The sequence below is a fragment of the Taudactylus pleione genome, unplaced genomic scaffold (genome assembly GCF_031769625.1).
Source record: "Taudactylus pleione unplaced genomic scaffold, aTauple2 ptg000092l, whole genome shotgun sequence".
Taxonomy (NCBI): Eukaryota; Metazoa; Chordata; class Amphibia; order Anura; family Myobatrachidae; genus Taudactylus; species Taudactylus pleione.
In genome coordinates, this window is record NW_028284494.1 from 14,614,739 (window position 1) to 15,191,454 (window position 576,716).

The 576,716-nt window shown below is 44.8% G+C and overlaps 1 protein-coding gene and 1 pseudogene across 1 annotated transcript; one reads left to right on the forward strand and one right to left on the reverse strand.

Annotated features, from left to right (window-relative positions):
* Positions 1–3,002: 3,002 nt before the first annotated feature.
* On the forward strand, positions 3,003–481,814 carry HCN1 (hyperpolarization activated cyclic nucleotide gated potassium channel 1). The gene is made up of 9 exons (XM_088469496.1): positions 3,003–3,060; positions 5,129–5,779; positions 86,666–87,089; positions 301,671–301,832; positions 370,088–370,306; positions 421,286–421,432; positions 437,690–437,930; positions 441,552–441,716; positions 480,854–481,814. Exons 2-9 carry the CDS (start codon positions 5,436–5,438, stop codon positions 481,654–481,656), a joined length of 2,505 nt encoding a protein of 834 aa, XP_088325622.1. The 5' UTR covers positions 3,003–3,060; positions 5,129–5,435; the 3' UTR covers positions 481,657–481,814.
* On the reverse strand, positions 352,955–356,393 carry LOC148527182 (uncharacterized; annotated as a pseudogene).
* Positions 481,815–576,716: the final 94,902 nt, after the last annotated feature.

Below are 576,716 nucleotides of genomic sequence, written 5' to 3' on the forward strand. Positions count from 1 at the left end.
GCAATGGTCTTTATTGTGCTGATGGTGGTTTTTGAACTGATAAGTCAAAATAAAAACCTGATTCCTTCACCTCACCAGTCTGACTGATATTTCCTATACGTTTATTTTAGTTAGGGTAAATAAAATATTTCCTAAGATTGCTACCATATTGCTGTTTAAAGCAGAATCACTAGGTTTAAAAAAAACTAATCACCCCACCAACCACTCACTAAAGCCCCAGAGGCTGCGCCATGGGGAAACGTTCCTCCAAGCATTCAACCATTCACCTTGCAGCACAGGCCAAATAGTAGCTGCGTGACCCTGTGGAAGGGGGGTGTGACCGTGCTGACCAATAATAAGCAGCAAGAACGGTGACTGCAGCTTTCTATTGGTCCTCCCAATCACACCCATCTCAGCTGCTATTTAAAGTTAACTACAAACATTTTCGTGGGTGTGATGCTGTATGAAAAAAACAACTGTGGACCCCTCTGGAAAACTGTTTTATTATTCAGCTCCAGGGGCTTCACTAAGGGAAATCAGCAGGCTAGTGAAAGCTGAGTAATGAATAGTGCTACCTACACACTATACAATTATTGGGCCGATTTGCCAATAATCGGTTGATCGACCTAATTTGTTGTATAGTGTGTACTGTATGAACGATCGTTTCAGCGTTTCACCGATAAAATGGTAAGAAAACATCCATAAACGCCTTCCTTGGATTATCTGATCTGCCGATCAAGAACGAAAATCTCGGCCTCAAATTCCCGATATCGAGCAGTGTGTGTGCACTCTCCATAATCTGCCCATATTCCCTATGTCCTCCTGTCACTACGTCATCATCCTTGTGGGGGGACAGATGCAATGTCAGTGTGGTGTGGTGAAAAATCACTAGCTTCTATGGAAAAATTGCTTAATGTGTAGCACAGATATTGGGGTAGGCAATTTGCTGAAAAACCGTCCCGTTTCTCATTTCCGATGAAAAAAATCTGACAGTGTGTAGCTAGCTTTAGTGCCTGATTCTGAGTCGCGCGGAATACACACGCAATGTTCACACAGCTGAGTGATCATTTGCAACTGCGCTTGCACATAAAGTTCTGAAAACCCTCGCGCTGCATGCGTTACAGAGTATACGCAGTTACGCACAAAGGTGCTGCGATCCGGACAGACGGAAATGTGGCGGAAAAGTGAAGAGCGGGACTGGGAGGTGGCTACTAGTGCACGCAAAAATGATTTGTTCCATGGGCGTGTGATGGAAGTGTCACAGACATGTTAATGCAAACGGCTGCATTTTTTTTTTTTAAGCCTATCTTTTGGCAATGTGGTTATATATTTCCATAGACACAAGATGGGAGATTTGTAGCTACCATATTACAGAGGTTTTTTAAGTTTTAATAAGTCCTAATAGCAAATGAGTATTTCGCAAACAAAACATATGGTTAAAAACATGGGTATAAGTGTATGTGGTGCATGTCTAGCGCAGAGGTTCCCAAACTTGGTCCTCAAGGCACCCTAAAGCTGGCCACACATCTAAAGATTATCTGTCCAACCAGCCAGCTAGTTGATTGGTTGGAATGAAAATCTGGTAAGGAATACAACCAGCAATTTGCTCCCAAATGCTGGAAACTGGACCAAAACTGTTGTTTGAACAAATTGTTTAGATCAAACATTTAACAAACTTGTCTGAACGACCATTTTCATCTGTTTTCTGTCATTTAGGAGCAAATTGCTGACCACCAGTTACTCCCATACGTTACCAGATTTTCATTCCAACCAATCAACAAGTTGGCTGGTTGGATGCAAGTTGGTCTAGTGTGTGGCCAGCTTAACAGTCCAGGTTTTAAGGCTAATCATTCTTGACCACAGATTAGTACCTCAGTCAATTTGATTTAACCATCTGTGCTCAACCATGGATAACTCTAAAACCTGAACTGTTGGGGTGCCTCGAGAACTGCCTTTGGGAACCTCTGGTCTAGCGCACAGATTCTCAAACTCGGTCCTCAGGACCCCAAACAGTGCATGTTTTCCAGGTCTCCTCACAGAATCACAAGTGAAACAATTATCTCCACCTGTGGATCTTTCAAAATTAGTCAGTGAGTAATGAATACACCTGTGCACCTGCTGGGTGACCTGGAAAACATGACCTGTGTGGGGTCCTGAGGACAGAGTTTGAGAGCCACTGGTCTAGTGTAATCCAGGCGCACACACTACTTTGCAGGCAAATGTTACAATGCATATGACTTAACATATGGGCAGAAATATACCAATTTAAACACGGAGGGTTTTTTGCGTAACTTGCATCCATCTCAGCAACGCGTCCTATGCAGTTATCCAGCATGTGGTGTACTTTGGGATACATATGAAGTATGAACAGTCGAGTTTGATGTACATAGTACTTTTATACAGCTGTTTTTATGAAAGAGATATTTACTTTTATGACGCAATAAGAAAAATATTTGCATCATATTAAACATGAGGCATATTAAACCTAATATGCTGTGCTTTATACTGTAAGTAACTGTTAATAAAAGTAATAATAGTCACATAGAGGTAAAGCATGGCACATTAACTAGACTTTATACTGTAACATGTTAGAGTAAATTTTGCACTGTTGATTAAGTCATGAGAATCACACTGTGAATATAATTGTAAGTTGTCAGGACTACTAAATGACTTGTACATACAGATAAACAACATTTTGAAAAGCAGCTACACGGAATATTCGCCTCATTTTACATTTGGTAGTGAACGTTTCCTCATAAGAATTCCCAGCTCTTCCCAAACCACACCGTGACCACACCAGCAGAATGAGTTGGCGCCCATCTCCCCAGATCTATTCATCGATTATCAGTTTTGGAAATGTATTATATCAATTGAATAAGTACAGATCCTCCAACATGACCCCTTCCGTCAGGTACAAAGTGCTCTGCTCCTGGACTTCCCTCCTGCAGTAATGTATGATTGTAGTCACCTGTGTTGAACTAGTTAATGGATGAGAAGGATGTTTCAACACAGGTGTCTGCAATCATAAATCCAGGAGCAGAGCATTTTGTACCTGATGGAACGGATCATGTTGGAGGGTCTGTAAGTAATCCCTATTCCAGAACATGTCCAGAGCTGAAAATCCATTCCTCTGATATGTTTTACCCACAGCCCTGACAATCACTGGACAGAACTGTAGAAATATCTGCATTTCACATCTCCGCAGACCAAATGGATTTGATTTAACCCTTTCAGTCCCAGCGAATTATACACCCAATAACACTCTGACACTGCAGAAGCATTCCAGTCCTCACACAATCACAAACCCCAACTGATAGCCAATAACAGCTGGCCTCTCACACCTCTCCAGCTTGTAGACAGTATTAGCAGCACTGTGATTGGCATGTATAATAGAGCTAAGCAGTGGGATGTGACAACGTGAATCAGAGAGTGCCCCAGCAGGTACAAGAAGCAGGCAATACACAGTATTGTCTGTGCACGACCACATTGCATACTTGTAAAGAAAGCTGGGCTTCTGTTGTCTATAGCTGGAACACAATAATGTTCTTTTTATCATGGCATGGAGCAGAACACTTGCAGTGAGCTGTATAAACCCCCCTAATACATTTTCTACTGCACAGTATTTATCAGCACCAGCTAATAAACCAGCAGCCAATGGGAGGATGTGTTGCATTGCCAGTTGCCAATGTAATGTATATTACCATTCGCCCACCACCTACTGTTGCTACATCAAGGCTGTTAGAAGCAAATGCAAAAGGACTGCATTGAAAATGACCCTTTTATGCAACAGCCGAAACAGTCTATTGGCCTGTGTGGCTTTCACCTGCCACTAAACGACCTGTGTTTCCTACATACGCTACATGATGCATGCAACACATCAATTCATAAGGCTTCCTGCATGCATTTTATTGTTAATGTAGTCTGCAGTTTGCACCCATGGCTGACCTTGCTGCTCAGACCTTTGCAACACCGGAGCTGCTTTGTAATGCTAGGTAAATGAAGGCAATCTCGCTGCTAATTGCAGCCCTGCTAAGTACAGGCAGAGAATCCAGGCTGCTACTAATAAATTCTGCTGTCATCCTGAAGGGGGATGGGGATGAGAGGAGAGAGCACACTGAAACCTAAAATGACTCAGACAGATTCATGTATGTTGGAAATGCCAGGCAGTTACAGTATATTGCACAGGGGATCTGCATTGCGCAGTGTGGACCTTTCACATTATAATGTGCATAACCTGTTATATACACTGTTAATGTGAATTAGAGTAATGCTGCTGCCTCATATACCTTGCATGTAACATGAGGATGTACAGTATTTCCTCAGCGCCGCTTCTAAGAAGTAGCTGGAAAAGTAATAACGCTAAAGAAGTAAATGACGCTTCGGAGACTGGCAGGGCATGCTGACACTTGTAGTTCCCCCACAGCAACATGTTGCATAACTCTTATCTATAAGCACCGGTATGTTGTATAAACGTGTATTTTGTGTGTAGACATTTATCCTAAATATAGATATATATGATCTGTTTCCTTCTATAGTTCTAAGATCTTGCTAAAGTGCTACAGGTCAATAAAGCCTTGCAGGATGTGTGTGTCGTGTATAGAGATAGATGAACACATATGCATATAATTTCGTATATATATATATATATATATATATATATATATACACACAGTGTATATATAAATATTATGGCGAGGGATGGATAGTCAGATATAGACAAACCATACATGTAAATCAGATAAAAATGCCATACATGTAACTAGCTTCTTTGTCAATCGACATACTCTGCAATAAACAGCATCTTGGGTTTCCAATAAAGCACTAACAGTAGTCCATATAAAATAGGACAACTGACAAAAGTGATCACCAACTTTCAACAACACACAAGCACAACCCCCCCCCCCCCCCCCCCCCCAGCAATTATATTGATTTATTTGGCCAGTGCCCGGTGTTTCCCCTTCACAGGCTAAAGATACTGGTTTTATCATTTTCTGCTCCACCCTCACACACGATTATGTTGATAAATTTACTTCTAAGGATAGATGACACTTAGAAAAGCAGTATTAATGCAACATCAATCGAGGCCAATAACCAATATATTCTTATAATATTTTTATTGTTACTGTGTTTTTTTTTCTTAAACATACAGCAGTCCATGATGCTCAAATTTTGGGAGCCGCCGTCAGGGATAAAAGCAGCTATGTATTTTCAAGGACTGAGCTCAATGTCACCAGGTATATAGTAAGCGACTAGAAGGACGGGCAGTGACCGGCAGGGGGCAGCAGAGAGCGCTGCCAGCCTGGGCTCCAGCAGCAGCTGCAGAGGAGATAGGGCTGAGCTCCTGAAGGGCATCAGATGAGAGCAGGAGAGGTGGAAGACCACTGAGCCCAGTCTGCTGCTTCTCTACATCTCCCCCCCCTCCCCATTCCTCCTGGCTGCACCCCGATCCCCTCAGCATGGAAAGCAAATTAAACTCATCGTCTAACAGCAGGGACGAGGGCAACAACGTATTGCAGGGGAAAGCAGAGAAAAGTCTGACTGCCAGCAGTGCCAGCGTCAAGGAGCATGGTAACTCTGTCTGCTTCAAAACGGACGGCGAGGACCCCGTGGTGGGCTTTGAAGATGCGGAGGGGCCCAGCCGGCCCCATGGATTCATGCAGAGGCAGTTCAGCTCCCTGATGCAGCCGGGGGTCAATAAATTCTCCCTCCGCATGTTTGGTAGCCAAAAGGCAGTGGAGAAAGAGCAGGAAAGGGTTAAAACTGCAGGCGTTTGGATCATACATCCCTACAGTGATTTCAGGTAACCTACCTCCAGTAATCCTTACCATGCATGGCTGCTACTGGGTGGCAGATGCCACAGCAAGTAGTGTGCAGTGACTTTGTATGGGCATGAGTGCCAAGCTGTTGAATTATGCCTGTGTGTGACCGTGTATATACTGTATGTGTCTGTGTGTGGTCAGCTCCTAGCCATCTGCTATAACACAGAGAGAACTCAGCACTGCAGCAACTTTATTAGAACTTCATTCAGGCATGGAGACATCTAGCACTCTCATAGTTCAGAGAAATAATTGGAGTACATGTCCACCCTCAGTTACTCTCATATGTGTCTATTTAGTAAAGGGCATTGGGGTAAAGTATATAGTGTTACTTGCCAACGTTCGTTGGAACCTGGCAACGTTCTATAGAGGAATGTGGCAACGTTCTACTCATTAGCATGTACAGTACAGAGAGTTGGTTGACAGGTAAGGAGGGGAGGGGAGTCTCAGTGCAAACAAAAATAAAAAATAGCAGTTTCAGAGACGACCTATATGTGCAGGGAGTGATTTATAGACTCGTTGGCACCATGACCTTGAAATTAGACCATGCTTGTGTGTAAGCGTAACACAGAAGTACTATACCTATTGCTATAACTGTATAGTGTTATAATGTCAGTTATATCACCAAAATGCACAATGAGAAACTGCTAGAGAACACCACCTCGTGTTATAATGTCAGTTATATCACCAAAATGCACAATGAGAAACTGCTAGAGAACACCACCTCTCAGTACATGTCTGGAGATGGCTAATGTGAATACACTCAATTTACCATAGTTTGACTTTATGCAGAGAGAGAGAGAGTGGGATATTTTTAACTGTTCAATGTGAATATTTTGAAACTAGCAAGATGGCTCACTAAATATATTAGCTTGCGAGCAGGGCCTTCCTACCTATATATCTGTCTGTTATTACCCAGTTTTGTTCTATTAATGTCTCCAATTGTAAAGCGCAACAGAATATGCTGCGCTATATAAGAAACGTAATAAATTAATATTCTGGCTACAACTAATAGTTGTAACTGCTGAGAGATAGATAGATAGATAGATAGATAGATAGATAGATAGATAGATAGATAGATAATCGGTAAATATTCACAATGGGCTATTAAGGTCTTTGGCCAGAGACCCCAATTTTGTTTGTTTCTTATTCTAACCTTTCTCATTTGATTAACTTTGTTTATTGTAGTTTTGTAGAGCACTGTGTGGTTTCATATTAAACTTGCACCTACAAGTAAGTTATGAATACTAGAAACAAAGTAAGCTGATTGGGCTGCAGAAACTCCTGCAGTATCAGGATAAGTCATGTAACTGTCCATGGTGCTGGAAGGGGAAACTCAGCTGTGTAGTCACTGGATATTCCTTGCTACAGTTCAGTGCTGTAATAAAAGAGTGTAACAGTTCTAACAGTGCTGTAATAAAAGAGTGTAACAGTTCTAACAGTGCTGTAATAAGAGTGTAACAGTGCTGTAATAAAAGAGTGTAACAGTTCTAACAGTGCTGTAATAAAAGAGTGTAACAGTGCTGTAATAAAAGAGTGTAACAGTTCTAACAGTGCTGTAATAAAAGAGTGTAACAGTTCTAACAGTGCTGTAATAAGAGTGTAACAGTGCTGTAATAAAAGAGTGTAACAGTTCTAACAGTGCTGTAATAAAAGAGTGTAACAGTGCTGTAATAAAAGAGTGTAACAGTTCTAACAGTGCTGTAATAAAAGAGTGTAACAGTTCTAACAGTGCTGTAATAAAAGAGTGTAACAGTTCTAACAGTGCTGTAATAAGAGTGTAACAGTGCTGTAATAAAAGAGTGTAACAGTTCTAACAGTGCTGTAATAAAAGAGTGTAACAGTGCTGTAATAAAAGAGTGTAACAGTTCTAACAGTGCTGTAATAAGAGTGTAACAGTGCTGTAATAAAAGAGTGTAACAGTTCTAACAGTGCTGTAATAAAAGAGTGTAACAGTTCTAACAGTGCTGTAAGAAAAGAGTGTAACAGTTCTAACAGTGCTGTAAGAAAAGTGTGTTTAAGGACTTAAGCATTTTACTTCCAGAAAGGCCTACAGTATTGTAAGAGTGTATTTTTTAATATGTAAGGTAGCAAAAGGTTTATAGCTAAAGAGTATAACAAAATAGATAATGTGCAGATTTTGTATTATTTGTTGTACTAGTAAACCTGTACATTATGGTCTGACATATAGCAGAATGTATGATTGTCTTGGTACATTTGTTTTTAAATAATGCTTAAATATTAATTTTGAAAAATCCAGTTCTTTTTCACTACTTTCGTGTAGCATTTACCGTAATAGTGATAATCACTTGTGCTAGGCTCAGAATGACTTGTAGAGACCCATGTACCAATAGTTGTTGGCTGCTTAATTACCCATTTCAGGGTCAAAAGCATCTGATGTTATTTACTATTGAGCAGCAACACTGCACAAAAAGTACTCACAATCCTTTAAATTGGACGGCATTTGCTGAATCAGAACACAGACAATAATAATGGATATCAATGCCTTCCAAAATGGGTTTCATTCTGCAAATGCATCTACTTTGAAATTTGATTTGATGTCCCCCATGTGGAAATAAAGTGTTTCCCGATAATACAATAATGTGTGCCTGCTGATCTAAATGAAATGCTGTCCCTGTTATTAAGCACATGGAACTAGTAAAAAGCACAGGGCCGTTTATTTTTTTCATCATTTGTGGTATGATTAAAAATTCTGCTAATGTTCTAAACTTGTCACACAAAAAAAGTAATTGGAAGTAGGTTGAAACATTTCAAGATGACTGCAACCAAGTCTTTAGGTAGCTTGCCTGATTGGTGTTACTTTCTCTATGTTTAATAGAAATATGGTTTGCTATAATATGCTGAATGCAGATAGTCATGTGATGATTAAACTGACACTGGCACCCTCTCATTTCCGCTACTGGCATTTGGCAGCTGGTTGGCCCCAGTGGCTGGCATGGAGAAGGTCAGTGAGATTTTTTATCACACTGATCATGCCATGCAGCCCGTTAGTGCTGACTGCTTTTCTCAGTTACTGACAGAGGCTAAGAGTGGTTGTTTGTTACGTGATCGTACCTTGCGCATATCTGTGTCAGTTCCGCTGGTCTTGTCGCAGGATGGATTTTCTGGCTTACAGGGACTTTAAATGAAGTGGTAAATGTTAAAGAACTGGAGTTTGTTCATATCTTTAGCTATAATCCGTTTAATCAAAATTGTATACTGTAGCTTGTTTCACGTTTATTTGGAAGCAATTAATTCCATCCTCACATTGTATATTAGATAACTACTTTGCCGAACTTTTTGCCATCCTGTTTAATGGCCACAGATCGTTGCAAGTGCATGTAGCCAAGATTATTTCCATGTCCATTAAAAAGATCATTTCTGATTACCGAAGACTTCAGATTTTACGTCTACTGCAACTTGATCATGTAATTTAAACTCTGGATGATTGCATATGTTTGAGCTTGCATGCAGTTGTAATAATTTTCTTCTGTATATAGACAATCCATCTGTCAGATCATTTCGGTAAGGCATGCTGATCATTATATCCGTCATCTTTCAGTGCAGCAAATTATGCTAATTTTGTAATCCCATTGCTTTCTCCATAAGCGGTCATTATAGGTTTGTAAGGGCTTACATCTATTGAACCGCTCGCCAGGTGCAGAGCCTTTCATTTTATGCTGTCGTGCTCTCTAACTACTGCAAGTTCACTTTCCCAGGCCTGTATACTGTCTTGAGCCTAAGATCTGTCATTTGCACCTTAAGTTACTCAGATTTGACCTAGACATATCATACTATTTTCTTAAAAACATACTTATCCGGGGATACTTAATGAACAATGATTTTTAATTCTTTATTTGCCATGGAATTTCAAGCCGCAGACTGGTTGTGCTGCTATAAATACTGCTGCAAAATTCACAGGAAATTGTCAAATTACAATTCCCCTCAACCCCCTTAATACCCATACAGGTATTTAGCCAACATATGCCGTGTTTTATTCATGGCTACAGATCATCTTTCCCTACTTATCAGAGAGTATTAATGACCCCCCTATTAACCTTCACTAACCAGAGTAATAGTGCAACACAGTCCAACTAAATTACAAATGTTACTGCGCAGTGTAGGGGTCAAATGTTTAAAGATTGAACCGAAGGCTAAAAACTGAATCATTTTATTTTAAAGCTGCACATCCACTTTTATGCATGTAAAATAGTTACGTGGGCATTTAAGACTCACTAAGACCTATTATACAACCTGAAAAGCCAGCAGTACTGTACTCTATTGTGTTATGTAATCCGATAAAGATATATACTGTAGTTTCTCAAACACTGTCCTATTGGAAACCTAACAGTGCATGTTTTCCAGTAGGGGGGGCAGTGTTAGGGAGGGGATATGGGTAGATAGAAGTTGGGGCAAGGTGGGGGTTAGCCATGAGCTATCTATGCCATTGGATTACACAAAACCCCCAGCCCTGTACAATGCATAGTATAAGAGTCAGCTTTATGATGGGCCAATACACTAATATACTACACTACATTGATATGTCCCAATATGCCAAAGTACCTGGTTAGATACATGATCAGCCCTGACCTTTTCCATATTGTAGTCTCAGCCCTACCCTAGTGCTGGGTTATCCCAGACCCTCTTTTACTGAACCCCATACCCCAATATTGTCAGACCAAGGGTCAGGAAATAAGTACTCTAATATTGCCAGGCCAAGGGGGCAGGTGATTGGTACCCAATACTGCCAGGCCAGGGGGCAGCTCATAGGAACTCCAATATTGCCACATGACCCCCCTCATCAGTGCTCAGGATACAGTGCTTCCCCCCAATATTTTTAAGATCAGCTCATCTGTGTCCATGCTGAAGCCCTCCTGTTGGCATTTCCTCCAGAGACCATGGAGTTGAAGCGGTGGCTGCACTGGGAATCCAGGGCCAGGCTGGAACAACCCAGGCCTCCATGTGTCGCTCTTCTCCACTGCTCAAAGGTGGCTAGCCCACTCTGGAGATGAAGCAGATCTCCCTGGGCAGCGGCGGCTCCCACCTGTGGGTGGCTCTGCTCTAAAGATGCCTCCCTCGGAAAGGCAGGTGTATAACGTGTAGCTTGGTCATTCCGTTTGCCCCCCAGTTTCCTGCAGCAGTCGTGGTGCCACTGCGCATCCATTTCATACCAGTGATTGGTGGACAAACCCACGATCAGGATGGCGAGGTTAGCCAGTGCGAAGCACAGACCGTCATCGGCCAGCAGTCTCATAGCATATGCACCCAGGAGGGAGTCCTTAGGCGGTGATTGGATGGGGAAAAACTGCAGGATTGCTATTGGCTGGGGCACACACATCCAAAGCATATAGGTTCAACACAGCGCATCCTGCGGGACCCACTCATTTTTCAGAACTGCGTCCCTCGCTGCCTATAGCACCTAAAAGATACGCTATAGCGCAAAGTGCGATCCCAGTATCATCTAGAACACAGACACATATTATTTAGAACACCTAGGAGACATACAGTATCACAGACAAATGTAATCTAAAATAGTCATATAGGCCCATAATCTAAAACAGACATATATCATCTGAAACACATACCTATAAATACAGTAATCTAGAGCACAGACACATATCATCTAGAACACAACCATATATCAACTAGAACATGTAATCTAGAGCACAGACATATATGCACCTGCACCATTAACATTACTTCTCTTGGCATCAGAAGCTGATTGGACAAAGCTGTATGACTACATGACAGAGCACAGTTTGCATCCAGTATTCTCTCCAGGCTTCCTTGCTGTTAATTAACGTGCACAGATGCACCAATCAACCCTCTACTACAAGTTATATAGCGCAGGTGAGGTGTCACTTATTCAGGGACATAACAGATTACACAGTAATGCTGCTGTTGTTACGTCTCCGCAGGATTAATGGCGCCGGATCTAGAAGACAAAGTGCAGATTCTTTCTATGTTGGAAGCTAATTCATTCAACAGATCTGAAACTCGAGCCTTTAGTCAATTGATGACATTCAGCAGCGTACTGTATATCACATCTGCTGTACATGTGTTGTACTTGCATGTGTTACCAGTAGACAAAACCTGGTATCTACAATATTAGCTCTGATTGGAACCCGTTACTTCCTTTCTTATCATGCGGGAAACCCCAAGACAGCAAGTGACCTTGCAGAGTGGGCTTTATTTAGTCAGCTAATTATATTATGGTAATATCAATGGCAATGAGAGGAAAAGTAAAATGGATGTTTTATAAAAGGAAATGGTAAAGTTTTGGGTCCATCATAGATTTAAATAATATGTATGCATTTAGGTATTGCACGCAAACTTCTGCAGTACAGTATACTGTTGATTGTTTTTTTTTCCCATGGTATGCCTGGATCGTATACTCTCAGAAACTGTTCACTGATTTTTTTTAAATTCCCCAACGTGTTTTGGAAAATTTAGCATAAGATTTGACCTATGGTCACTCTGGAGGACGCTTGTTATTTTTATTGCGATTTAAAGCTTATACTGTATTTTAAAATACATTATAGAAGCGTGCAATTGCTTTCAGTGATTTGTAGCATCCCCCTAAACTAATCTTAATTTTGTTAGTCTAAAGGGCTCTATTTATTAATATTATTTCTACTAAAATAAAGTCAAAAGGGCATTATCACACTCTTTTAGCATTATTTTTGTTTAATATAAATCTACTAAAGGGCAATTGGAGTAGAATTCGTAAAAATGCCACTGCAAACCCTAATTATCACATATTTTTAGTAAGCCGATCGCATTTCCCATAATTGTAATGGGAAATGTGATCTGGTCAGAGTTACTAAAAATAAAATGTGAAAAAATACAGAGGGAAGCCCTGTGATAATAACGCCACCTTCAGATGGCATTATCCAGGGTTTCCCCCAGTTCCCCAACTCCTGTTCTGCTCTAACAGGCAGAGCCGGGCCCCAGTGATCAGCTTTGTGGTCTAAACAGACCACAGTGGTCACAGTGCAGAGGACCTCACCGGAGCACCGATGACCGAAGGTAAGTGTAAGTAAGGGGGGGAAGTCGCGGGGGATCACAAGGGGGGTCACGGCCATGTGGGGGTTAGGCAAGTTTGGCGCATTCGCGGGCACCTTCTCACTGTATTTTTTCCAAAAAATAGAGTGAAAAGATTGCAGAGGGGCTTCGCGGTACAGAGCTTTATCTCAAGCTCTGTCCCTGCAAGGGATTTTTAATAAATGCCTGTGATATTTCCTAAATTGCAATGCGAATTTAGGCAAAAATATCACACTACAAACGCATTTTAAAGTGCCTTGACTGAACCTTTTTGTGTGTGTGTTGTCCCTATCCTGATGACTGTCTTATACATAAACTAGAAGTTCCCAAACTGGATGCCATGGCCCCCTGGGGCGCCTTGGGGCACTTGCAGGGGTGCCTCTGGTTGGTGAATCCAGACCAAATGAAACTATTTATGGTCCATGTGATAGATAAAATCAGAACTGGTGGCTACCGAGCATAAAATATGTGGACAAACAGAATCCCAACCATGTCTACCTCACATAATTGAACCTAAGGATAAAAAATAGGTCAAATTTACTTCATTTAACAAAAAATTTGTAGACTCTCTCAATAGGAAACTTTTAGCCTAGAAGTGCCATGAAAAAAATGCAGATACTCTAGGGTGCCGTGATTCAAAAAGGTTTGGGAACCATTGACCTAAACCCTAATGTATTTTTATTTAACCTGTCTGTTACAGGTCTAAATATACTATTGAATCTATCAATTTGTCTTTACATAAATGTAAGTTGGGTACACACTTGTGCGACCGACGACCGTGCCGATGTCCAGGGACACCCTGCAGCGATTAATTAAGGATGTAGCAATCACTCATTCCGTCCTTCATTAACATGCATGGCGCTGCATGCGATATCGTATGATGTGCAGGACATCAAACCTGTCGTCATCGCATGCGACCGTGGGAGCGCGCATATCGTGCAAAGACATTGCATGATATGCACGATTTGTCGTTCCGATTTTTCCAAATCGGAACAACATCACTCCAGTGTGTACCCGGCATAAGATTAGGAGGTGCTTTGGATGAACGAACACACATTATAAGGCAGTTACTAAAAATCTAACACACTTTACAGGGGCTATAAAAACCCTGTACTTGAGAGCATAGATTTGTACAGAAATATACAAGAGTACATCAACAACATTATACCAAGTTTTTTATTTTTTATTAAACTATTGTCAGTTCACAGCTGCCACAGGAGAGAAGTCTTATTTAACATTTGCAACAGCATTTAAAAGCTAATGTCTCTTTAATTTGAGATGTAATTTCTGACTGCAGTCAAGCTGAACTTCAGCATCTTGCAGAGGATTCTAGCAAACACTTCCTAGACTGATGCTAAGATCCGAGGTCAAGGTGAGGCAGAAAGAGGCATGTTTTTACCATCCACCATCACAAATGACCTCACAAATCAAAGATGGCTGCCTTCAGCTCCTCAAGGACACATAGTGACTCTGGCACGTCATTGAAATGATGACCTTATTTACAGCCCAAGTGCATGTTTTATTTCTTAGCTAGTCAGTAATTGAATGGAATTCCATAAACATCATGAATCATTAGCAAATGGATGTGTCAACAGCGGCTGTAATAAGACATAGCACTATCTCACTTAAATATTTACTGTGCAGGGGCTTTTAAGTAATAATTATGGATGCTTAATGTTGAAGTTTAAAGCAACAAACAACAACTAATTATGATTTAGTGAAATGAGCATTTTAATTACCTAAAGTGCGGTGAACATTTCATAGAATGTGCTAACCAAGAAAGCTTTAAATGTTTATTTTTTTTGCATTACTGTTCAATAATTGTTATTATTAGAATGAAACTAGTGGCACCATTGAGACAAAAGAGCCTATTTTTCCTTATATCTTTGTGATGTGACTACACTATGTAGTCAAAAGTGATAAATCACTGACAGCAAAAAGATTTTGACATCAGTACTTTGTAGGTCCTCCACGTGCAGTGATTACTGTAGACACCTTACTTGGCAAACTGTCCACAAGTTCCTGGACAACGGCAGGCGGTATCTTTTCCCATTCCACTGTCACGTTTGACTTTGGGAAATCCTCTACTGAGGGGGTGAAAACTGAGGTCCCGAGTTGAGGGAGAAATCGGAGGTGTGGGGCCTGTATTTACAATCTCCTCATCCATGAATATCAGATGTTGGCGAGACCTGACCAAAGGCGAGGAGTCTAACCCGCTGGGAGGTGTTCACCAGTGACCCCTCCAAGCGGGCTATGGGTTTAACCTGCACCCAGCAGGCAGGTCGCGGCCATTTGGTTAGGTATCCGATACCCACAGGAATAGAGAAAATACAACGATGGCCCAAAAGATATACTTCAGGAAGAAGTACAGCTGCACAAGGAGTTGGTATTAGTATTTGTACACAGGTAAAGTGTTTTTGATGCACTGTTGAACAAAGAGGTGGCACTTGTAGCTGCACGCAGGCAAGGTGTTTTGAGGCACTGCTGCACAAGGACAATAGTACTTGTATGGCACACAGGCAAGATGTTCAGATGCACTGTTGCACAAGGAGATGGCACTTGAAGACTCGAGAGTATCATGTTAAGGGAACCTGGAACGAGGTGACGGCAAGTATACACAAGGTAGCGACAACATTGCACAGGCAACTTCCTGCTGTCCTGAGACTGGTTTTATACCCTGAGGTAGCAGATCATTGGTGGATAGCGTCAGCTGTCCACCATCATGCTACCGTTGGGTAAAGGGTAGTCATGGATGTCCATATGATTCTAGGTGTAATGCTCAGCGCGTCAGTCGCCGCTGCACCAGACATCTGACCACCCGAGGGATCAGGGGAAGCCGGTGCTGGGGTGAGTAACAGCCGATCCTAGGCCGCAACCTGACATCCACCTTAAGTACAGTGACCAACTGTGACACTGAAGAAGGTCGAGTCGACCTAGAATGCACCCCGTCACTCTGATTCGTCCCAGAGGTTCTCAATGGGGTTAAGATCTGGGCTATGAGCTGGCCAGTGCATCTCGGTTACCGAATTGTCTGTATACCACTCCAGCGTCACCCTGGAAACATGACAGGTGGCATTGTTGTCCTGATAAAAACATTTTGTTGTTTCTGCAGAACTGCAAGTGCATGGGCCTCCCTACGTAGTGTACTTGTTGAAACCGTCACATTAGTGGCCATTTGGAACTCGTGTGCAATGGCATGCATTTCGCTTTCGCGGGGGTGTCCAATTACTTTTGTCTACATAGTGTAGTTCCTATTAAATGTTGAATATTTGATGAGCCACAAAATGGCTGACCACACAGAGCAAAGTCTTATGTTTTGGAGGAAACATTGTGTTGTTTTTTTTTTTTTTAATGAAAGGTGAAGAATCTGAGAGAAACTGAAAAATTACAATTGAAGGTATTGATTATTGTAAACATTTAAATGGATAGGAAGTGTAGCTATGACATCAGCTTTAAAAGCTTTAAATATCTGTATTTGAGTTTGGGGAAATGGTGAAAATCACTTTTTTGTGTGTGCGATTTTTAAGTTGATTACCAAATCACTGAATCGACTTAAAAATAGTTTTCAAACCATAAAAAAAAAAAAAAACAATTGCCAGACATTACACATTGATTTCTCGGTGATATATATAGATCACAGGAATCTATGAAAGATCAATTTACTGTAGTACAGTAGATACATCTTGGAAATTAATTTTAAATAAAAAATCTCACTTTTTTCAGAAACTAATGATTCAAAACCACTGAGATAAAAAAATAAATGTAGCTATAATGGCCCATCCAATTCAATGCTGTTGTATTTTAAAGGGGTGCTAATAAAACAACTGATATTCAATTACCACATAAAATTGATTGTGAGAAGCTCGATCTATGGATTTTTCCATTACTAGCCAAATGGGCTAGTTAAGAAATGTGTGACATCTGATAATCCTTTTCGAGTTGTCAGGTGAATTCCCAATGCTCCTGCTTTTTTTTGCCCCATTTCCCCCCAGCAGCAGTAATTGCTTTACCAACATATTAATAAAGAATCAGAAATGATTCATTATGTGCTTAATTAACTTATTAACACTTTGAATTAGCTCAATATTGAAAGCTTACTATTATTTATCTCACTGCAGTGGAAGCCTTCAATATTCATCATCTCTATAGATGTGATACAAAAATGTATTAAAGCTTGGGGGTCATGGGAAGTAACAAAGCAGGATCATTTGGAATTAACCAGACAACTCAAGAAAGGTTTCCAAATTTCAGACCTACAGTAGACAAAGGGCCTGATTCAGAGCCGGACGCTCTGACCAGAGCGCTCGCTCTGAATCAGGGCCCTCCTACCTAAACTTGGAGCGGCCTCTTGGACGCTCGCATAGCTGTGGGTTACCACCCACAGCTTATGCGAGCGTCCATGATGATGGTCGCGATGGTCAAGACCATCGCGACCATCAGGCTTGCGACGAGACCCTGCGGTAGGGTCTCGGTGACCGCAAGCCCTGGAGTGATTTTGGCTCTATCAGAGCGAAAATCACTCCCACTGACATCACTAGTGATGTCAGTGGGGCCGGACCCAGACGGTAGGTGTTCCCATGGGAACACCTCCGTCTGGCAGCCACGCCCCCGGCACGCCCACCAAAGGGGGCGTGCTGTCAATCAACATCGACAGCACACCCCCTTTTGTGCGAGACCTGGAGCGACGGCTTCTCAGTCGCTCCCCGGGTCTCGCGCATGCGCACGATGGAGCTCCCTCCGGTATTGCGCATGCGCACTAGGGCACCATCGACCCGCTTGCGAGCGCTCAGCGCTCGCGAGCGGGTCTGAATCAGGCCCAAAGCTTCTTGATTTCAATGTAAGGCTGCCATTAATTTCAACTGCATGGACTCACCATTGAAATAAATGGGTACTTGGAAAACCTTGGACAATTATAAACATCGCTGGTGAGTTCGCTTTTTATATACATAGAAATCTGCTGCTGCTTCTTGGGAAGAGATTTAGGACAATCAATTACAGTCTTTTTTGTGATTCATGGTGATTTTGATAGGGTTGTAAAATCGACCTCTAAGTAGACATCCCCTCCATCAATCTCAAAGTAGTGTGTAATGATTGTCTCACAGAAACAGGCCCATGTTGTTATCACAGGAATTTGCTATTTTTAACCCCTTTGCTACAACCATGTGCTATTTTAAAACTGCACAAAGCGATTGATTAATGAATATGTTACATTGTTTACAATTTCAGTCTTTGCTGATAGAGAGCTGCATTCCTGATTACTCTTAAGGTGCGTATTCACTAGCAGATAGTGGAACAACAGTACGATTGCAACATTGTAATCGCACAGTCGTTCCTCTTCCCCTGCAGTGCCTACACTGAACGACCAGTCGTTCAGTGTAGGCACCCTCCCTCATCCCTGAACATGGTCAATCTGTCGTTATCAGCAGATTGACCCGGCATGTTCAGTCGATGATTGATGTAGAAAACGACCAGCGGCAACGCGCATCTCTGGTCGTTTTAGACATTAAACTGCCTGATTCATGCACGATTAATGAGCGATATAACGATATAGTTATCGTTCAATCACTCAATTTAATCGGCAAGTGTATACGCGGCTTTACTGAGAGAAAGAAAAGTTATATTATAACCATTCTATAATGGTCTAATTTTTATTATTTTGCTGTATTATATGTAAATAGTTAAATGAGATAAAACGTATGCATGATACGTAAACGATTAAAGTGTGTGGTTACTTTTGTTTGTTTTTTAAATTAACTTGGGTCCCGTTTATATATTGGTCAGTCTCAGTGATTTCCGATGAGTGTCAGACTTTCACAGTAATATGATACCATGCATCGAGCAACTTCTGAATGATTTTCTGTGTTAGCAGAACTGTTGGTTGCAGTAGGCGGTAGTTACTCGTTTTATTATTTTCTATGCTTATATTTTATTCTACCTTCTATCTTGTATTTACATAATTAATTAATAACACTAAATATAAGTTAATCCCATAAACCTTCCAGCACCTTAGCAAGTAACGAGGTAAAGGTTGTAGAGACTTCAGTGCTTGGCATTTAAATCTCTTGTCTTGAATTCTACCTTCTCTTAAGTGAAGGATAAGTCTGTTCCTCATTCTGACTGCAATATGTGACACTAGCTGTAGCTTGCCGGATGGAGTGACAGATGCTTCGTTTGGTGGCGCAGGAACATTGGAGGAGGAAAGAGGAGTTAAGGATTCCAACTTACCTTCCGCTTAATACAACAGGAATCCTCTTACTGAGAGAGCTCATGTATCTACTCCTTTTGCCACATGTGTTATTGAGACGTAATGAGTGGATCATATCACCCATGCTGTGATTTACAGAACCTATGGCTGGATCAGATAGCACTGACATGGTCCAGAGTGTAGTATGTTCACAGTAATTAATACTGTCAAAAACTCATGTTAAAAAAAAAAAAAATGACATCTTGCAATTATTTAATTAAAATTAATTTCAAACATAAACTTAATTTGTATTTACTTAGGTGTTTTATATACCGATAGTCTGTCTCTAACAACCGTTTCTTTTACTTTTTTTTTTCCAGAATACAAATAGACTGCGCAAATCTATTGTCGGAAACCAATTAAATATATAATATAGACCCATTCTGTCATGTTTATACAATTAGCACTATAATGAATTTAGTTTATCAGTGGTACTGTTTCTAATTATTTTAAATGATTAGAATAAATCCCCAAACTACACTAATGAGCCCCAAACAGGTTTAAACAGCTGGCCGTGAATGTGATTCTCTCTCATTCTGTCACTAAAGTAGAATTAAATATTTTGCCAGACTAAGACGGGTGTTCCCCAACTCGGAGGTCAAGGCACCGTAACAGCCCAGGTTTTAAGGATGTGCATGCACAGGCGACTTAATTAGTACTTCAGGCAATTTGATTCAACCATCTGTGCTCAATTGTGGATATCCTTAAAACCTGGACTGTTGAGGTAACTTGAGGACCGAGTTTGGGAACCTCTGCAATACAGGGTAGCTATTACTCCTTCCCACCTGCTCCATATCACTTTAAACCAGAGTTGCCGACTTTCTGTCTGCCAGGTCGGCAAAGCAAGGGGTGTTTGGGAACCATTGGGCTAAGTGATATATTTATTATCATTGGCTTTGACTGATAGTTTTGAAAACCGCAATAGGAATTAATGCTAACAAGTCCCGATAATCGCCAGCTTCAACAAATCGACAGATAGTAAATATGTTTTAAAATGTATTCAATCCATGTTCTGTCTTAATTACTACAAGGAAAAGCATTATCTCCATACACTGCACGATGTTAGGGGGTGATCCCCATTCACTGCCTGGAGTCAGATGACGGTCGGGTGTATCTGGCAGGTTTGCTAACCAACCCAAACGATCCAGACCATGACCCAGATGTATCAACGAGTGGTATTCTTGTTATCACTCGTTACTAATCTTAAATGGTGCTCCAACCAATCATCTCCTAACTGTCATGTGTTTGAAAAATGACAGTAAGTTGATTGGTTGGAGCACCATTTAAGATTAGTAACAAGTGATAACCAGAATATCACTCCTATTTTCCAGCTGTTTTGAAGCTGAGAAGGTCCATACGCTAAAGGATATTGTTCAAACCAGTCGCTAGCTTGGTGGTGCATGGCCAGCTCAAGTCCTTATAAAACTATTTTTTTTTAATACACATTTGTATTTTTATATTTTTCAGAGGATAAGTTATTTTGTGGAACAGGACCACTGAAAAATATTGGTTCTTGGTTTTCTTCTATAGAAACTACACCACTATTTGCCTAATGGTTAGCCAAGCGACTGTGGTGGCTGGCCACACCCCCTCTGGTGAATGACCACACCCCTTAAGCATGTGCTCCTATCACAGATGGGCCCTCTATGCCCCAGCCTGACACTGGTCATAACTGTATTTGTATTTACTTATTTTAATAAATGATCTTTTATCTTATTTAAAGCTTATCCTTTAGTCTATGCAGAGCCAGTCCAGTAATTCACTAGGACAAACACACTCTGGTGCTTATTTTGCACCTATTGTGTGCTCAGTTCAAGATGTGGTTTCTGGAAATATAGATCATTGATCCCTATAGCGCACGGGGTGTCAATGCACACTGACAATTTCCAGGTCACGTGACGGATCATGAACGCATCAGCAGCATCGATAGTCCGTAAAATATTGATTGTTAACCTTCATTGTGCTGGGAAACTCTGCTTGAACAATTCTTCCAGTACATCATATGGCCCAACATTGAGACATACAGAATCGGGACAAGATAAGCGACACCATGCACACGGGATCTTCTCAGGACATGCCCAGATTCTCCCCAAGCGCCCATTTTTGGGGTGAAACTCCACCCATTTTCAAGTTGGCTCCACCCTTTTCAGTCAACCCTATTCAGGACTGCCCTGTCGGAAAAGAGGGACGGTTGAGAGGTATGCATTATGAAACGGACCCTATAAAATAGCAATAATAACTATATTTTACTGCAAGCTGTAATTGAGAACAATAAAACACAGCAGAGGCAAATGAAACCTGTTACACGTTGGCTAGCATAGATGAATGCTTGATGGAATTCTGGCAGTGTTACGTACATAATATTTTTAACATCTAAAAGTACGTAATCATAGCCATGTACTTAGGTAGCAGATCTATAAATACCTTTTTTGTGGTCTTGATTGTCAACTGCTTTTTCCATACATGAGGTCATCGATGTGAAACATTAAAACGGTTATGGTCTCTTACTGACATTCCTCTCTCGCCTTCCCTGCCAGCAGATATCTCTTTGGTAACGTGGACAAGTACATCCAGGCTGCTCATCTTCTGCTACTTAATGAGCGCCTTCCAAGACAGATTACAGACCAGAATATGCTAAATGAATGAATAATTGCTCTGTCTGCTTTTACTGATAATCTATTGTATCGCTGCTCCCCAGATCTGAATGTATAGTTTATCAGGAGCTATAAAGGGATTTTCCTACTGTATGTCCAGGGATTAGTCCGCATGGAATTGTGCGCAGGAGCTGCTTTCCGATAAATGTAATTCTTTTAACCTGAGTAGAATCACCCTCTAGATTAACCTTTTGAGCAAAAATTTTTTTGGCTCCACATTTTTTTCTACACTCTTTGGGGGTATATTTACTAAAGTGCTGGTTTTTAGAATTGCAGATGTTGCCCATAGCAACCAATCGGACTCTAGCTATTCTCTTCAAGAAGGTGCTGAATAAATGATGAGTAGATTCTGATTGGTTGCTATGGGCAACAACGCCACTTCTAAAAACCTGCACTTTAGTAAATATACCCCTCACTGTACATAAAACATTTATCATGTACAGTTCCAGCCATTACGTCATTATTTTGTCCATTGAAAGTGTGATTTATGAAATATAGTACATAACAGTAGAAGCAGCCAGGGGCATAACTAGATACATCTTGGCCCCATTGCAAAATTGTGATGGTCCCTCTGCGCACTAACATAAAGCCATAACCAAAATTATGTCTGCCCCTCCCCTCCCCCTCCTTCGTGGTCGGTATCCAATAGGGGAGAGCAGTAATTGCATTAGGAGCAATCTGGCGCATTGTGGACCTCATTCAGAGCAGCTCGCAAAAAGCGAGCGCTTGCTCTGAATGAGGGCGGACGCTTTTTTTTTAAAAGCCGACTACCTGGCCGCTCGCTAAGCTGTGGGTAACCACCCACAGCTTTTGTGAGCGGCCTGGTGATGGTCGCGATGGACGCGTCCATCGGGCTTGCGACGAGACCCTTGTGGTAGGGTCTTGTCTGCCGCAAGCCCCAGTGAGCTTTCGGCTCTAATAGAGCAGGAAGCTCACTACTGACATCACTGGTAATGTCGATAGGGCTGCCCACAAATGGCAGGCGTTCCTTCAGGAACGCCTCCATTTGTCCAGCCACCCCGCCTACAAAACGGGGCAAGCTGTTGATCGACAGCCGCCCTGTTTGTAGCGAGCCCGGAGCGAGTGAATTTTTCACTCGCTACGGGGCTTGCGCACGCCACGCATGCGCAATGTACAAACATCGTCCCGCTTGCAAACGGGTCTGAATGAGACCCTATATACAGCCATTTTGTCCTCATTACTTTTTAAATCACATAACTACTTGGATTAACTCATTATGCAGCGACATACGTCTCATTCCTTTGTTATACTGTTTTTTTAATCCAGCCTTATTGTCTTTAAAATAATTAACTATGATCTGTCTCATCTTCACCATGTGCAGTGATGATGGGGGGGTCACCTGCGTTGCGCACCCCCACCCCAATGGCTAGCACTGCAGCGACAGAAATGGGACAGACCACCAGAAGAGGGGGACTGTTCCATTGGGTAGGACGAGAGTGACCCGAGTCCCTATTACTAGTTATTATTATTTACAGTATTACATGTGTCCTATGTGACAGCTCCCCATTTGTGATGAACCCTACTGCTGTCCCATGGAAGGAGAAAGAAGACTATCAATTCATTAGAAAATAGAGACCTAATTGAGACATGTATATGGAGTTTTGTGACTAATGATGAAGTACCTATACTTATATATACCTTCTAGAATTATTATTATTATTATTTTTTAGTTAAGAACATTCTGATTTTTCCACTTTCCTGGTAACTTCACTATAGTGCACTTAAACATGTATAAAGCCGCTTGTATTGTTTGATTTTTTTATATGATATGTAGGTATAATCCCTACAGACGGGATGTCTGTGTTTAGAAAGTCGGCGCCAGAGTCACAACACCTATCAGAATCCTGGCGCCAGAATCCCAACGGTAAGTACTGGCGTTAGGGGGGGTTAGGCACTAGTGGGAGGGTTAGGCACTAGTGGGAGGGTTAGGGTTAGGCACTAGTGGGAGTGTTAGAGTTAGGCACTAGTGGGAGGGTTAGGGTTAAGAACTAGTGGGAGGGTTAGGGTTAGGAACTAGTGGGAGGGTTGGGGTTAGGCACTAGTGGGAGTGTTAGGGTTAGGAACTAGTGGGAGGGTTAGGGTTAGGCACTAGTGGGAGGGTTAGGGTTAGGCACTAGTGGGAGTGTTAGGGTTAGGCACTAGTGGGAGGGTTAGGGTTAGGCACTAGTGGGAGTGTTAGAGTTAGGCACTAGTGGGAGGATTAGGGTTAGGCACTAGTGGGAGTGGTAGAGTTAGGCACTAGTGGGAGTGGTAGAGTTAGGCACTAGTGGGAGGGTTAGAGTTAGGCACTAGTGGGAGGGTTAGGGTTAGGAACTAGTGGGAGGGTTAGAGTTAGGCACTAGTGGGAGGGTTAGGGTTAGGCACTAGTGGGAGGGTTAGGGTTAGGCATTAGTGGGAGGGTTAGAGTTAGGCACTAGTGGGAGGGTTAGGGTTAGGCACTAGTGGGAGGGTTAGGGTTAGGCATTAGTGGGAGGGTTAGGGTTAGGCACTAGTGGGAGGGTTAGGGTTAGGCACTAGTGGGAGTGTTAGAGTTAGGCACTAGTGGGAGGGTTAGGGTTAGGCACTAGTGGGAGGGTTAGGATTGGGCACACTAAGGATGGAGGGTTAGGTTTAGGGTGCGAGGGGGGCAGGTTAGGGAGGCACTAGGAAGGGAGGGGGAGGATAAGGATACTGACTGACATATGTCGGTATCCTAACTCTGTTGGGATGCTGGCGTCCTAAGCATTGGCATGCCGTATCCAGCTCTTTTTATATGTACAGTGACACTAAAGGCCATTGTAGGCTGTGTCCTCAGAAACCGTGAAATGTCAAAGTTTGTGGTTTTGGATTGAGAATGAAGAGCTCTCCAAACAGCCACATCTGTTCATATTTCACATGTCACTGTGTCCTTATGTAGCTTTCCTGGGTTCTGGAACTGCTTGTAGTTTTATGACATTTGGTTAAATGTAGCTTAATCCGTTTGAGAATACGCTGTTCAGTACAACTATTGATGTGAGTGTGTTTCTTGCTCGGTCTATTCACTTTGAGCATGTTCTTCTTAACTTCCAACTAGGAGTCTTGCATTAGGAACTAATCCTCTTACATCCATTACTATCTTGGCTTCAACATCATCTTTCTGGTGATGTGATTGGATGTCCATCCATGTAATCTCCTGGGGTACTTTGTACAGATGTGTCAACATACATCTAGCCCCCTTGCATGTTAAACAGCCCTTCTAGTCACACCTTGCTGTGGCCTGACTCGGTAGCGCTGTGCTTCTTTTTGTGCGACTTTTTAAAATGCGTCTTATTTGGAAAGCGATGCTCACAATTTGCCATCTGCTGATCTTATCTGCTGAATAAACTATTTTAATGGGCACAGAAATGTTTTGGCTGTAACATTTGGGGGCTTTAGTCCGTTGTTATGTCCATGCACCATAAAAATATCTCATTATTTTCACTCTGCTCATGAACTGAATTCTTTTCAGACTGGAGGAGATCAAAGCTTGCAGCGAGATAAAGTGGAGAGAGATGAAGTACCAACCAATCAGCTCCTGTCGTTTTTTAAAAAAAAGCCTGTTAGAGACAGAAGCTGATTAGTTGGTATTATGGAGCTCATTCAGAGTCGGTCGTGAGCGCTCACAACCGACTCGATGTTGCCCCACAGCGCATGCGCACGACGGAGCCGGCTCCATCGTGGGCATGCGCGAGACCCGGCTAACGACGGGTGCTCCGATGTTGAGAGACAGCTCGCCCCGTTTGCTGGGCGGGCCGGGAGCATGCCCGGCCAAACAGAGGCTCGAACAGAGCAGGAAGCTCCCTGGGGCTTACGAGAGCCCAGACCCTACCCTAGGGTCTGGTCGTAAGCCCCGATGTTTGCGATGGTCTTGACCATCGCGACCATCACCCATGTCGGTCGTTAGAGCTGTGGGTGTTAACCCACAGCTTCATGATCGACAAGGAGGCAGCCATTCCGGATGCAAGCGGCCGCCCTGATTCAGAGTGACCGCTTGCATCTAGCGACCGCCTCTGAATGAGGCCCTATATCTCTCAAAACTTTATCTATCTCTCTCTGTGATATATCTTCCCCATAATATTCTTTCTTTTCTTTGTGATTCATCTATACTGTCCCTCTAGTTCACAAAAAATATTAGAGCAGAATCATTGTCTCTGGCTTTTTTATTTGAACTAAGAAAATCCATATTAACCATCATATAATCGACACCTCTAAAATTGCTCCAGGAATTAATTTGTCAGTACTGATCTTTTTTTGCCTGGCTTCTCACTTGGGTTCTCATTTCCAAATTTTCCATTCATCCTGGTATAAAGAACACACCAAATTAATCTCCAGAATTTATTAATGGCCTAATTTAAGAAAGGATGTCACAGATTTAATTTTGCCTATCCTGAATGTGCCCAAAGTAAAGTCCCTTTAGAAACTCCGGTTAGTCCTCTTCCGGTTCCAATAAAATCATGGGCACATATTTCTATGGACTTTATTACTGAACTTCTATCCTCCAAATATTTCACAGTGATCTGGTACATGATTGATCACTGTTCCAAATTGTCTAATTTTGTCAATCTAGACCTCTTCTCTATACTTTGTAATTGGGGGTGGGTGCTGCAATTTTGTATGCAGGTTTTGGACATTAGTCTGCAAGCAAAAAATATTAAAATGGACTTCTCTTGTGTGAATCGCCCCCAGTCTAATGGACAGATGGAGAATACCAATCAAATCCTTGATTATTACCTTTGAACTGTGGTTGCACATCTGGATGATTTGGCAGCCCTGCTTCTTTAGGCATAGTTTGTGCAGAATAATACATATAATAACATCTTTGAATAAAAGCTAATGTTTCATTGTCTCAGATGTCCATCCTAGACTTTCCATTTCTTCGGTGGTTCCTGCCATTGAGACCATGATCTCAGCTCCCCAAATCATCTAGAAAGAAACTTGATGCTGTTTAAAGCCTCTACTCATAACGAAACACAGACAGGCATTGTTGATGTTCCTTATTGCCCCGGAGGTAAAATATGATTATCCACTAAAAATATCATTTTATCTCTCTCCTAGATGTAATAAATATCATTTTGCAGGCTGTGCTAGACAAAGGACAATTAGAAGCTGGTACTTTATCTCTCTCTACTTTACTCTTTACTAGTGCCTAACCCTAAGATTTGATATTATATCTTTTTTTTCCAAGAAGTCTTCCCCGAAACCCATAATAGTCTGTTCTCAACATTAGGTAAAACACATTTGGACGCATGTCGTATTATAAGTTCTCCTTCACTTGCTTTTTTTCCACATACACCAGTAAGATTTCCAGAAGTCATGCATAACCAGGTGTTGGGTCACATGCCAGTTATAGTGGCATTACCTCACACTTGCTATCGGTACATGTCACTACAATGGTATTCTTATATAGGTTCCATTTGGGACAATGGGATCACTCCAGCAAATGCAGATATATACAGATGTGTCCACATAATTGTTACTTCTTTGCGCGTTAAACGACCCTTCTAGTTGTGCCATGCCATGTCGGGACTCTGTAGCGCAGAGCGTATTTTTGTGCGACTTTTTACCTTCAAATGTTTCTTCATCGTAAAGTGATGCGAATAAAACGCATTTGATGGTAAAAAGTTGCACGAAGAGACGCTCAGCACTGCAGAGACGCAAGACGCTCATGTGTTATGTTAAGCGACTTGTAGCGCACAGAGGTAAGATGTATGTGGACACATCTGTACAGGGCCCGAGCACCAGATATAGGGTTAGGTTTAGGCACTAACAGGTGTAGTTAGGGTTAGGCACTGGGGGGGAGGTTAGGGTTAGGCGGGGGAGTGGGGTAGGGATAGTATACCTACCTGCGCTGTTGGGATTTTTCACCCATCGTGCTGCCGGTGTCGGGATTTGAACCGCTGGCCTGACGTCCGGCGGTCATTCATACTGATTCCATTTAACATACTGTGCACTGTATTAAAAAAATGTGTACAAATTTGTCTCCTCAGTTAGTCACAACCATGCAGTAAAAGTTTTTGATCTGGTTTTTATTACAACTTTTCTGTTCAAAGAGGTAATAAAAGGTCTGAAATCAATCTAACGTATACTGTAACGTATCAATGTAATATTTACTGTAACGTTTCTATCTAACGTATCAATCTAACATATGTTCTGACGTATCAATCTAACACATCCTCACAGTGGTTCTCAATTAGCAAAGCTAGGTAGTACTGGAGTTTGAGGGATACCCCCCGTCCGGAGTCTTAGTAATCCCGGAGAGGCAGTGTCCGGAAATCATTGGCCGACCTGGCATGCTGAGCTCCCGCCCACTTTGCTGCCCCTCCTTCCAGGGTAACACGGCGTGTACTGCAGCCTTCTTCTTCCAGAATGCCGTGCTCGGAGACCCTTCCGCTGCTCAGATACCCTCTCCTACCTCACTGTGGCTGGGACTACCCCACACATCGCAGCCTAAGCGGAAAAACTACAGGGTTCCATTTTGCGGCTACCTGCCATTAACAGTTGCACTGGGGACACTTCCACTTACCTCTTAACAGCACTGCACCAAGCCAGGGGCCAGCGCATAGGCAAACGCAGGGGGGGTTTCCGTCTGCCTCGAAACCCCCCTCCCAAGCCCACACCATGTCCACAATAGAAATAGTAATGTAATAGAATTTTACTAGTGCTGCATGTTCTTCACAGTATCACAAATTAAATAATTAGCACCACCTGTTGATCTTTTAGCATGTATCAGCCAGTAATAAATAACCTGTGCACCAACTAGGAGATCTGGAAAACCCAATATGTACATATATGTCCAGGGCAGTGCTAGGTTATTCTGCTGCTCCCCCAGACTCCTGGACTTGCCATAATACTCTGGAATGGTGCCCACATCTAAAATAAATACGTTCAGCTCAGGCAGGATGACCCTACTGCCGCATATAATGGCTTACTGTGATCACTGGTCCTCTATATGCTGGAATTATAACACACAATATACTTTGTATGACGCATTTTAAAGCTGGTAAAGTGATAATTCTGCCCTCTTCATGGACTGGCCATACTCACTCTAAAATCAAGTATTTGGAAATCCTGCGTTTACTACTGCAGTGTCTGGCGGCTTTTTAACAGAAGGTCACATAGATCGTCACCCGAACTGGTCAGCTGAGCATCACATTATTTTCACATTGGTAACCCAGCATGGCTCTCCCAGTTAGCTGAGCCATTAATATCAATTGCCATCTTCATACCAAAGCCCATCAAATATGTCAGGTCCTTAGAACCATCTACACTGGGTAAGTTGTTTGTGATTTTACGAGGCTGCATTGATCTGGTTAAATTTTGAACTGAATTTATTGTTTGCTGAGAGTGAGCGCTATGTGGAGGGGGCAGTGAGCGCTATGTGGAGGGGGCACAGAGCGCTATGTGGAGGGGGCAGTGAGCGCTATATGGAGGGGGCATTGAGAGCTATGGAGGGGCAGTGAGTGCTATGTGGAGGGGGCAGTGAGTGCTATGTGGAGGGGGCAGTGAGAGCTGTGGAGGGGGCAGTGAAAGCTGTGGAGGGGCAGTGAGAGCTATGTGGAGGGGGCAGTGAGAGCTATGAGAGCTGTGGAGGGGCAGTGAGAGCTATGTGGAGGGGCAGTGAGAGCTATGAGAGCTGTGGAGGGGGCAGTGAGAGCTATGTGGAGGGGGCAGTGAGAGCTGTGGAGGGGGCAGTGAGCGCTATGTGGAGGTAGCAGTGTGAGCTGTGGAGGGGGCAGTGAGCGCTATGTGGAGGTAGCAGTGAGAGCTGTGGAGGGGGCAGTGAGCGCTATGTGGAGGTAGCAGTGAGCGCTATGTGGAGGTAGCAGTGAGAGCTGTGGAGGGGGCAGTGAGCGCTATGTGGAGGTAGCAGTGAGCGCTATGTGGAGGTAGCAGTGAGAGCTGTGGAGGGGGCAGTGAGCTGTGGAGGGGGCAGTGAGAGCTATGAGATCTGTGGAGGGGGCAGTGAGCGCTATGTGGAGGGAGCAGTGAGAGCTGTGGAGGGGGCAGTGAGAGCTGTGGAGGGGGCAGTGAGCGCTATGTGGAGGGAGCAGTGAGAGCTGTGGAGGGGGCAGTGAGAGCTATGTGGAGGGAGCAGTGAGAGCTGTGGAGGGGACAGTGAGAGCTATGTGGAGGGGGCAGTGAGAGCTATGGTGGGGGCAGTGAGAGCTGTGGAGGGGGCAGTGAGAGCTGTGGAGGGGGCAGTGAGAGTTGTGGAGGGGGCAGTGAGAGCTGTGGAGGGGCAGTGAGAGCTGTGGAGGGGGCAGTGAGCGCTATGTGGAGGGAGCAGTGAGAGCTATGGTGGGGGCAGTGAGAGCTGTGGAGGGGGCAGTGAGAGCTGTGGAGGGGGCAGTGAGAGCTATGAGAGCTGTGGAGGGGGCAGTGAGCGCTATGTGGAGGGAGCAGTGAGCTGTGGAGGGGCAGTGAGAGCTATGTGGAGGGGGCAGTGAGCGCTATGTGGAGGGAGCAGTGAGAGCTGTGGAGGGGGCAGTGAGAGCTATGCAGGGGGTAATGTGCTATGTGGAATGAATATCACAAATGTTAAAATTTTTATAAATGCATAACTTTTGCAAACTGGTACAGGTACTTGACCACTTTCCATACTGTAGTCGTTATATGGTACTCACCAACAAAAGGTTGAGAACCCCTGCTCTAACATTTCAATCTAACATATAATCTAACATATCAGTCTAACATAAACTGTAAAACATTCTGTACTTGCCTATTTCCATAATCTCCCAGAGAAGAGATGCAGGTGTCCTGTGATGGGGGCGAGAGTCTCCCGCAGGTTCCGGGAGAGTAGGTAAGTATCCTGTAACATATCAATCTAAACATACTGTATATCTGGCCTAATATCACCAACTGTCTGACACACAGAACTTTGACTTGTGTTACTTAAGTTACTATTAATTATCATCAATGGATCATATTGTGTCTGGTTTCCCACTATATCCTATGTAGATCTTTATCACGACTGTGACTCCCCGCAAGTTTTTGGTATTCTCCAAACCAATGACTGCGTTTCATGTGGAACCCACTGACTACACACTAGGTGAAGAAGCTGATAACAGCGGATCTCATAGCCACTCATTGATTGTGCATACTATGCTTTCTTAGCTATTTTAGTTACAGATGTGTCCTCATACATTTAGCTTCCTTGCATGTTAAACACCCTTCTAATTGCGCCATCTTGCCATGGTGTGACTAGGTAGCACCGAGCGTCTTTTTGTGCGACTTTTTACCGTCAAATGCATCTTATTCACACAGTGCTGCAAATAGCTAGCACAGACAAGCTTCTGCTGATTAAAATGTTCTGTGTGTGACTGCGGGTGTATCTGTATGCTAAACACTACGTTACAGCCGCTGACACTGTAACGTAGCATTTCACATGCAGATGCACACAGAACATAGGCATGCTGCATATCATTTTAATCAGCCGAAGCTTGTGCTATCTATTCGCATCACTGTGTGAATAAGACACATTCGAAGGTATAAAGTTGCACGAAAGACGCTTGGCGCTACCGAGGCACAGGGAGCTCCAGGGTTATGTGTGGTGCGACATGTAGCGCATGGAGGATAGATGTAGGTGGACACATCTGTATTGCATACACCGTTATCTAAGGAGACCTTGGTAATATCACAATAAACATAAATGTAACCAAATCACGCAAGGGGCTCTGGAAATATAAAAAAAAAAAAAATTCGATAGATACTACCAAGTACAGTATATAAATCTAAAAATGCCCTTTAAACAACACTATACTAGCATGATGTCTTTCTCTGCACCACACCAATATCAGCTCAGGAGTTCACACAACAGCACTCTTAGAAATAACTAAAGAAAAAAGAAGAAGCTGTTTACTGGCGCTATATACAGATGCGCTACAAGTCACGTTACACATAACGTGTGAGCGCGGAGCGTCTTTTTGTCAACTTTTTCCCTTAAAATGCGTCTTATTCACAAAGCGATAGGACGCACAAGCAGCTTCTGCTGATTAATACGATATGCAGCATGTCTATATTCTGTGTGCAACTGTGGTTATACCTGCATGCAAAATGCTACATTACAGTGTGAGCGGTTGTGACACTATAACAGCAGATACAGCCACAGTAGCACACAGAATATAGGCATGCTGCATATCATATTAATCAGCAGGAGATGCTTGTGCGTTCCATTGACATCACTTTGTGAATAAGACGCATTTCACGGCTAAAGTTGCACACAAAGACACTCTGCGCTACCAAGTTGCGCCACAACATAGCACGACTGGAATGGAGGTTTAATGTGTAAGGAGGCTAGATGTATGTGAGCCATACTTGCCTACTTTTGAAAAAGCATTTCAGGGAGATTGTGAAAGCAGCACCTATGAGCGTGGCGGTAAAGTGGGCGTGTACTGCTACATCTGAGAGGCGTGTCATAATACTGACTTACATCCAAAAGTAAATGAGCCCAAAAGCAGTTAGTAAGATCTATTTGTTGATGAAAACATACTGATACTTTTCAGAAAATACATGTAGCCCTAGGGATCATTGTGCCTTATACCCAATGCAGGGAAATGGTTCTAATGATCCCATTTGAATGTACAGTATATGTCTGAGATTTTTTTGTGGTTTTTTTTAACATAACAGCTAAATAATGGGGGTAAGGTGCAATCAGGGAGATTGCTGGACTCTTCAGGGAGTCAGGGAGATTGCTACTATTTCAGGGAGTTTCCCTGACAATGAGGGAGAGGTGGCAAGTGTGAAGTGGACACATATGTACAAAGCTAGGTAGAAATTTGAACTGGTGCAGTTGTAGGATATAAAATAGTAATGTGCATTCCAGTCAGACAATGGTAATGCAAAGAAAATATACTGTTCAAACATATGCATCTAATTACTCTAATTCAGTGGTCGCCAATCTTAATTGGGATGTGAGCTACTCGAGAAAAATGAAACCTCCTGAAGAGCTACTAACATTATCGAAAAAAATAAAAATAAATCTGGCTAATTACCGAAAAATTAAGATCATTTAATGAAAATTAAACAAATGTTTCATAGAAAACAACAATGCATTTAATTAATACAGTGATATTGTTGCTTATTTCACTTTTAATGACCGGTTCCAAGGAGGCAAGTACAGTAGAGGAGCAAAAGATAAAGGCAGGGCTGCTGTGTGATTTTTTTCGGCAGGAGTCACTTGCCCCAATCGACTCCTGTGATGTCCAGATGGTGTCCGTTACATATTGTGTTGCTCTAGGGCAATCACCTGACGCACTTCCCCGTCGCTCCACCCACGGCTTTGGCAGAGGTCACTTCCGCTTAGTTGACTCAGCAGTACTATAGCTAGGGGAACTACCGAAATTACGTCCGCGAGCTACCGTTTGAAGACCACTGCTCTAATAAGCACCAGCATTCTACTAACGAACACAATCTAGTGGTTTTGGATGAAATATACAATAGATCTTCTATCTACACAATTTACTATTGTGTTTAAGATTGTTCAAATAATTGTCTTTTATTTTATGTGTATAATGACTACTTTGGTTCTTTTATCATTTAATAAATATCTGAATGCTTGAGACTTTGAGGCATATTTGAATTTAAGAGCGCAGACCAATATTTTCTTTGCATTTCCAACATCAATCTTATACAGGCAGGTTAAGTCATGGAGAGAGGCTGCCATTATAAACCTGCTGTAATTAATGAAACAAAATGAATATTATACAGATGAGCAATCAACCAATATATAATATGTAGAAGATCATTGACTTCAATAGAATAGCTATAATGGGTTGCACAATAGCTACGGATGATTTTCATTGTGCCCCAAGCCAAATCTCAGCATCCGGCAGCAGGGGGGATTTCCATGGGGGTGGGCATGTGTACTGAGCAGGGGGTTCACCAACCCCTTTAATTATAAGCAACGCTGTTAGATTTGATATTTGTATTGTTTGCCTTATCATTTAGTATGCTGATCTCTATGGAGAGTGTCACATTTCCTGTAATATATGCGTATTATAATACCTTGTTCACAGAAACGCCTCTCAGAGCACTGAGCTGTGAATGCACATGCAAAGCCTTTTGATATGTCACTCGTGTCTCAAACATACTGGAATGCACACAGAAAATTGTATGTAAGAGGGAAACATATATAAGAGGGGAGGGGATATATAGAGGGAAAAGGGAGAGGGAGAGAGATAATAAATGAATTACTATTGTTCAGTCCAGTGTCGGACTGGAGCATGAAGGTCCCACAGGGGAACATAATGACAGGGGCCGGGTAAAGGGGTGTGATCAGCCTTTGGTAGGTGTGGCCATCAATTGGAGGGTGTGGTCATCCCACATTATTATAATTTCAATATTCTGTTACCCTTTTATTAGATTGGCAATAAACCATGCCCCCTTTAATTAAAATATGAATAATCGTTGACCCGTTAGGTTAGCTATATATACACATATACAGTATGTATGTATATATATATATATATACAGTATATATATATATATATATACACACACACACATACAGTGTACAGAAACATAGTAAAAATACCTATACATAGTGGACATATACATAGTATACACATACAGAGCATACATGCGTATTCCTAGAATACACATACACACGTACATAGTACTATACACAGGGATATGTTCAGTATCCCGGCTCAGGGGATGCCACACGCTCAGAATACCGGCGCTGGAATAACGACACCTGTCAGAATCCCGGTGCCATAATCCGACCGCCGGCATCCCGAAGTAAGTAGCAGGGTTGGGGGGAGGGTTTGGCATTAAGGGGGGAGGGTTAGGATTAGGGAGGGGGAGGTTAGGTTTAGGCACTGGGGAGGTAGGGTTAGGGTAAGGAGAGGGGGAGGGTTAGGATTAGGGAGGGGGAGGTTAGGTTCAGGTACCGGGGAGGTAGGGTTACTGTAAGGAGAGGGGGAGGATTAGGATACCTACTGACAAGTGTTGGTATCCTAAACCTGTTGGGATACCAGCGTGTAACGTCACCGGCACAGCTGATTTCAGAAAATATACTCAGTTGTGCAGACAGTGCCAGAGAGACTGCCGCCCACTGCACTCACTCACCCGCCTCCTGCCGCCCACTGCACTCACTCACCCGCCTCCTGCCGCCCACTGCACTCACCCGTCTCCTGCCACCCACAACCACAGTGTGACAGTGACAATCTACCAGCCGGTAACCAGCGCTAGGCCACGCCCTCTATTGCTGGGGAATCCCCCGAATCCATGGCAGCCCAGTCCGAGTCTGGTTCAGTCATATTACAGCAAAAATCCCACTATTTTGTGAAACTTTTTGTACCACTATAAAGCAGCAATTCCACTTTGTCAGTATTTACTGACCTGCTGTTTCCACTGGAATCAGTATCCTGACGCCGGCAGGCCGGCAGCAGTGGAAATCCCGACGGGGTATTATTAACCCTACCCCCCCCCCAACCCTCCCTTAGGGGTGCCTAACCCCCCCCTAAGTGCCTAAACCTAAACCTCCCCTCTTCCCCCAGCCTGACCCTAACCCTCCCGGGAGGGTGCCTAACCCTAAGTCCCCCGGGAGCCCCTAACCCTTGCCCCCCCACCACGGCTGTCCACACCCGCCGCCCGGCTTACCTTCGACCGATATGCCGGGCATCGGGCTCCCGGCGTAGGTATTATGACAGGCGTCATTAGTACCCTGCCGGGATTTGACAGTTGGGAAGCCGTCGGTCGGCATTTCGAACGTCTGCTTCTTGACTGCATCCCGTTTCCCCTTAGTGGAGTCCCAGGAACTACACACCGGGCTTTTTCATTTCTGTACTGTAGGACTCCACAAAAATGGCTGCAATCTCTGTAATTGTGGTTTCTTATTGGATAATGCATTCATAATCATTTGCATCAGCAGCTCTATGTATTCACTGGTCTTTGGCCAGGTCCTCAGAGATACAGCGCAGCCACAGAAATTGCAGCTGTGTGTTACATCTCAGGGGTACGGGGGGGGGGGCGTATTAGCACAGGGAATGGAGATTGTTGCAAACTATCTGGTAGTGCAACTTTAACATGAAGCTGCAAAGTTTTTCAGGAGACCCTACTGTAACTGAGTCTTGGTTTCGGCTTCGAAACGAGGGGGTAAGCTGATCTCCCCATGATCACATTTAGGAAGAAGGGGAGCGTGCCTTTCCAAAATCTCTCTGCTCACAACGGGGAAAGATGTTCTGTATTAAACTTTCTAGAAAGATACAGTGGAGAAGTTGCCCATAGCAACCAACCAGCTTCTGTCATTTTATTGGCTGTGTTAGATAAAGGATAGATATGAGCTGATTGTTTACTATGGCAAACTTCTCCACTTTATCCCTCTTAAAGGTATATAGTGATGGCATGACACTGTTCAAACTAAGTCACCCGGTTTAGTCATTTAAAGTGGCTAAAATCGTGTAAATTACTGGGCACGCTGTGCATAGGCAAACGCAGGGGGGTTTCCATCTGCCTGGAAACCCCCCTCCCTAGCACACACATGACCACAGTAGAAATAGTAATAGAATAGAATTTTGCTAGTGTTGCATGTTCTTCTCAATATCACAAATGAAATAATTAGCACCACCTGTCGATCTTTTAACATGTATCAGCCAGTAATAAATAACCTGTGCACCAACTAGGAGATCTGGAAAACATGCACTATTAGGGATGCACTGCTATAGAGCCCAATATGTACATATATGTCCAGGGCAGTGCTAGGTTATTCTGCTGCTCCCCCAGACTCCTGGACTTGCTTTAATACTCCTGAATGGTGCCCACATCTAAAATAAAAACATTTAGCTCAGGCAGGATGGCCCTACTGCTGCATCTGGCTTATTGTGTTCACTGGTTCTGTATATTCTAGAATTATGATACACAATACACTTTTTGTATGATGCATATTAAAACTGGTTGAGTACTAATTCTGCCCTCTTCATGGACTGGCCACACTCGCTCTAAAATCAAGCATTTGGAAACCCCCCTCTAGAAATCTTGCGTTTGCCACTGCTGTGTTTTGGCGCCCAAAAACCCGACTTTTTGGGTGGATTTTGCTTGCCACCTCAGGAGGGTGCAGCTAGAAATAAAGGGTGCCTGCGGCACTTGCGCCCCCTGAGACACAAACAATTGAATAGCATGACTGAAGCTGCAACAGCGATAAAAGGATTGAATGCCACCCTAAGGGGTCTAGTTTACTAAGCAGTGTTAGGAGACAGAGGGCCTGATTCAGAGCCGCTCGTAAGCGGCCGCTCGTTCGCTCCGAGCGATGTTCGCACATCTGCGCATGCGTATAGGTTGTAATGCGGATGCGCCAACCAGTCAGTGCGGTCAGAAATCGTGTGCTCGCAAAATAGCTAATGCCTGCTAATTTGAGTGACAGGATGAGGCGTTTGTGGGTGGTAACAGGGGAAGGTGCTTGAAAACGGGGAGTGAAGATCCGAACGCAGGCGTGCCAAACGGTCAAAACGGGCGTTTAATGGGAGCGCATAATTAACAAAGCAGCGTCATCGGCCACGTCACTTGGTTGTCTTTTAGCCTGAACTGCTCGCATGATTGCGGTTGGAAAATGCTACCACAAGCACTGTGAGCAGTTCATACGCCTTTCGATGTACTCGATTAATCTAATAAATAGCGGGGATGACGTATGATGCGAGCGACCAAGGGGCGTCTTTACAAAATAGCGAGCGCATGTTTAGTTCGCTTGTTCAGACATAGAGGCGTCAACAGACCGCAAAGAGCGAGCGCTCAATTTAAATATCCGGCCCCTTTTTCAGAACGACCATCCGCAAATAGCGTCCGGCTCTGAATCTGGCCCAGAGTGAAAAGTGATACAGTGCCAGCCAATCAGCTCCCAACTGTCATTTTTCAAACACAGCCTGTGAGATGGCAGTTAGGAGCTGATTGGCTGGCACCTTATCACTTTTCACTCTGTCTCCTAACACTGGTTAGTAAATAGACCCCTTTAAGTGTTCCCTAACTGATGCTAAACGCAGTTGTGATGGACAAAAATTTTTTTACGTTTTTCCTGGAAAAATCAGAACAGTGCCTTTTTCTGTATGTGTAAATTATTCATCAGATTTAGATTTATTAGTAAGGATAGCCATGCTTCTTGCTGTGTAGAGATAAAATGATATATTATCAATAGATGGCAGTAGAACGATGACTGTAACTCCCGGCTGGTTGCCCGTTTTATGTTACCAAAGTAGCCATAAAAAAAAAAAACAATGATTGAAAAATAAATATTCTTCATTATACTGCTTTCATTTCTTTTTAAAGGCATCCTGATTTGAAATAGATTGCTGTATGAATAATTTTCTTATTTTATGATATTATCCTGTGTCTGTGCAAGTTCATTCTTGTTTGTTATTTGTGTTAGCCCAGCGCACATCTCACATGGGCTCATTAACATTACAGTCCACGTCTGCAGCAGGACGATCCTGCACTGCTGATAAGCCTGCATTTGTGTGCTGGTGATGATCCGCAAATAGCGTCAGTGTATGGTTTCCTGCCATCCTGTATATACCCAGAATTGTTTATTAATAAGATGGGGCGAATTGCATTGTTCTCTATCCCATAGCAACCAGTTTATTTCCTTTAGTAATCTCTTGCATTAGAACAGACATTCTATTTGTTAAAGCGTAAAAAGCTCTACTGCTGATGAAACCAGGCAAAATGGAGCTCTTTACGTATCACCCTATATACATGGTATATATAAGGGGGTTACCACCTCCGGTAAGAATATTTGCAGAAAAGCCTCAAGTATCGCTTGTCAATTCCATCTCAGAATTACATTAATAGAATATTCCTAGAATAAATTACTTAAAAAAAATAAAATAAATCACTGCTCATGTGTGAGCTGTCAACACGGCTTATGCTTACGTACAACTGGCCTGGAGAGGTAAGAGCTGTCCTATCACTCAGGTCAATATCAGGGCCTGTATCATCTAGGGCAGCCGAGTAATATATATAATAGAGAGAGAGAGAATCCAGAAATGGCTGGCACTCAGTACTTAAAAGTCCATCTCACCTGGGTGCCTCACATACTTGCATAATACAAAATCAATCCATAACAGTGCCACTCACAGGATTTGTTCCACAAAGAAAAGAGTGGTGCAAATGCACCTAACTCACGACAGCAACCTTACACAGGTCAACGTTTCATTTAATTGAAAAATTTCGTCAGGACGTGTATTATATATATATACACATATATATATATATATATATATATTTTGTTTTTGAGAATCATAAGTGATTTTATTTTTGCTGCTGTATATAATTAATAGTATCAAATTTGTTGCTGTGGTTTAAATATTATACTTTATTTTTGTCTTTATATTGAAAAAGCTGTTTGTGTTCATAATCCTGTGATTTCTCATGTTTCTTGTTGTTGTTTTCAGCATATCTCCCCAAGGGCTCTATTTACTTCAATCTGCATATTGTAGGCAATATCACAGGGATTTACTACAAATCCCTTGCAGGGACAGAGCTTGCGATAAAGCTCTGTCCCTGCGAATCCCCTCCACACTCTAGTCACAGTATTTTTGCAAAAAATACAGTGACAAAGTGCCCGCGCACGCGCTGACCGGCCGACGCTGCTACCCCCCCGGCTCTAAGCCCCTCCCACTCACCCCCGCGACCCCCCACCCTCCCTTAATTACACTTAGCTGCATGATCCGGGCTTCCGGTGATGTCCTCCATGCCTCTGGTCAGGTGATATCCCATACTGCACTGGGAACCGATCACATGATGACCGGGCCGCAGTGCACCATGGGAGACCAGCTGACCAGTGGGGAGTCATCACTGGAGCCCCGACCATCGGTCTATGGACTCAGGTAAGTAAATTGTTTTTTTTTTAGCAGAGATCAGCTTGCGGTCTGTTTAGACCACACAGCTGATCACTGGGACCAGCTCCGGGCTCTGCTCTGCCTTTTAGAGCAGAGTAGGAGCCCGGTAACCAGGGGAGACCCTGGATAACGCCACCTCCAGGTGGCGTTATTATCACAGGGCTTTCGACGATATTTTTTTACAATTTATTTTTAGTAACTTTGGTCGGATCACATTTCCCATTACAATTATGGGAAATGCGATCTGCTTACTAAAAATAAGTGATACTTAGGGGTTGGAGTAGAATTTTACAAATTTTTCTCCAATTGCCCTGTAATAACTATAGATGATACTAAAATAATGTGAAAAGGGTGTGAAAACACCCTTTTTCACTTTATTTTAGTAAAAATAATGTTAATAAATAGAGCCCCAAGTGTCACTATTTCGTGGGACAGTCCCCAATTGATGTTCAGTTATCCCACGGTGGCCATGTTTGTCCCGAATCATGGGAGGTTTGGAGTCATGTCCAAAGCACAGTCAGGTGCCTTCTGGTGCATGTGGCAGTTTCACTTTGTACTGTTAAGACATTTGCTGTTGCGTAGTCACTGTGTATAGCACCTATGTGGCTCTGTAGTTGTTGTGTAGCCTTACTTGCCCATTGAAGCCACTATATAAATAGTTTGTCACAAAGCTTTCAAAGAGTTTGGGCAAGATACTATATATCTCCCAGAAGTTCCAACTTTAGCAGAACTGTCCCTATTTTTGGAACCCAAAAGGTATGTAGCCCAATGGAAGTCAGTGTGGGTAAGTCCCAACTGTACTGATTTTGAGGGGACAGTACCGATTTGCAGACCTCAGTGGGGCTGAGTTTTGACTAAAAGTGTAACATTTTTGACGACAGGGCTAAGGTTTTGGTTGATCATGCATGGTATGGATGGTTTAGTGTGGAGATTATTTTGTCTCAATTCCGCATTACATGAATCATAAATAATTTGATTTGGTCCTGGAAAACCAACCCATGGAACCCCTGCAAGCTCCCCACGGCCATCCAGGGTACCAAGGCACCCGGTTTGTGAACCACTGGTTTAGCGTATACAGCCATGGCCAAAAGTTTTGAGAATGACACAAATATTAGTTTTCACAAAGTTTGCTGCTTCAGTGTTTTTAGACCTTTTTGTCAAATGTTACTATGGTATACTGAAGTAAAATTACAAACATTTCATAAGTGTTAAAGGCTTTTATTGACAATTACATTAAGTTTATGCAAAGAGTCAATATTTGCAGTGTTGACCTTTCTTTTTCAAGACCTCTGCAATTTGCCCTGGCATGTTGTCAATTAAATTCTGGGCCACATACTGAATGATGGCCGCCCATTCTTGCCTAATCAATGCTTGGAGTCTGTCAGAATTTGTGGGTTCTTGTTTGTCCACCCGCCTCTTGAGGATTGACCACAAGTTCTCAATGGGATTAAGGTTTGGGAGTTTCCTGGCCATGGACCCAAAATTTCGATGTTTTATTCCCCGAGCCACTTAGTTATCACTTTTGCCTTATGGCAATGTGCTCCATCATGCTGGAAAAGGCATTGCTCGTAACCAAACTGTTCTTGGATGGTTGGGAGAAGTTGCTTTTGGAGGATGTTTTGGTATCATTCTTTATTCATGGCTGTGTTGGGAGTGATCCCACTCCCTTGACTGAGAAGCAACTCCACACATGAATGGTCTCAGGACCAGGAGGAGCTGCTGATAAAGAGTATGTGAGTCCAGTGGTTTCCATGTCATAGCTGTTTTGTATCTTTGCTACAGTTTTTATAGACTGGGGGAAGTGACGAATTTTCCTTATTGCTCTTGTGATATTCTAGGGTAGTTTAGCATGGTAAAGGGGTGGTGCAGCATCTAGATGCATAATAAGGCTCCACACACAGCTTTAAGGTTAAATGAAGCAAATGGTGCCTTACTGTCAGCAAATAGGAACAAAATAGTAAACGACCTAGCCCCCATGCATCGCACTACCTAACTTCATGGCCCCGCTCTATAATGGGCAAATAGTCTGCACACGTAATACAGTCACAATCTTTTGTCCCTCCTTTCGCAGGTATAGACAAGGCCTCCTGGCCTGGCTTGTCTGCCACAAAATAGCTCAAATACTCTCTTGTGGTCCTCCTTGCCAGTCTAGACACTGGCCTCCTGCCTGGCTTTGCTGCCACAACTTCACATAAACAGTCACAGATTTTTGGTACTTCCTGCCTGACTGCAGTTCTGGACATGGCCTCCTGGCCTCCCACTGGCCTGGCTTGGCACACTGGGCTCTTTGGCTACCTCAGTCCTCCTTGGACTGACTCCACTTGCAGCCTGATTGATCTTCCTCATTAGCCTCACCTGGTCTCTGTACACAAGGCAGCCATTATGTTTGGTCACACCTTGTGTGGTTGGGTCCCTCCAGCTCCACACAAAATCCCTGGCTCACTATCGCCACCTAGCTTCATTTTGCTACACTCTAAGGATTATTGGAAGTGTTGGGGGGGTAATTATGGAGCAGAGCAGTCTGTGGTGAAATTAATAGTCTGGTATTGAACCTGGAAGATCAAGTTGGATATCATCGCAGAGGTTTTGGATAAGTGGGCATGTCCAGAACATATAGCTATAGGACCCAACATCACCACAATTCTTCCAGCAAACATTTTATGTAGAGAGACAAATTTTATTAACTTACAGATTTGTTCCCTTACACTGTGGCTTCAGTTGCATCAAACAACCCCTCTCGACACGCCAGGTCCAGGATGTGCAACATTTTTATATCTGTGAGGGTCTGAATCTGTATTCTACAGTGCAGCAGCTTTTTCTCACGCCAAGTCCGTTGTGCTTCGTCTGTGACTTTGTGCGTGTTTGAAACTAATGCCATTGTGGTTAAAGTCGCAGCCCAGCATCTCTAGTATACTATGAGTGGTGTTTCGCTGTACCTGCTGTGCGAGTAAGACACAGAATTAAAAGAAGATGACAGCATGCTACACCTCACAGAACGGCTTGGTCACGCCGGGCGTCTCGCACACAGTATGGTGTACAGAAGCAAGGTACATGAGGACACACCTGTATGTACAGTCTGCAAATAATCTTACCAACATTTCAGAGTGATTAATGCAGCTACACATTTCAGAAACATTAAGAAAAATTGTTTCGAGGTCTGAGTCAGATATGGAACTTTGCAGGTCAGCTTGGGTTGGGAGTTAACTTACCTTGGTGGAGAAGGACACAGGTTATACCAGGAAGATATACCAAGTCTGTGGGTTTGAGAGGTGCGTTAGCAGGTAATGGATGGGATAGGAGTTTTCAGGGCAGGGACCACTGTGTCTGGGGATTGGATCCAGTGTCTCACTTGCAGATACTTATAACATTATTGGGAAGGGATTTGGAACCTTTCTTATATTTGGGGTAAAGGACATGAGGGAGTTATTTTCGATAAAGACTCAGTTTGGTAATATCCTGGTTATACCAAGTGACCAAGTGCATGGCTGGGATTACCTTGGAATGGTCAAGAGTAGAGAGGTTAACCTGCTCTCAATAGCAACCCAAGATTTTGGAGGACATAGGGCCAGCTAGTCCCTGAGCTGGTGCAACAAACTACCCACTTGATAGTTCTCCAGTGCTTTTATAATTGAGTTTGACCTTTCGCCAACTCTGGCCAACCTTGTATGCTTGACCTTCCAAATAAAATTCAGTACTATACAGTAGAACCTAGGGTGTACCTTTGGGGGAACCAGATGGAAAATTAAGCCAAACTGGTCGAGGATTTTAGGCAAAGACCTAATTTTCACTGCTGCTATATGGCCTAGCCACAAGACCTCATAATTCGCTCATGACTTAGTCAAAGTATCAAATTGTTTTATTAATACTGAATAGTTGGAGGCAGTTGGGAATCCTTATACCCAAATCATTTAGAGATGAATCTTGACTGTCATATTTATAGGCCTCTTTGAAGAATTGAAAATAATGTTGTGGGGCCTATAAGGCCAGTGCTTCTGATTTGGATTTATTTTAATTTATAATAAGATGCCCAGTAATAGTCCTATATTACAGTATCTAGAGATGGTAATGATGTCCCGCGGCTAGTTACAAACAGGAACACATCATCCGGGTATAAGCGGAGATTATCATTCATGTCTCCAATCTTGGTACCTCTGGTATAATCGGATTTTGCAATTGCTTCCGCAAGAGGTTCGATTATTAGAGTCAGTGAGAGGGGTTAGGGTCAGTCTGGTTCCACTAGTCATATAGTAAATGAGAATTTGTTGCTAAAACCATGGTTGGAGGGGCATCATTATAAAGAAAGGACCCCTCATCTCACTGTCCAAGGATTTACAGATTTCACCCTGGATTTTTATTATATGTATAAATATCCCTGATTTTTTAGTATTTACCAACTGCACAATAATACTCCTCTTTTCTGCATGGTGGATATTACAAATACCTTCTGTTTTTGTTCCCTGAGCCTTGTTTGTAAAGATCTATTGTGTTTTTTTTCTTTTTAATCAAATTCTGCAGACCTCACATGATAAACATTGTAGTGCTCCAAGGCCTGTCAAGAGAGTGTAACGTGTGAATTGTTTATATGCATCGACTCCGCAGTGTCTCTTGACATTTTTCTTAAATGCTGCCAGATTGGTGCCTACAGATCAAAGATTGCCAGTCCTTGCCAGGATTGTTCCTGAAATGTTTTCCCTATTGCGCCATGCAGACTCTGAATATTAATAATATTTTTTTACAGGTTTTTATTCTCTGCATTTCTTTTCTAAATATATCCTATATACATAAAAGGTGCATTACCACTTGTGTGCAGAATGTTTATACTTCATACTTACGGCTGTGGAGAGAATGTGCAATTAGACCAGTTAGAAGCCACAGGGCCTGATTCAGAGGCGCTCGCTCTAATAGAGCAGGAAGTTCACTACTGACATCACAAATTATGGGCCTGATTCAGTGAGCGGGCGCTCGTTCACTCCGAGCGATGTTCGCACATCTGCGCATGCGTATGGGTTGTAGTACGCATGCGCGAACCAGTCAGTGCGGCCGAAAATTGTGTGCTCGCTAAATAGCGAATGCCTACTAATTTGAGTGACAGAATGAGGCGTTTGTGGGTGGTAACAGGGGAAGGTGCCTGAAAACGGGGAGTGGAGATCCGAACGCAGGCGCGCCAAACGGTCAAAACGGGCGTTTAATGGGAGTGCATAATTACTAAAGCAGCGTCATCGACCACGTCACTTGCTTGATTTATAGTTAGAACTGCTCGCATGATTGTGGTAGGAAAAATCAACCACAAGAATAGCGAGCAGTTCATACGCCGTCCGATGTACTCGATTAATCTAATATATAGCGGACATGACGTATGATGCGAGCGGCCAGGGGGCGTTTTTTTCAAAATTACGTTCGCATGTTTTGTTCGCTCGTTCAGACTTAGAGGCGTGAGCAGACCGCAAAGAGCGAACGGTTAATTTAAATAGCCAGCCCCTTTTTCTGGACGAGCGAGCGCAAATAGCGTCCAGCTCTGAATCAGGCCCTATGTCAGTAGGGCCGCCCACAAATGGCAGGCTTTCCTTCGGGAACGCCTCCGTTTGTCCAGCCAGCCCCCCTCCCCGCCTACAAAACGGGGCGAGCTGTCGATCAACATCGACAGCCGCCCCGTTTTGTAGCGAGCCCCGGAGCGAGTGAGAACTTCACTCGCTCCGGGGCTCGCTACAAAACGGGGTGCACTGGCCGACCATCGACCCGCTTGCGAGCGCTGAATCAGGCCCACAGTCTCTGCGACCATGAAGCAATAGAAAGGCGTCTGCACAGAGTAGATGCCGGAGCTCCAGTGGCGTTTCCCCTAATTCTGGTTGCAACATAAGCTGCCAGTAATGAGATATATGTATGAGAATGTATCACTTTGCAGTTTCAGTAATGTACTCTAGCATTTGGTTAGGAGGTGAGGATTATAACCAGCAGGGCAGCCCCCCCAGTTAAATCCCAGTTGCAGTCCGTGTCTGCACCGGCTACACTGTGACTGGCAGTGGCTTCCCATTGGAAGGCTACCTGCCAGTCACACACAGGACAGGCAGCCCCAGGGGGAGGTGTTTTCTACCCCTGAGACTGCCAGTCCGGGCTGCGGTTAGCAGAGTGCAGCTTCCAGTGGAAGCCGCTGCTCTGCTTTTTGGGCCGATGCAGTCTCTAGAAGCCGGTGTTATGAGCAGTGCCACCGTCACTCACGTGCATGCGCCGGTCCCGGAGCCTGCCAGATTTAATTGTGCAGGTACCGGAACCCAGCCCGCCAGGCTAGCAGCAGTGGCAGCCCCCTCATGTAAGAGGGTAGGAGGCGCTGAGATTAGAACCATGATAGATATGGGTCCAGTTATCAAAAAGCAAAAACCATATTACTGGCAAAATAAGGTGTTTTCGCCAGTGATAGAGCTTGCGAGTGCGGGGCAAGATTTGACCTTGAGGCGAGGGGGTAAATTGCAGTGCCATTGCCTGCATTTCCACGCACCTAATAGAAATTACCCCATTGAGATTTTTTTATATATATTCATTTATTCAACAAAACAAACATGATGCAATATTTACTATTAAATGACATTTCTGAGAAGTGGTGCACATAACAGACAGCACGGTTTGTTTGTTTTCATTTAATAATCAGTACCAGAAAGAACAGATTTACAATTAGACTCTCTCTTTGGATTACACATTTCTTTGCAAAGTTAACTGTACACCATTTCCTTTATAGGCTGGATGGAATCAAGATGGTCAGGAGGATTCATTCTAGTTGTGGCAAATTCTTCTTATGCCGGCGTTACTTGTGAGCGCCATCTTACATCTGACATCCCACCTCAGAATCTTAGACGAGCTCATCTTTTTAAGAACGAGGTCACTGGCAAAGCTTCTATAACACTTGCGTGTGGGCTGAGCTCCCCAGATTATTTAAATGACCGATTCTCTGACAGTGGCAGTTGTCTAATTAATCCTTTTACTGCTTAACAAAACAGATGAGGTGATAACACACATCAAATCTGCAGCTACTGTAGGAGAACAGGACAATATTACTGGGTTATTACATTTAAAAAACAACAGACGATTGCTATGCCCTGAATACTGTCTGAAATTTGTTTTATATTCTTTTTGTTGCTATTGTGTTGCTGATAGAATTTTGCCAGGCAAGTCACTTACACACAGTAGAGAATCAATATTCACTGGAAATTCAGCCTATTCAATAGGAATTAATGGCATCAGTGAGGTTTGAGGCACCCTGTACCTCAATCATTTTACTATTTTGTTGCGAATAGGCTAAGTATTATTTCAGCCCACAAAATGGCTGCCAGCACTGTAGAAACTGTAATCAATACTGTATCGGTTAATACATTTTGTCATGTAATGAACTTGCTCTGCGGATATTCACCTTTGGTTATGGTCTCCACTTCGGTTCATGCACAAATGGAAGCAGGTTAATTAACTCTTTTGTAGCGTGTGAGATTATAAAGCAAAGTGACATGGGTAATTATTAAAAGGGACATTTTACCAGGTCCTCTGATGCTGTTTAATTGGTTTGCTACATAGTTTCGAATGCCGTGCGCGTTACATCCGGTGTGGTTTTTATGCGCTATGTGAGTTGCATGTAATCTCGGATCACTGGATGACAAGCTCACAGAAAGTCACAGGAAATCTTTTTTTTTTTGTGCTAACTATATGCTGAATACAAACACATGATACATTTATACACCTTCCAAAAAGATTGAGGGGTCCATTTAATCATATTTAAAAGTATGCTTCAATGTAATGTAACCCATATCAACCTATCAGATCAGAGGTGTCCTTTTTAGCGCAATTTAGAAAATAGAAGCTAGCAACTTATAAGTTACTGTTATTATTGTTAATAATATTATTAATGATGATAATTTGTACTGTACAGTGTAAACACAGAAAACAGTAACAGGATATTACAGCATTCTGTAACTACAATACACAATGGCAGACCATAGCATAAGTGCCAAACATATATATAATATCACACCACAGACTGGACAGGACAAATAACATAAGCAGCGGTCGGACAATTCACTGGAGTTGGCAGGAGTCACGGGTAGAAATTGATTCAGCGCTCCGTGATCCAGTAATTAATGTATTATGGGCGAGCAAACAGAGCCACCGAACAGGAGGAGACACGGAGGGCGAAGGCACTGCTGTCACATGGGGAGGTTAATCAAATGTCGGAAAAAGATAAAATGGAGACAGATTAAGGGCCTGATTCAGAGACGGACGCAATGACGATATTTTTGCAATTGTGCATGCGGAAATGCGGCACTGCGCACGCAACAATCACATTGCAATTACATTCATACTGAGGAACCACTGGCAAAGTGAGTGACAGGTAGTCAGCGTTTGGGGGTGGTAACGAGCGGGTGGTTAGAAGAACACAGGCGTCTCTGACCGATTTAAACACTGTTTTGTGGGTGTGTATAAATAAGCCATTATGTTCTCCTACACAGCATGAGAGCTCTCTGCGTGTCAGGAAAGCTGCAGTGTTTGAGGCAGGTCAGAATTAACTTACATGCTGCGTGACTGCCTACTGAGGGCCTGGGGGGGGGGGGGGCGCTGAGAACCGCACCAGGCCCAGGGAAGGTGGCGTGGGCTAAATGCGGGAGGCATGGCCACGCTCTCTTAGGATTAAAAAAATTAATATATTATTGCAGCAGCGCTGCGGAGGGGGCGCTACGAGCCCCTCAGCCTGGCGCAAAGCCAAAGGAGGGCGCGATCAGTGAGATCGCTCCCCCCACAGGCCTAGGAGACTGCTGCTCAGCAGGTGCGAGCAGTTTCCCACTGCGTGTGCTGGGCGCTGTGAGGTAAGGTGGAGGAGGAGCGGCCCCGTGCCCCTCCAGCAAGCCCAGGTAATTAGTACCCCCCACCTCTCGGCGCTCCTGGATAGGGCCGATGTTTAAGCTGCTGTACGTTCTTCTGACGGATATGAGAAGCCATCAGTGGCCGCCCTATGCTGGGCTGTGCTTTAGAAGGTATTAGCATGTTTTAGCACCTGCGATCCATGAGAGTATGTAGTGCGATTGCATTAGCGTAAATCTCTGAATCAGTCCCTAAGTGCCAACCAATCAGCTTCTAACTGTCATTTTACAATGACAAAAATTTTTGAAAAATTACAGTTAAAAGCTGATTGGTTGGTGCTTTATCTTTCTTAATTTCATCTCTCTCCAAGATTTGATAAATCTCCCCCATAATGTTCTAGGGAATGAAGGTGTTTCAAATATTGCATGCGAATACTCTCCGAACACTTCTCAGGGTATTTTTCGCAAAAAATATCTCAGGCGTGATCCTGCGCATGCCGCGACCACCCCCTTCCCCCCGACCTCCCCCACTAAGCTGACACTTACCTGTAAGGTATCGGTGATCCGGTGAGCTCCTATGTGCCTCCGGTCAGCTGATCGCTGGACTCCTGCACTGTGACCCCGGTATCTGACTTATGCTGCAAACTGAGATGCCGGTCAGATGCCATTGCCCTAGACCAGGAGATACAGAGGAGCTCACCGGATCACCGATCACTGACCCTCTGGATACAGGTAAGTGTTTATATATATATATATATATATATATATATATATATAATTACTCTATATCATATAAGCAGGTAGGCTGATTTGGGGGGCGGGGCCAGACGATCCGCTTCATTGAGCCCAGCCCACTCGCTGTAAAATGTTGTGATTACTGCATATTTGAATAGGGGGCGGGGCTAAATGACGCGATTAGCAAAGAAATATATCAATTGGCTCCAGCCCCCTATCCGCGGACTTATCGATCCGTGAGAAAATGTTCCCCATCCTGCCCTCTTCACTAGGAAATGGGTAGAATGCGGGAGAAGTGTCTACTTTCCCGGGGGTGTGGGGGGTTACCCTAAAAATCGGGAGCCTCCCGCGACTTCTAGGAGAGTAGGCATGTATGATATTTATATATATATAGTATGTATGTATATATATTATATAAAGGGAATTCTACCGTAATTCCTGAGATGGGGGCATGGTGTTCGAGAAGTTACATCTCAAAAGCTATTGGACGTACGAGGTGAAACCTGGCATAGACGGGTAGAATTGTCGCTCGGTGCTGCATGCCAATTTCAGGGCAAAAATAAATAAAAAATTAGTAATTGGAAACAGTCCCAACCTTAAACTGTCAGTTTTTTTTCTTCCACTTATGTTTGGTCATTACTGACACTTTTCTGCTTTAGTCTATGGGGGATTTTGGGGAAGGCATAACTTGGGGTAGAGGACGAATTAAGACCAGCAGGCAAATGTAATGGGTAATAGGTTGTGAATTTGTAAAAAAAATGGGAGTTTAGCTCTAAACTCAAATTTTTTACTCACTCGCAAATGTGATAGGGTGCGAATATAGTAAAACTTGCATTTTTCGGGCTTTACTATTACTCGCAAAAAATCATCTCACATACAGATGTTTTCCCATTTTCAAGATAGAACTTGGGCAATGTAATAGAGTGCGAGTGCTTCACTCACACATACAGGGCCGGTGCAAGGTTTCCTGACACCCTAGGCCATACTTGCCTACTTTTAAAAAAGCATTTCAGGGAGATTGTGAAAGCAGCACCTATGAGCGCAGAGTTAAAGTAGGCGTGTACTGCTACATCTGAGGGGCGTGTCATACATGTGATGGGCGTGTACTGCTACATCTGAGGGGCGTGTCATAATACTGACTTACATCCATATGTACATGAGCCCCAAAGCAGTTAGTAAGATCTACTTGTTGATGAAAACACACTGATACTTATCAGAAAATGCCTGTAACAGAAAATGCATGTAGCCATAGGGATCATTGCTTATAACCAATGTAGGGAAATGATACTAATGATCCCATATGAATGTATATATCTCTGTTTTTTATTAATATAACAGCTTCATAATTGAGGTAAGGTGCAATCAGGGAGATTGCTGCACTCTTCAGGGAGACAGGGAGATAGCTACTATTTCAGAGAGTCTCCCTGACAATCAGGGAGAGTTGGCAAGTATGCCCTAGGCTAAACATCAGCCTAACCCCTGCCCAGTCAATTACACACTTCCCAGCCAGTAAAGTTAAAGTGCGGCATTTTATACTGCAAGTACCCCCCCCCACAAACACACAGCAATTACCCACTACCTACCACTACACCTACACCTCCCGTCCTACTACATGCATTTCACACAGCCAGGTATAGCTTGCTTAATATGCTACAGGTGCCTTACCTACAGATGTCCGGACCAGAGAGGAGGAGTGCTGTGCTGAGCACTGACAGGCCCATGAGATCTGCCTTGGAGGAGCTGTGCTGTGTATCGCAGCAGCTCCCCTGGACGACTCAGCCATCTCACTGGCTACAAGGTTGTTCAGAGCACCGGTGAGGACTCTGGCTCACACACACGCACACACATATTCTAAATTGGCAGTGCAGCTGCGGCGATGCATAGGCGGGCACTACTGTAGTGAAGAGGAGGAGCTAAGGGTATGCAAGCAGGCCAGGGGGCGGGTGCCACAGTGATGAAGGCAACACAGTGGATGCGGTGGGAGAGGATACCAAGCACTGACATGATTGACCAGTGCACTGTCTGCTGGTGGTGAGATGACTGCCAGGCTGCCAGTGGTCGCTGCAGATAGCTAGATACGCTCCGCTGCTGCCAGCAGACTAGACAATTGTTTCTTTTGTTTTTGCAAAACAGAATCAGCAACAGACTGCGTCAACCCCAGTGGCCGGCGCCATTAGGCAGCTGCCTAAGTCTGCCTAATGGTAGCGCCGGCCCTGCGCACATATTACTGCCTGAGAACTCGCAAAGACAATAGATCAGCTGCAGGATAGCAAGTTTATCTTGAGCAGGTCAGAGTAACACAGAAACATGCACATATCCATGAGAAGCATAACCAGCCCCGGGCTCTGTAGATCCTGTGCTGGTTTTTAAAATGCAGGGGACAAAATGCGTAGGGGACCCCTGTATTTTAAGAACCAGCACCGGGCTATGTAAAGCTTGTCCTGGTTCTTAAAATACAGGGGACAAAATCCATGGGGTCCCCTGTATTTTAAGTTCCAGCACAGGGCTTTTCTGATCTGGTTCTGGAAATACAGTCTACAAAAGGAGTAGGGGTCCCTTGTATTTTCCATAACCAGCACTGGACTCTTTCTAGTGGGGGAGTAATGCCACAGCCTGGGGAGCCCTTTCACCAGGCTCCCAAAGCATTATCCCTGACCGCTAATCAGCCCAGGCTGGGGATCCATTGGGAAGTGCCCCCCCAATAAAGGGGAGCTCAGGTCAGGTGCTGCACCCCGTCCCAGAGATTATACAACCAGCCTTGTATAAGAGAGAGGGGCGTGAGTACACACTATGGAATTTAAGTGATTCGACAACATAAGTGGGGAGGTCCCACAGGGTGCCAGCCAAAACATCCTGGCATGTGCCGACGCTTGTATTAGATCATTAGTTATCCACTGTTTTTGTACATTAAACCAGCATATGAAGGATTTTGCTTTTGACAACACGATATTACTGTAACACACTAATAACAGTTTTAGGGAATGTGAATATGTCAATTACGAGAAATCTACATTACAATATCTCCCTCATTGCTGTGGGTGTGCTCAATCTGTCAGAACAAATCTAAAGTACTGCAAAACAATTATTGAAGAAATTTGACTGAACATAACATTTTGGAATAATTTTTGTCATGTTTTGGCATATAGGTATATTTTTCCTTATTATGATTAAAGAACAATAGTCTTTTAAAAGCATATAGATAAAATGTAATATTTTATATATAAATATATACACTATGTGGACAAAAGTATTTGACCACACCTGTTAATTATTATAATGAGGTGTTTCAATCAGACCCTTTGCCACAGTTGTATAAAATCAAGCACCTAGCCATGCCGTCTCCATTGGAAACATTTGTGATCCAAAATGGGTCGTTCAGTGACTTCAACCGTGGTGCTGTGATAGGATGCGTGGTGCTGTGATAGGATGCGTGGTACTGTGATAGGATGCATGGTGCTGTGATAGGATGCGTGGTGCTGTGATAGGATGCGTGGTGCTGTGATAGGATGCGTGGTGCTGTGATAGGAAGCGTGGTGCTGTGATAGGATGCGTGGTGATGTGATAGGATGCGTGGTGCTGTGATAGGATGCGTGGTGATGTGATAGGATGCGTGGTGATGTGATAGGATGCGTGGTGCTGTGATAGGATGCGTGGTGCTGTGATAGGATGCGTGGTGCTGTGATAGGATGCGTGGTGCTGTGAGAGGATGCGTGGTGATGTGATAGGAAGCGTGGTGATGTGATAGGAAGCGTGGTGCTGTGATAGGAAGCGTGGTGCTGTGATAGGAAGCGTGGTGCTGTGATAGGATGCGTGGTGCTGTGATAGGAAGCGTGGTGCTGTGATAGGATGCGTGGTGCTGTGATAGGATGCGTGGTGCTGTGATAGGATGCGTGGTACTGTGATAGGATGCGTGGTACTGTGATAGGATGCGTGCTGCTGTGATAGGATGCGTGGTGCTGTGATAGGATGCGTGGTACTGTGATAGGATGCGTGGTACTGTGATAGGATGCGTGGTGCTGTGATAGGATGCGTGGTGCTGTGATAGGATGCGTGGTGCTGTGATAGGATGCGTGGTACTGTGATAGGATGCCACCTTTGCAATAAGACGGTTTGTGAAATTTCATCCCTGCTGAATATTCAACTGTCAGCTGTAAGTGATATTATTAGAAAGTGGAAGCGTACAGTAAAACGAACAGCCATGAAGCGGAAGACCATATAAAATCACAGAGCGGGGTCAAAGACTGCTAAGGCGCATGGTGCGTAAAAGTCACCAACGCTCTGCTGATTCCATAGCTGAAGAGTTCCAAACTTCCGCTGGCATTAATGTAAGCACAAAAACTGTGCGGCGGTAGCTTAATGGAATGGGTTTCCATGGCCGAGCAGCTGCATGCAAGCCTCACATCACCAAGTCCAATGCCAAGCGTCAGATGGAGTGGTGTAAAGCACACAGACACTGGACTGTGGCACAGTGGAAACGTGTTCTGTGGATTGATGAATTGCGCTTCTCTGTTCGGCAGTCAGATGGACGAGTCTGGGTTTGGTGGATCTCGGGAGAACGTTACCTTCCTGACTGCACTGTGCCAACTGTGATGTTTGGTGGAGGAGGGATAATGGTATGGCGCTGTTTCTTGGGGTTTGGGCTAGGCCCCTTATCTCCAGTGAAGGGCAATATTAATGCTTCAGCATACCAAGACATTTTGGACAATGCTATGCTTCCAACTTTGTGGCAACAGTTTGGGGAAGGCCCGTTTCTATTCCAGCATGACTGATCCCCAGTGCACAAAGCAAAGACTATAAAGACATGGTTTGATGAATTTGGTGTGGAAGAACTTGACCTCTCTCCATCAAGCACCTTTGGGATGAACTGGAATGGAGATTGCGAGCCACACCTTCTCATCCAACATCAGTGCCTGACCTCATAAATGCTCTACAGTATGAATTGGCGCAAATTCCCTTAGAAACACTCCAAAATTTTGTGGAAAGCCTTCCAAGAAGAATGGAAGCGGTTATAGTTGCAAAATGGGGACCAACTCCATATTAAAGTCTATGTATTTGAATACAATGTCATTACAGTCCCTGTTGGTGTAATGGTCAGGCGCCTGAATACTTTTGTCCATATAGTGATCTATATATTTATATATAAAACCCCATGAGTGTCTCTACAAGCCCTCTTTGGTCATTCCAGGTGGGGAGATATGGGGGCTATGTGGGGTTATTTTAGAGCATGTTTTGAGAGGCATGTGGATGAAGTTTGGAGCAAATGGGGGAGGGGTTTTGAAGTGGCCTTTTCTGTTTCATTTTTACTGTACCCCACAATTTCTCTTGGAGCACAACTCAGCAGTGCCATAACTAGGGGTGTTCGAGTGGTGCCACCATTTTGAAGATGCTCCTGTCAGTGTTGTAATTATTGGCACTACCGACCCTGACCCCTCCGCATGGCACCATGCTATCAGGGGTGTGGCCAACACAGGGTGCAGTAAAGCCCTGTTACAGCACTTCCACTCTAAAAGGTGGCATAGTTGCAGACAACTCCGGGTGTGATCACATCACATTAGTGGCATGCCTCTGATCCACTAAGCCACCCTCAACTTTTCTCCTCTACCCTGGAAACAGCTCTGCATTGCCATAGTCTCTGTGGCACTCAGGGATGTATCTCACAATATCTGGCAGTCAAGAAAAAGTTCTTACTATATAGACAGTTCTTTAGATCAGGGAGAGTTAACAGGTATATATCATTGTGTGAATGATAAAAATCAAGTGATGTCAGTTTACGAAAAAAGGAGACACTGCCAATATAGACAGAACCAGCGTGCCAAGTCATTGATGTCACATTGGGGGTGGAGCCAGGGACGGGGCCGCGCGATCATCATTCAGTGTGAATCACGTCACCGCCCCCCTGCTATGGGGGTTTCTAGTTTATTCTGGGGGCAGGTCGGGAGGGTTGCTGGCTGCCGGGAGGCTTGCCTGCCTTTCCGGGGGGCCGGGAGCAGTACCCAAAAATCAGGAGGCTCATGGCCAAATCAGGAGGGTAGGCAAGCCTGGCGGTGCCTGGTTTCCTCCAAACATAACGCCTGGCATTCACGCCAAAGAGTTCAATCTTTGTCTCATCATGATCTGAGAGTCCTTCAGGTGCATTTTAGCAAACTCCAGGTGGGCTGCCATGTGCTTTTTACTAAGGAGTGGCTTCCGTCTGGCCACTCTACCATAAAGGCCTGATTGGTGGATTGCTGCAGAGATGGTTGTCCTTCTGGAAGGTTCTCCTCTCTCTACAGAGGAATGCTGTAGCTCTTACAGAGTGACTATATGGTTCTTGGCTACCTCCCTGACAAGGGCTCTTCTCCCCCGAACACTCAGTTTAGACGGCCGACCAACTCTAGGAAGAGTTCTGGTGGTTCCAAACTTCTTCCATTTACGGATGATGGAGGCCACTGTGCTCATTGGGACCTTCAAAGCTGCAGATATTTTTCTGTACCTTTCCCCAGATTTGTGCCTCAAGACAATCCTGTCTCGGAGGTCTACAGACAATTCCTTGGACTTCATGCTTAGTTTGTGCTCTGACATGCACTGTCAAGTGTGGGACTTTATATAGACAGGTGTATGCCTTTCAAAATCATGTCCAATAAACTGAATTTACCACAGGTGGACTCCAATTAAGCTGTAGGAACATCTCAAAGATGATCAGTGGAAACAGGATGCACCTGAGCTCAAGTTTCAGCTTCATTTGAAAGGCTGTGAATACTTATGTACATGTGAGTCTTAGTGGGTTTTTTTATTATTAAATTTGAAAAAAATCGCAAAAAAACTTTTTACACGTTGTCATTATGGGGTATTGTGTGTAGAATTTTGAGGACAAAAATTAATTTATTCCATTTTGGAATAAGGCTGTAACATAACAAAATGTGGAAAAAGTGACGCGTTGTGAATACTTTCCGGATGCACTGTATATATGTATATGTATTTATTTATTTAACTGTGGGGCAGGAGAACTCAAACTCTCACCAAACAAAAGACATGTCCTGTATGTTGTCACTGCCGCTCAGTCAGCTTTAACTGGTCTAATGACTTGAGTCCAAAAATAGTCAAAGATGTGTTAGAGACCATATGGTTCCCTGGGAGAACATCCAGAAAGCCAGCTGCTTAGGAGCTGTGACAATTTTTGTAATCACAACTTCTACAAGAATTTGTTACGGTTTCTGTCAATATAATAAGGGGATGTACAGTACATCGGGAATTTTTGTACATTGTGTTTTGATGTTAATCATGCGCATTAAGATTAGAGGAGATTGGTTTGGTTTTGTCTCGGATCTTCCTGCCAAGATCTCAGAACGAGGCAGTATGTCATCTTTCATGGACAAAACATCATCTTTGTCCGAGAAAGGTGATGTTTTGTCTCATTCTGAGATATGAGCTTGGCGGGAAGATCCGAGCCAAAACCTAACCACCCATCTCTAATTCATACCCCTTTTACACCAAAGTCCCATGTCTGACCTGGGATTTGAAACACATTTATAACCCGGATCAGACCCCTTTCACACTGTGGCGCCAGCCTAAGCTATGCCTGGGTCGGCACCGTTCACACCGGACCCAGGTCTTCCGTCGTTGCAGTGGATGCTTGGAGATGATGTAATCTTCAAGTACCACTGAAGCCGGCCAATCGGGTAGCATGCGGCATGACCTGGTTCATCGTGACCTGGGTTTACACTGCAGGGTGACACGGGAACGACCCATGCCCAACCCTGCAAGCTAGCCATGTCAGATCCCCTTGTCACTGGACCCGGGTTGAGCAGTTTCCACTGATGAAAATCCCGGGTTGATGCGCATTTACGTGAAAAAATCTGGGATTTTAAGGTCAGTGTAAAACTGATATGAGATGCACCATTGAACATTGCAACAGCCGTATGGAAGTGCAGGATTTCCATCTGAACGTGGCCGTTGGTGTCAGTGCAACTATGTTGCAACACACCAGCGGCGCGCTCGCATCTGGCTAGCTACCCAGAAAGGCCCATTCAAATTGTCTCTTTGTGTCTGTTGGTCATACAGATGTGTCCACATATATAGCCTCCTTGCACGTTAAACAGCCCTTCTAGTCGCACTATGCTGTGGCGTGACTCGGTAACGCCGAACATCTTTTTGTGCGGCTGTTTCCCTTCATATGTCTTATTCGCAAAATGATGCAAAGAGAATGCACAAACAGATTCTGCAGATTAAAATGATATGCGGCATGCCTGTATTCTGTGTGCGACTGCGGCTGTATCTGCAATCGAAATGCTACGTTACAGTGTGAGCGGCTGTGAAACTGTAACGTTCTACTCTGCGATAAGCAGTCATAGAAAATGTTTTTTTATCACTGTTAATTGATACATAGGACCTCATTCAGAGTCGGTCGCGAGCACCGATGCGCTCGTAACCGACTCTATGGTTTGGCCTGCGCACGCGCAGCGGCCGCACTGTGCGTGCGCAAGCCCCTTTGCGACAGAGAAACTGTTGCTCCGGAGCTTGTTACCAAAGGGGCAGCTGTCGATGTTGATCGACAGCTAGCCCCGTTTGGTAGGCGGGCCGGGGGAATGGTTTCCAAAACGGAGGCATTCCTTAACGAACGTCTACCGTTTTGTGGGCGGCCGCACTGACATCATCAGTGATGTCAGTGGGGAGCTTCCTGCTCCATCAGAGCAGAAAGCTCCCTGGGGCTTACGAGTGCCCAGACCCAACCTTAAGGTCTGGTCGTAAGCCCCGATGGTCACGATGGTGATCACCATCGCGACCATCAACCTGGTCAGTCGTTAAGCTGTGGGTAGTAAACCACAGCTTAAAGATCGACAAGGAGGCGGCCGTTCAGGATGCAAGCGGCCGCCCTGATTCAGGGCGACCGCTTGCAACTAACGACCGCCTCTGAATGAGGTCCATAGTTCCTCTTATATCCAGATATTTATGACATGACATATCCACAGGGGATGCAGTCAGGAAGCCGGCGGTCAAAATGCTGCAGTCAGGAAGCCGATGGTCGAAATGCTGACCGCCGGCTTCCCGACTGTCAAATCATGGCAAGGTATTAATAACAGGCGTCGTAATCCCGACGCCTGTCATTAGACCTACGCCGAGAGCCCGACGCTCCCCATACCGAACGAAGGTAAGCCAGACGCGGACAGCCATTTTAGGGCTCCCGGGGGGACTTAGGGTTAGGCACCCCCCCAGGAGGGTTAGGTTTAGGCTGCGGGGAAGGGGGGGTTAGGTATAGGCACTTAGAGGGGGGTCAGGGTTAGGCACTAGGGAGGGGAGTTAGGAGGGGGGTTAGGGTAAGTAAATAGTTACCTTTTGGAGCTGTTTAGATCTTCACTGCTGTCAGTCTTCCGGCGTCAGGATTTGAACCACCGGACATAGGTCCAGCAGTATTTCATACCAATCCCATCCACAGCCCGGGTTGAAAGAATACATTTTGTAGACTTTGACATGAAATTGATTTACCTCCCTAATCATTTATTGCAAACTATCTGCTCTATTTGTGTCTCTTACATGGAACAATGTTTGTTTTTAGTTTTTAATATTTTTTTACTATTTATATATAATGTAATTAAATTGTGGTTTGTTATTAATAAATTGTATTGTTTTTCTAATCAAGTTGATTTGTTAACAAGATAATTTCTGGAATTAATTATATGGATTTCACATACATCTATATATTTATAGGTTTCTTTGTAGATTTTATTTAGGAAATTATGGCAACTGCCCTATTGATTTTTTTCTTATGGTTAATCCTTTGTTAGCAACATTTTTTTTATTTATTTTGTAATTATTTCTAGTGCCTTGTTTATTTTAAAAACAAGTCATTCCCTTGATCTTCAGGCATTTTAATTTATACTTTATGTGGAACTTCCCATATATTTAAGTATCAGATTGTAATTCCTAGTATGGTTGTCTGAAGAATTCTGACAAAGTCTAATGAAGTTTAAGACGTAAGCAAATTTTTTAGCTGTTAGTATTCAGGCCTCGGCTGTACTTAGCCAATTTGGAATTCCTTCCTCAAACGGATTGTTGAGGGGAGGGAAATATGAAGTCTAATCCCTGAAGAATCTGCAGAACCATGGCTGACATGCATAGGCCAGCAAATTCTGTTTCAAACTTCATCAGCATAAGTAAAACCATTCACACTTTCAAACCTGCTAGCAGTTGTATTTCAATGCGTAAAGTCGTTTCCACATAGTATAAATTAAATTTCCTAAAGGAAAGTCTTTCAGTACTGTGTGAATACATAAACATTATATCTAAATATACCACATAATGAGTATTTTGTATAGTGGACACATACTTCGGTATTACATTGTAGGGGCCTCTACATATCTGGACTAACTAGGCCACAGTATTTAAATCCTGTCGGAAACTACTGCCTCACTATCAATTTCTGAGAGATTGATAAATCCACCACTACATATTTATGTACATACTAAGGGGTATATTTACTAAAGTGCGGGTTTTTAGAAGTGCAGTCGTTGCCCATAGCAACCAATCACATTCTATTTATCATTTATCTAGCTCTTTCTAGAAGATAATAGCTAGAATCTGATTGGTTGCTATGGGCAACAACTCCACTTCTAAAAACCCGAACTTTAGTAAATATTCCCCTTATTAACTGATTATTTGGAAGAATGTTACACAAATCATATTTTATGTGCATCTCAGTAGATCAGTTCAGTTTAGACCACGTTTTCAGGATATCTATCCTTAAGCCATACTTACCGACATTTTGGCAGCCCCCTCTGGGAGGGGCCTGCCAGTTCGGTGCAGAAGGGAGGGTGGGGGCAGTTTAAGTAGGCGGATCAGGGATGTGCCGATGCGATAGTCACTGCGGTCCTGCCCCCTGCTTTATAATGCTGATATTACCAGCATTATAAAGCAGGCGGAGGGGCTATGACGCGATTCATCACACCCTCGGACCGCCAACTTTCACGGGGGGGCTCGGGGGGTCCGCCGCCATTCCGGGGGGCTTGCCTACTCTTGCGATGTGCCGGGAGCAGCACACGATTTTCGGGAGCCTTCCGGCAGTCCTGGGCAGTGTCGGACTGGGGCATGGAGGGCCCACTAGGGGAATGCAGTGGTAAGGGCCCATGCTTTAGGGGTGTGACCAGCCTCCAGAGGGGGTGTGGTCAGCCACCACAGAGGCTTGGCCAACCATTAAGAAGTGCATGGTCTGGGCCCCTTTATAACTATATATATATATATATATATATATATACATATACATATATATATAGTAAATAATGATAGTGCATGCATGATAATGTACCAGATTGATAACTACAGTGCATTGTAGTGAATACACCATAAATTTGGGAGGTATAATGTAACATATGCACAGTCTGGAACAGACCCCTAGAGGAGAGAGTGGGTCCTCAGGCTGTGGGGCCCACCGGGAATTTCCCCTGTTCCCCTGTGGGCCAGTCCGACCCTGGTCCTGGGAGAGTAGGCAAGTATGACTTAAGTACAGGTGACTTAATAAATAGCTGTCGAAATGCGTGTCGGTCCCTAGGGTGCCCCACAACTGTGCAGTGTGGGATACCCCTACACCCAGGTTATGTGGACACATGTTCCTTATTTAATTTTTGATATACATCCATGCTTTCATGTGTTAATTGAATTGTAGTAAGTGCCTGTCAGTTTTTTTCAAATTAACAGCAGTATGAGGATTTTTTTTTTAACTGATGAAATTTAGATTGGGTAGATTTAGGTATTTAACCCTATAGATTTGGGTATCTGCTGCCTGGAGATTTAACATTATTGTGAATATCTATGCTTTACTCCTCAGAGATTTAAGAAAAATTAATACTCCTCTATCTGTTTTAATTTTGATGCTGTATAGATGCTAATATTCCTATATCCTGAGGTATGCTATCTTGCTGTTATAAAGTGTTTAATTATTTTTTTTGCCTCTAGATAATATAGTATATAGTGTATACATTTTTACTGTAAATTTCTTGATGCCATTAAATTATTGTCTATGCACTGCATTTCGCCTTACATCTGCTGCTATGACTAATGCACAATTGCATGCACTTTACTATTGAGAAACAGCTACCTCCACATAATCTTTGACAAAAAAATTGGATAGCGAATGACTAATGCCGCGTATCCACTACGCGATATTACTGGACGACTGAACGATATCGTTATCGTCCAGTCGTCCATTAATCGTGCACAGATCGGGCAGCAAAATGTCATCAACGGCCAGCGATGCGCGTTCACATTGGTCATTGTCGACATCACTAATCGCCCGAGCATGCTGGTCATCCTGACGATATCATCAGGTTGGCCATGTTCGGGGATGAGGGTGGGAGCCTGCACTGAACGATATATCGTTCAGTGTGGACACTGTGCAGTTAGTAAATGACTGAACGATTACGATATTAACGATATTAACGATAGCAATAGCTGTGGGTGGTCACCCACAGCTAAGCAAGCGGCCAGGAGGCCGCACAAAAAAAATAAAGTAACGCCCTGATTCAGAGCGAGCGCTCTTTCAGAGTGTCCGGCTCTGAATCAGACCCTGTGTCTAAGACACCACACAATTGACAACCACTTATGGTGCTCGCCATTTGAGGATTTTTTCCTGTATTAGAATATAAACTGTAAAAATAACAGTATAATAAAGAGAGAAAAATATCAGCCAGAAAAAAATGCCAAATCATTAGTCTGCTTAAAATGGAATCAGCAAGAGTAAAACCAGAAAGGACACCAGCTATTAAAAAATTCTCCACGTAGGATGAAAAGACAAAAGCTTACACCGAGGTCAATACATGGCAGAAAGATCCCTTCTTTTAATCTTAAATATCTTCCTCAAGGACAATGTGAAAGACAGGAACAAGCCACTAGCATGTTTCCTTGTATCGTGGATGTGCCCCCCCAAAAAATCAATAACGAAATAAAAGGTTATACAGAGTAATTTTATGCTCGTGGCAAACATCAATACACATATGCCTATAAACAACTAGAAAACAATAAAATTGGTTTTAGTTGACATGCAGATAAGTCATAACGAAAAACTTTTTTTTTTTTGTAAACCAAAAATATCATTTAAGTTCTTTAATTTTGTGCAGTTGAGGACACATTAGATATAGAACATTATTTTATTACTAGTTTATAGCCCACACAACCCCCCTCTCCTATAGTTAATCCGACAGCTGTTCCTCCTCTCCTGAGGCTAACCTGTCTACCTGGGGGATGTAGTTATTGCTGCTGCCGGTCACAATCCCGAATGAGGTAAGTCCGGGGCGCCCGTCCTGTTAGTCGCGGTGGGGGGGACGTTAGGGTTAGGCAACCCTAGGGGGGAGGGTTAGGGTTATGCACCCCCAGGGGGGAGGGTTAGGGTTATGCACCCCCAGGGAGAGGTTAGGGATAGGCACCCCCCTGGGAGGTTTAGGTGTAGGGTGCAGTGAGGGGGGGTTAGGGGTAGGCACCACTAAGGGAGGGTCAGGGGAGGGGCAGGGGAGGTTACCTGCCTTACCTGCCTCTGTCAGTATTTGTATCCTGTCGGGCAGCCGCTGTCGGGATTTGAACCGGTGGCTAAACAGCTGCTGTCGGCATTTCAATCCCATTCCCTCCCTGGCAGTGAGAAATGTTGGGAGGCGCACCAAGGCTACCACTGCACTTTTATTGAGGAGATGGGACCTTGTACAATTATTAAATAGATCTTAAGTATAGAATACTCAAATAACCAGATAAATGGTCGAAAAATTAAGCTGACTTTATAATGGCTTATCTCATATTGGGCGGTAGGTAGGCATGACACATCGCAATTTCCAGGCAATGCAACCCAGATCATCGAATGTATGCCGGCGTTAACTAAGCTAGTATGCATGAAGAACAACACGAAGGACTTCGCTGTCACTAAGAGCTGTCCTTTGCGAGAGAGGGACTTCTGGGTCTGTGACCCAGAACTCCCCCTGGCGTCCTTCTGTGCATGCACAGAAATACACGTGCACTACGCGGGGGAGGGGGTGTAGCTGGGAGGGTTTCTGATTGGATCCCTCTCAGGGGGGAGCCGTGAATAGAAGCGCATAGGCTTCTATTGGGAAACACCATCTAAAGATCCAAGCCCCGGAATTTATCGCATTTCAGGGCTTGGTACATATGAGAATGCGGTCAAACCCCATTGAAAAGGTCATTTTCTGGGATTCGACCACATTTCTACATCCTGCCCATTGTGAGCAATATAGAGATCATTTGTCTTCACCAGTTTTCTCTACAGCCAAATTAATGGTGAAAATGGAGTTACCAATTCAATAACCTTTACAGACATCTATTGGGAGGAGAAGGTTTGTAGCCAAAATAAAGGGTCCATTACAGGTACACGCAGTGAATGCACCATGGTAGGTGGTGGTGTTCCGTGGCACAATATAACCAGTTGTCTGTAGACGGAAGTGTGAGCGCTAGTTACATTTGTCAGTTGGATGTGCCGGTGCTGGTGTTGCACAATTGTATCAGTTTTCCTCGTAGTGAAGTCTTGTTTAGATTCCCGGGGGCGCCTTGTTATACTCTGTTATTACATTGTAGCTCTGAGGATTGTTGTAGCTCCTTTGCATGTTTATTACGGTTGTATATCAGATTCCTTTGTGTTTAAGTACTTTTCTTTTTAAATGTATTCAGCTCTTTTGCCGGCTTGCCTTTACCCTGTGGAAGAGATAAGGCTCTTTATAATGTTTTTTGGATTTTGTCTATAGCTATTTTGCTTTCTATTACAGTACATCTGTATGTATATGCTCCAGCTTCTGTTTATGTTTGATTGTATAAAGTCTGTATAAAGTCTGTCTGTAAATTACTATGGGACTTATTTATCATTGGTGTCAGAGGAGAGGGGCCCTGAAAATTATCATTCCTTATCAGCACATGGTGGCAATAAAGAAATTCATTTCTGTGGCAATTTATCAATCTTCTCTTGCCAGGACAGTGGCTCTGATAAAGAGTATATAACAAAGTGATACTGTAAGCTATCTGACCTGGCAGATCTATTGTGCGGGGACGGACCCCTTTCCACCAAAATATGATATTATTGCCCAATAGGCTAAAATGGCTAACGTTATCTTCAGATGGTGTTAGCTGTCAGGGTATCAAGCTGCAAAAATCTTGTTTATTGCAGCGTGATAAACTATAGGTTCATGCCATGTCAAGTGGACGAGGGGCCCCCAATTCACCATCACCGATTTTGTTGAAATTTTCCATGAAGGTTAGTATATATGTAGAACTAACTTTGGTAAAGTTTCAGGGCCTGATTCACTACGGATCGCAATTCTGCTTATACGCACGCAGCGCGGTTGCTAATATCAGAGGTGATATTTAAATGTTTTCATTCACATTGCAAACGCAGCCAGATATAAGGACGCCCACTTCCCCTAACTCACATCAGTATACTAGGCCAACATAGCCAAACAATCGGTAACATCTGACCCATACGCACACTTGCACAAGCCCTGACCTTACTCAGAAATTGCTAACAGACACGCACGCTATCAGTGCTATGGCTGCTTGTGGCCACGCAGTGGATCATTTATGCACACCCATGCAACGGCTTTGAAATGCACTGGCACGTCTGCATTCATCCGACCACCCCCCTGTTACCACCCACAAACGGCACTTCCTGTCAATCACTCTGCTCTAGGTCTGCGTAGCTTCTGCAATTGCAGTTCCCACCACAATTGCGTGCGTATTAACAACTGCATTCCTTGCATAGGCAAACACGGGGGGGGGGGGGTCCAGTTGCCTGGGCTTGCTCCCATGCCCTGGAATGGAGCCCGCATCTGAAACAAAAACATTCAGCTCAGGCAAGCTCAGGCAAGATGGCACTACCGCTGCATAAGATGGCTTACTGTGATCACTGGTCCTGTATATGCTGGAATTATTATCTTACAGCTGGATAAGTGCTGATTAGGCCCTCTTCATGGACTGGCCACACTCATAAAATCAAGCATTTGGAAACCTCCCTCTACAAATCCTGCGTTTGCCACTGCCTTGCTGAATCAGACCCTCAGTTCACAGTATTCAATAGTTGTGGAGTTGTGGCCCTGGTATTGGAGGTAGGTGAAACTGTCACCGACTCTGTAGTGCACAATCAGCAATGTTCAAATAATTGCTGTGGCAGATCTATGAGAGCAAAAGTGCACAGGCTTATACAACTTTTGATGTTGATTTCAAAAATTGCTGCCACAAGGTTTACAAAATAATACTTTTTTGACAGTATGAGGCCAAAGTAGGCCAAAAAATCTGTTCTGTAAATTATTTTGTGAAATTCAGCTGCCCATATCTCCCAAAGGAAAACATTATTTTAGTATGACATTAGTATAGATAACTATTCAAGTAGTCACCATCACAATCATAAAAATCAGACTTTAAAGTTATACCTCCCCTGTACTCCAGCTTCCACACAGAGGCCTGTCAACTTTGTACAACTCCCCTGCCCCTCTTCTTACCGGCAACATCTCACAAAGTTACATAATTAGGACCTTGCTATTCTTTGCATTACCTCCATTGTGTAAAACAAAAGGAAATAATCATATATTCCTAGTGAAGTGGACAGAATGAGGAGAATGTCCACGCCGATCGTGGGTCTCCGTGTAGGGGGCGGGGCCTAATGACGCGATTCTACATGAATCACGTCATTTGGCCCTGCCCCTATGTAAATTCTACTCCAATTGCCCTGTAGTAACTTTTGGTGAAACTAAAATAATGTGAAAAGGGTGTGAAAATACTCTTTTTCACTTTATTTTAGTAAAAATAACGTTAATGTATAGGGTCCTAAGTATCGTGGGGACGGCTGCATTTCAGAGCAGATGAATTGCTTGGGTGTTTTAGTATCCACTGCCACAACTCATGGCGAGTTGGATACTTCGTTTTCAGAGGCCATCTGGTCCCAATAATGAATAAGCCACCTAGCCTCTACATAGCAAGGTAACACCTACTGTTAACCTAATTCCTTCCAAATCTTTGCTCCCACACCACACAGACCCCACCAGTGTCCTAGGAGGGCACCTCTGTTCCCTGGGCCACCCCCTACTGCTCTCATCAGGAAACTGGGCACCCTGGGCCTGATTCATGTTAGTGCGCAAATGTAATTGCAGTTGCCATCTCTCACGGATGGCAATTGCTAAAATATGCTAATGACTCTCCCTGCCGTCCAGTGGCATGCCCAATAAAAGCATCTCACATCCGCCGCACATGCACGTAACCGGAAACATCGGTAACATTGAATGCAGTAGGTCTAACCTGTCGCTGACACAGCGGGTCTCCAAACACGCAGAGGGCTCTCCTGCTGTGAGCAAGAACGCAGTGGTTAATTTATGCACGCCCAAAAAACAGTGTTTAACCAATCCTGACACGCCTGCATTTCTCTAGACAACCCCTCTTACCTCCACCAAACCCTGATTACCTGTCACTCACTTTGCGAATAATTCCACTGTGCGATACAATCGCTGCGGGTGCGCACTGCTGCTTATACGCTTGCGCAATGGCTAATAAACGCTCAATCTGCATAAACATCGGCATTTGCGTACAAACATGAATCAGGACCCCTATACATTCCTAGGTCACCCCGGCCTTCTCTTCAGTCTGGAGGGTGCCCTTCTAGGAACCCCAGACTTTGAATAGAAATGCCTTTCGAAAGGGATTTTACTGTCAAACTTGAAATAGGTAGATAAAAGCTGAATGGCTGCTGTAGTTACACATACAGTAAGGGCCTGATTCAGAGCCACTCGTAAGTGGCAGCTCGTTCGCTCCGAGCGATGTTTGCCCAACTGCGCATGCGCACGGATTGCTATACGCATGCGCGAACCAGTCAGTGCGGCCAAAATTCATGTGCTCGCAAAATAGCGAATGGCTGATAAATTGAGTGACAGGATGAGGCGTATGTGGGTGGTAACAGGGTAAGGTGCTTGAAAACGGGGAGTGGAGATCCGATCGCAGGCGTGCTTAAAGGTCAAAACGGGCGTTTTATGGGTGTGCATAATTAAAACAGCAGCGTCACTGACCACGTCACTGGGTTATTTTATAGCCAGAACTGCTCGCAAAATTGTTGTAGCAAAAACCAACCACAAGAATAGTGAGCAGCTCATGCCCTGTTCGATGTACTCGATTAATCTAATATATAGCGGACATGACGTAGGATGCGAGCGGCCAGGGGGCGTATTTTCCCAAAAAACGACCGCAAGTTTTGTTCGCTCGTTCAGACCTAGAGGCGTGAGCAGACCGCAAACAGCGAACGGTTGATTTGAATAGCCACCCCTATTTTCAGGACGAGCGAGCGCTAATTGCGTCCGGCTCTGAATCAGGCCCTAAGTGCAATGTTAGTGATAATCCTCCTGTTTTAAAATCAGAGAAAAGATTAAACACATAAAAAAAATTCATGCGTTTGCTGTTTCTGTGATTCCTACAAACACAGAGAAATGTGATTTGGGAAAAGACACTAAAGATATGTTCTAGCGCTGTGGTGATTCAAAGGGAGTATTCCCTCTGTTAAGAGCTGCATAAATTTATAGTTTTTAATTTACTGTAGTGTTTGATAAAATGCAGTAGTTTAATTAGTAATATTCTCCCTTTTCCCTCCAGCACTAACACTTATTGTAACTGACAAGTCAGTAGTTATTATATCAAATATTTATAAACTTTCTATTGTCGGATCATAGATGTGACCCATAAACTTAAACTATACTTAACTAAAATAACCTCACGAGACCAAAATATGCAGTTCAAAAGAAATGGTCAGCTTTATTTTGTTACAATGATAAGTATGGTGGCAGAAGAAAGAACTCCAACAACCAGCGTCCACTTGTCTGATGGAGGGTACACACGGTCAGATTTTCTGGAAGATATGAACGATAACGATTGTAAAAATCGTTACATCATTCATATCGTTGACATGTTTGGCATGCATCTACGAATGATGTGCGTGCCCGCATGTCAGATAACGATATCTGATACTGACTGTGGCCCTGATTCAGATCCGGACGCTCTGACAGAGCGCTCGGTCTGAATCAGGGCCGGGCTATTTTTTTTTTTAGAATGGCCTCCTGGCCGCTCGCATAGCTGTGGGTGACCACCCACAGCTATAGCGAGCGACCGAAGATGGTCGTGACCATCGGGCTTGCGACGAGACCCTTGTGGTAGGGTCTCGTTGCCGCAAGCCCCAGAGCCTCAGCATTATGCCGCGTATCCACTATGCGACAGTGTAAAGACTGAACGATAACGATATTGTTATCGTTCAGTCGTTTACTAACTGTACAGTGCCCACACTGAACGATATATAGTTTGGTACAGACACCCACCCTCATCCCCGAACATGGCCAACCTGACTATATCGTCAGGTTGACCAGCATGTTCGTGCGATGAGCGATGTCAGCAACGACCAGTGTGAACGCGCATCGCTGGTCGTTGACGACATTTTGCTGCCCAATCTGTGCACAAATAATGGACAACTGAACGATAACGATATCGTTATCGTTCAGTCCATTAATATCGCATAGTGGATATGCGGCATTAGGCAACAGGATGTCACAAGTATCCCAATATCAAGGGCAAGTGTGATATTAAAACTTGCAATCCGACACCCATGCCAATGTACTGTTCAGGCCCGCTCGGTTGAGAGGTGCCGCTGACCCCAGTAGGGTGAAATCAGCCTAACCAGTGCATTGAAGGGGTGCGCACAGCTCATACTGCTGCAAGATGGACGCATTAATATTGCCGGTCTTTCCCTGCTATGAAATAAAGCCGACACAAGACACAATAGGGGAGGGTGGGTGATCAAATTCAAAGAGGCAGGGTTACATACATAGATTCCTCACACCCTCACACATAGGAATCAGTATGATTTTCCGCCAGAGCCATGCCCGGCGGTTGGAATCCCGACAGCGGCATCCCTGCAGAGGAGGAAATCACGATCGTCCTAAGGTAAGTATTCTCTAACCTAATTCTACCCCCTAACCCTACCTTAGGGGTGCCTAACCCTAACCTTCCCCCCCAGTGCCTAACCCTATTCCCCCCTCTAGGTGCCTAAATCTAACCCCCCCTTACCCGCCGCCTAAACCTAAGTCCCCCAAGGGGTGCCTAACCCTAACCTCCCCCGGGGGTGCCTAACGCTAACCCCCCCTTCCCCTAGCCTACACCTAACCTACCGGGGGGGTGCCTAACCCTAAGTCCCCCCGGGAACCCTAAACCTAACACTCCCCCCTCCCCGTGCGGCTATCCGCGTTCGGCGTCCCTTCGATCGGGATGCCGGGCGCTGGTCTCTCAGCGTCGGTAAAATGACAGGTGTCTAGATTTAGACGCCTGTCAATTAACCCTCGCCGGGATTAAGCAGTCGGGAAGCCGGCTGTCGGGATTAGGTCTGTCGGCTTCCCGACTGCATACCCACACAAAACACCACAGCTTATCATTGTTGCCGAGCCACTATCGGAACCAAAGAAAACATACTCCTAACTTTATTAACCCCTTTATCCCTGACTAGAAGTTTATGCGCCCTCTGTTCTATTCAAACCACCATTATCTTGTGAATAGGATTGTCACCGGCAGCAGGGAATCCTAATAGTCACCGAAGTTACTCTTGTATAGTAAAGATAAGCGAAATGTTGTGAAGACTAAATGAACCAAAATGTAATAAAATTGTGAAAACTTGTCTGGTAACTGAGGTGTAAAACATATCTAGTCACTAACAGATTGAAATAGTTAAATCTTTCATTTGTTCCAAGCTTGCTGTACTGTAAAGAGCTGGACTGATGGCCATCTCTAACGCTAGGCGAATTGCATCTATCGACCATTTATGATTAGAAACCATCGATGGTTGTCCACTGATGTTAGATGGTTTTGCCATTGATGGCAGAGATTTAAATAGTTTCTCGCCATCAATGGTAGCCCTGGGCCCGATGTTTTTTTTCTTTTCATGCTTGCGCTGTAGAGCAGAGCTCGTCAGCATGTGCGTGGCGCTGCCACTGGCTCAAGTCCGGTGATTTACAGTTCAACAACACATTAACATAGTCAGTCAGTTTGTGTGACGTATGCTGGAATGGGCTGGCCCGCCTCGCTGACTTGAACTCCGGCTCACTCACAAACTCCTGACTGAAGCGATAGCGCAAGCCGCGCCACGCATTCACAGAGGAAAATCATTCTGTCTCTGATGTCAGCACATGTGCGGACCTCCGATGGCAAAAACCATCGATGGTACACAGTGGCATAGTTTCATACCAACGATGGTGCCTTCTGGGTTTTTTTTTTAATTCTATAGATGGCAACCATCGATGGAGGACACATCAATGGCCATCCCTACCTGGTCTTACTGAGGAAATATGCTTTCACTCATACATTGTACTGCATCTCATTGGTTACTATGGTTTAAAGGACTCTTCTGCACATCCTTTGCATTGTCATGTTCTGCCGAAGGTAAAACTCACATGGGCCTGATTCTGAGTTGCACGCAGCGGCATCCGCATCTTTCCTCTTCGACAGCTGCACTTCTGTGACTTTATACAAATACTGCTACAAGCCTTTCCCTGGAGTACAGCCGTGCCTCTGCATGTGTAAGGAATGAGATGCTCACTTTGAGTATCTGCAAACGCTGCCAACAATTATGGTGTGTATTTGAATGCAAGCATTGGTCGCACCATACAAAGTTGCACCAACCCTGTGCTAGGTGCAGAGCGTCTGTCAGAGTATGGCCCAAAATGTGAGCTATTATGCATCTGAGGTCACAACCACTTCAGTGAGACTCCCATTACACGCCCATAAGACAGTACATCTCCTGCCCATGACCTCACAGTCACCAGTAAGGAACGGCCAATACATTTTCAAGACGTTTCTGAGACCGTGCATATCAGCCGCCACTGCAATGGGCTGTGCACGCATGTGTTGTGCGACCTAGATGCCTGGGCAGCAGGAAAAAAAATCATCCAACATCGGCAGTGCATACGATTTTAGAATCAGGCCTACGTGTGTCTTACAGAACATGCAAGGGGCATGATGCAAGGAAGCACAGGTGGGGATTACCACCTAACATATATACATGTGATGAATAAGGGATGTCCTTATCTGCCAGTCATGCAGAGCAACAATATGTATTTCACAAAAGGCTCCATCTTGCCATCTGTGATGTCACAGTAAGGAACCAGTCATAATCTCCACCAACTTAATATGTTCTATAAAAGGAGAGTTGAGACTTTGGGGTGACTTACTAAGGCCTGGGTTGTCAAAGGCGCTGATCAACGGTGGCTTTGACAGAGTTTTAATATAGCAATACAGGTATTGCTTGCTCAGCATTCATTTCTATTGAGGTTTTAAAACGAAGGGCCTGATTCAGAGCCGCTCGCTAAGATGCATACTTTCGCATGATGTGTATGCAAATTGCGTAGGCAGTGCAACCGCACAGCTATGCATTAGCACGCCCGCCATTTCTTAGAGAGCGATCACATAGTGTATGCAGACACCCACCAGCATCTCTTAAAACGCCCACTTGTGCACGTCATGTCCAGGAAGTGTATGCAACCATCGGTACATCGGATGCTATCACAGCGCTTGAGGTTGACCATACCCTTCCACAAGCACTGCGGAAGGGTATGGGTACACTTTAGTGTACAAACAAGCCAGGTGACATGTACTACGATGCTGTCTTATAATTATGCACACCTCTAACACGCCGTTGAGATGCTCAGGCACGCCTGCGTTTGCATCTCCACTCCCCCATTTTTAATGGCCAGCCCCTGTTACCAACTACAAATGGCTTCCCCTGTCACTCATTCTGCTGGGCTGTCTATGCGCAGCGAGCGAGTGCATTGTGATCTTTCGCTAAGGCTTTGACCGGTGGATTTAAAACGGAAACTGTAATAAATGCTAAATCAGGCTTGTTTAGCATTTATTACAGTCGCCGTTTTAAATCCATCAATCAAAGCCACAATCAACGGTGGCTTTGATAAATGGACAGTTAGTAAATCTACCTCTTAGATAGAGATATAACTAGTCTATGGGCTCTATTTATTACAATCCACATATTGAATGCAGATTGTGGTGTGATATTATCGACTCAATTCGCATTGTGAATTCAGGCAATATCACAGGGATTTACTACAAATCCCTTGCAGTGACAGAGCTTGCGATAAAGCTCTGTCCCTGCGAATCCCCTTCGTAGCATTATCACGGTATATTCTAAAAAAATACTGTGACTAAGTACCCGCGCATGCGCCGGCCGCCGCTACTACCCCCCGGCACTAAGCCCCGCCCCCGGTGCTAAGCCCAGCCCCCCTCGATCGCGGACCCCCCCTTCCTTAATTACACTTACCTGCATGCTTCGGGCCTCCGGTGATGTTCTCCATGCCTCCAGTCAGGTGATCTCCCATACTGCACTGGGACCCGATCACCTGATGACCGGGCAGCAGTGCACTATGGGAGACCAGCTGACCGGAGGGGAGTCATCACCGGAGGCCCGATCACCGGTACCTGGAGTCAGGTAAGTACATTTTTTTTTTACCAATTTTTTTTTGCAGTGATCAGCTTGCAGTCTGTTTAGACCACACAGCTGATTACTGGGACTGACTCCCGGCTCTGCTCTCCCCGTTAGAGCAGGGCAGGAGTCCGGTAACCGTGGGAGACCCTGGATAACGCCACCTCCAGGAGGCGTTATTATCACAGGGCTTTCCCCTATATTTTTTTAGAATTTATTTGTAGTAACTTTGGTCGGATCACATTTCCTATTACAATTATGGGAAATGCGATCTGCTTACTAAAAATAAGTGATACTTAGGGGTTGGAGTAGAATTTATACAAATTCTACTCCAATTGCCCTGTAATAACTATAGGTGATACTAAAATAATGTGAAAAGGGTGTGAAAACACCCTTTTTCACTTTATTTTAGTAAAAATAATGTTAATAAATAGAGCCCTAAGTGTGTATGTGTAGAGAAATTGTAAAACTACAGTACACAATATTTAAAGGCAATAGCCCCTATTGCAAACTTGTCCTGGATGGATCAGTCACCCCATTAGGATACATCAGATCCACCCTAGCAGTTAATGATGCATAACGCTGAATTGTGCTCATATTCCCTATAAAAATTAGTGGAAGCAATCAGTCTATAACTCTTCAACAGACCTATGAAAGTGCTATGAGTCCATCATAACCGATAGGCGTTGTGTAGAAATCCTACTCTTGGTATAGGGTAACCAGGGTTTTCACGCTATTTCATAAATGTGCAGGATATGTTTAAGACTACTGCTCCTTTTACAGGATTGCAACAGTACTGTAATAAGAGACACTGTTAGTAAATTGATACTGTACCAGAGACTACTGTACTAACTGATATCTGAGAGTAAGTGTCCGGCACAGCTGACATAAAAAGACACTGGTAATAATTTGATAACACAGCAGAATGTTCTGGAAACTGATATTTCAACAGAAAGTGCTGCAACAAGGTTAGTTTAATTGAAAACCAGAGTAGTCGTTTCTACAGTGACCGTATGGTGGCAGTGATAAGCTTTAACATACTGTTGTATAGGGACATTATTTTAGACATTATTTTAGTATTTGTGATATTTCCTATATTATTCTAAATATTTTTTAAATACATTTTTAGCAAGTTTTGTCTGGGCTTGTACCATAAGTTAAATAATTGAATCCAAATGTCATTGCTTCTGCTAAATTTGCTTATATTCAAGTCCATTCTGCCCATGCTGCATAATGAGAAATATCATCTCAGACAGTACAAAAGACGAGTGAGTCACCTCGCCTCCTTGCCCCTAACTTCCTCATCCTCCTGCCTCTCCCAGTCCCTGTGCCAGTCACACAGTCCTAAATGAATTATTGCAAGAGGAAGTGTGGTGTAAATCACACACCAATCATCTGCACTACCTCCTGCAATGTCATTAGCAGCATCATGGTGGCTGGCGGTGTAATATAATTATCCTTCCTTTTTACCTTCTCTCCTCGCGCCATCAGTCACAGCGCTACTAATAGTGAGACTGCAGGAGGAAGTGCCAGTGATTGGTTTATGTGTCACCCTGTGTTTCCTCCTGCGCTCTACAATCACAAATGCAAGAGTATGCAGTCTGGTGGAGGTGGAAGAAAGCTCCTTGGTGGACATAGGTCAGTATTGTAGTCTGCCGCAGCCTGCATAAGGGTGCGGAACACAGCTATTTTACATGTGCACATACATAACTACATATCTTTAATGATTAATCCGACAGTAGCCCTTTATTGGACCATGCTGATTCGCACCAATGCCAACATGCAGTCATATGCAAGTATGACCCATAGCGCTCATTAAAGCACCTTTACCAAACTACTGTGATTAAACAGCTGAGGGGGTGTGAGAGGATGAAGGGATTGAGTGCTAATCAGGTGTATGGTCTATCAGTTTTAATCTTTTAATTACATTGCTTTTCCATGAGGGCATTACTGAACATTTTGTTTGTACATTGAAGTGAAGGGGCTCCTATTGGCAATGCATATTTACAGGTCTGGCAAACTGGCATCACAATAAATTCTGGGGCATCAATATATTGTGAATGTCTACTGAAAACACAATTCGCCAATTAGATACAGCATTTTCTCACAGTTTCCGTTCTCTTTAAGAAACCATGGGTAAAACCTGTCCTCAGAAAGGCTAATCTGGACTAGATTTACCGTCCCAGCTTCTAGTCTGTATCCAGTTTGTTATTTAAAAATATATGGAATATATACTTGCTGTCTCCAGACTACACGACTAAACTCATATGGCTGTCATGGTGTGGTTTTCACAGTGGCCATACAAATGAAACGGTGGTATGCAGGGCTACATAGGACCTCCAGACAGCTAAATCCAATGGCCAGGTTTCTGTTTTAAACAACCTTCCTCTCATTGCTGCTTTTCACACCATTGGCCATTCTCCTCTCATATTTTCTTGTCTGTCTCTGGCACAATGGTTAGCATTACTATCTCACAGCACTGAGGTCGTGGGTTCGATTCCCACTACGGCCCTAACTGGGTGGAGTTTGTATATTCTCCCTGTGCTTGCGTTGGTTTTCTCTGAGTACTCCGGTTTCCTCCCACACTCCGAAAATATACTGGTAGGATAATTGGCTTCCAACAAAAATTAACCCTAGTCTGTATGTGCGTGTAAGCTCCACTTGGGCAGGAACTGATGTGAATGGCCAAATATTCTCTGCGGAATATGTGTGCGCTATATAAATAACTGGTAATAATAATAATAATGGGTGTGTTTTTCATATATGCGACCTGTTGTACTCTGTCATCACTATCAACTTTACACTTTACTTCGACTTTTAGTGGCCAAGCCCAGAACATGCCCTTACTGCGAAAAGGCCCATTTTCATTATCTGGGATTGTCAGACATGAGACATGGATGTAAAATTAATAGTTCCATGTCAAACTTGCATTTTCACTGCGGCTTTGTTAAAAAGTCTATTTAAAAAAAAAACAGGTGTCCTCATGCGATCAAAAACCCGAATCTGCAGTGCTGTGACATCACTGCGGCATGTAGGAGCCCACCAATTCATACAGTATATTTCTGCAAGAAGCACTCCCTTCATAACAGCAACCTGCAAATTTGTTTTACAAATTTAGAATACCTCGATTTACCTTTGCCGAGGCAGTTCTGCCCATCAAACAGAGGCAATCTTCCCATCACAAAGACCTCATCTTGCCTGCAGTAATCCATCAAACCAGACCAAATGCACCAAAAATAAATACATAATACTTCCCAGCAGGATGAAACCAATACTGTCTCTGTACATTCCAGTTTGGAAAAACCCCTTCTGTCTTATAGCTGTAGCCGGCTGTTATGTAAAATAAATTAACATATGTTATTTTTAAATCTTATTCTGAAAATCCTAACCATTCTTTGCATAATTTATTACATTTGGAGAGTGCATTCTGCAGCAACGAGCGCATGCTAAATAGTATTTGCAATCAGATTTTGGAAGATGGCTGAAATCACTCTGCGCTCTGTACACAGAAAACTTCTCTAGCAATGATAATTGCTACTCTGTATTCCGGTGAAAGCATTTTAATTACTAACGATGTCATGGTTACTCAACTGAAAATACATTTCTTACGAGATGAGTTCTCCAATCAACGGATCACAGTCCTCACTGAAGACCTGTTCTCTCCAGGTCCCCCAAACCCTGTACGTGAGTGTGTGATTCACACCTGTCTTAAGGAAACATTACTGTGGTTTAGTGATCAGTTCAATAGTCATTTTATAAATCCACGTGCCGTTTGTGATCGCCTGGTCAAAATACCATGAAGAATAAAACATATTGCTGATGACTACGCTCCACAGGCACCAGATTATGTTCTTGTTAATTGTTCCGTAATTAGTACAAAATTATAATTTGCTTTAAAACTTTCTGTCGTTGTTTGTTCCAGATAAGAAGAATGTTAACAATGAGTAATCAGGCAGTGTTACAGATTCTGCAAGGCATCAGATTGGGTGTATTCTCTGAAAGACTGGCTACTAAACTGGTCCATAAAATAGTCACTCTATTTGGCCTTAAAGTTTAGCACAATAAAGACTGTTATTCTCTGGAGTTTGTGTGATACAAACCCACTAAATTTAATACATTTAAACCAAATTACGATTATTATTATTATTATCGTTTATTTATATGGCGTCACAAGTGTTCCGCAGCGCCTTACAAGGTACATAACCAAAAAGTGACTTACAGTAAAATACAATACAATGAAGGACAAGGACATGGATAATATACATTGATACATAGGTGGCCATAACACCCACATAAGCAACAAAGCATAGGCACCAAGTGTTAGGTGTCCTAGTGGTGAATAAGAAGTAGATGAACATAAAGTAAGGAGAAGCACAAGAGGGTAGAGGGCCTTGTTCGCAAGAGCTTACATTCTCAAGGGGAGGGGCAGACAGATGGGCATGATACAGATGGGGAAGACAGGGAGGAGGGAGCATGTAGTAGCAAGTTAGGATGAGAGCTGGAAAGCATTGATGAAGTAGTGGGTCTTGAGAGCCCGTTTGAAGGATTGTAGAGAGGTGGAGAGTCTGATGGGGAGAGGGAGAGAGTTCCAGAGGTGGGGAGCAGCACAGGCAAAGTCTTGGAGGCGGGAGTGGGAGGAAGTAATCAGCTGGCATGAGAGGCGGTGTGCATTTGTTGAACGAAGAGGGCGGACAGGAAAGTGAAGGGAGATGAGGTCAGAGATGTAAATGGGAGAGGAGTGTGTGAGGGCTTTGTAAGCGAGTGTGAGAACCTTGAATTGGGTTTTGAAGGGGAGCCAGTGGAGGGCTTGTAGGAGAGGGGAGGCAGTTGTAGAGCATTTGGAGAGGAAGATAACCTGTGCAGCAGCATTAAGGATGGACTGGAGAGGAACGAGATGGGATTTGGGAGGCCAGATAGGAGAAGGTTACAGTAATCCAATCTTGAGTGGACCAGTGAGTGTATTAAGGTCTTAGTAGCATCCTGGGTGAGAAAGGCACTTTTCTCTTGTGCCATCACATCACGAATGCTTTCAAAGCATGTCAACACACTTGGCACCATCCATGTCCGTGGGAGTACAAGCAGGATCAGCCGAGCTGTACAACACTGGTAATCCTCCCATTTGTAGATGTTCAAATAATCCCTATTCATGTGGGATCCATGATTAACAACATGACGGAGCGGTCACCCAGCCCCCCCCACACACACACAGGGTGCCCCCACAAATAGATACATCACAGTGGCATGCTATATGGGGTTTCCATGTGTCAAAATGTGAATTGGGGGCACTAGAGTGTGTTTAACACATTTGCTGGGAATATTATTTCACACTTTTAATAATTTGGCCAGTCTATGCTATGAACAATTTTACTGGTAGAGGACCCCACTAGTTAGTTGCCCTGGAGCACCACAAACCTTAATCCAGACCTGGATCCATTCCCACTATCGCCAAGGCTCCCCTTTATTGCCAAGCAGTCCCATTGAGGGTAATGAAGTAACTGTTTGTGATTGGCTGACCAACTAAGTGGAGCCTTAATCAATAGTGTTCACTTAAAGACAATTTTTCCATAGATTGCCCTCTGGGATAAAAGAAGACCGCCGGCTTCCCGACTGTCAAATACCGGCAGTGGTCTAATGATAGGCGTATAAATTCTAACGCCTATCATTATCCCTGTGCCGGGAGCCCGACGCCTGGAATTCCGAATGAGGGTTAGGTTAGGGTCAGACTAGGGGAAGGGGGGAGTTAGTGTTATGCACCCCAGGGGGGGGAAGATATGGTTAGGCACCCCCCCCGGGAGACTTAGGTTTAGGCTGCGGGGACGGGTTAGGGTTAGGCACCCCTAAAGGTGGGTTATGGTTAGGGGGGAGAATAGGATTAGTTATACTTACTTTTTTAGCTGTTGGAATCTTCACTGCTGCCGGTCTTCCGGCGTCGGGATTTGAACCACCGGACATAGGTCCGGCGGTATTTCATACCGATCCCCCCAAATGGTGATTTTGTTGTTATAGTGTGCCAAGCTTCAGTAGCTTAGGGGAATCCTGCACTCAGTGATTCCATTTTAGTTTTTTTAGCCTGTTGCTGATAGGCCTTGATAAAGCTTCATAAATTGGAAGCGAAATGCGTCAGTATTCAGAGGATTTTTAACACTGCTACTATTTGCTTTGTATCTGCCAAACGTTACTACCCATTGGAGTCTGTTCCATTGATCCAGGAGAGCCGTCAGCGTGCCTATCATCACGCGCCTATTGAATACATTACACCTGGACTGCTGCAGGAGGAGGTGAGGGCGGTCACAAGCTGACTTAATTATAGCCTTGGACTTACTGGTTCCTAGATCACCTGCCGTATACTTCCAAGTGGGAGAATTTTGTACCAGCAGCCTTTTTTACGGAGTCCTGAGTGTGTATGTTTATCACATGATCTGGAGGACAATCTATTTAACGGCCCCATTTCACAGTTCAGAGTCTATCATACGCATTAATATCATAAGACCCGGAGGTTGGATCAGGCAATCAAGACTCGAACTTGTGGATAAATTGTCCGGTGAGATTATTCTGTTCTTTGGACAGACTGTTCTATACAAATGGATCCTAAATAGGAAACCCATTTTTATTGAAGCATTTACTTTTTTTATCAGTCAGATTAGTCTGTACAGACTTCTAGCAAAGAACGAGTTCTTATTATTGATTTTTTGTAATAATGTATTGTATTTTATTGTTTTTATTGATATTTTATAAAGAACTATTTCAGAATTTATATTTGGTGTCTTGATTCTGGTTTCTGCCATGTCCAGTTATTAAATTCATTATTTATATTTATTTAAGCGCAACACCTCCATTATATATATTTTTCTTTTTTTGTGATTACTTTGGTGATCCTTTCTTAGGATGTACACAGGCCCTTTGGTGGATGCAGCTGGACTATATATAATTTATTTTTAACATAATTTATTAGCGCCAGGCTGAACAAAATTCTTGTCTATGTTTTATAGTGGCAATTAAATAGCAAAACTAGTTTGGACTACTTAAAGGGGAGAACAATTTTTGTATATTTTCGTATCCTACCATATATATCGCTCCAACGCAAATCGTAACAGTGTGTAAGGCATCGCACAATCACTGGGTCGCACCAAATGTTTTACAAGTACTGTACTTGTACAAAATGTTATTATACATCATCTCAAATGTATCAGCAAATGTCAACAAAACAAAAAAAAGTACTTTTCTGACATTGCTTACCTAATGCTAGTGACATCCTATGCAAATATCAGGGAATAGTATTTACTGTTTCAGGTATGAATCATGTATTGGTACTGCATATTTACTAAAGTGCAGGTTTATAGAAGTGGAGATGTTGCCCATAGCAACCAATTAGATTCTAGCTATTATCTTCTAGAAGGTGCTAGATAGATAAGTAGAATCTGACTGGTTGCTATGGGCAAGAACTCCACTTCTAAAAACCCGCACTTTTATATCTGGCCTTACTGTGGATAACCGTGAATAAAAACTGGCTTTATTTGTTAATGACCTATTGACCATCTTAACTAACCCATCTGTGTCTATTCCTAATCTGATGCTCGAATTTCAGGAATTTGGCCTCCTTTCAAATTTCAAAATTAATTACTCTAAATCCATTGCAGTCAACCTCTCGGTTCCCCCTACGGTAGCAGACGGTCTTAAGACTTCTTTTCTCTTCTCCCCTTCGAGTATTAAGTACCTGGGGATTTTGTTAAATAGCGATCTGTCACATTTATACTGGGACAGCTTCCTTCCCCTTCTTGCAAAGATCCGAAGTGAGCTCCATGACTGGCGTTGGGGAACCTTTTCATGGTTGGGTAGAGCTAATATTATTAAAATTAAAGTATTACCGAGGATACTTGACTTGCTTCATACCCTCCCGATACATGTGCCTAGGAACTAGTTTCAGAGTGTTAACCGTCTGGCGAGGTAATTTTTCTGGGGTGGGTGATGTCCCTGTTTCAAACATGATGTACTCTTCAGACATAGGGGCCTATTCATCATAACTAAAAAATTGGATGGAGGTAATTAGGTTTAGAACTCGCATGGAGTTCTACCTACCGTATATACTCGAGGATAAGCCGACCCGAATATAAGCCGAGGTACCTACTTTTACCACAAAAAACTGGGAAAATTTATTGACTCGAGTATAAGCCTAGTGTGGGAAATGGCAGCAGCTGGTAGTGCCCCCAGTAGTAATTCCCCCTGGTTGTGCCCCCAGTAGTTATCCCTCCTGGTAGTGCCCCCAGTGGTAATACCCCCTTTCAGTGCCTCCAGTAGTAATCCCCCCCTGGTAGTACCCCCAGTGGTAATCCCCCCTTTTAGTGCCCCCTGTAGTAATCCCCCACTGGTAGTGCCCCCTGTAGTAATCCTCCCCTGGTAGTTCCCCCAGTGGTAATCCCCCCTTTTAGTGCCCCCTGTAGTAATCGCCCCCTGATAATGCCCCCTGTAGTAATCGCCCCCTGGTAGTGCCCCCTGGTAGTGCCCCCTGTAGTCCCCCCCCCCCAGTAGAGAGAGACGTGACAAGAATAAAAAAAAAAAATCACTTACCTGAAACTCCCGCTCCTGGTCCCGCCACTGTCCGCTCCTCCGGCCGCTTTGCATGGGAGAGACGTCGTCATGACGACGTGCCTCCCATCACCCACTGCGGGAGCCAGAAGATGGCTCCCGCAGTGGGAGCAGCCGCTGAGAGTCTGACAGACTCTCAGCGGCTGCTGATTACACCAAACACGCAGCTGCCGGCTCCGGCAGCTGTGTGTTTGGCAGTGTGTAGCGCTGACCGAACTCCGTCCGGTCAGCGCTACACTTGACTCGAGTATAAGCCGAGGGGGTACTTTTTCAGCACATTTTTTGTTTTGAAAAACTCGGCTTATACTCGAGTATATATGGTATATACCGGAGGAATTCATCATTCCTCCTCCCCATAACTATCTATTCTGAAAAGCTGTGATTTTTGCGATGACAGCGTTTCAGGAAATAGATATTTTTCCCTGTCTACTCTAACTTACCGCAGCTGGAATCAGTGCTGCGCATGCGCCGTTACATTCACAAAGTCGGCGCATGTGCAGTACTGACTACATCTGTGGTATTTCTGTATGTCCACCAACCACCGCCACCCCCGCACCTCCCTCCTCCCCGTCCCCCCCCCCTACTTGGCCGCTGCAGCCGCAGACTCCGACCTCCTGTCTGAAGAGGAGAAAACAGTAAAGTAAAAAAAAATATATATATATATATATTTTTTTTTTAAACTTTACTGTATTCTGCCGGGAGAACACAGTCAGAGCAGCAGCTGGAGCCGGAAGAGGGACGAGGGAGCCGAGGAGATCCTGCTCACGCTGAAAGCAAGCAAGTGTAACCCGCTATATACCACCTGAGAGTGGCATATAGTAACACCATCAAATTCCGAAAATACATTTTGGAATTTGATTAATAGCCTAATTTCTACATTCCTATACTAATGTACTAATGTATGGGGAGTGTGGAAATGAACGCAGGTGGACTTAACCAGGAGATATCAGTGATATCAGTGATATCTCCTGTGTTAATGAATACTAAAATAACGGTAAGTAAGGAAAATGTCCTTAAAACCGTTACTTTAGTGTTGATGAATAGGTCCCATAGACACTTAGGCACTCTTCAGTTGCCACACTGTCTTACTTTCTTACTTACTATGAGGTAGTGTTTCTTAGTAGAGTTTTAGAGTGGACTAGACCGGATTCGGACAAACCGTGGGTAAGGATTGAAAATCAAGGGCTACCTGTGAGCCTTGGGCTTGCGTCCTGGCTACCCACCATTCCTTCTATAGTGTACTCTATTATTGGCCCAATTTAGGACCTGATTTAGCAAGGATTGCAATTGCAAAGCTGCACGCAGGTGTATGACACCCCTTGTTGCATTTGCGATCCCAGCACAGCGACAAAGGGGCTGGGATCATCATCGTGACCGGTGGTCGATGGTCATGATGGTGGATTGCACCAGACGGGGAGACAGCTGAGTAAGCCTCAGCATACTCAGGTTGGCCGGCTTGCGAGCCCAGAGGACTGCGGACGTCCACACAGTCACACTCCCGGAAAACGAGGCAGACACAACCCCATTATTGGGAACGCCAGCCACCCCCGCACCGCCCCTTAAATGCCTCTGTATGTCACTCAGGCAGAGGCATTCAAGGGCTTGCATGTAATTGAGCAGGACCCATTCTGCACAATCGCAGAATAGGTCCTGCGCACGTGCAGATTCCCGATAATCTGCTGAATCAGGCCCTTAGTCTGTATGGAAATCTCTATGAAAACAATCTTTTATACCTTCCTTCTGGTATGGCCGCCGTTTCGATTCGTCTCCGGTTACACGCCGATGTTGTGCGTGTCGGGACCAGCTGGTGTCCTCATCTGGTGTACACTCTTTTAACCAGGTCCGAATGGCTTGGGACCTCCCCACCCATGAGATCTGGAGGTACCTTCCCATTAAACACTTCCTGCATAGCAAACTGTTACGTGAGGTTTCTCGTAGGCCACCTTCCCTTTTTGACTTGATTTGCCAATCCTAGGATCGACCTCTGCATTTTCTCTCCGTAGGCTACGTTACCACGTTACACAGGTGACTGGGAAAGAGATCTTAGCATACAATTAGATCCTAAGGACCGCTCCATTGGAGCCTACAGTACAAAATCCCTACTAATACATATACATAATTATGCATGGACATGGATATATGTAAAGTATCCCATACAGTGAATCGCACACTTGATGAGCACATATATAAACACCTATATTTGGAGAGTAGTGATGTCACTACTGTAAAATAAAGTAATGATGTCACATGACTCCTTTTCAAGGTGTTGTGTAACGAAATATGACAGCCATGGTAAAAGACATCTGTAGACAAGGGTCACCTTATACAAGCAAGTTGTTTTGTTCAAAATACAAGTGTGCATTAGCGAAGTGTTGTTATTGATATAAGTGGTAAAAAGCCATACTCTTTATTGGCAAACTGAGTTGATTTAAATTGCAAGCTTTCAAGATGACTTAGGTAGTCTTTTTGTCAAAAACGGTATCGAATCTAAAATGTTATAGGGAATCCAGAACGGTTTTCTTATAATTTTTTTCTTATACTAAAATTTGACACTAGGGATTATATATGTACATTGAAATATATTATATTTGCAATAGTTTCTATACTATATGGCGTGTTAGCAACAGGAACCCAGATAAATAAGCAAAAAGCTGTAATCAATTGTTTTACTGAACACTATTGTAGCTCTTCTGTTTTTTTTTCTTTAAATGTCATGTACGTCAGTGTGGGTCTTCGCATAGCGATTCATTTAGCTGCAAGCTTCCATAATAACCTTGCGTGCTATGAATATGCACACAGAATGGCAATTATGGTAATTTTTGCTTGTGACTCTGTGAGGTGAGAGCAAAGATTATTAACCAAAACATCACGTGGGGTTCCGTAGTAGCTAATAGTACTTACAGATTTGTCCTGCTACATCTTTGCCGATCGAGCTACAAACGTGCACATGCATCGTGCCATGCGATTACCCGCAGCAGCATACACTACGCTATGGCACGCACTGCGATCGCCCCATGCATTCCTATGGCGGCGCGAATGCGAACGTAGTGCGTGTATCCGCTTGCAGGACACATCTGTATAGGCTATGGTCATGGCATGCAAACCTCATGCCATGTGCTTGGGGACATATGTTATTGCTCCCTATGGGCACTACACCTGCACTTTGCCATCATCACGCATCTTAGAATTAGAGATGAGCGGTTCGTATTCTGTGATATCCAACAAAACCATTTTTATATGTAAAATGTGTGGGTTTCCCTCTCCCCAAAACCATAAACAGCTCTGGACCTCTGAGCCTGGCGCATAGTTTGGGGTCCCCCAGCTATAATGTTAATCAGCACCAATGGGGACCGCCCCTTAAATAGGTTTTGGTAATGTTTTATATTTTCTACTAGTCTTTTACTTTTAAACTATTAATACTTGATTAATGAAAACATTCTATAGGGTTGTATAGTTTATATTAAGCTGCCATCCTGTCTGCCCCTGCAGTGACACTCTGTTTCATAGATGTCCTATAGTCTTATAAACTGCCAGGTGTTTGTGCCACTGCTCTGTTGCTTAGTTTAGCCAGTCAGCTCGCTGCAGCCTTTGGGCAATATGGGTGAAAATAATATTGTGAGCTGTGAGGTGGTCAAAATGACTGGAAATTAATGTGATTGATGTTAATAATACTATAGGAACAGAAAACAGGTTCAAATTACATGATTTTAGCTGTTTCTATCAACTTCATCTGCAGATGGCATTGCTTACCGCGTCCAAACTCCAGAATGTATTTCATTCCGGAGCTTGGTACATATGGAAATGCAGCCAAAACTCAGAAAATGGGGTTTTCTGAGTTTTGACCGCATTTCAGGCTTTAGTACATCCCGCCATAAGGTCCCTTAAGCATACTTACCGACTTCCCTGGAATCCTTACTGCTGCTCTCAGCTTCTGGCCCCGCCCCTTTACAGGAAAAGCCCACTATTTGCGTGTCTGTAAGGAGGGGGCGGGGCTAAATATTGCAATCGCTTTGATTAGCCCCGCCCCCTCCCTACGGACAGGATGCGGGAGATCTGCCTACTTTTTCGGGGGTGCAGGAGGTTACACGAAAAATCCGAGCCTCGCGTGACTCCCGTGAGAGTAGGCAAGTATGCCCTTAAGATATGAATGATCATTCATGATATCCATAGTGATTAATTATCCCTATGTCAACAATAATTTTGCTTCCCATAATCATACATTCAGTGCACTGTGACTATGTTACCACCTTTTCATTTTCAGATTCCCAGATAAGGGCCCTGGACAGAGCTATCGCTAAAACCAAACAGATATATGCCTCAGAGCCACTCATGCCCCTTTTATATGCTTCACCGCCTCTCTCATACCCCCAGGGGTGTCGAGAGCCACTTCGGGGAAGTGGGCATAGCCTAATCGTGGGAGGCATAGCCACTCCCATTTAGGCTTAAAAAAAATGTTTAGAAAAATATTTTTGTAGCAGTGTGACAGCCCGACGCAAAGCCATGGGGGGGGGGGCGCGCGATCAGTGTGATCACTCCCCCCCCCCCACAAGCATATGAGACTTTTGCGGCTACTGAGCTGCTGTGAGATAAGAGGGATGGGGGGTGGCGCCGGGCCCCTCAAGCAAGCCCGGGCAATTAGTAACCGCACCCCCCTCTAAGCGCCATTGCATACCCCTTTCTATGCCTCAACACTCCCTCATGCTCTTACATGCCAGCCCAAAACCCACTTTATATATCCTCACAGACCCCTCTTGTCCCTCTATATGCCAACATCTGAGCCCCCTCTGTCATGTCCCATTAAAAGCCATCCTCATAGCCACTTTAGTCATGTCCCTTTGTGTGCCAGCCTCAGAGCCCCCTCAGTCATAACACATTGGCTGTGGATGTGTGAAGCACTCAGTCCTGCCTTGTGGTTGGAATAAGTCATTCTTCATGGATGGGGTCTATCCTGAAGCTGGAGACTGTCCAGTCCAAGAAAGGATGGATTACCCGGCGCCGCACCCAGTCACTATATTTGGATACTGCTCATTGGGATGAGCAAGCCTCTGGACTCCGGACACAGCTTCTAATTTCCGGACTGTCCAGAGGAATCCCGAGCGAGTGATAACTCTAACTGTGGCACATGTTCACTATAACATGTAAATAAATCATAGAATGAATGAGTCCTTGGTGTATCAGAAAACAAGAAAGGAGCTAAAACATATGTACATTATTACTATTAAAGTATTATCGTATAGTTTAATGAGATGCTAAGCTAAAACAACATTCAGTAATTTTGCTGTATTCACAAAGACTCTATGTAAATGTTGAAGACTATGTGTTCAGATTTTGATTGCTTGGGAAAATGATTCATTATAATGCATTCATGCAGAATACAGTACTTCCTCCAGTTATTATCATGCAAATTAAATGAGGAAGTCCACAATGTAGGCTCTTTGTTCTAATTATTTGGTATTCTTGTTTTTTTTTTTGCAGGTTTTACTGGGACCTGGTAATGCTGATTATGATGGTGGGAAATCTCGTCATTATACCAGTCGGGATAACCTTCTTTACGGAACAGACGACAACTCCCTGGATTATATTCAATGTCGCCTCCGACACTGTTTTTTTATTTGACTTATTCATGAATTTTAGAACTGGCATTGTCATTGAAGACAATTCTGAAATAATACTAGATCCAAAAGTCATAAAGATGAGTTATTTAAAGAGCTGGTTTGTCGTTGACTTCATCTCCTCTATCCCAGTGGATTATATCTTTCTCATTGTAGAGAAAGGAATGGATTCTGAGGTGTACAAGACAGCCCGAGCTCTCCGCATTGTGAGATTTACAAAAATCCTCAGTTTGTTGCGTCTGCTGCGACTTTCACGACTAATTAGATACATCCATCAGTGGGAAGAGGTAAGAGATGCCAACAAATGTGTATTCTTTTGCACTCTGGAATGTTGCTTTATGTTTTAATTCCATTTTAATTAGAATCCTTTATTGTTTAGTCTATTTGTATTTATTTTTTTATACTTTCTTTAGATTGGTTAAGTAATCATGTTATATTGCAGTGGTTATCCCAATGATATGTGAAATTATGGCATAAAGTTGCTGTACAATTCAAAGTTAGAAGCATCAAGTCTAAGCTCAGTTTAATGTTAGTTGAAAAATGTGTAATCTTGTTATGTGTCATTTTTACCTTTGCATGTTGTTCAGGTTTTTTTTTTTATTATTTACTTATTTGGTATATATGCTATATCAATTTTTGGAATTCTCCTCTTCTTTTGCAGTATAGATTTAAATAATTACTTGGAAGCCAATAATAGTTTTTGTTTTAGTACAGGTGACACTGACAAGTATCGCTGACAACCATTCCTTGGCACAGTCATAGCAGGGTTTTTCTATTCAATCCAAAAAATATAGGATTGACCATGGGCTGGAACACTCACCCCATCTTATTATTTGATTCACTCAGTTGTACCGATAGTCAAATATTGTTTTTGTCAACATTTAGTGAGGGCCACTATGAGATCTTTGTTATTGACTAAGCATAATAGGAAATGTACATGTACAACAGCCAGGGCTCCTCATTCTGACAGAACCATGACCCTGATCAGAGTTGGGCGTTATTGCTGGCGCATCTGCGATTTTTGCAGCTGAGGATGTGTGAAAACATGCTAATGGAACAGCCGCTGGGCCTACTGGAGCCATTGCAGCTGTCCACAACCCCAAATGCACCCTGCCTGTCAATCACACTGTGAATAAAGACACACAGCGTGTGACTATGGTAATGGACCTTGACATATGCGATGTGCGACTCAATTATCATACATTGCATGAACTTGGAGAAACCCCGATTACCATTTTAAATGAATCTAGTGTAGAGGTTCCCAAATGCGTTCCTCAAGGCTCCCCAACAGTTCAGGATTTAGAGATAGCCATGGTTGAGCACAGGTGACTTAATTAGTACCTCAGTCAGTTTTATTTAACCACCTGTGCTCAACGATAGATATCTCTAAAACCTGAACTGTTGGGGAGCCTTGAGGACTGCGTCTGGGGACCTCTGATCAGGGGGTAAATTTACTAACAATCGAGATAGGTTGAGATGACCATGTCAGGTGATTTATTGATATTTTCCCTGCTTGCAAATTTACTAAAGGCAAAGGCGGGTGAGTTAGACAGAGATTTCTCTCATCTCACTCGTAAAACTCGGGTGAGATAGCAATCTCGAGTCTTATCACCATCGGGCCAAATCGGAAGTACTTTTCACCAAAAAACATATATCGCTCAAATTTACCAAAAATCGGGATGACAAGCTCGGGTGAGATAGGAGCAAACTCTCTGTCAAAATCACTTTTCAAACTCTCAACCCCCCTGAGCTGTGAGATGGTCAGAAACATACACAAATCATTGTGATTTGTGTATGTTTCTTTCTGTAAATGGTGAAAATAGGGATAATATGTAAAAAAAATTACGTGAGGCCTCTCCCCAAAACACTAACCAGAGTCGGGCTTGCCATTCTGTCCTGGTTCTTAATTTACAGGGAAAAAATGTGTAGTGTTACACTAAATTACGAACCAGCAACAGGTAGCAGGGACAGAGCTGGTTTTAAATTTACGGAGAAAAAAAATGACGTGAGGTACCCCGTATATATTTAAAACCAGCCCTGGGCCCTTTTCTAGTGGGGGACTGATGCCACAGCCGGGGGTGCCCTTTCACCGAGCCACCCAGCTGCAGCATCAGCCCTGACCATTAGTCAGCCCAGGCCAGGGATCCCTGGGGAATTAGTGACCCCCCCCAATAAAGGGGTCACCCTTTCCAGGGCACCCCTGGCCTAGGCTGATAGACCGGGGCTATCCCCGGCACCCCTTGGTGGTGGGTGGCGGATTGATAGTGTTAGGTGTAGTGTAAACATTTTATTTTTCATCATTGTCTTTACAGTGGAACTACAGGTCCCAGTAAACCTCCCCCGCATGCTGGTACTAGGAGAACCACAAGTACCAGCATGCGGGCATTAAGGGCCCACTGGTACCTGTAGTTCACCTGTAAAGAAATGGTTAATAAAACACACAACACACCGTGAAAATAAAGCTTTATTACATACATAAACACACTTGGGCATACTCCCCTGTTTCCAGATGTTCATGTCCCCTTGTCAACGTAAAGTATCCCATGGAATTACCTGTAAAAAGATCCAATACTCACCTTTAGGTCCCTTGATGTTCTCCGCAGAAATCCAATACATGGGCCGGATACAGTGTAACAACATGCTTCTGCATGCTGTTACACTGTGCTAATGTCTGTTCGTGGGAACGAGTTGACTTCAGTCCCGGGCCGCCGGCCAATCAGCAGCGGCTAACATTAGCGGCCGCTCATTGGCTGGGACCCACGTGGAGGAGCCGCTCATTGGCTAAGCCCCTGTTTGGAGGGGGTATCTTTATTTGACAGCAGCGGTTGTGGAGCAACCTGAGGGTATGGGAGGGTGGGGGCAGTAGGCAAAGGTTATGTCTAAGGTGCCGAGAAACCTTGCACAGGCCCTGCTTACACAGTATACCACACAGTAATGCCCATTACAGATTATGCCACACAGTAGTAGTGCCCCTTACACATTATGCCCCCCCAGGAACTCATCTTCCCATATCTCTCCAGCAGCCTCTCGCCTCCCCATGTGCCATCAGTAGCCAGCAGGTGTGGATTTGGGGCCGGCCCGCCAGCTATTTACAGCTGGCACACTGGCAGGCAACAGTAGACATGGACAAACAGAGCAGACGCAGTTTGAAGCTGGTGCCAGTCGCAGGCCAATCGGAGCTCACAGACCGGCAGCCAATCAGGAGCTGCCACTGCTGATTGTCGGCCAGTCCACAAGCTCTGATTGCATCACGACCGGTGGTGCTGTCTCTCCGTGACTGCCTGCCAGTGCGCCAGCTGTAATCAGTTGGCGGGCCGGCACCAAATAAACATTGCTGACACCTGGTCCCCCCTTGCCGGCCCTGACTGGACCCGCCCACTTTTTGTGCGTTACTGCTTGCAGAGGGAGTGGTGGGCCACAGAGGCAGCTCGGGCACCATAGCAGCCGCCCCCCTTGCACCCATGGTAGTTATGCCACTGTTTGCAAGAATGTTAACAATGGATCAATGGCGAGGACAATGTAAGCAAATAAAGGCTGCAGTTGTACTTCAGTGTCCAGTCTTCACCCCGGGTAACGGTGTGTATCCCAGCTAATATATATACATATGTGTGTAAGTACAGTATTAATAAATATATATGAAAGTTTTTGGAGACAGTCAGTATATATTTAGTTTGCCAATATTGACTGGTTAATTATAAATTAATAACCTTAATTTCAAAATGTACTGTGTAATGTCAAATGTCTGAAGGTATTATGAATAAGTTATTATAACATCCAGAGTACACCCAAAACAATTTTCCAATAATAAAATATTATTAAAATTAATTTCATTGCATTAAAAGCAAAACTTCTAAAACATTTTCACATAATACAGAATTAACATCACCCTTGTGAGTTACAAAGTTTACTCTTGTTAGTTCCCCATTGGGGTAAGGTTCTGATGTCGTCCAGTTCGAAACACTGTAAGCGACAAACAGTATAAACCAACGCGTTTCGTTAGTTGTGACTTCTTCAGGGGTGTAATGCTGGGTACACATTTGTGCCCAGCACGATCTTGTTAGCGAAGAGACCGGCAGGGGTCCTGGCATCGGCAAGTGCATACACACTTGCCGATGTCGGGAGCGACATTGCCCCCACTAACGATGTTGCATGCAGCTCCGACGGGCGATGTCGCTGACGATGCACGGGAGCCCGCATAATCAGTGACATTGAATGTACACACAGAGTGTTGTTGCCCACATGTCGTCTGAAACGGCCGGATCGGGCGACATATCGTCTAGTGTGTGCCAGCCATAGCCTTGAATTAGCTCCTTGAGTTCAATAAAAGAGATATAGGCACATTAATATTCACCGTTTGGTTTACAAAGTGCTCAGAAGGTACAAAAAGTAAATGCAGTAATCTTTTTTTCAATGTAAAAGTTGCCTTCGACAGCTTGTTCCCTGATGTCTGTTGATTGGCCATCCATTCTTCTTCATACACTAGGAGATGATGTGAATAATGGATAGCCTGAAATATAAAACATAGTTATAGTGCACCTTATTTGGTTGGGATGAGGTCATCATACATGTTTGTAATGATCTCTACTCACCTTTAGTGTAAAAATATCAAGACTTGGACATTCATTTGGACGGGAGCCTAACCCTAACCATCTGGGTAAGTGCCTAACCCTAACCGTGGGGGTAAGTGTCTAACCCTAACCCTCCAGTAGTGCTTAACCCTAAACCTAACCCTAATCCTAAAAATAAATAAAAATTGTCGACCATTTTTGTGTCGATCTTTTTCATGTCGAACTTTTGACCCTGTCGATCTTTTGTGCCTGTCGAACTTTTTACCTGTCAAACTTTCGTGTGTCTGACTTTTGTCTGTGTCGAACTTTTATCCTTGTCTTACTATTAACTGTCTAACATCTGGTGTCTATCTAGACATTGTCTAACTAATTACTGTCTGTCTATAGTCCGGAACCCCATTTGGACACTGATATGGTGTCTAATCAGTAAGACCTCTCATTATCCAATCAGTTAGATGAGAAGGCGGACAAAGTGGGGGGTGAGGAGTGACAGAAGGAAAGGTGAAGGGAGACCCGAAGATTACCAGAGGGATATATGAGGGGAGGAGCTGAGAGAAGGGGAGGAGCAAAGGGAAGGGAAGGAGCAGAGGGTAAGGAGCAGTGAGGGAATGTGAGGGAAGGGAAGAAACAGATGGAACAACTAGCTCTCTTTAGAAGGTTTGATCATTCTGCCCCTAGGCATTTATGGAGTAAATTAAGAAATGGTTGTAAATAATGCAATAGTGTCTGTAGTAACACTATGTTGTAATAACATGTGTTAATATAGGTGTATGCCTGATAGATCATGTGATCAATATGACAATGAAAAGACAGGTCCAAGAAGTTTCTCGCCATAAATCCACCAGTGTAAACAAAATAAAAAAATAACTTTATAAATTTCTCTACCAAACTAGTATACAAAATGTAATTACTTTGCTTTTGCCTACATCGTATTAAGTAGAATACGGTAATGTAATGCAAACTCTTTGTCCCACTACACCTGTCAGTACTGATGTCGCTTGGGGACAGTACTGAGTATGATGCGTCTGCAATTAGTCGTTGACCATTGGGACCAAAATAAATGGTGGTGGATTCTGATGCCTGTTATTTGGCATTGTAAGAGCTGCAAATGAGTCGCATGGAGAGATAGAGCACAATATAATCCATTGTGTCTCATTTTGTTTGTTTGTTTTCAGTGAATTCCACTGTGGTGCTTTTTTCAACATTAATATGACAAAAAAAAATCAATAAGAAGCACTATGGGACAGACTGTGATAGATAGCTTACTTGTACAGTTTATTCCTTTCATACTGTACCAGAGGTTATATTTTAATTGATATTGCCAACCATAAAAACCGAGTTTAGGGTGAAATTAGGTGACATGAGTAAAATAACAATATTACATTTATCCATTCTTCTCATATTTGTCAGGTACCTCAATGACTCTATGGGGTCCGAGATGAGATTGGGCTGTGAGGAGGGTGAGTTACAGTGGCCACTCGCCCCCCTATGGTTAATTGAATTCGACCCGTAAAAGTACTGAGAAAGATATCATCTTCTCTCCTACTGCTGTTTTATCACCTCAATTAGTAGCTCTTGTTGTCACTTTGTGATTCTTCTCTCTTCTCCTCCCTTCTCTCTTTTCCCTTCTCTCTTCTCCTCCCTTCTCTCCTCTTCTCTCTTCTCCTCCCTTCTCTCCTCTTCTCTCTTCTCCTCCCTTCTCTCTTCTCCTCCCTTCTCTCCTCTTCTCTCTTCTCCTCCCTTCTCTCCTCTCCTCTCCTCCCTTCTCTCTTCTCCTCCCTTCTCTCTTATCCTCCCTTCTCTCTACTCCTCCCTTCTCTCCTCTTCTCTCTTCTCCTCCCTTCTCTCTTCTCCTCCCTTCTCTCCTCTTCTCTCTTCTCTCCTCTTCTCTCTTCTCCTCCCTTCTCTCTTCTCCTCCCTTCTCTCTTCTCCTCCCTTCTCTCCTCCCTTCTCTCTTCTCCTCCCTTCTCTCTTCTCCTCCCTTCTCTCCTCTTCTCTCTTCTCCTCTCTTCTCTCTTCTCCTCCCTTCTCTCTTCTCCTCCCTTCTCTCCTTTTCTCTCTTCTCCTCCCTTCTCTCTTCTCCTCCCTTCTTTCTTCTCCTCCCTTCTCTTCTCCTCCCTTCTCTTCTCTTCTCCTCCCTTCTCTTCTCTTCTCCTCCCTTCTCCTCTCTCTTCTCCTCCCTTCTCTCCTCTTCTCTCTTCTCCTCCCTTCTCTCCTCTCCTCTCTTCTCCTCCCTTCTCTCCTCTTCTCTCTTCTCCTCCCTTCTCTCTTCTCCTCCCCTCTTCTCCTCCCTTCTCTCTTCTTCCTTCTCTCCTCTTCTCTCTTCTCCTCCCTTCTCTCTTCTCCCTTCTCTCTTCTCCTCCCTTCTCTCTTCTCCCTTCTCTCTTCTCATCCCTTCTCTCCTCATCTCTCTTCTCCTCCCTTCTCTCTTCTCCTCCCCTCTTCTCCTCCCTTCTCTCTTCTTCCTTCTCTCCTCTTCTCTCTTCTCCTCCCTTCTCTCTTCTTCCTTCTCTCCTCTTCTCTCTTCTCCTCCCTTCTCTCTTCTCCTCCCCTCTTCTCCTCCCTTCTCTCTTCTCCCTTCTCACTTCTCCTCCCTTCTCTCCTCATCACTCTTCTCCTCCCTTCTCTCTTCTCCTCCCTTCTCTCTTCTCCTTCCTTCTCTCTTCTCCTCCCTTCTCTCCTCTTCTCTCTTCGCCTCCCTTCTCTCTTCTCCTCCCCTCTTCTCCTCCCTTCTCTCTTCTCCTCCCTTCTCTCTTCTCCTCCCTTCTCTCTTCTCCTTCCTTCTCTCTTCTCCTTCCTTCTCTCTTCTCCTCCCTTCTCTCTTCTCCTCCCTTCTTTCTTCTTCTCCCTTCTTTCTTCTACTCTCTTCTCCTCCCTTCTCTCTTCTCCTCCCTTCTCTCTTCCCTTCTCTCTCCTCTCTTCTCCTCTCTTCTCCTCTCTTCTCCTCCCTTCTCCTCCCTTCTCTCTTCTCCTCTGTTCTCTCTTCTACGGGATGTAGTTTAGAAGCCGATGGTCTAAGTCCCGACCACCAGCTTCCAGACGTTCTAATCCCGGCATGGTACTAATGACAGGCGTCTAAATCTAGAATTAGGTTTAGGCGGCGGGGAAGGGGGGTTAGGTTTAGGCATTTAGAGGGGGATTAGGGTTAGGCATTTGGGGGGAGGTTAGGGTTAGGCACCCCTAAGGGAGAGTTAGGGTTATGGGGGGGAATTAGGTTAGCGATACTTACCTTCAGGACGATCGGGATTTTCACCCTTACCGGGCTTCCGCTGTCGGGATTTGAACCTACTACACCCCTCTTCTACTCCCTTCTCTCTCCCCCCAAATAAATTTTAGGAAATTTTGTCATTTTTGAGAATGTACATTACTTAAGTATTAATGAGCTACTAAAAAAGGAACAAAGGATGTGCTGAAATGCATCTGAATTGTAATCCTTAAAGATCCACAAATAATAAATGTATTGCAGTATATTGGGATCTATTCAGCAATAGTGACGATGTTGCCCAGAATATTATCGGGCAACATCGTCACAAGTAATTATCAATTATAATAAAATATTGCTGCTAATCAGCAATATTTTGTGCAGGGTCAGCGGTTGTGGTAACACGCTGTCCCTGCGATGTCAAAGTTTTCAGTTTCCAAAAACAATCCCTTTTATTTGTTTCTCCGCGCATGCTCAGTCATGCGCTCGGAAACAGTCTCCGTCCCGGCTTCCTGGTGACCGCGGAGGGGTAAGTACAGCTCCAGCCTGACGAAATTGATTGACATGTGTATACAGGCTTTATATTAGCCTGTATACATGTATATTTGTGCTTTTTTATTTAAAATATATATATACATTTTAGATATAATAGCACATAATTATACATGTATGCAGGCTAATATAAAGCCTGTATACACATGTCAATCAATTTCGTCAAGTTTAAAAGGCTCTAATTGGTGTTAACTGCCACTGGGCGGGCTTACAAGATGCAGCAGGGACTTATGGGAAAGATTTCCTCTGTCCCTGCAGTTTTTGGGAGATTTAAGGCATTTTCTTCATATAACGCCATTCTGAAATGGCGTTATATAAAGTAATGATTTATCGAGTGATTTAACACTTTTTGCTATGCTGAATAGCAAAATGCATTAACGCACTGTAGAGATCAATGGCTGATCCCTACAGTGCGGTACTCAGCGAGATAGGAATAAGTGGAGAAGATAATTGCGTTATCTTCTCCGTGATCCCATTGCTGAATAGGGGATTTACATAAAAAATACGGAAATCATAGTTTCCGTATTTTTTATGTAAAAAATAAATCAATGCTGAATAGGCCCCATTGCATTAGATTAGTTATACATTCAGCAGAGGACAGCGACTTAGCCATTGTTTGCAGCACATTCACAGAGACTGCGTCTGAACATATAAAAGGATTAAATGATGAGATAAACTTGAATTTCTTCTTTATTATTTATTTCATAATAATTGTACCAACATGATGCTCCTTTTATTACAATAATGTTCATTTGTGAAAGTGCTAAATATGCTTCTCCCACAGTGCCAATGCCAGTTCCCTTATTTTTGTAGCTATATTGTATCGGTATGTCTGACTGTGTGTACGGACGACCAGCCGACCGCCTGTACATTTGCTGCAGGGACCACCGACACTGACATCACAACTGGGCAGGCAAATTTACATACCCGCACAGTTGTGATGTCTGGCCTGACATATAAAGCAGCCGATTGGTAAGTGTGTATAGCTTACCAATCAGCTGCTCAATCTGCACGACGGCTGGTAGGCCGCTTCATCAAGTTTGTACCCAGGTTTACTTTACCTTGCCGAGTGCGGACTAGTTACATATATTTGTCTTTTATTATTGGTTAATAGTACCACCATGCTATACAGCAGGGGTGGGGAACCTTTATTCTGCCGAGGACCATTTTGATATACAGTATATACAGTCAGGTGCATAAATATTGGGACATTGACAGAGTTTTCATATTTTGGCCTCTATTCACCACCACAATGGCTTTGAAATTAAACAAACAAGATGTGCTTTAACTGCAGACTTTCAGATTTAATTTGAGGGTAATTACATCCAAATCAGGTGAACGGTGTAGGAATTACAACATTCTATATGTGCCTCCCACTTTTTAAGGGGCCAAAAGTAATGGGACTATCAACTCAAAAGCTATTTCATGGACAGGTGTGGGCTATTCCCTCATTATTTCATTATCAATTAAGCAGGTAAAAGGTCTGGAGTTGATTCTAGGTGTGACATTTGCATTTGGAATCAGTTGCTGTCGACTCTCAATATGAGATCCAAAGAGCTGTCACTATCAGTGAAGCAAGCAATCATTAGGCTGAAAAATCAAAACAAACCCATCAGAGAGATAGCAAAAACATTAGGTGTGGTGAAATCAACTGTTTGGAACATTCTTAAAAAGAAAGAATGCACTGGAGAGCTCAGCAACACCAAAAGACCCGGGAGACCACGGAAAACAACTGACAGATGACAGAAGAATTATTTCCCTGGTGAAGAAGAACCCCTTCACAACAGTTGGCCAAATCAAGAACACTCTCCAGGAGGTAGGTGTATATGTGTCAAAGTCAACAATCAAGAGAAGACTTCACAAGAGTGAATATAGAGGGTTCACCACAAGATGTAAACCATTGGTGACCCACATAAACAGGAAGACCAGATTAGAGTTTGCCAAACAACATCTAAAAAAGCCATTACAGTTCTGGAACAACATCCTATGGACAGATGAGACAAAGATCAACTTGTACCAGAGTGATGGGAAGAGAAGAGAAGAGTATGGAGAAGGAAAGGAACTGCTCATGATCCAAAACATATCACCTCATCAGTGAAGCATGGTGGTGGTAGTGTCATGGCGTGGGCATGTATGGCTGCCAATGGAACTGGTTCCCTTGTATTTATTGATGTGACTGCTGACAAAAGCAGCAGAATGAATTCTGAAGTGTTCGGGCAATATTATATGCTCATATTCAGTCAAATGCTTCAGAACTCATTGGACGGCGCTTCGCAGTGCAGATGGACAATGACCCGAAGCATACTGCAAAAGCAACCAAAGAGTTTTTTAAGGCTAAAAAGTGGAATGTTATGCAATGGCCAAGTCAATCCCCTGACCTGAATTCGATTGAGCATGCATTTCAATTGATGAAGACAAAACTGAAGGGAAAATGCCCCTAGAACAAGCAGGAACTGAAGACATTTGCAGTAGAAGCCTGGCAGAGCATCACCAGGGATGAAACCCAGCGTCTGGTGATGTCTATGCGTTCCAGACTACAGGCTGTAATTGCCTGCAAAGGATTTGCAACAAAGTATTAAAAAGTGAAAGTTAGATTTAGGATTGTTTAGTTTGTCCCATTACTTTTGGCCCCTTAAAAAGTGGGAGGCACATATAGAAACCGTTGTAATTCCTACAACGTTCACCTGATTTGGATGTAATTACCCTCAAATTAAATCTTAAAGTCTGCAGTTAAAGCACATCTTGTTTGTTTAATTTCAAAGCCATTGTGGTGGTGAATAGAGGCCAAAATATGAAAATTCTGTCAATGTCGCAATATTTATGCACCTGACTGTATATATATACTCTAGCTCCGGCGGCAGGCAGGGCGCCGGGGCTAGAGAGGGCACTTCCGCACGTGCACCCAAAAAGAGGGCATGGCCATTTAAAAGGGGGCGTGTCTATAAGGCACGTCACCTTTTTGTCACTCTTGGGGGCGTGCCCGGCACTTACGGATATGCCGGGCAGCCCCCAAGCATTGCTGACAGGTAGAATAGATGCCGGGCGCATGCGCCCATCGTCTGTTCACTGGCGGTGACCGGGCTGTCTTAGCGGTGCGCTGCACGGTTAGGGTAGGGCGCTTTTTGCCCTCCATAAGGAGGGCAAGGCTCAGCGCCCCGCTAAGACAGCCTAGTGGGAACGCTATATATATAACATTTTATGCGGGCCCGGTGCAGGCCACGCCTCTTCGTGTGACGTCACACGGGGGTGGGAGTCACAATCGCCGGTGATTACAGCAATGCCCGGAGCATCCCGAGTATGCTCCGGGGAGCTGTAAGGGCAGCGGTGTGACTTTCTGAAGCGTGCTAAGGACGCTCCAGCCGACACTTCTGCATAGATTCTGGCTGCAGTGTGCCATTCTAGGCAACCTCCTAGCCAGATGAGGCTAGCAGAAAAAAGCTCCGAAGGCCAGACCAAATGGTTCCACGTGCCTTATACGGCCCCCAGGCCTGAGGTTCCCCATCCCTGCTATACAGAGAATTTTTGTCATTCACATCAATGCCTGGCCCATTGGAGTTCACAGTCTAATGGCCTGTTTCCGAGATTTACGCAGTGCTGATATTTACGCAGATCAAGCCATTGTTAGCCTTTGCGCATGTGCGAATGCCGCACTGCTTAAATTCAGAGATTGGATTGCAATTACGCTTGCACAGAGGATTAACTTCCAGCAGTAAATGATGCATGCACACGTCATGCATACTGTGCTGGGAGAAGCTGTGGGCTGAGCAAGCCCATACCGTGGGCTTGCCCCCATATCGCACAGTGCTGGGCAAGCCCATAGCGTGACGACAGGAGCATGACGCGCAGTCGCCCCACAATAAGACTTGGAGTAAAACAATAAAACAATTTTTTGAAACCTCCTTTTAAAATCCTTTCAATTTATTCTGTGCATTCGTATACATTATAAATATAAATATGAACTTACAGTTGCTTAATATATGTTTCGGAATATATTCACTATCACTAACAAAAAATATGCATTAAAATAGCAGGAAATAACATCAGGTTTTTTTAGGTGCCGATTTACCCCATGAGAACATACAGTATGGTAATATATTTTCATCTTGCTTACAAATACATTTTCTATCCTTTCTGTATATTAATAGACCAAGGAAATGCTTTCCCTAAGAATGGAAATAAAATTGTGGCGCACTAAGCAGAATTGCTATATTTTGGATTCTGTAATACAATATGAAATTATATTTAATATCTATTTTAATTTGTCAAGCCTAGCAAGCCACACACATTTCCAATGCATGAGGAATCGCCTATTCTGACCTTGATATATTTATTGCTGGAGGGAAAATACAGTAAACTGAAGATGCCATAACGACCTGGAATAGTAATAATTATGTTTGTTGCAAAGCCTGGAATTATTTTGCCCCAAGAAACTATTTTCCTTTGGTATCTTTCAGTAAATTTCATTTATTTTGACACTCTTAACATAAATATGTAATGTGTCATTTTAGCTGCTGCGTGACGTATGTTCTAGGCGGAAAAAAACGTAATATTGTAATTGCTTTTTCTAGATACTGGAATTTTACATGTGTTTAATGTGTATTAACTATATGTTTATATAACATGAATACGTGGGCGATGTATTTATGATTTGGAAGATTCAGATTTATAATCGGTCTGCTTTCATTTGTGTGATTGAACATTTCAATATTTACCTATTTTTTTTGCATTATATAAAATTATCACAATTTTCAGGCTGATTTTATTAAATGGCAAAAATCCCAATTATGGACGAAAACCGATGTCACAGGCGCTTGAAGACTGGAGGGTGTCCGTGTGCAGATATCCCTGTCTCATCTCCTATAATACATACAATGGCACATGCTTAGATCATCGCAGAGACTCTGGGCCTGATTCAGAGCCACTCGTAAGCGGCCGCTCGTTCGCTCCGAGCGATGTTTGCCCAACTGCGCATGCGTACGGATCGTTATACGCACGCGCGAACCAGTCAGTGCGGCCAAAATTCGTTTGTTCGCTAAACAGCGAATGCCTGCTATTTTGAGTGACAGGAGGAGGCGTATGTGGGTGGTAACAGGGGAAGGTGCTTGAAAACGGGGAGTGGAGATCCGAACGCAGGCGTGCTCAAAGGTCAAAACGGGCGTTTTAAGGGCGTGCATAATTAATACTCGAGCGTCATTGACCACGTCACTGGGTTATTTTATAGCCAGAACTGCTCGCAAGATTGTGGTAGCAAAAACCAACCACAAGAATAGCGAGCAGTTCATATGCTGGTCGATGTACTCGATTAATCTAATAAATAGCGGACATGACGTAGGTTGCAAGCGGCCAGGGGTCGTATTTTTCCAAAAAACGACCGCAAGTTTTGTTCGCTCGTTCAGACCTAGAGGCGTGAACAGACCTCAAAGAGCGAACGGTTCATTTGAATAGCCACCCCTATTTTCTGGACGAGCGAGCGCTAATTGCGTCCGGCTCTGAATCAGGCCCTCTGTACATGCGCATTATCTCTGGAAATATGGCGCTGCAGTGCAGGCAAGCGTTCAGTAACTGAAATGGGTGCAGTGTGGGCACCCGCTGAGAACTGTATATGCTGCAGCCATTATTGATTGGCCACTGGTCAAGGGTCACTGTGATGACACCTCTATACTGAGGGCAGAGGCTTAGCCTGCTTTTAACATGAGGGGGAGCAGATGTGCAAATATAGGCGCCCCAGGCCCAGGTGTTTCAAAATTCAAATAACATCTAAATACTGTACATTATTTGCAACTAAATGACATCAGTAATTTCCCCAGACATTACAATACACACTACAAAAACAGTATAAAGAAACACAGCCAGAACTCAGTGATCAACGTACTGTAAACAGATCCCCCAATAGCCGCCATACTGTGCACACTGTAATGCAATGACCGCCATACATTTCTGTTGGAAGGACTGCACTCCAGCACCTACTATTCAGTACCCTGCAAGGTAAGGTGACTCGGCGCTCATTAGGACCTGCCGGAGCTCAGACAGGCAGACCCGACCTGTGGCATTGCCGTGCGTCTTTCCTCCCTGGCGTTTTAATGAGAATGGGTGAGCCCAGGAGACTTACAGCCACAGAGCATTCAGAGCCCATACTGGACCACCTTGTTTTGGTTTTAAATCTGGATTCATCTGCGTGAAAATGATGAATCCATGAAAAACAGCTAAAATCATGTGATTTTTGCAATACAAAACCCGAAATTTGGATTCAAAATGAAGATCAGGACTGCGACACGAATCTGCCTGGATTCTTGAAATTTGGGTGGATTCGGATTTCTGGAGAACCAAACTGCACATCTCTACTGGACACTGCAAGTATACTGTATCACCACCGCTATAGTGAGGGGGGGGCAATAATTCTACCATCTGCCAATGTAAGTGCCATGCTGCTCTCATATATATTTATACTAGCTGGCGTTGCCCGGGATTTTAAGAATGTTTGTTTACACATCATCTTCCAACAAACTTTTCCTTAGGCAGGCCTCACGAAATGTGTGAGAAACTTCCACATCCACAGTCCTAAGGTCTTCGAAGGAAGTCAGACCTGTAACTGTGTAAAGCAAACTTCGGAGATAGAAGCATTCAAAATTTGTCGGATGTACAGTGTAAACACGGCCAAGAGCTTCTGTTGCTCTGATACCAGGATGACTGTGTACTTCCTGGTTGCTGGATCGCACTATGAAATGCACAGCAACTACTTCCAGTTCCTTGTGCAGCTGTTTCCGGCATTCAGGGTCTCCACGGTGTATAAGATTCATCCCATCGGTTTTACCCTTCAGGGGCTGACAAAGGAATGAACCGGAAGTAGCCTCTGTGCGTTCCATAGTGCGGTCCAGCAACCAAGGAGGTAGACAAAAAAGTTTGGTCGCCACTAGTTGTGTAAGCTCATGCATGAGCAAGTATAAATAAAAATTTGTGCTGCAGAGCTGCGTTTTTACATCCCAGTATAGTTGCCATCTTTATAGGCCTGACTGTAAATCAGATGGATCTCTCCTCATGGATGCAGATAGCAATTTTTACCATATTCAGACCCATAATAAGCCTGACTTCCTCAGTGTGGGAGTGCCGGCAGTGTCTGCAGTGTGGGGGTCGCTAAGGGTGTCCTGAGTATGTGGGGCAGCATTGCAGGGGAGCGGGCAGTGTCGGCAGCGGTGGTGTTGGCAGCAGGGGATGCTGCCAGTGGAGGTGCCGGCGGTGTCAGCAGCAGGGGTGGTGGCGGTGTCAGGCAGCGAGGGATGGTGGGTGCCATCTTCTTTTACTTCCTGTGTGCATATTAAATGGGCTTAACGCTGATTGGCTGAGAGCCGTGACAGACAGCTGTCTCAGCCAATCAGCGATAAGCCCGCTCAATACAAAACCTTGCAACCCGACCGTGGCATCGCGAGGTTATGTCTCACGTGAGGGATCCAAGGCAGGCAGGGAGATCCGAGCTTGGCTCGGATCGCCCCGGATCCCCTCATCCCTAATCAATTCATACAGCATTTAAAAGGTACTGTAAACTCCATGCGAGAGCCATAGTAAATGATGTTCAGAGACTTAGATTATATGCTACAGAATAAAATTCCATAATTCCTTAGTATGTAGCAAAATGCATGTTATAAAATCAAATTATGAAATCTGCATCTAACAATAAACCAAACAGGACAATGCTTTTATTCTTCTTTGGTTTTGTTAGGTGTAGAACCATGAGAGATCTTGGCTTGTAAACTGTGGGCTAAAACCTTTTCTAATTCTGGACCTGACCTGTAGAGGGCAAATGCTATGCAAAAATTGTGTTTTTTAATTAATTAAAAATTAACAGTAATTAATTTCATTTTTTTTTTTAATTGCCTCTGTCGTGTTTTAATACGCTCGTATGTAAAATTTCACGATCTTGGCTTGTAAACTGTGGATTTGTATAGAAAGACAGAAGGACAAATTTTAATTTTTATATAGTAGATTTCATACCACTGTTACACCTGTGACATCCCTGTGTCTTATGCTACTTGTTGTTCTACCTGATTCAATAAATCTAAGAACTGGTTCAGCTGCACCACGTGTGGACTAACCGCCACCAGCACCAACAGCTGCATTATATATTCAACACCACATGCATCTTGGCCAAGTATATTGTATCCTGGCATAGCAATCTGTCTGGAGGACTACTGTACCCAGCAAGTCCACTTGCACTTCACACTCTGCTGATAGGTCAAAGACTCAGTGCTCAGATCTCCAGTATCGTGTAAATTCTATACTCTGCCAATAGGTTCTGGGGCCAGAGCGCTGTCACACATTATTCTGCTAATAAGTATATCACAGCAATGCGCAAGGGGAGGAGAGAGGAGAAGCAATGTGCAGCCATGGTCCGTCTGCCTATCTGCCCACCCCGCCTCGGCTCCTCCATTCCGAGACTGCAGTACCCAGTGTCTAATGGGAACATACCTTCATTTGGTCTGATTTTCACAGGACAGTCCGGATTTCCAGTGGCTAGAAGGGACATGTGTAATCTGGAAAATGGGTGTTATGCAGCACATCAGGGTTACATTTCTTTTATTTTCCTTAACTTTTTATACAGCCTAATAGATGAATGAATGAATATATGACTTACAAAGCAGTGGCGTAACTAGGGTATTTGTAGTCCAGGGCAAGTTAAAAAAATGTCCCCAGTAGCAGTGCCCCCAGTAGTGCCCCCTTATACAGTGCCCCTTATGCAGTGCCCCCAGTAGTGCCACTTATACTGTGCCCCTTATGCAGTGCAGCTTATACAGTGCCCCCAGTAGTACCACTTATACAGTACCGCTAGTAGTGGTCCCCCTATACAGTGCTCCCAGTAGTACCCATTATACAGTGCCCCCAGTAGTGGTCCCCCCTATACAGTGCCCCTTATACAGTGTCTCCCAATAGTAGTCCCCCCTATGCAGTGCCCCCAGTAGTAGTCCCCCCCTATGCAGTGCCCCCAGTAGTGCGCCTTATATAGTGCCCCCAGTAGTGGTTCCCCCTGTGCAGTGCCCTCAGTAATGGTCCCCCCTATGCAGTGCCCCTTATATAGTGCCCCCAATAGTAGTCCCCCCTATGCAGTGCCCCCAGTAGTGCCCCTTATATAGTGCCCCCAGTAGTAGTCCCCCCTATGCAGTGCCCCCAGTAGTGGTCCCTCCTATGCAGTGCCCCCAGTAGTGCCCCCCCATGCAGTGCCCTTACATATATAAGGAGAAAGACACCCGCTCCTCCATCCTACCGGCCCACTCTGCACTATGGGAGAAATGTCATGACGTCTCTCCCATCACCCACTGCGGGAGCCAGAAGGTGGAGCTCATGATGGTGCACCAGCCCAGCTCCGGAAGTGGTCGCAGCAGCCAATGAGAGTCTGTCTGACTCTCATTGGTTGCCAAAACAAACACACTGCCGCTGGGTAGAGCTGGTGGTGATGTGTTTGTTACAGTGTTGTGTGGACCACCCCACCCGCGCCGCTGGTCCGATGGCGCCCAGAGCATGAGCCCTGCTCAGCCACCCCCTCCCCTAGATCATACTTGCCCACTTTTGAAAAAGCATTTCAGGGAGATTGTGAAAGCAGCACCTATGAGCGCGGCGGTAAAGTGGGCGTGTACTGCTACACCTGAGAGGCGTGTCATAACATTGACTTGCATCCAAATGTAAATGAGCCCCAAATCAGTTAGTAACATCTACTTGTTGATGAATACACACTGATACTTTTCAGAAAATACATGTAGCCATAGGGATCATTGTGCCTTATAATCAATGCAGGGAAATGATACTAATGATCCCAGTTGAATGTACATAGTTCTGTCTTTCTTTTTATATAACAGCTACATAATGGGGGTAATGTGCAATCAGGGAGATTACTAGACTCTTTAGGGAGACAAGGAGATTGCTACTATTTCAGGGAGTCTCCCTGACAATCAGGGGAGTTGGCAAGTATGCCCTAGATACGCCACTGACTGTTACAATGTAAAATAAAGCTAAGAGAAACACAACATAATAAAAGACACTTAAACGCTTTCCTTGCAGAGGGGCCAATTGGTAAGCTATACACACTTACCAAGCGGCCCTTCTATACGTCTGGCCAGACATAACAGCTGAGCAGGCATTTAAATTTGCCCGCCCAGTTGTGATGTCAGTGTTGGCGGTTCCTGCAGCCAGTGTGTGGGTGGTTGGCGGGTCGCCCGTACAAGATATATCGCATCAGACTTCGCTGCAGGGGCCGATCTTATATGTCTGCGAACGATGTAGTTCATGGGCATATCAGGTATACACTATATATATATAGATATATAGATGTATAGATAAGTATGTACCCAACCTAACTGTCTACATGTGTCAGTCTTTGGGCTGTATTCAATTTGGAGTGAAAAGCCCGTTTCAGCGAAACTTTTTTCGCCGATTTCATTTATCCCCGTATTCAATTTCCCCGACTTTTCACTGGTGCGAAAAGTTTGCGCATTGTACCCAGCGGAAAAGTATCAGCAATGGATGCCGGGCGGAAAATAGTGCAGAATCTGGGTTTTGGGGTGCAAAATTGCGGCAAACCCCTAAACCCTTTGTACACCCCCTTGACGCTAATTGCATCCAAAAACGTAAAATAAAACCCACTACAGACACCCCAAAAAAGCACTGAAAAAATGGGCGAAAAAAATCAAAGTAGGGGTACAAAATCAAAAAGTAGCGAAATAGCTTTTGCGGGTGTCTGGAAGTATGGGGGAGGTGTGTTTTTGATTGTAGGTGATTGCTGAAGGTGCGTTTTTTTGGCGCTATTTAATGCTGTACTTTAGCAACTTTAAAATATGTTTGCACCCATTTTCCCCCATGTACCCCAAATTTGATGGGAATACTTATTTCCCCCCCAAAAGATTGCTAGAAACTATTCTTCACCACTGTCACCAAAGATGCTAAATAGCAGCTATTGAGACCATTGAAAGACCCCAAATACCTTCAGCAGGTCTAATCGGGGGTACCCATAGTAAACCCCCATGTCAGAGCATCTTTTGGGGGTTGTCAGACTGATTTCCCCAAAAATGACACGACTTTTCGCCTGTTTGCGTTTCGCCAGGTCCCATTTTCGCTGATTTGGAATTGAATACGGGGATACGTGGGCACGCGCGCGATACTTTTTCGCACGTGAAACCAGCGATGGCGGCGAAAAGTCCGGCAACTGACTTTTCGCCTCAATTTGAATACGGACCATAATCTTAATAATACATTTTACATTTACATTTTTTTTTATTTTTTAGCTGAGTGTAGTATGTACTCTGCTGGATAAGAAATACAGTATATGACTCAGATCTAACTTTTGTGAGTTTGCATAATATCTGTCTTGAGGATACATGTCATATTGAGAGAAATAGCAAATTACTTTTTAAGATGCTTAAAACTATAATGTGTGCAACTCCCACGAACATATGGGTGAATTATCTTGGAAATGCCAACTGTTGTTTGGGCAACCGGGAATGAAATTAGGATTACCCAACACAGTTATATTTAGATATATTTACTGAATTTCTTGGATATATGAATACATCAGCTATGAGCATACTAACTGTTCCGTCTCCCCTCTCAGAGCTCCCGTGGGGGAGGTCTAAGGGGCGTGGTTCATAGCCATGGTTGGGAAAGTGGACAGAACACAGGATGGCAGTGTACTCTCCCCAGAATCCAGGAGAACCCTGAAATATGGTAGACTCCCAGACATTCCAGGAAAGTATGAAATAATGACTGTGATCATCCTTAAGCAATATTATTAATGTTAATTCAGTGCCGAAACCTAACCTCCCCTCCCCCTTAGTGCCTAACCCTAACCCTCTCCCTAGTGCCTAAACCTAACCTCCCCCTCCCCGCACCCTAAACCTAACATTCCTCCATTAGTGCCTAACCCTTCCCCTACTGCCTAACCCCTAACGCTAACCCTCGTCCCAACCCTGCTACTTACCTTCGGGATTCCACCAGAATCCCCTCCATCTGTATTTTAACCGCATCCCGATGTATCAAGCAGTGAAAAGAGTGGAGAAGTAGACCAGTGGAGACGTTGCCCATAGCAACCGATCAGCTTCTACCTGTCATTTTATAGAATGCACTTGATAACTGTTACCTCAAAGTTGATTGGTTGCTATGGGAAACTTCTCCAATGGTCCACTTCTTCAATCTTTTCAGGGCTTGATACATCAAGGTATAAAAAACAGCGCTTACCCAGATCAGGGAAACAAGTATTTATGCAACAGTAAAAAGAAAGAGGTCTTTGCCACCTCATGACAACAATACAGAAAAGTAATATTACTGCGCTTAAATACCCTAGCCAGGACATTAACCCAAACACATACTCTATGTATCAAAAACATTTGTAACTTTCCCAAGCAGGAAAAGATCCCCAATTTGGGGCCACCCTCGTAAATCACAGAACCATAGTTTCAGTTCAGCTTTTAATCAGTTGTGCACTTGATGCATCCAAGGCCGGCATAAGGGGGACCACTACTGGGGGCACTGTATAAGGGGCACTGCATAGGGGGCATCACTACTGGGGGCCTGCATAAGGGGGACCACTACTGGGGGCACTGCATAGGGGGGACCACTACTGGGGGCACTGCATAAGGGGGACCACTACTGGGGGCACTGTATAAGGGGCACTGCATAGGGGGCATCACTACTGGGGGCCTGCATAAGGGGGACCACTACTGGGGGCACTGCATAGGGGGGACCACTACTGGGGGCACTGCATAGGGGGGAATACTAGGGGCACAGCAGGGGGGCACCACTACTGGGGCCACTGCATAGGGGGACCACTACTGGGGGCACTGCATAAGGGGCACTGCAGAGGGGGGCAGTTATGGGACATAATTAAATTGCAGGAGGGGGCAGTTATGGGTCATAATTGTGTGAGGAGGGGGCAGAGTTTTTTAATGTGGCCCACACTGCCTTAGAGGTTGAAGACCCCTGGTGTAAGGTAAGGTGAGCATCCTCATGTTGTGATGCGGCTGCATAGCGATCGCAGTGGATTAGCATACCATCGCAGTGAGACTGCGTGCACAATTGCAGTTGTGATCCGTACTGAATCAGGCCCTTAAATTGAATTCATCTCAACAACGGCTGAGGGAAAGAAACTGTTCTTTAATCATGTTGTATTGTACGACACCCAATGTTTCTGTAGCACCTTTTAGAGGGCATTAGATTAAACAAATGGGAATTCAGATGGTGTTAATCATGAGGTAGAGCAGATGTAACAAAACTTGCACCAAGCTTGTGTTCTAACATTTTGGGCATGCAGTTGTTAGAGAAAAGTAACCAGTCTACCTATTACAAAATCGGTCTGGTGCATTTCCTGACCGCTAAAGGCCTAATTTAGAGTTGTGTTATATAATGATGGTTCTAGGTGCAAAATTCAGGCCATGCGTATGTCAGGGTTTTGCTACTTTCTGGTTGCCCCTTCCGGGAGGGGGCAGCCAGGTCGGAAAATCAAGGGGGCGTAGCTGGCATTTGTGGGCGGAGTGGGGCATGGCCACGTGGTTGTGACATTTTTGCCCCGCCCCTGCTACACAATGCTGAGACCACCAGCATTGTGAAGCAGGGGGCATAGCCAAAATGACGCGATTCGGCGAGAATCGCATCACCGGGCCCCCCTGCTTCGGGGGATTCTCTTATTACTGTGGGTAGGGGGTCCGGAGGGGTCGGTGGCTTCCGGGAGGCTTGTCTGCCTTTCCGGGGGCCGGGAGCGGCACCGACACCCGATTTTCGAGAGGCACCGGGCCAAATTGGGATGGTAGGCAAGTATGGTGTATGTACACTACTTGTGTCCATATTTGGCACTTGCAGACCCTTAAATTTGTAGAATGTGGATTTAGGGGTGTCAATATGCCTAGCAATGGCAGTGGCTAAATATGAAGATGGCAAACTATCGGGGGCGTGTAAATAGCCAGAACTCGTCTTCTGCCTTCTGGAAGAAGCTACTAGGTGTAGCGAAACGTGTTAAGGACTACAGATAAAGATCACCATCATTTTGTGCATCTGCACTTTGATTACATCCATATTCCATCAATGAGCTGATTCATCTACAGCACTCAGCGTCTGCCACGCCAGGTTTGCCTGCCAGCCGCGGCTCAGCAGAGCGGGGAACACACGCGGCTTCATCACCTTATCTCTCTGGAGAGAGCTATCCCACTGCTGGGTATCCCGCTACCGCACTGACTCCAGCTTTCACAGCGGGGTTTAGGCTGTGACCCTATGACCGCCAGAGCGGCCAGCTTCCCCTGGCACACATGTGTGCATTTATCCTACACAATCCTCGGCATTCTCCAACTGTGTACCAGCCTCCCATCATTTAGCTGGCACTGCATCCACTCCTGGAGCAACATACCGTCAATGCCTTGGGGTGAGCTAATACATGTGAGTTTTCATTATACACAGGATTATCCATATGCTATCCAGATCATTATACTCAATTGACTGACTTTTATACATTTTTCGCTTTATTCATTTATTCATTATATACGGATTCTAACTTTGGTCTACCTTAACCAGGTTACTACTTTTTTGGAGCGGTACATTTGCCAGCCATTTGGGAATAGATATTTCAATATCCCTTCTTTCATTGTCATCTCCACATTACTTGCTATATTATACTGACTGGCAATACGATTATTCAGGTGCAGAGTGTAATTATTTTATTTTTATTTATACATGTTGATAATTTTGTCTCAATTGTTTTATAGTATTGTATATTGATTTATAATAAATATTTTATGCAATTATAATCTATATATGTTTTATATGTGACACTAGAGCCATCCAACCTTCTTCTATTCTTTGCATTTTTGGGCACCCTTGTGCTCATTGGGAGTGGTGGCATACTCCCAGGTGGTAGGCAGTTGTGTCTATTTTAATTTTAATTATTCATATATACACTAGTAGTTGATACACACTTCCCTTTTGGCGCTTGGTTATCGGGGCCATGTAAATAGCCAGAATTCGTCTTCTTACAAAATAGACACGTTATTACTTGAACTCTAAACACGGTCATACGTAATTCTTTGCCCATTTACGGTACCATCATGGGTCTTGTGACAGTCTCTGAGCCAACATCAGTCTGAGCCAGCATCATACAGGTTCACAGGTCTGAGTTTTAATGGGACAGATGAGCTTCATCCTTTGAATGGATGGGTGTAGTAGGTATTACCACAGGCCGACAGCGGCAGCCCGGCAAGAGTGAAGATCCCGGTCGTCCCTAAGGTAAGTATTGCTAACCTAATTCCCTACCCTAACCCTCCCTTAGGGGTGCCTAACCTTAACCTCCCCCCCAAATGCCTAACCCTAATCCCCCCTCTAAGTGCCTAAACCTACCCCCCCTTCTCCGCTGCCTAAACCTAAGTCCCCCGGGGGGGTGCCTATCCCTAACCTTCCCCTGAGGGTGCATAACCCTAACTCCCCCTTCCCCTAGCCTAAACCTAACCCTCCCGGTGGGGTGCCTAACCCTAAATCCCCCCAGGAGCCCTAAACCTAACCCGCCTCCCCGCGTGGCTGTCCGCGCCCGGCGCCCGGCTTACCTTCATTCGGTATGCCGGGCGTCGGTCTTCCGGCATATGGTTAAAGACAGGCCTCGAGTTTTTGATGCCTGTCATTAGTACCACGCCAGGATTAGAGAGTCTGGAAGCCTGCGGTCCGCATTTAGACCGTCGGCTTCCAGACTACATCCCGAGTGGAGCATGTCCTGAACAAACCAAGATTGTTCCATTATCTAGCTTTTCAATCAGCGCTAGCAGTCAGAATGGACTATGCATAAATCTGCCTGCCTCTATACAAAATGGCATCTTTCTACAATCCAAATCACCCCAGCAGCTGGACATTGCACATACAGCTTCATTTGCAGGTCACTTTGGTGGGTGACCCAAACTCAAATTATCATACATTTAACATCATACATCATCTCTTGTGATGAATAACATAATCACTTCACCCACTATCAGCCATTTTTACTTTAGAAAGTCTTTTTTTTCCTTAGCGCGTTTCCACAAAAACATTTATACTCCTCTTTCTAGAATTTGTTAGTATAATTGGTTGATGTTAATACTCTATTGCAGTGGTTCTCAACCTCAACCTTCAAAACTCTTAAATTATACATTGTTATATATTGTTACTCTATTAGAGGGTCAGCTACCTGGTAGAACAGGAACATGCAAGAACAAGGATGTAGTTAGGTGACCGGCGAACTGAATGCCGCCGGTCTAAATCCCGACAGTGAATGCCCGGCACGGGTTTTAAATAGGCGTCGAAATACCGATGCCTATCTTAATCCCGATGCTGGAATCCAGCTAACTGAAATCTCGAGCGAGGTAAGTCCTGCCAGTCTAGCTGTTAGTCGCAGGGGAGGGTTAGGTTTAGGCGCCCCCAGGGGTACTTAGGATTAGTGACCCCCCCCCGGGGAGGGTTAGGGTTAGGCTAGGGAAAGGGGGGGATAGGGTTAGACGCCACTGGGGGAATGTTAGTGTTAGGCACCCCCTGGAGGGTTAGGTTTAGGGTGCGGGAAGGTGGGGTAAGGTTTAGGCACCCTCGTGGGAGGACTCAGAGTTAGACACCAAGATACCGATGCCTATCATTAGCCCCATGCCGAAATCATGCACCCGGCATATCGACCATAGGTCAGCCAGGCGTCGCGAACTGTTAGCCGTGGGGGGGGGGGTTAGGTTTAGGAACCCCCAGGGGGACTTAGGGTTAAGTACCCCCCCCAGAGGATTAGGTTTAGGCTAGGGGAAGGGTGGGTTAGGGTTAGGCACCACCGGGGGAGGTTAGGTTTAGGGTGTGGGGAGGGGGGTTAGGGTTAGGCACCACGGGGGTGGACTTAGGGTTAGGCACCCCCCCCCCCTGAGTCTTAGGGTTAGGCACCCCTAAGGTAGGGTTAGAGGGGTGGAGAGGGGAGGGTTAAATATACTTACTAGGCGGTGTCGGGATTATGATGTGTCGGTCTTCCAGGGTCGGGATTTGAACTGACGGCTTTTAAGCTGTCGGTATTTCATACCCAACCCACTTACCAGCTCCAGTCGGGATTTTTCAGGTTGGGCTACCACTGTCGGGGTTTGAACAGCCGCCGGTTTTTTGATACCATTCCCAAGAACATGTGTTCTCCATTTGTTTCTATGGAAATTTGTACCAAGATTCTCCCTCCTGCCAATCAAAATGAGCTGTAGGGTTAAAAGACCTAATGTTTTTTTTTTGTGTGAAAGTAACATACAGTATAAAATATAGCATTTTGCAAACTACAATAAATTTGTAACAAACATAAAATAAAAAACTTAACCAACACATAAATCATCCCAGTGGTAATAACTTAACCTGGTTTTTTTTTTTTTGTTTGTTTTTTACAATAACATGTATTTGATCTTTACTAGACCTAGTGCAGTTCTCGTTGAGTTTTAGGCACTGTTTTGGGAGTCGGCTATCATATGTAGAGGGCAGTAATCTGGTATACAGTATATAGGCAGGATCATGATCATGTGCTTTATTATTATACATGTTATATTCAGGGGCATCACAACGATTTTATGTTGGGGGGGGCAACATAAAATCGTTCCGGTGCCTGCCCTCCCTCTTCCCCTCCCTCCCTCTCTCTTACCTGAGCCGCTGAGGGCAGCCACGGACGGTCAGACTCAGGCTGGGGCTGTGCTTTAAAGCAATAGGCTGCACAGTCCCTGCACCGCATGTAGAAGGTGTAATGTGTGGTGTTGTAATTTAAAGACCACACATTACACCTCCATGCTGTGCCTATTGCTATGCAGCACAGCCCCTGACCGTCCCCACGGCCGCTGCTCCATTTAAGTGTTTGGGGGGGGGGTGAGCCCCTCCGTTCTGACGACCATTGTTATATTATACTGCATTCCCAGGACTTTGGTGTGCTCACTACAGTATATAATCTGGTAGATTATACTGCATGAACTATCAGTATTTACTATGTATATTTTTAAAGGAATCCAGACCGTGCACTGTAGTACCCATGTTGTCTGCAGGCGGCTGTGTCCTCTATAATGGTTGGTCTATCGTTTGTGTTGGCTGGCCGCACTCCTTAAGTATTTTTCCCTACTACTGCATTCCTCTCTACTACTGCATTCCCCCAGTGGGTCCTTCAATCCCCAGTCCCATACTGCTAAAAGGGGTATAGAGCGGAAGTTACTTCACAATCATTTGAAATGTAAAGGATCTCCTGTCTGTGATCACAGCCATTTCTAAGCAACACACTCCTCAGTATTATCATAACCTGGTGAAAATTAGGTCCCATCTCTACATGGATAAATTCATGGCTCCGCAGCCCACCCCCAAGGCAAATCGAGCCAGGGGTAGTAGCAAACGTACAGATCAACCTACAGACTCTGTGGAAAACATGCCACACACACATAGTTCTGAACCCGCTACTACCCATAACACAATAAGCCCGGTTCCTGCTCCTCTCTCATATGCAGAGATAGTTAGAGCCATTAAAGAAACAGTGGAACCACTACTGCAAAACCAAGCGGATAAATTCATGGGGGCACTGGCGGATATTAAGACGCAAATGTCTTCTGTCTCACAACAAGTGCGTGAAAATGAAAACAGGATCGGAGTCAACTTTCATGAACTTTCGGAACTAAAACAACAAGTTGCTACCATGTCGACCACACAACAACAATTACTATCCAAGGTAGACGATCTGGAAAATAGGTCCAGACGCAACAACCTGCGACTTCTGGGTCTTAAGGAAACGATTAAAGGCAACGATCTCACTAAATTTCTTCAAACCGATCTCCCTGAGCTACTCGGCATCTCGGCTGAACTGAATAATTTTGAGATAGAACGAGCACATAGATTAGGTCCTTTTCGCGATTCTAACATCTCACGCCCTAGAGCTGTTATCTTCAAGTGCTTAAATTTTCGTCACAAGGATCTGATATGGTCAACTGCTCGACAGAAGGGCCCTCTTCAGTGGGATGGCCAACGTATCCTCTTGTTCCAGGACTACTCCGCGGAGGTTGCCAGAGCACGCAGAAATATGTCCCCTGTCTGCTCTCAGCTCATCCAATCAGGGACTCGCTTCGCTCTCCTTTTCCCAGCTAGACTTCGCATTTTCTCATCTCAAGGCCCTAAAGATTTCACAGAAGTTGCTGACGCCCAAGCTTTCCTTAACGAAGTAAAAGAGTCCTCGGACCCCTCCACGATGGATCATAATGATTGATTACGGGAAGATGTCCCATACCTATTTTGATGCCTTTACCAGGTTTTACCCTTTTCTTCAAAAATATGTTTATAGTCTGATTTAGGATTATAATTACATATATACTTGTGACGTTGCTTTATAGTTATTATTAAGACTATTGTCTTTTTTTTTTTCCTTTTCAATAGGCTGAGATCAATGACTATAGTTTTGGTTATATGTTTGCATTTGATTCGCAATCTCTGCATATCAGCGTCTTTCTTTATTTTCTTTTTATGTCTATGTCCATTTGTTTATTTGTTTCTTTATACTGTATGAATCACGAAGCTCATGCCCTTCATAGCTTATTTATGACTTATACTAGAGCCGACATTCATATTATTATGAACCTACCTAACACCAACCGGTATTATGGGGAGTATATTAACATTTATACTACACTTTTTTACTATTTGCATTACCTAATTTCCACATCTTGCGATGCCTTCCCACCTTAGGTTTTGCACCTGGAATGTCAGGGGGATTCACTCACCAGTGAAAAGAAAGCGCATACTGACATATCTTAATAAGCTTAAATCCGATATCACTTATTTGCAGGAGACTCATTTAACTCCCATAGAACACGCCAAGCTAAACACACTGCACCACCAGGTATTGGCGTCATCATCATTTGGTTCTAAGTCACGTGGAGTGGTAATCCTAATACGCAAGGGTATTCAATTCGATATTCACTCCTCTGATGTGGACCAAGAGGGCCGATACATTCTTATGGATGTTACGCTAGACGGCACTAGATATTGTTTGTGTAATGTATATGGTCCCAATATATATTATAAATCTTTTTTCTTAGGATTGATTAACAAATTATATTCTTTTGCAGATTCTAAGATTATATTAGGGGGTGATTTCAATCTGGTCGCTTCCCCAACCTTAGATAGGAAAACTTTCTCTCATTCCTCCCCCAAACAACCAAAAATAGGTTTAAATTATATGGCCAAAGAATTGAATTTATTAGATGTGTGGAGAATGAGACACCCCACTGATCTGGAATACACGTACTACTCAGCCACTCATAACGCCTTTTCTAGGCTTGATTATTTTTACTTATCTAACTCAATATCCCCAATGATTATTGATACATCGATTGAAACTATAGCTATTTCGGATCATGCACCGGTGTGGGTGGATGTACAGGGGAAATTCCTTTTGGGTTCATACTCCCAATGGCGATTTCCGGCAAAATTAGCCTCATCCCTTAAATTTAAGTCAATGCTAGAGTCTGCTTGGGCCAATTACGAAATGAACAACCAAATACATAAAGATAACCCAGGTTTATATTGGCAAACTGCTAAGGCGGTGATAAGGGGGGAAATTATCTCCTTTATGACAAAATATAAGGCTGAACAAGACGCCACTTATAGATCTGCACAGACGGCCTTAACATCTGCATTTCAAGCTCTAAGAGCTTCACCCTCACCGGTGACTAGAGCCGCATATGGTGAGTGCAGGTTACACTTTGATCAAATCCTCACTCAAATGGATGATAAATATGTATATTCAGGTAAATTACATTTCTTTCGATACGGCAATAAACCTAGCCGACTCTTATCAAATATGCTGAGAGGAACCAAGCCACATAATAACATTGCAGCGCTCAAAGATGAAAGCTCTGTCATACAATTCAATGGCAAAGATATCGCGAATATCTTTTTCCGTTATTACCAAAACCTCTACTCCCAAGACCCAATAGATATCACTAAAAAAGAGGCTTTTTGGGAATCACATACTCTGCCACAGATTTCATCTGTACAGGCTGATATATTGATTGGCAAAATTACACATGAAGAGGTAGATCAGGCTGTTAGATCTCTCAAGACGTTTAAAGCCTCAGGCCCAGATGGTCTGAGTGGGGAGTTTTTCAAAATATTACGTCCCCAAATCACAGAGACTTTAACCAATGTATTTAATTCTATAATGGATAGTAAAACAATCCCTCACTATTTTAATTCGGCCATTATAAAAGTTCTGCCGAAGTCGGGTAGAGACCCCCTTTTGCCTTCGTCATACAGACCCATTTCTCTACTTAACGTAGACTATAAATTATTGACAAAAATTTTAGCAGAGCGGTTGAAGTCGATTCTCCCGTCCATCATACACCCGGACCAAACCGGGTTTATTTGTGGCAGAAACTCTGTCACAAACATTAGGAAGGTCCTTACGGTGCTGCAGTCTCTGCATATGGGCGAGGCGGGTGATCCCAGGTTCTTGCTGTCTTTAGACGCAGAAAAGGCGTTTGATCTGGTAACCTGGGATCACCTGTTTGAGTCTCTGCGTCGGTTTGGTATGCCCGCCCTTTTTGTTGAGATCATACGATCCTTATATACTTCTCCCCTTACTCAGATTCTCACTAATAGATATTTGTCACCTGTATTCTGTACACAGAGAGGGACGAGACAGGGTTGCCCGCTCTCTCCACTTTTGTTTGCAATTGCGCTAGAACCATTGGCGATAGCAATAAGACAGGAAACGGAGGTAAAGGGTATTACTATCAGAAACCAAACATGTAAATTGTCTTTATTTGCAGACGATATGATGCTTTTTATATCTGATCCCCTACGATCCATCCCTACACTTCTGGATCTAATTACCACATTTGGATCATTTGCAGGTTATCGCATCAATGTGAGTAAATCTGAGTTGCTCCCTATTGATGCAGCTACTTTTTTAGCTACACATCCCCACATAGCCTCTCTTTTCACAATTGCAACACATAAATTAAAATACTTAGGTATATTTATACCAGCTCAATTATCCTCTCTATATGCTTTTAATTTCTCTCCATTGCTAAATAGATTAAACTCCCAACTCCAGAATTGGAAAGATCTTAAACTCTCTCTACTCGGACGAGTAACTGTAATAAAGAGTGTGGTGTTCCCGAAACTAGCCTATCTTTTACAAACTTTACCCATTACTTTAACAAGGGCGGATGTACTGAAGTTTACGCAGATCTTTTTTAAATTTATTTGGCAGTACAAGAAACCCAGAATGCCGCGTTCCCGAGCTTATTTACTGAAAAAAAATGGAGGGCTGAGCATCCCAAGCATCTCTGCATTTGCAAAAGCTGCCATATTCCGATATATAACTGATTGGTTATTACATACCGATCACTATACTAATCCTGACTTGGAGGAAGCATTATTTCACCCATATGCCCCAGCAGCCTTGTTACACACCCCTAAAATACACATTCCTAAGATATTTCGCTCTAATATTTTATTCTGGGACACTTACACTACGTGGCTGAAGGTTAATACACATTTGGGGAAAAATCCTTTTTCGTCCCCGTACATCCCCTTATGGGGTAACCCATGTTTTCCCCCTTCACTTGACATTCCTCTTTTTAAAATGTGGAATCAAAAAGGAATCATGTCCATCAAAGATGTATTTGATCCGGGTGGCAATTTGCTCTCCTTTGTACAATTACAGGATAAATATGACATCCCTCGTACACAATTTTTTATGTTCCTACAAGTACGTCATTTCATTCAATCCTTAGATAATCCTTTATGGATCTCAATTAACACAGATACAATGGGTCGCATTCTACTCTTATGTCGCTCAACCAAATTCAGAATAGCTCATTTATATAAATACCTGATTGAAATTCCTATACATGCTTGGGCAGCAGTTGCGGAAGCTTGGCACACAGAGATGCCCGAATTATGTGACTTGGAGCCATTTATTGTGAATCTGGATTGTGTTTTACCCTGCCTTAAGTCAGCGAGACTTCAAGAAATTCATCTTAGAATTTTAAATCGTACATATATGTCTCCGGCCCAACGGAGACATTTTGTGCCACTGGAGGAGGGAAATTGTGTGAAATGTGACTGCTCTAATGCCTCTCTCTCGCATAACTTCTGGTACTGCAGAAAGATCCATAGATTTTGGAATAAAATTTTGTGTTATCTAAATAATACGATACATCTTAAATTGTCCAAAAATGCGGCAGCTCTTATTTTCGCAGAATTTTCAATATGGGAGTCTGAGTCCTCCTTGGGCCCATGGAAACCTGCTCTGAGAGTCATGGTTACAGTAGCTAAACAACTTATCCTTAATTACTGGATCTCAAAATCAGCACCTACACTAACGGAATGGAAAACTGCGCTGCTGGAGGTTATTTATGCGGAGAGACGTATGGCTATCTTTAACATCGAAAGAGGGGTACGGATTTTTTCCAAAAAATGGGAACCATACATACAATGTCTACCGGTCCAGATTCAGAATAACATATGGAAAGTCTTTGATCACACGGAATGGTTTATGCTAAGAAATATCACTTAAAATGCCCCTATTTGTGCTATTTATATGTAGCTCTCTGTGAATCCCCCCAGACAAGGTATCTCTCACCTTCTGTCAGTGATTCCCCCTCTATTTCACCTTTCTTTCTTCTTCTGTTTCTTTTATCATTTTATTCTAACTCTCCCCCCCTTTTTTCTAATATAATTCTGCATTGATGTAGATTATATTGACGCAACGATTGACTGATATACCGAAGTTGATGTGATAATTGGTTAACTCAAAATTCAATTGCTGCTTACACTGGCTCTATAAGTTGCATAGTTTGAGTGACATTGATTGTATATTTACTTGCATTTCTATACGGTGTACTATATTGATTTTTTTATACAGTATTTGTAATTTTGTAATTTTCTACATTATATTATATTCAAGTACTTTGTTTCTTTGTACTTTGACATAATTTCAATCTATATTTGTACTACTTTCCAAAAAAAGTTTGAAAAGATTAACAGTAGTTTGTATATTGTTTGTTCCAAGAAACAGACTAGTCGTTTATCAGACAATTTTATTTTCTCTAATTCTTGGATTGTGCAATGTATAATTGTTTTATTGCTGTTCAATAAAAAAAGATATTTAAAAAAAAAAAAAAAAAAAAAAAAAGGGGTATAGAGCGGGATTAATAGCTGCCATGTATTGTCAGGTTTTAATTTTGATGTGAAACCTCCAATATTGCCTCATCCTGATGCTGTAATCTCATACAGTTCTGTAAATGAACTATGGAAAGATAGACCTGTCAGAGTGTAGCCACTGTAATGAATGCCTGCCACTGAAGTGCGTGTCGCCATGACCCAGTATGTAATGTGTGTTACTTATTTCATTTGTATTTATTATTGTAATAAGAAGTACACGTAAAATGTAAACAACATTTTACAGAGCAGATGCCACACTGTGCAGAAGCTTGATGACCACCCATTAGTGTTTAGTTATATGCTTTCAAACATGTATTCAAAATGTTAAATTTACTGATTTTCCTTAACTGCGTTGAGATGTTAGCGAAGGAACCCAGCAGCGCTGAACCCAAATAAACATCCACGTCCTGCCGAGAATCCAAATAAACACTGTATATTTTCAATCATTTTAGATGCTTGTGTGGGTGTACATATTGTAGTGGGGCCGCTAGTGCGGGCTCCTACTGCCGGAGGTTTAGATGCTGCACCTGTTGGTAATGATGCCGGCACGGCAGTGCAGCGATGCTGCAGGCTGACTTATTCCTCTCCTAATTGATTTTATCACCATGATGCAAAACTTTTATATATCGCAACTTCAGGAACGGTTTTTGTTGCCCTGAGCTAAGTTTCAGCTCTGCTTAATTTGTATCCTGTTTCAATAAGCTGTTTGCAAAATAGAAACATTAGCTTTGGGGATCGTTGGCACCTGGATGCTTGCCGTGTTTCTGGTGCGCTGGATATCACTGTGCAGTAGTATGGGTACTGTCCGGTGGAGGTGCATTAGGACACCCTGGACTTTGGCACGATTACCGGTCGTCTCAGTGTATACCCAGCTTTACGCTGCCCATCCACTAGACCATAGGTTCTCAAACTCGGCCCTCAGGACCCCAAACAGTGCATGTTTTGCAGGTCTCCTCACATAATTACTAGTGAAATAGTTAGCTGCACCTGTAGATCTTTTAAAATGTGTCAGTGAGTAATGAATATACCTGTGCACCTGCTGGGTGACCTGCAAAAAGTGAACTGTGTGGGGTCCTGAGAACCGAGTTTGAGAACCACTGCACTAGACGAACTGAAAACGACTGCACGATTATGACATTGTAATCGTGCAGTCATTGGTCAGCCTGTGATGAGCCTTCACTGAACGAGCAGTTGTTCAGTGCAGGCTCATCAATTAACTGCAAACATGCTCAACCTGATGTTATCGTCAGGTTGACCAGCTTGTTTGCACGATGATAGATGTCTTTTAATGATTGAACGATAATGACGTCACTATCGTTCTATCACTCAATTTTTTTTAAATCCATTTATTGAAACAAACATACAGTAGTAAAATAATGGGCATGTATGTGCGTCTAGTGTAACGAGTAATGCGTCCTCTACAGTACAATATAGAGATACTAGAAGATACCACTGACTTACGTGACCTGTATATAAAACACGGGGGGGGGAAATAATGTAGTAGACTGTACTTTGCAAAAATTTGAACTTTTTGGTGATGTAACAATAAAAGGCAAAATCACAGGGAAATTGCAAGAAAATCGTAATTTTAAAACTCGAGTTTGCTGCAAGTCGCCATACTGATTTCTCTAATATTATGAATACAAGTATCTGTAATAAGTGTCGATTTCACAAAGCTACCAAACACGGAAGAACAAATTGTTCAAAAATAGAGGTTGATGTGAAAGGTGAGAGATCTATCTGCCGGTCATACTGATTTCAAAATTAGTAGGTCTAGTCCTCAGTGGGGGGGTTGTGAACAAATGTGTGGCCGCTCCTTCCTAGAAATGACTGTTCCATTGCTGAATAGCACTGGGCCATTCCAAGAAATAGGCCGAGTACACATTGTTGGACAATATGTCGTTTTGAGGCAAATTGGAATGGCATATTGTTCACATCGCATAATGAGGGGAATTCAATTAGAGGTGAAAAGCCATATTCGCCTGTTTTTTTATGAGAAATTCGCCTAAAAAAAATTTGCCAAATTCAATTCCAGGACAATTTCGCCTAAGTGGAAACAATTCTCCAAAAATGATTCTCCAATCAATAGCTGGTGAAAAGAAATGCAAAATCTTTATTTTGGGGTGCAAACATGGGGAAACAACTCAGACCCCTTGGGACAGCCCCCCAAAGGACAAATACGCAAAAAAACCAGAAACTAAAACCTAAGAACACCCCAAAAAAGACATGTCATTTTTGGGGTGTAAATTTAAAAAGTGGGGGGATAAACAGTAAAAGTAGCGAAAAATACTTCTTGGGGGTCCACAAGTATGGGTCAGGTGTTTTTGGGATTGCAGGTGGATTTTTAAAAGTTCACTTTAGAGACATAAAAACATGCTAACACCCATTTTCAAGCACCCCAAATTTGACAGGACTACTTATTTTCACCAAAAAATACAGCTTTATGCCATTCTTCACCACTTTTACAAAAATGCTAATAGCAAGCAATTTGCACAACTTAAGTACGCAAAATAGTTTTATTAGCGCTATTAGTACACATCTATAGTGATTCCCTATGTTAGTGCATCTTTTTCTGGGGTACAGACTGATTTCCCCAATTCTTTCAGTACTTTTCACCTGTTCCGTATTCGCCTATTTCCGTGTTCGCCTGTTTTGCAATTGAATTAGGCGAAAAGCAGGGACGAGCACGGAATAAATTTGCCTCTGAAACAGGCGAATGAAGCGAACAGTCGGACAGGCGAAAACTTCGCCTCTAATTGAATATGGCTCAATGTGTACGCTCAATCACACGTTCACGTGCGTCATCAGTGAGGTCATCCCGTCTGATGTCCTGCATGTCAGATGGGCCAAACAGGCTGGCGACGGCATGCAGGTGAATGCGAGATGGAAGGGTATATCACGCGGTCATACACTGGATCATTGGGCGACAGGACGACTAGAATACACGTCGTTCTGATGTGTACTTAGCCATAGGTAGACTTTCCAGCCACTCCAAACTCAGAGCAAACCTCTATGAAATTATTTAAATAGCTGCCATGTAATTTTATTTAAAAATGTAGATATCTAAATTATGTAGAATACCCTTTTTTTTTTTTTTTACTTAAGTTTTATATTATTGACCATTTATAGTGTATATTTGTAATAAACACAGACTGTATTTTAATTATTATTATTTTAATTAAAAGAAAAACTGATTGGTATTATAGACTACATGATAACGATTTAGTTGCTCATATTCTTCTGTTCTGCTTATAATTAATATACAATACAGCTTATGGGATTCCTGAAATTTGTACATGTATGTTCAACTCTATTAAGCTTATCAAAGTGTATATTTTTTACACTTTTTTTGTTAGTGTTGCCAAAAGATCTTTCTAACTAAAAATAGTAATTATAATACTGTATTTATACATTCTAAAACATGTATAAGGATGTGTTAAAGGATTCCTTTCCAAGTATCGGTAGCGGCCGATTTATTCATTTACTGTCATCTGTACATGTCACGCTTGGAGCATTTTTTTTGAATGATATGAAGCAGGGACAGTTTCCACAACACGGACAGGCCTGAGCAATACTTCCATGTTTTGGAGATAGTTGCTAAAAACAGTTTCCAAGAATTGGATAGAAGAAAATAAACAGATCACTTAATGCATTATCTTGATGTCCCTCATAGAAAATAGAGCAGCAAGGCCCAAAAAGAGAGTGTTCTTAGTATTCCGATACCCTTTATCAGTACTAGTAACGGATTGCAGTGTTTCAGATTGACGTATTACTTAGAAACATTAATGCTTTTCCTTGTCACAAAATTTAGGGCTTAAAGACTTTTTTGCATCTACAAACTGCACTTCAGAGCTTGAGAAAAGTGAAGCATTGAGTGTCATTGGTTGTTCGGTTAGCACTACATTTTGAGATATGAGACAACTGTTTAAAGGGCCAGTTTATCATAGCGATGAGAGGTTCGATTTTGCTGAAAATCGAACACGCCCGAACTTTGGAGTTCCGAGGAGAAGCGAGTCCTGACAAGTTCGGAACTCTGATCTAGAAAATGGATCTCGCATATTTTTGGATTGCATTGAAGTCCCTTCCTAGTGATTTCAGGTACTTTGAAAATATCAAAATTGACTGGACATGGCTAGAAATTAATGTTATTGATATTAATAATACTATGGCAGCAAAACCAGGTCAAAGTTGCATGATTTTATCAGTTTTTGTCAATCTTTAAAGAAATCCAAAACTGAACCAAAATACAGCAATGATTTAGAACTAAAATCAAAACACGGGGCTCTGCACACATCTCTAGTTTATCATTGGTGATGCCGAAAATTCCTTATTGCTGCGTAAATGGGCCAATGATGAATTCATTTTCAGACTATTTATGCCAGGACAGTGGCTCTGGTAAGAGCCTGCCCCAGGTAAGAGTAAATAGTAACATAATAGAGTAAGCCAATGGTTCCCAAACTTTTTTGAATCATGGAACACTAGAGTATCAGCATTGTTTCCACGGCACCCCTAAGCCAAAAGTTTGTTATCGAGAAATTCAGAAAAAATTTAGTAAAGTAGTAAAGTGAAGTAAATTGTGCTACCTGTCATCCTTAGGTTCAGTTATGTGGAGGTGGACAGGTTTTCACTTTTGTTTGTCCACATATTTACATTACATTGACCATAAAGAATTTGATTTGGTGCTGGACCACCAACCTGAGGCACCCCTGTAAGTGTCCCGAGGCGCCCCAGAGTACCACGGCGCACAGTTTGGGAACCACTAGAGTAAGCAATCACTTTACTCCCGGAGTTGGACTCCTACTAGTGTGTGATGCAAACTTCATGATGCATCCTTGGTCGGCAGACAGGAGAGGACTGCACTATTCTGTTTTTAAACCAATATGATCGCTTTGCCATGCAATGTTTTGGTAAATTATCACATACTATAATAGTTATTATAAAATGACAGGCTGGATTTAGTATTCCCCACTGACTGTAGTTGAAGTAGCTCTGTCTCAACGCTCATGATGCACTACGTATAAAAATGTTTTAGTCCTGTCTCAGTTGATGACTTCCTGGCTGCGTGGCATGACATAGGGGGCGGTACGGGGTGCGGCATAGGAGGCACTGTGGGGTCGTGGCTGCATGATACAATTCAGAGATTACTGGCATCGTACAGCGGGGGCAATGCTATGCTGAATTGCATCATCTGACAGCCGGACCACCCACCTTACCTGGTAAGTAGGAGGGAGGCAGCCTACTTTGGGAGACTTGCCCACTTTTCTGGGTTACCCGGAACACCACCCGATTTTCAGGAGGCTCCTGGCCATTGCGGGAGAGTAGGAAAGTATGGTCTGTATTAAAATGATGTGTGTGCTGTTTGCAAAGTATGGCATGCCTGCTGATATCATGGCGTTCTTAATTATATGTCATCTATTTGCTACTAATTGTGCTGATTTAAAATCATTTTAACATATGCTAATAGGTCTAAAATAGGTTTCACTTAACAGCAGGATGGTTCAGTGGGGTAATAGGTGGGGGAGTAGCTATTGCTATAAATATATTCAGCTTCAGAAAACAAACTTATTGATCTGTATTGTTACCTTGTGACCTTGTGCTCTCTACCAGTCCTTGCACGTAATGTCTGAAGTGTGTGTGAAAAATCAAATAAGGTTTCAAAGAATGCTTGGCTGTCATGCAATGATGAAAGCAGAAAGTTCCTGGGACTCCCCATCTCCATCACACAGACACAAGAGGTTTCAGTGCTCGCCACTTGTGATTGGCTGGCAGAGAATGCTGGGACTTCCTGCTTTCATCATTTAGTGGCAGGAAGCAATTTTAAATCATTGTATCTTTTAGGTCATCTTTTAGCATGGGGATTTTTTTTTTCCCACATTGGACTGCAAAAGTTTCTTTGTTATGAGCGGTATCCAATTAGCATTGCCCCTAACATTGTTCGGGCGCTAATTGACCCCCGCGATCAGCAAAAAACGGGCATTTTCTGCTGATTATCCACGATTTTCGCCTATGGTTTTTTCACCCTACCCTATTATTTTGATCAAAATAATAGGATAGTTCTCTCGAAAACACATAGGGGCACTATGTGTTTTTGCCTTTTTTCAGGTGAAAAAATGGCAATTATCGTGGATTTTATTCGGGACACATCAGGTCCCGAAAAAAAAACCCAGATAAGTGCCGGCATCAGGCTGACTTTGGGGATAATTGGATAGCCTCGGACGAGGTAATTAGCCGTGGTAATTTACTGTGGCTAATTGGATACCCCAGTATATTTAATACATTTGTAAATTAAAAAAAAAAATTTTGTTTGGGGAATGTTTTATTTAATTAAACTTTTGATTATGATGATTATTAATTAGATAAATCTAATTAGTGGCGCCTAAGATTCTCTGGCCTATTACACTGATTACATTGGTTGTCAAAGTTGTCCCTAATAAGTCTTGAATCTGGTTTATTTTTCCCAGCCTCCATAACGCAGGCATGTCAGAATGAGCCGCAGTGTGTTTTTAGCACAGATTTCATAGTCTCAGGGAGAGGTAAATTGCTTTTTTTTTTACCCACATCCCTGCAATAAACTCATTATCCCTGGTTAGAACTGTGGCAGGGAGGTCACATACTTGTCACCTTCTATTTATAGGAGAAGCTCGCCCCAAGACTGTCTAGTAGTTGGGGTGGGGAACAAGCAGCTTCTGCTGATTAATATGATATGCGGCATGCCTGTATTCTGTGTGCAACTGCGGCTTTATCTGCATGCGAAATGCTACGTTACAGTGTCACAGCTGCTGATACTGTAACGTAGCATTTTGCATGCAGATACACCGGCAGTCACACACAGAGAATAGGCATGTCGCATATCATTTTAATCAGCAGAAGCTGCTTGTACGTCGTATGCACATCACTTTGCGAACAAGAAGCATTGAAGGGTAAAAAGTTGCACGAAAATACGCTCTGCGCTACTGAGACGCACGGTGCTTACGTGTTATGTTTAACGCGACTTGTAGCACACGTAGGATAGATGTATGTGGACACATATGTACAATAACACCCAAATGGACTGATAGCTAAGAAAAAATATTCTATAGCAGTGGCTAGCCAAAATGTTTCTCTAAAATAAATAAAAATGATAACATCAATTAAATTAGCATTTAAATTATTATTATAAACATTATTATTTAAAAGTTGCCTAAAATGTTTCAAGATACCGCAACATGTGGACACATGTACAACAGCAACCCAAATGCACTGATAGCTAAGAAAAAATATTGTATAGCAGTGGCTAGCAAAATGTTTCTCTAAAATAAATAAAAATGATAACATCAATTAAATTAGCATTTAAATTATTATTATAAACATTATTATTTAAAAGTTGCCTAAAATGTTTCAAGATACCGCAACATGTGGACACATGTACAACAGCAACCCAAATGCACTGATAGCTAAGAAAAAATATTATATAGCAGTGGCTCGCCAAAATGTTTCTCTAAAATAAATAAAAAATGATAACATCAATTAAATTAGCATTTCAATTATTATTATAAACATTATTATAAAAAAAAAATTCCAGATACCGCCACGTCTTCCTAATGATTAGATCTATTCTTAATTAATTTTTTATTTTTTTAGGTAGGTTTTGTTTTGGTCTTTAAAGCTTGTTGTTCTTCCAGATACAGTGATTTTGTGCTCTGCATCATTATTTTCTCGTGTAGCTATTTTGGCAATTATGATTTATTTATTTTTTTCATATAAAAGTGTAAGTTAAAACATCAATTTACTTCTAGAAGATAAAGAGGAGTAGGAAAGAGAGTATTCTCTGCCTGCTAATGTTAAGTGCATCTCTGAGTATTAAAGACTGAAGTGCTACATTAATAACATATTATCCTGGAAGGTTTTAAGAGGGACAGTCCCACATTGTTATCGATGTATAAGTCGGTGTTGATGAATTCCACTGACTTTCAATATGTGAATACCTCCTGATATTAGAAAATCACAATCACGGACCTAATCCCGACAGCCGGCTTCCCGACTGCTTTATACCGGCAAGAGTTAAATGATAGGCGCCCAAATCTTGACGTCTGTCATTTTACAGACGCCGGCAAACCGGCGCCCAGCATCCCGATCAAAGGGGCGCCGAGCGGGGATAGCTGCAGGGGGGGATGGTTAGGTTTAGGGTTCCCGGGGGGGACAGGGTTAATCACCCCCCCGAGAGGTTAGGTTTAGGCTAGGGGAAGGGAGGGTTAGGGTTAGGCACCCCCGGGGGGGACTTAGGGATAGACACCCTCCTGGGGGACTTAGGTTTAGGCAGCGTGGGAAGGGTGGGTTAGGTTTAGGCACTCAATATTTACCTTTGGACGACCGGGATTTCCTCCTCTGCCGGGATGCCGCTGTCGGGATTCCAACCGCCGGGCATGGGTCTGGCGGTAAATCATACAGAGTCCCTGCGGGATGTAGTTTGGAAGCCGACCGCCGGCTTCCATACATTCTAATCCCGATGTGGTACTAATGACAGACAACTAAATGTAGACTCCTGTCATTAACCAGATGCCGGAAGACCGACACCCGGCATCCTGATCGAAGTGATGCCGGGAGCAGACAGCCGCTGGGGGGGAGGGTTAGGTTTAGGGCTCCCGGGGGGGATTTAGGTTTAGGCACCCCCCCAGGAGGTTAGGTTTACGGTAGGGGAAGGGGGGGTTAGGGTTAGGCACTTGGGGGGAGGTTAGGGTTAGGCACCCCTAAGGGAGGGTTAGGGGGGGGGAATTAGGTTAGCGATACTTACCTTGGGAACGGTCGGGATTTTCACCCTTGCCGGGCTGTCGCTGTCGGGATTTGAATACCTACTACACTCTTGGCCAATAGCTGTCGCTGGGGGTGATTCAGTTTAGGATGGAATTGCAAAGCTGCACACAAGCAGCTTTGCATTTCTGTCCATGCTAATATGCAAATGCAGCACGAGGTGTCTGACACCCCTGCTGCAGTTGTGATCCCAGCAGTGTGACCGAGGTCCCAGGCTGGGATCACGTAGCGATGGTGGACAGCGCCGGGCCGCCAGCCAGCTGAGTAAGCCGCAGCTTACTCAGGCTGGCCGGCTTGCACAGACAGGAAACTGCGTCCGTGGACACAGCCCCTGGCCTTGACACTCCCGGGAAAACGGGGCCGACACACCCCGTTTCCGGGAAGGCTGGATGCCCCCCCCTCCCTTTTAAATGTCCCTTAGATGTCAGACAGGCAGAGGCATAGCAGGGGCTGCGTGTGATCATGCAGGACCTCTTCTTCACATTTGCAGAATGGGTCCCTCGCACGTGCACATTCCCAATAATCAGGAATCTGCGTTCAGTATTGCACTTACATGCAGTGCTGAATCAGGGCCTGATTCAGAGCCGCTCGTAAGCGGCCGCTCGTTCGCTCCGAGCGATGTTTGCCCAACTGCGCATGCGTACGGATCGTAATACGCATGCGTGAACCAGTCAGTGCGGATGAAATTCGTTGGTTCGCTAAATAGCGAATGCCTGCTACTTTGAGTGACAGAATGAGGCGTATGTGGGTGGTAACAGGGGAAGGTGCTTGAAAACGGGGAGTGGAGATCCGAACGCAGGCGTGCTTAAAGGTCAAAACGGGCGTTTTAAGGGTGTGCATAATTAATACAGCAGCATCATTGACCACGTCACTGGGTTATTTTATAGCCAGAACTGCTCGCAAAATTGTGGTAGCAAAAACCAAACACAAGAATAGCGAGCAGCTCATACCCTGGTCGACGTACTCGATTAATCTAATAAATAGCGGACATGACGTAGGATGCGAGCGGCCAGGGGGCGTATTTTCTAAAAAAACTACCGCAAGTTTTGTTCGCTCGTTCAGACATAGAGGCGTGAACAGACCGCAAAGAGCAAACGGTTCATTTGAATAGCCACCCCTATTTTCTGAACGAGCGAGCACAAATAGCGTCCGGCTCTGAATCAGGCCCCCAGTCCCATTGTATCAACAATATCTGCACTTTAGTGGGTTAAAGAATGTATCTGTGTAGTTCTGAATGATACCTAAGCATCCAGACAGTTTTCTTCTGAGAAAAAAAGAAACAAAGAAATGGTGATACAAGAACATTATAAGCGCAAACAGAACACAGTCCAATAAACAATGAAGACAGAAAACAAAATCAATAGGGCCATTTTTTATATAGAAAGGGAAGGGAGGTGAACAAGCATACAGACAGTTATAAATGTTTGTTTGTATCATACTTGGCTAATGGAATGTCTAGGACAGTGGTTTCCAGACTGTGCGCCGCGCAACCCTGGGGTGTCGCAGCGCTGTTACTGGGGTGCCACGGCGGCCGGTTGCCTAAAGAGGCCTGCCAGTATACATTTTTTTGGGAAAAGGTGGAAGGGGGAAGCCGACGCCTGGAGGAGCAAGAGGCTGCTGCTACCCCTGTTAGACGAAGATGTGTTCCTGCTGCAGGGAGAAGACCCCCGTTAGGACCTGCCGCTGCTGAGGAGTCAAGACCCACTGCCACTTAAGAAGTGGCCACTGGACAGGGGGCTGGAGAGTTGCATGCCCAAGAGGAGGACTCCGGAGAAGACCCAGGAAGAGAAGCTGACCGCCAGATTGGAGGAATCCCGGAGAGCTGCCGCCGACCCTGTCTTGTGGAGAATCCCGCTTACCACTGGACATCCCTTGGCAGTGTATTTGACAGCTCCAACCAGCACCTGCCCGGTGAGGACCCCTGGAGACAAACAGGACAGTGGAAGAGAAATGCCTCCGGAGCAGAGAATTTCTCCTGTTGCGCCCAATGGAGACAGTACCGTAAGGGAGTGAGTGAGTAGCAGTGGACCAGTAGCTGAATCACAATTGCTCTGAGTGCAGCCTGGTGCGGTGCTTTGCATCCCGGGCTGTGTCTGGATATCGGAGGAGGCAGAAGCGCCACAGTTTGGGGGTAAAACATCTGGTGCCCTACCAGTATCCTGTCCTAGTGTCCTTCTCACAATCCCTTGTCACTCCATTTCTTTAACCCTTCAGTGCTGCCTCTCTGCTTAATTCCAGTTGGGATCGGGTGCCCGAGTTTCAGTATAGAGACCCTCCTTTGTTCAAGTCCTTTGGGAGGGAGGGGGCAATGTGTGAGACATGGAAGGGGCAATGGAAGGGAGACAGATGGGGCAATGGAAGAGAGAGATATAGGCGGCAATGGGTAAGAATAGCAGAGTTTTTATCTTTTTTCTATTTCTTTTTAAAATATGTACGTTATTTTGGCCCAACTACGTAAAACGGGACAGTCTGGTAATTATTGTGGCTTAGGGGTGCCTTGAAAAAATTATGGAGTCCCTAAGGGTGCCTCAAACTCAGAAAGTTTGGGAACCACTGGTCTAGGAGATTTCTGAATTTTTTTAAAGGAGTCCTATTGGCCACCAGGGAGATTAACCTATCTGCTTTTTATTTTTGAGAAAAGGGCATAGTCTTGCATATCAAAGTTCTAGCCCCTGCTGCGCAATGATGTATTACCAAGGGGCGTGCAGTCAGGGTAGGCAGGGGAAGCTATACTTCTGAGATTTGATATAAAATGATTAGATAAGATATTTATAACTTATAAACATAATTTTTGTTTATTGTAATCATTTTTATAGTTAACACTCAGCAGCTTTTTGGAGCTTCCTGGGACTGCAGGGAGACGAGAGATGGGGCAGCAACAGGTCAGCCTCTCTTCTGTATAGTCAGTCACTGCTGACAGAGCTGGGGGCTGGGCCACACCATGGGCAGTAAGCTGCCCAGAAAGAGAGCTAATGGAGGCATTCTTCTTAGTATGGGGTTGTGCATTGAGCACTGATGGACACCTTGAATGTGTCATGTGACCCGGAAGTTCACTGCAGTGTATAGAAATTGGACCTCAATCAGCAGCAGCAAGAGAAAACAGTAATGCTTGTAGGAGAATCAATGGACACTGTAGCTCAGTGTAGTGAGGGCAGCGTTACAGTGAGTAGGGGGAGAGACAGGCTCCCAGCACTCAGACCCATCTCCGTGTGTACCTCCCGAGCCATTGACCTCACCGCACGTCACTGCTATTACCACAGTCCCACTTTGCTGAGTAATGAATTCTGTCACTGTACAGCAGGGGGCAGGGTTATAATAACACAAATTTGAATAATTACACCCCTTGCGCTTTCCTATTGGACCTTCTCTATGGGTTCTTCCTGAAGGAAGGTACAAAAAATAGGCAAAGTATGGTTTGTAACTGTACTTTATATCAATTTGTATGACGTTCTCTTGGTGCACATTGATACCAGTTACAAAGTTAAAGGACGATGTGTGGTCCCCAAGGGTGATCTCAGAGAGTTGGGCTGACATCTTAAGGCATGGACGTCTAAATAGTTTTTTTTTCTGACTTTATAACTGTGCCACATGCTACACCCAAAAGACAGGGGGAGATTAGAAGAGGTTAAAAAGTGGTGAAAGGTTGGCTTACAGTAAATTTGGGTTTATGGAGAACTATGCCAATTTGTGTATGGGCTACAGGCAGCATGGTAGGGATAGGCTGCACCTTGAAGGAGAAAAGATAGTTATAAGGTTAGAGGATATTTTATACCTGGAATTAGAAGGAGTTTAGATAGGACCAGTGGGCAAGACAGTGCAGCCAGTAATCAGGGCAACATTCAGGGAATTGGGGGAGTAGCAGGGAGTAGGTAGCGTTCCAACTGGATATAAGGAGGTGATGTAAATCAGAGATGGCTGGAAATGCATAAAATATATGGTAACTAATGTTAGAAGTGTTTCACACATAGGTCAAGGGAACTAATGTCCGAGTAAAGTTATGATACAGTAGGCACAACAGAAGCATAGCTGGAAAAGACACATGACTGGGCAGTACATTTGGAAGGGTATAGGCTAGAGTCCGTGGGTGGGACAGCGGGACAGTACCTGAATAGCGGGACTGTCCCACCAGAAGCGGGCCAGTTGGTAGGTATAAATTAGTGCTATCTCAGCTGCTACCCTGTTAGCAGCTGCGATAGCAAATCCATTCGAGCCTGAATCACTCCCAATGATAATATTAAGAATAGTAATCAAAGGGGAGAAAAAAACAGTATAATGTGCTCTGTAGTATTAACACAAGTCTAACAAGGAAATAATGATTTGTATGAACAAGCATAAGATGGCATACACCAAGTTTATGCTAAAGGAATTAGGATTGGTAATAGATAGACCACTAATTCTTATATTCATGGACCCCGTCATACAGGGTCAGTCACACATGGCTGGCATAGAGCAGATTAGTACAATTATTTGAATAAGGATCAGAATGTATGACCGAAGCTACAGACCTTTAATTCTGACATCATAATCAGTGATTCATGAGCATTGGTCTCTTACCTCTTGCTGATAGATCTCATCCACACACAAACTGTATATAATTAAGCTGCTTGTGCAGAGATTCACTTCCTTCATAGCAAAGAGCTTGAGACAACAGAATTATTAATATAGACTATGGGCCTGACTCAGAGCCACTCGTAAGCGGCAGCTCGTTCGCTCCGAGCGATGTTTGCCCAACTGCGCATGCGTACGGATCGTTATACGCATGCGCGAACCAGTCAGTGCGGCCGAAATTCATGTGCTCGCAAAATAGCGAATGCCTGATAATTTGAGTGACAGAATGAGGCGTATGTGGGTGGTAACAGGGGAAGGTGCTTGAACACGGGGAGTGGAGATCCGAACGCAGGCGTGCTTAAAGGTCAAAACGGACGTTTTATGGGTGTGCATAATTAAAACAGCAGCGTCATTGACCACGTCACTGGGTTTTTTTTTAGCCAGAACTGCTCGCAAAATTGTGGTAGCAAAAACCAACCACAAGAATAGCGAGCAGCTCATACCCTGGTCGATGTACTCGATTAATCTAATAAATAGCGGACATGACGTAGGATGCGAGCGGCCAGGGGGCGTAGTTCCCAAAAAATGACCGCAAGTTTTGTTCGTTCGTTCAGACCTAGAGGCGTGAACAGACCGCAAACAGCGAACAGTTCATTTGAATAGCCACCCCTATTTTCTGGACGAGCGAGCGCAAATAGCGTCCGGCTCTGAATCAGGCCCTGGATTTGAATTAACTGAGTTTAGTACTTTAGTTCCAATTTAATAGAGTTATCTGTTATGAAAAGTCTGTGTGACTGAGGGGCCTATTCATGATGTTAATTATCCAGGTCCGTTAGTGTATGGGGACAGCGAGCCATTCCGCCTTCCTACACTTAAATATACCCCCTATTGTCTATACGCCATATGACATAAGACTCCCGGTGCGACTGAGACCCCCCCCTTACAGTAATTAGTTTAAAACACGTACAAAGTTGCACAAGGGAACAGATTTACAAATGTCGCACAACAAAGTGATCAGTGCACTCTAGCAGAGTACATTTGTCGCATCCAGTTGTTTAATTCCCAGTTGCCCCGGATCTGGCGCACCGAGAGGGTCTGTTTGGCGTGACTGAAGCAACACAGTTAAACAGGTTTTATGGATTATATTAACTGTAAAACAACTTTCAAATGTCAAATCTCTTCATAATAGAAATTACTATACACGATACCATTGTTGATCTTGTTCTGAAATATTAGGAACAACATTATAAATACTGCTCTATGCTACTTGTCACTCTCCTGTTCAGATCACATGCAATATAGAAATATTCTACTACTGTATATGTAATATATTCTATAATTCAATTTAGAACCCCCAAATCTCCTTGGAAAGAAGCCCAGTGATGTTTGTTTACGCATTGGCCAGCATGAGGAAGAAGCTGATGTTTACAAGATATAATTAAGAACATCTTAACACCAATTATCTGCGGGTATAGGAAACACACAGTTGGGGTCTCCCAGCAGTGGCCGTCCAGTCTTTTGTGCTCTCTCAGAACGAGACACGGCTCTCTGAATGTCACTGTTGTATTACAAGAACTCTGGTGAAAACTAACATGAGAGATACTGTACCATTCTCAGCGTGGTTATTTTAGTCAATTTCTTAGAGATTTCAAATGACATTTTTACTGAGTTTAAATATATTTACATATCTAATGCGGCTTTTGACGAATCTACTTAAAAGAGAAATCAATATTCAACCTCTCAAATGTTGAAGTTGCCCCTGTTCCTCATCTCTAACTACCTTAAGCTGGGTACACATTAGACGATATATGGAACGATTTGCCCCATTCCGAGGATCGGAATGACAAACCACTCAAATCGTCAAGTGTGTATGCACTATGCGCGCTCCCGTTGCGTCGCTTATCGCATCTTCAGGTCGGCCCTAAATGCTGCTCAATCAGAAGATGTGACTGACGATACCATGCATGTGGATGCGGTGAGTCGCTTCTGACGTCGGGTGGGTACACAGATCGTCTAATGTGTACCCAGCTTTTGAATAAAAATTGTCATGCAAAACAAAAAGTCTAAAAATAATAAATAGATTTACTAAAAGAAAAACCTTGGAATTAAGTAAACAAAAAGTTGTCTCTCACTGTCCCCATAGGAGTATCTATCCAGTCTAATAGCCTCCAAGACAGGACATTTTGGAAGAGAGTCTTTTATATGTACATACTGTATATGGACAGTAAAAATTACAGGTGACTATCCACCTACTGTGAGAGCCTGCTGTGAGTGTGACTCTACATGTGTGAGAGCCTGCTGATACTGTGACTACATATGTGAGAACCTGCTGATACTGTGACTCCATGTGTGAGCGCCTGCTGATACTGTGACTACATGTGTGAGAGACTGCTGATACTGTGACTACATATGTGAGAGCCTGCTGATACTGTGACTACATATGTGAGAGCCTGCTGATACTGTGAGTACATGTGTGAGAGCCTGCTGATACTGTGATTACATGTGTGAGTGCCTGCTGATACTGTGACTACATATGTGAGAGCCTGCTGATACTGTGATCCCCCTATGCAGTGCCCCTTCTGCCCCCAGTAGTAAGCCCCCAGTAGTGGTAACCCTTATGCAGTGCCCCTTAAATAGTGGCCCCAGTTGTAATCTTCCCCCTATGCAGTACCCCCACTATTGCCCTTTATATAGAGCCCCCAGCAGTGGTCCCTCGATGCAGTGACCCCAGTGGTAGTCCCCTCCCCCCTATGTAGTGCCCCTAGTAGTATTCCCCTCCCCCCTATGCAATGCCCCTAGTAGTAGTCCCTCCCAGTAGTAGTACCCCCCTTGTAGTGCCCCCAGTAGTAGTAGTCCTGCCCTTGTAGTGCCCCCAGTAGTAGTAGTCCCCCCCTTGTAGTGCTCCCAGTAGTATTCCCCCCCTGTAGTGCTCCCAGGAGTCCCCCCCTTGTAGTGCCCCCAGTAGTATTCCCCCCCTGTAGTGCTCCCAGTAGTCCCCCCCTTGTAGTACTCCCAGTAGTCCCCCCCTTGTAGTGCCCCCAGTAGTATTCCCCCCCCTTGTAGTGCTCCCAGTAGTCCCCCCCTTGTAGTGCTCCCAGTAGTCCCCCCCCTTTTAGTGCCCCCAGGAGTCCCCCTCTTTTAGTGCCCCCAGGAGTCCCCCCCTTGTAGTGCTCCCAGGAGTCCCCCCCTTGTAGTGCCCCCAGGAGTCCCCCGCTTGTAGTGCCCCCAGGAGTCCACCCCTTGTAGTGCTCCCAGGAGTCCCCCCCTTGTAGTGCTCCCAGGAGTCCCCCCCTTGTTGTGCCCCCAGGAGTCACCCCCTTGTAGTGCTCCCAGGAGTCCACCCCTTGTAGTGCTCCCAGTAGTCCCCCCCCTTTTAGTGCCCCCAGGAGTCCCCCCCTTTTAGTGCCCCCAGGAGTCCCCCCCTTGTGCTCCCAGGAGTCCCCCCCTTGTAGTGCTCCCAGGAGTGCCCCCCTTGTAGTGCCCCCAGGAGTCCCCCCCTTGTAGTGCCCCCAGGAGTCCACCCCTTGTAGTGCTCCCAGGAGTCCCCCCCCTTGTTGTGCTCCCAGGAGTCCCCCCCTTGCAGTGCCCCCAGTAGTATTCCCCCCCTGTAGTGCTCCCAGTAGTCCCCCCCTTGTAGTGCTCCCAGTAGTCCCCCCCTTGTAGTGCCCCCAGTAGTCCCCCCCCTTGTAGTGCCCCCAGGAGTCCCCCCCTTGTAGTGCCCCCAGGAGTCCCCCCCTTGTAGTGCCCCCAGGAGTCCCCCCCTTGTAGTGTCCCGGCCCTGGATTTGAATTAACTGAGTTTAGTACTTTAGTTCCAATTTAATAGAGTTATCTGTTATGAAAAGTCTGTGTGACTGAGGGGCCTATTCATGATGTTAATTATCCAGGTCCGTTAGTGTATGGGGACAGCGAGCCATTCCGCCTTCCTACACTTAAATATACCCCCTATTGTCTATACGCCATATGACATAAGACTCCCGGTGCGACTGAGACCCCCCCCTTACAGTAATTAGTTTAAAACACGTACAAAGTTGCACAAGGGAACAGATTTACAAATGTCGCACAACAAAGTGATCAGTGCACTCTAGCAGAGTACATTTGTCGCATCCAGTTGTTTAATTCCCAGTTGCCCCGGATCTGGCGCACCGAGAGGGTCTGTTTGGCGTGACTGAAGCAACACAGTTAAACAGGTTTTATGGATTATATTAACTGTAAAACAACTTTCAAATGTCAAATCTCTTCATAATAGAAATTACTATACACGATACCATTGTTGATCTTGTTCTGAAATATTAGGAACAACATTATAAATACTGCTCTATGCTACTTGTCACTCTCCTGTTCAGATCACATGCAATATAGAAATATTCTACTACTGTATATGTAATATATTCTATAATTCAATTTAGAACCCCCAAATCTCCTTGGAAAGAAGCCCAGTGATGTTTGTTTACGCATTGGCCAGCATGAGGAAGAAGCTGATGTTTACAAGATATAATTAAGAACATCTTAACACCAATTATCTGCGGGTATAGGAAACACACAGTTGGGGTCTCCCAGCAGTGGCCGTCCAGTCTTTTGTGCTCTCTCAGAACGAGACACGGCTCTCTGAATGTCACTGTTGTATTACAAGAACTCTGGTGAAAACTAACATGAGAGATACTGTACCATTCTCAGCGTGGTTATTTTAGTCAATTTCTTAGAGATTTCAAATGACATTTTTACTGAGTTTAAATATATTTACATATCTAATGCGGCTTTTGACGAATCTACTTAAAAGAGAAATCAATATTCAACCTCTCAAATGTTGAAGTTGCCCCTGTTCCTCATCTCTAACTACCTTAAGCTGGGTACACATTAGACGATATATGGAACGATTTGCCCCATTCCGAGGATCGGAATGACAAACCACTCAAATCGTCAAGTGTGTATGCACTATGCGCGCTCCCGTTGCGTCGCTTATCGCATCTTCAGGTCGGCCCTAAATGCTGCTCAATCAGAAGATGTGACTGACGATACCATGCATGTGGATGCGGTGAGTCGCTTCTGACGTCGGGTGGGTACACAGATCGTCTAATGTGTACCCAGCTTTTGAATAAAAATTGTCATGCAAAACAAAAAGTCTAAAAATAATAAATAGATTTACTAAAAGAAAAACCTTGGAATTAAGTAAACAAAAAGTTGTCTCTCACTGTCCCCATAGGAGTATCTATCCAGTCTAATAGCCTCCAAGACAGGACATTTTGGAAGAGAGTCTTTTATATGTACATACTGTATATGGACAGTAAAAATTACAGGTGACTATCCACCTACTGTGAGAGCCTGCTGTGAGTGTGACTCTACATGTGTGAGAGCCTGCTGATACTGTGACTACATATGTGAGAACCTGCTGATACTGTGACTCCATGTGTGAGCGCCTGCTGATACTGTGACTACATGTGTGAGAGACTGCTGATACTGTGACTACATATGTGAGAGCCTGCTGATACTGTGACTACATATGTGAGAGCCTGCTGATACTGTGAGTACATGTGTGAGAGCCTGCTGATACTGTGATTACATGTGTGAGTGCCTGCTGATACTGTGACTACATATGTGAGAGCCTGCTGATACTGTGATCCCCCTATGCAGTGCCCCTTCTGCCCCCAGTAGTAAGCCCCCAGTAGTGGTAACCCTTATGCAGTGCCCCTTAAATAGTGGCCCCAGTTGTAATCTTCCCCCTATGCAGTACCCCCACTATTGCCCTTTATATAGAGCCCCCAGCAGTGGTCCCTCGATGCAGTGACCCCAGTGGTAGTCCCCTCCCCCCTATGTAGTGCCCCTAGTAGTATTCCCCTCCCCCCTATGCAATGCCCCTAGTAGTAGTCCCTCCCAGTAGTAGTACCCCCCCTTGTAGTGCCCCCAGTAGTAGTAGTCCTGCCCTTGTAGTGCCCCCAGTAGTAGTAGTCCCCCCCTTGTAGTGCTCCCAGTAGTATTCCCCCCCTGTAGTGCTCCCAGGAGTCCCCCCCTTGTAGTGCCCCCAGTAGTATTCCCCCCCTGTAGTGCTCCCAGTAGTCCCCCCCTTGTAGTACTCCCAGTAGTCCCCCCCTTGTAGTGCCCCCAGTAGTATTCCCCCCCCTTGTAGTGCTCCCAGTAGTCCCCCCCTTGTAGTGCTCCCAGTAGTCCCCCCCCTTTTAGTGCCCCCAGGAGTCCCCCTCTTTTAGTGCCCCCAGGAGTCCCCCCCTTGTAGTGCTCCCAGGAGTCCCCCCCTTGTAGTGCCCCCAGGAGTCCCCCGCTTGTAGTGCCCCCAGGAGTCCACCCCTTGTAGTGCTCCCAGGAGTCCCCCCCTTGTAGTGCTCCCAGGAGTCCCCCCCTTGTTGTGCCCCCAGGAGTCACCCCCTTGTAGTGCTCCCAGGAGTCCACCCCTTGTAGTGCTCCCAGTAGTCCCCCCCCTTTTAGTGCCCCCAGGAGTCCCCCCCTTTTAGTGCCCCCAGGAGTCCCCCCCTTGTGCTCCCAGGAGTCCCCCCCTTGTAGTGCTCCCAGGAGTGCCCCCCTTGTAGTGCCCCCAGGAGTCCCCCCCTTGTAGTGCCCCCAGGAGTCCACCCCTTGTAGTGCTCCCAGGAGTCCCCCCCCTTGTTGTGCTCCCAGGAGTCCCCCCCTTGCAGTGCCCCCAGTAGTATTCCCCCCCTGTAGTGCTCCCAGTAGTCCCCCCCTTGTAGTGCTCCCAGTAGTCCCCCCCTTGTAGTGCCCCCAGTAGTCCCCCCCCTTGTAGTGCCCCCAGGAGTCCCCCCCCTTGTAGTGCCCCCAGGAGTCCCCCCCTTGTAGTGCCCCCAGGAGTCCCCCCCTTGTAGTGCCCCCAGGAGTCCCCCCCTTGTAATGCTCCCAGGAGTCCCCCCCTTGTAGTGCTCCCAGGAGTCCCCCCCTTGTAGTGCTCCCAGGAGTCCCCCCCTTGTAGTGCCCCCAGGAGTCCCCCCCTTGTAGTGCCCCCAGAAGTCCCCCCCTTGCAGTGCTCCCAGGAGTTCCCCCCTTGTAGTGCTCCCAGGAGTTCCCCCCTTGTAGTGCTTCCAGCAGTCCCCCCCGCAGTAGTGCTCCCAGGAGCCTCCCCCGCAGTAGTGCTCCCAGGAGTCCCCCCCTTGTAGTGCCCCCAGGAGTCCCCCCCTTGTAGTGCCCCCAGGAGTCCCCCCCTTGTAGTGCCCCCAGGAGTCCCCCCCTTGTAGTGCCCCCAGGAGTCCCCCCCTTGTAGTGCCCCCAGGAGTCCCCCCCTTGCAGTGCTCACAGGAGTCCCCCCCTTGTAGTGCTTCCAGCAGTCCCCCCCGCGGTAGTGCTCCCAGGAGTCCCCCCCGCGGTAGTGCCCCCAGGAGTCCCCCCCTTGGAATTAAGTAAACAAAATGTTGCCTCTCACTGTCCCCATAGGAGTATCTATCCAGTCTAACAGCCTCCAAGACAGGACATTTTGGAAGAGAGTCTTTTATATGTACATACTGTATATGGACAGTAAAAATTACAGGTGACTATCCACCTACTGTGAGAGCCTGCTGTGAGTGTGACTCTACATGTGTGAGAGCCTGCTGTGAGTGTGACTCTACATGTGTGAGAGCCTGCTGATACTGTGACTACATGTGTGAGAGCCTGCTGATACTGTGACTACATATGGGAGAGCCTGCTGACACCGTGACTACATATGTGAGAACCTGCTGATACTGTAACTACAAGTATGAGCGCCTGCTTCTACTGTGACTACATATGGGAGAGCCTGCTGATACTGTGACTACATGTGTTAGAGCCTGCTGCTACTGTGACTACATATGTGAGAGCCTGCTGATACTGTGATTACATGTGTGAGAGAGTACTGATACTGTGACTACATGTGTGAGCGCCTGCTGATACTGTGACTACATATGTGAGCGCCTGCTGATACTGTGACTACATGTGTGAGAGCCTACTAATACTGTGACTACATGTGTAAGCGCCTGCTGATACTGTAACTACATGTGTGAGCGCCTGCTGATACTGTGACTACATATGTGAGAGCCTGCTCATACTGTAACTACATGTGTGAGAGCCTGCTCATACTGTAACTACATGTGTGAGAGCCTGCTGACACCGTGACTACATATGTGAGAGCCTGCTGATACTGTGACTACATATGTGAGAGCCTGCTGATACTGTGACTACATGTGTGAGAGCCTGTTGGTACTGTGACTACATATGGGAGAGCCTGCTGACACCGTGACTACATATGTGAGAGCCTGCTGATACTGTGACTACATGTATGAGCGCCTGCTGATACTGTGACTACATATGTGAGAGCCTGCTGATACTGTGACTACATATGTGAGAGCCTGCTGACACCGTGACTACATGTGTGAGAGCCTGCTGACACCGTCACTACATGTGAGAGAGTGCTGATACTGTGACTACATGTGTGAGAGCCTGCTGATACTGTGACTACATATGTGAGAGCCTGCTGATACTGTAACTACATGTGTGAGAGCCTGCTGATACTGTAACTACATGTGTGAGAGCCTGCTGACACCGTGACTACATATGTGAGAGCCTGCTGATACTGTGACTACATATGTGAGAGCCTGCTGATACTGTGACTACATATGTGAGAGCCTGCTGATACTGTGACTACATGTGTGAGTGCCTGCTGATACTGTGACTACATGTATGAGCGCCTGCTGATACTATGACTACATGTGTTAGAGCCTGCTGCTACTGTGACTACATGTGTGAGAGCCTGCTGACACCGTGACTACATGTGTGAGAGCCTGCTGATACTGTGACTACATATGTGAGAGCCTGCTGATACTGTGACTACATATGTGAGAGCCTGCTGACACCGTGACTACATATGTGAGAGCCTGCTGACACCGTGACTACATGTGGGAGCGCCTGCTGATACTGTGACTACATGTGTGAGAGCCTGCTAATACTGTGACTACATGTGTGAGTGCCTGCTGATACTGTGACTACATATGTGAGAGCCTGCTGATACTGTAACTACATGTGTGAGCGCCTGCTGACACCGTGACTACATATGTGAGAGCCTGCTGATACTGTGACTACATATGTGAGAGCCTGCTGATACTGTGACTACATGTGTGAGTGCCTGCTGATACTGTGACTACATGTCTGAGCGCCTGCTGCTACTGTGACTACAAATGTGAGAGCCTGCTGATACTGTGACTACATATGTGAGAGCATGCTGACACCGTAGCAGCCTACTGTGACTACATGTGTGAGAGCCTGCTGATACTGTGACTACATGTGTAAGCGCCTGCTGATACTGTGACTACATGTGTGAGAGCCTGCTGATACTGTGACTACATGTGTGAGAGCCTGCTGACACCGTGACTACATATGTGAGAACCTGCTGATACTGTAACTACATGTATGAGCGCCTGCTGATACTGTGACTACATATGGGAGAGCCTGCTGATACTGTGACTACATATGCGAGAGCCTGCTGACACCGTGACTACATATGCGAGAGCCTGCTGACACCGTGACTACATGTGTGAGAGCCTGCTGATACTGTAACTACATGTGTGAGAGAGCCTGCTGATACTGTAACTACATGTGTGAGAGCCTGCTGATACTGTGACTACATGTGTGAGAGCCTGCTGATACTGTAACTACATGTGTGAGAGCCTGCTGATACTGTGACTACATGTGTGAGAGCCTGCTGATACTGTGACTACATGTGTGAGAGCCTGCTGATACTGTGACTACATGTGTGAGAGCCTGCTGATACTGTGACTACATGTGTGAGAGCCTGCTGACACCGTGACTACATATGTGAGAGCCTGCTGATACTGTGACTACATATGTGAGAGCCTGCTGACAACGTGACTACATATGCGAGAGCCTGCTGACACCGTGACTACATGTGTGAGCGCCTGCTGATACTGTGACTACATGTGTGAGAGCCTGCTGATACTGTGATTACATGTGTGAGAGAGTACTGATACTGTGACTACATGTGTGAGTGCCTGCTGATACTGTGACTACATATGTGAGAGCCTGCTGATACTGTAACTACATGTGTGAGAGCCTGCTGATACTGTAACTACATGTGTGAGAGACTGCTGATACTGTAACTACATGTGTGAGAGACTGCTGATACTGTAACTACATGTGTGAGAGCCTGCTGACACCGTAACTACATGTATGAGCGCCTGCTGATACTGTGACTACATATGTGAGAGCCTGCTGATACTGTGACTACATGTGTGAGAGCCTGTTGGTACTGTGACTACATATGGGAGAGCCTGCTGACACCGTGACTACATATGTGGGAGCCTGCTGATACTGTGACTACATGTATGAGCGCCTGCTGATACTGTGACTACATATGTGAGTGCCTGCTGATACTGTGACTACATATGTGAGAGCCTGCTGACACAGTGACTACATGTGTGAGAGCCTGCTGACACCGTGACTACATGTGAGAGAGTGCTGATACTGTGACTACATGTGTAAGCGCCTGCTGATACTGTGACTACATGTGTAAGAGCCTCCTGATACTGTGACTACATGTGTGAGAGCCTGCTGACACCGTGACTACATATGTGAGAACCTGCTGATACTGTAACTACATGTATGAGCGCCTGCTGATACTGTGACTACATATGGGAGCGCCTGCTGATACTGTGACTACATGTGTTAGAGCCTGCTGCTTCTGTGACTACATGTGTGAGAGCCTGCTGACACTGTGACTACATATGTGAGAGCCTGCTGATACTGTGACTACATATGTGAGAGCCTGCTGACACCGTGACTACATATGTGAGAGCCTGCTGACACCGTGACTACATGTGTGAGCGCCTGCTGATACTGTGACTACATGTGTGAGAGAGTACTGATACTGTGACTACATGTGTGAGTGCCTGCTGATACTGTGACTACATATGTGAGAGCCTGCTGATACTGTAACTACATGTGTGAGAGCCTGCTGATACTGTAACTACATGTGTGAGAGACTGCTGATACTGTAACTACATGTGTGAGAGCCTGCTGACACCGTGACTACATGTGTGAGCGCCTGCTGATATTGTGATTACATGTGTGAGAGCCTGTTGATACTGTAACTACATGTGTGAGAGCCTGCTGATACTGTAACTACATGTGTGAGAGCCTGCTGACACCGTGACTACATATGTGAGAGCCTGCTGATACTGTGACTACATATGTGAGAGCCTGCTGATACTGTGACTACATATGTGAGAGCCTGCTGATACTGTGACTACATGTGTGAGTGCCTGCTGATACTGTGACTACATGTATGAGCGCCTGCTGATACTATGACTACATGTGTTAGAGCCTGCTGCTACTGTGACTACATGTGTGAGAGCCTGCTGACACCGTGACTACATGTGTGAGAGCCTGCTGATACTGTGACTACATATGTGAGAGCCTGCTGATACTGTGACTACATATGTGAGAGCCTGCTGACACCGTGACTACATATGTGAGAGCCTGCTGACACCGTGACTACATGTGTGAGCGCCTGCTGATACTGTGACTACATGTGTGAGTGCCTGCTGATACTGTGACTACATATGTGAGAGCCTGCTGATACTGTAACTACATGTGTGAGCGCCTGCTGACACCGTGACTACATATGTGAGAGCCTGCTGATACTGTGACTACATATGTGAGAGCCTGCTGATACTGTGACTACATGTGTGAGTGCCTGCTGATACTGTGACTACATGTCTAAGCGCCTGCTGCTACTGTGACTACAAATGTGAGAGCCTGCTGATACTGTGACTACATATGTGAGAGCATGCTGACACCGTAGCAGCCTACTGTGACTACATGTGTGAGAGCCTGCTGATACTGTGACTACATGTGTAAGCGCCTGCTGATACTGTGACTACATGTGTGAGAGCCTGCTGATACTGTGACTACATATGTGAGAGCCTGCTGATACTGTAACTACATGTGTGAGAGAGCCTGCTGATACTGTAACTACATGTGTGAGAGCCTGCTGATACTGTGACTACATGTGTGAGAGCCAGCTGATACTGTGACTACATGTGTGAGAGCCTGCTGATACTGTAACTACATGTGTGAGAGCCTGCTGATACTGTAACTACATGTGTGAGAGCCTGCTGATACTGGGACTACATGTGTGAGAGCCTGCTGATACTGTGACTACATGTGTGAGAGCCTGCTGATACTGTGACTACATGTGTGAGAGCCTGCTGACACCGTGACTACATATGTGAGAGCCTGCTGATACTGTGACTACATATGTGAGAGCCTGCTGACACCGTGACTACATATGCGAGAGCCTGCTGACACCGTGACTACATGTGTGAGCGCCTGCTGATACTGTGACTACATGTGTGAGAGCCTGCTAATACTGTGATTACATGTGTGAGAGAGTTCTGATACTGTGACTACATGTGTGAGTGCCTGCTGATACTGTGACTACATATGTGGGAGCCTGCTGATACTGTGACTACATGTGTGAGCGCCTGCTGACACCGTGACTACATGTGTGGGAGCCTGCTGATACTGTGACTACATGTGTGAGAGCCTGCTGACACCGTGACTACATATGTGAGAGCCTGCTGATACTGTGACTACATATGTGAGAGCCTGCTGATACTGTGACTACATGTGTGAGAGCCTGTTGGTACTGTGACTACATATGGGAGAGCCTGCTGACACCGTGACTACATATGTGGGAGCCTGCTGATACTGTGACTACATGTATGAGCGCCTGCTGATACTGTGACTACATATGAGAGTGCCTGCTGATACTGTGACTACATATGTGAGAGCCTGCTGACACCGTGACTACATGTGTGAGAGCCTGCTGACACCGTGACTACATGTGAGAGAGTGCTGATACTGTGACTACATGTGTAAGCGCCTGCTGATACTGTGACTACATGTGTGAGAGCCTGCTGATACTGTGACTACATGTGTGAGAGCCTGCTGACACCGTGACTACATATGTGAGAACCTGCTGATACTGTAACTACATGTATGAGCGCCTGCTGATACTGTGACTACATATGGGAGAGCCTGCTGATACTGTGACTACATGTGTTAGAGCCTGCTGCTTCTGTGACTACATGTGTGAGAGCCTGCTGACACTGTGACTACATATGTGAGAGCCTGCTGATACTGTGACTACATATGTGAGAGCCTGCTGACACCGTGACTACATATGTGAGAGCCTGCTGACACCGTGACTACATGTGTGAGCGCCTGCTGATACTGTGATTACATGTGTGAGAGAGTACTGATACTGTGACTACATGTGTGAGCGCCTGCTGATACTGTGACTACATATGTGAGCGCCTGCTGATACTGTGACTACATGTGTGAGAGCCTACTAATACTGTGATTACATGTGTGAGAGAGTACTGATACTGTAACTACATGTGTGAGCGCCTGCTGATACTGTGACTACATATGTGAGAGCCTGCTCATACTGTAACTACATGTGTGAGAGCCTGCTCATACTGTAACTACATGTGTGAGAGCCTGCTGACACCGTGACTACATATGTGAGAGCCTGCTGATACTGTGACTACATATGTGAGAGCCTGCTGATACTGTGACTACATGTGTGAGAGCCTGTTGGTACTGTGACTACATATGGGAGAGCCTGCTGACACCGTGACTACATATGTGAGAGCCTGCTGATACTGTGACTACATGTATGAGCGCCTGCTGATACTGTGACTACATATGTGAGAGCCTGCTGATACTGTGACTACATATGTGAGAGCCTGCTGACACCGTGACTACATGTGTGAGAGCCTGCTGACACCGTGACTACATGTGAGAGAGTGCTGATACTGTGACTACATGTGTGAGAGCCTGCTGATACTGTGACTACATATGTGAGAGCCTGCTGATACTGTAACTACATGTGTGAGAGCCTGCTGATACTGTAACTACATGTGTGAGAGACTGCTGATACTGTAACTACATGTGTGAGAGACTGCTGATACTGTGACTACAAATGTGAGAGCCTGCTGACACCGTGACTACAAATGTGAGAGCCTGCTGATACTGTGACTACATATGTGAGAGCCTGCTGATACTGTGACTACATGTGTGAGTGCCTGCTGATACTGTGACTACATGTCTGAGCGCCTGCTGCTACTGTGACTACAAATGTGAGAGCCTGCTGATACTGTGACTACATATGTGAGAGCATGCTGACACCGTAGCAGCCTACTGTGACTACATGTGTGAGAGCCTGCTGATACTGTGACTACATGTGTAAGCGCCTGCTGACACCGTGACTACATATGTGGGAGCCTGCTGATACTGTGACTACATGTATGAGCGCCTGCTGATACTGTGACTACATATGTGAGTGCCTGCTGATACTGTGACTACATATGTGAGAGCCTGCTGACACTGTGACTACATGTGTGAGAGCCTGCTGACACCGTGACTACATGTGAGAGAGTGCTGATACTGTGACTACATGTGTAAGCGCCTGCTGATACTGTGACTACATGTGTGAGAGCCTGCTGATACTGTGACTACATGTGTGAGAGCCTGCTGACACCGTGACTACATATGTGAGAACCTGCTGATACTGTAACTACATGTATGAGCGCCTGCTGATACTGTGACTACATATGGGAGAGCCTGCTGATACTGTGACTACATATGTGAGAGCCTGCTGACACCGTGACTACATATGTGAGAGCCTGCTGACACCGTGACTACATGTGTGAGCGCCTGCTGATACTGTGACTACATGTGTGAGAGAGTACTGATACTGTGACTACATGTGTGAGTGCCTGCTGATACTGTGACTACATATGTGAGAGCCTGCTGATACTGTAACTACATGTGTGAGAGCCTGCTGATACTGTAACTACATGTGTGAGTGCCTGCTGATACTGTAACTACATGTGTGAGAGCCTGCTGACACCGTGACTACATGTGTGAGCGCCTGCTGATACTGTGATTACATGTGTGAGAGCCTGTTGATACTGTAACTACATGTGTGAGAGCCTGCTGATACTGTAACTACATGTGTGAGAGCCTGCTGACACCGTGACTACATATGTGAGAGCCTGCTGATACTGTGACTACATATGTGAGAGCCTGCTGATACTGTGACTACATATGTGAGAGCCTGCTGATACTGTGACTACATGTGTGAGTGCCTGCTGATACTGTGACTACATGTATGAGCGCCTGCTGATACTATGACTACATGTGTTAGAGCCTGCTGCTACTGTGACTACATGTGTGAGAGCCTGCTGACACCGTGACTACATGTGTGAGAGCCTGCTGATACTGTGACTACATATGTGAGAGCCTGCTGATACTGTGACTACATATGTGAGAGCCTGCTGACACCGTGACTACATATGTGAGAGCCTGCTGACACCGTGACTACATGTGTGAGCGCCTGCTGATACTGTGACTACATGTGTGAGAGCCTGCTAATACTGTGACTACATGTGTGAGTGCCTGCTGATACTGTGACTACATATGTGAGAGCCTGCTGATACTGTAACTACATGTGTGAGCGCCTGCTGACACCGTTACTACATATGTGAGAGCCTGCTGATACTGTGACTACATATGTGAGAGCCTGCTGATACTGTGACTACATGTGTGAGTGCCTGCTGATACTGTGACTACATGTCTGAGCGCCTGCTGCTACTGTGACTACAAATGTGAGAGCCTGCTGATACTGTGACTACATATGTGAGAGCATGCTGACACCGTAGTAGCCTACTGTGACTACATGTGTGAGAGCCTGCTGATACTGTGACTACATGTGTAAGCGCCTGCTGATACTGTGACTACATGTGTGAGAGCCTGCTGATATTGTGACTACATGTGTGAGAGCCTGCTGACACCGTGACTACATATGTGAGAACCTGCTGATACTGTAACTACATGTATGAGCGCCTGCTGATACTGTGACTACATATGGGAGAGCCTGCTGATACTGTGACTACATATGCGAGAGCCTGCTGACACCGTGACTACATATGCGAGAGCCTGCTGACACCGTGACTACATGTGTGAGAGCCTGCTGATACTGTAACTACATGTGTGAGAGAGCCTGCTGATACTGTAACTACATGTGTGAGAGCCTGCTGATACTGTGACTACATGTGTGAGAGCCTGCTGATACTGTGACTACATGTGTGAGAGCCTGCTGATACTGTAACTACATGTGTGAGAGCCTGCTGATACTGTGACTACATGTGTGAGAGCCTGCTGATACTGTGACTACATGTGTGAGAGCCTGCTGATACTGTGACTACATGTGTGAGAGCCTGCTGATACTGTGACTACATGTGTGAGAGCCTGCTGACACCGTGACTACATATGTGAGAGCCTGCTGATACTGTGACTACATATGTGAGAGCCTGCTGACAACGTGACTACATATGCGAGAGCCTGCTGACACCGTGACTACATGTGTGAGCGCCTGCTGATACTGTGACTACATGTGTGAGAGCCTGCTAATACTGTGATTACATGTGTGAGAGAGTACTGATACTGTGACTACATGTGTGAGTGCCTGCTGATACTGTGACTACATATGTGAGAGCCTGCTGATACTGTAACTACATGTGTGAGAGCCTGCTGATACTGTAACTACATGTGTGAGAGACTGCTGATACTGTAACTACATGTGTGAGAGACTGCTGATACTGTAACTACATGTGTGAGAGCCTGCTGACACCGTGACTACATGTGTGAGCGCCTGCTGATACTGTGATTACATGTGTGAGAGCCTGTTGATACTGTAACTACTTGTGTGAGAGCCTGCTGACACCGTGACTACATATGTGAGAGCCTGCTGATACTGTGACTACATATGTGAGAGCCTGCTGATACTGTGACTACATGTGTGAGAGCCTGTTGGTACTGTGACTACATATGGGAGAGCCTGCTGACACCGTGACTACATATGTGGGAGCCTGCTGATACTGTGACAACATGTATGAGCGCCTGCTGATACTGTGAATACATATGTGAGTGCCTGCTGATACTGTGACTACATATGTGAGAGCCTGCTGACACCGTGACTACATGTGTGAGAGCCTGCTGACACCGTGACTACATGTGAGAGAGTGCTGATACTGTGACTACATGTGTAAGCGCCTGCTGATACTGTGACTACATGTGTGAGAGCCTGCTGACACCGTGACTACATATGTGAGAACCTGCTGATACTGTAACTACATGTATGAGCGCCTGCTGATACTGTGACTACATATGGGAGCGCCTGCTGATACTGTGACTACATGTGTTAGAGCCTGCTGCTTCTGTGACTACATGTGTGAGAGCCTGCTGACACTGTGACTACATATGTGAGAGCCTGCTGATACTGTGACTACATATGTGAGAGCCTGCTGACACCGTGACTACATATGTGAGAGCCTGCTGACACCGTGACTACATGTGTGAGCGCCTGCTGATACTGTGACTACATGTGTGAGAGAGTACTGATACTGTGACTACATGTGTGAGTGCCTGCTGATACTGTGACTACATATGTGAGAGCCTGCTGATACTGTAACTACATGTGTGAGAGCCTGCTGATACTGTAACTACATGTGTGAGAGACTGCTGATACTGTAACTACATGTGTGAGAGCCTGCTGACACCGTGACTACATGTGTGAGCGCCTGCTGATATTGTGATTACATGTGTGAGAGCCTGTTGATACTGTAACTACATGTGTGAGAGCCTGCTGATACTGTAACTACATGTGTGAGAGCCTGCTGACACCGTGACTACATATGTGAGAGCCTGCTGATACTGTGACTACATATGTGAGAGCCTGCTGATACTGTGACTACATATGTGAGAGCCTGCTGATACTGTGACTACATGTGTGAGTGCCTGCTGATACTGTGACTACATGTATGAGCGCCTGCTGATACTATGACTACATGTGTTAGAGCCTTCTGCTACTGTGACTACATGTGTGAGAGCCTGCTGACACCGTGACTACATGTGTGAGAGCCTGCTGATACTGTGACTACATATGTGAGAGCCTGCTGATACTGTGACTACATATGTGAGAGCCTGCTGACACCGTGACTACATATGTGAGAGCCTGCTGACACCGTGACTACATGTGTGAGCGCCTGCTGATACTGTGACTACATGTGTGAGAGCCTGCTAATACTGTGACTACATGTGTGAGTGCCTGCTGATACTGTGACTACATATGTGAGAGCCTGCTGATACTGTAACTACATGTGTGAGCGCCTGCTGACACCGTGACTACATATGTGAGAGCCTGCTGATACTGTGACTACATATGTGAGAGCCTGCTGATACTGTGACTACATGTGTGAGTGCCTGCTGATACTGTGACTACATGTCTAAGCGCCTGCTGCTACTGTGACTACAAATGTGAGAGCCTGCTGATACTGTGACTACATATGTGAGAGCATGCTGACACCGTAGCAGCCTACTGTGACTACATGTGTGAGAGCCTGCTGATACTGTGACTACATGTGTAAGCGCCTGCTGATACTGTGACTACATGTGTGAGAGCCTGCTGATACTGTGACTACATATGTGAGAGCCTGCTGATACTGTAACTACATGTGTGAGAGAGCCTGCTGATACTGTAACTACATGTGTGAGAGCCTGCTGATACTGTGACTACATGTGTGAGAGCCTGCTGATACTGTGACTACATGTGTGAGAGCCTGCTGATACTGTAACTACATGTGTGAGAGCCTGCTGATACTGTAACTACATGTGTGAGAGCCTGCTGATACTGGGACTACATGTGTGAGAGCCTGCTGATACTGTGACTACATGTGTGAGAGCCTGCTGATACTGTGACTACATGTGTGAGAGCCTGCTGACACCGTGACTACATATGTGAGAGCCTGCTGATACTGTGACTACATATGTGAGAGCCTGCTGACACCGTGACTACATATGCGAGAGCCTGCTGACACCGTGACTACATGTGTGAGCGCCTGCTGATACTGTGACTACATGTGTGAGAGCCTGCTAATACTGTGATTACATGTGTGAGAGAGTACTGATACTGTGACTACATGTGTGAGTGCCTGCTGATACTGTGACTACATATGTGAGAGCCTGCTGATACTGTAACTACATGTGGGAGAGCCTGCTGACACCGTGACTACATGTGTGAGAGCCTGCTGATACTGTGACTACATGTGTGAGAGCCTGCTGATACTGTGACTACATGTGTGAGAGCCTGCTGATACTGTGACTACATGTGTGAGAGCCTGCTGATACTGTGACTACATGTGTAAGCGCCTGCTGATACTGTGACTACATGTGTGAGAGCCTGCTGACACCGTGACTACATATGTGGGAGCCTGCTGATACTGTGACTACATGTGTGAGAGCCTGCTGACACCGTGACTACATATGTGAGAGCCTGCTGATACTGTGACTACATATGTGAGAGCCTGCTGATACTGTGACTACATGTGTGAGAGCCTGTTGGTACTGTGACTACATATGGGAGAGCCTGCTGACACCGTGACTACATATGTGGGAGCCTGCTGATACTGTGACTACATGTATGAGCGCCTGCTGATACTGTGACTACATATGAGAGTGCCTGCTGATACTGTGACTACATATGTGAGAGCCTGCTGACACCGTGACTACATGTGTGAGAGCCTGCTGACACCGTGACTACATGTGAGAGAGTGCTGATACTGTGACTACATGTGTAAGCGCCTGCTGATACTGTGACTACATGTGTGAGAGCCTGCTGATACTGTGACTACATGTGTGAGAGCCTGCTGACACCGTGACTACATATGTGAGAACCTGCTGATACTGTAACTACATGTATGAGCGCCTGCTGATACTGTGACTACATATGGGAGAGCCTGCTGATACTGTGACTACATGTGTTAGAGCCTGCTGCTTCTGTGACTACATGTGTGAGAGCCTGCTGACACTGTGACTACATATGTGAGAGCCTGCTGATACTGTGACTACATATGTGAGAGCCTGCTGACACCGTGACTACATATGTGAGAGCCTGCTGACACCGTGACTACATGTGTGAGCGCCTGCTGATACTGTGACTACATGTGTGAGAGAGTTCTGATACTGTGACTACATGTGTGAGTGCCTGCTGATACTGTGACTACATATGTGAGAGCCTGCTGATACTGTAACTACATGTGTGAGAGCCTGCTGATACTGTAACTACATGTGTGAGAGACTGCTGATACTGTAACTACATGTGTGAGAGCCTGCTGACACCGTGACTACATGTGTGAGCGCCTGCTGATATTGTGATTACATGTGTGAGAGCCTGTTGATACTGTAACTACATGTGTGAGAGCCTGCTGATACTGTAACTACATGTGTGAGAGTCTGCTGACACCGTGACTACATATGTGAGAGCCTGCTGATACTGTGACTACATATGTGAGAGCCTGCTGATACTGTGACTACATATGTGAGAGCCTGCTGATACTGTGACTACATGTGTGAGAGCCTGCTGATACTGTGACTACATGTGTGAGTGCCTGCTGATACTGTGACTACATGTATGAGCGCCTGCTGATACTATGACTACATGTGTTAGAGCCTGCTGCTACTGTGACTACATGTGTGAGAGCCTGCTGACACCGTGACTACATGTGTGAGAGCCTGCTGATACTGTGACTACATATGTGAGAGCCTGCTGATACTGTGACTACATATGTGAGAGCCTGCTGACACCGTGACTACATATGTGAGAGCCTGCTGACACCGTGACTACATGTGTGAGCGCCTGCTGATACTGTGACTACATGTGTGAGAGCCTGCTAATACTGTGACTACATGTGTGAGTGCCTGCTGATACTGTGACTACATATGTGAGAGCCTGCTGATACTGTAACTACATGTGTGAGAGCCTGCGTATAGTGTAACTACATGTGTGAGAGACTGCTGATACTGTAACTACATGTGTGAGAGACTGCTGATACTGTAACTACATGTGTGAGAGCCTGCTGACACCGTGACTACATGTGTGAGCGCCTGCTGATACTGTGATTACATGTGTGAGAGCCTGTTGATACTGTAACTACATGTGTGAGAGCCTGCTGATACTGTAACTACATGTGTGAGAGCCTGCTGACACCGTGACTACGTATGTGAGAGCCTGCTGATACTGTGACTACATATGTGAGAGCCTGCTGATACTGTGACTACATGTATGAGCGCCTGCTGATACTGTGACTACATATGTGAGAGCCTGCTGATACTGTGACTACATATGTGAGAGCATGCTGACACCGTGACTACATGTGAGAGAGTGCTGATACTGTGACTACATGTATGAGCACCTGCTGATACTGTGACTACATATGTGAGAACCTGCTGGTACTGTAACTACATGTATGAGCGCCTGCTGATACTGTAACTACATGTGTGAGTGCCTGCTGATACTGTGACTACATGTGTGAGAGCCTGCTGATACTGTGACTACATGTGTGAGAGCCTGCTGATACTGTGACTACATGTGTGAGATCCTGCTGATACTGTGACTACATGTGTGAGAGCCTGCTGATACTGTGACTACAAGTGTAAGCGCCTGCTGATACTGTGACTACATGTGTGAGAGCCTGCTGATACTGTGACTACATGTGTGAGAGCCTGCTGATACTGTAACTACCTGTGTGAGAGAGCCTGCTGATACTGTAACTACATGTGTGAGAGCCTGCTGATACTGTAACTACATGTGTGAGAGCCTGCTGACACCGTGACTACATATGTGAGAGCCTGCTGATACTGTGACTACATATGTGAGAGCCTGCTGATACTGTGACTACATGTGTGAGTGCCTGCTGATACTGTGACTACATGTATGAGCGCCTGCTGATACTATGACTACATGTGTTAGAGCCTGCTGCTACTGTGACTACATGTGTGAGAGCCTGCTGACACCGTGACTACATGTGTGAGAGCCTGCTGTTACTGTGACTACATATGTGAGAGCCTGCTGATACTGTGACTACATATGTGAGAGCCTGCTGACACCGTGACTACATATGTGAGAGCCTGCTGACACCGTGACTACATGTGTGAGCGCCTGCTGATACTGTGACTACATGTGTGAGAGCCTGCTAATACTGTGACTACATGTGTGAGTGCCTGCTGATACTGTGACTACATGTGTGAGAGCCTGCTGATACTGTAACTACATGTGTGAGAGCCTGCGTATACTGTAACTACATGTGTGAGAGACTGCTGATACTGTAACTACATGTGTGAGAGACTGCTGATACTGTAACTACATGTGTGAGAGCCTGCTGACACCGTGACTACATGTGTGAGTGCCTGCTGATACTGTGACTACATGTGTGAGAGCCTGCTGATACTGTAACTACATGTGTGAGAGCCTGCGTATACTGTAACTACATGTGTGAGAGACTGCTGATACTGTAACTACATGTGTGAGAGACTGCTGATACTGTAACTACATGTGTGAGAGCCTGCTGACACCGTGACTACATGTGTGAGCGCCTGCTGATACTGTGATTACATGTGTGAGAGCCTGTTGATACTGTAACTACATGTGTGAGAGCCTGCTGATACTGTAACTACATGTGTGAGAGCCTGCTGACAACGTGACTACCTATGTGAGAGCCTGCTGATAATGTGACTACATATGTGAGAGCCTGCTGATACTGTGACTACATATGTGAGAGCATGCTGACACCGTGACTACATATGTGAGAGCCTGCTGACACCGTGACTACATGTGAGAGAGTGCTGATACTGTGACTACATGTATGAGCACCTGCTGATACTGTGACTACATATTTGAGAACCTGCTGATACTGTGACTACATGTGTGAGAGCCTGCTGATACTGTAACTACATTTGTGAGAGAGCCTGCTGATACTGTAACTACATGTGTGAGAGCCTGCTGATACTGTGACTACATGTGTGAGAGCCTGCTGATACTGTGACTACATGTGTGAGAGCCTGCTGATACTGTGACTACATGTGTGAGAGCCTGCTGATACTATGACTACATGTGTGAGAGCCTGCTGATACTGAGACTACATGTGTGAGAGCCTGCTGATACTGTAACTACATGTGTGAGAGCCTGCTGATACTGTGACTACATGTGTGAGAGCCTGTTGATACTGTGACTACATGTGTGAGAGCCTGCTGACACCGTGACTACATATGTGAGAGCCTGCTGATACTGTGACTACATATGTAAGAGCCTGCTGACACCGTGACTACATATGTGAGAGCCTGCTGACACCGTGACTACATGTGTGAGCGCCTGCTGATACTGTGACTACATGTGTGAGAGCCTGCTAATACTGTGATTACATGTGTGAGAGAGTACTGATACTGTGACTACATGTGTGAGAGCCTGCTGATTCTGTAACTACATGTGTGAGAGCCTGCTGATACTGTGACTACATGTGTGAGAGACTGCTGATACTGTGACTACATGTGTGAGAGCCTGCTGATTCTGTGACTACATGTGTGAGAGCCTTCTGATACTGTGACTACATGTGTGAGAGCCTGCTGATACTGTGACTACATGTGTGAGAGCCTGCTGATACTGTAACTACATGTGTGAGAGCCTGCTGATACTGTGACTACATGTGTGAGAGCCTGCTGATACTGTGACTACATGTGTGAGAGCCTGCTGATACTGTGACTTCATGTGTGAGAGCCTGCTGATACTGTAACTACATGTGTGAGAGCCTGCTGATACTGTGACTACATGTGTGAGAGCCTGCTGATACTGTGACTACATGTGTGAGAGCCTGCTGATACTGTGACTACATGTGTGAGAGCCTGCTGATACTGTGACTACATATGTGAGAGCCTACTGATACTGTGACTACATATGTGAGAGCCTGCTGACACCGTGACTACATGTGTGAGAGCCTGCTGACACCGTGACTACATGTGAGAGAGTGCTGATACTGTGACTACATGTGTAAGTGCCTGCTGATACTGTGACTACATGTGTGAGAGCTTGCTGATACTGTGACTACATGTGTGAGAGCCTGCTGACACCGTGACTACATATGTGAGAACCTGCTGATACTGTAACTACGTGTATGAGCGCCTGCTGATACTGTGACTACTTATGGGAGAGCCTGCTGATACTGTGACTACATGTGTTAGAGCCTACTGCTACTGTGACTACATGTGTGAGAGCCTGCTGACACCGTGACTACATATGTGAGAGCCTGCTGATACTGTGACTACATATGTGAGAGCCTGCTGACACCGTGACTACATATGTGAGAGCCTGCTGACACCGTGACTAGATGTGTGAGTGCCTGTTGATACTGTGACTACATGTGTGAGAGCCTGCTAATACTGTGATTACATGTGTGAGAGAGTACTGATACTGTGACTACATGTGTGAGTGCCTGCTGACACCGTGACTACATGTGTGAGTGCCTGCTGATTCTGTGATTACATGTGTGAGAGCCTGTTGATACTGTAACTACATGTGTGAGAGCCTGCTGATACTGTAACTACATGTGTGAGAGCCTGCTGACACCGTGACTACATATGTGAGAGCCTGCTGATACTGTGACTACATATGTGAGAGCCTGCTGATACTGTGACTACATGTGTGAGAGCCTGTTGATACTGTGACTACATATGGGAGAGCCTGCTGACACCGTGACTACATATGTGAGAGCCTGCTGATACTGTGACTACATATGTGAGAGCCTGCTGATACCGTGACTACATATGTGAGAGCCTGCTGACACCGTGACTACATATGTGAGAGCCTGCTGACACCGTGACTACATGTGAGAGAGTGCTGATACTGTGACTACATGTATGAGCACCTGCTGATACTGTGACTACATATGTGAGAACCTGCTGGTACTGTAACTACATGTATGAGCGCCTGCTGATACTGTAACTACATGTGTGAGTGCCTGCTGATACTGTGACTACATGTGTGAGAGCTTGCTGATACTGTGACTACATGTGTGAGCGCCTGCTGATACTGTGACTACATGTGTGAGAGCCTGCTGATACTGTAACTACATGTGTGAGAGAGCCTGCTGATACTGTAACTACATGTGTGAGAGCCTGCTGATACTGTGACTACATGTGTGAGAGCCTGCTGATACTGTGACTACATGTGTGAGAGCCTGCTGATACTGTGACTACATGTGTGTGAGCCTGCTGATACTGTAACTACATGTGTGAGAGCCTGCTGATACTGTGACTACATGTGTGAGAGCCTGCTGATACTGTGACTACATGTGTGAGAGCCTGCTGATACTGTGACTACATGTGTGAGAGCCTGCTGATACTGTGACTACATGTGTGAGAGAGCTTGCTGATACTGTAACTACATGTGTGAGAGCCTGCTGATACTGTGACTACATGTGTGAGAGCCTGCTGATACTGTGACTACATGTGTGAGAGCCTGCTGATACTGTGACTACATGTGTGAGAGCCTGCTGATACTGTGACTACATGTGTGAGAGCCTGCTGATACTGTGACTACATGTGTCGGAGCCTGCTGATACTGTGACTACATGTGTGAGAGCCTGCTGATACTGTGACTACATGTGTGAGAGCCTGCTGATACTGTGACTACATGTGTGAGAGCCTGCTGATACTGTGACTACATGTGTGAGAGACTGCTGATACTGTAACTACATGTGTGAGAGCCTGCTGATACTGTGACTACATGTGTGAGATCCTGCTGTGAGTTTGAGTTGAGTATTCACAGCTGGATTAAGGGGAGGATGTACAGTACAGTAGGTCCAGCAGCAGAAGATACCTCCATTGTGTGCAGTAATTAGATGACTTTGCAGGGGGCATTTACATGCCCACTATGATTCATACACACCCCTCGACATGATGTAGCCATGCCCCCTGTGGCTCTTGTTTTTACCCTCTGTTCTCCCTCATTTCCAAACCTGGCTATGCCAGCTACCAGTCAGAAGTTTTACCACAATTCTGTCCAATAAAACAAGTAATGAGTGCCTGTAATTGGGTTACTAGTTACACAGGGGTACAGGAGCAGCTGTGCTGATGGAGGACACCACCCTGCTAATATACAAGATAAATTAGTATGTACATTAATGTGTAATTTCTAAATGTAACGATTAATGAATTAACCCTATTCTTAAATCTTAAATGATGTAATGAGACACTGATTGTGGGGTTTATTGAAAATTTAATACAATGTAGTTTATGTATGGAACGAGGCCATGGACATACAGGGGAACACAAGGACAAGGGTACAGTACAAATGGTAAGGAGTGGGAAGGTGAGGTAAAGGGAAGGGGGTTGGGTGTTTAAGATTAGGTAGGTCATGGCAAAGTTTGTGAGTCTAAGAAAGGGGCTAAATGTAATAGCCTCCGCGTTTCTGACCCTGTGGTGATTCATGTGAGTATCCCCATTTTTTTTAAAGTGGCAATCATTTTAAAGGCTAAACAAACATGGTTTAGCCTTTAAAATGATTACCACGTTAAAAAAAATGGGGAGACTAGCATAAATCGCCACAGGGTCAGAAACTCTGAGGCTATTACAGTACATTTAGCCCAAAGTAATTTGTCCAGCTGCGGCACCAATGGACAGGATTCCAAGCCACTCAGCCCCAGTCATTAACTTGAGATATCTAAATTTACTGTGTTTGAAGTAAGTAAACATGTACATTACTTCAGAGTATATTCATGTAGCTGGGAGACTTGTGAGTTCCACTCAATGTTTGCAATCACTTAAAAAGACAAATTTAATGTCTGTTTTAATGGGGTTTTCTTACCATCTAAAAGTATCTAACACTGTCTCCTGTATTCCAGTTAGAGCTTTTGCTATCTCATAGCAGCAATAAATTACCCCTGTACGTTGTATTAATAAGCATATGAATATTCTACCCATACTGTACTCCTGATAACTTTTCTTTGACAATAACTTTGGATAGATTGGATCTCAGCCCACAGGATAGCTTGCTGCGAGAGCTCATTTAAATAATATATAAGGTATAATAGATGGAAGTAGAGGACACAGAGGAAGGGACTAAATGATTCTCTGCTCCACTGGATGTTTCTGTCCTCCCTGAGCTTGCATTAATATAATATACAGTTATTAGTGGGCTAATAACTTTGCATTATATTCAGCCTTTTATTTGGGCTGTATTGTATTATTACAACTGCATTACTAGCCGGGGCAATTTTGTGTTGTCTCCTCAACCTAGCCGGTAGCCCAAGTGCTGCTACATGCAGCCATTTTTCTTGGGGAAGAACGGCAAAAGAATAAGGCTGACCATCTGGATGGGCATGGAACAAGAGGACCAATCACAAGCCAAACCTGTTGATGACAGCTTGTGATTGGTCCTCCCACTTCTACCCTGAATCCCCACAGTTTTTAGCTAGGCGGTGAAATGGTGTACACTTAATATGCCTACGGACAGGCCCCGGGCCTCAATATACTGGCGCCCGGCATAATGCCAAAGACGATATCCAGAAGAGGATCGGGATACCGATGTCAGCATCCCGAAGTTAAGATAACGGTTATGTATGATACTTAGCCCGGGGATGGGAAGGTTAGGTTTAAGCACCCCTGGGTGGAGATTAGGGTTAGGCACCCCACGGGGAGGGTTAGGGTCAGGCTACGGGTAGAGGGGTTATGGTTAGGCTAACCCCTGGCAGGGTTAGGGTCAGGCTATGGGGAGAGAGGGTTATGGTTAGAGTGTGGGAAGGCGGGGTTAGGAATCACTGGGGGGAGGTTAGGGTAAGGCACCCCCTGGGGAGTTTAGGTTTAGGCACCACCAAGGGAGGGTTAGGGAAGGGAGAGGAGGAGGGTTAGGATACTTATTGCTGCTGTCGGGATCCTGGACAATGACTCCATACCGATTCCTGTAAAAGTAGGGGCAGCTTAGGAAATCTATTCTATCCTAGGTGGTAAAATATTTAAACGTGCATAACTGGCACACATGGCCTGATCAGAGGTGTGCGCTAATGCTGCCGCAGCTGTGAATGTGTACGCAGCAGCTGTGCGAAAATATGCAAATGTTGCAGTCACCGTATTAAGACGCCCACTGGCAGCTTTGCCAATCCAAGCAACAGCATACAACGATGCAGCATCGGTCACAGATCAATCGATAATCGGTCTTCTGAGTAACCCTATTGCCACGGGAACTGAGAACAGAGCCATTTTTACTGCATACAGGATCGCAGTCTCAGGCAAACACATGCCCCAAAAACAGCCGCGACACACCGCGTCTGAGTCTCCACCTCCCTGTTGCCACCCACAAGTGGTCCCTGACTGTCAATCACTTTGAGTTTAAAATAATCCTCACTGCAACATCGGTGTTGAAACTTAACTGAGACACATGCGCAGACCGCCGATAATCGCTGAACTGCGTAAACATCGGAATTGAGCCCATCTCTGAATCAGGGCCACAGTAGTTTGAAACAATAGAGATAGCAAAGACTTGTCCCTTACCATGTCAACAAGAAGGCCTATTTGATGCTTAAAAGCTAGTTATTTATGTTTTTATTATTATTATTATATTTCTGTTATATAAAACAGCTACGTAGCCTTGGAGTAAATATTGTTTTTCGTAACCCCTGGCACACAATTTCTATCACATTTTTTCCCTCTCGGAAGCAACAATAATTTCTGTTGTGTATCAGTTGTTCCACACGTCCTGAAAGCAAGCCAAGTGTATATTTACTTCAATAAAAGCGGCGTGGAACTTCTCCGAGGGCTCAGCTCCTGCTTTCTAAAGGGTATGTCACTGGTATTATTTACAGGTCACTGAGCACATTCCAGCGTTGGAACATCTTTGGTTACAGCAAGCGCTGTTCTTCGGCACGCCGGGCATTTTAGTGAGGTGAAGAACAATAGCACAGTTGGCTTTTAAACTGTAACTTACAGAAATGTACTGTGTGGTTAATTCTGCTTCACTGAAAATTTCAATATGTAGAAATATCTTCAATTAGATGTTTTTCATAAAATGTTTCCTACTCTTATTACTGTAAATGTAAATTATGTTTCCTGATTACAGTTGCAGCAGGATTTAATGATGGAACAGTGAACTATCGCTAAATATTTCAGGGGTTGTCCACTTTGGTGTCCACATAAAGAATCCTGCTCCCCCCCAAATATAGCCGACGGCTGAACTGGAGTCCCTGTTACCTGAATTGGAGAGTTGGTCTTTGTGGGGTCTATTTATGAAGCAGTGAAAAGCATGGAGAAGTGGACCAGTGGATAAGTTGCCCATAGCAACCAATCAGCTCCTACCTATTATTTTATAGACTGTACTTGATAAATGCTACTTGAAAGCTGATTGGTTGCTATGGGCAACTTCTCCACTGGATCACTTCTCCACACTTTTCACTGCTTGATAAATAGACCCCGGTTCAACAGAACTGTAGTGTGGAAGCAATGTGAGCAGTGAAGAATGCACTGTACATAGTGCAATCTGCAGAGGATTCTTGATTCCTAAATTCAGTTATTATTATCATTAGCCGAAACCTTGACCGTGACAAGTCTAACGTACTCCAATAGCTGGTGCCAGGTTCTGATCTTCATACTCTGTCGTCATCAGGCTTGGACTGGCCCACAGTGGTACAGGGGAAATCCCCGGTGGGTCCCACTGCCTGGGAGCCTCACACCCTCCTCTAGGTGTCAAGTTACAAACTGCGCACTGAATTGTACATTGTTACTTTATTAGAAGGTCAGTTACCTGTGGAAGGGGACAACTGATAGACACTGTTTCTTGGTTTGTTGCTATAAAAACTACACTAAGATTTGCCTAATGGTTATGGCCACACCCCCTCTGGTGGATGACCACACCCTTTAAGCATGGGCCCCTATCACTGCATCCCCCCCCGGTGGGCTATTTGCACCTCAGTCCGTCATCATACTGCTGTCAGAGGGAGGGATGTATTAACACATATATATCGAGCTTCATCAAATCCAGCAAATATGACATTGGTGAGGGTCAAGATGAGGAAACACTGGTGGTACTTACAGACTACAGCTGTGTAATGCATATTTCAGAACAATTTATATCCAGGAACAATGTGGATCTGTGCTACTGCATGTATGTTTGTCACCTGGGTACACTGCAGTTCCTGTCATTAATTATAGAGTAGATATTAGTGAACAGAGGGCCTGATTTATCACGGATCGCAACTGCAAAAGCATACGCTGATCGTCCGATGGTGCGTACTGCACATCCACCGCAGTGCACGTGTGGGAGTTAGCATTGCGATTGCACTGCGATCCCTCAAGCAGATACAAAGCCATCGCAGATCGAGGGACGGGACGTCAGCATTAGGGGGTGCTGACGGGGGAGTGGTTGTAGAAACGCAGGCGTGCCAGTCCGTTTGAACGTCGGTTCATGGGCGTGCATAAATTATCCTCTGCGACGGCATACGCAGCTTGTGTACTCACTGTGTGCGATGAGGTCAGCAATTTCTGAGTAAGGTCAGACCTGTTGTAATTGTGCGTGAGGGTCCGATGTTACTCGATGGTACCGATGAATATGCAGGCCTGCGAGGCCTTAAGGATGTGCGAAAGCGGCAGTGGGCATCTCTATGCTGGCTTTGCGATGACAAACATTAGCATATTTTTGCAGAAGGTCTGTGTGCATAATTACAGCTGCAATCCATAGTGAATCAGGCCCAGAGAACACGGCAAATTATGCCGAGGACTTGGTCAATTTTGAAAAAAAATTTCTCCACAGACAAAGATTTCCAAGATCAAAACTCTGCGACATGGCAATTGTTCAGTGCTCTTATTGGATAGAGGTTGAGCTAACCTCCTGAAGGTTTTTTGTTTTTTTATTTTTATTTGCATTTTTAATGTACAGTAGCATTACAGAGGCATAAAGACAACAGAAAACCAATGCTAAAGGTGCATACACACACAACGATTTAGTTAATGAACGATTTTAGTAAACGATTTTCTACCTTGAAAAAATGAACTAAAATCGTTTACTAAAGTTGTTCATTTACTATGTTCATTTAAATGTAATGAACGATTTTTATGAACTACAAACGATTTTTACATATTAACTTAATGAAAATCGTTGAGCTGACAAGTCTGACTGAACTACAAACTACAAACGTGAACGCGCATGAACAATAGTCGTTCATCGTTTGACTCAGAAAGTGAACGATTTTCAAACGATTATCGTTAAACGATATCGTTTAACGATAATCGTTCAAAAAAATCGTTGTTGTAAAATACTAAAAATGAGGCAAGTAAAACATGTTCATACAAAGAAAAATGTTACTATAGAAAAGGAAAGAAAGGGATGAGGAAAAGAAGGGATGGCGGAATATGCCCGGGGTCAAAAGAGAAAGTGGGATATCAAAGGGGGAGAATTGACAAAGCTCTAACCATCCATGTAGGTATATAGCAAATGAGAAGAAAATGAAACTTCAGTAAAGCAAACAATGCCCATAAATATATGACATCAGCAATAAAAATATCACATATGTAAATTCAAAAACAATAAAAAATCATTAGTAAATAATAATAATAATAATAACCAGTGAATGGAGAAATATATATATGGTGTCTAAAGTCATAAACCTCAGCACATAATTAGTCAGTTAAACTAATGGCAACTCTGTATCATCAATTGTTGCAATAAATCATATTGAAACACAGGGCCTGATTCAGAGCCGGACACTCTGACAGAGCCCACCTGGCCGCTCGCATAGCTGTGGGTGACCACCCACAGCTATAGCGAGCGGCCAGGAAGATGGTCGCGACCATCGGGCTTGCGACAAGACCCTTGTGATAGGGTCTCGTTGCCGCAAGCCCAAGAGTGCTTTCGGCTCAAACAGAGCCGAAAGCACTCCCACTGACATCACTTTTGATGTCAGTGGGGCCGGCCCCAGACGGTAGGCATTCCCATGGGAACGCCTCCGCCCACCAAAGGGGGCGTGCTGTCACTCAACATTGACAGCACGCCCCCTTTGGTACGAGACCCAGAGCGACAGCTTGGCCGTTGCTATCCGGGTTTCGCACATGCGCGCGACGGAGCCGGCTCCGTCATGCGCACGACGGAGCCGGCTCCGTCATGCGCATGCGCACTGGGCCAACATCGACCCGCTTGCGAGCGCTCAGCACTCGCGAGCGGGTCTCAATCAGGCCCACTGTTTCTATGTATAGTCTTTAATCTCCACAGGGAGCAATTTCATCTCACCACAGCCCCCTGCATCTCATAACAACCTACGCCATGTCATCACAGCCCCCTGCATCTCATACCATCCTACGCCATGTCACCACAGTCCCCTGCATCTTACTACAACCCCCTGCTTCTCACTCCTGCCCCCTGCATCTCACCAGTGTCACCGCAAGCCCCCCCTGCCCTGCAGCTGGCTGGGGTCCGGTCACAGTGATGTGTTGGGAAGGGCAGCATGATCGTGGATGAGAGATTTGTATTGCAGCTGCCATAAGCATTATCAGCACCATGAGTCTGGGGCCCCTGAGCATCCATGCGCACCCCTCACCAGCTGCCGAACATGGCGATGAGCACTGTCCTCTTTGCACAATGTACCCTGCATTTCCTGGGTTTCCTGTTGCGCTTTCTCGTGTCTAGGTACGCCTGTCCATGGACAGCGCTGACTTCTATGGGAGGTGCCTCCTGTTCACCAAGGGTGTGTGGCTGAGTAGGGACATCACACTGGAGAAGGAGCACTTCACGGTGGAGTGGTGTCCACAGTCCGTCTGCAGGTTCAGCGTAGGAATGGACATCAGAATCCGATGGTTACTAAGCATCAATGTTTTTGTTCCGATGGTGGTGTTTTTACCATTTGATGGTGGCGGTCTGATGTTTGCCACCATCAAATGGAAATCATTTGATGGTGTTCTGATGGTTCGTTGTTTGTTTTTTAATTCTTGATAGCTATGCCTCCCCTGGCTCCATCCTGGCTACTGTGTCTACATCAGGGCATCTTCATGGGTTAGCTGGAGCCTGTCTCTCATTCTCAGATGTGACCCTGCTCTATTCCTGATTCCCTCCCCTCTCTAGGCTGTTGCTAAGCAACAGGGCACATTGGGTCTCATTCAGACCTTGTCGCATGCACCGATGTGTTTGCAACTGGGTCGATAGTTAGCCCTGCGCACGCAGAAACTCTCTCGCTCCGGAGCTCTCTACAAAAGGAGCGGCTGTCGATGTTGATTGACAGCTCGCCCCATTTTGTAGGCAGGCCGGGGGGCTGGTTTCCAAAATGGAGGCGTTCCTTAAGGAACGCCTACCGTTTTGTGGGTGGCCGCACTGACATCATCAGTGATGTCAGTGGGGAGCTTCCTGCTCTTTCAGAGCAGGAAGCTCCCTGGGGCTTGCGGCTGCCGAGACCCAACCTTAGGGTCTCGTCGCAACCCCCAATGGTCGCGATAGTGTTCACCATCGCAACCATCAACCTGGTCGGTCATTAAGCTGTGGGTGGTAACCCACAGCTTACCTAATGACCAGGAGGCCGCACTTCAAAAATGAAGCGGCCGCCCTCATTCAGAACGAGCGCTCGCTTCTTGCGAGCGCCTCTGAATGAGGGCCATTGTTATCTCTGATTGGCTCTAACTGTCTCAGAGAGCCAATCAGAGTGCAGCCCTCGGCCCTGCAGCAGCAGAAGCAGTAGCAGTCACACAGCACAACAGATTTTTCTATGACTTGCTTCATTCCAAGCCTAAGTTTCAGATGCTTTTTTGCTTTTTCAGCACCCTGGCCAACTTCTATACAGCAGCTTGGTGCAAGAAATTTTTCTTTTTTTCTGTGATTACTTTAGTAAAATCGTCACTGCCTGGCTCCCTTTTGTTATAGATGAATTGTTCATACACCTAAACCCTCCTCGACCAATGCTGTATAGAATAGTGAAAAACCCCATAAAAATTTGTCCAGTGGTTCAACAGATTAACCTGAACGAACAGACAGACCCCTTCGGGGACTTTATTTCATATATATACAGAGAGAGTGAGAAGAGATATGTGTGTGTATGTATATATAGAGATATGTGTGTGTACACATGTGTGTGTGTGTATATATATATATATATATATATATATATATATACACACATATACACCACAGAGCAGGCGACACTCAGAGACTTTTCGAAAGGTGTGAAATTTATTCGGTCATCGACGTTTAGGGGCAACACACCCCTTCTTAAAGATGCAATCCTAAAGATGGAAGGGGATGTGTTGCCCCGAAACTTCGATGACCGAATAAATTTCACACCTTTCGAAAAGTCTCTGAGTGCCGCCTGCTGTGTGGTGTGTATGGCAGGGACTTGTTCTCCTCTGACAGTAGGGCACCGGAGCACTTACATTTTTCTATCGTGAGTGCCAGATCATTACTGGTTGGTATATATATATATACTTCGGATGAATGTGGTGCGGGCAGCGGAAGTGTGCCCAGCATGGTCGCGGCGATCGCAAGGGGGAGGATGTAGGTAAGAGTATTTAAGTTTGTGTCACTGTATTGCACTTTTGGTTGTATCCTGACGAAAGCCTCTGAGTGCCGCCCTTAATCTGCGCTGTGTATGTGGCTGGATTCCCTGTCGAGGAAGGGCACCAGAGCAAGTTAGCCCATTGGGGCTCTGTGAGTGCCGGGAGTTGCTGTTGTTATTTATATATATATATATATATATATATATATATACACAAACACACATACACACACACACACGTACATATTTGTATTGAAGTGCTCCTCTTAATTTGTCTTGATCGACTGAACACAGATTTTACCGCTTATCATTTCTTCATGCTTTTAGATGTTCTATTTCCCGAACACACAGCCAAGACTAAGATTACTACAATTTATTTTAAGAGTGGAGCAGAGACTTGGATTTTCATTCCTGACCTGGGTAGTCGTTAGAATGCTTTCTTATCTACTCTATTGATTACGAAGGCTGGATGCAAAACTTTGACTTGTGTGAAAGTTACTGTACTACAGGAGAGTAGAGGTTATCTCTCCGCGATTGTAGTGGTGTGTCCTGGTTTTCTGCTTCGCTCTATATAATGATGAGTACTACACTTTGAAAGTGTTTAAGAAATGTGGCCTTTTTTGTAGCTTTTGACTAGAATTTTTTTTTTTTCTGGTGCAGAAGAGTTTGAATATAAAACATTGGCTAATTCTAAATAACAATGCCTGTAGGATGTTAACATTTGCGGTTTAAGCTGTGATTAAAATAATTACCTTACAGCTGGTTTCAGAAATGCTATTATAATCTAAATTATATGTTATTATGTTACAGGACATATAAAGCTATTTAATTGTAATAGAAAGGTTTCTTACTGATAATATCTATATTTTTGTTACCGTGTGCCCTTTTACTGCTATAATAGAGACAATCACAAAGGTTTTATATATTTTCCATTTTAAGATATAGACAGAGGATTAGAACATTGGAGTTACAATTTCAGATGATATGAAGGTTAACAAGCATTGAGGTCAGGCAATGGGAAAAGCCAGTAGAATACTTGTATTAGAAGAAGTATTACTAGCATGACATGAGATGTTATGTACACACATTATTATTATTACTACCATTTTTTAATATAGCACACACAGTTTCCACAGCATTTTACAGAGAATATTTAGCCATTCACATCAGTAATCTTACAATCTATATTCCCTACCATGTACTGGGATCGGTATGGATTGCTGGCAGACAAGAAGACCGACAGTGGCATCCCGATCTGCAAAATCTCGACTGGGGCTGGTAAATATACTTACCCTCCCCCTGTCCCCCGCTAACCCTCCCCTGATGGTGCCTAACCGTAACCTACCCCCTGTGGTGCCTAACCTTAACCCCCCCTCTCCGGGCTAAAGCTAAGCCTAAGCCGCATACTTACCTTCAGGATGCCGGCGGTCGGGATGCGTAACTATAAATTTTGCTCCCCCCTGCCAAAAAAGTTTTTGGTGCCCCCCCCCCAAAAAAAAAATATCAGAAACAACAAAGAGGATATTTTTCTTGTGCACCTATAGTGAATGCACTCACTCCCAAAGAGGGTGAGTGGTTTTGTGACACAGTAATGCCCTTTACACATTATGTCACACAGTAATGCCCCTTATAACACATTATCCCACACAGTAATGCCCCTTTTAACCCATTATGCCACACAGTAATGCCCCTTTTAACCCATTATGCCACACAGTAATGCCCCTTACAACCCATTATGCCACACAGTAATGCCCCTTACAACTAATTATGCCACACAATAATGCCCCTTACAACACATTATGCCACAGGAATGCCACTTACACATTATGCCACCTTAATACCTCTTACACATTATGTCACAGTAATACCTCTTACACATTTATTTCCCCACCCCCCAAAGCCTCTCACCTTGTTGTCCCCAAAATTTGAGCTGCCCAGACAATGATAGTGTGTTCTCCCAGCCCGCCCCCCCCATTTGTGCTCCCCCCATTTGTAGCAGGTGGCTGGTACTTTGCACTAAGGTAATCAAACACTGCAGGCAGGGCGCAGCCTGGCACAACCGTTGCACCAGAAACACATACCTCAGGGCTCAGCGGGCAGCAGCTGACACTCTCACTTTCCTTTGCGCTCGTCCCGGTTCCTCTCACTGTGTGTGACATCATACGCATGTGCGGCATCACTGGTCACATGCTCAAGGCACAGAATGTGATAGGATCCTGCACGCGGCAGGGTATTGTCTAGATTCCCTTCGTGGAGAGGACTCCAGCCGGGACTCAGCCAGTCCAGCGTACTGAAATTTTTGGTGGAGCTTGCGGTCCTCGTCTCCAGTGCACCTGTCGGCTGACCCCTTGGGATGCTTAGCGGTAAATCCGCTGCTCCCTGCGGATCTCGGCGTGCGACTCGAATAGGCCACACTTGCAAGCGCCCCTCTCTACTGGTGCCCCCAAGCCACTGCAGGGTATGCGGGGGCTGTTGTTACGCCCCTGCTCACCATTTATAACTGAGTTTATACATACTGTATATTATCATCACTCGTGTCATATATTATGATGATGTCCAGTGGCTTCAATAACTGCTGTACAGTGTACTTTATTTTTTGTTTGTTATGTCTGGATTTCTAGAACAGTTCCCAGAGTGAGGTCTCATTGTCCAGTTGTCTAACCAAACACGGATAATTTGTTTCTGAATGACTGTATAAACAATGTAACATTTCCCTGTTAAACAAGCACATTGTAGGTATTTGTTGTACACAGAGCAAAGAGGTTTCATATGCTGGCCGTACTCCCTACCAGATTTCGGGCCAATTCCCCAATTTTCGATGCGCCGTACGATGGATCATGTGGAAATAGTGTTTTTTTTGGTAGGATGCGATGCGTGCTCCCGACGCCATCAAAACGTATCATGTGATCAGCTGTGCAGTCCAACTTCTCCGTCGTGTTCGTATGCTGATCGTGCCTTTTTTTAGCATGCGATGCGTCGTGCATCCGAGCGGCTTCATAGGGATCCCCCGTATGTAAGCACAACCAGCACCGGGCTAGTCAGAACCAGCCCTAGTTGCCAATATACGAGGGACAAATGACGTAGGGGGTCCCCCGTATTCTGCGCAACTAGCCCTGGACTCTGATTCGGTCCTGGTTCTGTAAATAAAGGGGAAAAAAATGAGTAGGGCTCCCCTGTATTTTCCAGAACCAGCACCGGATTTTTTCTAGCGGGGGGCTGATGCCACAGCCGCAGCATCAGCCCTGACCGCTAGTCAGCCCAGGCTGGGGATCTCTGGGGAGCTGGGGACCCCCAATAAAGGGATCCCCCCTCCAAGGCACCCCAGGCCTAGGCTGGCGGGTTGATAGTGTATAGGTGTTGTGCAAAAATAGATGTGTAAACATTGTCTTTACAAGTAGAACTGCAGGTCCCAGCAAGCCTCCCCCGCATGCTGATACTTGGAGTGCCACAAGTACCAGCATGAGGGGCATTAAGGGCCTGCTGGTACCTGTAGTTCACCTGTAAATAAATGTTTAAATAAACATAGGACACACACACCATTACTTTTATTATACATTTTTTTTATTTTTTTCAGAAGTGCACGGATGGTTCTCACTGAACCATCCCTGCATCTGTGCTTATTTTATTACAGACAGATTCATGCATCACGGATCTCCCCGTGCGTGCATTAGTGTTTATTTTTTAACAAATGAAGCCGCTCACACAACGGACACACGATGCATCGTATAGTGAGATCGCATGTACATCGTTTGTCAATCGTGTGGCCGGGACTGCCGGGGAGTAGAAGGAATAACGGCATGGTGAGTCGCATCGGCCTTCATTGTGCAGGTGTATGGCCAGCATTAGTCTACTGGAATATAAACGTTCCCTCTGCGACTATTTAATAACTACTTACTGAAAGGATAAATGTACATTGTCTCTCATTTTAATAAACGATCCCTTGAGATATCCATATGCATTAGTATCTGCAAAATGCGCAGTATACTGGGCAGCTGGTCAGTCTTATTCTGTACACAGGATGCTATTCTCACTGCCTCATAATTCCCTGGGCTTCGTAACTTCATATTTATTAAAAACAGAATTAGAAAGACCATTTACAGTGTTATGATTGTCATGATGGGGGTTGCAATATGCAAGTTGAGTCTCCCATATCCAAATTTCCCGAAATACAGAATTTTTTTTAGAGCGAGACTGAGATAGTGACACCTTTTAATTTTTGATAGTTCAGTGTAAATAAACTTTGTTTAATGCACAAAATTATTGAAAATATTACAGTATATGACATCATTTTCAGGCTGTGTGTATAAGGTGTATGTGAAACATAAATTAATTTCTTGTATGTACTGTGATAAAAGCACTGGTAATGTGGTCAATGGCAGTTACATTTGTCCTAGGTTTTTGGCCTATGTGTTCTAAAAAACTCCAGAAGAAGTCTGTTTTGTAAGCAGACCAGAGTGACGGCTTTTGGAAAAGCTGGTTTGGGTCCTGGGGGTGTGGATGTGAGGAGAGGGAGGGCTCCATCCACAGGCCACTCCAGGTTTTGGGCCTTTCAGCCTAGTAACAGGCTCATTAAGGGCTTGCAGCTGGAAATGGCTAATATAAGCATGGTTTGTTTGTGGCTGAGTGTCTCATACCTGGGAGAGCAGGCAGACTAGCCTGTTGAGACACTTGGTGATAATCCTTGTAAGTACCGTGCACGTGTTTTGTTGATGGTGATGGTAATAGGCCCTACCATTATTATAGAGAAGGAATCTGCTGTGTAGCTAGTGCCCAGCCAGGCTAGGATTTATGTTTATGTTTTATTTATGTTTATATTAATTTGGCACAATAAAGACTGGCGCCGATCAGTTTGTACGAGAACCCCAGACTTGTATCCTGTTTCTATGGCTGCTGTGTGTGTAAAGAGGGAGTCCATCTACCCCAGGAGAGGGACCCCTATCCCAACTGTGTCACAGTGCACAAAATTTGTTTGATGCAAAAATATGATCAAAAATATTGTATAAAATTATCTTCAGGCCGTGTGTATAAGGTGTATATAATACATAAGTGCATTCTGTGTTTAGACGTGGGTCCAATTCCCAAGATATCTCATTATGGTATGCAAATATTCAAAAATATCCGATATCCAAAATACCCCTGGTCCCAAGCATTTTGGATATAGGAGACTCAACCTGTAGTAGGGTTTAACTAGGCTACCTAGACTACATTGTATATGACACTATGGGGTATATTTACTAAACCAGCCTGGTTTAGCATTTATTTATTTCATTTTAAATCCATCAGTCCAAGCCACCAATCATCGGCGGGTTTTACAAACCTCCCATTAGTAAATATAACCCTATTTGCAAATGTTGGCAACTGTACTGTGAAATATTTAAATCATGTCTTAAAATTGGAAGTATCCGTTTAAAGGGCTCCAAGTTTAAACCTGTGATGCAATCCCAGATATCTGTGCAGCAGACCTTCTATTTCCAGTGTCTTGCTTACATGTTACAATGCATATTTCAGACCAAATAATCTCTTGCTTTCTTAAAAGTTCTTGCACTGGGCTTTTTTTATAGGCTGTGTCTTTCGGTTTCAACCCCACAAGTTATTTTTGCAATCCACGTAAAGAGATTTGTTTAATCTGGCCTATTTTTAAAGCGATATTGCCATGTGACTTAGGGAATTATTGTTCGAGAACTAGATAAACACATTACGGTAATTAACCTTCTTGAGAAAAAACAGCTTTTGAAATTTACTAAAAGGTATTTCCTATAATCTTAATCCCTTCAAATTAAAAGGGAACCCGGTAATTTAAATTTGCCATCACAGATTTCATTTAAAAATGTTTTAAAAGATCATTGAATAATAATACCAGATTTTTTTTTTCAGTTGTGTGAATTACGAGAGGCTTATATATTATAATGTTCACTGTGAGAATAGAATAGAACTCCAACAGTACCATTTGGGCAGTGTATAATACAGTCTATATGCTGCCCGTCTATGTAATAATATCTGATAAATTGAGAAAAAAAAAAAGGATTAATTACTTTAGAGCAATTGTTTTGTTTTTAGGAAGCCATAATATTTACAGTAGCTTAATGGTCTTATACTTTGCACTTTTCGGTGTGATGATTAAGATAGTTTGTTAAAGTGACGTAAAATTAGGAATGGGACACCACGGTCCGCCCTCTCTCATGTTTCCCTATCCAGTTCCCGTCCCACTCCCTAACAGCTCCACCCATGCTTTGTCTGACTCCACCCCCCTCTGTCCATTGCTCCTCTCCACACCACTTCCTCTCTGCCAGCCAGGGGCGTATTAAGAGAGGAGAGCCCCCGTGTGCATCCCCTGTCCGGGGCCCCCTCCTCTCTCCCCGGCGGCCGGCAGCAGACTGACCACAGCTGACCGGTGACCGCAGCATCAGTAGACTCTGAGCACTAGTCTGTCCGCAGCCTCTACTGCGCATGCGCAGGTCACTGGGAATTATGATGCACCCACCATTTTCCCGGCGATTTCCTCGCTGCGCATATGCCAAACACCGGTAAAATGGCCACGGGACTTCGGAGAGGTAAGTTTTGGAAAATATGGGTGCAGGGTGTGTGGTGCGGGCCCCCCTTGGTCCAAGGGGGGCCCGTGTGCACCGCACACCCTGCACCCATCATAGATACGCACCTGCTGCCAGCTCCTGTGTCCCACAGCGCTGTCCCTCTCCGCTCCCTGCTTTGCCCCCACCCCTGCCCATATTGACCTGTCCTCTCCCGAGGCTGCATACTTACCTCCTGGAGGGTCCTCCTCCTCTCCTGTTAGAGTGTGTCCAGTCTCAATAGCAGTGGGAGCCGTTGGAGGCTGCCATTGCATATGCACGTTGGGAACGGGATATGTCTTAGAGAATTATTATATAGACTAGTATAATGGAAACTGGCAAATGACGGGTCAGCATAGTCTCTGCTCCACCCCGTACCATCCCGGTCTCCACTCTGTCAGGTCCCGTCCCCTCTCTGCTTTTCTGCCCCCCCCGTCACACTGTACCGCCGCCCCTTGCTCCCCAAACCCGTTGTTCTATACACTCACATCACTGTATCATTCCCCCTTCTCTCATACTTACCTGGTTCCCAGCTAGTTCCCCTCTTCTCCCTCACAGTCTGTCTTATCTCCCTCACAGAGGAAGCTTAGAGGTGCACGCCCAAGCCTCCACTGCGTACACATTGAGGTGAATGGCTAGGGCATCATTGACAGCGGATTGGTTCCTGCGATGGCAAAATACACTGGCACCCATAGGCATCTATATTGCGCAAAAAGTCAAGGCCTAAAGTAGTTGCACTACTGGGTATTTATAGCAAAATATGGACAACATTAGCCTAGCCCCCCATTTGTGCAATACTCCCATTTCATCCAAACAAATAATACATCTAGCCACAGCTTGTACTTAATAGCACATACAGGGCCTGATTCAGACCCGCTCGCGAGCGCTGTGCGCTCGTAAGCGGGTCGATGGTGGCCCAGTGCGCATGCGCACGACGGAGCCGCCTCCGTCGAGCGCATGCGCGGGACCCGGATAGCGACGGGCAAACCATCGCTCCAGGTCTAGTACCAACGGGGGCGTGCTGTCCTTGTTGAGTGACAGCACGCCCACTTTGGTGGGTGGGCCGGGGGAGTGGCTGCCCAAACGGAGGCGTTCCCATGTGAACGCCTCCGTTTGGGGGCGGCCCCACTGACATCCACCCACAGCTATGCGAGCGGCCAGGAGGCCGCTCTAAAAAACAAGAAGGCCGGCCCTGATTCAGAGCGATCGCTCTGTCAGAGCGTCCGGCTCTGAATCAGGGCCACAGTACCTGCTGCCACTTACTGCGATCTGACTACTCTACTGAGTTTGAGATAGCTGATGGATGGAGGTTGATTAAGGTAGGTGATGCTGTTTGTCCTGAATAAGTTAGAACAATTAATTAGTAACATAATTGGCAACAGCACCTTTTAAGGGCTCAGTACAATACAACCAATGGCATTTGCCTACATAAAAAATACTTTTAATAAGTGCAGTGCATTTAGCCATCTCCTTTACCAGAAACAAAACATATAGGGACGATCACATTGATCGTAAGTCAAGAGACACTTGAAAGGTTCCGTCAGTGACCAAACTTATAGGGTCTAGTTGCATAAAACCTAATTATACCTTTTACTAAGTAACATGAGTTACCCATCTTCTCCCATTTATGAATAGAGAGTAAATTACTGCAGGAGGGAGGAGGTCACAATTACATGCATGATAGGGTTTGAAATGTTCAGTTTAGCTAATTATAGTTCTCTTCCCATTGTCCTTGTGTGTTCCATGACCCTAAACCTGAGGCATCTCATTGTACTAATGATTTAAATGATCATGCCTGAGTAGCTGACGATTTCTGTGTCCTGTAATTCTAGAGAAAACTTTCTTAATGTAAGGGGAATATGCGGAACAGACCAGTGTCTTGGAAAGTCAATCAGCTTATTTAGATCACCATGAGTGAACAGTCCCATTTCTTGCCTGTGTGGTGGTCATAGGTGTGTGTAATATTTATATATATATATATATGTATATATATATATATATATATATATATATATACATACATATCCAATACAAACAAGCTGCGGCACTCAGAGATTGTAAAAAAAGTTTTTAGTGTAAATCACATTATATACACATACCACCAACGTTTCGGGACTCTACTGTCCCTTTGTCAAGGCATAAAGGGACAGGACAGTCCCGAAATGTTGGTGGTATGTGTATATAATGTGATTTACACAAAAAAAAAATTTGACAATCTCCGAGTGCCGCAGCTTGTTTGTATTGGATATGTGGATTGCTCTTTTCCTGAAGGCACCGGAGTGAATATATACATTGAGGAACAGAGTGCCGGTCCGTGTTTGGCATATATATATATATATATATATATATATAGTCATACATTTACTCGGCACTCAGTCGCTTAGCTTAGTAACCGCGGTGACAGGTGCGTTCCGAAAAAACATACAACAAACTTAGTCTGACCGGCGATACTCACGGACAACAAGGACAGATCACAGCGACCTCATTATTGTATAACGTTTCGGTTTATCCTGAAGAGGGCTGGATAAACCGAAATGTTGAATAATAATGAGGTCTCGGTCATCCGTCATTGTCCATGAGTGCCGCCGGTCACTAAGAGTGGCTTTTCAGAGCTTGCCCTAGATAGCTTATGCCATCCTCAAATGGCGTACCTACTGTTTCCTTTTGGTAAAGCACCAGCATCAGGGAACGTTTCCATTTGAGAATGTGCCACATGTGTAGCACCCAACACCTCGTCTTCTGATCACGCCAGCTGTCAATCATGATGAGGGAAGGGATAGTGAGATGGCACGTGGCACTGCTGGTGATGTTAGTGGTCAGTCACCGGGAGGGTGGGGACTGCGGTCCAGCTAGCCAGTGCAGTGATGCAGACTAGTCAGGGAAGTCAGCCGTTACTGTGTCACCATGGGGCGGGAGGTTACACAGCACTCAAGCATTTGGGGGGTGCGCGTAAGTGGGTATAGGTCACATGGTATAATTAGGAGACCCCCATTAGGATGGAGTCCCGCTATTGGTAGAAAAACCCAGAGAAGTGCTCCCATAGTGTGTATGTGTGTGTAGGGGGGAACGTATGGCTGTATGGAATATTGGAAGCAACAGTGCGGAGGCTGTGAGGGTCCCCGGCGAGAAGGGGATGGCGCGCCCATAGAGTGAATCCCTGTTGGAGGAGACATGGTGCAGAAAACTCCTGTGACAGTCGACTGTGAGAATCCAGCCTATTAGCACAGATACTACTGTATCTATTATGACAGATGACATTTCAACTACACTTCTTCAAAGAAGCGCCCGTGGATCCCTACATACTAAAGTTGATGTCCTAAGCCTTGACTAGACCCTGGAATCTCTTATACCTGTTTGGAAAAGTGATAGGTACTATTTATGTTCTGGTAAGCCAAACCACACTTGAATGGTCTATGCCTTCTTCCCCCCCAGCATTTAATATAGAGATCCCAAATAGCATTATTGTCCTCTACAGTATCCACATTTTATAAAAAGAAACACCAAATAAAATATATTTCCCACCAGCAGTCGCTACATTACACGAATGGAGCCCACCAGCTGCTACATTATATGAATATGCCTTGGGTTACATTAATAGCCCCCACATTTAATTTACAGCCCCATTTCTGTACATTACATTAATACCTACCACAGACATACATTCAAAAACTCCACAAAAAATGCATTAGTACTCTCACACTTATTACATTATTTCTCTCCATCAAATACATTACATTAATAATAATCATCCCCTACCAAACTCCATAGATTTTAACCCACATCTTCTACATTTGTTGGTGTTTGTACCATCAGAAAGACACTATTTTACACATTTCTGGGGATTTCCCCACAGCACTCCCTCTTATGGTGGAGGTGGATGACCTCATAAAAGACGTATTGAGCACAACTCTTTTTCCAGACCCTTCTTTAGCCCTGCTTCATTGGATCCCCCTTGTAGTCCTGAAAGCAGATTGCTAAATACTTAGACATATTTTAATTTCTGACAAAGCTACCATTGCCCAACACTGGAAGACCCCCCCCCCTCTTTTTTGCTAAAGTCATCTCCGAAACCCAATTATCACTTTGAGATGGAAGCTAGAGGTGTCCCATAATCCATGAAAAATCCCCACCACCACCATGCTTTTTCTGAAATGGTCCTCCTGGCATACATAGGGCACTCCTAACAAGGACTCGGTCACGAACTGTCCCTCCCCATCATTTAACCCGAATGAGACCTCCCACCAGATTAGTCATTGTGTACATTTAAGTGTCTGACCTCCAAAAAAAATATTTTTTATGTGCCTGGTGTACCTATTCTGACTTATTTGTTTTCTTGTGTATTATCTACTCCATTTTGTATGTTAATATGCATTAGCGTGTTCTGTCTCTTCCCCCTCCACTCTCCTTTTCCATCATCCTTTTTTTTTGTACCCCCATATTGCTTTCTATGATAACTCAGTAAACAAGATATTATTGAAAACAATAGTAATAACCCACCATCACACGTATCTGCCTTGCCGGCATTTGCAGAAGGGAAGGGCAGGGAGGTGGAGAAAAGAAGGTGTGAGACATCATGGTGGAGGAACGCCCTGTCTTGAATGTCTCTGGGCATCTGGCAATAGACTTAAGGCCCCCATACACGGTGCGATAAAGCAGCCGATCCGAATGATTGGTACAATTTGGCTGCTATCTGGCACCATGTATGGGCCTGATGTTGGACCGAGCGTGCACCCGTGGAGGTCGTACATCGCACCACCAGATCTTACTGCAGGTTCAGTTGATCTGGGGATGTGATGTGCGATCCCATGCAGCGCTATGCGGGAGGAGGAGTGGGGAGCCGGCATATCGTGCGGTCGGCCACCCGATTGCACCATGTGTGGGGACCGCCCGATATGTCGGACATCGGATGCCCCGTCACGTCGCATGATGGCTATCGCACCGTGTATGGCCGGCTTTACAGTCAGACTGAGCCACTTAGGAGTTTGCTCTCCGCTGTCTACAGCAGGAATAACAATATAAAAATGGCTGCTTCTGGGGAAGATCCAGCCACCAGGAAGGATACAACTCTGTGGGCCAGCTCCTTTCAGTCCAGGATAGCAAGATCAGGGCTACTAGCCACACTTTGCAAAAATAAAGGTGGAAAATAAAGTTTACCCATATTTTTTATTACTTTTTACACTGTGCTACATCTGTGGTGTCCCTCACTATTCATCCATTTTCTTCTGCAAGTGACTGACAGTAGCCAAAGCTCAGACCAAGGATGCTGCAAATGTATTCATTTTAGTCAGGAGTGAATATAGTCATTTCTTTCAGAAGGCACAGAATGTCTTCACTGTACACCTTTATTTCATCTGACAAGTGTAGAACGATTATGTCAACGGGCCAAAAAACGTATTGCAGGGAATTTCAATTTTACGCTTGGGGAAACACACTTGGTGCAATGCAATGTGTTCCCTTAAAGAGTCAAAGTGTGTTGCATGAATTACGTTTTTACCTGTTGAACGTTAGCTTAAAGCAGCAATCCCACACAGAAGTTGATTTTGACTTTAAAGTTAAGAAACTTTTAAGCATGCATCTTTTTGTTAGCTTCCTACAAATTATCTCCTTTTCAAAATCTCTATGGAGGGATTAATAATATGGCTACCAATCACACTGAAACCCTGCTCTCAGCATGTCCTGGTAAGGCAGAGGGAGCAGAGAGAGGGTTGATGATTTTGCAGTACAGATAGAGCTCAGATGGATGAGTTTAAAGCCTCTCTGCTCACTACAGTACATCATGTGTCATGTCAACGTGGTTGCCATGATAGTCACATGACATAGTGGAAACTCTTTATAATTATAAATCATTAATAACAGCCTGAAGAGACAAAAAAGGAAATAAAAGCTATTTTTTTTATATCCAGTGATTTATGTTAAAAGAAACCATTTTCATGGGGTTGCTGCTTTAAAACTTAGTACATCTGTTTGTGTGAGTGCATATGTGTTATGTGTTTGTTGTAACATATGGGTAGGTTTGGCTGTAGATGTGTGTGGTCAGATATGAGTGTTTGGAGGAGGTATTTGTTGAATCTGTGGGCCTCATTCAGAGGCGGTTGTATGATGCAAGCGGTCGCTCAGAAACAGGGCGGCCGCTTGCATCCTGAACGGCCGCCTCCATGTCGGTCGTTAGGCTGTGGGTTAACACCCACAGCTCTAACGACCGCTAAGGGAGATGGTCGCGATGGTCTTGACCATCGCGACCATCGGGGCTTACGACGAGACCCTAGGGTAGGGTCTCGTCAACCTTAAGCCCCAGGGAGCTTCCTGCTCTGTTTGAGCAGGAAGCTCCCCACTGACATCACTGATGATGTCAGTGGGGACGCCCACAAAACGGCAAGCGTTCCGAAAGGAAAACCTCCATTTGGCCGGGCACGCCCCCTGCCCGCCCAGCAAACGGAGCAAGCTGTCAATCAACATCGACAGCTCGCTCCGTCTGCTTCGAGCCCGCTAACGACGGGTGATCCGTCGTTAGCGGGGGCTCGCGCATGCACACGATGGAGCCGTCTCCGTCGTGCGCATGCCCTGTGGACCAACATCGACTCGGTTGCGAGCGCTCAGTGCTCGCGACCGACTCTGAATAAGGTCCTGTGTGTGCATGGTGGACGAAAGATCAATAATCTATTGTAGGTGCTTATTTCTAAAACTTCTTTTACAGGGTTATTTAACAAATGACTAATACAGGGGATATGGCCAATACTACGTTATGCTATTTAACATTGAATATAACAGTCTCCTTGGTTCTGAATGAGAACTGGGCTCTGGAGTTAACGATCTCTGAAAAGCTTAGCTTTTAGGAGGTTGTCTCCTATAGCTAATACTATTTAAGGATAGCATATTTATGCATTAGGTAACAGCATTTCCCAGCTGCTGACAGTACCAGGACCAAATCACTTGGCTAAATCACTGTAAGACTGTGCCCAGTGACCCCAGCCCGCCAACACTAGTATGTCATAGAGATATTTAGGGGGGTCAATTTAATTAGCCACAAGGGGGGCAAGTTGCTGTTGTAATGGCGTGGAAATGTCAACGCCACCTAACTCGTCCCCCTCGCGGCCCGGACCTTGCCCCAGACTTGTGGAGTTTTGTACACTGCCCTATGGGGCTGTGAACAAAAATTGGTGAGTCTTGAGGTACTGCAAATGCGGTATATAGTCGCAGTCACTCATGCCACAAGACGGTCTGGCATCTAATTGAATCGACCCGTAGGGGGAAATGTATTAAACCTGTATCACAGGAGTTGAGAAATGGAGACGTTGCCCATAGCTACCAATCAGCTTCTACCTAATATTTTATAAAATGTACTTGATAAATGCAAGCTAGAAACTGATGGGTTGCTATGGGCAACTTCTCCACTCATATGGTTTGATACACTCCCAGATAGAGCATTCAGATCAATATAAACTTCCTATAGGCACATGTCAGATTGGGATTAAATGCAGTTCACTTAACCATCTATAACGAGGATTTACAGTATTTACAAATAAAGACTTTGGCAACCACATCGAATTAAAAAAAAACTGGTCAAACTTTTATTTAAAATGTAAACTGAAAAATATATGGTGGCAAAGAAAGAACGGCAGCTGGTCAGTGTCCATATGGCTTACGCCAACAAGATGACAACTACTTGCAGGGCCAATTGCCCATCACAATGGTAAGTGATATTTTTCTAACTCCCCAATCAATACAACCACAAAATGTCCCGGCCAGACAGCAATTGCCACTGACCCCAGTAGGGTAACATCAGACTACTTAATGTACTAAAAGGGGAGTGCACCTATATAAATTGCAGATCAATAGTCACTCTCTTGTTCTTTCCCGGCAAAGCATGACAACCCTCACAGTTGGGCCAGACACCATAAAAAAAACTAAACAAGGCTATCTAAAACTGTAAAAGTACTTTCTAAAAACAAGAAAACCCCTTAGCCCGTCAAGTGAACTCCATCGGCAGGAAACAAGTGAGCATCCCTAAAATGTATCAAAGTATTCTCAACCACAAACTCCCCTAGCTCTAAAACCTTTTTGGAGACCAAGGTATTAACCTTTTCCACGACTTGTCCATCACATCTCCCACGCCAAACATGTCTAGATATAACAGCCAACCATACAATGGAGCACCAAGGCCACCAACTAGCAATCTGTACAAATCTCGAACTATGACAAACTGCAGCTCAAGGGACGATCTGGTCCCCAAACCATTCCCCACAAGTGGATAACTAAAACCTCAGGAGGACTGAAGGACTCAGCCGCTGCCAACAAACAAGGCACAAAGGAACTCCGACGCATACCCCTCTACACTAACCACTGAATTAGGTCAACAGCCACAAAGAAAGTGCGCCCTGGGCCAAAGGCAACCGAGAGGTCCAGTAAACGAAAGAATGCCCCACAAACCTTATGGAGCACATATTCAAACAACCTCCTGCAACAACAAAAAGATAAAACATCAATGAAATAATGCACATTGCAAGGACCCCAACAGAGAAAGAGAGAACAAATAGTGGGAGAGGGTAATTTGGCCCGAGGTAAAAACCATAGCCAGTCAGCCTCCGTGTTCAGGGGAAAAAAACATGGCACCGCTAATGGTGACAAGTGAAAAATACTCCCACGTGAAATGTAATTAATGAACAGAAATGCCCTACCGCACATAGCATTTATATGTGTCGGACTTCCACCGTCCAAACTCCTGAATCTTGGATGCAGAAAATGTGACTGAAGCGTGCCAAAGTCACCGTCAGGCAAACCAAGGGAGATGATGCAGTGCTGAATAAATGCATCTAAACAGGTATATCGTCGATGGGGAGCCATCGAGGTGAACCACCCAAGCACCCACAACAAGAGACCTAAAGAAGTACTCTTGTGCCAATAATCTGACGGCAGAATCAGGCCATGGCAACAGGGAAACCCATCGGACACGTTCCAACAGGTTTGTTTTGGAGCTCAGAATCCTACACAAAACCGAGTCAGCAACTAAAATGTTGGACTTCAACTAAAGGTGGTATGGCACGCTTGGACATGGCAACCAGTAAGTCAGTGTGAAAAGCCCCATGAAAGGCAATCACAAAACTTCAAACGAAAACTAGCAAATAAATATAACAGCAGATATAAGATGCAACAACAAACTAACTGTAACCTGGTGCCTTGCGTTCGCCAGGAACCTGCGCCAAACAAGCCCAGCCTTTAGAAGGCCTCTGAATTGAGAGACTTAGTAAAACCCAGACTTCCAAGCAAGTGCAAAGAGAACAATATGCCGGCAATTTTCTGAGACCACAGCCTGAGATTTTTCAGAAGAATAAAATAAAGGACAAGAAGGTATGATAGAGATAGCCTTACCTATTTGCCGCTTGTAAAAAGATAAGCCTTCCACTGATACCAAGCGGCAAGATAGGACCAAAGGATATTCCGTGCTAATGATTTCCAAGCTAGATAACCTGCCAATAATGACATGGGCAAACATTACTCTTGCGTCCACCTCCGAATCGTGCCACTAGAACCCTGTGTAAGTAAATAAATTATAGATGTGCTCAATTATTAATGGTTCCATGATATTAATATAGAGTAGTATAGTCCTCCACTAATTTTAGTTTGACATAATAATGCACCCCTTCATTATAATATTGTGCTTCACTTTTATTTGTCCTTTATTATTGTTCCTCCGATTGAATCCATCATTTTCTGTAGTGTAGCGGTACTTCTAAAAAAAAAACACACATTCACCGTCACGGTTTCCCAATGCAGAATGAGTTAATTGGCAGGTCCCAACACATGTCATAGAGGGCCAACCAATCAGGAGTGGTCTCTCGTGTGTGACACAAGACCTGCTTCTATTGATTACTGTTGCTCTTGTTGTCTTAACTTTTATGCAACGATCACATCTCCTAATTGCTGGACGAATATTGGATCCTTTGCCTGGTTCCTTCTTATATGCTTTCTGTGTCCTGTGCCGAGTGTGAATGCAATTTATTGTGTAAAGCTGGCCACACACTAGACCAGGGGTTCCCAACCACGGTCCTCAAGGCACACTACAGTCCAGGTTTTAGGGTTAGCCATACTTGAGCACAAGTGACTTAATTAGTACCTCAGTTATATTGATTTAACCATCTGTGCACAATCATGGATATCACTAAAACCAGGACTGTTAGTGTGCCTTGAGGACCTTAGTGTGCCTTGAGGACCGAGGAGTCACTGCACTAGACCAACTTACATCCAACCAGCCAACTTGTTGATTGGTTGGAATGAAAATCTGGTAAGGTATGAAAGCAAATGACAATCAGCAATTTGCTCCCAAACGCCGGAAAATGGACAAAAACTGTTTGAACAAATTGTTTAAATCAAACATTTGTCTGAATGACTATTTTCATCTGCTTTCTGGCATTTAGGGGCAAATTGCTGATCATCATTTACTCCCATACGTTACCAGATTTTCATTCCAACCAATCAACTAGTTGGATGGTTGGATGAAAGTTGGTCTTGTGTGTGGCCAGCTTAAGTTTGTGCTTAGTCCCACCTGTTCATCTGCTTTGACTCTAACTACAGTATCACCTTACTTTTATCCAGGATAATGGAAGTTGATGGTGAGTCCATTATCCAGAGCCGTAACTAGACATTTTGGTGCCCTGTGCCAGAAACAGCATCGGCGCCCCCCTCCAAATAATAAAAATAAAATTGGGCGTGACCTTGCATCCAAGGGAATCCCTACGGCAAAAACGTATTAAAAAAAGAAAACTTTTCAAAGAAAAAAAAAACATAAGGGCCCTTTATTGCGCAAGACTCAGGTCACATCAGGTGTTAGAATGCTCTGTTCCTGGATTTCCCAGCTAATTTATAATTGCAGCCACCTGTGTTGAAACGCCCTTCTCATCAATTGACTAGTTCAACACAAGTGGCTGCATTTATAAATTAAGAGGGAAGTCCAGGAGCAGAGCATTTTGTAGCTAATGGAATGGGTCATGTTGGAGGGTAGAAATTATCAGCTGCTGGACACACAACAGACACACTGCACACTTATCAGGTTGTAAGACCAAAGGTTCCCCCCTTCCCTGACCAGGCTGTCAATGAATGGGAAGAGAATTTTAAATAGTTATAAACATAAACATCCCACAACCTCTGACCTGGCTCTGGCTGTTGGACCCTTGTGCTGCCGGCACCCTGCAGGAACTACAGCAGTGATTCCCATCCTCTGTCCTCAAGGCACACTAACAGTCCTGGATTTAGTGATATCCATGATTGTGCACAGATGGTTAAATCAAATAAACTGAGGTACTAATTAAGTCACTTGTGCTCAAGTATGGCTATCCGTAAAACCTGGACTGTTAGTGTGCCTTGAGGACCGTGGTTGGGAACCCCTGAACTACACGGACATCTAGCTGCAGACATTGGAGAGTTTCACAGCCAGATTGATTAATCTCAGCAGAAAGCAGCCCAGGGAGATGAGGCAGACCACCAGCAGCCCCTCCTTAGTAGCCAGCTTGCCTTATGTAGTACACAGAGGGCTCAATCAGTGCAGGCGCTGCTGCTCCTCATACCTTGGCTCACACAACACATGTCCGCTCCTGAAGGGGAAGTGAGAGGGACGGGAGGGGGTGGAGACGGGGAGGAGTAGAAAGAAGGGCAGAAGGGAGAATCCGTCCAGATCTCTGAGCCGTGGTGTAACTCTGCATACACACGGTACGATCTGTACCAGCAACGACTTGAAAGATATCTTTCAGTGAAGTCATCCTGCCACATCTATGCACAGGCAAAGTCGACAATATTGTGCAAGTTGGCCTGCATGTACGGCCGATCAACGATATCGTTATCGTTCATAGATATCGTGCTGTGTGTACTAGGGGTGTGCACCGGCCACTTTTCGTGTTTTGTGTTTTGGTTTTGGATCTGGATCTTTGTTCGTGTTTTGGATCTGGATTGGTTTTGCCAAAACCACCCTTCCGTGTTTTGGGTTCTGGGTTTTGTGTTTTGGATCTGTATTTTTTTTTAAAAAAGCATAAAAACAGCTAAAATCACAGAATTTGTAGGTTTTTCTGCTCCTATGCTATTATTAACCTCAATAACCTTAATTTCCACTCATTTCCAGTCTATTCTGAACACCTCACACCTCACAATAGTGTTTTTATGTCCAAAACATTGCACCGAGGTAGCTGGATGACTATGCTAAGCGACACGAGTGGGCGGCACAAACACGTGACCCATCTAGGCGTGAAACTGCAGTGGCAGACAGGATGGCAGTTTGAAAAACTAGGCCCCAAACTGTACATAATGCAAAGAAAAAAAAGAGGTGCAAGATGGAATTGTCCTTGGGCCCTCCCACCCACCCTTATGTTGTATAAACAGGACATGCACACTTTAACAAACCAATCATTTCAGCGCCAGGGTCTGCCACACAACTGTGGCTGAAATGATTGGTTCGTTTGGGCCCCCACAAAACAAGCTGGCAATTAATGTGTCCCTGCACAAACTGGCTCTATGGAGGCAAGATGTCATCCTCATCCTCCTCATCCACCGATTCCTCACCCTCTTCAGTGTGTACATCCTCATCCTCACAAAGTATTAACTCGTCCCCACTTGAATCCACCACCACAGGTCCCTCTGTACCTTCTGGAGGCTGGTCTCCCTGGAAGAGCTGATAATTCATTTTGATGAACATCATCTTCTCCACATTCTGTGGAAGCAACCTCCTACGCCTTTCGCTGACAAGGTTCCCGGCTGCACTAAACACTCTTTCGGAGTACACACTGGAGGGGGGGCAACTCAGGTAAAATAGAGCCAGTTTGTACAGGGGCCTCCAAATTGCCTCTTTTTCCTGCCAGTACAGGTATGGACTGTCTGCCATGCCTACTTGGATGCTGTCACCGATGTAATCCTCCACCATTCTGTCAATGGTGACAGTATCATATGCAGTGACAGTAGACATGTCAGAAATTGTTGCCTGGTCCTTCAGTCCGGACCAGATGTCCAAACTTGGTCCTGCCTGCCCTGCATCACCGCCAGCGGGTTGCTTAGGATACCTAAGTTTTTTCCTGGCAGCCCCAGTTGCAGGAGAAAATGAAGAAGGAGCCGTTGACGTGTCACGTTCCGCTTCAGCTGACAGTGTGTTCACCAGCAGGTCTTTGCACCTCTGCAGGCTTGTGTCGGCCGGAAAGAGAGACACCACATAGGCTTTAAACCTAGGATCGAGCACGGTGGCCAAAACGTAGTGGTCTGATTTCAACAGATTGACCACCCTGGAATCCTGGCAAAGCGAATGAAGGGCTTCATCCACAAGTCCCACATGCCGAGCGGAATCGCTCCGTCTTAGCTCCTCCTTCACTTTCTCCAGCTGCTTCTGCAAAAGCCTGATGAGGGGAATGACCTGACTCAAGCTGGCAGTGTCTGAACTGACTTCACGTGTGGCAAGTTCGAAGGGCTGGAGAACCTTGCACAACACGGAAATCATTCTCCACTGCGCTTGAGTCAGGTGCATACCCCCTCCTTTGCCTATGTCATAGGTGGATGTATAGGCTTGTATGGCCTTTTGCTGCTCCTCCATCCTCTGAAGCATATAGAGGGTTGAGTTCCACCGCGTCACAACCTCTTGCTTCAGGTGATGGCGGGGCAGGTTCAAGAGTGTTTGCTGGCGCTCCAGTCTTCGGCACGCAGTCGCTGAATGGCGAAAGTGGCCAGAAATTTTTCGGGCCACCCAAAGCGTCTCCTGCACGCCCCTGTCGCTTTTCAGAAAATTCTGCACCACCAAGTTTATTGTGTGAGCAAAACATGGGACGTGCTGGAATTTGCCCAGATGTAATGCCCGCACAATATTGGTGGCGTTGTCAGATATCACAAATCCCCAGGAGAGTCTAAGTGGGGTAAGCCACTGGGCGATGACTTCCCTCAGTTTCTCTAAGAGGTTGTCGGCGGTGTGCCTCTTACTGAAACCGGTGATACACAGCGTAGCCTGCCTTGTAACGAGCTGGCATTTCTGAGATGCTGCTACTGGTGACGCTGCTGCTGTTGCTGCGTAAGGTGATACATCTACCCAGTGGGCTGTCACAGTCATATAGTCCTTAGTCTGCCCTGTTCCACTTGTCCACATGTCCGTGGTTAAGTGGACATTGTGTACAACGGCATTTTTCAGGACACTGAGGACACTTTTTCTGACGTTTCTGTACAGTCTCGGTATCGCCTGCCTAGTGAAGTGGAATCTAGACGGGATTTGGAACCGGGGACACACTACCTCCATCAATTGTCTAAATCCCACTGCACTAATGGCGGATACCGGACGCACGTCTAACACCAACATAGCAGTCAAGGCCTCAGTTATACGTTTTGCTTCAGGATGACTGCTGTCGTACTTCATCCTCCTCGCTAAGGACTGTTGGAGGGTCAATTGTTTAGTAAAAGTAGTGGTGTTCCTACTTCCTCTCTGGGATGATGAACGACTCCCAGCAGCAGCAACAGCAGCAGCGGCAGCAGTAGGCGTAGCAATGCAGGATCCTCCAGAGGAATCCCGGATAGGAGAGTCAGTCATGCCAGTGACATGGCCTGCAGGACTACTTCCGATCCTGACTAAGGAGGAAGGAGTTGACGGTGTGGTTTGCAGGCGCTTGGATACAACAGGACAACGGGATTTAGGTGTCCCTGGACTGCTTACGGTCTTAGCCAAAGTTTCTGAACTTGACAGTAACTTTTTATGAACGCGCTGCAGGTGCCGTATAAGGGAGGATGTTCCTAGGTGGTTGACGTCCCTACCCCTACTTATTTCACCTTTACATATGGTACATATGGCAAGACAGTTGTTGTCCGGATTTGGATAGAAATATTGCCAGACCAAAGAGGTGGAATGTTTGGTCTTCTGCCCAGGCATGACCGTGATGGGCTTTTTCATCCCACGGACAACAACTGTCTCCCCCGGAGCCTGATTTAAACAAACCACATCACCATCAGAATCCTCCTCGCCAACTTCCTCCTCAGCGCCAGCTACACCAGTATCCTCATCCTGTTGTACTTCAACAGTGACATCTTCAATTTGCATATCAGCAAGTGGACTGTGGGTGCTCCTTTCAGCACTTGCAGGGGGCGTGCAAATGGTGGAAAGAGCCACCTCTTCCCGTCCAGTGCTGGGAAGGTCAGGCATCGCAACCACCACCACACTTGGACTCTCCTTGGGGATTTGTGATATCTTCTTAGAAAGCACAGTTCTTCGCTGTGCTTTTGCCAGCTTAACTCTTTTGATTTTTTTAGTGGGAGGAGGGCTTCCATCGTCATGTGAAGCTGAACCACTAGTCATGAACATACTAGGGATCGACCTTAGCCGTTCCTTGCCACTCCGTGTCGTAAATGGCATATTGGCAAGTTTACGTTTCTCTTCAGCTGATTTAAATGTCTTTTTCAAGGTCATTTTCCTGAACTTTGCCATTTGGGATTGTATGTGCCCTCTACTATGACATTGGGCATCGGCCTTGGCAGACGACGTTGATGGCATGTTATCGTCTATGTCATGACTAGTGGCAGCAGCTTCAGCACTAGGAGGAAGTGGTTCTTGATCTTTCTCTATTTTATTTTTATCGGAGAAAGTTTGGTCCTCCATTTATGTTATATCGATTTGATATATACGTGCGGCTAAACACAGAAAATAATTTTTTTTTTGGTTTGGACTGGAGTGTACTTTGTGGGTTACAGCACCCTTTAACGGTCAAGCCAGCCGGCCCTTTACTTATGACACAGGCGCACGCTTGGCACTACTTTGTTGATGCACGTGCGGCTACTGCGCACACAATTCACAAACACAGAAAATTATTTTTTTTTTGGTTTGGACTGGAGTGTACTTTCGGGGGTTACAGCACCCTTAACGGTCAAGCCAGCCGGCCCTTTACTTATGACACAGGCGCACGCTTGGCACTACTTTGTTGATGCACGTGCGGCTACTGCGCACACAATTCACAAACACAGAAAATAATTTTTTTTTTGGTTTGGACTGGAGTGTACTTTCGGGGGTTACAGCACCCTTAACGGTCAAGCCAGCCGGCCCTTTACTTATGACACAGGTGCACGCTTGGCACTACTTTGTTGATGCACGTGCGGCTACTGCGCACACAATTCACAAACACAGAAAATAATTTTTTTTTTGGTTTGGACTGGAGTGTACTTTCGGGGGTTACAGCACCCTTAACGGTCAAGCCAGCCGGCCCTTTACTTATGACACAGGCGCACGCTTGGCACTACTTTGTTGATGCACGTGCGGCTACTGCGCACACAATTCACAAACACAGAAAATAATTTTTTTTTGGTTTGGACTGGAGTGTACTTTCGGGGGTTACAGCACCCTTTAACGGTCAAGCCAGCCGGCCCTTTACTTATGACACAGGCGCACGCTTGGCACTACTTTGTTGATGCACGTGCGGCTACTGCGCACACAATTCACAAACACAGAAAATAATTTTTTTTTTGGTTTGGACTGGAGTGTACTTTCGGGGGTTACAGCACCCTTAACGGTCAAGCCAGCCGGCCCTTTACTTATGACACAGGCGCACGCTTGGCACTACTTTGTTGATGCACGTGCGGCTACTGCGCACACAATTCACAAACACAGAAAATAATTTTTTTTTTGGTTTGGACTGGAGTGTACTTTCGGGGGTTACAGCACCCTTAACGGTCAAGCCAGCCGGCCCTTTACTTATGACACAGGTGCACGCTTGGCACTACTTTGTTGATGCACGTGCGGCTACTGCGCACACAATTCACAAACACAGAAAATAATTTTTTTTTGGTTTGGACTGGAGTGTACTTTCGGGGGTTACAGCACCCTTTAACGGTCAAGCCAGCCGGCCCTTTACTTATGACACAGGCGCACGCTTGGCACTACTTTGTTGATGCACGTGCGGCTACTGCGCACACAATTCACAAACACAGAAAATAATTTTTTTTTTGGTTTGGACTGGAGTGTACTTTCGGGGGTTACAGCACCCTTTAACGGTCAAGCCAGCCGGCCCTTTACTTATGACACAGGCGCACGCTTGGCACTACTTTGTTGATGCACGTGCGGCTACTGCGCACACAATTCACAAACACAGAAAATAATTTTATTTTTGGTTTGGACTGGAGTGTACTTTGGGGGTTACAGCACCCTTTAACGGTCAAGCCAGCCGGCCCTTTACTTATGACACAGGCGCACGCTTGGCACTACTTTGTTGATGCACGTGCGGCTACTGCGCACACAATTCACAAACACAGAAAATAATTTTTTTTTTGGTTTGGACTGGAGTGTACTTTCGGGGGTTACAGCACCCTTAACGGTCAAGCCAGCCGGCCCTTTACTTATGACACAGGTGCACGCTTGGCACTACTTTGTTGATGCACGTGCGGCTACTGCGCACACAATTCACAAACACAGAAAATAATTTTTTTTTTGGTTTGGACTGGAGTGTACTTTCGGGGGTTACAGCACCCTTAACGGTCAAGCCAGCCGGCCCTTTACTTATGACACAGGTGCACGCTTGGCACTACTTTGTTGATGCACGTGCGGCTACTGCGCACACAATTCACAAACACAGAAAATAATTTTTTTTTTTGTTTGGACTGGAGTGTACTTTCGGGGGTTACAGCACCCTTAACGGTCAAGCCAGCCGGCCCTTTACTTATGACACAGGCGCACGCTTGGCACTACTTTGTTGATGCACGTGCGGCTACTGCGCACACAATTCACAAACACAGAAAATATTTTTTTTTTTGGTTTGGACTGGAGTGTACTTTCGGGGGTTACAGCACCCTTAACGGTCAAGCCAGCCGGCCCTTTACTTATGACACAGGCGCACGCTTGGCACTACTTTGTTGATGCACGTGCGGCTACTGCGCACACAATTCACAAACACAGAAAATAATTTTTTTTTGGTTTGGACTGGAGTGTACTTTCGGGGGTTACAGCACCCTTTAACGGTCAAGCCAGCCGGCCCTTTACTTATGACACAGGCGCACGCTTGGCACTACTTTGTTGATGCACGTGCGGCTACTGCGCACACAATTCACAAACACAGAAAATATATTATTTTTTTAGCACTTGGGGGGAGCACCCCTGATGGACAGAGCACCCCCTGGACAACACTACAGCACTCCTTTAGGACTGGGACACTGCACAGGACTTTGGAGTGGACACAGCCCCTATGGACAACTGACTGCACAACACAGTCCAGCCAGCCCCTATGGACTTTGAAGTAGTGGACACAGCCCCTATTAACAACAGCAGCACAGCACAACACAGCCAGCCCCTATGGACTTTGAAGTAGTGGACAACAGCAGCACTACACTACACTACACAGCCCTAACTCCCACCCTCCCTCTTCACTGTCCACAGCCGAGTGAGAAAATGGCGCCGACGTGGGTACCTTATATAGGATCCAAAACCCGCGAGACTCGGAAGGCGGGATGATGACGTTTTGCCTCGATTTCAGATCCGAGTCAGGCGGGAAAAGTCGAGCCTGATTCGGATCGGACTCGGATCGGGGGGGCTCGGGGGGGTTCGGATTTCAGAAATCCGAACCCGCTCACCCCTAGTGTGTACGCACCTTTACTGAACCCAGCCCGGGGGTGGGGCCAGCTGCTAGAGGTACAGCGCTGCTTGTACACGGAATGAGCACATGACAGTGCCACCTGCTTCTGATTTCAGGGAAGAGCTGCTCTGTCAAGCCAGCGCCCATCACTGCCTTGCACTCTGTGCGGTGGCACATACCGCACCACCCTAGTTACAACCCTGCCATTAGCAGCCTTATATAAACAGGCCTTTCAAGCAAGGAGTATACATCCCATCCATTACCGTTACTGCCAGTTTGTTCCTATTTGTAATGCAGCATATTTGTATACTGTGCCCAAATCCTTCAGCGTTGATACTACTTCCATCTATAATATGTGTTGTGTCTTTGTGATGCATGTCAAGTTCTGCATAGAAGTTTCTCACACGTCATGTGATTTGTTGATTTTGAATGTACGCACCAACCAAGGGGCAGGTGATCTTCTGTTACTATAAATAAGAGTCCCAGGTCACTGATTTGTGCATACATCAATGGTTGTTGTTTTAACTGTCTGCTTGAAGATTTTATCTGCTTTCCATATTGAACAATTTTTCTTCACATGTCTCTGTTTCTTGAAGCTGAAACATATTCTCGTTTCCCAGGGCCGGCCCTAGCTAATTTGGTGCCCTAGGCAAGATTTTGGCTGGTGCCCCCTAGAAGATAATCCTAACACCAATTTTAAAGTGGGTACACACTTTACAGATATATCTGCAGACTATGGTTGTTCATACACACTGAACAACCATCATCTGGGCCCCGATGGGCTGCCGTCACAGAGCGACCCCCTCCCCGCCGGCCACTGCAGCAAGTGTAAGGGCGATCGGCTGAACGCCCCTACACACAGCATGATGAACAGATATATCTGCCAACGGCTGTGCTGCACAGTTGGTTCGATATGTCTGTGAACAACTTTGTTCACAGACACATGTCTGAACGGTATATGTTCGGCATCTCAGCGGACGAGATACGAAGATATAGATTATATATATTTTTGTTGGCACTCCTTTATAACAACTGCTCCGGTGCTCAATCCAAAAATACTCAGATTCCACAGCAAAAAATCAGCACTCAGAGACTTCCATAAATACAAAATATATTGAAGGCAACGTTTCGGGGTGCAATCCCCTTTATCAAGCCACAATAGACAATGAAAAACAGGTACACGTCATGGCCACGCCCCCCAGTGAGTCACCGACCGCCGGTGCCTAGTACGCCAATGACGTCATCAGGACTCCTCCGGGTCAGCGTGACACAAGTACTCGGGTGATTATGGTATGTATAAATGTATGTTTGTTCGTTTTGTATATTGTGATTCTGTCTTGATAAAAGAGCATAGAGCTCTGAAACGTTGACCTACATCTTCGCAGTTTGTTGTGATTATTGAATTATCAGTCCCGGAGTTCCGTCCATTTGTGTGTTGTGTATGAGTTGTCTCTGGAGAGGCACCCGAGCCCCTTGCTGTGTTGTCATCCTGAGTGCCGTTCTATGATTGTTCCATATATATATATATATATATATATATATATAATTATATATATGTATTTATAAATGTATATATCCTGAACCGCTCTCTGTCTAGTGAGTGTACATTAATACTAAGCTCATTTACCGTGAGAAGCATTGCTGGAGTGGGAGTCGCTGACTTCGGGCCCGGGCTGTGCTGCACTGCTGTGCAGTGACCTGGTCCGATGGATGGGTGCTTGATGGCGGGCGGCAGATATGGAGGCGGAGCTGTGAGTTGTCACTCACAGCTCCGCAAAGGACCATGGCAGGAGTGGCCGCAGCTGGGCATGCGCAGTATGCCCTCCTGCGGCCGCGGCCATCTTCCTTGTCCCCTTAAGCCAGAATGAGCTTCTGTTCACAAGCTCATTCTGACCTGTCTGTGGCTGTCATCTGACAGTCTGACTAGTGTTCTACCCGATCGGAGCTGAGCTCTGATCGCGGTAGCGGCGGGGGGACTGCAGAGCCATGGAATACCCTTAGGCATTCCTAATGCTCTAGGCATTTGCTTAGAATGCCTATGCCTAGGGCCGGCTCTGTCGCTTCCTTATTGTATGATTTTATGGTCTCCATTTAATAATGAGACATAACCCCTTTAGCACTCGCTAAAGGAGTTATATCCTCCTTTAAATATTTAATGAACAGTGGTAAGATTACCACTGTTTGTAAATGTATCTATAGATGGCGAGAGCAATACAATTCCCATTGCTGGCAATGGGGACTCCGCAACAGCCTTTCCAGCTTCAGCGAAGCCTTCTAGGCATTGCCAAATCCCTGCTGGGTGAAAGTGTCAAGTGCATGTGCAGACTGACCATCGCGCATGAGCATGACACAACAGCCCATTGCCGACAGAGATAGGTTGCCAGCAACAGTTTACGTGAATTAGTTGGTCATCTTCAACTAACAACCTTATGGTTGCTTGTGCCTGTCTGTCTTTTTTATTCCATTTGTGGTTATTGACCTCTAGCGTGGCTGTAATAATACCCTCCCAACACTCATTTTAGCCACTGCTAGTTTATGCTGCCGGTCATTTCCTTTTCTTTCACTCCCTTTGAAATACAGTGTTAAGGTACTCATATAAACTTTACAGATTTCAGTGGGAGATTGGAAAGAAAGAAAGAAAGAAAGAAAGAAAGAAAGAAAGAAAGAAAGAAAGAAAGAAAGATGCAAATAGGCCATTAAATATAATAAATACTATAAACATAAAATACAACAGATATAAGTTCATTGCTGTTAATATGGAGGTTCACTAGTCAGTTAAATGTTTATGCAGAAAGAAAAAAAACACTTAATCAGATAGCGCTCTATAGCTAATAGGACTCTGCAATTAGGCATATGGCACATGTGTATTCGATAATATATCTTATGTAATGCTCACCAGTGAATCAAATAAATACATCTACAGTATCAGTAAAATAAATCAATAAACTGGAGCGGAAAATAAGCAAATTGTAACTGGTCCTCCAGGGGGTTTTACATACAGAATCGGTATGATTCAAATACCGGCAATCCCCCCTCTAAGTGCCTAAACCTAACCCCCCCTTCCCCGCCGCCTAAACCTAAGTCCTCCAGGGGGTGCCTATCCCTAACCTCCCCCTGGGGATGCCTAAACCTAACCCTCCCCCTCCCCCTGCGGCTGTCCGTGCCCGGCATCCGTTCGACGTCTAGATTTAGATACCTGTCATTTAACCCTCGCCAGGATTAAGTAGTCTAGAAGCCGGCGGTCGGGATTCCGTCCACCGGCTTCATAAACGTATACCTTAGATATACAATAGTTGTTTATGATGGAAAGCCTGGATAAATGAACTTAGCTAAAAAATGAACATTCCTCAGTAGTTATGTTACGTGACACTTTTATCCTTCTTAGAGTGACAACTGTAGTAGAGGTGAGTAAGGAGTTAATCGAGGACCTAGACACGTAATACATCTTGTCTTTTTCCAGCTTTAGCCTTCTAAAATGCACTTTGAAAACTTGCCAACCATGACCTCGCTGTCCTCTTGTCAGATCAATTTATATGCTAGCCTGATCAGGAATCCCCATGCTACCTTCTTATGTACTATATTTAATTCTGTCTACCCACCTCCATATTGATCAATTATACATAATGTGTCATGTTTTTCTTTGATCTGAAGTAGTTTTGGTTTCTCATCAATGTCAGAGGTGTAAATAATATTTCAATGACCTATCTAACTAAACATTTTGAAGCATAAATGCCACATAGGAGGTTTACATTTTTTTTGAAACTTTAATTAACAAGTTAAGTGCCTTTTAATGATGCATTTTATATCAATTTTTCTTAGGTGTCGTCCTGCAAAGCCAAATCATTATTTCCTTTTCAAAATCTCTCTGCAGGGTAATTGCCATCAGTCATGCACAAGCAGAACCGGTATGTTATGTAAAGGCAGAGAGGTGAAAGGAAGGGGTAGGATTTTAAAGTGCACAGAACAGACAGAGCTCAGATGGGTGTACCAAAGCCTCTCTGCTCACTGTATAATGTGCTATGTGACTGTGGTTGCCATAGTAGTCAGTGACACTGTGCAGAGTTAATAATAGCTTCCTGAAGACACAAACCAATGAAACATACAATAATAAATACCAAAAACTCCTTTTCAAGCCTGATTGTGATTATGTTAAGCAAACGCACCTTTCAACAAGTAAATATAATGGTTTTTTTAGAGATCTCCAGAGCATATTGTTAATAGAATTATCATATGTTACTCTAAAACAACCATGCAGCCAGTACTGCTGCTTTATAAGACATACTGTATATGGGCATATACAGTATGTAGTGCCTAGTTAGTCTGCAGGGACATACTGTATAAGGAATGGTATCTATGCCTCTGCCCAAAACTCATTTAAAAAAGATTAATACCCAATTTTTTTGACTTTGTGAGGTGATGCTATTACACAACTGATTTATGTATATACATTAGAGGCCATATATAAAGCACATCCAAAGCTTACAACATGTGTCAGCCACAGAGCACACTTCTGCCCAGTGTCAGACTGGTTCATGAAGGGCCCACAGGGGGAATGCAATGGTAGGGGCCCACTGAAGGGAGGCACACAAAGCTGAAGGTGTGGCCAGATGGGGGTGTGGCTAGCTAGCAGAGGAGCATTAAGTAATATAAAAAAGAGTCAAATAAAAATAAAAAAAAAATAACAACAATAATGCTGAATCTGGCCATACACTATACAATTATCTGTCAGATATCTATCCAATCTGGCTGGTTGGAATGAAAACCTGGTAATGTATGGGAGCCAATGATAACTGACCATTTGCTCACAAACACTGGAAAACAGACAAAAATGGTTGTGCAGACAAATTAGTTAAATCAAACATATTTAACCCATTTGAACAATCATTTTTGTCCATTTTCATGTGTTAGGGACCAGATGGTCAAATCTCATTTGCTCCCATACATTACCAGGTTTTCATTCCAACCAGCCAGATTAGACAGATATCTGACAGATAATTGTATAGTGTATGCCCATCATAAGTAATAATTTTTATGTCCAGTCTCCAGAAGGCATAGAGATTAGAAGATGCAGCTATAGTCACACTGGGCTAGCTTGGATACAGCTATCAGTATTGTAAGTCTGAAATGTATGTACGATTGTATGGTGAGAAAAAAACGCATTGGGTACGGTATGCTGGCTCTCGGCATCCCGGCAGTCAGAATCCCAACGCCGGCATCCCAACAGGTTTAGGATACCAACACCTGTTGGTCGGTATCCTAACCCTCCCCCTCTCCCTACCCTATCCCTCCCTCCCCCATGCCTGAATCTAATGTCCCTTCCTAGTACCTAAACATAACCTACCCCTTCTCGTACCCTAAATCTAACCCTCCCCCCTTAGTGCCTAATCCTTACCCTCCCCCTAGTGCGTAAGCCTAACCCTCTCCCTAACCCCGCTACTTACCTTTGGGATTCCGTTGGTCGGGATTCCGGCGCCAGCATTCTGAGTGCTGGAACCCCTGTGGTCGGATTTATGACCGCATCCCGGGAAAAAAAACAATGTTAGTCCTGTTACATTAAGGTGCCAGTGCCGGCTGCACTTTGTCTGTAGTTCTGGGGTATCTACACTTTTCAATGGAGCATACAGGCTCAATTGTCTCACTACTCAATGGCTACGTATTGCTGCCTGTACTGCACTACCTCACCCATCACAGAGCATTGCAGTCACCGCCATACTATACAAAGAGAATCACAGTGCCCGTCATATAATAGAGTGCCACAGTGCCAACCATATAATGCAGAGAGTGTTGTATTGCTCACTATAAAATGCAGAGCGTCGCATTGTTCACTATATAATGCAGAGAGTGCCACAGAGCCCTCCATATAATGCAGAGTGTGGCAGTGCCCACCATATAATGCAGAGAATGCCGCAGTAACATTGACTCACATCGAGCAACCATCTTGCCATTGCAGCAGGGTCTGACCAGCCACAACACTGCAGCTCTCCTCTCATGCAGAGAGCTCTCATGCTGCGTATGTAATCGCAATGGCTAATTTACTTTATGCATGCCCATGAAACAGTGTTCAAACGGTCAGACACTCCTGCGTGTTACCACCCCCAAACACTGACTACCTGTCACTCACTTTACGAGTGGATCCTCTGTGCGAACAGAACCGCAATGCAATCATGGCGCGTGCGCATTGCAAGTAATTTGCATGCGCACTGGCAAACAATCGATCTGTGTAAATATTGCCATTGCGTCCGTCTCTGCATCAGGCCCAAAGACACAGCGACGGTGCCACTAATGTAAATCTATGTATCAGGCCCTCTCAGAAGATGAAAGGTTTTACACTCAGCCACAGGTACCACCCTCATGATACACTAATGCACAGGTTATCAAACTCTGGGCCTGATTCAGACCCGCTTGCGAACGCTGAGCGCTCGCAAGCGGGTCGATGTTGGCCCAGTGCGCATGACGGAGCCGGCTCCGTCGTGTGCATGCGCGAGACCCGGATAGCGACGGGCAAGCCGTCACTCCGGGTCTCGCACCAAACGGGGCGTGCTGTCGATGGTGAGTGACAGCACGCCACCTTTGGTGGGCATGCCGAGGGCGTGGCTGCCCAGATGGAGGCGTTCCCATGGGAACGCCTACTGTCTGGGGCCGGCCCCACTTACATCACAAGTGATGTCAGTGGGAGTGCTCTCGGCTCTGATAGAGCCGAAAGCACTCCAGGGCTTGCGGCAACGAGACCCTACCACAAGGGTCTCATCGCAAGCCCAATGGTCGCGATGGTCTTGACCATCGCGACCATCTTCCTGGCCACTCGCTATAGCTGTGGGTGGTCACCCACAGCTATACGAGCGGCCAGGAGGCCGCTCTAAAAATTAAGAAGGACGGCCCTGATTCAGAGCGAGCGCTCTGTCAGAGCGTCCAGCTCTGAATCAGGGCCTCTGTCCTCAGGACCCCCAATAGTGCATGTTTTCCAGGTCTCCTCACAGAATCACAAGTGAAATAATTAGGGGTGAGCGGGTTCGGATTTCTGAAATCCGAACCCCCCCCGAGCCCCCCCGATCCGAGTCCCCCCGATCCGAGTCCGATCCGAGTCAGGCTCGACTTTTCCCGCCTGACTCGGATCTGAAATCGAGGCAAAACGTCATCATCCCGCCTTCCGAGTCTCGCGGGTTTTGGATCCTATATAAGGTACCCGCGTCGGCGCCATTTTCTCACTCGGCTGTGGACAGTGAAGAGGGAGGGTGGGAGTTAGGGCTGGCTGGGCTGTGTAGTGTAGTGTAGTGCTGCTGTTGTCCACTACTTCAAAGTCCATAGGGGCTGGCTGTGTTGTGCTGTGCTGCTGTTGTTAATAGGGGCTGTGTCCACTACTTCAAAGTCCATAGGGGCTGGCTGGACTGTGTTGTGCAGTCAGTTCTCCATAGGGGCTGTGTCCACTCCAAAGTCCTGTGCAGTGTCCCAGTCCTAAAGGGGTGCTGTAGTGTTGTCCAGGGGGTGCTCTGTCCATCAGGGGTGCTCCCCCCAAGTGCTAAAAAAATTATATATTTTCTGTGTTTGTGAATTGTGTGCGCAGTAGCCGCACGTGCATCAACAAAGTAGTGCCAAGCGTGCGCCTGTGTCATAAGTAAAGGGCCGGCTGGCTTGACCGTTAAAGGGTGCTGTAACCCCCAAAGTACACTCCAGTCCAAACTAAAAAAAAAATTATTTTCTGTGTTTGTGAATTGTGTGCACAGTAGCCGCACGTGCATCAACAAAGTAGTGCCAAGCGTGCGCCTGTGTCATAAGTAAAGGGCCGGCTGGCTTGACCGTTAAGGGTGCTGTAACCCCCGAAAGTACACTCCAGTCCAAACCAAAAAAAAAAATTATTTTCTGTGTTTGTGAATTGTGTGCGCAGTAGCCGCACGTGCATCAACAAAGTAGTGCAAAGCGTGCTCCTGTGTCATAAGTAAAGGGCCGGCTGGCTTGACCGTTAAAGGGTGCTGTAACCCCCAAAGTACACTCCAGTCCAAACCAAAAAAATATATATTTTCTGTGTTTGTGAATTGTGTGCGCTGTAGCCGCACGTGCATCAACAAAGTAGTGCCAAGCGTGCTCCTGTGTCATAAGTAAAGGGCCGGCTGGCTTGACCGTTAAAGGGTGCTGTAACCCCCAAAGTACACTCCAGTCCAAACTAAAAAAAAAATTATTTTCTGTGTTTGTGAATTGTGTGCGCAGTAGCCGCACGTGCATCAACAAAGTAGTGCCAAGCGTGCGCCTGTGTCATAAGTAAAGGGCCGGCTGGCTTGACCGTTAAAGGGTGCTGTAACCCCCAAAGTACACTCCAGTCCAAACCAAAAAAAAAAATATTTTCGGTGTTTGTGAATTGTGTGCGCTGTAGCCGCACGTGCATCAACAAAGTAGTGCCAAGCGTGCGCCTGTGTCATAAGTAAAGGGCCGGCTGGCTTGACCGTTAAAGGGTGCTGTAACCCCCAAAGTACACTCCAGTCCAAACCTAAAAAAAAATTATTTTCTGTGTTTGTGAATTGTGTGCGCAGTAGCCGCACGTGCATCAACAAAGTAGTGCCAAGCGTGCTCCTGTGTCATAAGTAAAGGGCCGGCTGGCTTGACCGTTAAAGGGTGCTGTAACCCCCAAAGTACACTCCAAACCAAAAAAAAAAATATTTTCTGTGTTTGTGAATTGTGTGCACTGTGGCTGCACGTGCATCAACAAAGGAGCAGCGCCAAGCGTGCGCCTGTGTCCCATAAGTAAAGAGCCGGCTGGCTCATTTCTTAAAGGGTGGTGTAACCCACAAAGTGCACTACTCTCCAGCAAAAATAAAAAATATTTTCTGTGTTTGTGTGCGCTTTAGCCGCACGTATATATCAATATAACATAAATGGAGGACCAAACTTTCTCCGATAAAAATAAAATAGGGAAAGATCAAGAACCACTTCCTCCTAGTGCTGTTGCTGCTGCTGGGAGTTGTTCATCATCCCAGAGAGGAAGTAGGAACATCACTACTTTTACTAAACAATTGACCCTCCAACAGTCCCTAGCGATGAGGATGAAGTACGACAGCAGTCATCCTGAAGCAAAACGTATAACTGAGGCCTTGACTGCTATGTTGGTGTTAGACGTGCGTCCGGTATCCGCCATTAGTGCAGTGGGATTTAGACAATTGATGGAGGTAGTGTGTCCCCGGTTCCAAATCCCGTCTAGATTCCACCTGCATCCTCAAAGCAGTAGCGACAAGCGTGCGTCTGTCTGTTAAAGGGTGGTGACACCCTCAAAGTGTGCTACACAAACAATAAAAATATTGTTCTTTTTTTTTCTGTCTTTGTGAAATGTGTGGGCTGTAGCCGCACCTGCATCCTTAAAGCAGCAGCGACAAGCGTGCGTCTGTCTGTTAAAGGGTGGTGACACCCTCAAAGTGTGCTACACAAACAATAAAAATATTGTTCTTTTTTTTTCTGTCTTTGTGAAATGTGTGGGCTGTAGCCGCACCTGCATCCTTAAAGCAGCAGCGACAAGCGTGCGTCTGTCTGTTAAAGGGTGGTGACACCCTCAAAGTGTGCTACACAAACAATAAAAATATTGTTCTTTTTTTTCTGTCTTTGTGAAATGTGTGGGCTGTAGCCGCACCTGCATCCTTAAAGCAGCAGCGGCAAGCGTGCGTCTGTCTGTTAAAGGGTGGTGACACCCTCAAAGTGTGCTACACAAACAATAAAAATATTGTTCTTTTTTCTGTCTTTGTGAATTGTGTGGGCTGTAGCCGCACTTGCATCCTCAAAGCAGCAGCGACAAGCGTGCGTCTGTCTGTTAAAGGGTGGTGACACCCTCAAAGTGTGCTACACAAACAATAAAAATATTCTTCTTTTTTCTGTCTTTGTGAATTGTGTGGGCTGTAGCCGCACTTGCATCCTCAAAGCAGCAGCGACAAGCGTGCGTCTGTCTGTTAAAGGATTACATCGGTGACAGCATACAAGTAGGCATGTCAGACAGTCCGTACCTGTACTGGCAGGAAAAAGAAGCAATTTGGAGGTCCCTGTACAAACTGGCTCTATTTTACCTGAGTTGCCCCCCCTCCAGTGTGTACTCCGAAAGAGTGTTTAGTGCAGCCGGGAACCTTGTCAGCGAAAGGCGTAGGAGGTTGCTTCCACAAAATGTGGAGAAGATGATGTTCATAAAATGAATTATCAACTCTTCCAGGGAGACCAGCCTCCAGAACGTACAGAGGGACCTGTGGTTGTGGATTCCAGCGGGGACGAATTAATACTCTGTGAGGATGAGGATGTACACAACACTGAAGAGGGTGAGGAATCGGTGGATGAGGAGGATGAGGACGACATCTTGCCTCCGTAGAGCCAGTTTGTGCAGGGACAGATTAATTGCCAGCTTGTTTTGTGGGGGCCCAAACGAACCAATCATTTCAGCCACAGTCGTGTGGCAGACCCTGGCGCTGAAATGTTTGGTTTGTTAAAGTGTGCATGTCCTGTTTATACAACATAAGGGTGGGTGGGAGGCCCCAAGGACAATTCCATCTTGCACCTCTTTTTTTTCTTTGAATTATGTATAGTTTGGGGCCTAGTTTTTCAAACTGCCATCCTGTCTGCCACTGCAGTGCCACTCCTAGATGGACCACGTGTTTGTGCCGCCCACTCGTATCTCTTAGCATAGTCATCCAGCTACCTCGGTGCAACCTTTTGGACATAAAAACACTATTGTGAGGTGTGAGGTGTTCAGAATAGACTGGAAATGAGTGGAAATTAAGGTTATTGAGGTTAATAATAGCATAGGAGCAGAAAAACCCACAAATTCTGTGATTTTAGCTGTTTTTATGCTTTTTTTCAAAAAAATACAGATCCAAAACACAAAACCCAGAACCCAAAACACGGAAGGGTGGTTTTGGCAAAACCAATCCAGATCCAAAACACGAAGAAAGATCCAGATCCAAAACCAAAACACAAAACACGAAAAGTGGCCGGTGCACACCCCTAGAAATAATTAGCTCCACTAGTGGAAATTTTAAAACGTGCCAGTGAGTAATGACTACACCTGTGCACCTGCTGGGTGACCTGGAAAATGTGAACTGTGTGGGGTCCTGAGGACCGAGTTTGAGAACCTCTGTACTAATCTATGGCCTTCAGCCAGGTGTGGTTTTAAGGAAATATTAGGCAATATTTTACAATATTGTACAATATATGCAATGCAATATTTACACACTAGGCAATATTTTACACGATCAGCCCGATTCCGGCGCATCGGGACAACAGATCGTGTAAATTATGTCCTAATAGTGAGTCTCTACTCATGATTACGATGCCGATGCACGGAACCGCTGGTCGTACATCGCATCTTCAGATCTTGCCTGCTGCAGGCATGATCTGAAAATCTCAGTCATGATGCACTGGAATAGTGAGGATGCACGATAGATCATGGATCAATTTGGATAGTTTTTAACACCAAATCGTGCCCACGACTGCAGGGGGAGAAATCGGACATGACATCGGATCGTGACCTGAACGCCTAGTGCCTTAAGAGACAAGGGGGCCTTTGTGTGGGCCCCATCCTCTCCGGCAGCGCAGTAGACTTTGGCTTTCTGCCAGAATCTACGGAACATGCGCAGGTCCCCAGGACTATGGCCACTGTGATTTGTACCGATAGACTTATCTATTGTGCATGCGCAAATCTCCGGGAAAATAGCCACCGCAGGACTCTTGAGTGTGCAGAGTATGCGGTGTGGCCCCCCCCTGGACTCAGGGGCCTTTGAGCACCACATACCCTGCACCCACACACCAATGCCTTCAGCAATAATAGCAACTTAACATTGCAAATTTATATTTTCAGTACATTTTGCATTTTCACAAATTCAAAATTAAAACCAATGCCTTGATGTTGTATATGGTTAGTTGCACATATGCGCTTTGTCGGTAAATACCAATTTGTGATAATTACAGTGTGTGGAAAAGTACCCAGCTGATTTCCCACTTTGAATTTATAATTCTATTGTTATTCACCAAATTAAATATGCTTCTTGTTCATTAGAAGCTCTGCAATATACTGTAGATCAGAAATGTCTTTTCAAGGAGTCATTGAGACGTGACAACAAACCACCAGTTTACATAAAGTGCTCTAAGGGTCACTCCAAATTATCTTCAATAGTTATTGCATATTGTATATATATGTTATCACTTGTCTCAGCTTTGATACATAGGCCCCCATGGGGCCCTTGTTTTCTGATATCGGATGGGATGTACTAAAGGAAAAATGCAGTAAAAACCCAGTTTTCGGGTTTTTTACTGCATTTCCATATGTACTAAGCCCCGGCCTCCCTATTATCGGTGCGGAGGATAAACCTGGTGTTACCCTATAGAAGCCTATGGGCTTCTTACCGCATCCCGCACACGACGCTTTGCCGCTGCCCCGCAGTCGCCCAGAACTGGACCTCACTCACCTTCTCTCCATGGCTACTGTCCCGTGCTCCTGCCGGGTCCTCCACCTTCTCCTCCTCCTAATCTTCTTCAGGGTGCATGGAGGAGGAGGAGCCTGAGACTTCCTGCACAGGTCACCAACAGGACCTATCTGCCTATACTTCCTCTATGCTTCCACGCTGCATACAGACCTGCTCCTAGTACATCTCTGTGGACTCCGCTCTATGGGCCTGATTCAGAGCTGAACGCTCTGAATCAGGGCCGTCCCAGCTAAATTTGGAGCGGCCTCCTGGCCGCTCGCATAGCTGTGGGTAACCACCCACAGCTTATGCGAGCAGCCAAAAAGATGGTCACGATGGTCAAAGACAATCGCGACCATCGGGCTTGCGACGAGACCCTGTGGTAGGGTCTCGCTTCCCCAAGCCCTGGAGTGATTTTGGCTCTACCAGAGCCAAAATCACTCCCACTGACATCATTACTGATGTCAGTGGGGCCGGACTCTGACGGTAGGCGTTCCCATGGGAACCACGCCCCTGGCACGCCCACCAAAGGGGGCATGCTGTCAATCAACATCGACAGCACGCCCCCTTTGGTGCGAGACCCGGAGCGATGGAGAGCCCGTCGCTATCCGGGTCTCGCGCATGCGCACGACGGAGCTCCCTCCGTCGTGCGCATGCGCAGTTGGGCAACATCGACCCGTTCGAACGGGTCTGAATGACCCCCTATATCAGTACTGCTCGGACAGTGCATGCAAGTTACCTATTGTATACTGTATTCCTCTGTGCTCGGTGGTTATTTGGTTATAGTGCTGACCATGGGCGTCCTCTCTCCCTGGCTGCCATCAGTGAACTGACAGCAGCAGTAGACTCCGGGCACTAGCAGCCATTTTCCTAGTGATTTCCTACTGCGCATGCGCAAAATGCCAGAAAAATGGGCGCAACGGCCATTTTTCAGGCATTTTGAGTAGCGCTACTCCGTGGGACTTTGGAGAGGTAAGTATAAAAAAAAGGATGGCTGCAGGGCACCCATTATAAATATGCCCCTGGTTCTGACCCTGTATTGGTTTCCTTGTGCTGTGAGCTACTGGCTGGTACAGAGAAAGGTGTTGGTTCTAAGACTAGGGTTCAGTGTGCAGTATACGGTCTGGAGGTGGTCAGTGAGCTGTATTACTGATCCTGACTCTCAGTTTCTTAGTTCCTCACTGGGTTCCAGTTCCATGTCGTACGTCAGAGCAGTACCAGAGTTGCAGCTTCCTCAAGCTGTACTCTGACTACATTAGACTCCGTTTCCTGGCCTGAGTTCTGAGTTCCAATCTGCCAGTGCTATATTGTTCTGAGCCCTGGGGTTATATATATACTAAAGTGCAGGTTTTTAGAAGTGGAGATGTTGCCCATAGCAACCAATCAGATTCTAGCTATTATCTTCTATAAGGCATACTTGCAGCATACTTGCCGACAATCAGCTCCCTCCTTCTGGGAGGGAGCTGATTGTCGGCTAACAGCGGGGGGCATATCCGACAGCTGTGACACGTTAGGACGGGGGCGGGGCCACACGATCTCGTCAACGTGGCCCCACCCCATGTATATTTCTGCAGCCTCTATGTGCACTCCCACCCTGGCTGCCGAATATAGCGATGAGTAATGTCCTCTTTACACAATGTACCCTGTATTTCCTGGGCTTCATGTAGAGCTTTCTCACCATGGTGCCCCTGTCCAAGAATAGCGCTGACTTCCATGGGAGGTGCCTCCTGTTCACCGAGGGCATGTGGCTGAGCGGGAACATTATGCTGGAGAAGGAGTACTTCATGGTGGAGGAGTGGTGGCCGGAGTCCGTCTGCAGGTTCAGCGTATGGATGGACATCAGATTCCGATGTTTGCTAGCCATCAATGCTTTTGTTACAATGTTAGTGTTTTTTACCATTTGAAGGTGGTGGTCCGATGTTTGCCACCATCAAACGGAAATCATTCGATGGTGTTCCAATGGTTTTGATTTTTTTTAATTCCTGATAACTATGGCTCCCCTGTCTCCTTCCTGGCTACTGTGTCTGCATCAGGGCATCGTCGGTTCCTTGGAGGCTGTCTCTCACTCGCTGCTACAATAAATATTCAAGTCAAATTGTCAAATTAACAATCTATATATTTATTCATAAAAAATCTAGAATACACCATAAAAAATGGGATAATCACCCAATATTAAGTAATACATATAATTACAGGTAAAATCACCACTGATACTTTCAATAAAGGAAATATTGCATTATTCCTAAAACATCTTTTATACATCAAAAGTCGCTCTCCACAATTTGGGTTGAGCTCAGTACCAGGGAGGTACTGGGGTGAGCTATCCCCCTATATCATATATCAACTTTTGCGGTGTGTTGGAGCCCACATACATTCATTTTTGAGATATCCTGTTCTACCAGCCCTCTAACATCAGAGGTTTGAATTATTGTAACAACACTTGCACATTCCAGTGTTGTTTCAGGAATAATGCAATATTTCCTTTATTGAAAGTATCAGTGGTGATTTTGCCTGTATTGCTTAATATTGGGTGATTATCCCATTTTTTATGGTGTATTCTAGATTTTTATCAATAAATATATAGATTGTTAATTTGACTTGAAAATTTATTGTAGCACTTTAATCTCTACGATTGCTTGTGTTCACTTTCTAGTTTTCTATATGAGGCTGACTACCTCATTCAGTCTTTTGAGATTATAGGGCTTTTTCGAACTCAAACAAGCGCCTGGGTTATTTCTGTCTCTCACTCTCTGTCTGCCTCAGATGTGACCCTGCTCATACACCTAAACCTTCCTCCACCAGTGCTGTATAGAATAGTGAAAACTCCATCAAAATCTTTCCAGTGGTTCAATAGATTAGTCCGATTGAACAGACAGACGCCTAATCCTGGGACTTTATATATATATATAGAGAGAGAGAGAGAGAGAGAGAGAGAGAGAGAGAGAGAGATCAACGAGTTGAATAAATTTACATATTGAGAGGTCTTGTTACCGTATTTATTGAACCACCATTGTATGAAAGATGTGTCTCTGTATATTTTAAAATAGGGAAGATGTGGTCTGTGTATTAGGACATAGGGAAGGAGTATCTGTATATTATGGTATTGGAATGGTATGTCTGCATATAATGACAGAGTAGGGAAGGAGTCTCTATATTATAACATAGGGAAGATGTGGTCTGTGTATTAGGACATAGGGAAGGAGTATCTGTATATTATGGTATTGGAATGGTATGTCTGCATATAATGACAGAGTATGGAAGGAGTCTCTATATTACAACATAGGGAAGATGTGGTCTGTGTATTAGGACATAGGGAAGGAGTATCTGTATATTATGGTATCGGAATGGTATGTCTGCATATAATGACACAGTAAGGAAGGAGTGTCTCTGTATATTATAACATAGGGAAGATGTGGTCTGTGTATTAGGACATAGGGAAGGAGTATCTGTATATTATGGTATCGGAATGGTATGTCTGCTTATAATGACACAGTAAGGAAGGAGTGTCTCTGTATATTATAACATAGGGAAGATGTGGTCTGTGTATTAGGACATAGGGAGGGAGTATCTGTATATTATGGTATTGGAATGGTATGTCTGCATATAATGACACAGTAGGGAAGGAGTGTCTCTGTATATTATAACATAGGGAAGATGTGGTCTGTGTATAAGGACATAGGGAAGGAGTATCTGTTTATTATGGTATCGGAATGGTATGTCTGCTTATAATGACACAGTAGGGAAAGAGTGTCTCTGTATATTATGACATATGAATTATACTATGTATATTATGATGACATGGGAAGCAGGGGCGTATCTACCCATTGGCCAGGATGGCACTCGCCAGGGGCGCCGACCAAAGGGGGGGCGCCGCCCGGCAGTGCCACCAGTAGCCAAGGGGAGGATAAGTCCCCCGGCCCCACAGGTGTAGGGCAGACCGCAGTGGGAGCGGTCTGCCCTACACAGTTTACAAACAGACAGCCGCCAGCGGCGGCTGTGTGCTTGTAATAGCAGCCAGCTAATGAGAGTCTGCCTGACTCTCATTAGCTGCTGCGTCGTCCGCGGAGGGAGCCGGCTGGAGCTCACTCATGAGCTCCGTGTTCCAGCTCCCCCCGCAGCATGTGATGGGAGAGACGTCATGACGTCTCTCCCATGCAGGAGAAGAGCGGGCCGGGGCTCAGACAGCGGCAGTCGTGTCAGGAGCGGGGACCAGGTAAGTTGAATTTTTTTTTGTTCTTTGTGTGTGTGTGAGCCTGGAACGGGGGGTGGCACTGAAATAGGGGGTGTCCGCTACTGGGGGCACTTTATGGGAGGAGGTGCCCACTACAGTATTGGGGAGGCCACTACTGGGGGCAATTTATGGGGGTGGCCACTACTGGGATCACTGTATAGGGGTGGCTATTACTGGTGGCAATTTAGGGGGGGGGGTGGCCACTACTGGGGGCACTGTATAGGGTAGTCTACAACTGGGGGCACTGTATAGGGGATTACTACTGGGGGCACTGTATAGGGGGGGCTACTACTAGGGGCAATGTATAGGGGGGACTACTACTGGAGGCACTGTATAGGGGGGACTACTACTGGGTACTATTACTGGGGGCATTGTATAGGGAGGACTACTACTGGGGGCAATGCAGCATAGGGGGGATTACTACTGGGGGCACTGTACAGGGGGGCTACTACTGGGGGCACTGCATAGGGAGGACTACTACTGGGGGCAATGCAGCATAGGGGAGATTATTACTGAGGGCACTGCATAAGGGGGGTAGGGGGGCGCCAGTACCTTACATTGCCAGGGGCGCTTGGATCCCTAGATACACCCCTGATGGGAAGATGTCTAAATATATTGCTATGGAAGGTGTGTCTGTATATTATGACATATGGGTTGGGATGCATCAAAGACATAAATGGAATTAACCCTCCAAAAATGTAGTTTTCGTAGTTTTGCCGAATTTCGCATATGCACCAAGCTCCAGAGCGCTGAGCATTCTAGGGCTTGGTCCTGGTAGGCAGCACCATCTACAGACTATGGACTTCCTCACAGAGTTTTCCCCAAGAGGCACCCAATAGGATCCCCCCTAGGGTCCCTCCGCGGCTCACGCCTGCTGATGGCTGAGCATGCACATAAGGACACCAGAGGGACTTCTGGGTAATAAACTCGGACGTTCCCACACCGCAGAGGACAGATCTTCTTGGAAGAGCTTTCTTTTGCTTAAATATTCATGCATACGGCGTTACTAAACCCCAGTGTGCATGCGACCAGTGGCGGAATGTATCGGGGGTGTATCTAGGGATCCAAGTGCCCCAGGCAATATAAAGGACTGGCGCCCCCCTCCCCCCCTATGCATTACCCCAGTAGTAGTCCACCTATACAGTGCCTCCAGAAGCGGCCAACCCCCCCCCTTTAAAGTGCCTCCAGTAGTGGCCCCCCTATACAGTGTGGTGCCCCCAGTAGCGGGCACCCCTCCCATAAAGTGCCCCCAGTAGCGGCCACCCCTATACAGTGCCCCCCCTCCTGTGCCAGGCTCCACACACACACACACACAGGAGAAAAAGAAAAATAACTTACCTGATTCCCACTCCTGACGCGACCGCCGCTGTCCGCTCCGAGTCCCGGCTCTTCTTGCACTGTGATCTCTCCCATTGTCCGCTGCGGGGGGAGCTGGAAAACGGAGCTCATGAGTGAGCTCCAGCCGGCTCCCTCCGTAGACGACGCAGCAGCCAATGAGAGTCTGTCTGACTCTCATTGGCTGGCTGCTATAACAAACACACATCCGCTGCTGGCGGCTGTGTGTTTGTAAACTGTGTAGGGCAGACCACTCTCACTGCTGTCTGCCCTACACTTGTGGGGTCTGGGGACTATCCGGGGTAGTCCACCCCTTGGCTGCTGGTGGCACTGGCGGACGGCACCCCCCGTTTGGTCGGCGCCCCTGGTGAGTGCCATCCTGGCCAATGGGTAGATACGCCCCTGTGCATCGCATCCAAAAGCATTCCGCCCATGGAATAAGTGTATATTATGGCATATGTAAGGAGTGTCTGCTTATTAGGACATATGAAAGTAGTGTGTCTGTATATTAGAACATATGGAATGAGTGTCTTTATATTATGAAATACTGTAGTTAATTTCTCTTGGGGAATGGCAAAAAACGTCATTGTGGTGACCAGGTGTGTACATCAATGGGGAGGTGCCTGGTAATATGGCTGATCGTACGTCCCTGTTCCTATATCCCCGGCGCCTATATTGAATCCAGGCACTTTGCCGCCACTAAAGCCGGGCTGAATGGAGAGAGAATAGGGAGGTAGGACAGGAAGAGAGAGACTAGGAGAAGGGTGAGTGAGGGAGGCAGGAGTGAACATGTCAGGAACAACAGCTACTAGTGAAGCTTTACATGATAACGCTCTGTGAACATGCCATTATGGAGTTTGTAGTGCATCAAAGTCCACATAGATAGTATACCATCATTAGCTTAGATGCACTTGCTAAGTAGCAAAGCTTCCCTGAAAATTATTATAATGTTGCCAGCGTTGAAGTGTTTTATATCTGCTGCTGATGTATAACATATTTAAACACAACTGAACAATTACAAATTACCCTGTAAATTTTCTATATTTTTTTTTTACTGTGAGGTCTACTGTAGTGCTGGGTACACACTTAAGCGACCCAGCGACCGGCCGATGGGCCCCGCATTGCAAACAACCGATTTGGTAAGCATACACACTTATCAATCCACCTCTCAATGGAGCCTATTCATCATCGAAGGCTGTATGGCCTCCAATGATGAAGTTTTGAACTCGCTACGAGGGATACTTTAGTATCCAACTCGCAGCGGGGGAAAAGTGACAACGGAGCAATCCATTATTGCTCCGGTGAGGGGACAGCTGCTCCGAAAAGCAGTTGTCCCCGTGGTTAGTATCGCAGCTACTTCTGTAACTGCGTTACTTCTGTAGCTGCATTACTTACTTGCTCCCCCTCGTCCCGGATACGCATGCGTGACCTTGGTTCACAAATGGGCAAAGTCACCGGGGAGCTGGTGAGGAGGCAGTGGAGGGATCCGCTTGGATCACTGTTCGCATCCACGGAACTCCTTCCCATAGGAAGGAACAGGATTCTGAGAGCAAGCGCCGTCTGAAGATGGCGCTTGTTCTCGGCAGCAAACTCTGAAAACTTTCCGTTTTCGGAGTTTGCTGAATACTGAAGGCCTTATGATGAATGACACGGTAACTTAAATATCTGGAAACTAGCATTTCCGCATGGTCACCGGGCCATTTATTGATGAATAGGCCCCAATATGTCTTGCGAGACATCACAACTGGGTACATCACAACTGGGTGGCTATTTAAACTTGCCCGCTCAGTTGTGATGTCAGTGTCGGCGGTTCTTGCAGCCAATGTATGAGATGGTCTGTGGATCTGCAAGATATATCGCATCTGCCATGCTACATGGCCGACACAATATATTTGTGAACAACGTTGTTCACAGATATATTGTGTGTACACACGAGCTGACGCACAACGATATACAGTATTGTTTGTCAGCTCTACCAGTGGATCCCAAACCCTGTTGAATCACGGTGCTCTAGAGTATCAGCATTTTGCTTTCACGGCACCCCAAAGCCAAAAGTTTCTTATTGTGAAATTCTAAAAAAACTAATTAAGTAAATTGTGCCAACTTGTCATCATCTTCTCGGGTCAGTTATGTGGTGGAGGGGAGAACAGGGTGCCCGTCTATTTAGCCACATATTTTATGAATAGCAGCCACTGGTTTTGCCCATACTTACTAACTCTCCCTGATTGTCGGGGAGACTCCCTGAAATAGAAGCAATCTCCCGGGTTGCACAACCACCCACCCACAAACCCCCACCCCCCAGGGCACGTGCCCTGCTTGACCCCCGACCCACCTAGAAATGCCTCTGGCATAGAAATACATATTACTATGTTGTTTCGCTATCTCTATTTCTTTGACTTTGCTTTTTAACTTTCAGTGTAGTGAGCCATGGCTAATGACATGTTATTAGCGCAACTTTTAGCCCATCTCACTGGAACAATGAGAACATACAATTAAAAACATATTATTTAGACACTTCTTTCCCACTCCAATCACATTCATTACACATCCAATTAGTGCAGTTTGCATTGAGCTGCAATGTATCTTGTACATAGTTAACAAAGATCAAATACAATTCCCAGGAAAGCTTTGCTAATAGGCCAGGGGACTCTCTAAACACATCCCATGTGTGCAACCTAGGTAGGCAAATTGGCACTATAATGGCAAGAGCACCATTAAACAGATGTAATTTTATTGTACTTTAACCCATCCTGCAATAAATATTAGTTAATAGAAAAGCAACAACAGCTAAGAATCCAGCAAGGCACAATATATATATGCATGGTGCACAGGTTCATAAAAATTAAACAGTAAGGGGTCTATTTACTAAGCTTTGTTAGGAGATAAAGTGAACGGAGGTAAGCCAATCAGCTCCTAACTGTCATTTTTCAAACACAGCCTGTGACATGACAGTTAGGAGCTGATTGGCTGGTACCTTATCACCATTCACTTTATCTCCTAACACAGCTTAGTAAATAGAGCCCTAACACTCACAGTGGTTTTCATCAGAGACCTTATATAATAGACCACTTCCTACTAATACACTACTAGCGCCTGCAGACTCGTCATTTTTTCCTATCTTAGGGCCTGATTCAGATCTGGATACTATTTCGATGTTCACACTTTCGAGCGATTTTCGGTGGGCTGTGCATGCGTCTCAGCCATTGTAGTGAGAATTCATTCGCAAACGATGGACAGACAGGAGCCATTTTGTGGGAGGCAACAAGGAGTGACGGCAAAGCCGCGGGCGTGTCGTGACCGTCTTCGAGGAATGTAAATGTCTACATCTGCGATCCCGTATTCAGAAAATTATGGCGCCGGCGTCTCAGTTCTCTCAGCCATTCTGGGTTACTCAGATGGTCAATTATAGAAGAATCTGCGATCACCGCTGTTTTTGTAGGAAGTTTCTTGGGTCTGCGATGCCGCTGGTGGGCGTCTCAAAACCTTTCCGGGGGACTGTAGCATCAGCATATTTTCGCATGGCAGCTGCTAACGCATTAGCCTCCACATCTGAATCAGGTCAAAGTTCAACAGTCAACGTTTATACTTAAAGATAATGACTTTTTAATACCAGCTGGTACTGTAGCAAAGATCTGATTTGGTCTCCAGTGACTCTCCCTGGCCTGCATTGCAAAACTCTAGCAGATATCATCGGATATAGTGCAGAAGTACATGTATTCCACATTAAAAGTACACAGTGTTTCCACTCAGCGCCTGATGCAGACTTAGTACTATGCCAGTTTGCGTAGCGCATAGTTACTGACATTTAGGCTGCCCGCTCCAGGTGGTTGCAGCCAGGCTTGAGGTGCTGGCATATGGCACTTTGATTGCATGATCGTCCCACTCCATCCCCCGCTTTATAAAGCCGCAATTCCTGGCACTGTAAAGTGCAGGGTCACAATGATGCGATTCAGTGCGACTCACATCATCAAGCTGTCTGGACCACCCACTTCACTTGGGAAGAGGGCGGCTTGTAGGAGACTTGCCGATATTCGGGAGAGTACTAGATGTTCCACTAGAGTAGTTACTGTAAGTCCAGTATGGTGTAGCGTATCTTGTGGTATTTCAATCTAGACATACTCAGAATGCAAACGCACACATATGCGCGATTACAGACCTGCAGGCGTCTGATACATCGGCCTACACCTGGAGATACAGGATGACTGAAGGATGGATGGATGGATGAGTAGTGGAGTAACTAGGGTATTTGGAGCCCAGGGCAAGTTTAAAAATTGAGAACCCCCCTCTATGTGCGCACGCATAAAAAAGGTGGTGGTCACATGCCACAAGAGGCATGGCCACTGAAAAATGGGGCATGTCAACATGACACACACCCCTTTCTCGTCACTCTGGGAACATTGCGTTCCATTCCATATTCACCTTAATGCCCCCCAGTAGTAGTCCCCCTCTTGCAATGCCCGCTGTAGTAATGCCACTTATGCAATGTTCCCAGTAGCAGTGCCCAATGTAGTAGTAACTACAGACCAGTGAGCCTTACATCAGTAGTGGGAAAAATAATGGAAGCACTATTAAAAGAAAGGGTGTTAGAATATCTCAAATCCAACCGCTTACAGGATCCCAAACAGCATGGATTTATTCAGGGGAGATCATGCCAAACAAATCTTATTGACATTTTTGACTGGGTGACACAAGTAATAGATAAAGGGTGGCCATAGATGTAGCTTATCTAGACTTTAGTAAGGCTTTTGACACGGTCCTGCATCGTTTGGGATTAGATACTATGACTGTTGAATGGATAAGATCTTGGTTGCAGGATCAGAAACAGAGAGTTGTAGTAAATGGAGTGCATCATGAGAGGGAAGTGTTACCAGTGGAGTACCTCAGGGATCTGTACTTGGGCCAGTGCTTTTTAATATCTGTGTTGGTGATATTGCAAATGGTATAGAAGTGAAAGTATGCCTTTTTACAGAGGATCTAGGTAAACTAGAGGAATGGGCAAGAACATGGCAACTACAGTTTAATGTAAAAAAATGTAAAATCATGCACTTGGGTCTCAATAACCTAAAGGCTAAATATAGTATCAAGGACACTATATTGGAAAATCCAGAGGTGGAAAGGGATCTAGGAGTCACCATTTCAGATGACTTGAAGGCAGACAAGCAATACACCAAAGCAATGAGGAAGGCAAGTCAGGTGCTTGGTTGCATAGGGAGAGGAATCAGTAGCAGGAAAAAAGAAGTGATAATACCACTGTATAGGCCATTGGTACAGCCTCATCTAGAATACTGTGTTTAGTTCTGGAGGCCATATCTCCAGAAGGATAGAGACACACTAGAGACTGTACAAAGAAGGACAACTCAAATGGTGCATGGTCTACAGCACAGAACTTACCCGGGAAGACTAAAAGATCTTAATATGTATAGTGTGGAACAGACAAGGGAAAGGGGGGACATGATAGAAACTTTCAAATACATGAAGGGTCAGGAGGGAAGCATACATGCGCTGAAACTGGAGGGAGGTAGGCTCAGAGGAAATTTGATGAAAAATGACTTCACAGAAAGGATAGTGGATAAGTGGAATTGCCTCCCATCAGAGGTGGTTGAAGCTAAGACGGTGGAACAAATTAACCACGCTTGGGATAGGCATAATAATATCCTTAAGAGAGACCTAAGGAGCAAATAGGGTTGAGGTTGCCAAAAGGATAAATGAAAAGGGCAGACTAGATGGGCCAAGTGGTTCTTATCTGCCGTCAAATTCTATGTTTCTAGGACCCTTATACAGTGCCCCCAGTAATGCCCTTTATACAGTGCCTCCAGTTGTGCACCCTTATACAGTACCCCTTATGAAGTGCCCCCAGTAGTGCACCCTTATCAAATCAAATCAATTTAATTTATTGTCACATCCACATAAAATGCATCAGCGAAAAATAAATGCAAGGTACTCACAATCAACAATTACATAAAACAATTTCAAATGTTTAAATTAACTAAAGCAGAAGGGAAAAAACTATTCCGTATCCTACTAGTACGACATCTGAGACATCTAAACCGCTTTCCAGAAGGCAAAAGAGATAACAGAGAATGACAAGGATGGCTATGATCGGCAACCATCTTATTAGCTTTAGAAGCACACCTTTTAATATAAATGTCTTCTAGCCTAGGTAAAGACTGACCAATAATTCTTTCAGCTGCCCTAATCACTCTAGACAACGATCTATACTCCAGACATGTGGAGTTCCCGTAACAAACAGTGATTGAATAAGGTAACAGGCTCTCAATTATACCGCGGTATAAATTTACCAGCAATGGCCTTGATAATCCACTTACTTTAAATTTTTTGCTGAGCCTTAGCTACCACTGAAGAAACATGCGATGACCAAGACAAGTCTTTCGAGAAATTGATACCAAGAAACTTAAAACCACCCACCCTCTCTACTTCAACACCATTCAAAAATAAGGGACGGGGAGCACTTTTCCTAGACCTCCTAAAATCAACCACCACCTCTTTAGTTTTTTTGCTGTTTAACAGCAACTTATTGTCCTCATCCCAACTAATAGGTCAATCTACCTCCACCCTATACTGTGCCCCCCCTATGCAGTGCCCTTTATACAGTGCCCCCAGTTGTGGTCCCTCTTATCCAGGCCCCCAGTAGTGCCCCTTGTACAGTACCCTCAGTTTGCAATGCCCCAGTAGTGGTCCCTCTTATGCAGGCCCCCAGTAGTGTCTGCTGCTCCGTCCTCCCGCTCGGTACTATGGGAGGGACGTCGTGAAGTCTCTCCCTTCACCTACTGCAGGAGCCAGAAGGCGGAGCTCATGAGTGAGCTCCAGCCTGGCCCCGGCAGTGGATGCAGCAGCCAATGAGAGTCTATCTGACTCTCATTGGCTGCTTAAACACACACCGCTGCCGGGTAGTACGAGTGTACTACCCAGCGCCGGTGGCGATGTGTGTGTAACTGTGCAGTGCGAACCGCACTCACTGTGGTCTGCATTGCACTGACTGACTAGGGCGGACCTGTAGCATGGCTGGCGGTGCCCCCCCTTCCCCCGCCCCTGCCCCGCGACACTGGTCCCATGGCGCCCAGGGCACGAGCCGCGGTGGCCCTGCCCCTAGCTACGCCACTGTGGATGAGTACAGTAATACCGATTTTATGCATATGCAACTCATGCAGACCTGCAAATATATGCATATACATCTGTTTGGCCTACAGAGCAGATGTAAATACACCACTGGCAATGATGACTTCTAGCATATATGCGTTTTTTAGGACCCCTCTCTTCCAGGTCCCAGATGGACGATACAAGATGCAAGTGCAGGGATGTGACCAGGGCTGCCATCAGAAATTGTGGGGCCCGGGACTGACAAAATAGGCAGCACCACCACCCCCTCAGTCAGTGTCGCTGATCAGTTATAAACAATTGCTGAAAGCGATTAGTGAAGTATCAAAGCTATGTAGCTACAGAACTGATTCTACTTCTCTAATGTGTGCAGAAAACGCAATGAATAGAGGAGTGAGAGCACAGTGGGGGTGTAGATAGCTTGTTGGAGGAAAGTAAAAGATTGGATCCCTCTTGGAGAAGCAGCGCAGGGAAGGTGGTACATTGGCCTCACAATGAGAGTCCACAGAAATTGAGTTGTAGATCCTAAATTGCAAATAATATTTATACAGGTTTAAACATTATATCTACCTCATAGGTACGTGCATATAAGAATTACTACAATCATGGAGTGCATATTCTCACATAATCATAGTGACTATGAATTTTATAAGGATGCCTCTATTTTTATGTCAATCTATACTTTAATTGGTATCCACCACACACCTGACAATTCTTTATCAATTCAATGTTTCAGCATTTGGTGATAATTTACAATTTAAAATTGAATACACATTCAATCAATAGCCTGGCCAGGGTTTGGGAGAAAGAACAGACACACACTTAACTTACCTGTCTCGCTCCTTCCTCTAGACGGTCTCAGCATGTGTATGCTCCGGACGCCTGCTCCTCACACTGATGGCCACAGCTCCTTTCCCATTCAGCGGTGTGACGTCACTCCGCACCTACTTCATTGTTAATAGAAAACTTTATTGAGGGCAGGGCAGTGGGCACACCGGTCAATGAGGGAGGTGGAGGGGGAGGGCAGTGCAACTGGGTGAGTCACTTATTTACTGTATCGTGCGACAGGGGGACCCGATCGGGGGGATAGTAGTTGGCACTTAGCGTAGGTGGCCGCAGTGTAATGGTAGGAGCAGCCGGGCCTCCACCGCTGGGCCTGGCTGTCACTATATGCAACCGTGGACCAGGGGATTAGTAGCGTGCGGGCGGCAGTAACAGGTGCTGTGCGGGTCCCCCGAGTGCTCTGGCCCGGGGACTCCAGTCCCGGCAGTCCCCCCCCTGATGGCAGCCTGGGTGCAACAACTTAATTTGCCTCATTATGACCTGGCTCTCCACTTCAAAATGCCAGTAGACAATCACATCACCCCACCTCTACCCTGCCCACTTCATTGGGGAAGTGGAGAAGATCTGGGAGGGTGGTCTACTTTCCCAAAAGATCTTCCTGAAATTTGGGAGCCTCTTGGACATTTTGGAAGAATAGACTCGGTTCATAGGCTGCTGGCTCTGTGGACGTGTAGGCATGTAGATATGTACAGGGGAGTAGGAACCGGGGGGGATGGGGGAGTTGCCCCCATGATTTCTGTTGGTTGGGCAGACTGTGTTTTGCCCCCCTCATGAACTTCTACATAAAAGTGGATGGGGATGAAGTGATAATAGATTTGTTTGAACTTGCCAGCGGTTGTTGTGTCTGTTTACCAAAAATGAAGTTATCTTCATGTTTGTTCTGCGTTACATTTTCTTCTTGCAAACCTTTTTTTTTTGTTTCTTAGAAGCCCCACTCATTTTGCCATCACAATTTGCAATAACCAGACGCATGAGACCGGGAAGCTGCACTTCCCACTGACTGTTCTTGTAAGTTGTACAACCATGGAACAGAGAGCGCGAATGATTGCGGCCTGCGGACGGTTTAGAATGTTAGCTGCAGTCTCATTGTCACCAGATCGTAGCACATACCAGATATTATAGCACATACCATAATCAGTGAGGCTGTGACTATAGATTTAAAATTACTCCCAATCAAATGAGATTAGTCTGTCAACGAAATCTGAATAAAAACAAACTTAATGTCTATGAAAAATTAAAATCTTTAAGATGAGCAATTGAATTTATCTATCTTTCTAACAACTATTGTATTGGTAGTTAATATTAATAATATTTATTTAATAATGTATAAATAAATTTTTATAGTAAGATAAACAATGAAACTGGGGTTGGCCAACCCCAGACTCACTGACAAAAAATAATATAGGATTGGGAGTCTTTGTATATCTTCAGTCACTGTTACAACTGTCGTAAAACGAGATACCAAACGCGAGAAATAGGGACTCCAGGCCCAATTGTAGTCCTTGGCCTTTTACCTTCTATGAAAATTTTTGTTCCTACGCCTCCGCATGTGTATGACTCTCTGTTGGCAGAAAGTGCTTTTTTTTAAAAAAAAAAAGAGTAGGACAGTGCACCACCAGCCCCTCTCAGTGCATAACCATTGTAGGGCCAAGAATGAAACAAAACAATTCCAGTTTCCAAGGCTGGATCCTCAGACTGTAATTTGACAGCAGGGGCCCCAGTGATAGTGGCATGCATAGGAGAGAACATGGGAAATATCCCATAGGTAAGAACACCTAATAAAAAAAATAAGCTTTCATAGATGAAAAGCATTGATCGCTCCTCAGTTCCCACATGTTGACTCATTTATGCAACAGTTTTGTTACACTTAAGTGACTGACAAATATTATGTGTGATGCTGTACTGTCTAATAGTCCATATATGTGTAGCACCAGGGATCATTAATTAGTTAGATAAAAGGACCAGATACTGCGCACAACCTTACTCCTGCTAATTATTTGCTAACTGTAACTCGTATACACAGATAGGTAAAGGTCACAGATAGTGTGACGCTGATATAGACAGATGATTATGCACAATGAGATGTTTTAAAATATAACTTTTACTAAAAATGGCAGACACAATGTCAACAAGGGTGTCTAAAATGCTCAAAAAGAACTGATGCCAGCATAATCTGATGGAGATACATCAAATACAATAACAGTAATTTATATGAAGCACTGCTAATCAAGTATAGACATGGGAAAAAATATAATAAGAAAAAGGTCCAACAAAATACGAAAAAAAAAAAAAAAACCAAAACAATATATAGATATACGGATCTTAACCTGTGTCGCACCAATGAGTACTTAATCCAGAGGTGATAAAGTTAATGTTATTGTAGAGATATGACGGCGTCCCGCTATCTCAGTGAAGGGTCCCTGTGTTGTGTGGTTGATATACTGCAAAGTCAGTGCGTTGCCCGGAGTAGTCCTCTTGTGGTCCGGGGTTGGCTGGCTAGAGCAGACAACGGGGATCACTCTGCGCTGCGGCGCTCTGAGTAGCGCGGTCACAGACAGTGTCCCTGGATCCAGGGGCAGGTCCGTGCACGTACATCGGAACACACTAGCAGACGGGGGTGGGGGTACCGGCGGTCCTGGCTCTAACGTACTGGGGGCCTCGGACGCTTCCACAGCAGAGGATACTTACCCGGATGCTCAGCTACCGAACCTGATGGTCTTCTTTTCGGCTGTGATGGCGCGCTTGCTGGATACTACTGTTTCCGGTGTTGTGGTGATATGATCAATCAGCGGATGGCAGATGCAGGTTGAATCGGACACTAGATGACGGGATAAGATGGGGTGTTTTCCCAACGCGTTTCGACCTGTGTGGTCTACTTTTGGGAGCATGGAATATCTGATAGTGTTGCTTGGGACGTTCAAATACAGCTGCGTTATCTGTGATTGGTTTCTGTGATGACATTGTTTGTCATTGGTTCTTGGTTGTCATGGTGATAAACATAGGGGTGGATAGTTGTGGTAATGCCTTCCCACTGACGAGGCTATTTCCGCTTCTATGTATATTTAATCCAGATAGAGTACTCAATATAGAGTAGAAGTATGAATCCTTATATCAGACATATATACAATAGTAATAGATTCATATATTTCGTATGATTAGAGGGATGCTTGGAAAATCTGTATAAAGAGAATAATGTCCTCATAATTAACCTGATAAAGATCTATTTTGTTAATGCATACAGTGCTTATGTCATGGTACGTGCAATAAGGAGGAAATAGATAATAGGCATAGTGGACACTATCTTATTGTTTATTTATTTTATTTTTAATAATAAAAGAACTTCAGGTAGAAGTATATATCCTAATATTGGACATGTATCCAGTAGTTATAGATTCATTTATTTTATGTATAATTCAGAGAATGTTTGAAGAATATGTATCAAGAAGAATATTGTCCTCAGACCTAACCTAATACTGATGTGCTGTATTGATGTATACAGTACTTATGTCATGGTGTATATATGAGGAGGGAATACATAATAGGCATAGCAGACATTATATGTATAGCTAATTAGGTAAAGGAACTGTAATCTCGCTGAATATTCAACCGTCAAATATACTAATATTGTGGATATTGATAGTCTAGATCAACAGCTTGACCCCTACAAATCAGATCCAGAATTCATTACACTCTCAAGCCTGACATTAAAGAGAATTGAAAAAGGGGAAACTGGCCTTATAGAAACCAAAAAAGGGAAAATTCTCAGGGATAAATTTGGAGCAAAGCAGATTAACAAGAGAAACATAACTAAAACAATGCCCAAACCATCCCACATCAAACATAGGGCCTGATTCAGACCTGGACGCTATTTGCGGATGGTCGTTCCAAAAAAGGGGCCGGCTATTTAAATTGAGCGCTCACTCTTTGTGGTTTGTTGACGCCTCTGAGCGAGCGAACAAAAAATGTGCTCGCTATTTTGTAAAGACGCCCCTTTGACGTTCGCAACACACGTCATATCCGGTATTTATTAGATTCATCAGGAACATCGAAAGGCATCAGAACTGCTCGCAGTACTTGTGGTAGGATTTTCCTACCGCAATCACTGCGAGCAGTTCAGACTAAAAGACAACCAAGTGACGTGGTCGATGACGCTCCTTCACTAATTATGCACTCCCATCAAACGCCCTTTTGACCGTTAGGCACGCCTGCATTCGGATCTCCACTCCCCCGTTTTCAAGCACCTTCCCCTGTTACCACCCACAAACGGTACATTCTGTCACTCAAATTAGCAGCCCCTCACTGTTTTGCGAGCGCACGATTTCCGACCGCAATGACTGGTTTGCGCATGCGCATTACGACCCATACGCATGCGCAGTTGTGCGAACATCGCTCAGAGCGAAAGCGCGGCTGCTTACAAGCCGCTCTTAATCAGGCTCATAGTCCAATATGCAAGAAACTCAACTTGACCTACCAACAATATATGACGAAAATACACAATAAATTACCTGAAGTGAAAGAACCAGTATTTATCCCAGAACAATCATTCACCTCATCCATATATAGTACAGAGGAACAGTCCAATCAGTCATTTTCTGTCTATGAAATAGATAGTGTCCCCAACTACGACGCACTTGCTAGACAATCATTAGGCTGGTCAATTAACAATTACTATCTCCAACAAGTGGCCAAGTATCCAAAGATAATCACACAATACCCACCCGATCTACTGATTCTGTGACATACAGAAATACACGTCGGTCACCTGAACCATGTACGCCACAGAAACAGGAACCTTTTTTAGATCACGCTCCAAACACACCAGCAATTTCAAACATAAAACAACACCTCGATACCCCAAAAGCAACAAAAAGAAAATTAGAAAACCAGAAGGGGATGCAGGGGAGGAGAAAAAAACAAGACGAAAATCATAAATAAACAAGGGGCACTAGGACAAGGAGTCTTCAATTTAATTACACCACACTCACAGATGACCATTTAAAAGTATTGGATAAAGGGCTCAAATTTGCCCCCACTAACAACACCAATAAATTCAATACGTATCTAGATTTACACAAATTTGCACGCAAGCTAACTTTAAAAATATACTTCATGTCAACTATTCCGGCAGAAATTAGGAATTCAACAAATATCGAGACAGATCCCTTCAGACATACAAATTTAAAACCATCATCTTCCTTCTACCCAAGTCACATGAAGGGAATCCAAATAGAAGCATTCACGCATATGGTAGAGAGGGACATTGCTAGACTAAATATCAATAAAACAAGAACAAATAACCTAACCAGAAAAGAACGTGAAACATTAAAAAATCTTCAAGAAACACAATCAATTATCATCAAACCAGCAGACAAGGGGGGAGGGATAGTTATCCTGAACAAAGAGGACTACCACATGGAAGCCACGAGGCTATTAGGAGATATCACCACATACAGACAATTAGACCATGACCCCACAGAGGTATTTGAAAAGAAACTAGAACAACATATACAGATAGGTCTCATAACTGGTATTCTCACAAAATCAGAGCACAAATTCATAAATGACCATCCGATTATTCCGGTATTTTATTACTTACCAAAGGTTCATAAAAATCCAACTACCCCCCCCAGGTAGACCCATAATTTCCGGAATAGGATCACTAACGTCCAATCTATCAGAGTATTTAGATTCCATACTCCAACCGTACGTTCATAAACAAAAGGCATACCTCAAAGACACTACACAGATCCTCAATATAGTACAACAAGTACAATGGGATGACGATTACTGGTTGGTCATCTCTGTATTCAGTGATAAATCATGGGGATCAAGGGATCAACAGCATCCATTTTCATCTAGAGAAAGACCCCGATTTACCCCCAAAACATCTTGAGTTTATCTTGCAAAGCATAGATTATATCCTCAAACATAATTATGTTTGGTACGACTCCAACTTCTTCCTACAGACCACTGGCACAGCGATGGGCACGAGGTTTGCCCCAAGTTACGCCAACCTCTTTATGAGTTGGTGGGAGTAGCACAACATCTGGCACACTCAGGAACTTGGGGCAAACCTCATGCTCTGGAAAAGTTATATAGACAACGTTCTATTTATATGGAAAGGTGACGAAAACTCTCAAAAACTTTCTGACTAAAATCAACACAAATGCAAACAATCTGATTTTCACAGCTAACTACAGTAAAACTGATGTCAGGTTTTTGGATCTCAATATTTTTATACAGAATAGACAGATACACACGAACACCCATAAAAAACTAGTAGATGTAAATAGTTTCATCCTTTCTACAAGTTGGCACCACCCTAACTGGTTAAATGCTATACCTAAAGGACAGTTCCTACGTTTAAAAAGAAATTGTTCCAGACAAATAGATTTTCTCAAACAAAGCGAAGAACTCTCCAAACAATTTGAAGAAAAAGATTATTCACAGACCCTAGTGCAGAAATCACTAGAGGCAGTACAACATAGGAACAGAGAGGATCTACTTATTCACAAAGAACCTGGATCAAACCAGAACACAAAACTTAATGATGAAGTCAGATTCATTACACAATATTCAAAACAAAGTACACAATTAGAGAAGAAAACACTGGAAAATACTTCAGGAAGATGATATGCTAGCAGGATTTATACCCAACAAACCCAGAATGACCTACAGGAAGGCACCAGACCTTAGGTCTAAACTGGTAAAAAATCATATTCCGCCAAAAAGATCACAACAAACCACTTTATGTACGCTATCGAATGGATTCTTTCACTGTCATTCATGCTCCGGATGCAAAAGCACCGGTGCCATAAGCGCCAAACCCACTAGGATATTTAAATCTTGCGCAACAGGAGATACACATGAAGTTAAAGAAACACACACATGTAACCATAAGAACGTTATTTACCTCCTACAGTGCACATATCCAAAGCAATATGTGGGCAGAACAACTAGACCCTTAAAAACTAGGATTATGGAACATATTAGAAATATCAGCATAACCATAATCTATCTAAACACTTTTATGACGATCACAACAGTAATCCGAAACATCTGTTTTATAGCGTTGCAAACTGTGAAACCAAACTGGAGAGGGGGTGACTTTGACAGTTACATCAATAAAGTAGAATTAGAATGGATGTACAAGTTACAAACTTTTCACCCCAAAGGCCTAAATCGAGACGAGCTAAAATCAATAATATGTAAGAAGTGAGATAAACACCTCACCTGCATCTCTAGATAAATTATAGAGATAGAGACCATCCTTCAACAATATTCGTATATTTGACGGTTGAATATTCAGCAAGATTACAGTTCCTTTACCTAAACAGCTATACAGAAAATGTCTGTTATGCCTATTATGTATTCCCTCCTCATATATACACCATGACATAAGTACTGTATACATCAATACAGCACATCAGTATTAGGTTAGGTCTGAGGACAATATTCTTCTTGATACATATTCTTCAAACATTCTCTAATTATACATAAAATAAATGAATCTATTACTACTAGATACATGTCCAATATTAGGATATATACTTCTACTTGAAGTTCTTTTATTATTAAAAATAAAAATAAAATAAATAAACAATAAGATAGTGTCCACTATGCCTATTATCTATTTCCTCCTTATTGCACATACCATGACATAAGCACTGTATGCATTAATAAAATACATCTTTATCAGGTTAATTATGAGGACATTATTCTCTTTATACAGATTTTCCAAGAATCCCTCTAATCATACGAAATATAAGAATCTATTACTATTGTATATATGTCTGATTTAAGGATCCATACTTCCACTCTATATTGAGTACTCTATCTGGATTAAATAAACATAGAAGCGGAAATAGCCTCGTCAGTGGGAAGGCATTACCACAACTATCCACCCCTATGTTTATCATCATGACAACCAAGAACCAATGACAAACAATGATGTCATCACAGAAACCAATCACAGATAACGCAGCTGTATTTGAACGTCCCAAGCAACACTATCAGATATTCCATGCTCCCAGAAGAAGACCACATAGGTCGAAACGCGTTGGGGAAACACCCCATCTTATCCTGTCATCTAGTGTCCGATTCAAACTGCATCTGCCATCCGCTGATTGATCATATCACCACAACACCGGAAACAGTAGTATCCAGCAAGCGCGCCAACACAGCCGAAAAGACCATCATGATCGGTAGCTGAGCATCCGGGTAAGTATCCTTTGCTGTGGAAGCGTCCGAGGCCCCCAGTTCATTAGAGCCAGGACCGCCGGTACCCCCTCCCCCATCTGCTAATGTGTTCCGACGCGCGTGCACGGACCTGCCCCTGGATCCAGGGACACTGTCCGTGACTGCGCTACTCAGAGCGCCGTAGCGCAGAGTGACCCCCGTCGTCTGCTCTAGCCAGCCATCCCCGGACCATAAGAGGACTACCCCGGGCAACGCACTGACTTTGCAGTATATCAACCACACAACACAGGGACCCTTCACTGAGATAGCGGGACGCCGTCATATCTCTACAATAACATTAACTTTCTCACCTCTGGATTAAGTACTCATTGGTGCGACACAGGTTGAGATCGGCTCTAGTGCACATTCCTCCCTTCAAATACCATATATCCGTATATCTATATATTGTTGTTGTTGTTTTTTTTATTTTGTTGGACCTTTTTCTTATTATACTTTTTTCCCATGTCTATATATGATAAGCAGTGCTTCATATAAATTACTGTTATTGTATTTGATGTATTGCCATCAGATTATGCTGGCATCAGTTCTTTTTGAGCATTTTAGACACCCTTTTTGACATTGTGTCTGCCATTTTCAGTAAAAGTTATATTTTAATACATTCTCATTGTGCATAATCATCTGTCTATATCAGCGTCACACTATCTGTGACCTTTACCTATCTGTGTATACGAGTTACAGTTAGCAAATAATTAGCAGGAGTAAGGATGTGCGCAGTATCTGGTCCTTTTATCTAATTAATCCACTGGATGAGGTCAGACATCCTCCAGTGCAGCAACACACCTGTGGTAGGCAGGTACCATTTACACAATTTGCGCAGGACCTATAATCCCAATATAAATCATTAATTAGTTTCCTAATATTGACAGATAAGGCGCTAGCCAAGTTCTAAAGATATTTGTTGCGCAGAACTAGACAGTTGTTTGTGAATTATATCCATAACTATAGCAACCTGCCTTAAAGTAGCCTTAATTAATCTATGCTGCAGTAGATGGACAATGAGGGCGAAGCTTGGACTGCTCCATTACAATTCCTGTACATTCGCACCTTATTAATACATTCGGGAGGTAATTGAAATCCCGACAGCCCGGATTCTGGCGCTCACAATGCTGGCGCCGGAATCCCGACACCAGTCGGAATCCCAGCGCCAGTATCCTAATGGCAAGTAGTGGGGTTAGGGGTAGGCACTTGGAGGAGGGTTAAGGTTAGGCACTAAGGGGGGAGGCAGGGGCGTATCTATAAAGGGTGCAAGGTGTGCGGGGAACACGGGCCCCTGGGTCCAGGGGGGCCCCACACCGCACACCCTGCACCCGTAATATTACTTACCTCTCCAAAGTCCCACGCCGGCGCGGGGGTCCGGCACTGTAAAATGACTGGAAAATGGCCGCGGCGGCCATTTTCCCAGTGACCTGTGCATACACTATAGACTCTGGGCACACTCTAGTGCCCAAAGTCTATAACTCTGGCGCTGGCCGCGCACAGCTCAGTGTGCTGCCGGGGCAGAGAGGAGGGGGCCCGTGTCGGAGACTGCACACGGGCTCTCTCCTGTCTAGAAATTTCCCTGGGGGGCAGGTTAGGTTTATGGTGCAGGGATGGAGGGTTAAGGGTAGGGTTAGGATACTTACAGACAGGTGTTGGTATCCTAACCCTGTCGGGATGCTGGCGTCGGAATTCTGACCGCTGGGATCTCGAGCTTCGGCATCCCATACCAACCCATACATACAATAGATTCCTTTGTGTGTTTGTTTTCATCCTTTAGCAGACTACCAATGCACAGCAAACAGCTGATTGTGAGTTCTGAGCAATGCAAAAAAGCAAGTAAAGGCCCCCAAACATCAGCAATTGATTGCAGCAATCGTGCAATTTGCAATTGATTATGTATAAAAATCTTTCCCTTTTTCAATCGATTGCAGATTGCAGAGATGCCACAGTCGATTGAAAAAGGAAAAGATTTTTATACACAATCGATTGCAAATTGCTGATGTATGGGGGCCTTCACTTTGATCCTTGGTAAAACCATGTTGCACTACAAGTGGGGCAGATGAAAAATGTGCAAAGAGATTTATATATGTTCAAACTCAAAATCTAAATCCCGCAGTTTAGTATTTGCACCCCTTGCATTGCCACACGGTTTGTTCCAGACACAAAGTTACTTGCTTTTTTATTCTTTGCTCCCCAATTAGAATCAGCCCCCGTGTATGTGAGTAGATATTTCCTATACCAGCACTATAAAAGTTTATGTAAGAGATAATCATAGCAAAGATGCATTCATCGTTATACTGTACCAGAGGGACTTGGGTCATCTCTGGCCACCACTGCCCATGCAATTTCCAGTTGCTTGATTAAAGCTCGTGTGATTAATTGTATAACGAAAACACAGTGCAACTGAATGTGTCTGTCTGTGATTAATCAGATGAGATTAATCAAATCACTTTATATTCACTGTTCCCTTATATTGATGTAACTTCACTTTGGTACCTTCCTGCCCTGAATCACCTCAATTACTTGAAGCTCATGTGAGATGCGATCATGTTGCAGAATCTCTCCATTTAATGAGACGATTACATAGCAACTAAAAATTGCATTTATACTGCATCTTGTTCACAAACTGAGTAATACCCCTTTTACACCGGAGCTAAAACCCAGGTTATTGCAGGGTTAACCCAGGCAGCTCCCTGGTGTAAAAGGGGTGAGGGTTGGATCGCCGGGTCGAGTGACCCAGCAATCCAACCCAGGTAAATAGCAGGGTTTAACACGGGAGTAACCCGTGAAACCCTGCTGTGTGTACGGCGCACTCCGGGTCTGGATGACCAGGAGTGCGCTGCTAGCCGGCCGATTGGTCCGGCTTCAGTGGCGCTTGGAGATGACGTCATCTCCAAGCGTCCACTGTCACGCCGGGAAAGCCTGGTCTATGCAGACCCGACTGCGGTGTGAGCGGCGCCGACTCAGGAATATCCTGAGTCGGCGCTGGCTAAATTCCGGGTCTGCTCCAGATAGGAACCCTGTTCTTACTCCGGGTCAGACCCGGAATTTTGGTGGAAAAGGGGTATAAATAAGGGGCAACTGAAAAGCATCTCTGCAGTCTATTCCTCAGAGAAGTCTGCTTTTCTCTGCAGTCTAGTCCTAACAGAACTCTGCTTACACCTAGGAATGTAGCTTAGCACAGGGCTGCATGTAGAATTGATCAGGCATTTTGCCTGCTTTGTATCTGTAAAATTAATCTGACTACATATTAGGTAGGCATTTTTCCCAAGCTATAATCTTTCTGACAAATATTCATATTCAAGAGTTTTTATTTACTTATAATAAAAAAAGAGGATTGCTGTTTAGGTTAGCGTGTCTAGACCCTCCAATGGAGATGGTCATCGACCATCGGTTAACAACCATTTATAGTTGATGGTTTTGCTATCAATGGCAGAAGTCTAATGGTTCTCCACTACTGATGGCAGGAAAGGCGGCAATGGTTATTTTCATCAGTCGTTCCTGGGGAACTGAGCTTAGACCGCCCCTGGTGGCCAACTAAGCCTGCCCCGTCCCCTGATTTGGCCGACGCATATCGTTCTCCACATCAGGGTTGGCCATTGATGGGTGCAAACCATTAATGGATCACCAATCGTCTCATGCCATTGAGGTTAACCACCAATGGTACCATTGATGCTTAAACCGCCTATGGTGATCCCTAACATCCAGTGTCCTACCTCTTTGTCATTGTGACTAGTGCTCTTGTCCAGCAAAGAGCACTTATATGTGACATGCACAGCGAGTCATATTGTGCAGAACTGTGTCTCTCTTGCAGGTCACTAGTAAACTTCTAAGAGCACTACCAGGATTAGCTAGAGCAGGGCAATTCCACCGGTAACAGAATCAATTTTTTACAGTGATAAACTCTATTTATTATACAACTGCCACAACTAATGTGAACAAATAATCAGAACCCACAATAAACCCCATATAAAATATTATTAAAATAGCTTGTGCTATGTTGTGCAAGTTATCCTTGATAAATCAGTCTACTTCCAAAGTCAGTAAGGGAATCACAGGGGCAAACACCCCTGTGATTTTTACAGGGGGGTTTCCACACACACATATATACACACACATACATAAGTCATACGTACCTTACACACACACATACAATATACACACACGTCACACATACATTACACACACACACTTACCTGGCACCATGTCATTAGGCTTCCCCCCCTAGTGGCAAAATGATGCGAATCGTGGGTCAAGTCAGGAGGGGGCAGAGCCAAATGATGCAATTCTAATGGATTAACGTCATATTGTCTCGCCTCCTCCCGATTGACTCGCGAATCAAGTTGGACGGGGCTTAAAAACATGGTGCCTGCTCTTGAGCCTGTCAGGGGGGGTTCTGGGTACTCAGAAACCTTCCCTACGTGCACTACTGAATCACCATTCATGAGACATGTTACTCTGGGCTCTATTTATCAACATTATTTTTACTAAAATAATGTGAAAAAGGGTGTTTTCATACCCTTTTCACATTATTTTATTATCACCTATAGTTATTACAGGACAATTGTAAAAATTCGTAAAATTCTACTCCAACCACTAAGTATCACTTATTTTTAGTAAAGCAGATCGCATTTCCCATAACTGTAATGGGAAATGTGATCCGACCAGAGTTACTAAAAATAAATGTGAAAAAAATATCGGGGAAAGCCCTGTGATAATAACGCCACCTGGAGGTGGCGTTATCCAGGGTCTCCCCCGGTTACCGGCCTCCTTCCCTGCTCTAATGGGGAGAGTAGAGCCGGGAGTCGGTCCCAGTAATCAGCTGTGTGGTCTAAACAGACCGCAAGCTGATTACTGTAAAAAAAAAAAAAAAAAAAAAAAAAAATAGTAAAAAAAAAATTACTTACCTGACTCCAGGGACCGGTGATCGGGCCTCCGGTGATGACTCCCCTCCGGTCAGCTGGTCTCCCACAGTGCACTGCGGCCCGGTCATCAGGTGATCGTGCCCCAGTGCAGTATGGGAGATCACCTGACCGGAGGAATGGAGAACATCACCGGAGGCCTGGAGCATGCAGGTAAGTGCAAGTAAGGGAGAGGGGGGTCGCGGGGGGTCCGCGATCGTGGGGGCGGGGCTTAGTGCGGGGGGGTAGCAGCGGCGACCGGTCGGCACATGCGCGGGCACTTAATCACGGTATTTGTTGCGAAAATACCGTGATAAGGCTCCGAAGGGGATTCGCAGGGACAGAGCTGTCCCTGTAAGGGATTTGTAGTAAATCCCTGTGATATTGTCTGAATTCGCAATGCGAATTCAGTCAGTAATATCACACTACAATCTGCATTACCAATGCGGATTGTAGTAAATAGAGCCCTATGTGTGTGTACACACAATTGATAAAGCTTCCAGAATTAACTCGTGACTTTATTGCAAGATGGAGACATTAAGGGGATGCATCTACATAAATCTGGTAACATGGACACATTTTTTAATTAAGTAACGGAATCACTATGCTATGGTAACGGTATAGCCAAGTGGGTGATGAGCATTGTAAAGTGTACTGATTCCAATAGGTTTCCTACCTGCTAATGCAACTACTATTACTTATATTTTCTACTACAGATGGGCCAAGCTAGTTTGTTGCTCCATATGCCATGTAGCGCGCCCTGCATCTCGCACCACACCTTACGCCTTGAGTCCTGCCTTTCAGTATTAATCACAACGGAAAGTACCGTGGCTCTGGAAAAAGTCATAGCATGTAATACAACTTTTTGTCCACCAGGTGTCGCTTTTGCTAAACTACACTGCGCATGCGTCCAATATCCAATGCATTTTCTGTGTCACCGCCCAATGATTGGCTGACAGAACCTGTGATTGGTGTTCTATAGTATAGCGTTTTTCGTCATGGAGTCAGGGCTGTAGAAGAATGTGTAATAAAGTTTTATATCATTACAGTACAGTATGCGTGTGAGTCCTGTACTTTTTTAAAAAATATATGTTGTAATATTTTTGTCTCAGGGGCTCAGAAAGGGGTCACAAGCACGCACAGCTTTCAATGAGACGGGATGAATTAATATTCCGGTAGCTGCTTGGGTACTGTGTTTATATGTACTCTACTAGTATAATATTTAGAAAGGAAGACACATTTTTATTATTATTATCATTATTATTATGCTTCCCGCACTGCACCCCTCCTAATGGCAGCGGGTGGGTGGAGTGCACAAGGATTCAGTAGATGGATGTGAAATCCTTCTTGGCCTAGTGGTAGAGCGGTGGTTTTACATTGCGGTTCAAATCTCACCTCAGCCCAATATTATTTCGTAATCATGATTACTTTAGATTCATTCCTCTATATATATATTTTTTTTTTTATAAAGTACAGTGGTGAGTCCATAGGTGTTGGGGTTCAAGGACTCAAATGCAACCTCAGTTTTAAATAAGACCAGTGTTGCAGTAGTGTATTGAAGGCACTACATTGCTCCACAACTCCCCCGCACCCTGCAATGACACACCCATACAGTTATGGGGTGCAGGGGCTCGAGTGTCAGGTTTCAGACGCACTCTCAGCTTCAGGGGCTCAGATGGGTCAGATGCACCCACAGGTGTTGGGGTTCAGGGATCCAAATGCAACCTCAGCTTTACATAAGACCACATAATTTCCTGTTCAATAATGTTGCAGTAGTGTATTGAAGGCACTACATTGCTCCACAAGTCCCCCGCACCCTGCCATGCATCCCATGCAGATGCTTGTGCATCCTATTCCCATCACTGTGCGAATAAGTCGCATTTGAAGGTAAAAAGATGCACGAAAAGACGGTCAACGCTACTGAGCCACACTGAGCTCCCGGAGTTACGTGTGGTGCGACTTGTAGCGCACGGACGGTAGATGATGGATGTGGCCACATCTGTAGGTGGTGCTTTCACAATCTCCCTGAAATGCTTTTTAAAAATCAGGCAAGTATGCTCTATGGCCCTCGCGACCATCGGGCTTGCGACGAGACCCTTGTGGTAGGGTCTCGTCGCAAGCCCCAGAGAGATTTCTCTCCCACTGACGAAATCTCTCCCACTGACATCACTCGTGATGTCAGTGGGGCCGCCCCCAAACGGAGGCGTTCACATGGGAAAGCCTCCGTTTTGGGCAGCCACTCCCCCGGCCCGCCCACCAAAGGGGGCGTGCTGTCACTCAACATCGACAGCACACCCCCTTTGGTACGAGACCCGGAGCGACGGATTGCCCGTCGCTATCCGGGTCTCGCGCATGCGCACGACGGAGCCGGCTCCGTCGTGCGCATGCGCTCTGGGCCACCATCGACCCGGTTGCGAGCGCTCAGCGCTTGCGACCGGGTCTGAATCAGGCCCTATGTCCATATTTTCAGGGAATTATCCAGCATATTTAGCAGCAATTGCCATACTTCACCCAGGCTTGTGGCATGTTGTTGTAAGGTTTATTTATCAGCACATTGAAGTCACCATTTGAGTTTATAGTAATGGCTCCCTGATTACCGTCACATCTTCAAAAGCTTCTCTTTCAGCTTGCTGCTATTCTGGGAATATAAGAACATCTCATTTAAGATTAAAGAGTGTATCCTCTTTCATACACTGTTTATTATTATCTGTGTCCACATTTTGTAGGTCACATAAAAAACTTTTTACTTACCCAGTGGTTCCCAAATGGGGTGCCTCAGGGCACTTGCAGGGGTGCTTCGGGTTGGTGGTCCAGTGCCAAATAAAATAATTTTTCGGCAGTGTGATTGGCAGTAATTATCATTGTTTTGGACAAAAAGAAGCGAAGACCTGTCAACCACCAAATAACTGAGCCTAAGGGTGACATATAAGCACAATTTACTTCATTTCATTTTTGCTGGATTTCTCAAATTTTGGCCCGGTGGTGCCGTGGAAAAACATGCTGATGCTCTAGAGTGCTGTCATTGGAGAAGATCGGGGACCACTGTACTAACCTCATCCTAGGGATGTGAGACTATTGTGGAAATATCAGTGGTGTAAAGTTCATACCAGATGCCCGGAGGCAAGTTCTTATATGGTGCCCCTTCGTCACAGCCGCTGACACTGTATGGAGGAGTGAGACAGGGAGTTGTGGGTGAGGGGGCAGCGACGTGTCACACTGACATAAGAGGCTGCTGAGGAGCAGTGACACCAATGAGTAGGAACAGGCTATAGATAGACGGAGGCGGCAGCTGATGGTCTGACACGGAGCTCTCCACTAGTGTATGGTGGCTTCTCAGGTGCCAGGCAGTGCCATGTATTGGTCGGCCGTAACGGTACACTCCGGGTACATAGGGCTCCATTTACAAACGACTTTCAGCTGTTAAAACTCGTTGCATATGATAAACAACACTTCGTCCTATTTAGTAATGCACGTTCAGGGTTTGGACATAATAGCGCTATTTGTTAGCGTTTTATCTTGAGAACAAATGGCAACCTTTATTTACTAACGAACGGTAATGATAACTTACCATTCGTTTTCCTTAAATGAACTCGCCAGGTGCTGGCTTCTGATAAACAGCGCTCACAAGCGCTGTGGTCCATCCCGTCCAATCAGTGTACAGCACCCAGCACACGCCCCCTCTCTCTCTACACCCCCCCCCCCTCCAGTTTAGTGTACAGCACCCAGCACCTGACCCCCCTCTCTCTTTCCCTGCCCCATGGAGTGTACAGCACCCAGCACCTGACCCCCCCCCCCTCTCTCTCTCTCTCTCTCTCTCTCTCTCCCTCCCCCCCCTCGTAGAGTGCACATCACCCGGCGCCCTCCCTCCATCAGTAGCCAGCGGCTACTTGCAGGGATGGAGACAGCCGAGTGCTGCTGCGGGAGGGTGGAAGGGGGGGCTTCCACCCTCCCGCAGCAGCACTCGGCTGTCTCCATCCCTGCAAGACAGCGGCAGCAGCCTGTCTCTCCAGCCCAGCAAACAACACCGTGTGCTGGGCTTGGAAGGAAGGTCGCTGCTGCTGCCCAGCAGGTGTCGTAGTCGTACAGTGCATCCATGCACTTAGCCGATGGGAAGCCTACACCCTGCCCCACTCAGCGCATGCCCCGGACGTAACCCTCACTGCGCATGTGCAAAGAATAGAAGTTGGAGAAACAAAAAAATTGCCAGCGCTATCTGCATAGGAAAAATAGCACTAACAGGGGCAATCTTCTTTAGCGCTCGCACCTAGGATGTGTTTTAATAAATACACATTAGAAAATTAAAAATAACGCAGTGAACCATAATGAAAATTATCACTGCAAGTAGAACTCGTTAGTAAATGGAGCCCTAAGTTCGGTTAATATATTGTAGGCAATGGAGGAGGTGCCCCTTCAGTTCTGGCACCCGATGGCAGGCGCCTCCTTTGTCTCCCATAGTTCTGCCCCTGGGAAATAGTGTTAATCAATTTTCCTCACACTTTTTTTTTTAAACAATATTTTCTATTTTTGGATTTGCTAGAGCGGCCGTTTATTTCCTCCGACTCAAGACTTAGGCCCAGATTTATCAGTGAGTGATATTCTTGTTATCACTCGTTACTAATCTTAAATGGTGCTCCAACCAATCAGCTCCTAACTGTCATTTTTCAAAACCATGACAGGAGCACCATTTAAGATCATTAAGAAAAACTGGAAAATCACTCGCTGATAAATCTGGGCCTTTGGAGGGTATTCATGAGAGCTTGGAGAGAGAGAAAATTGTGAAAGATAAAGTATCAACCAATCAGCTCCTAACTGTCAAACACAGACTGTTCAAGTGACAGGAGCAGATTGGTTGGTACTAATCTCTCACAATTGTATCTCTTTACAAGCTTTCATGAATACCTCCCATCAGTGGCACTGTATTGTGACTCATAGGAAGTGAGACTGACCCGACGCCGCTGATTGGTCAGGTCAGTCAGGTGACACTCATGACTGACGAACAGCACAGGCACATCACACTTAGGGGTCTATTTACTAAGCAGTGTTTCACTTAGTGAAAAGTGATAAGAAAGTGATAAGGTGCCAGCCAATCAGCTCCCAACTGTCAACTCACATCATACTTGCCTACCTTTAGACTGTCCCTTCCGGGAGGGGACAGCCTGGTCGACTCTCTGTACACAGCAGGTGGGCGGAGCAGGGGGCGTGGTGGCTCAATAGCATCATCGTGGCACCGCCCCCCACTGTGCAGAGCCTGTAATACAAGCACTGTACAGTGGAGGGCGGGATGATGCAATTTAACGCGAATCGCGTAATCTGATAACATTCAACAGCTATGTGGAGCTCCCTGGGACTGCAGGGAGATGAGGGATGAGGCAGCAACAGCTCAGCCTCACTTCTGTATAGTCAGACACTGCTTGCAGAGCTGGGGTCGGGGCCACACCACGGGCAGTAAGCTGCACAGAATGAGAGCTAAAAGAAGCATGCCTCTGAGTATGGGGGGGCGTGCCTTGAGCACTGATGGACACCTTGGATGTGTCATGTGACCAGGAAGTGCACTGCAGAGTCTAGAGCAGGAGTCTTCAACCTTGGCCTTCAACCTTGGCCCTCCAGCTGCTGTGGAACTACACATCCCAGCATGCACTGCCACCTTTTTGATATAACTGCATGTTAAAACTATGGCAGTGCATGCTGGGATGTGTAGTTCCACAGCAGCTGCGGGCCAAGGTTGAAGACCCCTGGTCTAGAGATTAGAGCTGTCAGCAGCAGCAAGAGAATACACAGTGAAGCAGGTAGGAGAATCAATGGGATGCATTTGGCATCCTGGCGGTCGGGATGCCGACGCTTACATTACCAACGCCGGAATCCCAATGCCGGTCAGAATCCCGGCGTCAACATCCCGACCGACGGGGTGCCGAAGGTAAGTAGTGGGGTTTGGGGGAGGGTTAGGGTTAGGCACTATGGTGGGAAGGTTAGGTTTAGGGTGTGGAGAGGCGGAGGTTTGGTTCAGGCACTTGGGGGAGAGGTTAGGGTTAGACACCACAGAGGGAGGGTTAGGGTAGGGAGAGGGGGAGGTTTGCATACCACCAAACAAGTGTTGGTATGTTAACCCTGTTGGGATCCTGGCATCGAGATTCTGACCACCAGGATTCCAACTGTCGGCATTTCATACCCAACCCGAATCAATGGATAAGATACTGAAGCTCAGTGTAGTGAGGGGCGAGTTACAGTGAGTAGGGGGTGAGACAGGCTTCCAGCACTCAGACCCATCTCCATGTGTACCTCACCGTACGTCAGTAGTGTTACGTGCTGTACTGTTTGTACAGACCTTGGTTTTGCTGCAGCAATTTGTGTGAATTATCTTTACGCTCTAAAACATTTATGTGCATGAAAAATATTAGCTGCTGCTTTTAAGTGGATTTCATGATTTTGTGCCGCCTTATGCTAACCTCTGCAAGCCTGCTGCTCACGCTGTGCACTATGGCAGCTAAAGGCTTTCCGGATTTTGCAGTGTATCTGAGGCTCACATACCCTCCAGAGAATTTGGGCACCACAAGTGCTGATAGCACAGTGAAATGTACATTTATGCATCCAGATTCGGACTGTTTACTTATTGGGTACAATGAATGGATTGGTAGATTAGCTGTACAGTAACATTCATAATAGTATTATAATTATATACCCCATGTTTGGAGCTATTTATATAGTAACACCTATAAGAATCTGTGAGGGTTCTGCTCCAGGGAAATCATGCCTGCAGGGCTGATTGGTACGTTTATCTCTTCTGCTTCTAGGTTAACTCGTGGACCAGAGAGAAAAATGTATCAGAATTTTATTTAAAGGGGGCTGCCACTATTGATAAGTGCAATAAAAACGATTAAGTAGTTCACCTACTCCAGTGTTCTGTTTCCACGGTAGGTGAGCAGATTTTTTTTTATTTAAAGCTAGGAGACTGAGAAGTACATATGTGCCCACATACATCTCCCCTCAAATAGCCTTGTTTGGCGCGCCATGAAAAATGTGACTAAGCCACGCCATGCGTCTTCTTTTTCACTTTACGCAATGCGTCTTTTTCATATTGCTAATATGATGAAAGCACAAGGCGTGCACCCTATACACAACGTGCAAATGCGTGCTATGGCAGTGCGAAAAAGTCTTTAACTTTAGAGAAAAAGGCAAAAGACCGGAATGAGTCGCGTCATACATCCTCCCATGCAACATCATGCAACAATACACTGCCACAATTGTGATTAAAATACACATTCTAACCCCCCATACTACAACTAAGTTTCTGTACGGCTGAAAAAAATTCTATGTGGTGCCCAAAAGGAAAATAGAGATAAAATGAATGGAGATAAAGTACCAACCAATCGTGTCATAATACTGACTTATATCCAAATGTAAACAAGCTCCAAAGAAGTTAGTAAGATCTACTTGTTGATGGAAACACGCTGATACTTTCTAGAAAATGCATGTAGCCATAGGGATCATTGGCCCTCATTCAGAGCCGGACGCTCTGAGCAGAGCGCTCGCTCTGAATGAGGGCCGTCCTCCATAAAAATGGAGCGTCCTCCTGGACGCTCGTATAGCTGTGGGTCACCACCCACAGCACATACGAGCGTGCAGGATGATGGTCGCGATGGTCTTGACCATCGCGACCATCGCCAGTGCGACCAGAAGCCTGTGGTCGGGTTTTTAGACCACAAGCCCTGGAGTGATTTTGGCTCTATCAGAGCCAAAATCACTCCCACTGACATCACTAGTGATGTCAGTGGGGCCGGCTTCTGACGGTAGGCGTTCCCTTGGGAACGCCTCCGTCTGGCAGGCACGCCCCCGGCACGCCCACCAAAGGGGGCGTGCTGTCAATCAACATCGACAGCACGCCCCCTTTGATCAGACACAACGAGCGAAGGAAAGTCCTTCGCTCGTCGCGTCTGGCACATGCGCACGACGGAGCTCCCTCCGTCGTGCGCATGCGCAGTGCACACCATCGACCCACTTGCGAGCGGACAGCCGCTTGCGAGTGGGTCTGAATGAGGCCCATTGTGCCTTATTATAACCAATACAGGGAAATGATTCTAATGATCCAATTAGAATGTATATATCTCTGTTTTGTTTTGTTTTTTTATATATAACAGTTTCATAATGGGGGTAAGTTGCAATGAGGGAAATTGCTAGACTCGTCAGGGAGATTCTTACTATTTTAGGGAGTCTTCCTGACAATCAGGGAGAGCTGGCAAGTATGTGATATAGGGCAGTTATATTGGCATGTAGCTGGTACAATCTATGATATTGGATTTGCTGACCACTGGCTTATTTTTTTTTAACATTCAAAAACACTCTGCGCGTTATGAAAAATTGTCAGCTTTGAGGACACAATCCAACTGAAGATCTGTCCACCTTATTCTGTTTTACTGATGATATGAACTACATTAGTGTAACCTTTTCTGTAATTCCTATCACGTTTGTTTTATGCTGTTGCACTTTTATATGTCATTATATTTTTTTCGATTATAGCCAATGCCCTGTACCTTATTATATTAAAGCTAAAATGTAATAAGTTTTGTTCTGGTTACTCTAACAAATTCATAGGCCCTTTGGAGAGAAATACTGCATGACCGTGTTAACTCTTTGTTAACTTGACTGTATTAACTGCTACATGCTTGGAAAGGCTGTATTAATGTTTTGAATGCTGGTGTGTGAATTTATAACTAATGCTGGGCATACACAGCCAGATAAAATGTCTGTCAGACCGACAGACATTTTATCTGGCCGGCTGCCAGCCGCAGATATCGCCGGCATACACTGTGAGAGAAATCTCACAGTGTATAGCCCGACATCCGCGCTCCGCCCCCGGGGGAGGAGACATTTCCCTGTTCCTTCCGTAGAAAGGAACACAGGAAATGTCTGTCTGTCGGCCGCGCTGGGCATACACTGCCCGATGCGGCCGACAGTTACCGGGTAAATATCGCATCGGACGGGCATGCTGGACAATCCAGCATGCCCAACCGAGCAATATTTAACCTTCGGTCGCCCGCACACACGCTACAGTTATCGGGGCGATCCGCCGATATCAGGCGGATCGCCCTGATAATTGTAGCGTGTATGGCCAGCATAACAAGTGTGTGCCAGTAGATACATTTGGGGAACTGAGTATTTTGTGGTACTGTTGCCCTAAGTGTATATGGATGTGAGAAACCTGGTTTCAAGTGTGATTCAGCAAAATCTGTGATATCTGTAACATGTGACCATTGGCAGCGACAGAACCAAGCCCTGGGAGCTGGGATTGCATTTCATGGCAATAAGGAATACTCGTACCTTCTGCTGTAGATAATACAATTTGTTTACCTTGTTTGTATCCCATATAATAGCTCCTTTAACTACAGGGGGATTTCTAATATGCCTAGAATTTATGGGTGAAGTATTACTACCAAATACAGCTCTGAATTTAGCATTTTGCCATTTTCTATGAATAAAAATATGTTGGTTTTTTTCAGACATCTTTTACTTCTGATATACTAGTTAAGTAGTGAACAGGTTAAAAATATGTTCATAGGGATGAGTCTTCTGCAGCCATCGATCTTCATATATTCATTCTCAATGGGATATCAATGCCATTGATGTGCGCTGCTTGCACCAGTCTGGGGAGATCTGAAACGCGTGCTAGCTGTCTTTTATGTGACCTTTACAAACTGTGCGATTCAACGATTGCTTGCAATGTTTTTCCTGACTTAAATTACTAGTCTGAGCTCGTTTGCCATGTCACTGGTCAGGGCCGCAACTAGGGGGGGGCTGGAGGTGCACGTGCATCGGGTGAGCCACTGTACCCGGTACCAGTGACCTCCAGCCCGGCGATGCAGAGAGGCTCCAACCGGACGTCCGCTGGTAACATTTATTACCAGCGGGCGCCCAGCTCCTTCTCTGCAGCGACGCAGTGTAGCCGGAGGCTGGAGTTCTCTCCCGAACTCCAGCTTCCGGCTCTCCCCACGGGCACTATGGGGGAGACGTCATGACGTCTCCCCCATATTTCCCAGGAGCGGCTGGCGGACCGGATGCGACACTGGATACAGGAGTGGGGTTCAAGGTAAGTATTTTTTTTAATAAGCTGCACTACAGGGGCATGGGCATTATCACAGGGGCATTACTATGGGGGCATGGGCATTACCACAGGGGCATTACTATGGGGGCATGGGCATTACCACAGGGGCATTACTATTACCACAGGGGCATTATTATGGGGGCATGGGCATTACCACAGGGGCATTACTATGGGGGCATGAACATTACCACAGGGGCATTATTATGGGGGCATGGGCAATAAGGAGCATTACTAATGGGGCATGAGCACTACAGGGGCATTATTATGGGGGCATGGGAATTACCACAGGGGCATTACTATGGGGGCATGGGCATTACCACAGGGGCATTACTATGGGGGCATGGGCACTACAGGGGCATGAGCACTACAGGAGCATTACTATTGGGGCATGAGCACTACAGGAGCATGAGCACTACAGGGGCATTACTATTGGGGCATAGGCACTATAGAGGCATTACCACCGGGGCATTATTATCGGGGCATGGGCATTACCACAGGGGCATTATAATGGGGGCATGGGCATTACCACAAGGGTATTAATATGGGAGCATGGGCTCTACAGGGGCATTACTATGGGGTATTAACATATGGGCATTACTATGGGGGCATTACAATATGGGCACTACTACAGGGGCATTGCTATGGGGCATTACTGCCCCTGGTGACAAAAATACTAGTTTCGGCCCTGCACTGGTCATTGAAACTTTGGAATACATTTGTAGGTTTGAATAAAAGGCGAGAGTCACCTGAATCTCATCAACCAATCGTAAGAGACATTAAACTGGGCCGAATTACTCTCTGATTGCTATTATGGAGAATACAAGTCATACTTGCCGACTTATAGCTCCCTTCCTCCTTCCAAGAGGGAGCTGTCGGAATTCCACAGCGTGGGGGGGGGTTTGCGGCAGAAGAGTGCGTGACGCGGCAATGAGACATAATTAGGGGCGGAGCATGGGGCGTGACAGCGAGACTGCGTCACCGTGGCCCCGCCCCCTCTGCACAATTAACGGCATTGAGAAGCTGACGGGGGGGTCACAATGACTCGATTCATCGCGAGTCGCGCCACCGACCCCCCCCCCACTGCCGGGGTTTATATTGTAACCGATTGGGGGAAGGGACGGGTCACCAGGAGCTGGGAGGCTTGCCTGCCTTTCCGAGGGGGAAGGGGCGGCACCCGATTTTTGGGAGCCTCCTGAACGAATCGGGAGGGTAGGCAAATATGATACAGGATAGTCTACAACATGCATTTTCTGTATTTTTAATACAAGTATACAGTGCCTACCCCATACAAATTTGGCATACCTCCCAACCATCCCGAGTTTGTCTGGACATTGTTTTTAGCAATGTCTTGCAGTGGGTGGGGGGGGAGTTGGGAGGTCCCTCTCACACAATGCAGTGGTGAATAGTTGCTGTGCACATGGTGTCTATTCTGTGAAGAGATGGATTTGGGGCATGCCAAGCGTCACCCGGAGCACAGGGTATGCCCCCCAGCATGATGACAACAATGGCGTGGCTCACAGGGATGGCATTTCTTGTGAGGCCACGCCCCTGTCACGAGGTGACGCCCCCTTTTCGGGAGCATGTGACAATTATGATGTTCTTAAGCTCCAAAGAGCTAGGATATTTTCCCCGACCTTATTTGATAAATAGCCCCTATCGGTGATGGACATACTGTTTGCATCATCATATGTAAGCAATAATATTTACTAAGAAATTAACAAGAATGGTGTCATCTTAAGGCCTTTTCTTAGGGATCATTGGAAATGCTCCGGTCAAATCTCAATCAAACTTATCAACTTTGATTAAATCCTTTCCAGGAGCAGCATGCTGCAGGTCGGTTTGGGGGTCGGGGCCAGACTCTTGACGTAATTAGGCCCCACCCCTTTCCTGGGAAAGTCCATGATTTGCGGGTCCGCAAGGAGGTGGTGGGGCTAAACGGTACGATTTTGCGTCATTCAGTCCCGCCCCCTCCCTACGGACCTGCAAATTCCCCATTATATCTCCCCGTCCTGCCTTTTTCATTAGGAAGTGGCAGGACGCGGGAGAACTGCCTACAATTACAGGGGTGCGGAGTGCTACCCGAAAAATCGGGAGCCTCCCACGACTTACAGGAGTGTATGATCTGAATGTGTGTTAAATTCCATGAAGAATTGACTGCCATTCTTAAATGCATTTCTAATATATTTTCCAATGAAGGAATAAGACCATTATTTCCAGATCAATTTTAACTTCAGGTACTAGAGTAGACTAAGGGGTTAATTTATTATACAATTTTTGGGGGGAATCACCCCAAACCAGCTGTTTTGGGATGTTTCCCACAGAAATTCAGTATCCCCAGGGTGTAAGAAGGGCTGACTACAGCCGATATTGGTGCTTTCCAGAGCTTGGCACCGATAGCTCAAGCAGGGTTGCTGGCATAGCAGGGGGAGGGTGGCCGGGGACATTACCTGGCATTAGGGGGCAGAACGGGGGGGGGGAATGACCACGCAATTGCTTCATAGTGGCCCTGCCCCCACTACACTATGTCGAGATTACCGCCATTCTGAAGCAGAAAGCAGGGCCTATGCCCCCCCATTTTCCCCCTTCCCCGCTAAGAAGGTTTGTGTGAGGGGTCCGGGGGTAGGCTGCTGGCTTGGAGACTCCGAGAGCCTCTTGGCTCTTCCGGGAGAGTAGGAAAGTATGAGCTCAAGCCATCTTTAGATACATGCCTACTCTCCCAGACGTCGCGGGAGGCTCATGATTTTTTGGGTAACCCCCCCACACCCCCAGTAGAGTAGGCACTTCACCCACATCCCTGCCCACTTCCTAGTGAAGTGTTCAGAATGTTCACGGAGACTGGGGGTCCCACAGTAGGGGGCGGGGCTTAATGACAAGAATCGCCTCATTTGGCGCTGCACCCTATTTATATATGCGCTATTCACAGGGATTTACAGTGCGGGGGACGGGGCTTTAATGACACAAAACATCAGCCCCCCCCATCGCCGCCCACCTGCTTCTCCTCCCCGGATGACAGGCTCTAATGTCCCTACAAGATATTGGGGGAGATGTATGAAGCCCAGAAACGTTATCAGCGCACGTTATGTGCGCTGATACCGCTTCTCCCCGATGTATGATTGGGGGTCTGGGCGGTAAATTACAGGGGCGCTATGCGCCCCTGTCATTATCGGCGCTGCTATCTACAAGATAGCAGCGCTGATAGCCTCGGCTATGTACGAACGGTCAGATCGTCTGACCGTTCGGCCGGCTGCGAGATCCCGCGCATGCTCAGTGGAGCCGGCCAGGACAGAGACACAGCGCATCAGCACTAGGCTGATGCGCTGCTGTCTCTAGCGGGTAGCGCCGGAGGGGGGAGTTAACGCTCCCCCTCTCCGGCCGATGAGATGTTTATACATCTCATCGGTAGTGCTTCCTGCTTCGCCTCGGTAAAGAGGCGAAGCGGGAAGCGTTATAGCGGCACGTTAAGTGCCGCTATAATACATCTACCCCATTATTTAATACATTCATTTCTTATTGTTATGTTATGCGCCAATAAGAAATTATAATTATCAGGGCTAAAATACCGATAAAGATAAATATGCTCCTAAAAAATAAAAAAAAATGGAATTAAAGAGACAAAAATAAAAGTGGCAAAAATAAAATATCATACCTAATGCTGTAAACTAACACCTAAATTATTCAAGGACTGACGGCTGCTGGGGAAATCCTCTTCCAAAGTAGTTAAAAGCTGTGGAGTGATGTGCAAGGGCTTAGTGCTGGTATTATCACCATTCATTTGGAAGTCAGACAAAGCTGCATAATGTGTCTACGATCATAGCTGAATGCGAGCGAGGCAGAGAAATCAAAGGTTGGATTAGAGGAAGACATATTATTGGCGAATAACATGAGCATACATTTTTATCAATATTGCTTGTACTGTTTTTTATCAGGGGAGGGAAGCGAACATGTTCCTGCTCCTATGGGCTGGCATCATGCCAATCTGATGGGGGGATTTGCCAGCTTTACTGCTTTGCTGGTTTAAATCTGTGTGAAGGTTACTGTACGTGAGCCTCTGCTGTAAGCTGAACTTGTAACCTCTCCTAATGAATGCATTCTGATGTTTACCACACAGTGACCAAACACATCTGCTGCTTCTGTTCAAAGACTGGCGATAAATGGGACGACATTGAATATTGATCAGGGATTGTGCAAACATTGAGCTGCGTCCCAAATTCGTACTGTATGGTGCAAGTTCTTGTGATTGATTTTAGAAACCTGTGACATTAGTATTCTCCTATCTGGCTTTTATGTATAAGTGACTTTGGAAGGTACTCGGAGTAAAGAGACAACATACTAACTATATTAATAAAATGAATAGTGTGATTAATATTGTAGACGATTACCATTATTTACAAAGCTAGCCATTAATGTAGAGTGTGAAATGGAATCCATGTTTATATAGCTCGCTAAGGGACTACTGCATGTGGCAATGGTAGTGTGCACTTTAGCCATTCACTAAACTACAGTGTGCTGTGTGGTATTTACGGATATGTGCGTCTATATTGTTATGTAAAATGGACATTTCAGGTCAGCGTAATAGCCTTTTATAGCCTAGTTTCTTGTTAAGTATGCACAGGGCTGTAACTAGGGGGTATGAGCTGCACAACTGCCCAGGGTCCTAGGTCCTGGTGACCGTGGCCCTGTCTCTTTGCCATTGCACTTACATTTGCCTTGCAGGTTGTCTGGAATGGCTACCTGAGGCCAGTAGAGTCTCAGGAGTGTACTTCGGATGCTCTTGTTTCTGGTGTTGATACTCCACCTCCTCAATGTTATTTTGTGATGTCACATGTTCAGGGGTGGGACTGCTCTGGTACAGTGTTGTCTATACATATTTCTTCTTAAATTGGTAAAAATAATCTGGGAATCTGGTTAAAACGATTATGATAAAAGTCTCAGGGTGATTGCAAATACGCTTACCTCCTAACTTTCTAGGTTGGGGAATTAGTGCAATGCAGCACCGTGGGCATGAGAGAGGGAATTATCACTGGATCATGTTCAGCACTCCCGGCATGCTGACCCTCCTCCAGTCCCACTCTCCTTACTTATAAGCAGCCTTTAAATGCTGTGCACACCATGACAGGTGTGTGTGGTGCCTATTCACCACTGCACAGGTGCTATATATATGTGGGGGCTCAGGGTGCGTACACACGGTACGATATCTATGAAGGATAACAATATCATTGACTGATAAATTGTTCATATCGTTAATTTTTATGTAGTGAATGACCAACGATGCGCATTCCCGCATGGGCGATAACGATATCTATGGTCGTACGTACATGCAGGCCAACTTGGACGATTTCATCATGATTTGCCTGTTCAGAGATGTGGCAGGATGACTTCACTGAAAGATATCATAGATATCCCTCAGTGTGTACACCCAATATCGTTTGTCCTGCACTACAGAAAAGATCAAGGGAAACCGTTCAGCGAGATCATTGGTTGTGCTGTTCGTACCATGTGTATACAGCTTTATGCATACTTGTAATTAAGTTTGTTTTCTGAAGTATATTTTCAACAAGGCATAGGGCTTGTGCAGGTGGGCAGTGATAAGGATGACGTTTATGCAACCAGGGGGAAGTCCAACCACATGTAGTTCTGAGGAAGCAATGTGGGAGCAATTACCACGACTTGTGTTCAACTATGTATTGGCTCCATAATCCGCATGAGGCAGGAATGTCAGCAGACAATAAAATCTCATGATATGATAGTAGGATCTCATACAGACAGCCTGAATTTATTCTTAGAGTGACAGTAGTTTATCTTGTGACTCGTTTGAGAAACAATTTTATATTGAAACAATTGGCACGGCCATGGGCACTATGTTTACTCCGAGTTATGTCAATTTATACTTGGGCCAACTGGCAAATGAAAGAATATGGGGATGGATTTCAGTGTGCACCAGGTGTTCTTTGTTTGTATTAATTATAATATTATTTAATGTTTTTACATTTTAATTACTGTAATTTTAGATTCACACCCACGTGTTGTCATACATTGGCTAATTATCTGGATATTAAACTCTTTGTCCAGAATAGATAAATCTTCTCTTAGAATTATTGTAAGCAGACAGATTAACATGATTATTTGCAATCTATGCATTTTACAAGCCAGGTTGACAACTATCTCTAAAAGTCACTTAGGCAAAATTAAACATAAATGCACTTTAGATTCCAATTATTCCAAATTTGAAACACAGGTCTCAAAAATGCTACATAGTTTTAGATATAGAGATTATTAAGATCATTTAAACATACTAACAACTTAGACAATTTCTATCGATGATAAAGAGATCCACAATTATAACTAATTCAGAATCTAAACAAATGATTCCTTTTGATTGTAAATGTAGTAATAAAATGTCATATTGAACAGGTTATAATAAATAACTAAGATTTTGAAGCCATTTTCTATTTTTAAAAGCAACTGGGATCACCCAAATGTGATAATTTAAAAAAAGAACAAAAACTTAAAACACTTTCGGCACCTAGTTTAAAAATCACTTCCTATAAATAAAAATTGCTAAGCCTTAAAACCAGCAGGTTGCTTTAGATGCTACCTTTGTATGTGTGTTACTAGCAAATATATCAAAACTAGGACACCAGAAATGCACTCCTGAATAGATCTAGCGTAGGTATAAATGAAGTCATCCATTGTGAATTATCTTTTGTAGCGTTTGTGTTAGAAGGGTTACCTCAAAACACCAACAAATTTGAGAGAGGGCGCTAGTAATATCTATAAAACCTTAATTTAATTTTATATATCTTAATTAATTTAATAAATGACATTCAGTCCTTTTCAGAAAGAAGAATAAAGTTCTTTCTGGAATTTAATTGATGACAAGTATTGGTATCTTCTCAATTTCTTCTTTATAGTAAAATTTGATACAACCATCACAAAACTATTTTCTTATTGGAGAAGACCCTCTGGATCCAAGAGTACTTTCAATTTGTAAAATACTGGAGATTCAATGATATCAGATATGTAGATCAATAGGATATTCCTTCTCTTTTAATGGTTTTCCTTTTGGGGTTTCACTGTGAACAAACCCTCGCACCAAGAGACACCCAAAAAAACATATCAATTTACCATTACTAGTATTAATATTTTATTATGACATAAAATCCATAAAATTTATAAAACATATTTTTTTTTAGGTATATACCATACATTTACTATGATGAATTTACAGAGGCAAGCACCGTTTGTGGGTAAGAAACAAATAATGCCCCACCTTACACTTCAGTAATTCATGTCAGTGGGGACACCAACAAACGTGCTTAATTTAAGTAACCCAACGCGTTTCATCCTAATAAGGAAATGGTAAGGATTCGCTGAAATCCACACAACTTTTCTCTCTAAAACCAATACCTGGACCATAAAATCAGTCCTCCAGCTTCATCAAGCGTATATATATATATATCTCAACATAGTGAAATTGCACACACTTCCATCTGTATGTTTGGTTGCGTAATTTTTGTAGTATTTACTTCCCCAGCTCCAGCTAAGAGACATGAGAGAAAGTAGACCAGCACTCCACACATTTGCAAAATAATTTCTCAATGCATTTAATGAAACCGCAAATTAGCCATCAAAGTGCAAATAGTGCATAAAAAAGGTGCAATACTTATCTCAGCACAGGCAGTAGGGAGTACATGGTTTCAGGTCCCAGCCCGGCAGCAGTTTCGGTGTGTTACCACCTTCCTCAGGGGTCTGCCATCTAAGGAAGGTGGTGACTCACCGAAACAGTTGTCTGTGTGTCACCACCTTTCAGTTTCGAGGCAGTATGCCATCTTGCTAGTGTACTTTATGTGGAAACATTTGTAGGTGCAAGTCTATTAAAGTACTAAAAATATGGTAATGTACAATCGTGACATCTAATAAAGACAGTCCCGTTGACAATTACATATATACATAGTACAATTAATAAATGCATTGATGCCACAGCAAGTTCAGACATCTGCACAAAATAATATACAGACCATTCTACATTCTAAGTAGAGATACACATGGCCAAATGGGAAGGTACTGTAGGAGTGCTAACATTCCAAAGTGTTGGTAACGTGTGAAAGTACAATAGGCTGTTATACTGTATGCTCATTCAGACATAGCCGCTTTTTGATATAGAGTATCTTGTTCACACATTTCATAGTCTCCCAACTTCGTACCAGTGCACAATGCTCCAATCTCTATAGAGCAGAGTGTCGCATTCATCCTCACTTATCAGCTGCGTGTTTAGCAGGCAAGTCTTTCAATTATTAAAGGGACACACTTGGCATTCTCCTCTGAGGCTCTAACTGTATGAGAAATTGGGACATGTATAGATCATGAACAGTAGCAGGGAATGCAGCAATCCTACTAGTAGGTATGATAAAAGCACATTTCATACCGTACAGTACTGTAGCTGGCTGTCATAGATCTGGAGGTAGATGATGTGCTGCAGATTTAAAATAAGAATGACAGCGGATCACAAAACCGATCTGATTCATGTTTACGTTGAGTACTGTGGGGCCTATTCATCATCACTTATTTTTCACAAAAGCATGTGAAAATGTACATTTTCACATACTTTTGTAAAAAATAAGTGTAGGGGCCATTCATCAAGTCCTGAAAAAGCATTTTTTTCGGAACTTGATGGTATTACTGAATGCCAATTTTAGATGGTGTTCAAGTGATGCCCCTTACACATAATGCCCACTGAAGTGGTGCCCCTTATGTAGTGCCCACAGTGGTAGTAACCCTTATGCAAAGCCCACAGTAGTGGTACTGCCCCTTATGCAGTGCCCCCAGTAGTAGTCATGCCCCTTATGCAGTGCCCCAGTAGTGGTAGAGCCCCTTATGCAGTGCCCTCTTTAGTAGTGCCCTGTATGCAGTGCTCACAGTGTTAGTGCCCCTTATGCAGAGCCCACAGTAGTTGTAGTGCCCCTTATGCAGTGCCCCCAGTAATGGTAGTGCCCCTTATGCAGTGCCCACAGTGGTAGTGCCCCTTATGCAGTGCCCCCAATGCAATGCCCCCATTAGTAATCCCCCTGTAATAGTGCCCCTAGTAGTAATGCCCCTTGTAGTAGTGCCCCCTTTAGTAATGCCCCTCTTTAATAATCCCCCCAGTAGTAGTGCCACCTGAGTAATGCCCCTAGTAATGCCCCCAATAGTAATGTCCCGAGTAATGCCCCCAGTAGTAGTGCCCCCTGAGTAATGCCCCCAGTAGTAGTGCCCCCTGAGTAATGGCCTGGCTGCTCCTCAGTCTGAACTATGGGAGAGACGTCATGATGTCATGATGTCTCTCCCATAGTGCACTGCACACAGCGGGACCCAGATGCCGGAGCTCATGAGTGAGCTCCGCCTCCAGCTGCTGCTGGTACTGCAGAGAGGGAGCCGGGCGCCCGCTGGTAACAAAATCTCAGCGGGCGCCCAGCAAATGAAGCCTCCCTGCGGCAGCGGGGTTAGGTGGGTCGGAGGAGGCGGAACTGGTTTCGTCTCCAAATAAAAGCAGTTCCGGCCACCTTAACCCCTGGTGCAGGGTGTGCGGTGCACCCAGTCCCCTGGATCCAGGGGTGCCCACACCGCACACTCTGCATTCATTATAGTCTTTATACTTACCTGGCAAAAAAATCACTGGGAAAATGGCGGCGGCCATTTACCCGGTGACTTGCGCATCCTTGTTACGGAATTAGTTATAATAATTTGTTATAAGAATGAAAAATGTTCCAAAAAAAAAAAGTGCCGGTACTACGTACCATTGAGTACGATCACAAGAGCACTGGGCATATATGCGCATAACTATTCATCTGTGAGAGACGCGTTTGTGTGAACACGCAGTTGCTAAGCTTTGGGGCATGACCAGATATGGGAGACGTGACCAGGCCCCCTTAAAGAATGTGAATGAAACAATGGACCTCATTCAGAGCCGCTCGCACAATGCGAGCGCTCGCTCTGAATGAGGGTGGATGCTTTTTTTTTTAAAGGTTGGCCTCCTGACCGCTCGCTAAGCTGTGGGTGACCACCCACAGCTTTTGCGAGCGGCCAGGTGATGGTCGCTTGCGACAAGACCCTTGTGGTAGGGTCTCGTCTGCCGCAAGCCCCAGTGAGCTAATCTCACTACTGACATCACTGGTGATGTCAGTAGGGCCGCCCACAAAACGGCAGGCGTTCCTTCAGGAACGCCTCCGATCAAAATTGACAGCCGCCCCGTTTGTAGTGAGCCCTGGAGCGAGTGAATTTCTCACTCGCTACGGGGCTTGCGCACGCCGCGTGTGCGCAATGCACAACCATCGACCCGCTTGCGAGCGGGTCTGAATGAGACCCAATGTGCGGTGCAAAGGGGGACAATTTCCAGCCTAACAGCTGACCTGGGCTCCAACACAAAACCTGGGCCCGGGTAATTATTCAGGGTTCCGGACTATAGATCGATAGTATCAATGGGGTGGTGGGGGGTGCCGGAGGTGCAGGCAGTGCTGGCTCCCTCACTGTGACAGGAGCTGAGTGCTGCACTTAATGCTGCAGTGCAGCACCCGGCTCCTGTCACTGAGGGGGAGTCTGCACCTTGGTGTTACCCCTCGGTGGGTGACACCCAGGTACGGCCCGCACCCCACACTTCCCTTGTGATGCCACTGGGCACTTGTGATTCATCCCCCCTTTCTGTGCACCCTGCACTGTCATCATCTCGATTCCTTACAGTTTATTATGATTTTTTATTCCTATGTGTTCATGTTATTTTATGCTGTGCGTATTTATGTTAATTGTTCTATAAGTTCGAAAATGTATTCCTAACTGTTGCCAGGTGGTGTGTTTATTCAGTGATAAGATAAAACAAGGTCATTGTGTGCTGGTGTAATGTCCCATTATTACCAGGGACCAGGTTCGAATGTAATCAGAGGGGCGAGCGATGTGTTTCCCTTTTTAACAACAGACGCAATGACAGACACAAAGAGGAAGGAAGGTACAACGCAATTTTATTATTGCAAGTAAATAAGCAACAATTGATACAAAAAAATGTTTACCATAAACAGAATAACATCTTGCACATATCAATTCCAGGATAACTATTTAATACCCCCCTGTCCTCTACCGGTGACCCCAACTGGCAAGTAAAGGTCAACTACAGGAAACACACACTATGCTTGACCTAGTATAATGTATGTAACAGTAGTATGCTTGACCGGCAAATTGTAGCAATTAAACACAGTCTTTTGCTTGCATGTGAGTCTTTGCCGGGAAAAATAGAGACAATGCATAGGCTATGCTGGAAGCAGTAGTTCACAGGCCAATTGTAGCAATTAAACACAGTCTTTTGTTAGCATATGAGCCTTTGCCGGGAAAAATAAAGACAGCACATAGGCTTTGCTGGAAGCAGTAGTTCACCAGCAACTTGTAGCAATTAAACACAGTCCTTGCTAATACTTGAGCCTATACCTGGAAAAATAGATAAACACATAGGCTATGCTGGAAGCAATAGTTCACCTGCAACTTGTAGCTATTAAACACAGTCCTTGTTAATACTTGAGCCTATGCTGGTAAAAATAGATAAACACATAGGCTATGCTGGAAGCAGTAGTTCACCGGCTACTTGTAGCAATTAAACACAGTCCTTGCTAATACTTGAGCCTATGCTGGGAAAAATAGATAAAAATACCTTGATGCATATGCAACAAACTATTACCACAGAAGTTGCCAGCTGGGGTTACACAGGGTTAAACAAGCATGAATTCATATATATTGCATTACAGATCCAACATTGAAAGTATTTAACAGTAGAAATACAAAGGACTCTATTTATTATCATCATTTTTACTAAAATAAAGTGAAAAAGGTTGTTTTCACACCCTTTTCACATTATTTTAGTTTCACCTAAAGTTACTAAAGGGCAATTGGAGTAGAATTCGTAAAATTCTACTCCAACCCCTAAGTATCACTTATTTTTAGTAATCAGATCGCATTTCCCATGATTGTAATGGGAAATGCGATCTGCCTGGTAGTTACTAAGTATAAATTGTGAAAAAAATACATGGGGAGGCCCTGTGATAATAACGCCACCTGGAGGGGGCATTATCCAGGGTTTCCCTCGATTACCGGACTCCTGCTACACTCTAACGGGCAGAGCAGAGCCCGGAGCCAGCCCCAGTTATCAGCTGTGTGGTCTAAACAGACCACACGCTGATACACTGCAAAAAAAAAAATTGTAAAAAAAAAAATAACTTACCTGAGTCCAGGGACCGGAGATCAGTGCTCCGGTGATATCCTCCCTCTGGTCAGCTGGTCGCCCATCCTGCAATGTGACCTGGTCATCAGGTGACCAGGTCCCAGTGCAGGATGGGAGATCAGCTGACTGGAGCCATGGAGGACATCATCGGAGCCCGATCATCGGAGGTAAGTGCAATTAAGTGAGGGGGAGTCGCGGGGGGGTCGCGATCGCCAGAGCGGGGCTTAGCGGCGGCCGGTCGGCGCATGCGCGGGCACTTGTCACTGTATTTTTTGTGAAAATACAGTGATAAGTGTGCTGAGGGGATTCACAGGGACAGAGCTTTATTGCAAGCTCTGTCCCTGCAAGGGATTTTTAGTAAATCAATGTGATATTGGCTGAATTCGCAATGCGAGTTCAGTCGGTAATATCACACTACAATCTGCATTCAAAATGCGGATTGTAGTAAATAGAGCCCACAGTGCTTTGAGAAATGCAACATTCAAATGAGGCACTGGCCAGAATGGATATACATTACAATATACATGGAAAACCAGCAATGCACCATCACAGTACTGCAAACATTTAGCACTTGAGTGACATTAGGCACAGAGACAATTGCAAACCTATATATGCATAAATAGAAAAGATGCCTCGGCGGGGCTAGATGTACAAGTAAACAAAATAAAACTTTAGCAATGAGTCATTGCAAAATTCCACATGGCATACAAAATAATGAGTGCCACGGCGGGCGGAAGTACCCAGTTAAATTGCACAGTACATTCCAGGAAATGTACAATTTCAAGCTTAGTCTTCACAGCTGACAGGTATTTTAAGCTAATCCTAGCCTTAATAACAGTACAGGCCACGGCGGGCAAAAATACTCATTTTGACTTAGCAAGACCTTCAGGTGAACGATTGATTCCAATGACCAACAGTCAAACAGGTAGTACCCATTAGCCCAGCATGAACCAAAAGAAAAGTAAAAAGGAGGGCAGCAATATAAACTTCTTTACCCTGCAATTACTTTTTAAGCCAGCAGACACAAATGTTTAATGACAATTACCCACAACACTGAACAAATATTACAGATTAATCCCTTTTCCAGCAACAGCAACAAGGACAGTTCCTTTTACCACCAGGGGGAACTACCCCCAGGGGATGGAGGCCTCTTTTTCCCACTAAGGGAGTCCCTTGACTAATAACTCAGCATAGTGTTTTTTTAACCAGGGTTCTCATCCTCCGTTGTGGCGCTTGTGCCTCCTCCGATATCCAGATGCGGAATCGGGATGCCAAGCACCTCACCAGGCAGCGCTGCGCTATACAGATCCCTGACGAGCAGTTATTAAACGCCTAACGAATGAGGAGCTAAGTATCCACACAGGCGTCTGGTAACAGGAACTGCACAGTGCCTGACATCTCTCTGCAGTACGGCTGCGTCCCCTCTGGCAAGACCTCTCCTCTGAACTCCAATGCAGGTGCGTGACATGGCCGATTACAGCAGGTTGCTCCTCCACGCTCCAGTCCTCTTCTCCAGCTGGCGCAGCTCCCATCTCCTCCGGCGACGATCCTCAGGCGTCCGCGCATCCAGGCTGCAGTGTCCTCCCCACAGTCTCAGGGGCCTGCAGCGGGGTCCTCCGGGTCTCTGACCAGCAGGGGCTGTCCTCCGCGATGCATGCGCTGGCCAGCGGTCGTCTCGGCTCCACCCGCGGAGTCTTCCTGGCAGCTGGGGTCCCCTCGAGCGGCGTCTGCGTCCGGTTACAGGCAGCAGCGACCTTCAGTCCGGCAATGGTCACCAGCTCCTCAGCCAGGCAATTCCTGGGGCAACCATCCACTCCTGGGGTCCTCTGTTGCTTCCCAGCTCCTTCCCATCAGGGCTCTCTATTCTCCCCTCCAAGAGATTGCTATTTTATGAACTTCCCCTCTTCTACCTGCATGTCCAGATTCTCTGAGTGCACAGGGGACCCCAAGCAATAGACCGCCCTCAGGGTTCCCTGCCTAGTCACCCAGACTACCAATGAATGGGGGTGATTTTTCCCACAAAAAGGGGTTACTGTCCAAGGGATGAATTCTTCCCCCCTGTCTGCATATGCTCAGTAGGGACTGACAGGGAAAGGATCAATCAAAGATCATTGTAGCCTGCCAGTCCTATCCATAAGGCTATCTAACACTGCTTTTATAAAGAAAAAAACAGGTGCTAAGGCGCAAAGCAGTTCCTAATTATTAAATAGGAGGCCCCATAGTAATACGAGGCCACATCATTAGCTACATGGCAAAGCGTAAACGCGAAACGTCAGCCACTTGTGCCTCACTACGAACTGCGGTTACCCAAACCTTCACGGCCTATACAAAAGACCCATCACCTGATAAACTCCATCAATATAAATTATCAATTATTAGAGGACTTCCTTCTTCCACAGGCGAAAACATAGTCTAGAAGTCTCTAAACACATACTACTGCTGGGGCAACAAGTTGGGCCGCCTTTTAGCAAATATAGCCAAATCTCGAAAGCCTACAAATCATATTACAGCAGTACTTCACCCCGACACTAGATCTACAATTGCTGATTCAGAGGACATCCTGTCACTTTTCACTAATTATTACTCTACTCTATATTCCCCCCAGCCACTCGAGGTGGAACGACAAAGGCTACTACTAGACAAGGCCCGTCTCCCTACATTTACTCAAGACCAATGTGACATTCTAGACTCAGACATTACCTGCTCATTAAGCACCCGGTCCGGATGGGTACTCCGGTGACTATTATAAAATTCTTCAAGAAGACTTCTCACCGCTTCTCCTGGATTTATTTCAATATATACATCGCCATTCTCCTTCACTTCCCTATTTTAACTCCTCACACACGATTCTTCTGCCCAAACCAGAGAAAGACCCTCTCTTACTAGGTTCATATTGCTCTATAACGCTGCTGAATTTGGACTTTAAACTTCTCGCCAAAATCATGGCTACGCGTTTGCAACAAATTTTACCGTCACTTTTAACTGACCACCAATTAGAGTTTGTGTCCGGTAGGCACTCGGTTAAGGGTATTCACACCGCTTTGGCCGCTATAATCGCCTCCAGAGGAGACTCTCAAACTCAGAATATGCTTCTTAGTCTCGACACGCATAAGGTGTTCGACACGATTCTGTGGCCTCATTTATTTGAAATTCTGACCCGTAGGGTATTTGCCCCACATTTTATTAAATTACTGCATTTCTTTTACCATTCCCCTTCCACGTCATTGCTGATCAATGGGCTACATGGTACATCCATGGAACTGGGACGAGGAACATGCCAGGGATGTCCTCTTTCCCCCCTCCTCTTCAACTTTGCCATAGATCCTCTTCTTCGCATTTTACAGCAAAGGTCTGAATTCCGAGGAGTCCGGGTTGGTACACATAGTATTAAATTGACAGTATATGCGGATGACATCCTTTTATACATCACTGACCCTCAATATACCTTACCCCTGATTATGCACAAGCTTGAGCAGTTTGGCGACATTTCTGGCTTGAAAATCAATGAGGACAAGTCACGTGCAATGTTTCTTCATCCCACTATTTCTATTCCCTCGTGGGGCTCGTCTTTTTCCTTCTCCTGGGCCTCCTCACATTTAGAGTATCTGGGCATTATTTTGCCTAAGAACCCTGCTCAACTGTATGATAAAAATGTATCACGACTGATTCAAAGTATTACTGAGGAGCTCAGGGGTTGGAAACATTTGACTCTCTCGTACTTAGGTAGAGCTGCTCTCATCAAAATGATGACTTTTCCTCGTCTTTTATATATGTTACAGACATTGCCCATTCTACTTACCACAAAAGATATCCAATTAATTAACAAGCTCTTCAGGTCATTCATATGGCAGGGTGGTAGGGCCCGCATTAGTCTCCGTAAATTATGTCAACCTAAATCTAATGGTGGAATAAACTTTCCCAATATCCTTGTATACAGTCACTCCTCCTTGTTGAGGTTTTTGGCTGATTGGCTAAACAATCAGGAGGTGTACGCTAACACATCCCTAGAATCACAATTCCTTCCCACAATGGCCTTAAAATATTTTTTACACATTCACGACCAATAAGTTCCACCAGAAGTTCATGATAACCCCCTGCTAATGACTACTAGACGCCTCTGGCATATACTACAACATAAGCTCAATCTAAATGCTTATAAATCAATCCACCTCCCATTGTTGCGTAATTCAGAGTTTCAAGAGGGAGCAGCAACTTATCCTTTCACGATTTGGAGGATGGGGGTGTTCACACTATAAGTCATCTATTAGACTTGGAATTGAGGCGGCCCCTGGCGTTCCACGAGGCAACAGACAAATTTGAGACCCTGCTGGCTTATCCTTTAGCTTACTTCCAAGCACAGCACTATATAGCCTCCGTGATACGGACATTTTCAACAGCTGACTGGCAAAACCCGCTAGACCAATGTTTTTCGAGTTCGACACCTATTCATAAGGCCATATCCATATATTACAAACAGATTTAGATCACAATCTGGTTAGTCAAGGAATGCGTCAATGGTTAACGCAATTCCCATTACTCTCTGTTACAGATTTAATACGTGGATTGACGAGATCACGATCATTACTTACTGCCAGTGCGTATAATGAACTCTTTCTAAATGTGTTATCATAGGACCTATTTGTCCCCTCACAGGCGATATAAAATGGGCCTGTCTGACTCTCATACCTGCCCTAGATGTGCGGGTGAGGAGGCGGACCTCTATCATTGCCTTTGGGAATGTCCAGTAGTTCAGGGCTTTTGGAGACAGGTAAAACATGATGCAGAGACTCATTTAGTTAATTATGTGCCTTTTACCCCTGAATGGGCTGTACTGGGCATATTTCCAAGGGGACAAAGACTAACCCAGGGTAGCAGGAAATTATTACTCGCAATAAGCGCAGCCGCAAAAAAGGCGATACTACAAGAATGGATACACCCAACTCCAATCAATTTTCCTTTATATAAGGAAAAATTTAATTTCATTTTTCGGATGGATTGGGTGGAAACCATGGGCCTGATTCAGACCCTGACGCTATTTGCGGACAGTCATTCCAAAAAAGGGGCCGGCTATTTAAATTGAGCGCTCGCTCTTTGCGGTTTGTTGACGCCTCTATGTCTAAGCGAGCAAACGAAAAATGCGCTCGCTATTTTATAAAGACGCCCCTTTGCCGTTCGCAACACACGTCATCTCCGGTATTTATTAGATTAATCGGGTACATCGAAAGGCATCTGAACTGCTCGCAGTGCTTGTGGTAGGATTTTCTTTCCCCTAATACTGCGAGCAGTTCAGGCTAAAAGACAACCAAGTGACGTGGTCGATGACACTCCTTTACTAATTATGCACTCCCATTAGACGCCCTTTTTACCGTTAGGCACGCCTGCGTTCGGATCTCCACTCCCCCGTTTTCAAGCAACTTCCCCTGTTACCACCCACAAACGGTACATTCTGTCAATCAAATTAGCAGCCCCTCGCTGTTTTGCGAGCGCTCAATTTCCGACCGCAATGACTGGTTTGCGCATGCGCATTACGACCCATACGCATGCACAGTTGTGCTAACATCGCTCTGAGCGAATGAGCGGCCGCTTACGAGCGGCTCTGAATCAGGCCCTATGTTCGATAAAGAAAAGAAAGCTGCCTCTTTTTTCGACACATGGGAGAGTCTCATAGCTACCCTGCCAATTTCATCACAATCCCAGATCCATCATAGTATGCGACTGACCCAGTGGTATGAGACTCGGGTTCTTTCAGGAGGCCCTCCTATAATGTTGTCTAGTGGGTGAGCGTAGACAGTATTTTACTATTTTTGTATTTTATATAATAATTTTGTTTTTTATTTTGTTATTAGTGATACAGCTAATTTTTAGATTTGATATCTTGAACTGTATTCTATTGTTGAACATGTGTTTATAATTCTACTCAGATTTTTAAATTATATGTTTATAACAATAGTATCTATGGTTATATGTTGTGCTAGAAAAGTATTGAATATCCTCATGTATGACAAATAATACAAATGATACGATGATGATATGATGATGTCGATGTGACAAATTTTGTATATGGTGTTATTTGCTTCCACATGGCTGGCCTCACTAGCTGGGCTTCCCCCAGCCCTCTCACGGCACTGAATGGATGCCATGCACGCAGCATCCATTCAGACATCGGGGTCCCGGCACTGCCGTAAAGCTGCGGCGGTGGGGGTCCCCAACCCCTTGATTTGACCACCTGCGGGCCACTTCGGGATGCTGGGGAAGGGTGCGCCCTCTATGGGTGGCGCCCCTGTTTGACCACTCAGGTCAAACAACCCTAGAGCCGGCCAAGTGCCTACCTTATATAGCTATCAGAGGCTTGCCTACCCTCCCGAGTTGGTCGGGAGCCTCCCAAATATCGGGTGCCGCTCCTGACCCCCCGGAAAGGCAGACAAGCCTCCTGGCTGCCGCCTGACCCCCCCTCAACTACTACAAGAAACCCCCACAGCGGGGGGCCCTATGACGCGATTTGCGCTGAATCGCATCATCGTGGCTCCTCCCCCTGCTTCACAATGCCAATATCTTTGGCATTGTGAAGAGGGGGTCGGAGCCACAATGACGCAATCACGTGGCTCTGCCCCCAGTTCCGCCCCTAAAACCGTGTCATTGCCCAGCCACGCCCACCGCTGTGCACAGACATTCAGCTCCCTCCTGGAAGGACGGAACTGAATGTCGGCATGTATGAGCTATTGTCAGGTAAAATTCCATGAAATAGTAGTAATCTCCCTGCCTCGTTGAAGAGTCCAACAATCTCCCTGATTGCACCTTACCCCATACTTGCCTACATTCTGGCTGCTTCCTCCGGGAGGAAGCAGCCAGGTTGGTGTAGCAGGGGGGCGGGGCCTGAATAGAGGGGCGGGGCCATACACATTACCAGCATTTATGGGCGGGACTGGGGGCGGAGCCATGCAATTGCATCATTTAGGCTCCACCCCCTGCTACACAATGCCGATATTTCCGGCATTGCTATGCGGGGGGCGTCATCAGCCCCTCTGCAGCGGGGGTTTAACGCTACATTGCGGTGGGACCTGGAGAAGTCGGGAGGCCTGCCTACTTTTCCGGGGGGCCTTGAGCGGCACCCGATTTTCGGGAGGGTCCTGGCCAAATCGGGAGAGTAGGCATGTATGCCTTACCCCCATTATGAAGCTGTTATATTTTAAATAAAAAACAGATGTATACATTCGAATGGGATCATTAGTATAATTTCCCTGCATTGGTTATAAGGCACAATGATCCCTATGGCTACAGTACATGTGTTTTCTGAAAACTATCTGTGTGTTTTCATCAACAAATTGATCTTACTAACTGCTTTGGGGCTTGTTTGAATGTAATGTAACAGTACATGTCCACTTTAACGCGTGCTCACTGCTCATACTTTCAGAATCTCCCTGAAATGCTTTTTCAAAAGTAGGCAAGTATGTCATACTGACCTTTAGTTTACTGCTGTTTATATCTGTCTTAATTAGTGACTTGTGTCTTATGGCCGGCCCCGACTGCTGTTCAATACATGAGCCACGATGTCATAATGCCCATCTTGATGACAACCTTTTATGGTGTAATAGGTGTGATATTTTGGGTGTAGTAGCTGCTGGTGTTACATTTGATGACCTGGTGGGTGTAACATGGGAAGGATTGCCCCATGGTCAGTGATGGGCAAGCTGATATACTCCATGGTATACTCCCTCTAACCTCAAATGGGCAACAGGTTAACCTTAATCTCAGTAATAAGTAAAAAAATAAAAATACATTTAATCAAAGAAAAAGATACAAGTCACTCTTAGAATAGATCGCACATGTACTTGCAATTACAAATATGTTATGTATATGAAATTGTGAATATTGAGTATGAATATTGACCATTATCGATATATCTATGGGAAGATATATTTACTACTAGCTGAAGTACCCGGAGTTGCCCGGGTTTAAATCTTCAAGTTATTATGTGATGTCGTCCAAATCCATCCAGTGGAAGGCTCAGAACAGGCTCCCCTGGCCCTAACAGGCTCCCTGGGTCAAAGTTCTGCCCGACGCACTCCACCATGATGTCTGACCAGGACCCCAACCACTCCATTAGTCATCCCAGACAATTGCCACCCCTCTGTGAAGTTTTCATCCAAATCCATCCAGTGGAAGGCTCAGAACAGGCTCCCCTGGCCCGAACAGGCTCCCTGGGTCAAAGTTCTGCCCGGCGCACTCCACCATGACCCCAACCACTCCATTAGTCATCCCAAACAATTGCCACCCCTCTGCGAAGTTTTCATCCAAATCCATCCAGTGGAAGGCTCAGAACAGGCTTCCAGGGTCAAAGTTCTGCCTAACGTACACCAACAGGGAGGTCTGACTGGGACCTCCACCCCCTAGTATGTCTTCTGGGATCCAGTGTTACAACTCTGTGAAGTTATTGTCCAAATCCATCCAGTGGAAGGCCCAGAACGGGTCAAAGTTCTGCTCAGCATACACCAACGGGAGGTCTGACCGGGACCCTAAAACCTGGATAGGATCCATCTGGACCACCTTGTGTAGGTTTCTTCCCAATGACTTTTTCGATACTAAAATAACTATGTAAGATTTGGCTGCTTTACCTTGAGAGCTGTGGAAGATATTCGCCAACAAACTTCTTCTTTGTACACACCCACTACATGCCCACGGCAAATTTATTCCACTGGCACCCAGTGTTGCCCATCCAGCCGCAAGTGAGAATGGAAGTAGATGTGTATGAATCACACGTTAAGTACTTTAAGCAGTGTATGCAGCAAGTGACACAGGCGCAGTTTGCTAAAAATCCCTCAGTTTGCATTCTGAATTGACTGCATCTCAGAATATCGCCCCTTATGTCCACATAAGTCATTGGAAATTGATACTTGCCTACTGACCCGGGACCTGCGGGAGGCTCCCGATTTTTTTTTCAGGTAGCCCCCGCACTCCTGTAAGAGTAGGCACTAGTGAAGTGGGCAGAAATGGGGAGAATCTTACCAGCAATCCGAAGTCCGGGCATAGGAGGTGGGACCCAGTGACGCAATTTTATGATAATCGTGTCATTTGGCACCACCCCCTATTTAAATATGTGCAATTCGCAGGGGATGGGGACCTTATGACGCGAATACAACGGCCCCGCCCCCCTCACTGCCCACTTGAAAGTCCTTTCCAGGCCACATCCCCGGAAAGGTGAAAACAAATGTCGGTAAGTATGCTGTTAGGTTTAGGATTGATCAATGTTCATTGTTTCCTCACCTTTCTTATTACGTTCAGTAACAAATTTTCAGTTTATAAAGTGCTGCGGAATATGTGTGCGCTATATACATAACTGGTAATAATAGTACAGGAGTTGCTTAATTGTCCTCTTAAAATGTAACTGTTTTAAACTAGTACCGAAATGTGAATTTTCGCTCTGAAGACTGGTGAAGGCTATGTCACTACCCGGAATTTGTTAGATAATGCTTAATCCTTCACTCATCGGTATGGTGAGATATTGATGGTAACTTGTTAGATAGTGCTCTATTTATTACAATCCGCATTTTGAATGCAGATTGTAGTGTGATATTACTGACTGAATTCGCATTGCGAATTCAGGCAATTTCACAGGGATTTACTAAAAATCACTTGCAGGGATAGAGATTGCGAGAAAGCTCTGTCCCTGTGAATCCCCTCCGCACACTCATCACGGTATTTTCACAAAAAATGAGCTAAGCCCCGCTCCCCCGTGATCGCAGACCCCCCGCGACCCCCCCTCCCTCAATTACACTTACCTGCAGTGATCGGTGCTCCAGTGATGTCCTCCATGACTCCGGTCAGCTGACATCCCATCCTGCACTGGGACCAGGTCAGGTGATGACCGGGCCCCAGTGCAGGCTGGGAGGCTAGCTGACCGGAGGGGAGACATCACTGGAGCCCCGATCACCAGAACCTGGACTCAGGTAAGTTTTTTTTTGTTACTAATTATTTTTATTTTTTTTGCAGTGTATCAGCGTGTGGTCTGTTTAGACCACACAGCTGATCACTGGGGACAGCTCCAGCCCGTTAGAGCGGAGCAGGAGTCCGGTAACCGGGGGAGACCCTGGATAACGCCAACTCCAGGTGGCGTTATTATCACTGGGCCAACCCAGGTATTTTTTTCACAATTTATTTTTAGTAACTGCCAGGCAGATCGCATTTCTCATTACATTTATGGGAAATGCGAACTGATTACTAAAAAGAAGTGATAATTAGGGCTTGGAGTAGAATTTTACGAATTGTACTCCATTTGCCCTTTAGTAACTGTAGGTGAAACTAAAATAATGTGAAAAGGGTGTGAAAAAAACCTTTTTCACTTTATTTTAGTAACAATAATGTTTTTAAATAGAGCCCATAGAGATTTTGAGAATATAAATACCGTCATCTATAGGAAGGCTTGTACTTGCACTTATTGAGAGATCCTAAAGGGGCCTATCCATCTGCCAACTTTCTGCACGATGCGACCAAAACTAGGAGGTTTGGGTCGGAATGTGCAGAAAGTCTGCAAGTGGATAGCTGGCAAGGACCAGTGATGCGCGTGGACGCTGAGCCCATGCCGACCCTGACTATCTATCGAACATGCCCGTCAACCTGGCGACGGTTGTCAGGTTCGGCATTTTAACAGATAGGGAGGTTGGGCTCCTGCACTGAAGATGTTCAGTGAACGTCTTTCAGTGCGGTGCCCGCACTTCAGTGACATGAAAGTCTGAACGCTGGACGCTCAGACTTTTATGTTGTTAAATGGATAGGCCCCTTAAGTTTTAAATAGTTGTATTCAAGTAGGATTTTCTCTGCAAATTACCCCAGGCTTGTCTTTTGGCCTGAGCTCCCTCATGGAGCCTCCATGATGTTGTAGCCCAGAAGTGTAGCACGTGTGACATCATGGAATTGCGATGCAGCAGAGTAGAAGTTTTAGTAGTCAAATCCTTCCCTTTTCCAGGCTTGCCCAGACCCCTGGATACGCTGCTGCCTACAGGGGTAAGTATGGACAAATGTATGCATGTCTAGTTAAAGCTAAAGTGGCTTAGGGGTCTGTGTACTAAGCCTTGGAGATAAAGTACCAACCAATCATCTCCTAACTGTCACTTTACAGGATGTGTTTGAAAAATGACAGGAGCTGATTGGTTAGTACTTTGGGGGAGATGTATCATTCGGCAATATGGGGTTTTTATGGTATTGGTGCACTGACACCACTTCTCCCCATGTATTAATGTAGGGTTGGGTGGTAAATGACAGGGATATTGACCTGTCAATATCGGCACTGCTATCTACAAGATAGCGCGCCAATGTATGGAACAATACGATGCTTACCGATAAAATACATATCCCCCTTTCTCTCCCTTCACCTTTTCTCTCTCCAGGGCTTAGTACATAGACCCCAAAATCATTAACTCTTTGGGGTAAAATTACTAAGGTGAGAGTTTTTAGAAGTGGAGATGTTGCCCATACAACCAATAAGATTCTACTTAACATTTAACTAGGGGTGAGCGGGTTCGGATTTCTGAAATCCGAGCCCCCCGATCCGAGGCTGATCCGAGTCAGGCTCGACTTTTCCTGCCTGACTCGGATCTGAAATCGAGGCAAAACGTCATCATCCCGCCTTCCGGGTCTCGCGGGTTTTGGATTCTATATAAGGTACCCGCATCTGCGCCATTTTCTCACTCGGCTGTGGACAGTGAAGAGGGAGGGTGGGAGTTAGGGCTGGCTGGGCTGTGTAGTGTAGTGTAGTGTAGTGCAGTGTAGTGTTGTGCTGTGCTGCGTTGTGCTGCTGTTGTCCATAGGGGCTGTGTCCACTCCTTCAAAGTCCATAGGGGCTGGCTGTGTTGTGCTCTCCTGCTGTTGTCCATAGTGGCTGTGTCCACTCCTCCAAAGTCCATAGGGGCTGGCTGTGTTGTGCTGTGCTGCTGTTGTCCATAGGGGCTGTGTCCACTCCTTCAAAGTCCATAGGGGCTGGCTGTGTTGTGCTCTCCTGCTGTTGTCCATAGTGGCTGTGTCCACTCCTCCAAAGTCCATAGGGGCTGGCTGTACTGTGTTGTGCAGTCAGTTGTCCATAGGGGCTGTGTCCACTCCAAAGTCCTGTGCAGTGTCCCATTCCTAAAAGGGTGCTGTAGTGATGTTCAGGGGGTGCTCTATCCATCAAGGGTGCTCCCCCCAAGTGCAAAAAAATCAATATTTTTTCTGTTTGTGAATTGTGTGAGCAGTAGCCGCACGTGCATCAACAAAGCGTGCGCCTGTGTCATAGGTAAAGGGTCGGCTGGCTTGACCGTTAAAGGGTGCTGTAACCCCCAAAGTGCACTCCAAACCAAATAAAAAAATATTTTTTGTGAATTGTGTGCACTGTGGCTGCACGTGCATCAACAAAGGAGCAGTGCCAAGCGTGCGCCTGTGTCCCATAAGTAAAGGGTCGGCTGGCTTGTCCATTAAAGGGTGGTGTAACCCTCAAAGTGCTCTCCACAAAAAAATAAAAAATTCTCCTTTTTTTTCTATCTTTGTGAATTGTGTGGGCTGTAGCTGCACCTGCATTGTCAAAGCAGCAGCGACAAGCATGCGTCTGTCTGTTAAAGGGTGGTGTAACCCCCAAAGTGCACTCCAACAAAAATAAAACATTTTCTTCTGTGTTTGTGAATTGTCTGCACTGTACGTGCATCCTCAAAGCAGCAGCGCCAAACGTGCGTCTGTCTGTTAAAGGGTGGTGTAACCCCCAAAGTGCACTCCAACAAAAATAAAATATTTTCTTCTGTGTTTGTGAATTGTCTGCACTGTACGTGCATCCTCAAAGCAGCAGCGCCAAGCGTGCGTCTGTCTGTTAAAGGGTGGTGTAACCACCAAAGTGCACTCCAACAAAAATAAAATATTTTCTTCTGTGTTTGTGAATTGTCTGCACTGTACGTGCATCCTCAAAGCAGCAGCGCCAAGCGTGCGTCTGTCTGTTAAAGGGTGGTGTAACCCCCAAAGTGCACTCCAACAAAAATAAAACATTTTCTTCTGTGTTTGTGAATTGTCTGCACTGTACATGCATCCTCAAAGCAGCAGCGCCAAGCGTGCGTCTGTCTGTTAAAGGGTGGTGTAACCCCCAAAGTGCACTCCAACAAAAATAAAATATTTTCTTCTGTGTTTGTGAATTGTCTGCACTGTACGTGCATCCTCAAAGCAGCAGCGCCAAGCGTGCGTCTGTCTGTTAAAGGGTGGTGTAACCCCCAAAGTGCACTCCAACAAAAATAAAACATGTTCTTCTGTTTTTGTGAATTGTCTGCACTGTACATGCATCCTCAAAGCAGCAGCGCCAAGCGTGCGTCTGTCTGTTAAAGGGTGGTGTAACCCCCAAAGTGCACTCCAACAAAAATAAAATATTTTCTTCTGTGTTTGTGAATTGTCTGCACTGTACGTGCATCCTCAAAGCAGCAGCGCCAAGCATGCGTCTGTCTGTTAAAGTGCGCTACAAAAAATAAAAAATGCTTCTTTTTTTCTGTCTTTGTGAATTGTGTGCACTGTAGCTGCACGTGCATCAACAAAGGAGCAGCGCCAAGCGTGCGCCTGTGTCCCATAAGTAAAGAGCGGGCTGCCTCATTTTTTAAAGGGTGGTGTAACCCACAAAGTGCACTAGTCTCCAACAAAAATAAAAAATTATTTTCTGTGTTTGTGTGCGCCTTAGCCGCACGTATATATCAATATAACATAAATGGAGGACCAAACTTTCTCCGATAAAAATAAAATAGGGAAAGATCAAGAACCAGTTCCTCCTAGTGCTGCCACTAGTCATGACATTGACGATAACATGCCATCAACGTCGTCTGCCAAGGCCGATGCCCAATGTCATAGTAGAGGGCACATACAATCCCAAATGACAAAGTTCAGGAAAATTACCTTAAAAAAACATTTAAATCATCTGAGGAAAAACGTAAACTTGCCAATATGCCATTTACGACACGGAGTGGCAAGGAACGGCTAAGGTCTTTCCCTATGTTCATGACTAGTGGTTCAGCTTCACATCACATGACGATGGAAGCCCTCCTCCCGCTAAAAAAATCAAATGAGTTAAGCTGGCAAAAGCACAGCGAAGAACTGTGCGTTCTAAGAAGATATCACAAATCCCCAAGGAGAGTCCAAGTGTGGTGGCGGTTGCGATGCCTGACCTTCCCAGCACTGGACTGGAAGAGGTGGCTCTTTCCACCATTTGCACGCCCCCTGCAAGTGCTGAAAGGAGCACCCAAAGTCCACTTGCTGATATGTAAATTGACAATGCCACTGTTGAAGTACAACAGGATGATGATACTGGTGTAGCTGGCGCTGAGGAGGAAGTTGGCGAGGAGGATTCTGATGGTGATGTGGTTTGTTTAAATCAGGCTCCGGGGGAGACAGTTGTTGTCCGTGGGATGAAAAAGCCCATCACGGTCATGCCTGGGCAGAAGACCAAACATTCGACCTCTTTGGTCTGGCAATATTTCTATCCAAATCCGGACAACAACTGTCTTGCCATATGTACCATATGTAAAGGTGAAATAAGTAGGGGTAGGGACTTTAACCACCTAGGAACATCCTCCCTTATACGGCACCTGCAGCGCGTTCATAAAAAGTTACTGTCAAGTTCAGAAACTTTGACTAAGACCGTAAGCAGTCCAGGGACACTTAAATCACGTTGTCCTGTTGTATCCAAGCGCCTGCAAACCACACCGTCAACTCCCTCCTCGTCAATTTCCTCCTTAGTCAGGATCGGAAGTAGTCCTGCAGGCCATGTCACTAGCATGACTGACTCTCCTATCCGGGATTCTTCCGGAGGATCCTGCATTGCTACACCTACTGCTGCCGCTGCTGCTGTTGCTGCTGCTGGGAGTCGTTCATCATCCCAGAGAGGAAGTAGGAACACCACTACTTTTACTAAACAATTGACCCTCCAACAGTCCTTAGCGAGGAGGATGAAGTACGACAGCAGTCATCCTGAAGCAAAACGTATAACTGAGGCCTTGACTGCTATGTTGATGTTAGACGTGCATCCGGTATCCGCCATTAGTGCAGTGGGATTTAGACAATTGATGGAGGTAGTGTGTCCCCGGTTCCAAATCCCATCTAGATTCCTTTCACTAGGCAGGCGAGACTGTACAGAAACGTCAGAAAAAGTGTCCTCAGTGTCCTGAAAAATGCGGTTGTATCCAATGTCCACTTAACCACGGACATGTGGACAAGTGGAACAGGGCAGACTATGGACTATATGACTGTGACAGCCCACTGGGTAGATGTATCACCTTATGCAGCAACAACAGCAGCGTCACCAGTAGCAGCATCTCAGAAACGCCAGCTCGTTCCAAGGCAGGCTACGCTGTGTATCACCGGTTTCAGTAAGAGGCACACCGCCGACAACCTTTTAGGGAAACTGAGGGAAATCATCACCCAGTGGCTTACCCCACTTAGACTCTCCTGGGGATTTGTGATATCTGACAACACCACCAATATTGTACGGGCATTACATCTGGGCAAATTCCAGCACGTCCCATGTTTTGCTCACACAATAAACTTGGTGGTGCAGAATTTTCTGAAAAGCGACAGGGGCGTGCAGGAGACGCTTTGGGTGGCCCGAAAAATTTCTGGCCACTTTTGCCATTCATCGACTGCGTGCCGAAGACTGGAGCGCCAGCAAACACTCTTGAACCTGCCCCGCCATCACCTGAAGCAAGAGGTTGTGACGAGGTGAAACTCAACCCTCTATATGCTTCAGAGGATGGAGGAGCAGCAAAAGGCCATTCAAGCATATACATCCACCTATGACATAGGCAAAGGAGGGGGTATGCACCTGACTCAAGAACAGTGGAGAATGATTTCCGTGTTGTGCAAGGTTCTCCAGCCCTTCGAACTTGCCACACGTGAAGTCAGTTCAGACACTGCCAGCTTGAGTCAGGTCATTCCCCTCATCAGGCTTTTGCAGAAGCAGCTGGAGAAAGTGAAGGAGGAGCTAAGACGGAGCGATTCCACTCGGCATGTGGGACTTGTGGATGAAGCCCTTCATTCGCTTTGCCAGGATTCCAGGGTGGTCAATCTGTTGAAATCAGACCACTACATTTTGGCCACCGTGCTCGATCCTAGGTTTAAAGCCTATGTGGTGTCTCTTTCCGGCTGACACAAGCCTGCAGAGGTGCAAAGACCTGCTGGTAAAAACACTGTCAGCTGAAGTGGAACGTGACACGTCAACAGCTCCTTCATTTTCTTCCGTAACTGGGGCTGCCAGGAAAAATCTTAGGTATCCTAAGCAACCCGCTGGCAGTGAGGCAGGGCAGGCAGGACCAAGTTTGGACATCTGATCCGGTCTGAAGGACCTGGCAACAATTTCTGACATGTCTCCTGTCACTGCATATGATACTATCACCATTGACAGAATGGTGGAGGATTACATCGGTGACAGCATCCAAGTAGGCATGTCAGACAGTCCGTACCTGTACTGGCAGGAAAAAGAAGCAATTTGGAGGCCCCTTACCTGAGTTGCCCCCCCTCCAGTGTGTACTCCGAAAGAGTGTTTAGTGCAGCCGGGAACCTTGTCAGCGAAAGGCGTAGGAGGTTGCTTCCACAAAATGTGGAGAAGATGATGTTCATAAAAATGAATTATCAACTCTTCCAGGGAGACCAGCCTCCAGTACGTACAGAGGGACCTGTGGTGGTGGATTCCAGCGGGGACGAATTAATACTCCGTGAGGATGAGGATGTACACAACACTGAAGAGGGTGAGGAATCGGTGGATGAGGAGGATGAGGACGACATCTTGCCTCCGTAGAGCCAGTTTGTGCAGGGACAGATTAATTGCTAACTTGTTTTGTGGGGGCCCAAACGAACCAATCATTTCAGCCACAGCAGACCCTGGCGCTGAAATGATTGGTTTGTTAAAGTGTGCATGTCCTGTTTATACAACATAAGGGAGGGTGGGAGGGCCCAAGGGCAATTTAATTTTGCACCTCTTTTTTTTCTTTGCATTATGTACTGTTTGGGGCCTAGTTTTTCAAACTGCCATCCTGTCTGCCACTGCAGTGTCACTCCTAGATGGGCCACGTGTTTGTGCCACCCACTTGTGTCGCTTAGCATAGTCATCCAGCTACCTCGGTGCAACCTTTTGGACATAAAAACACTATTGTGAGGTGTGAGGTGTTCAGAATAGACTGGAAATGAGTGGAAATTAAGGTTATTGAGGTTAATAATAGCATAGGAGCAGAAAACCCCACACATTCTGTGATTTTAGCTGTTTTTATGCTTTTTTTCAAAAAAATACAGATCCAAAACACAAAACCCAGAACCCAAAACACGGAACGGTGGTTTTGGCAAAACCAATCCAGATCCAAAACACAAAGAAAGATCCAGATCCAAAACCAAAACACAAAACACGAAAAGGGTACCGGTGCACACCCCTACATTTAACTAGCAACTTCTAGAAGATAATAACTAGAATTTGATTGGTTGCTATGGGCAACATCTCCACTTCTAAAAACTCTCACTTTAGTAGGATAATGCTGGTTGTAATAATTTAATATGTAGATTTTTATTGCACTTCTTACATGGGTATGTCTAGCTCCAGACAAATTGATTTGATAATATCCAACATTCACATGCAAATATCTATATTTTAATTGATACTTGTTTACAATTATATTTTATTTCACATAAAAATTGTCATTCACGTAAAAAATCTCATGTATTCTTTCCTTCATCACGTCAGTGATTGGCGAATGCTATAAAATAATATTCTTAAAATATTGCAAAACGTCATACTGTAATTACAAAATGTCATAAAGTTAAGCTACTTATAACTAGACCCGAGTCAGTACAATTGTATTGCACAGTAAATCAATGCTTTCATTGATCCGAAAACCAGTTTTTGTCAGAAAATCATTGTTGTCCACAGACCGTGCGTTCATTTCGTAGCACAATGCAAATTTGAAAAAAAAAATTAAATACTAATGGACCTTCGGAACTTCCTTGACTATAATGACTCACGAAAGAGTTGACCCAAACATGATTTTATTCTCCATTTATTATTATTATTATTATTTTATACGCTGCAGATGCTTCAGGCGTGATGTTTAGAATTTGCAAAGGTTGCAGTTTTAAGGGTTCGCAATAATTCCACACCAGGTCACATGCTCTCAGGCACTGTTGGCAAGTAATATGAAAAATGTATTATGGAAAATAATTGCTCATGTTTGTATGCCAGCTCGAGCAACCGATCACAGAGAGGGCATGAACTTGTCCGCCCCTCAGCTGCTGTAACATTAGTTATATGGTTCATAGTGAATGATAAGTTACATTTATTAATATTAATTGAGCTCAGGCCTAGGGCAACAGGCCTGAGGGAGCAACATCTGCATATCTTCATCTATGTAATGTATTTGGTGCGTATTCTGTGAGGAATAAGTACAGTAGGTCTAGATTTGGGTGAAATCCAAACACACCCAAACTTTAAGGTTCTGAGTAGAACTGGGTCCTCGTTTTCATCACTTTGGGGCTCCGAGTAGAACTGGGTCTAGTCTCGGATCACTTTGGGGTTCCTAGTAGAAGCGGGCCCTGACTCGTGTCTCCTCACCAAGTTCGTAACTCAGATCTAAACTCAGATCTAAAAACCGGATCTCGCGTGTTTGGATTGTATTTAAGTCCCTACCTCATGATTTCAGGTGCTGTGAGGTGGTCAAATTTGACTGGAAATGAAAGTTATTAATGTTAATATTGCTATAGGAACAAAAACAGGTCCAAGTTACTTGATTTTAGCTGTTTTTATCAATGTTTAAAGAAATCCAAAACTGAAACATGTGAGGGTGGTTTTGCCAAAACCAAAACACGACGATGATTTAGAACAGGAATGAGGAACCTCAGGGGTGGGGGCCGTATAAGGCACGCGGAATCAGTTGGTCTGGCCCTCTGAGCTTTTTTCTGCTAGCCTCATCTGGCTAGCAGGATGACTAGTATGGTACCCTGCAGCCAGAAACTATGCAGCAGTGCCACCTGGAGCTTCCTTAGGATGCTTCAGACGGTCACACCGCTGTCCTTACACCTCAGGATGCTCCAGGCATTGTAATCACTGGTGATTGTGGCCCCACCCCTGTGTGACATCACACTGAGGGGGCGTGGCATGCACCAGGCCTGCAAATTATGTTATATATATATCCAAATGGCCCTCGGCAGAAAAAAGGTTCCCCACCCCTGATTTAGAACTAAAACCAAAACACAGGGGTCTGCGCACTTCTCTAGTACATACTAGACATACTTGCCTACCCTCCCGATTTGGTCGGGAGCCTCCCGAAAATCGGGTGCCGCTCCCGACCTCCCGGGAAGGCAGGCAATCCTCCCGGCTGCCAGCGACCCCTCCTATCCCCCCGTACTTACATGTAAAGCCCCCGCAGCGGGGGACGGCGGTGACGCGATTCACGTGGAATCGCGTCATTTTGGCCCCGCCCCCTGCTTCACACTGCCTGTAATATCGGCAGTGTGTAGTGGGGGCGGGGCCAAAATGACGTGATTGTGTGGCTCCGCCCCCGCAAACTCTCATACACTGGCCGGCCCCGCCCCGTTTGTTGGCCACCCCCCCCAGTCATGCCGATCTGGCTGCTCCCTCACAGAAGGGGCAGCCAGATTGTCGGCAAGTATGATACTAGATGACCTGTGAGGACTTGGTTGCTGCATAAAATGATTACATCCACTGTGTGTATGCAACACTGATGTATGGCCTGAACTAGCTTCCAATAAATTCTATGATGGTCCTGGAGTGCCTGATATCCTGACATTTCATCTGATTAGTATTATAATTTCCGCTATTTGCAGCAATAAGGAATGATATACCGCCCAAATGTATTAACATTCACATGCAGGGACAGGGACTCCCGTAAGGAGCCTGTCCCTCCGATGTGTTCGGAGTGAAGTGAAGTCTCTTCACTTTTCTGTCGTGACTTCCACACATATATGTGGTCTACTGACCACGCACGAACGGTGGCCATGGCCGGGAACCCTTCAGCATTTTAGCTGGAGAAAGCCAAAGCTTTTTGTTATCTCTATATTTAATTAGTTGAATACTGCAGCCCAACCGGTTTTACTTGGTGCTGTTCAGGAACATTATTTCTATCAATGGGAAAAGCGAAGCTACTTTTCTGACAAACATAACGCCATCTGTAAAAGAGGCATCGTCTTCCTGCTTTTCTCTGCTTCTCCGGTTGGCGGCGGCGCTCTTCTCCACTCCTCCCGTTGACTCACCGCTTCCACGGCCAGCTCCTTGATCAGTGTCTCATGTTACCGGCACTTGCGGACTGGATGCAGACAGCTTTCGCAGGTGTGAAAGTTGTAATGAATTTCCTCGATGGCCCTCTCCTATACCACTTGTGCTGTCCCGGCACTTCAAAGGATTTAAATACAGCAATAATTTGAAAGTGAAAGCAATTTTTTTTTTTATGCTTTTCTTCTTAAATAGATCTTTTAATCTTTAACTCTGGGTCCCAATGTTGTGATATGGTCACTGTAGATTCACTCATACTTGCTGACTTGTGGCTAGCTCCCAGAAAGTGAGTGGCCACTGATGGATGAAAGATGGATGCCGGATGGCTCCTGGAAGACTTGCCCACTCTTTGGTGCGTCGGGGATGCCCACCGGATTTTTGGAAGCCTCCCGAATAATCAGGTAGAGTAAGCAAGTACTGTATGCTTAAAGTTGTTTTGCTGCCAGCACCCATGTTTTTAATGGTCTTACTGCAGGAGATTAATGTTTGTTCCATTCTTCAGGAGTCAACCCCAGAGAGCCCCGGCCTGTACACCAAGGAGCGATAAAGGTGGTGAAGGGGGAAATATATGGTGTGTTTATTCGTTGTAATGGAGCTGTAATGGTATGATGAAGGTTTGGTAAATGGGAGGGTTGGTGAAAGGTAATAAAACATAATGACACTAGTTCCATGCAGTATACAAGTCAGGCTTAATGTTAGGTGACTAGGCTACTTCCCAGCATGGGCACCAATATGTAATAAGATTCTCAGGATTGTTCTCGGCCAACAAGGTAATTGCAGCAAGAATATTGCTTTAATTAAAAAAGTTTCTAATCTCTCTGTGTACACAGGGCCTGATTCAGTTCGTTTGCTCCGAGCGATGTTCGCACATCTGCGCATGCGTATGGGTCGTAATGCGCATGCGCCAACCAGTCAGTGCGGTCGGAAAACGTGTGTTCGCAAAATTGCGAGTGCCTGCTAATTTGAGTGACAGGATGAGGCGATTGTGGGTGGTAACAGCGGAAGGTGCTTGAAAACCGGGAGTGGAGATCCGAACGCAGGCGTGCCAAACGGTGAAAACGGGCGTTTTAAGGGTGTGCATAATTAACAAAGCAGCGTCATCGACCACGTCACTTGGTTGTTTCTTAGCCTGAACTGTTCGCATGATTGCGGTAGGAAAATCCAACCACAAGCACTGTGAGCAGTTCAGACGCCTTTCGATGTACTCGATTAATCAAATAAATAGCGGAGATGACGTATGATGCGAGCGGCCAGGCGGCGTCTTTACAAAATAGCGAGCGCATGTTTCGTTTGCTCGCTCAGACATAGAGGCGTCAACAGACCGCAAAGAGCGAGCGCTCAATTTAAATAGCCGGCCCCTTTTTCTGAACGAGCGAGCGCAAATAGCGTCCGGCTCTGAATCAGGCCCTCAGTTCTAAACACAACACAGCATTGCGGGCCTGATTCAGGGGTGGACTTAGGTGCAGCCATGGCTGTATTGCCATAGGGCCTGATTCAGAGATGTACGTTAATCCAATGAGGGGTCTGCGTCTGCGCCTGTATGTGCAGGACAGGTCCTGCGATCTCGCTCGCAGAGTCCGCCAAGGCGCAGCATGATTGATGTGCTGCTGCATTTGGAGAGTAGAGCGGGGGCATGCCTGGTCACCGTTCCCGGAAACGGGGGCGAGTTTTCCCGGAGGGACGAGATTCCAGCGCATGAGCAGTTCTAAAACCATCGATCGACTGCGCATATATCAGCACTATGTTCACCTCTATATCAGACCCTGTGACTGTTGAATGCAATGCTGCACATACATACGATATCGATATGCACCCTTCAGACCCCTGGCTAAGCTGGGCCCATTGTTGGACACTCACAGTTCATTTGCAACACAATTCACTATTAACAAGACAAGAGTCTGTACTAAATGAGAGGAATCTGTTCCCATACTCCAAGTTAGGTTACACTGATTCAGAGATGTACGTAAACCTGATGGTTTATGTATTGTACATCTAGAATGGTGTGAGATTTGCAGATGCCGCACTACACATGCGCAGATCTCATTCTGAATGGCAGGCTGCGGCCATTTGAGGGGGAGGGAGGGCGGGGACAGGCAGCATTACAGAAAACACGTGCTGAAGCCAGTGGCTGTTTCCTTGGACGCAGCAATGTGAATTCACGGGTCATCCAGAGTAAGTGAAATGACCGAGGTTCACGCAGATGTTACAATGCTGCATTTTCGGCTCATTCTGAGTCTTAAGGCTTTTGCGCCTGCTTTTTCCTTATGGCTGTGGCATTTTACTTATTTTCATATGCTAATGTGACAATCTCCATATCCATGCATCTGACATTGCAAGCCTATCCCGTCCATTCCTAGCGTCCGCAGACGCAGCCATCATCATTAGTATCTGTACGTGCAGCACCCCATTCTAGGTGCAGGAGACCCGTCAGAAACAGGCTACACTTCCCCGTACGCACAACTCAGAATGGCAGTAAGCTTTCCATGCACGCCCACGGCGCTCCCATCAGAAACAGCTGCTCCGTGCATCTTGAATCCTTGTTGCCCAGAAACACCTGGTCTCCGTTCACACAAGATGCGCGCACACACACACACACACACACCTACAGTACTTGCATCCTCTACCGCAGGCTTGCTGACTTTCTGGCTGCCCCTTCTGGGAGGGAGCAGCCGGATCGACATGACAGGGGGCGTGGCCAGTTCAAGGAGGCGGGGCCAGCCGGGCTGTTAGTATTTGTGGGTGTGGCAGGGGCGGATCCACATGATCACATTATTATGGCCCCCGCTATACAATGCCGATATCACAGGCATTGTGACGCAGGGGGCGGGGCCAAAATTACGTGGTTCAGAGTGAATTGCGTCACCGCCCCTCCCCCGCTGCGGGGGATTCAGGGGTAACTTCGGGGGGGATAGGAGGGGTGGGTGGCAGGATTGCCTGCTTTCCCGGGAGGTCAGGAGCGGCACCTGATTTTCGGGAGGCTCCCGACCAAATCAGGAGGGTAGACAAGTATGCTCTACGTATTGTGACGCACATACGCACACCATGTTTTGGAATGTAGACGCTGTGCAGTTTGTTCCAAATCAGGAGATGCCTCCATTTTCACAGATGCGTCAGACTCGGCATCACCCCCTCTATCTGCACATTGTAGTATATTGCCTGGTTTCCTTACACACTACCAGGTACATGGACAATGCTCCCAGGAGAGTAATGTGGCATCTATCTGGGGTTACATACAACATCGCTCCCAACAGAGTTCCGGTGATGATTAGTACATTCTGGCTGCACGCTGCCTCTGTGCTCTTACATTCACTGGTTGGGCTTAAAAATAAGCTAAAACTAGGTCACAATGAACTACATGTTGAGCAAAACAACAAATCAATGCAAGTAAATACGAGGTAGTGTAGGCACTGTACCTAAAATGAACTGTGCTGGTTTGTACCACTCATTTTCTGTGTGAACGCTTAAATAATTTACACATGAACATATGAAATACAATTAATAATGAATACAATTCAGATGCAACGCTGGAGTATTGCTCATCTAACGTCATAAAAACAGAAACACTTCATTCACAAATGTTGATGGTTGCACAGTTGTTGACGTTAGCATAATGTACGTTATTATAAAGTGAAAGCATTATTGTGTTATACTACATATAGGATTTTATCTTAGGCAATCAGTGTTTAGGGCTTCTATCTGTTTATAAGAGCCCCCCTAGTGATGACTATTGCTGGATAATCAGTTTCTAGTTATAATTTTATAGAATGCACTAGATAATTGATAATTGCTAGCTAGCAGCTAATTGATTGCCATGGGAAACTTATCCACTTGTTCTCTTTTAAAGGTTTGATACGGTATGCCGTCAGGAAGCCGGCGGTCGTCATTTTGACTGTGAAATCCCGTCGTGGGACTAATGATAGGCGTCTAAATACCGACGCCTATCATCAGCTCCACGCCGAAATCCCGATGCCCGGCATACCAAACGTATGTAAGCCGGGCGTCGGAACCTGTTAGCCGTGGGGGTGGGTGGATTAGGTTTAGGGACTCCCGGGGGGGACCTAGGGTTAGGCACCCCCCAGGGAGGGTTAGGATTAGGCTAAGGAAAAGGTTAGGTTAGGGTTGGTCACTAGGGGTGATGTTAGGGTTAGGCACCCCTAAGGGAGGGTTAGGTGGGGGGGGGGGGAGGGTTGGGATACTTACCAGGCGCCGTCAGGATCTTCATCTGCCGGACTTCCGGCGTCAGTATTTCATTGGCCGGGTTTAGGTCCATTTTCACTTAATTGTGTATTATTTAAGTGTCAGCCCCTTTCATCATTCCTGTAACGCAGTAGATATCACAGATATATCCTGGTTACATTTGTGCAACGATCATGTGCACAGTGCCCATACTATAGTATATATAGTACTATAGTATGGGGATGTAGAAATTAAATTCATCAAGTTCCAAAAAAGCATTTTTTTCATAACTTGACAATGATGCTGTACGCCATTGTGAGGGGGTGTACAACGCCCGATGCTACAGAGGGATCTGAAAAGCAGAGCAGTCTTTCTGTGAGCCGGGGGCAAGAGGGCACAGCAGCGGCGGCCAGCGGGGCTCCTACAATGGGCTGTCTGAACCGTCTGATCAGGGGGGGGCGGGCCAAGTATCCGGCAGCATATTTGCCTACTAGGTCCTCCACACAGCAGTAGCAGTGGCGGGGGTCCTACAATGGGCAGCAGATCTGACCAGGGGGAGAGGGGGGGCAAGTCTCTGGTGGCAGAAGCAGCTTTGCCGAGTTGGTCTCTCGCACAGCGGCAGCATGGGACCTATTCGGTGCAGCAGGTACAGTATGAGCAGGGGGGGGGGCACAATCTACGGTGGCTGCAGCTTTACGAGAATGGGGGGTGACAGACACCATCCGGAAGGGTTGATGGGCGGGGGGGAAGGAGGTGTCTCTTCTCCTGCTCTCTCCGCATCCTGTCTTCAAGCTGCGTATATTAAGTTATTTTGAATGTGAAAACCATTGTAAGAATGTAAGAATGGGCTGCTTTGTGATTGGTCTGCCCTGGCCTGGTATGCAAACTGCTTCTTCTCAAACAATCCTTCCAATGTCTTAAGAAAGATCCCCAAGGGTCAAAACACTTTCCCTTGGACCAATATGAGGCATTAGATGCTGGTACTTCCTACATAATACTGGACACCTTACTTTAAGACCTTAAGATATGCCTTACTTAGGGTCTTTCATATAGGATGTTGGCACCAGTTATTTGCAACTGCGCATACGCCAAAAGTCCTGAAAATCCCTATAGTGCATGCGTTACACGGAGTATGCGCTCAAAGATTCTGTTGCATTCTAGACAGACGGTATCAAAAATGGGGCAGCAAAGTAATGGGGGTTCCTGGTCGCCTTAATCTTAAATTCGCCACTGGCCTGAGGTGAACGCAATAAAATGATGTCTGGGGAGTGTCACTGGGCGTGTCAGTGATAGCGTTCTCAGACGCACAGACGCAGCCACAGAGGCCACTGCACCTGCCATAGGACTGGTGTAAGTGTCGATGATGGCGTGTCCTTGATCACCAGCCGGTGTTACAACGCACAGAGACGCTGAAAGTGGGCATCTCAGTCTTTGCACACTCAGATGCAGGCATCTGCACCAGGGGAAGGGTGATAACAGCACGCATATTATCGCAGCCGCGACTCCGGCAACAGATGCAAAAGCAGGCGCAGCGGCATCCACCTCTAAATCAGGACCTATGTACTGTTGTCATTATGTTTTTCTTTCTTGTATACACGGAGTATAATTAAAGTGTAGGAAAGGAATCCTAATTCATTGAAAGAAAACTGTCACACTTGTTAGAACTACAGTGATTGGAAAGGTGTCATGTGACATCAAGCCGATGCAGAATTTCAGAAGTAAAATTTGGTGTTCTTCGTTTTATCGTATCTCTTTATTAAAGGGTTACCTACCCTCCCGATTCGGGCGGGAGCCTCCTGAAATAGGCACCCCCCCGCGTGTCATTGTGGCCCCGTCCCCTGCTTCACTATGCCGTTAATTTCGGGATTGTGATGAGAGGGCGGGGCCATGGTGACACGCTCACGCTGTCACACCGCATGCTCCGCTCCCAACGGGGCATCATCGCAGCGTCACTCCCCCTGCCTGTGGAAGCCTGACAGATCCCTCCCTGACAGAGCTGAAAGAAGGCAACTATGCTTTATTAGGGTTTTCTATTTTTCCATTTTAATTTGTAAATTATTTACGGGGGATCCTGCTTTGGACGTTGTTGTGCACCTTCTGGTATTATCCCTCTTTTTTTTAATTTGAACCTGGAAGTGTGTCCACATCCCCAGAGACATGCCTAGTATATTCTATGCTGCTGCTTCCATCCCCTCCTTTCTTCCCTACATCATACATGCCTACTCTCCCGATTTGGCCGGGAGCCTCCTGAAAATTGGGTGCCGCTCCCGGCCCCCCAGAAAAATAGGCAAGCCTCCCGGCCCCTCCAGTTCCCCCCACAATGCATCCCCAAACACCCGCAGCGATGCATGACCCCACAATCCCGGTAATATCGGCATTGTGTAGCGAGGGCCAAAATGACGCTAGTATGTGGCCCGTCCCTAGACCCGCCCCTAAACAATGTGTAATGTCCCCAGCCACGCCCCATTCTACCAGCCCCGCCCCCCTGCTAAGCCGACCTCCCGAAAGGGGCAGCCAGGATATCGGCAAGTATGCCCTACATTTATCCATTTATTGCTATTCAGGGCATCCGTTGTCGGGACACACTCCCCAACCTCCTGATCCATGAGACAATCCTGTCTCAGATCGGGACTGTCCCACCACACAGAGGCGGCTCCAGAGGTGGGACTGCAGCGCAGTCCAAAATTCAAATAGGGTAACCACACCAATTGCCACTCCAAACATCACCAGCCAGGACTCACTGGCAGTTGGTGTGGCTCCCCTATTTGAATTTTGGACTGCGCTGCAGTGGCACTTCTGGAGCCGCCACTGGTTGGGAGGGGTGATCAACTTCCTGTAACCGAAAACAGATTTAAAAATTAGAAAATTGTTAGTAAAGTGCTAAAACACCACACTGTAATCTGCGCTACTATGGAGGGTTAGTAATAACAGATCTCCGTCAGTACAAGCAATGAGTCACATTAAATGTGATGTTGCTATTATTCCGTGCACTCAACGCCTCACTACGTTTCATGAAAACAAATGTATTTTTAGAAAGAAAATTCTTTATTCCGCTTGTCAATAGAGAATGTTATGCACATGATCCCTGCCCCACAGTATATCACGCTGATTTCAGCATAAATCGTATGGCAAAGACTTAAACCAGCTGAAAATGTCACTGATTTGTAAGAGCTGTGGTGGTTTGCTTGTTAAAATTGGGACATTAATAGATAACCAATGCCTGTTACATGATATATGATTTGACAATACTAATATAGTAGAAGCTTTAAATGCATTCAAAGAAAGGAAAGAGAATGTCTTTTTCTTATGGCTGTGATGTAAGGCTGGATGGAATCTATTTATCACACATGCACCTATGGGTTTCTGTGCGGGCATTTGCTGCATTCCCAAATTTGGCATTGGCTTTGCCATATTGTGAATTTTAGTGGCCTTTTATTGGCAGTACAGTTCTAATGGGGGCATGGCCATATAATGCTGGGCAAATTCTGTGCTTCATTGGCACGACCCAGTACTTTGACTGCTTACTTTCATAACCAGGCAATGCCATATATCCGCGTTACTCTCTGAACATGTCTTTTAAATCAGGAGCTCAGCGTTAGGACAGATTGCGTCACAAAGCTGGTGATGATGGCTTCTGTGATACTCTGTACATTTTGCATGTTTATAATATATGCTCCCCCCCACCCCAGTGTATCAGATATAAATACCTGTGTGACATGCTTGATTATATTTACTGTATGCAAAAAATGTCCTATTTCCATTTTTTGTTGTTTCCTGTGGAGAAATCAGAATAGTCCAGCAATCTAGCCTATAACTATATGCTTTGAGATTGTCACCACCTACCTGTACAGGTTTTTTCCTCATTCTGTGTTGGAGCTGTATTAAACCTCCCAACTGTCCCACATTCAGTGGGACAGAAGAGTCCTGTTTTTCTGGGACTGTCCCACCCGCGGGCCACAGTGTCTCGTGCCGTGAGGGGAGGAGTTGGGGGAAGCACACACTTCTGCTCTGCTAAACAGTGTGAGAATAGATGCCATGCGCACGTCGTCTATTCACAGTGTAGAGGGAGCCGCACAGTGACATGAGCGGGGCTGGAGGGGGCCACAAGGCTCGGCACCCTTTACCCAAGACTCCATCCCCTTTCTCTGAGACTGCAGTTGGGAGGTATGATTAAGCCTTCTAGATAGGTATTCAACAAAGCTTGGAAAAAGATACAATTGTGAGAGATAAACCAATCTGCTCCTAACTGACACTTCACAGGCTGTGCTTGAAATATGACAGTTAGGAGCTGAGTGGATGGTACTTTATCACTCTCAATTTATCACTTTCCAGAGCATAATACATCTGTCCCATTTATCTATATCCACATTATCTCTCTCCAAGCTTTCATGAATACCCCCCCTAGAGAGTGGACAAATTAAGAAGTTGCCCAGACAAACCAATCAGCATACAGTATTTACATTTATCAAGTACAGTTTATAAAATAAAAGCTGATTAGTTGCTATAGGCAACAATTTCCACTTGTCCACTTTTCCATTCTGTAAAAGGCTTGATACATCTCCCCCATAATCCCATATGTTCTCTTTCACCTTGTGTTTTTACTTCTCATGGCCATGTGTTCCCCTTGTGTTTCCAAGGCATACCTCCCAAACAAGTTGATGTCAGAATAAGGCTGTGTGGCCTCTTGGGAAATGCTGGGCGCGCGAGCCACACCCCCTTTTCTGTCACGCTGATAATTACACACATAGGGAAAGCAGGTCCTGAAAACAAAATGAAAAAGTATTTCCCTGTATCCCTGTGTAACAAAATCATAGATGTATTGATAATTTTAAGTTTTTAATAAATTGTAATATTTGAGAAATACTCTGTATATGTACAATTCATTCTATTCTTGTGTCATTTTGTAGTCTTGTTTATTGCACATTTATTGAGTTTATACATAGCAGTGCCTAAACATTTTATGGCATAGCAATTATTTTCAGTACAAATGTATTGCTTTGGCAAATGTTGGGCGTACAAATAATGCAAGTGACCTGCCTGGGGGCCACGGGGTACCCAAGTGAATAATGACTGAGGGGGTCATTCAGACACGCTCACGAGCGCAGGACGCTCGCAAGCAGGTCGATGGTGCCCTACTGCGCATGCGCACGACGGAGGGAGCTCCGTCGTGCGCATGCGCGAGACCCGGCTAGCGACGGGATAGCCGTCGTTCCGGGTCTCGCACCAAAGGGGGCGTGCTGTCGATGTTGATTGACAGCACGTCCCCTTTGGTGGGCATGCCGGGGGCGTGGCTACCAGATGGAGGCGTTCCCATGGGAACGCCTACCGTCTGAAGCCGGCCCCACTGACATCAGTAGTGATGTCAGTGGGAGTGATTTTGGCTCTGATAGAGCCAAAATCACTCCAGGGCTTGCGGCAGTGAGACCCTACCGCAGGGTCTCCGTCGCAAGTCCGATGGTCGCGATGGTCTTGACAAAATCATAGATGTATTGATCATTTTGACCATCGCGACCATCATCATGGATGCTCGCTATAGCTGTGGGTTGTCACCCACAGCTATGCGAGCGTCCAAGAGGCCGCTCCATTTTCATGTAGGAGGGCCCTGATTCAGAGCGAGCGCTCTGGTCAGAGCGTCCGGCTCTGAATCAGGCCCTGAGAACCAATGATCTAGGGAATATATACTGTAATCATTAAGGACATGGATATGTTGTCTGTTGTTGGTTTTTGTGTTTTATTTGTGGGCCTAGTCCTTGTTCCCCTCCTCCCCAATTCCTCTTATGTTTTGTTTTTTCAAGTTACAGACGTGTCCTCATTTTTGGTATGGTTTGAGATGCGTGGTGCGATTCAGATGCGGCGCCATGGATAGCTAGTACACTTTCGCACTTTAGCGCCATATTCGCACCACATAGCGTATTTTTTGCATAGCAGCCGCACACACTGCATTGTACAATACTGAAGGCTAAAGGCCCCCATACAGTGCGATATAGCAGCCGATCCGACGGATTGGTACTTCATTGCTGCTCTATCGTACCCTACCATGTGTGTGGGCATGTTATCAGCCAGTGCGCGCTCCTGTGGGATCGTACATCGCTCCTCCAGATCTTACCTGCTGCACATAAGACCTGGTGATGTGATGTACCGCTATGCGGGATGTGGATTACAGGGTGCACAAACTTTGTGCTTTTACTGCATTAGCTTCGTGAGAAAGATACAAATTCGGTAAAAATACTGGAATTGGATGGTCGCATTATTTAAGTCATTTAAAAAAACGGACATCATTTCATCTGTGTTTCTGTTCATTTGTATTATTTATTAATTAAAAAGTGCTTAGTTTCTGGATGGAAATATAGAAACGACCTCATTCAGAGTCGGTCGAAGCGGCCGCACGGTCGTATAGAAAAAGGGGCCGGATATGCAAATGATGCACACGCATGTTGCGTCCCTAGGTCGGATCGCTAGCTGGCCGACCAAGGGGTGGATGCGGTCAGATCGCTAAAAATACGCCCACTTCTCGTACGCATAACACGTCATCTCTGGCTACATAAGGATTAATCGCGAGCATCGTTTACCATCGGAACTGGTCGTAGAGCTAAAGGTTGACCATACCCTCTCTTAAGCTCTACGATCATGTCAGTGTAAAACCACCCATGTCACGTGTGCCATGACACTACTTTGTTAATTATGCACTCCCTTAAAATGCCGTTCTCATAATGAGGCACGCCTGCGTTCGGATCTCCACACCCCTGTTTTCAAGCACCTTCCCATGTTACCACCCACAAACGCCGCAATCTGTCACTCAAACTACCGACCTGGCGGTGTTCAAGGAGAAATTTCTGATCATAGCCGCTAGTTTGCGCACGCGCATTGCAAACTGTACGCATGCGCAGATCAGCGAACATCGGCTGCGTACGACCGTGCGGCCGCTTCGACCGACTCTGAATGAGGTCCAATATGTGACAGTGGATAAAAGGTCTGTAGGTGTGTTTATAGCGCCTGTCTTCCTGCACACAGTGCGAGTCTACAGTAACATTCCAGCATATTTGCAGTGGAAAAAGCTATGTGGATCTTTAGAGACGAAGGACAGATCCCGCAGTTAGCACAGTCATCTCCACATTTGGTTATGTAAATATAAACCTTTGAAATTCACCATTTTCTGTTATATTCTCATAGTACATCAGTTTTACAAAATATGATTATCCACCACCTATGGTCTGCCCTAACCTACTGGCTGCCCAGATTTAGGGATGGACAATGTATATTGATATAGACAAATATTGGTAAATAGTGGTAATATCGTACTGTTGCTCATATTCAAGTCTTGGTCTGATTTTCCAATCGATGAAGCCAGTGAATTATATCGGCCAGATCAATTATTGCACTGTCAGAGAGATGTTCTGCTACATTCTGTCAGTGAAGAGGGTGTCTAGTGCGTAAGATTGATTCCCCTCCCCCCTAAATGTAATACGCGCCGTATCAATTTGCAAGTAACAATCACGTAACACTCCAAAAAAAACCATACAGGCTCTCCGGTCATCCATCCCTACCCAGATTCTGTATGTTGTCTTAAAAAAACACATCTTACGCACTGGACCCCCAACAACCCCCAACCCACCCCCATCCTGTTCTCTTTCGCTACAAGCACGGCGTCATGATTGCATCATTGTGTACACGCCCCCTGCTGTATAAAGCTGCGGTTACCGGCATTATGAAATGAGGGGAAGGGCCACGATGACTTGATTCAGCGTGAATCGCGTCCTCAAGCTGCTCAGACTACCCACTACACTGGGGAAAAGAGCGGCAGCGAGGGGATTGCGGAAGACTTGCCTTCTCTTCCTGGAGTCCGCGAGAGCCACCCGTGTTTCTGGAGTCTCTCTGACATTCCAGGAGAGTAGCTGAGTATGCTTTACATGTGCAATGGCATCGCAAATGTTTAAATATGCATTGTGCTGGATTAACCTGTAAATAACCTGACATCTGCACTATAACCTATGGTTTATTATCCAGAAGTGTTTTGGGTGTTTGTACAGAGTACTACAGGGGCAGATTGTGAATTTAAAGTGGCCCTGGAAAAAAATTGAAAGTGACCCTATGTGTGTGCGCTGAAGGCACGCAGCAGCAGAAGTGGGTGTGACCTTGTGGAAAGGGGTGCCCGCAAACCACTCCCCTCATTTTAGTCATGCTGGGGGCATGCCCACTGCTCCAGGAGCTGATGGGCATGCCCACAGTCCCTCTCTCCAGTGAATAAGCACAGCGAGCATGTGAATGAGTATTTTCTTACCTATTTGATTTCTCTGCAACCTTTGAAGAAATTGATCCTCCCTGGACAGGCAGTGTCTTGAGTCGGTATTCATTATACATGCAGGAGATCACATGGTCTGGAAGCCGACTGTTTGTGTCGCAATAAAGCCAATGTCATCAACATGCAATATAGGTTCAACTAGATAATACATAGTAACAGAAGTTTTGGGGCACGACCAAATGTGAGTTTCCCATATCAAACAATTTTATATTAATAAAATATATTTTCCCATTTGCATCAGTAATATGGTTTCATTAGAATTATTGTCTTACAGATGATTACTGTCCCTCAGCCTTTTCTTCTAATAGTACCAGTGGTCCTACCGTCCTCTATGTGTGTCTCCAGCACTATCGCCTTGGTGTGTCTCCAGCCCTTAACCCCTTATGTGTCTCTCCAGCGTCACTTCCCTGCTTCTCTCCAGAACCAACCATCTGTGTCCTCCAAATGCCATCATCCTGCATCTCCCCAATGCCATCATCCTGCATCTCCCCAACGCCATCATCCTGCGTTTCCCCAGCACCATTATCATGCGTCTCCCCAGCGCCATCAACATGCGTCTCCCCAGTGCCATCATCCTGCATCTCCCCAGCACCATCCTCCTGCCCTAGCACATAATAGCCCCCCTCCCCTGCAAAGAGATAATTTCTCCTTAGCATAAAATTACCCCGCCCCACAGACAGATCAACTCCCCCTAGTGCAGCAGACCCCCCTACCCCTCAGACATATCTCCCCCTGGTACAGCAGACCCCCCTCCCCCTCAGACATATCTCCCCCTGGTACAGCAGACCCGCCTCCCCCTCAGACATAACTCCCCCTGGTACAGCAGACCCCCCTCCCCCAGACATATCTCCCCCTGGTACAGCAGACCCGCCTCCCCCTCAGACATAACTCCCCCTGGTACAGCAGACCCCCCTCCCCCTCAGACATATCTCCCCCTGGTACAGCAAACCCCCCTCTCCCTCAGACATATCTCCCCCTGGTACAGCAGACCCCCCTCCCCCTCAGACATATATCCCCCTGGTACAGCAGACCCGCCTCCCCCTCAGACATAACTCCCCCTGGTACAGCAGACCCCCCTCCCCCTCAGACATATCTTCCCCTGGTACAGCAAACCCCCCTCTCCCTCAGACATATCTCCCCCTGGTACAGCAGACCCCCCTCCCCCTCAGACATATCTCCCCCTGGTACAGCAGACCCGCCTCCCCCTCAGACATAACTCCCCCTGGTACAGCAGACCCGCCTCCCCCTCACAGATCATCATCTCCTCTAGCACAGAATAACCCCCCTCAGACAGATCATCTCCCCTTAGCACAGTATAACCCCCCACCAGACAGATCATCCTCTCCTTAGTACAGAATAACCCTCCCCCCCGCCAACCCCTCTCAGATCATCATGAATCCCCCCCAGGGCCCCCACCCCAGACATCCCCCCCTGATACAGATGAGAAATATCATCTCTTCAGACTCCATCTCCCTATCAGCCCATCCTGTCACCTGGTACAGTCCTGCATGCTGCAGGTCAAGATGGTAGTGCCTGAGTCTCCCAACCTCCCAGGCAGCCAGCCCAGCCCCGTTGTCCCCACTGCACTGCGGGCCGGCTTCCCTAACCGGAGATTTAATGATTCTTAAATAAACCCTCACACCAGGTCTTCCTGAATTCTGAGTCTACCAGGCACTGCAGCTAGCCAGATTGTCTCCTCTCCTCTGTCTCCTCCCCAGGCTGTGAAATTAAAGTTTAACTTCACACTTCACAGCCTGGGGAGGGGACAGAGTGGAGAGGAGACAATCGGGCTGGCTGCCTGGGCGGCCCCGGGGCTGCCTGTCATGCTAATAAAAAAAAATAACAGTCGGGCGATGCGATTCGGGGGGCAGGGCTACAATTGAGAAGCGGCCCCACAAACCAATCGGCCCACCGGGCTTTTGCTGATAAAGATATGGGCCAATCCACCCCTGGTACTGTAGCTAGAATATATGTGTAACAATGAATAAGCTCTGTGGGAGGGTTGAATCTTATTGTCATGTATATTTACAGTACATGTGCAGTCATAGTAAATAAAGGATTTCTATTCTGCGCTGGTGAAGTCTACCTTTGTGTTTCGGTTGCTGACAGTTCTCTGTTTGCTAACATGGCAGGAAATAAGAGCAGGCATTGTGGTAGTAATTGCTGTAATGTAATCTGAGGTTCATTAGACTGTTGTACAGTACATTACTTTGAGCGCAGCCGGTGGAAGTTTTCCAATTAAATTTATTTAATTGCTACATACTTACACAAGTTACTTCTTCTTATGTTATTTGCTTTTAGTTAAATTTTGGCACAAATAACCAGCCCTTGCTCATGTGTATACCTGAAGTAATACATTTAAATAATACATTTGTTTTTGTTATGACTATTGGGTAATTTAGGATATAGATAAACAATCAATGTGAAATATTTCATTTTCATAATGATTTATTATTAGTTGTAACTAGTCAACATCTTTTAGAAAGTTTTATGTTCATTTGCATGTTACTGTGTGAAGATATTTAAAAATGTATTTTCATTAAACTTGAAGTCAAAATAATAGACATGTAGAGGTTTTTTACCTATTTAGATCTTTTAGGAGTCTATTTTTCAAATAGCCCTGAAAAGTCCTATTTTCTATCACTGCTAATATCGAAGTGATAGAACATATGTTTTTGGGTCTATTTTTTTCATAAAAAATATATATATATATATATATATATATATATAAACGGGGTACCCGACAACACGGGCCGGCATCAGTAAGCAGTGACTTACAGCATCACGTCGGGGTCCCTACTAGTCATGATGATCTGGTATTTCTAGGTCACACATATGTACTGCGCATGGAACCTTTTTTTTGGTTTTAAGGTGCATGTTTGTTCAAACTTTTAAAAATCTCAAAAAATAAAGATAAAAAAATAAAAATACAAATTTCAGAATTGTTTAAAGTCGAATAAATGCTTTAATAAATTAATGATTTAGTATTTTGTTTTCCTTACTGCATTTAATATCACAATTGTACGATGCAGGTTGGGTATGACACGTTGACAATCATAATGTTGACATGGTAATGATGTCGACGTTGACCATGTCGACATTCATTATGTAGACAGCTATGAAATGCTGACATGTTAGACTGTCAACATATTGTCCATGGTGGCCCGGCGATGACTTACCTGCTCCCAATGGATGCAACGGTGTCTTTCGGGTCCTGGTGGTCATGTGACTGTGACTTCCAGGTGAGACCTGCAGCGTCCGGGTGAATATTTCTCCCCTAACCCTAATCCCTACCATTAACCCTCCCTCTAGTGCCTAACACTAACCTCCCCACAGCAGCCTATCCCTAACCCTCCCGCACACAACCTAATGTTGACATTTTGCCATGTCAACATTCTTAGAATGTCGATACATTGTCGAAATTTTAACAATGTAGACATCATAACTCTACATTGTGGTGTCAACATTATGAATGGCAGGATTGTTGTTGGCGACCTTTTGACTACATCCCCCTGAGATGCATATCATAGGCGAACAGTTGTCAATGGGCCACCGCTGATTGCAGATTCCCTATTATAGGGAATCTGCGCGTGCGCAGGACCCATTCTGTAAGTGCAGACCCTTCTGTGCCTTTGCCTGATTGACAGATAGGGGCATTTAAGGGTCAGTGCAGGGGCCCGGTGTTCCCGGAAACGGGGGCGGCAAGCCCAGGGACTGCGTCGACCAAGTGTCCTGGGCTTGCAAGCCGGCCAGCCTGAGTACACTGAGACTTACTAAGCTGGCTGGCGGCCCGGGCCATCCACCATCGCGAACATCTACCACCGATGGTCACAATGGTGATCCCAGCTTGCGTCCTCCATTGCAGTGCTGGGATCGCAAATGCAGCAGGGGGTGTCATACACCCCCTGCTGCATTTGCGATGCAGCAGGCCGGCAAGATGAGAAGTTTTTGCGGGCGGGGCGGGGGCGGAGCCACATGAGCGCGTCATTTTGGCCCCGCCCTTGCTACACACTGCCGATATTACAGGCAGTGTGAAGCGGGGGGCGGTGCCAAAATGACACAATTCGCGTCACCGCCCCCCTTCACTGCCGGGAGACTTGTTGTGGGACAACAAGTCTCCCGGCAGTGGGTCGGCGGTGGGACAGGAGGGGTCAGCGGCAGCCGGGAGACTTGCCTGCCATCCCGGGAGGTCGGGAGCGGCACCCGATTTTCGGGGGGCTCCCTACCAAATCGGGAGGGTAGGCAAGTATGGTTTGACCTGGAGGTTGGAACAGGGTTCCAATCCGGATCAGACCTGGGATTTAGCCGGCGCCGACCCTGGATTTTCCTGACCCGGCGCCGATCACACCAGAGCCGGATCTGCATCTATGCAATTTACAAATGACCCTTTCTGGGATGGCGTTTAGTGACATTTGTGTCAGTCCCAGTAGCATCACCTCAGTGGCATAGTGAGGACTTACTTAATTACGCGGAAAATCTTTTTTATGTGTAAGATACTGAGGCTTTGGGTGACACAGCTACTATTCACATGAAACGCCATTCCTGGGAGACATGCTGTAGACGTTACAAGTATTGTTAATACAGTGTACAAACCAGCATGACTTCGTGTCTTTAGGTCCAAACAAAATCTTCCCCGAAGACAGCTAGAGTCTGGTTTCAGTTTAAAATTTGACATTATGAGAAGAGAAGGCATTTGCCCATATATATATATATATATATATATATATATATATATATATATATATATATATATAATTTGTTTCTTACTAACCAAATGGGGTAAAAGTTTGATCATTGCTTTCGAGCTGTGTTTTTCAGCGAAGTAACAATCAATATTCTCTGCACTATGAAAGGCATGAATCAATGACTGGGAAACGGAAGTCTGAAGGATGCTGTAAGAGCCATAATTGAGATTGAGTCTGTATAAAGAGCTCAGGTTTAAGTTAAAATATCTGTTTAAAAAAATGAGTAACTATTTCTGAGTGTTAAGTATTTCTTTAGTCATGTCATTCACTTGATGCAGGCTTTTAGTAAGTAATTAATTTATATGTGGGTACCAATTGAATATGCTATTTATAGTACGATTGGTATAATAAGAACAAGGTAAATCATCATTCTGGTTAAAAATATAGGGCCCCATTTAACAATGAACCTAAATACCAGCGGCATATTTTATTTAATGAACTAATCAAATATGCCACTGGTATTCATCATTACAGAGCTCGCCAGCAAGGTCCAGCAATGTCCTCCTCACCCAGCGGGGTCCAGTAATGTCCTCCTCACCCAGCGGGGTCCAGAAATGTCCTCCTCACCCAGCGGGGTCCAGTAATGTCCTCCTCGCCCAGCGGAGTCCAGCAATGTCCTCCTCGCCCAGTGGAGTCCAGCAATGTCCTCCTCGCCCAGCGGAGTCCAGCAATGTCCTCCTCGCCCAGCGGGGTCCAGCAATGTCCTCCTCGCCCAGCGGGGTCCAGCAATGTCCTCCTCACCCAGCGGGGTCCAGCAATGTCCTCCTCGCCCAGCGGGGTCCAGCAATGTCCTCCTCGCCCAGCGGAGTCCAGCAATGTCCTCCTCGCCCAGCGGAGTCCAGCAATGTCCTCCTCGCCCAGCGGGGTCCAGCAATGTCCTCCTCACCCAGCGGGGTCCAGCAATGTCCTCCTCGCCTGCGAGGTCCAGTAATGTCCTCCTCACCCAACGGGATCCAGCAATGTCCTCCTCGCCTGCGAGGTCCAGTAATGTCCTCCTCGCCCAATGGGGTCCAGCAATGTCCTCCTCGCCTGCAAGGTCCAGCAATGTCCTCCTCGCCCAGCGGGGTCCTCCACTATCGCTGCCAGCGACGGGCTACTATGTCATGCACATGCGCGGCGGTGAGTCTGCGCATGTGCATGACTGATTAACTCAGTAGGGACCCCGCAGTGCCTGGAAGGCTTTGCTGAAGCCAGAAAGACTGCTGCCGGGTCCCCATTGCCGGCAATTGGGGACCACAATGCTCTACATTATGGTAATGCGAAAATCTACCCGTGTATACAAAAAAAATCAGTGACACGCCATGTTGAGGCCCACCGTTCTCACGTCCACAGCCGCCTTCATTATTAGTATTGGGACTTACACTAGCCCCACGCTGGGTGCAAAAGATCCGTCTGAGACAGGTGTCCAAAAGCTTTAGAGTTAAGACCCCATACATGGTGCAATTAGCAGCCGATCCGATGGATTGGTACGATATGTCTGCTATATCATACCGTGTGTGGGCATGATATCGGCCAATGCGCGCTCCCGTGGGGTCGTACATCGCACCTCCAGATCTTACTGCAGGTTCACTTGATCTGGTGATGTGATATTTGATCCCATGCAGGGTGGGGGAGGGGGGTGCCGGCATATCGGGCGGTCGACAGCGGATAACTCCGTGTGTGGAGACCGCCCGATATGTCGGCCATCGGATCAGCCGTCGCGTCTCAAGGTGCATATCACACCGTGTATGGGTAGCATTAGGCTGCGGGAAAGGTGGGTTAGGTTAGGGGGGTTGGGCGTCGTCGACAACTGCGGGTATTCTGACCACTGTCATCCTGGCAACCGGGATAACATACCCAACCCCCTTAAATCATACACAGTAATTAATGTAAATTACAATTACATAAATTGTTGTCAATTATGCTCTAAAGACAACTTCAATTTCTGCAACTGGTTATTTTCCTTTCTATCTTTTCATGTTTCAGTATATTTTTTTTTTAATTGATTGCTTAAATGCATTTGTTATTTTGATGCATTCTTGTGGAAGACAGGGTTATGGAGCGTCAGCGAGCAGGGAATAAATGCGGACTTAGTGACCTGGATGAGGCAGCAAACTTGGTGATCCACTACGGGTTGTGAGACTTTCCTTTCTTATAATAATATGTGGAATAATCACTAACCAATTCATTTTTGGACATATCAGTCCATGATAAATCCTCTCTCATGTTCGTGCAAATAACCGTTATCATTTTATATTTTTTTAAATTCTTCTTTATAATGCTTCAGTTTCAATTCATAAGGTGTAGCACCCGGATAAATGGAGACATTTCCTCATAAGTGATATCTTTGCCAACCTTACAGAATACTGATCATTTATAATCCAGACGTTTTATGTTTTCTAGCTACTGTATATATTACATAGAGGTCTATATATCTTTGTCAAGACCCATTAAGCCTCCTAATGTAGCCTTAGTGCAACAAAGTAGAGAAAAAATTATCATCTTTTATTTCTGCATCATTTGAATAGAAAGTCACTTTGTTCATTAGTATGTGCATATGTAATAAATAGGGGAGATAAATCACAGTGCTCATTTCTCAGCAACTCCCGAGCACCCACAATAAATGTGTAGCATAGATTATTACACTGCGCTCTTTGGTCCATGGTTCTTATCCAAGTCCATTTAGACCGTAGTAAGTGCCTAATTACGGTAGAGAGATGGGTCACAGTAGTGAAAACAGAAATGGCTGATTTCACTACTGTTCTAAAGCCTGAAGTGCTAATTGTAACCTGCCCTGACTAATCCTATAAGAGATATCTAAGTCAACGTGTTAATTTACTGTATTAAACATTTTGCATATAATGGCTATTTTACTAAAACATGTTTATAAATCACCTTGCTGTTTGTTATAAGGTTATTCCCTTGTTCAAGCAATGTCGTGTTCTAGCAATGTCGTGTTCTACAATTTTTACTTGGCAATGATACAATATGTAGCTGATATATACAGTTCAACATGTGGATGTCATGTTTATATCACCTCTACTCCTTTGAATAAAGAAATGCAAAGAAATAAGTATCCCTATGTACTAAGCCTTGGAGAGGGATAAGTACCAGCCAATCAGCTCCTAACTGTCACTTTACAGGCTGTGTTTGAAAAAATGATAGTTAGGAGCTGATTGGTTGGTACTATATCCCCATCCACTTTATCTCTCTCCAAGGCTTAGTACATAGACCCCAAGGTGACTTGCCTTAGAATGCCTTTAACAAATCCTTCACCATTTTCCCTAGTTGTTGTAACGTGAAACTCATCCTCTACCGTCATCTGTGTTCCTTGCAATATCTCTATTTGTTATCTTCTAACACTGAAAAGAACAGGCTTCGATCATAGCTATAATTATGGTAACACTGGGTCATCATTTGCAAAGCAATGACAGACTGATTTGTGATCAAAGGTCTATAGATCTTAAGGCTTATTCCTTTAAGCTTACTTCAATGTACTCATTACCTTAGTGCAATGTCACATTAGTAATGTAACTATAGTCTTCCTTTATATCAATCTAGCAACACCTCATAATCGTATATTATAAAAATGTTAGCAAATATGGAGTCTAACCCGTAGTCAGGAGATGGACTGTATTTTTGGGTGCACAATGTTGGGTGATTCATGACCTCAGGGTTTCAAAAGCAATTATTGTAGGAGCTTACATTATAAAGACATTATTCAGAAAGGGGGCTACATTGTAACTAAGCATGCTAGCATGCCAAGCATTATGCATTTAGAAGTTTGCTTGTCATCCTCAAGCAGAGGGCGGACAGGGATTATTAGGGGATCAATATTTTTTATATGGGGTGCCTGTCTACAGGGGTACAGAATTTACCTGCTTTTACCTGATGGGAGATGCTGGGTAAATCAGTAGTATGTTGCTGAGTACAGGCTATCAGCGTGACCCTGCGTTTTGCACCCACATGTGAGAATGGGGATTTTGCATTTAATGACATGATTGTTTAAATGGATTTCCAGGACTGGTAAATGTTAATTTAATGGGGCATTTCAAAGAAATCATAATAATGCGGATAGCGGCCAATAAACATTTTTAACAAGTATTATGTAGCCCTTTAAATTATGAATGCATAACCAATACCGGTATCTAAGTAATGCACTCATTTGTGGATGTGTGTAAGATATATATATGAGACATCAACTGCTCACATTTGTACTAAGATGCATATTCCCTTCATGCATTGCATTCTACAGCACGTGTAGGTCTTTTGGACTTAATGTAAGTGCTTTGAGCTGTTTTCCTTCTGTCCATTAGAATTGTGCCTTGATTGGATCTATAGGAAATATTTTATGGCTAGATACCTGCTTTATCTGTTAATAGCACTTGCCTAATTCATTAATTCAATATACAGTACTTGCATTGATGCTATTTTGGGGGAATTTTAGTGCCTTGATGTGTTCCTAGATGTGTACGGATACATAGGTACAAGGAACAGGCGCCCGTGATGACGTGATGGGAACAATCAGACATGGCAAATATAAAACAATTGAGTCATTAAGGCACCACCCACTACCTTAATAATGTAAAAACTCCCTGGTAATGTGTCTTATTGTTGTGTATTTGGAAGTGGTTTGCGATGATGAATACTTGTGTCAACCTAAGTAAAAATCTGTGTACTAATTCTACCATTGGTCAGTTGAGAGTTTGGGATGTGCTAAATCAATATCTTCTACTGTAGGTACCAACAGAGTGATTCATTTCATGAGGCCGAAATTATCATTCCTTAGCACAACATATTACGGCAATAAGGAATATTTTTTCTGGGGAATGTGTGAAGCTTGGATTGCCAATCAGTGAGACGTAAGATCCGTCTCCATCAGGGTGGCTTCATTTAATATAGCCAACACATACAAGCTCAGACAAGCTAAGCTTCTCATGGTTTGTTACACACGATCCACATAGAAAACAATGGGTACAGCTTGTGCAAGGGCTGTCTAGGTATCTCTGATTATTACTTTGTTACATTCTAGTGAAACTTTATACTTTGTTACATTCCAGTGAAACTTTATAGTTCGTTACATTATAGTGAAACTTTATAGTTTGTTTCATTCTAGTGAGACTGTATACTATGTTACATTCTAGTGAAACATTATAAATTGTTACATTCTAGTTAAACTTTAAACTTTGATATATTTTAGTGAAGCCTTATACTTTGTTACATTCTAGTGAAACTTTATACTTTGATACATTCTAGTGAAACTTTGGCCCTCATTCAGAGCCGCTCGCAATTAGCGCTCGCTCGTTCATAAAAAGGGGGTGGCTATTCAAATGAACCGTTCGCTCTTTGCGGTCTGTTGCCGCCTCCATGTCTGAACGAGCGAGCAAAACATACGCTCGTTTATTTGATAAAAACGCCCCCTGGCCGCTCACATCATACGTCATGTCCGCTATTTATTAGATTAATCGAGTACATCGAACAGCGTATGAACTGCTCGCTATTCTTGTGGTTGGTTTTTTCAACCACAATATTGCGAGCAGTTCTGACTATAAAATAACCCAGTGACGTGGTGAATGACGCTGCTGTATTAATTATGCACACCCATAAAACGCCCGCTTTGACCTTTAAGCACGCCTGCGTTCTGATCTCCACTCCCCGTTTACAAGCACCTTCCCCTGTTACCACCCACATACGCCTCATTCTGTCACTCAAATTAGCAGGCACTCGCTATATAGCGAACAAACGATTTTCGGCCGCACTGACTGGTTCGCGCATGCGTACTAAAAACCGTACGCATGCGCAGATGTGCAAATATCGCTCGGAACGAGCGTACTGCCGCTTACGAGCGGCTCTGAATGAGGGCCTTTATACTTTGTTACATTCTAGTGAAACTTTAAACTTTGATATATTTTAGTGAAGCTTTATACTTTGTTACATTCTAGTAAAAAAAAAATTATACTTTGTTACATTCCAGTGAAACTTTATACTTTGTTACATTATAGTGAAACTATATTTTGTTTCATTCTAGTGAACCTGTTTACTTTGTTAAATTCTAGTGAAACATTATAATTTGTTACATTCTAGTGAAACTTTAAACTTTGATATATTTTAGTGAAACCTTAGACTTTGTTACATTCTAGTAAATATGTCTACTTTGATATATTCTAGTGAGACAGTGAAACATTCTAATTTTATTCATTCTAGTGAAACTTTAAACTTTATTACATTTTAGTGAAGCCTTATACGTTTACATTCTAGTAAAAATGTATACTTTGTTTCATTCAAGTGAAACGTCATACTTTGTTACATTATAGTGAAACCTTATACTTTGTTACATTCTAGTGAGACTTTATACTTTGTTACATTCAAGCAAAACTGTATAATTCGTTACATTATAGTGAAACTTTATACCTTTTTTTATATTTTGTTACATTCTAATGAAACTATAGTTGTTACATTCTAGTGAAATGTAATGGTTTGTTACATTACAGTGACACAGCAGTTTCCACATGTTTGAAGGGCAGAGTTAAATTGATAAACAGCCCCCTTAAGCCGAATCAGGCTATTTGTATATAAGTAGCGTTTTTTTTTCTTCAATTTTCTCTTCCAGATGTTGGGACATAGGTCCTGAGTGAGAGTTGGGCGCTAATGCTGCCGCGTCTTTGTACGCAGCTGCTATGCAAAAACATGCAGACATCTCAGATGCCGGGAGATGTATCGAGACGCCCACAGACGGCTTGGCAAATCCTAGGATCTGTGTACAGTCCTGAGTAAGGCTATGGTCCCGCATGATGGCTGCGGGAACTGAGATGCCAGCGCCATATTTATTTTATTGCTTATGGGATCACAGATGCAGGTTGTTACACCCCTGACACGGTCACAACACACCTGTGTTCTTTGTCGCCACTCCTTGTTACCTCCCCCAAGCGTCCCCTGACTGTCAATCGCACTGCGAGTAATGTACTTTGATGCATGCGCATTGTGACTTAGATGCATGCACTGTTTACTGATAATCGCTCAACTCCGTAAACATCAGCATAGCATATAACTGTATAAATGTACCAAGTGATTCATCCAAAAAGTTACAGGTTATCTTTAATGCATCCCCAGTCCTCTCCAATGATCTTATATACTATGGAGCAAAGTATTGCTACGATAGCCTTAAATTAAATCTCCTGTACCAGAGCAGACGATGGCATTAGATGATTTTTATGTTGCAGTTGTTTACATTTTATTATACTTTACAGTTACAGATGTTCCATAAAGCTCCAGCCATTTGTGATAAAAGGCATTACGAGGATTTAGTAGCAGCTACAAGATAAAGAACGTCTGTACGTCGGTGGTATCTTGGGTATTTGAGATAGTTATAAAAATAAAAACATTGTCGATTTTAGCTGCAGGTGAAAGTAAGGGTTAGTTATGAAGCTGGAAAAATATGACTCCGCAGTGCAGTCATGTGGTGTTATGTATCTGTTTGTGCACAGATGGCCCCTTTATGGGTCTGATTCAGAGTTAGGAGCAAAAAAAAAGATGAAGGAGCAAATTGCACCTTGGCAAAGCCATGTTGAACGGCAGGTGGGGTAGATTTAATATGTGCAGAGATTTATTGTTGGGAAGAGTTGTGTGCTAGTTTGATTCTAAATTTCATTGTAAACACAAAGCTGACCATTATTTGCAAAAGCAATCAGTATTTTCCCTGCATGCAGAAAACATAAATGCATTTGCACCTCTTGTATTGGTTTGCTCCAGAAGGTTTGCTCCATTTTTATTTGTTCCTAAATCTGAATGAGGCCCTGTAGTATACTTACTGACTTTATGTCCCGCATTTTCAAGGGTGGGGCAGAGCCTTTACTTCATTAGGCCGTGCCCCTGTCTCGGCAAAATGCAGTGAATCGTGGGAAGGGATCAGAGCTGAATTGATGCAATTTTCATCATATTAGCTCCGCCCCCTCACCACTGACCCACGATGCCAGGTATTAAATCCCCCTTTTGCCCACTTCACTAGGAGTTGGGTGTAATGCGGTAGATCCATAAACTCTTCCAGGGGTCCGGGAGACTACCTGAAAAATCTGAGGTCTCCCACCCATTCTGGGAGAGTAGGTAAGTATGCCCTATATGGGTAAGTGGATGACTAATTAGGAAACATGGCAGAAACTTTGGGGGTACACCGTTAGCACTCCCGGCTGCATATAAGTGTAGGACACTCATTTGCCTCATGTCATGTCCAAGAAAACTAATTTGCGAGTTGAGTACCCACATTGAAAGGGACATTTCTCAGGCTAGGGGGTGGTCTCATAATTCTATATCTTGGAGGTGCCAACTATATGAGAGTCTGACTATATTTTCAATAGGGCGATTTTTGCTTCAACTATTATTCATGTTTAGACTCACAAATAGCAAAAGTAATGAAAGCATTTAGATGTAACATACATGAGGTTTGGATGGGCCTTAATTTTGAAGAAAATATAAACATGCTTACAAGCAGAGGCGGGGCTGCAGCGCAGTCTAAAATTCAAAAAGAGGAGCCACACCAGCTGTCAGTGAGTTCCGACCGGCGATGTTTGGCAACGTATGGGGTGGCAGTTGGTGTGGCTCTCCTGTTTGAGTCCAAAATGTGATAATACTGTATATAGGCCACTGATTTTTGATGATGAAGATGTTTGTGATACGTTGCCAGTTTCTGTGAAATGATTATGTTAAAAGGCCAGAACCTACAGGATGCCAATCACCATGGCCACTGGGAGATCTATCGGGCTCCTGTACTAGAGGTTGTGACCAAGCGCCAGGGCCTAACCTTGCCCACCCCTCCCCATTGTGAATACCTGGACCCCCTTTACATGCTGCGCCACCTACTGAACTGGGCATGGTCACACCATCTGGGTGCCTGAGCCCGGGTAATCCCATTGGGCCTGATCCAGAGTGACATGTAGGTTAGCCACGGATGTGGCCGCATGCTTTCAAGAGATGGCTGTATTTAAGCTACTACTCCACCCCTGTCCATCCGCTTGTGACAGTAACTATCTCCAAAGCAAGAGATCCATCTGAAATCAGACAGGTATCTGCAGAGACGCTAAAGTCTGCCTAGCCTGCAGTTCTGTCTATTTGCCCATGGCCTACCCTGAAACTTAAGCCAGATACACACTAGACGATATGTCGTTCAATCTGGTGGATAAGACCACAAATCGTCCACATTGGCCAGTGTGTACCGGCTATGTCGCTGCATGCAGGTCCAGTGAGCGATATCACCCCACGCTGTCGCTCCTGTCATTGGCAAGTGTGTATGCACTTGCCAATGCCGGGACCCCCACCTGGTCCAGTCCTTAGCGAGATCGTACTGGGTACACATCATTTAGTGTACGTGTAAACACAGAACTGCCAACCAATGCCACCCATTCAGCCAGTAATGGAGATGCAGCTGAGATGTGTACCAACTCTGTAACTCCTGTAGTTGCTGAAAGTTGAGTGCGTTCGGCTTGGATGCATGTGCAGAGCAAAAAAATATCAGGATCCGTTAACAGATATACTTACATGGAACTGTGAATCAGGCCCAATGTGTACTTGAAAATTAGTGAGAGAGTGTCTGTCTATTTGCGAGAGAGCTCATTATACTTGTCTTATTGAGCTGTATGAATGAGGGATTGATGGACATCCTCTATCTGTACTGTGAGCACACAACGTGTTAAGGCGCACATCCACTAGGCGATGGGGTAACGACAGTAGGATTACAACATTGTAATCGTGTAGTCGTTCCCCATCCCCTGCAGTGCCTACACTGAACAATTAGTCATTCAGTGCAGGCACCCTCCCTCATCCCCGAACATGGTCAATCTGTTATCGGCAGATCGACCGGCGTGTTCGGGCGATGATGTCTGAAACGACCAGCGGGAGCGGTCATCGCTGGTCGTTTACAACATTGTAGTGCAAGATTTGTGCACGATTAACGAGCGAGTGCACGATTACGATGTTGTAATCGTGCAATCGCTCATTAATATCGCCTAGTGGATGTGCGCCTTTAGGCTTGCAGTGTCATTTGGCTTTGGCGAATACCAGGGTGTTTTGGGGTACCCCCTTATTAACTCTATGGGAGAAGTTTAATCTGTAAAGTAGATGTTCTATAAATCACACTTCTCAACTTTATAATACAGTAGTTCCCTCCATGAGTGCTCTTAGAGGGTTGATGCAGCTGATCAATAATGACAAGATGTTTGGTTGCTATGGGCAACACCTCCAATCTTTAGAAAGCTTGATACATCTCTCCCCAATTATGCTGTCTGGCATACCTCATAAAAGGTGACTTCATGAAAAAAGTAACTTTATATTAAAATAAAAACACTACTCCAGTCCACAATCGCCTCCAAATGATATGTTATTCTTTAGCATAAAAATGTTTGCTTCGTATATTAATATCAAATCACCGTTTCCTACAGTTTCCTAAAGGCCCACCGTTTTCTGGTGGGCCTTTCTTATTACAATCATTCATGACATCGATCGGGTCCATTCAAATGGTGGGCCAACAGGAGGGGGGGCGGGGGTTTCAAGGGAGTCTTGCAGGGTTTTCAACCTAACACCTTTTGAGAAAAACTTCCTAAAAAACTTCTTATACATAGACGAGACAACGTTCTACAAGACACTTATAATTTGATTACTTTCTCTTTCACAGATTTTCCACATGACCTATGACCTTGCCAGCGCTGTGGTGAGAATCTTTAACCTCATTGGGATGATGCTGCTCCTGTGCCACTGGGATGGCTGTTTGCAGTTTCTGGTTCCTCTTCTTCAGGAATTCCCAAGTGATTGCTGGGTGTCCTTAAATAATATGGTCGTAAGTATTGTCTTGGTTTCTTTCCTGATCACCTGCATGTAGTAACTGAGGCTGTACATGATGGATCTTTGTTATCAGTGTTTGAATTTTGAATTAAAATCTTAGAGAGCTGTTCTTATTTTCAGTAATGAAGAAAGTGTAAACAGCTACATTTGGAGAGAGTTAGCCACAGGTGAATGTTTTCTGTAGACTGCAATTGCAACAGTGACATCTGTAGGCTAAAAGACAGTACTTTACCCCATTCAAATATACTATAAAGAAGCACAACAAGTATAATTAACTAAAATGTTGCACTCGTGTATGTAGTAATGGTTTCAATGAAACATTTCATTATGTGTACAGTAATTAGAACAAAACGTCAATCAAAATTATATTTTGGCGCCATTCCTTTAAGAATTATACAGGTAATCGTTGTCTTGTAAAATGATCCAAATAGAAAAATAAGAAATTAAACACCATGTTTGAAATAATAGTTTTAAGCTACAACTATATACAGTAAGTGATGTTAAAATAAATATAAGCCATTGCTGTTATGTCAGTTTAGTAAATAGGAGGTTTTATTCATATAGAAATTAGAATTCAAACAACTAGAGGGGTTTCATTGGAAAAACCTGTCAACGTTACTCTTTAGCAATAGGGGATGTGTACGGTAATAATACGGAACACTGATGATGCCTCTGTTAGCACCGTAGTAAGAGAACATCACATTATATACATACCGGTCAACCTAACTCATTGTCACAGTGTGATAATACTCTGTTCCAGGCATAACCTGATGTGGCGCTGTGTATCGTGTCCGTCATTTCGACGAGACACACCTTTTCATACAGTGTTATGGTGCAACGTAGATACATTTTACCCACTTAAATATTAGGGTCTACGTTTTACTTCAGTTCAGTACTTTAGAGAAAAAAAAATCTATTAAAGGAGCGTTATACTGTACCTTCATTCAAATTGATCTTCCAGCTATTTCGTTTTTACATTTTTGTTGACTTCATATTTGACCGCATTTGAATGACCACGAGAAATTAATATGTGCATTGTTTCCTCACTCCTGTGTTGTATACAGTAGTTCATTGCTGAGGGTGTGGATAGTACATGTGGCATGACACAGGGATATACATTTCCATAGGTTGTAGTATTTAAAAGGTCTGTCCCATGTATCACTTCCAGCGCAAGGACTTCCTGATAAGCTGGTCATCCGGGCGAGCCCACAAATTGTTCCTTTAATCTTCTTCTTATTATTATTGATATTATTATTATTATTATTATTATTATTATTATTAATAATAATAATCTTGTGAGGTTATGTGATCAAGCTGTCACCATGTAAAGTCTGAATTTAGTATATAGATTGAATTTTATTAAAAGTACAGTTAGTGAGCGTTGGCGGTCGGGGGCCCTTACCTACGGTAACATGTCGGTAACATTTGTTATGACTGAGCACTCAAGTTTTATTTAATCTAAGACAGCTTTTTGTTTGAGTTTTGATTAGTTTTAGATACAGATAAGGATCTTGTGCTGGTAGAGATGGATTCAATCTGACAATATTCACTTTCTGAAAGATTCCTTTGTGCCAGGAAGACACGTTTTGTTCTCCTGCAGACTATTCAAAAGCTGACACTTGACAGTTAATGATGTGTTTTTCCTTTTGCATTTGTCGCGTACATTTTTTATAGTAACATTTTTTTTTTCCCATTTTTATTCAGACAGCGTTTTAAAGCCTCTTAGCTAGAATTTAGTTAGATGACAGAGTCTCAGATAGCTACAATAAACAGCAGGCGGAAGATTACATGGCTACAGATATTGTGCAGAGCTCTACGGCCTACAATTACATTTTATTCAAATCCCTCCTCCTCACAAATAGTTCAATTGTTGTGTTCCTGACAAGAGACCCCCCCACCATTTGCCCATTGCTTACATTTATGGGCAGATTCAATTAGCTGTGGTTAATTACCGCAGACTAATCGATCTGCCGGATTTATTCAATTCTAGCCCGCGGCAGCTCGCGATCTGCAGTCAGCGCGCATTTCAGTTCGAGCCTGAGGAGGCTCAAACAGAAATATGCATTAAATGCCCTAATCGCGGGTGCCACGAATGTGCCACAAACTTAGCCTGGATTCTGTGGGTTAACATGAGTTATTGGATAATTTATCGTGTGAGGTAAAGGGGCTGTAATTGAATATCCCCATACGTTAAAACCCGAAGCTACCACCCTTTTCCCAGCACAGTAAGTTACTGCATCTAATTGAATCCGGCCCGTATTCTCTAACCTCTGAACCAACATTGCTGTGTGACTGGTTCATATAGCCCCACTGCGCACTTTTTTCCATTGCAATAGGGCAGTACCGGTGTGCAGTCGGTGGCAATTAACCTCATATAACAAAGTCCTATAACCCATTGTAAGCTTGTGAGCGGGACCTGCAAGCACACAGCGCTCGCAAGCGGGTCGATGTTCCCCCACTGCGCATGTGCCACCTTCGGCGTGCGCATGCGCGAGCCCCAGCCACCCCGAGCGAGCGATGGCAGCTCCATCACTCCGGGGCTCACTACAAGACGGGGCGGCTGTCGATGTTGATTGACAGCTCCCCCCATTTTGTAGGCAGGGAGGGGGGTGACTGCACAAACGCAGGCGTTCCCTTAGGAACGCCTGCCGTTTGTGGACGGCCCTACTGAAATCACTCGTGATGTCAGTAGTGGAATTCCTGCTCTATTAGAGCATTAAGTCCACTCGGGCTTGCGGGAGCCGAGACCCTACCGCAGGGTCTCGCCGCAAGCCCGATGGTCGTGATAATCGCAACCATCGCCAGGTCGCTCGCCCAAGCTGTGGGTGGTCACCCATAGCTGTGCGAGCAGCCTGGTGGCCGGAAAAAAAAAAAAAAGTACGCCCTGATTCGGAGCGAGCGCTCGCAAACAGCGAGTGCCTCTGAATCAAGCCCTAAGACCCCTCCGAAATGAAGATTTTATTTGGCTGCAAAAATCTTCTTTTCGACTGTTTATCAAAACGAAGTCACTGGGCAGATGAGCGATAACTGCAGTTAGATCGCTGTCTGTCACCAAAAATTGCTCCTAAATTTACCATATTGATTTGCAAAACTGTGCATAGAAAACTAAAACCCAACGTGTAAAGGGCACTTTTATTTATAGCTAGGGGTACAACCAACTGCAAAGTGCAATTTTGCACCTTGGCAAAACCATATTGTGCTACAGGGAAGTAAATGTAAAATGTTAAACAGAGCTAAATTAACACTTTTATAATACTAAATCAGGTAGTATTTTTTTTGCATGCAAAACCAAAAAAATGCATTTACATCCCTTGTATAGTAACATGGTTTGTCCAGGTACAAATTTGTACCCCTTTTACACAGATTTACTCCTACAGAGTTTTTATTTTCACAATGGGAATAAACATTAATGTAGTAATTTCAGTTACATGAGTCTCCATCTGATCTGGTGTATAATGAAGTATAACTCACAATAATCCCTGGAATGCTGACTCATTAATGAATGCGTGCACAAGCGGGAATGAGACAAAGAATTCAGCTGAGATTCTATTTACTGTGAATTCACTGAATAGATTACAAACAAAATGTATGCAAATATTGTAAGGTTGTTTGAATAACTGAAGTTTATTATGGTTTAAATATGATATATATTTAAACATTGTCTGCATGAATATAAACCTTAATATCAGGTGGAAGGTGGTACAGCATAATAAGAGTAACTTTAATTAAAATAGTGAAAACATATATGTAAATAAAAGTTTAAGCAGATAATATATATATCTATATATGTATGCTAGAATTAAGCTTGAAATACAAGGGTAGACATCAATACCACAATGTGTTTTGAAGGCAGCATCAGACATTCACAGTTACCAAAGTGGTTGACAAAAGAGGTGCCTAGATAAGACAAAGCATAGGGAGGACCCGGGTCATGAGATCTTACAATGTAGAGGGATTGGGCAATGTAGAGATAAGGTGACCTAGTGAAACTCAGAGTGGATAGAAGAACCTGCACAGGGAGTTGTACCGGTTGTAATTAGGATAAGCTGTAGTGAAGAGGTGGATTTTGTGAGACTACTTGAAAGATTGAAGGTTGGGACTGGTCAACCCGTGCAGGGTGTTCCATTATTAGAGAATAGTACAAGAGAAGAGGTGCGAACGGAAGTGTATCTGGTGACTCAGTGAGAGGTTTGTGAAGGGGAGGAGTTGGTCAGGGCTTTGAAGACAAGGCTTGAGTTGATTTCTGTATAGATTATTGTAGAAGATGCAGAGGTAAATGTGGAGGGGTAAGATGCGTGAGAGGAAGGACAGTAAGTAGAAGGTTATAGCAATCAGGGGGTGTGATAAGAGAATGGATAAGTGTTTTAGTAATGTCTAGAGTGAGAAAAGAAAGTTTTGAAGGAAGCAGCAAGCTTGATAAAGTGACTGTTTGTGTGGGGAAGCTGAGCACAGAATTAATGATGACGCCAAAACAATGGTCTAGGGCCACAGTGGGGGTTATAATATTATCAACCATGAGGGAGATTAGAAGAGGTTGTAACACTAGAAGGGAGATGAGCTACATTTTGTTAAGCTTTAGATATACAATCTAAAGGAGAAAAACAGAGTCTTGAGAAATCTCAACAGATAGATGTAATGGAGCAGAAGTTGTGTTTGTAGTAGAGACACTGAAGGAGAGTTCATAAAGGTAGGAAGTGAACCAGGAGAGAGCAGTGCCAAGAGAGTAAAGGGTGTTGAGGAGAAGGGGTGGAAAACTGTATATTAAAAGTGGCAGAGAGATCAAGGTGGATGAGAGTGAGAAGTGAGACATACACTTGCGACTTTGCAAGTCCATGCATATGCGTACATAAATGCAGCATTGATCGCAGATCCTTTGATTCTCAGTCTTCTGAGTTACCCTATGGTCATGCATAATGGCTGCGGGAACTGAGACGCCTGAGCCATTTTTCTTGCATATAGGATCGCAGACGCAGGATGTGACCCACCCTCGAAATGGTCACAGCCTGCATTTGTTGCAGCCACTCTCGGTTACTTCCCCCAAATACTTCCTGACAGTCGATCACACTTTGAATAAATGTTTGCTGCAACCTCCTACAGCAATGTACCTTGACGCATGCACTCAACTGGAAAACCATTGGCATAGCGTACATCTCTGAATCAGGCTCTCTGTGGGATGGCTGGTGCTACCTCAACTAAGTTTGCTGTAAGTGTTGTGTTGTAGAATCCCTCAGTTCTTGTGCAGGAAACAGTATAAAGTAGTTCATGTAAGGTTGAGAAGAGGATCGATAAGAACAAGGTTTTCTCTGGCACTGTAAGGGCAATTTAAAGAGTTTGCGGGCCATACATCTATGGCCCTGATTTCCCGTTCTGCCGGTTCGGGGATAATTCAACATGTAGAAAATCCCTGACTTGCCAATTCCGACCATTTTCAGGTCGGGATCGGGAAACGAGATTGTTCAATGCATTCCACCAATCCCCACAACTCCGGCATCAGCAAAATGTATTATTGCAGCAATCAGTCACAGATGTATGGGCTCCTGAAGTCTGGGAAATTTGGGAGACCCTTATTTTCCTTTGGCTGCAGGTTTGGACATTCCTTTGGTACCATCCATAAGTTCTGATTTGAGAAGAGGATTGTGTCTAGGCCATTTTGGGGTGGATGTTCGTGCCTGGAGTCAGCTCAGGGGATGAAGGAAGCATGGTAAAATAGAAGGAAAGATGGTTGCGGTCAGAAAGTGGGAGGACGGAATTTAAGTAGTTAGAAATGGTTCTAAGAGTGGACAACACTAGGTCCAGGAAGTGTCCATCATTATGAGTGAGAGATAATTTCCACCTGGAGAGATGATGGAGGGAAGCATGCATGATGAGTTTAGATGGTAGTGCCAGTAAGTTTGTTGATAAGGATGATGAAATCCTCTTGCATGAGAGTGATCAGTCCAGTGGAATGAAGTAAGAAAGCTAGATGGCAAGGTTGTCACAGAAACTGGGCCTGTGCCTAGAAAATAAAATTAATAAATGCCTTTGGAAACAGGAATGGCTTTTTGGGAGTCATTGGACAAAATTGAGGCATAGTACATTCTTTTTCCTTGTAGTAATTAGACAACTGAGAAGGTTGGGCTAAAGAAGATCTGTTGGATATGTCCAATTTCCATTCATAATTTACAAGACATTGACTAACAAGATATTTGTCATTCTTTATGTATTTATAAAGGCACTTACACTGCCGGATCTGGAAAGCTTATAGTATTCTTATCAATATCACCAAAAAAGGGATACACAGACAGCCAGCCAATCAGGAGCAATCTCTCATCCATGACAGATGAGAGACCATTCCTGATTGGCTGTCCATCTATGATATTGGCGGATACCCAGTCATTAACTCATTCTATGTCAATGTTTTTAAATGCTAGTGGATTACATTGGATCAAGATTAAGAAACAGAAAAGGTAAGTAATTTAGGGCTACCATTACACTTTGGAAAATTTAAGGGGACAAATGGAGTAACAATAATCATTGACATTAAGGGCATGATTCAGAACCTGCGCATGTGCAAAAATTTATAAAAAGTCCTATGGTGCATGCGTTACACAGAGGCACAAAGGCGCTGTTGTGATCAGGTTAGAGTGTGTGAGAATTGGGCGTTCCTGGGCGGTGACTGGGAGGTGGCTAGTAGTGCACACAAAAATGGTCAGTTCAGTGGGTGTATTATGGGAGCGTCGCGGACGTGTCAATGCAAGCAGCTGCGTTTACAGATGCATAGCCACAAGCATAGGAGGCCATAGTCACATGGAGACACTGCACCTGCCATAGGGCTGGTGCAAGTTCCATGGTGCGACCGATGGAGGCGTATAAGGACTCGCTCATCAGTATTACAGCGTGTATGGACGCTAGAAGTGACCGCCTGAGACCTTGCACATGCGGCCGCCTGCATCTACACAAGGGAAGGAGTTTGTTGTGGCATGTGCATAAAATCTCAGACAAGCGACCACCAAGCGTGCTAATAAATATTGAATGGAGGCACTATCTTTAACTTTTTATTAAATCATAGTACCTATAATAAATGACAAAACTGCAGGGCACCGTATTAATTTCTGAAAGGGAAGCAATATATTTTTAAATATTGAATGGGACATTATATTTATATATTACTGAAAGGGGGCATTATATTTATAAATATTGAAATGGGGCATTATATTTATAAATATTGAAAGAGGACATTATATTTATATATTATTGGAAGGGGGCAATATATTTATAAATTATAGATAGGGGGCATTATACTGTATTTAAATGTTACTGAAATGGGGCATTATATTTATATATTACTGAAACGGGGCAATACATTTATAATTTATTGAAAGTGGGCATTATATTTATATATATATATTACTGAAAGGGGGCAATATATTTTTAAATATTGAATGGGACATTATATTTATATATTACTAAAATGAGGCATTATATTTATATATTACTGAAATGGGGCATTATATTTATATTTTTTTTACAGAAAGGGGGCATTATATTTATATATTACTGAAATGGGCAATAGATTTATATATTACCGAAAGGGGTAATATATTTATAAATTAATTAAAGTGAGCATAATATGTATAAATATTATTGAAAGGGGGCAATATATTTTTAAATATTGAAAAGGGACATTATATTTATATTCATAATGAAAGGGGGCATTATATTTATAAATATTGAAAGAGGGCATTATTTTTATATATTACTGAAAGGGGGCAATATATATATTACTGAAAGGGGTCATTATATTTATATATTACTGAAAGGGAGCATTATATTTATATATTATGGAAAGAGGGCATTATATTTATAGATTACTGAAAGGGGGCATTCTATTTATACATTACTGAAAGGGGCATTATATATATACATTACTGAAAGGGGGCAATGTATTTATTTTTTACGGAAAGAGGCAATTTAATATGTAGGGTTTTTTTTCGCTTTAAAAACATCATTTTAACCTATTGCAATATACAGTAGGGAGGGGCAAGAGAGGACCTGACCCTATCCATAGCCTAACGCTAACACTAAAATTGCCTATCGACATTCTGTCAGTGTCAACATTGTGAATGTCAACATTCTGTCCATGTCAACATTCAGATCATGTAGAAATTCTCATTCTGACATTTTGACCATTCCTCCACCATGTATTGATTTTTACACCCACAATGTGGCTGGCTCTACCGTTAGTGGCAATACTATGACATTGATAAATATGATGGTTGTGTGCAGCAACTTCCCTGTCAGTGGCAGTCTAGAGCTCCAGGCATGCCACTAACCACTGCTGACATTGGAACTTCCCACAGCGATCACTGAGCCTGATTCAGGTTGGATCGCAAGCCTGCGTTTGCATGCAGCCATCCGATGTTTGCATTCTACGCATGCGTATAAGTCGCAGTGCATGTGCGCAAACCATCCTCTGCGATCGGGAAGTGATTGCAGTGAGCACGCAGAGTCTTCACAGAGTGATTGACATGAAGAAACCGTTTGTGGGTGGAGAGGGGGGGTAGTCAGAGAAACGCAGGCTTGCCTGGGCGTTTAAACACCGTTACAGGGGCGTGGATAGTTAAGCCCCTGCGATTGCATATGCTGGCAGAGGTCTAGATGGCGCCAGGAAGTTTAGCAGTTTGTGCTGTAGGGTTTGGTCAACCACAGCCACAACTGTGCGGATGGTTCCAATGTTACTCAATGTTACTGATGTTTACGCTGACTTGCGGATGCATGTCATGGGAAGTGGACGGCTTTATACAGTGGTGGGCGTCTTGGTATAAAGCTGCGGTTGTCGTGCGAATGCACTCATTAGCATATTTTTGGAGCGAGCAGGGTGCATGCGAACGCAGCCTTGCGAACCAACCTGAATCAGACCCACTGTACACAATGGGCCTGATTCAGAGCCGCTCGTAAGCGGCCGCTCGTTCACTCCGAGCGATGTTTGCCCAACTGCGCATGCGTACGGATCGTTATACGCATGCGCGAACCAGTCAGTGCGGCCGAAATTCATGTGCTCGCAAAATAGCGAAAGCCTGATAATTTGAGTGACAGGAGGAGGCGTATGTGGGTGGTAACAGGGGAAGGTGCTTGAAAACGGGGAGTGGAGATCCGAACGCAGGCGTGCTTAAAGGTCAAAACGGGCGTTTTATGGGTGTGCATAATTAATACAGCAGCGTCATTGACCACGTCACTGGGGGTTATTTTATAGCCAGAACTGCTCGCAAACTTGTGGTAGGAAAAACCAACCAAAAGAATAGCGAGCAGTTCATACCCTGGTTGATGTACTGGATTAATCTAATAAATAGCGGACATGACGTAGGATGCGAGCGGCCAGGGGGCGTTTTTTTTTCAAAAAACGACCACAAGTTTTGTTCGCTCGTTCAGACCTAGAGGCGTGAACAGACCGCAAAGAGCGAACGGTTCATTTGAATAGCCACCCCTATTTTCTGGACGAACGACCGCAAATCGCGTCCGGCTCTGAATCAGGCCCAATGTTCAGTGTGACTACTGGGCCTGATACAGGGATGTGTGCTAAAGCCGCAACAGCCGCCAATTTGTAGGCAGTGGCTGTGCAAAGATCTGCAAATGATGCAACCTCCAGGATTTGTATTGAGACGCCCAAGGGTGGCTTTGCAAATCCAAGTGACTGCATACAAAGCAGTTAGTAAGATTTATTTGTTGAAGAAAACACACTGATAGGGATCATTGTGCATTATAACCAGAGCAGGGAAATGCTACTAATAACCCTTTTTAATGTACATATGTCTGTTTTTTTCTATATAACCCTTCATGATGGGGGTAAGAGAAATTGCTAGGGGTATATTTACTAAGGTGTAAGAGGGGTGCGGTGCCTGCTGCCATGCAGGTGTACTTCCGTATCTTGCGTCGCACCCTCTCACCTTCAGTACAGTATGATGAACAGGCAGTCCTGGTACACCAGACTGGACACAGACACGATGACCTAGGAGGAAGGAGATGATGTGAGAAGCTTCCTTCCTCAACATCAACCGACACGCCCTACCGGACCGAGGACCAACAAAACAGATTCAGGTTTTAAGTGTATATCATCACTGGCACTTTTGGCCTCAAATCCCAAGTTTCATCTCTAGATACTCGCGCACCAGGTGAAAACTCGACCTTGCACTGGGGTGCAAGGTCCACTGTCTGTCCAGAGGGAAGATAGACAGAAAGAGACAAACAAACAGTGAGAGACAGTACACACAGATATTGCTCACCATGTCCACTCTTGTTCTTCATCTGCTTACTCGCCTACAGGTCCCTGTAAGGAGATAATCAAACACCACAGCCATGCATGGCCTAAACCTGTGTCACATTACTACACATACTATGACAACATCGCCCTCAACCTACAGTGTGTGTAGTGCGGCATGTATAACAATAAACCATGACACTTTTGCCCTGAACGGAACAACAATCACACACAGTAATCATACAAGAGTAAAACATGGTGCTGTCCCTTTAAATGTTTGCTAGCTGCCTAACTAGAGCTGGCCAGCTCCTTTTCTAGGTGACTGGGAATTACACATTATTTTAGTGGGAGCCTGACCGCTCTTCACGGGTTACTTGGAGGGTGAGAGTCACACAACTGCTCATACCTCTAGACACTAACACAGGGTCTGACTACTTACATCAGTGGTCTGGACCTAATGTCCAGAGCCACTCTCAATGGGCTCAGTGCTCTGGACCTAACGCCCAGGGTCTTACCAGTGGCTCAGGCTATAAGCCTGCCTATTTCACGGCACAAAGGGACTTGGGCCTAATGCCCTTAGTCCCTTTTCAAAATGACGGCTCAGGCCTATGGGCCTGCCTAATGGTGGGCACACTTTCAGTGATCTGGGCCTAGTGCCCTGATCAACTATATTGGAGGGCTCAGGACTATGGGCCTGCCTGACTCACCCCATGGGCCTAATGCACGACACCTGGTGGTCTAGGGAGGGGTTAAATAATACCGGTGGCCCAAGGCCACCTACTGGTATGCTGGGAGAGGCTGCATTGGGGAGCTTCGTTAGCTCTTTTGAATTCCACCACTGCAGTGCTTCTCCGGTCCTCAACTTCTTTCTTCTGCCGCTGGCCCGTCCTGGCCAGCAGTGCCGCCTCTTCTTTTCTTCCTCCAGCCGGTGCCTTCATCACGACGTCTTCTGGCCTTTTCCGTGCCCGCTCGAACTGTTGCCGCGACGCTCCTCTTCTTCTCTTCGGGAGGTCTTCTCTCCTCCCCCTCCATCGTCAGACTGACTTTTCCCGCTCAGCGGCATCTAATCTAAGATTCCGCGAGTGGGCGGGGCTATGACGCTGCAGAGCCGCAATTAGATCGTCGCGTCTGCCCCCCAATTGGCTAGTGGACCACGAGCCGTGATTGGCTCGTGGCCAGAGGGAAACACCCGCCGGACCCGACACCGCTTCAAGGCTTACGGGCGGCGAGCTCCGGTTGGCTCGCACCTGGAGCCAAGCTTCACCCGCCGCCACTTTACCGTCTGCGCTGGTGGAAGGGACTAGGTACTCCCTTCACCAGGTACCCGCCGCGTCTGCACCGCCGACATTGGGGACAAACTCACTGTCCCAGCCCCGGCTATGGATGTGTCCCGCAGAGGACACATCCTTACTGGCCCCTGTTCCTGCCACTTGATCCCAGCACGGCTTTCCACAAAGGTGAGAATTTTTAGAAGTGGAGATGTTGCCCATAGCAACCAATCAGTTTCTAGGTATTATCTTCTAGAAGGTGTTATTTAAATTTTAAGTAGAATCTGATTGGTTGCTACGGGAAACATCTCCACTTCTAAAAACTGCTAATTTAACCCTTAGACCAGTGGTTCCCAAACTGTGCGCCGTGGCACCCTGGGGCGCCTCGGGACACTTGCAGGGGTGCCTCAGGTTGGTGGTCCAGCACCAAATCAACTTATTTATGGTCAATGTAATGTAAATACGTGGACAAACAGAAGCACAAACCAGTCCAGCACCAAATAACTGAACCCAAGGATGACAGGTCAGCACAATTTACTTCACTATACTTTTTTTCTGAATCTCTCAATAACAAACCTAAACTTAGGGGTGCCGTGAAAACAATGCTGATACTCCACGGTGCCGTGATCCAAAAAAGTTTGGGAACCACTGCCTTAGACTCTTAATGGAATCAGGGAGATTGCTGCTATTTCAGAGAGTCTACATGACAATCAGAGAGAGTTGGAAAGTATGCCACTAGGTGTATCTCAAAGCGGTACGTGTACTTCCATGAAAATAAAAGGAAATTCAGAATATCTTCAGGGATTTCCTTGAGCGACAGAAACCTAGAAAGCTGCAGAGAAGAACTATGTCAGATCTGTCAGCACTTATAAATTCAGTGTAACCTGGATCTAGTCATGTCACTTTACACATTCATTGTAGAAATCCTGGAAATAGGGTCGCCCCGTGGAAGGTAGCACTTGTTAAAGACTATAAATGACACAAGAAGAATAAATAAAATCTACCTGTGATTCTACTTGAATTCCTATAATTGGATTATGTCTCCCATAAAGTACAAATACTGGGAATCGCTATGCCCCAGGGAATGCTCAGGAGAACCAGGCGATTCCTTTTAGGTATAAAATGCCATATGAAGGGCTTAAAGATGGTATACAAATGGAAAGATCTCTTTTGTTACAGGCTTCAGTGACTTTGGGAAAAAAATGAAAATCTTTGTCTCAGGCCCCTTGTTGAGCTTGGACGTCTCCAAACGTAATCAAGCAAAAAGCCAGGCGTCCAGTTCTATTTTTGTCCACATCTTTTATCACTTTATTAGGTTTATTTCATTCCAAAAACTGCACCAGACATGAAATGCGGAATAATGTTTCTACGGAGTGTTGGGCCCGCGGTTTGGTAGATAAAGATGTAGTGATTATTCTCATGGAAACTTGTGAAATTCTGGCAACCTATTTATGTAGTCTAGTCCTTCTGTGTGGGCACAGGCCAGGAGGGAGAGTGACAGACAGACAGGGACTGATGTTGCTGGGGGCTCCGAGCCTGCGACAGATGGGGCAGGAAATTGCATTTAAAAAGAAATATACTTGATCTTTGTATTTCCAGCAAATTCACATTTTAACTGTTTGTAGTTTTATTATTCTCTTCCGTGTTCTCCTGCTTGTTCAGATTAGTCTATATTGCTACTGTATGTACTATTTGGAATCTGGGGGGCTATATTTACTAAAGTGCAGGTTTTTAGAATGGAGTTGTTGCCCATAGCAACCAATCAGATTCTAGCTATTATCTTTTAGAAGGTGCTAGATACTTGATAAGTAGAATCTGATTGGTTGCTATGGGAAACAATTCCACTTCTAAAAAGTGGCACTTTAATAAACAGACCCCTAGGGGTCTATTTACTAAATGTCATAGTTAAGGTTGATATCCACAGTCACTGCCGTCATTTTTGAATACAATATGGCCGGGGCAGATGAACTACAGTACACTCAGCTACCTCAGCGATACTGGACATGGAGTAGTAAGGTTTAATTGAATGTTCGCCCAGCCAGTCTCAGGGGTTCTGTGCATATGGGACAGTGGCCCTGATTCAGAGCCACAGCTATAGCGAGCGGCCAGGAAGATGGTCGCGATGGTTAAGACCATCGGGCTTGCGACGAGACCCTTGTGGTAGGGTCTCGTTGCCGCAAGCCCCAGAGAGATTTCGGCTCCAACAGAGCCGAAATCTCTCCCAACTGACATCACTTGTGATGTCAGTGGGTCCGGTCCCAAACGGAGGCCCCCACATGGGAGCGTGTCCGTTTGGGCAGCCACTCCCCTGGCCCGCCCACCAAAGGGGACGTGCTGTCACTCAACATCGACAGCACGCCCCCTTTGGTACGAGACGGATTGCGCTTGCGACCTGGTCAGAATCAGGCTCTGTGTTAGTTGGTTTGTAGAGTTTGTGCCTGTTGCCCCTTTGTCTGTTGTCTGTTATTTTAAATTCATCATGTTTCCACTTGCCATCAAGTCATAACCCCATGGTATTGTATACTGAGGGTAGCAATAAAACATGTTGTAATCTTTGTTCTATTGTTACCTATGTATATGATAGCATTAGTGGGCCTATAGTAGTGTTGTGTAGTGACCACATGGCTTTCTAAAGGCTCCTGGGCCCTCCTTTTCTTTTGCTGTATAACAGTATTTATGCACAATCTGTACTACCAACGACTTGAAGATCTTTTTCAAAGAAATCTTTCAAAGATATCGTTCATAGGGCCTGATTCAGAGCCGGTCGCTCTGACAGAGCACTCGCTCTGAATCAGGGCTGGGTTTTTTTTTTTTTAGAACGGCCTCCTGCTGCTCGCATAGCTGTGGGTGACCACCCATAGCTACAGTGAGCGGCCATGATGATGGTCGCGATGGTCAAGACCATCGCAACCACTGGGCTTGTGACAAGACCCTAGTGGTAGGGTCTCATGGCCGCAAGCCCCAGAGAGATTTCAGCTCTAACAGAGCCGGAATCTCTCCACTGACCTCACTCGAGATGTCAGTAGGGACACCCCCAAATGACAGGCGTTCTCATGGGAACGCCTCCGTTTGAGCAGCCGGCCCGCCCACCAAAGGGGGCGAGCTGTCACTCAACATCGACAGCTCGCCCCCTTTCTTGCGAGACCCAGAGCGACGGAGTGCCCGTCGCTAGCCGGGTCTCGCGCATGCGCACGACAGAGCCGGCTCCGTCGTGCGCATGCGCTGAGGGCCACCATCGACCCGGTTGCGAGCGCTCAGCGCTTGCGACCGGGTCTGAATCAGGCCCATAGATCGTTCAAAGATATCTTTCAGTGAAGTCATCCTGCCACATATCTGAGCAGGCAAAGTTGACGATATCGTCCAAGTTGGCCTGCATGCATGGACGATGAAAGATATCTTTATCATCCATGCGGGAACACGCATCGTTGGTCGTTGGTCAATCGTCCACTGCCTAAAAATGAATTGTATGAACGATATATCGTTCAACGATATCGTTATCGTTCATATTGTTCATGAAAATCGTCCTGTGTGTATGCAGCATTACATAAAGTCACAGTAATAACTTCTATGTGAACTGTAAATTTCAATGTTATTGACCATAACAAAGAAAACACAGATGTTTGTGTGAATCTGCAGTAAGATATACATGTAATACTTCTTCTTCATCAGGATAGTCCCTTATTGGAGTTACTGTCCTCCTATTACATTCCAAGTCATCATCATATGTGACATAAGAACTGTTCATTTTTGGTCCAGAACTACTGGAGACAATGGAGGCGGGCACCTGCCCTGAACATGAATGAGGTACCCCGACCGCCTCCATTGCCCCCTTGTTTTCACCATAAGAGTCCCAGAGACCCCCTCTGGAGTCCAGAGAGGATATGCAGCAGGCAACTAAGGGGCGGGTGGAGATGCTGAAGAACTTATCCCTACCTCCTCTATCAGCTCATCCTCCACCCACCATTCTCACACACAAGGTGGGACTGGCTCCCTCTACTCTTAAGGTGGGACCAGTGAGCACCATGGAGCAGCACACTGCAGTCAGAAGACCTAAGGCCTGATTCAGAGCCGCTCGCTGTTTGCGAGCGCTTGCTCTGAATCAGGGCAGGGATTTTTTATTTTTCTCCTGCCCGCTCGCTAAGCTGTGGGTGCCCACCCACAGCTTGTGTGAGCGGGCTGGAGATGACAACGATTATCGCGACCATAGGGCTTGCGAGGAGACCCTGTGGTAGGTTCTCAGCTCTCGCAAGCCCGAGTGGACTTCCAGCTCTAATAGAGCAGGAAGTCCACTACTGACAACACGAGTGATGTCAGTTGGGCCGCCCACAAATGCCAGGCGTTCCTAAGGGAACGCCTGCGTTTACCTAACCACCCCCCCTCCCCGCCTACAAAACGGGGCGAGTTGTCAATCAACATCGACAGCCGCCCCATCTTGTAGTGAGCCCCGGAGCGACTGAACTTCAGTCGCTCGCTGGGGCATGCACATGCCGGAGGCGGCGCATGTGCAGGAGGCAAACATTGACCCGCTTACGAGCGCTGTGCGCTTGCGAGCGGGTCTGAATCAGCCCCCTAGTGAATGTTTAGTAACAGGCGGTGATTGGGGGTTAAGGGGGCACGGTGTTTGGCTATTCATAGTGTATAAGGGGGTGCCTGACTATTCATATTGTATGAGGGGGTGCCTGACTATTCATAGTGTATGAGGGGGTGCCTGACTATTCATAGTGTATGAGGGGGTACCTGACTATTCATAGTGTATGAGGGGGTGCCTGACTATTCATAGTGTATGAGGGGGTGCCTGACTATTCGCTGTGTATGAGGGGGTGCCTGACTATTCACAGTATATGAGGGGGTGTCTGGCTATTCACAATATATGAGGGGGGTGTCTGGCTATTCGCTGTGTATGAGGGGGTGCCTGACTATTCATAGTGTATAAGGGGGTGTCTGGCTATTCACAATATATGAGGGGGGTGTCTGGCTATTTGCAGAGTATGAGGGGGTGCCTGGCTATTTGCAGTGTATGAGGGGGTGCCTGACTATTCATAGTGTATAATGGGGTGTCTGGCTATTCACAATATATGAGGGGGGTGTCTGGCTATTTGCAGAGTATGAGGGGGTGCCTGGCTATTCGCAGTGTATGAGGGGATGCCTGGCTATTCGCAGTGTATGAGGGGATGCCTGGCTATTCTCGGTGTATGAGGGGGTGCCTGGCTATTCGCAGTGTATGAGGGGATGCCTGGCTATTCGCAGTGTATGAGGGGATGCCTGGCTATTCGCAGTGTATGAGGGGATGCCTGGCTATTCGCAGTGTATGAGGGGATGCCTGGCTATTCGCACTGTATGAGGGGTTGACTGGCTATTCTCGGTTTATGAGGGGGTGTCTGGCTATTAGCAGTGTATGAGGGGATGCCTGGCTATTCTTGGTTTATGAGGGGGTGTCTGGCTATTAGCAGTGTATGAGGGGTTGCCTGGCTATTCTCGGTGTATGAGGGCGTGTCTGGCTATTCGCAGTGTGTGAGGGTGTGCCTGGCTATTTGCAGTGTATGAGGGGGTACCTGGCTATTTGCAGTGTATGAGGGGGTGCCTGGCTATTTGCAATGTATGAGGGGATCCCTGGCTATTTGCAGTGTATGAAGGGGTGTCTAGCTATTTGCAGTGTATGAGGGTGGGTCTCTGGCTTTTCTCGGTGTATGAGGGGGTGTCTGGCTATTAGCAGTGTATGAGGGGATGCCTGGCTATTCTTGGTTTATGAGGGGGTGTCTGGCTATTCGCAGTGTATGAGGGTGGGTCTCTGGCTTTTCTCGGTGTATGAGGGGGGTGTCTAGCTATTTGCAGTGTATGAGGGGATGCCTGGCTATTCTCAGTGTATGAGGGGATGCCTGGCTATTCGCAGTGTATGAGGGGATGCCTGGCTATTAGCAGTGGGAAAAAAGCAGTCGGCGCTAATAGGGAGGGTGTGCATCCACTAGCTGCTCTCTCGGGAATTATCCAACATTCCTTAAACTAATAAAACAAAAATGGATAGAGCGCTCCGTGGTAATTCGTTCTAATATAATGTATTGGTAATGTCTAAATAGATCTAACTAACAGTCTAAATGATGTACTGGTGGGCAATATCTTTGGGCTGGATATTCAGGACAAAAATCCTATTGTTGTGGAAATAGTCCGGTATCCAAATGTAAAGTCCCAAATGATAAGATGATGTATATTTGTCCCAAATGGGAATATTGTAGTCTAATCGTAATGCCTCACTGGTGTGCAATAACTTGAGGCTGGTTGTTGCCGGCAGATGATATATATAAATCAGGTTGGCAACATCTGTCGGCAGAATATTCGCACGTTTGAATATTTTTACGTGTATCAGTAAGGTCAGCAAAAACTGTAGGCAGATTGTTGCTCTAAACGAAGTCTGGGTATTTGTGAATGCAGTCTCCTTCTCCTCCACTTTCTTCACCACCTGACATTGTAGTCTGCTGGTCCTGTATCAATCTTTGTCCATAATCACTGCATGTGAGTGTATGGGAGGAGACTATGTAGTAAGGATGACTGAGTAATTAATAATAACTGTTTATTCAACAGTATAACAAAGGAAGAAATACCCTTCAAACAGGGATTGATAATTAAAAATCACAAATGGGTATAGGTGAATGTCCCAACGCGTTTCATCTCATTATGAGACTTTTTCAAGGGCAAAATGGTGCTTGTGCTCTGGAGCCATCTTATATATACATGCATATATCAACTCCTAATCGATAAAGCCCCCTGTCCACAGGCGCCTGACTTCCGGTATTGTACTTCCGGGTTACAAGCGCCACGTGTGTGAGGGGGAGAGAGATGGTGTAGTACAGTCCTATAACTTGAACTTCTTCCCCTGGTCGTCACGTGTGACGGCGCCGCACTTCCGGTACTGAACTGCCGGGAATGCGTGCGCCGCGTATAGACATACTCCTGGCTGTCCAGGAGTATGTCATGTCACCTGACGCTCCTGTCCAATCCCTATATGGACAATAAACTCATTTGTATGTGTATCACGCCCTCCGGTTACATGAGATAGGGCTGAGGCTGAACTGAGCTGGCTTCTTTATCCTTGGTAATGGCGGCAGCCATTTTTGGTTAGATTTTTCTATGTGAAATAACTATGGTACATAATAAAAGAATACGGGTTATGGAGTCGTCTAATGTGATTGTCCCCAAAGGTGGTGGTGGACATATTTGGTGTAGTGAATGTAATCCATAACATATAAATAGATTGTCAATAAAATGACTAATCTTATACATCAGGTCAATAATCTGACAATTAGTAAAAGGTTTGAACTATGTGACTATGTGCTCCTAAATCTATAGGGCACTGAGGATCAGAAACATAAATATGAGATATTCAAACAGACAACTATTGAGTAGATATATAATAATAGAATAAATGGATAAATATTGTCTCCTAACCCTTGCCCCTAGACTACACTAAGTTTGGGACGTATCTAGAAAACCATAGGATGATATGTAAAAGAATAGTTTTTATAGTCCCAAAATGGGAAACAAAGTATCCAAATTTAGTTGATATTGAATGTTAAAAATGTGTCCATAATAGTATATCCCTGAAATATGTGACTGGTACATGGTTGCAGTAGCTCCATAGTCATATATATGAGATAACAATATCCCATGTTCTTAATTTAGGGGTCTAAATTGAGACCTTCAGGGTGAAGGGTCTGTAGGTCATAGATCCATTTACTTTCTCTACGATTGATGGCATCTATCTTATTGCCTCCCCTCCAGTTATAAATCACTTTGTCAAAACCCGTGAACTTAAGGCCTTTGGGGTTGCAGCCATGAATGACCTTGAAGTGTTCTGAGACACTATGGGTCTCTAGACCCTTATGAATATTTCGACAATGTTCGTAAATCCTTAATTTAAGAGTTCTTGTGGTGCGCCCCACGTATTGCAACCCACATGGGCATTCAAGTAAATATATTAGATTCTCACTATCGCATGAAAGTGTACCTTTAATCAAATATTCCTTGTTAGTTTGATTCGATTTGATCATAGTGGTTGGTCTCGTGCTTGTGTACCCCAACAGTTTACAATTAGAGCATCTCCCGCAATGGTAAAAACCCTCTTTAACGTTATTCCCATCAATGTAAGACAGAAGACCATTGATGGGAATAACGTTAAAGAGGGTTTTTACCATTGCGGGAGATGCTCTAATTGTAAACTGTTGGGGTACACAAGCACGAGACCAACCACTATGATCAAATCGAATCAAACTAACAAGGAATATTTGATTAAAGGTACACTTTCATGCGATAGTGAGAATCTAATATATTTACTTGAATGCCCATGTGGGTTGCAATACGTGGGGCGCACCACAAGAACTCTTAAATTAAGGATTTACGAACATTGTCGAAATATTCATAAGGGTCTAGAGACCCATAGTGTCTCAGAACACTTCAAGGTCATTCATGGCTGCAACCCCAAAGGCCTTAAGTTCACGGGTTTTGACAAAGTGATTTATAACTGGAGGGGAGGTAATAAGATAGATGCCATCAATCGTAGAGAAAGTAAATGGATCTATGACCTACAGACCCTTCACCCTGAAGGTCTCAATTTAGACCCCTAAATTAAGAACATGGGATATTGTTATCTCATATATATGACTATGGAGCTACTGCAACCATGTACCAGTCACATATTTCAGGGATATACTATTATGGACACATTTTTAACATTCAATATCAACTAAATTTGGATACTTTGTTTCCCATTTTGGGACTATAAAAACTATTCTTTTACATATCATCCTATGGTTTTCTAGATATGTCCCAAACTTAGTGTAGTCTAGGGGCAAGGGTTAGGAGACAATATTTATCCATTTATTCTATTATTATATATCTACTCAATAGTTGTCTGTTTGAATATCTCATATTTATGTTTCTGATCCTCAGTGCCCTATAGATTTAGGAGCACATAGTCACATAGTTCAAACTTTTTACTAATTGTCAGATTATTGACCTGATGTATAAGATTAGTCATTTTATTGACAATCTATTTATATGTTATGGATTACATTCACTACACCAAATATGTCCACCACCACCTTTGGGGACAATCACATTAGACGACTCCATAACCCGTATTCTTTTATTATGTACCATAGTTATTTCACATAGAAAAATCTAACCAAAAATGGCTGCCGCCATTACCAAGGACAAAGAAGCCAGCTCAGTTCAGCCTCAGCCCTATCTCATGTAACCGGAGGGCATGATACACATACAAATGAGTTTATTGTCCATATAGGGATTGGACAGGAGCGTCAGGTGACATGACATACTCCTGGACAGCCAGGAGTATGTCTATACGCGGCGCACGCATTCCCGGCAGTTCAGTACCGGAAGTGCGGCGCCATCACACGTGACGACCAGGGGAAGAAGTTCAGGTTATAGGACTGTACTACACCATCTCTCTCCCCCTCACACACGTGGCGCTTGTAACCCGGAAGTACAATACCGGAAGTCAGGCGCCTGTGGACAGGGGGCTTTATCGATTAGGAGTTGATATATGCATGTATATATAAGATGGCTCCAGAGCACAAGCACCATTTTGCCCTTGAAAAAGTCTCATAATGAGATGAAACGCGTTGGGACATTCACCTATACCCATTTGTGATTTTTAATTATCAATCCCTGTTTGAAGGGTATTTCTTCCTTTGTTATACTGTTGAATAAACAGTTATTATTAATTACTCAGTCATCCTTACTACATAGTCTCCTCCCATACACTCACATGCAGTGATTATGGACAAAGATTGATACAGGACCAGCAGACTACAAGGTCAGGTGGTGAGGAAAGTGGAGGAGAAGGAGACTGCATTCACAAATACCCAGACTTCGTTTAGAGCAACAATCTGCCTACAGTTTTTGCTGACCTTACTGATACACGTAAAAATATTCAAACGTGCGAATATTCTGCCGACAGATGTTGCCAACCTGATTTATATATATCATCTGCCGGCAACAACCAGCCTCAAGTTATTGCACACCAGTGAGGCATTACGATTAGACTACAATATTCCCATTTGGGACAAATATACATCATCTTATCATTTGGGACTTTACATTTGGATACCGGACTATTTCCACAACAATAGGATTTTTGTCCTGAATATCCAGCCCAAAGATATTGCCCACCAGTACATCATTTAGACTGTTAGTTAGATCTATTTAGACATTACCAATACATTATATTAGAACGAATTACCACGGAGCTCTCTATCCATTTTAGTTTTATTGGCTATTAGCAGTGTATGAGGGGATGCCTGGCTATTCTCGGTGTATGAGGGCGTGTCTGGCTATTCGCAGTGTGTGAGGGTGTGCCTGGCTATTTGCAGTGTATGAGGGGGTACCTGGCTATTTGCAGTGTATGAGGGGGTGCCTGGCTATTTGCAGTGTATGAGGGGGTGCCTGGCTATTTGCAATGTATGAGGGGATCCCTGGCTATTTGCAGTGTATGAAGGGGTGTCTAGCTATTTGCAGTGTATGAGGGTGGGTCTCTGGCTTTTTTCGGTGTATGAGGGGGGTGTCTAGCTATTCTCAGTGTATGAGGGGATGCCTGGCTATTCTTGGTGTATGAGGGGGTGTCTAAATATTAGCAGTGTATGAGGGATACCTGGCTATTCGCAGTATATGAGGGGGGTTTCTGGCTATTTGCAGTGTATGAGGGGGTGCCTGGATATTTGCAGTATATGAGGGGGGTCTCTGGCTATTTGCAGTGTATGAGGTGGATGTCTGGCTATATGTAGTGTAAGAGGGGGCTACTTAACTATTCGCCGTGTATGATGGGGGTGTCTGGCTATTCATAATGTGTGAGAGGGGTATCTGAGTTTTGGTAGTGTATGAGGGAGGGTCTGGCTATTGGTAATGTTTGAGGGGGGGTCTGGGTATTGATAGTATAGAAAGGGTTGTCTGTGTATTGGTAGTGTATATGTGGCGGGTGACTGAGTGCTCCTGGGGTGTTGAAAGTGAAGGAAGAGGGGTGTCTGGTAGCTGCTGGGGTGTTGATAGTGAATGATGGGTGGCGTCTGGGTGCTGCAGGAATGTTGATAGTGATTGAAGAGGTGTGTTTGGGTGCTGCTGAGGTGCTAGTAGTGAATGAGAGGGGGGTCTGGGTGCTGCTGGGGTGTTGGTAGAATAAAGGGAGGTGTCTGAGTGCTGCAGCATTATTAGTAGTGTATTTAGGTGGGTGCTGCTCGGGTGTTGTTAGTGAATGAAGGGGGAGTCTGCATGCTGCAAAGGTGCTGGTAGTTAATGAGAAGGGGTGTATCTTGGCTTGTTGTTGGTGGTGAATGTGGGAGGGTGATTGGGTGCTGCTGGGGTGTCGTTAGTGAATGAGGGTAGAGGGAAGTTGTTGGTGAATGAGAGGAGTGTTTGGGTGCTGCTGGAGTGTTAGTAATGAATGCATGCATGTGTATGTGTGGGTATGTAGTTGGGGGCATTAACCACTATTTCGCCTACGGGCAAGACTTACACCCCCTAGTATAAGGGCTACATATAGATTTCACAAGTGAAATATCACATGTGCTAATCTACAGCTGGCAAGGACAAGGATAGTGCGGCAATTGAGGACGTACTTGATTTAAACAAACGTGTCGTGATCAGTGAAGAGGAAAGAGACACAAGCAATTCTTTTTTAGAACAATCACACAATTTAGACGGGACTGCGGAAAACCCTTTGTTGTTTTTATATCTCAGTAAATCACTGCACATCTTTGTGACAATATAAAATGCCTGCACATAATAATGTCACACTGTGAAGCCCAGAAGATTATGGGCTGCTATTAAACTTTCTAAGAAAACGTATTCTCCATTTTTATCACTTTTATATGTAAAAAGTGTATAGGGTGATATCTGCCAAACCTAGGTCTGCTGGTTTTGAAATATCATTGTCATCTAAGAAACAAAGCAAACCACATGCAGCGGAACAGTTCCTTCTTTCCTGAATTATTATGTTATCGGCAATGGACAATTCTGCATACTCTTTATGTTTTGTTTAAAAAAAGTACGATCAAAAAGGAAGTTTAATGTTGTGCAGACCTCCTCTCTATCTCTATTCCACCTTATAGAAAATAGTGAAGGGACCTATGACTCTCTGCATTACTTGCATTACTGTGAGTGTGCAGTGTAGTAGGACTCAGTACATCTAGTTATGTTTAATAAAGCTGGCGGCTCCAGTCTGATAAAAGGAATGGCAGCTCCAGTCTGATAAAAGGAATGGCAGCTCCAGCCTGATAAAATGAATGACAGCTCCAGTCTAATAAAAGGAATTGCAGCTCCAGTCTGATAAGGAATGGCAGCTCCAGTCTGATACTAGGAATTGCAGCTCCAGTTTGATAATAGGAATGGCAGCTACAGTCTGATAAAAGGAATGACGGCTCCAGTCTAATAAAAGGAATGGCAGCTCCAGTCTGATAAAATGAATGGCAGCTCTAGTCTGATATAAGGAATGGCAGCTCCAGTCTGATAAAAGGAATGGCAGCTCCAGTCTGATATAAGGAATGGAAGCTCCAATCTGATAAAAGGAATGGCAGCTCCAGTCGGATAAAAGGAATGGCAGCTCCAGTCTGATAAAAGGAATGGCAGCTCCAGTCTAATAAAAGGAATGGCAGCTCCAGTCTGATAAAAGGAATGGCAGCTCCAGTCTGATAAAAGGAATTGCAGCTCCAGTCTGATAAAAGGAATGGCAGCTCCAGCCTGATAAAAGGGATGGAAGCTCCAGTCTAATAAAAGGAATGGCAGCTCCAGCCTGATAAAAGGAATGGCAGCTCCAGTCTGATAAAAGGAATGGCAGCTCCAGTCTGATAAAAGGAATGGCAGCTCCAGTCTGATAAAAGGTATGCCAGTTCAATATAATGATAGAAAATAATGTTAAAAAAAAACAAAGCAAAGAAATTCACTCCCTATTGATTATATCTTCCCCGCACTTATTGCTAAGATACTTTGTCATGTTTGACACATTGGTTGACACAGAATGGCAGCTCTATGCTTGGGAATGACAGCTGTTTTATAATTCACACAAAAGTTTAATTTGCTATTATTACAATTCAATTGACATTCCTTTTATCAGACTGGAGCTGTTATTGCTCAAGTGAGTTCCTTCAAGATATCCGTTTAGTTGGAGGGGACTAGTCACTGAGTCCAACGGAGCTTCAAGCTGACATTGTGCTACTTCTCCCTTTTTTAGGTAACATAGAGAAGTTGACCCCCTGTATTTGCTAAGTACAAAGCATGTAAGAAAGATGGAGGTGGTATAGGAGTGATCAGTCCCTTTACAGCAAATCTGTCACTTTTGTATAACATTGTTACAACATAAGCAGTGGTGAATTTCCCATTAAGCACGTGGGGCAGGTGCCTAGAGGTGACATTAGTTTGGGGGCCGCACTTAGACACTTGTTTTTGTACTGTCAGTCTGAAATTTACCAGTAACTACAGTATATATCCACTCTACCAAACCATACTCCATCTTGAGTGGAGTGTAGAACATGTGCAGTCATATCTCATGGCTTGTATTATTATTATATTAAGCTGCCAATTTGAAAATAAGGGCTTATAATCAAACAATTAAAATGATAAAATTGGGCGAATAGGGGTGGATCTGAGAATGAGGTAAAACGTCATCCGTGACATCCGTTTGACATTGTAAAGATAATGGGGTCTATTTACTAAGCTGTGTTAAGAGATAAAGTGAACGGTGATAAGGTACCAGCCAATCAGCTCCTAACTGCCATGTCACAGGCTGTGTTTGAAAAATGGCAGTTAGGAGCTGATTGGCTGGTACATTATCACCGTTCACTTTATCTCCTAACACAGCTTAGTAAATAGACCCCAATGTCTGTAGCACCCTATGCAAAACTTTATCTTAGTGTTTTTTGTATGTCATTTATTTATTTAAGTCACTTTATATTTAAAGTGGACAGAATAGGAATGAGGAGGCCAAATGCTATCTTTGAAAGCAGAGGTCCACCCACCTTGATCACAGGCTGAGCGGCCTAGTCATAACCACTGTATAGGGAATCTGAGCCATCCATGTTGGCAGACCAGTAAAGAGATACCACACCTGAATCCCTGATTTAAAGGGCAAGACATTATGTTGGCATGGTGTCCTTTAAGTTGACAAAAGACCAAGACACCTTAAGTGAGGTTTGTCCCACACATCCTAAGGCAACCAGCTATAGACTTACAATCATCACTCTACCAATTTTGTGTAATTCTTTCGTACACATATTGGAAAATAAAGCTAGGTACACACCGGAACGATAAGAGGAACGATTCACAATTTGGTTATAATAATCCACAGAATATCCCATTTACTGTATACACACTACACAAATATCGTTCCTATAGAAACAATACATTTCCCTAAAGATCACTGAGATGATGTTTTTGCATGCAGCTTGTCAGGCCAAACGCGTACACGTTGCATTTGTTGCGCAATATCGGCTCATCAGGACGAACAAATGTTTCCAAGGACAGTCGGCACCAGGTGCTGTGTACACACTGTGCAATAATAGGTCCGACCAGCCAAGAATAGGGTGATTGTCTCAAATGCTGCACAGTATGTACCTAGCTTAAGGTACTGTATACAGGAATAAAAACCTCAGTTGGCAGGCGTAGCTTTTGAAGTGAGTAATAGGTAGGCGAGCTGGTGTTAAGTCTGGAGATAATCACTATTGGAGGTAGGGGAAGACCAGGGTCGCTCCATTACATATGTAAGAGCTAAAGAATAAAATAGCAAATTACTGTAACTGCACAGTATCAAAGCCTGGTGACAATGGATGTCTGAATTATTCACGGCCTAATTTTCTTCATTTTCACTCATCTTGTTTCCAATAAAACGTCTCAGGAGCTTCTGATTCAGGATATAGTGCAGCCTTTCCATAGACTTATGCAATCACCCTACTAAAATGTTAATCAGCTTACAGATTTGAATGTATGGTGATTAGCTCAATGGTAGATTGATATGAGCTTCAGTCATCTCCAGTCTTGTACTGTCACTTCTACTGCGCTAGTGGATGAGCAAATGTAAAATAGAATTTAATATGATGTGCCATTCAATGCTATCAAGCTTCTTTAACAAAGTTTGCATACTGTAATGAGGAATTAGTGATTGGAGGATAGATGTATCAAAGCTTGGAGAGAGATAAAGTGGAGAGAGTACCAACCAATCAGCGTCTAACTGTCATTTTACAGGCTGTGTTTGAAAAATGACACTTAGCAGCTGATTGGTTGGTATTTTAGGGTAGATGTACTAAGCCGTGGAGAGAGATAACGTTCCAACCAATCAGCTCCTATCTGTCATTTTTCAAACACAGCCTATAAAATGACAGGAGCTGATTGGTTGGTACTTTATGTAAGTCCACTTTATCTCTCTCCGAGCTTTGACACATCTACCCCTGACTTCTTTACTCGAAATCTAAGTCATTGAATCCGGGCAGAATGTAGACAGTAACGGTAATCTGAGAATGACTTTTGACAATACTCTCTTGGGATAACCGGGTTGACAAAGCTTCAAATTGGAATTCTTCGGTGAATAAATGGATGAGACACTCAATAGAGCATACATGATTACATTGTTAAACTTAGTACAGATCACAGTAGGTCACATAACCAGAAATAGATGCCCAAAGCCAAACTCTTGGATCAGCATTTTTTTTTTAAATTGCAACTACTGAAAGCATAGGTAGCATGGCCGCGGTGACTACGCGGAGCAGTGCGTCCTGACAAAGCATCGGTAACGTCATGAATTGGATTATAACTTTAAACTTTAAAGACATAAATGAGACGACATTGCAGGCATGTCATTGGACTTTACAAAAATACCTGAGCTCGGGAAAATACTTTGTGACCCTACCAACCATACATTTGCTTTCATTTTTTAAACTGAACTAGACAATTTGAAGTTTAAATCTGTCCAGTTGCCATGGGTTACAGCAGTTTTATGCAGTTTTTATAAATGTCCCCAATCATGTTTCTCTGATTCAAGATTTTTTCTGATCCTCAATTCTGACAAATGACCTGAATTAAATGATTTATGTATTTGACTGGAGAGTCCCCTGGAAATCCACTACATAGGCAGTGGTATATCTTATAATACAGGATGTGCAGGGCACATGGGTCAAGGGTAGCCCCGGACCACACACCCAACCAGGGCCGCAACTAGGGTAGTGCGGCCTGTGCCTTGGCACAGGGCACCTCAGGGTAGGGGGCGCTGTTTGAGCCTGTCAGTTTTCTGTTAATTATCATTCTCACTTGTAGCTTCCTCTTATTTTATCCCCAGCATCTCCCGGCCTTCCCTATCTCTTCCCTGGCCCTTCTCCATGAGGCCATTCCCCTTTTTGGGGGCGTTATGTCCCTATTTGAAAAATGAGGGGGGCGCCAATGCTCTTTCTGGCACAGGGCACCAAAAAGTCTAGTTATGGCTCTGCACCCAACACCAACAACAGAATTTCCACTGTTCCTGTGTGGTGGGCCCCCCTCCCATACTTACTGCCGGCAATATCTTCCAAAAGATGGCACTGACGCAGGAGATAGAAAAGATTCTGGTACAGTGCCATAAGTTTGTTGTCTTCTGCCCAAGTGCCATCTTTTTGAAGATATTGTCATAATGATGTCACGGTGCCACCGACAACAGGTATGGATGACAGGGCACACGGATCCACATCTCTTAAAATGTCCCTATACTGTACATAAGGCCACGTTGCTTCAAGTCGCATTAAATCATTTATTGTTAGCAGACAATTTGGTGAAAGGTGTGTTTACCCCTGGTAGAACATGATTCTCATGACATGGTACTTGCGTAAAAGCCCCCATACATCAGCAATTGATTGCAGCAATCGTGCAATTTGCAATCGATTGCAGAATTGCCCCAATCAATTGAAAAATTGAAAGATTTTTATAAATAATCGATTGCAAATTGTACGATTGCTGCAATCAATTGCTGATGTATGGTGGCCTATAGGCACCGTATAGAAATAATGGCTTCTAGTGTCATTCCAATATGCTCATAAAATGCATGTAATTAATGCCAGAGTGTTCAAGGCCTAATGGCAATAGAAGAAATAATAACTTTGTAACAGAGGGCCTGATTCAGACACGCTATGCGCTCGCGGGCGGGTCGATGTTTGGCCACTGCGCATGCGCACGCCGGAGCTGGCTCCGACGTGCGCATGCGCGAAATCCGGCTTGCGACGGGCTCTCCATCTCTCCAGGTCTCGCACCAAAAGGGGACGGCTGTCGATTTTGATCGACAGCTTGCACCGTTTTGGAGGTGGGCAGGGGGGGGTGGCTGGCCAAACGGAGGTGTTCCCGACGGAAACGAGTGATGTCAGTGGTGAGCTTCCGGCTCTATTACCGCAAGGGTCTCATCGCAAGCCCCAATGGTCGCGACCACCGCGACCATCACCTGGCCGCTCGCAATAGCTGTGGGTGGCAGCCTCCATTTGGGCAGCCACCACCCCGGCTCGCCCTCCAAAGGGGGCGAGCTGTCACTCAACATTGGTGCGAGACCCGGAGCGACGGAGTGCCCGTCGCTAGCCGGGGCTTGCGCATGCGTACGAGGGACCCGGCTCCGTCGTGCGCATGCGCTGTGGGCCACCATCGACCCGTTTGCAAGCGCTCAGTGCTTGCGACCGGGTCTGAATCAGGCCCAGAGATCACAATTGTTCAGTGACCACTTTTCAAACATTAACTTGTTTTATTTTGTCTTTTTTATTAATGTACATGTTTGTATATGTGTATTTTCTATGTACATGTATGTGTATGTGTATTTTCTATGTACATGTATGTGTATTTTCTATGTACCAGTATGTGTATGTGTATTTTCTATGTACATGTATGTGTATTTTCTATGTACCAGTATGTGTATGTGTATTTTCTGTGTACATGTATGTGTATTTTCTATGTACCAGTATGTGTATGTGTATTTTCTATGTACATGTATGTGTATTTTCTATGTACATGTATGTGTATGTGTATTTTCTGTGTACATGTATGTGTATTTTATATGTACCAGTATGTGTATGTGTATTTTCTATGTACATGTATGTGTATTTTATATGTACCAGTATGTGTATGTGTATTTTCTGTGTACATGTATGTGTATTTTCTATGTACCAGTATGTGTATGTGTATTTTCTGTGTACATGTATGTGTTGTTTTCTGCAAACCCTTCATACTCTGTGACAATGTTTAATCACATTCTACTGTACCTTATTATAGTATGAATGTTCAATGCAATCTATTCTTTAAGTATTGTTTTTTTTATTCTTCTGTAATTGCTCTGTATTACTTTACATACATAAAAAACAAAATTGTAAAAATAAAACATTAACTTCAGCAGTCATTTCTAGTTATCTGACAGTATAAAATAAATTAAAACAATAATCCCTACATTTTTCCAGCAAGAAATATTGGTAATATTACAATCCTGTAATTTACACCTTGGAAACAAAGTTGCATGTTGAAAAATTGAGGGCCTAATTCAGCAGTGCATGTTCGGGAATTTGCGCAGGCGCCAGACCCGTTGTGTGCATGTGCTGAACGGGTCTACGAGCACGCACGGAGACTGCCAGCAGACTGTCAGTGATTGACAGTCTGCTGGCGTTTGTGGGCGGGGAGGGGGCGGCAATGGCCTCCGTTTCCCAAAACGGAGGCGTGTCGCCGCTGTTGGGGGGGAGGGAAGAGGCCAGGATCTCCGTCGGCTGACGAAGATTTCCTGGCCTCTTACTCTAATCTGCGGCGGCCGGCTGTGGGACCCCATGGTCCGCAGAGTATCTGATGCCGCGTTGGACAACGCAGCTCGGATAAGTAATGCATAGGAGGCATGATGCCTCCTGCTGCATTACAATATCTGCAAGGGTCACAATTGCAAGGCTGCCTACGTGCATACATCATATATCTATAGCCTGCGTGCATACATCATATATCTATAGCCTGCGTGCATACATCATATATCTATAGTCTGCGTGTATACATCACATATCTATAGCCTGTGTGCATACATCATACAGTATATCTATAGCCTGCGTGCATACATCATATATCTATAGCCTGTGTGTATACATAACATATCTATAGCCTGCGTGCATACATCATATATCTATAGCCTGTGTGTATACATCACATATCTATAGCCTGTGTGCATACATCATACAGTATATCTATAGCCTGCGTGCATACATCATATATCTATAGCATGCATGCAGCTTTGCAATTGCGGTCTATGCTGAATCAGGCTGTAACCATGCAAATAGTCCATCAGAACATTCATAATAAAACAATTTTTCATTTCCTGTCCTTTAACAAATGCATTTTTTGATGGGTCCACATACACCTTTAATCAAAGCACCGCAAATAGCCCCAGTTGGTGCACCACAGATTTTGCACCTTAGTCAAACCAACCATCCCGCCAGAGACTTTTCCCCAAAATAGGCATCAAAGGAGCAATTACTTATGCAACAAAAGTACAATGCAGGGGTACACTGACTACTGGCGCTGGCATTTCATGTACTGCTGTATGTGACTCAGTCGCCAATCTGGGTACAAAAGGCAAAAGATAGAGGTCCAATACTAGTGACCCATGCCATGCCTAAATACCCTAAATACTGACGCCTATCATTAGCCCCACGCTGAAATACCGACGCCCGGCATACCAAATGTAGGTAAGTCGGGCGTCGGGAGCTGTTAGCCGTGGGGGGGGAGAGGGTTAGGTTTAGGGACTCCTGGGGGGACTTAGGGTTAGGAACCCCCCCCCCGGGAGGGTTAGGCAAGGGGAAGGGGGGATAGCGTCAGGCACCCCCGGTGGGAGGGTAGGGTTAGGCACCCCCCCCGGGAGGGTTAGGTTTAGGGTGTGGGGAGGGGGGTTAAGTTTAGGCACCACTCGGGGGGAGGTTAAGCTTAGGCACTAGTGGGGGAGGGAGGGTTAGGGGGGTAGAGGGGTAGGCATAGGGTTAATACTTACCCTGTCGGGATCTCCATCTGCCGGCCTTCCGGCATCAGTATTTCATCCGCTGGGCTTAGATCCGGCAGTATAACATACCGATTCCATATGGAATTCGGCCTGATGCTCTTTTTAGGTTGCAGTTTGGAAATAGTACCTGATAGTATATAGTACATGACTTCTTTATGAAGATATGATAGGAATTGCAGATCTGCCCCTATGATATAAGTAGCTTGAATGAGGTTTACAGCATGTCTAGGGCTGTTTTGAATCAGTGATACATTCCAGAAAGGAACACTATCAGTGGTGCTCATGTCAGGGCTGGTATTCCATCTCTGCTTATCACAGTGATAGAAAGCCACCAAATGTCAGGATCTATCCATAACATCTCTGGCCAGCAGTGCTAATGCTCAACTTACTGCTTCACCCTACCAGTCATTAGGTCATGTGTGACCTGGCTGGGCGAGTTCACCTATGCGCAATAGAACGGAAAACTCCAGATTTGGGCTTTTAGTTCCACTTAGTTAAGGAAAAATAAAATATATAAAAAATGTATAAAACTATTTCAGTTTGTTTTTGTTAATTATCAGCCAATAAAACAAAACTTTATCATAAGAATAAACCATTATTTCATTCACTCTCCTCTTCTATCATCATCAGGATGGCGATAACAAAAGATGGTTTATGGTGGTACTTGTAAAACCGGATCTTTGTTTAATTGGCATGGTCATGCCACCATTGTTGTACAACTCGTACCATTTAAATAGCCACAGTATTCACCATGGTTACACACATGTGATCAACCTCCCCTCACCCTGGGGCCTAAAGAATCTCCTGGTATCTGACCCCATCTAAAACTAACTTAATTAGCTATGGTGGATTGGATTGACAAAAAAAAAATAAAAAATTCTTTATATGTTTATATGGCATATTGGATTTAAAAAATGGACGTTATCACCTTGCACTTGCTGTACTTGTGTCTTTTAATAGCTATGACAAGTACATGATAAGATTTATGCATTACTGGTATGAAAGTAAAGGACGCTCTGATTGAACACTTTGTGCAGAAAATATCCCTTTTTCATGAAATTCTCCCTCCAGCTATGTATTCTACACAAAGTGCCTCCCTATCCCCCAGTGAATTAAATGTTAATGTTTCACAGGACTTTATTTTCCCACCAGCCACAGGGATCATTTGCCTTTGTGAAGTGGTTGGAGTTTGATTCCCATTATCACAGGTTCTAATGTCCCGAATTCCTACCTTCATTTGTGACATAAAAGTTTTGCTCTCCCAAATGCTAACCGAGAGCTTAAGATGTTTAATTGAAAATGTCAGTTACTCTTTTGAAAAAATTAATTAATTTTACTGCGACACTTTTCTTCTGAGCGAACGGTTATCTGAGCTAGACACAAAAAATAGATACAAGTTTTAAAACTTTGAGTGGTATATTTAATAACTGATCTGATTTTAGAACTTGTAATTATAAGTGCTGTAGAAATCTGCTTACAAAGGAACAACTCTTGACACCGGTTTTCACAGTCAGGTGGCTTTTTTTTTTTACTCTTCACAAATGTTATCACAGCACATTTCTATGTATGAGATAGTTTCCTGACACTAGCTAAGCCCCACCAGCCCTTCACTATCGTCCGGCTGCTGATCAGCATTGGAAGCACCGCTCACTGGATCCCACAATCCTTTATACCTTCACAAACACCAAATCAGTCAGGCCCAGGTAGTGCAGCTGTGTAAGACCTCTATTGTAGTAAGCAGCAGAATTCTTAACCCTGTCTGTCCCTTTTCCTGGGGAATTAATTGATCAGAACGTGGCAAAGTACCCTCTTTGTCACTTACCTTTCCCCTTAGCTTTGCCATAGTTGGACTCTTTATCTGGAAAAGATTTTTCTATTTCCTCCCAACTCCCCCTTTCTTAGCTTCGCCAGCTTTGGTGAAACTCATATCTCGGACATAGTTTTGATTTTTCTATCACCTCCTTCTGTGGTCTGTTGAGGTGGTGGTTTAAAGACAAGGGAGAACCCTTGTGATGGAAGCCTCTGCTGAGGAAACACTACCTTCACCCGTGGGCTTAACTGGTTGACATGGTAGACTTGCTCTGTTTGCTGTCTATTCAACTGCCGTACTCGATAATTTACCAGTCCTACTCCTTTTATTACCTTATAAGGGCCTTGTCCATGTGCACACAATTTGCCTTTGTGGGTACCTGGACAAGCACTGTATCACCTGAATTAAGGGTGCGTGTGGCAGCTTGGGTACCGTAACCCCAGGCTGTCTCACTAATGGACCTGGGATTATAGGAAGAGGTACCCGGGCACCTCGGTAATCAGGTTTTAGGGACCGTCCCTTGGCAGACTGTGCAAACTTGGAAGTACTTCTTGAATGCCATGCAGATGCCAGGCCAGTAAAATCCCTGGGGCACTTATTTGACCATTGAAAGTTTGTGGAACCAAGAGTTAGTTAACTATTTTTTCCTGAACCATTGATCATGGTTGGTCGGACGTCCAGCCAGTGATTCAGTTGCTGGCATGTCCAGACCGATCTAGTCAAGTAGAATTTCCAGGAACAGGGAGAAGTTTCATCCAATAATATGGTGGTATGGTAGCCTTGAAGCTATTGCTGCCACTACTTGCACCGTTTGTTCCCTCACAGTAACGGGAAGACAAACACGATTATATTCCTCAGTGTCCTGTGGACAAATAGTACTTTTACTTGTGATAGCTGGACTGACAGGCCCTCCAGAACTAGAGTGCTAGGCACCAAGGTGACTTCATCGCCTGAAACCATCACCGCCAACATCTCCTGTTGCTGTATCATGACAGGCACCTGGGCCAGAACAGCAGTGGGCTACCCATGGATGAGGCCATGGTCAAACAAACAGGTTATAAGGGGCCTAGTTGCCCAACTGAACAGTCCATCGGTTCCTGGCGATTTTTTACAATTCCTCCGAAAGTGCCCCAGTTCGCCACGCTCAAAGCACTCTTCTGGGGTTACATTGCGGTTTGTGCCAATATCTTGTGCTGGTTTTGGTCTGGCTACCAGCCTGACAACCTTTTCCACTGCCTGGGCTATATTTTCCAGGGCATAATAACGGTCAATGACCATCGCCAGCTCTTCAAATGACTGCTGATGGCTTTTCCAAAACCCATCTTGGCAGCCCCTGGTTTAGGTTCCATACAATGGTCGATTGTAAGAATTTCCAAGATTCTGACAGGTGGATTTCAGTCGGGCGCTGTTGTGGACCCTTGCCGATATCGCCAGTCATAAAAACGTTGTACCTTTCCGGGCCATGTCACCCCTATCTGCTCCATAATCGAGGCCTTTAGTTGTTGATAATTTACTGCCTTGGCATCGGGCATATCCACATAGGTCCGCTGTGAATTGTCCGTCAAATAAGGAGCCAATTTTGCTACCCACTTCTCTATTGGCCATTTAAAATGAGTTGCAGTCCTCTCAAAGGACAACACAAAGGCCTCAACATGAGGGTGTCATTTTCTGCATCATGGCATGCCCATTTTCACCCAGTCGGAGCTGACTGATCTCTACTCTCCACCTGGACCTCAGCAATGGCTAGCAACTGCGCCTGCAGAGTCTGCTGCGTAGCAGCTATATTAGTTAAGGTGTAGAGGAATTCCTCCCTCTTGCTACCTGTGTTGACGGAGTAGCGAAATTGGGGTTCCCTTAACATACACCGACGAGCCAATGTTTCTAACTCTCATGTTTGGGTTTTACAGACAACACACAGAACAGCTTCTCCTTAGCTGTCTTGTGCTCAAGTAACTGCACCACACCCAGAATTAACAAGGCAGACAAAAAGAAGATACTTTTTTTTGTTTGTTTATCTTAAACAGACTTGCACTTTTTCCAGTAACCCTTTCCCTGCTGGTACAAATTCATAAAGTGTTGCTTTTGGGCTACAGCAAATTCACAAACAGTTGCTTTTACTTGCAAATATCCTCACTGTGTAATCACTTATTTACACAGCATAACTTTACACATTTGCACTTTGCACATAAACCGACTTTTACAGGATGGTTAACCTCACTAACTGACCCACCAAGGCAGTGCCAGGTCTCTGCATTGTGGTACATGGCTGGCATAAGGATCTCACTTGGTAAAAATCTGCTTACAATGGAACGACTCTTGACACCGGTTTTCACAGTCAGGTGGCTTTTTTTACTCTAAACAAATGGCACATTTGTACATATGAGATGGTTTCCTGACACTGGGTATGGCCCTCCAGCCCTTCTCTATCGTCCAGCTGCTAGCCAGCGTCGGAAGTACCGCCAACTGGATCCCACAATCCTTTATACCTTCACACACCAAAATGGTCACACCCAGGTAGTGCAGCTGTGTGGAAGACCTTAACCCTATCTGCCCCTTTTCCTAGGCAATTTATTCTGTTCTGGAAATCAGAATGTGGCAAAGTACCCTCTTTGCCACACTTCTTATCACAGCTTATCGAGGCAATAAGTAAATAACCATTGAGCGGCCATTGCTCTGGAAGAAACTCGCAGTAAATTGTGCATAATGTAGCACATAGGCTACAATTGTTACCGGTACCAACCCTGGTAAATTTTACATTTTAGCAGACCCCATAGAAACTACGGAGCTGCTTTTGCAGTTGAAAATAAAGGACCGCAGCTGATATCTCTGAGATCTGCTGTGGTCTCCCCTAGATACATCCAGGGGTTGCTTAATATTTGTGGGCACCTCCTGAAACCGGGTGTGTCCAGGGGATATCCCGCAAATAATTTTTGATAAATATGCCCATGTCCAGGGGCAAAATGTATTATGCTGTTCCTTTCCTTAGCACTACGATATCCTGCATCGCCACCTAGCGCAGCAATGCAGGATGCCTGGGCCCTGAGATGCATTGTACGAAAAAGTGTCACTGGTGAGGTCTCACAATAACTCACCTCTCCGGTGATTTCTGCCCTGTCTGGATCGCATTAGCATCAGGCTGATTGAATGTCTCCTGGCTGCTATGCTGGACTTGCTCCAGGTCTCACGAAACTGTGAGATCTAATTCTGGACTGGCAAACCATGCATAAAGCCATCAGGAGGTGGTGGCAGGATGGGTAAGTAATATTCTTGATGGAGCTATGTGCTCCTGAACAAGTGATGACACTCTTAGCTCTTCGTCACTTTGTAAGTGTCAATCATGCTGTGCCGCCATTTTTGGTGAGGGGATAGGCCATGGTGATGCTATTCACAACAGAAATATGAAAGGCACCTGAATTTCCTGAGCTCTTCTGGACTCCCACAGCAGACAAGCATCCTGGGTTCATTCACTACCACCAAGTTGGCACCTGAGGACTCAATGATGCAAATCTTCTCTGTGGAAGGGAACTATCCGAGAGGCTGGTCTACTCTCGGGAGTACGGGAAACCTGAATTTGAGCGCTTCCTAGACATTCCAGGAGAATAGACATGCATGTAACAGCATTTATGTACATACATTGACATGATGAATACTCTGGGCACTGATGAGTTTACATTACGAATATAACTAATAGAAATGTAAGAATTGGCTTGGGTATAAAGTGAATATAAACATGCAACACACAGGGGTACATTTTCTAACCATCGGTTGTGCAATGGCTTTAAAACCAACGTACATCGATTAGTATTGATGGTGTGTTTGTGTCTAAAAAGTGTATATACTAGACATGTGCGTAGATCCTCCTGTTTTTGTTTTGGCAAAACCACTCTCAAACGTTTTGGTTTTGGTAAAACTACCCTCAAGTGTTTTGGAGCCTGATTCAGAGCCGCTCGTAAGCGGCCGCTCGTTCGCTCCGAGCGATGTTCGCACATCTGCGCATGCGTATGGGTCGTAATGCGCATGCGCCAACCAGTCAGTGCGGTCGGAAATTGTGTGTTCGCAAAATAGCGAGTGCCTGCTAATTTGAGTGACAGGATGAGGCATTTGTGGGTGGTAACAGGGGAAGGTGCTTGAAAACGGGGAGTGGAGATCCGAACGCAGGCGTGCCAAATGGTCAAAATGGGCGTTTAATGGGAGTGCATAATTAACAAAGCAGCGTCATCGGCCACGTCACTTGGTTGTCTCTTAGCCTGAACTGTTCGCATGATTGCGGTAGGAAAATCCAACCACAAGCACTGCGAGCAGTTCAGATGCCTTTCGATGTACTCGATTAATCTAATAAATAGCGGAGATGACGTATGATGCGTACGGCCAGGGGGCATCTTTACAAAATAGCGAGCGCATATTTGGTTCGCTCGCTCAGACATAGAGGCGTCAACAGACAGCAAAGAGCGAGCGCTCAATTTAAATATCCGGCCCATTTTTCTGAACGAGCGAGCGCAAATAGCGTCCAGCTCTGAATCAGGCCCTTGGTTCGGTCTTGGTTTGGGATCTCTTTAATAAATTCATAACAGCTAAAATCATGTAACTTGGACGTGTTTTTGTTCCTATAATTTGTTCCTATAATTCATGACCGTCCCTGTGTAATTCTTGAGTGTCCCCATTTAATGGGATAGTATGGGAAGCCTAGCTATAGTGCAGGCACCAGTGTGGCTGTGTTTTCTCACTCTTAGCAAAATATCACTTTAAGCACACACATGGGGCCGTATTCAATTAGTTTCGCACCCGCGTTACTTTTTCGCATGCTGCAATTTTTGCCAACTTCGCATTTTTTAGCCGCAGAACTTATTGTGCGCACCCCTGCTATTCGCCGTATTCAATTCCAAAGGACGCGAAAAGGCATCCTGGCGAGACTCAAACAGGCGAAAAGTGCTATCAGATTTGGGGAAATCAGCCTGACACCCCCCAAAAGATGCTCTGACATTGGGGATCAATGTAGTTGCCCCCGAATAGCCCTACTGAAGCTATTTGGGGTACTTAAGTCCTGTCAATTGCCTCTAATTAGCGTATTTGCACAAGTGGTGAAGAATGGCATCAAACAGTTTTTTGGGGGGAAAATAAGTAGTCCTGTCAAATTTGAGGTACTTGAAAATGGGTGCAAGCATGGTTTAAAGTCGCTAAAATAAAGATTTAAAAAACGCACCTTCAGCATACACTGGCAATCAATAAAACACCTCACCCATACTTGCAGACCCCCCTAAAGTCTATTTTGCTAGTTTTAAGTTTGTAACCCTACTTTGCACTTTTTTGCCCCCCCTTTTCTGTCATTTTTTGGGGGCATTCCTCTTTTTTTTCATTTTTTTTGCGCAGTTATCCTTTGGGGGCTGTCCCAAGGGTGCTGAGTGGTTTCCCCACCTTTGCACCCCAAAATAGACTTTTTTCCGACACCTATTCATAGGCAAATCTTTTTCGCCTATTACATTGTATTGTGTTTTTACATACGCGAAAAGTGTTTGCAATTGAATACGGCGATACTTTTCTGCCTGGCGAAAAGTCGCAATCGGTGATACATTTTTGCGGATTCTGACTTTTCGCCGGCAATTGAATATGGCCCATGGTTTGTAAGCAGCTACACGTCATACATTACTTTAGTGCAGTGTTTCCAAAACTCTGCCATTACCTTCCAGAGTTTAAGCATATCCATGCTTGAGCACAGGTGACTTAATTAGTACCTGAGTCAATTTGACTTAACTATCTGGACTGAATCACGGATATCCTTAAAACCTGGACTGTAATGGTGGAGTTTGGGAAACTCTGTCTTAAGGTGGCCATACATCTGCGATGGATCGTCGCGAGGCAGGGATGCGATCAGAAATTTCCGATCGCCCATCGGAAACTTCCGATTACCCACCATAGATGTTCTGCGATCTGTCGCCGGATCACAGACACTTGCCATGTTAAATTTTGGTGATTTGACGATCGCGATCATTTTTTGATCGCGATCGGCAAAATCCAACATGTTGGATTTCTGCGATCCCATGATGCCGGGTTGCAGCATCGCGGGATCGCGGCAATCCATCGAAGGTGGATGGGGCCCATTAGGCCCGTATTCAATTAAACACGAAAAGTCTGAATCCGCAGAAAAACGTATCGCGGATGACGTCATTTCGCCAGGCGGAAAGTTTCTGCCATATTCAATTCCAAAGACTTTTTGTCGTACGCAAAAAGTCAGTGCAATGTGATCGGCAGAAAAGTTTCGCCTATGAATAGAGGGCGGAAAAAAGTGCAGAATTGCGGTTTAGGGGTGCAAACTTTGGCAATCCCCCCTGCACACTTGGGACAGTCCCCCAAAGATAAACTGTGTAAAAAAATATATATACTTTCGAACAACCCAAAAAAGTACTTTAATTTTGGGGGTGAAAAAGTTCAAAGTTGGGGGACAAACTTAAAACCTAGCGAAATAGACTTCTGGGAGGTCCCCAAGTATGGGGCAGGTGTTTTTTTGATTGCAGGTGCTTGCAGCAGGTAGATTTTTTTACATCATTTATAACTTCACTTTAGCAAGTTAAAAATATGCTAGCACCCATTTTCATGTACCCCAAATTTGCTGGGAGTAGTTAATTTCTCCAAAAAATACTGCTTAATGCTATTCTTCACCACTTGTGTTAATCCGCTAATTGGCACCAGTTATCACAACTTAAGCACCCCAAATACCTTCATTAGGGCGAATTGGGGGCATCTAAAGTGATCCCCAATGTTAGTGCATTCAAAACAGGCGAAATTGGCAAAAAGTCCGGCAGGCGAAAAAGTATCGCCGGTGCGAAACTAATTGAATACGGCCCTATGTGTGTAAGCTTATATTGTCATGCTATACAGGCACCAGGTGTTTAGACTTGCACCTGTTTGTACAGTATGTTAAACACTGTAATTAGTATTTCTTATTGCTGTAAAGAATGTTTTGACCTTGTTTGTGTACTGAGGGCCTGATTCTGACCCGGTTGCAAGCGCTGAGCTCTCACAACTGGGTCGATGGTGGCCCACAGCGCATGCGCACGACGGAGCCGGCTCCGTCGTGCGCATGCGCGAGAGCCGGCTAGCGACGGGCAATGCGTCGCTCCGGGTCTCGCACCAAAGGGGGCGAGCTGTCGATATTGAGTGACAGCTCACCTCCTTTGGTGGGTGGGCCGGTGGGCTGGCTGCCCAAACGGAGGCGTTCCCATGAGAACGCCTACCATTTGGGGGCGGCCCCACTGACATTACAAGTGATGTCAGTGGAGAGATTCCAGCTCTGTTAGGACCGAAATCTCTCTGGGGCTTGCGGCCACGAGACCCTACCACAAGGGTCTCGTTGCAAGCTCGGTGGTCGCGATGGTCCTTGACCATCGTTACCATCATCATGGCCGCTCGCTGTAGCTGTGGGTGGTCACCCACAGCTATGCGAGCGGCCAGGAGGCTGTTCTAAAAAAAAAAAAAAAACGCCCTGATTCAGAGCGAGCGCTCTGTCAGAGCCACTGGGTCTGAATCAGGGCCAGTGTAGTTCAGCATGTAGAGTCTCTCTAACTAGCAGCCCAGTGCAATGTTACCATATAGCTGTACACCTGTTTAGCATAACAAAAACACCTTCATACATACAGATGGAGAACATTTGTTTTAGGCTTACGGCAATAAGGAGGGCAGGATGAGGTGCACTTAGGGCCTCATTCAGTTTGGATCGCAGGTCTGCGTTCGCAGGCACCTGGTCGATGTTTGCATTCTGCGCATGCACCGCAGTGCGTGTGTGCGAACCGTCCGATGCGATCGCAAATGTGAACGCAGCATATACGCAGTGGTCGAAAGAACGCAGGGGTATCTGTGGATTTGAACGGGGGCATACATAATTAAGCTCCAGCGACAGCATACGCAGCCAGAGCTCTACATGGCGACAGGAAGCTTCGCAGGTTGTGAGTCATGTCAATCTCAACCATAACTCTACGTATGGTCCGATGTTACCGATGACTTGCGGATGTATGTAATGGGAAGTGGGCGGCTTTATAAGCTGGTGGGGGTCTTGGTATAGTGCTGCGATTGCATTAATTTGCATATTTTCGCAACGTTCGGGTGCGTGCGATTGCAGACTTGCGATCCAAGCTGAATGATGCCCTTAATCCCCAAACTGAGGCTATCCATTATTATGAAATCAACTGCAATAATGATCATGGGCACCAGAGGGCGTATCAAAGAAGTGCAATGAGCTGTTTAATGCAAAAGCATCTCTGTTTCTCACTTTTGTGTCTCTTTGGGGTCTATTAATGTGGAATTCAGTGTTGCAATATATAGTAGTTCTAAGGAGTAATTCACAAATACAGTACCTGTTTAATGATGTGGTCCGAAGTGTAGGCCCCTCCATGATCCTGGGCAGAAGTGTGTTACACAGAGATATTGTGTTCTAGGCAAGTATGTGCTGACTGCACTTACGCTGGGAAAGGGACTGACAGGACAGAGTGGTGGGGCAGAGAGATTGGGCCGTGTGGGGGAACAGCTGATCACCTGAGTAGAGGATGCAGTCAGTCCTCCTGAACTCCAGCATCCAGCAGGAGGGAGATTCCACAGAAGTCTCTCATACACAAGGTGAAATAGGAGAAGCTTCTATCTGCAGCAAAATATGCAATGAGGAGGACTGACCCCGGTGCCCGCTAGCAGCATGGAGGGGGGCAGATGTCTTGATAAGATGGAATCATGACAGAAATGTGGAGAGGTCAGTCACTTACTGTCTGCGGTGCAGGGACTGCAGGCTGCTGCTATATTGCTATTGTGCAGCCGTGTGTGTGCATCCCTGCCTGGGAGGGAGATATATCAAACCTTGGAGAGAGCTAAAATGGAGAGAGAGAAAGTCTAGCGTTACCCTCCACATCGCAGCATGGCGGCTAGCAGAATGATACATACGAAAAATGCGGTAAACGGGGAGTTTACCGCATTTTTTGTTTACTGCATCCCGCCCCCGGACTGTAATGACTCAGAGTCCGCATACAAGCTAAGTAGAACAGGCACCTCTGATTGGCTGGTGTCAGTGAAGGGGACAGAGTCTATGCCCCCTTCACTGACACCAGCCAATCAGAGATGCCTGGGCTACTCAGCTTGTCTGCGGACTTGGAGTCATTACCAGATAGGACAGGGTGGGGCAGTCCTTTTCTCCACCAACTAGCCTTGTTACACCATCCTGAGATGGCAGCGCTTTCATCCCTCTATGAATTGCTCTCCCCATACTAGTGTATGGAGAAGTAATCCTAACTCTAATCAGGGGCACCGCTGGAGAAATCTTATACTTCTACACAGTATACGTCTTCGTGAATACAAGGAAGCAGTGAAAAGCCGTTTTCTGAAGTGCTTTGTGAAACAGGGCTGTTCACTGCTACATGAATGGACCCCTTTATTATCTTACATCATATAATGCTTTATATGCATAACAGAACACTGGGCCTGATTCAGACCCGCTCGCGAGCGCTGTGCGCTCGCAAGCGGGTTGATGGTGGCCCCGTGTTCATGCGCACGACGGAGCCGGCTCCGTTGTGCGCAAACGCGAGACCCGGATAGCGACGGGCAAACCGTCGCTCCGGGTCTCGTACCAAAGGGGGCGTGCTGTCGATGTTGAGTGACAGCACGCCCCCTTTGGTGGGCGGGCCGGGGGAGTGGCTACCCAGACAGAGGCATTCCCATGGGAACGCCCACCGTCTGGGGCCGGCCCCACTGACATCACCAGTGATGTCAGTGGGAGAGCTTTCGGCTCTGTTAGAGCCGAAAGCTCTCTGGGGCTTGCGGCAACGAGACCCTACCACAATGGTCTCGTCGCAAGCCCGATGGTCGCGATGGTCTTGACCATCGCTGCCATCTTCCTGGCTGCTCGCTATAGCTGTGGGTGGTCACCCACAGCTATGCGAGCGGTCAGGAGGCCGCTCTAAAAAAACAGAAGGCCGGCCCTGATTCAGAGTGAGCGCTCTGTCAGAGCGTCCGGCTCTGAATCAGGCCCACAGTACCCTCCGATAGTGCATATACTATACTGTATGTATTGTGTGGTATCTGATGTATTGCTTGCATTTTTTTGCCCTCAACACTGGACGTCATTTATTTGTTCTGCTTTACTACAAATTATCAGTGTTGACAGTGTGAAATTGTACATTGTACTGTAAATTCTTTAGAATGTACAGTGTAAGCTTGTTGTGTTGTATTGTTCCACATTGCTATATACAGAAAGAAAGCTGTACAGTAAGTGTTACTCAGGCAAAAAGCTACTGAAATTCACAGCTGTTTGGAGGCGTTCGGTTATTTATGCCCACATATTTTTCGTGTGAACAGGTACCACTATTGTTAATGGTCCATTTTCAATCATACTTTCCCAAACGCCCAGAATTTCTAATAAACTCCCAAATTCAGGGGAGTTCTCCGGGGCTTCTGGGAGGGTAGATCACATTCACTGGATCTACTCTGAGAATATGAGAAATTGTGGATATTGACTCCAACAAAAGGGTGAACTGTACATGCTCAGATGTGGGATTCCTTTATGTATCATTCATTGATTGTAAATTGTACTTATCAACTTGACCAAGTGCAAGTGTTTTATAAAATAAATACCATTTTGGTTTTATAAGGGTGTCATATATTATGTCAGTAATCTTTTTAAATTATTATTTCACATATGATTGTAACCATAAAGGTATACTTGGTAGAAATGTTTCACTTTTGACTATCTTTATTCTAGAATAGCGCCCTCTCATAGATATATCACCCATCTTAACCTTTGGCCTCGCTAACAGGAGTCCTTTTGAGAGGTGCAGCTTCAAAATCTGCTTTTCCCAGATAGTCGCAGGATATAGGTTTTGCCATTTCCCTTCATCGGTAAGGCACAATGATCCCTATGGCTACATGCCTTTTCCTGTAACGTTTCTCTTGGCCACTTACAAGGAACCCCTTGTAAAACACAATACATGAGCAAGCCCTGAAAAGTATCAGTGTGTTCTCATCAACAAATAGATCTTACTATTGGGGCTCCTTTATAGTTTTTCATGTAAGTCTGTTTATGGCACACATCTCAGATGTATAGTAGCAGTACACGTCCACTTTACTGCTGCGCTCATAGGTGTTGCTTTCACAATCTCCCTGAAATGCTTTTTCAATAGTAGGCAAGTATGGTTTAACACATCTCTTAACCACTTGCCTGGCATGGACGCATTAGATGCGATCACACCAGGCTGGGCTGTCCCTGACATGGTCGCATCTGATGCGACCAGTCAAAAAATGCCCAGTGGGTGGCTTGCTGGAAGGTAACTTCCAGCAGCCGCCAATCTCAGAGGGACCACACCCATTGCTCCTCCCCCTGTCCCGATCACTGCTAGAAGCAGTGATCAGGCAGCCCGGTGCCAGTGCACTCCTACCCGGCGGCTGTAGATGGAGCAGCCAGCGGGGGAAAAAAGTAACAGCTCCCTGTCCACCTCTAGCACCCCTACCCCCACCACCTAGCTAGATACAGCCCAGCGGCAGTCCTGTATCGATCAAGACTCGATATGGGGCCTCCGTTTAGGGATGGTACACTATACCTTATACTAGGGATGGCCACAGACCAACGGTCTATGGGTCTGATTCTGTAAGGATCGGAATTGCAAAGCTGCACGCAGGCTATGGATATATGATGTATGCACGCAGGCTATAGATATATGATGTATGCACGTGGGCTATAGATATATGATGTATGCACGTAGGCTATAGATATATGATGTATGCACGCAGGCTATGGATATATGATGTATGCACGCAGGCTATGGATATATGATGTATGCACGTAGGCTATAGATATATGATATATGCACGCAGGCTATAGATATATGATGTATGCACGCAGGCTATAGATATATGATGTATGCACGCAGGCTATGGATATATGATGTATGCACGCAGGCTATAGATATATGATGTATGCGCGTAGGCTATAGATATATGATGTATGCACGTAGGCTATAGATATATGATGTATGCACGCAGGCTATGGATATATGATGTATGCACGCAGGCTATAGATATATGATGTATGCACGTAGGCTATAGATATATGATGTATGCACGCAGGCTATAGATATATGATATATGCACGCAGGCTATAGATATATGATGTATGCACGCAGGCTATAGATATATGATGTATGCACGCAGGCTATAGATATATGATGTATGCACGTAGGCTATAGATATATGATATATGCACGCAGGCTATAGATATATGATGTATGCACGCAGGCAGCTTTGCAATTGCAATCCTTGCAGATATGGTAATGTAGCAGGAGGCATCACGCCTCCTGTGCATTACTTATCCAAGCTGCGTTGTTCAACCCAGCATCAGTTAATCTGCCTACCGTCGGCTGGCTGCGGTGACCCATAGGCAGCCGCAGTTTACAGGAAGAGGTCAGGAAATCTCCGTCACCTGACGGAGATCCTGGCCTCTTCCCGCCCCGCCAACGGCGGAGACACGGCTCCATTTCAGGTAATGGAAGCTGTCGCCGCCCCCTCCCTGCCCCCAAACTGCAGCAGACTGTAAATCACTGACAGTCCAGTCTGCTGCCAGTTTGCAAGCGTACTCACAGACCCGTTCTGCACATGCGCAGAATGGATCTAGCGCCTGTGCAGATTCCCAAACATTGATGACCGATAACAAGTGGTTTGTCCATCACTAATGTGCACTGATGCTGCACAATCGATGGCAGCCCAACCAATGTTAAGGAACCTTCGGTAGCTGCAGTCTCAAACAATTGATGATTTTTATTGAAGGTTTCCCCATTGACCATCGATGGTACAGTAGTCAATAGCCATCACTACAGTATACCATAAAATATGCAATTTTTTATTTATTTTAAATCGTGTTGGATAAGTTTTAAAATGATTGACCTAATTCAATCATTAAAAAACAATCGGACAATTTCTGAGCAGTTTTGTCAAAAATATTAGCCAGGTAAGTGGTTAAAGAGCAAGTATAGTCACTAAAAGACAGTAATATATCTTAGTGGTTGTGCTTAATGGAGCTGAATAATGCACATGAAATATCTGAAGTGTTAATACCTAACATGCTCTGTTTTGCCTTCTGCAGTGTGTTGCCATCCTGGGAGGCTTCCCTACCAGAGCAGAGGCTGATTGCAGGCTTTTCAGGCTAGTCTTGCAGAGATACACTGGGGCATGAGCAGTAATGACCCAACGTCTTAAATGACTGCAGTCTCGACTGTCACATCCCATTAGGTTCTATAATATATAATAGTTAGGTCTCCTACCCACTGGCATCAGTGGGTTTCACTAGTGCTTGTAACCCACTTGCATTGTTACTCACGGTCTAGAACATTGCTGTAACGTTGCAGACAAGCAAAATGGATTATTTCATTAAAAAAAAAAAAGTACAATTTGTGTTCACTTTCTTCCCCATAGTGATAATGGGGAGTATTAGAATTCTTACCAGAGTTGTTCAATAACCTGGTCAGTGGCCTTTCTGACTTCAGGATGTAGTGTAAAATGATATTTACATTTTTTAAAAACTATTTTGTGATGTCATACACACCTACTTTCCTGGAATGTCCTGGAGACTCCCCAGTTTCTGGGAATCTGTCCTAGACACCCAAGAGACTAAGTGGTCGGCCTGGGGGCAGAATGATAAAATTCATGGTTACTAACATCAGCCTGGCCCCGCCTCCACTGTACAGTTTTATACAACAGGGGGCGGAGCTATAATGACACAATTTATGGAACCACGCCCCCTCAGACCACCCTTCTGGGACTCTCCCTTTTGCATCTCCCGAGGGAAGGGGGGGGGGGGGGGACTGGAAAAAAGTTGCCAAGTATGTGTTATATATCTCCTTTTCCAGTCCATAGCATTGCCAAACTCGGTTGCAACTTCTGAAAGTTTATGGCTTCTTGTTCTACTGTATATTTTTATATATCCATGACCCAGAAACATGAATCATCAGAATTACAGTTAGTTTTGGCATGGTTGCTCAGTGGCTTTATACTTAGTACATCATCTTAGTTAACAATTTGCATACTGTGCTAACTTAAAGGCTTGGTGTGCTCCACATAAATTAAAAGCAGATTCCTCCGTAACTGATAATAGTTTTAATTTACTGGGATAAAACTAAATCCCTGTGTGAGTGATGCTCAGTTGAGTTTTTTTTTTTTCTCCTTCTCTAATCCTCAATATGTACGTTATCTCATGGCTCAGACTTACGCCCCACAAAAATGATTTCCCTAATCCTTCAGTTACATATTTGTCCAACAGCCATGGAAATCTCTAATTCCATTACAATACTAAAGAGATTTCTCTCTTCCTCCAGTGAATCATAAGTCACTTACGAAATTCCCATAAGTCGATCTTTATCAGTAGAAGAAACTTCCATTTGAGAATCGATCCATTCTGATGTTAGCTAATAGGAGTTGGCATCTCATGCCAAGCCTGCACGCTGCCGTTTCACGGACAGCATTTATTTCTGCTGCTGGGTTATGTAAGAAAAATACATTGGATAATATGTCCTGTAATGTAGATTATACGGACACAAGCCCCTGAGGAGTTCCATGACGATATAAAAAGGCACCAGACCAACACTTTAAATAGGTCACTGATCTCCAAGGTGATTTCTAATATTGAACAATGCAGAGTACAACTTGCCCTTTGAAAGATATCCGGTCATTGCCTGGAAACCTGGGGCCTGATTCAAAGTTGCACGGAATTCTCAGTGCGGACGGAGCTTGGGATCTATAGCGTAGTGCACGCGTGTCATAGCCTGCGGACGCATAGGGCGTATGTGAGTGATTCGGAGTTGCTGCTTTTCATTTATAGCTCAATAGGTGCTGCTGTGTGGTACCGGGGTGGCAAGTATTAGCAGAGTTGGCTGGGACAGCACTCTGTGCCCATAAGCTGTTGGTAGAGTTTAGTAGAGTGTGACGCTTGATAGTACCTTGGGCCAGGGGCATATCTATAATGGGTGCAGGGTTGTGCGGAGCACACGGGTCCCTGGCTCCAGGGGGACCCACACCGCACACCCTGCACCCCTTTTCCATAGTTACCTCTCCTGGAGTCCGACGTGGGTACTGTAAAAATCTCCTGGTCAATAGCCGCCACGGCCATTTTCCCAGTGTTTTGCATATGCACAGTAAGGAAAATTTCTGTTGACCTGCACATGCACAGCAGACTACGGACATAGACTAGTGCCCAGAGTCTATTGCTGCGGCGCTGCACTCAGTGCGCTACCAGCCTGTGGAGTATGAGTAGGGGCCCCGGACCTAGACCGCACATGGGCACCCTCTTCTCTTAATACGCCTCTGCCCTGGCATAGAGTAGTTTTCATTCTAGCACCCAGCACCTATCACAACCCGTGCAGTTCCTCTTTCCTGCCTGGGGTGTCGCTCTCTGCCCTGCGGGTTCTAGCACACTCAGCAGATGCAACAAACTGCTGAGACAAAGACAAGAGTGTGCTAGAAGCACCAGAGCAGAGAGAGACACCCCAGGTAGAAAAGAGAAACTGCACAGGTTGTGACAGGTGCAGGGTGCTAGAATAAACATTAGCTTAGGGAGTGCTAGTGTTGCGTGCTGGGTTACACAGCAGGTGTGGAGAAATGAGGGTATGATAAGTGTAGTAGTGCACCAGGCGATGACAGCGCCTATGTTTCTTGCGTCACAGCCTTATGCTCCTAGTGCTATGGTGTGGCGGTACACTATGGGGGCCTTAATGGCAGTAATGTTGCAGAGAGTCTCATAGGCATGTCCGTTCACTATGGCAGCAGAAGAGAAAGACGCGTATGCATGTACAGCATAGCACGTTGGAGGTCAGACCCTCTGACTGAGCCTCGGTGGGTCCTAGAGACCAGCGGCATAATTAAATGGATAGAGGCACTGCAGAACGCTCCTCATTCAACAGCAACTAGGTGGCAACCAGGCATGGGGTGTACAGACAGAATTGCTGCTGAGTGTATGCAGAGATCCGCCCGAATTTCAGACGGATCTCCTGCACGAAGTGTAGGGCTGCTGCAAAATGCAGATAACAGTGATGACGGGTGCTCTCACGTGCCAAGGGTTGGGGGCAGTGTGGTCACATAGATGCGGCCGGACTCCGAGGCAGGCGTACGTTGGCATGTGATTTCCCACAGCTTTAGGTGCCAGGACTATAAACCCAAAACATAAATAATTACTGTTGCTTGGTTGGTCCTGTAATCTGTACACAGCTGATCACTAGTCACTGCGAGCAGCGCTGCAAGATCATTTAATAGGGAGGTAAATAGCAGGGGTTGGATACGTGAGGTTGGCACTCATTATGTCTACAGTGAATTTGTCGACTACACAATGCTGGGGTCGGTATCTGGACGCAGTTATAATGCTACTTATAGCATATTTTACCAGTGTGGATGGTATAACTTTAAGGCGTCCATAACTTTATTGCAATTAAACACAATATATAACAGCTTACACTAACTTATACTAAAATAAAGACAGGACACAGACTGCTTTGGTTAAATGGTCATAACTTTCTTTATTAAAGGTATGACCCTGAATTATACTTAAATTATTGAATTTACTTTATTGGGAGGCAAAGAAGGATGCTACAACCAGCTCCAGCCATATGATCTTAGCCAATATTAGGGGACGACTGATACGCCCCCCCTGTGGCCATTGTGACCAATATTAGGGAGCGACTGAAACGCCCCCCCTGTGGTCATTGTAAGCTAAGCTGTGAAGACTCACAACCCCTATGATATTGCATAGTAAGAGCGTGTCCGCAGAGACTGACGCCCAAAGTCCTCCCGCAGAGGTAGGCCATACTACGACCATTTAAAGGATATGTGCTCCAGAACGAATACTCTTACACTTTACGTGGCCGCTGGATTGTAGCACCTTCCCGCCACCGCCAGGTTCCAAAGAACCGCAGCCTGCCACCCAAACCAAAACACTAGACCGCATCCAAACAGGAAAAAACATCACCCAAAAACACACCTAACCCCAAATCTGATAAATGCACCCCATCAGGGCGAAAAAACGGAGCCTGTTCTAAACGTAAACTTGGGTGCCGAACCACCAAACCACCTGACCCGGAGACAAAACGAGAAACAGCCTTGTTAATCTTCCTGCAAGCCTTATCCAAAGCCAACAGGTCCCTTGAACCCCTCCATACATGGCGAGGGATAATTTCCGACCATACCAAGCGCACCTCCGGCCACCGGGACCGAAGGGCGCACAAATCAGCCTGCATCCGCAAGATCAGATCTATACCCTTAGACTGCCCCACATCATTGCCTCCGAGGTGAATCGCCAGCCATGCCGGGCGCCCACAGCGCATCTCCTGCTGAAACAAGAATTCTAAAAGAGCTGGTCACCGCATGCCCCTGACTCCAAACCAACGAACCTGACGCCCCACTAACAACAGGGATGCCCTTTTTGCCATCGCATGCCTTTCAGCCCAATAAATAAACAAATGACCCACAAGCCAGACGTGCTCAGAAGACACGGACATAGCTGTAAAAGAGCAAAAAGAACTAAAACGTCAGTAAAGAAACATTATATGAAGAGGATAGAGGTAACTTAGGAGGAGAACGTTAGTAAAAATGCCCAGGCGAAGGAGAAAATCCCAAAAACCTCCTTTTTGTCCTAGTGATCCATGAGCCGTGTATAATAAGCCAATTGAATAACGGCCCCTTTTTTTTTTTGGAGGAAAAATTAAAAAATCCCTTCACACCCTCAATTTTTGAATGCTAGCCATTCAAAAACTGGCGGGTAAACTACGTTTCTGGGTGAGAAAAACACAACTTAAAGCTTATCACATCTAACATATGATTTATAGGCGGATGACCTCCATCTCCCAATCGCTTGAATGGCAGATGGAGGCAATCCGCTAGCTGCTGCACAAATAGCCGCGCCAATACGGAAAGAATGCGTCCCGTAATGCGCAACATCTAAACCCAGCTGACCCAAACAGCGCTTAAACATAGCAGCAAATTGAAACTTAGTCAAAGGAGAGGAGTCAGCATGTAATAACCATTGCGCGCCAACCGACGGGCGCAGACCCGCATATATCCCAGCCAAGCGCAAAGGGCAAATCTCAGAATTAGCATGCGGCTTGATGGTAACCCAATGCCCACGCCCTAACTAATCAGTTTTGGAACGTGGAATTTTGCACAGGATAGCCCCCGCCTGGATTACCACATGCTTAAATAATAGCCCTGAATCAACAGACCTCTTACTAGATGCCACAAGCTCACTAATCCGAAACGCGCCAAAAAAAAGCAAGCGCAAACGCTAAACGTAACAAAAAAGACTCAAATTCGGAAGATGTAATCAACAAAACTACCCCTATCAACTGCTGCAGCAGGGCCAGGTCAATCGGCCGGCGAGAATCAGCCACCATGGGATTTTCTTTAGCCCAACCCTTAAGGGCCTTAGACAGCACAAAGGACTTTGTGGGATCATGACCGCCGTGAAGGCGAGAGAAAAAAGCAATACCTGCAAGGGCGGAAGCCATGGCCGCCTTAGATCGGCCCCTCTGATAATGGTCCCACACAAATTCAACTAAACGCTGATCTAAAGACTTAACCCACCGCAGGATGCCTAACCTGATAAGCCTCCCAGTCGCGCCAAGCCGCCTCGTAAACTCGCAAAGTTGATGGAGCCAGGGACTTCCGGGCCAGACCAATTAGTCCGGCTCGACAATCTGCCAGACAGAAGACGGACACGTCATCCCAATCGGATTAGCGTCAGGGGCCAACACCCGAAACCTATCAAATTGAAAGCGGGATAGTGAATCCGCTATCCCGTTTTCAATGCCCGGTACATGCCTCGCCCTAAAGACAATATTCGCCTTCAAACATCTCAAAACTAAAAACCTCAACAGACGCAGCGCCATAGGAGAAGAAGAATGCTGATTATTAATAGCGTGCACCACGCCCAGGTTGTCACACCAAAAAATTATGTTCTGGTTAGACAAACTGTCAGCCCACAAATCCACAGCCACTATTATCGGAAAAAGTTCCAATAACAACAGGTTATACTGCAATCCGCGAGCTATCCATGATGCCGGCCATGGAGCAGCGCACCATTCCCCCTGAAAATATGCCCCGAAGCCAGTTGAACCTGCAGCATCGGTGAACAACTGCAATTCAGCATTGTCAACCGGCTGCAATGGCCAAATTAACTCGAAGTTGAAATCCAACAAAAATGAAGCCCACACCCGGAGGTCATCTAGGATTTCCCTGGAAAGGCGAACACTAAAATGCGGGTTGGAGACCCCCGCAATGGCCCGCTCCAATTTACGGCAAAACACCCTCCCCATCGGGATGATCCGACACGCAAAGTGAAATGAACCGAGAACCGACTGCACATGGCGCAATTTAACCCGCCAAGAATCTAAGCAACATTGAATCTGACCTAGCAATCGCTGCACCTTATCGTCCGGCAAACGGCAGCACCCAGCAACTGTGTCCACTTCGATACCTAGGTAAGACAAGCAAGAAGTCGGACCCTCTGTCTTGTCTGTGGTCACAGGAACGCCGAGCACCCGAAAAAGGGCCTGCGCAGAAAACAACACATCCCCACAAACTGTGCTATCATGCGGGCCGACGAACAAAAAGTCGTCCAAATAATGTGCGATACCGGCATGGCCAGTGCCAGCCTGGATACACTAATGCAAAAGGTACTGAACTTTTCAAAATAAGCACACGAGATAGCACAGCCCATGGGGAGGCACCTGTCAACAAAAAATTGACCGTCTAACATAAAACCCATAAAACATATGGACTCGGGGTGCAACGGAAGCAGGCGGAAAGCAGATTCCACATCCAATTTTGCCATCAACGCCCCAGGACCAAAACCCCTAATCGTAGCGAGCGCCTCATCAAATAGCTGGTACTGCACTTGGCAAAGCGAGTGGGGGATTGCATCGTTCACAGAGCCCCCATGAGGGTACGACAAATGCTGTATCAAACGGAATTTACCCTGGACCTTTTTGGGCACGACTCCAAGGGGAGAAATGCATAGGTCCTGGAAAGGAGGGGAGGGAAAAGGCCCGGACATACGGCCCAACGCCACTTCAGCAAAGACTTTCTGTCGTACCACATGGGGAAGCTCTCTGGCCGACCGCAAGTTCCGGGAGGAGACTACATGCAAAGCGCCAGCTACGGGTAATCGGAAACCCAAACGAAAACCATCCAGCAAAAATTGGGACTCGTCCCGCAAAGGATAACAGCCCAACCATTTTGCTAACTCGTCTAGCACCACCGGAGAATAGGCCTTACTTGTCAACTCTGGTAGCGTCAGACCTGCCCCCTGAACCGCCCTTTGTTCCTGACTTACAGTCTTTAGCGGGGTGACTACCGTTACAGATGCGGCAGGAGTGACGAAAACGACACCCTGACCCCCGGGAACACCGAGAGTCATTATAGGCGAAACACTTCCCTTTACAGAGCATGTTCGCTCCAGCACGCAAAGGGAGAGAAGCCTTCCTACCCTGTGCCCCTTCCGCAGGCGCCCTAGTTTCCTGGGTAACAGCTAACCAGACCTCCACATCCTTACGGCCCAGAGGCATAACCAGCTGACCGTCCTGCTTCCTACGAAACTGTTCGTCGTAATCTCTCCAAACAAAGCCCTTGGATTTGATAAAAATATCATGCACCAAATGAATATACTTTATTACATTACGGTGCTCCGTTGGGCGCGTTTCAAGGTAGCAGGCCGAAAAAACCAGTATACCGCTAAGCCAATGATGAAAACCACGGCAAGAATCCTCCCTGCCACCCCCAGGTTTTTTGGCTTTATCTAAAGCTTTCTTCATGTCTTCGGTTAGAGAAAAAACATCCACAAACTTACCCTTGCGAATCTTGTCCCTAACTCGCTTACGCAAACCCCTGTCCACTGCCGTATTGGCACAGTGAACCATACCCGCATCTTCAACAGGCGCTACAACAGCAGCCGGAGCTGACTGACGCTTAGCCGCTTTCCTAACCAAATGCTGCGCAAAAAGTTTAGCTAATTTTCGCGGGCGCGGCGGAGAGCTAGACGAGGAGCTACTATCGTTAGACCCTGAAGATTCCGTATCGAACTGCAAATGAGGGACAGCAGACTCACCACCAGCCAGACCCGACATCCCGTCACCGACAGCCTCCGGCACCGCAACATCAGGGGCAATGATCACGTCCCCTGTATCAGGACCGGCCACGGCGCTACCACTCGAGATCCCAGCACCACCAGAAGCCATCGCTGGAGCACTAGCCAAAACACTGCGGTGAGACATAGAGGATGGTAAATCACTGGACACCACAGCGGGGGTACTCGGAACTGTCGCTGGGTGAAAAACCGGGACAGGAGGAGAAGGAGTTAAAGGGGGAGGGGCGGCGCAAACCGCACTGAGAGAAGGCGCTGGTGGGCGTGGGGCAGGACCCTGTGGGGGAACAAACTGTTGCGGCCAAGATGGGGCGGAAGGAGAATTAACGGGCACAGGGTAATTTGGGAAAGGATAAGGCTGGGCAAAAGAGGGGTGCCAATAAGGAAAAGGGGCCCCCGCTGGAGGAAAAAGGGGGTAATTGGAAAATTGGCCAGGAAAAGTAGGAAAAACCGAAGGTTGGGAAACTGAAGGAAAAACTGGGGAGGACCATGAAGTGAGGGAAGGAGCAGAGGAAAAAACAGGGAAAGAAGGATGGGCTGCTGGAAGAGGAAAGGGGGGGAGGGAGGAAACAGGCTGGGAGAGGAGGCTGGGAGGAACAGGGTTATAGAGAGGGGGGCAGCACCCACCCCAGCAGGAACTGTAGGGTGGTAAGGAACAGGGCCCCCAGGGTAGTTGGACCCCATGAAAATAGGAGCCGAAGGCTGGTGATATGGGGCGGGGCCCGGAGGCAAAATGGTGGCCGCGGGGGGGAGGGGGGGCGGCGCTGGCCGCATGGTGGACTGGGCCCCCCGCAGCTTGGTACAGCGTCGCGGGGGTGAAGGGGCTTGCAGTGCTGGCCGGAAGGTGGACCGGGCCCCCCGCAGCCTTATACAGCGCCGCGGGGGGGCACCCGGCAGCGGGGGACATCATGAGGACAGGAGCGGAGGGAGGAAGCGCCTGGCTGGAGCTGCACGCGGGCGCAATGAAGGCCGGGCCCCCCGCAGCTTTATACAGCGCCACGGGGGGGCACCCGGCAGCGGGGGGCATCAGGAGGCCAGGAGCGGAGAAAGGAAGGGCCTGGCTGTAGCTGCGCACGGGCGCCGGAGGTGACCGCGCGCCCGCGAGCAGTTGGAGGGAGGTTGCCGGAGCGAGCGGTGACCCCGCAGGAGACGGGGACCGCTCGCCCGGGGAGGAAAAAGGCCCAGCAGGAGGGAGCATGTAGTCGGCGGCAGGGGGCGTGGCCAGTCCCCAGGCAGCATCTGAGACTTCTGACGGGGACAAAATGGACGGCAAACTCAGGCGGCGCCGTGCAGGAGGAGGTGGGGGGGCTGGAGAATCCATAAATCGGCGGGGGGGGGTACTGAACGTTTTGGGCGGGGCGTGAAAAAGGGGGGGGTGGGCAGAGGTGAAAGGGAAAGGGAAAGTGATAAATGGAACAAGAGTGAAAATAAGAAAAATGAAATAACCAGAGGGGAAGCAAACAGACAGGAGGGGCACAAAAAAACAGGAGAATACAAGGGGCAGGGAAAATAGAACAGACAGGGAGATATAAACGACAGGGAGATACAAGATAAATGTCACCAGATACAGTTCCTGAGGATGGCACCCAGGACAAACACCGTCCAGAAAAGGAAGTTGCTGGGCGTACCCCAGTCCTATAAAGTCCACCAAGCCACTCCCACGAGCTCCCACATGGTCAGCGACCAACCAACCATGATAACCCCCCAAACTACTCTACCTAGCAACTACTGACAAATTCCAACCAATTACAAAAAACTAAGGACTCTTATATAGATTTAAACTTAATCAGTTCTCATCTCTTCTAAACATGCCGGTAAGTGGGTGTGTAGGGAGGAGGGTAACATGTGAGTGGTGAGTTCTGATACCAAAACCAATTATTTTCATCAATCAAAGGTATTGATTAGTGAGATGCATATTGATAGTCCAGAGTTAGGGCCTGCTTCAGAGATGTGCGCTAATGCTGCCGCAGCTGCGGATCTGTGCGCAGCCGATGTGCATACATATATGCAGACGTCGCAGCCTCCGGGATTTGTATTGAGATGCTCACCGGCAGCTTCACAAATCCAAGTGACTGCGTACACAGACGCAGCAGCAGTCACAGATTAGTCGTTTATCGGATTACTTAGTTACTCTATGGTCGCATAGATTGGCCACCGGAACTGAGATGCCGAGGCCATTTTTCACTGCATATGGGATCGCAGTCGCAGGCAGAGACACGCTCCGAAAAACGGTTGCGACGCGCCTGCGTTTTAGTCTCTACTTCCCCCGTTGCCGCCCACAAACAGTTCCTGCCTGTCAATCACTTTGCGAATAAATTCTCACTGTGAGCGAAACATCGGTAATGACAGTTGGCGCAGCGAGGTTCCGGCGCATGCACAGGCCATTGTTGATCGTTCGGCATTGCCTACATCTCTGAATTAGATCCTTTATGTATGGAGGAAGGGAGGATCACTTTGGCCTTTCTTCTATTTTCTATCAGTCTGATGTTGTGTTTGCTTTGATCGACAACGGTAGTTTATTTTAAAATGGCCAAAAGCAGTAATTGTTTGTTGTAGCAGCAACGTGAAATCTATCCAGTGTTTCCATTATCGAGAAGAGCCTGGAATACTAAACACAATCAATACTAAAAAGAAATGCGTGTTGTTTGGCCATGATGGAATTGAATGTATTTAGAATTGATATATATATAATATAAGAGCTGGTAAAAGAAAGCAATAAATAGACTGAGCCAGCACAGACAAAACTGCTTTTATCAGATAGCAGTTGTTGCTCCCGGCAACGCCTGGGTATGTGTGATTCTGTGGCTCGTTTCCCTCTCAGGGCCTGATTTCAGAAGTGGACGCTATGCCAGTATTTGCGCAGTTGACCAATGTGCTTTGTACGTATCTGAGTCGCACTGCATGTGACGCGATGGCTTGCCGACTGCGGCCGTAGTGAGCATTTGGATGATTGACAGTCAGGGTGCGTTTATGGGAGGTACACAGGGGTGGCTAGTCAATTGCGGGTGTTTCACAAGCATTTTGTCGGTGTCTCACAGCCAGCCACTGCGTCTTAGTACGAAGGTTCACCGGCTTTGGAGGCTTAGTTCCGCTGGACATTCTGAGGAGCCATAGGGTTGCTCAGAAGTTTTAAAGTGCGTCTTTGAATGTCAGAGGCGTATTAGAGCCGCACCCGATGGGCATCTCTGTACAAATGACAGCGCCTGCGAGATGAGCATCAATTCTCAGGGAATGGGATTGAAATGCCGGCGGCTGTTTAGCCGGAGGTTCAAATCCCAACAGCGTCAGCCCGACAGGAGGAAATCCCGACAGCGGCAGGTGAGTGACCTAACCCTCCCCTCTTCCCCCCCTAACCCTCCCTTAGGGGTACCTAACCCTAAACTTCCGGGGTGGTGACTAACCCTAAATCCCCCTTGGGGGTGCCTAACCCTAACCTCCCCCCAACGACGCCTAACCCTAACCCGCCCAAGGTGGTGCCTAAGTCCCCCGGGGTTGCCTAAACCTAACCCCCCCCAGTGGCTAAGTGGTAGGGATGGCCGGACTCACTTCGATCGGCACTCCGGTGTCGGGATGAAGATTGGAGTCGGTATTTTGACGCCTATCTTCTGTCCCTTGCCGGTCTTCCGGTGTCAGGATATAGACCGGCGGCATTTAGTCCGCCAGTCTATTAACTACATCTCATTCTCAGTATCGCTGCATACAAAGATGGGACAGGATTAGTGTCAATCTCTGGATCATGCCCTCAATCTCCTTTGGTCTACTTTTCTCACCCTATCATGTCCCGCCTCTTTATCCCACTCTCGCTCTCCTTCTTCACCATTCTCTCTCTCGCTCGCTCTCTCTCCTGGGCCAGCTCTCTCACTCACTCTCTCTCACTCTATCATGTCCTGCCTCTTTATCTCACTCTCGCTCTCCTTCTTCACCGTTCTCTCTCTCGCTCTCTCTCTCTCTTGGGCCAACTCTCTCCCTCACTCTCTCTCCCCTGCGCCATTTCTCACTCACTCTCTCTCACTCTATCATGTCCTGCCTCTTTATCTCACTCTCGCTCTCCTTTGTTTCACCTTTCTCTCTCTCGCTCGCTCTCTCTCTTGGGCCAGCTCTCTCCCTCACTCTCTCTCCCCTGCGCCATTTCTCACTCACTCTCTCTCACTCTTTCTCCTGGGCCTATATATTGCTGCTGGCAGTGGGGACCCTGAATAAATACCATTTGTTATCCCTGCATATTGCAGTAATGGGGAATGATTTTTTAAAACTATTTTACAAAAAAGCTTTGCTGGGAAAGACACCGATTGGATGAGGTTGGCAGTAAAGTGATCGCTATTGCAAAATGTGATGGTCGGCAGGGGAGGATAATGCCTCCTTAGGGGCAGAGCATCTAACAACATCTGAAGATGGCGTTAGCTAACGAGGACAAACTGCAAGAAAAAACTATACGTTTCTGCTCAGTAAATTTCCCAAACTGCATCCCCCATTGCAAAAACAAATGGGACTGCGGTTACCTTGGTTTGCCTAATACAGGAGATACCTCCGGGAGATTGGGCAAGTATGAACATTTGTCTGTTCCTTTGCTACAATTTATAGTTCTTTTTCTGCCTCCTTTAAGTGTGCATTAATTTATACTATCACATTTCAAATGGTGTAAGCTTTAAATGCATCCAAGACAATATCACCCTTGTTCGAATTAAACTGTTCATAGTGTCCTCTCTAAGGTGCTCTGACATGTGGGGGGTTTATTTATAAAGGGTTTGTATTTATGCCCGTTAATTAAAAGGGCAATGCTTTTACTAGCAAGACACGGCTAGTGAAAGCACTGCCCTTTTAATTATCGGGCATAAACACGAACAGAAGTGTCAGGTTTTACAGCCCGACACTTCATAATTAAACCCCGTAAGAGCTTATAGCGGCAATATGACAGTATAGATCATGAGAATGTATTGGGACAGGGGCTCCATAAGGCATACTTACCGACATTTTGGTCGGTGCAACAGGGAGTGAGGGTGGGGGCGGTTTAAGTAGGCGGAGTGGGGGCGTAACGACGTGAACGTATCATCGCGGCCCCACCCCCCGCTTTATAATTTTATTGCCATTATATAGCAGGTGACGGGGCTACGATGACGCAATTCAGCGTGAATCGCGTCATCCCTCCCCCCACGGTCCGCTCACTTTTGCGGCGGGCGCGCGGGGGGGGGCGGCCGCCATTCCGGAGGGTTTGCCTACTTTTGCGAAGTGTAAGAAGGGAAGTGGTCGCTAATGCAATTGCATCCCTTCTTCTTCAGGACCCATCGGTGCTACTGGGCATGTGCGGACGGTCATTGCTGGGAAGGCGGATCCTTCTCCCGGTAATTTCTGCGATATGTAGGCTATAAACTACAATGGTGTTAGCTACCGGGGCCAAGCTCCTGAACACTTTGCAATCCAGAGCTTGGTAAATTCCGCAATAAAGCAGCCACCCATAGAGACCTATCGGGGCTGCTTTTGCAAGTGAAAATGAGAGACTGCAACAGATATCTCCAATATCTGCTGCAGTTTCCCTCTAGATTCAGGGGATACTTAATACTTGCCAGTAACTCCTGAAAACAGGTGTTTTTGGGGGATGTCCCTCAAATATTAATTGATAAATAGGCCCCTTTGAGCCAGAATAGATGTATTTTCCACTTTCTGCCTGTAGTGTGTTTCTTTAGGGCAAGTGTTATAGGGGAGTAAGCATTCTGCTGAGTGTAGTAAATTCAATAGCAACCTAGTTCCAAAAGCCGTATCTATTCTAGACCGTGTCATAAGAGGCAATATGGCAGGAGCATGATATTTTGGCCAGGATACATAAGTCTCCAGGCTTCTATCTTATAATTCTTATCATCATTATTATTATTATTATTATTATTATTATTATTATTATTATCCTTTATTTATATGGTGTCACAAGGGATTCGCCTACCTACATCCAGGCCATGAAGTTGCTCGCTAGCTGGTCCAGTTACATGTGCAGGGCCCTGGCAAGCCCGTCCTCTCCGCACCAGACCAGCAGCTCCACCAGTCCGGGCCTGACATGCAGCTCCATCTGTATCCACCTCCCTCTTACATATATACCCCACCCCTGCCTCATTCACCTACCTCTCACACATATATGCACTTGCTTCACTCACCTCATTCTCACATGTATACCCCAGCCCTTCCCCGTTAAAAGACCTCTCACACATATCTTCTCCTGCCCCAGCTACCTCACTCTCACATATATACTCCACCAATGCCCCAGTCACGTCACTTTCACATATATACCCAGCAATGCCCCAGCCACCTCTCTCTCCCACATATACCGCAGCCCTGTCCCATCCACCTCTCTCCCACACACATATACCCCAGCCCTGACCCATCCACCTCTCTCTCACACACATATACCCCAGCCCTGACCCATCCACCTCCCTCTCACACAAATACCCCAGCCCTGCCCCATCCACCTCCCTCTCACACAAATACCCCAGCACTGCCCCAGCCACCTACTGCTCACACACATTAACCCCACTCTGTCTTTTTTTATTTATTTATTTTTTTACACCCACACAAGTCTGCACGTATCTAACCGATTTGTGCAGGCCTGTGTGTCTGAGCCAACCAACTCCCGCTACCATAGTAACAGGCCGCTGGTTGTCCGAGAATGGCTGTCACTCAGTCAACGTTTCCCTATTGACTTCAATGGTCCCATTGAAGTCTATGGGGACGCATTGATTGGCTCAGAGACAGCCATTCTCAGCCAACAGGCGGCCTATTACCATGGTAGCGGCCGCTGGTTGGACCTGACAGTCTGCACTCCAGATCCAAAATACGGGAGATCAGACACCGCAAGGATGGTGTTATACCCCATTTTTTGATCCGAGCTGGGACCCCGGATCTACTCAGAACAGGGGAAACCGAACCCGCTCATCTCTATCAAGAACTGCAGAAGTTCTGAGTTTCCTCCAGCCACTCCCCACCAATAGCACTTATAACTGGTACATGGACAATTAAGGGGCTCCCTTCAGCAGGACACATCTCCCAAATGTCTTAGAACTGTCTTTACAAATGTTCTGATCCATGGGACTGGGACACTTCCTGCAAGTCGGGATGTGTGTGCATTTAATATGGTATTAGAGTCTTCTATTGATTGTAAGTGGTTGCAGTTCTACTTTTCGTATAATATCTGTTATAAATTGGGAATTTAAAGGAGTTGGCAGTAAATATTAGTCAAGCAACTCCTGCAGGGACAATGCCTCCGATAGACGTATGATGTAAAGTAATAGCGATCACCAGAACTTTACTTCCGGGCTCTGACCTGGGTTTCTCACTGCGCATTTGCGGCAAGAGAGAGACCTATTGCCCTTAATTATCTCTAACAACTCGTCAGAACAAATGAGAAGTACTAGTACTAGTAACTAACATGTAGCACTACAATTTAGGTCAAACCTGACAACAAGTGTTTCACATCTTAACTCTGGTTCTAGCCTTCTGTAGGTAGATGGTGTCAAACAAACTTTTGCATGTTTCCAACATTTAAATATAGCGGTAATCAGTTCTGCTCAAGTAATCCAGCCCTGTGGATGCAGGGATTTGTTTCTATCCAGGCTGGCAATTCTGCAGGCTCACTGAAGAAATGTCTCTTTGCTTCATAAACCTCTCTCATTGTATCTGGATATAGAGTGGAATATTTAGTTCTCGTATTGCGTAGGAGCGATCTTCCTTCTGCTGACACTCTCCGTTGCCTCTGTGTTTCTACAGAAAGATCCGGGAACAGTAGATGGTTACTGAATATTTGCATAATTCAGGGGTCTGTTCATAGATGCTGGAGGAAATATTCCTTCCTCATATATGAAGCAGAGACGATTGTTCCCAAACACAAAGCCAAACCAACATTGGGGTGGCTGAAGAATACACAGATGATTGTCCAACAATGACCCAGTCACAGCCCCGATCACAATCCAACTGAGAAACTGTGGCACTAATTGAAACTTGGGGTTTCGGAAGTGTCATCCAATTTATCTGAACAACCTGGGGAAAATCTGACACAAATTGGCCCCCGAATAGCAGGCAAAACTTTCGCTGCTTTATAATACGGATATCAGAAAGAACACAATTTCAGCATAGAATTTTTTTTTTTGGTAAAATGGGAGAATTGGGTGAGGGTTTGAATACTTTTGTAAGGCAGCCCGAGCCTGTGCACATTTGATTCCTATTTTAGCCTAACCATATACTCATTTTCCACTTCTGAGTCAGTACCATTGGTTTATCTATAATGGGTGCAGTGTGTGTGGTGCACATGGGCCCTTGGGTCCAGGTGGGCCCACACTGCACACCCTGTACCCATATAACTATTATACCTCTCCGGAGTCCTGCGTCGGCTGGTTCTGCTGACTGAAATTACCTTGAAAATGATACGACGGCCATTTGCCGGTGGTCGGGAGGTTTGGCACCACCATTGCGGCACAGCTGTGCAGCAGTGCCAGCCCCGTAGAAGAGGAATGCATCCATTCAGTGCCGGGAGAGGGCTTGAGGCAACCCAGCTACTGAAGGAGTGCTGGGCTCGCCCCCAGCCTGGCGTTAAATGGGTATGCCCCCAATTAGCATCAGGGTAAGGGGGAATCGTCATCCCTCTCTGCACAAGGCGCGGCTCCTCCTTGAGCCGACCCTGCCATGGTCAATACAGTATATGATGCTGGAAGGAGCTACAGGCATGCAGCTTACTTGGCACAGGTGTAATAGTTCCCACAGTTGAAAAAAAAATTTACCTTTAGTCAATAGAAGCATTACAATGATGGGAAATGCGATCTAATTACTCAAAATATGTGATACTTAGGGTTTGGAGTAGAATTTTACGAATTCTACTCCAATTTCCCTTTAGTAACTTTAGGTGAAACTAAAATAATGTGAAAAGGGTGTGAAAACAAAACATATATAAAACAAAACATATATTTACTATATGGCAGATTAATACATAAATGAGAGCGATAACTAGAGCTGGCACAAATATTCCCAAAAAGGTTGGAATTTTTTCTTTCTTCCAGTTTAGATGATTGATTCTCTGATTTAATTAAAATGTTAAGTGCCAAGTTTTTAGTTATAATTTAACCTATTTACCAACATAAATATATGCAAATATACACTTTATAATTAAACTAATATGATGTTAATTTATGGTAATAAGCCATAAATAGATATTTATTTTAAAGTTGATTTATGTTGTGATATATCACATTGCAGGTGTTAGCAATTGACAAGTTATTATGAAGTGTAGTTATAATATTTGGGGTTCTATTTATTAACATTATTTTTAATTTAAGTTACTACAGGGCAATTCGAGTAGAATTCATAACATTCTACACCAACCGATAATTATCACTTATTTTTAGTAATCAGATCGCATTTCCCATAATTGTAATGGGAAATGTGATCTGGCCAAATTGTGAAAAAATATCGGGGAAAGCCCTGTGATAATAACGCCACCTGGAGGTGGCGTTATCCAGGGTCTTCCCCGGTTACCAGATTCCTGCTCTGCTCTAACAGGCAGAGCAGAGCCCAGAGCCGGACCCAGTGATCAGCTGTGTGGTCTAAACAGACCACACGCTGATACAGGGACCGAAGATCGGGGCTCCGGTGATGTCCTCCCTCCGGTCAGCTAGTCTCCCATCCTGCACTGTGACCCAGTCATCAGCTGACCGGGGTCCTGTGCAGGATGGGATGTCAGCTGACCGGAGTCACAGAGGACATCACCGGAGCACCGATAACCGGAGGTAAGTGTAATAAAGGGGGAGGGTTATAGGGGTTGGTCGTGATCGCGGGTGGTGAGGCGTAGCGGCGGCCGGTTGGCGCATGCGCGAGCACTTGTCACTTTTGCGACAATACTGAGATAAGTGTGCGGAGGGGATTCGCAGGGACAGAGCTTGCGGTATTTTTAGTACATCCCTGTCATATTGGCTGAATTCACAATGCGAATGCAGTCGGTAACATCACACTACAATCTGAATTCCCAATGTGGATTGTAGTAAATAGAGCCCTAGGTGCTTTATAATGGATTTACAATATTATACTCATGTTCTGGATTTAGGGCCTGATTCAAAAAGGATCGCTATTGCGATCGCAGCTCCATAATCGCACACTGGTCTGCTGTGAAAATATGCTAATGATTGCTATAGCACTGCCGTTGCACTGCCAGCATAGAGACGCCCACTGCCTCCCACTACCGCTATCTCACATCTGTAATACCTGGCAAACCTCCACAAACATCAGTGACATCGAGTACCTTCGACCCCTCACGCAGAATTACTGCTAACCTCGTAGCACGCAGTGAGTACTCAAGCAATGGTTACATTTATGCACCACTCCCAAATGCTCACTGCCTGTCAATCACTCAGCGATTGCTCTGCATAGTCTGCTTAATCGCAGTGCGATCGCAGTGGTGCCTTCGCACTTGCGCAGTACACAACAATCGGCCAACTACACGCGCTGTTGCAGTTGCGATCCTCAATGAATCAGGCCCTTAGTCCACAAGATTGATGCTGTATAGCTGTATTTTCTTTCCACTCATGACAATAGCACATTCATTCCTATGTTTCATTCATTTCAATTAGGTTGTTTGCTACATGTTTAAAAAACCCCATTGAAATGGCCATAGAAATTGATTGTTGGATCCTTTTCCACATCAGTGAATATTTGATTGATCCCTATTGATGTGTGAACAAAACAGGAAGAACACATCACTGCCTGCCGAACACATCACTGCTTGTGTGGGAAACCACTTAAGGTGCGTACACACTAGGCGATCAGGAAAGACAGTACGATTACAACATCGTAATCGTACAGTCGGTCCTGATCCCCTGTAGTGTCTGCACTGAACGATCAGTCGTTCAGTGTAGGCACCCTCCATCATTCCTGAACATGCCAATCTGTCTTTATCTGCAGATTGTGCTGCATGTTCAGGCGATGGACAATGTCGGAAACGACCAGCGGGAGTGCGCATCGCTGGTCGTTTCTGACATAAAAGTGCACGATTACTGAGCGATTGCACGATTACGATGTCGTAATCGTGCAGTCGCTCAGTAATATCACCCAGTGTATACGCACCTTAACTGTATAATGGGCTTACAGACTGTTGACACCCATGATCAAGTGATTTTTCTCTTATTATGGGGTCTATTTATTAACATTATTTTGAGTAAAATAAAGTGAAAAAGGGTGTTTTCACACCCTTTTCACATTATTTTAGTATCACCTATAGTTATTACAGGGCCATTGGAGTACAATTCGTAAAATTCTACTCCAACCCCTAAGTATCACTTATTTTTAGTAATCAGATCGCATTTCCCATAATTGTAATGGGAAATGTGATCTGGCCAAAGTTACTAAAAATAAATTGTAAAAAAATATCGGGGAAAGCCCTGTTATAATAACGCCACCTGGAGGTGGCGTTATCCAGGGTCTCCCCCGGTTACCAGACTCCTGCCCTGCTGCAATGGGGAGAGCAGAGCCAGGAGTCGGTCCCTGTAATCAGCTGTGTGGTCTAAACAGACCGCAAGCTGATCACTGCAAAAAAAATAAAAAATTTACTTACCTGACTCCAGGGACCGGTGATCGGGCCTCCGGAGATGACTCCCCTCCGGTCAGCTGGTCTCCCATAGTGCACTGCTGCCCGGTCATCAGGTGATCGGGGTCCAGTGCAGTATGGGAGATCACCTGAGCGGAGGCATGGAGAACATCACTGGAGGCTCAGATCAGTGTAATTAAGGGAGGGGGGTCACGGGGGGTCCACGATCGTGGGGGGTGGGGCTTAGCACCGGGGGCAGGGCTTAGCGCCGGGAGGGCCGGTTGGCGCATGCGCGGGCACTTTGTCACTGTATTTTTTACGAAAATACCGTGATAAGGCTCCGAAGGGGATTCGCAAGCTCTGTCCCTGCAAGGGATTTGTAGTAAATCCCTGTGATATTGCCTGAATTCGCAATGCAAATTCAGTCGTTAAATTAATATCACACTACAATTTGCATTCAATATGCGTATTGTAGTAAATAGAGCCCTATGGGAGTACTGTACATTATCAAGGACTTTGGTGGGTACTAAAGAATTGCTCCAGTTGCGGGACAACTGATCCGAAAAGCAGCCCTAACACTGACATGCACTAACACTGAACTGAGGCCCTGATTCAGAGGCGCTTGCTATTTGCGAGTGCTCACTCTGAATCAGGGCGGGATTTATTTTTTTTTCCCCCGGCCTCCAGGCCGCTCGCTAAGCTGTGGGTATGATCTGGATCGCTATGATCTGTGCATGCTTTTTAGGGTTAAAAAAGTAGTTAAAAAATAAATAAATAAACAGCGTGGGATCCCCCCCTAAACCCATAGTCAGCCCTGAACCTTTCAGCCTGGTCCGGTCATGGAAATCAGGGGAAAAACAGGCATGGGATAATTCCTATTTTCCTTTAACCATTAGTATTTACAGCTGGTTAATGCTCAGGTGGGGGGCCCCCATTTTTTGGGGGTCCCACTTTCTGAGGATTGCCAGCCCTGAGCTGACCAGTTTGGGGCTGGTTAATGGTTTGGCAGGAAGACTCCTCACTGTGTGTCTCCCTGCTATGGCATTACAGCCATGGCTGGTTCAGCCTGATGCCTGTTTCATGGAAAATAGGGGGAACCCCTTGCCAGTTTTCCCCCCAATATTCCATGACCAGACCAGGCTGAAAGGTACAGGACTAATTATGGATGTAGGAGGGGACTCCACACCGTTTTTTTTTTTTTTTACTTTCAGGTGCTTTTAAGCCTAATGGTGCGTACGCACGTAGTGATCTGCCAGCGATATGTTATCGCTGGCAGATCATTATGCACCCTCCCTGGTATGCTTGATGATCAATATCGATCATCCAGCACACCACCAACTTACCGAACACTATAGCGATCCGCGATCGTTGATTGCAGGTCCCTATAGTAACTTGCTCGAAATCGAGCAGGTTGACCGGCATGCACGGCCGATGGACGATATCGATATTGTCCATATGTGGCCACACATCTCTGGTCGATGGTAAGTTGGTAGGGCCCATTTAAAAGATTGATTTGAAAGATAACGGTAATGATATCGTTATCGTTCAAATTGTTCTTTTAAATCGCTACGTGTGTACGCACCATAAGAAGCATGCACAGATCAGAGTGATCTGTGCATGCATCTCCCAAAATCGCCTGCCTCAGGCAGGTGTATTTACAGTATTTTGGAATTTGAATGTTGGTTTTGTAGTCGATTTTATTATTATTGGGGATCCCGTAGTTATCTATATGTGAGAGTGCCGATGTTTGGTTTTGGCCGGGACTTGATTTTATAGTCAATTTTGACTTTAGTAAATCTCCAACCTGCAAAATCGAATGAAAATCGACTACAAATACACCAAAAACCCCACATCAACCTTTAGTAAATATACCCCATTGTCTCTATTCTTAATTGAGCACTAGCAGGATAATCATCTATCTTTAGTTTTACAGACAATAAAGGAATACAGTTCCCCTAAAGCACAATGCAATTGATGTACAAGCATGAGTAGATACATGAGAGAGTTAGGAAAGCTATCTAATCATCTTAGTTCAGTGTGATAAGCAGCATTGGACAGGCTCTGCGAGGCATTGCTCCCCAGCGAGAGGTGGAACACACACATTGCACATGCATGAAGAGGTTTGCACGAGGGTTTTGTTTCAACTATGTGGCTAGAAATGTTTTATTCATTTATCATTTATTCATGTATTTGTTGTTAGTAAAATTCGTATGTGTTTAATTAAGATTACTATTATTTTTCAGAATGATTCCTGGGGAAAACAGTACTCGTATGCACTCTTCAAAGCCATGAGCCATATGCTGTGCATTGGTTATGGGGCCCGGGCTCCCGTTAGCATGTCTGACCTCTGGATAACTATGTTGAGTATGATTGTTGGTGCCACGTGCTACGCCATGTTTGTGGGCCACGCTACAGCCTTAATCCAGTCCTTAGACTCCTCACGTCGACAATATCAAGAAAAGGTAACTACTTTTATATTCTCCTAAGTCTTACATTCTAAAGGCTATGGGGTATATTCAATTAGCCACGAGGTTTACCCCGCGACCAATTGCCGGCCAAAATCCCCGCGGCGCGGGGAAAAGCTATTCAATAAAATAGCCTTTTTCCCGCGCCGAAAAATCAGGACTCGTGTAAGGAAACACACTGACTCCGCATAAACTGCAGAATCAATAGGTTTTCTCCCTGTGCGCGAGCCCGATTTCGTGGTTTTTATGCAGATTTTACCTCATACCTCCATGAGCTGCGAGGTAAAGTCCGACTGCGGGGACTCGCGCGCGGGGTCTCGGGGACTTGCGCGCGGGGTATCCCCACTAATTGAATATGTAAACCCCATGGCTAATTGAATATGCCCCTAAATGTACAGGAGTAACCAGAGATATTTATGGATCCGTGATGTTACTGACACAACATGCTTAGATTTGATATAGTTTTTATTTCAAAATAGCATAATGATGTTTATATTTTGTTGGAGTTAATTTTATTTTTTTATTTTTATTTTATAACAAATGTTGCTACTTTTTCTGAAATTATACTTTGCACGTGCCCTAACAAACTGTGAAGAATCCTTAGCCCACCTTATTGTAGTCTAGAATTATCTACTGCTTGGTATGTATTCAGATTATTATGGATCAAACATATTGATATGTTAGGATCTAAAATAGTAAACAGAACAAAAAGCGATGCAAACATAAATAGACAAATACTGTGAGAGGATCACCAGAGATGGCGCTGATGAGTAGCAGATTGTGTGTGGGACAGGAGAGATTTGCCCACACAGAGTAGAAAGGTAGTGTGGGAACACGCCTAGATGCTGCCCTTTGCACAGAGCCAAGGGAGGGCTAGAGCAGTCAGACAGTCCAGGTGGGACTGCAATTGGAGACCAGTGTGTGCTGGGTAGCCACTGGTGGCTAGGAAGCCGGGGTTCAGACCTACAGGAGGTAGGGAGAACCCTAAACCTCTAAAAGACTGTGTTGAGAATGCAACTGTGAGGCTGTGGCAGCCAGCCAGCTAAAGACCAGGCCTGAGCCTGTGTCAGGACAGCTGATAATTGAGAAACCAGCATTAAGGTGGCCATTCACGGTGAGATTCAAAAGTTGGTCAGATCAGTTGCACGATTTCCCTTGAAAATTCTTCCCTTCAGATACAGGATGATTTGTATTTAAAATGCAACTATTTCAAATAAGACCATACAATTTGATCAATCACATCACATAATGTGTGTCAATTCCTACACGATCAGTGGAGATCTCTCTGCAAAACTATCTGATCTTTGATCCAACTAGACGACGGCGGGGACGCGCATCGGGGTCGCAGAAGACTCAAAATACAACTATTTTCAAATGATTGGTCTGTCCAACCTGTAGAAACGTCCCAAATTGTGTGATCAATCGTCCCGTGTATGGCCAGCATTACTCTGCAGGAAGCAGAGAGAGACTTTGGACTTTATTTGCAGACTAGCTGCCCAAGGTTAGTCAGGGGCGAAGAAGTGAGTCAGTGCCCTGAATGGGGGCTAGGCGTTTGTTATTTTCCTTTATATGCTGAGAGTAAAGCACTTTTTATTTTATTTATAACTTGAAAGGCAATGTGTGGACCCTAATTAAAGCACATAACACTGCACCACTGACACTCATCTACCGAGCTAATTACCCCAAGTCATCACAACACACACTACACCAGATGCTGTCACATACAGATGTGTCCTTTCTCATCTCTCCTCAATACAGCGCGACATGCCTGGTGTTAGCCGCTATTCTGATAGCATCAGGCAACTGTTATGCAGCTAGGAGGCACCAGGAGACTGTGCTGATTAATTTGATATGTGACACTTATATATCTGTGTGCAACAGGGTCTGTTAACTTGGCATGGTGAAAAGCTGCGGCTGCTGCATCGTAGCACATTACATGCTAATTGAGAGACTCAGTCTCACACGGATATACAAGTGTCACATATCACATTAATCTGCACAGTCTGCTGGTGCGTACTAGTCACATTGTAAAATACGTAAAAAAGACATCCACCACTAGCAGAGTCTCACAGGACCTGTTTGTTACAAGTCGCCAGCGTGCCTTGTTACTTACTCATGCTCCGGGTATCTCTCCTCCTGGTCGCCAGTCACTCTCCCGGAATCATGCTCCTGGACAACGTACTGGGACGACATCTCCAGTTGCTAGGGTATTTTAACACAGGTTTGCGGCTCGTGATACTGGATGACGCCTCTTTCTCACCTGTAGATTCCAATAATCACCTGCCTCACATCCATTGGTTCAGCATCTTTCTCAAGCCTGTTGGTTCATCGCCGGAAATAGCGTGTTTGTACGTGTCCTTCTGGTTCCTGCCAGTCATGGTCCTGCTCGTCTGTGCCTGTTCTGCTAAGTTCTAGAACTCCAATCCCACACTCTCACTCCGTCATCTAGAGTGTTTATTTTTGTGCTGCCTGCGGTGTTCCTGGTTGTGCTGTGCTTGTGGCCTCAATGCTCATTGTTGTCAGCTATACTATCTCAGCCTGTTACCATCTTGGCTCTCAAAGCTTCATCTTGGCTGTCTAGCTGCACCTCGTCCCACCAGGTCGCGCCTCAGCCTGTTACCATCTTGGCTCTCAAAGCCACATCCCGGCTGTCTAGCTGCAGCTCGGCACACTAGGCCACATCTCAGTTTTTTAGCCGAGATGTGGCTTTGAGAGCCAAGATGGTAACAGACTGAGGTGCAGCCTTGTGGGCCGAGGTGCAGCTGATAGCCGGGATGTGGCTTTGAGAGCCTAGATGCTATCAGCCGCACCTCGGCCCACAAGGCTGCACTTCAGTCTGTTACCATCTTGGCTCTCAAAGCGATATCCCAGCTGTCTAGCCACACCTCGGCCCACAAGGCCATATCTCAGCCTGTTGCCACCTCGGCTCTCTAAGCCATTTCTCCATCAGTCGCTTAACATCTAGTGGCCCTAAGTTATCTGTGCAAGCCTCTACTATCTCGAGTTACAGTAAGTCCAGAGAGCCACCTAAGTACAGTGAATGTGTCCTCTTCTATGGGAACAGTGGGTGGCTGTTATTGGTGAAGACCTCGCCTGAGTAATTCTAGAGGTCTTGCACGGTGAGTCCTAGGTGACCGTTACACTGGCTCGCCAAGAGGGGCTATTTTGTGCGACTGCAGCAAAGATGTGCGAGCATACATGTGTAGTATGTCTACTGCATGCTTCTATGTTCCTTCTATGCAGATGCATGGTACGTCCTGTGCTGAGTCTATCAGTTATTATTATTATTTTTGTTTATCTGTGCCTAGAAACCTGTCTTATTGGAGGGCTAAACAAACTAAGCCGGTTCCTCACTGGTGATTGTATGTGGTCAATGGAAAGATAATCTGGACTGCTATAAGGATTAGGACCTGTACGTAATGGAGGCACAAGACAGTGTTCTGCATAACTGTTTTCCTGTGATGAGTATGTCTTGTAGAGGGACATACAAGTGGCAGATGGGAATGCCCTTGTTTCTCACTTCTCGGCAACACGTCACACTGATAAGCTATACTAAGGACAGTTGGCATTGTAGTTGGCATTTTGTATGAATTACTCAATTGGAATTGGATTTAAATCTTACATCGGCTGCTGCATTGATTTACAGGAGGCGATATGGTAACGATGATGAAAACTGCACCAGGCAGGGCTTCCAAGCAATAGACTGATAATAGAATCTACAATAGCACTTGGGGAAATGCACTAAGCCTTGGAGAGTGATAAGTGGAGAGTGCTGCCATATTTGCAAAGCATTCCAGAGATTGGACCCCGCAGCTACCACCATCTGAAGATGGCGGTAGTCCATTTTAGCCTATGAGCTACACATCGCAGGTACAGCCGGCAGGGGGTTCCACCAGAAATGGGCACTGTGTATGGTGGTCAGCGGGACCGCGCATGCGGCTTAGCCCCGGCAGCACTAGGAGCACATTGCAGGGATGGGCTCTTTTTGGAAGCCCCTGTCCCTGTGGGTGCTCTTTAATACATCCCGACGATGTAATCGCATTCTGCAATGTGATTATGGGCACTAATATCGCGTCCAGATCGCATTGTAAATGAAAATGGGCGCCTTGGAGAGAGATAAAATGGATGGAGATAAAGTACCAACCAATCAGCTCCTAACTGTAATTTTTCAAACACAGCCTGTAAACTGACAGTTAGGAGCTGTTTGGTTGGTACTTTATCACACTCCAAGGCTTAGTGCATCTCCATCTCTTCGCTATACTAGTTTACTTGAAAGACCTCTGTATTGCACAGAACACTCTAGGAGCCATGGTGGTCACAGACTCAGCTCATGAAGACATCAAGCCTCTGCCTGCAACTTCCCCTTCACTAAACTACAGACAATTTTACAGATGTAGCAAAAGTTAAACTGACACCCATCATATCATGATCTTAGTATATTATGCCGTTTTAGTCAGGGGCAGGCGTGAAGTGTCCGGACGCCCCCCCCCTCTTGCGCAGTGTGGACCTGGCACAGGGCATGCTCGTATCCCCGGCCTCATGATCTCCGAGATTTCTTCTGAGTTGAAGGCAGCCGCCACAGTAGGTAAGTTTATTGAATTGGTGCAGGATGGGTGCGCCCATTATAGATACGCCACTCATTTCAGTTTTGCCTGCGACACACTAACATAACTGTCTAACTCAGCATTACTGTATTGTATATAGGGGTGTGCACCGGACACTTTTCGTGTTTTGTGTTTTGGTTTTGGATCTGGATCTTTCTTCGTGTTTTGGATCTGGATTGGTTTTGCCAAAACCACCCTTCCGTGTTTTGGGTTCTGGGTTTTGTGTTTTGGATCTGGATTTTTTCTTAAAAAATAAAAAAACCCGCTAAAATCACATAAATGGGCCTTTTTTTGTTCCTACGCTATTAATAACCCCAATAACATTAATTTCCACTCATTTCCACTCTATTCTGAACACCTCACACCTCACAATATTGTTTTTAGGCCAAAAGGTTGTACCGAGGAAGCTGGATGACTATGCTAAGCGACACAAGGGGGCGGCACAAACACGTGGCCCATCTAGGAGTGGCACTGCAGTGGCAGACAGGAAGCCAATCAGCGTTATGGTGCCCATTTGCATGTAGCACGAACCCGGGAGATCCGTGCTACATGCATCTGTGTGATTGGCACAGAGCAATGACAGGTCCGTGAGACCCGTCTGTGCTGCTGTGGTAAAAAAAAAAAAAAAAAACCTGTGTAAAAAAAGAAAAAAATGGCGTGCACCCCCCCAAAAAAGAGCAACCAGCCCCGGGCATTAGTAACCCAGTGCTGGGTGTGCTTAAATACAGGGGACAAACGACGTAGGGGTCCCCTGTACTTAAGCACAACCAGCACCGGGCTAGTCAGAACCAGCGCTGGTTGCCAAAATACGGGGGACAAACGACGTAGGGGTCCCCTGTATTCTGCGCAACCAGCTCTGGGCTCTGATCCGGTCCTGGTTCTGGAAATATAGGGGACAAAAAATGAGTAGGGTTCCCCTGTATGTTCCAGAACCAGCACTGGACTTTTTCTAGCGGGGGGCTGATGCCACAGCCAGGGGAGCCCTTTCACCGGGCCCCCCAGCCGCAGCATCAACCCTGACCGCTAGTCAGCCCAGGCCAGGGATCCCTGGAGAGCTGGGGACCCCCCCAATAAAGGGGTCACCCTCTCCAGGGCACCCCAGGCCCAGGCTGATAGCCCGGGGCTATCCCCGCCACCCCTGGTGGTGGTGGGTGGCGGGTTGATTGTGTGGTGTGGTGTAAATAAAGAATATCAAACATTGTCTTTACAAGTAGAACTGCAAGTCCCAGCTAGCCTGCCCCGCATGCTGGTACTTGGAGAACCACAAGTACCAGCATGCAGGGCATTAAGGGCCCACTAGTACCTGTAGTTCACCTGTAAAAAAAATGTTTAAAAAAACACAGGACACACACACCGTGACAGTATAAGTTTATTAAACATACATACACACACACACATGTACACATACTCACCTATGTAACCTGTAGCATCGGTCCACTTGTCCGGTAAAGTATCCCTAGGGGACCTGTGAAAAAAAACATACTCACCATCTCCTATGCGAGGTTCTGTCCTCTTCGTTCCAAAGTAGGCATCCCCGGACTTGGCAAAAAAAAAAAACGAAAACGCGATCCACGAACTTAGTACCGTTCTATAGAACGGTACTTCCCGAATGAGAGCTTAGCGGCGGGGTATCACCATGGAAACCCCGCTGCTAAGCGTTCATTGGCTGAGAGAGGTCATCTCCCGTCTCTCAGCCAATGAACGGCTCCCTCCATTGTAGTCAATGGTGGGAACCGCAGGGTAAACTTTAATAACCTTGCGGCTCCCAGCATTGACTACAATGGAGGGAGCCGTTCATTGGCTGAGAGAGACGGGAGATGGCCTCTCTCAGCCAATGAACGCTTAGCAGCGGGGTTTCCATGGTGATACCCCGCCGCTAAGCTCTCATTCGGGAAGTACCGTTCTATAGAACGGTACTAAGTTCGTGGATCGCGTTTTCGTTTTTTTTTTTTTTGCCAAGTCCGGGGATGCCTACTTTGGAACGAAGAGGACAGAACCTCGCATAGGAGATGGTGAGTATGTTTTTTTTCACAGGTCCCCTATGGATACTTTACCGGACAAGTGGACCGATGCTACAGGGTTACATAGGTGAGTATGTGTACATGTGTGTGTGTGTGTATGTATGTTTAATAAACTTATACTGTCACGGTGTGTGTGTCCTGTGTTTTTTTTAAACATTTTTTTACAGGTGAACTACAGGTACTAGTGGGCCCTTAATGCCCTGCATGCTGGTACTTGTGGTTCTCCAAGTACCAGCATGCGGGGCAGGCTTGCTGGGACTTGCAGTTCTACTTGTAAAGACAATGTTTGATATTCTTTATTTACACCACACCACACAATCAACCCGCCACCCACCGCCACCAGGGGTGGCGGGGATAGCCCCGGGCTATCAGCCTGGGCCTGGGGTGCCCTGGAGAGGGTGACCCCTTTTTTGGGGGGGTCCCCAGCTCTCCAGGGATCCCCGGCCTGGGCTGACTAGCGGTCAGGGCTGATGCTGCGGCTGGGGGGCCCGGTGAAAGGGCTCCCCTGGCTGTGGCATCAGCCCCCCGCTAGAAAAAGTCCAGTGCTGGTTCTGGAACATACAGGGGAACCCTACTCATTTTTTTCCCCTGTATTTCCAGAACCAGGACCGGATCAGAGCCCAGAGCTGGTTGCGCAGAATACGGGGGACCCCTACGTCGTTTGTCCCCCGTATTTTGGCAACCAGCTCTGGTTCTGACTAGCCCAGTGCCGGTTGTGTTTAAGTACAGGGGACCCCTATGTCGTTTGTCCCCTGTATTTAAGCACACCCAGCACTGGGTCACTAATGCCCGGGGCTGGTTGCTCTTTTTTTGGGGGGGGGGCACGCCATTTTTTTCTCTTTTTACACAGGTTTTTTTTTTTTTTTTTACCACAGCAGCACAGACGGGTCTCACGGACCCGTTAGTGCTCTGTGTCAATGACACAGATGCAAGTAGCACGGATCTCCTGGTCCGTGCGTGCATCTGTGTCATTGAAATACACAGCAGCACAGACGGGTCTCACTGACCCATCTGTGCTCTGTGTCACTGTCAATCACACAGATGCATGTAGCACGGATCTCACGAGTCCGTGCTACATGCAAATGAGCACCATAATGCTGATTGGCTGAGAGCCGTGACAGACGGCTCTGTCAGCCAATCAGCACTTTGCCCATTAAAGGCAAAGGCATTTTTTTTAAAATGGCCGCTCGAGGCAAAACCTCGAGATCCGACAGCAGATCTCGAGGTTTTGCCTCGGGAGAGGGATCCGGGGCAGACAGGGAGATCCGAGCTTGGGCTCGGATCGCCCCGGATCCCCGAAGTTCGGGTGGGTTCGGTTCTCAGGGAACCGAACCCGCTCATCCCTAATTGTATATAGTACCAGCACTGACTGCCCAAGTCATTCATTGTATAATCCTAACCCCCCCTGGTTACCACCACAAAGCATCAACCAGCGACATCTTATGTCAGACTGGGCTGGCCAAAAAAACATACTCTTTTTATTTGTAAGTAGTCACATAGAGTGTGAATAGGAAATCCAGCAGTAAAACATCGGGAGGTAGAAGACTCCTGTAAAAAAAAAATTAATTCATTTGTAACACTTTGGGAAACCCGGGAACAAAATATTTTTCCTTTAAAACGCCACAATGTGCTATAATAATGGCAGCGTGACTCACTGAGAGACAATGTGACGCTTGCTACCAGTGGCGGTTCCAGAAGTGGGGCTGCAGCGCAGTCCGAAATTCAAATAGGGGAACCACACCAACTGCCAGTGAGTCCTGGTCGGTGAAGTTTGGGGTGGCAGTTGGTGTGACCCTATTTGAATTTTGTACTGCGCCTCTGGAGCTACCTTTGCTTGCTACATCTGTATTGCGCAATGCCCTCCAAAATGTACAACACCATCATGACCTGTCCCACGCTGTACAATGATACAATGCTTCATCGTCCGCATACTTCACTCGGCAAGTGGGCGGCACTGGGCAGCCTCTGGGAAAAATTGCCTAAGCATCCGGGAGACCTACCCGAGATTCGGGAGCCACCTGGACGTTCCAGGAGAGTAGGTAAGATTGGCTCTTTATGTATGGTACTTGTGCAAGGGTTTTCTTTGTTGTAAGGAATATTTTACCCTTTGATTATTACTGCTTGCTGTCACTACACTACAGGGCAGTGTCATCTAATAGGACAAGTGATCAGTAACGACTGAGCCTCCATCTGTGGCTCCCGCTCCTTCCTACTTTATTATCCATTTTATGCCCTATCATCCCCAGATTTTATTTTCTACTTAGGCCCATATTCAATTTGGAGCAAAAAGTCAGTTGCTGGACTTTTCGCCGTCTTCGCCGCTTTTCTGCGTGAAAAAGTATTGCACGCGTCCCCGCGTATCCCCGTATTCAATTCCAAATTGGCGAAAATGGGACATGGCAAAACTAAAACAGGCGAAAAGTCCTGTCATTTTTGGGGAAATCAGCCTGACACACCCCAAAAGATGCTCTGACATGGGGGTTCGCTATGGGTACCGCCAATTAGCCCTGCTGAATGTATTTGGGGATCTTTGAATGCTCTCAATAGGCGCTATTTGGCGTCTGTCAGCAAGTGCTGTAGAATAGCATTTTGCAACTTTTTGGGGGAAAGTAAGTATTCCCATCAAATTTGGGGTACATGAAAATGGGTGCAAGCATATTTTAAAGTTGCTAAAGTCAAGCATTAAAAAGTGCCAAAACGCACCTTCAGCAATCACCTGCAATCAACAATACACCTCCCCCATACTTCAAAAACCCCCAAAGGCTATTTAGCTATTTTTTTAATTTGTACCCCCACTTTGATTTTTTTTTTCCCTTTTTTCAAAGTGCTTTTTTGGGGTTTTTTGAATTTTTTAACACAATTAGCGTCAAGGGGGTGTTCACAGGCAAAACTTTTCCACCTATTACATTGAATTGCGTTATTGCGCCAGCGAAAAGACGCTGAAATTCAATACGGGGATAAATTAAATGGGCGAAAATTACGTCATCGGCGAAAAAGTTTCACCGAAAACGGCTTTTCGCTCCAAATTGAATAGGCCCTTAATGTTCAAATGAGCGTCACCTGTAGCCTGCTTTGCGCAGTGCAGCGAATACAGCACATCTGGGATCCTAGGAGGAGAGGCGTGTAGTCTGTACCACCAGGTCTCAGTCATTGCTCATTGCTCCTTGTAGAATTCCTGCATCCTTCCTGTTACCTTATTAAGGCAAGGGAAGACATATTTCGGAAGGTCCTGTATGCACAGGTGTGCTGCAAAAACATCTATTTTTAGTTTCACATATGAACAAGCATTCTCTATTATGGGGCAGCTTATAACTAGAGATGTGCGCCGACTCCCGTGCTTTGGTTTTGGATCTGGATCTACCCTGGTTTTGGATCTGGATTGGTTTTGCCAAAACCTCACCTCTGTGTTTTGTTTTCGTGTTTTGGATCTGGATTTTTTCTTAAAAAAAAATCACAAAAACAGCTAAAATCACATAAAATGGGCCTGTTTTTGTTCCTACAGTATAATTAACCTCAATAACATTTATTTCTAGTAATTTCCAATCAATTTTGAGCACCTCACAATATTTTTTGCTTCATCTAGTTAAGGCCAAAAGGTTGCATCCAGCTAGCTGGCTGACTAAGCTAAGTGACACAGTGGGCGGCACTAACATGTGGCAGTTCAGTTTCTAATTTCCAACACGAATACAGTGGGTTATACAGTGTGGGTTGGATACATCAATAGTACACTTACTGTGACAGCAGTGTCGGCAGAGCGGGGTTGCTGACGGTGTCCTCCTCAGTACATGGAATGGCAGTGCTGCGGTGCTGGCAGTGTCCTCAGTGAAGGGTACCGGTGATGTTGGCAGTGCGGGGGTGCAAGCGATATCTTTAGTGCAGGTTTGCTGGCTGTTTCGGCAGTGCGGGGGTGCCAGCGGTGTCTTAGTGCAGGTTTGCTGGCTGTATCGGCAGTGCGGGGGTGCCAGCGGTGTCTTTAGTGCAAGTTTGCTGGCTGTGTCGGCAGTGTGGGGGTGCCAGCGGTGTCTTAGTGCAGGTTTGCTGGCTGTGTCGGCAGTGAGGGGGTGCCAGCGGTGTCTTTAGTGCAAGTTTGCTGGCTGTGTCGGCAGTGTGGGGGTGCCAGCGGTGTCCTCAGTGCAGGTTTGCTGACTGTGTTGGCAGTGCAAGGGCGCTGATGGTGTCCTCAGTGTGGGAGTGTCGGCAGTGTCGGCAGTGTGGGGGTCACTGACGGTGTCCTCAGTACATTGGGCAGCAGTGCAGGAGTGTCGGCAGTGGTGGTGTCGGCAGCGGGGGATGCTGCCAGTGGGGATGCCGGCGGTGTCGGCAGCGGGGGGTGCCAGCGGCAGGGGATGATGGGTGCCATCTTCTTTTCTTCTTTTGTGCTGTTTTCAATGGGCTTAACACTGATTGGCTGAGAGCCATGACAGACAGCTCTCTCAGCCAATCAGCGTTAAGCCCGCTGAAAACAAAACCTCACGACTCGACAGAGGGGTTGCGAGGTTTTGCCTCGGGTCAAGGATCCGGGGAAGGGAGGGAGATCCGAGCTGCCCCGGATCCCCCAAATTCGGGTGGGTTCAGATCTCTTAGATCCGAACCCGCTCATCTCTACTTATAACAACTTCGTGGATGAAGAACTGCATTGGGCCAGTTCCAGTCACATGGAATTGTCAGAACGTTTTATTACATCTATATATTAATTATACATTTATTAATCTTTATTAAAATGCTTGCTGATATGTGTATGTAGAGCTGCGGCAATTATTGTACGGTATCACCGTTTATCGCAATGTTGCAGAATATTGTACAGCCGCAATTTATCAAAGTTCATTCCCTGGGCAATATCTCTTGAAAAAGGTGCCCCCCATTGTTTTCTGTTACCAGCAGCGCTGACGGTGACAGGACAGAGTGCTCTGCGCAGCTGACGTCAATTATCCATTGATGGCTTAAAACATTGATTACCGCTTGATAAATTGGCTCAGTAAAGGCAAATGGATCTAACTGTGTTACTGCCAGAGAAATCTGTGATTTCTGCAGGGCTGACCTCTTGATAAATGATGTGAAGCTGTGACAGAGCCTTTATCATTGCTTGATAACTAGACCTCTAGTGTGTTGTTTTAATGTATCACTGATGGTTTGAAGGTTGCACATGTGACCCTTTAAGTTTTTTGGGTTGCTCATTGCTGCCATATAGATTGCGCTACCTTATATACTGCAAGTACAGTAAAGATGAGAGACGTTCTGGCATTCTGTGATGTTTTGAACAGAGCTGGGAATACAGGCAGTTATCTCTGTTCAGGTTAGTGCAGGACTGGAAGCACCTGGCCAAATTTAGGAATATACTAGGGGTGTGTGAACGATGCCACCACCTAGGGCACAAGGCTGACTTGGTGGCAACGTCTTAGCAACATGTCACCTATTTTTGGCTTTCAGAGAGCCTGGAATGTCACCTTGCAGCCCACAGATCCCCAAAGAGTCACCCTGCGCATCCTTAGGAGCCCAGCTTCCTGCTGCCTGTGGCCCGGCCCCCTCTTAGTGACACCATGATGTCACATGTGTGGAGGACGGGGACGGTCTAGGTCACATTATCATCCTGCTCTGATCAATTTATAGTAGCTTAACATGGAAAGACATAGCTAGTTGCACACTGAGCACTCATTTTTACCTGCCAGCTATGCCATCCTCTTTTCTGTACATCCATAAGGAGACATATACACTGTATTGTACACCCAATGGCCGCAACATAAAATTTAGAGATGTGCAGGTTCGGTTTTACTTGGTACTTTTTGCCATATTAGCGCAAGTTCGGATTAGTTCGGATTTATTTTATTGGCTATCCGGCTCTCACGTGTTTTGGATAGCCAATGAGATAAATCCGAACTAATCCGAACTTGCGCTAATGTGGCGAAAAGTACCGAGTAAAACCAAACCTGCATCTCTAATAAAAATTTAACCATTGGAGGCAGCAAAATACATGACAGTAAGTGGGTTACACTACACCCACCTGCCTAAAAAATCGTCTTACTCATTGATGTAATCCCAATAGTTCATCGGTTTTACTTCAGATTTTGGGTTGCATTGGTGATATCTTCGGTCTGAGGTTTATGGTGGTTCTCGGTGAAATATTATATGAAGCGTTTCTGAAGGAGCTTGTTACAGATCTTTAGCTGTGTAAAATAATACGTAATCCTAGGATGTTGTATGGTACAAAATCAATCCAGTTGGATCGGCGAATAAGTACAGCAGATTTAAGTACAGCAGATTGAACTCTTTGTGGTTTGTACTTGAAACAAATGACATTGATGAATGAAAATGACTCTCCTTGCTATTTCTCTGACTTCCTTAAGACAAGAATAAGATCTAAATTCCATGTCCTTGGGCTGCTGCACATATGCTGTGGGATCACTTTGTTAGACTGCCATACTAATTGGGTTATGGGGACTTAATGATGACAAAACATTAAATATTGATTTATCACTCAGCTTGTCTGCATCATGTTCACCTCGTAGCCCCAGAGCAGCCGATAGCAGCCAAAGTCTTTGTAGCAGACTGGGCTTTTTTTTAAGTGTTTTTTCCTCGTAAATCCTAAAACTTTTTAAAAACATAATGGGGCTTATTCTGATTTGGGAGCAAAGCAAGTAATGTTGTATCTTGAACAAACCATGTTGCAATGCAAGTGATGCAAATACTGTTATTTTTTTCTGCATGCAGGGTAAATACTGGCTGCGTTTGCTAGTAGCCCACACATGCTGGGCAGCTTTATTCTTACACTGCAACTTTAGATCATCGGGTGGAACCCCCCACCCTGGAAAAGCAGACAAGCCTCCCGGCCGGCTGCCAGCCCTACTGAACCCCCCGCTATTACAACACAAACCCCTGTAGTTGATGACACGATTCGCACTGAACCGCGACATCATGACCCCACCCCCTGCTTCGCAATGCCGGTAATCTCACTGTGTAGTGGGGGTGGGGCCACCATGATGCAATTGTGTGCCCACACCCCACGCTCCGCCCCCAATGCCAGGTAATATCCCCGGTCACGCCCCCCTATGCTGGCCACCCGTTATGCCGACCTGACTGCTCCCTCCCGGAGCGTCACCCAGAATGTCGGCAAGCATGCTTTAAATTTCAGTTTGGACCTGTCCCTCTTACAGATGTGTCCACATCATACTTGCCAACTCTCCCTCATTGTTAGGGAGACTCCCTGAAATAGTAGCAATCTCCCCGACTCCCTGAAGAGCCTAGAAATCTCCCTGATTGCACCTTACCCCCATTATGTAGCTGTTCTATACTTGGAAAAAAAAAGAACTAAGATATATATACATTCAAATGTGATCATCAGTGCCATTTCCCTGCATTGGTTATGTGGTACAATGATGTATCAGTGCCATTTCCCTGCATTGGTTATGTGGTACAATGATGTATCAGTGCCATTTCCCTGCATTGGTTATGTGGTACAATGATATGCCCGTGTGTTTTCATCAGCAAGTAGATCTTACTGAGCAACACCTGCTGCTTCAGGGCTAATTTACATTTGGATGTAAGTCAACTTTATGACGCGATTCTTAGATGTAGCAGCACCCGTCCGCTATAATGCAGCGCTCATAGGTGTTGCTTTCACAATGAAATGCTTATTCAAAAGTAGGCAAGTATGGTCCACATACATTTATCCTCCTTTGCGCTACAAGCTGCGTTAAACACTGTGTGATGCTATAGCACCGAGCATCTTTCTGTGCGACTTTATCCCTTCACATGTCTTATTCACACAATGATGCTACTGTAAAGTAGCATTTCGCATGCAATTACACCCACAGTCGCACACAAAATATAGGCACACCGTATATCATTTTAATCAGCAGAAACTCCATGTGCGTCCTATTTTCCTAACTGTACGAATAAGACACATTTAAATGGAAAAAGTTACACGAAAAGATGCTCGACACTACCAAGTCAGCCACGGCATGGCGCGACTAAAGGGCTGTTTAACGTGCAAGGAGGATAGATGTATGCGGAAACATCTGTAAATCTTAATCTCTCTGCACATTGTAAATCTGCCCCAACAGCAGTGCAACATGGTTTTTCCCAGGTATCTCCAATATCTGCTGTGGTACCCCTTATATACAGTATGTACTTTCAGGGGACACTGCACATTTGCGGATGTCCCCTAGAAATGGGTGTTGTCAGGGGATATACCGCAAATTTCTTTTGGTAACTAGGCCAACAAGTCCCTTAAGATACACCAATACTGTACGCTTGCCTTTACGTTGGGTACACTCTCATAGAGTGCCGAATTTCCTTCCCCTCCCAGCAATTCAACACCATTTGCCCTAAGAGATACAGTGAGCTGCCCTACTAGGGCTGTACTAAGGTAGTGCAATATGTGCCTATTCTAGAATACACCTGCCGCATACTTGCAGAATAGCCCTGAACCTATTTCCCTATTTTTAAACACTTTTTTCCACCCAAAATTTTCAAAAATTTTTTTGGGGTGTCCCTATTTTTTTTGAAACTTTTTTTTGACACAGTTTATTTTAAAATGACATTCCCAGGGATGCAGGCTATTTTTTTTAAGCCTGCACCCCTAAACCCCAATTCCGCACTTTTTTTCGCCACCTATTCAGTGGTGAAAAGTTATCCCTGTTTTTTTTCAAAGACTTTTTGAACCTGCGAAAAGTCTTTGAAATTGAATACGGTGTAAAACCAAAACCAGCGAAAATTATGTCATCGGTGCGAAATTATCGCAAAAACTGACTTTTCGCTCCAAATTGAATTGCCCTGTATTTATAATAACATATACATAAACACAATATGCATAAATATACATATACATGACACCACAGCATACAATACATAAACATAAAAAAAAGTATACATAAACAGCCTAAACATAACAGCAATGTACACAAATATGGACATAAAACATCAATATACATAGACCTAAACATTCAAAACAATATAATGTACATACATAAACATGACACACCAAGATACATAAACATAATACAACAATATATACTGTATACAGAAACCAATATACATACAGTACATAAATATAACACAACAATATGCATACACATAACAATATACACTGTACATAAACATAACACAATAAAATACATACACATACAGTAACACAACAATATACATACTGTACCTAAACATAACAATATACTGTACATACTCATACCTCTAAACATTTCAGTTATCCAATGAGGGACAGGTCGCACGCCGTAGGTGCGTGCAACTGAAAAGGGGGTGGGGCTTTGCACAAAAGAGTCGGGGCATGTGGAAAATGGGGCGTGCTCCTCCCAACTTCCTCCCCACTGCGGGACACTGCAGTCTGCGGGTGAGACAGTCCCAGAAAAACTGGACTGTCCCGCTAAATGCAGGACAGTTGTGAGGTATTCATACTGTACATAAACATGACACAATATACATACTGTACATAAACATAACACAAGATACATACTGTACATAAACATAGCACAACAATATACATACTGTACATAAACATAACACAATATACATACTGTACATAAACATAACACAAGATACATACTGTACATAAACATAGCACAACAATATACATACTGTACATAAACATAACACAATATACATACTGTACATAAACATAGCACAACAATATACATACTGTACATAAACATAACACAATATACATACTGTACATAAGCATAACACAATATACATACTGTACATAAGCATGGCACAATATACATACTGTACATAAGCATGGCACAATATACATACTGTACATAAGCATAACACAATATACATACTGTACATAAGCATGGCACAATATACATACTGTACATAAGCATGGCACAATATACATACTGTACATAAACATAACACAATATACATACTGTACATAAACATAACACAATATACATACTGTACATAAGCATGGCACAATATACATACTGTACATAAACATAACACAATATACATACTGTACATAAACATAACACAATATACATACTGTACATAATGGCACAATAATGGACCTGTCCAGTGGACAGTCACTTTCTCAGTTCTGCTCTTTGTTGCTGGTATTTATAGATTAATGGACCGATAACCTAGACAGGAACAAGGAGCTCTAATGTATTTCTTCTGTTACCAGTAACAACAGTTTTACTTTTTTCTTCACTCATGCAAAGTAAAACAAAATGTAACAGTAGTCAAAGTCTCTGACAGGCTTTGAAGATAAAAGTATGATTTTACGCTGTAGGTTTCTCGTGTCCTCATTCTGACATTCTGTGAAGAGAAGACTCTGAATTCTGTTTTCTTATCTTTTTTTTTTGACAAAATTGTCTATTTCCTGCTAGCAAAATTCAATGGGAGACAGAGCCACCGAGGCTGGCATACATTCAGCTATTCACACTTTCTATTTACTGGGGTACTTACAAGAGGGATACCGTTAAGTGAACAGAAATGTATATGTTTTGTCCTAGCGGGAAATGTTCTCCAGTGACGAGCTCAGCCGAATGGCGGCTGAATGGAGTACATGGTCAGGGATGACTAGTTACAATATTGCCACTGGCTTTGGGTAATGAAGTGAATAGATGGCAAGAAAAATTATTCATTTTGGGCACTCATATAGCACTTTGTATTTGTGTCAAATGAAGTCTAACAACTGAGAGGCCAATAAGACAGTCACTTGTTATTGTTCTATGACATTATTCTTGCTCTCTTTGAATATTTCATAAATGAGAAAAACAGACTCCGAAACTATATAATGAAAATAAATGTCCTAAAACGTGACTATTGGGTCTATTCATGATGTTAATTATCGGGGTTCGAATGGAGATAGCTGATCCGAAAATCAGTTGCCGAGTGGCCTTTCGGAGAAGTGACACTAGTGCGCATGCGTGACCTACAGATCACGCATGCGCGCAAGAGCCCTGACGTCCGGCGGAAGGAGCTGGACAGGGGCGGTTTGGTTCCTCTTCACAATCCGGGACTTCTTCCCATAGGGAAGGATCGGGTTGCGAGCCCGAGGTACTCGCCATCTGAGATGGCAAATGCTCCCGCACTCAAGCTCCGAAAATATTGTATTTTCTGAGCTTGATGAATTGTGTCCCCATACATACTATGGAGGCAGCAGGCCATTCCGTCCTATCAGAGCTCGTCTCCCAGTGCTTGCCCCTCCACAAATAGCCTTGAAAAACCATTCCAAATCACCATGATATGCAGGGCCGGATTAACGGGGCGACGTCCGGAGTGGTCGTCCCTGGGCCCCCACACGTGAAGGGCCTCCACACCCATCGGGGTTAAAGTGGGTCGGAGGAGACGGAACCAGTTCCGCCTCCTCCGGCCAACCTAACCCCAGTGCTGCAGGGAGGCTCCATTTGCCAGGCGCCCGCTGAGTTTGTAACCAGCGGGCGCCCGGCTCCCTCCCCGCAGCGGCAGCCGGAGACTGGAGCTCATTCGTGAGTTCCGGCTTCCAGCTCACGCAGTGCACTATGGGAGAGACTTCATGACGTCTCTCCCATAGTGCAGAGGAGCAGCCAAGCAGACTGGACGTGGACACGGCAGCAGACACGGGAGCGGGGCTTAAGGTAAGTATTAGCTTTTTTTTTGTGCAAGCGGCTTTTCTACTGGGGCATTACTTGAGGGGGGTCAGGGGGCATTACTACTGGGGGCATTACTCAGGTGGCATTACTATTGGGGGCTCTACTACTTGAAGGCGGGGCATTACTACTGGGGCACTACTACAGAGGAAGCATTACTACTTGGGGCCCTAATACAGGGGCATTACTACTGGGGGCATTTATACAGAGGGTGCTACTACAGGGGGCATTACTACTGGGGCCACTACAAAGGGGGCATGACTACTGATGGCATTGCTACTGGGTTCACAACTACAGGGATATTACTACTTGCGGCATTTATACAGGGGGCATTACTACTAGGGCATTACTATTGAGCACACACGGGGCATGACTACTGGGGGGCTTTACTATTGGGGGCACAACTACATGGGTATTACTACTGGGGGCATTTATACAGGGCGCATTACTATTAAGGACACTACCACAGGGAGCATTACTACTGGGGGCATAACTACAGGGGGCACTACTAATGAGAGTATTGTATATAGGGGGACTGCATGAGGGGCATCACTCCTGGGGGCACTGCATAGAGGGCACCACTACTGTGGGCTCTGCATATGGGGCACTACGACTGTGGGCACTGACACTACTGGGGGCTCTGTATAAGGTCCCCACTGCGCATACCACCAGTTTGTCACATTTAATAGGGGCCCCCACATGCTTGTTGCCCAGGGGCCCCCACAGACCTTAATCCGGCCCTGATGATATATGCCCATAAAGAATGATCATTTTGGGACAGATATTTATAAATAGGCACCTAAGTCTCAGGTTGAATCTAAATTGCAGTGTAAAATCTAAAATGCAAAAGCAGCCGGTATTTACACCACAAAGTCTGTATTTGCAATCCTTGCATTGCAATATGATTTGTCCTGATTTGCCTTGTGTTTGGTAAAATACAGGGATACCTATATCAGGCAGAAACTGACATTTCTGTATAATGTTTTGGCTAAAAAGTGTTATAAAATAGGCCTATTAGTTACTACAATTAATGCTGGCCATGCATATAAATACAAACTTTCATTTTAATAAGGAAATGAGATGATTAAAATCTCTAAATAAAATAAGGTGGGCCTGCTGTTGAGTCCGACTCAGTGCATACGTATCTGCGGCTTTTGCCGGCTGAACGTCAGCGCCTTTATGCAAATACCACTCCAAGCCCCTCCCTGGTGTACATTTGTGCATCTGCATGTGCCAGGACTGAGAGGCCCACTTTCTGCGTCTTCAGACGCTGCAGTTATGCTTAGTGCATCTTTAGATGTAACCACCAGTCGCACCATCGAAACATGCAGCAGCCCCGTGCTTATTCAGGCTAGTCAACTTGCGATGCCAGGAAACTGCATCCGCGGATGCAGCTCCTGGCTTTGCCACTCACGGGAAACTGGGCGGACACGCCCCTGTTTCCAGAAATGCCGGAAGTCCCCGCCCCTGCTCCGCTACTTAAATGCCTCTGCCTGTCAATCAAGCAAAGGCACAGAAGGGGCTGCGAGCGATCACACAGGACCCGTTCTGTACATTTGCAGAATGGGTCCTGTGCATGCACAGATTCACGATAATCGGGAATCTGCGTTCAGCATTGCACTAGTGTGCAATGCTGAATTAGCCCCATAGTGTGTAAAAGAAAATGAGATAAAAAAAATAAAAAGCTTGAACATCATTAGATCAATGGTTTGAACTCAAATGAAAATTTCATGTGATTTGTTTCAAGAAAATATAACTTTTGGGACTATAAAGAAACAGAAAACATTGGAAGAATATTACACACTGTATATTTCTATCCAGTAAATAACACCTGAGGAGATAGAGCACAAGACAATGAAATATCATCTACACCAACAGACGTATGGAAATACAACGTTCAGACGTCACAAATCCCACCGGTAGTAGAAAAACAATGTTTTTTTTTTAATGTCAGCAAATTATTATTGCAGGTGTATGCTCAAAATAGCTTCTGGAATTTGTACCCTGTCTTCCCAAATTGAGTATGTTCTGTAGGAATTACACACACTGCAGTTATCACATTTAGGTCAGTATGTTCTACGTCTTTGCAGCTAGTACGCAGTGATATATGCATGGTGCATGAATGGATTCATAAATTTGTCATGTGGAGAAAGGTCAATGGGGAGGGGTACATGTGTCCTAGTGCAAGCATGAAATGCAGAGATGGAGGGTGTACACGTGTCCTATACAGACATTAAATGCCCGGGTGGGGGGGGGGAGTGTACATGTACCCTGTACAGGCATTTAATGTGGGAGGGTGGTGGTGTACATGTGCCCTATACAGACATAAAATGTAAGGGAGAGGGGTCTACATGTGTCTTATACAGGCATTAAATGCATAGGAGAGGTACATGTGCCCTGTACACACACAAAATGTGGGGGAGGAGGATCTACGTGTGTCCGGGAAGCAGTCGGGGAGCCGATGGACGGAATCCCGACCGTCTAATCCCGGCAAGGGTTAAATGGCAGGCATCGTATTCCCGATGCCTGTCATTTTCCTACGCCGGGAGCCCGACACCCGGCTTACCGATCAAAGGTAAGCCGGGTGCCGGGCGCAGACAGCTGCGGGGGGGGGGGAGGGTTAGGTTTATGGCTCCCGGGGGAGACTTAGGGTTAGGCACCCCCCCGGGAGGTTAGGTTTAGGCTAGGGGAAGGGAGGTTTAGGGTTAGGCACCCCTGGGGGGAGGTTAGGGTTAGGCACCCCCCCTGGGGACTTAGGTTTAGGTGGCGGGGAAGGGTGGGTTAGGTTTAGGCACTTAGAGGGGGGATTAGGGTTAGGCACCTCTAAGAGAGGGTTAGGGGGTAGAATTAGGTTAGTTAGTACTTACCTTAGGACGATCGGGATTTCCTCCTCTGTCGGGCTGCCGCTGTCGGGATTTGGTAAATCATACTGAATTCGTGTGTCCTATACAGATATTAAATCTGGGTAGGGGGGAAATGCGACCTATACAGACATTAAATGCTCAGTTATTTCACAAACTATTTTTAGATGGAGATAATGAACTGGTGAGTCCATTGCAGAGCTATTGTTTCTTTGTTTTGTGTTGCTTTTTTTGTGAGCCACAGTATGTGCATTGGTGCTTTATAGGCGGCCATGGATTTGATTTGGATCCAGACCTTTTTTGTGTGGAGAATGAATTTTTTACACCTGTTTGATTGGCTCTCCTCCGGGTGCTGTCATTTTCTCCCAAGACATAATGGTAGGTTCTAATGAAATGAAACCTAGTATGTGTGTGTTGTCTATGTAGTAGGGAATATAGATTGTTAGCTCCACTGGGGTCATGTGAGTGACTAAACATTGGCTATACTTGCTTTCTCTCCCGGAAGTTACAGGAGACTCATCACTTTTTTTCGGGATCTCGCGCATCCCGCACCCTTCCTAGTGAAGTGGACAGGATGGGGCGTTAATACCGGGAAACGCAGCACCATAGGGAGGGGTGCGTGGGCTAAAATTAAATGGGTTGTTTCCCTATGGACCCGCAATTTGCGTCAGTTTGCTGCGATGGAGGCAGGGCCTAATAACTTGTGCGTTAGCCCCTGCCCCCAGAGCTGTTGGCTGCATCTCCCAGTGAGGAGTAATTAAAAGTAGGCAAGTGTGCATTGGGCCTTATTCTGATTTGCAAGTAGTTCCGGATGCTTCCTGCCATCAGAACATGCAAACATCCGCTGGTATTCAGAGGTGGATGTATCTATGTGACCACACTGCCCGCTCTATTATCTGTATTTGCGCCAGTCCTAGCCGTGGTGCAGGAGATTTGGCTGAATCTGATGGATATCTGTATACACTATCCTCAGAATAGGTCGCAACTATGTGTACACGTCCACAGCAAATTTATTATATGTGTCACCCAGTAATGACTATCCAGTCACAAGTGACCGAAGTGTGTAAATCTCTGAATTGATTGTAAGAGGTTAGTATGTGTATGCAGCATGTGATGCATTCAAGGTTTTCTAATAATCGCTCAATCCATATCATTCAGAATTGCCTGTAACTCAGAATCAGGCCAATTGTTTGTAAAGCAATGTTTAACATGTAGGGACTATGGGGGTCATTCAGACCCACTCGCAAGCGGCAGTACGCTCGCAAGTGGGTCGATGTTCCCCACTGCGCATGCGCCCGACGGAGGGAGCTCCGTCGTGCGCATGCGCGAGACCCGGACTGCGACAGATAAGCTGTCGCTCCGGGTCTCGCACCAAAGGGGGCGTGCTGTCGATGGTGACTGACAGCACGCCCCCTTTGGTGGGCGTGCCGGGGGTGTGCCTGCCAGACGGAGGCCACGGGAACGCCTACTTGTCTGAAGCCGGCCCCACTGACATCACTAGTGATGTCAGTGGGAGTGATTTTGGCTCTGATAGAGCCAAAATCACTCCAGGACTTGTGGCTGGGAAACCCTACCGCAGGATTTCCGTCGCAAGTCCGATGGTCGCGATGGTCAAGACCATCGCGACCATCTTTTTGGACGCTCGTATATGCTGTGGGTGGTGACCCACAGCTATACGAGCGTCCAGGAGGACGCTCTATTTTAATGGTGGAGGGCCCTGATTCAGAGCGAGTGCTCTGGTCAGAACGTCCGGCTCTGAATCAGGGCCTATATACACTTATCAGCCATAACATTAAACCACCTGCCTAATATTGTGTAGGTCCCCTTCGTGTTGCCAAACCAGCTGCAACTCATTGAGGTGTGAAACAGAGTTATCGACTTTCTGGCTGCCCCTTCCTGGAGGCGGCAGCCAGATTGGCAAATCAAGGGGGTGTGGTCGGTGTTTGTGGACAGAGCGGGGAGCGTGGCCACGTGATCGCATCATTTTGGCCCCGCCCCCGCTACCCAATGCCGAGATTACCGGCATTGTGGGGCCAAAGTTACGCGATTCGGCAAGAAGCGCATCACCTGCCCCCTCTGCTGTGGGGGTCGGCGGCTGCCAGGAGGCTTGCCTTCCTTTCTGGGGGGGGGCTGGGAGGGGGCTGGGAGCGGTACCCAATTTTCGGGAGGCTCTTGGCTGAATCGGGAAGGTAGGCAAGTATGGGTGTGGACTCCACAGACCTCTGACGGTGTCCTGTGGTATATGGCAACAAGACGTAAGCAGGGGTTGGGGACGGATGCCGGCGCTCAGGATCCCGGTGGTCAGAATCCCAACATCGGTATCCAGACAGTGTTTAGATACTGATTCCTAACCCTACCCCTAAACCTATCCCTCCCTCCCCACAGCCTAAACCTAACTCCCCCCCGCAGCCTAACCCTCCCCCTAGTGCCTAACCCTAACCATTCCCCTAACTCCAATACTTACCATTGGGATGATGGCGCTAGGATTTTGACTGGTGTCAGGATTTTGACGCCGGTATCCCGTTAGCAGCAGATCCCTTAGGTCCTGGTAGGTGTGAGGTGGGGCCTCTATGGCTCGGACTTGTTTTTACAGCACATCCCACAGCTGCTCGATCGGATTGAGATCTGGGGAATTTGGAGGCCAAGTCAACACCTTGAACTCTCTGTCATGTTCCTCAAACCATTCCTGCACAATTTTACAGTGTGGCAGGGTGCGTTATCCTGCTGGAAGAGGCCACTGCCATCAGGGAATACCGTTGCCATGAAGGGGTGTACTTGGTCTTCAACAATGTTTAAGTACTGTAGGTGGTATGTGACAAAGTAACATCTACATGAATGCCAGGACCCAAGGTTTCCCAGCAGAACATTGCCCAGAGCATCACAATGCCTCCGCCAGCTTGCCTTCTTCCCATAGTGCATCCTGGTGCCATATCTTCCCCAGGTAAGTAATGCAAATGCACCCGGCCATCCACATGATCTAAAAGAAAACATGATTCAGACCAGGCCACCTTCTTCCATTCTTTCATGGTCCAGTGCTGACGCTCACGTGCCCATTGTAGATGCATTGGGTGGTGGACAGGGGTCGGCATAGGCACCCTGACTGGTTTGGGGCTACACAGCAGGACATGCAGCGAGCAGTGATGTAATGTGTGTTCTGATACCTTTCTATAATAGCCAGCATTAACTTTTCAGCAATTTGCGCTATAGTACCAGACGAGCTAACCTTCGCTCCCCACATGCATCAATGAGCCTTGAGCACCCCTGAACCTGTTGCCGATTCACCGATTGTCCTTCCTTGGATAATTTGTGGTAGGTACAAACCACTGCATACTGGGAACACCTAGGGGTAAATTTACTAAAGTGAGCGTTTTTAGAAGTGGAGTTGTTGCCCATAGCAACCAATCAGATTCTACTTAACATTTAACTAGCACCTTCTAGAAGATAATATCTAGAATCTGATTGGTTGCTATGGGCAACATCTCCACTTCTAAAGGCTTGAACACTTTAAGCAATCTTCTACGGAAATTAATTTGCTTAGCTCAGTATCTCACTTGTTTCACTGAGAAGTCTATAAGGCTGTGAATATATTTGTGAGTGTTGGATACGAAATATAAGTACCTCTCCTATAGAATGGTTTAATAAACAAAATAAATATTTTCTCTCCAAGGGGCATATTTATCAACGTACCCTGATGGCCCCCATCACTTTGTTATCCAAATCGCCAAACACATTTAGTTGTGGATCGGGAATCGGGGGGAGGGGCAGACACACACACCTTCTCCAAACTACTGGAGCAATTCAGCATTGCTCTGGTGTGGGGGCACCTGAAAAAGGCAGCTCGAAAAAGCAGCTGTCCTCACAAGGTCACGCCATGCGCACGGGGCAGACCCGGCTATGAAGTAGCAGTGTTACTGATTGCGGGGAAAGTTGCTTTTTTGGAGCAGCTGTCCCCGCACCAGGGCAATACTAAATTGCTCCGGTAATGAAATAATAACCACTGCCGCGACTTGCAGCCCCTTAGACATAAAGAAATTAGTCCAAGTAATAAAATTAAAAAACAACAGTTCAGGCTGGGCCAGGCAGTCAGCAGACTTGAGGGTAGCCTCCAGCAAACAGACTATTCAGTATAGTGTGCGTTGACCTTTTGTTATTGTACAGTGACTGTGTCACAGCCACAGCCTGGTGGACAGTCAGCAGCTTCAGCAGTGGTGGCTCTCTGGCTATTCTCTCAGTCTATATATGCTGTCTGGGACTAGGGGCTAAGTGTAATAGGGTGCGGAGTTTAGCCATCGGCGAGTCCCGTGCAAGACGGCACTGTGTTTTAAAGTAGCAGTCATTTAACAGACAAAACCAGGTTGATTTTGCCTGGTAAATAACTGCTACTTTAAAACAATCGGCAGTCTCGCACAGGACTCACCGATGTCTGAATTCTATTACATTTATCCTCTGGTTTGGCAAAGATTGGACCTTCCACACCAGCACCAAAATACAGATTGCATGTCTGCCGTGACTGGCAGGGAGAAAAAGCTGGCCACCGTTGACATTGTGTTGTCATGTCCGGCAGCCAGGGGCCACACAGGAGCATTCTACGCACCTGCGCGGCTTCTCCACTCTTCACTCGCTTCTCTTTCGCCCTCCAGTGCCCTCTACCATGCTCCACACCCTCCAGTGCCCTCTACCATGCTCCACGCCCTCCAGTGCCCTCTACCATGCTCCACGCCCTCCAGTGCCCTAAACCGGGACATTTGTATGTCCCGAACATAGTTTTCGGAAGGCCAGGAAGGTCAAGATGCCTATACTGTATAGTCCCTGCACTTCCCTTGCTTAGACATGTTACTTCTATACAATGGGATTTCTTGCATTATTTTATCAACACCAATAAATAGTAAAAGCACAATAACACATATGATATACCACCCACTCACTTGAATTTTGGGGAGTTCTACCATACTCCTAGGGTGAGTAGGCTGCCCTATAGAAGTCCTTACAACAGTGAGCAAAACAGGGGTTTGATGGCGCTATTTGTAGCAAATTGCATATTTGTGCCGTGGGAAGGGTAAGTCCACAGTGGCACGAATTGCGGTGCCCTGGCCCTCTACACTTGGGGGTCTATATACTGTATGGATATCACCTCTCAAATCTGTGAGATACATAAAGTAAGCGATTATGATGCATGATACATCCTTAGACCAGAACACTAGAAAAACATTTTACAGTGTTTCTTAATTTCATTAAAAAAATAAATCCCAAAACTACAGTGCACAGTATCAAGCAATAACCACCTTACAGCAATAGTTCTCAAATGGAAAGTATACTGCACTGCCATGTGGCTAGCTGTCTGTGATCTGTATTTGTAGTACTGTATGTTATAAAGTTTGCTTCCCACATATAATGATAAAGTAAATAAAAACTAAAAACCTATTAACTGGCATTAGGAAACGCTACAGTACTCAGCAGCACATTCCTAATAAAGACCGTATATGGTAATACTAAAATGACCAGCGAATGTACAGATGGCCACAGCCTCATTTAGAATATCTCCTGCGGAGCGTTTTATATTGCGAGCACACAGTTTACTTTCTCTTGGTAGGGAGCTCAAATATAATTTGTTGTGGGCATTTGGAAAGACAGAAACAGGTTGTTCTTCTTGAGTCGCTTTAGAATCCTGTAGAATGTGAGAACTTTATGTCTGTAATGTGTCTCAGAGTATGACATCAGTTATGCAGTCTGTACTGTTAGCGGGGCATTGCATTTTGCAAGGCTCTGTTTATTGCAGCGATAGAATATCTTTTGTTGCGGCTGTTTACTGTAAAATGAATCGCCTGGGGGGAATAAAAGAGACAACGGGTACGGACAGGCCCGGCAGTCAGCAGACTCGGAAGCAGTCTCCTGCAAACAGACTATGGCCCCTATTTAGTACAATCCACATTTCAAATGTGGTTGTAGTGTGTTATTTTCACATAAATTCGCATTGCGAATTTGAGAAATATCACAGGAATCAGTGGCGTCCCTCCCCGCAGTGTCACCTGGTGCGGGGAGGAATGCTATGCTCGCGGCGTAGCCGTGCTCCGCCGAAAAAGGTGCATGGCCACGCTGATGTGGGGCATGGCCTCGCTAAAGGGTGCATGACCCTGGCGATATGGGGCGTGGTCTCGCTAAAAGGGGTGTAGCCTTGTGGCCCTATCCCCGTAGTCCCGACTCCCGTGCTTTTTACTGGCGGGGAGGGGGGTGGGGGGGTGCAGGAGGTGCGGACTGCCCTGTGCACAGTGGCGGCAGCTCCCTCACAGAGCAGTACCCGTCTCCTGTCACTGAGGGGAGTCTGCACCTTAGTGTCACCCCTCGGTGGGTGACACCCGGGTGCGTTTCACAGGGCCACAGTTCAGCGACTTGAAGGGCTTGGAGTCGTTTTTCATAAAAGTTGCTCCAAAAGCCCTTTAATACATTATGTGATACTAAAATAATGTGAAAAGGTTGTGAAACACCATTTTTCACTTTATTTTAGTCAAAAATGACTGATAAATAGAGCCCTATATAATATTCAGTATTCAGTATAGTCTGTGTTGACTCTGGGTCTGATTCACTACCGATCACAACTGCGATTGCAATAGCGATTACACATGCAGTCTCACTGCGATAGTATGATAATCCATTGAGATTGCTATGCCGTCGCAGCATAACATAAGGACGCCCACCTTACCTGACACACATCCGTAACAGTTTAGCAGGACTGCGAAACCATCTTTACAATGGAGTACCATCGCAGCCTCACGCACACTTGCGGCGGGCCACGTGGAACGGCTCTGCTAGAGCACCCGTGGGCCACGGGTTGAAGACCCCTGCTCTAACTGGTTGGCCACCCGCTGGTATAAGGTAACAATGTCACTCCAAGATCGCTATCTGTATTGCACTCCAAATGTTCATCTTTAGTAAAATCCTGCAGTGTGCTTATACATACAGACCCAGATTGGGGAACGGCTGCTGCACATCCAAACTTTACCTCCCGCTGCACCTCTCCCATGTGCATTGCAAAGCTGCGGCGGGGAGTAACAGTCACGCAGTCCTTGCTCTGGGGGGATGCATCTCCACAATGGTATCTTTTGGCAGGACCACAAGTGGAAATAGCGGCATTGGGAGTGACAGCGGACCTGTTCTGACACGCTGTTCTCCCTACAACGGGAGGATATTCCACAGCAAAGTGGTGTTGGTCTGAAGACACCCAGGGCTGGTTGGTAATAAGCCACTCACGAGTGCGTCCTCCTCTCTGCAGTAAATTTAGCATTTATATAGCAATTACGTCAGTCCCAACAGATTCCAGTGAATTATAGCAAAAGTAACTTGGCTCAGACCAACGCGTTTCGTCCCTTATCTAGGGACTTTTTCAAGGTCACCACCACATAACTGAACCTATGGATGACATAAGCACATTTTACTTATTTTGATACAGTTTTTCAAAATTTCTCAATTAGAAACATTTGGCTTAGCGGTGCCGTGAAATAACCGCTGATACACTAGGGCGCCGTGATTCACAAACGTTTGGGAGCTTCAGGCTATTTGTTCTTGAAGTGACTAATCTCGGATTATTATGTCAAAATCACTAGGTAGAAGGTATACTGTGTAATATTGCTCAATCCCATGAAAGTAATGGCTTTGACAAATTTTGTTTTACTGTTTCTTAATGAGCAGTTGAATTTCTATACAATAATAGAAAAAAACACTTCAAGTTAAGAACCTGCATTACAATTTTATTAGTTTTAATCTCATAATCTTTTATTCAGACTATTCATCAAAATGTAAAGTCATTTCTTGCTTTATATACACATTGCCGTTTTCCTTGGAGAGAGCATAAAGACACGTGCTTACATCTCTCCCAGGCATCGCGGGAGGCTCCCGATTTTCCGGGTAACCCCCCGCACCCCCGGAAGAGTAGGCATATTCCTAGTGAAGTGGGCAAGATGGAGACATTTTACTTGGAATTTTCCGGTCCGTAGGGAAGGGGTAGGGCTAAATGGAGTAAATCATTTGGCCCCGCCCCCTCCTTACGGACCCGTGAATCGCAGGGGGTTTCTGTAAAGGGGGATGGGGCCTAATGTAATCTATTGTCTGGCCCCGCCCCCCAAAGAGGAGTCCAGCAGGTCCCCTCCTGCTGTTCCCAGAAAGCTGCCCAGGAATGTCGGCAAGTATGGTTTACATACCGATGTGTACTCATACACATAGCATCAATACGCCATATGGAGCAAGACACCTGCTTTTAGAGGTGTAGCGTAATGTCTTTTTTTTTTTATTTAACATCTTATTTGCATCGCAGATGCAAAACCCCACTCACAGTGTACTAGAAACGCTGGGCCGGGCTGCAACTTGAACCACAAAGGAATTAGTTTTAAACACACACAAAGTTGCAGCTGTAGTACAAAGGAACTTTGTATGAGGAAAATCCGCAGGAGCTGCATTGCAGCACTTTTATACAAATTCAGACTCAGTCGCACACAGATATGCAAATGTCGCATATCAAACTGATCAGTGTAATCTAGCAAAGTAGTATTGTCACTTCCAGTTGTTTTATTTGTGCGAATAAAATGCACATTTGATAGAGAGAGACCATCAGCGCGGTCGAGTTGTCCAGGACTTGGTGCGACGAGAGGGGCGGTTTGGCACAACTAAAGCCACAATGTATGAGGACACATCTGTAGAAACTGTTGTTACAAATCTCATGCGGTCACAACGTAATAGGTCAAATTCTAGTATTAAAAGTTTGAAGTGCATCGAGGTCATCAAGATAAAAACATTTACACTTGCAAACCTTTCAAAACTGCATGGAAAATTGGTAAATTAGAAAAATTACACTAAGGTGTCCCTTTATTAAGGTCAACTGTTTAAGGATCCCTGTAATTTATAATAATAATAATAATAATAATAATAATAATATTTATTAATATAGCTCTTTTCAAAGCATTTTACCAAATTCACAAAATCTGACTGCAGACTCCACGCCCTACGTGAATGGTTATGGTATAAAAGATAGACAGTAAAAAGGTCGGGGTAGGTACCTGACCCTAACCGTCTCTCCTAGTCACTAACCCTATCCCTTCGGTAATGCCTAACCCTATCCCTTCCTCCTGGTGCCTAACCCTAACCGTCACTTCTAGTCACTAACCCTCCGGTAAGTGCCTAACCCTATCCCTCCCTCATAGTGCCTAACCATCGGGATAAGTGCCTATCACTAATCATCGGGGTAGGTGCCTGACCTTAACCGTCCCTTCTAGTCACTAACCCTTTCCCTTCTGTAAGTGCCTAGCCCTGTCCCTCCTTCATAGTGCCTAACCCCAGGGCAGTAGCTGGGGTAGTGCGGCCGGTGCCATCGCACAGGGCACCACAGGTCAGGGGGCGCTGTTTGGGCCTGTTAAATTTCTGTTTATTATAATTTTTGCTTGTAGTTTCCTTTTATTTCATCCCCAGCATCTGCTGGCCTCTTTCCCATGAGGCCATGGCCCTTTTTTGGGTGCATTATGTCCCTTTGAAACATGAGGGGGGCGAAAATGCTCTTTCTGGCACAGGGCACCAAAAAGTCTAGTTACGGCTCTGCCTAACCCTAACCGTCGGGGTAAGTGCCTTATACTAACCGTCGGGTTAAGTAGCTAAACTCTAACCATTTGTGTATCAACCATTTTCATGTCGACCTTTCCATCCTGACAACCATTTGTACCTGTCGACCTTCTTCCATGTTTACCTTTAGTGTGTCGACCTTTTGTCCCTATCAAGCTTTTGTCCTTATTGACCTTTTGACTGTCTAATATGTTCAATGATAGAATGACCTTTCACTCCCACCAGGTCACCTGGAGGTCACTTGAGGTTATCATCTGATATATTGGCATAACCATGGCTAAGCTGCTGCACAGTGCAACCCATGAATTCCTGCTAAAAAGTTCATCTGAAGTGAGTGCAGAGTGTTATCAGTGCTTAGGGCTTGTTAGATTGCTCCTGGGACATTATTGTAATGTGTGCGGCCAACTTGATACTTTTCACATCTGCAATTTATGTTACAGCAGATCTAGGGAATTGTACAGATGAGTTACCAGTCATGGGCATAACTATCATAGGTGCAGCTGCTATGGGGACCAAAGCTTAGGGGGGCCCATCTTCCTTGTCAAAGTTACTGTACATGTACATTTTACCATTGGGTGGTACATAGGGGCCCTTACAAACTTTTGCTATGGGACCTTCAAATACCTACTAATGCCCCTGCTACCAGTCACTTCATTGTATTCCAGATGAGCAGCAAGCCCCTAATACAGTGAGCCCTCACTGCCTGCTGTTCAATAGGTTATCGCTAAGAAATGTTAAAACTTCAAGTATACAAGCGTATAAGTCGCATTTCATTATATGAGTTTAGATGCCATTACAAAAAGTGACAATCTGTGTTTCCTTAAAATATGAAACTATGACAAAAGTAGAGAAAGCCACTTAACGGCCCATTCAATTAAAGACAATGGGCCTGTCAGCGTTGTACGTTATTGCATTTGCAGCTGCGATCGTGTGCGCAATTTATGTGCGAGCATATGCTAATTCCTCTGCTAAGAGAGTCCCCACCTGAAATAGTGTGCGACGGGTTGAGCAAATGTTGCCACACCCACTTCCATTATCTGCATTGTGTTCAGATCCGCCGGGGGTTGAGAACACACCACCACCATCGACGCAATATCGACTCCTTGAGCAAGTTCTGGGCTGCGCAGATTCCAGATCAACTTTCTCTCTACAAATGGTCTCCAAGACTGTGAATCTGCAATTGATTGGGAACACAGCCACAATCGCAGACACACCCTTGGAACTTCCACGGACCAGCTCAACTGCAAAAATCGCCATAGAGTACGACTCTCAGTCAGGCCTAATGTACACAATGTGCCATTCCAGAAGAGGCACATTGTGTCCAGTGACATAGCAAGTCTTTCCCTTCCCCCCAGGAAAACTTGCAGTGTTGTTGTCTACTGTAATAGGTATAAATATGCGCAGCCGACTTGACCCCATACTGTCTGTAAACACTACTTAGTCCCATTTTACTGCGTTTCCAAAGCTCTGATAGGTGAACGTAAATTTTTAACAGCATTTGAAGAATCATCCAAATACTCGTATGTCCTGACTTATTAGGTACAATGATTTCTATCTTTTTACATATGGCCTTAACTTGGATTAGAAGCGCATCCTAAACGCAGGATGTCATCGTCTAGGTCGGTTACTTCTTTTCCTTGGTTATTTGCTACACAATAATGAACCTATGATGTAGGTCATGCAGTACTTACCTACTGTACGTCTGCACTCTCTCCTCCAGGAGAAGCCTAGAGGAGAGCTGCAGCTCACTAGAGGTGAGGGCGTCAATAGACGTGTTTTTATAGAAATACGTCATATTGGCTACACAATTTACCTGCAATTCGCAGAATTATCCTCACCATAGTGCCCACTTTGCTAGAAAGTGAGCGGGATACAGGAGGGCCGTCATCTCTTCCAGCAGACCGGGGGACTGTCCGCAAATTTGTGAGTCTCGCACACCTTCCAGGAGAGTAGGTAAGTATGATGTATGTATATGTGTAATTCTCTTCTCCATCATACCACCTAATTGTCCTGGAAAAAAGTCCATATTTGGGTGATGTGTCTCGCTGTTCTGATGGGGACAGATTTGTCCCCATTGGAAGTGAAGGTTCAGAGGTATATACTTTTCATCGCTCTGTTTGGCAGGTGTGCGGCGTATTGAAGGGGGGCAATCCAATGCATCAGAATTACTGACCATGGGCCTGATTCAGAGCCGGACGCAATTAGCGCTCGCTCGTCCTGAAAATAGGGGTGGCTATTCAAATGAACCGTTCGCTGTTTGCGGTCTGTTCACGCCTCTAGGTCTGAACGAGCGAACAAAACTTGCGGTCGTTTTTTGGGAAACTACGCCCCCTGGCCGCTCGCATCCTATGTCATGTCCGCTATTTATTAGATTAATTGAGTACATCGACCAGGGTATGAACTGCTCGCTATTCTTGTGGTTGGTTTTTGCTACCACAATTTTGCGAGCAGTTCTGGCTATAAAATAACCCGGTGACGTGGTCAATGACGCTGCTATTTTAATTATGCACACCCATAAAACGCCCGTTTTGACCTTTAAGCACGCCTGCGTTCGGATCTCCACTCCCCGTTTTCAAGCACCTTCCCCTGTTACCACCCACATACGCCTCATTCTGTCACTCAAATTATCAGGCATTCGCTATTTTGCGAGCACATGAATTTCGGCCGCACTGACTGGTTCGCGCATGTGTATAACGATCCGTACGCATGCCCAGTTGGGCAAACATCGCTCGGAGCGAACGAGCGGCCGCTTACGAGTGGCTCTGAATCAGGCCCCATGTGCTTTCAACTCTTGGTCAAGCCCCCTACTCACGCACATGGTGACTTTTCTGCCTTAATATCCCATCTTGAAAGTTGGGAGGTTGTTTTTCTTGTTTTAATTGCTCTTCCTTCCTTCTGTTTTGCAAAGTGTCCTGATCAGCTGCCTTCCGTATGACACCGCTCTCCGTCAAGGTTGCTGAAGCGTGGTAAAAGCACAAAATATAGTGGCAAAACTCCAAAATGTCAGATAAGATGGATAATCTGACTGTTAGATGCGAGGCCAATGGGATGTTTAATTTTAACAGCAGATGGTTTTAGTATAAATTGAAACCGCAAAGGAAAGTCTAACTCTGTATGCTATATCGTATGAAGCTCCTCCGCAGGCAGAGGGCACACGTTCATTGCAGCGTTAGGACATTTTCTCCTGGTTTCTGCTGTATTGAGAGGAAATTATGATAAATGACATAACTGCAATAGTGATACAAACACCAGCCCGTCTCAACGGTTTGTATAAAAGTGCAGTCAGTTTGATATTGTAATTAAAAATGTTTTGGGCTTTGCGTCTAAGGAGATATTTGAACACACTGAAAAAATGCTTTAATGGCATTTAGCATATGGTGCAGACATTCAAATCTGTAATCATTAAACAAGTTTAGATAGTAGCCACAAATGAGTGAAAACTTCAAACAAATTTACCCTTGTTCTGCACTCGGCTGCTGAATTTTGTTTGTTTCAGCAGCAGAATTTCACTTTAAAGTCCTACCCCAACGTCATACACAGCCGAATAACGTGCCCAGTGTCATCCCAGCTCTATTCATATATGTTCAGTGAAATGTGAATTTGTAAAGTAGGAAAACAAACTGTCAATAATAAAAGTTTTCTGTAGGAAAGTGGCAGGCAGCCTATGAATACTCCGCTGATGTGGAAAGATAAGTACTAGGTTGTCATGCCAGTGTTGGGTATGCTTGGACATTCAGAATGTCCACACCAGAATGTCAACAGGTTCTAAATGTTGACAGTCAGAATGACATAATTTTCATTAGGTCAAATATCAATGAGTTTAGGATCGACAAGGTTAAAATGTTGACATGTTCAGAATGTCGACATTTAATATGTACTGTAGACACCCAAATTTCGACCTATGGGGCCAAATGTAATAGGGTGAGAGTTTAGAAAATGGGAGAGTTTTCTCACACTTTTGTAAACTCGGCCAATGTAATAGGGTCCGAGAACAGGCAAACTGGTATGTTTTTCAGACTAAAAAACTCTCACGATTTAAACTCTCATCCAGATGTTGTCCCATTCTGAAGGTAAAACTCCACCAATGTTATAGTGTGAGAGTTTACTGGTAAACGCTCACATTTTCTAAACTCTCACCCTATTACATTTGGCCCATGGTTTTTTGTTGATTGTTAGGGTTAGATTTAGGGTAAGGCTAAAACAACAACAACAAAAAAAAAATCGACATTTTGGTGTCGCCATGTTAAATGTCAACATTGTGAATCTGTTGACATTATAACCATATCGACCTAAATACATGTCTACATACCTTATTGATGGTCGACCTAATGACCATGTTGACTTACATACCACTCCCTTAAATCTCATTTTAGCTGCTATGTGGATATTACCAGGTTTTCTAATACATGTAATGATTCTCAAGGGGAAACACAGGATTTCATCAAGGGGGGTTATTTACAGATTAATAATATATTTAAAAGGTTAAAAAAAAACAACACACTATATAATAACAATTTACCTGCAGTGAAGTTAGCTGCATCCGCCACATAGTGTACAGTATGTCCAGGTATATTCATTACTCGGGGTGCGGTCATAATACCGACCGCGAGGATTCAGTCACTCAGAATGCCGGTGCCAGAATCCCGACACCTGTCAGAATCCCCACTCCGGCATCCCGACTGCTGGCATCCCGACTGCTGGTAACCTGAAGGTAAGTAGCGGGGTTAGGGGGAGGGTTAGGCACTAAGGGGGGAGGGTTAGGTTTAAAGGGAGGGGAGGGGGAGGTTAGGTTCAGGCACCGGGGAGGGAGGGTTAGGGAGAGGGGGAGGGTTAGGATACCGACCAAAAGGTGTCAGTATCCTAACCCTGTCGGGATGCTGGCGTCGGGATCCTGACTGCCGGGTTCCCGAGCGCTAGTATTCCGTACCCAACCCCATTACTGCAGTAAGTATACAGCAAGATACATTTACCATAGAGATAGTAGTTCTTGGTTGATGCCACTGACTGGACTGCAACTAAAATTCTATTTTATGTTGCATGGTTACATGAACTTTTTAAAATGATTGAGGATATTCATGTTACCCCCTACCCAATATAAATAAAATTGCAATATCGACCTGCCGCCAATAAATCTCCGTACTCAGGGCCTGATTCAGCATGGATCGCAACAGATTGCAGATCGATCAATGGTGCCTACAGCGCATGCGTATACATAGCAGTGCACGTGTGTGAGTTAGCATTGCGACCGCTATGCAACCACTCATGCAGAATAAAAGCCATCTAAGAGTGAGTGATAAGCTGTGAGCCTTTGGGGGAGGTGACGGGGGGGTGGTCGGAGAAACGCGAATGTCCGTTTGAACGCCGTTTCTTGGGTGTGCATAAATTAGCCACTGAGACTGCGTTCAACAAGACTTTCAGTTTATGAGGCAGGTCAGACCTGCTGCAATTCTGTGTGAGGGGCCGATGTTACTCGATGTTGCCGATGTATACGCAGGACTGCAAGGTATTAGGGATGTGAGATAGCGGTAGTGGGTGTCTCTATGCTGGCTGTGCGATTGCATTAATTAGCATATTTTCAGCAGACCTCCGTGTGTAATTGCAGCTACGATCGCGATAGCGATCCATGCTGAATGAGGCCCACAGTTTGTACGTAGAAGGGTCGGCATACTGTCAAAGCCGGATTAATGGTGGGCCGATCTGTGCAGCGGCCCCGGAGCCCCCACACATAAGATCTGGCAGGCAGTATTTCACTATCATCGGTCCTCTTCTCCGGCTCAGCCGTCCTGTGTGAGCACAGTGGGCGAGAAACCTTGTCTTCATCTCACAAGACTTTTTTTGTCTTCAGGCTGGGCTCATAACAGCACTAGGGTGGAACATCAGGGGAAAAGGAGGGGCGAGCAGGAAATTCTGTGGCTCCACAGTGTGTTCATTCAGAAGAAGAAGCCTTTAGGCTCAGCACTATATATAACCAGCAAGAGGTGAATAAAATGGTTGTCGGACACAAAGGGCCTGATTCGGAAATAGACGCTCATTTCTCAGCCATTGCGTCTTTGTACGCAGCACCGTGCAAAATTCTGCCCGAGGAGACGTCATAAGTAAAAAAATGCCCACTGCCGACTTCTCTGATCTGCTGCCGCATCTGAAAACACAGCATTGGATCAACCTCGTGAATATTCGACATCTGAGGAGCCCTCAGGTTACCCAGGGTATCTGGAAAAAAATCACGCTGCCTGGACCATGAAGATGCGTCTTAATGCAGCTCTGAGTGCATAGCATGATTTGTCACTGCCGTGGGAAGCTAAAAACCACTTAAGCCCCTTAATGAACACAGGCCGAACACAGAGGTATAATCCTGTTTAGCTTTTCAGATAATACACTTACTGTAGGAATCTGACATTACAGTGTTTTCTATAGAGATTTCTAATTTGTTCTTATTTATTTGGACTCTATTATCAGTAGGGAATGTAATGTACGATGACCTTCACCTGTCTGCACTAACACCCCGAGGGGGTGGAAGAGGGTTTTGGTGCTACCATTATAGATACCAAGGTAGTAACAGCTTCCATTTATACTTGTAATCAGGTACAAATAAAATATATCATAAACAATAAATATATAAAATGTGTTCTTAAGACCCGGATAAATTTCCCCAATTGAATGATGGTTGGCTTGTTTGTCTTTCAATATTTACAGTAAATCAATGGAGGATCTGTAATGAAATCTGTAAATAGTGGAGAACAGACATACGCCTCATCGTGTAATATTGTTACTACAGTAGAAGCAATAGCATGTGTGCTCATCTCTACATTACACAACATGAAGGAGGGACCATCGATAGACATCTTATTACAAATAATTTAGGAAGCTGCGATAAAAGGCTTACAGATGTGCCACCATACATCTATCCTCTGTGCGCTACAAGTCGCGCCACACAACGCGGGAGCTTAGTGTGACTCGGTAGCGCAGAGTGTTTCGTCGTGCATCTTTTTACCTTCAAATGCGACTTATTCGCTCAGAGATGTGAAGAGATAGCACAAGCAGCTTCTGCTGATTAAAATGATATACATGCCGCATATCATTTTAATCAGCAGAAGCTGCTTGTGCTATCTATGTTCTGAGTGTGACTGCGGGTGTATCTGCATGTGAAATGCTACGTTACAGTGTAACAGCCGCTGACACTGTAACGTAGCATTTCACATGCTGATACACCCGCACTCGCTCAGAGAACATAGACATGTTGCATATCATTTTAATCAGCAGCAGCTGCTTGTGCTATCTAATCACATCATTGTGTGAATAAGACGCATTTGAAGATAAAAAGAAGCACAAAAAGATGTTCGGTGCTACTAGAAGGGCTGTATATCAGCTTCTCATAATTTACCAAGAGGTAAACCACACAAAAATAACAGATTTCTCCTGTGGTCCCTCTTTACCGCCACCCCTATAGTCTTCTATGGGGACGACGACCCGAGTTGAACAAGTGGCGAAATACAGCTTAAAGTAGCTAACTAATGCCATCATGAGATAACGGGTCTAATGTATCAAGCAAAGAAGAAAAGAGTGGAGAAGTGGACCAGTGAAGTTGTTGCCCATAGCAACCAATCCGATCTCAGAAAGGATTTATCAACGACATCATATAATATGATTCGCAGATGCTGATTGGTTGTCATGGGCAACTTCTCCACTAGTCCAATTCTCTATTCTTTTCACTGCTGGATACATCAACCCTGATGTTATCTAATGACAAGAAGATAGTTAATGCCGGCATGGTAACTTGTGATAATGTCGACACAGAGTTCTGAGTTAGCCGATTTTCTAAACACTGAGACGCAGCGTCATGAGTCAGTGCATTTGGTCTTGGAGCATCTTTAGACACATTATCGATGCATCATCGGTCACAACATCAAAATTTGCTTCAGCTCTATGGCAGCTGCAGTTTCACCGGCTATGTACGGCTTCCTGTGTGAGCGGTCCAGCTTTTTTGGATGCAGCTGCTTCCAGCATCACGCCCGTGTCGGCTCAGCCACCGGACGAATCGGGAGAGTAGGCAAGTATGGTGTAAGAAGTAAAGTGATCTCTAATGTGATCCTTCGGATCCTTTCCCAAAAAAATATGTGGAAATCGAAAAATATGTGGAAATATGTAGCCCATAGGTTACAATGGCTAACATCATCTAGGGGGACATAATTTTTGCCGGATTCATCTGACACAGCAGTTTTCAGGTGATTTCCTGCGCAAATATGTTTTTGGATTTTTTTTCCCAAAAAGACATTTATTAAAATCACCAGAGTTGTTGACGAAGAGTGCAAAACACCCACATAAAGCATGGTACTGTCAATATCAGTAAAGCAGACAATAACAGATTTACCACAACTAAGAGAACTAAACAAAACGCAACATTGGCAGAGACCTAGGTGTATATTTACTAAAGTGAGAGTTTTTAGAAGTGGAGATGTTGCCCCTAGCAACCAATCAGATTCTACTTAACATTTATCTAACACCTTCTAGAAGATAATAACTAGAATCTGATTGGATGCTATGGGCAACATCTCCACCTCTAAAAACCCGCACTTTAGTAAATATACCCCTTAGGGCTCTATTTATCACAATCTGCATTGTGATATTAGAATACATCACAAGGATGTATGAAATATTGCATGCACGGACAGAGCCTGCAAATCCTCTCTGCACACTTTTTAGGGTAGTTTTTGCCCCCACCCCCTTCCCCCTGCTCAGCTTACACTTACCTACCTGGTGACTGGTTCTCCGGTGAGGTCTATGCTGTTAACTGTGATGCCGGCATAGAGCAGCTGACTGGGGTCACAGTGCAGGAGACCGGAGACTATCTGACCGGAGTCCCAGAGGACCTCACCGGAGCACCGATCATCGGTCCCTGGATGCAGGTAAGTGTTGTTGTTTTTTTTACTGTTTTATTTTTTAAAGTGATCAGCTTGTAGTCTAATAAGACCATAAAGCTGATCACAGGGGGCCGACTCACGGCTGTGCTCTGCCTGTTAGGGCAGTGCAGGAGTCGGGGAAACGGGGACAAGCCCTAATAATACCATCTGCAGATGGCGTCATTATCACAGGGCCAGGGGCATATTTAGAGAGGAGGGGGCCCATGTGCATTCCCCGTCCGGGGCTCCCTCCTAACTTCCCGGCGGCCAGCAGCCGACTGAAGCGGCCGGCCGGCCACCAGAACATTAGTAGACTCTGGGCACTAAAGTGTGTCCAGAGTCTACTGCGCATGCGCAAAACGCAAGAAAACTGTCCACCGCTGCCATTTTTCCTGCGCAGGACCTCGGAGAGGTAAGCTTTAAATAATATGGGTGCAGGGTGTGCAGTGCGGGCCCCCCCTGGACCCGGGGGCCCGTGTGCACCGCACACACTGCACCCATTATAGATACGCCCCTGCATAGGGCTTTCACTGAAATTTTTTTACAATTAATTTTTAGTAAATCTGAGTAGATCACATTACAAGTATGGGAAATGCTTACTAAAAATGTGCGAATTGAAGGGCTTGGAGTAGTTTTTTACGAAAACTGCTCCAAAAGCCCTTTAATACATATTAGTGAAACTAAAATAATGTGAAATGGGTGTGAAAACACCCTTTCTTTTTAGGTAAAAAAAGAATGATAAATAGGGCTGCAAGAGCAGAAAAGAGAGACAGAGGGAAAGGAGGGGAAAGGGTGCACCGTCCGAGAATGAATTTGAGGAAGTAATTAGGCCGCCAAGTGAATTAACGGCCACCCTGAACACTAATAAAGCGACGCTGCAAAAGGTATTTTTATTTTTTTTTCCCTAAGAGGTCGTGGCCATGCCTCCCAGGATTAGACCACACTCCCTTTTACCTGGGTCTGCCGATGCTGTCAGCACCCCTGATTGAGGTAGGAGGGAGCCTTGCGCTAAACTCTCTAAATTTAGTAGCATCGGACATCATGAAATCGTCCATGGTCATATAGAACTCCAGTCTGGTGAACCATTCTGCTATGGTGGGGGGAGTCGTAGCTCTCCAGTTATTACAGGAATTACAGCTTTGGCTACACTACTTAAATGTTTCAGATGTGACTTTTTATAAGACGACACAGAGACAGCAATCTTATAGAGAAGCCAAAATGCTTGTTCCGAACTAACTCTGCACAAATATGTTAATACATATGACATACTTGCTGACCTTTGGGCTGTCCTCTCTGGGACGGGCAACCAGGTGGGAGGTGCGGGAGGCGTGGTGCAGCAATCGTGTTATCACGGCCCCACCCCACATTATACGAAGCCACAGGCTTCCGGTGGCAGCGGATGGCAACAAATCATTTGCAGGACTCTTACTTAATGCTAATATATTCGGGAGACTCTCGGACATACCAAGATAGTTGGTAAGTATGAAATATGCCACTAAAAGAGGAGCAGAAACGTACAGATTATGGGCATGATTCAGAGCCGCTCACTATTTGCGAGCGCATGCTCTGAATCAGGGCGGGGAGTTTTTTTTTTTATTCCGGCCTCCAGGCCGCTCGCACAGCTGTGGGTGACCACCCACAGCCTGTGCGAGCGGCCTGGCGATGGTTGTGATTATCACGACCATCGGCATTGTGTGGAGACCCTTGTGGTAGGGTTTTAGCAATCGCAATGCCGAGTGGACTTCCAGCTCTAATAGAGCCAGAAGTTCACTACTGACATCACGAGTGATGTCAGTAGGGCCGCCCACAAACGGCAGGCGTTCCTTCGGGAACGCCTCCGTTTGTTCAGCCACCCCCCTTCCCCACCTACAAAACGGGGCGAGCTGTCGATCAACATCGACAGCCACCCTGTTTTACTTTGAGCCCCGGAGCGAGTGAAGGTCTCACTAGCTACGGGGCTCGCGCGCGCAACGTGTGCGCACTGGGCCACCATCGACCCGCTTACGAGCAGGTCTGAATCAGGCCCTATGTTTCTCTGATTCCTTTCACATGTACAACTACAAATGCAGAACATCGAACATGACCCCTTCCACCCAGTACAAAATGCTCTGCTCCTGGATTTCTCTGTTAATTGATGATTGCAGCCACCTGTGGTGAAACACCTGCCTCATCTATTACCTATATCAACACAAATGTCTGCAATCATTAATTAGGTGGGAAGTCCTGGAGCAGAGTATTATGTACCGGGTGGAAGGGGTCATGTTGGAGGTTAGGCAAATTTTGCTGGATCTGCACACAGTTATAGAACTGTTTAAATAACTGCAAAACCTAAAATACAATTCGGCTACTAATAACATTCCAGTGGTGTGTGGCATGTGCCCTGGGAGCCAAATGCTGGAGGTGCCATTTTTATGGTTTGAAAATGTCAAAATTCCACTTCTCGTTTAAAACAATCACAGTTATCTCCCTTGACATTTATGTGTCAGTAATGTATGACGACTGCGTCTCCACGTCCCCGGCACCACCCACTTCAGCTGCTCCAGAGCCCAAAGGTCAGCAAGTATGCATTTATTGGGGTATATTTACTAAAATGAGAGTTTTTAGAAGTGGAGTTCTTGCCCATAGCAACCAATCAAATTCTACTTATCATTTATCTAGCACCGTCTGTGTCTCTTTGTGTACTGCGTTTCAGGAACACCACTGATTTTCTGGTACCGTGTGACGTAGAGTATTGTAGTTTTATCGTTACCCATGATGTCTTGTATTTTTGCTTTTCTATAGCAGTGATTGATGCGGATTCCTGCTCTTTGGATGTTTGTATATCCTTTTCGTCTGTCACTTACCTTTACAAATAAAGAGATGAAAAAAAAAAAAAGAAAGAAAGAAATGCCGGGGAAGTATTTCTTGGTATGTCCAGCAAACTGGACTGGACTCAGAGGTGGACGCTATTGCAGCTGCAAATATAAATATATATATAGATGTCCGACATCTCCATCTCTGTCATGCTATAGATGTGTTTATATTTTTACTCATACACTGTTTTCTACGCTACAGTATCTGAACTGAAACTTTCTGAAAGCCCAAATAAGACTCCATTGTGCATGCTTAGTTACCTTGCTTACCCAGGAGAGCAGGGTGAGGACCGCCAGAGCGGGTGTATTACATACCTCCCAACTTTTGTGCACCAAGAATAAGGACCCTTCGCCCGAAAAGGTAGCGTGGCTTCGTGGGAAGGGACGGGACCTCATGAAAACAGGGCGGAGCCTCGCAAAAGTTATACAAAGTTATAGTGGCAGGTGCAGCCTGGAGCGTATAGAGCGATGCTGAGCGTTGTTGCAGCGCATATACCCTAATGGTGTATAGCAGTGTGCTCCTTGATGTAAGCAGTGGTGGCATTCTTACCGACTTCATATAAATCCTCCCCGGGAGAGCTGCTGCTAGCCTGTTCGGGGGGGGGGGCTGGGCTGTAAATGTAATTAGACCCCGTCCCTTTCCTGGAGAAGTCCGCAATTTGTGGGTCCACAAGGAGGGATCAGGGCTAAACTGCGCTATTTGCGTCATTTAGCCCCGCCCCCTCTCTACAGATCCGCAAATTCCCCATTAAATCTCCCCATTCTGCCCGCTTCACTAGGCAGCAGGCAGGATGCGGGAAATCTGCCTAGACTTGCGGGGGTGCAGGGTGCTACCCGAAATATCCTGAGCCTTCCGGAAGCGTAGGCAAGTATGAGTGGTGATATATGGATGTGGACACATTTTGGGGGCCTGTATGGCGCTATAACAGAGCCAAGTCTCTTGGTGCATCCTAACATGCAGCATGCCAAAAGAGCAGCAGCACATGACGGAGGTCAGACCTCCTGAAGAGCTGCGGTAGGTCCTAGTGACCGCCAGCTCTTTCCTTATGGATGGAGGCACTCATCATCTAACTGGGTGGACATGCATTACTGAGCTCCCCAGCACTATGTGACAGGCTCTGGTAGTAGCTGTCGTTGACCTCTGACCCTGCAGTCTGTGCTTATTTCCCAGATTTTATTTTCCCCACAATTGTTTGGCATTTGGGAGGTGAACTGGAGTGCCCTGAGAGGGCATGCAAGTGGCTAGTGCCGGGGACAGGGCGGGGGGGTGAAGTGGGAAAATTGCTCCATCACAGACCAGTGCCCTTTGGCGCGGTGCCACGAATCACCGATACATTGAGAATAACGTCATCATGCGCAGTGCACAAAATAGGATGAGGGAGGATGACCTGCTTTCCAGGAGAGTAGGTTAGTATGGGTATACAGCCATGATGTCGACATTCAAAATTTTGACATGGACGGAATGTTGCAGATCAACATGTCGACATTGTCATGTAAATATCCACAGCTGGTTTAAGTTTTAGGGTTTGGCTGCCATTAGGGTTAGTTCATAAGTGCATAGAAAACCTCATTGTCGACATGCCTACTGATGACATTTACAGTGTCGACATTCATGTGTGTGTGGGATGATTTCTATGCAAGAGTTTGTTGCTTCAAAAGGAACCTTTGATTGTGGGGAAATAGATGCTGCAGTGGAACTGCTGCATATAAGCTGGGAACACACTAATCTCACTCCTGTGTTTTTCTAATATGAAGTGGTCATTGATTCCTGAGAACAGCAGATGATTATGGCTGCTGGCAATCATCTTTTCAGTATAAACTCAGAGGCAGCACAGGAAACCAGGGGAACAGAGACAAGTGAGAACAAGCTAAATACGGGAAATGTGCCAGACAATAAACGAGATACATATTAACGGGGAAAATGAAATAGGCAGGGTACTAAAATAATGGCCTTTGATAATCAAAATAAGCTGTGAAGTGGATGTATACTGCTGGCAATGAAATATTTATTGTGATTCTTTAGGGGGTTGGGTATGGGATGCCGGAGCTCGGGATCCCGGTGGTTAGAATCCCGATAAGTACATAGAGCTACTGAGAATATTTACACAACCTACTTGAAGCACTTCTATTGTTCCTTTTGTTCTTTGCAATAATAACCTATGTGCTCCATTTATACCCCTTTTACACCGGAGCTAAAACCCGGGTTTTTGAAGGGTTAACCCGGGCAGCTCCCTGGTGTAAAAGGGGAGAGAGTTGGATCGCCGGGTCGAGTGACCGGCAATCCAACCCAGGTAACCAGCAGGGTTTAACACGGGCGTAGCCCGTGAAACCCTGCTGTGAGAACAGCGCACTCCGGGTCACGATGACCTGGACTGCGCTGCTAGCCAGCTGATTGGTCCGGCTTCAGTGGCGCTTGGAGATGACGTCATCTCCAAGCGACCACTTTCACTCCGCAAAAGTCGGGTCGGTGTGAGCGACGCTGACTCGGGAATATCCCGAGTCGGCGCCGGCAAAATTCCGGGTCTGATCCAGATAGGAACTTTGTTCCAACTCTGGGTCAGACCCGGAATTTAGGTGGAAAAGGGGTATAACAGTCCAGGTTTTAAGGATAGCCATAGTTGAGCACAGGTGACTTAATTAGTACCTTAGTTGTTTTGATATAACCATCTGTGCTTAAGCATGGATATCACTACACCAGGACTGTTAGTGTGCCTTCAGGATTGAGGTTGGGAATCGCTGATATAGAGCAGTGGTTCTCAAACTCGGTCCTCAGGACCCCACACAGTTCACTTTTTGCAGGTCACCCAGCAGGTGCACAGGTGTATTCATTACTCACTGACACATTTTAAAAGATCTACAGGTGCAGCTAATTATATCACTAGTAATTATGTGAGGAGAGCTGCAAAACATGCACTGTTTGGGGGTCCCGAGGACCGAGTTTGAGAACCTGTGATATAGAGGAATAACATGAAAATATAGGACATACAAGAAGCATAAATGCAAGAGTAGTAGGAGATTGAGCATAATACTGTGCAAAATACATAGTAAGGTATGTAATAAGCTGCCTATATCTGAAAAGGAACCCTGACTGGGGTTGGGTACGGGATGCAGGCACTCGGGATCCCAACGGTCAGAATCCTGACGCCAGCATTCCAAAAGGGTTAGGATACCAATACTAACCCTCCCCCTCTCCCTACCGTAACCCTCCCTCCCCGTCCTGAACCTGACCTCCACCCCCTAGTGCCCAGGGGTGCAGAGAGGGGGGGGAGCGGGTACTATTTACCCGGGCTTCCGGAGGGGCCCGGCACCGCCCCCCCCTCCCTTCTCTCTCCGTCACAGCAGCCCATCACACAGCGTGTGCTGAGCTGCAGTGGGAGACTGATGTGGCTGCTGAGCAGCAGCCACATCAGTCTGTTGTGCCTGTGGATGGGAGTGATCACACTAATCGCGCCGCCCTGGCTTTGCACCGGGCTGAGGGGCTCACAGCGCCCCCCTCCCGAGTGTGCAGCGCCGCAAAAGTGTGTTTTATTTAAAATTTTTGCTCAAGGGGGCGAGGCCACGCCTCACACTATTAGGCCACGCCTCACACTATTAGGCCACGCCTCACACTATTAGGCCACGCCTCACACTATTAGGCCACGCCCCCTCTACCTGGGCCCTGCAGGGCTCTCTACGGCCCTGCTAGTGCCTAAACCTATCCTCCCCTCTTAGTGGATAATCCTAACCCTCCCCCTCCCTAACCCTAACTCTCCCTCCCGGTTGCCTAAACCTAACCTCCTCCCGCGCTCCCCATTAGTGCCTAACCCTAACCGTCCCCCCTTAGTGCCTAACCCTAACCTTTCCCCTAGTGCCTAACCCTAACCTTCCCACTACCCCAGGACTTACCGTCGGGATGCCGACGCCAGGATTCTGACAGGTGTCGGGATTTCGGCACCGGCATTCTATTGCATTACACTAGATTATAACTACATCCCTCCTAACTTTCATTATTACCAAATACACTGTAAGTATAGTATATCACTACTTGCCGGACCTCCCATAGGTGCAGCACTACTAATAGAGACTAGTAGGTATGTGTAATGCGCTGCGGACTTCAAGCATCGGCGAGCCCTGTGCAAGACTGCCCGATGTTTTAAAGTAGTAGTATTTTAAAAGGCAAAATTAACCTGGTTTTGGCTTTTAAATGACGGGTCTTGCCGATGCTTCAAGTTCGCACCCTATTACATGAACCCCAATATCTGCAGCTTTGGATCCGGGTTGGTTCTCCATACGTTTTATGTTACCATCAGCCAGCCATAGCGATGGGTGCTTGTTTTTGTTTGAAAGCAGTACGCTCCTGCACTTTCTTCTCACTGTGCATATATGCTGGGCACTAGGACCCAGAGTCTGCAGGGAAGTCTGTCCTCTAACCCGATGTGCTACTGCATAGTGACTGCAGCCTATGGGCCTCATTTATCAATGAGTTTTATCATTCACAACGAGTAGATATGAGCATCGGAAACCAATGGTTAGCAACTATTGATGTTTCTTGTTCGATGGAAGTACTTTTTCCATCGAATACCAGGAATTCGATTGTCGGCAGCCATCGGATGCAGCTTTCTGATGCCCATCCGATGGCTGACTACGGGGGTAATGCACACACTGCTGCTCTGCACAGTATTGTGGTCCCTAGGATGCTTTCTGTATGTTATGGCGGTCATTAGCAGGCAGTGTGTATTTTACATTAGAATACTCTCTGTATTGTATGGTAATCAGTAGGATTACCATACAATATATATTAGTGCACCTCCTGAAAGTTACCCCTACTGTTTAGTTTTCCATAGTTTCGAAGAATGAGGATAGATGCATAAGTGATCCTCCTGCCCACTAGGTAAGACTTGCCAGCCTCTGGTGATGCAAAGATAGGCAGCATTCCTCTCTTCATATGTATTTATTTATATAGATATTTAAGTTATATTGCCTACATATCACACAGGGCTTAACAGAATATTTATCACTCACATCACTCCCTATCCTCTTGGAGCTTACAATCTATATTCTATATCACACATACATAAATACATCTAGGGTTAATTTTGTCTGAAACCAATAAATCTATCAGTATAAGGCATAATCGTGTTACGCTCCCGACCAGCCGGAACACTAGGCAAGTCTCCCGGAACCAGCCGCAGCCAGCCCGCATCCCCCGTTGCCAGCCACTTAGGGGTCTATTTACTAAGCAGTGTTAGGAGACAGAGTGAAAAGTGATAAGGTACCAGCCAATCAGCTCCCAACTGTCATTTTTCAAACACAGCCTGTGAGATGGCATTTGGGAGCTGATTGGCTGGCACCTTATCACTTTTCACTCTGTCTCCTAACACTGCTTAGTAAATAGACCCTTTAGTATGCAGTCCGGGGGACCAGATGACGCGATTCGTGTTAAATCGCGTCATTGAAGCCCCGCCCCCCGCTGTACAATACCTGTATTACTGGTTCTGCACAGTGGGGGGCGGGGCCACGATGATGCTATTGAGCCACCACGCGCCATGCTCCACCCAACTGCTGTGTACAGAGAGTCGACCAGGCTGTCCCCACCTGGAAGGGACAGCCTAAAGGTAGGCAAGTATGGTATAAGGCCATAGGGACCTGTTTGAAATTGGTCCAATGGCTTCAATGTTGTTAGACAGCAATGCCAACCACTGTGCCACAGTACTGACCTCCCAGCCAGCCCAAATAAAAAATTTAGATTTGTAAAAGAAGTAACTTGTATAACAGTAAAGCACAATGTCTAATAATATATAAGTTTTTTGCATTGCTTAAAATTTATAGATATAATGCTTTACTGTTGTATATTGTGATTATAATTGTAAGTTATCATTTGACCTCTTCTGCCAGAGTGTGCTGGTAGAGCCACAAGTGATAGAGAGAGCCTGTCCAAGCATTAGGCTGTGTAACCCATTAACAATTTGCTGTACAATATAGTCATAAATCAGAGCATGACCTGAATAGCTGATAAACTGCAGCATTCGGTGAAGAGAACCTCAATGCAGTAGGTGGTCCTATAATCTTTATTTTCAAGATAAAGTTTTGGAATCCTGTGTAGTCTGCAGCCTGGTATTTTGTGGCTCTGATTACAGTGTGCTAGGCCGTTATTCATATGTGATAATATAGGTGTTTCAATCACTTCACAGCGTGAGTGACAGCTTTTCAATGTTTTGGGGGTGACAGCGTGAATTTGATTCACCGTGCAGACCTCTATTTGTTCTCCATAGTCTGCACTCTAAGTAAATTGCTTTATGGCAGGTTGCATAAGTCATACTATTCGTTTCTCTCCTCTCATTTCTTTGCTTGATATTCATAGAAAATGCACTGCGTTAACATAATCCTTCTATTGTAATAAATATCTAAAGTGGAAACAGTCTGTCAATTTAATGGAATAGATCTACTATGCTGACAGTAGGTATTTGTTTAGGAAATTATATAACCAGCAATAAAAATTACATTGTTGGAGAATAGACACTAAATTCACTGGGTACTTTCCAGTCCGGATCAGAAATATTTACAGTCGTCTTATTAAATTGCGTGTCGTACCTAGCGACAGTAAACAAATACAATCAATATTTCCATGTTCTGAATGCTAATAAAAAAGGCAATATTTCCATACAAAAAATAACACTGCACTTCAGGTTACAGCATTCGTACAGTATATACAGCAGCTAAATCAGGTTATTGCATTTTTAAAAGCGCTCTCCTAATTCCATGTTGATTTGAATGGGAAATGCTGTAGCCTTGGCACACACGGGCACTTCAGCTTTTGATGCCCTGCATGCAGAGCATTGACTGCCGAGTAGACTGGAATACCCTGCCTGCCAGGAGAACCACATTCTGCTTTCAGATAATGGGTGTCCAGGGCAGAGCTTTTTGACTTTTGAAATGTTACGGCTTGCTGGCTAGTAACTTGCAGCGTTCTAAAGCACCGTTACATCTGTTTCTTGGGTCGGTGAGACAAACAAACTAGAAAATGTATCTAGTGCCAGGTAAAGGTATCTGCACTTTCTGCATGTAATAGGCATCCGGAGTGAGCTGTCATAGGGAACTAGGACAGTGTTTACACTTGCCAGCGGGATCAAGAATCATGCATTATAAATCAGATTGTGTCAGTAACACATTACTATGAACGGAATTCTTACAGACAAGATTTGGGATCTTTTCACAATATATTTACCAGCAATGCGCCTAGAGGTTTTCCAGTAAACATTCAGAACTCTTCGTGCCAGTAGACTGAGGGGTCTATTTACTAACCAGTGAAAAACCTACAGCAGTGGTAGATAACAAACTTTATCACAGTGATACATTACGTATTACCACTTATATTTATCAAAGAACCTTGCGGTGTTCATCAAAAAGCGTCCCCCAGTGGTATTGTAAACAGCCTTCATGTTCACGTGTCAGAATACATAATACATACTTTGCTTACTCTCCTGGGACTGCTGGGAGCCTCCCAAAAATCGTGTGCCACTCCCGGGAACCCGCAGCAGTAGGCAAGTCACCGAATGACTGCCGCCCGGCACGCCTGCACATGACAGTGGGTGGTACGGGGAAGTGATGACGCAAATTTGCACTGAATCGCATCATCATAGACCCGCACCCTGCTTCGATAATGCCGGTAATATTGGTATTATAAAGCAGGGAACAGGGGGTGGGACTCCAATGATGCGATTGTACCGTCACTCCCCCGCTCCGCCCTTTAAGCCGCCCCCACCCTTCCTGCCGCACCTCCCTGGGAGCCCCCAGAATGCTCCCAGAAAGTCGGTAAGTATGACATAACGCCATACTGGGGGCCTCATTTATCAACGAGTTTTAACATTCACAATGAGTGATAAATCTCGTCACGTATGATAAATGTTGCTCCAGCCAATCACCTCCCACCTGTCATTTTTCAAACAGATGACAGTTGGGAGCTAATTGGTTGGAGCACCATTATCCTACGCAAAGAGTTATCACTCGTTGTGAATGATAAAACTCGTTGATAAATGAGGCCCTGAGCTTTTAGCAATTTTATAAATTCTTCACAGCTATAGGGACTGCGGTAAAATCCCAAATCACTGATTTTGTTCATGGTATATATGGGGAGAAGCACTTGTAACCCTGTTTTCCAGCAAAAATGCAGATAAATAGATAGCACAGTGTAAAATTAAGGAGTAGCTAAAAGGTTAGCTTTTCATCACTTGGATCATTTTCTGCTGAAAAGTTTCTACATGTCATCTGTAAATGGCATCAATACAGCACCCAATTGTACTGGGGAGAGGAGAATCCCTATAGACCTCTTTTTTTCCATCAGTCCACCTATGCTGCTATACTGTACGTCTGCGAAACAAATCTTTGTGTGCGCCAGAAACTAGGTCTGTATCATATATATATATATATATATATATATATATATATATATATCCCCTAACACACTTACAGAATATTTGATTTTGCAACATTTTAAGCATAGTAAAGTGTATTTGTACAGAAAGGTGTTTAGGATATTTGCTTCTCTGTAATTAATTAATGTCTCTTCTATTTTCACAGTACAAACAAGTGGAACAGTACATGTCCTTTCACAAACTGCCTTCTGACATGCGACAGAAGATACATGACTATTATGAGCACAGGTACCAAGGAAAGATCTTCGATGAGGACAATATTCTGAGCGAGCTCAATGATCCACTGAGGGAGGTACGGTACACAGGAATCCATATGTCAGTGATGTCATTACATATTGATAACAAGCTTGTGTGGCTTCATAAATGCATGGCATTGTCAACTTAATTTTTGACCTAAGCATGTCATTTTATTTATTGCGATCAGGGGCGGGATGAATCAAGCATCGCATTTTGCATGCGGTGCATCCCGCCACTCGTCGCATGCATGCCGGCATAAATAACGTCAGTATGCATGAAGAAAATGTCAAAGGACAGCTCTCCCGAAAAAAGCTGTCCTTTGCGATAGAGGGGTTTCAAGATTCATGACCCAGAAGTCCCTCTGGTGTCCTTCTGCGCAGAATGAAGCGTGCGGCGTGGGGGACACTTTGAGGGATACAATTGGATCCCTTTCAGTTCAGAATGCGATAAGAAGCCCATAGGCTTGTATTGGGCACACCCACCTGAAGACGGCATTGCCCACCAGCTCCAAGCTGCGAAAAGCTTTACTGTCTAAAAGCTTGGTGCATATGAGAAATGCGGTCAAACCTCCGAAAACTGCATTTTCGGGGGTTTCACCGCATAATAGAGGATAGTGCATCCCACCCTGTATGTTTTTAATATGTTTATTTTTTTAAAATACAATCAGGTTTTTATTATCTTTAGTGTAGATTGTTCCACAAGAGTTCCCTAGCGCCGTACTTACTGTAGGGGTGAAACATTATTTGGGTACAGGCTGATAAAGACAAGCACATAACTAACCAATACACATAACTATAGTGCTCAGATTACATAATTAAGTAGAAAATATATATGAGAGAAGATCCGACTTATGATAGTACCCATTCTAAAGGGCAAATGGAGGGCACAAAGAGGGAGAGGTCAGAGCTCTGGGATACAGGGGCTGGAGAGTTAGGAGGAGGGGTGGAAGGTTTGTGAGAAGAGATGATTTGGGAGCAGGGCCAGGCTCTAGAGGTGTTCGACCAGTGCGGACCCCTCCCCAACATCCCGATTTCATCGGAATAGTACTGTCCCGCTGTTCCAACCGTGGGCCGAAGTGGCCCACGAGTGGTCAAATCGGGAGGTTGGGGTTCCCCACCACCGTAGCTTTGCATCGGTGCCAGACCCCGGAGTCAGAATGGATGCTGTGCGCATGCACGCGGCATCCATTCAGTGACTGGAGAGGGGCTGGGGGAAGCCCGGCTAGTGAGGCTCCCCACAGCCTGACGTTATTTGGTGGCATGCCTCCAAATAACGTCATGTAGGGGGGGGTGGCCTATGGCAATTAGGCCATGCCTCCATTTTTGGTTGCACGTGGCTTAGCTGCGCGCGATGTAGGGGCACACTTTAAAGAGCCTCACATGGTGCTCCTGGAGCCTCCCAACCTGGAGCCGGCCCAGGTTGGGAGGTTGGAGGCAAGTTTGGAAAGGCATTCCAGAGGTTGAGGGCAGCACAGGAAGACCAAAGTGGGAGGAGGCGGTCATTGGCGAAGCAGAGTGGGTGAGAAGAAGTATCGTCGGAGATAGGATAGGAAATGATTCAGAGGTCCACGCAATTCAAACGCAATGTCGATCTTTACGTAGTTGAGCTATTATCTGCAACTGCTTCGGGCTTTATAGGTTAATTAGAGGATTTTGAATTTAATGTTGTGGGTATAGGGAGCCAGTGGAGTGACTTTGGATATACAGAACATCTAATGCAAAATAGTTTTTTCCAGTGTTTTTCTTATGGATCTGTTACCTCTGAGACATGTCCTTCTATATATGTTAACTAGAGGCTATTCAAAACCTAATGAGAAGCAAAATACCTGGATGCAATGTTTTCCTAGCTATTTAATTTAAGCCCTCAAGGCACCTATTTATATAAGTGTAGATAAGCCAAGCCTCCAGGGAATGATCCTATCCCACTACTTACAACTTAAGAGGATGACACCGTTGATAACGTATTTTGCGTAACTTACCCACATTCCCATAGACCTCTTTGGGTCTGAGTCAGTTTTCCAAGTGGCCAAAATCTTTTTTGAACTCAGCAATGGGAACAAGTGAAAACAGAGAGGCCTTTTTGGATCCCCCTGGGTCAATAACTATGTCCATGCGCATATCACTACAGAATTTCACCAGAGTTCTAATAAATAGACCCCATAACACCATAAACTGCTCACAAGCGAAACTACTTCATATATATATTTTTGTTACTATTAGTCATTTATAAAATGCAACTTAAAGCTTAAGCAATCATATTTCTTAGCTCTCCTCCTAATTATCAATATCTCCTTTTCAAAATCTCTCTGGAAGTTGGAGAGTATGGCTGCCAGTTACACACACCTCCCAACTATACCGATTATATCGGGACAGTCCCTCTCTTCTAACTACACCATTCCAGTTCCATACAGTGACAAATTACTGCAGAATTATAATCATTAATAGCAACCTGAAGAAACAAATCAAGGAGCTATGGAAATTACCAATAATTTCCTTATAGCCTGCCACAGTGATTTGTGTAAAAATCTACTGCTAATTTATTCATGGGATTGCTACTTTCAATCCTAGAGCTGGTGTGTGTGTGTGATTGAGCAATATCCAAAAATAACTGTATTGGACATAAAAAAGGTATGAAAGCCCCAATCACATTTTCTACCCAAAGCAGAAAGTCTGACAGATTTAAACATAGAAATAATGCAAAGGTCTAAAAATGCACTGTATAGAAAATCCAGGAAACCGAATTGCTTATTACTGAAGCGATGAGTGTAAAGGGCAGCCCACAGAATGGCTAGAGGTCAGAAATCCTTCACATTTAGCACACTAAAACTAGCTTGTCTTAATCCTCTCTGCGGCCACCTTGATTAGTTCTGGGGCCTGATAAATTGGAAAGGCCTATTACCCTTCCTGAGAGGTTATATTTCCCCTGATACTGTGGCCATTATGTTTCACCACCACTTTCATGTGTAAGATAAACCATCCCCTGTCCCTGATGGTAATGGTCTGTACTCTTCCTGATCTATACAATAAACTTTAAATCATGCCACTCTTTGGGTCCCCCTTGGTGAATTTAACATAACTGATAGCTGGACCTGACTGATTTCATCATTCGTCACAGTAGAGGCCTTTTGCCAGACAAGGATTAATGTATTGAATCACATGTCAAGTTTCACACTGTGCTCTTTATTTTACATTCTAAACTGTGATCTATTTTGTGTCTACAGTTAGGGAAATACATCACTTATATAATTTCAGGCCGATTAATAATCTGCATGGTTACGTTTATATCGTACATACAACTGTGTGACAGACAGCATTATTAAAACATTGCGGCAGGAAAATGCATCTCAGTGACGGGAACCGGCTAAGTTATTCAGCTCTAGGTGAAGGGAGCCCGCATATGTTTAATTACCTGTCATACATCATGCTTGGAAAGGAAAGAGTAGTATTGGCGGGTGTTCAAGCATGATTTGTGTCACCTTTCATACAATCTTTGCAGATGCCCTCATACTGCGGGACTGTGGTTCCACTGCTCTGGAATGTAAATCTAACGGTACTGTAGTTTGGTACTGATGACATAACTTTAAGCCCACCTTCATCAATGAAATAAATAATTTTTCCCTCCTCAAATACTGATTGGTTTAGCTTAATTTACAGACGTGTTCACATACAGCTATCCTCAAAATCACGCCAAATAGCCCCGTTTGGCGCGCAACAGAATTTGCGACTTAGCCGTCCCATGGAACTTTTTTATAAAATATGGGTCTTAATCTGCTACTTTGTACCAGTTTTGCAACCAAAAATATTAAACCTAAATACAGTACTTTGTGCATTATTAGCAAACTATGGGCCTGATTCAGCACGGATCGCAATTGCAACCGCGTACGCTGATCGGCCGAGTGGTGCGTTCTGCGCATGGGTATGCACCGCAGTGTGCGTGTGCGCCGATTGCACTGCGATTATGCACGCAGGCAGGAATCCATTGCAGAATGAGTGACAGGCCGTGAGCGTTTGGGGGTGGTGACGGGGGAGTCAGTGGCGTATCTATAATGGGTGCAGTGTGTGCGGGGCACACGGGCCCCCGGGTCCAGGGGGGCCCCGCACCACTCACCCTGCACCCATATCATTTTAAACTCACCTGTCCGTGGTCCCACGTCGGGTGTCAGCGCTGCTCAGAACGCCGTAAAATGGCCGCCGTGGCTATTTTTCCAGTGTTCTGCTCATGCGCAGTAGACTCCGGGCACACTCTAGTGCCCGGAGTCTACTAATGCTCCGGTGGCTGGCCAGCCGCGTCAGTCGGCTGCCGTCCACCAGGGAGAGAGGAGGGGGAACCGCACAGGGAGTGCACACGGGCCCCCTCCTCTCTTAAGACGCCCCTGGGGGGAGTGGCTTCAGGAAAGCAGGCGCGCCGTTGCATGGACATGCAAAAATTAGCCACTGCGATTGCCTACGCAACTTGAGTACTCACTGCTTGCGACGAGGCTTGCAATTTCTGAGACAGGTCAGACCTGATGTAATTGTGCGTGACGGGCCAATATTCTCCAATGTTACCGATGTATATGCAGGACTGCGAGGTATTACGGATGTGAGAAAGCAGCAGTGGGCGTCTCTATGCTGGCTGAGTGGTGGCAGACAGCATATTTTCGCAGCTTCATTGCGTGCGATTACGCAGCTGTGTTCGCAATTGCGATCCATGCTGAATCAGGCCCTAAGATGGTAAAGAGTACGCAATCTGGGTAAAAAGACACAAAACAAAGGTCCTTTGCTAGTGACTTGTGCTACCCATCCTTGTTCTTAGGGTGGAATGCACTAACAGTACAATACAGTCATACCTCCAAAAACTGGCGCTTTCGGGGCTATGACCGCATTCCCCATATGTGTCAAGCTCAGTAAAGCAAAGCTTTCCGGAGTTTACACCTGATAGGCAACGCCATCTATAGACACATCGCCTAATTTTTTGCGTATAGTTCCCCTAGAGCAGGGGTGGGGAACCTTGTTTCTACCGAGGGCCATTTTGATATATATAACATTATTCACGGGCCTGGCACAGGCCACGCGCCCTCCGTGTGATGTCACATGGGGAAGGGGCCGTTCCAGGCGGCACTGCTGCATAGATTCTGGCTGCAGGACGCCATTCTAGGCACCCTGCTATCCAGATGAGGCTAGCAGAAAAAAGCTCAAAGACCAGACCAAATGATTCCGGGGGCCTTATACGTTCCCCTGCCCTAGAAGGATCCAATAGCATTCCAGTGTCCCCCACGGCTCTCACAGGCCGACAGCCACGCTAGTGCTGAAGAACTCCCAGGTCATAAACCTGGAAGTCCTCACACCACAAAGGACAGCTCTTTAGGGAAAAGTTGTCCTAATCTGATTTAATCGCAAAACTACATGCATACGGCATTAACGAACGCCGCTATGCATGCGATAAGTGGCGGGATGTATTGCTTTCAAAATGCGATGCCTGATGCATCCCGCACTCAGTCTGCTACTTTACACCAATTCCTCTGAGACCAAAATTACTAATCACAGGTACTGTACTCACTACACTACAGGGCCGGCTGCAGGCATGTTCGACCAGTGCGGTCACACAGGGGTGACACCCCATAGAGGACGCACCCCTCCCAGCCATTCCAGATTTCAGAGGTACAGTCCCGTTTTTCGGGCACTGCCCCGCTGTTCCATAACCGGGACGAAGTGTCCTGCAGGCGGTTGGGAGGTTGGGCACCTCCACCGCCACAGCTGTGCCGGCCCCGGTATCCATTCAGTGCCGGAAGAGAGCTGGGAGCAGCCCAGCTACTGACGTAATGCCGGGCTCGCCCCCATCCTGACATTAATGGCACGCCTCCCAATAATGTCAATTAGGCCACTCCCCCATTTTCAGCCGTGCGCAAGTGAGGAGCGTTGATTACCCGTCCTGCACAGGGAGCAGCTCCCCCTGGAGCCAGGCCGGCTACACTATTAGTGAACTAAGGGCCTGATTCCGCACGGATCGCAAGGCTGCGCTCGCACGCACCCAGTCAGTGTTTCCGTTCTGCATATGCATCGCAGTGCGTGAACTGGCCGCTGCGATCAGGAAGCGGTCCCATCGCACAGTGATTGACAGGACGTGTCCGTTTGGGGGTAGAGAGGGAGGGTGGTCGAAGGTACGCAGACGTGCCGGTGCATTTGAATGCTGTTACAGGGGTGTGCACAATTAAACCTCAGCGACAGCATACGCAGCCAGAGGTCTAGATGGTGACAGGAAGCTTCGCTGGTTGTGAGTCATGTCAAGCTCAACCACGACTCTGCATATGGGTCTGATGTTACTCCATGTTACCAATGTTTTCGTTGACTTGCGGATGTATGTAATGGGAAGTGGGCAGCTTTATGCAGTGGTGGGGGTCTTGGTATGGTGCTGTTTTCGCATTCATTAGCATATTTTCGCAGCGAGCGTGTGCGTGTGAGCGCAGCCTTGCAATCCGTGCATAATCAGGCCCTAAAACACAAGATTCGGACACAGAAATCGTTACCTATGGCGGAACATCTAAGTCGCTCCAGACATCTCACACAATAGCGCACACAGGATAGATATATGAGGACACATCAGTATGTCTTAAATTATTGGAACAAGGGGATCTTGAGTGTGTACATGTGTCACTTATATTATAGGGGATCTTTTGTGTGTACATGTGTCACTTATATTATAGGGGATCTTGAGTGTGTACATGTGTCACTTATATTATAGGGGATCTTTTGTGTGTACATGTGTCACTTATATTATAGGGGATCTTGAGTGTGTACATGTGTCACTTATATTATAGGGGATCTTGAGTGTACATGTGTCACTTATATTATAGGGGATCTTGAGTGTACATGTGTCACTTATATTATAGGGGATCTTGAGTGTGTACATGTGTCACTTATATTATAGGGGATCTTGAGTGTGTACATGTGTCACTTATATTATAGGGGATCTTGAGTGTACATGTGTCACTTATATTATAGGGGATCTTTTGTGTGTACATGTGTCACTTATATTATAGGGGATCTTGAGTGTACATATGTCACTTATATTATAGGGGATCTTGAGTGTACATGTGTCACTTATATTATAGGGGATCTTGAGTGTGTACATGTGTCACTTATATTATAGGGGATCTTGAGTGTACATGTGTCACTTATATTATAGGGGATCTTGAGTGTGTACATGTGTCACTTATATTATAGGGGATCCTGAGTGTGTACATGTGTCACTTATATTAAAGGGGATCTTGAGTGTGTACATGTGTCACTTATATTATAGGGGATCTTGAGTGTGTACATGTGTCACTTATATTATGGGGGATCTTGAGTGTGTACATGTGTCACTTATATTGAGCTTTTCCACAAATGTGCAACAGCCAGGTGTGACAAGTGTACAATTTACGTTCTCTTGAGCACTTACCAGTAAACTAGGGAATACGTCCCTAAATGAGCCTTATCCATTAGCATCCTGAAAAATTCAATCTAATGTTTCATCAATAATCTGCACCTAACAAGGCATGCTGCAGTTAGAGTTGAACACAAGTCCATTTTGTGTGTAAAATAGGTACTTTTGTACTGTGGGCCTGATTCAGACCCGCTCGCAAGTGGGTCGATGGTGGGCCAGTGCGCATGCGCACGACGGAGCAGGATTCGACGTGCGCATGCGCGAGACCCGGATAGCGAGGGGCAAACCGTCGCTCCGGGTCTCGTTCCAAAGGGGGCGTGCTGTCGATGTTGAGTGACAGCACGCCCCCTTTGGTGGGCGGGCTGGGGGCGTGGCTGCCCAGATGGAGGCGTTCCCATGGGAATGCCTACCGTCTGGGGCCGGCTCCACTGACATCACAAGTGATGTCAGTGGGAGTGCTTTCGGCTCTGTTAGAGCCGAAAGCACTCTTGGGCTTGCGGCAAAGAGACCCTACTACAAGGGTCTCGTCGCAAGCCCGATGGTCGCGATGGTCTTGACCATCGCGACCATCTTCCTGGCCGCTCGCTATAGCTGTGGGTGGTCACAAGAGGCCGCTCTAAAAAAACAGAAGGCTCTGAATCAGGCCCTGTGTGTGCACCAAACGTGTATGCGCATGTCTGTATTAAAAAAAATTCCATATCCCTAAGTTCCACCTCCTTATTCTACCAGGTTCAGCGAAAAGGGGGAGAGAAGAGGGTGGAATAAAGATACGTTTGCGTAATTGCAATATAATTGGAGGTGGATGCTTATTATAGAAGATGATAGATGATCAGATTCATTGGCACTGACCTTTGCAGTGTTAAAATAATATAGAAAGGGCCTTTTCCACATTTCCCATCAAAATGTCTGGGCAGTTTACTTCTAGTCTGGGGGGGGTAAAAACGGCATGGTGCCTCCCACAATACCTTCAAGCAACACCAGGCTATCCATATTGGTTGTTACTCGAGCGCATATCGCGCAGATTGACATGATGACTCTGTCAACATACAGTACATGTCGACATTCTGTATGTATCCCAATGTGGAGTCTGGCCCTCATTCAGAGCCGCTCGCAAAAAGCGAGCACTCGCTCTGAATGAGGGCGGCCACTCGCTCTGAATGAGGGCGCTTTTTTTTTTAAAAGCTGGCCTCCTGGCCGCTCGCTAAGCTGTGGGTGACCACCCACAGCTTTTGCGAGCTGCCAGGTGATGGTCACAACCATCGCGACCATCGGGTTTGCGACGAGACCCTTGTGGTAGGGTCTCATCTGCCGCAAGTCCCAGTGAGCTTTCGGCTCTAATAGAGCCGGAAGCTCACTACTGACATCACTGGTGATGTCAGTAGGGCCGCCTACAAACGGCAGGTGTTCCTTCAGGAATACGTATGTTTGTCCAGCCACCCCAACACACCGCCTACAAAACGGGGCGAGCTGTTGATCAACATCGACAGTCGCCCCGTTTGTAGCAAGCCCCGGAGCGAGTGAATTTCTCAGTCGCTCCGGGGATTGCGCATGCTGCGCTTGTGCATGCGCATTGTGCACAATGCACAAACATCGACCCGCTTGCGAGCGGGTCTGAATCAGGCCCAATGCACAAACATCGACCCTCTGTGTGTCGAGCTTATTGTGAAGAGATCCTTTATTTAAATGAGGTACTTCTATAACAAGTAGTGTTACACACACTTGCCTGTGAGCATTCATTGGCTTCAGCTATTATGGGATGAATATTCCATAATATTCTATGTGACAGAGACAGACTCGCCCGTTGTTACCACAAAATGTGGCTGCTCCACCATTAAATGTATTTGAATCCTTTGTAACATTCCCCAGGTGCTGAGATCTGAGGACAGCTCTTGATAGACGATGAGTGCACATAATGAAAGAGATGGGATTCAGAGCATATCTGCTTTATTTCGCAGTCCTTTAAATTGATCTGACTTGTTCAGCTCACTCTACTTGAGAGGTGGAACGAAGCTGCCGTCCTTGACTAACACAATAGAGCTCCATGCATGTGTAGATTCTCATATATAGGGCGGGATGTACCAAGCATCACATTATGGATGCGATACATCCCGCCACTGATCGCATGCATTGCGGTGGTTTTTAGCGCCGGTATGCACATACAAATGAGATTAAAATCGCAAAGGATAGAACTTCCAAAAAGAGCTGTCCTTTATGATGAAAAGGACTTCCGGGTTTATGACCCAGGAGTCCTTCTGTGCATGAGCACGCCGACGCGCAAGCCGCAGGGGACCCTTGGAGGGATCCTATTGGATCCCTCACTGGGAACATTGCAAAAAGAAGCCCATAGGTTTCTATTAGGCAGCTCCATCTATTGATGCCATTGCCTACCGGGTACCAGCTCCGGAAAGTTTTGCTTTCCGCAGTATGGCCCTGATTCAGAGCCGGACGCTCTGACAGAGCGCTCGCTCTGAACCAGGGCCGGCCATCTTACTTTTTTGAGCGGCCTCCTGGCCGCTCGCATAGCTGTGGGTGACCACCCATAGCTATAGCGAGCGGCCAAAATGATGGTCGCGTTCGTCAAGACCATCGCGACCATCGGGCTTGCGATGAGACCCTTGCGGTAGGGTCTCGCTGCCGCAAAGCCTGGAGTGCTTTTGGCTCTATCAGAGCCAAAAGCACTCCCACTGACATCACTAGTGATGTCAGTGGGGCCGGCCCCAGACGGTAGGCATTCCCATGGGCAGGCACGCCCCAGACGGTAGGCGTTCCGTCTGGGCAGCCACGCCCCCGGCACGCTCACCAAAGGGAGCGTGCTGTCAATCACCATCGACAGCACGCCCCCTTTGGTGTGAGACCCATAAAGACGGCTTGGCCATCGTTATTCGGTTCTCACGCATGCGCACTTGGGCAACATCGACCTGCTTGCGAGCGCTCAGCGCTCGCGTACGGGTCTGAATCAGGCCCTATGTACATATTGGGAATGTGGTTGAAACTCCGAAAACTGTAGTTCATTAAATTTTGGGCGCATTTTCACTTTAGTACATCCCGTCCATAGAGACACATATATACAGGACAATGTTTAGGGGGGCACCTATCATTTATTGTGATCATCTTCTCCTGTCTACATCAGTATATTGGTGTTTTAGGTCACCAGTATGCATTATCTTCCAATATAGATCTGCTTATGAGTCAGGTTAAATATGCGCATGTGCCGCCTTCGGATCCCTCATCAGGGATTTTTGCAATATAATGACCATAGGCTACTATAGCCAATGTTATCTATTGATGGCGTAAGCTAGGGAACACCAGCTCCGGAAAGGTTGCCCTTCGCAGAGCTTGATGCATGCGGTCACATTGCAGCACCATAGAGAAACTATGAGGACCAGGGCCGTAACTAGGGTAGTGCGACCAGTGCCATGGCACAGGGCACCGCAGGGCAGGGGGCGCTGTTTGGACCTGTCAATTTTCCTGTTTATTATCATTCTCACGTGTTGCTATCTCTTCTCTTATCCCCTGCATCTCCTGGCCTCCCCTATCTCTACCCTGGCCTTTACCCATGAGGCCATGGCCCCTTTTCAGGTGCACTATCTTATGTACCTATTTGAAGAATGGGGGGGGGAGGTGCCAATGCTCTCTCTGGCACAGGGCACCAAAAAGTCTAGTTACGGCTCTGATGAGGACTGTTCTGCTCCGATATCTGCTACGAGCCATATGTGACCTCTGAAAACTGCGGTTTTTGGAGGATTTCCCTTATTTTTCTATTTGCTTTATCCGTCCCTATGGCGCCCCCACATGGAGCTCCAGCCACTGACATGAAGGAGAAGCAGCCAGCAGCCTTTTACATGTGAAACTGCAGACTGCTGCTCCCCTGTGTCATTGGTACGCTTGGAGTGGTGGTGCATGGTTGTGATGTCAACAAGACCAAAAGAGTTTGGGCGGACGAGGGTGGTGGGGGGCACAGCCACACCCACAGCAAGGTGTAATGTGACTGAGGAATGCATATGGATAGTAAACTGGCAAGAATACTGTAGCAGCACAACACAGTCATTTCCGTATCCTTTGTTTTGCACAGTAATGGGCACTAGAGGCCTAGGAGGTCTATTTATTATTATTATTATTATTATTATTATTATTATTATTAATATCATTTCTATCCTTAAAATATGCAGAAATTGTCGAATATAAGTATTATGCAATTAAAGATATAGGCCCTCATTCAGAGCCGTACGCTCTGAGCAGAGCGCACGCTCTGAATGAGGGCTGCCCTCCTAAAAAATGGAGCGTCCTCCTGGACGCTCGTATAGCTGTGGGTCACCACCCACAGCCTATACGAGCGTGCAGTTTGATGGCCGCAATGGTCTTGACCATCGCGACCATCGAAACTGCGAGCCGGAGCCTACGGTTGAGGTTTTCAACCGCAAGCTCCGGAGTGATTTTGGCTCTATCAGAGCCAAAATCACTCCCACTGACATCACTAGTGATGTCAGTGGGCCGGCTTCTGACGGGAGGCGTTCACGTGGGAACGCCACCATCAGGGAGGCACGCCCCCGGCACGCCTACCAAAGGGGGCGTGCTGTCAATCAACATCGACAGCACGCCCCCTTTGATCAGACACAACGAGCGAAGGACTTTCCTTCGCTCGTCGTGTCTGGCGCATGCGCACGACAGAGCTCCCTCCGTCGTGCGCATGCTCAGTACAGAACATCGACCCACATGCGAGCGGACAGCCGCTCGCGAGTGGGTCTGAATCAGGGCCATAGTTATTTTAGCTTTTCTGAGCTTGCTTTTGTTAGTTAAAACCACCTTTTCATCCCTATCCGAACCCGGCAGTAACGTGATAGTGGAAACTATCACTACGCTGAAGACGCTTCCCTGGGCCTCTAACATATCAGATGTGCTGTTCCGGAAATTGTCGCAAATTTATCGGTGGAAAGATGCGTTACTTCATAAATATGTTTCAGCAGGTGTGGTATGTCAACATTGAACAGGTTTACATTCACACTGATGAAATGTCAACATGTTCAGAATGTCGACAAAATGTCCCTGGTGGTCTAGTTGTGACTTACCTGGTAATGTGGGTCCAACGGCTCTAGTGATGCCTTCTGGGTCCGGTGGTCATCTGTTGAAGGCTTCCGGCAGATCCAGCGGCCCTTACGGCTGCAGCCCCTTACTTTCCCTCCCGCAGCCTAAACCTAATCCTCCTCTCCCACAGCCTAACCCTAATCTCGCCTCCCACAGCCTAACCCAAACCTCCCCTCCTGCAGCCTATCCCTAACCTCCCCTCCCACAGCCGGTATCCGGTCTAAAAATCTACAGTAATAATTTAGACAATGTCTTGATAGACACCAGATGTTAGACAGGCAATAGGTTGACAGGGACAAAAGGTCGACAGGGCAAAAGCTAGACACCCTAAAGGTCAACATGTAAGAAGGTCGACGCGTTTACAAATGGTCGACAGGGTCAAAAGGGCGACATGCAAATTGTCGACATGAAAATGGTCGTCACTTGATTATTTTTGTTTGTTTGTTTGTTAGGGTTAGGCACTTACCCCAGCATTTCAACAGTTAGGGTTAGGCAATTACCTCAACGGTTAGGCATCAGGAGGGAGGGTTAGAGTTAGGCACTTACCGGAGGGTTAGAGTTAGGCACTTACCGGAGGGTTAGAGTTAGGCACTTACCGGAGGGTTAGAGTTAGGCACAAGGAGGGAGGGTTAGAGTTAGGCACAAGGAGGGAGGGTTAGAGTTAGGCACAAGGAGGGAGGGTTAGGGTTAGGCACAAGGAGGGAGGGTTAGGGTTAGGCACAAGGAGGGAGGGTTAGGGTTAGGCACAAGGAGGGAGGGTTAGGGTTAGGCACATGGAGGGAGGGTTAGAGTTAGGCACAAGGAGGGACGGTTAGAGTTAGGCACAAGGAGGGAGGGTTAGAGTTAGGCACAAGGAGGGAGGGTTAGAGTTAGGCACAAGGAGGGAGGGTTAGGGTTAGGCACAAGGAGGGACGGTTTGGGTTAGGCACAAGGAGGGAGGGTTACAGTTAGGCACAAGGAGGGACAGTTAGAGTTAGGCACAAGGAGGGAGGGTTAGAGTTAGGCACAAGGATGGACGGTTAGGGTTAGGCACAAGGAGGGAGAGTTAGGGTGAAGATTAGGGTTAGAAAACAAATAAAAAAATATGAGTCGACCATATGCATGTTCATATTCATTATTAATGTCGACATTGTAAATGTCGACATTTTGAATATATCCCGTATCAGGCATGTAAGATCAAATGCCAATGACTAACTATAGGGTATCTTTCAATTTTTGCTAAATGTATTTTCACTCCTAAAACGCATTTCTGACGGTACTTAAAATAACAAAATTGAGCTATTGCATTATTAAATACTTTATTTAGCTACGCTTAATGAGCAATAACTCGCTTGGGGTGACATTCAGATTACAGACTTCCTTCATGAATATTGCTCAGAGAGGGAGAGAGAGAGATGTGTTACAATATTTCATCATCTTTTCAGATTTCTTTCAAGCTTTGTGTATTTCTGGAATTAGCTACAGTGCACTGATTCACTCACAGGGGGGAAATGACCTTCAAAGAGGTAATTATCACATTAACAAATTAACGAGGACACTTAAGCTGGCCAGAGAAGCTGTCTACATCATTCCAGGTCACATTAGGGACTCGTAATACGGTTAGGTGGTGACCTCACAGACGGGCTGATAATGGTCATACACATACCAGAAATGTATACTGCACATATCAGTACCTCATTCAGCAGCACACAGAGCGGGTCCTGCGAGATCGGACGCAGAGCTGCAGCAGACTGTCAGTGACTGACAGTCTGCTGCCGTTTTGGAGCGGGGACAGCCCCAAATCGGAGGCGTGTCGCCTTTGTTGGGGGGGGGAGGGAAGAGGCCAGCTTCTGATTTCCTGCCCTCTTTTGGACATCTGCGATGGCCGGCCTGCGTGACCCCATGGTTAGTCAGCCGTGGACGAAGTTCAGATCATTAATACATGTAGGAGGCATGACACCTCCTGCTGCATTAATGGAATATCAAGGACGGAATTGCAAAGCTGCCTGCGTGCATCTCTGCAATTCCTTCCAGACCTGAATCACCCCCTGAATTGTTGGGGAGCCAGTTGTCTGATCACCTGCTGCCATATTACAGCATATGTGACTATCAACCTAAAGTAACTCACCTCTTGCAATCATACAGACCTGAGTACTTTTCTTTTTTTAACATGTAAATTACCCACAAATGTTGCAGTCTGTTTCTTAGAAACCATCACTGAACAACCAAATCACTGAGTTGTCTTGTAATGCCTCCTAGTAATGTCTATGGTCAAGTAGCAAAGAATGGGTAGTTCACTTAATCCACCAAGCACTATTTTGAGCGGGTGTGATTAGCCCACATACTCCATATTATATGCTGTAGGGGAGAGAGTCTGAAAAATGTACTTTCTGAATAAGCACCGTGAGTGTAGGGCAGGCTTGCCTACCCTCCCGATTTGGTCGGGAGCCTCCTGAATATCGGGTGCCGCTCCCGACCCCCCGGAAAGGCAGGCAAGCCTCCCGGCTGCTGCCTGCCTCCCTCCCTACAGCCCAATGATGCGTTTTGCGCTAAATCACGTCATCGTAGCTCCGCCACCTGCTTCACAATGCCTTTTTTTTTCCTGCATTGTGGCCCCGCCCCCATGTGGAGTCAGTGCCTGGCCACGCCCCCCGCTGTGTGCACGCATTCAGCTCCCTCCCAGAAGGAGGGAGCTGAATGTCGGCAACTATGGTGTAGGGGAAGAAAAACAAGACATGCACATGTGCACAAACCCCTGGCTTCTAGGGACTGCATTGGCTACGGCTCCTAGCAGCACATTAGAGACTGAGCTGACAGAAAGGCAGGGGAGTTGCTTCCCATTGGAAGCACTATCTGCCACTCGCAGGCAAGACTGCCTGTCAGCATGTGATTAGCAGATAGTGCTACCAATGGTGGATTTTTACTGGGTGAAATCCGCCACTTTACATACTGTAAGTGTCAGGAAAAGATTAAATATCCCTTAATAAATATGCACACACAATATAAACAGTAGGACACAGAACTGAGCTTTCTAAGCACACATTATCCCACCTCTAGTAAGATGTCTGTCTCTCCTTGTAGGCAGCTGCTCTCTGGTCCAGTGCGCTGATTGAGAGCTCAGATCCACACACAGCAGACTTGGAGCGGGATGTACTAAAGGTGAAAATGTGGTAAACACCCCCGAAAATGCTGTTTTCTGAGGTTTTACCGCATTCCCCAAATGTACTAAGCACTGCTTCATCCCGATGGGTAATGCTATCTAATAGAAACCTATGGGCTTCTTATCGGGACAGTCCCCCTTGGGTGGGATCCAATCGGCTCCCTCACATCACCCCCCGCGGCCCGCGGACACCAGAGGGACTTCTGGGTGTTAAACTTTGAAGTCCCTCTGTCGGGATCCATCGCAATGGATAGTTCTTATAGGGAGAGCTGTCCTTTGCGATATTCTTGGTACATACCGCGGTAATTAACCGCATTATGTACCCGTAGACAGGCAGGATGTACCGCATGCCACTGGGCATGTGCATCAGCTCAGATCCAACCCCCTAACCCTCATACTGCATGTCGTGGCCGTAGCTCCGTTGGACAGGATGGTGGTGCTGGTGATGAATCTGGGCAACAAGAAACCTCCCCTGTGTTTGCCTATGAATTCAAATAGTCAAGTTACTGGATTTTTTGTCTCTATTCCCAACTCAGAAACAGACCCATAATGTTCACCTCTCAGGTCTTAAATTGACACTGTCATTTTTTATTAAAGCAAATGGTTTTGACAGTGTTATTTATATGTCTAAATGTCACAGATGTTCCGTTTGCTGATTTGTTGTTTCTCTAATATCATTTTTTTTAGGAAATTGTGAACTTTAATTGCCGAAAACTGGTGGCGACTATGCCTCTGTTCGCCAACGCAGACCCCAACTTTGTCACAGCCATGCTCAGTAAACTGAGATTTGAGGTTTTCCAGCCTGGAGATTATATCATCCGTGAAGGGGCAGTTGGGAAGAAGATGTATTTCATCCAGCACGGCGTGGCCGGTGTCATTACTAGATCCAGCCGGGAGATGAAACTGACTGACGGATCATATTTTGGAGGTCAGTATGATAACAGTGGTGGAAAATCCACTATAAGGAAATGTTTATCAGCAAAAGTAACAAGGTAAGACAAGACTGACAATGTCAGTGAACAGTAATATTTGCAAAATGTTAGTGGCGGTCATAGAAATCAATGGATTTTTAAAATCCTAAATGTAATTGATAAAGTGCAGACTTTGACTTTGTACATCTGTTGCTAACGTTACAAGGAATCTTTATATGTAGTTTTTTTTTTTCTTATTGCTTGTTCTAATGCTGCGTACACACTAGCCGATATTTTGAATGATTGAGCGATAACTATATAGTTCAATCGTTCAAAAGATCGGCTAGTGTTTACGCACGCTTCCGCTGGTCGTTTACGATAACCCCAGTCGGCTGTACATGCAGCCGAATCTGGGGTTAACGTGAGCGATGCCATGCTGCTGAATGGAGCATGGCCCCACTCCTCCCCCTCCCCCCACCGGCGTCCGTCGATGGTCGGCACTTGCCGTTGCCGGCAACCCCTCCGGGCCCGCCGAGTATGATATCGCCGCATACACACATCGAGTAGTGTGTATGCGGCTTAAGTTTTAAAACTACATAAAATGTTTAAACATAATCCCAGATCATCACAGAAATAAGTTTGATCATAGTGGAGATACATTACTTTAAGCACCAGAGGGTAAATAATATCAAGTAGCAGTTTTTTGGACGGGTTTTCAAGTCGCCCCACGTCGCTATACATCACCGCCGAATTTGCCCCGAAGCAGCTGGATCTTTTATGCAGCAGTTTTTACCCCAGCCAAAACATTATAAACTCACTGAGAGCTTAAGGAAAAGTTGCAATTAGTTTTTTTCAGTTTCTGATTGGCTGATTGCAAACCACTATGTAATATCTACCTCACCTACAATATATAAAGCTGCCTTCTTCTCATACTAAGGGGCATATGTATCAAAGCTTGATGTGTGATAAAATTGTGAAATATATATCACCAACCAATCAGCTCCAAACTATCAATTCTTAAACACAGCCTGCGAAATGTAAGTTAGAATCTGATTGGTTGGTGACATATATCTCACATCAAGCTTTGATACATATGCCCCTAATACTCCTTAAGGCCCCCATACATAGCAATCTGAAAACCAAAATTGAACAATTTGAAGATTTATTGCCCGATGTTAGGATTTCCCACTCTAGCAATCTGCACCCATACATTACAGATCTCTTTCAGTGGTTTGCAGATCGATTGCAGCAAACACAGATGTGCCAATCTTGAAAGGCCCATCCTTTTACTAGTAAGTCTGCAAATCTGCTGATCATGTCCATACACTAGCAATTTACAGCCATAATCGATCTGTGAAATCCAATATGTTGGACATTCTGATTTAACAATTTCAAGCTGCGATCTGTGAAGCCCATAAATTGCAGATTTTTATACACAATCGATGGCAAATTGCAGAATTGCCACAATCGATTGTTGATGTATGGGGGCCTTAACCCAGGTCGATGCGACCCAGGTCCTGTTCACAGGTCTCGTATAGGAAGAGCCGGCGCTTGGAGATGATTAATAGACTTACTTAGTCTATTAAAGGGATATTCCACCATCAGATGATTTTAATAAACAAAAAAAAACTGTGCATGCCCTCTTGTAACATTTCATTATTTTTTATTAGCTTACATCTTTGATTTTTAGCCATGCCTTTATATAATCAGTCAGAGCTGTTTCTTGTTGTTATCTTTAGATATGACACAGCTTTTCTATACTTTCTGCATTGGATAGACTTGTATCCAGAGTATGTGTTGTATCCCAGGTGATCAAAGTAAACAATTCTGCCTGAGGATGGAAAGTCATGGCTGGAAAGTCCAGCAGAAAGGCAGGGGTATAGAAATGTACTCAGTAATTGCTATATATGACAATGTATTGTACAAGCCACTAAAGTAATGTGAATGCAGAAACCTCCTTACAGACCATACAATAGTATATTTGATCAAAATCCAAAGGCACACATCCACTAGCAGATATTAATGGATGACTGAACGATAACGACATCGTTATCGTTCAGTCGTCCATTAATCGTGCATGAATCGGGCTCTAATATGTCAGAAATGACCAGCGATGCGCGCTTCCGCTGGTCGTTTCCGACATCAATCATCGCCTGAACATGCCGGTCAATCTGCCGATAACGACAGATTGACCATGTTCAGGGATGAGGGAGGGTGCCTACACTGAACGATATATTGTTCAGTGTAGGCACTGCACAGTTTAATGAACAAATTAATATCGTTATCATTAGGGATGTGCAGGCTCAGATTAGTTTGGATTTTCCCGCCAAGTCCAGATTTTTCCCGCCAAAAATCGGGTCTCAGAAAGAGGCAAAACGTCATCTTTCAGGGACAAACATCATCATTCCTGGACAAAAGATGATGGGCCTGATTCAGAGCTGCTCGTAAGCGGCTGCTCGTTCGTTCCGAGCGATGTTTGCCCAACTGCGCATGCGTACGGATCGTAATACGCATGCGCGAACCAGTCAGTGCGGCCGAAAATCGTTTGTTCGCTCAATAGCGAATGCCTTCTATTTTGAGTGACAGGAGGAGGCGTATGTGGGTGGTAACGGGGGAAGGTGCTTGAAAACGGGGAGTGGAGATCAGAACGCAGGCGTGCTTAAAGGTCAAAATGGGCGTTTTATGGGTGTGCATAATTAATACAGCAGCGTCATTGACCACGTCACTGGGTTATTTTATAGTCAGAATTGCTCGCATGATTGCGGTAGGAAAAACCAACCACAAGAATAGCGAGCAGTTCATACGCTGGTCGATGTACTCGATTAATCTAATAAATAGCGGACATGACGTAGGATGCGAGCGGCCAGGGGGTGTAGTTTTCCAAAAAACGACCGCATGTTTTGTTCGCTCGTTCAGACCTAGAGGCGTGAACAGACCGCAAAGAGCGAACGTTTCATTTGAATAGCCACTCCTTTTTTCTGAACGAGCGAGCGCAAATAGCGTCCGGCTCTGAATCAGGCCCGATGTTTGTCCGTGAAAGATGACAATGATTTTTGGCTGGAAAAATCAGAATTTGGTGGGAAAATCAGAACTAATCCGAGCCTGCACATCTCTAGTCATCGTTCAGTCCTTCACTAGTCGCCTAGTGGATGTGCCCCTTAAAGCTCGCCATACACCAGACCAACTTTGCTCCAACCATCCAACTAGTTGGTTGGTTGGAATGAAAATATGCATGAGAGCAAATGACAATCAGCAATTTGCTCCAATACACCAGAAAACACGAAAATGGCTGTTCAGACAAGTTGGTTAAATCTGTTTGATTTAAAAAAACAACTTGTCTGAACAACAGCTTTCATCCGTTTTCCGGTGTTTGGGAGCAAATGGCTGATTGTCATCTGCTCCCATGCATTACCAGATTTTAATTCCAACCAACCAAATAGTTGGATCTGGTTGCAGGAAAGTTGGTCTGGTGTGTAAGGCCAGCTCTAGTTTTATATATATATATATATATATATATATATATATTTATATATATATATTTTATTGAGGTGATATTTTTACTGCAATATGTAATATTAATGTGTCATTATATGTATGCACGGATACCATATTTTTGTTAATGTATCACTCTTCTGCAGAGATTTGCCTTTTAACTAAGGGCCGCCGGACAGCCAGCGTACGAGCGGAGACCTATTGCCGTCTGTATTCCCTGTCCGTGGAAAATTTTAATGAAGTACTTGAAGAATATCCCATGATGAGAAGAGCATTTGAGACGGTTGCCATTGACAGACTAGACAGGATAGGTATTATTTTCTTCTGTATTTCTGCATTCAATGTCAGACAGTGGTTGGCATCCAATGCTTTCAAATTTACATTTATAATGAGATGCCTTTTATTAGGTTAGCGCATTATTCACCATCATTAAGCGTGCTTTCTGCATGTGCATGCGGGGTGGTGGTTTGTTATAAATTCCTATATTTATTGGAGCTTTTACTGAACCGGGGAGATTTACTAAGAATGAGAAATTCCCCAATTCTGCTGACATAAAACTGGCACGCCTTCTGATGAAACAAGTGTTGCATTGATTAGTGATGCCAGCTCCATGGGGCTTATGTGATAGCGTGCAACTTCGAGCCGCTGCGGAAACTCCTGCGAGTCTTCCCGTATTTTTAAAGCGGCAGTCATTTTAATGGCAAAACTAGGTTGGTTTTGCCTTTAACACGATTCCCATAAAAATACGGGAAGTCTCACAGGAGTTCCCTCAGCGGCTGGAAGTTGCACGCTATCACATAAGCACCCATATCTCAAAATATCAATGTTTTATACTCTTCAGCCTTGTGCGCATAGATACTTTTCTGGTACCTGTTGTATGTTCTGCCTGAACCGTGTTCACTGCCTGGCGAATATTGCAGAAATGATATTGATCAGGGATCACTGAGCACTATGAACGAGGCGCTAACACCGCAAATGAGCTTTCAAAGTGAATGATAAACGAAACATGGGTGTTGCATTCAGTATATTGTCTTGTGTCCATCGTCCGTCCGTCTGTCTGCTATTGGTGTGTTGTTCATTGGAATTCATTTCCCTTTTTGTGTCGTGCTGGTTCACCAAGCATGCGTGTTTGAAAGTCCTTAAGAAAGAGCAATACTTCTAGAAAAAAATAAAAAAACATGTTTTTGCTTTACCATGTGACAACAAAGCGCTGACCCAAAGGGACGGGAAGCACCTGGTGGCATTTCACCATTTACTGCAATGCAGCTGGTCTACTGTACAGCAGTGATACATACTGTATCCCGACTAGGGCCCATATTCAATTTGAGGCAAAAAGTCCAGACTTTTCGCCTGCTGGACTTTTCGCCTCCTTTGCCTGTTTTCCAGTATCGAGCGCGTGCCTGCTATTCCCCGTATTCAATTTCAAAGTAGGCGAAATCGGGAACCTGCGGAACTTGGATCGGCGAAAAAAATACGGGAATTTTCGGGAAAAATTCGTAGGACCCCCCCTAAAGATGTCCAGACATGGGGGATCACTATGGGTACCCCCGTTTTTGCCTGCAGAAGAAAGTCGGGTTTTTAAATAGCCGCAGCAGGTGCATAAATGCGGCTTTGAAGAAGGTGATGCAGAAGAGCATTCAGATTTTTTTGGGGTTGAAAAATAACTATGCCCATCAAATTTGGGGTACTTGAAAATGTGTACAAGCATATTTTTAAGTCCCATAAATGATTTTTTTAAATTCTGCAAAAATGCACCTGCCGCAACTCGTACAATAAAGAAAACACCTGCCGCATATAAGGGAACCCCTCTGGACTCCATTCCGCTAATTTAGAAGTGTGTTCCCTTTTTTTTTTTTTTTAACCCCAAAATTTAACTATTTTTTTGGGGTGTCCCTATTTTTTTTTAATACTTTTTTTGACACATATCGTTTTACTGGGGCATTTACAAGGGTGCAGGCTAATTTTTTTAAGCCTGCACCCCTAAACTACAATTCTGCACTTTTTTTCGCCAGCAAAAGGCTGGCGAAAAATTAATGTAATTGAATATGGGGATATTGGAAATAGGTGAAAATGACGTAATTGGCGATAAATTATCGCCGATTCCGACATTTCGCCTCAAATTGAATACGGACCTAAGCAGTCATTACAGGGCAGGATGTGAGCCAGTCACATGACGCTCACTCCATTTGGATGGCTGCTTCAGCCGGGCACTGATACCAATGTCTTTTCTCCCTGCTGCATTGTAATGAATATTGTGATTGGGAGTTTCCTACACATGAAATGAAGACATGTTTTTCAATTTGTCAGCACAGTTTTTACATTTGAAAGGAACAATATTGCATTTATACTGTATCATGATTCTTAACATGACTAAATATAAAACAGGTTATGAGAATATTTGATATTTCCACATTAGCTTAAAACTATACAAAATACTGTGTTATATTGCATTTGAGCTAGGGATGTGCAGGCTCGGATAGGTTCGAGTTTGCACGTGGAGTTCGGATTTTTCCCTCCAAAAAAACGGAACTCAGAACGAGGCAAAACGTCATCTTACATGGACGAACATCATCATTCCTGGACAAAAGACCAGGAATGATGATGTTCGTCCATGTAAGATGACGTTTTGCCTCGTTCTGAGTTCCGTTTTTTTGGAGGGAAAAATCCGAACTCCACGTGCAAACTCGAACCTATCCGAGCCTGCACATCCCTAATTTGAGCAAATTTCTGCCATAAGGAAAATAGATACAGTACATGTAGATACATAATACGTTCTCTAAAGTCATTCCGGCTACGTATAAAATCAAATCATTATTTTTATAAAAAACTTTTTGTCAGAGTTATTATTGTGCATTGCGAATTCTGCTGCAAAGAGCTGTACACTTAAAACCAAAAACATTGCACTGCCTGTTGTGACTCTGGTGCTTTTCTCTTGCAATTCAGTGAAAAGTTGGTGCCTCTTTAAACCCCCATTGGCTGGTGTCTCATTGACGCTCGCTGCATGGTCACAAGCGATGCAAGCTACAGATTGAACAACAGTTTAATAACTGACACATCTGTATATTGGAGAATAGATCAAGCTGCGCACAGAGGGGGTGGAGGGGGAATATGTTGTTTAATGTGGCTACTGTGATTAATGTGAAAAGGTTGGTCAGTGCGGTTACTGTCTCATCACTGCGGCTTCCTGCACAGTGGGATCGCAGCTGCACAGAGAAGACAGCAGCTGGGAATACAGAAAGACAATGATTTTTTTTTAACGGGGTCAATGGTCACCGACGCTGCGAGACAAAATATACATTTTCATTAGGTACTGCCCAAAGACAAGGCACATTTTTGGTTTTGAATGGACAACCCCCTTAACTGGGTGAATTTTGACCAAATGATTCATTCTAAAAAGGAAGGTATTATTGTTGTTCATCGAGAATAATGGGTTCTGTAATCAGATACACTCAGAAACAAACAAATACAGTTATACATTTAGTGGTCTCGTTAAACAGGTAGGTTATCCAACAATACAATCCTCTTTGTGTCCTTAGCCTTTTGTGTCTAACGAGAGTTTGCCCTGTTGGCATTTTCAAAAGAGTTAGAAACTTTGCTCATTTCTGTTCTATTCTGTTGCGTAGTCTTGTTGTTATTTGTACAATTCTAGCATACATACAAGTTGAGGGTCTCCATACAAGTTGAGGGCCTCCATACAAGTTGAGGGCCTCCTTACAGGTAGAGGCCACATGTAGGTCATTTAGCACTCAGGTCCTCAATGCCATAGCTACACCAGCTCTCCTCTCTCTTTCTTCCTCATGTTCAATGAAGATTGAACTCTGGACTCTTCTGTGGTCCAGTGTCTTCTCAGTGTTCCACCATCAAGCTACCAGCCCTCATATATGCCTTCCCTGGCAGGCTGACACGCACCATGGTTTGGCTGAATCTTTGCAGCCTGTCCAAATGCTCTGCATCTGGCTCTACCAGTTCCCTATTTTTGTGATGCAGCTTTTAGCTCCTGAGCTTGATTGTTTGGCCTCTAAGCAACCTTTTCTCAGTCTCTTTCCTTGGCTTCCTGATGCTGGCTCTGGCATCTACCTCTTACCTGTTTCCATGCTGTGTCAGTAGTTCTGTTTGTTTCATTGAATACGCTTTTTTTTTTTTTTTTTTAAGTCTGTTATGTTTTTTTTTGCTGACTGTCTTGAGTTTTGCAAAGCCATTAACTTGAGTGACAGACGCTTAATAGTGGTATTTCCTCAGGACAGTGCGATTTTTCATTCCATGTTTTACCGTTTTGTTATTCAGCTCTGTGAATGTGTCTGTAAGCTGTGCCATTCCATGTATGTCTTACAGAAGTTTCTGTGTCTGGCTGCTCTCCTCACCATAGCCCCTGTATTGTCTAATTATCTTCCTGGTCTTCTGACACCCTGTTGAGCTGAATGTGTGCTCTAGAAGTGAGATGTGATCCTTTGATCTTAGGTTCTGCCGCAAGCAACTAAACTTTTTATCGTCAGAGGTCAGATAATGCATAAATGACTTTAACGTTAGGGATATAGGGCCTGATTCAGAGCCACTTGCTATTTGCGAGCGCACGCTCTGAATCAGGGTGGGGAGTATGACCCTAGCAGGGTAATATCATCCTACCTAGTATTGAAAGGAAGCACAAACCACAGACAGCAGCAAGCTGGACAGTAGACTGCCACTATTTCTCGCTATTAATAAAACAGAGGGTGGGAACGTCAGCAGAAAAAGAGGAGGAACTGGTTCTACCCAGAGACTGAAATTATATAAATCCCACACTTAAATCCCATTGGACAACAACAAAAACTACAGCCTAACATGACTAACCAAGCCAACAACCTACATTTATTTACCCTATCTGACCCTGACTTAAAACCTATTTGTCCATTCCTTATTCTTCTCTGGTGTTTCATGTCACTTATGGTACTATTTTTCCAGTCATCCTATTTCCCTGGAAAACCTACAGATGTCTCCTTCCTCCGTGCGTTATGAATCACGTTACACACGACCAGTGGTGTAACTAGGGTATTTGGAGCCCAAGGCAAATTTGAAAAGGAAGCCCACCCCCCCCATGTGCGCGCGCCGAAGGCGTGCACGTCAAAAAAATGGGCGTGGTCACTTAAAAATGGGGCGTGCCAACATGACACACCCCTTTATTTTCAAACTGAACATTCCTATCCATATGCACCTTAACCCCAGTAGTACCCCTTATACAGTACCCCCAGTATGCAGTTGTGGTCCCTCTCATGCAGGCCCATAGTAGTGCCACTTATACAGTATCCCCAGTAGTGGTCCCTCTTATACAGCCCCCAATTAGTTCCCCTTACTCAGTACCCCCAGTAGTGGCCCCCCCAAATGCAGTGCCCCACGTAGTGTTCCCCCTTATGCAGTGCCCCTAGTAGCAGTCCCCACAATGCAGTGCACCCAGTAGCGGTATCCCCTTATGCAGTGCCCTTTATATGGTGCCCCCAGTAGTAGTCCCCCCCCTATGCAGTGCCCTTTTATATAGTGCCCCCAGCAGTAGTCCCCCCCATGCAGTTTTCCCAGTAGTGGTCCCCTTATGCAGGCACCCTGTAGTGATCCCCCCCTGTAGTGGTCCCCGCAGTGCCCTTAGCAGTAAGCCCCTTATATAGCGCCCCCAGCAGCAGTGTCCCCCCCCTCCCATGCAGTGCCCCCAGTAGTGGTGCCCCTGATGCAGGCTCCCAGTAGTGACCCCCCCCTATCCAGTGGTCCCTGTAGTGGCCCTTCCTATTATTGCCCCCAGTAGTGGTCCCCCGAGTGCAGAGCCTCTAGTAATAGGCCCCTTTTAGAATGCCCCCAGTGGTAGTCCCCCCCCCCAAGTAGTAGTCCCCAGTAGAGTAGCCCCCCCCAGTAGAGGTCCTCCCAATGGCACCCCCAGTAGTAGCCACACCTCCCCCAGTAGAGATCCCCCCATTAGTAGCCAACCCCTCCCCCGTTGTTCAGATAGGTTTAAAAATAAATAAATATATACAAAAATATACTTACCTGATTCCACGCTGCTCCTGCTCCTGTCCGCGATGCTGCTCCCGCCCGCCAGTCCGCCCGGGCTGGCGCGCTCAGCATTACGGGACTGACGTCATGACGTCAGTCCCATTACCCACTGCAGGAGCCGGACGGAAGTCCGGCTCTTGCAGTGGGTGCTGCAGCAGTCAATGAGAGTCTATCTGACTCTCATTGGCTGCTGTTTAACACACGCATCGCCGCCAGCGCTGGCGGCGATGCATGTGTAATGCACAGCCTGAGCCCGCCTCCTGGCGCTATTGGGCAAGCGCTCAGGGGGAGGGAACGGGCTCAGGTGTGCAGCACAGGACCGGCGCTGGAAGCCTAGTGCCGGTCCTGTGTAAATGTGTAGCGCTGACCGCACTCATTGCGGTCGGCGCTACACTGGCTAACTAGGGCGGGCGGGCCGGTACCGTGGCCGGCGGCGCCCCCCCGCGCCACCGGTCCAACGGCGCCCAGGGCACGCACCCCGCCCGACCCCCCCTAGTTACGCCACTGCACACGACGCAAGAGAGCGGCGCGTTTGAATAACACGCATTAGCAGACTTTGCTGATTAAAATGATATGCTGCGTAATGATATGCGGCGTAATGATATGCAGCATAATGATATGCGGCGTAATGATATGCGGCGTAATGATATGCAGCGTAATGATATGCGGCGTAATGATATGCGGCATGTGTGTGCTCTGTGTAGGGCCGAGTCTATAAAATCATCACAACGGAACTTGGTGTGGAAAACAACCGCTGACACTGTAACGTAGCATTTCCTATGCAGATACAGCGGCAGTCGCACACAGAACATACACATGCCGCATATCATTTTAATCAGCAAAGTCTGCTTGTGCGTCTTCTTCACATCACATTGTGAATAAGACACATTTGTGGCGAAAAAGGTGCACGAAAAGACGCTCGGCATGCGAAAACTCGCGTGGGACCCAGCGGCTCTCGTGTGCCCTGTGTAACGCAATTCAACCCACAGAGGATAAACGAGGAAGGACATATTTCTGTATGTTATCCAGGAGGACACATCTGTATACCACTACAGGGGACACATCTGTACTGTATATCTACTTTCTTAAATCTCCCTACTGAGGAGATTTATCAAACCTTCTAAACAGTGCAAGTGGAGCAACCAATCAGATTCTAGCTATCATTTACCCGGTACCTCCCATAATCTGATTGGTTGCTACGGGAACTTCTCCATTTCTCCTCTTTATAAGGGTTGGTACTTCTCCCTGTAGGTCTCCTACTTTTCCTTACCAGTCTGTCCCCACTACTAGATTCAAGCTCCTTTCCAGTATGTACTACCAGACTGTAGAGCATAAGAAATTAGCATTACATCCCACTAACATTAAAATAGAACTGCTGGCAAAAAAAAAGAGCCAGATAAAAGATTACTTACATAAATACGTATTCCTGGAGCTATTGATATTTAATAATTGATTGGTAACTGGTTCAAGACAAATGTTACTACATTTTGTTAGGTTTAAGAGTAATTTATCATGTTAAAGTATATAAGAATGTTTGAGTTCTTCTTGGTGCTTTTATATGGTGATTTTACCTGAAATTCCCAAGTTCTTCTGACACTCTAGTCAAACTTTTGTGTTTACAATATTCATTCTTCTCCATGCTCAGGAACCATCTTTATAAGTTATGTCTTTATAAGGTATTGAGGTCAAATGAGCAATCCGAAGTGTGGGTTTAAGGAATGGTGCCGATGTAAGGAGTGGGGAGCCAGTTAGGCTCCCCCTAAAAGAAAACAAAAAATAAAGTGTAGACGATTCATTTGTTGGAATACTAAAAGTTCCAAAGAGCCACTGGAAATGCTCCCATATTAGTGTGCTTTCTAGGGAACAGTAGGGTTTTAATAGGGCTCTTAGCTGAGAGTATTTAATGATTACCTATCATTACCTGTTCATTTAATCCTCATATGAATTGCTGCATATGGCCAGCCTCATCTTCTGCTAGGCATCACTGTGGTTCAAAGGTTACATCATTATAAGAAAAAAAGGATTTCCAAAATCCGGTAACTGTCAGGATAGACTCAGAAAACCGTAGATAGTCTGAAGGGAACACGGTTAAAATACAGACAGAGGGGATTCTGGTGGTCAGAATGCCGACGCCGGAATGCAGACACCTGTCAGAATCCTGGGGACGGCATCCCGACCACCGGAATCCTGAAGGTAAGTACATGGGTTAGGGGGAAGGGTTAGCATTAGGGTTAGGCACTAAGGGGAGGTTTAGGGTTAGGCACTAGGGGGAGGGTTAGGGTTAGGCACTAAGGGGGAGGGTTAGATTTAGGGTGCGGGGAGGGGGAGGTTAGTTCTAGGCACTAGGGGGGGAGGTTAGGGTTAGGCACCATGGAGGGAGGGTTAGAGTAGAGTAGGGAGAGGGGGAGGGTTAGCATACTGAGAGTTGGTATTCTAACCCTGTCAGGGTGCCGGCGTTGGGATCCCGAACGCCAGCATCCCGTACCCATTGCTTAAAGTGGTCCTAGAGAAGTGGTTGAACTCACCCCCTGCCTCCCAGTGCTTATATAATAAAGGGACTGTGTGCGCCGATGGCGCGCATTACAAAGGGGGAGTGATCTCCAAAAGGGGTGTGGTCTCAAAAAGAAAGGGACGTGGTCACACTATAGTATCTCCAATTCAAATTACGCCTCACAGTAGCACAATCTTATTCACATTACACCGCACATAGTCCTCCTGATTCACATTACACCACATAGTAGTATCCCTTATTTATGTTATGACACACAGTAGTGCCCCATTTACACAATGCCCACTTTAGTGCCCCTTATACACATTGCCCACAGTAGTAGTGCCCCTAATACACATAATGCCCACAGTAGTAGCGCCCCTTATACAATGCCCACAGCAGTAGTGCTTAATACACATAATGCCCACAGCAGTAGTGCCCCTTATGCAATGCCCACTGTAGTTGTAGTGCCCATTATGCAGTGCCTGGTGGCTGCTGCTGCTACTGTTGATATGTAAGCACTTACATTAATTATAATTTTAAAGCAGCACTGTAGTGTGTGTTTGTGCATATATATGTATACTGTATGTGTGTGTGTGTGTGTATGTGTATATATATATACATACACACACACCTTAGTATAGATATACCCCCCCCCACCCTGGCTCTTCCCCACCTTTTGTGTGAATAGTCCCACTTCCTCTTTGTCCTCCTCCACCTCCTTCCCCATCACATCCATGTCCCAACACCCCCTTCCCCCCACCACCCCCATACTAACCCCGGAGGTCAGTCTTCCTCTCCTCAGACTGTCCTGTCTCCATCGCAGTGGGAGCCATTGGGGTCGCACACTGAGGAGACGTGACAACCTTACATAATTATTATGTAGTATATATATATATATATATACATATATATACAGCAAAACCGGCACTCAATCCTTTAGTGTATCATGCCTCGGTGCCTTCCCTCCTGGACTTAAATCTCAGCTATGTCCAGTATACAGAAAGGAACGACGGGCGGCACTCACAGGACTTCACATCAGATGAATAAGGAGACACACCTCCCTGTCTTGATTAATCACTCTTACTTTTTGGGAGAAAACCTGGGGCCACTCACTTGGGCTTGCCCCCCAGCAGGAAAGTTGCCAGCCAGACCCTGTCTGTTAGGTGTTACACTATAATTGTAGTTCTGGGTGCATATCTGTGTTAAATCATGGAAATAAGAGGACATTGGGGCTAATGTATATTGATCTCAGTTGCTATATTTAGTACCCTGGGGTATTAGCATGGTACTGCGGTATAGACGGATCTTATGCATCTAGAATAGCCATGCTTCTCTCCCTATAAGGTACTGGTTAACGCCACCTCTTAGTGGGCAAATGACAACCATAGAAGTGCCAAGGTGATCAATGCAAAATGATCAAAAACGACTTTTGTGTTACATCTTCATTACATTATAAATGGCCTCTAGTACAGTATGTTGCATGTGAGTTGGTATGTAATGTAAATGTATATTATTAGCATTGATTCTGTTTAAAATATAGCTACTCATTCATTGGTGATTTATTAATGAGTCTTAAAATGACACCAAAATTACACATTCTACTGTTGCTGACCATCTACTGCAGTACACTGTAGCTTTGTTTGAGTAGCAGATATTAACAGCGCTAGAATATTTCACACTTGGGAGCCCATTTATCAACGAGTTTTATCATACGCAACGAGTTTTATCATACGCAACGAGTTTTATCATACGCAATGAGTTTTATCATACGCAATGAGTTTTATCATACGCAACGAGTTTTATCATACGCAATGAGTTTTATCATACGCAACGAGTTTTAAGACTTGCTGCATATGACAAATGGTGCTCCAGCCAATCAGCTTCCATCTGTCATTTTTCAAACAGATGACAGTTAGGAGCTGATTGGCTGGAGCACCATTTATCATTCGCAACAAGTTTTAAAACTCCTTGCATATGATAAAACTCATTGATAAATGGGCTCCTTGGTGCCCACATTTCCACTCCTATTTTGGCCAGTCTTGCTTTGAATCCTTGGCCATTGTGTCTTATGATCCACTGTAATAAGTTGTTGTATACAGGGAGAAGTTTATTCTACTATATAATACAATAGCGACAGGTTAGGCAGCATTACAGAATTACCAAATAAATTGCTTTACAAGTTCTGCTCTGCGTGAGACTATTCTCATATCTAGAGATGTTTTGATCTCACAGATTATTATGCATTCTACTATGAAATAATAAAAAAAAATTACAAAAAAAATTAAAACTTAAAAAAATAAAAAACACAAACAGAAAAGCAGCTTTGGTAAAGCAAAAAAAAAAAATCTGTTTTGAATTTCGACATTATTCAATATTATACATCAAACATAGCCATAAGCTGCAATGCTCAGCAAACACATAATACCTGTATTTAGAAATATGACAGGGCAGCAGCTGGTGTCAGATGTTTTCCTGCCTAATGATGTATCATTCGTAAAACCTGACAACAGCAGCTGCCTTGTCGGAATTCTAAAAATGGCTGAGCACAATAGTTTATATAAGAATCTGATTTATATCCCACTCCTACTACTACTGTTATTATTATTAGTTCACAATGGATCTTGTTTAAACTCAACTAATAGCATAGGATAAGCGGGAAACATGCTAATTACTTTTAGCGAAACGCACACAAGGCATAGAGCATTTAATTAAAAAGTAAACTGTAAGATAAGATCAGTTTATTTTAAATATTTCACAAGACTGTCAATAGGGTCCTGATACAATTTTTCATAATTAAATAGGTTGGTTTTCAGTTAGAAATAGATGTTCTTGACCTAATACAATCATTAAAAAACAACATTTTCTGAGCTGCTTTTGGAAAAAATATTAGCCAGGTAAGTGGTTAAGGAACAAGTACTAATGGCACTAACAGCTTACTAAGCGATTGTAGGTGTTTCCCATAGCAACCAATCAGATACTAGCTATCATGTTATAGACTGTCAACTGCTAATAAAATGATACATATAATTTGCTTGGTTGCTATGTGTAACGCCTCCAGAAGGTTTGATAAATCTCCCCAAAAAGAGCTTATAATCACCATTCTTCTCTAGCTAAGATCCAAAAGCAGATAGTAAACAGAGTTCATGCTGGTGACAATTTGCTACCAATACGACAGGAGTCATACCACAGAATAGTATGATCCAAAGTGAAATACATTTTTCTACTGGGGAAAGACCCTATTTTATCACCCTCCTGGTTTCCATGGTTTTGGGCTGCCCCACAGTATAGTGATAAGAACACAAGTCTAGGGCTAGGATCTACTCAGTAAAAGGGCTGTCATGGGCTCTCCCTACTCCCTTACATAGGGGGTCATTCAGACCCACTCGCAAGCGGCAGTACGCTCACAAGTGGGTCAATGTTCCCCACTGCACATGCGCACGACGGAGGGAGCTCCATCGTGCGCATGCGCGAGACACGGACTGCGACAGCCAAGCTGTCGCTCCGGGTCTCGCACCAAAGGGGGCGTGCTGTCGATGTTGATTGACAGCACGCCCCCTTTGGTGGGCGTGCCTGCCAGACGGAGGTGTTCCCATGGGAACGCCTACCGTCTGAAGCCGGCCCCACTGACATCACTAGTGATGTCAGTGGGAGTGATTTTGGCTCTGATAGAGCCCAAATCACTCCAGGGCTTGTGGCAGGGAGACCCTACCGCAGGGTCTCCGTCGCAAGTCCGATGGTCGCGATGGTCAAGACCATCGCGACCATCCTTTTGGACGCTCGTATATGCTGTGGGTGGTCACCCACAGCTATACGAGCGTCCAGGAGGACGCTCCATTTTAATGGAGGAGGGCCCTGATTCAGAGCGAGCGCTCTGGTCAGAGCGTCCGGCTCTGAATCAGGCCCATAGTTAGCAAGTCCGTTAGCATGTCCCCTGCAGTGCTTGGACATAATGTCAAACAATAGCATGCCTCTTTCCCACACCATGGCGTATTATTAGTGCAATCATTACTATAATGCATATATCATTTTGCAGCTATCCATTCCTCTTGGACACTCAGTACCTTAGCAAGTTTTCCAGGAGAAGGAGAATAGTAATTTGTGGCAAGCTCAGTAATGTATGACTGTCATCATTGTGATCTTGGGAAGGCATTGCACAAAGTCAGCACCTACAGTGGCTTGAAAATGTTTTTGCCCCTTCCTGATTTCTTCTGTTCTTGCTTATTTGTCACACATAATTGTTTTAGATAGTCAAGCAAAACTGAATATAAGACAAAGACAGCATGAATAACCGCAAAATACAGTTTTGAAGTGTTCATTTCATGTATTAGAGGAAAGCAGTATTCCAACATCAACTGGCCCTGTGTGAAATAGTTGTTGCTCCCTGAGTTAAGGCCCCCATACATCTGCGACGGATCGTCGCGATGTAGTGATGGGATTGAAAACGCCGTTCTGCCGGTCGGAAATGCCGACCGGCACCCATCGATGTTCGGCGATCCGTCACAGGATCGCTGAAATTCTACATGTTAAAGTTCACCGATCTACCAATCACGATCATTTTTTGATGGTGATCAGCATATCTGTGAAATCCAACATGTTGGATTTCAATGATCCTGCGATGCCTGGTAGCAGGATCGCTACATCGTGACAATCCATTGCAGATGTATGGGGGAGTTCAATTAGACTAGACACCATCAGGCTTGATTACCATCAGACCTGTTGAATCTAAACATAACTTAAGAACCTTTCTAGCAATATGAAATTGGCTAAAAGGTCTGAACAAGCAGCACAGTATGCCGCAAACAAAATAAATTCCAGAAGAGATGAAAGAGAAAGCAATATATTAGTCTGGAAAGGGTTAGAAAGCCATTTATAAGGTTCTGGGATTCATTCGAACCACAATGAGAGCTTTTATCTCCACATAGAGAAAACTTGGAACAGTGGTGATTCTTCCGAGGAGTAACTGACCTGTACCAAAATTCCTCCAAGTGCTCATAGACGACTAATCCAGGAAGTCATATAAGAACCTAGTTGAACATCTAAAGAGCAACAGGCCTACCATGAGAAGGAAACTGGGCAAAAATGCTATCCATGGGAGAGGTGCAAGGCGGAAACCGCTGCTAACCAAGAGAACATAAAGGCTCGTCTCACGTTTGCCAAAAAAACCACATTGATCCCCAAGACTTTTGAGCTAATGTTCAAAAATTAACTTTTTGGAAGACGTGTCCTTTTACATCTGGCGTAAAGCTAACACAGCATCCCACAAAATGAACATCATAGCAACAGTTAGACATGGGGGTGGTAGTGTGATCCTGTGGGTATGATTTGCTGCTGCAGCATCTGGGCGACTTCCCATAGTTGACGGAATAATGAATTCTGCGCTCTACCAGAAAATTCTGATGGAGCATGTCCGGTCATCAAGCTCAAATGCAATGTGTAATTGGATTATGCAGCAAGACAACGATCTGAAGGACAAGAGCAGGTCCACCTCTGAATGGCTCACAATAAATACAATTAAAGTTTTGGGGTGGCCTAGTCAAAGCACTGACTTGAATCCAATTGAGATGCTGTGTCAGCACCTTAAATGGGCCGTTCATGCTCGAAAACACTCTAATGTGGCCGAATTGAAGCAATTCTGCAAAGAAGAATAAGCCAACATTCCTCCACAGTCATGATAAAGGCTGATCTCCAGTTATCAGACGCATTTGGTTGCATTGTTGCTGCTAAAGTTGGCACAACCAGTTGTTAAGTTTTGGGGGAGGGGTAATTAATTTTATACATGGGTCATGTAGGTATTGGATAACTTTGTTTCCTTCAATAAATCAAATGATAAGTTAGCAACTGTATTTGTGTCTACTTGGGTTATTCTTTGTCTCACATTCAATTTTGTTTGAGGATCTGAAACAAAAAAGTGTGACAAATATGGAAAAATAAAAGAAATCGGGAAGGGGCAAAAACGTTTTCACGCCTCTTTATCAACATAACAGTTACTGGTGACGGGATGATAAGAGGGTTCAATATTTATTTCCATTAGCCTGGTACCCTGCTCTCACTATACAGTAGGTAATTGGGATAATCTTAAACTGGGTACACACTATGGGTCTCACTCAGACCCGGTCGCAAGCGCCGTTGCGCTCGCAACCGGGTCGATGGTCCCCACAGAGCATGCGCACGACGGTGCCGGCTCCGTCGTGCGCATGCGTGAGACCCGGCTAGCAACGAGCGCACCGTCGCTAGGGGTCTCGTAGCAGACGGGGGGAGCTGTCGATGTTGAGTGACAGCTCGCCCCGTTTGCTGGGTGGGCCGGGGGCGTGTCTGGCCAAACGGAGGTGTTCCAGTCGGAACGCTTGCCGTTTGGGGGCGGCGCCACTGACATCATTGATGATGTCAGTGGGGAACTTCCTACTCAAACAGAACAGGAAGTTCCCTGGGGCTTACGAGTGCTCCGACCCAACCTTAGGGTCTGGTCATAAGCCCTGATGGTCATGATGGTGAAGACCATCACCCTGGTCGGTCGCTAGAGCTGTGGGTGGTAACCCACAGCCTAGCGATCGACCAGAAGGCGGCACTTAAAAAAGTAAGTGGCCGCCCTCATTCAGAGCGATCGCTTGCAGCAAGCGATCGACTCTGAATGAGGTGCAATATTTTTATATTGATACGATACGTCATACACATTGTGTAGTGTGTACACCTGATCCGCCATTCACAACGGTCGTTCATTGCATAATCCCATCTATTCTGCACTGCAGATGGGACGATGCGATGATTGACACAGTGACGTTACGTGCGGCATGTACACATTCCAACGTCGTACACCTGACCGTGCAGTGTGTACAGCGCACACGATGTGTCATTGCATTGCATTGCAGCATTGCTGGGTCACACATTGCATTGTGTGAACCGATCTTAAGTCTATTTAAACCAATATTAATAAAAACTGTATATATGAGTAGGTTTTTTCGATATATTGGGATAAAATCACTGGTAGCTAAATGTGTCAAACAGCAATTAATACATAATTTAGCTTTATTTTTCTATTTGGTGAAGAGAAATATAAATTATAGATATAAATTAACGTCATTTTATATTTGCCCATTAAACTTTCCCCAATTTATTGGTGGAATTTTAAGAATTCCCAGCTCTATTATTATTATTATTATTATGAATTATATTAACGGCTATTTATATAGTGCAGCATATTCCGTTACTCTTCACAATTGAGAACAAACAGTAATAGAACAAGACTGGGTAGGAACAGACAGACATAAAGGTAAGAGGGCCCTGCTCGTAATCTCACAATCTGTAAGGAAATAGGCATTGATGTACAAGGATAGGTGCTACCTATTGCATAACGGTTTTAGCCAGATTGCAGAGGTTCTTGGTGGGCTGTATGACCCAGTCACACAGAGGATGTAAAAGTGAAGAAAGAGAAAATCTGTGAAGTTATGTATGGACTGTATAGAGGGGATGCAATTGGGTTGTATATAGGGATGTGTGCCGGACCATTTTTGCCGGAAATGGATTTGGATTTGGTTCTACTTTGTTGTCCGGCTTTGGATTTGGATTTGCCAAACTGCGGTGACTGGCTTTGGATTTGGATTTGGATTTGTTTACAAAAATTGACAAAAAAAGCTAAAATCACATAAATTGGTCTTTTTTTTCTTCCTAGAGTATTATTAACCTCAATAACATTAATTTCCATTCAATTTAGACCACCACACAGCTTATAATATTGTTTTCAACATTATTTGCCAAAGGTTGCAGTGAGCTGACTGGTTACTAAGCGACAAAGCAGCGGCACAGACACCACAGTATAAAGCACATCTATGACACATTGCCACACAGCAGTGGCAGAAATGAAAAGTAGTGCACCCACCCAGTGGGGTACGGCCAGCAGAATCACAGTACTTGTTTACAAAGTGGGCTGCGGCCCTAGGAGTCACAGTGCACAATCTTATTCACATTACACCGCACATAGTGCCCCTGATTCACATTACACCATAAAGTAGTGTCTCTTATTTATGTTACGACACACAGTAGTGCCCCTTTTACACACTGCCCACAGTAGTGCCCCTTTCACACAATGCCCACAGTAGTATGCCCCCCCAGTAGTATGCCCCCCCCAGTAGTATGGCCCCCCCAGTAGCAGGCCCTCCAGTAGAATGGTCCCCCAGTAGTATGCCCCCCCAAGTAGCAGACCCCCCCAGTAGTATGCCCCACAGTAGCTGTGCCCCCCAGTAGCGCCCCTGGCCCTTACACACATAAAAAAATAAAAAACTTACCTGGATCCCCGCTCCCGCGCCATCCGCTCTGCATCCACGCGACGAGGAGGGAGCCGGAAGACGGAGCTCCTGAGTGAGCTCCAGCCGGCTCCCTCTCTGCAGCAGCCCTTGAGAGTCTGTGTGACTCTCATTGGATGCGGTAACAAACACACAGCTGCCGCTGGCGGCTGTGTGTTTGTTCTGTGTAGGGCAGACCGCTATCACAGCGGTCTGCCCTACACTCGAGGAGCCTTGATGTCAGATTCTCTAGTGAGAATCCGACATCAAGCGGGCGCCGTTCGGCCCCGAACGGAGATCCGGGTTAGGCGGGGAACACCCGAACAGCATTCGGGTGGACTCGGATCCCCTGTGTTCGGAGCGGTTCGGATTCCACAGAATCCGAACCGCTCATCTCTAGTTGTATAGGTTATGAAGGTTATGTGGGTGGTTCTGGAATTTAATAAGCTTGTTTGAAGAGATTAGTTTTCAGAGAATGCTTGAAGGTTTGGATACTAGAGGAAAGTCTTTTTGAATGTAGAAGGGCAATCCACAGAGTGGGTGCTGCTCTAAAAAAGTCCTGTTACCGTGAATGGCAGCAAGTACTGTCATTTGTGTGAATGAGAGACACAGATCTTGTGCAGAGCCGAGAGTTTGGGGTTGGAGATATTTTGAGATAAGTCAGAGACATATGTTGGTGTAGATTGGTTAATAGCCTTATGTGTAAGTAGGAGTATTTTATATTGAAGTCGGTAGAATACAGGTAACCGATAGAGGGACTGACAGAGCAGAGCAGCCAGCAGACAATTAACATTTAGCGAGGAAGATCAGCCTTGCAGTTGCATGATGAATGGATTAGTGGTGAGAGGCTGTTTTGGGGAAGACCAGTAAGGTGACTATTGCAATAATCAATGCGGGAGATAATGGGTGCATGAATTAGAGTTTTTGCAGTGTCTTGTATAAAATATGGTCATATTCTGTATATGTGTTTTTTAGATGTATGTAACATGATTTGGAGACGTATTGAATGTAGGATGACACCTACGCAGCAAATTTATGGGGTGGGTTCGATTGTGGAGTTATCAACAATGATAGTGATATCAGGTTGATAACTACTATTGGTCGGTAGAAATATTATTAATTTTGTTTTCGAAATGTTAAGTTTGAGGTGGTGAGATGACATCCAAGATGAAATGACAGAGAGACAGTCAGTAATGTGGACCGATACATTTGGTGTCAAATCTGGGCAGGATATGCAGATATGAGTATCATCCATATACAGATAGTACTGAAATCTGTAAGAGCTGATAAGTTTTCCAAGAGATGAGATATAGATTGAGAAAAGTACCTAAGACTGAGCTTTGCAGTACTCCAGCTGATAGAGGTAGCGAAGAGGAGGTGGATTCAGAGATTCAAACACTGAAAGAGCGATTAGATAGGTAGGATGAGAACCAGGATAGGGCTGTGTACTGAAAACCTAGTGATTGTGGTATTTGTATGAGAAGAGAGAGCAGTGTCAAACGCAGCAGAGAGAACCACATCACACAGCAGAGCGGAACCACATCTCACACAGAGCAGAACCACATCACACATCAGAAAGAACCACATCACACAGCAGAGCAGAACCACATCACACAGCAGAGCGGAACCACATCACACAGCAGAGCAGAACCACATCACACAGCAGAGAACGGCATGCAGTCGGGATGCCGACGGTCTAAATGCTGACTGTTGGCATCCCGACTGTCTAATCCCGGCAAGAGTCTACTGACAGGCGTCAAAATCCCGACTGCATGCCGTTCTCTGCTGTGTGATGTGGTTCTGCTCTGCTGTGTGATGTGGTTCTCTCTGCTGTGTGATGTGGTTCTGCTCTGCTGTGTGATGTGGTTCTCTCTGCTGTGTGATGTGGTTCTGCTCTGCTGTGTGATGTGGTTCTCTCTGCTGCGTTTTACACTATTCTCTCGATCGAAGGTAAGCCGGGCGTAGACAGCCGCAGGTTTAGGTTAAGGGCTCCCGGGGGGGGATTTAGGGTAAGGCACCGCCCCGGGTTGTTACGGTTAGGCTAGGGGAAGGGGGGGTTGGGGTTAGGCACCTCTGGGGGGAGGTTAGGGTTAGGCACCCCCCCGGGAGACTTAGGGTTAGGCTGCAGGGTAGGGGGGTTAGGTTTAGGCACTTAGAGGGGGTTAAGCTTAGGCACTTGGGGGGGGGGTTATGGTTAGGCACCCCTAAGGAAGGGTTAGAGGGGAGGAGGTTAGGTTAGTAAATAGAAAAAATACTCACCTGTCGGGATCTTCACTGCCGGGCTTCCGCTGTCAGGATTTGAACCACCGGCCAAATATTTTCAGAGAATACCACATCACACAGCAGAGCAGAACCATATCACACAGCAGAGCAGAACCGCATCACACAGCAGAGCAGAACCACATCACACAGCAGAGCAGAACTGCATCACACAGCAGAGCAGTACCGCATCACACAGCAGAGCAATACCACATCACATAGCAGGGCAGAACCACATCACACAGCAGAGCAGAACCACATCACACAGCAGAGCAGAACCACATCACACAGCGGAGCAGAACTGCATCACACAGCAGAGCAGTACCGCATCACACAGCAGAGCAATACCACATCACACAGCAGAGCAGAACCACGTCACACAGGAGAGCAGAACCACATCACACAGCAGAGCGAAACCACATCACACAGCAAAGAGAACCACATCACACAGCAGAGAAGAACTACATCACACAGCAGAGCAGATCCACATCACACAGCAGAGCAGAACCACATCACACAGCAGAATGCAATTGACCAACCTTATCCCAGCCCAATTCATAGACTATACGCAAATTTAAAATACGCTAGGAAATGGCATTCTATGGAATAATTGAACAAAATCAGAACACAACACACATGTTGTATAGCTTGAATAAGTTCATATGAAATTTCACCACAATTGGGCATATATCTAGTCTGAGATATAGGAATGATTGCAGAATGTATGAATTCATGTACAGCATTACTGAAGTCTGAACATTTGTCTGTGTTTAAATTGCAACACATGTGATTGTTTATTGTGTAATCACTTGGTTAGCCAGGAAACAGACTGACTGGTTTCTGAATTACAGATGTGCCCTCATACACCTAGCGTCTATATGCCGTACAGCGCGAGACGGCCGGTGTGACTGCAATGCTCCAAGAGGAGTAGTGTGCCGTACTTTTCTTCAAATTTTGCATCTTATACTCATCGCAGAATCAACAAAAAGCCGCTCATAGTATACTAGAGACTCTGGTCTGTGACATTAACTGCACAGGAATTGGTTTGACACACATACATAGTCATAGAGTCAACACAACGGAATTGGAGTAAGAAACAGCCGCGGTCGCTGCACCTTGGCGCTTCGTATACAGATTCAGACTCGGGCGGATTCAATTAGCCACGAAAAGCCGAGATCGGCGAAAAGCGCAATGTTTTCGCCTCATTTGTGTGTTTTGAGGCAACATTTTCGCCTGCTTTCTCAAAGCGTGCACCCGCTTTTCGCCCTATTCAATTGTAAAACAGGCGAAAACGCATATGGGCAAATTAAGCGAATAGTGGAACTGGCGAAAAGATCAATTTTTTAAGAGGAAATCAGTCTGTACCCCCAATAAAGCCAAACTCACCTGGGGAATCAGTATAGAAGTGTATTATTAGCCATAATAACAGTAATTAGGGACCTTATTTTGAGTCCAAGATCTGTTTTATGCATATTTGTATAAGTGTGGAAAAATTATCCTCTTATCCTATAAAATTATCCTATAGTCTTTTATGAAAAATAATTGCTGTAGTTAAACTGGTTGTACATGTAAATGGATACTAGTATATTTTGGGGTTTGTAAAGTGCAGAATTAAAAACTGATAAAAAATACACCTGCTGCAGCCTCCTGCAATCCCCAAAAAATCTGTCCCATCCATACAGCACCCCAAATACCTCACCCAGTACTTTACCCAATTTTCAAACACTTTTTGTATTTTCACCCCAAAATTGTCATGGCTTTTTTATACATTTTGTTTTTCTTTTTTGCCTAACTAGTCAGGGGGGTGCCCAAAGGGTTCTGAACCATGTCCCAACTTTTTTTTACTCAAAAATAGGGATTTTGCACTTCTTTTCCCCTGCCTTTTGGTGGAGAAACTTTTTCGCCTGTTTTTGCCTATGGAGTTTTCGCCTAGGCGAAAACGTCCTGGAATTGAATAGGGCGATACTTCCGAAACAGGCGAAAACCGCGCATAATCGAAAACTTTTCGCCGATCGCGGCTTTTCGCTCTCTAATTGAATACGGGACTATGTCGCTCACAGATGTAGAAATGTCGTACATCAAATTGATCAGTGTATTCTAGCAAAGTAGTTTTGTCGCTCCCAGTTGTTTTATTTATCCAAATAAGAAGCACATTTTGAGTCCGAAAGATTCTTGTTGCGACTGAGACATCCTGGACCTGGCGAGGGGCTATTTGCAGCGACTGAAGCCACGGTGTAAAAGGACACATCTGTAAAATATTTCACATTAGCAAATGCATCCTACAAACAGTAATATATTAATATGGTAACATAATACCTAAGATGAATTCAGGTGAAACCAATTACTGTATAATATGGTTCCTTATTCTTTATAATAAATACAGAGCTGATTGACCTGTGTTTAAAAAAGCACATCTATTGTACCTCCCTATGTGTAGCTGATAGGTGTGGTCCGTCTTGTGATACTTTATATGGCCAGCACTGTACTATTCTACATCTCCAGGAAATGGACAATAGTAATATATGGCAGTTGTAGCAGTTGTATTTATTTGATGATGGGGATTGACTGGATCCCACTTTCCTGCTACCTTCAATTGCTGCAGCTTTGCATAAACTCAGCGCATCACCACTCCTTATGTATTAGGTACATTTTATATCACAGGAATGGTTGGGACAAATTTTAGAATGAAACTATTGTATTTGTGCGTGATTTACATATCACTTAGCCATTGCAGATATTTCAAGAATAAGAACTCCACCCAATGTTAAAAGTACAGTGTAAAAACATTCACCTCCAGTGCCCAGTGTGCAGTGCCCCCCCCAACCCATTCATTAGATACTAAAGCTGGCCACACACTAGACCAACTTACATCCAACCAGCCAACTTGTTGATTGGTTGGAATGAAAATCTGGTAAGGTATGGGAGTAACTGATGATCAGCAATTTGCTCCTAAATGCCAGAAAACAGATGAAAATGGTCATCAGACCAGTTTGTTAAATGTTTGACCTAAACCATTTGTTCAAACAACAGTTTTTGTCCATTTTCCGCCGTTTGAGAGCAAATTGCTGATTGTCATTTTCATTCCTTACCAGATTTTCATTCCAACCAATCAACTAGTTGGCTGGTTGGATGAAAGTTGGTCTAGTGTGTGGCCAGCTTAACTATTAACAACGTACACAAAGGTCAATTCTTCTACTAGATTTGAGTACCTTACATATGCATTTGGCGAGGTTCCAGCACCAGATCGGGATGTTTCTGTTAGTTGAGGGGACATTCCATCATAAAACTTCTGGGTGGAGTTCTTTTTCATTTGTATTTTTTGGCTTGCACATTGTATGATACTGTATGTAATGAATTCTTCACTAACCTATGCTCTTTCAGAATGGAACATTGTAATGAAACCAGCAGAAAATAAATAGAAATAATACATAATGTCCATATGAATAAAAATATCAAAAGTGTAGTAATATTAATTATTTATTTGAACAAAAAACCTGCTTTTTGACAATGGCATATAATAATCTGTTTGTCCAGATTTTAGCTCTGACAAATTAGAATTAAGAGAAGGAAGACAGAGATACAATTTATTGCTGTAACTCAAGAAGAATACACTTGACCTGTGAGAGAGTAATAATTTAGCGCTGATGGGAAAAGCAGGTTAACACGCTGCAATGTCTTTTCTTTTTCAGGGTCCATAGGGTCCACAGGATCTGCCTTGGGGAATGTAGATGGAGTGTTCAATTGCACCAAACAGCTTACAGCTTTGAAGCTCCCAGCATGCACTGGTCTTCCTCCCTATATACCCTGCCCCCAGCCACAGGCATTCAGTTTTTTGTTTGGTGCGCGGCAAGTATCTAGATGCACCGTTTTAACAGCGGGACTGCCTAGGCAGTACCAGGTTTTTTCCTTTTTTGATTTACCTTAGTTTTTTTAACTTCTGAGTTAGCAGTTTTAGGCGCTGAATACGACGCATATACTACGACTCCTTCTACCTCCGCCAATGCCGAAACACCAGTACCGCTATATGCCCTGGGGATTTCGGCGTACCTCAGCGTGGCTTAGCTAGCGGCATCGCTGGGGTCTGGACTGCTATTGGATTCACGGAGATGGCAGGTAAGATGATTCCTCATGTGGGGAATCATGCGCGGAGCAGTCCAGGCCTCCGGTGTAGGAGACGCATCAGAGGCAGCTGCGGGTGAAGGTCCTATTTAACGTGTGCTCACTAAGGCGGCCGGGGCCATATCGTCTGTCGCCAGGGACGGGTAGTAGACACACTAGAGCACACTAGGAGCATCTATTACTGTGAGGCCAGCGTACCCGTGCCGTCAAAATCGCAGCGTAGGGGAGATAGGTGCTCCCCCGGCCACTCCTCCCCACAACCCAGACGCAACTTCCGGCGTCTGGTTTGCTACTTCTGATCACCTTGTGTGTGAGACGCTCACAGTCCACCTTGGGTGCGCTGCTGAAAGTTGTTGGTCTCAGAGGTTAGGTCTGTCTCCCTGTATACCTCTCTCTTGGGTCGGATATATAGAACTCTATATCCTACCAATACCCCTGACGGGCTGGTCAGTTGATTCAGAGGCCATTTGCATTAGCATTTGAATATATTATGCATTGTATGTGACTGTGATGCTAGCTGCTATGTTTGTGCTGCCTTTCTGTTTTCAAAACTGTCAGATATGTCTATCACTGTGTTTCTCCTCATCCCTCTGAAGGGTGTGGAGTTTTCATTTAAAGTCACATTGTATTTATACTCTACCTTATACCTGTTACACATTGTTATGTCTAAAGGTAAAGGAGAGAAGGATGAGCCTCCTGTGCTAAAATCATGTAAATCCTGTTTTGCAGGCCTGTCTGAGCAGGATTTTGTGCAAGATGGGTTGTGTAGTGTGTGTTGTAAACAGCCCCGTTTCTATCTTGTGCACCGGCACAAGAACCACCCTGGGTGGCCTCTTGGTCTCAGGTGTTGTTGCATATGGTGGACAGGGCCACAGTGTTGCGTGCTCCTGCCACGATATTGCCTTCTGCTATGGGATACCTACAGCATTTGTATCCTTCTATGTATATGTCCCCCATGAATCCCTATTGGTTTGGTATGCTGCAGTCTACAGGCCCTCAGCAAGTGGTGCAGGTGAATAGACCATGAACAGTAAAGCAGGGGCATAAGAGAGGTTCTCTTCAGACATTGCCTCAGGATTCTGACTCAACCTCCTCATCACACTATGATACTCAGTTCGGGGTCTTGCTCAGTGGAAGAAGACCATCAATCCTCTGTGGATGTCCCCTCTCTGGTGAGAGCGGTTAGATCTGTCCTCAGTATAGAGGAAGAGGAGATTCCGCCGAAATCTCACTCCGGTCTTTAGGCATCAGAAGGTGGCTAAATATTATTTTCCTCAGTCTGAACAACTGACGAATCTCATGTCTGAAGCATGGTGTTCTCCAAGTAAGCATTTTCATGTTACTAGGACTTTAACCTCTCGATACCCATTTGCATTTGGTGAATGTACCAGATGGGAAGTTCCCCCATCAGTAGATGCTCATGTAACTAGATTGATGAAGAGCTCTACATTACCCATTCCTGCAGCATCCTCATTGAAAGGGGTTACAGATAAAAAACTTGATAACTATTTAAAATCAGTGTTTTCATTATCTGGAGCTATTACCAGACCAGCTATGGCTGTAGCCTGGGTAGCCAAAGCTATGGAAGAATGGACGAAGGCTCTGGAGGATAGCATGCCGAATGCTACCAGAGAATAGCTGTCTCATCTCAGGCAGATGCAAGAAGCAGCTATGTATATGGGGGAAGCAGTCATTGATGCAGGTACAGTATTATAGCTTCAAGGGTATCGGCAACTTCGGTTGCGGCTCGAAGAACCCTTTGACTAAAGACCTGGAAGGCCCAGGAGTCTTTGCCTTTTGTTGGGAAGGTACTGTTTGGACCATAGCTGGATGACATAGTACCTTCTCTGGCGACATCTAAATTTGTGGGGTTGCCATCTACAACTACCCCTAAATATAGGCAGTCGTCAGCTCGGTCCTTTCGCCCACAGGGTAGGGCAAAGGGACAGTCTTCCTCTAGATGGGATAATTCTCACAAGAAACTGCAGACCAGGAAATCCTGGTCAACCAGGCGTCCTGCTTCCAAGCCGGATGATAAGCCCACTGCCTGATGGGGCAGACCTCCCACTGGAAGATCTCAGGGTGGGAGGCCAACTTCTACAGTTTTCTCATGCCTGGCATCAGACGACTACAGATGTCTGGGTTCGAGAGGTGGTCTCTCATGGTTATGCCATCACGTTCCTGAGGCATCCTCCTCAGAGGTTTGTCGGTATAACCCTGCCAGTAGACCCGGTCAAGTCTTTGGCCTTCCGGGGCCGTCCTGAGGTCTGGAGTCATAATCCCCATTTCTGTGACGCAACAGGTAAAGGGTATTATTCAAATTTGTTTTTGATTCAGAAACCAAATGGGTCACATTGCCCTATCCTGAATCTGAAGTATCTCAACAGATTCATCCATGTGCCCAAATTCTGTATGGAAACCCAATTGTGCTGGCAATGGAGCCTGGAGATTTCATGGTCTCCCTGGACATACAGGATGCTTATCTGCATGTTCCTATTGCACGATCTCACCAAGGATTTCTGAGAATGGCAGTAGATCAGCAACATTACCAATTTCAGGCTCTACCCTTCGTGTTGGCCACAGCCCCTCAGGCATTTAGCAAGATAATGGAAGTCATGACGGAGTCAGGATACTGCCATATTTGGACAACCTCCTGATATTGGCACAATCTCAGGAGGTGTTACAATATCATCCCCAGATGACTATTGTCTGCCTACAAGAGCACGGCTGGATAATCAATTAGAAAAATACTTCTCTTTCTCCAACTCAGCAAATGGTACACTCAGGGGCGCTGCTGGATGCTCTGGGACAGAGGATTCTTCCCGCAGAGGACAAGATTGCAGCACTTCAATCTCAGGTGCACAGTCTCTTTGCAAGCAGGAAGTATCAGTTCACATGGCAATACAGGTGCTGGGCTCCATGGTGTACACATTCGACATGGTGGCTTTTCCCAGTTCCACTCCAGGTCCCTGCAGCAATGGCTTCTGTCTCATTGGGATGGTCAGTATCTTCGGATAAAGCCTCAGATGATCCGCATCTCGCTAGAGGTTCAGCTCTCCCTCGCTTGGTGGCTGCAGACAACTCATTTAGACAAGGGTCACCACGGATGCAAGTCTGCAAAGTTGAGGAGCGGTGACAGGTCATCACACCTTTCAGGGAAGATGGACAGATCAGTAAAGTCACCTACAGATAAATGTTTTGGAGCTTCGTGCAGTGCATAGAGTGCTCATTGTGGCACAGGACCTACTTCAGGGCAGGCCTGTCCAGATTCAGTCCGACAACGCAACTGCGGTGGCCTATATCTATCACCAAGTGGGTACACAAAGCCCGGCAGCTATGAGGGAAGTAGCAAACATTTTGCAGTGTGCAGAATGCTATCTTCCAGCAATCTCAGCAATATTCATCCCAGGAGTCCTCAACTGGGAAGCGGACTTCCCAAGTCGTCAGGACATACACGCCGGAGAATGGGCTCTTCATCCGGATGTTTTCCAACTCCTGGTGGACAGTTTGGGACTACCAAACGTAGACCTCATGGCAGGGGAGTCACAAGAGAGGAGGGGGCCCATGTGAACTCCCCGTGTGGGGCCCCCTCCTCTCTCCCCGGTGGCCAGCAGTCGACTGACGTGGCTGGCAGGCCACCGGAGCCTTAGTAGACTCCGGGCACTAGAGTGTACCCGGAGTCTACTGCGCATGCGCAGAATGCCAGAAAAATGGCCGCGATGGCCATTTTCCGGCATTCTGTGCATGCGCAGTGGACTCTGGGCACTAGAGTGTGCCCGGAGTGTACTGCACTTGCGCAGAGCACCGGAAAAATGGCCGCGACGCCCACCACGGGACCACGGACAGGTATGTTTAAAATAATATGGGTGCAGGGTGCCCCACACACACTGCACCCATTTTTATAGATACGCCACTGCCTCATGGCATCACGTCACAACCACAAGGTCCCCAGGTACGGTCCTAGAACAAGTGACCCCTCAGCCACCTTCGGGGGCGCTCTGGCGGTGAGATGGAACTTCAGGTTGGTATACCTGTTAACGCCAATCTCCCTCCTCCCAATAGTCATCAGAAAGTTCAAGCAGGAGGGCGGCAGGATAATACTGATTGCTCCTTCCTGGCCCAGAAGACATTGGTTCACCGATCTGATATGTCTATCCATAGACTGTCCACTTCCACTCTCTCTACGACCAGATTTACTAGTGCAGGGTCCCTCCCTATATCCGGATTTACCTCGGCTGGTTTTGACGGCATGGCTCTTGAGTCTTCTGTCTTAAAGGCCAAAGGTTTCTCTATTTCTGTAATCCAGACGATGCTTAGTGCAAGGAAGCCTGCTTTGGCCCGCATCTATCACAGGATTTGGCATTCATTTTTTCTTTGGTGTTCCCACAGAAAATATGACCCTAAAGTTTCCAGGGTCTCGCAAGTGCTTGCTTTTCTTCAGGCGGGTTTTGACTTAGGTCTTCATTTGGCTACCCTGAGAGTTCAGGTTTCTGCATTGTCAGTATGGTTCCTGCGCAGAATTGCTCCCCTGCCAGATGTTAGAACATTTTTGCAGGGGGTTTTCCGTCTGCAACCTCCATTTGTCCCTCTGGTGGCACCATGGGATTTATCTTTGGTTCTCAGGGCACCGCAAGCTTCTCCTTATAAGCCCTTGGATTAGGTAGACTTTAGATGGTTGACAGCGAAGACTTTCTTTCTTCTTGCTATTTCCTCAGCTTGCAAAGTTTCTGATTTGGCGGCACTGTCATATCGCTCTCCATATTTGTTTTTTCATCAAAATAGAGCGGTTCTTCGTACTAGAGAGGGTTACCTTCCAAAGGTGGTATCCCATTTTCATATTACCTTTCTAAAGGTGACTATTTCTCAGGTCTATACACAGGCTGATATCCCTGTCCTGAACAAGGTGACAGCACATTCTACTTTGTCTGTGGGACCATCATGGGCGGATAGACATGGCACCACGGCTGAACAGCTGTGCAAGGCAGACACTTGGTCTTCCGTCCATACCTTTATCAAATTCTATGCATTTGATACTTTTGCCTCCCAGGATGCTTCCTTTGGGTGGCGGATTCTCCTCTGCTCAGGAGTGTCCCCACCCTTAAGGGAACTGCTTTAGGACGTCCCCAAGGTAGATCCTGTGGACCTTATGGATCCTGAAGAAGAAAATCAGAGTTATGGTATAACATACCTCAGTTAACTCTTTTTCTTTTCCACAGGGGACCACCCTGACACACCTGGCCTTAGTTGGGATCTGTTCTTTCCTTTTTTGTATCACTGTTTCCCTCTTTGTATTTTAAGAGTGTTTCTTTGGGTACATTGTACTTCCTTCTCCACTTCCGTCTCTTGCCGTTAGGCTTGTTTACAAACTGAATGCCTGTGGCTGGGGGCGGGGTATATAGGGAGGAGGACCAGTGCATGCTGGGAGCTTCAAAGCTGTAAGCTGTTTGGTGCAATGGATCACTCCAACTACATACCCCAAGGTAGATCGTATGGACCCTATGGACCTCGAAGAAAAAGAGTTAACTGAGGTATGTTATACCATAACTCAGATTTTTTTCATGAACAGAATAAATATTGTTAAAATTATAATATTTTTCGGATAGTAATTTGTATTATTATGTAGATTTAGTGATGAGTGAATTTCCTGCTGCTTGGTTCACATTATGCGGCGCCAATAGTACTCCCTTTAGCTAATCAATTCATTATTTTTTACAGTTTTCCAACACAAGTTGTTTAAAAACATACAAAGCTTTAAAAATGTTGATTTATAATATTTATATAATTTACTATTTCGTTTCTTTAAGTTATTTTTTCCAGAAAAACATTATTTTAAAAGAATTTTAATCAAAAATTACATGTCAAAAAAAGATTTCCCTGTTAAACTTTTTCAGTGCTTCTGTACTTTTATGAACTTTGGGGGTCATTCAGACCCGCTCGCGAGCGCAGGACGCTCGCAAGCGGGTCGATGGTGCGCTACTGCGCATGCGCACGACGGAGGAAGCTCCGTCGTGCGCATGCGCGAGACCCGGCTAGCGATGGGATAGCCGTCGCTCCAGGTCTCGCACCAAAGGGGGCGTGCTGTCGATGTTGATTGACAGCACGCCCCCTTTGGTGGGCATGCCGGGGGCGTGGCTGCCAGACGGAGGCGTTCCCATGGGAACGCCTACCGTCTGAAGTCGGCCCCACTGACATCACTAGTGATGTCAGTGGGAGTGATTTTGGCTCTGATAGAGCCAAAATCACTCCAGGGCTTGCGGCAGCGAGACCCTACCGCAGGATCTCCGTCGCAAGCCCGATGGTCGCGATGGTCTTGACCATCGCGACCATCATCATGGACGCTCGCTATAGCTGTGGGTGCTCACCCACAGCTATGCGAGCGTCCAAGAGGCCGCTCCATTTTCATGGAGGAGGGCCCTGATTCAGAGCGAGCGCTCTGGTCAGAGTGCTCGGCTCTGAATCAGGCCCTCTGAGCTTTACAATGGCTGCGAAACAGTAATGTTGGTAGAAATTGCAAATTTGTTAAGATGTTTCCTCAACTCTAAGTAGATTACATAAAAGAAAACCAAATACCTGTTTTATAATATTAATAGAAATTTAAATGGATAATAAATGTAAACAAGCAAGAGCAAATAACCCAGACATTTTGACTGGATACATCACATCATCACATTACACCATTCAGAACATTTTATTTTAAAAAAGAGAAATAGTTATAGAAGCCTAAAAGAAATAAATCCGCATTACAAATATCCTAAATTGAGCAAATACGTTTGGCAATTTTTTTTTTGTGTGCAATTTAAGTGTGGAATTTTTCCATCATATCACCTATTCTTTCCTTATATTCTGTAAAAAAAAAAATCATCCACAAACTTTATATACAGAAGTGATAATAAAACTATTCTCTCTTCCTGATTTAAAAAAAAAAAAATTATTAAATTTTATATTTATAATGTTTTATTTTTATTGCAATTTACATTCAGGCTTCAGAGAGGACCTGGAAAAGAAATTCAGGTTTGTTTTTGTCTTCCTCAGCAATAGCCCAAAGCATTAGTTTATTTTATTATTGCTTTATTACATAATCGCTCTCTTTACTCTCCTATTAGTTTTATGCTTCCTATTAGTTTATAATGTTCTCTGTAGAAGAGAATTGCACACACATGTGTTCTCTCTGAAAGGGTGAATGCACAGTAGGTAGAACCAGGATTTCTGTACATGAATACAGTGCAACAGCATGATGTTGTATGTGTCTAGATATGGTCCCGTTATAAATTGGTGAAATCCTGTGAGCCTTTTTACCCGGTAAACTACCACTGCTTTTTTCCATTTTGTCCTGTGGTGCGTCACTTTTTTTTTGCAGTTTTCACCTGTCCACCTTCACGCTACAACTCTTGATGTGCTTATTTTATTATTTCAGTGAGTGAACTACATACAGATGTGTTCTCATACATCGTGGCTTCCGTCGCGTCGAACAGCTTCTCTCGTCGCACCAGGTCCTGGGAGCTTTGGCCACGCCGAGTCTCTTTTTCACTCAAAATGTGCATCTTATTCGCACAAATAAATCAACTGGAAGTGACAAAACTACTTTGCTAGATTGCACTGATCAATTTGATGCTCAACATTTGTACATCTGTGTGCCAATCGGCCTGAATCTGTATGCGAAGTGCTACGATGCAGCAGATTTCTCTGACGCCAAGTTTCGCTGTGCTTTACCTGCGACTTTGTACATGTTTAAAACGAATTCCTGTGTGGTTAAAGTGACAGCCAATACACTGAGAGTGGGGTTTGTGCCATGTGAATAAGATGCAAAATTGAAAGAAAAAGATGCTACGCTTCACCTCTCGGAGCGGCTCAGTCGCGTCGAGGCATTTCTCGCCATATGGCGTATTGAAGCTAGTTGTATGAGGACATATCTGTATGAAACAATTTTAGACCTGGTTCATGAAGTCTGTTTTATATGCTACTGTATTACAATGTCAAGAATGTTACTGTACTTCCTCTTTGCATGCAGATTGTTTTTACATGCTGTAAGATGATTGCAGTATGAATTGATACTGTATTGCATATTGCAGTTATAGAATATCGTATACTGCTTAGTCTGTTTGTTTGATATTGTATGGAAAAGGGAACTCCAAATATTTTTTTGAATGAATGATAATAAGATGAATTGCAAATTATTGGTAATTTTTCTGCTGCTGTCTGGTAGGAAAATAATTATTTATCAAAGTTGTTTCTTACGTATCTACTATACTTGTGATGTTGAAATTCCATCTGACATGTATGAATTCTCTTTATTACAACAACACGTGACAGGAAACCACCGATTAAATGAATGCCTGTAAAAACTGCTGCAGTGGTAGAGAATTTAAAATCGTATTTTTAGCCAGAGGGAAGGAGAAAAATTAATACAAATATATGCAAATCATCTTATTATAAATTGGATTATATTATTATTAATTTTTTTTTAAGAGTGTGGACATCTTTTTCAACTAATAGTAGCCTTCTAACACTGTGCTCTTATTAACACTTTGTAGTTACATTTTCAGTTACTTTATCAAAATGCCCGTAGAGCACTATGGGCCTGATTCAGACCCAGACGCTAAGCCGCGAACTCACGCTATGGCCGATAGTTGCTCGTATGCGTCAATATGCGCATGCGCGAGTCACTCAGTGTGCTCGGGAATTGTGCGCTTGTAGTACACAGACTGGACGCTACTTTGAGCGACAGTGTCGTTTGTGGGTGGTAACAGGCGAAGGTGCTTGTGAACGGGGAAATAGTGCTACGAATGCAGGCGTGTCTGGGCGTCAAAACTGCGTTTTATGGGTGTGTATAATTAGCATGGAAGCGTCATTGTACACGTCACTTGGTTGTATTTCAGCCTGCAGTGATCGCAGTGCTTGCGGTGGGGTAGGGTTCTCGATGGTTCTGATTAATCATACACTTCCTGGAGATGACGTGTGTTAAGAAAGAAAGGTGGGCGTCTTTAGACTGGCGTGCGTTCGCTCTGCCGTCGCTCTCTAAGACATAGAGGGCGTTCTTAAGCCTGGCCGTGCGATCGCGGAATTTGCATACCCTTCCCCTGACGGCTGTGAAAGTGCGCTGGGTTGCCTCCGGGTCTGAATCGCCTGCACGTTTAAAGATCTGCACTGCTCATTTTATTAAAGAAATTTTAAAGCGACTGAACTTCCATAATGCACATTATGTTCAACCAGAGATGAATAATATTATAGTATTTTAAAAAGTATGTAAGAAACAGACTTTGCGCCGTTTTTTTAGTATATATCTTTTTCTCTACAGTATTTAAAAAGTATTCAGGAGACACATTTACTTTTTATGGGGTGAATTAACCTGGGATGAGGCATATCCAACTGTCTGAGGTATATCTACCTGGGAGGTATAAAGTCAATTTTTACTCTTGATTCAATATCACATATTGGTTAAACATACCAAAAGCATGGTATTTAAGATCCGGTCGACGTTTCGGTTCTGACATGAACCTTTATCAAGACCTCAAATAGTGTTGGTAAAAATCAAAACAATATATAACACAAGATCTTGAATAGCACTGGAATAAACGTCCTCCGGGACACATGGTCATTGATAGACCCGATGATCCACACAATGGTCCAGGTGTAAGGTCTTCATTATTGGACCCTCATGTCTGTTATATTGTAATATGAGGCATTGGACGTTTATTCCAGTGCTATTCAAGATCTTGTGTTATATATATTTTTTTGATTTTTACCAACACTATTTGAGGTCTTGATAAAGGTTCATATCAGAACAGAAACATCGATCAGATCTTAAATACCATGCTTTTGGTATGTTAACCAAAAGGTGATGTTCAATCATGAATAAAAATTGACTAATCGGATTAATGGAGAGTGCAAATTTATGGTTATATATATATATATAAATATATATATATATATATATATTTATACTCATGTTGTGTATGAAAGAAAATAAAGTGCACAGGTATTCAATTCCCACAAGGGACAGAAGTGTACACTGTAACATAAATATAAACCTAATTAAAAAAAAAATTGCTTCTCACTCTATGGGGTCTATTTACTAAGCAGTGTTAGGAGAAGTGAAGAGTGAAAAGTGATAAGGTGCCAGCCAATCAGCTCCCAACTGCCATTTTTCAAACACAGCCTGTGAGATGGCAGTTAGGAGCTGATTGGCTGGCACCTTATCACTTTTCACTTCTCCTAACACTGCTTAGTAAATAGACCCCTATATGTGAGCGGCAGCTCTGAATCAATAAAATATGGTGGTGAGACACAATAATGAATAATTAAATTGTGAAGGAAAGTAGAGTGTCTCTACTGTAAGTGAAATGAAGTATCCACCATCTAAAGGTGATTGGTGAACATAGATAAAATCAAGAAAAGCTTAACTTGTTGAGGATTTTTTGGTCATACGACCTATCATAGAGATCAGCATATGGTTATTAAAAGAATTAAAACATTGTGTGCACTATAATACACCATTGCACTACTCATACTAAATAAAATTGTGAATATTGTATACATGGATCCTAAGCAGGATCTAGTTGTTATCATAGAACAAAATGCTGTAAATCATCTAACATTGAAAGATTATAGAACTTAAGGAATCTTTAATATTAAAGGGAAGTAATTACATTACACATACAGATGTGTCCTCATAAATTGCTGCAGTTACAGTACACCAAACAAGCCTGTCTGACTCTGCTAGCGCCTAAATGTGTGTTAGTCGCAACGTGATGTGAATAGGACACACCAGGAGACTGTGCTGATTAAAATTATATACGACACATGTATATATGTGTGCGACTGCATCTGTGTACGAAATGCAGCATCCGCGGATTTTTGCCACGCCAAGTTTTATTGTGCTTTGTATACAAACTCAGTCGCAAACATCAGACTGCAACTAAGAAGCATTTTCCGTAGAAAAAGACGCCCAACACTAGCAGAGTTGCACAGGTGGTGAAGTGAGATCAAGATAACAGTATTCATATATCATCTCTGGTAGTGGAGTAGAAGGCTGAGGAGGAGGAGATAGCATTACGGATGGCTTCGAATTTAGTAGTGAAGTAGGTGGCAAAGACAAGGGCAGAAAGGGAAGAGGTAAGGTTTGGCGCGTAATAGCTCAATTTTAAAGCCCAGTATAAAAATAAAGCTGCCCAATATGTGTGCCTTGTGGGAAACTGCTACTATTTAAGTATCAGCCTCTTTATATCTATATATTTATCTGCATTTATCTCTCTGTCTATACAATACATAATTACTGATCCAGCTACATGTGTATTCAATCAATTAATTTGATCCAGCATCTGTTCACTTGTGTGATATAGCCAAATCTTCACATATTTACCTTACGCTACACAGGATGCAAAGAGAATCAAAATGAAAATGTGTGTAAGTGTTTTAATATTATTATGAGCAGAAAGCATGGCGATGCCCGGCTAAAGTCAATGGCATGCTCAAGCTTAGCTGTTTGCCATTGGCTGGCATGCTACAAAATTTGAGTGCACTAACAATTAAAATATAAATGCGTTTTCTTTATCTTTCAAAAAGACAGTTTTAGATAAACATAACTCCTACATAAATATTTAAATATTTCATAAATATATTTATGAAATATCTAAATAAAACATTATAAAATTATAAAAAATATTGATAACGCTGTTTTTTTCTTGAAATCTACTACAGAATAAATGAATATAATGGCTTTTACAACATTTTTTGGTTTGATATTATTATGTCTAAACCTGCTCTGATGGTCAGTAACTCAGTTTTGAAGCCTTGGAGTCAGGACAATTTTTTTTAGTTTTAAATTAGTATATACTTTTTTTATTATAATTTTTGCTGTTTACAAATGATATTATTTTATTATTAATATATTTAGACTATATACCCATCAGCATTTGATTTGCATTGACAAACAAATGCAAGCAAAACCGCATGCTAAATATAGTCAGGTTTGACATTCATTTTTTATAGTATTTATAATCTGTTTAGGGATGTTATTGGTGGTCAGTGTCCTGGCCTCAGTACTTTTAAGCTGTGTTAAAGACAATTAATGTATCAAGAAGCATTGAGAAAACAGCAACACTAATGCAACAAACTCAAATGCATGTAAAAGTATGAGTGCTTGTGTTAATATTGGAAACAATATTAATGAGCCAGCTACAAAATTAAGTGGCAGTTTATTGAAGAAAAGCATTTTGGACAATTTTTTTGAGTTACAGTATGTCATCTCTAGGCTAAAACCCCCAGCCAAAGTTGGCATGTATTCTACTAGTAACATTCCATATGTCATCGTATTTCTCCAGTGTGCTTCCTGAACATATATGGATTACGCAGAGTATTAGGGGTATATTTACTAAATTGCGGGTTTTTAGAAGTGGAGATGTTGCCAATAGCAACTATTCAGATTCTACTTAACATTTAAGTAGCAGCTTCTAGAATAGGGGTGGGTAATGGTATACGTTCAGGAAGCCGGCGGACGTAATACCGACTGCTGGCTTCCAGACTACTTAATCCCGGCGAGGGTTAAATGACAGGCATCTAAATCTAGACGCCTGTCATTTTACCGACGCCGGGAGACCGGTGCCCGGCATCCCGATCGAATGATCGAATGCACACACCCCCAGGAGGTTAGAGTCATGCTAGGGGAAGGGGGGGGTTAGGGTTAGGCACCCCCCTGGTGGACTTAGGTTTAGGCGGTGGGGAAGGGGGGGGTTAGGTTTAGGCACTTAGAGGGGGGATTAGGGTTAGGCACAGGGGGAGGTTAGGGTTAGGCACCCTAAAGGAGGGTTAGGGGGTAAAATTAGGTTAGTTTATACTTACCTTTAGGACTACCTCCTCTGTCGGGCTGCCGCTGCCGTGATTTGAACCGCCAGCCGCATACCATACCATACCGAATACGTGGGTAATAATCGGCCCCCAGATGTTGTAGAACTACACATCTCAGCATGCCCTGCCATAGTTTTGCTATTTGGCTATGCTAAAACTGTTGCAAGGCATGCTGGGATGTGTAGTGAAACAACAGATGCAGGGCCGCTTATTGCCCACCCCTGTTCTAGAAGATAATAGCTAGAATCTGATTGCTATGAGCAACATCTCCACTTCTAAAAACCCAAACTTTAGTAAATATACCCCTAAGAGATTAGCTAAAGACAGCTAACCATAGATTCCATACTCAACAATCATCTTGTAAATAAGGACTGCTTCCTCTGTCAGATCTGAAAATCATGCATGTTCTGCTCATTTTTATCTCAATTTATAAAAAGTATCATTGATGATAAGGCACTTTTTGCTCAATATTTGTATTAAATTTGCCAATTTTACGAATAAATCAAGATAATTCATGGTGAGCTTTACACTAAATCTGTCATCTCTTAATTTAAATTACTTGACCTTAAAAATATTCAGTTTTAATGCTCTTGTACAGCTAGGTGCTAAGCAAAGTAAATTAACAGTGTATGCATCATGTAAATATTACATACATTTAAGTGTTTAGGCACAATACATTAATAACATATTGAAATTTCTCTGAAACTCCAAAACAATTACATTGACTAAGGTTTTGATTTTTTTTTTTGATTTTTTTTTTAATTTTATAATAGTATCACTGAAATTAAGCAAATTCCTAATGTTTTGCAGAGATTCATTAAAAACTAAATAAAAATAGTGCTACAGTGTAGAGTGCAACATCAGGTTTTCTTGAATAAAAGGACGTCATGCAGATATATATTCACAACAACAAAAAAATCATATTTTTATTTCAGTTTCATTTATGTACTATTAACAATTTGCAATTAAAATCCAAACTACTGAGCAAGCAGTTGTTGGATATTAAATTATTTATTAACAGTTGCACTTTTTTTTTTAATTTGTCAGCTCTTTTGCTAAATAAATATTTAATGGATTGGAAAACCTCTGACTGTGTCACAACATTTATTAAGATACAGCTAAGAACTGGACAATAAGGTAACTTACATGGCGAAAGTGTGTGTACTAGGGTAGGATTGGATGCTCACACCCAATTCTGACATGACATCTTCAACTGGCTATATTATAGTACATGTTGTGACGCAGTTTGATGTTTTCCTCCCCTTTAGGACAAGATAAATATTGAGAAAATACAAAAAAATATATAACCAATATTTAGTTGTTAGAGGGGTCTATTTACTAAGCAGTGTTAGACAAATGGCCGTATTCAATTTGAGTCGTCATTTTCGCCTATTTGAATTATCCCCGTATTCAATTACATTGACTTTTCGCCGGTGTGAAAAGTCAATGATAAAAAAACGGGGATAAGTTTTCACCAGCTTCTTGCTGGTGAAAAAAGTGTAGAATTGAGGTTTAGGGGTGCAGGCTTACAAAAAATAGCCTGCACCCCTGGGAGTGTCATTTAAAAGAAAACTGCATCAAAAAAAGTTTAAAAATAATCGGGACACCCCAAAAAAAAAAAGTTTTATTTTGGGGTTAAAAAAAATAAATAGGGGAACAAAGTGCCATACTATCTAAATAAATTTAAGGTCAGGTCCCCATGTATTCATTGCGGGGACAAGCGGCAGGTGCATTTTTGCAGAATTTTAAAAATGGCTTTAGGGACTTAAAAATATGCTTACCCCCATTTTCATGTACCCCAAATTTGATAGGACTAGTTATTTAAATTTGATAGGACTAGTTATTTTCCCCACAAAAAAATTCTAAGTGCTATTCTTCACCACTTCTTCATAGCTGCAAAAATGCACCTGTCACGGCTATTACAAACCCCGACTTCCTTCAGCAGGCAAAAATGGGGGTACCCATAGTGATCCACCATGTCTGGACATCTTTAGGGGGGTCCCAGGCATATTTCCCAAAAATTCCCATTTTTTTTTTTCGTAGATGCTGCGAAAAGTCATTTAAAAAAAACCAGGGATAATTTTAGAATTCCCTTTAGCAGGTGAAAAAAGTATAGACCTGGGGTTTAGGGGTGCAGGCGTGAAAAAAATAGCCTGCACCCTTGGGAATGCCCCCTTAAAACGAAATGTGCAAAAAAAAATAAAAAATCTGGACACCCCCAAAAAATATTATTTTTTGGGTGGTGACAAAAAAAAACAACTAAAAACCACTTCTAAAATAGACAAATTAAATCCACAGGTGTTCCCTTATATGCCTGTTAGGTGCTGATTGGCTGGTACCTTATCTCACTTCACTTTGTCTCCTAACACTGCTTAGTAAATAGACCCCATGATTTGTTATTCACAGACCCCAGTCTTCATTACTTTTTAGTAGTGCTTCAAATCATCCGTATAAACTATACTTTTTAAACTTTGAAATGTATCTATTTATCTACTATATCATAGTGTTAGGCGACTTGATATTCTTCAAGGACGCATGATTACACTTGGTCGTAGTAGTAAGTTAAAAATACATGAATAAAAAATAGAGACACAATATGCCCTTAGACTAAAACCAACTTGTACTTATTTACTTATATTAGATAGATCCCCATTTCTCATTATATCCCTCTGATTGTTCCAACTTGTACTAAATCAAATCTCAGCCATTCTTATTCATCCCTTTAATTCCCTCTGTCCATTAGACTCCTCAAAACCTCCCATTCACACCTTACTGGTAGAACCAGTTACTGTCCTCTACTATTCTAATGTGTAATAACACAATGCCTACAAAACCCCTATATTGCTTTAATTAAGTAAGCAGGAGAAAACAGGTCTCTCCAAGGGATCTCAGATTTGTTAGGCGACCTCCCTGAGTTCTGCATAGGTGGTAACATGATGTGAAGGAAGTCCCATGATGTGAGAGTTGGCTTCTCTGGACAAAGAATAACATCATGCTCAATCTTATTCCATACTGTATGACCTGAGCTTCATCCACTGCCCCAGCTCTTACTCACTAAGAACTGGGGCAATAGATATGATTTGGTGGGGCATAAATAAAGTTGGGATCGACATTGAATAAAGCATAGTTATAGACCTATCTATCTTATATCTATCTCATCGTATTTATCTATGCAGTTATCTGTTCCATAGCTCTAATTTTTGTCATTACTTTTAACAAATAATGCAAAGAGGTTGGTAGGTTTTTTGTTTTTATGCCGAATTTCCATATCACTCATTATTTCCTCATGTGTCTCTTATTGTCTGGGGGGACATCTCAATACAAGTATTTTTTTTTCTATCTTTCAGTATATAGATACTTTTTTATGTTGTTACATTAATTTTTATTTTGTTAAATCATGTTTTGATTTTATTTTAATGTATACTAAAAACAAAATGTTTTCCAACAGGGAAGAAGAACTCCATTCTCCAGCAAAGGTTTCAAAAGGATCTCAACACGGGAATATTCAACAACCAGGAGAGCGAGATACTGAAGCAGATTGTGAAACAAGACAGGGAGATGATAGAAGGGATTCCCTCAGTTAGCTATCAGCAACTGCCAGCTCTAAATTCTAGCACCAGTACATCATTGAGAATCAGGACCCAGTCTCCACCTGTATATACTGCAAACAGTCTTTCTCATGGAAACCTACAGTCTCCGTCACCAAGTCCACAAACACCACAGCAAGCTGCTATGTTTTCACCTTCCTCCTTTACTGGGGCTGTTTGTAGTCCTTCAGTACAGAGCCCACTGGCATGCCGAACATTTCATTACAGTTCCCCCACTGCATCACAACTTTCATTAATGCAACAGCAGCAGCCAGTGTCTGGTGCAATGCCAACCAATGAAGTTCACAAGAGCACTCAAGCTCTACCAAATTCCAACCTAACGAGAGAAGTGAGGCCTCTTTCTGCTTCACAGCCTTCTTTGCCCCATGAGATCTCTACTCTAGTGGCAAAGCCACATCCAACTGTAGGGGAGTCATTGTCCTCCCTGCCACAACCTGTATCCAATGTTCAAGGTACAGGTGGTCAGTCTGGAAATCGGTGCAATGTCCCTCCACGGGTTGCCCTGTTTCGCCAGATGTCCTCGGGAGCACTACCCCCTGCAAGACCTGGAGCTACATCGGCTCCAGCTCCCAGTAAAGATTCCTCCACAGTACCAACCACAGACACAGACACAGACAAACCACGTTATGCTTCAAATTTATGATGCCTCTTACCTGTACATATTGACAGCACTGTAATAAACTGAAAACATCCCAAAAAGAGACTCTTTTAATCTTTAGAATCCTAATATCTATTACGAAGAAATATTTTAGATGGCTCAAGCATACATAAAGAATGTAAAAAATATATATAAACTGTTTAGCACTGAAACTTCCTTGAATATAAATTCATATACATATGTGTGTCTTCCTTTATTTTAAACATTAAACATCTTTTTTTGTAACTTTTTTTCCCATTGTGTACACATTTCCAAATCATTTCTGCTTCATTTTCTAAATTAAGAGGAGGGAATCACATTTACATGTACAGTAACTGGTAATTATCATTCATCTTAAAGACTACAAATTTTTTTATAAAAATTTATTTTCTAATTTTAGTCAGTTTTCGTGTCACAGAAAATGACGCTTACTATAATATTGTTATTTTTCTTTTAAATCAATATGTATTTATTTTTTAAATAATACAAAACATATAGTACAGATAGATTTTTTTTTTTCAATTTTCTTCCCTGAGTTTATACCACAGTCAAAATGATTTTTTCTTATTTCAATTATTTTACTAATGATAATATGTTCGCTTTAGATATGGTCCCTTGTTGCAAAGATTAAAACTTGCATGCCCCCTGTACATACAATATTTTCACTGAAAAATGCAAACAAATTTGCTGATTGCTTTCACTAACCTTCACTGTTTTTTGTTTTTTATTTCCTTTTTCATTTTATCGTAAATATTACAGATGTCTATTGCATGGTTTCTATTAAAGCGGAGTCTAATTGGATCAACTATAGGGATAGCAGAACAATATATAATCTCAAGGTTTTTTGAAAATGTATAGAAACATTGTTTGCCTGAACAAATTCTAGAACACTGATGTCTTTTCGACTACCATTTGTTGGCTTCTTGTGATATGTACTTTAAACATTCCTACATTGTGTCTTCGAATTCCATTTTCGCTAGTGACCATTTGAAAACTATGACTTCATATGGTGTCGAGACACGCACGGTTTGCTCTGTGTATAATGTAAAGGATCAGTATATCCTAAGGCATGTAGTATAAAAGCTTAGCCAATAGTTATAACATTTAATAAATGTATTTTCTAAAAAATAAAATGGGGGTGGGGCAATAATGAAGGAAAAGAGCAGTGGGATAAACTGTTTTATAAAAGCCAAACTTCATGTTTAAACCTTAAATTAGTCTTGTGATTTAGATGACTTCTTGATTAAGTATGTTCATTAGAAATCATTTGTGCCTAAAATCGTCAAGCTCTGTATACTTTGGAAGCTTTCATCGTGATGACATTTGTACTGAATCGTATATATTAGGTGTACATAAATTCATTTCTGCAATACAGGCCTGTGTGATTAGATCACCTTTTACCATAGAACCTTATTTTAGGGCTGTAAATAGTATGCTTTATGTGCAAAAGCAAAGAAGAAAAAAAAAGCTTTATTAACGACCAAGTGCAATGTTCTACAGCAAGAATTTCTGCTATTACACTTGTATGCCTTTTGTTGAGAGTACTTATAGGGAACACGAGTTCTTTACTGTAAAAAGACGGTCATAATGTAGAATAACAGAACAAATCGCGGTGATAGAAAATGTGACACACTGTATATAATAATTATGTTACACTTCCAAAAACTTGAACTTTATTTTACCTCTTTATGTCCTATTTATCCTAAAAATACAACAGTTTGAGAAGTCAGGAAGGTCTAGTGTTTGTACAGTTGAAAACCCAGCTCTTTAATGTTTGTCCTCCGTGATATATGTCACCTAATTACTATCCAGAGTTCTGGAAGTAAAATAAGTTCGGCTTACTTAAAAGCGGAAGCGGATGTGGTATTTATGTATTTGGTTATATTTAAGAGGTTTGAAGGTTTGGGCAGATTTTTCAGTTGCGAATGTTGTGACGTATGTGCGTATGCTTTTCAATTACGTACCATCAAAACCATTCACTTAGGACGATAATTAAAACAACTACTTTAGGGTAAATATATATATATTTTTTTAAATAATTATTCCAGGTGAAGTTATTTTTCTTAGAATTAAGAATATCAGATGTCTCTGGAACAATACAATTGGCATAAATAGACTCCTATAACTTTTTATTGTTAGAATAAACAAAAGGTGACTTTTATGAACTGAGAAATTGAGGATCCGTGCATAAAGATTTTAGATGAATTAACTTAGCCTATTAGGGGGAAGAAGTTGCTCGTAGCAACCAATTGGGTTGTAGTTATCTTTTATCTAGCACATTCTATAAAATGATAGCTATAATCTGATTGGTTTCTATGGGCAACTCCTACCCATCTCTGCCCTACATTTCTGATCTATGAATTGGGGTCAGGGGCGTGTCTCTAGCACAATGGGGGTGTGCATAGTGCTTTTGATGCGCTATGCTTTCTCTTAGCCGCTATACCGGCAAACACCTGTTCAATGACGCATGTGGTAGTATGCAAAGCAGTATTGAGCAGTACTTACCCCCTACCTTCGCCACCATGGGACAGGCATTGAGCAGGAAAGAGCAATCAAATTGGGAATGTCCTGCTTAAATTAGGCCAGTTGTATGTAATTGTGGCTGCTCCATTGCAATTAACAAATAGCGTTGCCAAATATTTATTTTTCATAGTCTATTGCTCCAATTGGCTACAGCCCAGTGTGATCTTGCGAGCATTCTAATGCACTTATTGGCTGCACAGAATTAAGAATGGAAATATACTGTAGCGCTAATAGATAAAGTGTAATTGTTACATCTAAATAAATGAATAATGAAGAATTGCTAATAAAGGACTTGCAGTCCAGGATTTGTTTATATGTAACAATAACACTTTATCCATTAGCACTGTGTTCCCCTTCTTAATTCTAAGTACATAGATCTCTTTGAGATCAATAGAAGGTATTGACACCGCTCCTCACAGCTGCTGGCTAATAGTGTAGTAGCGCCATCTTGAGGGCTTTTTTTCTATTACTTACTGTCTGCACGCTCATCTACATCAGATTCCTGAATGCTGGGCCACCAAACAAACTGCGGGCCCGGGAGAGACAGGGGGCTTAGCCAAATTTTGGGAGACATTGCCACTGCACTTCAGGAAGAAAAAAACAATTAAAAACACTAGAAGACAGCTCCTGAGGGAAGAGCCAAACTGTGGAGTGAGACATTTTGCCTCCTCCACAGCTTGCCGGCCCCTCAGACGATGCCAAGCCCAGGTAATCAGTACACGCCCCTCCCACCCTTTCGGCACCCCTTAGTGAATGTTCTAATAACATGATTGACTATTGTTCATTCTAATGCTCCACTTGCTTCCCTTGCAATAGTTATTCCAGGACTAGGGAAAAATAAAAATAAAAATAAAAGACCTAGGGGGAGATCTCTCAAAATCTTCTAAAGAGGACAAGTAGAGAAATTGACCATAGCAACCAATCAGCTACTAGCTATCATTTATCTAGTATATTCTATAATATGAGAGCTGGCATCTGATTGGTTGCTTCTCCATGAGTCTTCTTTAGAAGATTTGATAAAACTCCCTCCTAGCGTCAATAGGTCAAAAGTTGTTATGTAACCAGGTCTCTGTTGGGTAAATTAAATATACTGTGTAATCAAACTGATATATCAGTATGATAAATAGCATACAGTACAGTAACCTATTGGTCTGGAATAAATTGAAACTAGGTGGTATCGATGATTCAGCCAACAATTACCATCAATAATCAGCTTGAAATTTTGATCTCATTTATAGTTTTAAGAAGATCATTTAATCAGTAATTTTCCAACAAGTTTGAGCTTATTGTGCCTATGATCACTATTTTTCCATTGTAAATTATATATTCTTTTATTTGTAATTTTAAATATTTTATTTATAATAATTGTAGTGATAAACTTTTATTGTTTAAGAACATTTTTTTTAAATAAAATACAGGATAGCTGGCTACCCAGATGCAGACCTAGCGTTTGGCCTACAGGTAGAGATGTGTGCAGACCCCGTGTTTTGGTTTTGGTTCTAAAACATTGTCGTTTTTGAATGTGGTTTTGGCAACACCACCCTCAAGTGTTTTGGTTCAGTTTTGGGTATAGATTTCTAAAAATTTATAAAAACAGGTGAAATCATGTAACATGGACCTGTTTTTTGTTCCTATAGTATTATTAGCATCAATAACATTAATTTTGATCACCTCGCAGCCCCTGAAATCAAGAGGTAGGGGCATAAAGGCAATCCAAAATACGCGAAATCAGGTTTTTAGATCCAAGTTCTGAATTTGCAAGAAGACCCGAGTCAGGACTTGGTTCTACTCGGGAACCCAAAGCATACTTGCTAACTTTTTGTCGGCACTGCAGACAGAGGTGTGCGGGTCTGGGGGCATGAAAAAGCAATTGCATCATCATAGCCCTGCCCTCCTCTATGCAATGAGGTGATTAGTGGCATTGTGAAGCAGGGCCGGAGCCACAATGACGTGATTCAATGCTGGGGAAGTGGGTGGCCCCAGCATCTGGGAGACTTGCCCAGCTGTCCAGCGATGATGATGCACCAAAGTGATCCGAGCCAGAACTCAGTTCGGCTCGGAACACCAAAGATTGGGTGTGTTCGGTTTTCAGCAAAACCGAACCACTCAACTAAACTTACAGGCTGGATTTGTTCACAATTTAGCTCCATCTATTTTTTACCACAATCAGGATAATTGACTAAATCACACGCCCTTGTTGTTGTCGGTTATTGACTGCAATCTGGTCATCTGGTAGGAGAAATCTGCAATCTATGCAGACTATCACTGGCCTGATGGCAACATAATAGCGATCTGATCAGAAGAAATGTATGGAATAAAAAAAGATTGATTAATTAATTAACTTATTCTTATTGGATTTCTGTTTGTTTTGACCGTGTTACCCAACTAATTGTTTCATGAGTGAACAGTTTAAAGATAGCCCTAATTTTGGTGTAGTAACCAAGATAATTTTCAGGCTACAGTAAACTACTGTAAGTATCGTCTTTTGGGATCTACAAATATGCAAGTTCAGTACATTCGTGTGAAATAGGCTTTTCCTCTTTCCTCTGATAATGATTTCAACTTTGGTAGTTGAGGTACAATATTCATTGTTAAAATAATGTTTGTTTTCATGTCAATGCCCCTGTTTCAATATATAACTGTAAAATGTGTTACTGTAAACTATGCACTTGAAAAAAAGCTAATCCAGATTGCACTGTACGCATTGTTGTATTGAATAACAGAATAAGTATATGCGAGTCAGAAACTGTTTAGGAGACTGTTTAGGAGATTTCTTTATCCAGGACCCAGATTGTGGGAGCTATTTAATAAAATGCGTTAGGTAAGACTGACTTTCTAAAATAATCTATTGACACAAAATCATCCTCTTGGTCTGTAAGGTTTCATTTACTGCTACATTTGGACCAGTCTCAGGTGATAGGTGTATCCACAGCGGAACTGAAAGGCAGACCTAAGAAAAATGTAAAGAATAACTATTAATAATTGCAAAATAAATAGATAAAAATATGTTTTATATATACATATATATATATATATATATATATATATGTATATATATAAAATAAAGAATTGACCAGTAAAAAATTATATTCAAGGTAACATTTATTATAGATTTTTTTTCTTTTTTGAAATCCTGAGATGGCAATAGCAGAACGAGTATTATGTTATTATATATACCGCCATGATGCCTGTTAAAATATTTCCTTGTGTTTTACTTGGAGAAGATTTCTTTCTTTTAATAAGGCCCCGAAGATGTCAGCTTCATGACCTATAGTTCCAAACGAACATATTTTTAAAATTATGTAAGTAGCCTATTTACCAAAATGTGCAATTTAGTCCTGAAAATAAACATTCGTTATCACTGCATATAGCAGTGATTTGGAATGTGTTATAGGGGCAATAGACCATTTGCTGGTACACGGGCTCTGATTACAGCACGTCTCGGTAACGACTAAATCGTAAGGTGATAGCTAACAATATAACTTTACTTCAGGGTTTGGACACTTCCACGCAACTGTGTATGTGTGGCCTTGATACAGCATATGTGCAAATCAAAAGTCATGCAGTATACATCTGGAAGAAATCCAGCTAAACAAGGAGAGGTCAGAAGATCTCTATCTGGCTTCACCAATAAGGGAAAGTGAGCAAACACCATCGTATGAGCTTGTTAAATAGTCCTAAACGTTATTCTTCTGTACAATGTTTTTAATCACATGAGCATTGCACAATTGCCTTTTTTTCCAGCAAGGAATTTCTTTTACTTGGTTTGAATGAGACAGGTCCATTTTGCTCATAAAAAGTCTGTCAACAGGAGAAATTAGTAGTGATGGAACCTTACAGTCTTATTGCATTTATTTGCAGTGAGTCTTGATCGGCATAGGACTTATATGGCTGAAGAGGGCATCCCAGGGCTGGATGTGAGTGTCATGTGAAACAAAGTTGTTTGTAATTTGTATACACACACACACTTAGCCCAGGAAAAATAAAATAAATATACATACTTGCCTGTCTCCACTGTGCTCCCCACCCCTATACCAGGCATTTCAAGACAGTATTATATAAATATTTACAGACGTGTGTTACTATGTTATGGTGCATACACACGGGACGATCGTCAATGATAACGATGCCGTTGAACGATCTCCCTGGTGAGCTGGAAGATCAATATCGATTATCCAACCCACCAGCAATGGCCAACCGCAGGTCCCTATAGTAACCTAAACAAAAACAAAAGAAGGTGTCCCACCCTAGCGCCAATTAATCACAGCACTAATGGGTACTTATCTTAGGTGTAATGATAACATCTTTTTCCTTGATCTAGTTAACACCATCTTGTTGTAAACCCTATAGTAATCTGGTTGATATCGACCAGGTTAGCCTGCATGCACAGGCGATGGACGATATCATTATCGTCCATACGTGCCCGCGCACCATAGGTCGTAGGGCACCGAAAAATGCATGATATGAATGATAATGATATGATCAATATCGTTATCGTTCATATCATCCATTTTAATTGCACCGTGTGTACGCAACATTACACATACTGAATGTCTGGGAGGGAGTCCATGTAACTTTTTCTTTCTTGTGAAGTGTGGCTGAGCGAAGCATGGCATGATGTTGCACTGATAAAGTATTGCACCAAGTTTGAAACACTTTAGAGAACATTCTTTGGGCTTTTATTTGTATTCTAGGATAAAGACTATTTCCTTTAGATACCCTAACTGTTATAAATGGAAAAATCTCAAATTCGTTCAAAGATCTCCCCTTGAGGTGTGACGTACCTACTCTCTCAGAAGGTGAAGGAGACTCACAATTTTTTGGAGTAGTTTCCGAGACTCCTGAAAAAGTGGGTATATATCCCGCATCCCACCCACTTCCTAGGGAAGTGGGCAGAAAAGGGAGATAATACCTGGAATCACAGGTCAGTAGTGAGGGGACAGGGCAAAATATGTGGGCTGCATTCAAAAGCAGCAAGTATTTAGCTTGCATAAATAAATAAATACAATAATAAATAAATGATTTACACCCCTTGCATTACAACATGGTTTGTTCTGTGCAAAGTTACATCTTTTTCTTTTTAAGCAGTGTTGGGCTACCATTTTAGTCCTATACATTTTATGCATTGCATTCAAATGCAGGAAAAAAAATGGATCTGTGATTCACGACATTTTGTAGTGACGGGCTGGGCCTAACAACCGAAGAGCCCAACTCTGCCCACAGATTAATAATTTGTATTTCTTAGAGAGGAGAAAGATGTACACGAACCATAGGGTTTGCGTACATCTCTGGGTTAGTTATGGAGCCCTTTTGTACCATGAAAACCAGAGCAGTCATCATATTTTATGTATGAAAGGTAAATATTCAAACAATAATTACATCAGATCTTGTACAAATAACATGGTCCAAGCTTATTTTCAAAAATTAAAATGAGCGATTCACATAATTTTAATACTTAGTAATAATAATTTGCAATTGATTAGTAACTTTTTGTCGCTTTCTGGTGGGAAAATGAGCATATACTAAATGTGTTTCTAACCTAGGATTTGTGTATGAGATCTGACGTGTTTCTAGTGTTTTGCTTTTAGTATCATTTACATTTTTTAGGTCAAACCTGTTGAGATTAAACCACTTGCAAAAGCCACCATTTAGTAAATATACCCATATGTTTTAATTTGTAGTACAGGTTGAGTCTCCCATATCCAAATATTCCGAAATACAGAATTTTTTTTAGCATGACTGAGATAGTGAAACCTTTGCTTTTTGATGGTTCATTGTACATATAACCTAGTTTAAAGCACAAATGATTAAAAATATTGTATACAATTACCTTCAGGCTTTGTGTATAAGGTGTATATGAAACATTAATTAATTTCATGTATGAACATAAACTTTGTTTGAGCCACAAAATTATTGAAAATATTGTATAAAATTACCTGCAGGCTCTGTGTATAAGGTGTATATAGAACATAAAAGCATTATGTGCTTAGCTTTGGGTCCCTTTCCCAAGATATTTCATTATATTATGCAAATATTCCAAAATACGGAATATTCCAATATCCAAAATACCCCTGGTCCGAAGCATTTTGGATATGGGAGACTCAACTGTTCTGCAGACTGCAGTTAATTGTTATACACTATACTACAGGTTAACACTTAACACTGCGTAGAAGTTTAATAAATATTGTTTTTCAACCATAATGCAGTAAAATATAAATAGTGTTTACAGACAATCTTATTAATACTGTGTGAATATACATTCAAATAAGTGGATATCTTCTACAGTATTTTCAGAAAAGAAATTAAAATAGTATATTTTAGCCACCAGTGAAGCATTAGATTGACTAGTCAAGTTAAGATTGATGAAAGCTAACATCTGATTGGCTGCTATGAGTTAAATGTGTCTTGGTAGCTGACTAGCAAACAAAGACCTATCATTTTACTTCTGATTAGCATTGGCCTAACATTGCATTTTTCCTGGTGTTATTTTCTCTCCCACTTACTGTACAAGTCCAGTTACAAGACTGCTGACTAAGAACATCTAGTACAAAGGAGCGAGAATTAATAGACCTATAATCATAGTGTCCTATTTCTGTCAACAGTTCTGAATTTTAAGTATGGCTTATCTGAAGACAATACATTATCTCAGCAATAGCTGGATGGAAATAAAAATAATTAGCTATTGTGCAAAAAATCAACAAAGCTTGTGGGTGGTATTGGAATTTAAAAGAAAAAAAATATACCCTTAAATGTGTTTTCTTAAATCCATGTACAGTCGAATATATTATGTGTTGTTTTACACTTTATGCATCCTAAATTCTGCTATGTATAATTAAACTGTAGATTTCTTTTCATGAATTACTAACAAATGTTTATTGCTAATTAATAATTATTTCAGATACTAAATTTAAGATGAAATAGCCTTCTGTTAATATATGTTTTACATATTAAATACATTAATTTGTTTTAGTGAACCTTTTAAGTTCTAAACAAACGTGAGCACAATTTAAAAGCAATTTAACGAAAAATAGCTTTTTTTTCTTTTTCAATAACAACAAAATATTTTAATTGACAATATTTTTAGTGAAATAGTAAAATATTGATTGCATTAGTTCTGGCTAATGTGACTGGGTTGCTTTAATGTCAGTACTCACACAACAGGCAATAAGCATTTTGTTAACATATTTTATATTGTGTGGACTCAAACATGCCACTAATTTGCACTGAACCATGCTACAAATAATAACCTAAATTATGCCCCAGTACCTTATGCATTAATCAAACATGGTGTATAAATATAGGCCTTCCATGACTCTAGTAAATGTCTTCATTTAAAATCTGTAAATGCAACAGAAATTTGCATGGTGTCAACAATTTATAATAATAATTTAATTTATTTAGCAGTCTTTCTCCAATAGGGTGCTTAACAGGTGGCAAAAACATGATACACACATTTACATTTTCAAAACAGTACAGAAAATATGAACTTATGGTATTCCTGAAAATTTAGCAATACTCAGCATGTGTTTTATTTAGGGTGAATTTCATGCCTATACACAGTGGAGTCAGCTACTTTTAAACTTAATAAATTTAAGGAAAAACAATAAATGGGCAGACTTGAATGCTTAAGGTTTCAGTCCACTTATCTCATTCAAACTTACAAATAAACCTGTTAATGTCTACTGTAACAAAGCTGATCTTGCCACTCAACTGAAGGGCTTAATATGGAGTAAGTCTCCAATTTCGGTTAACATTCAGTAGTTTGGTACATGGGCCATACAGCCAAAGACCCTTCTGGGCATCACTGGTGCCTGTTAGTGTGGCCAAATGGTGACTTCGGACCAGGCCATCACAGCATTTTCCAACATTACTGATAATAATTCAATTGTTGTTTTTAGTTCAGACCATTACCAGGCATCAAGAACATTGTGCTGTTGCACACCTTGTACTAATTGAATAATTACTGAACCTGACTGTCACCTATGACTAAATTAAGTGTTTTTGTACCTAAGATAATAATAATTTTATATATATATATATATATATATATATATATATATAATCTATCACATTCCCCCAATACATCTTAGGGCACTTAGAGAAATTAGACAGTACATTCTACTAGGCCAGGCACGCATGTTCTTCAGTGAACGTCCTTGAGTGTAAAGCACATAAAAAATAATGTAGTGCTGTTAGTATTGGAAAGTTGGTGATATAGGTAAAAAGGGACATTTTATGGTTAATAGTTTATATTGGTCTTACAGTAACACCAGGAACTAGGCAATGAACAAGGCAAAGACATTTCATAATCTACATATATAACATACATACATAATATACATATTTATATTTTCCATTGCATTAGTGGGTGCTAACTTGTGTTATTTCTTTTTTAACATGAGCTGCAGTAAATCCAAAATTCAACATGAAAATTACTATTTTATACAGGTACTTTTGCTATGTTTTTGTACTTAAAAAAAATATTCCCTGCAAATTGATGCATTCATTAAAATACAAAACATACAAGCTTTCACACTTTATTATATAATTTTAAATAGTAATAATTATAGAGCATATGTATGTTTGCAAGATAGCTTTGTTACATGTAGCTATTTATCAAAGCAGTTATCAAAAAATCAAAGCTATACAAAGTTGATTTTTATTACAAACCAAATATATTTTGGTGACTCACTTTTTCCACTATAAAACATTACACTATGGCAAGAAAATGTAACAATCCGACCAGTTTTTTCAGCCACCATATTATTTTATTTAATAAAATATTAGATAATTTTTTTCTTTAATATAACTGTTTATGAATTGACTGTAATCAACAAATATAATAACTATAAAAATTTAGTAAAATAGGAAAAGCAAGCACGCAGAAAGAAGTTCATCATTTAGAAGACTGGTACAGTAGGTTAATTTTGTAAGAATGTAATGTAATCTCCATCATGAAGATTGCTTTGGATTAGCTCTACTATTTCTATGTTGTTTGGAAAACTAACATTTAACTTTGAATACTTAGAGACATGCAGTCAGGTGCATAAATATTGGGACATTGACAGAATTTTCATATTTTGGCCTCTATTCACCACCACAATGGCTTTGAAATGAAACAAACAAGATGTGTTTTAACTGCAGACTTTCAGATTTAATTTGAGGGTAATTACATCCAAATCAGGTGAACGGTGTAGGAATTACAACGGTTTCTATATGTGCCTCCCACTTTTTAAGAGGCCAACAGTAATGGGACAAACTAAACAATCCTAAATCTAACTTTCACTTTTTAATACTTTGCTGCAAATCCTTTGCAGGCAATTACAGCCTGATGTCTGGAATGCATAGACATCACCAGACACTGGGTTTCATCCCTGGTGATGCTCTGCCAGGCCTCTACTGCAAATGTCTTCAGTTCCTGCTTGTTATTGGGGCATTTTCCCTTCAGTTTTGTCTTCATCAAGTGAAATGCATGCTCAATCGGATTCAGGTCAGGGGATTGACTTGGCCATTGCATAACATTCCACTTTTTAGCCTTAAGAAACTCTTTGGTTGCTTTTGCAGTATGTTTCAGGTCATTGTTCATCTGCACTGTAAAGCGCCGTCCAATGAGTTCTGAAGCATTTGACTGTATATGAGCATATAATATTGCCCGAAACACTTCAGAATTCATTCTGCTGCTTTTGTCAGCAGTCACATCATCAATAAATACAAGGGAGCCAGTTCCATTGGCAGCCATACATGCCCATGCCATGACACTACCATCACCATGCTTCACTGATGAGGTGGTAGGTTTTGGATCATGTGCAGTTCCTTTCCTTCTCCATACTCTTCTCTTCCCATCACTCTGGTACAAGTTGATCTTTGTCTCATCTGTCCATAGGATGTTGTTCCAGAACTGTAATGGCCATTTAAGATGTTGTTTGGCAAACTCTAATCTGGTCTTCCTGTTTTTGTGGCTCACCAATGGTTTACATCTTGTGGTGAACCCTCTATATTCACTCTTCTCAAGTCTTCTCTTGATTGTTGACTTTGACACATATACATCTACCTCCTGGAGAGTGTTCTTGATTTGGCCAACTGTTGTGAAGGGGTTTTTCTTCACCAGGGAAATAATTCTTCGGTCATCCACCAAAGTTGTTTTCCGTGGTCTTCCGGGTCTTTTGGTGTTGCTGAGCTCTCCGGTGCGTTCTTTCTTTTTATGAATGTTCCAAACAGTTGATTTGGCCACACCTAATGTTTTCGCTATCTCTCTGATGGGTTTGTTTTGATTTTTCAGCCTAATGATGGCTTGCTAACTGATAGTGACAGCTCTTTGGATCTCATATTGAGAGTCAACAGCAACTGATTCCAAATGCAAATGTCACACCTAGAATCAACTCCAGACCTTTTACCTGCTTAATTGATAATGAAAGAACGAGGGAATAACCCACACCTGTCCATGAAATAGCTTTTGAGTTGATAGTCCCATTACTTTTGGCCCCTTAAAAAGTGGGAGGCACATATAGAAACCATTGTAATTCCTACTCTGTTCACCTGATTTGGGTGTAATTACCCTCAAATTAAATCTGAAAGTCTGTAGTTTAAGCACATCTTGTTGTTTCATTTCAAAGCCATTGTAGTGAATAGAGGCCAAAATATGAAAATTCTGTCACTGTCCCAATATTTATGCACCTGACTGTATTTGACAATCACCGGTTATAGACCTGATAATTGTAATTATTTATGGCTGCTATTTGTGGCAATAAGAAATGACACATCGCTCAAATGTATCAAGTAGTACATGCGGACACCCATCCCTGTGATGTGTTCAGAGTAAAGTGACCACATCAACGGTCTCTTCATTCCTCTATAGGAACTCCTGCAAATTTGCAGTGGCCATTGCCATGGAGGGTTCCAGAGAAACCCCCTCCTGGTAATTTTTGCAAAGTGTAGCCAATAGGCTACAGCGGTAAATGCCATCTTCAACATGGCTGTCTCATCTGGTACACACACGGATGGGATGAGAAATACATGAACCTGACGATTATGGTGGGCCCTACTCCTAGCATTAGGATACTGCAACCACCCATTTGTTACATCTCTTCTAGGCATAACCTATTCCACCCAGGGTAATCCTACGTAGTGCACCTAAGATGGCTGCCTCATCTGGATCCTTTCGTATGGGGAATAAATAACCAGTGGAAGTTATTTCCCAAAATGTCTGCAACAATCCTGCAATATGGTTATTGTACTCTCTAGGTTTTGGTTGTTTTTTTAATTAACTCTGTTTGTTTTTCTATTTTCTGCAATACCAAATCCTTGTACAATGTACCATATTTTCTTATGTCTGTAAAGCGACTTTGAGTCCTATGGGAGAATAGTGCTATATAAATAAAATTATTATTAAATATGACAGCATATTGAGACTGTGGCTGCTGTCAGAAGTTGAGGCTCTGCAGCAGGTATTGGAGATGTCTACTGTGGTTCTTCCTTCATACAATGCAGTGATACTTAATATTTTCCGGTATCCCCTGAAAACGTGTTTTGGGGGAATTTCCCGCTTATATTTAATGATGAATAGGCCTCACAGTCTTGTGCGATAAAAGGTCTAAAGCACATGTACTAAACTCTATAGGGGATAGAGTTACTAAAATTTCTAAAAAAGAAAAGTGGAGGTGTTACCCATAGCAATCAGATTTTAGCTATGATTTATCTAGTATGTTATAGAAAATATTGGCTAGATAAATTGTGTGCTATGGGGCAACACCTTCAATGTTCCTTTTTAGAAGTTTTAGTAAATGTACTTATAGTTGTCTCATTGCAGTACTCTTTTCTGCCCTAATAGTTATAGCCTTATACTAAAATTATAACTGTAGAATGTATATACTGTATACAACAATTTTAATGGGTTTTCCACATCTAGCAGTACAAGTCAACTAATTACCATTGCACAATTGCTGTTTGTAGATGATGACTGCAATGTTTTTAATGAATGATTTTTTAATGAATAAATATCACACATACTTATGTGGTATGCAGGCTGACTATCATATTTGGTCTGGATTGGTTATTATTATTATATCCTTTCTGGCATTCCTTGTAGTGTGTGCATTTACAGTAATACTTCCTCGAATTATATATATTTTACCTCTGCCACCCAACCTGATATGTTGGAACATTGGAGTGCCCAAGCTCCTAAATGTGTTGTTATGATTGGATCAGTGACAGATCCACAAATGATATTAGCCAGCTTACATTATAGATAATGACTACATAACCTCAGGAACTAAAGCTAAACATTTTAAAGGCCAATAAAATGGAAGAACACCATACACCTTTAACAGGTAAGTAAAAGAAATACAGCTTAAGCTGGTACACCACAATTAAAACAAATTACATGTTTCACACTGGTAAAATAGTATAATATTAAATAAATATAAAATTTGAGGGAAAATAAATAAAACTTAGAAGCTAATGTTATATTAACACAGTGTTGGCTAACCTTGACACTCCAGCTGTTATGGAACTACATAACCCAGCATGCACTGCTACTGTTTTGCTATTAGGGCATGCTAAAACTGGCAGGGCATGCTGGGATATATAGTTCCACAACAGCTGGATTGTCAAGGTTAGCCAACACTGTATTAACATAATGATACTGTAAAATCTATAAGAGGATTTGTCTTGGAGAAATAGAGATCAGCCTACTTTAAATATTCCCAGCAATTAGATGACTGTCTAACACATTACAGAGTATAATGCTAAAGTTATAACATTAAACTATTTTAATAACCTAATTTGCAGTACTTCTTAACAATACTGTATGTATTAAAAGTAAAAACTTTTAATTTACATCGATATTGAAAACTACAAATCTGATGTAGATGTATTCTAAAGTTCATATTTAGTTTTTCTTTCTTCTATATGTACTGTATATTTGTGGTTAAAATTGCATTAGAAACTTTGTTTAAGTATATATTTATCATACATAAAGCTTTTAAAACACTACTAGAAATTCTATTAAGAAATACAATTCTCTTTATTCTCAGTTTACAAAATATAATATTAGTTCAAAATATTTGACTCTTTTGACCTCACTGTATTCTATTGAAGAAAATACGATAGACAGGTTGCTTGTAGAAATATGAACAAATGATTGCATATTATTAACATTATTTGTAATATTGAATGTCCACAATGTTGCCGTAAATTCTAAACTTAGTACTCATACAAAGTTTATATTAGTAAATAGTCTTTTATTAAAGTTATTATCATTTACTTATAAGTTCAACAAATTTCTGCAGCACTGTACAAAACAAAGGCCTTTTAGTAAAGTGTTTTTTAGATATTTTGTCAATTTTTATTTTAATGAACATGCTTTAAAAGTTTTACTTTGTTTAATTTAAAAAAAAAAAGTAAACATATTTTTATTAAACACACATACAAATTTTACAGAGTACAATGAGCAATAATAAAGAGAATGTCCACATAAGACAATAAAAATAAAGTACAACATGTAGAAAATATCAGTATATAATATAAATTGTACTCTGAATTCATACAAAATTACCAAATAACAATTTAATAAGAAGGAAATAAGCAAATAATGTAAAACAAATTTTAAGATCACAACAAGAATAAGTTTTTGAAAGTTGAAAAAAAGCTGTAATTGTATTTTTGGTTTTGAAATTCCTGAGACAAAGTAATTTGTATTAAAAGATGTGAAACATTTTTATTATTTATTTATTTTATTTCTAAAAAATTGGAACTTTTTTTTTATTTCTAAAACCTTTATAATCACAATATTAGTGCATGTTGAGAGGGTTTTGAAACACCCACATTACTATTCTTGGTGGTGGTATTAGCTGCTTTGAAAATAATTTGTGATGTATCTTTAGCAAATGTTGGAAACACATTAAATATTTTGAAAAATATATTTTTAAATGTTAAAAGGTAACTAAGTTTCAATATGATGAGTTATTAAAATGTTCAAGGGTTTTGTAAAAAAAATAGGAACAAAATAAATATTTAGATTTAATTTTTGAAGTTTTATTTATATCATTATTATTATTATCATAATCATTATTTCATTTAACACAGAACTAGGACAGTAATGGTATTAAAATAAATTCCACACTTTCCAAAAATTGCTAATTAAGTGCATAAAAACTATATTTGTGAAACCATGTGGAGATCATGTGAAAATAATGAAGGCAATGCAATGTGATATTACTCTGTTTTTAGTATTATACATAAATATATTTATATATAGATCTATATATATGAATGTATATATGACTTGGATAAATAAACCGTTAACATTCATGTATTATAAAGGTCTATTGTTGCAGACAAACTGGCTTGTAATATCTGTATGTATGTACATATATATGTAATTTTACATATGTACAGGATGAAGTGTATTTTGTAAAGTCTGGATATTAATGCTGCTGGAAAATTATTAAATTATAGTTAAACTGATTTCTACAGATTGACTGTATGATCAGGGAGGATTTTATTTTATTTTGTCTTTGCTCAAAGCCATAATTACATCTAAACGGTTAATAAAAAAATAACATAAAACCTGTACATGTTTTTATTAATCTATTTAATGACAATTTTATATACATTGACAATTATAAATGGTTTTATCTTTACATGATCTTAACTTCTGATACTAGTTTATGAATTAATTCTTCCTGTTGAGCTCGGTTTTCATAAGTGGAAGAAGGAATTTAATCTTGAAATAGTTCTATAAAATGTAAGACAATAAGAATGTTTCGGTATAAAGTAATCATATTAAACTCTGCATATTTGCAATATAAAATCTATAAAATATAGGCATTTATTTTTAACGGGAGGGGGGATAACTAAAATTGATATGCTAATTTATACATTGATTACATTCTGTCATTGAAAGTGCAATTTCTGTTTAATTTACAGTTCTATATATAAAGTGGTTGATGATGTTACTTTTCACTGGTATCAGATGTAGGGATAAGTCCTTAATTGCTGTCACAGTGTATTGTATGTAACTGATCGAACAATATGAACAGTTATCAAAGTAATAGGGAGTAGGGCATAAGACCATAAACTGTAAATATAAGTTTCTTGTTCCTTTTGGGTCAGCTAAGTGGCTATTTTTATTGTCTGCTTTATTTATTTACCCTGTCATTCAGCAGTGCCCAGAAACCCCAAAGCTAAATAACATGTGATCAAACACCTTCCCCGAATCTGGCAACATAAGTAGAATCTGTGTGAAAGAGAGGAAGAACTCTGCACAGAAAATAAGAATCATGTATTGTTTAACCATAATAAACCTACGTATATGGACCCAATACCGGGTTGAAATCAGTCAAGTTGGTGGTGCACCCTAGAGCCAAGAGATTATGTATATATAATGGGAGAGAGAGAAGGCTCTTTTTCTGGGGCACTCTTGTGTGTAATATTGTATAAATTAAAATATAACTTTTCTACTTCAGGCTCCATAGGAGGTCCACAGGGTTGACCTTGGGGTATAGGTTGGGAACCAAGTCCGGGCATCACGCAGTTAAAGCTTTCAGCTCTCCCTATAACCCCACCACCAAGCCAGAGGCACTTCAGTTTAAGTTGGTGCCCGGCCGGAGTCGTTCACCGTTATCGCAGGGGGGCTAATTAACAGCCTCTACGTTTTTTTGGGAGTTTTTTGTTTTTAAAGACTCTTCAGAGCGGCAGCGTCAGACTGTCCATAGGACATCCAAGCTGCCGCTCCTACACCCTGCTGATGCCGCAATGCCAGTACAGATCTGGGGATCGCTGCGGGACCCCAGTCTGTACTAGCTGGGCTCTGGGGGATCCCTAGACTGCTGATGGATCAACGGGGAGCAGGTTAGATGCGGATCACCGCTTTTGGTGACCCGCATGTACATTATGCAGTCTAATGCCTCCAGTCTCTGGGGACAGACCGGAGGCGCTGGCAGTGGCGGCGGGCTCCCCATCTCATGAGGTATACCCCGTGCGTCCACTAGACCACCAGGGATTAAGCGACAAGTGGGAGCCAGCATTCCGAGGGTTAATAGCCGGCCAGGGGAGGCAGCCTTCCCTGCCTAGCGGCTCCTCAGCTCAGCGCGCCTTTTCAGCGTGTGGTCTGGCATCCCTGAGCTGCTTCCTCCATGGGCCACGCTTCCTCTGAGGTCTCCAGGCGGCCATTTTCCTATGGTGCAGCAGATTCCCTGGGATGACAGTGAGTTCCAGTCCCCCTGCGTACCTCACCATTGGGTACATAGCGCTATAGCCTTCCCAGACACTGAATCTTGGCAGTTGAATGTAGCAACATTTGCAGTATATTATATGTAATGTTTATGTATATATATTTCTGCATTGTATGTGACTTATGCTAGTGCTGACTGTATGTGCTTTATCTATCCCTTTTCTTTACAATCTGCCCTAATACAGATGTACCTAGGGTGGTACTGAGGCCCCACATATATATACTTAATATTTGTGAGGTTTGTCACATACTGTTGCGTGCTACACGTTGCCATATTTTAGATGGAACTGTGTGTTGCATACGCTGGTAATGGGTCCCTAATCTTAGCACCAGTCAGGACCAGTATAACGCGGCTTGATGTTTCCATGTGGATGGTCAGTCAGATAGGTCTGACCAGGAAATAGAGCACGATACTGCATCCATTTTTGCTATCCTGCAAGTTATGTGCTGCAGGTGTGAGTACGGAGGATTTGACTCAGGAAGGGTTATGTGTAAGGTGCCATCAGGTGCCGGGCCCCTTAAAGGACCCCTCTTGGGCGGTTTGTTTTCTCAAGACCCAGGCCTCCATTGCGGATCGCCTGGTGGCTCCCATAGTTGTAACCCACTTGGGGTTAACTCAACATGCTACCCTTCCCTCTCAGGGTATCTCGCAGTTCTTGCGGTTTACCCCTGTGACACAGACTATCGCTCCCTACCGGGGTTTTTCAAATTCCCTCAGGTTCCACAACAGTCTGTAATTTCCCTTACAGGGATTACCACTACAGCCACCCTGGGTTAATGTTGTTTCTAAAGTATATAAGATGGCGTAATAAAGGCCCTGTGGTTACTTCCCAGTCTGCACTGCTGTCTAACACAGATAGTCAGCCAAGGGTGCACTGGATGAGGTATCAGACTCCTATCCCTTTCATACGGGGGGGAGCCTAAAACAAGTATTATTATCCCTGCTTGGGTGAGCGCGGTCGTGCCATCCTAGTTATAGAGGATGTCGAACCTGCACCTAAATCAAATCACCCTCAGTTTATGCATTAAAGGGTCTTTGACTATTTTCCCTCTATCAGGCCAGTGGGTGGATCACATGGCGGGGGTCTGGCAATCGCCAGATAGGAGGTATCATAAGGCGTTTGGCCTCATGGTTTCCGTTCCCTGAGGGTCATTGCAAGTAATAGGAATCACCTCCTGGGGTGGATTCTCATGTTACTCGTCTGGTTATGAGCGCTACTATGCCTCCCATCCCTGCTCTGACGGTTTCTACGGCATACATAGGTGGTAACTTTGCCTGAAATCAATATTCTCGCTTTCAGGGACTGTTGCCTGTCCAACCATGGCTATCGCATGGGTGGCTAATGCTATTGAGTGCTGGGCTGATGCATTTGTAGGCCTTTTTCCCTCAAAAACTTCTGGGGATTTGCTGCTCACATTCAAAAGGCAGTTTCATATGTTGGAGTAACAACATTGGATGCCAGTCTCCTAACCTTCAGAGATTCGGCTGCGACTGTATCCACCGCCATACCCTATGGCTGCGCTCATGGAAGGCAGAGGTGGACTCCATGATAGGCCTTAAAATGGATTACCCTATAATGGGGAGATCTTGTTTGGCCCTGACCCTGACAAGATTGAAGCAACGTTTGCAGTATCACATACTACATTTCCACCTTCGGCTACTTCCTCTACAAGGCCTCGGACTACATCTGTTTAGTCCTTTTGTCCTCAGGGAAAGCCTAAAGGCCAGTCCTTTCCTAGATTGTTGGCATCCACGAGGGCTGCAATACCCAGAACCAAGTACAACTGGAACTCCAGTCGCCCTGCTTTTAAACCTGAGGATACACCACAGATGCTTGGGTAAGGGTTGAAGTCTCTCACGGGTATGCCCTCTCATTGCTCAGATGGCCTCCCCACATGTTTTGTTACACAGGCCCTTTATCAGACCTGAACAAGGCCTTACAAATCCAAAAAGCTATACAGTCTTTGCAGTAAGCAGGGGTAATTATGCCAGCCCCACTTTCTCAGCATGGGACTGGTTATTCTACTTTCTTTCTGGTGCTGAGGCCGAAGCAACCTTCTAATGCGTTGTCAGTGAAGTGGACCTTCCAATTTGTGTACTTGTTTCCTCAGGTCTCCCTTCTTCCTCGAGTTCTTTGGAAGTTCAATCGAGATGGAGGTCTGGTGACTCCAGATTAACCCAGACATCTCTGGTACTTAGGTTTTCGGAGTCTCTCCATCGACACTCCATTCCTGCTGCCTCAATATCCGGACCTGTTGTCTCAGGGTCCTTGCCTTTTCCTGGACCTGGATCGTTTTTCTTTGACTGCATCTCTACTGTGGTCCTAAGGATTCTATGGCTCTGTCATCTTCGGGATGTGTAGAGCGTGTAAGCTGGCTTTTGCTGGGATCTGCCAAAGAATGTGGCATAAATAATTCTAATGGTATCATACCTGTAGCTACGATCCTCAGGTGTTTAGGATTTCCAGAAGTTCTGGTATTCCTTCCAGCTGGCTTGGGTCTAGCCCTCCATCTGGCCTCCCTGATAGTGCGGGTCTCTGCACTGTCAGTATGGTTAGGTTGTGGAATTGCTCCACTTCCGGGTATCCAGTCCCTCCTTCAGGGTGTTCTCTGGATTCTGCCTCCCTTTATACCCCCTAGGGGCACCTTGGGATTTGGTAGTGGTTCTTCGTGCCCTCTTGGGGCCTCAATTTGAACCACTAGCTTTGATAGCCCTTACGTGGTCTATAGCTTAGACTCTCTCTCTTATGGCATTTGTATCTGCCAGGAGAGTGTCGGAAATGGGAGCGATCTCATGTGGATCCCTCGTCTGGATATTTCACCAAGACAGGGTTGTGAGTTGCACTCGCCCTGTGTTTCTTCCTAAAGTGGTTTTTAAGTGTAACCTTTTCCTTGCAAATACAGGACACACACAATGTATATACAGTATATCTACTGTAAAGGGTGGGTAATAAAAAACTCAGGTATGCTGAAATGAAATGTACAGTTATGGAGGGCTATTTATTGTTATTACTATAAAGGGAATGTACATGGAGCTGTTGTATCTGTGATTAGTGAAGGCAATTCTCCTATATGGTTACTCATGCCATCACATGGCCATATAGGTAATTATGGTGCCAAAGTTAGTAAGGATCCTGGAAGGTTCCAGAAATGGCATGCACTAGGTACAGAGGGGAAGGGCTTGTGGCAGGCTGAGGGGAAGGCTATAAATAGGAGAGAGCTAGTGTCAGTTGGCAGACTGGAGTTCCCCCTCGTGAGCCCTCTGATCTGAGGCCGCAGCGCTGCGCTGAGGTAACCTTAGGAGGGTGGCAATAGCGGCTGTGAGGCTGGATTAGAGGAGCCAGTGAGGGCTAAGTAAGGCAGGAAACCCCTGTTGAGGAGGGTACCTGCTGAGAGGAGAAGCAGCCGTGTGTAGTCCCGGCGCAGGTCTGGAGGCTGCCGGGGGAGAGAGAGAGAGCAGCTGTGCCTGGTGAGCGCAAGCCCTTCAGTGAGCTGAAGGGGTGGGCTTGTGGTGACACACCCCGGAGTCTGAGGTGAACAGCCGGGAAGGAGGCGTGGTGTGTGATAGGATTCACCTCATCGCAATAAGAAAGCACAGTCTACAGGAGGGGGTGAGGTGATCCCAGTGATGTTACTTGACACTGCCACTTCCATCACCCAGTATTACACTCACACAGAGTGGACAGTCTACTATGTAAAGAGGGAACTGCTAGCTCCATATTGCTAGGAACATTCTAGTCACTATAAGCATTCAAACACATCAGCATTAAAGGAGACTTAAGATCCAGGCTACAATAGAATATATAATAGCAGAGCATTAAAGCATCTGCATGGGAGTAACAACCTTTAAGACTGCAGGATTCTAAATTTATCCTTATCCATGAGGTCAGTCGGTTTCTGAACAAATACAACTACGTGACAATAAAATGCACTTCTTGGATTTCCACTTTGATGATTAATTAGTAAGGGAAGTAAAACTCATAGTCTGAGTAAGAAAATCACAGAACAGCTGATGTATAGGAGGATTGCTTTCATTTAAGTGGTTGCTGACACCCAGAAGCGATATTCAATTAAAACTGTATATATATTAGGGGTGTGCACCGGCCACTTTTCGTGTTTTGGTTTTGGATCTGGATCTTTCTTCGTGTTTTGGATCTGGATTGGTTTTGCCAAAACCACCCTTCCGTGTTTTGGGTTCTGGGTTTTGTGTTTTGGATCTGTATTTTTTTTTAAAAAAGCATAAAAACAGCTAAAATCACAGAATTTGTGGGTTTTTCTGCTCCTATGCTATTGTTAACCTCAATAACCTTAATTTCCACTAATTTCCAGTCTATTCTGAACACCTCACACCTCACAATAGTGTTTTTATGTCCGAAAGGTTGCACCGAGGTAGCTGGATGACTATGCTAAGAGATACAAGTGGGCGGCACAAACACATGGCCCATCTAGGAGTGACACTGCAGTGGCAGACAGGATGGCAGTTTGAAAAACTAGGCCCCAAACAGTACATAATGCAAAGAAAAAAAAGAGGTGCAAGATGGAATTGTCCTTGGGCCCTCCCACCCACCCTTATATTGTATAAACAGGACATGCACACTTTAACAAACCAATCATTTCAGCGCCAGGGTCTGCCACACGACTGTGGCTGAAATGATTGGTTCGTTTGGGCCCCCACAAAACAAGCTGGCAATTAATCTGTCCCTGCACAAACTGGCTCTACGGAGGCAAGATGTCGTCCTCATCCACCGATTCCTCACCCTCTTCAGTGTTGTGTTCATCCTCACAGAGTATTAACTCGTCCCCGCTGGAATCCACCACCACAGGTCCCTCTGTATGTTCTGGAGGCTGGTCTCCCTGGAAGAGTTGATAATTCATTTTTATGAACATCATCTTCTCCACATTTTGTGGAAGCAACCTCCTATGCCTTTCGCTGACAAGGTTCCCGGCTGCACTAAACACTCTTTCGGAGTACACACTGGAGGGGGGGCAACTCAGTTAAAATAGAGCCAGTTTGTACAGGGGCTTCCAAATTGCCTCTTTTTCCTGCCAGTACAGGTACGGACTGTCTGACATGCCTACTTGGATGCTGTCACCGATGTAATCCTCCACCATTCTGTCAATGGTGACAGTATCATATGCAGTGACAGTAGACATGTCAGAAATTGTTGCCAGGTCATTCAGTCCAGACCAGATGTCCAAACTTGGTCCTGCCTGCCCTGCATCACCGCCAGCGGGTTGCTTAGGATACCTAAGTTTTTTCCTGGCAGCCCCAGTTGCGGGAGAAAATGAAGAAGGAGCTGTTGATGTGTCACGTTCCGCTTCAGCTGACAGTGTTTTCACCAGCAGGTCTTTGCACCTCTGCAGGCTTGTGTTGGCCGGAAAGAGAGACACCACATAGGCTTTAATCCTAGGATCGAGCACGGTGGCCAAAATGTAGTGGTCTGATTTCAACAGATTGACCACCCTGGAATCCTGGCAAAGCAAATGAAGGGCTTCATCCACAAGTCCCACATGCCGAGCGGAATCGCTCTGTCTTAGCTCCTCCTTCACTTTCTCTAGCTGCTTCTGCAAAAGCCTGATGAGGGGAATGACCTGATTCAAGCTGGCAGTGTCTGAAATGACTTCCTGTGTGGCAAGTTTGAAGGGCTGGAGAACCTTGCACAACACGGAAATCATTCTCCACTGCGCTTGAGTCAGGTGCATACCCCCTCCTTTGCCTATGTCATAGGTGGATGTATAGGCTTGAATGGCCTTTTGCTGCTCCTCCATCCTCTGAAGCATATAGAGGGTTGAGTTCCACCACGTCACAACCTCTTGCTTCAGGTGATGGCGGGGCAGGTTCAAGAGTGTTTGCTGGCGCTCCAGTCTTCGGCACGCAGTTGCTGAATGGCGAAAGTGGCCAGAAATTTTTCGGGCCACCCAAAGCGTCTCCTGCACGCCCCTGTCGCTTTTCAGAAAATTCTCCACCACCAAGTTTATTGTGTGAGCAAAACATGGGACGTGCTGGAATTTGCCCAGATGTAATGCCCGTACAATATTGGTGGCGTTGTCAGATATCACAAATCCCTAGGAGAGTCTAAGTGGGGTAAGCCACTGGGCGATGATTTCCCTCAGTTTCTCTAAGAGGTTGTTGGCGGTGTACCTCTTACTGAAACCGGTGATACACAGTGTATCCTGCCTTGGAACGAGCTGGCATTTCTGAGATGTTGCTACTGGTGACGCTGCTGTTGTTGCTGCGTAAGGTGATACATCTACCCAGTGGGCTGTCACAGTCATATAGTCCTTAGTCTGCCCTGTTCCACTTGTCCACATGTCCGTGGTTAAGTGGACATTGGGTAGAACCGCATTTTTCAGGACACTGAGGACACTTTTTCTGACGTTTCTGTACAGTCTCGGCATCACCTGCCTAGTGAAGTGGAATCTAGACGGGATTTGGAACCGGGGACACACTACCTCCATCAATTGTTTAAATCCCACTGCACTAATGGCGGATACCGGATGCACGTCTAACACCAACATAGCAGTCAAGGCCTCAGTTATACGTTTTGCTTCAGGATGACTGCTGTCGTACTTCATCCTCCTCGCTAAGGACTGTTGGAGGGTCAATTGTTTAGTAAAAGTACTGGTGTTCCTACTTCCTCTCTGGGATGATGAACGACTCCCAGCAGCAGCAACAGCAGCAGCAGCGGCAGCAGGAGGCGTAGCAATGCAGGATGCTCCAGAGGAATCCCGGATAGGAGAGTCAGTCATGCCAGTGACATGGCCTGCAGGACTACTTCCGATCCTGACTAAGGAGGAAATTGACGAGGAGGGAGTTGACGGTGTGGTTTGCAGGCGCTTGGATACAACAGGACAACGGGATTTAGGTGTCCCTGGACTGCTTACGGTCTTAGCCAAAGTTTGTGAACTTGACAGTAACTTTTTATGAACGCGCTGCAGCTGCCGTATAAGGGAGGATGTTCCTAGGTGGTTAACATCCCTACCCCTACTTATTTCACCTTTACATATGGTACATATGGCAAGACAGTTGTTGTCCGGATTTGGATAGAAATATTGCCAGACCAAAGAGGTGGAATGTTTGGTCTTCTGCCCAGGCATGACTGTGATGGGCTTTTTCATCCCATGGACAACAACTGTCTCCCCCGGAGCCTGATTTAAACAAACCACATAACCATCAGAATCCTCCTCGCCCACTTCCTCCTGAGCGCCAGCTACACCAGTATCCTCATCCTGTTGTACTTCAACAGTGACATCTTCAATTTGCATATCAGCAAGTGGACTGTGGGTGCTCCTTTCAGCACTTGCAGGGGGCTGCACGGTGGGGGTGGAAAGAGCCACCTCTTCCCGTCCAGTGCTGGGAAGGTCAGGCATCGCAACCGCCACCACACTTGGACTGTCCTTGGGGATTTGTGATATCTTCTTAGAATGCATAGGTCTTCGCTGTGCTTTTGCCAGCTTAACTCGTTTGATTTTTTTTAGCGGGAGGAGGGCTTCCATCGTCATGTGAAGCTGAACCACTAGTCATGAACATAGGGAAAGACCTTAGCCGTTCCTTGCCACTCCTTGTCGTAAATGGCATATTGGCAAGTTTACGTTTCTCCTCAGATGATTTAAATGTTTTTTTCAAGGTCATTTTCCTGAACTTTGTCATTTGGGATTGTATGTGCCCTCTACTATGACGTTGGGCATCGGCCTTGGCAGACGACGTTGATGGCATTTTATCGTCTATGTCATGACTAGTGGCAGCAGCTTCAGCACTAGGAGGAAGTGGTTCTTGATCTTTCCCTATTTTATTTTTATCGGAGAAAGTTTGGTCCTCCATTTATGTTATATTGATATATACGTGCGGCTAAGGTGCACACAAACACAGAAAATAATTTTTTATTTTTGTTGGAGACTAGTGCACTTTGTGGGTTACACCACCCTTTAAGAAATGAGCCAGCCGGCTCTTTACTTATGGGACACAGGCGCACGCTTGGTGCTGCTCCTTTGTTGATGCACGTGCAGCTACAGTGCAAACAATTCACAAGGACAGAAAAAAAAGAAGAATTTTTTATTCTTTGTGGAGCGCACTTTCGGGGTTAAACCACCCTTTAACAGACAGACGCACGCTTGGCACTGCTCCTTTGTTATTGCACGTGCAGCCACAGTGCACACAATTCACAAACACAGAAAATATTTTTTTATTTTGTTTGCAGTGCACTTTGGAGGTTACAGCACCCTTTAACGGTCAAGCCAGCTGGCCCTTTACTTATGACACAGGCGCACGTTTGGCACTACTTTGTTGATGCACATGCGACTACTGCGCACACAATTCACAAACACTGAATTTTTTATTTTTATTTTCCTTGGAGGTCCCTTTGGGGGTTACAGCACCCTTTAACAGACAAGCCAGCCGGCCCTTTACTTATGGGACAGGAACACGCTTGACACTACTTTGTTGATGCACGTCCAGCTACTGCGCACACAATTCACAAACACAAAAAAATATATATTTTTATTTTTTTTGGAGTGCACTTTGGGGGTTACAGCACCCTTTAATGGTCAAGCCAGCCGGCACTTTACCTATGACACAGGCGCACGCTTGGCGCTACTTTGTTGATGCACGTGCGGCTACTGCGCACACAATTCACAAACACAAAAAAATATATTTTTTTATTTTTTTTGGAGTGCGCTTTGGGGGTTACAGCACCCTTTAACGTTCAAGCCAGCTGGCCCTTTACCTATGACACAGGTGCACACTTGGCGCTACTTTGTTGATGCACGTGCGGCTACTGCGCACACAATTCACAAACACAAAAAAATATATATTTTTATTTTTTTTGGAGTGCACTTTGGGGGTTACAGCACCCTTTAACGGTCAAGCCAGCCGGCCCTTTACCTATGACACAGGCGCACGGTTGGCGCTACTTTGTTGATGCACATGTGGCTACTGCGCACACAATTCACAAACACAGAAAAAATATTTATTTTTTTTGCACTTGGGGGGACCACCTCTTGGACAGAGCACCCCCTGGACAACACTACAGCACTCCTTTAGGACGGGACACTGCACAGGACTTTGGAGTGGACACAGCCCCTATGGACAACTGACTGCACAACATAGTCCAGCCAGCCCCTATGGACTTTGGAGAAGTGGACACAGCCCCTATGGACAACAGCAGCACAGCACAACACAGCCAGCCCCTATGGACTTTGGAGGAGTGGACACAGCCCCTATGGACAACAGCAGCACAGCACAACACAGCCAGCCCCTATGGACTTTGGAAGAGTGGACACAGCCCCTATGGACAACAGCAGCGCAGCACAGCACAACACTACACTACACTACACAGCCCAGCCAGCCCTAACTCCCACCCTCCCTCTTCACTGTCCACAGGCGAGTGAGAAAATGGCGCCGACGTGGGTACCTTATATAGAATCCAAAACCCGCGAGACCCGGAAGGTGGGATGATGACGTTTTGCCTCGATTTCAGATCCGAGTTAGGCGGGAAAAGTCGAGCCTGAATCGAATCAGCCTCAGATCGGGGGGGGCTCGGGGGGGGTTCGGATTTCAGAAATCCGAACCCACTCACCCCTAATATATATATATATATATGTATATATATATATATATGTGTTGAAGATATTGGGCCTGATTCAGAGCCGCTCGTAAGCGGCCGCTCGTTCGCTCCGAGCGATGTTTGCCCAACTGCGCATGCGTACGGATCGTAATACGCATGCGTGAACCAGTCAGTGCGGCCGAAAATCGTGTGCTCGCAAAATAGCGAATGCCTGCTATTTTGAGTGACAGGGAGTGGAGATCCGAACGCAGGCGTGCTTAAAGGTCAAAAGGGGGGTTTTAAGGGTGTGCATAATTAATACAGCAGCGTCATTGACCACGTCACTGGGTTATTTTATAGCCAGAGCTGCTCGCAAAATTGTGGTAGCAAAAACCAACCACAAGAATAGCGAGCAGTTCATACACTGGCCGATGTACTCGATTAATCTAATAAATAGCGGACATGACGTATAGTAGGATGCGAGCGGCCAGGGGGCGTATTTTTTCAAAAAACGACTGCAAGTTTTGTTCGCTCGTTCAGACATAGAGGCGTGAACAGACCGCAAAGAGCGAACGGTTGATTTGAATAGTCACCCCTATTTTCTGGACGAGCGAGCGCTAATTGTGTCCGGCTCTGAATCAGGCCCATAGTGCTATAATAGTGGAAAATGTCAGTTTGTTAGCCTGTTAACAGCAACTGACTTTCATCTAATGTCAGGATTATTAATACGCCAAGAACAGGAACTTTAATCGCCTGGCAAAGAGACCAATCCTGTGAGGGTTATCATATTTATCATATTATAACCTCTCAGCTATAGCTACCTATGCCATTGAGGAACACATCTTGGTCGAAAGGGAATATTATCTCCACTTAACGTCAACTAATTGAACATTTGCTTACTATTGTCAGTTCTGCGTTAAAGGCTATTAACTTTAAGAGACTGTTCAGAACTTATCACACTTCGTCACCAAGCAGGATATTCTATAAGAAATTACGTATTTGTGTATTAAGTGTAATTAATAAGAAGAGCAATAGTTTATGTTAGGCCACAGTTTACAGCTGTAAGGAAATGTTAATACGCCCTCTGTATTTTCAGTGATAACCTTATCTCTATACATTGTTTTGAAAAGTACGTATAGTATTAATCTTAAGTACATAAAGGGAAAAAAGATATGTCATTTGTGTGTTGTCACTTACCTGTCATTCCCAGAGCATAGTTGTATTCGAAGCGGACCTGGAAAAAGGAAAAAGTAGGAAGAACGTGAGTTATTGTTAATATTTAGTTTACTGCATTATCATTTGGGTTTTCCCAAGTAGACCCACACACATCATAAACACTTGGGTGGAGGCACTGATCATAACGAGAGTCATATAATTTAATAGACGTTGTGGGGTTGGTAACCTAGTTACCAACCTAGAGGTTAAAGGGGGGTTACATAAGTTCCATATTTTCTGGAACTTATGGTTCCAACATTTTAGTCACCAGTCCTCTCGGCTGGTGTGGCCTCATTGACTGTGGTCCGGCCTCTCAGGATTTACGTGGTCAGTTCCAGTTCAGGAACTCAGTCTCCTTATTTGTGGTCTATGATTTCTGGATTTCACAGGGAAGGATGGCCGGCCGACAAACAGATATTGGCTGGATGGCTTCGTATGTCTATCTCAGGCAGGGGCTGGCTGGCAACTTTTAGCCTGGGGGGCAAATGCATGCAGGCGGCCCTGGCAGAGGAGTCGCGTGTAGCCAGGGTGCCTGAAAGAATGTGCGTGCTACGGCGCAACCCCCCCCCAGGAGAGGACACCCTTATGCAGGCCTCGAGTAGTGTCCCCAGTAGTGATCCCCCCTATGCAGTGCCCCTTGTGCCCCCAGTAGTAAGCCCCTTATATAGTGCCACCAGTAGTGGTAACCCTTATGCAGTGCCCCTTAAATAGTGGCCCCAGTTGTAGTCTTCCCCCTATGCAGTACCCCCACTATTGCCCTTTATATAGAGCCCCCAGCAGTGGTCCCTCGATGCAGTGCCCCCAGTGGTAGTCCCCTCCCTCCTATGTAGTGCCCCTAGTAGTAGTCCCCTCCCCCCTATGCAATGCCCCTAGTAGTAGTCCCCTTGTAGTGCCCCTAGTAGTAGTCCCCCCCAGTAGTAGTCCCCCCCTTGTAGTGCCCCCAGTAGTAGTCCCCCCCTTGTAGTGCCCCCAGCAGTAGTAGTCCCCCCTTGTAGTGCCCCCAGTAGTAGTAGACCCCCCTTGTAGTGCCCCCAGTAGTAGTAGTCCCCCCCTTGTAGTGCCCCCAGTAGTAGTAGTCCCCCCCTTGTAGTACCCCTAGTAGTAGTAGTCCCCCCCTTGTAGTGCCCCCAGTAGTAGTAGTCCCCCCCTTTGTAGTGCCCCCAGTAGTGGTCTCCTCCTTATAGTGTCAGACTCCCGCAGTAGACACACATAATATAAAAAAAACACTTACCTGACTCCCGATCCTGCTCCTGGACCCGCCGCCGAGATCAGCTCCTCCGTCCGCTGCTTTGCATTATGGGAATGACGCATCATGGGAGTGACGTGTCACTCCCATTACCCACTGCGGGAGCCGGAAGATGTCCGGCTCTGGCAGTGGGAGCAGCAGCCGATGAGAGTCTGTCTGACTCTCATCAGCTGCTAAAGCAAACACACAGCTGCCGGCTCCGGTGGCTGTGTGTTTGTGCTGTGTAGTGCTGACCGAACTCCGTCCGGTCAGCGCTACACACGCGGTGCAGTCTGTGTCACAGTGACACAGACTGCCCGTGGCCTGCATGATGCTGCGGCCCAGGGGGCACATGGCACCCTGCCCCCTGGCCCAGCCCGCCACTGATCTCAGGGGCCTACACATAGAAAGGCCTTTCTGTTTCTGTTGATGCTTATTTTACTCAGGCTGTGGGCGGCTCGCTGTGGCGCCTCGGCTGTTTGCCTTGCAAGGTGGCGATGTGGTCTTTTGTCCACACCTTTCTAAGGTTCTATGCATTGGTTTCCTCTCAGGATGCTTCCTTTGGGTGACGGCTTCTCCTCTCAACACAGAAGCGTCCCCACCATTATAAGGACTGCTTTGGGACATCCCCAAGGTCAACCCTGTGGACCCCCTATGGACCCCGGAGTAGAAAACAAGAGATATGGTAAGAACTTACCTTTTGTTATCTCTGTTTCTACGAAGTCCATAGGGTCCACAGGGTGCCCGCCCTGACGCACCTGGCTTCATATGGGCTGTGTTACTGGTCACCGGTTTCCCGTCTCCTTCTCTGTGAGTATGGTTCTTGGATGTTCCAGTCTTCTCTCTCTTTCTTTCCTCCTCCCGCCTTTGGCTACTTACAAACTGAGGTGCCTCTGGCTTGGGGTTGGGGTTATAGGGAGAGTGGACCCAGTGCATCCTGGGAGCTGAAAGCTTTAACTGCGTGGTGCCCGGATTTGGTTCCCAACCTATACCACAAAGTCAACCCTGTGGACCCTATGGACTTCGTAGAAACAGAGATAACGAAGGTAAGTTATTACCATATCTCTTCTTATTGATGTCAATTAAGATTATGTTTCTCTAGAAAATATGATTCAAAAGGGATACAACATTTCTTATGTATCATTAGTATAGCATATGGTATGATTCCTATCTATATGGACGTAGCATCCAGTACGTATATTTATTATTTACTCAAATATGTCCAGGGACGAATCACAATAGCAAAGCGAAAATCTTTTAAAGCAATAATGAAGAACTGCTGTTCTAAAATAAAGTTCCCCATGAACCTCAGTACATTAATTCACTCGTGATTCATTTCTATATATGTCTTAATTGTACAGGTTAGGGTTCGTATATGGTAATCTGATGCTGTTTAGGGGTGTATAGATAAGTTATTTGTTAGCCATGCCCAGTGTCTGCGTATAAAAACTATTTGTCTGGTCAAAACCAGACAGGAAATTTCTTAATTGCAACAATCCCCATTACTTCACAGTCACATGGATAATGGTGTAGGGTAATAGACAGAGGTGAATTCAGCTGGCTGGTGAATCTCTTTCCAGGCCAGTAAAGCACCGATGTGTCACCAAAAACAACATACTGTATATATGCACATGCGGAGTGTGTAGCTCAAATTTTAATCATAATACATCACCTATTGAGCATCCATACATAACACACTTATATAATGTATCACATTGTTCACAGGGATTTATAAGTCATCAATCAGCCCCAGAACAGACAAATATTTTACTACTCAGACACTGCGCATGGCTAACAAATAACTTATCTATACACTCCTAAACAGCATCAGATTACCATATACGAACCTGAACCTGTACAATTAAGACATATATAGAATTGAATCATGAGTGAATGAATGTACTGAGGTTCATAAGTGGAACTCTGTTTTAGAGCAGCAGTTCTTCATTATTGCATTAAAAGATTTTCGCTTTGCTTTTGTGATTCCTCCCTGGACATATTTGAGCAAATACTGTATACTGGAAAAAACTGTAGGGTCAAATATCGCGGTATCCGGTCTTTAGGTCTACATTGTTTAGATAGACAGTGTTTAGGTAGACAATGGAAGATAGACAGGCAATAGATAGACAGGGACTAAAGGTCGACACACTAAAGGTCGACTGGTGACAAGGTCGACAGGTACTGAAGGTCGACAGGCAATAGGTCGAAAGGGACTGAAGGTCGACAGCTACAGAAGGTCGACAGGCAATAGGTCGACAGTGACTGAAGGTCAACAGGCAATAGGTCGACAGGGTCTGAAGGTCAACAGGGTCAAAAGGTCGACACACTAAAGGCCGACTGGTAACAAGATCGACAGGTATGAAGATCGACATGCAGAAGGTCGACAGGGACTGAAGGTTGACATGGTCATTAGGTCGACACTCATATAGTCAACATGCAAATTGTTGACACATGTTGACACACATTGTCGACATACAAATGGTCGACACGGGTCAACACTCAAATAGTTGACATGAAAATGGTCAACCACTCAAATGGTTGACACATTTCGACACTCAAAATAGTAGACATGAAAATGGTTGACACATGTTGACACTCAAATGGTCGACATGAACATGGTTGACATATGTCGACACTTGAATGGTTGACACAAGCAGACACTTCAATAGTCAACATGAAAATGGTCAACACATGACACCACTTAGTCGACATGAAAATGGTCACCGCATTTCGACACTTAGTCGACTTGAAAATGGACGCCACAGGTCGACACATATAGTCGACATGCAAATGGTCAACACGTGTTTTTGTTCGGTTTTTTGCCCTAATCTTTATTCCTAATCCTCCTCTTTGTGCCTAACCCGAAGTGCCTAACCCTAAACGTCTGGGTAAGTGCCTAACCCTATCCGTCGGGGTAAGTGCCTAAACCTAACCGTAGGAGTAAGTGCCTAACCCTAACCGTCGGGGTAAGTGCCTAACCCTGACACTGACCCTGAAAAAAAAAAAGTGTTGACCCTTTGACTATATGAGTGTCGACCTACTGCCTGTCTACCTTCATACCTGTCGACCTTGTTACTAGTCGACTAATCAGAGTAAGTGCCTAACCCTGACACTAACCCTTGAAAAAAAAAAATTGTCTACCATTTGACTATGAGTGTTGACCTACTGCCTGTCGACCTCCATACCTGTCGACCTTATTACCAGTCGACCTTTAGTGTGTCGACCTTCTGACACTGTCGACCTTCAGTCCCTGTCGACCTACTGCCTGTCGACCTTTAGTACCTGTCGACCTATTGCCTGTTGACCTTCTGTACCTGTCGACCTTCAGTACCTGTCGACCTTGTTACCAGTCGACCTTTAGTGTGTCGACCTTCAGACCCTGTCGACCTTCAGTCCCTGTCTATTGCCTGTCTCTCTTCCATTGTCTACCTAAACACTGTCTATCTAGACAATGTAGACCCATTGAACCATACCCAAAGACCGCTATGGAAATTGAGACCCTGGTAAGGAGAATTTAGACCATTGTGAGGGGAATTGATACCCTGACATCGTTAGGGGAATTGAGACCCTTGTGAAGGGAATTGAGACCCTGACATTGTTAGGGAAATTCATAGCATGGGCAGGTCAGAAAGGTAATTATCAAGTAAGGAAAATGGTAACATTTTGTAGAATACAGTAATCAATCCTGTTTTGTAGGAAGGTAAGTAATACTTCAGAAATAATACTTAATAAATAATTATCTTCATACTTCATTTAAGTCTCTCCCTGCTCACCTTTCATTGCCAGTACAACTTCTGATGAGTCCTGCCTGTTGTTCCTGACTGCAGATTCCAAAAATTGACTCTACAGCAGCGTGACTCCATCTGCTGGTGTCATAGTTCAGTACCAGCACGTCCTGCTGCGTTCTGCATCAACTATACTGTATCTGCGCTACCCATTCTACTATAGCGCAATCCTGTTCCTGTACAAAGTGGTGCACTACAGATCACATCCTGTTCCTATTATAACTTCTCAGCTAGTGCTCACTAGCAAATCTGCAATTCACGCTGCTCAAGTATCAAGTACTACTATTCCTTCTCAGCAAGTGCTCATCAGCGCCACCTGCAGGTCACACTGCTCAAAGTATCAAGTACAACTATTCCTTTCCAGCAAGTACTCACTAGCACAACCTGCAGTTCACACTGTTTAAGCATCCAGTACAACTATTCCTACTCATGAGCAGTGGTGGCTCCAGAAGTGAGGCTGCAGCACAGTCTAAAATTCAAATAGGAGAGCCACAACAGATCCTGACACACCACATGCCACTGAGACCATGTACATGCCCTCAACATACTCCTCAGAGGGTTGGGTACGGGATGCTGGCACTCGGGATCCCGGTGGTCATAATCCTGATGCTGACATCCCGACAGGATTATGACCACTGGGATCCCGAGCGCCAGCATCCCATACCCAACCTGTCAGTAAGTATCCTAACCCTCCCTCCCTGCTGCCTAAACCTAACCCTCCCCCTTTAGTGCCTAACCCTCCCCCCTTAGTGCCTAACCCTAACCCTCCCCCTAGTGCCTAACACAAACCCCTAACTCTCCCACTAACCCTAATACTTATCGTTGGGATGCCAGTGGTCAGGATGCCGGCACTGGGATTCTGACTGGTGTTGGGCTTCTGGCACCGGCATTCTGAGTGCCGGTATCCTGACAGCCAAGATTATGATAACATACCCCCTCAGAATTCCACACTGTTGATAAGGGAATGAGCTATTGTGCAGACTCCATTTTGTTCCACCAAGGAGGCTTAATTCCCTGTTCCAAGATGGCCACCGAAGTTAGTACTGTACATGAATGGTGCCATCTGAATGTGTGAGAGTGACACAGTGGGAGACAGATGTCTCCCTCTTAGCTCCATTAGAGCCCTGCGATATCCACAGTATTACCACTGTTCAAGCATTCTGCTAACTGCTAGAGCTATACACTCATCGGCTGGTGAGCTGTATCACACCCCACTCCGCTAAAACTCCACTCAATATCAACTAGTGTATCACAGTGAGTACAGATGTACATCACCTATCTCCAAATAAACTATACAACTCATTAAGCAACTGGGCGGTCCTTAGTATTAAGGCATTCTGATTATATGTACATAACTCTGCCATACCTCTGCACCTGTACACACATATTTCCAACAGGGTATAGGTCCAGGCACACAACTTAAATGTACACAGACCCAAGCTACTAGGACACACCACAGATGCACACAGGTGCCATCTTAGGCACAAGCAAGAAACAGACAGCTACAGGACACAGAGTGAGGACAGCACAGTGTTTCCAGCGTAGTGCCAGCACAGAAGCTAGATAGTGCACAGAAGCTGCATAAAACACAGAGTGAATGTTTTTAGCATGTGTGTCACTACAAAGACTGATTAGTGTACAGAAGTTGCAAAGATATGTCTGTAAGGAGCATAAACACAAGAGCTACACCAATAATGGGGTTTATCAAATTGGAAGTTACAGAAAATTATACAACCTGGAAGTTTGCTATGGAAATGCAATTAAAGTGTTAAATGTTGTGGAAGGTCACAACATCGTGATCGTGGTGCAGATCTAAGCACAGGTGATAAAGAGAGAGCCAGGTGAACCATAGGCTTAAGTGTAGAGCAACATGTGTACTCTATTATACATGGGAATATGTCAGCAAATGTCATGTGGACAGCACTGCAGGTAACATATGAAGATGAAGGTCGCATGAGAAGTTACGACATGTATTATACAATACCAAGTTATGTGAATGCAGCAGTATGAGTGATTACATTGACAGACTGTATCTTCATATCTGTATCTCAGCAAATATTATCTGTTGAAGTGAAAGTAGATGATAAAGAGATTGCTACAGGAATGCTACAGAACTTAACTTGAGTTTGATGTCCTAGTTGTAACATTGTAAGCAAACACAGAAAAGTTAGCCACAGACACAGTCAGAGCAAATTGACTGCAGTTTCAGGAATGCATATCATGTGAGTCAAGTGAGTCAAATGCAAGCTTAAGTGTTACAATTGTCACAAAATAGGGCACAAAGTATTTGATAGCCAGCAGGAAAGCAGGAAATGCAATGATAAAGATGACTAAGACATGAGTGTTACAGATAACTGCAGGAAAGATTTTTGGTACATAGATTCAGGTGCAACAAGGCATTTCAGTTACAGTGAGGAATGGTACACCAAGTTGGTCACATGCGACCCTATCACAATCAAAGGGATTGGCAATCAGGTGCTTACAACTACAAAAGTTGGAACAATTAAAGGCCAACTGAAAGTTGGGACTAGAGTAAAAGTCACAGAAATCCAAGATGTGCTTTATGTACCAGAAATGGGATCAAATCTTATAGCTATCAGTGTCATAGAACAGAGAGGTCACAGAGTTCACTTTGTTAAAGGAGAGTGCATTGTGTGAAACAGAAAAGGGACAGTAATAGCTACAGGCACAAGGTGTCACCAATTGTACTTCCTGGATACACATCACTGTTACACAATGAACTGGTATGCTGGTACTGAAACCCTTTTGTAAGAGCTGCATAGCAGCAAAACAAAGTTTCCAGCCATTTCCCAAGTTAATAAACAGAGATACAGTACACTTGAGTTAGTACATTCAGGTGTATGTGGTCCAATGGAAGTAATGTCAGTAAGTGGTAACAGATACTTTGGGATATTCATAGATGACATCACATGAATGACACACGTATACTTCATTAGAGAGAAATTTGAAGTTGCAAATAAAATTGCAAACTACAATAGACTTGTAGAAAATCTAATGGTCACACGCTAAGGGCCTGATTCAGACCTGCTCGCGAGCGCTGAGCGCTCTCAAGCGGGTCGATGGTGCCCAAGTGCGCATGCGCACGACAGAGGTGGCTCCATCGTGCGCATGCGCGAGACCCGAATAACGACGGCCAAGCCATCGTTATGGGTCTTGCACCAAAGGGGGCGTGCTGTCGATGGTGATTGACAGCATGCCCTCTTTGGTGGGCATGCCGGGGCGTGGCTGCCCAGACAGAGGCGTTCCCATGGATGTCAGTGGGAGTGCTTTTGGCTCTGATAGAGCCAAAAGCACTCCAGGGCTTGCGGCAGCGAGACCCTACCGTAGAGTCTCGTCGCAACCTGATGGTCGCGATGGTCTTGACCATCGCGACCATCATTTTGGCCGCTCGCTATAGCTGTGGGTTGTCACCCACAACTATGCGAGTGGCCAGGAGGCCTCTCCAAAAAGGAGAAGGGACGGCCCTGATTCAGAGCGAGCGCTCTGTCAGAGCATCCCGCTCTGAATCAGGGCCTAAAGTCACTGAGATCTGATAATGGCCTAAACAAAGAGGTGGACATTTTCCTAAGAAAATAATGAATAGAGCATCAGTTTACAATTGTCTATACTCCTGAGCAAAACAGTGTGAGTGAATAATCAAACTGTACACTAGTGGAGAGAGCAAGATGTATGCTTAAGGATGCAGGTCTAGACAAACACTTTTGAGCGGAAGCCATGTCCACAGTAGTTTATTTCAAAAATCATTCTCCCACAGTTGTCCTAAAGGACATAATACCTTTTGAAACCTGGTCAAAGAAAAAAACAAGTGTACGACATCCCATAACTTTTGAAAGTACTGCCTACTTACACATACTAAAAGAGAGAAGATGCAAGCTGGATTCAGTCAGAAAAGTGCATCATGCTTGGCTATTGCAACAAAAGCAAAGGCTACATATTATGGAATCTAGCTACCAAAAAACTTGTCAAGTTCAGAAATGTTATATTCAAAGAAAAGCTGGAAGTTGATATGCAGAACAAGTATGTGTCACTGGACATGACAGCAGCTGGAGATATATCTGAACCAGAGGCTCCCAGCGTGGAAGTTCAACTTCAGAAAAGTCCTTATAGGTGGAAATATAAACGTGATGACAAATGCACACTGTAATATCAGGGGATAAAAAAAACTACTCTCATCTTTGGAGTGGTTCACAGCCTCTCAGTCCAAATTATATTAGGAAGAGCCAGGACTACATTCAGAGCCTGCTAGAAGCTATAAGTGTTTTATTGCCAGAGAAGTATAAATTACAGGTAAGGATCCAAAGCAATCTACACAGTGGGGCCTATTCATCATCCGATAAATGGCCCGGTAACCATGCGGAAATGCTAGTTTCTGTATATTTAAGTTACCAGGCTATTCATCATCATGGGTCCGATAGGACCACCTGATATTCAGCCTGCGAGAACAAGCGACATCTTCAGATGGCCTTCGTAGCCTCACTTCTTCCTATGGGAAGGAGTTCCGTGGTTTGCAAAGAGGGATCCAATCGGATCCCTCCACCACCTCCACACTGACTCCCTGGTGGCTTTGCGCATGCATGACCTCAAGTCACGCATTAGCAGAAACCGGCTGTGTTGACCGGTAAGTAAGGCAGCTGCTTCTGTGGCTGCGCTACCAATTGCGGGAACAGCTGCTTTTCGGATACTAAAGTATCCTCCACAGCAAGGTGAATACTTCCATACAGCCCCGGTAATGAATAGGCCCCAGTGTGTGAGCCACTTTACTGAAATGAGCAGAACTGGTCTAAGAAAACTGATATTAACAGCTTATTCCAATGAGAAATCCATATAAATATCACACACGCAATACACACAGCAAGTTTCTGGTGTACGAACTTGCAATAGATTGTTACATGCTGCACTTAGCATCATGGCCTCGTGTGCAGAACAGCAGATGTGACGTTACTGTGAACGACCATCATGAATGACGAATTGAATGTTCATATGGCATAATCAACAATGTAACTATATGTTTATTCGTTGTGCATTCAGCATTACAGCCGCAGACTGACATCGAAAGCATAAGGCCCCAGAGAGGTGGCCACCAATAGGGTAATTGCATTGAGGATATGACTTGCCTTACATATTTTCATGTGTTTCGTATGAACGTGTGAGCAGGATATCAGAGGTACACTATATTCTGGATCACAACTGAATTGGGATCTTAAGGATATTTACATATCCACCATTTGAACTTGTCACTGACTTAAATCGGAAATTTATTCTCCGAATGGACTTTTTAGGTATAGAAACCTGAGTGGTCATTATTATATAGGTCTATGGGCCTGAGTCAGACTCGCTCGCAAGTGCACAGCGCTCGCAAGTGGGTCGATGGTCCCAGTGTGCACATGCTCCATCGCTACGGGTCTCGCTACAAGATGGGGTGGCTGTCGATGGTGAGTGACAGCTTGCCCCGTTTTGTAGGCGGAGAGGGGGGGTGGCTGCACAAAAACAGGAGTTTCCTTAGGAACGCCTGGCGTTTGTGGGCAGCCCTACTGACATCACTAGTGATGTCAGTAGTGGACTTCCTGCTCTGTTAGAGCAGGAAGTCCACTCGGGCTTGCGGGAGCCGAGACCCTACCACAGGGTCTCATCGCAAGCCTGATGGTCTCGATAATCGCTACGGACTCCAGGCCGCTTGCAAAAGCTGTGGGTGGCTTTGCAAACCGCCTGAAGCAAAAAAAAAAAACACGCCCATCAAAGCAGCGAGCGGGTCGGAATCAGGCCCTATGTTTTATGTTGCCAAGGAACATTGCTGGTTGTGCACCTTGATTTGTTTTATCATTTTAATCATTTTTAAATTATTATTGAAAAGTGTTGTTTTTAATCAAGTCACTGGATGTGAGATTGTATTAGCTGTGATAACTAATAAAACACACAACCGGGCACAAAAGACGCCATCTCCTGTTTTGGTACCAATTACTGACTATTATTATTTCTGATTGGGAGACCTGAAAATTTCTCCTTTACAACAAGAATGCACCTTCTCTTTCATATCTTAGCTGTCTTTTCAGGACACATTGAAGGACTCCTACAGGGGCGACTTTAGAGAGGAGGAGCCTGTATGCATTCCCCGTCACAGGCCCCCTCCTCTCTTCCCGGCGGAACTGGAGCATTAGTAGACTCTGGGCACTAGAGTGTGCCCGTAGTCTACTGTGCATGCGCAAAACACCGGAAAAATGTCCGCAGCGCCCTTTTTCCCGGCTTTTCGTACAGCGCTGACACCCCGAAGACCTGCGTATGTGCAGTAGACTATGGCACTGTACTACTAGTGCTAACTAATGTGCTGCAGTGCCAGATAGAGAGAACGGGGCCTGGCAGAGAGACTGCACACAGGCCCCCTCCTCTCTTAATACGCCCATACATACAGAATAGTGCACCATTTAATGACAAGACCCTAACCCAGGATTTCCCATCTCTAGTCCTTAGGAAACCCTAATAGTTCATATTTTCATAACTTTGTGCTGGAGCACCGGTGACTTCATTACTGACTGACATTTCTCAGAGATCGATAAGCAAAAGGAGAAAGGAAAGCTCTGATGGGGCACACTCCTAAATATGTATAGTGACGTTTGGGTAAAATCTAACTTTTATTACAAAGCAGGGTAAGATATCATATGCTAGCACTGTATAAGAATGGAACACACTAAGAGGCGAGTAGCATAGGTATGGGGTATGTAGAGTTAGCCCACATATCGGTTTTATAACTTACAGTAACTTATTTTGTATATATATATATATATATATATATATATATATATGGGCTAAATGTACGTACCCCATATTTATGATACTCGCTGTAAAGATGCGTACACACTAGACGGCTCGCAAATGATACAAATGTCATCGCTGTTTTCCCTTGAACACTCCAACAACTCCCTGGCACTCCTGGACATACCATACCGTGCATGAAACAGTCAAGTGTGACATACAGTACGATCTAACAATATATCGTGTGTCCTTTTTCAAATTTTCAAATCGTTAGATTAGATATGCACAATATATCATTTGCTAACCAAAACACCTCATGACTATCTTGGGCTGAACTATGAGACTAACGATACTGGATTAGAACCTCTATACACTCCTTTCTATAGCTTCTAATATCCTGCCTATACCTTCTAAGGATGACGCTAATTTGCATACGTAGTTTATACAGTAAATAAAGACTCCAGACTTGGAACGTGTGGTTCTGAAGCACAAAGTATTATTCAAGTAAAAGTACAGTCAGTTACACGCTATTGATCCATACACAATTCGGCGCAAAGGAATTATACAGACCCAAGTACAGTATATATACGCAGCGCTTCCGGACCGGATGTTAGGCATTAGCAAGAAACCCTTTGTGAATCAGCATTCAGCACGAAGACTAAGACCCAGTGTTGGAGCACACATATTTATACCCCCCAGAAATAGACAACACAATAGAGAAGTTTGTTGCTGATGCCATTGGTCCTCAAGGGGGATGCATCTGTTACAGAGCATTTAACAGGCTGATTCAAATAGACACAACCCAGCTTCCAACAACTGAGGGTCTCTGGTTTCCTGCCCCATGCAACATTCTAACAGTTGTTCATATAATATACATTTTGTTGCTTGAAGTCTCTGCGGTCCATAAGTTGAGAATGCATGATGCGATCTCCACACCGATAATACCAGAATTCTGTTGAAAGAGTACGCATCAGTACAAAACCAAACACGGCTTACTTAACATGTAAAAAACCTTAGTTATCAAATAATCTTTATTTCACAGCATTTATACTAAATGCACAAACTTAAATCTTATACCTTAAAGCTTATGGAACCTTGTATGTGAATATGTAATGTGTGAGTATGCGGGGTTTGATGTAAAGACGCTAGTTAACTTGGAGCAGATGCGTGCGCATAAAGCTAATGAACAGCGTTTTCATATAGGATCTTATGCATTCACTAATATGCGATTAGTTACCAGCGCAATTGTGCGTATTAATGTGTGTATGAGAAATGTGCACTTAGATCTCACTTAAACCAAGTGAACACCTAGCAGTGTGGAATGCTGAGCCTTATAGTTCCACATGCCCCCCACCTCTCAGCAGCCCCCACCCTTCCCAGGCTCAAAAGTAAAGTCCTTTGTTCTCCTAGACCCTTGTGTAGATGCTAATTAGCCCAGCTGCAAGATAACACTCTTGGCTTTGAAGGTATTTTATTGCAGGAAGCCTGCTAATGTAAGGTGTGTATTCGAGCAGGGCAACTGGAGTGAGAGCAGATGTTATATTCAGGAAGCTTTAATACACAGGCTAGTTGTCACATTTGCTCTGTTTAGCTAATGCAATATATCCTTTAGGGGAATTATAATAATATACACTTTATCCAAAGCACCCAAACTACGTAAAGTCATGAAATGGGCTTTTGGTGAATCGCTGTAACTTACGGCGATGGTCACAGATGCAATCGCATGATGCTAATAGTATTATCGCCACATGTACTAAAGTGTGAGTTTATCTAAAATGGTGCTTAGATGGCCATTCGCAAAATGGCGTCTTGCGGCCAGTCGCAAGATAGTGTTACTGCGATTCAATTTTAAACTGATCTTGTCTCAGCCAATAATCCAGCTTCGACAGTCCACCCTTTGATAGCGAACAACATGCTATCACAATCTGCTATTAGAATTTAATTTAGGCTTACATTTACATATTATTTAGTGTTATTATGGGATGGCACAAGGTGGTTCTTAATCCATCAATAATGTGTCTCCGAGTGGGGACATAAAACTACTATTATAAGCACACCGCGGATCTTAGAAGATCATGTGAAAGGTGTGGGGATGCACCAGTCTTATAAAAGCAGTCTTGAAGGGGAATTTAGACTTTACATTATCTGAAGTGTTTTAAAAATAACATTTCAATAATACATTCTATGCATGTCTAATATAATACATTAAATGATGGTATTTCCTAGTTCAGGGTTGTAATGCAGTTTTATATTTACCTCGGTATTCATATTGTCATTACTGACCACCATCATAGTTTCATTTTTGCGTTTTACTCTATTTTTACATTTTCCACACTTCAACACAATAGGATCACACCGGACACATATGCCAATTATTATGATGACACTCAGTAAAAGGATCAAGAATTTACCTATGCTGGTGATCACTTCCTGGACCCATTCCCCTAGACCAGAGAACCATTTCACTGGGTTCAGCCATGAAACCCATCCTTCTATCTTCTCCCCTACTTCAGCCACTGAAGCATTATGGTTCTTATGAAACTCGCATTTTAGCTGCAGAATTTCATCCATCTTTCGGTCTATCACCTCCTTGGGGTCGCTGGTATCATTGGTAACATAGGTGCAACATTTTACTCCAAATTGGGTGGCTAACATTACGCAATACCCTCCAGTAACAGCAGTTAAATAATTCAACACTAGCCTGTGTTGCACCAGTTCTTTCTTATATGCTTGCAATTCTTTCCCTGTATACCTGAATGTGTCATCGTACAGCTCGGTAATATTATCTAGCAATTTAGCAAGTTCCTGAATATATCTAAAATTTTGTGTTCCCCGAGCGATCCTGGTGGGATCCAGTGCTACTAAAACTTGAAAGCCAGTTGTCTCACTAATTAACTGAGTGGCTTTATGCACGTCACCAGGTACCATATTTCTTTTGCCTCTGTTTTCATATTGCATTTGAAGATATAGTGATGGTATGTTTTTATGTATACCAAGCATTTCAACAAGTGTGAGGGTCATAACTTCTGGGACTACTCTTCCCAGGTAACACATTAACAGTACTAAGATTGGTCAGACATTCCCCTGATTGGCATTGCACTCCTCCTGACTCCACTCCATCAGCACTGCCATCAGCTCCCATTTCCTCAATCGGTCCTCCATCACAGACACTGAGTATCCCCAAACAGATCATCACGACAAAAACTCTGGAAAAAAAAGAACTAGGATGACCACAGCAGACCACTCCATTGCTGGAAGCACTGATCTACACATTTCTTTAGCTCAGATATCTCACCATCACCTTTTTAATCCTTCCGCCACAAGCTCGCATTTGACAGGTCCACGTTATCGGCCTTGTCTCCGCCTTCTATCTCCACCGGTTGGTTAACCTCCCTATAGTGAGTGGAATGGACCCACGTATCTTCCTCGGCCACCCTTTGAGGATGTGGTATCGTCAGATATGGACCTTTCCACTGATTAGTCAAACAACCTGAGCATAAAAAAATTTGGATCATAACAAATTCTCCAGGTTTGACATCATGACAGTTTGCATTAGACATGTTAGTTAATAACACTTTAAATTTCGGTTATTCTCATTCATCTTCATGAGACCCTGCACAGTAACCTCATTATCATATTTTCACATGAGGCTGCCTGTTTGAACAGTATCTCAAAGGGGGGCAAATAAAGGAAAAGACAGTCTGGGACAATCTTAGTGTTGTTACCCATCACCTTACACATGTTCTTGGAAATGTCACCTGTAAAATAAGTCCCCCTATCATTTTTAATAATTCTAGGGATATAGTATCTGCATACAGGTTCCTGCAATTAAATCTTGTTATTAATAGCTACTGCTCTAAATAATGCCTGGGCCACTGGGTTGGATAGTATTACGAGTATTCGACCTTAGCCTGGCATAGCTGCCATTTATCCTTAGCAGCCTTGAGTCCTGTGTCCTGTGAGTGGGAGATAAAGCACAACAGTTTAATATCATTTAAACATGACCTAAAATGCAACAATAAATCGTCCACATTTTACATTAGAACAGATCCATTGATAGGTTGAAAAGATAGTAAACAGTCATGCAATGCCTGGGAGAAGATACTGGGGCTGTCTATGAAACCTTGGGGTAACCGTGTACATGTATATTGTATACCTCTGTATGTAAATGCAAATAGATACTGACAGTCAGGGTGGAGAGGCACAGAGAAGAAAGCAGAACAGAGGTCAATGACAGTGAAATGGGTTGCATTTGGTGGGATCTGCATCAGAATGACAGCTGAATTTGGCACTACAGGGAATTGGCTCTCTACCACCTTATTAACACCTCTAAGGTCTTGTATCAGCCTATAACCCCTCCCACCACTCTTTTTCACTGGAAAGATGGGACTGTTGGCTACACTAGCTGTACGAACTAAAATTCCCTGTTGCAATAATCGCTCAATTATTGGAAAAACCCCTAACTCTACCTCCTGTTTTAGTGGGTACTGGGGAATTTTTGGAGCTTGCCTACCGCTTTTTAAATTTACCATTACAGGGTTTACGTTTGCCATTAATCCAGTGTCCTGTCCATCCTTAGTCCAAAGGGAATCTGGAATTTGGATCAACATTTCATCTACCTGTGATGGATTTTCATTTAAACTTGTAGAGTGATACATTATCCTTTGGGGAGTGTCCAACATATCCCGCACCTCGTGTGCAACTCTCTCTGGGATATCTAAAAATACACCCTCAGGGGTGCAATATATAACACATCCCATCTTACATAACAGATCTCTACCCAGGAGGTTAGTAGGAGTCGCAGCAGCCAGAAGGAAAGAATGCCTGGTATGCAACGGCCCAATAGTAACCTCTGTGGACTTTGTTAAAGAATAATGTTCCACTTTACCTGTTACACCCATTGTTGGTACTGTCTCGTTGGTCACCTGTAAATTAATGGGAGATTTCATCACTGACCTGGTCGCCCCTGTGTCTACAAGAAAAGGATATTCAGTACCAGCTACATAAACCATCATGACCGGTTCTTCCCTAGTACTTCCCGTTAACCTGACTATCTGTAGACTACAGGTATGACCTGACCCCTAGCGTTGGCTACCATTCTCCAATAGAGCATTTATGGCCACAATTGGAGCTGGTGCCTGCTGGACATTTGCTGGTCATTGTGCATATCCCTTATGGGGATGTACAGGTCTTCCCTGATTTGGGGTTCCTACTCTTTTTACTGTACAGTTTCTACTTAAGTGTTCTGTTTGTTTACAATTAAAACATGTCCGTGGATCGGGTGAAGACGTGTTGTTGTGAGGTTTGAGCAGAGGGTACAGGTGGTGGATATGGGTAAGGATAGGGAGGGTAAGGGTATTGTGGGGTTCTGAGGTTTGTGAGTAGTATGGGACCTGTGGTTGTATAGGGTTTGTGGAATAGAGCTGTGTTTGTAGTTGCATGGGGTTAGTGAGGGCATATAACTGTTCAGGTGTAAGTGTGTGTGCAGGTGCGAGTGTGTCCGTTGGCTGTGATGTTACCTTCATTCTCTCCAGAGCTTGGATACTGACAGCCATTAGTTTTTCGCTCTGGGTCTTTCTCTTCTTTGAGATGTTTTTATCATGTTCTATGGCAGATTCTATGAGTGTATCTATTGTGACTCCCCTCCAGCCAGGTTGTGAGGTCTGAACCCGAGTCTTTAAATTCTCTTTAAGACCGTCCATGAGTACCGTGACTATCAGTCCCCTGTGGTGAGTGCTATTTTTAGTATCTTCTAACCCAGTGTACTGGGCGATAGCCTGCAGAGCCCGATCGCAATAATCTTCTGCAGATTCACTCTCCTTTTGCTTAATGGTGAAAATTTTGTTCCAGTTAACTACTACTGGAAAATATATACCCAATTGAGTTAAAATGCGGGAAATGTTACCTTGGTTTACTTGGTCTGTTAAGGGAACGTCACCATCCAATACACAATCCGTGATAAATTTTGTCATGTCGGTATTGCGTGGTAGACAGGCCCTTAACACCACACGTCAATCTTTATTAGTTGGCTCATGTGAACTACCCAAATTTCTCAAAAATCTTTGACATTTGGCTAGTTCCTTTTTGGGATCAGGGAAATCATTTATGATGGAATTTAGTTCTGCTCTTGTCCAAGGACAATGTATTACTACTTCCCTCGTGGGCACTACACCGTTCGCATCTGCATTCCATTCGGAACAGTTATTGTCCGAATGGGATGCAGACCGGCAGCGCTGCTACCTTTGACCTTGTTACTTGGCTGGGGGTTTAATCTGTTGCTGCTACGTATGGTATTAACAACTTCCTCTACAGGTGCAGAGGGTGTTAGCACTTCCCTTGCTGTTACCGATGGAGATGGCGGCACCACTCGTGATTGTGGTGATGCAGCATCTATCATTTGCACAGCATGGGAAATGGCAGACATTACAATAGGCTCATCATCCACATCATGAACATTTTCTTTATGGTTGCTTAAGAGAGGGTACAAGTTGCTTGTTACATTTTTATGGGTATTTTTGGTAACTGTGCTTGCACCTCCATCCACATAAGGTGGGGGAGGTGAGTGTGAACTGCTGGCAATACTCTCCACAATGCTACCGTGCCGCACGTGCATGCCATTTTGCGGCTCGCCCATATTGCAATTTAGCGTCGCGGATGTATTCTCTGGCAATGCGCTCGCGACGCTAGTTTGCGTCGCTTGCACAGTTTTAAGCCACGCATCCCCTTCATGCTGCCACAATTTTAAACATTCATAATATATGACCTTTTTCTCTCGGGAGCGCATCAGACTGATGTGATCCCGGACATTAGCTAGTACATTTTTATCAAGACTACCAATTCTGGGAAATGGTCTAACACTCTTCATCGTCATTTTAAACCATACATCACAATACCTTATCGCATAAGTACCGTACTTAGTATGCACAATACGACGGGCCGATCCGATCGGCGCTTTCATTAGCAGCACATCATTGTCTAACATCTCTACTGTTTGCATGGCTCCCATTCTGAGACAACGCCTATGCTTTTCAATAAATATTTAAACTGGTGAAAGACAATCAAGATACTTTCACTTACCTGTGGACGATTTAAACGGCAGCACCCACACACCTGGATAAGATTTGAAAAAGGCAACTTCCACACCCGGATAAGATTTAGAAAGGCATCTTCCACACCTGGATAAGTATGCAACTTCCACACCTGGATAAGATTTAAATAGGCAACTTCCACACCTTCTCTACAACAAAGACAACATGTACACCTGCTACTGTGTATAGAATGGTAAGCTGCTTACTAAGCGACTAGCACTTAGCCCTTAAAGGTCATACGGTACCTTTAACTGTAGGGAACAAGTTACCCCTACCAACAAATACTCACTGTTACACACTTTTTCCTGCGCAGAAAAATACGTTAACCCAGATATTGATAACAATTGAAAAATGTAAACCTCAACGGCTTTGTTGAAACACCGTGGCAGCACAACCGGAAGTACGTATACGCTATGGTGCAGTCGGATACACAATAATGCAACTACCACACAACCGTATGACAACTTTTTAGCTGCGTACGCAAAAGTGCATCTTTGCTGTGTGCAAAACTGCGACTCAGCCGCGTATTCAATACTGCGGCACCCCTTTAAACGTTAGGTTCTATCAACAAAGGAAAACACACTTTTTCCTCTCTTGTCCCTGGATTCTAGTCAGCTTCCTTGACTCACACGGAAACAGATAGCGATCTTTCAGCACAAAGCGGTTGCAGGTAAACCCTGCATGTGGCCACTCCACCCTTTGCTGAAATATCGATAACCGTATGTACTGTGTGAGTAGGTAAGTGACTTCACTACTAGCCCCCAACTAACGATACTGGATTAGAACCTCTATACACTCCTTCCTATACCTTCTAATATCCTGCCTATACCTTCTAAGGATGATGCTAATTTGCGTACGCAATTTATACAGTAAATAAAGACTCCAGACTTGGAACGTGTGGTTCCAAAGCACAGAGTATTATTCAAGTAAAAGTACAGTCAGTTACACGCTATTGATCCATACACAATTCGGCGCAATGGAACTAAACAGACCCAAGTACAGTATACATACACAGTGCTTCCAGTCCGGATGTTAGGCATCAGCAAGAAACCCTTTGTGAATCAGCATTCAGCATGAAGACCAAGACCCAGTGTTGGAGCACACAGATTTATACCCCCCAGAAATAGACAACACAATAGAGAAGTTTGTTGCTGATGCCATTGGTCCTCAAGGGGGATGCATCTGTTACAGAGCATTTAACAGGCTGAATCAAATAGACACAACCCAGCCTCCAACAACTGAGGGTCTCTAGTTTCCCGCCCCATGCAACATTCTAACAGTTGTTCATATAATATACATTTTGTTGCTTGAAGTCTCTGCGGTCCATAAGTTGAGAATGCATGATGCGATCTCCACACCGATAATACCGGAATTCTGTTGAAAGAGTACGCATCAGTACAAAACCAAACATGGCTTACTTAGCATGTGTAGATCCTAATTAGCCCAGCTACAAGACATAAACCTAAGAAAACACTCTTGGCTTTGAAGGTATTTTATTGCAGGAAGCCTGCTAATGTAAGGTGTGTATTTGAGCAGGGCCACCTGGAGTGAGAGCAGACGTTATATTCTAGAAGCTTGTCTACACAGGCTAGTTGTCACGTGGCCATTTGCTCTGTTTAGCTAATGCAATATATCCTTTAGGGGAGTTATAATATTATACACTTTATCCAGAGCACCCAAACTACGTAAAGTCATGAAATGGGCCTTTGGTGAATCGCCATAACTTATGGCGATGGTCACAGATGCAATCACATGATGCTAATAGTATTATCGCCACATGTACTAAAGTGTGACTTTATCTAAAATGGCGCTTAGGCGGCCATTCGCAAAATGGCGTCTTGCGGCCAGTTGCAAGATGGTGTCGCTGCGATTCAATTTTAAACTGACCTTGTCTCAGCCAATAATCCAGCTTCGACAAGACACAGATGCATGCACAGATCAGTAAGATCCGTGCATGCATCTGTTTTAAAAAAAAATGCATGTCACATGTAAAACACAAAAACAAAAAAAGAACATGGCTCCACTCCTACAGCACAACCAGCCCCAGACTATTCAGAGCCAGTCCTGGTTGTCAAAATACAGGGGACAAAAGACATAGGGGTCCCCTGTATTTAGCACAACCAGCACTCGGCTCAGCGACCCAGTCCTGGTTTTGGAAATACAGGGGACAAAAAGAGTAGGGATCCCATGTATTTTCCATAACCAGCACCGGACTCTTTCTAGCGGGGGTGTAATGCCTGCAGAGGTAGGGACACCCCCAATAAAGGGATTCCACTCTCCAGGGCACCCCAGACCTGGGCTGATAGCTCGGATCTATCCCCGACACCACTGGGCGATGGGTGCTGATTTGATAGTGTAATAATGTGGTGTAAAAATAGATGAAATTATATTATCTTTTGCAGGAGAACTACAGGTCCCAGCAATCCTCCCCGCCATGCTGGTACTTTGAGAACCACAAGTACCAGCATGTAGGCCATTAAGGTCTCCTCACGTCTTGCCTCTCTTTCACTTCTAGCAGCTGAGGAGCTAAAACCCAGACTGAATTGTTTTTTTGTTGGCATGGCTGTTCTGAAACTTAGCCTTCAAAAGTGTGGTCCTTCTCCATACCATTCACTGATAAAGCACAACCGAAGACTGAGATGTAAAAATATCTAAACTTATACTGCTTTTACATTTGATTGCTGGGTCACACCCAGGATTATGTTCACGCGCTCATGCAGGGTGCCACATGGCTGAGACCTCATACAGACAGACAGTCTGACCAGGAACTAATGCCGAGATGATTACTCCACCATCATCACGTGATAAGCCGGCGCTTGCAGATGATTTAATCTGCAAGAGGCAGCTCTTCCTATGCAGAGAATGAGACCTGGGTCGCATCGACACGGGTTACATATTCACACTGTATCTCAAGCAGGTTCAACATGCGGTCAACCCTTCTCGTGACCATGGTTGAAGTGTAGGGTTTCTCGAACTGACTTATTTCAACCCGATCCTTTCACACTGTACAGTAATCCAGGTTGCTGCACGTTCACGTGCAATAAACTGGATTATTGCTGCTAGTGTAAAAGTGGTGTTAGTTGGAATGTGGTATACTAAAGGGGAAAAGCTTTGACAAGGAACACATAAGTCATTCACATCTTGATAACAATGCAATTTAGGAGTAAGTGACAGTACAGGCAGGCATATTCTATGACTGTTTGGAATGGGGTATATCAAGAGCAGAGGGACGTACAGCCCAGAAATTAGTATAAATTCCCAAATCACTGCGGTTTCAGAAATCACTGCAGTACAGAAATCAGTGCAGAATAGAAATCATTGCCGAGCAGAAATATCTGCAAACCAGCATTGGAGAGCATGGCATATGAAAATGTGCTTGGAGGAAATGAGTAAAGGGGCACATCCACTAGACGATCTACTCCCTGTCCAATCTCTAAACAATTTTCCCTTGATTTTTTCCCTTGAAATTTTATCTTTCAGTCTGAACGATTTGCAAACGATTTGCAAATGATTTGCAAACTATCTTTAATAGATCAAGTGAAATTGACCTGCATGTTCAGTCGACTGACGAGACGATCAAACGACCAGCGGGAGCGCGCATCGTTGATCGTTAACAACCAAACACTGCACGATTTATAAACGATTTTTAAACGATTGAACGATAACGACGTTGTTATCGTTCAATCGCCTGCTAATATCATGTAGTGGATGCCCCCCTTAAGTGTCAGTGCAGGTGCATTGTGACAGTTGATTCTCCAACTCACTGCTCTTCCATTGGAGCTCTGCCTGCCCCCCCCCCATTGGTAAATATCAGCATGTGCCTTCAGATAAGTGGCGTTTTAGGCATTAGAAGACATCCTGAGCAATGTTGCTTTAACAAAGATTTAAAATCAGAGACTCCACAGCCTACTTAGTGGGCACCATGTAGACCTCCAAGGCACTGATAAACTTCAAACATAGCCAAAAACCTAATTCCTGTCTAACTACACCACCATGCTAAATTTGGTGGAGCGAGGTACAAAACTCGGGCTGTGCATAAAGCACAAAGAGGCACGCACGCACACTTTTTCAATTATTATATAGATATATAAATCAGTACAGATATATTGGATAGAAAACAATGTTGTGGGGAGAACCCCTCAACAAAACACTCACAATGGTGTAGAGAAATCAGACATATCACAATATGATAGAAAATAGGCAGACCCCATCACTGTGTAAATTATGGTCGGAGATGTCCCCCTCAGCAGGACACTCACACATGTAGAAATAGGAGTAGGTACATGCGGTGGGTCTTTCTGTCCTCCTTATTCTCAGACACAAGCAACCCCTCATAAAGGAAAGCACATAAACATCAAAACTTATTCTCTAACACAACAAACAGGGAGCAGACACATAACATGAGATGGATGGGTTCATACCCAAGGTGTAGAGAGGCAGCTTTAGTTTTGAATAATGAGGCCCCGTTAGCAAACATCTCCTCTGTTCCCTCTCAGGTATGGTCATCAACAGTTCCAAGCAGCCTTCCCCACCTACGCATTTCCACCCAAGATGTAGGAGAAGACTAAAGGTGTGCCCTTACATACTTGAGAGTGGACTGAAGGACTCCAGGTGTGTCCCACCCATAATATACCCTACACATGTATACCATAAAACCATGAAGGATGATCACCTGCAGTTCCCCTCCAAGACACTGGATGTCACTATTTCTGATCTACAGTTTAGGTTTTAATAATATAAAAAGCATATAACTTTTTAAATGTATGAATGGAAAGACACAAATACAAGCTTAGCAAATCAGACCCCCTTAGTGATTTATAATATTCATGTCACTTACAATATAAACTGCATTATCACATATTTATTACATATTAATAACAGTGTATATCCAACATGTAAATAAAACATTGCTTAGGAGGTAATACTACACTGCAGCAATATATTCTGTTTTGTAAATTGCATAACATTATATTTACATTTATGTGGGATGATGGCATTTTACTTGCAGATATGTATTCCTGGGACTGAGGCCCTGATTCAGAGGCGCTCGCTATTTGCGAGCGCTCGCTCTGAATCAGGGCGGTTTTTTTTTTTTAACCCCGGGCTCCAGGCCGCTCTCTAAGCTGTGGGTGATTATCGCGACCATCGGGCTTGCGACGAGACCCTTGTGGTAGGGTCTCGTCCATCGTAAGCCCCAGTGAACTTCCTGCTCTAATAGAGCAGAAAGTTCACTACTGACCTCACATCGACAGCCACCCCGTCTTGTTGCGAGCCCTGGAGCGAGTGATTTCTTGCTTGTTCCGGGGCTCGTGCACGTGCAGTGCGCATGCGCTATGCGCTCGCGAGCGGGTCTGAATCAGGCCTTGCTTTCTATGTGTTTTCAGTGGGAAAATGGCTATACAGTATATTTCTTATTTACGTGGGATTATGGCATTTTAAGCACTAATTTGTATACCTGGGACTGTATTCTATGTGTCCAGTGGGAGGATGGGTATATGTTTTTTATTTACGTGAGATGATGACAATTTAAGCAGATACAGTCAGGTCCATAAATATTGGGAAATTGACAGAATTTTCATATTTTGGCCTCTATTCACCACCGCAATGGCTTTGAAATGAAACAAACCAGATGTGCTTTAACTGCAGACTTTCAGATTTAATTTGAGGGTAATTACATCCAAATCAGGTGAACGGTGTAGGAATTACAACAGTTTCTATATGTGCCTCCCACTTTTTAAGGGGCCAAAAGTAATGGGACAAACTAAACAATCCTAAATCTAACTTTCACTTTTTAATACTTTGTTGCAAATCCTTTGCAGGCAATTACAGCCTGAAGTCTGGAACGCATAAACATCTCCAGACGCTGGGTTTCATCCCTGGTGATGCTCTGCCAGGCCTCTACTGCAAATGTCTTCAGTTCCTGCTTGTTCTTGGGGAATTTTCCCTTCAGTTTTGTCTTCATCAAGTGAAATACATGCTCAATCGGATTAAGGTCAGGGGATTGACTTGGCCATTGCATAACATTCCACTTTTTAGCCTTAAAAAACTCTTTGGTTGCTTTTGCAGTATGCTTCGGGTCATTGTCCATCTGCACTGTGAAGCGCCGTCCAATGAGTTCTGAAGCATTTGACTGAATATGAGCATATAATATTGCCCGAAACACTTCAGAATTCATTCTGCTGCTTTTGTCAGCAGTCACATCATCAATAAATACAAGGGAACCAGTTCCATTGGCAGCCATACATGCGCACGCAATGACACTACCACCACCATGCTTCACTGATGAGGTGGTATGTTTTGGATCATGAGCAGTTCCTTTCCTTCTCTTCTCTTCCCATCACTCTGGTACAAGTTGATCTTTGTCTCATCTGTCAATAGGATGTTGTTCCAGAACTGTAATGGCTTTTTTAGATGTTGTTTGGCAAACTCTAATCTGGTCTCCCTGTTTTTGTGGCTCACCAATGGTTTGCATCTTGTGGTGAACCCTCTATATTCACTCTTGTGAAGTCTTCTCTTGATTGTTGACTTTGACACATATACATCTACCTCCTGGAGAGTGTTCTTGATTTGGCCAACTGTTGTGAAGGGGTTTTTCTTCACCAGGGAAATAATTCTTTTGTCATCCACCACAGTTGTTTCCGTGGTCTTCCGGGTCTTTTGGTGTTGCTGAGCTCTCCGGTGCGTTCTTTCTTTTTAAGAATGTTCCAAACAGTTGATTTGGCCACACCTAATGTTTTTGCTATCTCTCTGATGGCTTTGTTTTGATTTTTCAGCTTAATGATGGCTTGCTTCACTGATAGTGACAGCTCTTTGGATCTCATATTGAGAGTTGACAGAAACTGATTCCAAATGCAAATGTCACACCTAGAATCAACTCCAGACCTTTTACCTGCTTAATTGATAATGAAATAATGAGGGAATAGCCCACACCTGTCCATGAAATAGCTTTTGAGTTGATAGTCCCATTACTTTTGGCCCATTAAAAAGTGGGAGGCACATATTGAAACTGTTGTAATTCCTACACCGTTCGCCCGATTTGGATGTAATTACCCTCAAATTAAATCTGAAAGTCTGCAGTTAAAGCACATCTTGTTTGTTTCATTTCAAAACCATTGTGGTGGTGAATAGAGGCTAAAATCTGAAAATTCTGTCAATGTCCCAATATTTATGGACCTGACTGTATGTGTACCTGGGACTGTTTTCTATACATTTCCAGTAAGTAGCTGGTTATGGGCGGGCTGCAGTAATGCATAGCATAGCATTTTTAATGTGATGTATTCCGCCACTCTTCGCAAGGGTAACAGCATTTACTAACGTCGTATGCTTGAAGAAAACAACACAAAGGACAGCTCTCCTGGTAAGAGCTGTCTTTTGAGAAGGAAGGACTGCCAGATTTAGGACCTGGGAGTCCTTCTGCGCAAGTCTCGAGTGATGCACGCCACTTGGGGGTTACTGGGAGGGATCCAAATTGATCCCTCTCAGGGGGAACTGCAAACACAAACCCATAAGTTACTTTGGGGTAGCGCCATCTAAAGGTACCATTGCCCAATGCACCCAAGCACCGGAATCTATCGAATTTTGGACCTTGGTGCATATGTGGTAAGCGGCCAAACCTCATTTTCAGATGTTTGACCGCAAAATAGGAATTGCTGCATCCCGCAAAAAGCCATCTTCCCCCTGGAAACATATAGGAATCAGTCCCAGGTATATATATCTACGCTGAAAATGCCATCATCCCACATAAATAAAAAAATATATCACCATCTTCCCACTGTCAAAGCATAGATATCAGTGCCCGGGCTCAATATTGATATTTGGATACAGGCTTCCTTATTTAATACTAGCTGGGATAGCCGCCATTGCCCGGGTTGAAGAATGGACCTTGAAGTACATATGCAATCTTCATTTTTTAGTCATCGCCTTTAACCCCATTCCATTGATCCATTGACATCTGATTGTACTTCTCTGTGGTCGCCTCACGTCTTGCCTCTGGACTGAATTGTTTTATTGGTGGCATGGCTATTCTTAAACTTAGCCTTCAAAAGTGTGGTCCTTTTCCAGACCATTCACTGATAAAGCACAACCGAAGACCGAGATTTAAAAAGAACTAAACTTATACTGCTTTTACATTTGATTGCCGGGTCGCACCTGGGTTTATGTTCATGCGCTCACGCAGGGTGCCACACGGCTGAGACCTCATACAGACAGGCGGCCTGACCAGGTACTAATGCCAGGTCGATGACTCCATCAGCATCATGTGATAAACCGACGCTTGGAGATGATTAAATCTCCAAGTTGCAGCTCTTCTTATGCAGAGAGTGAGACCTGGGTCGCATCAACCCGGGTTACATGCTCACACTGCATCACAAGCAGGTTCAACATGCGTTCAACCCTTCTCGTGACCAGGGTTGAAAGGTAGGGTTTCTCAAACCGGCTTATTTCAACCCGACCCTTTCACACAGCACGATAATCCGGGTTGCTGCACGTTCACGTGCAGTAATCCGGATTATTGCTGCTAGTGTAAAAGAGGTGTTAGTTGAATTGTGGTATACTAAAGGGGCACAGAAACAGACAGATCACAGGTTCACAACTCCAAATTGCTGATTATATATAAATCCATTATGCAATAAAATGTTGCAATCAATAGAGGTTTTTAGCATAATCATGGCCAAGGTTATGGGCCTACCCACATGTCCAGGTAACCTCTGTAGGGTAGGTCTCTAATATACTAGGGTTCAAATCCAGAGTGCAGGACACCCCAAAACTGGCCCAGCCAAGCCACCCATGGGCATCGCTCTTATGAGAAAAGTGAAGTGTGAAGTAAGAAAAGTAAGAGCAGCTATGGCTGCATATATAGGATAGAACAGTGAAAATACAAATATAATAAAAACAAAACAGTAAGGTGTTAAAATGCGCAAAAAAGGAAGGATGTGTTATAATGCGATGCCCTGAAGCAGACCAACCAAAGCAATCCAGGGGACCCACGCCCCAAAAATCAACCCAAAGTTTCTACTGGAGAAGGGGACCAATGCTACAGGGATACATAGGTGAGTATGTGTACATGTGTGTGTATGTGTGTGTACATGTGTGAGTGCATGTATGTTTATTAAAATTATACTGTGTACGGTGTGTGTGTGTCTTGTGTTTTTTTCAACATTTCTGTACATGTGAACCATAGCTCCCAGTGGGCCCTTATTTGGGGAGTTGAAGTTCAATTTGAAGTTCAATTATGTGTTCGATTTCAAATCGAATGATAATAAATAAGGAATTTGTGTGTTGGTCAATATAAAAGTACCAATGTTTTCCCGATGTTCAATTTGAGGTCGATTTGACTAAATTTCGATTTAAAATTCGATTTTACATTTGATTTGGCCTTTAGTAAATACCCAAATGCAAAATCGCATACAAAATCGCATGCCAAATCACTCAAAATGCCAAATCAACCCTTAGTAAATTTACCCCATGGTATGCCATGACATCATGTGGTTAACTGCAGATTCAGCACTCTCACAGAGTGAGATTGCCATCACTCACACAATGGTGGAGCTGCTAATGCAGTCTATGCAACTGAGGTCTGAGCAGAACATAGAGCTGCGCAGATGGGATAAGAGTATGGTGGATGGGTGGAGAAGACAAAGCGGTGTGGATGAGGCAGACAGATATGCGTTGAGAGGGGAAGATTAAACAGTACAGATGGGGGCAAGCCAAAGTAATGCAGATGGGTTGAAAACAGTGGTGGACATGGGGGGAGACAGAGTGGCATGGTTTGTGGGAACATAGCAATATGAATGAGTGGCAACCTATGTAATTGTTTGTGACTTGGATTCTTGTATAAAGGTTTAAAGGCAATCTGGTATGCTTTGATATACTATCCGTATATCGACTTATTTTAAATATATGTTTTATGTTTATATTGTGCAGTTTGTCTGTAGATGTTATATTGTGGTACTGTATATAATGGTATGGTTGGATGCTAACACCAGACATCTGGCCACATCTTCTATATATGGCACTGTATACACATTTTTATTAATGTTTAAATCGCGATTATTTGGGGGCGTGGATCACCCTTAGATGCTGCGTTCTCATGATTTAGGGTGTTAGTACTGTGACCCACAGTTTAGTGGATTATAACATCAGGTGTGTGATATACAGCTGGATATATAATCTATGAAGATGTGTTAATCAATTTCCGGGTTAGATGGAATGCAAACTCACTATGTGTAGTTATGACTTGCGTTCCACTGGTACTTTACTACTGAAGCTGCACATGGTGCGGCACTTCCGATTTGCTAACTATGTTCCACATGTGACGTGGTGACTGATTTCCGGGCTCTGTGAAACGCAAGCCTGCCATGTGTTGATGCTGCACACGGCGCGGTACTTCCGGTGGGTTGGAGTGAAACCGCCTATGTGATAGACGGGTTTCTGTGATGGTCCTTCAGTGATGATTTGAGGTAATGAGCCTCAATACATTGAATGTTAAGTGGGTTATTGGTTAAAGCTGGTGATAATTGGTTAATGTGATTTCCGGCCATTTCCTGGTTGTGTGCTATGTAGAGGTGTACTGGTGCCTGGTGTTGGTTATGTTCACATGGTACTGACTTTATGCTGAAGTGGTGGTCTTGAGAAAGGTCCTTGCAGGGACCGAAACATCGACCTATGGCTACTTTGGGTATTCCTATGAAAAAATAAAGGGTTGGAATTTTTTCTACGATTTCTAAACTAGTCTGGTGAGTGCGCTTCTTTAAATCTAACTATTGTGGACTGGGTCTCATGGACAAAGCCTGAAGAGCACCCCAGCTGCTGCAGACTTCTAAAAGTGAGTGCTTCTCCAAGATATATATACAGTCAGGTCCATAAATATTGGGACATTGACAGAATTTTCATATTTTGTCCTCTATTCACCACCACAATGGCTTTGAAATGAAACAAACAAGATGTGATTTAACTGCAGACTTTCAGATTTAATTTGAGGGTAATTACATCCAAATCAGGTGAACGGTGTAGGAATTACAACGGTTTCTATATGTGCCTCCCACTTTTCAAGGGGCCAAAAGTAATGGGACAAACTAAACAATCCTAAATCTAACTTTCACTTTTTAATACTTTGTTGCAAATCCTTTGCAGGCAATTACAGCCTGAAGTCTGGAACGCATAAACATCACCAGACGCTGGGTTTCATCCCTGGTGATGCTCTGTCAGGCCTCTACTGCAAATGTCTTCAGTTCCTGCTTGTTCTTGGTGCATTTACCCTTCAGTTTTGTCTTCATCAAGTGAAATACATGCTCAATCGGATTCAGGTCAGGGGATTGACTTGGCCATTGCATAACATTCCACTTTTTAGCCTTAAATAACTCTTTGGTTGCTTTTGCATTATTCTTTGGGTCATTGTCCATCTGCACTGTGAAGCGCCGTCCAATGAGTTCTGAAGCATTTGACTGAATATGAGCATATGATATTGCCCGAAACACTTCAGAATTCATTCTGCTGCTTTTGTCAGCAGTCACATCATCAATAAATACAAGGGAACCAGTTCCATTGGCAACCCATACATGCCCACGCCATGACACTACCACCACCATGCTTCACTGATGAGGTGGTATGTTTTGGATCATGAGCAGTTCCTTTCCTTCTCTTCTCATCACTCTGGTACAAGTTGATCTTTGTCTCATCTGTCAATAGGATGTTGTTCCAGAACTGTAATGGCTTTTTTAGATGTTGTTTGGCAAACTCTAATCTGGTCTTCCTGTTTTTGTGGCTCACCAATGGTTTGCATCTTGTGGTGAACCCTCTATATTCACTCTTGTGAAGTCTTCTCTTGATTGTTGACTTTGACACATATACATCTACCTCCTGGAGAGTGTTCTTGATTTGGCCAACTGTTGTGAAGGGGTTTTTCTTCACCAGGGAAATAATTATTTTGTCATCCACCACAGTTGTTTTCCGTGGTCTTCCGGGTCTTTTGGTGTTGCTGAGCTCTCCGGTGCGTTCTTTCTTTTTAAGAATGTTCCAAACAGTTGATTTGGCCACACCTAATGTTTTTGCTATCTCTCTGATGGGTTTGTTTTGATTTTTCAGCCTAATGATGGCTTGCTTCACTGATAGTGACAGCTCTTTGGATCTCATATTGAGAGTTGACAGCAACTGATTCCAAATGCAAATGTCACACCTAGAATCAACTCCAGACCTTTTACCTGCTTAATTGATAATGAAATAACGAGGGAATAGCCCACCCCTGTCCATGAAATAGCTTTTGAGTTGACAGTCCCATTACTTTTGGCCCCTTAAAAAGTGGGAGGCACATATTGAAACTGTTGTAATTCCTACACCGTTCGCCCGATTTGGATGTAATTACCCTCAAATTAAATCTGAAAGTCTGCAGTTAAAGCACATCTTGTTTGTTTCATTTCAAAACCTTTGTGGTGGTGAATAGAGGCCAAAATCTGAAAATTCTATCAATGTCCCAATATTTATGGACCTGACTGTATATATATATCTCATCGTGTATGCAGCACAGTTCAGAATTCAAACACCAACTGTCACTCCGTTTGCTACCAAACATCACTGGCAGTTGGTGTGGCTCCCCTACTTCATCAGTGGGGGAAGGGTATTCAATTAGCGGTGAAAAGGGAAGTTTTTCTCGCCTTTGGCGAAAACATGTGTTTTCACAAAAAAAACCTGCAAAAACGGCAACAGGTGGAGAAAAACTGGAGAAAAATTTGCTCCATTCCAGACCAGGCGAAAAAAAATGCCAAATCTCTATTTTTGGCTAAAAATGTGGGGATTTCTTTCAGAACTGTTTGGATACCTCTAATCATAAATTTCCAGAATAAAATTTCGTAAGTTGTGTACTTGGCAAAAAACGACCGTGCAAATTTTGGGTGAAAAAAAAAATGGTTGAAAATGGTTTTAACGTATTGGGTCTGATTTTTCGATGGGTGGTATGGATGCGTCAAGTGTTTTAAACATTGCACGCGGTAACAGCAGGCGTTTTTTTAACAGTTTTTAAAACTGGGTTTTTTTTACGACACGAAAGTATACTTGCACCCATTTTAACGTACCCCCAATTTACGTGGAACAGTAATTTCATGGGGAAAAAAATAGCTTTCTATCTTTTTTCCACGTTTTTTTTTTGCCCAAAATTAGCGCGGTCGCCAAAGTACGCAAGATATGATATTTTTTCCGGTAATTTATAAGTAGGGGGTGTGATAACCTGGCAAAAAAAAAAAAGAGGCGGTCTGTTTGCATTTTTTTCTGTCTAAATGAATTTACAAATACACAAATGAAGATCTAATCTTGTGGCTGGAATCATGACCCAGTAGCCGTAGTATATAATATAATTGTATTAAAAAGGGGCTCATATGGATAGGACTTATGAGAGCTGCCCCATACTATTAATGGTAAAACCCCATGCTCCTTTTACACTATTGTGCAAGCGCTGCAGCAGCCGCGGGAGACCTGCATGCATTGCAGTATAGGAAACTACCATCCTGAGCATCTCCTTCCAGAGGTCACCCTCAGGAGAGGGCTGTGTCGGGTGTGTGAGGGCAGGATTAGGGGTGGAGCCAGTGAGAGTGACAGGCTGTGGGTGGAGATATCTGGCAACTGAGGGGGCGGTGCTGGAAGTTACACTGGGCCCTATCAATGGTACAGTAACAGCTGTGTAACTAAGAAACTCATTGGAAAAGCCTAACATTACACTGACGTGCAATAGCAGTTTATTCTAATGCCAATCAGGTTTACAGCACTTACAATCATCAGTCAAACATTACCCTGTGTATATTACTAGAGGAAACAGAGAAATAGCACACATTTTGGTAAAAGCAAGGTTACTTCTACTGCAGTATTACATTCATTTATTGGTATTGAGGTAAATTGTTGTAGCAGGGAAATTATTTCTTGTAAAGTGTTGAGGATGACGCGACAGTTAATTTTGCGCTAAAGGTATTTTGTAACTTAAGAGTAATTTGTTGACATTGAATTTTATAATTGTATGGATATGTGCATTGTACTATGGAGCTTCAGACCCGCTTGCTAAGATGCATACTCTCGCTGCTGCCGATGATATGCAGTGTGTACATGCGTGCGCATACCATAGCGAAAGTTCACAATGCATTCGCTCGCTGCATATAGATAGCCCATAGAGTGAGTAACAGGGGAAGCCATTTGTAGGTGGTAACAGGGGGAATGGAGGTGCAAACTCAGGTGTGCCTGAGCATCTCAACGGTGTTTTAGAGGTTTGCATAATTATAAGACAGCATCATAGTACACGTCACTTGGATTGTTTTTACACTGAAGTGCTCGCAGTGCTTGCGGAAGGGTACGGTCAACCTCAAGCGCTGCTATAGCATCTGATGTACCGATGGTTGCATACACTTCCTGGACATGACCTGCACAAGTGGGCGTCTTAAAACAGTCTGGTGGGTGTCTGCATACACTATGTGATCGCTTTCTAAGAAATACTGGGCATGCTAATGCATTGCTGTGTGGGAGCACTGCCTATGCAATTTGCAAACACATTGTGCGAACGATCGCATCTAGCGAGCGGCTCTGAATCAGGCCCTATATGTACTAATCTATTACTTGATGTAAACCTAGTGACCAGTAGAGGAATTTCTTCTTGAAAGGCTGGGGTAATTCGGGAAGGGGTAACGCATAAATGTGATGCACATTTTTTAAAGATTTATATTTCACCGAATAGCAGTGGAGAACCTGCTGAGAACCCCTAAGACACTGCCGAAGCGCCACACCAAACAGCAGAGGAGGACCTGCTGAGAACCACTAAGAGGCAACCAAAGGGCCGTTCCGAACAACAGAGGGGGACATGCTGATAACCCCTAAGAGGTGGCTGTAGCGACGCTCTGAACAGCAGATGGGGACTTGCTGAGAACCCCTAAGAGGCGGCTGAAGTGCTGCAAGTGATCAGCAGAGGGGGACATGCTGATAACCTCTAAAAGGTGGATGAATCGCCACACCAAAAAGCAGAGGGGGACCTGCTGACAAAAGCTAAGAGGCGCCGAAGTGCCGCACCATACAGCAGAGAGGGACCTGCTGAAAACCTCTAAGAGGCAGCCGAAGCACCACTACGAACAGCAGAGGGGGACCTGCTGAGAACCTCGAAGAGGGGGCCAAAGTGCCGCTATAAACATCAGAGGGGGACCTGCTGAGAACCCTTAAGAGGTGGCCAAAGCGCCGCTCCAAACAGCAGAGAGGGACCTGCTGAGAAACCCTAAAAAGGCGGCCGAAGTGCTACTCTGAACAGCAGAGGAGGACCAGCTGGGAACCTCTAAGAGATGGCCGAAGCGCCGTGAGTGACCAGCAGAGGGGGACATGCTGATAACCCCTAAGAGGCAGATGAAATACCGAGAGTGATCTGCAGAGGGGGTTCTGCTGAGAACCCCTAAGAGGCGGCCAAAGCGCCACTCCGAACAGCAGAGAGGGACCTGCTGAAAACCCCTAAGAGGCGGCCGAAGCGCCACTCTGAACAGCAGCGAGCGACCTGCTGAGAACCTCTGAGAGGGGGCCAAAGTGCCGCTCTAAACATCAGATGGGGAACTGCTGGGAACCCCTTAAAGGCAGCTTAATTGCCGTATCAGAAAGCAGAGGGGGACCTGCTGAGAACCTCTAAGAGGCGGCCAAAGTGGCACTCTGAATAGCAGAGGGGGACCTGCTGAGAACCCCTAAGAGGTGACCAAATTGACAAAGCATAAAGCAGAGGGGGACCTGCTGGGAACCCCTAAGATGCGGCTGAAGCGCCACTCCGAAAAGCAGAGGGTGACATACTGAGAACCCCTAAGAGGTGGCCAAAGCGCTGCTATGAACAGCAGAGGGGGACCTGCTGAGAACCCCTAAGAGATGGCCGAAGCGCTGTGAGTGATCAGCAGAGGGGGACATGCTGGGAACCTCTAAGAGGCAGATGAAATGCCGAGAGTGATCAGCAGAGGGGGTCCTGCTGAGAACCCCTAAGAGGCGGCCGAAGCTCTGCTCCAAACAGCAGAGGGGGACCTGCTGAGAACCACTAAGAGGGGGCCCGAAGTGCCACTCTAAACATCAGAGGGGGACCTGCTGAGAACCCTTAAGAGGCGGCTGAGGTGCCGCACCAAACAACAGAGGGGGACCTGCTGAGAACCCTTAAGAGGTGACCAAATCGCCACAGCATAAAGCAGAGGGGGACCTGCTGGGAACCCCTAAGAGGCGGCTGAAGCGCCACTCCGAACAGCAGAGGGTGACCTACTGAGAACCCCTAAGAAGTGGCCTAAGCACCGCAAGAGATGAACAGAGGGGTACCTGCTGAAAATGCCTAAGAGGCTGCCAAAGTGCAGCACCAAACAGCAGAGGGGGACCTGCTGAAAACCTTTAAGAGGCAGCCAAAGCACCACGAGTGATCATCAGAGGGGGACATGCTGATAACCCATAAGAGGCGGCTGTAGTGCTGCTCCAAGCAGTAGAGGGGGATCTGCTGAGAACCCCTAAGAGGGGACCGAATACCGAACCGAACAGCAGAGGGGCACTTGCTGAGAACCCCTAAAAGGTGGCTGAAGTGCTGCGAGTGACCAGCAGAGGACGGAATGCTGATAACCCCTAAGAGGCAGCTGTAGCACCACTCCGAACAGCAGAGGGGGACCCACTGAGAACCCCTAAGAGGGGGCCGAAGCGCCGAACCGAACAGCAGAAAGAGACTGGCTGAGAACCCCTTAGAGAGGGCCAAACCACCAAACCGAACAGCAGAGGGGGACTTGCTGAGAACCCCTAAGAGGCAGTGGAGGGGTTGCTGAGAACTCCTAAGAGGTGGCCGAAGCACTGCACTGAACAGCAGAGGAGGACCTGCTGAGAAGAGCCGCTCCAAACAGCAGAGGGGGACTGCTGAGAAGCCCTAAGAGGAGGCCGAAGTGCCGCACCGAACAGCAGAGGCAGACCTGCTGAGAACCCCTAAGAGGCGGCCAAAGCGCCGCTCCGAACAGCAGAGAGCGAACTGCTGAGAAGATCCACACCAAACAGCAGAGGAGGACTGCTGAGAACCCCTAAGAGGAGCCCGAAGTGCCGCACCGAACAGCAGAGGCGGACCTGCTGAGAACCCCTAAGAGGCGGCCAAAGCGCCGCTCCGAACAGCAGAGAAGGACCTGCTGAAAACTCCTAAGAGGTGGCCGAAGCGCCACTCCGAACAGCAGAGAGGGACCTGCTGAGAACCTCTAAGAGATGGCCGAAGCGCCGTGAGTGATCAGCAGAGGGGGACATGCTGATAACCCCTAAGAGGCAGATGAAATACCGAGAGTGATCAGCAGAGGGGGTCCTGCTGAGAACCCCTAAGAGGCGGCCAAAGCACCGCTCTGAACAGCAGAGAGGGACCTGCTGAAAACCCCTAAGAGGAGACCAAAGCGCCGCTCCGAACAGCAGAGAGGGACCTGCTGAAAACCCCTAAGAGGCAACCAAAGCGCCGTTCCAAACAACAGAGGGGGACATGCTGATAACCGCTAAGAGGTGGCTGTAGCGACTCTCCGAACAGCAGATGGGGACTTGCTGAGAAGCCCTAAGAGGCGGCTGAAGTGCTGCAAGTGATCAGCAGAGGGGGACATGCTGATAACCTCTAAAAGGTGGATGAATCGCCACACCAAAAAGCAGAGGGGGACCTGCTGAGAACCGCTAAGAGGCGACCGAAGTGCCGCACCATACAGCAGAGAGGGACCTGCTGAAAACCCCTTAGAGGCGGCCGAAGCGCCGCTCCAAACAGCAGAGGGGGACCTGCTGAGAACCTCTAAGAGGGGGCCAAAGTGCCGCTCTAAACATCAGAAGGAGACCTGCTGAGAACCCCTAAGAGGTGGCCAAAGCGCCACTCCGAACAGCAGAGAGGGACCTGCTGAAAACCCCTAAGAGGCGGCCGAAGCGCCACTCCGAACAGCAGAGAGGGACCTGCTGAGAACCTCTGAGAGGGAGCAAAAGTGCCGCTCTAAACATCAGATGCGAAACTGCTGGGAACCCCTAAAAGGCAGCTTAATTGCCACATCAGAAAGCAGAGGGGGACCTGCTGAGAATCTCTAAGAGGCGGCCAAAGTGACACTCTGAATAGCAGAGGGGGACCTGCTGAGAACCCCTAAGAGGTGACCAAATTGCCACAGCATCAAGCAGAGGGGGACCTGCTGGGAACCCCTAAGATGTGGCTGAAGCGCCACACCGAAAAGCAGAGGGGGACCTGCTGAGAACCCCTAAGATGCGGCCGAAGCGTCACTCCTAACAGCAGAGGGGGGCCTGCTGGGAACCTCTAAGAGATGGTCGAAGCGCCGTGAGTGAACAGCAGAGGGGGACATGCTGGGAACCTCTAAGAGGCAGATGAAATACCGAGAGTGATCAGCAGAGGGGGTCCTGCTGAGAACACCTAAGAGGTGCCCAAAGCGCCGCTCCAAACAGCAGAGAGGGACCTGCTGAAAACCCCTAAGAGGCGGCCGAAGCTCTGCTCCAAACAGCAGAGGGTGACCTGCTGAGAACCACTAAGAGAGGGTCCGAAGTGCCGCTCTAAACATCAGAGGGGGACCTGCTGAGAACCCTTAAGAGGTGGCTGAGGTGCCGCTCCAAACAACGGAGGGGGACCTGCTGAGAACCCCTAAGAGGTGACCAAATCGCCACAGCATAAAGCAGAGGGGGACCTGCTGGGAACCCCTAAGAGGTGGCCAAAGCGCCGCACCGAACAGCAGAGAGGAACCTGCTGGAAACCCCTAAGAGGCGGCCGAAGCGCCGCTCCGAACAGCAGAGGGGTACCTGCTGAGAACCTCTAAGAGGGTGCCAAAGTGCCACTCTAAACATCAGAGGGGGAACTGCTGGGAACCCCTAAGAGGCAGCTTAATTGCCGCGTAAGAAAGCAGAGGGGGACCTGCTGAGAACCTCTAAGAGGCGGCCAAAGTGGCTCTCTGAACAGCAGAGGGGGACCTGCTGAGAACCCCTAAGAGGTGACCAAATCGCCGCAGCATAAAGCAGAGGGGGACCTGCTGGGAACCCCTAAGAGGCGGCTGAAGCGCCACTCCGAACAGCAGCGGGTGACCTACTGAGAACCCCTAAGAGGTGGCCTAAGCACTGCAAGTGATGAACAGAGGGGGACCTGCTGAAAATCCCTAAGAGGCTGCCAAAGTGCAGCACCAAACAGCAGAGGGGGACCTGCTGAAAACCTTTAATAGGCAGCCAAAGCGCCACGAGTGATCATCAGAGGGGGACATGCTGATAACACGTAAGAGGCGGCTGTAGTGCCGCTCCGAGCAGTAGAGGGGGACCTGCTGAGAACCCCTAAGAGGGGACAGAATACCGAACCGAACAGCAGAGGGGCACTTGCTGAGAACCCCTAAAAGGCGGCTGAAGTGCTGTGAGTGACCAGCAGAGGACGACATTCTGATAACCCCTAAGAGGCGGCTGTAGCACCACTCCGAACAGCAGAGGGGGACCCACTGAGAACCCCTAAGAGGGGGCCGAAGCACCAAACCAAACAGCAGAAAGAGACTTGCTGAGAACCCCTTAGAGAGGGCCAAACCACCAAACCGAACAGCAGAGGGGGACTTGCTGAGAACCCCTAAGAGGCAGTGGAGGGGTTGCTGAGAACTCCTAAGAGGTGGCCGAAGCACTGCACTGAACAGCAGAGGAGGACCTGCTGAGAAGAGCTGCTCCAAACAGCAGAGGGGGACTGCTGAGAACCCCTAAGAGGAGGCCGAAGTGCCGCACCAAACAGCAGAGGCGGACCTGCTGAGAATCCCTAAGTGGTGGCCGAAGCGCCGTGAGTTATCAGCAGAGGGGGTCCTGCTGAGTACCCTAAAAAGGCGGCCAAAGTGCTGTGAGTTAGCAGAGGGGGACCTGCTGAGAACCCCAAAGAGGTGGCTGACGAGCCGCTCTGAACATCAGAGAAGGACAGTCTGATAACCCCTAAGAGGTGACCAAAGAGCCACACCAAACAGCAGAGAAGGACCTGCTAAGAACCCCTAAAAGGTGGCCAAAGCGCCGCTCCAAACAGCAGAGGGGAACCTCCTGAGAACCTCTATGAGGTGGCCGAAGCACCGCTATGAACAGGAGAGAGAGACCTGCTGAGAACCCCTAAGATTCGGCCGAAGCGCCGCTCCGAAAAGCAGAGGGGGAGAACCTCAAAGAGATAGTCGAAGCGCCGCGAGTGATCAGCAGAAGGGGACTGCTGATAACACCTAAGAGGCGACTGAGGTGCCGCTCCAAACAGCAGAGGGGGTCCTGCTGAGAACCCCTAAGAGGTGGCTAAAGCACCGCGCCAAACAGCAGAGAGGGACCTGCTGAAAAGCCCCAAAAGGTGGCCGAAATGCCGCTCTGAACAGCAGAGGGGGACCTGCTAAGAACCCCTAAGAGGCGGCCGAATTGCCGCAGCATAAAGCAGAGGGGGACCTGCTGAGAACCGCTAAGGGATGGCCGAAGTGCCGCGAGTGATCAGCAGAGGGGGACCTACTGAGAACCCCTAAAAGGTGGCCGAAGAGCCGCTCTGAAGAGCAGAGGGGGACTGCTGAGAACCCCTAAGAGGAGGCCGAAGTGCCACACTGAACTGCAGAGGGGTACCTGCTAAGAATCCCTAAGTGGTGGCCAAAGCGCTGTGAGTAATCAGCAGAGGGGGACCTGCTGAGAACCCCTAAAAGGCAGCCAAAGTGCTGTGAATTATCAGCAGAGGGGGACCTGCTGAGAACCCCAAAGAGGTGGCCAAAGCGCCACTCTGACCATCAGAGAAGGACATTTGAGAATCCCTAAGAGGTGACCAAAGCGCCACACCAAACAGCAGAGAAGGACCTGCTGAGAACCCCTAAAAGGCGGCCAAAGCGCCACTCCAAACAGCAGAGGGAGGCCTGCTGAGAACCCTTAAGAGGTATCTGAAGCACCGTACCGAAAAGCAGAGGGGGACATGCTGAGAACCCCTTAGAGATGGCCAAAGCACTGCACCGAAAAGCAGAGGGGGACCTGCGGATAACCCCTAAGAGGCGGCCAAAGAACCACGAGTGAGCAGCAGAGGGGCCCTGCTGGGAACCCCTAAGAAGTGGTTGAAGTGATGCTCTGAACAGCAGAGGGGGACCTGCTGAGAACCCCTAAGGGGCGGCCGAAGCGCCCGTGTGATCAGCAGATGGGGACCTGCTGAGAACCCCTAAAAGCTGGCTGAAGTGCCACACTGAATAGCAGGGGGGGACCTGCTAAGAACCCCTAAGAAGCAGCTGAAGCGCTGCTCCAAAGAGCAGATGAGAACCTGCTGAGAATCCCTAAGAGATGGCCAAAGCACTGCTCCAAACAGCAGAGGGGGACCTGCTGAGAACCTCTAAGAGGCGGCTCAAGCGCCACTCTGAACAGCAGAGGGGGACCTGCTGAGAACCCCTAAGAGGTATCTGAAGCACTGCACCGAAAAGCAGAGGGGGCGTGTTAAGAACCCCTTAGAGGCGGCTGAAGCACCACACCAAAAAGCAGAGGGGGACCTGCTGATAACCCCTAAGAGGCGGCCAAAGCGTCATGAGTGATCAGCAGAGGGGAACCTGCTGGAAACTCCTAAGAGGCGGCCAAAGTGCCGCGAGTGAGCAGCAGAGGGGGACCTGCTGAGAACCCCTAAGAAGTGGTTGAAGCGACGCTCTGAACAGCAGATGGGGACCTGCTGCGAACCCCTATGGGTCGGCTGAAGCACCGCTCCGAAAAGCAGCAGGGGCCAGCTGAGAACACCTTAGAGGCGGCCAAAACACTGCACCGAAAAGCAGAGGGGAACCTGCTGAGAACTGTTAATTGGTGGCCAAAGCACCGTGAGTGATCAACAGAGGGGGACCTGCTGAGAACCCCTAAGAAGCGGCCAAAGCGTTGCACCGAACAGCAGAGGAAGATCTGCTGAGAACCCCTAAGGGGCGGCCAGAGCGCTGCAAGTAATCAGCAGATGAGGACCTGCTGAGAACCCCTAAGATGCGGCTAAGGTGCCGCTCTGAACAACAGATGGGGACCTGCAGAGAACCCCTAAGAGGCGGCCATAGCGCCGCTCCAAGCAGCAGAGGGGGACCTGCTGAAAACATCTAATAGGTGACCAAAGCACCACACCAAACAGCAGAGGGGGACCTTCTGAGAACCCCTAAGAGTCGACCAAAGTGCTGCTCCGAACAGGAGAGGGGGACCTGCTGGGAACCCCTAGGAGGCGGCCAAAGAGCTGCTTTGAACAGCAGAGGGGGATATGCTGATAACCCCTAAGAGGCAGCCGAAGTGCCGCTCCGAACAGCAGACGGAACCTGGTAAGAACCCCTAAGAGGTGACCGAAGCGCCACTTCGAACAGCAGAGGATGATCTGCTGAGAAACCCTAAGAGGCGGCCAAAGCGCCGCGAGTGATCAGCGGAGGAGGACCTGCTGATAACCCCTAAGAGGCAGCCGAAGCACCGCATCGAACAGCAGAGGAAGATCTGCTGAGAACCCCTAAGAGGCGGTCAAAGTGCTGCACTGAATAGCACAGGGGGACCTACTGAGAACCCCTAAAAGGCGGCCGGAGCTGTGTGCTGGGCTGCAGTAGGAGTCTCCTGCAGTAGTCTCCTATGCCTGTGGGGGAGAGCAATCACACTGATCACTCCCCCATGGATTTGCACTTGACATTGAGGAAAAAGTAAAAGAAAAAGAAGAAGTTTTTTCGATATATATATATATATATATATATATATATGTCATTTCTTTATGTATCCTGATGATGGGTTGAAATAAACCCAAAACATTGAAAAACTGGGAATGCCGACTTATTTGGACAGTAATATATATATAGGTATATCATAGACAAGATTACGTATAATATTTGTATTTCTTCACAATATAAATCCACTAAAATAACATATGTATTTATAGAATACTCTTTTATGGAAACTATTTTGGGCTCCTAATCGCCGTGGATGTTAATTATTTTTTTGGATATATCGGTCTGCTATCCATAAAGGAACACCAATGAAAATGTTATACAAAGACAGAACGTTTTATGCAAAATAGATTTTGATATTGGCTGTATATGAATTACAAACTGTTGGGCATTACAGGATCGCTGAACTGATAACTGTTTTTTCTATTATTCAGTTTAATGCAGCCTTTGCATATTATTTCTTGATACTATTTTAGAAATGTTTTATTTTACTGTTTTACTGGTGCAACAGTGTTGTATTTATATTACTTGTTTTATTTGTATTAAAAAGATAGATTCTTTTTCACCTTGTAACCAATTGATTTGTTTAACCTAAAGGCGCTGATTATTTTGTTTTGTTTAATTGCATTAAAATCACATAGTCTAAGGACTGGTACACATGTAAAAATTTTCTGTCCAACCATCCAACTAGTTGATTGGTTGGAATGGAAATCTGGTAACGTATGGGAGCAAGTGATGATCAGCAATTTGTTCCTAAAGGTGCATACAAACAGGATTTTTTGAACGATTATCGTTTAACGATATCGTTTAACGATAATCATTTGAAAAAATCGTTCACTTTCTGAGTCAAACGATGAACGATTATTGTTCATGCGCGTTCACATTTGTAGTTTGTAGTTCAGTCAGACTTGTCAACTCAACGATTTTCATTAATATGCAAAAATCGTTTGTAGTTCATAAAAATCGTTCATTACATTTAAATGAACATAGTAAATGAACAACTTTAGTAAACAATTTTAGTTCATTTTTTCAAGGTAGAAAATCGTTTACTAAAATCGTTCATTAGCTCAATCGTTGTGTGTGTATGCAGCTTAATGGAGCGTACACACGGTCAGATTTGTCAGATTCGTCAGATTTGTCAGATGAACGACTGAACGATTAAATGATCTGAACGATTTGAACGATTTGACCAAAGTTTTGAACGATTTGAACGATTGAACGATTGAACGATTTTTGACTGCATTAAAATGAATGGAATCGTCCAAGTCTGACTGCAAACCCATCAGATGTCAGATATCGTTATCTGACAAACGGGAACGCGCATCGTTGATCGTCCATCGTTCAGGCATGTCAGATATGAACGATTTTCCTTCAGATATGAACGACTGAACGATTTTTAAATCGTTATCGTCCATATCTGAAGAAAAAATCTGATCGTGTGTATGCACCATAAATGTTAGAAAACAGAAATGGTCGTCAGACAAGTTTGTTAAATGTTTGATCCAAACAATTTGTTCAAACAACAGTTTTTGTCCATTTTCCGGTGTTTGGGAGCAAATTGCTGATTGTCATTTGCTTTCATACCTTACCAGATTTTCATTCCAACCAATCAACTAGCTGGGTACGTGTGTACCCAGCCTTAAGCTTAGTCGGCTTTCGTCTACTTATTAGAATCCCTACCAAATTTGGTGATATTGTTAGACTGAATTACAGACAGCTCTGAATAGGGGAAGTATAATTATGGCCACCCTGTACATATACAGTATACTGCGTTTTGCTCTTTGAAGTAAAATGCGTCCAACTCTACATAAGGCCCACATTGTGCATGGAGAGAAGTAACGTGAACACATGGAACAGACATGTATACCTGCCAAAATTCCTGGCTGGAGTGTCAAAAAACATTAAGCTTAATTCCCCCAAACCAAGTCTTGAATCTGAAATGCTTATGGAACTTCATCAAAACACACGTTCATCATTAATGTTTTGTGTTGAAATGGCAAAGCAGAGTAAGGATGAGATATGGGAATTACTATTACATAATAAAGCTTTTCTATTTTTATCTTTCTCTAACCAATGTTCTGTCACATTGATTATGCATGGACTTTACCATGCTTTGCACACTTCCCTCTTCTCTGCTGGTTTTTCAAAATGTTTTAAATATCACTTTTGCATTCAAGTTTCGGGGTGGTTTTAGAGATTTTTTTTTTTTAGCAATTCAAAAAACATATACAAAATGCTATATGTATAGGCCATACATAAACTACATTGACATTTCTGTAAATAATATTCGAATAACCGGCATGTTACAACCCATTGATTGTACACTAAAAACACTTCACTTGCCTCTTCCTGAATGAGGAGATTGATGAAGTCATCCCACATCCTTAGTTCATAGTTACAATGATGCAACTTCCATAGGAACAAACAGAAAGCAAGCCTTGGAGAGAGATAAAATGAAGAAAGATTAAGGGGTCTATTTACTAAGCCTTGGATGGAGATAAAGTGAATGGAGATAAAGGGCCTGATTCGGACCCGCTCGCAGGCGCAATGCGCTCACAAGTGGGTCAATAGTGGGCCAGTGCGCATGCGCAAGCCTCGTAGCGAGTGAGAAATCACTCGCTTTGGGGCTCGCAACAAAACGGGGCGGCTGTCGATGTTGATCGACAGCTCTCCCCATTTTGTAGGTGGGGAGGGAGGGTGGCTGAACAAACGGAGGTGTTCCCGAATAAACGCCTGCTGTTTGTGGGTGGCCCTACTGACATCACGAGTGATGTCAGTAGTGGACTTTCTGCTCTATTAGAGCAGGAAGTCCACTTGGGCTTGCGAGACCTGAGATCCTACCACAGGGTCTCCTCGCAAGCCCGATGGTTGCGATAATCACAACCATCTCCTGCCCGCTCGCACTAGCTGTGGGTGGGCACCCACAGCTTTGCGAGCGGACAGGAAAAAAAAAAAATTCCTCCTCACCCTGATTCAGAGCGTGCGCTCGCAAATAGCAAGCGCCTCTGAATCAGGCCCAAAGTCCCAACCAATAAGCTCCTAACTGCCATGTCGCAGGCTGTGTTTGCAAAATGACAGTTAGGAGCTGATTGGTTGGGACTTTATTGCCGTTCACTTTATCCTCATCCAAGGCTTAGCAAATAGACCACAAAGTACCAACCAGTGGCGTAACTATAGAGGGTGCAAGGGGTGCGCTTACTATGAGGTCCTGCCGGCCCAGCAAACAACCCCCTGCACCCATAAGCAAAACTACAGGGTGGTCCGGGTGTGCACCAGACCGCCCATTAGAATCGCCGTTGCTTTTTTGTTTTGTAAATCTGCGTGGCTATGTGCTCAGCCTCTGACGATCAGACGTTCAGGCTGCTCAGCGTCATCAGCGGGAACGCACACAGCGTGATGTGAAAACATAGCACCCGTCTACTCTAATATGAAGAGGAGCTAAGGACGGAGCAGCGATGGCTGCAGCAGCCAGAGAGCAGCGGGAGGATGCAGCCAGTTACAGACACAATGCTGCTGCTGGAGGAGACAAGTGGCCCCAGCATATGATTTTGCAAGACTCCAAATCGTAGGTGGGTTGACCTCTGTCTTGCTAATTACCCCACAATAACTAGTTGACCTCAATACTGGACATATATATATATATATATACACACCACAAAGAAGGGAATGGCACTCCAGGTCTTTCAGTGCAAATTAATTCTGTATTAAGCATTTCTAAAACAGTTTCATGTCATGGAGCTGTTTTAGAAATTCTTAATATAGAATTAGTTTGCAGTTAAAGACCTGGAGTGCCATTCCCTTCTTTGTGGTATTTGCATGGGGGTGATTGTCAGTTCAGGACATCTGGGCATCTTTAATCATATGGACTAGTGAGCTCCGGCAATTGCTGGTTATATATATATATATATATATATATTAGGGATGTGCAGGCTCGGTTCTACTCGGTTCCGTTCGGTTCTTTTTACCGGATCTTATTGGGTTTCAGCTGTCACGAGTTTTGGATAGCCAATAAGATTCGGTAAAAAGAACCGAACGGAACCGAGTAGAACCGAGCCTGCACATCCCTAATATATATATATATATATACACACATATACACACAGTATTATATATATATATATATATATATGAAAAACAAAAAGGTGAGAACAAGCGCCTTATAGTGTAGTAAATAGTGACATATATCTCTCCTGCTTATAATTAGGGGTGAGCGGGTTCGGATTTCTGAAATCCGAACCCCCCGAGCCCCCCCGATCCGAGGCCGATCCGAGTCAGGCTCGACTTTTCCCGCCTGACTCGGATCTGAAATCGAGGCAAAACGTCATCATCCCGCCTTCCGGGTCTCTCGGGTTTTGGATCCTATATAAGGTACCCGCGTCGGAGCCATTTTCTCACTCGGCTGTGGACAGTGAAGAGGGAGGGTGGGAGTTAGGGCTGGCTGGGCTGTGTAGTGTAGTGTAGTGCAGTGCAGAGTAGTGTTGTGCTGTGCTGCGCTGTGCTGCTGTTGTCCACTACTTCAAAGTCCATAGGGGCTGGCTGTGTTGTGCTGTGCTGCTGTTGTTAATAGGAGCTGTGTCCACTACTTCAAAGTCCATAGGGGCTGGCTGGACTGTGTTGTGCAGTCAGTTCTCCATAGGGGCTGTGTCCACTCCAAAGTCCTGTGCAGTGTCCCAGTCCTAAAGGGGTGCTGTAGTGTTGTCCAGGGGGTGCTCTGTCCATCAGGGGTGCTCCCCCCAAGTGCTAAAAAAATAATATTTTTTATGTGTTTGTGAATTGTGTGCGCAGTAGCCGCACGTGCATCAACAAAGTAGTGCCAAGCGTGCGCCTGTGTCATAAGTAAAGGGCCGACTGGCTTGACCGTTAAAGGATGCTGTAACCCCCAAAGTACACTCCAGGCCAAACCAAAAAAAATAATATTTTCTGTGTTTGTGAATTGTGTGCACTGTGGCTGCACGTGCATCAACAAAGGAGCAGCGCCAAGCGTGCGCCTGTGTCCCATAAGTAAAGAGCCGGCTGGCTCATTTCTTAAAGGGTGGTGTAACCCACAAAGTGCACTACTCTCCAGCAAAAATAAAAAAATATTTTCTGTGTTTGTGTGCGATTTAGCCGCACGTATATATCAATATAACATAAATGGAGGACCAAACTTTCTCTGATAAAAATAAAATAGGGAAAGATCAAGAACCACTTCCTCCTAGTGCTGTTGCTGCTGCTGGGAGTTGTTCATCATCCCAGAGAGGAAGTAGTAACACCACCACTTTTACTAAACAATTGACCCTCCAACAGTCCCTAGCGATGAGGATGAAGTACGACAGCAGTCATCCTGAAGCAAAACGTATAACTGAGGCCTTGACTGCTATGTTGGTGTTAGACGTGGGTCCGGTATCCGCCATTAGTGCAGTGGGATTTAGACAATTGATGGAGGTAGTGTGTCCCTGGTTCCAAATCCCGTCTAGATTCCACCTGCATCCTCAAAGCAGCAGCGACAAGCGTGCGTCTGTCTGTTAAAGGGTGGTGTAACCCTCAAAGTGCGCTCCACAAACAATTAAAAAATTCTTATTTTTTTTTCTGTCTTTGTGAATTGTGTGGGCTGTAACCGCACCTGCATCCTTAAAGCAGCAGCGACAAGCGTGCGTCTGTCTGTTAAAGGTTGGTGTAACCCTCAAAGTGCTCCAAAAAATAAAAAATATTTTTTTTTATGTGTTTGTGACTTGTGTGCGATGTAGCCGCACGTGCAGCAACACAGTAGCAGCGCCAAGCGTGCGCCTGTGTCATAAGTCTAGGGCCGGTTTGGACATCTGGTCCGGACTGAAGGACGTGTCAACAATTTCTGACAAGTCTACTGTCACTGCATATGATACTGTCCTCAAAGCAGCAGCGACAAGCGTGCGTCTGTCTGTTAAAGGGTGGTGTAACCCTCAAAGTGCGCTCCACAAACAATAAAAAAATTCTTATTTTTTTTTCTGTCTTTGTGAAATGTGTGGGCTGTAGCCGCACCTGCATCCTTAAAGCAGCAGCGACAAGCGTGCGTTTGTCTGTTGAAGGATTACATCGGTGACAGCATCCAAGTAGGCATGTCAGACAGTCCGTACCTGTACTGGCAGGAAAAAGAAGCAATTTGGAGGTCCCTGTACAAACTGGCTCTATTTTACCTGAGTTGCCCCCCCTCCAGTGTGTACTCCGAAAGAGTGTTTAGTGCAGCCGGGAACCTTGTCAGCAAAAGGCATAGGAGGTTGCTTCCACAAAATGTGGAGAAGATGATGTTCATAAAATGAATTATCAACTCTTCCAGGGAGACCATCCTCCAGAACGTACAGAGAGACCTGTGGTTGTGGATTCCAGCGGGGACGAATTAATACTCTGTGAGGATGAAGATGTACACAACACTGAAGAGGGTGAGGAATCGGAGGATGAGGACGACATCTTGCCTCCGTAGAGCCAGTTTGTGCAGGGACAGATTAATTGCCAGCTTGTTTTGTGGGGGCCCAAACGAACCAATCATTTCAGCCACAGTCGTGTGGCAGACCCTGGCGCTGAAATGTTTGGTTTGTTAAAGTGTGCATGTCCTGTTTATACAACATAAGGGTGGGTGGGAGGACAATTCCATCTTGCACCTCTTTTTTTTCTTTGAATTATGTACTGTTTGGGGCCTAGTTTTTCAAACTGCCATCCTGTCTGCCTCTGCAGTGCCACTCTTAGATGGACCACGTGTTTGTGCCGCCCACTCGTATCTCTTAGCATAGTCATCCAGCTACCTCGGTGCAACCTTTTGGATATAAAAACACTATTGTGAGGTGTGAGGTGTTCAGAATAGACTGGAAATGAGTGGAAATTAAGGTTATTGAGGTTAATAATAGCATAGGAGCAGAAAAACACACAAATTCTGTGATTTTAGCTGTTTTTATGCTTTTTTAAAAAAAAATACAGATCCAAAACACAAAACCCAGAACCCACAACACGGAAGGGTGGTTTTGGCAAAACCAATCCAGATCCAAAACACGAAGAAAGATCCAGATCCAAAACCAAAACACGAAAAGTGGCCGGTGCACACCCCTACTTATAATAAATATGAGCGTACCGTATTATCCCAATAAGCTATGCATTGGGTTTATATGTCTTTTCCGGAAATTCGACTGTAGTCCTTTGCTCACTTCATAATATGAGGTGACACGCGTTTCGTCTCTTACGCAAATTGGCAGGACTTCTTCAGGAGGATCCTCCTGAAGACGTCCTGCCAATTTGCATAAGAGACGAAACACGTTGCGAGAACAGTGACCTCCAATTTCACAACCAGCTACTGTAAGCAGATAAGCCTATTGAATATCTTTTTAATGTAATTTTCCATTTTTATGTGTGTTACTGTCTATGTATGTGATTAAATACTTTAAATACTACACTATGAGAGTGCTTCTCTCCCTTCTTTTCTGTTTATAATTTGGAATGTGACACCTCATATTATGAAGTGAGCAAAGGACTACAGTCGAATGTCCGGAAAAGACATATAAACCCAATGCACAGCTTATTGGGATAATACGGTACGCTCATATCTATTATAAGCAGAAGAGAAATATATCACTATTTACTACACTATAAGGCGCTTTTTCTCACCTTTTGTTCTTCATAAATCCTTGGGACCACACAACATCGGTTCATTTGGAGAACGAACAGCGGCCCCTGTGATAACTAGATTATAGTACTTATTATTGACTTTTAGAAATTCACAACGCCAGTACAGATTCCAATAGGGTAGTAGCGCTTCTCAGTACCATTGTATCCATCATCTATATATATATATATTATATATATATATATATATATATATATATATATATATATATATATATACATTAGCTATCAACTGAGCTATGTCCAATCGCATTGTTTTCCAGTGCCGGTCTTTTGTTGTATGCGTTGTCTTGGTGATGGGTTGTGTCACATGTCTGCGTCATCAACGTGATGATGTCATCTATGTTTGCCGCCGGACGGGCATTGGGTCCCGGACTTTTGGCGCGACTTCACTTAGAGGTGATTAGATATATAAGGTAAGAAATGTATATTTATTTTTTGTAATCCTGAAGATAGTACCAATGTACTGAAACATTGATTGAACTATTTGACTCGTGTCGTTATTATGGAGAGTGCCGCACCTTGGACTGTGTACACATGAATTTTGTGAGGGCACCCCTGCAGTGTTTATTATGAGTGCCGGACCGTCTGACTGCTATATATATATATATATATATATATATATATACTGTATATGTATATATTATGAGATCCCGGCAATCCTTGGTTTTCGAACGTAGATATGTATTCAAAAATAACAATCACATCAAAGTAGTCAACATTTCAAGACCCTAAGGTCTTTTCATCAGGAGGTGTAAACTATGATATGGTAAGGGGGCGGCACTCCAAGCAAAAAATCAGGCATTTCCATGTCCTTATGAAAATGTCACTTTATTAAAAAGGCATTGAAACGTGGACTATACCTGCCGTCTGAGAGCCTTGATGTTTTGCTTGGAGTGCCGCACCCTTACCATATCATGAGGCAGCCATCTAAGTATACTGTATATTTGTTTTACGTGGAGTGCCGGACATTATGTCTATATATATATATATATATATATATATATATATAAGGGATGTGCAGGCTCGGTTCTACTCGGTTCCGTTCGTTTTTTTTTCCAGAATCTTATTGGGTTTCAGCTGTCACGAGTTTTGGATAGCCAATAAGATTCGGTAAAAAAAACTGAACGGAACCGAGTAGAACCGAGCCTGCACATCCCTAATAAATAAATATATATATATATATATATACACGTATATACATTTAGATATATCTGGTTGAGATACCCCTGGTATCAACCAATCATCTCCTGACTGTCACTATACAGGCTGATTTTTAAAAGTGACAGGAGCTGATTGACGGGTACTTTATCTCTATCCACTTTATCTCTCTCCAAGGCTTGATACATCTCCTGAAGTCTCCTTATTGGAACTTCCTGTTGACTGTATCCATATGCTTGAGTAATGTGTCTGCGACTGGCAGGTGCCTTCCACTGATCCGAACACAGACGTCCATGAACAGGATTAAGAGACGGTGGGAAGGGCTTCTTCAACAACCAATGTTTCTCAATGTGGCAACAGGAGTCTCTCAATCATTCACTGTCATTGTAGGTATTTGTGACAGTTTAGTCTGTGTTTTAAATAACTGATTTTTTTCATTACTTTATGTATCATCATAATTTATCTCCCAATATAAATGATTATGGTTATTAGAAGTCACAGAGAAGTCCTGTGACCAGATCACATTCCAAGGGCTAGATTTAGTAAGTGGTGGCTTTTGCAAGTTTTTGCAAAATGGAATAATATTCAAATGCAAAATCTGGCATGATTTCAAATTAATGTTATCGCCATTTAAAAAATGTTGTGGTTCGTTGGAAGAGGAAACCCTTGTTTCCAAATTCTTTGAGACCTATTTCAACCTTGGTGTATCCACACATCACTCAGACACACTCAATGGTATAACCTCCGTGTGCTTTCCAATGACCCTCCAATTATTTTGGATTCTTAGCAGAAACTATCGGGATCCATTCCCCTAAAACTATTTCTATTTTGATTATTTTAGCTGGTGTTTTCCCTGGGTTCTTAGTCCTGCCCCGTGACTTCTATCCTCCTTTCATGAAGATCTCGGGAGCTTATTGGGGTTACCATTAATGTACTGCATGATGACTTAAATTGTGATGTTCTGCAAGTCTTTACTTGACTTTATATAAATACTGTGATATTCTATGTATTGTTACTGTAAAATCTGAAACTGTACTTTCTTTTTTACGGTGCTTCAAAAAAAATAACTATAATAATAATAATAATAATAATAAAAAATGTGGTGGTAAAAAAACGATGAGAATTGGGCCCTGTGCCAAAGTCATCGCTTAGTAAATCAAGCCCCAAATGCTTTTATACAAAACATGAAACTCCAAGGACTTTAAGGATAAGGATGATGGAAGACCTACCGGAGTTCTGTATCCTGTATAATACATTGTCCTGTGACCTTGTGAGCTTGTATGCTCATGGAACTCCTTAGTGACTTTTAATATCAGAAATAATTGATATAGGCAGTTACATTTTTCCCCATATAATACATTAGTACTTTGAATTTTTGTATAAATAGCTGTGAAAGATATCCTTATCTTCATCATTCATCTCTATCACTTGCCATGAGATATGATCTCCATTTTAGGACGTAACTTATTCATGCCAGAAAGTGACAAAAATAATATTCTTCACAGATGTTCATACACTCTACTTGATCAATACTTACAGCTCCTATGCTTCATTCTTCTTCCTCCATCACATTTGCCTCAGCCAGACGTTGCATTTCTCAAAATACACCCAACGTAACCCCACAGCTTACCCTTCTCCCATAAAGAAACATGCCAACCACAAAACATAGCTGGGTGACGAATGAGCCTTTATTTTTGCCATCGAAAAAGCAAACCCTAAAAGTAAACAGAAAATGAAGTATATAAAACATAGGGCCTGATTCAGAGCCGCTCGCAAAAAGCGAGCACTCCCTCTGAATCAGTGCGGCCGCTTTGTTTAAATAATCCAGGCAGCTTTTGCGAGCGGCCAGGTGATGGTCACGATGGTCGCGACCATCGGGCTTGCGACGAGACCCTTGTGGCAGGGTCTCTTCTTCCGCAAGCCCCAGTGAGCTTCCGGCTCTAATAGAGCCAGAAGCTCACTACTGACATCACTCGGGAATGCCTCCATTTGGACAGCCACCCCCCCATCCCCGCCTACAAATGGGGGGCGAGCTGTCGATCAACATAAACAGTCACCCCGTTTGTAGCGAGCCCCGGAGTGAGAGAATTTCTCTCTCGCTCCGGGGCTTGCGCGTGCGCACTGCCCGGCCATCGACCCGCTTGCGAGCGCATAGCGGTCTGAATCAGGCCCATAGTTCAATACAATAGTAATTAAAATGCTAAAATGGTTTAATCAGTTTTCTATGAGATACCGCTTATGCTCACCAAGAACATCTGCAATCTGGCTGGACCAATGTGCAAAATATGTAGCACCTATCCTTGTGTATCAACACCTAATTCCCTATAGATTGTAAGCTTGCAAGCAGGGCCCTCTTACCTTTATTTCTGTCTTTTACCACCCAGTCTTGTTCTATTAATGTTGATTCAAATTGTAAAGCGCAACAGATTATGCTGCGCTATATAAGAAACTGTTAATAAATAATAAATATGGCATGATATGTCAACATTCATTATGCCGACTTGATTATAATGTCGACACTGACCCGGCACTGGTGAAATGTCGACTTGATAGAATGTCAACATATTGTCCCTAGTGGCCCAGAGGTGACTTACCTGCTCCAGACGACTGCAGGGGTTCCAGCGGCATCTTCCAGGTCACAGCAGTCATGTGACTATCATCTCTGGCACAGTCATCTGAGAGAGCGGCTGTCTGGTGAGTATACCTGGCCTATCCCTAACTGTAATCCTTAACCCTCCCCTCTAGTGCATAAACCTAACCTCCTCCCGTAGCCTAACCTTAACCTTTCCCTAGTGCCTAACCCTAATCTCCCCATCCTGTGGCCTAACCCTAATGTCTACATTCTGACAATGTCAGCATTTCGCAAGTTGACATTCTGAGAATGTTGACATGTTACATGTCAACATTTTGATAATGTTGACATCTTAACTCTTGACATTGTGATATGTCAACCTAATGACTAAGCCCCCCCCCCCCCCCAATATTGTCACTCATATCATCTGCCAACTAATCACACCTCCATGGTATTGTTTTAAGAAAGGATTAGCACACGTCAAATAGACTGACAAGTAAACCCTGTCAGAAAATAAAAGGATTACGGGGAAAAGAAAGCAAACAATGGAACTGTACTGAATGGTGTACTCTGAATGCAGAATTACTAGTACCATCAAAGGTACTAATAAAGTCAGGTAGGAAGAGCTTTTAATTACAAACTGTACTTCATATTTTTTACTAGCCTGTTGCCGGCGCCAATGCCCACAATGAAATAGTTTTTTTTATTTGAGGTGTTCTAGTTGTATTGCTGTGCATAGGGGCCCTGTCGCGGGAGTGGCCATTGTGACCAGCAGCGCTATACTGACTGGTGGCAGCAGCGCCTTTACCCACCACTCACACCAATGTCACTGTGTGCCCTGTGCACAGACTGCTATGTAGCCTGTCCTATTCACCCACCTCTCACACCAATGTCACTGTGTTCCCTGTGCACAGGCTGCTATGTAGCCTCTCCTATTCACCCACCACTCACACCAATGTCACTGTGTGCCCTGTGCACAGACTGCTATGTAGCCTGTCCTATTCACCCACCTCTCACACCAATGTCACTGTGTGCCCTGTGCACAGACTGCTATGTAACCTGTCCTATTCACCCACCACTCACACCAATGTTACTGTGTGCCCTGTGCACAGACTGCTATGTAGCCTATCCTATTCACCCACCACTCACACCAATGTCACTGTGTGCCCTGTGCACAGACTGCTATGTAGCCTTATCCTATTCACCCACCACTCACCCCAATGTCACTGTGTGCCCTGTGCACAGATTGCTATGTAGCCTTATCCTATTCACCCACCACTCACACCAATGTCACTGTGTGCCCTGTGCACAGATTGTTATGTAGCCTATCCTATTCACCCACCACTCACACCAATGTCACTGTGTGCCCTGTGCACAGATTGCTATGTAGCCTGTCCTATTCACCCACCACTCACACCAATGTCACTGTGTGCCCTGTGCACAGACTGCTATGTAGCCTGTCCTATTCACCCACCACTCACACCAATGTCACTGTGTGCCCTGTGCACAGACTGCTATGTAGCCTGTCCTATTCACCCACCACTCACACCAATGTCACTGTGTGCCCTGTGCACAGACTGCTATGTAGCCTGTCCTATTCACCTACCACTCACACCAATGTCACTGTGTGCCCTGGGCACAGACTGCTATGTAGCCTATCCTATTCACCCACCACTCACACCAATGTCACTGTGTGCCCTGTGCACAGACTGCTATGTAGCCTTATACTATTCACCCACCACTCACACCAATGTCACTGTGTGCCCTGTGCACAGATTGTTATGTAGCCTATCCTATTCACCCACCACTCACACCAATGTCACTGTGTGCCCTGTGCACAGACTGCTATGTAGCCTATCCTATTCACCCATCACTCACACCAATGTCACTGTGTGCCCTGTGCACAGACTGCTATGTAGCCTGTCCTATTCACCCACCACTCACACCAATGTCACTGTGTGCCCTGTGCACAGACTGCTATGTAGCCTATCCTATTCACCCACCACTCACACCAATGTCACTGTGTGCCCTGTGCACAGACTGCTATGTAGCCTGTCCTATTCACCCACCACTCACACCAATGTCACTGTGTGCCCTGTGCACAGACTGCTATGTAGCCTGTCCTATTCACCCACCACTCACACCAATGTCACTGTGTGCTCTGGGCACAGACTGCTATGTAGCCTATCCTATTCACCCACCACTCACACCAATGTCACTGTGTGCCCTGTGCACAGACTGCTATGTAGCCTGTCCTATTCACCTACCACTCACACCAATGTCACTGTGTGCCCTGGACACAGACTGCTATGTAGCCTTTCCTATTCAAGTGAACGCGAACCCAAAGCACCTCTCCCCCCACCTCTTAACGGCTGCGGATGGTGCTGCACCTATTTCTTGCATTGATGATGCCAATAAAATTTGTTTTTGTTATTGCTCAGCTTTATCGTGACAGAACAAGAGACAAAGTGCAGGTTATTTCTAGGAGTTTCCACTACAAAATGATGCAGTTTTTATGAAAATCGGTTCAGTCGTTCTTGCGCCAATTTGGACCAAACCAACAGACACAACGATCTTATAAAATTAGTATAGAGGGAAAATAAGAAAAATGTAGGGTTAGGGTCCCTTTAAGGATGTTGAATAACTCCTTTCATTGTCATTGGGCATAATGTTTACATCACCAGCACATGCTGGAAGGACGAGACACATCTGGGACAGGGAGCTCTGAACTATCAATCTCTATGTAACAGCAAGGCCAGCAGAACTAAGGCACAGAAATAGCACCTCATCTCCAGAGAACAAAACTATTCCAAAAATAGTTACAGAGTCAGGAAATGTAAGGCTTTTTTTCTGCTAAATGTGCAACTTATGATCCATTTTTATTCATTTCTCTACATGACAATAGAGTTGGTGAGATTTTGCAAAGTCCTGTTACTGCATTGTTAACTGGAGGCTATTGTTTTATTATTCAGTCCGTTTCTGCCAGAGATATTGAAATACAATCAGTTGTGTTTAATACAAACATCTGTAGGGGAAATATAATGCCATATAATGCTGCGACTTATAAGTTTATTTGTAAGGAAGTTAAATAATAATTTTATAAAATTCTTACGCTTTATGCTATGGTGTATGCACCAGTGGGGAAGAGAAGATAGTTATACCGGTAACCTGAGGTTGCTCTTCTCTGCCCCCCTGTCCCCAGCTCCTGATATCGGTGCAGAGAGATTTGGCCGCAATGACGTGAGCGGGGAGCAGAATCTCTGCACCAGATGTAAAGTTATTTATATTTCTAGATATTTTCATCCATTGTTTGCTGCCCTCTTACATTCTGCCACAGTACTTAATCTTTTCACCTCGCTCATCAGAGAAAAGCTCTTGTAGCTTACTGCAAACTTGATGTTCCCCTGTAACTTAGGAACTAATCAGATACTACTGTAGTTTTCCGTACAGTGCAGTGAAACTAATGGATGGAAGTTCCTAGTGGTGGTGTATATGTTACAGAACATTTATTTACACTTCTTAACTAGCAGTGTCTACCCATCATTGCCGAGTGATTATTCATTTTATTCAATGATGCCGAGTGATTACCACGTTACATAGGTGATCCACTATTAGTTCACATGCACAAGTCATAGGTACTGAAGCTATGTAACGTGTGTCACTCTCACATATCAAGAAAGGTAACACCCTAGGAGTCATAGCGTGATTTCCTCATCTGGGCTCCTGTATTCCACTTTGTACATGGAACACACACTGAACACACCTGCTGCACACAAACCCACAGAGAACATACATGGGTCCTACACAAACATACAGTACACATGCATAAAACCAGCAGACAACATAAATGAGTCCCACACAGAACACACCTGCTGCACACATAGAACATACATGGAACTCAGAGACCACAGTAACATAGTTCTCACAAAGAACATACATGGAACACACCTGCTGCACAGAGAAAATACATGTGCTACATTGTACAAAACACACACACACACACACACACACACACACACACACACACACACACACAACATATGTGTTACATTGTACATAGAACATACATGCATGTAACCCACAGAACCTGCTTGGAACCCACAAGTGTGTCCAGGGATGACATGGGAAGCTTTGCCAGCAGCTTAGGTCACCATGGCAATCACACAACTCAGGCTGCATGGCCTAAAGCCGGCTCCCTGCCCACCTACTCCTGCTGAGCCCGCTTACTGTCAGGTAGTCCTCAGTGGGGTACAGGAGCGGGGTGCAATCTCTCTTCCGCTGCTGCCCCCAGGACTCTCACTGACACGTCCCCAGACATCACCCGGACAGGGATAGCGGAGTACCGAAGGCACAAACCTCCTCCAATCCAGTCACTGGGGGTGGAGCCGGATTCACCGTGTCCAGTCAGGTGCTGAGGAGGGAGGACTCAAAGTTCTATTGCCCAATCCTGAGCTGGGAGATAGAGCCTGAGTTATGTCAGTTTAGTAATCACATTATTATTTTACCTACAAGCTCGGCCCCCCAGATTACTCCAGGAGCTGCTGGAAGAAGCCCAATAACTTATCTCTGTAAATGACTTCCTGAGGAGGAGACAGGATTTATGTGAGTGCGTGTGTGTATAGCCTATGTTACCCGGAGGATATAGACTAGCTGTTGCTCTTGGCTTCACCTATGATGTAATTGCTTCTGCCAACATTTTTTTATTTGATTTGAGGTGTTTTTACTGTTTTAGGTGTATTGTTATGCATAGGGGCTGTTGCAGGAGTGCCTAACCTGACCATCAGCGCTATACAAACTGGTGGCAGCAGCGCCTCCAGCCACCACTCACACTGTGTGCCCTGTGCACAGACTGCTATGTAGCCTATAATATCAAAGTGAACACTGGCCCAAAGCACCTCTTCCCCCACCTCTTACCGGGACACAGCGTTCTTATTATATTAGTATAGATAATGGGCAGATTAATAAAATCATACTGTTGGGGCACTTGCAGGGGTGGATTGGGAACTAAAAGTGGCCCTGGAAACATTTCTAGAAGTACCTCACATGGGCGGCACAAAATCAACTGTACCAAAGTAGGCGGGGTTAATACATCACTACACCTGTGAGGACGCTGAGAGACATAAAATGGTAGAGATGGTATAAAGAAATCTAGCGCAACAAAGATGTGTGCACATACAGACTTAAGGCAAACCACCCTATGCAGTGCTTGAGCACATTCATACATTATACATATACTAAGCAGTGATTTATCCATCTCATCAATATACTGTAGCATTTATAGGCGCCAGAATGGCGCTCGTCCTCCCTCCAACATTTGAAAGAGGCACCAGAGACACACTGAGGGCCTGATTCTGCAAGGATTGTAATCGCAAAGCTGCACGCAGGCTATAGATATATGACGTGTGCACACAGGCTATAGATATATGACGTGTGCACACAGGCTATAGATATATGACGTGTGCACACAGGCTATAGATATATGACGTGTGCACACAGGCTATAGATATGATGTGTGCACACAGGCTATAGATATATGATGTATGCACGCAGGCTATAGATATATGATGTATGCACGCAGGCTATAGATATACTGTATGATGTATGCACACAGGCTATAGATATATGATGTATGCACGCAGGCTATAGATATATGATGTATGCACGCAGGCTATAGATATACTGTATGATGTATGCACACAGGCTATAGATATATGATGTATGCACGCAGGCTATAGATATATGATGTATGCACGCAGGCTATAGATATATGATGTGTGCACGCAGGCTATAGATATATGATGTGTGCACGCAGGCTATAGATATATGATGTGTGCACGCAGGCTATAGATATATGATGTGTGCACGCAGGCTATAGATATATGATGTGTGCACGCAGGCTATAGATATATGATGTGTGCACGCAGGCTATTGATATATGATGTGTGCACGCAGGCTATAGATATACTGTATGATGTATGCACGCAGGCTATAGATATATGATGTATGCACGCAGGCTATAGATATATGATGTATGCACGCAGGCTATAGATATATGATGTGTGCACATAGGCAGCTTAGCAATTGCGTTCCTTGCAGATATGGTAACGCAGAAGGTGGCATCACGCCTCCTGTACATTAATTATCCGAGCTGCGTTGCCCAACACAGCATCGGATAATCTGTGTACCAACGGCCGGCTGCGGTGACCCATAAGGTCCCGCAGCCCAGCCGCCGCAGTTTAGAGGAAGAGGCCAGAAAATCTCCATCAGCCAATGGAGATCCTGGCTTCTTCCCTCCCCCACAATGACGGCAGCACGCCTCCATTTCGGGAAACGGAGGGCATTGCCGCCCCCTCCCCACCCACAAATGCAGCAGACTGTCAATCACTGCCAGTCTGCGAGTGAGTTAGCAGGACCCATTTTGCACACTCTCAGAATGGGTCCTGGGCCTGCGCAGATTATCAAACATCAGGAGTCTGCGTTCAGCGGTGCTTTAGCGTGATCTGCTGAATCAGGCTCTGAGTGCACGAAACAAGTGCAGTGCATTACTGAGAGCTGAGTAAGTCCCATGAGACACCACAAAAGTTCAGAAAGGCATGTGATTGGGACTCCCTATGGCTGTATTTGGGTGGAGTCTGACGTTGTAGTCACTATGCATGTTCATGTCTGTACTGTACATAAGGCGGCAGTTTGCAGCATTTGATATATATATTTGTTTTCAAACCTAGTATTGTTTTCTTGTTTTATACCTACAGAATATTTGCAGCATACTTGCCGACATTCAGCTCCCTCCTTCCGGGAGGGCGTTGAATGCATGCATACAGCGGGGGGCGTGGCCGGGCTAGGATGATGTTTGGGGGGGGGGGCAGGGGCGTGACAGCCTGATCGCGTCATCGTGGCCTGCCCCCTCTTCACAATGCCAAAAATAAAGGCATTGTGAAGAAGGGGGCGGAGCCCTGATGATGCGATTCAGTGCGAAACGCGTCATCGGGCCCCCCTGCTGCGGGGGTTTCTAGTTGTAGCCCGGGGGCAGGCACCCAATATTCGGGAGGCTCCTGACCAAATCTGGAGGGTAGGCAGGCCTGATATGCAGTGGTTTGTGTGTATAGTACAGGGAATAGCAGGGTGCATACACTGGGCTCAGTCCTATTAGGTAAAATAAGGCACCCACAATAACTTATTATAAGGATCGCTTTATAAGTATAATACCAGTACTATGAATGCAGACAACTAAAAGATTAATATCAATATATACTGTATTAATTACCCTTATAAAAGAGAATCCAGGTAATATAACAAAAGTCACAAAAATTTACCCTAAACAAAGGGAAACATCACATATTTTTTACTACAAGGAACAAAAAATATTAATATTAATCTTTTAGTTGTCTGCATTCATAGTACTATTACTATACTGATAAGGTGATCCTTATAATATTGTGGATGTCATCTGTATAGCCCTATTTTTTTCTTTACATATTCAGTACTTTGTCCTGTGTGGTGATAGGACCTAAGGATATATGCGGCTGACCATTTGTGGATGTACTCAGGGCCGCTGATACCATTAGGCAACCGCCTAAGGGCACCGACCACTGGAGGGCGCCGCTGAGTCCACAAAAAAAAATGAATGCTTAATTCATGTATGACTGGCATATAATGAATTTGTGGCATAACTGTGTGGCATATTAAGAATTTGCAGCAGTGTTATGAAGTACTATGCATTATGATTTGGGCGTTCTGCTTTGTGTAATATTCTATAGAACATATTATGAATTTGGGACACTGCTGTGTGGCATGTTATTTAACTGGGGAGACTGATATGTGGCATATTATGAATTGGAGGGAGCAGGGTCGGTTGGTGAAATGCTGCCTAGGGTGCCCGGAAACCTAGCACCGGCCCTGGATGTACTAGACTTGGTTTAACATACAGTATGTTATCAGTCAATCCTATTAGGTGCGAGTAGGGTCCTGTGAGCTGTTCTCATAGCGAAGTTGCATTGCGTGTTGGTCTCTATAATCTTAAGGTGTCAACACACATAGCGACTTTTCATCCAATTTAGCCGATTTCGACGAATCGTGACGACTAATCGTGCAAAATAAGTACAAATCGTGAGTTTATACTCACGAGCACGATGCCGATGCGCGTCCCCGCTCGTCGTACCTCGCATCCTCTGATCTGCCATGCTGTAGGGCAGATTAGCCAACCTGGAACACGATGGGAGTCGATCGTGAGGGTTTTTTCCCTCACGACGAATCGTACGATTCATCGCACAATGCGGAATTTGATTGACAGCTTCCTGTGCACGCCCCATCGCCATCTTGTGCAGCATCGTGTATGGAGGAAGATAGACGCACATTCAGGAGCCTGCACACTGAAGTGTTGTTTTGTCTGAAGTTTAGTGAGTATTTGTACAGTTTAAATGCAACCACACTGACCACCAATATGTGCTCCCCCACTGCCCACCAATGTGTGCCCCCAGGTAATAAATGCATGACCCAGCCACCGCCCGCCATAATGAGGTGGGCGGTGGCTGGGTCATGCATTATGCTCCCACTACCCACCAATGTGTGCCCCCAGGTAATAAATGCATGACCCAGCCACCGCCCGCCGTAATGAGGCGGGCGGTGACCAATGTGTGCCCCCTACCTAACCACTAACTGGCCACCTATGTCATGGGGCCACCTAATAATTAATTAGAAAACCAATCAATTTTTTGTCAAATTAATAGACAAAAATATTTAATCAAGATAAACAAAGACATTCCAGGAAGATTATTCATATTGAAATAACATAAAATAATAATAAACATGTTAAAAATCAATTCAATACAGATAAAATAAAAATAAATTTTAAGTACTATAACAAAAAAAAATAAAATAAAAGTTTATTTCACTTAATAATCACCATACATTACATTTAAAAACACACATCATTTAAAGCTGGGGTCTTCTACCTTTCGGCCTCCAGCTGTTGTGAAACTACAGATCCCAGGATGCCCTGCCACCCACTCATGGGAAATATCAGCATGTTAAAACTGTGGCAGGGCATCCTGGGATCTGTAGTTCCACAACAGCTGGAGGCCGAAAGGTAGAAGACACATGCTGTCAAACAAAGAAAAACATTATATTACCAAGAAATGAACACATGCCATTCCTGTAAAAGAAAACATGATTACAATACCATAACAAACCTTTAAAAAAGAAAATATTAAAACATAAAAAATGATAACCATAACAACATTAAATTTAACAAAACTATGGGGGTCATTCAGACCCACTCGCGAGCGGCAGTACGCTCGCAAGTGGGTCGATGTTCCCCACTGCGCATGCGCACGACGGAGGGAGCTCCGTCGTGCGCATGCGCGAGACCCGGCGAGCGAAGGACTTTCCTTCGCTCGGAGTCTCGCATCAAAGGGGGCGTGCTGTCGATGTTGATTGACAGCACGCCCCCTTTGGTGGGCGTGCCGGGGGCGTACCTGCCAGACGGAGGTGTTCCTATGGGAACGCCTACCGTCTGAAGCCGGCCCCACTGACATCACTAGTGATGTCAGTGGGAGTGATTTTGGCTCTGATAGAGCCAAAATCACTCCAGGGCTTGCGGTTGTGAAACCCGACCACAGGGTTTCACTCGCAAGTCCGATGGTCGCGATGGTCAAGACAATCGCGACCATCTTGTTGGACGCTCGTATATGCTGTGGGTGGTGACCCACAGCTATACGAGCGTCCAGGAGGACGCTCCATTTTAATGGAGGTGGACCCTGATTTAGAGCGAGCGCTCTGGTCAGAGCGTCAGGCTCTGAATCAGGGCCTATATACACAAATATTTAAATGTCCTTTTTTTTCTCTTCATAGATATGTCCATGGATAGTGAGCATGAATTCATTACAGGATTCATCGAAATCCTGCACTCGAGTGGAAACTCCACTTCCACCTGGACCCTCATCTTCTTCCCAACAACCGCAGAAAAGAAAAAAAAAACAGGGGAGAAATTAGAACCTTATGGAACATGGACAATTTTTTCCAAAATGCAAAACACTGATGCAGAAACCCCAGATGCAATAGATGATTTCACAGCTCATGTGCACAGCACTTTGAGAAATATGATACAGATACCCAAAGAAATTTTCTCAGGTTAAACTACGACCTTTTGTGTCGCTGTATGAGCAAAAATATCCACAATTCTACGTACATAGATGCAATGCTATTTTCCCGTCCCAAACAGGGGCGTAGAAAGAAACGCGGGGCCCCGGTAAAGAGGGGGCGTGGCCTAATTTCAAAAAGGCGTGGCCACGCCCCCTTGGAATAAAAAAAAAGTTTTGCAGCGCCGCGCAACGGGGAGGGGGCACTGTGAGCCCCTCAGCCCGGCGCAAAGCCAGTGGGGGGCGCGATCAGTGTGATCGCTCCCCCCTTCAGGCATAGGAGATTGCTGTGGCTGCTACTTAGCAGCCGCAAGCAATCTCCCGCTGCAGCCCAGCACACGCTGTGTGCTGGGCTGCTGCAGAGGGAGGGAGGAAGGAAGTGAGGGGGGGAGGCGGCACCAGACCTGGGCCCCCGCCGGGCCCCTCTGGAAGCCCGGGCAAACTGTACCCGCTCCCCCCCCTCTAGGAGCCCCTGGTCCCAAATAGGTATATCCATCCCCCCCCTGCCCAGTTAGATATTACTCCCCCATCAAGCACCCCAAGCACCAGCACGACCTTGTTTAATGCTCTGCTGGATGCAGTGGATGAATCGCCCCATTATACAGAGATGTACATTTTTTTCTTGCTTTTAATATCACCAAATTTTATGAATTCCAATCGGTGCTTGCTGCATGGGATAGAGTGTTGATGGCGCCATTTGGACAAGGTCACTACACAAATGGCAAAAGCACATATTGCTGGAAGCCGGGACAACAATGTATACTTGTGCCATGTGTGTATTGGCCTGTTCAAACTGGCATCTGACCCACCCTATCACATACAGTCAGCTACCTATTGGGATTCATAAAATTTGGTGAGATTTAATTTTATTGTTTTTTTTCCTTGCTTTTAATATCACCAAATTTTATGAATTGCAATCGGTGCTTGCTGCATGGGATAGGGTGGTGATGATGCCATTTGGACTAGGGGTGTGCACCGGCCACCTTTCGTGTTTTGTGTTTTGGTTTTGGATCTGGATCTTTCTTCGTGTTTTGGATCTGGATTGGTTTTGCCAAAACCACCCTTCCGTGTTTTGGGTTCTGGGTTTTGTGTTTTGGATCTGTATTTTTTTGAAAAAAAGCATAAAAACAGCTAAAATCACAGAATTTGTAGGTTTTTCTGCTCCTATGCTATTATTAACCTCAGTAACCTTAATTTCCACTCATTTCCAGTCTATTCTGAACACCTCACAATAGTGTTTTTATGTCCAAAAGGTTGCACCGAGGTAGCTGGATGACTATGCTAAGCGACACGAGTGGGCGGCACAAACACGTGACCCATCTAGGAGTGACACTGCAGTGGCAGACAGGATGGCAGTTAGAAAAACTAGGCCCCAAACTGTACATAATGCAAAGAAAAAAAAGAAGTGCAAGATGGAATTGTCCTTGGGCCCTCCCACCCACCCTTATGTTGTATAAACAGGACATGCACACTTTAACAAATCAATAATTTCAGCGCCAGGGTCTGCCACACAACTGTGGCTGAAATGATTGGTTCGTTTGGGCCCCCACAAAACAAGCTGGCAATTAATGTGTCCCTGCACAAACTGGCTCTACGGAGGCAAGATGTCATCCTCATCCTCCTCATCCACTGATTCCTCACCCTCTTCAGTGTGTACATCCTCATCCTCACAAAGTATTAACTCGTCCCCACTTGAATCCACCACCACAGGTCCCTCTGTACCTTCTGGAGGCTGGTCTCCCTGGAAGAGCTGATAATTCATTTTGATGAACATCATCTTCTCCACATTCTGTGGAAGCAACCTCCTACGCCTTTCGCTGACAAGGTTCCCGGCTGCACTAAACACTCTTTCGGAGTACACACTGGAGGGGGGGCAACTCAGGTAAAATAGAGCCAGCTTGTACAGGGGCCTCCAAATTGCCTCTTTTTCCTGCCAGTACAGGTATGGACTGTCTGCCATGCCTACTTGGATGCTGTCACCGATGTAATCCTCCACCATTCTGTCAATGGTGACAGTATCATATGCAGTGACAGTAGACATGTCAGAAATTGTTGCCAGGTCCTTCAGTCCGGACCAGATGTCCAAACTTGGTCCTGCCTGCCCTGCATCACCGCCAGCGGGTTGCTTAGGATACCTAAGTTTTTTCCTGGCAGCCCCAGTTGCGGGAGAAAATGAAGAAGGAGCCGTTGACGTGTCACGTTCCGCTTCAGCTGACAGTGTGTTCACCAGCAGGTCTTTGCACCTCTGCAGGCTTGTGTCGGCCGGAAAGAGAGACACCACATAGGCTTTAAACCTAGGATCAAGCACGGTGGCCAAAATGTAGTGGTCTGATTTCAACAGATTGACCACCCTGGAATCCTGGCAAAGCGAATGAAGGGCTTCATCCACAAGTCCCACATGCCGAGCGGAATCGCTCCGTCTTAGCTCCTCCTTCACTTTCTCCAGCTGCTTCTGCAAAAGCCTGATGAGGGGAATGACCTGACTCAAGCTGGCTGTGTCTGAACTGACTTCACGTGTGGCAAGTTCGAAGGGCTGGAGAACCTTGCACAACACGGAAATCATTCTCCACTGCGC

Coding starts and splice junctions, on each gene's coding strand:
- HCN1 (XM_088469496.1), top strand. CDS start 5,436: ATGGAAAGCAAATTAAACTCATCGTCTAACAGCAGGGACGAGGGCAAC. Junction 5,780..86,665: donor CATCCCTACAGTGATTTCAG/GTAACCTACCTC, acceptor TTTTTTTTGCAG/GTTTTACTGGGACCTGGTAA. Junction 437,931..441,551: donor TGACGGATCATATTTTGGAG/GTCAGTATGATA, acceptor ACTCTTCTGCAG/AGATTTGCCTTTTAACTAAG.